This window comes from Culicoides brevitarsis, chromosome 3 (genome assembly GCF_036172545.1).
Source record: "Culicoides brevitarsis isolate CSIRO-B50_1 chromosome 3, AGI_CSIRO_Cbre_v1, whole genome shotgun sequence".
NCBI classification, from domain to species: Eukaryota; Metazoa; Arthropoda; class Insecta; order Diptera; family Ceratopogonidae; genus Culicoides; species Culicoides brevitarsis.
Genome location: NC_087087.1, coordinates 6,767,316 through 7,254,902, shown reverse-complemented (window position 1 = coordinate 7,254,902; position 487,587 = coordinate 6,767,316). Strand labels below are relative to the sequence as shown.

Genomic DNA, 487,587 nt, shown 5'->3' with positions numbered 1-487,587 from the left:
TGCATAATTGATAACCGGCACATTGTTTCATCTAATCAACGCACGCAGCTTGGCCGTGATAAGATATGCTCTTTTTTCTGATTAGAAGAACGAAAAAAAAAATAGTTCAAGGATGCCCAAAACTAAAAACGCGCCAAAAACCTTGAATGCGCATCAATTTGAGCAACGATGAATTTTCTTGATTGAATCAGCGACGACGACGACGACGAGGAAGTTTGTTGCCCGCAGCTGATTAGAATAGCGCATGTAAGCATTTGCGTCACACGAACGAAATTCTATTCTAATTTGAGTCAAGTGCACAAAATCAAGCGAACATTTGAAGGATGCGAACTTGATATGAAATATGACAAGTTGTTACTCAATGCTTTTAATTGAATTTATTTTGATTTTATTTTCCTTTAATTTTGCGAATGGCAGTCTCGAGATTGACGTGCAGCGCGGAAAAGAGCAGCGAAAAGTTCTTCGTGTACCACGAAATGTTGTAAAGAACGTGAATTTTCCAGTTTTTGTCGAGGAAGTATTTGTAAAATTTGCTCATTTCATCGGCGGGAAGCGTATCCTCCCCTGGGCGTTTGTGTTGCTGAATATATTCCTCTTTTTCCTCGAAGAAACGTTTATTGTGACCTGCCCAGAACTTTTGATTCCATTCTTGTACTTCGAGACGTTTTTCACGTAAATTCCTTTGGGCGTCGGTTTCATTTTGAGGTTTGTGTCGCAAAATCGGCCTCAAGTTGGAAAGTTTGTCAGGAGGACCAATGTCTACAAAAAAATCTCTTATGTAACATTTTTTTTTGGATTTTTTAAAATAATTTTTGGTAATTTTTTTATTTTTTTTTAATAAATCCAAAATTTAGAAGAAGAAAGAGAAACTTACAATCTCTGTCAATCGTTTCCGGATCCGGCATTTCCATAAAACCATCTTCGCGACTTTCTTTCTTCTTCAGAAGTTGTGTTTCGGAGCTGTATTTATTAATCTAAAATAGAAGAAATTTAAGAATTTAAGTTAGTTTTTTTGATGAAAAATGTGAAAAAGAGACTTACTTGTATCCAAAAGGCTTCATTTTGTAAAGGATTAAGGCGTAAATTTCGTATGGCGAGCATTTTTGTGAAAATTTAATTTTTTCTCATGTTTTTCTGAAGAAGAATCAAAACAAAAGTGAGCGAATTGGAAACTGGGGTTGAAAATTTTAAACCTGGCGGTGAGTAGTTAAAGTACAGTTTTTTAATATTTTTGCATTTTTGATAGGAAATTGATTTTTAAGGGGTTTTGATGTCTGTCTGTTTGTTAATTTATTTTTTTAAATATTTTAATATTTTTTAAAAAATTTTTTTCAATCCAATTTTATTTTTTTTAATTAAATAATTAAAAATATAATTTAAAATTAAAAAAAATATATAATTTAAATTAAAAAAAATATAATTAAAAAATAAAAAATTTTATTTAATTTAATTTTATACTAAAAATTTTTTAATTTAATTTAATTTAAATAAAAATTTTATAAAATTATTAATTTAATTTATAAATTAAAAAATAAAAAAAAAAATAAAATTTTTATCAAATAAAAAAAGATAATTTAAATTAATGAAAAAAATATGGTCAATTAATGCACTTTCAATAAAATTATTCAAATATTTAAAAATCTGTAGCTTAAAACAAAAAAAAAAAATATTCTGAATTTTTTTCTAAAAAAATAAAATTTTCAAAATTCTTAAAAATTAAATATTTCGAAATTTTTTGAAACTTAATTCAAAAATTTCCAATAAAACCAATAATCTACTAACCTTTAAAATTTTACTTCTTTTTGAACAAAAAAAAAAAAATAATAATTTTTTTTTAATTTATTCTTAAAAATAGTGGAAAATTTTAAAATTTTTTTAATAATAGCTAATTTTAATTTTTTTTAAATCATTTTTAATTAATTATATTTTTAAATTTTCTAAATAAAGAAAAAAAAAATAATTTTAAAAATATATCAAAATGCGCTCAAATGAACTCCAACGAAGCCTTTTTAATTAATTTTGTTCGACTAGCGGACAAAATCTGAACTTCACTTACATATCACACACACGAAAAACTCGATCTCGATCCATTGATGTTTCTCTATCCATTCAATACGCAGGATACGAAGACAGGCGCATGACATATCTTTTTATTTTTATCTTAATTTTCTTCATTTTCTATTAAAATTCCTTTTTAACTAATAAAAATTTAATTTTTAAACATTTTTTAATTAAAAATTTCTTAAATTAAACATTTTTTCATTCATAATTTTACCAAAAAAAAATTTCATTCAAGAGGTTCATGACGAGATTTCATAAAAAACTTCAATGAATCGAATTTTTCGAACACTTTCGACAATCCCCGTATCTTCCGTATGCGTATGTTGCAATTGGTTGTATAGCATTCATGCAATAAATGATAAAGTCGAGCATTGAGTTGAGTTTTGAATGTCTGTGAGTGAACACACACAGAAGACAACTCTTCGGATTTTTGTTTGTTCTTTCTAGAGAAAAAGCAAAGAAATCTGACAGAAGGAGAGAATTCCATCAAAAAAGAATTAATTTTCAACCGATTTTCGGTAAAATTGAATGAAAAATCGCGAAAAAATGTGAAAAAAATTAAAATTGTGAAAACCTACGAAAAATAATTCAAAGAAAAATGTAAAGAAGACGAAGGATAACGCAATATTGTATCGTAGATTAAAAAAAAATTCGTGAAAAAAATAAAAATAAATAAAAAATTGGTATTTAGTGCGTGTACTTTTGCACGTCAAAGGTGCATAAGTGTTACAAATAATTCAGAATAATTAATAAAAATTGCAACAACAACAACAAATCGTCGTGCCGTGTCGGTCGTGTGAATTCCTTCATTCACAATACTCGTAAAAAAAGTAGCAGAAACAACAAAACAGACGACGACGACTTCCGACGAAGTAATTTCGCGCGGTCGATTCACCTCATTATTCAACTATCAATTATTATTCGAGTGAAAAACGAGGAAATTTTTTTTTCTTTATTTTTCGTTCGTTCTGATAAAATTATTCAACGAAAAATTTCCAAACACAACCAAAAACGTTCTTCTTCTTGATATAAAGAGAGAGAGTGAAAGAAAAAAAAATCAATAATAAAACAAAAAAAGTTGTGTGGTTCCTCGTATATCGCCCGCTTGTATATCTCTCTATAGGCGAGGTACCATCGAAAAAAAAAATAAAAGGAGCGTAGAGTGGAGGAAATAAAAATATATACATGTAGAAGACCGTCGTCGACGACGACGAAAACGACGAAGAACCAACAATAACATCAACATAAAATTTATATTTGTGTGCTTCTTACTTATGCTCCATACTATTAAGGCTATAATGTCATTATATTTTGTGCTGGTACATGTTTAGAAATTCAATAATAAGTAAAATAATAGAAGAAAAAGTTTCGCAGAGCAAAAAAAAAAATAAATAAATTAATACAAATTAAAAAAAAAATAAAATAAAAAAAAAATATATGAAAAATAGTGAATGAGAAGAGAATTGTAGTCAACAACCACAACCATATATAAATAATACATAACCAACATGGATAAATGGATTGTATTATTAGCAATTTTAGGTAAGTTTCTTCTTTATTTGCTCCTTTTTGAGAAACATTCGATTTTTTTGTTTGTTTTGTATGAGAAAGACTTCAGGTATAGACTTGCACCTGTGAGATATTTTTAGAACTCGAAATGAATATTTGATGACTTTTATGCACAAATTTGTTGTTGTTGTGAGAGTAATTTGAGATGGAATTGCGTCCCTAGCTGGTTGTCATGATGATAATTTTTTTCTTGGGTCTATTTTTTTTTGTTTTAATGTCCAGCTGTGAAGTCTTGCATATGTTCATAGTTTAAGTCATAAATTTTTTAAAAGGAAGATAAGTGTTAATTAGTAGTTTTGTGCAAAAGTTAACATGTAGTCAAAATATTTTTTTGTTTTAAGGAAAAGGAAATTTGATAGATTCTAAGAGATGTTTTGATATGTCTCAAATAGAAACTGTAGGAGAAGAAAAAGAAAGAAATGAGACAAAATGAATAAAGATTTTAGACAAGATAGGTCGAAATTTGAGACTATTTTGATACATGAAAGAATGATTCTGTTAAATGATGGTTTTGGAGTATTTATTTTGTCGAAAGAAGATCTTGTTAAAGAAACCTGAGGTTTTTTGATTGAATTAGATTCGATCGATAAATCTTTTATATGAGCTTTTTGTAAAATCAGGAAGGAACTATTGATTCAACGAAATCAAATTTAATAAAAATTAAGATTTAAATTAATTTGTGATAAAGTTTAAATAGTAAATTGGATTGACAAAATATTAAGTAATTTAGTATTTTTTAGTATTTTCTTTTCAAAGAAAGTCCATATCGTTACTCCCATAACATTGTGTATCCTTTCGAGGTACATCGATTTTGTTTAACACAATCAATATAATATTTTCGACAAAAAAAAAAATTACACAAGACATCACATACTTCTACTTAATTTAAAATCTTAAAAGGAGATAATTCATAGAAAACATCGCTCTCTTCAAAAATACTTCGTTTCAGTTCTCTTTTAAAAATATCCAAAGAGCCAGTGTTTTTGAATTCATCATTCAATGCGTTGTTTTCGACAGACGCCTTTGTGATGGGCTCCATGTCTCCATTTTCAACAAATAGACAAGAATTGACGTGCAGACGATTCGAGCTTCGCTTTACTGAAATGAAAAAAAAAGCTGTAAATTAATTTGTAATAAAATCGATTAATTACGATTCGAATCACGAAACATTGAGAAATTGGCTTGATTTGAATTATTAGAATATTTTTAAATTTAATTTTTAATTAATTAATTTTTTTCGTTTAAAAAGAAATAAATTAATCATTTTATTTTTGCTCATTGAAAATTTCTCAATTTCTTACTTGAAAGTCTAAAATTGAATTTTTGAATTGAGCTTCAGATATTTAGTCAGAATTTTTTAATTTTCTTAACTCTTTTGATAGATCCATCTTTTACAGATGATGTTGACCAATCAGTTATTTTTTCGTTTTGGTGTTCTATGTTCTTTGTTTTGTCATTTAGTGCGATGAAAAATTGGATCAGGTTTTCTTAAAAAGAATTTGCTTTAAATCCTTCAGAGAGTAAACTAGTACTTTTCGTAATTACTTCGAGAACAAGAAATTGAAAACTCGATTTTCTTCTTATGTCATATTGATAACAACCTTGAACTAAAAGGATTATCTGATTTGACCTCTATGTAACCTTGAGAGCATCTTCAACTCATCAAGAGACTTTTTTCAACTCAATTTGCCAGTTTCTACGAAGCTATTGATCCCTCGATGCTTTACATTAGCCAAGAATTCGATTTCAACTTTAACCAGCAATCCTTTCTGTTCCTTTATGGTTGAAATCTTACTTAAGTTATTAATTAGACTTAATTCGATTAAGAGACATAGAGTTGATTTCAATCAGATGATCGTTAGTTACTTTTAAAATTCTAAATTTCTATTATCAGATCGACGATTCTTCGAAGGTCTGAAAAAAAGAAAGGTTTGAGAAAGCTGATAAGAAATATTTACTTTGTGATTTTGATGAGTTTATTGTGACCTTTGAATCAATTGAGATCTCCTTAATCCTTTTAAATCGAAAGCTGAAATGATAAAGGAACTTTTTTCATTAATTTTAAAAGCTCTTAAATTGAACTACTTCCAATAAGGATTTCTTCTCATTCGTTTCATCGAATTGAAGCTTACTAATAATATTGAAAGAACTCTTTTGTTGATTCTTATTAAAAATTTTCAAGCTATTCTAATACTATTCAATTGTATTGTTCAAATTCCCGTTGAAACTAATTACGCCACAAAAACTCTTCATTGAAAACCTCCTTACTAATTAATCGCCATGTGATTCGATTTGCTTATATAAATATTAGGCAAACACAAACACACACAACTCGATCAATAGAAAGTAATTAAATCATCATTTTCATCTCGCAAACATATCAAACCACACATTGCGACCCATTCTGCTCCATACAGCTAGTTACGAACATGGCAATCGATAAAATAATAAATTTGATTTAAATTTAAAGGAGGATTATAATGTCTTTGATGTTAACATGTTCATTCGTCGTACTTGTACTTTTCGGAATGATGTATGAGGTGTTGATTGTCTTTTGATATTAAGAGGCTTATTATGTAAGCCTTCATATTTTTTTCTTGAACTCATGGACCACACACACAATTTGTTGCACTTTACATAAATATTTATGATAATGCACACGAGATGAGTACACAAAAAATCTTTTATTTGAACTACTCATCTAAGCTAATAGTGAAAAAATAATAAAAATGGTCAAACACGAGCCATGTCAAGTACAAATAGTAAAAATGTTCGAATGTGGGCGCAAAATGCAATATTAATCAATATTTACTGTGCTTTATAATGCGGTTCCGATAGATCTCTCTCGTTCCTTTAAAATTCCATTATTTTACGATTATATAGTGATTACTTTACTTTGCTCATGGATTTCGAGCTGTAGGCGTAAGTAAAGTAAGGCACATGTGAATGGAGACATTCGATAGAGATCTACCTCTACAAGTATTGGAAAAGAAAGAGTACAAATTTTCTTGTGTAAATATTGATCAACATGTAAATTTTCTCTTGTTATAGCTCGGCGCAATGTTTCTGGTTATTCTCATTTGAATCTTTCTTCTTCTTCTCGTTTTGTTTATTTATTATTTTAAATAGTTTGTTTGTGTAACATTGAATGTTTAATGAGAAGATTGGAAAAACATGATAAAAATTTGTAGGTAAATTATAGTTTTTGAGACGACCTCGAATATCCAGGGGTTCCCCCATCAGTCGGGTCAGTTACAATTGTAAATATTGACTGACGTTGACATCCCTTTTTGTTTACTCAGAGGGCTCAAAAGGGATGATTTTTACAATTTTTTGCTCTATTAGAGATATTAATTTAAGACTAAATTTTGTAAAAGTCTTAAATTAATTTGAAATTGATTGAAAATTAAAATTATAAAAATTTTTAAAAAATTGTTTAAAGTTAATTAAATAAAAAAATATTTAATATTGATTAAATTTAAAAAAAATGAAAATTATTTCAATAAAAAAAAAATAAAATAAATTTGAAAAAAAAAATAAAATTATAGAAATTAAAAAAAAAAATAAAAATTAAAAAAATTAAAACCTAAAAAAAATTAAATTAAAAAAAAATTATTTAAATAAAAAAAAAAATTTTAAATTAAAAAAAAAATTAAAAAAATATTTAAATTAATTTAAAATTAACCTCATTTACTTAAAATCGATTTTAACGAATTTTCAATAAAATCGATTTTTGGAATTTGAGCTATCTTTTCATACTCAAAATAAAGTCTACTAATTAATTTTTAGTAAAAGCTATAAATTAACGAGTATGAAATGATAGCTAAAATTCAAAAAAAAAAAAAATTTATTTGAAATTCGTTAAAATCGATTTTTAAAAAATGAATAAATAGACCTCAAATGTTTATTTTTTGTTTTTTCAAGAGATTATTTTAACACGTAAGTCATCTTAGTGTAAAATTAATCTCTTGTAGAAATACAAAAAAATCTTAAGATTATAAAAATAATTTTTTTGAAAACTTTTCGAAGTGAAAAATTTAAAACAAAAATTACCGTAAGGTAGATAATTCTAAAAGAAATTTTAAATTTTTTCACTTAACGAAAATTTTCTTAAAATTTTTTGTTTCAAATTTTTATTTTTAAAATTTTTAACAGAAAAATTTAAAATTTTAACTAGTTTTGTATTATCATGTAAATATTTTTATAAAAAAAAAATATAAAAAAAATAAGAAAAAAAATATTAATTTTTTTTTAAAAATATTAAATTTTTTAAATTTATTAATTTAAAAAAAAAATTTAATTAAAAGTATTAAAAAAGTAAAAAATTTAACAAAAAATATTTTCTCTTCCCTTTAAAATAAGACTTCTCTTAATTTTTCTTTATTTTTCAGTTTCATTTTAACTTTAAAACATTTTTTTCTCTTCAAATTATCTACATTACGGTAATTTACATAAATCCTCAAAGAATTAATTTAACTCCATAAGATGTTAAATTTACTTTTCAGAGGTTAATTTAACATCTTTTGAAATTAAATAAACTTTTTGAAGATTTAAATATTTTAAAAAAATAATTGATACACTTCGAGAAGCTCTCAGAAATAAAAATGCGTCACAAAAAATAATTTAAACGCCTCAAAAGGGTTGATATCCACTAAATTTCCCTCTGAAAGGCAATTATTTGAACGAAACCATCTAAAACACACAAAAAACATGAAATTTGACACACTCGCATGACAAACAAAACAAAAAAAAAAAAAATTGTTTTCAATTTCGAGTACCATTAATAATTACTTTTTTCTCTGTCCTCCGTCAGACTCCAATCCATTGTTCGAACGAATCGACAACAACAACAACAAAAAATATTTGTTTCGCTTCCAAGTACACTAATAATATTTTAATATGTTTGTTGTTGCGGTAGGGAGAGAGAAAGAGAAGATGTCTGTAAAAATTCTGCCTCGACCGACACCCCATCGATACAATTTCATACAATTCCCAAATACGGGCAAAGTTTGAATTGAATAGAAAATTTGAATGTCTGGAAATTGAATGTGGATGGAAGATGGATGAGGAATTCAATTGGAACGCGCGAGGAAACAAGGGGGATGGCAAAAAACGATTATTTTCTAATGAAATGTTCGTGCATGTCGAAAATTTTCACCCTTTTTTCCGCAGTTATTTTCCCAAAAGTTAGATAAAAAAAAGTTTTGTGTCGGCTGAATTCCTTGCAAAATACCAAAAATATTATATCGAGTAAGTTAATATTGTTATTTTATTAAAATGATGAGAAAATCGATATTTTGGTTGTTTTGTATATGAGGTAAACATGGCAAGAGGCAAGGACATCCGTTCACCAACAAGGAAAGTTTCAAAGTCATTTTTACGAGTTTTTGTTAAAAAATTAAATTTTTCTACTCAAATTCTTTTTTAAGAATATTTTTATAGAATTTTTTTCTTTGATATTTATCAACTTTGTCACCGTAAAATTACTTCGCAGTCGATTTACTTTCATATTTCCTTATTTTTTTAAAAAATTTTCCTTTATTTTTGTGACCTAAAAATTACTTTGATTGTCTCCGGAAAAAAATACGTTAAAATTCGAAAGAAAAAAAAAACATTCGTCAAGTGGTGAAGTTGTAGACTTTCTGTCTGCGAACATCAAACATTATTATTATTATATATTTTTACAATGGTTTTACCTTTTTTTTACATCCACAAATAAAAGTTGTACGAGTATTTTTTTTTACAAAAATTTGTTGAATAGAATCAATAATCTATTGAATTGTAAATTTTTTTTTTTGTTGAACAAAAAATGTAATAATAATAGAAACACGTTCATTGCAGGACGAATAAAAGAGACATAGGTACATACCGAACATAGTTCGGAGAGTTAGAAGTCCTACGTCAATATTTTTGTACTTTTTTCCATTATTATTTTATTTTATTTTATTATATATTTTTTCGTTCAGGCGAAGTATTTATTGGGGATGAAAAAGGCAAAAATATGGCAAAAAAAAAAGTTTTGTGGATATATTTTTTTCACAAAAATAATAAAGGATATTTTTTGAGTTCGATGTTTTTTTTTGTTCGGATAAGGATGGAGCAATGAGGAAATGTGTTTCATGTTTTAAAGTTTTTTTTAATTTAAAATATACTTAATTAGAAATTTTTGAAGCATTTATATTATTTCGAGAATCAAAAAAATAATTTTAAGTTATTGATTTTTTATTTTTTATAAAAAATTAAAAATAAAATTCTATTGTTAATGTGAAATAAACAAAAAAAAAAAATTAAAAGAAAATTAAAATTGGAATTAAAAAATTGTTTTTTTTTTAATTTTATAAAAAATTTTAATAAATAAAATTGAACAAACTGAACAAAAAAATTAAATTCAATAAAAAAAAATTAGCAATCAAAAAAAATTTGGCAATCAAAAAAAAATTGAAAAATGTTTTTTAAAAAATATAAAATATAAAGTACTTAAATAAAAATTTTAAAATAAAATAAAAAATAATTTAAAAAAAAATAGAAAAAAAATAATTATTATAAAAAAATAATTCGAGTTTTGCAAACTTTTTTTAAAATGAATTATAAAAATTAATCAAAAATAAAATAATATAAAAAAATAAATAGAAAATTTACGTAAAATTAATTTAAAAAATGTATATAAAATTAAATAAATTTTTAAAATAAAATAAAAATTAAAATAAAATTATAAAAAAATATTAAACATTATAAAAATAAAAATAACAATTAAAATAATTTAATGAAATTTTTAAAAAGTAAAATAAAAAAATTATAATAAAAATAATATTTTGAATAATTTTATCCCGATTTTATTTTTTTTAAATTTAATTTTGCTGTAATTTAAAAAAAATATATTTTATTTTTTTAGGTATTTATTTTTATTTTTTTTTTAATTTTAAAAATTAAAAAAAAAATAAATAAATTTATTTTAAGATAATCAAATTAATTTTAAATATTTTGGATATTTTGAAAGTATTTAAACTAAATTAAATAAAATAAAAAAAATAATTAAAATTGAATAAAATTTACGTTTTTATAGATAAAAATTAAAATATTTTTACTAGTTGCATCTTCCTTAAAAATAAAAAAAAATTATGTGCTATTTTTATCCTCATCACAATGCAAAAATGTCCTTTAAAAAAATGTAAATATGTGAAAGAAAAAATATTTCGTCTTACTTACCCGGAATCGATTACTTTGTTGCAATAATTCATCCTCCCCGAGTTCATTCTCGAATAAGTGGCATATCATTGTACCACGATGGCCCTTCTCTATAATTTTTGTTGTTATTTAAAAAAATACAACACTTCACACACGGATATGCCAGACGCAAACAAAACGCAACAGATATAAATGTCAAATGCAAGACAATAGCGGCGCGTTGTTTCAATGAACGAGAAAAAAAATTAGGGTGAGCGGAGAATTGTTATAAAATATAATAAATGTTTAAATAATGCAATAAAGTGTAATTCCCAATGCAATGCGATTTAATGCCCATAAGTAGGGTCGTGTGTCAACACTCCGCTGCACATTCTTTCCCTCATGAGGAAAGTGTGTCGATTCGTTCCAAAAAAAATTTTCAATGCAGACAAACTGTCGTCAACTAGGACATTGAACTTCGCGACAAGAACTTTTTATTTACGACTTTCGACATTGTCAAAATTTTTTTTTGCCATTTAATAATAAAATAAATGCACGTTATCTAATAATTTATGTGATCGAATTTAATGCACTGTGCCGACATGGCAACATGCGCTGCTTGAATTTATGACTTTCCAAACTCAAAGTCATAAACGGAAAACGTAGCGACAAATAAATTGGGTTCTCGATGAAAATCGAACGAAGAAAAAAAAATATTTCACGTCTTTTCGAAAACAACAACAACAAAAATCTCAACACACACGAAAATTATTGGATTGTAAAATTTTGTAATCTAAAAGTTTTTTTACTTGAATTAAACTTTTACATTGTGTTGTTTTCTGCCGTTATCCCGCTCTATCTGGCTGTATACTTATTAAGACGTTGTAAATCGCATAAAATGTCAACCGAAACTTTTGCTCGGCATCAAACAATAAAACATGAGCTAAAATCGTAACATTTTAACCAGAGAATAAAATTTTCCGAGTTTTACGAGAATTGAAAAGTTTACAATTTATCGGAAAGAGGAAAATGTTTTTTTACTTTTTTTTTTTTGATTAATGCTAATGGCAGGTTAATGGCACGTATTTAGAAATAATTTAAATTTTCGATGCAAATTTTAGTCGATAAACAGTTTTTTTTGTGCGCATTTGTTTTTTTTTTAGCGAAAATCTATGTAGCAAAAAAAAAATAAAACAGAATGAAACAGTTATTTAAATGAGCAAGGAACATGTATTTGGGTATGTTCGTGGAAAAGAGGAAGGAAAATTTGTATACATGAGCGAGATATTAGTGTTTCAGTTATAGGAAGGAACAAAAGAATGATTTTTTTTATTAAATTATTTTTAAAAATTTTTATAAATTTTTTTCTAATTAAAATTTTGCATTTTTTGTTAATTTATTTTTATAAAAATAGAAAGAAAATAGCAAATTTTAGAAAAAAATTAAATTCAATATTTTTTTAATTTTAATTATTTTTTAAAATATTTTTAATTATTAATTTAATTTAATTTCAATTATTAATAAAAAATAATTTAAATACAAAAAAAAATATTTATTTATTTTTTTTTAATTTTTAAAAACATTTTATTTTTTTATAATTATAATTTATTTAATTTTATTCAATAATTTATTATTTTTTTTAAATTAAATAAAATTTTAATTTAAATTTCATTTTTCAATTAATCATAAAAAAATAAAATTTTAAATTAATTAAAAAAAATTATTTAAATTACAAAAAAAATAATAAATTATTAAATGAAAAAATTTGAATTATAATTTTTTAAATAATTTATTTATAAAAAAAAAATAAAATGTTTTTAAAAATTAAATAATTTTTTTTTGTATTTAAATTATTTTTTTTTATTAATTTATAATTAAATTAAATTTAATTATTATATTTTTTAAGTCCGTTTATAAATATATATATTTTTTTTTAATTTTTAAAACTTTCTTTTTAATAAAAAAAATTAATAATTAAATTTTAATTAATTTAAATTAAAATATTTTTCTAAGATTTTTTTTGTACATTAACCCTTTTTTAACTTATAAATTTTTTTATGAAAATTGGATTTTTTTGAAGAAATTTTTTAAAAATATTAAAGCCTTTTTAAAAATAAATTTTAAATATTTATTTTTCTAATTTAAATTTTTATTTTTAAAAAAAACATTTTTTTGGATTTTAGATAACTTTTGAATTTTTTTTAGATTTTTTAATAAATTTCTTTAAGATTATTTTAGAAATTTTTAATTATCTAATTTTTTTATCTGATTTTTATTTATTTTTTTTTTCTTCAAAAATTTATAAAAAAAATTCTTTTAATTCCTAAAAATTTAATTTATTTTAATTTTTTTTTCACTTAGAAAAATAAAATTTTACTGTTCCTGCCTATTACTATAAGGATACTATTAGTTAGATGTTGTACATATTTTGTCTTCAAAAATACACTCGCACACTTGTTTGTTGTTATGCCTTCGTACCCAAACCGACACACATCGTAATATCGTTAGCTCATAAATTTTAAATTTTCATTATGACTGTTTTTCCATTTTTATGGCTTTTCGTCTACTCGTCGTCGTCGTGCATATACTTTTCTCTCATTTTTTTTTGGGCTGGTTAGTTGGATCGCTGCTGTTGCCTGCTCCTTCTTCGTCTTCATCTCCTCAGCGCACAAATAGACCATATAATAATGTTATGCTTGTTTTTCTCCGACAACGTTGATGATGCCGATAATAAAGAAGAAAAAGAGTGTATGTGAGACTTTTTTTTTCTCGTTCATTACCATACGGAATGCGGGGAGGAAAAAAGATGTTTTGCATGCAAAAAAGTTTATAATATGCCATGTATTTACATATTTTTATGATTTGGGCGAATGTTGGAGTGCTTGTGTGGCTTAATGGAAGCACATGACAGCAACAACGACGACAACGACGATGGATGATGAAGTAAAGCTAATTTGACTTTCAATTTTTTGACGACAATAAAATTTATGTATTTAGGGAAATGTTATTCGCACCAAGCTCGTTCCTTGGAGAGAGAATGAGACGTAATGAAAACGTATCTGATGTAAATTAAACGAAGCAATTAATGTAATAGACACTCACGCTTCGGTTGTTCCCGTGTTCGCTGTTATGCACCATAATCCCTGTGTTTCCCGCATTTTGTTGTATAATCAACATTAAAGAATTTTTTTTAGAAAGTTTGCGTCAGAAAATTTGAAAGAAATCGCTTTTTTTAACGAATCCCAGTGCACAATTCAAAATGTCTGCTTAATGATTTTTACACTTTTTTGACCCGAAACACATTCTACTGCTTGTCTTAATGCTAAAATGAAATTTCAACACATTTTATATTCTAATTTTATCAAAATAAAGCAATACAAATTTTGCCCCAGTGCACATAACAAAATGTCCCTTTAATGAATTTTTCACTTTTTTAACCTGAAACACATTTGACTCTTTGACCTAAAGCTAAATATGAAATTTGAACCCAATCCATATTCTAATTTCTTCAAAAAAAATAAGTTCAAATTTTGCCCCAATGCACATTTTAAAATTTTTAAAAGTAAATTTCTCCATTTAACATTTTTCTTTAAAATGCGGTAAAAAACAGAAGCAGAAGAAATCCAGAAAATTACCAAATGGCACATGATGTTTCATTATCATCGTCAATACAAGAAGCAGCAGCAAAACAAGACAGCGAACAATAAAAATTACAACAACAACAACAAATGACGATACTAATGTCGGAGTATAATAATAATAATAAAAACAACAAGCAAAGAACATGAAACAACATAAAAATGAAGGGAAAGGAGTATGATGATTAAGATCGGAGGAGGAATTGTGTGTGTAGATATGGCGCGTTTTTAAAAAAAAAAAAAACTTTTTTTTGTTGCAGAAAAAAGATGCAAAATACACACGAAACGAAAGAAAAAATTACATCGGTGGTTATGTTGTCAGTCGAGCGATGCAATTGTGGATACTTTGTTATAATTTTTTTTTCGTTGTTGAAACGCGTTTTTGGTGCACTAAAAGTGGCAGACATTGCAAGTGTTTTTAATGCGGTTTGCTGTCTGTGGATTTTTTGAGAGTTGAGGCAATGAACCTTAATGATTCGAGTAAATTCAAGTAAATTGAAGCAGTTTTCAATTTTTTTAAGATTTTTATCAAAGTTCAAGGAATTGTTTATGAGATCATTTAGCTCTCAGATGAGTTCAAAAATTAAATAATTCAATTTTTATTAAAAATTTATAGGATGTGAAAATTTTCGGAAAAATTTAGAATTATTTAAAAATTATCAACTTAAGTTTATAAATTAAATAATTTTAAATTAATTAATTTAAATTTATAAATTTAATTAGTTTTAAAATTTAATATTTTAAATAAAAACAATTTAAAATGGCATCAGAACTAAAAATGGCGCCAAATCTGTAAAAGCGCGCCAATTTTATGAAAAATGTTCAAATCATCAAAAACGCGCAAAAAACAACAATGTCGAAAAATAATATTAAAAAACCTCATTTAACAACTCTTCAAAAGTTTATTTTTATAATAAAATCTAAACAACTCAAAATTGCGCCAAATCTAGAAAAAGCGCGCCGAATTCAAGAAAAAACGCATCAGATCTTTAAAAATGCGCCAAAATTATTTTTTTAAATTTTAATTTAATTTTTGCAAAATTATTATTCTAAAATGTCGCAAAATAATAAAAAAAGTTTTAAATTTCATTAAAATGAGAGCAACTAAATCTGTAAAAACGCGCCAAATTTGAAAAAGGCGCCAAAAATTAAAAAAAACGCGGCATTCTTTCAAAAATAATTTTTTTTTATAATTAATATTCGAAAATGTTAAAAAATAAAAAACAATCTCATAAATTTAACATTTGTTAAAAAAATGATCTGATCAGATCAAAATTTTTCTCCGATCTTAAGATCTTTTTAGATCAGTTTAAATTCAAAATTTTAGGTTAAATTCAAATTTCTTCCGTTACTCTTTAATAAAATCTTCAATTTAATTCTCAAAGCGATCTAAAACAACAGTAATTAGTCTGTCAATAAATCAGTTGTCGTCTTTCTTTATCGTGCAATCGCATCACAGATAAATATTTTAATTCCTCGAGGTGCATTTTCATTTAAAATCAACAACAAAGTTAATTGTCTGCAGCCTGATAAATAAATGTTTATTTTCTATCGCGAACATCCTTGATAATTTCCATCATCATCATCAGCGTGATCTAACATCAGCGCGACCTACGCTTCAAAAGTTTATTTTTTTTTTTGTTGAAAAGTTGAGCACGTCTCTCAAGACTTTTTTCGATCTTGCGCGACATGGAGGCGTAAATGATAATTTAATAATGTTTGTTACGGTAAATAATAATAATAATAAACAGAAAGATATAAGCAATTTATTTCATTATATGTTGTTTATGTTAGGTTATTATAAGATAAAACAACATTTTATTTTATTTTTCTTTTTTTTCTCTATCGCGTACCTTTCCTCATTTCGCATTCGTGGTAGGTAGAAAGGTGACGCGCGTTTTATGATAAAAAAAAATAAATAAATAAAAAGAAAGAAGAAAAATATGAAGAAACTTTAGAAAAAATATAGAAGTTGTCATTTTTTTCCTCTCTCTCGCGCTCGTTTGTCTTTTTTTCTCGCATTTCAATCCATTAATGAATACTCTCAGGAAATAAATGCGGAACTGAGTAAACATTAATAATATTAAATGTTTGTATTTGTCTTCTTCTTTCTTGTCATGTCCTTCGCTCTGGCATGCCACGAACGAGCCGCCACAAAGCTAATTCCATTTTACGGTTGAAAAGTAATTACTTTCGGATTAAGTGAAGAGCCAGAAAAAAAAGTAGGACAAAAAATGACACAAATTGAGTATTATTGCGGACATTGATTTTATTTTGCGCGCGAAATTCTGCGGTAAAACTTTATAAAATTAATTTTGCGGATTACGGATTTTTTTTTTATTACGAGTTAATCTTTTTTTTTCTCATCCAAGCTTTCAAAGAGAAATAATTTCACAAAAAAAGCAAAGTTGAGTACTCATTCATTAAAATGTCAAACAATAAATTTAACAAAAGGGTAAAAAAAATGTCATAAAAAGCGAAATTTCAACAATATTGTACACAATGTAATAAGAGACCTTACAAAAAAAAAGCGGAATGAATATTTAACTCGGGCACTTGAGGAAATTTAAAAGACGAAAAATAAAAAAAATGAATTAAAAAATAATACAACTTTAAATTAATAATATGGCCTAAGGAGGTTTTTTTGAAGCAAATTTTTTGATACAATGTTCTTTCTTTCGTTTTTTGTTGTTGTGAATATATGAAAAAAAAAATTTCAACATGAAAAGAAACGCGTCATTTATGCGGGAAAAGGGATATTAAATGTCAGCTAATGTACCATCATCAAAGGGTTTTTTTTTCTCTCTCGTGCGAGTAAAGTGATCGTAAAAAGGGTCGACGAGACTCTTCATTAAAATCAAATAAATTATGATTTTTTTTCTCTCTTGTGATTTTCAAGGGTGTCGAATTAAGAGAGATTTTTATGAAGGTTAAGGCTGGTAGTTATTTAATGATCGTGTATTTGCCTTTTTAAGGAAGGTAGAAAGAGATTTTTTTGTATTTAAAAAAATTTAGAGATCTTAATTTTATTTTTCTTTAGATAATGGAATAATTTAATTTATTTTAAAAATTAAATAAATTTAAATTTTTCTTAAAATTAATTTTTTATTTATATTAAAAATTAAATTTATTTGTTTTTTCGTTAGATTAATTTTAATAATAATTTAATTTGATTTAAAAATCAAATAAATTTAAATATTTTCTAATTTAATTTTTTATAAATTAATTTTTTATATTTAATTATTTTATTAAAAATATTATTTTTTATTTAAAAACATATTTATATGATATTATTAATTCATTTTAATTTTTTTTTTCTAATTTTGTAAATAATTTTAAAAATTCTTAATGTTTTAATATTATTTTTAAAATTAAATAAGGATTAAAAGAAGATTATAAATTTGTTAAAATTATCAATAAATTTAATTAAAACACAAATTATATTTGAATTTAATTTTTAAAAAATATTTTAAATTAAAATTGAAAAAAAAATTTTAATGAAATTTCCCTTTATTAATTATTATTTTTTTAAATTAAAATTCTTTAATTTTTATTTTAAGTTCAAAAATTTATTTATCTTGTTATTTTTCTTAAATATTAAATTTTTTTTATAAAATTAATTAAATGCTTATTAGAAATATAATAAAATAAAAATTTATTTAATTTAATTAATAATTAAAAAAAATTAAATTTTAATTTTTAACAATTTTTTTTATTTTTTTTATTAAAAAATATTTTTCATTTATTAATTAATATTTAATTTTAATTTTAAATTTTATTTAAAAAAAAATATTTTTCATATATTATTTAATATTTTATTTTAATTATTATTTTATTTATTATTTATTTTAATTTTTCATTTTTTTAAAATTTTTTAATTAATTTTTTTTATAAAAAATATTTTATTTTAAAAACCAAGCAAAAAAGACAAAAAAAAAAAATTTTTTTTTTAAATCTTTTAAACCAAAAAAAAAAATTTGACAATTTCCACACTGATGATTTCGCACAAAACCCATTAAACGACCTCTACTTTTCCTCCCAATCTCTCTCACTGCACATGACGACAAAGAGCAAAAATTAAGGCACACACAAGTAAAAAATAAAGTAAAAATTGATGATACACACACTTTTCTTCGGAATATTTAGATATCTCGTGCGTGCTTGAGTGATTTTGACATTGTAATTGATGTTCTTGCAATTTATATGCATGCCACACAAACTCTTCCTACATGTCTCTGCTGCATTTTCAGAGATAATTTTCCTGTCTTCTCTTTTACGACGACGACAAAAAAAAATTAGAGAAGAGAATCATTTTCGTAGTTCAGTAGATAAAATGAAAGAAAATCAAAATTGGCATCGTTTGGAGTTTTGTAGGTCGGGCTTTTGTGATTTACTTACTTGACGTTCTTTGTAATGAAAATATCAAAAACTTAAATTTTTTGGCAACGAATCTCTGTGTGGTAAATTCATGTCATTTTAATTTCATCAAAAAATTTTAGCGACGAAAACCAGTCAACTCCATATAATTCGAGCTGTCCTTCAAATGCCCCGAAAAAATCAATCAAACCGAAATTGATTTTTTTTTCGACTTAACCCAACCAAGCAAGAGGTAATTGCTGAATAGCGTGATTACTTTTCTTGTGCCCGATGTGTCGTCGTCGTCGTCGTGCGAGTGTGTAAAAAGATATCGACGACTCGAATAAAAAGACGAGAAATTGATATAAATTGAATCGAATCAAGAATCAAATTGAGTTAGTCGCGGGACAAAAGAGTGACGATAAAATTTTATTATTATTTTTTTTTCTTTTTTCAACACTCTGAAGTTAAGTTCAGTTCAGAAAAACACACAAAAAATAGGTTAAAGGTTAAAAGTACACACAATAATTGCCTTGTCTAGGAATTATTTTATTATTACTGTTATTACACATTTTTCTATACAATTTTTGTTTTTTTTTTTTTTTGTACGACGCAGAAATTGCTGTGAGTCGTGTTACCAATGTTGTTAGGTGAACAGAGAAAAATATAATAAAATAAAAAATAAAATAAAAATCAAAATTGCGGTTTGCTAGACATTCTTCGTTATTTTTGTTTTGTGTTTCTATAATAAAATAGGATTTTAACAGTCAATCAAATTTTTTGTCGAGTGAAAAGCGAGAAATGAGTTTTTAATGATTTTTTTAAAGCATTAAAGTGCATTTTTAATTTTATTTTTTTTTTTAGTTTAAAATTTTTTATTTAATTTTTTTTTTATTTAAAAATATTTAATATTTCAATTTTTAATTTTTTATTAAATTGTCTTATTGAGAAAATTTTAAATGTAAATAATAATTTTTTTAATTTTTTATTTTTTGAAAAACAAGAAATTTTTGTAAGCTTTTGTAGGTTTAAAAAAATATTTTTTTAATGTATAAATCTTTTAATTCTTTTAATTTTTTATAATTTCAATTTTTTGAAAATTTGTAATTTAAAAAAAAAAAATTTCTTCAAAATTTATTAATTTTAATTTTCTAAATTTTTTTTTAGAAATTCAATTCAGAAATCTAATTCAGTAAAAATTAAAAAAAATATATATTTTTTCCTTAATTTTTAATTTGAGATTCAAATTGTTTGAAATTATAAAAAAAAATTTATCCAATTTTATAATTTTTATTTTATATTTAAAATTTTATTAAATATTTAAAATTAATTTATTTTTTTTTTCTTGAAAATTTTTTATTTTTTTTAGTTTTTAATAATTTAAAAAAATATTTATATTTTTCTTAAAAATTTTTAATTTTTATTTATTAGGTAAAATAAATAAAAGAAATTCAAAAAAAAAATTAAAAAAAAAATAATATTAAAAAAAAATCATAAATTGTTAATTTGAAATCAATTAAAATTTTATTTATTTTTTAAAAATTTTCGTAAATTATTTTTTTTTATTATTTTGAAATTAAAATTATTTTGCATTTATTTTAATAATAATTTATAATTATTTTTAAAATTATTTATTGAATTATTTTTTAATTTTTAGTTTTTTTAATTTTCATATTTATTTAAAATTCAAAAAATGTCATGAAATAATTTAAATTCTTCAACATTTTTTTTTTTTTTCAAATTAATTTTTAATTCACGGATAGACAATCTGTCAACCAGAAACCATTAAAATTCTCTAAAACATGTCAAAAAAAATATTATGTGGTAGAAATTTGATATCTTCGGACAAAATCCAATCGATCGATACATAGATTTTCTTGCGCAACATAAATAAATAAATAAAATTCTTCTGAATAGCGAAAAAAACGGAAAAAGGTCAAAAAATAATAAAATACGAAAAATTTTTAATATCATTTATTCATAAAACTCGAAGGAGGAAGCTAACCACAAATATTTTTCGTGCACGGACAACTGCTTACATTGAATTATGTTGCACAAAAATTTGCAGCTAAAAAATATGAAAATATGCGAACAACAACAAATTCTAGCTTCATAGTTGCTCATACTTCATCACAAGTCCATAATTTTATTTTTTTTTGCTGCATTTTTAGCCTCACATGTGTTCATTTGGGTGAGTCAGACGCAAAAAAAACAGCAACTGGAAGCACAGCATGTAATAGTTTATAATCATTCATAAGCATAAGTGGTTCTCTCGAGTGCATTCTTACTGCGCGCCAGCAAAGGAAAAATACTCACACACGAAACACTAAAGGGATTAATATTAACAAGGATTTATCAGTTGGATACTTTTTTGTGGGTCATGCGAGCCAAGCTAAAAAAACTAAAAGCAGCTGGGAACTGCGAGCAAGATTTATTTTTGCGTTAAATATTTTGAATAATTGATTGAGCGACTCTCGAGGCTCTTTTTTTTTGCTAAAAAATTCAAATTCTAACCGCGACACGAAGCGTCGAGTGGACAAAAACAAACAAAAAATCAGCAGAATAGAGTTAATCGACATCAAAAACTGTACGAGAAAGACATGCAGTTTGACTGAAAACTGATTGAAAACTGAAAACATCAATTTTTTAATCGAATTGTGATCAAATGCGAATCGATTCGGGCGTGAAATGTATTGTTTGGGGTTCTTCAAGGATTAAAAAATGTCATTTTAATTCTACATTAAACAAAATAATTAAATTAAAAATATTTAAAAATTAAATTATTAAAAAATTAAATTAATTTAATTAAATTTTAATTAGAATGAAAATAAAAAAAAAATAATAATTAAATTTGTAAATTAATTTTTAATTTAAATATTATTAATTATTTATTTTAATTTGATTAAATAAAAAAATTTAAAAAATTAAATTCATTTAATTAAAATTTAAATTGATTAATTAATAATAATAAATTATTAAAATTAAATTTAAAAAAAAATAATTAAATAAAATTTTGCAACAAAAAATTTTTCTGATTATTTTTTAAATTGAAATTTTTTAAAATCGATTTTTTTATTTTATTAAATTATTTTTTATATTTTTTTAATTTTATTAATTATTTTATTTTTTTTATTTATTTTTATAAATTTAATTATTAATTATTTTTTAATTAAATAATTATTTTCATTTAATTAAATAAAATTTTATAAAATATTTAAATTAATTTAAATAATTAATTAATTAAAATTAATAAATTATTAAAATTTAATTAAATTAAATTTTAGAACAAAAAAATAATTTTCAGATTATTTTTTAAATAAAAATTTAATTAAAATCGATTTTTTTATTTTTAATTATTTTTTTATTTTATTTAATTTTATCAATTATTTTATTGATTTTGAAATTATTATTTTTAAATTTTTGTTCAAAATAAAATTTTGACGTTAATTAATCATTAAATGCTCCTCGCCATCAATTCACAATAATTCTGTCAAATTTTTTCGCTCAACAATGTATTTTTTATTTTCCGTGATAAATTTAGTTGCATAAGAGTCCAGCAGGCGTTCTGACATTTTTTTTTTCTATAAATTTATTTGGGGCATATTTTTTATTAGACTAACTTTTCCAATTATTGCGTGTCGCGAGTTCGTGCGAGATGAGTCAATGAATATTTTTATAATGCAATTCATCGAGGAATACTGGCAGCGGTAATTATTCGAGAATCAGTAGTTTTTGATGCTGGCATCAAATCAATTAATGAGACGACAAAGAACTGTCGAAAATTGTCTGAGTGCAACGCATGAATATTAATGAAGGAACGTACTCGAATTTTATTTTCTTGTTCTTTTACTTTGTTTCGAGAGGTTTTTTGGGAAGAATTTTAAAGGAAAAAAAAATATTTTGTCAGAAATTTTGTCTGTCTTTCGAAAAAAAATAATTTTAAAGTAAAATTAAAGAAAAAAAATTCCAAAATTAAAAAAAAAATATATATAAAAATCTTTAAAAAATCTCGAAAGAAAAGATTAGAAAATTTTTACCAATATTTGAATATTAAATTTATTTAATAAATTAAATAAAAAAATTAAAATAATATTTATTTATTAATTAAAAATAAATTAAATTGAATTAAAATATTTATTTAATTCAATTTAATTTATTTTTAATTTTTTTAAATTTAATTTAATTTTTTTTTAATTTTTATTTAATTTAATTTAAATAAATTAAAAACTTCAAAATTTATTCAAAAAATAAAAAATCAAAAAAAATTATAGAAAATTTTAGAAAATTAAAAATAAAAAAAAATGCGCTTAATTTTATTTATTTTTTTTAAATACGAAAGCTAAAAATTTAAACTCTCTTTGGTACTTTTAACTCACTTATTCTCGTCGTCTGGCCTGCCTTAATCAATATTGACCACAAAAGTTACTCGCATGTCGCGTCGTTGTCGTACTTATGTAAAAACGACGAAAAAAAAATCAATGATGCACAGAAACAACAACAACAACATTCACTTGTATGTAAAACTAAATGGACGAAAAAAAATCGAGAAAACCAGTTTTTACCGACATTTAATGATGATTGTACTTTACTCGATCCAGTTACGAGAAACAGAGAGAGAGGTGAATATCAGAACACAAAATCACGATGATACAAAATGTTCAGTTGCAGTATTCACGTGTGTTTTGATTTAATCAATTCCCGAGTAAAAAAGGTTGTATTTTAATGCAATCGATAAAAATACAACACGAGGTTCGAATTTTGTGTGGGTTTCGTTATCTTACATAACGTTTTGTTGTTAAATAAGCTGTAACTGACATGACACTGCTGACCAGTAACTCTCGACTTCAGGTGCACCGGAGATAATCGATTAAAAGTTGGCGCCATTCCCTCGCAAAAAAAGAAAAAAATGAAAAAGCGAAGAGAATTTCGGGAGAAAAATTAATTAGTGTTTTGACAGACAGAGGACCTTGTTGTTGTTGTCGGAATTCGGGTAAATTTTAATAATCTCATTATTTACAAAGTATCTGCAACAGCTAAAGAAGAACAGAAAAAGGATTAGACAAAACCCAAACATAAACTCAATAAAAAAGTTTACATAACAAGCGCACGCCCATCTATGCTATCCTTGACAAGACACATACAGAAACTCATCTTGTGAGAAAAAAAGGAGTGAATTTAGTACTTTTGAGGTTAGTTTTATAACTTGAGGTCTTAAGTTTTACCTTTGGGGTCTCAAACTTTCTTCTTGAGGTCTTAAATTTTTACTTTGAAGTCTTAAATTAACTTCTTGAGGTCAAAAATTAGACTTTTTAGGTTAATATAAGACCTCAAGAAATTGATCTAAGTTTCAAGAGAATACTTTAAGACCCCAAAAAAATTATGAGGACCTCAAGATATTAATTAAGAGTTTCAAATTTACTTATTAGATTACGTTAAGGTCCGAATTTGATATTTTGAGTCCTAAATTTCTTCTTTGAGGTCTCAAACTCAAATTTTGGGGTCCTAAATTTTCCTCTTGAGGTCTTAAATTGATCTAAAAGTTTCAAATTTTCCTCTTGAGGCTTCAATTATATCTTCTCAGGGCTCAAATTTATCTCTTGGGTCTTAAACCCCTCTTGATTTTTAATTCTCCTCTTGAGGTTTAAAATCATCTTCTTGAGGTCTTAAACTTTCTTCTCGAGGTCCTAAATTATCCTCTTGAAGCTTCAATTAAATCTTCTGAGGTCTCAATTTATTTCTTGAGGTCTTAAACTTACTCTCGAAGTCTTCAGTTAACCTCTTGAGGTCTTAATTTTTTCTCATTAAGTCCCAAATTTATCTGTTGAGGTCTCTAACTTTCCTCTTGAGGTCTCAAATTTTCCTTTTGAAGATTCAATTTAATGTTCTGAGGTCTTAAATTCACATCTTTTCACTCCATAAAGCAACAACTCTCACACACATGACTGCTCGCTCGCATCTTTCCTCAGAACTGAAGAGAAAAACAAGCGAATAAACAACTTGTTTTGAATATTAATTTCCTTTGAGTGTTTTGAGCGGAAATTGGTAAGTATAAGTAACTCAAAACAGATGAATAGACACATCGTCGACAACCATTCGACAACGACAAAAAGGTAAAATTTAAATGAATCGCATTAAAGAACACGAACTCGAACAAAAGAAACGAAAATTTATAATTAAATGTTACAACTTTTGAACGATTTCTAAGAGAGATTTCTAATACATGTCAAACGCATAGCCTCACACACAAAAAGGGACTTGGGGAAACACACAAAATAACATAATAAATGATTCTCTGTGAGCTACTTCATAAATCATCTGCGAGAACTTGTCAAACAATGGTCTGGATTTTGTTAAAATTTTCTCTCAACTGGGTCGAGTTTCGTGAGATGACGTCATTCGAGTTTATTATTGTTGTTGTTGTTGTTACTTTATCTCGGTAAATGCTTGTGGCGAAATAAATGCTTAAATGTAGAGAGAGAGAGAGACATAAGCGACAAAAGTGAAAGATAAAAATTTTAATATAATAATTATACTATTATTACGCCGTTGAGCTAACAAACCATCGCCAGGTCACATATATTACAATTTTCTTATCTTAATTACCGAAATACTTAAGCGCACACGGCAAAATGCATTCGTTCGTGTTATCTCCGTTGAGTATGAGTCAAGCTATGAAATTTAATTATCTTTTATGTTCGCTTAATTCATTTAGTAGAGTTAATGAATGTATGAAAAATTTTACAAAAAATTTATTGAAAAATAAAAGACGACTTTTAAAGGCTTAGATGAAAGCTTTTAACCCTTAAAAAGTCGTCTTTTATTTAATAAATAAATTTTTCAAAAATTTTTTTACATTTTTTTATAAATTAATTAACTCTTAAATCAATTAAGAAAACATAAAAGATAAAAGAAAAAATTCTTAAAAGCTTTAATTTTGACAAATTTGTGGTTAAAGGCTAATTTTTTTTTTAAATTTTCACTTTAAAATCTTCTCTAATGTCATTTTTCATTCGCCTTAAATCACAAAATTAAATTTTCACTATGAATTAATTGCACTTGCACTAACATTCTGCCACACCTGTAAAACACACATAAGATATCATCATAAAACTACCAAAGCGCCATCATTAAACGCAAACACACACCAAAGACGTCTCATAATCAGAAACAGATGAACAAGTTGCACATCATTATTTTTCGTTCTCTATCTCGTGTTTATATTTTTTTCATGTTTTAATATTATGAATCATGTTTAAATCGCATCAAAGTATTATGAGGAACGAGACAGAAATCAACGCGAGGTACTCAACTCATCATAATAATGATGATCATATATTCCAAGCCGAAAGAACACATGTTCCGATATATTTATTTAAAATCGTATATCAATGTTTTTTCTGTCTCTCTTGTTTGTTTATTTTATTTTTTATTTATTTTTTAATATTATAAAATACCGTCATGAGCTTGATGATGATGATGATCGTCTCTTGCTCTTGCATCGTTATCGTAGATTAAAAAAATTCATTCATTCGTCTTGTCGTTTGCTCTCTTTGAATTGCATTTAAATTTATGATTATAATTTTGTTTTTTATGACCATACATTTTTTTTATATACACACATTTTATTTTATTGGCGCGCACGTATGCATTATAAGTTATTTGTTGTATATGCAAACATTCGACGTCGTGTTAACAATGTCATAAATTTAATTTTTATTTTTTTAAAGTACTTTATTGGGTCACGAGAGTTAGTATATCAGGTGCATGGTCGTTAATTTTAACGGTAGTAGTTGTAGTTAAGAGTATTAATTGGCGCTTCAAAGTTCCTTATCGGTTCTGTGGGTTTACGTGATAAATACACCTCCGGTAGAATGTACGATTGAATCAGATAGCGACATGAAAGAAAGTGGGCGATTGCAATTTTTTTATCCGTGTTTGTTATTGATTACGTGATGTTGATAGAACTTACTTGCAATTTGCTGATAAGAGGCTCGGTTATCTAAAACGGGCGATTATGTAACAGGGCATTTAACAATCGACCATCTTCTTGCGATCTTTATTGTAGAGTTCAGTTTGATGGTTGTTATGAAATCTCGAGTTATCGGATGAATTTAAGAAATTTGATTTTTGAGAAGTATAAAGCTTAAACTTGCTTTTAAAAATTTTATATCAAAATTTAATGATTTTTTTTATGATAACTTTTGTTTATAAGTTTGAATTTTAAATCAGGTACTATTGCAAAGTCAAATTGAGAATATTTCCTTCTGTGCATCCATATGGGAGAATGTGACTCAGCTTTCGAATAATTTCAGTTCAAAATAGTAAAACAAATTTTAAAACTTATGATGTTCTACAGGTTGGATGATATGAAATAATTTCAACATATTATATAATTGAATTTAGATCATTTTGAATATTTTACTAATTTCCTCAGGAAGCTTTGAAAATATATTGGTACTAACTAAAAGTGCTTATTAAATATGCTCATATTAAAAATGTGTCCTTTCATAGCTTCTCATTAAAAAATTTGGATCAAGATTAGGATGTTTGAAAATTTTCTTGACCGAACGGTTTTAGTATCCTGTCATTTTAAGAATCGTCGTACTTTTTTGTTATATTCTTGTATGCTTTTTTTGCATTTTTTGTTAAGAACTCTGATAAGATGGCGCTCCAATACTGGATAAGTAATATCATCAATTCAGATAGAATAACTTTGTTATGTCTCAGCATCTCGAACTAAAAGTTAAGCTTAACTTAAAAGCTATAAAATATAATATAAAGAAAGAAAAGAAAAAAGAAAAAAATGTTCATTAGAATAATATGACTTAGATACTTACGTTTCAAAAAGTCATCAATCTGTAGACTTTTGTAAAGTTCTGAAGATAATTTTATATTCCCAAAAAAGTTTTCGTAAACCTAAAATATAGAAAAAAAAAATTTGATCGAAATCTCGAACTTACCCTTACCTGTAAATTTAAACTCTCCAAAGTCTTCATACAATATTCCGATCGTTAATGTTGTCATAACTCGCCTCGTTCTCCGCTCGCATATTTTGCTGCCCAACAATCTCGAACAACCACGTTGTTGCCGCCATCGCGTATAGACGAAAACTATATAAAAATATAATAAAAAATGAAATGAAACAAAAAATAAACACATTTGCAAAAATAAAATAAGAAAAGTACGTGATCCATTTTACTAAAACGGCTTGCTTTTCTTCTTCTTTGCACGCCCGTTTGTCGTACGAGGGAAAATTTGAAATGATGCGATACATAAATTTTCACACAAACAACAGCGAAACGAGACAAACACTCTTCTAATATCCTTTTTTTTTATTTTTCTCGTTCCACACCACTTTTCTCTATTTCACTTTTATGTTGAGCCGACTATTTTTCGCCATATATACAAAGTCGTAACAAGCGAAACAGAAAAATAATAATATATGTCGCATTTTGTTTGTTTTGTGTTCATCTTTTGAAAGCCTTTCGTCCGGATTTTCATCATAGTTTTGCTGCTCTATTGGCCTTTTCCAACATATGCCATGTACTACAGAGCTCCATGCTCCAATTCACATCGATTCTCATGAAATTGCTTGTTGAGTGCCTGAATGATAAATACGTCGTCGTCGTTGTTGTCGCCGTTTCTATTTTATTGATCCATGAAAGGATGCGAATTGAGACGACGAGATGATTTCTGTGGAAAAATGATGAGCGAATGTTTTTCCCGCGCGTTGATTTCGATGAATTACTAATGATTTTTTTTTCTCTTTTTCTTTCTTTTTAGGTGAGTGACAGTTCCTAAATTAAAAATGCGACCAAATTAAGAGATGCATTTTTTTTCAACCACGTAGACATCGGATCTATGGCGAAGAAGAAGGAAATAATGTTTTATTTATTTTTTGGTAGAAAAAAAAGGCAAAGTTACAGTTATAAATTAAAAACTTTTATAATAATAAAATATTCCGTTTTTCCGCTCTTTTTCCTCACTTGACATACGAAACATAAAGAAAACTGCAGTCAGTCGGTTTTTTTCATGGCATAAATAGCTAATAAGAAGAGCTGTAGCAGAATCGTAAATATTACATACGGAATGGATTTTTGTTTATTTTCCAGAAAAGTGGTATAAAATTAAAATGTGCTTTGCTTTGCCAAGCTAGGTTTGCAGCTGCTTTCTATTTTCTTGCAAAAAAAAAAGTAAAATATTTACCTTTGTACTTGTTTATGTGCCTTGAGAAGTTACGGGTACGGGCAAAAAATAAATAAAATTGTTCTAGATCTTGATTCTTTTCCTTGTAACTCTTTTCGTTGCTCGTTTTTTTCGTAACGAAGACTCGTTACAACTTGCTTCTTCTTCTTCTTGAAATAATTTTGTAATTACGCTATTTGTATGTATATCAGGAAAAATTAAACTTCTAAAAGTTAGTCTCTATTTATAAAAGTCGAGTGAAATTTTTATGAGAATTCTCTATTAATAATATATAAAATGTTGAAAATTTTTCGTCTTGAGCACCTTCGTCTCGTCATCTCGTATAGAGTAGAGTAGATAGAGTTCATTTAAACGACGGTGTTCTACTGAACGACTACGACAAAGTATTTATAGAGCACTAATTAAATGATTGCACAAACTAACTGCATTAGTTTCGTTATAAATTGAGAGAATTAAATTCCAATTGAAATTCTTTGATTGAAAGTTTTCGTTTTGTCGAAGATGATGGCATTAGCTCTTACGAGACGGGATAACTGACACTCGTGAATGTCATAAGAATGGAAAAATTAAGTTGTTTTTCAGTCTATTTAACAGAATGTCTCATTTGGTGCCTGATGAAATGAAGTTTTACTGAAGTCATAAAAAATATATGCAACTTACTTGAATTGAGAATCCATTGGAGTGATAAGAATCAAGCAAATGAAGAGCTTAAGAGGAAAAGCGATGCGTTTCATCTTTTGGAGAGAATACAAAGATCCATAAAGACTACAAAGAGCCACAGTGTCTAAAAAAAATTTATCTTATCTTTTCAAGAAATAATTTTGAAGACTTTACCATTCGGCCTCTTTTTGTAAATCTGAAGCTGGAGATTTGAAAACCTGCCGAATTCAAAAGATGATGCATTTTTTTAACGAATTGACTCAATATAAGGATGAAAGAACTACATCTTTTCTATAGAGCTTAGTTCTACAAAATATGCCCCTAAATTTATGAAAAAAAATTTGAGAGCTTTAAAGTCATATTCTCACTAACAGAACAAATTTTAATAGTAAATAGCGAGCTTAAAATAAATTTTTAAAATTTTTAGCTATATTTATGTTCTCGAGACTTTGTATTGACTTTGAATAAATATAGAAGGATAGCTAAAGTTATTAATGTTGATTTTAAAGTTCGATATTCAGAATTATATTATATTAAAATTAGTGAGAATATTACTCCCGAGACTTTTAAAAATTAAATTCTAAAAAGTCTTAATTAAGGTTAATCAAAGTTCGATATTCAAAAATTTATGTTAAATTATATTATTTAAAATTATCAGAATATTTTATCCTATAATTTTAAATATTAATTTTAATGGATTTTTTTTTTAAAATTATCTAATTAAGGTTAAATTTTAAAGATTTTTTTTTCAAATTTTCAGATCCTCTTTTTCAAAATTAGCTAATATTTTATTCTTTAAAAAGTAAATTAATAAATTTTAATAATTTTAATTCAATTCATAATTGCTAAAAAGTAAAAAATTCAAAATTACTTACCAAATAAATCCCCTTTAATTTGTCTCCAAAAAAACTTTCGTCTCCAAAGAGCTAAATTCATCTCCGGATAATATCTAATAGGAATTTTTATTTAAACATTTTCGTATACAATGAATTTATTTTTTCGCAAGCATCTCTCTCTTGTTTCTCTTCTTCTATTTTTCTCTCGGACTTGAACTAAATTGAAATTGATAATGTCATACTTTGAATTTTTAAATAAAATTCTTTTTTAAAAAGAAAAAAATAATTTCATAGTCCGTCGCGTAGAAGAGTAGAAGAACGAAGAATTAAACAAGATTTTATTCATTTTTAATTTAATGGATTTTCTTTCTTTCGTTTTTTCGCGCGCAATGTACTTTTCTGCATTTTGAATAAATAATGTGCAATACTTGATAGATGACAAAATCATTTAAAGAAACTTTTTATCTTACAGTTTTCCGCCTCAAACTATTTTCGCATGGAAAGAGGAGGAAAAACACATACCAAGTTTTGTTTCGAGTTTTGTTCGAAACTTGCTTTCGTAATCTTTCGGGGGTTTTAATTTATATACATTTGTGCAAATACATTTGTGGTATTTTGTTTTTGAGGAAAATTGATGATTTATCGCCAAACGTACAATCTCTTTCAATTTCAAGCTGCAAAGAAAAATATGGGAGAAAAAAGTTCTGCAACTTTTCCGGAGGATAGAATATGGTAAACTACTTATAGTTGGAAAAATAAATTCATTACACGCCTTGAAGCACTTTTCCATGCGTTTTTCACATGGAAAAGATCTAAACTTTTTTTCTCCAACTTCTTTTGAGGAACGTCTTGTTATGTATTATGTATTCATTTGAATTAAAAAACTTCTTTTTTCCTATTTTTCCTCCCATTCTCTCTCTCTGGCACAATATTTACATGCATTTAATTCCATTCCTCGGGTAGAAACTTTTTTCATAAAGTTTTATAAGCGCATAAAAAACCCATCATCATCTCAGTCGTTATCATCTTTTCTCTTGACGAAACTTTTACTCGTTGAAGACCTGCAAAACGATGATGATTCATCGTAAGTATGGCCTAATTTGCATCTCCGTGAGTTGAACGATGATTAAAAGCAGTTGACATTTTACATTCCCCAAAGAGCAACGTTATACTTTTGATCGAATTCCAAGTAAAGCGATTATTGAAATGTTTTGAATTAATAACAAACACATCAACAAAGTAACTCGATTTATTGAGTGAGTGTGAGAGAGTTGCAATAAAATGAAAGTGCATTATTGACACTTGTGGCGTCAAATGAATTGCATTATTGTAAAATTATTATTATTATTATGACGGTTGCTGCTGTTTTATTGAACATGTCAAGTGTTTTAATGGGAGATTTGTGTCGTAATGCCGCTACGACAAAGTTTTGCGGGAATTGTGTCACGAGCAGTATTTCATGCGGTGACGATTTAGTAGATTTTGTGTGAAGAATTTGTTCCCTTTTTTAGAAAAATTTTATAGTTTTGAAAACAATTTTTTATTTGTCTATAAATTCAAGATTTTAATTTTTTTTTTAATTAATTTTTTCTTGAACAAAATGTAAAAAAAATTCAAATTTTTTTGAAACTTATTCATTTTTTAAAAAATTCAAGTTATTTAAAAATGAATTTTTATAAAAAAAAAATATTTTTTTTTTATTTTAAAATATTTAATTAACATAAATTTTAATTTTAAAAAATATTTAATTAATTCTTTATATTTAATTAAATAAAAAAAGTAAAATATATAAATTTATAATTATTTAATTAAAAATAAAAATTATTTTTTTTATATTTTTTTTAAATTTAGAAAATATTAAATAAAAATAAAATAAAATACTCTTCCATGTTAAAATAATATTTAATTAATTACTAAAAATTATTGTTAAATCAAAAAAATTATTTAAATAATTTTTAAAAAATTAATTTTTATATAAAATAATTAAACTAATTAAAATTTAATAACTTTTAGTAGATTTATTTTTTAAACCTAATTTAAATTTTTAATAATTATTTTTTTTTATAAATTTTTTTTTTAAATTTTAAAATATATTATTTTTATTTATTAATTTTAAATTAAAAATTAAAATGTTTATCAAAAATTTAATAAAAATTTTAATCAAATATTTTTAAAAATTACAAAATAATCAAAAAACAATTAATTTTATTTAAAAATGCTTTTGAATCAATTCAAATGACACAAAAATATCATTATTTAATACTTACATTACAACATTCACCTTTACAACACTTGTAACCCGAAACTTTAACACACACATTCTCAACCCTCCAACGTTCCTTGCATTTTCTGCAAGATACCGAAAAATTAAAGTACTTGAACGAGCACGTGCCAGAAGGTGTTTGGTTACCAAAAAAACATAAAAAATTGTTTTGTTTACATTTTTTATGTGCCTTCATATCCGTTTTATGCGTCAAGTAAAGTACAACGAGTCCCTTCATGCGGTTGAATTGAAATCTGTTGCATTTCTCGGTGCGAGAAATTCCGAGAGAGCGATCAGGTTACCGAATCATGTTATTTTTTTTTTATTAAACAAACATACAATGTTGTGAGATTTTAAATTAACTTGAAAAAAAATATTCAAAGATTAATCCCAAAAAAGGAACGAAAGATCATTAAAAGACATCGTTAGATAAATAATCCGATTTTCTCTTCTTTGAATTTTTTTTTCTAGAGTTTATCAAAAAATGAAGATCTGAAAAAAAAAAATAAAAATAAACATTTTATGCCCTCGACGTCTATTGTATCGTTCATCAAGATATTTCACGAGAATAAACTGAATAATAAAATAAAATTAGAATAGCCATAAAAGTGACTCGGTGATTCTATTGTCTTCTTCTACGACTTTGATGCACTCACTTCAACGTTTTAATACACTCGAGAAAAATTTAAAATGTGTACTTTGACACGTTCCAACGAACGAAATGTATGCCAACGAAGCCAGAGGATGTTTGTCAGACAAAAATCTGTAACTCTGTGGAATGAAATCTACCTAGTTAAATTTCTTTTTTTTTCGTATATTGCACACGTAACGTCATAACAAACAACAAAATATATTTTCATATGTGGCGATAAGACAAGTTCATTGACTTACCAAACTCAAAAGAAGACAACTGTGATTGTCTTCTACTTCAGATTTTTTGAAAGGTTTTTCAAAGTGCATTTTGTTCTAATACAATGAAAAGAGAAAAAAAATGATGAAAAAAAAATCTTGTACATTATCAGAGCGAAGCTGTTGTTACATTTGTTCGTATGTCATTTTATTACCAGCAGTCAGTGGAATATCAATGGGGATGTGCATTAAAATGCAGTTCAGAAATCAAGTTCGGTTACGTGCAGACGCATTTAAATGATATTTTTGCCATGGAATTACATAAAGCGATATATACTACATTTATGTATGAACAGGAGCGAAAGAGGGTTTTCTGTGAAGTGAGGATGTCATTCATTTTTAATACTTTTTATTATTAGTGAAGATATTGTTGAGAGAATTGGAGCAGACAGTGCTTAAATAGGAATGAAGGAAGAAATTTCAGAAGTTGTCAGAGGAAAGTTGACCTAAATGGTAAGAAATTCTCTAAAAATCTTTTAAAATTTACTCAAAACTTTAGAAATTAGTTAAAAAATGACAAAAATTAAAGTTTATGAAAAACTGATTCAGTTTAAGGCATTTTAGGCCAACATATTTTCAAAAAACTAAGTTTTTTCTGGCCTGTTAGTTTTTAAATTTACTTTCAAAATAGTTTAAATCTAATCATTGGAACATTTTTTAAAAATATTTTTGTTCATTTTATTGAAAGCTGAGAAAATTTCAAAAGTAGTTTTGAAAACTGAAACTTTGTTAAACTAATTTTTTTTAGATTTTATTAAAAGCTGAGAAAATTTGAACTTTAATTTCCAAAAGCTGAAAACTTTGTTAAACTAATTTTTTTTGAATTTTAGAATTTCTAACTTGTTAGTTTTGTAATTTTTGTGAGAAAAAGATATTTAAAAACTAATTTTTATAAGAATTAATTGACAATTTTTAAAAGCTGAAAAATTTTTTCAAGAGCTGAAAAATTTCTGAACTCAAAATTTGTATGAGAAGTAACTTAAAATATTTTTTTTGACTTTTTAAGAGATTCAAAAATTGACTTTTAAAAACCTCTGAAATATTCTGCTTCTCAGTGCTTTAAATTGAAAAAGATTTTCACCATCAGGACATTGTCTGCATCTCAAGTCTACTCAACTTCAATCCCTACATCACTCTTCACGACAAAAGTCACATATGTTCTTCATCGCCTCCTTTACCAAAGTCACATCCAATAGACTTTTGTACAACCCACACAAGTTACATCACAAAAAAAAAAATAATAACGTGACAATTTTCCGTCGCACGTACAACGAGAGAAATGCGGTTTTGCTCGACATGTCAGCGCGGTTAAAGATCATCTTTTGTAGCTACTTAAGAGCTATAGCTGACGTCTTCATGAACAGCATCATCATCGTTATTACTGCGGCGCGTCATGTCGTCTCATCAGATGTTAATTATGATAATTGAAATAAATAATCTGTCCATGCAGCATAATTGATACAAACAATCAGAGTAAAAGAGAGATGGAAACAAAGAGGAAACAACTGAATCAATAAATATTTTTCACACACAATGCAAAACCACAGGACATATAAAAATATTTGGTTGCCCTCATTATTCATAGTTTGGATAATAATTGCCGAAAAAATGAGATGAAATGGCTTTCATGGTTTTATTTTGAAAAGCTTGAGCGCATTTTGAAATTGTTTTAAGTAATTAACTTTTAAATGTCATATTTTTTTCAGAAAGCTTTAACAATGAAGACGAAGACAAAACAAGATTTTAGCATTGAAAGTTCAGACCAATAGACTTAATTTGGAAATACCTTTAAGAAGGCAGAGTAGAATATGATTATTCCTTTACAGCAAATTTTTGGAGAAAACAATCTATAGGAACACAATTGTGATATCGTAATATACAATCAACATTATGGAGTAGGTCTACATTCACAATTGATAACTAAAAGTATAAAAAAGGCTAAATTTGATATCGAGAAAGAAGACAAAATTTCCATTAAAGGTTCTTGATCTACAAAGAAGAATTTAAAACCTCTAAAGGTAAAGTACTTTGTGATGCTTATAGACGACTATTGATAAGCAGTTCAAAGTTAGTCAGCTGTTGATCAAAAATACAAGATCCAAGAGGACTACGAAGTAGAAATCAAACCAAAAACTTGTCCAAGCTTTGCTAATCCTAAAAAATCCAAATTTAGGAGTTTGCTTATTTCCCCGAGTCAAACGGAAGGAAGATACTATACGATCTATCTCTTATAAAAGAACATTAACGGAATCTGTTAATTTTATTCATAAAGACTGAACATTTTTAAAAATTCTTCTTGTCCATTCTTACACTAATTTTAACTTTTAAAACTTAGTTTTATTTTTTTTAAAATTTAATTAAAATTCTTTCACTCCATTAAACAGACAGACCATCTAATAAAGGTCAAAATCCCAATTTTCTTTTTAAAAAATGTCTTAAACCACATTCAATGAACACCAAAAATTTGTCATAAATTCGTGATCACTGCATGCAATTCATTGCGTGCAAAAGTAATTTCCGGACAGATTAAAGTAATTGCGGGCAAATTAAAATTTTACACGAGCTTTTTCCATGTGTGTTAATTGTACTGAACTGCATGTCTCATCCCTCCGTTTCAGCAGCCACTAAAACATAATTACTCTCATTATTTTTAATAAATCTTTTTTTTCTGTTTTCCTCATCATCATTCTTTCATTCGCGTTATTATTGGAGCCACGCAACACCTTTCAGTGAACTGAACTGAACTGAACTAAATGACTGATAGACTTCTACTGCTAAAAAAAAAAGAAAAATCTAGAAAGAGAAAGTCAGTCACTTATCTTTTTTGTTGCGGATATGATATTTTTTGGCAGTCAGAAACAGACACGCAGAAAACGCACAAAGGAAGCGCAAAAAGAAAACAGAAGACAACAAACCATCAATCATGCTGCTGCAATAAATCCTCATGTCAAAATGATAAAGTGTAATTGGGCAGGAATGATTTTCACGTTTTTTTCTTCTTCTTCTCTCGACTCGAACCACGTTCTTCGCGATGAAAATGAGATCAATAATCTGACATTTTCTCGAAACGAACGAAAAGTTGCGTAGGTGACTTCGATTCCCTTCCGGGAAATCCTCTTTGAACCCATCAACATTTATTGGTCATGACAACTCTTCAGTTGTTGTTGACAAGATATCTTTAATCCTATTTGTTGCGAGTCAATTCGCACAAATGACAGGTTTTTGTTTTCAAAAATAAATCGGATCAAATTGTTGTTGACGAAATTCACGTAGAATTCGGTAGCCAGACATTTTTCATGCGAAACGTAGACCTTTCGTGACCTGGAATTATGCGGAAAAAAAATCGCATGTCATTTTTGATTGTTTCTAAAAGAACACAAGACAAAAAAATTGTCTTGACTTTCAAAGGAAATGTTATCATCATCTCTCTGGTTGTTGTGCAAACAAGTGAAAGAATTATGCAACTGACAAGTTATAATAGTTTTCTTTTTTCATCATTATTTATTCAGGAAGACTCTTCTCTGCTGTGTGTGTTCATTTTCTTTCATCTTCATCCTCATTCCTCTCCGTCTTGTCGACGAATCGTTCAGAGTTACGCAATCTATGTAGGTAGAGAACATTGTAAAATTCATGTCATCGCATGGAAATGTTCTACAAAAAATGAAGTATTTTAATGTTGATATGGAAAGAATAACTTTACCGCATTTCAAATTTGTTTGTGATAGTTTTAAGACATTTTTTGTTCATTTGAATTTTTTAAGTTTTTTATACATTTTTTTCTAAATCTTAAAAAATTTCTAAAATTTTAAATTTAAAAAAAAATATATAAAAAAAATTAAAATTAAATTTTTTTTTTACTTTTTATTTTTTAAACAAAATTTAAAAATATTAAAATTTCTACTTTCTTAAACTTTTTCAGGATTATTTTGTATTTTTTAAGTTTTGACGAATTATTTTTTAATTAAAATTTAAAATAAAATTAAATTAATTTTTTTTTAAATTATTTAAATTAAATCTAAAAATTTTTTAATTGTTTAAAATTTTTAAAAATAATTTTAATAAAATATTTTTTTTAATTTTAATAAAATAAAATAATTTTAATAAAATAATTTTTTTAAAAATAATTTTAATAAAATATTTTTTTTTAATTTTTAAAAATAATTTTAATAAAATATTTTTTTTTAATTTTTAAAAATAATTTTAATAGTAAAATAATCAGAAAAATTTTGAAAACTTAAAAAATTTTTTTTTAAATTTTTCTAATTTTTTTTAGAATTTTTTACTAAAAGAAAGACCATGATGACTTAAAAACCAATTTTTAAAAATTCTTTAAAATGCGATAAAAAAACTAAAAACGGAAAGTAAGTCAAGAAAAGTAACGAGTAATCTGGTTGGATGAAGAAAAAGAATAAATGGAAGTAAAACGAATGAAATTTTTATGTGTAATGTGCAAAAATGTAAAACATTTTCTCTCTTTCTTTCACTTGATCCATCCTCATATAACATTTATTATTACACATTTTCATATATTCCGCAAAGATACGTACGAAAAAAGCTTCGTTTGTTGCCCAAACAAGCCACAAAAAGTAAATGACGTGCAAATGTTTTCCTCGGTTAAAGTAAAAATTCAATTGAAAATTGTGTTTGCTTTTTTGTTTCTCATCCGAACTTTGCTAATACGGAATTATTCATAAGGTTTCTCTTTGTTCGGTGTCTCTTTGAAAGCTTTTTTTTTGTCTAAGAAGAGTATTTAGAACGTTTATCAACACGCACAAGAAACACTTTTGAGAAAAAAAGGAGGCTGAAAAGATGATGGCACTTCACGAGTGCACTTGACACACATTTTGAATGTCTTCTTTAGCGCGTTTTTTTTTTGCCAAAGAGACATAAATGATGAACATGAACTACTGAAAAGGATGTAAGAAGTCACATCACTTCCGACTAGCATTTATATTTGTCTCTGATGATTTTGAATTTTTCATGCAATGTTGCAGGGAAGTTGTGTTTAACGTCAAAAATCGAATTTTTGAACCCATACAAAGTTTGTAACGCTTTACATTGAATTCTGTTTGGTGAATCTTTTGAAGTTTCTTCTATAAAATGTTCGTTTTAGCCTCCAAAAGGTTTATGAACTGAAAAAATTTGAAAAATTTCATTCAAAATGTTGAAAAATAGCAAAAATTGAATGTAATGTTCATTGCATACCCTAAAATTAAAAAAAATCGAAAATTAAATTTATTGCATATTTTTAGGGGATTTTTTGGTAAAAAAAAGTAAATTAAATATTAAAAATTTAAATAGAAATAAATTGAAAAAATTATTTTATAAATAAAAATTTATTTATAAAAATTATTTTGAATAAAAATTAATTTTTAAAAATTATTTTCAATAAAAATTAATTTTTAAAAATTATTTTCAATAAAAATTAGTTTTTAAAAATTATTTTTAATAAAAATCACGTAAAAATCGTCTCATTTCCACACCTGCTTCATTCCAACTTGCCTAAAATTCCCAAATGGACTCGTAACATGCGCCATAAACTCAATAAGTAAACGGAAGTAATGTTTGTTTATATTATTTCCCATAAAAGTCCTACAAACTCGCAATTAATTTCTGGAATAAACATAAACATCAGTTTTGCGGTAGCAAAGTAATTGATCATAAATCCCCCTTTTAAACTTACTGGGTCAACACAGAGAAATATTTATTTCAATAATCATAAAAAAAAAACAGTAATTGAGTTATTATTTTATGGCGCATGGCAATCAACATTAAAAATTTTTCGAAAAAAGATTAAAAGTGTTAACATTGATTAAGCATTGATTAAAAATTTAGTTTATAACAGAAAAGTTCGGTAATTCGATACACATTCGACACACAAGAGCAGCTCTAACATAAAATATTATTATTATAATAATAAAATGATTTGCATATAAAATTTCTCTCGTTTCTCCCGTGTACGCGAGAAATTATTGTTATTATTAGTGCTGTTGTAATTCTGACACGAAAGCAACGGTGTCATGACAGCAGCACGGCGTAGTTAATAAAATTGTTATTTATAACACGGATGAATTGATGTTCCTAATCAAGATTTATCTACATTTAATGGCGCATAATCCTTAGATATTTACATTGTAAATTTTCATAGTTTCATTTCTTTATTTAGCAGGTTTTAAATGAATTTTTTTAAAAAATGTTTTTTTGATGTTTTGATGTCATTCCGTTAAAAAATTACTTTTTTTTTGTAAAATAAAAAAAAAATATTTGAAAAATAAAAAAAAATAATGAAATAATTTTAAAGTTCAGTATGAAAAATTCGTAAAAAAATAAATTCGAAAAATTTAAAATATTTCCAATTATTTATTTATAAAAAAAAATTAATTAATTAGGTATATTTAAGAAAATAATTCAAAAATAATTATTAATTAAAAAAAATAAAAAAAAATTAAAAAATTAATTAAAAAAGGAAAATTTAATAAAAAAAAAAATTAAAATTAAATTAATTAAAATTACTCAAAAAAATCACTAAATAATTAAAAACTCAAAAATTATTAAAAAAAAAAAAATTATTAATTTTCTAAAATTAAATAAAATAAATTAAATTAAATTTTTAAAAAAATTAATGTTATAGTTAAAAATAATTAAATTAAATAATATAAAATAAATTAAATTATTTAATTAAAAATAATTAAATTATTTAAAAATCAAATAAAAAAAATTATTAAATTAAATTAAATTTATTGAAAATATGTAAAATTATGAAACATAAAATAAAAAATTTTTAACTCAAAAAAAAAATTAAATTTAAATAAATTGATTGAAATGCCTTTTGAAAAATTTTATAAAATTATAAAAAAATGCAAAATGCTCTTTACTTTTTCATTTCACGAAAACCTTCAAAAACTAATTTTTCATTATATTAATGAATTACACGAGCGTGCTTCGAATGTTTATATCTCTCTTGAAATATTTATCTTAAAAAAATTTTCTCTTGAATTTTTCATGAACGAAAAACTTGTTGAAAAAAAAATCTAACAAAAAAAAAACAAAAATTTTAAAAAATTTCCCGAAAGTGTTAGAAAACGAATAAAAGCATGTTATTGACATCTGGACAAACAAACATGAGAATTGAATTAAAGTGCAACCGAAAAATGTTTTTTTTTGTGAACTCTTGCCCTTATCTCTTAATGTCTTCCGCTTGACAAGAGAACTCTGGTTTGTTGGTTTCCAGTTCACGACATTTTCATTCTAATTTTAATCTTCCTAATTTAGAGCTATTTTTAACACATCGCATCGTCGTTCGTCGTCGTCGTCGTCAACTTCACACATAAACATAAAAGCGACGAAGAAAAACATCAGCAGCAGCAGCATAAGTGCCGACGAGGGGCCCAAAAGTGATGAATGGTGTTTATTTGTAAAATTTATGTAATTAAAAAGTGTGTTTCTCAGCGTACGTTTGCCGCCGCGTATGGAAACTCCATGAATAATAATTTACGAGTTTAAATTTAAAAATAAACATAGAGATACAATAAATTAACGCATTTATTAAATTAAACTTCAATTATATTAGTTCAAGTGTAAATGTGTTGTGATAAAATATTAAAATAGAAATAAAAATTGAATGGATGGTAATTATAAAACATGGAAATTTCTCGTGTGTTTTGTGTTTATGAGGAGGCAAGAGATCGATAACATGCCGTTTTAGTGAGTGTTTATATGTTTAATTAGTTTTTTTTTGACAGATATATTTTTTTTTGTTTTTAGCTAAAATAAAGTGAAGGGAAAAATTGCATTAAAAAAAATAATTGTTTTTTTAGTATTTTGACATGTAATTTGATGGATTGACTCCATTTTTCTTTTTTAATTCTAAAAAATGTAGTTCAAATATTATTTTTAAAAAAATTACTTTTATTAGTATTATTATTTGTTACCAACCTTCATATTAATTTAAAATAAAAACAAATTTAATTTTAATATTCAACAATTAAAAAATAAAAAAAAATGAAATTTTAATAATTTTTTTCTAAAATTCAGTAGAAATAATTTTCAAACATATTTAATTATTTTTTTTTTTTGAATTCAAAAAATTATTAAATAAATTATATTATTAAATATTTATTCCAAAAATTAATAAAATTAATAAAAATTTTATTTTTTATAAAAATATATAATTTTTATTATAATAATTTAGTTAAATCAATTTTTACACATTTTTTAAAAGAAATTTTAATTTTTGAAATTTTTTTAACTCGTTTTTGATTAATTTTTAATTTTATTTAATTTTTTTTTAATATTAAAATCTTTTCTTTTATTAAAATAAAAAAAATTAAATTAAAAATTAATTTTAATAAAAAATATAAAAAAAATAAATAAAAAATATTTTTAAAATAAAAAATTTGATAAAACTTTTTAAATTTTATGATTTAATTTTTTCAGTTGAAATAATTTTAAAAATATTTAATTATTTTTTTTTTTAATAAATAACTTATGATTTTTTTTTTGAGTATTAAAATTTTTTCATTGTAAATAAAATAAAAATAAATAAAAGTAAATATAAATAAATTAAATAATATAATAAAAAATTTAAAAAGAGATGATTTTTAAAAGAAAATATTCGAAAATTATTATATAAAAAATTTGCAAAAATTAATTCAGCTAAATTATTTTCAAAAAATTGTGATAATTTTTTTTTTGTTTTTTTTTTTTTTTTTTTTATTTTTTTTAATTTAAACTGCGTTATCAACAATAAATTTTTTTTTCAATAAAATTATTAAAAAAAAAAATCTAAAAATTTATTTTAAAATTTATTAAAAATTTTAGAAGCTTTAATATTAAGATTTTTAATTATTTTTTGAAATATTAATTTTTTATTATTATCAAAATTATTTGATAATGATAATAAAAGCAAGATAATTTAAAAAAAAAATTAAAAAATAATTTTATAAGTACATTCTATTAAAATTAATAAATTTTTTATTAAAAATGGAAAAATGAATTTCACTGCCATATTTCCACAACGACTTCCATTAAATTCTGTCACTTTTGTCTCTCATTCAAAAGACTCCTAAATTCCAATCCAAATATTTCTCCAATTAATTATACCTAATATGACTGCGGAAAATTAGCATACATTATCATCGTCATTCGGTGTCATTTGCGAGCTTCAATTAATACGTTTGTCGCTTTGCATTGCATTTTCTGCCATTTTGGCGTCGTTAACATATTACTTGACACCGCAGCTCAATTCGAAATAATTTATTAACTTTAAATGAACACCGATCACTTATCAAAATTAAACATAAATTCTTCGCTGGAAGCTGCCACGCGAATTTTGCATATCAAAATATTCCTTCGAGCGACATGTCTGCCTGCAAAAGTGTTAATCCTAATGCATGCTGCGTGTCTGTTACAAAAATAAATTGATAAATAAAATAGAATTTATTGATTTTGTTACCGAAACAACGGTCATGGCCCATAATGTCACAACAGAGTCAAAATATGTGAGAATCATCGTTTGTTGTTCGGTAACAAAAATAGCAGCAGCAGCACGACAACCGACCAATCTCACGGGATTTGTTGCATGAGAGCGCCAAACAAAAAAAATTACACGCCGTATTGATTAAATAACACGAGAGAGAGAAAAAATTTCCATCGGACTATCTTTTCAATAACACGGAGCCCCGATGTCTCAATAGACCTGTCATGCGATGTTATTTCGGCAGCGTTGCATTTTTTCAGCTTTTCATTTTGAATTTTTTTTTTTTTTGTAAAATGTTGACTCGATTTTTTTTTTCGTCAGAGACAGAATTGCGATGCTCAAACAGAATAAAAACAGTCAAACTGGAGTGTATAAAAGATTAAATTTTGGTTTATGCAAAGCTATGCATTTTTTTCGCCATTTTTACACGGAGGCACGAAGAACGACGACGACGAAGAGAATTGACTATAAAAAATTTTTTCATGACATTTGAACTGTGGAATGTGACCCAAGTGAATAGATGTGAAATATTGGAATGAAAGAAAAAGAGACAATCCGTTTATTTATTCACTTTATACGACGAGCTTAGCGTTTTGTTTGCCCATCGACTTATTTCCTCGTTTCGGTTTTTTTTCATTCATTTTTCTTCTGGTATTCTTGGAGTGTTTGTGCGGAAAATATCTGGAAATATTTTTCTTTTTTAGTTGCTTTTTGTTAAAATTTTTTAAAGGAAATTTTTTGTATAAAGTAAAAATTTTAAAATAAAAAAAATATTATTAAAAATTATTTTTTAAATTTTTTTTTATAAATTCTTAAAAAAATAAATTTTTCGAATTTCTTAATTTTTTTCAAATTTATCATTTGTATATTTTTAATAATTCAAGAAGTTTTTTTTTCAAACTGTTATACATTAAAAATTTTTTTTTGGAGAATTTCAAAACTGTTATACATTTCTTTTATTTTTTAAATTGGTAAGTATTCAAAATTAATAAATTTTCGCAATTTTTTATACGAATCCCTCAAATATAAAAAAATTAAAATTTTTGAAGTTGTTCTGAAAATTTTTTAAATAAACAGAGGTTGTTATACAAATTTACAAAAACTATTATAAAAATTTATTGAATTTTTACCTAACAGAAAATTGTTATACAAATATTTGTAAGTTCTAACCAGAACTCAATAATATTAAAACTTTTAAATAAATTTATTTTTTTTTAAATTCTTAAATATTTAAAATTAATTAATTTTTTAAAACTGTTATACAAATTTTTTAAATTTATTTTAAAATTAATTATAAAGAAATAATAATATATTTTTTTAAATTTTTTAGAAATTAATTTCTAACTCTTAAAATTAAAAAAAAATATATTTAAAATTTTTTGATTTTACGAAAAGTGTTTAAAATTTTTCAAATATAAAAAAAAAATAATTAATTGAAATAAAAAAATTACTAAAAATTATTTACTTAATATTAAAAAGAACTTTCAATTTATTTAAAATTTTACAACAAATTCTTTAAAAGTGATTTTCAAAAAAAAAAAATTATAGAAAAATAAAACACACAATATACACAAATTAATAACTTAAAAAAAAAATTAAAATATTTTACAAATTTACTTAATTTTTTTTTTTAATCTTAAAATATATTTTACAATTTTTTTAATTTTTTTTTTTTAATATTTCAATTTATGAAAGTTTGCTTAAAATTTTTGAAAAAATATTATTTAATGGATTAACGGGTGTTTTATACATTTTTCAAATGTAAAAAAATATTTTATTCAATTATTTTATTTAAAAAAAAATTATTTATATTTAAAAAAAATTAAAATTTATTTAAAATTTAAAAAAAAAATATTTATATTTAAATTATAAAAAACTTTTGTGAAAAGTTCTCCGAAACATAAAAAAATATTAAAAATATTTTTTTTTAAATAAATTTTTCATGGATGTTACATTAACTCGACATCACGGCAACCAACTTGACGGTGATCATCATTATGCAAGAATTTTTCGTTCAAAATACTTTTCGTCTTTCATCGATTTTCCCCCAAACCCGGATTTTCCTTCGCGCCAATTGAAAGACCGAAGCGCAACGTGAAATGTATTGAATTCCGATGATTCTGCTTCTTTTTACCGTGTTCACATTTTTTCTTCGCAATATTTATCGCAAACGTTGGCAATCAGACGAAAATAAGAAGAAACTCGCATCTCAAAGGACATAACCGATATAACTTTTTTTTTCTTTCTTGCTTCTGACGACGACGACGACGGCATGACGGTGATATGATACGAATCACATTAATTCAAATAATGATCAAAGTAGAGCATTTCCGCCATTTTACTCACCTGGCAACGAAATTGAAGCCCAATTTAATTTTTTTTCTTTTTGCTTCAAAAGGCTTGGCTGGCAGCACGTTTCGTATAAATTTGAGAGACGTTAAAAAGGCATCATAAAGACAATTGCGCATTCACGACGTTAAGAAGAGACGAGGTCTGCTGAATTTTACAAATCATGAGACGACGACGGAGGGTATGATTGAGATATATACGAACGAACGAAAAGTTGTCCCAAGATGGTACTTTCCCTGAATTGGATTTTTCATTTCATGTGTTTTCTTTTATTTTCTTTTTCTTCCATCCACTCGTGTGCTTCGTTGCCAGTTCAGCTCGTTTCGAGAGGTCTTGTGTAGATTTGCATCTACTTCGATGTGTCTTACAAAATTTCTCGTCTCTCTTTTTTGTTTCTCAAATGTTTCTGGAACATTTGTTGGGCGTCTGTGTGTGGTGTGGAATATCCTATTATCCACTCGTCTATACATTATCAATTTCTTTTCTTTTTTTTTGCTTCTTTTGTCAGAAAGTTGTCTAGATGATATTTAAATTTTCTTCAAGGAGAAGATTTTTTTGTGTTTTTGTGAAGATTTTAAGACGTTAAAGCGCATTTTTAAATAAATAAATATTTATTTTAAATTAGCTTTATTTTTAGTCAAAAGAAAAAAAAATAAATAAAATTATATTAAAAATAAAATTAAAAATTTATGATTAACTTAAAAAAAATTTAAAAAAAAATTAAATTAATTAAAAAAAATATTATGATTTATGAAGATAAAAATGTTTAATTAAAAAAATTAAAGAAAATTATTTTTCTCTATAAATATTTAAAATATAACAATAATTCATTAAAAATAATTTAATTAAATTTATTATTTTAATTTTTTCAAAATTACTAATTAAAAAAAAATTCGAAAAAAATAAAATAATAATAAAAAATTTTTTCTATATTAAAATATTTTCTATTTAAAAATTTTTAATATTATTTTTTATTTTTTTTTTATTTTTATGCATTTTTAAAATTGAAAAAAAAAATAATTTTTTAGTTAAATTTTTTAGAAAAGTTAATCATAAATTTTTAATTTTATTTTTAATATAATTTTATTTATTTTTTTTAATTATAGAATTTTTACAATTAAAAAAATGTAAAATTTTTTTGTTAATTTTTTTTAATAAAAAAAACATACGTTTGAAAAAAACTAGAATTTTTTGAATTTTATTTTTTATTTATTATATTTTTAAAATTTTTTTTAATTGAATTAAATTAATTATTTTTTTAAATTTTTACATCTTATTAATTTTATTTTTTTTATTAAATTTTTTAAAATTTTTTTTATTAATTTTTTTTTTTAAATTATTTTTACATTAGAAAATTGATTTAAATTTCAATAAAATTATATTTTTTTAATAAATATAAATTTTTAATTTACTTATTAAATTAGTGAAAATTTATTTAATATAAATAAAAAATTTAAATTAATTTATTTTTCTGAATTTAATTTTTCTGAAACAGACAAAAACCCATTCCAAAGCAAATTTTTTATAATTTTTTTGTGAATGAAAAATTCAAGAATATTACCAATCAAGTACTTTACTTACCCATACAATGAAGAAAATACTTTTTTTTTATACCGTATGTGTCTAAATGTCGTCATAAAACGATTCTTTTAGAAAAAAAGAAGTAATGGAAATCTCTTTTTTCCAAACATGTCTCAATTCTGTTAAATCTCTCGTTTTTTTGATGAACTTCTTTTGTCCGTCTCTCGTCAAGCGCATTAACAAACAGACATGCCACAAGCGCAAACAGATGTCGATGTCATTCAAATTTACTGAAAGAATGAAGATTACTAATTATCGAGAAAATAAAGAAATCCAAAACCACGAAACCGGCAAACAAAGCACTTCCAACTGCTTAACCCCATTAATTCCTCGCGTTATCAACGAAAAAGCAGCAAAAGAAGAAATTTCGCTATTTGCCAAACACAAACACCACGACGAAAAAAAATTATCTTTGTGAGATTTCGCTGCGAACAAAGACAAAAGGATGTCGTGACACGAAGAAATCGTCGTAAAAGATGCAATTATAGATAAGGGAAAACTCCGAAGGATCCAACGTTTTTATTAGATAATTAGTTTGTAGCTTTTGTGTGTTGGAGTGTGTGACGCAAGAAAGGGGTTGAAGCCTTGAAAAAAGTGTGTCTCGAGAGACGCAATGTCAATCCATCCGTCATTCAAGCGTGTTTCGCGCCCCCATTCATTATCACTTCAAGTCTTCATTTGGATTCGCATGGCGGCGTGAAAGAAAAGAAAAAAAAGCGAAGTTAAATGGAGCATGACACTCATTTGAGTGTAACGACACATGTAGCGAGTGTACATGAAGAAACATGTCTTACAAAGGCACATGTGACATTTTTGTTCATAAATTTCGAGCTTTGGCAACGATTTTTGTCGATTTTAGGATGGAGTAATTCGGAAAAGTGTTTCAATTTTCAAGATTTTTGTTCATTCTCTTTAATTTTTTAAGTTTTGAACATAAAAAATTAATTTTTAAATTTTAACGGATTTTTTTTTTGAATTGACATTGTCAAATTTTTTTTTAATGTCAAAAATTTTATTAATTTTTAAGTTTTTGATTGAATTCTTACAGATTTTCATAAATTTTTGTTTAAAACAAATTAATTTTTTTTAACGATTAATTTTTTTTTTAATTGACGTTTATGAAATTTTTAAAAATATTAATTTTAAGAAATAAAATTTTAATATTTTTTTAATTAATTAATGTAAATTCTTTCTTTTAATTTCAAAAAAATTTATTTAAATTTAAAAAAAATCAATTTCCTTTAAAATTCTAAGAATTTTGTAATTTTCATTGCAAAAATAAATGAAAATTAATTTTTAAAATTTTAACAGCCATTTTTTAAGTTAAAATTTATTTATTATTTTTTTTGAAAATTTAATTTTAAATTTTTAACGGTCATTTTTTGACTTGACATTTGTAAAAAATTTTCATAATTTTTTGACATCTAATAAAATATTATAACTTTCCTATTTTTAAATAAATTAAAAAAAATTAAAATTAAAAAAAAATATTTTTAATTATTAATTAATTAATTAAATTAAATTAAATTTAAATTTTAAAATTAATTAATTAATTAAAAAAATAAAATTTAATTTTTATTAATTAATTAAAATTTAAAATTAAGTAAGAAATTAAATTTAAGAAATAATTAATTAATTAAAATCAAAAAAAAAAAATTGAAAATGGAAACACTTTTCCTCATTGCATCCGCCTTATGCTAATATAAAAAAATATGAAATTGTGTCAAAAAATCCCAATTAATAACAACAATTTATAATTTTTATTACATTTTTGTCCTCAATAACTTTCGAGAAACTGCGATCATCTCATAGATCATCGTGAAATAGGAACAATTTTCTGCCATTTCTCTTCTGTAACGGTCTAAAATTGTCAACCATTTGCGAGTTGCTACTATCTCTCAATCGTCTAAAGGCCTGAATTTCCGTTTCTGACATTTCGAGAATTTCCGTGCCGACAATCCACGTCACAGTTTCGTAACACGGAGGTGTTGTGAGCGAACCGGCATAACTTATGAACTCAAAAGGCGTGTCTCCGATAATGTCGGAAATGCTATAAGTGTCTTCCTCGCGGAGCGTTGTCGTGTCATTGGGATTTCTGACGGCATCCAAGCCTTGATCCAAGAAGGAATCCTGAAGCCTGCTGCTTATTTGGTAGAAGAATCCAATGACGGCGAGACCTTGAGGTTGGGCAGCTGCGTCGTCGAAGGAGCGATATTTCTTGTTGTAATGCACAAGATGGATTTCACTTGCGAATTGACGTCCGTTTAGGTAGTGCTCGGATCCTTTGCTAAAAAAAATAAAATTAATTTAATTTTAATTGAAAAATGAAAGTAAATGCAATTTTTAAGGAATTTTAAAAGATTTTTTTCAGAAAATTTTTTTTACGAATTTTCCTGAAAATTTTCTATTTTTTATGAGTTTTTCTCAATTTCTATAATTAATGATTTTTTTTTCAAGATTTATAAAAATTTTGCTATTTTTAAAATATTTTATAGATTTTAAAGAAAATTCAAAAAATTTTCTTAATTTTTCCGGAAAATTTTTAAAATTTTCTTAAGTTTTCCTCAAGTTTTATTGAATTATTTAATTCAAAGAAAAATTAGAAAATTTCTACTATATTTAAAAATTTTCAATTTTCATGAAGAAAATTTTTTAAAAATTTTTTATCCGGAAAATTAATGAGTTTTCCTCAATTTTCATGAAATTTAGTGAATTTTTTTGAGATTCTCAAATATATTATAAAATTTTTTCTATCCTATTTTTATTTATTAATTTTTAAGGAAATTAAATAAAATTTTCACGAGTTTTCCGGAAAATTTATAAAATTTTCTTGAGTTTTCCTTAATTTTCATCAAATTTTCATAGAAATTAATGAATTTTTCTTAAAATTAACAAAAAATATTAAAAAGCGATTAATGTATTTGAAATTTTTCATTCACTTACAAGAAAATTCATAAATTTTTATTGAATTTTCCGGAAAATTAATAAATATTCCTTGAGTTTTCTATAATTTTCTATAACATCAATGAATTTTTTAAAAATTTATTTCTGAGTTTAACCCAAATTATAAATAATTAAACGAAAAATTTATAAGTTTTCCGGAAAACTCATGAAAAATCCCAAAATTAAATCCAATTAAAATCAGAAATCAAATCGCAACTTACTCATTTGTCGAACCCCAATGGAAATGAAAATGATGAAGCACATACTCATCCGCTAATGGTCCTCCCGAGATGGTAACTTGTTCACCGTTGGCATATGTGGGCGTGTATTTCACAGAATGTCCGTCATTTTGCAATTTTATCGACGTAGGAAGGCTGTCGGCGTTATTAATGGTCAACGAGCGATAACGAACACTCACCGCATCCCGACTATGAAGCGAAATGGGACTTTGATAATTCCCGCCGCAAGAGGGCGCTGCATCTTCCCAATATTCAGGGCCATCTGGTTTGCTTGGATCGTGCGAGAAGAAGGGAAGCAGGGAGTCTTCGGTGAAATGAGTGCGACGGAAAACTTCATTATAGAGCGAAGTACGATTCCGAGCAATGACATTGAGTTCGGAGACCTTCAAAAAAATTTTTTTTTGTATGAAAAATGGGAAATTTTTTTTATCGTGAGTATTTTGTGTGCATGTGTCAAAAAAAAAACCAAACGTTGAACCAAAGAAGAAAAAAAAAGTGATTTGTGCGATTTTTCACTCCAAGAGCTCCGAGAATTTTCTTACTTGATGATGATTGCGATCTGATGAGGTACATTTGTGGCAATTTTCCTCCAGCGTCGTCGGCATGTATTCGACAATTTTTCTGAAATGAACGCGCGGAATCGAAGGTTTTTCCGTGACGAAAGCTTCGTCGTCTATGCCCAGCACGTAATTTTTCGAGCTCGCTGATGCTTTGCCCCAATTGAATAAATTATAGAAAGATGTTCGCGTAAAGTTACTGATTGTCTCGTAAATGCCACGTTTACGACGTCGTCGACGCGTGCTTCGTGGCGAGTCGTTAGCGGCAGAAATTTCGTCGTCATGCACATAAAATAGCCAATCATCGTAATCGGGATTATATTTTCGGTAGTAACCGGTACTTACTTGACCTTTTTGCTGATTTTGCTGCTGCTTTTGGTTGTAATTTGAGAGTTTTACGTTGTACGCTTCGAAAAAAAAAATTCAGAAAAAAATAAAAAAAAAATTAATAAAAAATTTAAATTAAATTTTAAAAATAATTAAAAAGAAAATTAATTACCTAAATTAATTTAAAAAAAAATAAATTAAAATTAAAAAAAATGTTTTAAAATAAAATGAAAAAAATTAAATTAAAAAAAATTATTTAAAAAAAAATAATTTAAAAAAATTATATTTAAAAATTTTAAGCTCAAAAAAATTAAAAAAAAATAATTAAAAAAAAAATTAATTAAAAAAATTGAATTAAAAAATAAATTAAATTATTAATTAAAATTTTAAATTTTTAAAATATTTAATTAAATAAAAATAATTCAAAAAAAAAAAAAAATAATAATTTAAAAGAGTTTAAAAAATTAGAAAAAAATAAAGCTTATTAAAAAATTTTTTTACCTTTGCTGCTGCTCCATGTGCAAAGTGACATGACGAGTAACACCGACAAACTGATTGAAATTATTCGATGCATTCCGAACATTTTTTTTTATTTAATTCTCTAGTTAATGAAAAATGCGAAAAGAAAAAAAAACGTTATCACTCATGCATAAAATAAATACATGAAAAAAAAAAAAATGTTTAATAAAAATGCACTTGAAACAAATTGATGATGCATTTGAAGTTCAAGGTCGCCCATATGGGTATTTCACTTTCAGTTTGCTCATTAAAGTGTTGTTTATTTGCTTTTTTAATGCCGTTATAAAAATTATTAACACGCATCACGTGTCATATGATGTTGATTGTGATGAGCAACTGAATAAATAGACACGCATTTGAGTCAATAGGTTAAAAAATATTGAATTAAATTGAATATTTATTTTTTAATTTTTTCGAATTTTTCGGCATTGAACTTGATGTTTATGTTGAAGTTTAAGGATGTGTCAATTAATTAGTCTCAAGAGCAATGAATTTATTTATTTTTAATTTTTTTTAGATTTTATTAAAAAAATTGCGGAAATCGTTGGTTTTTTTTTAAATATTTTCTTAACAAATTTTTTTAAAATTTTTCTGTCATTTGCTCAGGATTTTTTAAAAATTTTTTATTTATTGAAAACCCAAATAAAAAACTAAAAAATTTCAATAAAATAAAAAAAAATGTTTAAAATTATTTTTTAAAAATTGAATTTAACGAATACAAAAAAAAAATAAAAAAAAATTAATTGAATTAATTTTAAAATAAAATTTTTATTTTTAAAAAAATTTTTATAAAAATATAAGGAAAAAATTTTATAAAAATAATTAAACTATTTTTTTTAAACAATTTTAAAAACAAAAAAATCATCAAAAAATTAGATTTTAAATAAAAATTTTAGAATTTTATTTTTAATTGAGTTTCAACTTAATTTTCAAAAAAAAAAAATAAAAATTGTCAAAAATTTAATTTAATTATTATTTATTTAATTCATGCTTTTAATTTTTTTTACTTTTAAAAAATTATTTAAAAAAATATTAAATTAAAAAAAAAATGTTTAGTATGTTTTTTGTAAATTAATAAAAAAATAATAAAATTAATTAAAAAAATAAATCAAATAATGATTCTCGATATTTTTAAAAATTGTGTAATAGGTAGTGCTTACTATTTTTTATGATATTTATTTTTATTAATTTTTTTTTTTGCTCATTAAAATTGAAATTAAATGGAATTTTCCACTAATTAACAAACACTCACGATTTTTTTTCACAATAATTAATTTTTTTTTCAATTTTTTTTATTAATTGTCAAAATTAATTTAATTACTAATTAATTTACTTCACCAATTAATTTTCTGCCTCTTCAAAAAAATAAATTAAATAACCACAAAAATCAATTGAATTCACTGAACATCCCCGTGCTCTCAAACTAACTAAACCGCAAAACAACTTTTCATTAAATTGCTGATTTTTTTTTGTTCATTGACACCCCCACCCAAAGTTTTTTTTGTAACCTTTTCTCTCGTACTTCGGTCTACGTGCTCTCTCCGGATGAATAACTTCACGTGTGCACTTGAAATTGCCAAAAAACTTTTTGTTATTTTTCTCGAGACAAACCGACCTATTTTTATGCGTTGTTGATAAATAACTGGCGATCAAGTTGCGGCTTACCAATTATTTTATATAATAAACTTCATAAAAATTTTGTGTGTTAGTGTTACGTAGCCGGAGTTGTCTTGTTGAATGAAGTAAGCAGCGAGCAGCGACAGACTAGACACAACATCGTTTCAAGTTTCGTTAAATTATTTAAATGCAAATATTGATAGATTTTCCCATTAACTGCGTTTCGACTTAAAAAACTGCAACGAAATGCACCTTCGACTGTGGGGTTTTTCGTCATTTATCGTAATGGCGGCGGCGAAATTGCATAAAAAACCAGTTAGAAGCAATTATCAAGCTGTATATTTATTGATTTGTTGAAGAAACTTACGAATGTTTTTTTTTAACGCGCGCACGTTGTATTCGAGTCAGGTAATTCCTTGTGACTGCCAGGGGAGAATCGCGTGCAATGGATATTTAATAAAATTTTGATAAGAAACTAAAACAATAATGACTGTCAAAATGTGATAGGTACTCACCTTCAGATAGGACAGTGAGCTCGAAAAAGGGTCATGAATTTTCGATAAGAACTTGCTAATGAGTAACGGAAATTTGGTATTTGGAGCTATTTTTAAAAAATTTTGTTTAGTTAAAACAGAAAAATTATTTTTTCTCATTATTGTACTCCTCAATTCACATTTTCGTACTCCTCAAGGTTCATTTAAAATTAAATTCAGAGAATTTAGAGTTCTTTAAAATGTTTGAGATCTTAAACAAATCTTTTTAAAAATTTTTAAGAGTTAAATTAACTCTTATGAGGGTCTTAAAGGGTCAACTTAACCCTTCTGGAATCTTAAATGTTTAACTTAAACCTTCTGAAGGTTTTAAAGAGTTAACTGAACTCTTCTGATGGTCTTAAAGGGACAACTTAACCCTTCTGAGACTCTTAAAGGGTTAATTGAACTCTTCTGAGGATCTTGAAAGGTTAATTTAACTTTTCTTAGACTCTTAAAAGGTTATTTGAACTCTTCTGAGGATCTTGAAAGGATAACTTAACTTTGCTTAGAGTCTTAAAGGGTTAACTGAACACTTCTGAGGGTCTTATAGAGTCAACTTAACCCTTCTGAGGGTCTTATAGGGTCAACTTAACCCTTCTGAGGCTCTTAAAGGGTTAACTGAACTCTTCTGAGGGTCTTAAAGGGTTAACTTAACCCTTCTGAAGATCTTAAAGACTAAACTTAACCCTTCTGAGGGTCTTATAGGGTCAACTTAATCCTTCTGAGAGTCTTAAAGGGTTAACTGAACTCTTTTGATAGTCTTAGAGGGTCAACTTAACCCTTCTGAGGCTCTTAAAGGGTTAATTGAACTCTTCTGGAAGTCTTATAGGGTCAACTTAACTCCTCTGAGGGTCTCAAAAAGTTAACTTAACTTCATTAAAGCACTTTAACCAACTTAAATTAACTTCTCAAAACATTTTAATCAACTTTTCATTGAAAAATTGATAGAAAGCCTTGAGAATCTTATCATCACTTCGCTTTCAAGACAAATCTGACCATAAATCATCGTCATCGTTAACTTTCATATCAATCTGCTAATCTGTCGACATCCACAATGACACTGATTTCTTGTCGTCGTCGTTGTCAGTGACAAGACACCTTTTTTAAAAAACTGTGTGAGCAAATAACAAATTTAATCCAATAAATCTGAATCTCACGGAAAATTTTTTGAGATAAGAATTTTCAATATTCAATTCCCAAAATAACAACTCACTTTACGACGAAATATTGTTTTCGTCACACACAAAAGGAAAAATATTTTATGGAAATATTTCACCAAAAGTGTTCAAATGTTTGTGTTTCGACAAAAATATCAACATTCCTTTTGCTGTCTGGTCGTGTGAATTCCTCTCGAACACAAAAAATAATATTTTGAATTTATTGTGATACTTTGACATCGAATTCTATATCTTTGTGTCTCTGTTAATTTATCGAATATTTTTAACTAATTTTTTTTTGTTTTTTTTCTCTTTTTAGGTAAGTGCTGAACGGAATATCAACATCAATCAACAGAAATGCAAATAACTGCCAATTAATTATGATAAATTATTTGAACGTGCTTCATTATGGCGTCTGCTGCATTTTTTTTTTTTTTTGACATCAGCATCATCATCGATATGTGAGTTTTTATACGAAAAAAAAAAAATAATAAATTTGAGAGACAAGGTTGTGTTAATGGTTTCAAGATGAGAAAAAAAATAAAAGTTATGGAAGAAGAATTTAAAAATCTTAAGAAAAAAATATTTTTTTTTAGCAATTTTTGACATTTTTAATTCGTACAAAAAATTTTAATTTTAGAAAATTAAAATAAAATAATTAATTAATAAAAAATAATTAAAAATAATTTAATTAAAATAAATTTAAAAAAATATAATTATTTAAAAATTTTAAAAAAATATTATTGAAGGTTTAAAAATTTAAATAATTAATTTTAAAATAATTCATTAATTTTTTTTTAAATATTTAAATTTTTTTTTTTAAAATTAAAAAAAAAATAAAAAATTAAATTTAATTAAAATTATTTTAAAAAATAATTAATTTAATTTAAAAGTTTATTTATTTTAAATAATTAAATTTTTATTAATAAAATATTTTTTTTAATTTTTTTTCAATTAAAATTTAAAAAAAAATTGCAAAAAAATATTTTTTAATTTAAAAAGATTTTTTTATTAAAAATTAATTCATAATAAATTTTTCTGTCAATTGTCAAATTATTTAATCTCAAACCAACCCTTGTAATTTTCACATAAAAAATGCGAAGCGATGACAATAACAATTTGTCCTTCTGATCGTTCCTTCGCGATTAATGTTCCAATCTTGCGTTCTGTCGCATTCGGTTTCCACAAAAGTAGACAAAAAAAATGTGAAAAAAAACCTTTTCATCTCTTTTTTTCGGCAGAACAATTTTTTTCGTCATCCTCCTACTTTTCGTATGATGATATATTTTTTTAAAGGGCTCATTCATATTATTCATATTTGCATAAAATATATAAAAAAAATTATATGGGACTCGTAATTCTATGGCTCTGTGTGTGTGTTTTATTGAGAAGGACGATGACGACAACGCAAGAGCGACGCAGAGTACATGCCAAAAGAAAAAAAGGATAATAAATGACAAAATTGCTCGTGCTGCCTAGCTGTTGGTTTATTTAATGTTGGCAAGCAAGTTGGAGCAGTTTCGTATTCAAATGTGGATATTTTACATATGTGTGTCATTAGAAATGTATCCCTTTGCTTATTTCGCTCTCTCGTGTGTGAGTGTGAGAGAAAAAGAAGAAAAAAAACGCACGAAGACAAAGGCTAAGCCCAGTGTTGAAATGTTCAATTTTCCCTCGTCTATTGTAAGAGCAACTTCTTTTTATCTGTTAAAGAAGAAATAAAATGAAAGTCTTATTATTCAAGCTGTGACTTCGATATGTCCCTATTTCATTTTTTTTTCTGAGGCATTTTAAGAGAATTTTTTAAAGAAAATTATTTTTTGCTCGTATTGATGTCTGTAAGAAAAAAATTTAAAATTAAAAAATATTAAAAAAAATTAAATTAAAAATTTATTTAAATTGATAACTTTTTAAATTTAATTAATTTAAAATTATATTTTTTAATAAATTTATTTAATTTTTTTAAATAATTTATTAATAATTTAATTTTTTAATAATATTAAAAAATTATTTTATAAAAAAAATAAAATTAAGATTTATTTTTAAAAAAATAATTTTTTAAAACTAATTTAAATTATTTAATTGATTAAATTAAATTAATTTATTAAAAATTATAATTTTTAAAAATTAAAATATATTTTATAAAAAATTTAAAATAAAAAAAATTAAGATTTTTTAAATTCTTATTAAAAACTATTAAAATATATTAAAAAAATTAATTTAAATTATAAAATATTTTTTTAGAAAAAATTTAAAAAAATATAAATGAATCAAAAATTAATTATTAAAAATATTTTTAAAAAAATTAAAAATATTAATTAAATTAAATTAAAAAAATATTTTTTAAAAAATTAAAAAAATTAAAATTTGAAAAAATACGCTCAAGTAATTTACTTCACAAAAAATTTTCTTACCACGTGTTTGTCTCCTTTTCCTTGTACTTCTTTTTATCGCAACCTAACGAGGGATGACAACTAAAAACTCGCTTGAGAAAGGCTGGCATGTCTCTTTTGTCTTAAACTAAAGAAAAAAGGGAGCTTCTAATCCGCTTGTATGACGATTTTTATCAAAAAACTTCAAAAGAAAATTTTTTCAAGCACAAAAAAACCTGCCAAAGACGAAAATTTATCAAAAAAAAAGTTGACATTTACTGACGAAACATCTGTAAAATATATTATTAATGGTCCCCTTGATATGATGGTCTTGTACAAAAAGTCGGGTATGACCGAGAAAAATCTTATCTCATTTTTACAAGAAAAACTTTTTCGCCAAAGAAAAACCCCTTTTCATCATTAATTTTGTATCAACAGCAGGAGGAGGAAGAGCGACGAGTGTTCATGCGGGTCCCAAATAAAATGAAACGAAATAAAATAAAATAAAATAATAAATAGATGAAGCACGTGTCTCACTCGTAAATTCATTTCGCCATATATAATACTTTAAATTAAACAGTTTTTGACTCATAAACAATGATATCCCGAAGAAATTTTTTTTTGTGTGCTGTCGATAAAAGGAATGAATGGGCACATGTGTGACATAACTTTCGAGACAGAGGGAGTCATCATTTATGTATTTTTATGCTATCAAGATTTTTTCAGATTTACGATAGAAAAGTGTGGATTGTCGATAAAAGATTTCTTTTTTTATGCATTTCTTCGAAAAAAATTTTAATGGTTTTTTTCTGTCTTTAGGAGATAAAATAAGTTTATAAAAAAATTAAAATATTACAAAAAAAATTATTAAAAAATAAATAAATTATAATTATTATTATTTAAATTAATTTTTATTTTATAATTAAATAAAATTTGCAAATATTTTTTAAATATTTATTTAAATTTTTAATTAAATTATTTTACAAAAAAAAAAAAAATAAATTAAAACAGTCTTTATAAATTAAACTGTTATAAATTAAAATTAATTTAATTATTTTCAAAAATTAACATTTAATTTTTTTTTATCTGTTTTAATTAAAAAAATATTTAAATATCGAATAAATACAAAAATATTGTTAAAGAAAAAAAATATTACCTAAAATAATTTAAAAAAAAATAAATTTTTAAAAGAATTAAAATTTATAAAATTACTGTATTTTTTTTAAAAAAGTTTTCACATATTAAAATTTTTTTAACATATATTTTTAAAAAATTAACGAATTTTTTTAAAACAATTTTCTTAATATATTTTTTTAAAAATATTTAAAATAAAAATAAAAATTAATTCGAAATTATTGAATTTTAAATTATTTTTTTATTTAAATCTTTTTAAAATATTTAATCATTTTTTTTTATTTTTAATAATTTTTTTAAATATAAAAAATTATTTTCAAAAAATTTTTAAATTTGTTCATTTTTTCTTCAAACTCTCAAACTATTTCCATCTGCTTTTATTACTTTTTATTTTTCCATCGAGCGCCCTTTGCTTCCTTTGTTGGCATTACTTTTCATTATTATTTAAAATGAAATGAATGTGCATAAAATTTTAATAATAATTCCATGCAAACACAAAATTTTCCCTCCTCTCACATGAAGAAAGCTCGAACGAGTTGCAATAAAGAGACAGGTGCATTCATCTATCTCTAACACATGCAAAAACACTTTGCGAGCCTCACATTTGCAATATCATGTCAATATAACTTTCAGAGAGAGCGAGCAAGCGACAAACAGAAGACAGACAAGGTAGAACGATATGCGAACCTACTTTGCATAAAAGCAATAAATCTGATGCATGGCTCTGTGTTTGGCAATATTTTAAGAGAAAAATTGATTGAATAACTTGCAATAATAAAAACATCACGAAACGCGTGGAGAAGTCGGGTAAAATACTCGACGACGATAATAATATGTCAAGCAAAATACAAACAACACTCAACACAGAAAGATATTAGACAACAAATAAATTCATAAATAACCTAGTCTACTCCTCATTGTAGCCTATTTTATTGTCATCATGATATATGACAGACACACAAGCTGCCTGCCTCGTTATATGAGGAGAATAATTAATATGTACACACCGAAGGAACGAACACAGGGGAGAAAATGTACATCAGAGTATACAAATTTATTTTGGCATTATCATCATCTTCATTGCATTGTCTGTCAAACTTATTATTCGTATATAGCGCTCACTACAACTACTTACTAAACATATTTTATAATACAATGAAAATACAATAATTTATGTCCTGTTGTGTATTAAAAGACTGTCTCTCCAAACGTCGTCGTCTCGTAGACAAAAGTACTGTACAGAAGTTATGCAAATCTTGTTTTATTATGTTTCATTGTGTACAACGTTGGTGCGTTCATTCGTTGTGTTTTCGTCGATTCCATGCCAAAAACATATTTATAATGCTCTGTTGTTGTTGTTTTTCATTTTTGTCTTTATTTTACCCCCTCCTATAGTACTGAAAAAACAATTGGGAATGGGAAAACTTAAAAACAGAGTCAGAATCGGAGAAAGGGCAAAAAATTGCCCAATTGCCCTTTTCGAAATTGAAAGTAAAATTTGTTGCCCATATTCTGCCCTTTAAGTTTTTCACATGAAAAATTGATCCTCAATGTCAAATTTAGGAGATTTTGGATTAAAAAACATGTTGCCCTTTAATTGCCCATTTTTTCTAAAATTTAAATTTTATGGGCAATTTTCAGAATTTTTAATTTTTATTGCCCATTACTTGCCCTTTTAATAAAATTTGGTCTTAAAAAGTCTTTTACAATTTAATTTTTAATAAAAATATGGTTGCCCATTTGTTGCCCATTTTTATAAAAATTAAAATTTTCAAGGAAAATTTTTAATTATAATTTTTGAATCGATCGCTTATTATCTTCAACCAATCTCCAATGAAATTTGACACTTAAAAAAAAATTAGAATATTGGGCAGGTTTGCCCTTTTTTCTAAAAATTGAATTTTCATATGGGTAAAATTTTCAATATTGGGGTCAAAACTGAAATTTTGCCCTTAAATCGCCCATTTTCTGAAAAAAAATAATTTTTAAACACAATTTTTTGAATTTAGGGTTCAAATATTGTATTTTGCCCATCTACATTACCCATTTTCAAAGAAAATTTGAAATTCAAAGGGCAATTTTAATACTCATATATTAAAACATAAAAATTTTGCCCTTTAGTTGCCCATTTTATATAATTTTTTAATTTAAAGGGGCATTTTTTACATATTGGGCTTACGTACCCATATTTTGCCCTTTTATTGCCCTTCTTTACAAAAACATTATTTTTCAAGTAAATTTTGCGAAATTTGGGGCTCAAAAACAAATTTTACCCATTTGCCCTTCCCTGAAAACTTCTTCTCGTTCCACTTCTGACCAAAATGTCAAACGAAGGCTTTTTCCCAAACAGTTAAAGAGGACACTTGAAAGTAATAATGGCTGCCAGAGACATTCCCCACACTTTAAAGCTGCACATAAATAAATGCCCAATGGGAAAAAACGACACCATTCCTTTAGCAAAAATAATCATTATTATTATTGGTATATTATCTAAAGAAGCACTTTAGCATAACTTGAAACAATACCGAAAGATATGCTCAAAAATGAACGAGAACTGCAGTAATACGTGCGATATTTTTTCTTCAAACCAACTCGAGTGCGGTCTGTGAGCTGCTTTATCTGAAGTGTGCGACAATAACAATAATAATAACGCAGAAAAAGTAGTAATAATACTAAAAACAAAAAAAGTAAAGAAAAAGAGCAATAATATAATGAAAAGAAGAGCGACACTAAAATAAGAAACGTAAAAAGGGAATAAGAAGCAGGACGGTACTTGAAACGGAAGAGGGAGGCGAATAAGGTGAAATTTATTCACTAATTACTTGAAGGAATAAAGGTACGAAGCAGATAAAAATTGTCACGACTGTCACTTTATTTATGTTGTTAAACAACTTGTTCCTAATTCTAATTAAAGATTTGCTGCATAAGCAAATTTTTCGTTTTGTGTCGAGCTTTCGAAGTAGTATGAGGATGTGTGTTGCTAAGTTGTTGCTGATATATTGGAACACAATTTTGTTTGTCGGCACGTTTTGTTTTGTTGCTAACAACGTACTTGAATATATGATAAGGACGCGTTACCTTAAGACAATTTTTTGTTCTTGCTTCGTTGTTGAGTAGAGAGAGAATTGCAGGAATCGATAAGTTTGCTATTGAGAAAGTTGAAGGTTGGATTTTATCGAGGATTTTTTTAAAAAATTTTTTTGAGTCATTTAAACAATAAAAAAATAATTTTTGAAAATTTTAAATTTAATTTTCGAAAAAAATCGAATTACAAATTTTCGAATTCGAAGATTGAATTTCGAAAATGTTAGTTTTCAAATTTTTGTTCAATTTCAAGTGATGTTTAGTCTTTTTATGATTTTTAGAGTTTCTTAAATCACAAAAAGAGTTAAATTTCACTTGAAATTTAACAAAAATTGTGAAAACTAAAATTTTCGAAATTCAATCTTCGAATTCGAAAATTTGAAATTTGAATTTTTTCGAAAATCTAAAAAAATATTTTTAATTAGAAATTTATTTAAAAATTTTACCTCAGAATTTTTAAAAAAAATTTGTACATAATAAAAAATTATAAAAAAAAAAATAAAATCTTTTAAAAATGAAAAAAATTCGATAATTCAATTTTTCGCAAATAAAAATCGAAAATTGAACATAACTCAACAAAATCAATCACTCTTATGCAAATAAAAAATACCTTTGTGTATGAATTTCATCAGTTATTGCTTCAAAAGTCAATTTCTTTTGTCGGTGCACTTCAATCAACTGAACTATTATTATTACATCTTTCTGTACTTCTTCTATCAATTTATGCTAATTTTCCTCCTACTTGCTTTCATCTTCCTTTTTTTTCTCTCTCATAAAATTTACATTACATGCAATTCCCAGAAACCTCTCTTTTTCTGTCGATCGAAAGAAAGAAAGAAAGAAAGAAAAATGCATGAAAATAACGAAGATGTTGCCTTCAAATGAGACGTTTAATAATCAACTTACTTCTCCCGGTTTTTTTCTCCAGACAATCAAATGATGAGCTAACTGCAACAATTTTCAATGAATAGCATTCGCTAATTCAGAAGAACATTCCAGAGAAAAAATTGTAAATTGAAAGTCACTAACAGGAACTGCATTTGTTGTTGTTGCTGTTGAAATAAAATAAATAAAAAAAAAATATAGCGGAAAACAATTTGTACTTGTCTCAGTTACAGAACATTTAAGCGATATACATGGGCTACGACGATGCAAAACGATAGAAGTAGGGAAGTAGGTATATCAACAACAAACAACATTCCAACACTGACACACACACAAAGTGCTGCAACAATGGGAATGATAAGCAAATAAATGGAGAATTTTCATTTACATAGTTTTTCAATTTTCATTATTTTCATTTTTTTGCTGTTGTTGAGTTGTGTTTGGATTCGTTTGAAGGGGATTTGAAAATTGTCGATAGTTTGTTTGGATTATTTTTTGGTTTCTAAACTACTTTAAGAATTTTTTTATTAAATAATTTATTTTTCACTTCAAAAAATTTTAATAGAAACAAATATTTTTCATTAAAAAATATTTTATATAATTAAAAAAATTTTTAAAAAAATATTAGAAATTCAGAAAATATTTTTTATTTATTTATTTTTTAAAAAATAATTAAAATATAAAAAAATATTTTTTTTAAAATTTAATAAAGTTTAAATTATTATTTTTATTATTATTAATATTATTAAAAATTATTTAAAAAAAAATTTTTTTCAAATACTTTGCTTAAATTTTTTTTTCGATTTTTTAAAATTATTGAAAAATTAATTTTTAAAAATTTTTAAAAAATTAAAATTTAAAAAATAATATTTTTTTAAAATCGAAACAAAATAAGCAAAAATAAAAAAAAAATTATTTTTTTTTAAAATTTAAAAAAAAATAATAAAAAAATTAATTAATTAATTAAAAAAATTAAAAAAAAAAAAAAATATTTTTAAAAATTAAAATTAATAAATTTTAAAAAAATAATTTATTTAAAATTATGAATTTAAAATAATTAGAATTAAAAAATTATTAAAATTTAAGATAATTTGTTAAATAATTTTTTAAATAATAATTTAATTTTTAATAATTTTTTTAAAAAATAATTCATCAATAAAAAAAATCTTAAAATAAATTAATAACCAAAAATAATCTGTAAATAATTTCAACACACACTTTCGCGTCATTTAATGAAAAATGACCATCAAGCAAATTAAAAAATATTTATACTGCATCCCAGAAAAATTGATATTCCATTAAATTATGCAGGTGTTCTGCTGTTAATTAAGCTGAATAATATTTTTTTTGTTCAGTAGACTCGTAGTACACTGTAGACACGTTCGGATTTTCCGATGATGATTATTATTACGATGACAATAATGTGGTGACCAACGATTTTCAGAACAAAAATATTTTTAATGAGAAAATTCATGGAACATCAGGTCATCATGCTTTTCATTAAAATATCGATAGTATCAGCAATTTTTTGTGCTATAACGACGACGATGATGATGTTGGGAGAGTGGATAAATTTACTGAGATTTTTTTTGCGAAGGGGAATTATTTTTATTTTATTTTTTTCGAAATGAAATTACATTATTGATGCCGACGAAAAAATGATATGAGGTAGAGACAGAGGACAAAAAACAAGGAAAATATTTTTTTATTTCAGATTTTTTTTTTGTGTGATATTGATAAATAAGTTGATTAATACGAACAGTGTGATTTTCGTTTAATTAATATATCCGGAATTTAATTTACGGATTTTTTTTTGTATTTTTTCAGTGATTACGAGTTGTCTGTCTGTGAGATTAACTTGTGTCTGGTTTCAAAAGAGAGGTTTTTTGTTGAAAAAAAAAAATTATGAGATTTTAATTAATTTTTAATGATTTTTTTTTTCAATAAAAGATTTAATTTTTTTTATTCAATGACAATGAATTTATAAAATAATTAATGAAAATTTAAAAAATATTTTTATTTAATTTAAAATAAAATTTGATAAAAAATGAAACATATTAAAATTATAAAATATTTATTAAAAATTTTTAAAAAAAATAATTTATTTAATTATTAAAAAAATAAATTAAATAAAAAAATTAAATAATTATCATAAAAATAAATTTAATTAATTAATAAATTAAATTAATAATAAAAATTTTTTTTAAAAATTATTTTTTTTTAATATTATTTTTTAAATTAAATTGAATTCAATATAAAATTAAAAATAAAAAAATATTTTAAAATTGAAAAAATAAATTTAATTAAAATTATTGAAATATTTATTTTAAAAAATTAAATTAAAAAATAATTATTTTAAAAAATTAAATAATAAATTTTATAATTAATGAAAATTAATTAAAAAATTAAATGTTAATATAAAATTATAAAATAAATTATTTTTTTAAATTCAATTTTTTATATTTTTATTAATAATTTATAAATTTAAATTTTTAATTTATTTTTTTTATTAATTTAATTTTTTTAAATTTTTTTTTTTTCTCTAAAATCGAGAAAAAATAATAAATAAATTTTTAATAAAATATTTATAAATTTCCCCCTTCTACAAAAAAATTATTTACTTAATAAATTTCTTATCGATTCCCTTCCCAATCCCGTCGTCCAACCTAGACTTCAAGTTGCGTGACACGTGGCAATTACCCTAAAAAAAAACATAGAACGAATTAAAGAGATCATTGGTTTCCTAAAGCCAGTAATTAAGTGACATAATACTGGTTGCGTGTTCTTGTTTTGTCTCTCTAACTTTTTTTTTCGTTCCATGTCATAACACTACTAACAAGAACAAAAATACAGAAAAATTACATGAAAAGAGAAAATGTAAATAAATATGAAAAATAAAAGAGATAACTTATGTTGGTATTTTATACAATATTTTATTTGTATACAAAAATATGATTGCGTTACGGGGGACCAACAAAAAAATCGATATGAAGCAAAATAACGCAACGTGACTAACATAACTTATGGAATTTGTTTTTTTCCCGCGTAGAAAAGCAAAAGTGTGAAAAGAAGGAAGGAAGGGGAGGCGCCCGGTTAATGAATAGCCCAAATGTTTGGCAGAGAGAATGTATTCAAGTATCGTCTTCTTATCATTTATCAGGTCTTTTGATCCCGTTAAAATGCTCACGAGTCACATGCGACAAAAGTGATAAGCAATGCCATGCCTCCATTTGTTCACATTTGTCCATTTAACCATTTTTTTGTTTATCAATTGATCTAGTTTCGTTCGAGATGACTTTTGTTCAAAAGGGGTCTCATAGGAAATATACATTTACTGCTCCGTAGATTCCGTCGTTGTGATAAAGTGAGTGAGGAAAAACACTTTTTCTCTTCTTTTTCGGGTAAACACACAAATAAATCACGACAAGAATACAGCAACAAACAATAATTTATCACAAGATGGACGTTTTTTGTGTTTGTCGGTAGCATTTGAGCCCATTTGCTCTTCCTACCTCTCTTCGGAAAGTAACACAGTCATTCCATTTGGTTATAAATCGAATTACGAATTTAAAGAAAGTGCCACAGAAAAGGGAATGATTATTATATATTTTTTTTTTGCTCGAACGAACCTTGGAATGACATGAGTAATGGTTTTGCTTTTCACACCAAAATATCTTGCTCATCTCATCTCCGACGCCGCCTTGTGACATGGTTGACCTGATGCAACTTCTGGCAGTACAAGAGAGGTGTTTGTGACGCCCGATCAAATCAACGCCCCAAAAATATTTCTAGTAAATAAATTTTATTGCTTTTTTCCTCTTCTCTTTCCTTCACTTTTTTTTTCGTTGTTCAACGACGAGTTCAATCGAATGAACATCGAGACGGGGGAAAAAATTTTTAAATCTCTCATTCTTTCCAGATTTTTCCGTTAAAATATTAATATCAACCTTTTTTGTCTACTACTTTCACTGTGTAATTTGGTGAAATAAAAAAAAGAGTGAAAAAATGGGAAGGAAACGCGTGTTGGTTGGAACAGATGTTAACTTTTTTTTATATGATGACGACAACTGAGCCGATGTCGATATATCGGATGAAAAAGTAATAAAATGAAACTTATAGCAATAACATTAAATATCTATCTTGATGGATTTTTTTTTTGCTTGTTTGGAAAAATTACTTTGGTTGAGGTTGGAGAGCTTTAAGGTTTTATGAAAAGTTTTTTAGAAAGAATTTTTGTTAGATTTCTGTCACAAATTGAAAGATGTTTTTAAGTAAAAACTAAAAAGATTTTTTTTGTGAATTTTTTTCTTTTAAAGAAGAAATTTTCTTTTCTCGTAAATACGCGAAAATTTCAGGATCGAAAAAACTTTAAGTCAAAAACAAAAATGTAAGCTTTTGTTTAAGTAAAAGTCACAATTAAGTTAAAATTAATTAATTAAATTAAAATTAAAATTTTTTTTTTAATTATTTTGGAACCTTTTTTGTACAAAACTGATATTAATTTAAGGTTTTTTTTTAATTTCTAATTTAAAAATATTTTTTTAAAAATTTTATTAATTTTTTAAGGTCGAAAATACTTTTAGCCAAAAAAAATACTAAAAGCTTTTGCTTAAGCTTCTTAAGTTTATTTACTTTTACTTAAGTAACAGTTTAAGTTAGTTAAGTCAAAATTAAAAATTTTATTATAAATCCAAAATTTTTTGAATTTCAAACAATTTTTCATGAAAAATTTTAAATTTTTTGAAAAATTAAACTTTTAATTTTGACTTAATTGACTTCAATTTTTACTTAAGTAAATAAACTTAAGAAGCTTAAGCAAAAGCTTTTTTTTTTGACTGAAAGTATTTTCGAAAATGAAAAATTCATAAAATCTTTAAAAAAAAAATAATTATTTTAATTAAAAATTATGATAAGTTTTGCACAAAAAGTTTCAAAAATAATTAAAAATCATTTTTAATTTTTTCGTGAGAAACTAATTTAAGTTTAAGATTTTTTGAAATTGTTAATTTAAAAATTTATTTTTTTAAAATATGATGATTCTGAGATTTAAAATATGCTTGGTTTGGAATTGCCGTAATGTAGATAATTCTTATGGAAAAAAAAATCCGTTACAAATTCAAAAAAAAAAAAAAATGCTAATGGAACATTAATTTTGAAGTAAATATAACAATATTTTTTTATTTTGGATTTTTGGAATTTTTTTAGATAATTTTTTAGACAAATTTAAAGTTTTTTTTCATAAATTCATTAAAATAGTTCATTATCAAAAATTTTGTTAAAAATATGGAAAAATTTAAAAATTTCTTAAAAATTCAAAAATTTTACGTAAAAATGTTAATAATTTTTTAATTAACGGTTAATTTTTTTTCCATAAGAATTATCTACATTACGGTAATCTATAACATCTTGTTGAAAAGGTAACTTCTTGTCTATTACTCGAAGACTTCCATGTTAAAAAAATCACAAATTGTCGCCTTATTGAAGTTAAATTAGAAGCTGTTGCAGTTGATGGCTTACTTTTGTCTTCTTAAAAATATTCTAATTTTAATTCAAGTGTACAAATGGCGATATGGAACAAAGCTCGTTGATTTTTTCCAAAGCAAGCATTTGATCTTTAACTTAATATTATCGATTGTTAAAATTTCGTCAATGTTTAAATTTGTATCGTTAAAACTCGTCAATATTCTTAACAGCAGTCCATCTGAAGTTCTTCAAGTTTTTTCCTGAAATAAAAAAAAAATATTATTTAAATTTTAAAGAAGTCTCTTACCTTGACCTTCGACCTTAATTCTCCAAAGGCTTCTTTCCCAAATCCTTCTATTTTTCAATTTTTTTTCTTCTCTCACGAGTTTATCTTCCTTCGTCAATTCTTGCACCTGCTATTTTTTCTTTTACCCACGCAAGTATTTAACTTTATCGTTCGAAAAAAATCCCTTTTTCCCATTCATTCCCATCCATTGTCAGCAAAGGAGAAACTCTCACAGAAAAAATGTCAGATAATTGTCATCCTACTATTACTTTTTCTCAATTTGATTTGATTCTGCTGATAGTGTAGCATTTCCGTTATCTCATCACGACACAACTGAACGCACACAACAGCAACATTCCATCGCCGAAGATAGGAAAAAGTCATATAATCAATTTCACAAAATGCTTTTTTTTTCGTTGGATTTAATTTTCCACCATATTGAATTTGTTTTTCATCAATTTTATTTTATTTTTTATCCTCGCAAGAACTGTGATGTACTACCGGTAGAAAGCTATGGAAAAGCAATGAAAACAAAATATAATAATAATAAAATTGAAGTCCATAGTTCTTCGCTGCCTCCCATTCCATCCGCCTTCCTCACGCGATAATAGGAGAAAAAATTCGATTATTTTTTGTGTGATGGCGATATCTCAGGCAAAAATCAATTTACTTTGGTTACCAAAGCATTAGCACAGCAAAAAAAATAGTTTTTGTAACATTTATCATATTACGCCACAGAGCAAAAAAAAAATAGTTGGAATGGAATAAAATAATGAAAAATTGTAAGCCTGGAATATAAAATAATAAAAAAATATTGGCAAAAAAAGCAGCAAAATTAATTTCATTATTATTGCTTTTCTGATTGAAATGCAAGTTTTTTTGCCAGCTGCGTGAGTTCAGAAAAAAATAACAATTTTTTCCTTATAATTAATTGTTTATGTAGAATACAGGAACAAAAAAAAGAAGAAACGCAGCAAAAACAGTAATGAAACTTTGAATAATGTGGCTTCCTTTCCAGCAAGCAAGTAGCAAGTAGGCCTTTGTCTTCGTAGCTTTTTGTTGCAAGGATAATATTACCGAACAAAAGAATATGTTAAGGAAGTCAAAACATATTTTTTTGTATTTTATGCAAAGAACCTACTTTTCATTTGTGGTTGTCTGAGTACTGAAAAATAACGAAGAGCGCATCGTTGTACACGGAAAAAAATATTAAATTCGTTCAGTTTGTAAAGTTTAATTTTTTAATTAGAATAATAAAAAAATTTGCTATTTTAGTAAAAAAAAAATTATAAAAATTAATTTTTATAATTTTATTGCATTTTAAATACATTTTAAAATTAAAAAAAAAAATAAAAAAAATTATTAAAACAAAATTTTGTACATTAATTTAATTTAATTTATTTTAAAATTTATTTTATTTTATTATTATTTATTTTTTAATAATTTTTTTAAATTTTTATTTTTTTTTTTAAATTTTTTTAAATATTTTTTTAATTTTTTTATACGCTAAGTAACAATAAAAAATTTCAAATAAAAAAAAATATTAAAAAAATAATATAAAAATTAATTTAAATTAATTTATTTTAAAATTAAAATTAAATTTTTATAATATTTTTATTTATTTATTTTTTTAATTTTTATTTTATTTATTTTTTTTTTGTTTTAAAGAGTCTTAAAAATGCAATTAAAATTTAGAAGTTAATTTTTATGAAATAAAAAAATTTTAAAAAAAATTCTCAGTTTAAAAAATAATCTAAATTTTCATATACTTATGTAATTAAAAAAATATATATGTATTTAGAATTTAAAAAAAAAACAAAATTAATTTATTAAATTTTTTTTTATTTAAAAAAAATTATTTAAAAAAATTAAAATTTATTTAATTTTTTTATTTATAAAAATATAATTAAATTAAAAAAATAATTTTAAATTAAATTAAATTTAAAAATTATTTTTTTTCATTTTTTTAATTTTTTTTTTCAAATTAATTTTAATTTAAATAAAAAAATAAATTAAACTTTTTATTCTAAGTCAAATTTTTTAAATTAAACGAATTTAAAATTTTTTCCGTGTACAAAAGGCGGAAAATATCATTTGAATGAGAACAATGGCAAAAGGAAGTCTTTTGAAGAAAGTATGTCAAGTATTGTCTTCTCTTGTATTTTTCGGAGTGAGTCCTTTCCTCATTCTCTGAACCAGAATAAAATTAAAGTGCAGCTGTAAAATTTATATCAAGTCATAAAGTTTTTCACACACATCTGCTCATTAAATGACCTGCTTCATGGATGTTTACTTGATGGTGTACTGAAGAAGCGATAAAAGGCGATTGAGCGGAAAATTTAACGAACATGATCTGCTTTTCTGACACATCGCCATCGATTATTATTACGCTCCCGTTCCCGCGGCGGCATGTTTGAAAAGTGGCAACTTGACACGCATTTACTTCGTTTTTCCGCTTCTGCGAAAAGTGTTCTCCTTCAGATGATAAATATAATGAAAACATTCACGCTTAGCACTCATCATCATCATAGGAGGCAAAGCCATAAAACATAAACAAGCACTTAGATGAGTGCGCGTATTTAAAAACATGACTTCCTTCCGCATGTAAATGGCGCGAGGCGTCTGACTCAAAATAGGGGAGAGGGGGAGCGAAGAAAGTAATTTAATGACAAGAAGTATTTTAATTGAGCTTTTCCCGTAATTTTCTTTTGTTTCCATTAGAATTTTTTCCCTCTTTTTTGGAGTGCTTTTCAAAAAAAGTGTCGAATTGTTGTAATTCGAGAGTGCCGGAATCTTGTTACTACTAAAAAAGTGTGAAAATGAGAAAATTCACAAAAAAAAAAATGGAAACTGACCCACATTATATTTAATGGCCAATTTCGCATGTGTTGATAAAAGTTTGTACAGAATGATGATGATAAAATATGTTCACATGTTCATTTAGATCTTTTTATCTTTACATGTTATTTGGCACAAAAATCAGAATTTTTCACTGTGTTGATGTGTTCGTTTGGCTCATTAAGGTTGTCACTGTGGCTTGAAGTTTTTCGTTTGTTAAAATAATTTTGGTAATTTTTGGTGTGACAATCGTTGATAGAAGGTTGACTTAGCTTTTTAATACTTAAAAAAAAATAATAAAATAATTCAAAAAATATCAAAAGATCATTTCACTTAATTTTTTTTTCAGTTACAAAATGTAATTCTAATTTATTTATTTTTTTTAATAACTAAAATTAATTTTTTAATTATTTTTAAATTAATTTTATTCGATTTTTTTTAATATATTTTTTTAATATTAAAAAAAATTTTGACATTTATTTCAGTTTAATTGAAAATTATTTTTTAATTTTTTTATATTTTCTTAATTTTTTAATATTCCTTTTTAATTTATTTTTTTATTTTAAATTTTCTTATGCTTATTTTCCTTATTTTTTTTTAATATATTTTTTTTTTAAATTTACTTTTAATTTTTTTCAATTTTTTTTATTTTTTAATTTTTTTATTTTATTTTTTTAATTTTTTTTTAATTTAAAAAAAATATTTTTTTTAAATTTTTAAATATATTTTTTTAAAATTTTAAATAATTTTTTTTATTTTTTTTTTATAATTTTTTTGTATGTTTTTAATATATTTTTTTTTAAATTTGTTTTTTACAAATAAAGTATTTTCTCATTTTTTTTTTACTTTTTTATTTTTTTTTTAATTAAAAAAAAATATTTTTATTATTAGTTTTATTTTTTTTATTATTTTAATTTTTTTTTTATTTTCCTAAATAATTTTTTTTAAATATTTTAAAAATTTTTATCAAGCTAAAAATTAATAACTTTTAATTAATTCTTTAATAAATTTAAAAAAAATAATTATAATTTTTCTAAAATTATTAAAAATTTCAAAAAGCGCTATCTTACTTACCATTGAATCCATCCAATGAGTTTGAATATTTTTCCCTCTACCTAAGCAAAAAAAAAAAAAATGAGCAAAAACATAAACAAACATAACAAAATGTTTCACTAAACTATGAATTGTTATGATAGGGATCCGAATTATTTTTATTATTAGACTTTTTTGCTCAAACAAAAACCAAACAAAACATGCGAAGAAAAAAGCAAACAGAGAAAAACTCGAGCATAATTAATCTCAATATTTGCAATATCCTATTTATTAGTTACGCATTCATTTGTGATATTGCTTCGTCCTCTAACGTCGACGAAGGTTCAAGGGGAAATTTTTTGCTTCGTAATTGACAAAAATTGGCAAAAACAATAACAATCAACTTTTTTTTCCATAGTTCGAAAAAAAAAAATATAAAAAATTATCCAATCAAATTGAAATTGCTTTCTTTTGTGTGTCAATTTGGACGAATAGTAGAGGTATGTAAATCTAATTATTATTGCATAAATGTAAATTTGTAAATGTAGAGGAAAAAAATCGATTTTCCCCATACTCACGAGGTATTCGAGGTACTGCATATATGCAAACATATGGCTTCCAAGAAAATGACTTAATGATGGTAAATTTTTTGTTTTCTCTATGGAAAACGACCAAGTGAAGTGAGCGAAAAAAAAATTGAATGTATATTTATGATTGACCTGGGTCATAAATATACATCATCGCATGGGAAAGTAGCACACGTGTGTTTGCACTGGAATGAAATTATTGTGAAATTGTAACGGAAATGATGGTCTTTGATGGTTTTTTGCTCTGTCGGTCTATTGAGACACCACAAAAACAAAACAAAACCCGAAATAAATCAAAACGACGGTAATCCTGTAAGCTTTGCTGAGTAACAACAAAAACAGGAAACGAAATAAAAAATATAAAGTAAAAGATAAAGTTTTCCCGAACATTTTTATCAGATAAATATAAAGTTATAGTTTTTTTTTGCTCTTCAGCAACAAACGACAGCAAAGATCGTCGTCGTCAGTGTATGTGACAGGCAAGACAAACTTTTTTACAGCATCGAGCAGAGAAAAAAGTACTAAGTTGACAGTAATAATGCATGTTGTGTTGTTTTCATACAAGTTATACGAACAACTAAACAGAATTTAGCAATAAAGACGTTTAAAAATTATATTACTGACATCAGTCAATGTCGTCGTTGCTGCGCCTGCCATCATGGAAAAATTTGTACATTGTGTTAAAATTTGATTCATCACTTTTGCATCATTAATTTTTTTCGTAAAATGACGTGATAACGCATTATTTATGGATTTTTAAAGCGGATTACTTTGCAAATTCAAATGATTTTCGAGAATTTGCATATTAATTATCGATTCATTAATTACAGTTCAATTACAATCTCTTTAATTACTTTTACATTACTGCGCTTGAGTACGTGATTTGTCTAATAAATTTCGTGTCGGAAATGGAAGACGACTGATGGTCGTGCATTTTAGCGCAGCAAGTAGAATGTTAATGAAGATAAAACGATTTACTTGGAATTGATGATTTGAATTTTGAATTATTGACATTGAGAGTGAATGTTGGAATTAGGAATAAAAGTTGTTTATCTGAAGTTTAGAAGAGCTTCAGTTTGAGAATGAAATACTGAAGTGATCCTTTCAGATCTGTAGATCTTAACAGATCTGTAGATCTTAACAGATCTGTAGATCTTAGCAGATCTGTAGATCTTAGCAGATCTGTAGATCTTAGCAGATCTGTAGATCTTAGCAGATCTGCAGATCTTAACAGATCTGTAGATCTTAACAGATCTTCGATCTAAACAGATCTTTATAATCAATAACTTTGTAGACTTGAATCTGATATTTTGAAGCATTAGATTCAAATCTCTTCGTCTTGAACTCGACTCCATTAGCTCTTCTAAAAGTTATTTGAGATCTTACTTAACATTGTTAGATCTCAATAGACTTCGAGAAGAGCTTGTTAAGTTCAAGACGAAAAGATTTGAATCAAATGCTTCAAAAGATCAGATTCAAGAAGTATGAAGAGTTCAAGATGGATGAATAAACAAAATTTTTCAATCATTTTGAACTCTAACAGCTTCTTGAATCTGATTTGTCGACGAAATTTGATCCAAATTCATCCATTTTGAACTTTATTAGCTTCAGTTCAAATTCTCATGAAATCTTTCTAATAGCTGTCAGATCTCATGAACCTTTGAAAAAAGCTATTAAAGTTCAGAATGGATGAATTTGGATCAAATTCTTCAACAAATCAGATCTAAAAAGCTGTTAGAATCCCATTAGAATAAAATGGTTTAAAATAAATCCGCATTCAAAACATTCGTCACGTGACTTTGAAAATCCGCAAAATAAACCTCAGAAATTAGTTTCGAGTCCAACCGCAAACAAGACATCAGCCTACACAATTATAAACATAAAACTCCGAACGAGAAGAAAAACCGTATGTAGACATCTAATGACACACATTTTAATCTTGTATAAATCCTTTTATTATCCCTTTTTAATAACATTCTGCTCCTACATGTGTCGCTTTTAGGTTTCTAGCTACACACCTTTATCATTCTCGTGTTCTCTCATACGTTTTATGCAACATAATAATAAATCAATTTTTGCTATTTTTCACTCACACCCTCCGTTTGGCTCGTCGTATGTGCCTCGAATGCTTGTGGGAATGCCAAACATAAATATGTATCATATTGCTTTTTATCAAAAACTCGTTGGATGTTGCCATTCAGGTGTACGGTACACGATTTATATCTAAGGTTAGAAAAGTTCAATGTTGATCTTTCTCTACGAACATGTGTAAGGTGAAAATGCTCAAGTACCCTCAAAATTTATGTGTAAGCAAAAATTTTATTATTGTGTCTCTCTCTCGTCTCCTCCTCTCCAATATCATTGTATATAAAGCATGAACAAGCGAAGAGTACTTTAACCACAATTTTCCATAGATTGGTTCATTTCATACATAATCACTTAATCTTTGTCTTTTTTGGATCATCGTCGTGTGCGTCGACTATTAATTTTATTTGTTTTATAACACGATCAATTTGAAAACTAATTTAAAGATAAAATATTGTTAGAAGTTTGTAAAATTATGGCTTTGTCGCAGCGTTAAAATTAATGAGAATGGTTCGTATCGCGACAAAAATCCTCAAATATTTATTACCTGACACATTTTGCTTCAATTTATCCCGATATATATATAACTCCAAAGATTGATGATATTTCATCTGCACAGGAAAAAAAAAGTTACCACACGTGTGTTTCTCATCCTTCGTATCCTGATGTCCAACAACGAATCTATCTCCATGAGACTGCCTGGACAAGTTGGAGAGAATGATCGATGGCAGCAACTTTGTTTGAACTTTCCAAGCGTTCACTAACATAAATCTGCTTAAAATCAGATATTTTTTAAATAAACATTCTTTCTTGCAGAGAAAAAAAATATTTTGCGAGTGAATCCAATTATATTACTCTGATTCATTTCAGCATCTCTTCAACATTTCCAACCAATTCAAACAAAAAATTCATATATATTTAATTTTTTTTCCGTTGGCAAGCATATTCTCTCGTCGTTATGAGCGATATGTGAATGGATTCCATTCATATAATGAGCATGGTATGTGCGAGAAATGCGAGTTTTATAAATTTCATTAAGTTATATTATAATATTATTATTATTTTATTCGCATAGCACAGAAAAAAAAGTTGTATATCCGAGCCGCTTGCCGCCGCATTAGCAGCAACTAAACAAATTTGCATATAAATTGTGTGTGGATATGGAGTCAAGAGACATAGAAAGGAGATGGATAATATGCATGTTAAACATGTTAGTTTTTCCACATCTACATCATTCACAGAACAAATAAAAGGAATGTTTCACAATTGATGCAAAAAAAAAATATGTTCCAACAAAATTTCGACATCAAAGAGAAATTTCTCGGAAAAAAATTAAGAAAAAATTCTCTCGGTCTCATCAATTTATTATAACACCATAAATTACCGTCATTTACTCGGAATGGTTCCGAACAGATGCTACTCACTCTTTTTTTTTGTGTGCGTCGGGATGTAAATCAACGAAAATCTGTGTAGAGTTATTGCGGAAACATTTTATTTAAAATAATGTCTTTTAAATAATGTATCGTTCGCGCGCTGTTGTCCGTTTTGCTTTTCCGCTGTGTCGATGCGTTGAAATGATAAATAAATTTTCCGTGTTTGGTAATAAAATTTAATGATTTTAAAATGGGAAAAGTGGCAATCAATAATGTCAAGATAGGTCATTTGCGTGAACATGAAATTGTGGAAACCTTTTTTTTGTGGAATTTCGGAGAAACGTGAAATATTTGACTTTGTTAAAGAAGAAGGGAAAGACACAGACATCATTTACTTAACGTAAAAAAATTATAATAAATCGTTTTTCTGATTTGACGTTATGAGGTACATGATGAGAGTATCAGTAAGCAATTGACGAAAAAAAGGTTGTAAGCACAGTATTTTTTGTGAAATTCATTTCGATACGTTTAGTGAAAAATTTACGATTTTGGCAGTAAGAAACTGTCTGTCAGAGAAATTTTGAACATTAAAATTTTTAGATGTTTTCGTTAAAATGCTTAATTTACGTTTTCTTACAAAATTTTGTGCAATTTTAACCATGCACTTCAAAACTTTCATTTAGTCAAGAAATTTTTTGTTTCCATGAGTTTAACCATAGTCAGTTCAAAGCTTTTGTATAGAGCCATCCTAACGTTTTTAACTTGTAAGACTTCAGAACTGTAATTCTTTCAAAAAGTTCAATTTATAACATGCGAAAAGAAATTTTTCGAAGTAGACTGTTATTTTTCGATAGCATTTGTCTTCCTTAATTCATGAATGAATTCTCAATTCTAAACAAAATTGCTAATGTCTGTGCAAACTGATTTATAAAGTCATATTGCATGATCTGCCGTATACAGCGGATAGAAACTATTTTTTTGGTAGAGTCTGGATCATTGTCTTTGTTTTCAGAGCCTTCAACGCAGTGGATATTTTTCTGGAAGCACTTGAAAAAGTTATGAAATATCGTTTTAAATTATTTCTTCGTCATCATGTAATGAGCCGCGTCTTTGCCTAATTATATTGATCCTTTTATGAACTCAGATATTTATCATATGTCCTTCTCGTAGAAGGGAACAGATTGCTCCAGATTGATGAGTTTTAATATGCATTTATAGACCTTTTCAGTGGTTCATGTAAACAAAAGTAAGCTCATACAGGGAAAGTTTTCTTTTCATGGTATCGGTAAATTCAATTTCACAACTTTTCTTCATATCTTTTGTAATTTGCTTATCAATTCTTTTTGCACTTGTTACATTTCTTCAAAATGAAATCTAAAAATATTATCAAAATTAAAAATAGTAAATATTTAAAAAAAAAACTTACCTTATGATGATCATTTGAAAAATGCGCTTTTGTGAAAAAATCCTCGTACTTCTGACGTCATCTTTTATCATCCAATCACTTAACGAACATTACTCCTGAAAAAAAAATTAAATTTATGACAGATTTTTATGGCAAGAAGCATGTCATGTCGAAGGATGTTGTAAGTAAATACTTTTGTACTCTATCGTGTTCCTCCTTTTTTCTAAGGAAACGCACATTTTAATGGATGACGACGACGTCAGTAACGGCAGATGTAACAATATTACTAACAACAAACACATTAAACGCTCCCGTTAACATTCCTCGTAAACTTTCTCTGGATCTACTTGGATGCATGTTTGTTTTTCTTCCTTTTCGGCGGCGTTTATATTAATGGGAAGAATAACAACAACAAAAGCAAAGCAAAACATAAACAAATGTCATTCATCGCTGTGCGTGCACTTGACTAGACGCAGGATGGATTGAATTACATCTATTTCTATCCTTTTTAGACTCGCGTGCCTTTGAAATATATCTCTGAGTAATATTTATGAGATACGATGAGAAATTTGTATTAACAGCTGGATGTTTAAAGTAGACAAAAATTTTAACAATTGACTTTTTACGTTACGATACAATTTTTTAATGAAATTGGTGTCAAAGGGAGTTAATTTTTGTAATATTATCATCATTGTTTTCCAATTTCAATCGATTTAATTTTAATTAACTGACATTTAATTCAATTTCCTGATTGGCAACCATACGTTATAATCTGCGATTTGATGAATGGGCTTTTAATAAATGAAATAATTAACATTTTCATTTTTTTCGTGTATCAAATTTCACACGAAAAAAAATATTTTAATGTACAAAAAATTGTTAACAGACTTCAAAGAAAAAAAATACAAAATAAAAAAAATGAATGAAGAAGAGCAAACAAACAATAATTAAGTTTTTATTTATTTATTTTTTATTCAAAGTTAAACAAATATGATTATTTCCTCTTCTTTCATTCATTCTTTTCTTTTTCTGTTTCCTACTTACCGAAAGGTCTAATTGGGTGGTCATCAACTTTTTTTTTCTTCTTTTTCCCCTTGAAATGACAAAATTATGACGGGTTTGTGGGTGCGTGGTAATTAAAGTACAGCGATAATTACCTCATCTTTTCAAATGTTTGTAATTGATTTAACCGCAAAAAAAAATTTTTTGGACTGCTTGGCGTGAGAAAAGTTGCTACATTGTGAGATTGGCAAAAGCAAGACAAACAAACAAAAATAAATAAAATCATTAATTTCAATTAAAAATACACCAGCAAATATTTTGTACAGAAAAAAATAAATAAAAAACGAAAAAAATAACAAACAAGAAAAAAATGAAATGTTGAGTATGGGAGACAGAAGATATAATAAAATAATAATAATAAATGCAATTTAAAGTGCTTTAAAAAAATATACAATGAAATAAAAATGTTCTAGTTGGTGTCACCAGATGTTTCGCTATTTTATTCATTATGAGTGTTGTGTTGTGTTATGGGAATTGCAGGACATGTCAGTTGTGTGAAATGAAAAAAATTAAGAACTAAAAGTTATTTGAAGATGTTCTTCAATTTTTGAAGCATTTTTCGAATTAAATTTCTTCAGGTAGAAATATCAAAAATTATTTAATATTTTTTTTTAGTTTTAAACTTTAATTTATTTTTTAAATTTTAAATAATTGAATTTTATTAATAAAAAAAATTTAAAAAAAATATTTATTTAATTAATTTAATAATTATATTTTTTTTTAAATATTTTTAATTAATTTAATTTTATTATAAAATAAATATTTCAATGAATGAAAAAAATAAATTAAATTAAAAATCAAAATTAAAAAAAAATTAAATAAAATAATTTTTTTTATTTTGTAATTAAAAAAATATATTTTTAATAAATTTTAAAAATTAAAAAAATGAATTTTTTTTTTTATTAATTTAAAACAATTAATTTAAATTAAAAAAATTTTGATTATAATTTAAATAATTAAAAGAAAAAATTGAAATAATAATTAAAATTAATTAATAAATTAAAAATTAATTATAAAATTAAAATAAATAAAAAATTTTGATAATTAAACAAATAAATAAATAAAATTAATTATAAATTTAAATTAATTTTTAATCAAAAAAAAACTCACCGAAATTTTTTTTTGTATCCATTAAAAACCTTCCAAAAATCGTCTTTTAAACTACCCAAGGGTTTCACTTCCAAACAAAAACAGACCTTTCCTGAAAATAAAAAATTAAAAAATAAATAGATTAAACACAGCTACAGCAAAAATGGTAACAGACATTCCCTATTCGTAGTATCAGTAATGATATAATAATAATAAAAATGCTTTCCTACCTTTCTACACAGCGAAAAATTTTGTTCGTACTTGCAAAAAATATCGCGTGAAAAATAAACAATAAAATAAAATAATAACAGAGCAAAAATAAAAATAAAAGGCAGGATAGCGAGGCAGCATGAGAAACAAAAAGCAAGCAACACAATATGTTTCACAAACACTGATTTAGGATTAACATCGCGTTGCATAAAAGAATTCTTTTTTTTTTGTTGATTAAATACAGATTAGCCTCGTTTATTTTATTTTTTTTTGCATTTTGCTATGAATGAATAAAACAACAGAAAAAAGCGAAGAACGCTTAATATTCATTAGAGTTTGACTTGACGTGAAAGGCTCGGGAAAGAATCGCCCAAATACCTTGAAAGAGGCGTTTTTCTCCAGTTTGCTGATGAAAAAAGTTCATTAAATAATATTAAGCAAGAGAACAAAGGAGTTGAGAAAAAAGTAGCAACTTTGTTATAAAGTCCATATATTTTATACACTCGTCGTCGTAGTGTTTGTTATTTTATTATAAAAGCAGAAAAATGTTTAGAACAAAAAAGTTAGATTTAAAAGTTTGTGTGAAAAAAAATTACTTGAGCGTATTTTTATTTTTTTTTTAATTTAATTTTTTTATTTTAAATTTTTTAATTTTTTTTTTTTTTTAAATTTATTTTTAATTAAGGCAATTTTTGTAATTTTTTTTTTAAATCTTTAAAATCTCTTTAAAAAAATTTTTTAAATTATTTTTTCTTAAAGTTTTTTAATTTGTCTTACATTTATTTAAAAATTATAATTTTTTTAAAATAATTTAAATTGTAAATTTAATTAAATTTTTATTTAAATATTTTTTAAATTTTTATTAAATATTAATTATTATTAATTTTTTAAATTTAATAAAAATTTAAAATTAATTAGTTTAAATTTTTTAATTATTAAATTTATTAAAATTATTATTAAAATTTTATTTATTTATAATTTAATTTTCAATTATTTTAAATTTTAAATTTAATTTTAAGTTATTTTTAGATTTTTACTTAACTTTCAAATTTTCTAAGATTTCCTTTATTTTTCCTAATTTTTTAATTCTTCAGGATTTTTTTTTAATTTTGTAATTTTTTTTAATAATTTTTTTTTTAAAATTTTAAAATTTTTTTTTTTTGTATTTTTTAAATTTTAGTAAATTTTTCATAATTTTAGAGAAATTTAAAAAAATTTTCAACGGATAGACAAAAAATAATTTTTTTAACAAAATTTATCGAAATGCATTAGAAAAATAATTCACACGAGCGCCTGCTTGTTCTGCAGCATGAACGGAGAAGCGGAAATAGAACAACAAGGAAATTTATGCACTTGCTTAAGGAAATAAATTATGTTTAATTTTTTTGTGTGTATTGGCTTTGAGTGGCAAGGCATGGCATGTGCGTCGTCGTCGTCGCCTGATGCTGCAAGCAAATAACATTTAAAAGTTAGTTGACGCAACAAAAAAAAAAGTGAATAAATATTTAAAAGCTTTTAGGATTTAGATTACAGCTGGATTCATTAACAACAACTTTTTCTCTCTCTCCCTCGCTTCGTCATCCCCTTGATGTATGCAATCTGGACATTTCTCTCCATTATAATTATAATTAATAACACGAGGGGGAGAAAAATCCCCCTTGCTGAGTTTTCGAAAAAAAAATTATCTTTCTTTAATGAATTGACGCCTTGCAACGTAATTATCTCGCAATTTGTTGACTTTCGAAATTTCTGTATTTCCGATAAATCTAATTTTGCTGCAATTGACAGGAAATCCGATAAAAAGATGATGATGGCAAATTTTGCGTTGGGGTGACAAAGTCAATTGGGGTTTTAATTCGTTTTTCGTATGTCGCAATTTTTTTTTTGCAGGTCGTTACAAAAAATTACATCAAAATGGACCAAAATATGTAAATTTATCAGTCAATCACGTCACGTATCGCACTGATGATGATTGAAAATTTTCATGCGAAGATGTCAATCGATGGCAATTTCCATTTTGTGTGGCAGGGCAGAGAGCGATATTAGGTCATATTTTATTTAATTAACTTCGGAGAGGCAATTATTTTTTCATGAAAACTGAAAATCAATGAAAAATTGTCTTTCCATGGAGAATAAAAGGGAATGGAAGAGCTATAAATAAACAAGAGCAATTTACCTGTCGACCTAGCTGGTTATCGAAAGTTTGCACATGTTTCGAACAGCATGAAAAAAGATGAAAAATTGAAGTAAATGTTGGTTATTTCAATTTATGGAAAAGGGAAGAATGTCGTTCTGTGATAGAAAAAAAAGTATAAAAATTAAAAAAAATTGAAAAAAAATAATTTTTTATCAAAATAAATTTTTTTAATTTTTTAAAAATAATTTTTATAATTTTTCCAATTAAATGTTTTGTTTTAAAAAAATAATGGAAATTTAATTTTTAATGAAAAAAATAATTTTTAAAATTTTTCTAAGCTAAAGTTTCAAAATGTTAAAAAAAATTATTTTAAAAAATTTATTTTTGCTCTTTCTTTTTTTTAATTTTTTCCTATTTTTTTATTATATTTTTTCGTAATCAATATTTTTTTTTTTTGACAGGATTTTTTTAAAACAAGAACCATTTTTTTATTTTTTTAAAACTGCAATTTTTTTTTCAAATTTATAAAAAAATTATTTTTTTATAAAACTATATTAAAAAATAAAAATAAAAAAATATTCATTATAAAACTTTAATTTAAAAAAAAATTAAAAAAATAAAATAAAAATTAAAAAAATAAACAAAAGAGCAAAAATCGATACTTTCGTTTCCTGAACTGTCCATCTTTCAAAAACCCAAAATCCTCTTTTACCACTGTAACCCATAAATTTTTGCCTTGTTGTTACTGTCATACATTCACTTCTTTATCTGTCTATGAGACTTTATTTGTCGGTTCGCAACAACAACAAAAATTCATAGCAACAAAGTCTGCTCCTGCTGCTGAAAAAACGAATAAACGAATGAAAAGATGATGAAAAATTGCTTTTTTTTTCTATTTTACGTTCATTTTTCTCTCGTTACTTCGTTTCATTATTAGGTACCTGAAATCCACGAGCAACTTTATTCCATCATGGGTAGGCAGACAAATAGACAGACACAAGAGAGAAATCTCTCGAGTTACCGAAAAATCTTTCGAGCGACTCAAGTTACGGTTTTTGTCGTCGTCGCTCACGTTGGGTTTACGTTGAAATGATAAAGAAAAGGAATCAACGTGTAATTAATCTCGCAACAATTTTTAACTTTGCCTTTTTTTAATTATTATTGTTCCCTCTTTTCCCATTGGTAGTTGCAAACATCCTAACCCTTGTCAGTTTTACGCCAAAGAAGACGATGACGATGCTCAATGTGCACGTTTCTTTGACAACAATGAGTGTTATTATCATTATTATTGTAGGTCTTTTCACTGTCTCTCTTTCTGAAGCAAGAAAAAACAACAACGAAAGAAAATTAAAGTTCTTAATTAATGCTTATGCACAATATGAATGAAAAGGAGCGAAGAAAGCAACGAACGCAAAAAAAAAAGAGTTTGTCTTCATTTTCGCGAGTACTAAGCAGCAAATAAAAAATAACTCAACGAGAGCGAAAATTAATCTCCATTTCGCGAAAGACACAGAAAAAGTGTCCCTGTCATACATTTCATTCTTCCAAAGAGACACTTTTTATTATCATTATCTGCCTTCCATGCTACCATATTGACGTCAGTGTTCCGGAATGGCAGCGACGACGACGAAAAAAAGAACGAGAATGAAACAATCATGTCAAAGAAGCGTTTTATTGTTACTCCATTCCGTTCTCGACAGCGGCAGCGGTGATGGCGAACAATAACTCTCGGTGCGCCTTTTTTATTGCACGAAGTCACTGTGGCATGAAAAGCGGGGAATTTTGACTACGTTTTAAAGTTACTTGTTAAAAAAAATGACTTTTGAGATTGTGACATGCTCTAAATGTTCATTTAGAAATTTTTCACTTAATTTTTACGAACTTAATTTTTTTTTTGAAGTTAAAAACTTTCTTAATTTTTTTCTAAAAGAAATTTTTGATTAAGGCAAGTGCAAAACCAATATAGTAATGTTGTAAAAATGGAAAATATCTTTTTAAATATATTTTTAATGGTCATGTTATCTTTAAATGGAGCCAACGAATCTTCTATGAACAAAATTTTAATAGTAGCCAGAAAAAAAGTTAACATATGTTCTGACTCTGATCAGTAGTTTTCTCAATGGATGATATTTTCTAAACGAACGTCAACTTTCTTTGTTGCATATTTTTGTAACTTTTATTGTACCAATATGAACTAAATTTTTGGAGTCCTTTGAAGATTCCATTGAACTTTTTTAGTTTTTGAGATGTTCCATTACTCTTTTATATGCAGCGACCCATTAAAGAGACACACATTAGCGTGTTAACAGCAATAAAAATCGAAAACGGTTCGCTCAATTGACATTCTTGACAACCAAGTATTGAGACTGAGACGCATAAAATGTTTCATATGATGAATTTTAGATTTTTTTAAGTGTTTCGCTTACTAAAGGACTTTCATTTTTGCGTTCTGATTCACTCAACTCAGCAATGCGGCGGTGTTATTGCCCGAAAAATGTCAACTGACGATACAACTATTTCGTCGTTATTTTTATTGCTGATAGCTCTGTAGTAATTAGCCTTCTTGAGGCCAATTGGAACAATTTTATCGGATTCTGGAACAGTATTCGGCAACGACGTTTGCACCGTTGATTTTATCGAGTTTTTCTCGAGTTCTTATCGGCAATCGAGGGTTTTCGATAATGGATTCGATGTCGATCTCTGAATGTGCTTGTCAGAATATGTAAATTAACTTAACTTACCTAAAAAGATATTTCAATTAAAATTAAGGTTTCTGTTAAAAGTTAATAAAGTTAAAATACTTACCATAATTTTTTTTTGAAAGCTAAAATATAAAAAGTTAAAAAAAATACTAAAAGCAAAAATTTAGTTCTTCAGGTTTGTAAAACTTACCTCCTTTCGTTCCACGGAGTAATTTGCTGCGCGCATAAATAACGTTAAAATGAACAAGGCAGGATCACACGAGCAAAAAAAGGGAAGCTTTCACATAAATTTGCAATGTCATAATCAAAATTGAGTGAAAACAAGGGGCATTAAATTACATCTTCTTTTCATTTTCGTTGAATGGAAAGCCATGAATAAAATATGAAGACGACGAGAATGAAATTGTGCGCGCGCGTTTTTTTTTATTTACTTCTGAAAATCCACTTTCACATAATTATCCATCTTTTCTGACATTGGGTCATGCCTTTGACAAGGGGGGAACACATTCAATGAAGTGCGATTTAATTAAATTCTCAGGTGAATGTGACAAGTCGTCTCCTCCATCTCACAACGAGAGAGACACTTGTTAATATCCAATTTAAAGTATCTCTTTTCTTGTTTTCGGCTCATTTGATATTCATATGTGTGTGTGATTGCAATGACGACGACCTCTTGTGTGTTCAAAAGGCTTTTGATAAATAATACCTTTCTCAAAATGTGTATTTTAGCATCAAATGGGATCAAACATTATAAATACAATGATGATTGGGTTCACATACACGTGCCAAAATACACAAGATCGATTGGTTATTGAGAAAGGTATCTTCTTTTCTGACTTTGACTTGAGTGTGAGACCTCTTCGATGGCAATTTTCCCCCTTCCTTTAACAATGGCGACAAAGGTAATGACTATGATTTCCCTTCAGGCACGCACGCACACATAATCAAAATTCAAGCAATTGACCATCGTCGTCGTCGTCGTTCATTAATGCGCAGCGGCATTCGAATCACGTTCATATAATTTATCATAATTTTCCAGCTCATCAAAATACAAGCAATTTTTACGTGTAAATCGATATTGGAAAGAAAAAAAAGATTCATCGTTGTAATAAATAAGGAAAATGTGAAGAAATTTAAATAATTTTTTTTCTTACCTTTTTTTCATTACAGGAGTTACGGCATCCGTGGAAGTTCATTTCGAGACGCCCGACAGCGGATTTTTCCTGAAACACACTCCACGATCGCCGGCATCCTCATTGCAGCTGGATCCCTCACAGAAAGTCAGCATCTCAACCTCATCATCATCCGCGTCATCAAGTAGAAATCAAGAATCTATTTTAAGCTTAGATAAATTCACAGTCGTTCAAACGGCGCAACCTGTCTCGATCCGTGCCAGTTACGGACCCTTTTCGACAAAACAAACAGTTCCCGCGCGCTACATAGTGCCGGATGTCGTCACAGATGGCGCTGCTGACAGCGATCAGTCTGTATCGACAACAACGACAAATACGACAGCAGCGCTTCTCGATTTGCAACAATCGAATGTGCATTTGGATATTTCGGCGCATCTTGTGCGTCAAACAATTCCTCGCGATTCCCCAGTTTTGCGAGTTTTATTCCATGCGGGCGCAGATCCCGGCGGACATGTGCAACGCCAAAAAGTTTGCGTTTTATTGCATGTGTCGATGAGTAATAGAGCTCCGTTGAAAGGGCGTTGCATGCCCGAAGGCGAAGATGGCGTTTGTGTTGCCGAAGTTATTATTCCGTCAAATTGGTGGCCCCCAATTCCCGCCCCTGTGAACACAGTCGACGGAAAATCGCCACAAAAAACGCCTCAGCGAGTTGTGCAAGTTTCGTATAGTGTTTTTGAGCCGCCCATGAAGAACCCGGAATTGTGCGAGCCCAAAGTTCAAATTCAACCATTAACAACATTTGCTAAGGTGAGTGATAATGATGATGATGAATCAATAATAAATCATGTTCATGGATAAATTATTCATGAAAAACGGAGGAATTTATTTTACATTTTGCCCTTTTTTATTTTCGTTTCAAACCGCTTTAGGTACCTCTTGTGCAAGCCGAAACCGCATACAAGGAACTACGAGCTGATGATCTATTAACTATGTTGGTCCCGCATCATCCCTTGTATCCATTATCGAAAATTCATGTACCTGTTTTCTTACAACTCCAACCGGAACAGAATATTGCCGTTTTCATTGTGAGGTAAGTGGATTTCGTGTATTTAGAACGAGTTTACTCTTGACTGAAAATTTACAAAAAAAAAAAAAATTATTAAAAAAATGTCCTAAAAAGTATAAAATATGCTTCCAAAGGAATTTAAAACTTAATTAAAAAACATAAAATAGAGCTAATAATTTTATATTAAAAAAAATTAAAATTTATTTTAAAGAATTAGAGGAATTTCTTGAAAAATTTTCGTAAATTTGAAGATTCTTATTTATTTTTCGAAAATTTGATTGCTTCTTATTACAATTTTTAAAAATTCGAAGATTTTTATTTATTTTTCGAAAATTTGAATATTTTCTTTGACAATTTTCGAAAATTCGAAGATTTTTATTAATTTTTCGAAAATTTGAATGTTTTCTTTGAAATATTTCGAAAATGTGAAGATTCTTATTTATTTTTCAAAAATTTTAATACTTTCTTTGACAATTTTCGAAAATTTGAAGATTCATATTTATTTTTCGAAAATTTAAGTATTTTTTTTAATTTTCAAAAATTAGAAGATTTTTATTTATTTTTCGAAAATTTAAATGTTTTCTTTGACAATTTTCGAAAATTCGAAGATTCTTATTTATTTTTCGAAAATTTGAATATTTTCTTTGATAATTTTCGTAAATTCGAAGATTCTTATTTATTTTTCAAAAATTTGAATGTTTTCTTTGACAATTTTCGAAAATTCGAAGATTCTTATTTATTTTTCAAAAATTAAAATATTTTCTTTGAAAATTAAAAAAAAATTAAATAAAATCTTGAAAAAAAATTCGAAAATATAATATTTTTGCGAAATTCAAAAAATTTTCAAAGTAATAGTAAAACTCTTCAAAATCGAAGCTCAAAAAGTAAAATTCAATAAAAATCACATGCCCAAAATCGCTTATCAAATTTTCCACTCTTCACACGTAAAATAATAATTGAACAATCAAACTCACTGCCTATTAGCAAAAAACCTCCTAAATAAAAACCAATATATTCCGAAATTTGATTTCTAATGCAAAACAAATTATTGCTTGCCGCAGCGAAATACAACAAAATTCGCAAAATGAAAACTTTATAATTGAGGATTTTTGTGTGAGTGAGAGAGAGTGAACTGAACAACCCTCAGCTTCGTGTTCGAACAACATGATAATATTCGCTCATGTTACGTTGTTCTCTCTCGCAATTATTTCAACCGCTAGCCAGCATGTCAAATACCGCACCCACACCAAATGAGCATCGAATGAGCTGAAAATACAAAAAAAAAATCGCACGATAACATTTTATATAATAATTATTGCTTTATGTCTTCAATTTTCGGTTTTTCGGTAAATAAAATGATTTTTGCCTCGAAACATCGCAAATACTCGATAAAATGTAAAGATATATAATTTTGAATGGCAAAAAAAAAAATAAAATAAAATAACGAAAACGAGAAAAGATAAGAAGACTGATACTTAATTGCACACGTACAAAAAGCGGCAAAATTTCTGCAGATATAACGAAGAGATATCATTAAATTGAGGCACGGTGTGGTAATTTTAATTTTATGGATGGTAACCGTATTTTATCTATTCGATACGTTTATTTATTGTCTATTTTACGATTTTGAAATAATAATGCCGCCGCCGCCTTTGGATTGATCAATTAAAAAACGGAGGCAAATTCGAAGGTCGTTTTGTTGGTTACCGTGAGAAATGATAAGGGGAAATGGTTTATGGCGTCGGGAAAGTTTTAGAATTTTCTCTGTGGGGAATTTGTTGAAAAGTGGGATTTTAATGGAATTTAACAAAAAAAAAAAAAATTATACCTATTGAAAATTTTCACAAAATTAATTAATTGAGTCAACAAAGTTTTTTTAAAATATTTTTTGATTAAAAATTAAAAAAAAAATTTAAATTTAAATTAAAAACCACATGATTTTTACCGCATTTCGAAGAAAAAATGCGGTATTAAACTCGACTTGTCGTGTGTGTGTGTGTTCCGGTGTGCCCCAAAATTTTTGTAAGTAATTCTTAGTTATTTGAGTACCCTAAGGGTCTCTTAGGGCTCTAACTTATCATTTTTAATCATTTTATAACTCAAAACTGCCAAAAAATTAAAACTGAAAAAAATTTTTTTCTTTGACACAGTTTTGATTTGAAAACTAAATCAAGAACAAAACTGTGTCAAAAACTATGTCAAAAACTGTGTCAAAGCAATTTTTGTCAAATCTTGCTCTAAATGGATAAAAATTTGTCAGAGGGCTCTAATTTATCATTTTTAATCATTTTATAACTCAAAACTGCAAAAAAATTGAAACTGAAAAAAAAATTTTTCTTTGACACAGTTTTGATTTGAAAACTAAATCAAGAACAAAACTGTGTCAAAAACTATGTCAAAAACTGTGTCAAAGCAATTTTTGTCAAATCTTGCTCTAAATGGATAAAAATTTGTCAGAGGGCTCTAATTTATCATTTTTAACCATTTTATAACTCAAAACTGCAAAAAAATTGAAACTGAAAAAAAATTTTTTCTTTGACACAGTTTTGATTTGAAAACTAAATCAAGAACAAAACTGTGTCAAAAACTATGTCAAAAACTGTGTCAAAGCAATTTTTGTCAAATCTTGCTCTAAATGGATAAAAATTTGTCAGAGGGCTCTAATTTATCATTTTTAATCATTTTATAACTCAAAACTGGAAAAAAATTAAAACTGAAAAAAATGTTTTTCTTTGACATGGTTTTGTTTTGAAAGTGTCTGAAAATTGCAAAAGGGTCATGAGGAGTACGAAAATGTGACTTGAGGAGTACGAAATTGTGAAATGAGGAGTACAAAAAAGCGTAAATATATAACATCGAAATGCGCTATAGTATGTCGTTCTTTAGACGACTACTTTCTCTATTTTTTTTATTATATTAAAAATATGCTTTAAATCATTTTTTTTTTTTTTTTTTTAATATTCATTAATATAAATATTATTAATTTTAATTACATTATTCATTTAATTTAAAAAATCAAATTAAAATCAAATAAAATAAATTTTTAAATATTTTTTATTACTATTAATTTTTTAATTTATTTTTTAAATAATTTTATTATAAAATTAAAATAAATAATTTAAATGCAAAATTAAATTTATTTAATTTAAAATAAAAAATTAATTTAAATAAAAAAATAATTTATACATTTTTAATTTAATTTAATTAATTTAATTTAAATTTTCTAAAATTATTTTTATTATTTTGATCAAAAAAAATTACTTTAAAAAAATAATTAATGGAAATAGTACTAAACGAAAAATAAACAAATTTTTGTTAAAATTAATTAAAGCTTGAAAACAATCAAAAACAGAAATTTAACTCACAATCCTATAAATTAAAATTAAGACGCCTTTTTTCGACGTATGTTTATTTTCATGCTTCGGTATTATCTCCTTATATAATTAAATGCTTGAAAGATACGCAGACAAATTCCAAGAAAAATTCACGTTTTACTCGAGAGAACACAAAAATGGATTTTTGTCATTTTTCCAAAGAAAAGCGAATTGAATTCTTTGGAATTATTTTTTCAAGTGTTAAGTCATCAAATTTCCAATTTCCACGCAATTTCACAAAAAATTTCAATTAAAAGCGAACGCCTGGTATTTTTCTCAACATCTCGTCTTCATGGAGACTCGAAACAAAGAATTGATCAAAATAATTACGTGGTATGAGTTGCATCAATCTTTGTCGTTCTGCGATAAAAGCCAACAAAAAGCGAGACAAAAACATTGTTTTTCCGCTGGATAGTCAAGTCGCAAGCAATAGAAAGAAAATTGCAGAGTAAACAATAAACAGAACAAACTTTCGAACAATTGAACTTGAGATGATGAATGACAATAACCATGACAATATCCTTGAACGATGGCTGGAAAAATGAGCGGAAACTCAATAAAAATAAAAATTAACGCCGAGATACCACACACAGGTTGCTTGTTTCTGCTTTGCCTCAAAAGGAAAAAGTACGAAGAGTAAAAATCTAATTACATTTTGAACAGGTAATTAGATAATTTACACTTTTCTGCCTCTTCCTCTCTCTCTCTCGTATTTTTATTACATTTTTTTACGCTTTCTACTTTAACAAACAATAACCAGATCCCCTTCAGTTTTCTCGTACAACAAAAAATAATGGACAATAGAACACAGAAAACTGTAAAAATGAAGAAGGAAAATTTTTTCCGAGAAAATGAATTAGTGAAATTAAGATGAATTTAACTACTTCTCGTGTTTTCTTCATTTTTTCCCTACTTTTTAGACATTTTCTGATGATGTTGTTTGCTTAATCCGAATTAAGCGTCACTCATATTTTTTTCTGATCCTTAATTGACAATCTTCGTATTTTCCGCCATTGTTTCTGTTTTAATCTGTTCTCCGCTGCCATAGACGTAACAAAAATCCAATATAATAATCCGGATTCTCTCATTCAGTTTTTATGCCAATATTAGCAATTTGTATCAATTTTAATGTGTTTGAGTAAAAGTTTTTCATTATTTGTTTTTTTTCCTCTCTGTTCTGAAGTCTCTCTCTCTGTTGGTAACAACTTTCGATGTGGGTTTGCTAAAAGGAAAAACTTCATCTCGAGAAAAAGAGGGTGAAAATTAGTTGTCGTGATGAAAAGGAACGAATTAGTTTGAAGTGTTTTGAATTGTGGAGACGGATGGTAGTTAATGAAGAATTTAATTGAAATTTTTTTTCATGAGTTTTCCAAATTTAATTAAATTTTTCTCAATTTTTTTTAAATTTGTTTAGAAATGGAAGAACCTTCAAGTTTCTTTTTTTAAAGATTTATTTTTATTTTCCATAAATTTTAGTTTTTAAAATTTTCCATAATTTTTTTAAAATTTTCTTAGTAGTTTTTTAAAAATTATTTTAATTAATTATTTAATTAAAAAATTTTCATATTTTTAATTAATTAATTTTTATTTTTAATTAATTCAAAAATTTAATTATTATTTTATTTTTTCTTCGAAATTCATCATTAACTAAATTAAAATCAATAATTTTTTATTATTTTAAAATTTTTAATTAATTAAATTTTTTTAAAAAATTAATTATTAATTTAATTTTTTTTAAATATTTTTTTTATTTAATTTGTTTTAATAAAATTTTATTTTTTTTTAAATTTTTTTTTAAAATTAATTTTTTTTAATTTCTTATATTTCCAAGAATTTTCCTGATTTTAAATATTTTTTTTTAATAATTAATAATTATTAATATTTTTTTTCTAATTATTTTAATTTAAATTAAATAAATTTTTTAAATAAATAATTTTTTAATTATTATTTAAATAATTATTTTTAAAAATTAAATAATTTTTAAATTTTAAAGTTTTTAATTTTTTTAATATTTTTTTTATTTTAAATTTTCCCCAAATTTTTCTTAAAATTTATTATTTTTAAATTTTATTTTTTTTTTAATTTTTTGTGAGGAACCGAAATTTATTTTTAATTGATTTTTCTTTATTTTTATATTTTCTAAAAATTTTAATAATTAAAAATAATAAATATTTATTAAAAATTAAGTAATTTATGAAATAGCTTAAAATTTTTTAAATTTTCATGAGTTTTTCCGAATTTCTTTTTTTAATAATTTTTTTAAAATTTTTTTCTTATACAGACGTCATCTTATCGCAAAAAATTATTTTTTTTTCTCAAAACGCCCAAAAAAAGTTTGATTTCAATCTATGTTTTTGGCTTGCTTCGCATGACACTAATAAAAGCTTGTTTGTGTGCGAAAAGTACGAAAAATGCCGAAGAGAAATTCTGTTGATGACTTTCTAATATCTTTTGTTGCAGAAACACAAGCCTTGGATAATATTAAAGGATATTGTTTTTTTTTAATCCGATTAGAAAGTTATTAAAATTAATGTCATTAGTGATGTTATTTAACATCGAAGGGCACGAAAGTGAGAGTCAATATGAGAAAAAAAAAGTTTTTAATTGGCAACGTGCTTAAAAAGTGAATTTTGAGCCAATTTTTGACCTAATTCTAAAATGTCGATGTTTCAAATGGCTTTTGATAAAAAGTCATGTTTCGAGTTGTATCTAATTCCCAAACGGACCCAATTTTTCAACAACAACACGATTCAAGAGAGACACAAAAGTTCTCGAGTTTAAAATAAATGAACAATGACAGGAAATTTTAAAGGAAAGTTTTAATGATCATTTGCTTTTCATGCTTGTTAGTGGCTTTTTTGTTGCTATTCCGGGCAAAAGCAGACCAACTTTTGACAATGTATATTTTGTGTGTTCGTGGATGTCGTCGAAAAACGTGCAAGAGTGGAAAATTAAGTGATATATGCAACAAAGTACTACTGCTGCTAAAAAAAAAACGAACAAAGGCAGCCAGGTCTTAATTACAGTAATTTTCTGCTCACTTGAGAGCTCTAATTAATTACTAAAAATCACAGCGATGATGATGAAAGGTCTCCCTTTCTCTCCTATTTTTTTATAATTTTTTTCCTCTTTTTTCATAGAGAAGAAAAATCTAACTTGTTGCTCATTTTTTTTTATTTCAGAGCTCGCGTGAAAGCTGGCATGCGGATTTTGGGAGCGACAGCCTCATCTGACGAATGGAATATTTCAATCGAGAAGGAAAATCCAAAACATACGGTAGCACGTGTAACAGCTTTCCGGAAGGACCGTGACCCAGATAGCGTGCCGAGAGACATTGAAGAGACACAGACAAACAAGTAAGTAGAGAAAATGACAAATCAATTAACGTTGCGCAATAATGCATGAAAATATGAGAGTGAAAGAGAGAAAAAAAGAGTAAAGCAAAGTTCAAACATTGAAAATTCAATTGAAAAGCTCTTTTCGTCTTTTAACTTATCATTTCTATAAGTCCCTGTGGGTATAAAAGGAATTAATTTTAACATTTTTTGAATTAAATAGTTTTTAAATTTTTAAAATGTGCATTGGGGTTGAAATTTGGAATATGTATTGGGGCAATTTTAATAGCTTTACAAATGGCTAAATATTAAATAAAATAAATCAGGTTAAATTAAACAGGTTTTAAATCATAAAATAAATATTTAAACTCCTAAATGTGTATTGGGGCAAAAACTTTAAAATATGCATTGGGACTAAATTTCATAAATTTGTGTTTTCTCCATTACGAGTCCCAATGAAAATTTCGATTTTTTTCAAAGCAATATTTTTCCTATACAAATTATAAAATTTTTTTCCCAATACACATTTTAATTTTTTTCAATGTTTATTTAAAAAATTTGTGCCCAATACATATTTTAAATTTCCTACTTTTTACGAAATTTAAAAATTTTTCTCCAAAGCCAATTTTGAAATTTTAACCTATTGCACATTTTATTATTTTTTTACTCAAAGTACATTTTAAATTATCATCTGAGCAAAAATTTCAAATATTTTGCCCTTCAAACATTTTGAAATTTTATCCCAATGCACATTTAGAAAATTCTTAATTTGGAAAATTTATCCCAATGCACATATTTTTTTTCAAAAGGTAAAATTTAAAAATTTTTATCCGAATGCCTTATTTTAAATCTATTCCCAATGCAAATTTTAATTATTTTGCCCAATGCATATTTTTTGAATTTTTCTAATTAAATTAATAATTAATTATTTATTTATTTTTTATTTTAATTAATTGTTAATAATTTGAATTAAAAATTAATTTTAAATTTTTAAATTTAAATTATTAATTAAATTTTAAAAATTATTAATTAATTAAATTTTAATTATTTAATTAATTAATTATTATTTTAAAATTTTTAAAAAAAAAAAATATTTAAATTAAATTAATTAATTTAAATCAATTTTAATTTAAAAAAAATAAAAATTAATCTCTTTAGTCTCAAATTAATTCCTTTTCAATTCATCGAGTTATTTATTTTTATTATTCCATCACATCATGCCCAGCCTTGTCTTGCCTTGCTGCAACGATGATGACTTGACTAACTATTTTTTGTATTTTTTTTCTATTCTATCGTCGAAAGAGTTGTGCATCATTATTATTGACTTCCTTTTATTATTATTGCATGATGATGTTATAAATATAGTCTATGTAGGAAGCAAACGGCACATGGCACACAAAGTCTTTACTAACTATTTTTCCATTTAAATTGCTGGTTTTTCATCCATGTTGTTGATGATGTGCATGGAAAATGGGTAGATAAAAGACTAAAAAATCAATAGATTGCAAAGTGAACCATGTAAAAGTTGTTTTGAAAGGAAGGAAAGGCATCTATGCGGTAATAATGGTGCACTATTCGCTCGCTTTGTGTGCACGTGACTGCGTTGTGTATCGAGAGAAAATAGTAGAAAAAAAAGGAAAATTTAATAACATGAGTGCATTGCCGCGTTACTCTTTTAAAATAGATCATGAAAGGTTCGAAGTCAATCACTTCCATTCAAGTCATTATAGAAATTAAAATTGAAAAGTTTTACGTGAGAAAATTCTTTGAGCGTATTTATTTTAGATTTTAATAAAAAAATTAAAAAAAAAATAAATAAATATAAAAAAATTAAATTAAAAAATAATTTTTAATTAAAAATAATTTTTTATTCAAGTTAATTCTTCTCTAAATTTTTATTTATTTTTTTTTCAAATAAAATATTAATAAATTTGTTTAAAATTTTTTTTTTAAATTAATTATTTTAAATAAAAAATTTCAAAAAATTAAAAAAAATGAATTTTTAAAAATTTAATTTCATTAAAATTTAAATTAAAAAAATAAATTGACTGAAAATAAAGAAATATTATTTTATAAAAATATTTTTTTAATAAATTAATAAACTTAATAATTTTAATAATAAATTTATATAAATTAATTAAATAATTTAATTTAAATAATTAACTTTAATAATTTTTTTATAAAAAAAAAAAAAATAATTTATTTTTAATTAAAAATCGAGAATTCAAGAACTCAAAAAATTTTATCTATTTAAAATTATTTTAAAATTTTTTATATTCGAATTTAAATAAAAAAAAATTAAATTTACTGAAAATAAAAAAAAATTCTATTATAAAAATATTTTTTCTACAAAAAAGCCATCAAAAAGTTATTTTTTTTCCATCAAGGACACTTAAAAAAATTGTTTCAACCCTACAAAAAAATGAATCTAATCCGAAAGACGTCAACATCATGCAAAAAAAATCCAGAGCCTCAAGTGTTTTCAAAATTAAAAAGGAAATTTCACTTAAATTTTATATTTTCTCATCATTATTCCGCTCGAGGCACTTCTTTTGTTTTGTTTTCCCAAACACTAATCTCATATTTTTCTTTTTCCCTCCCTCTTCATTCACTCACGTTTTTTCTTTCTTTTCTTCTTTTTATAGGATCATTGAAGTATTTTCATGGTTGATTGAGGTAGCCAATGACACGAAAGAGCATTTCGATAGTGGGCGCATTGTGTGGTCAGTTAGTTATGTACATGACGGGCCAAAATTGAAGGAAAATCCAGAAATAGGCGAGAAACGAGAACATGAAGAGCCACGCAAGAAACTCATTGCGAAGGTTGACATTCAGAAGGATGATATTCAAGCTGTTTTGCCCATTTCGAAGGTGAGTTTATTTTAATTTTAAATTTTTTTTTGCTAAAATTTAAAAAAAATAAAAATAATTAATAAAAATTATAAATAAAAAATAAAAATATTAAAAAAAATTATTAAAAAATTATATTGAAAAGTTTCGCAAAAAAACAATTTAAAGGAATTTTTTAATTAAATTTAGAAAAAATTTAATTAATTTTAATATGAAAAATATTTAAAAAAATAAATAAAAAATTCCAAATAATTAAAAAAAAAATTAAAATAATAATTTAAAAAAAATATTTAAATATTATTAAAAAAAATAAAAAAATAAAATTTAATAAATTATATTCTATTTAACAAAAAATAAAAAAATAAAATAAATAAGAAAAAAAAAATTATTTAAAAAAAAAAAAAATTATTAAAAAATTTAAAAAAATTCTAAAAATAGCAAAAAAATATAATTAAAAAATAATTAAATTATCATTTTTTTATTTATTTCAAAAAATAATTTTTTTAATTAGTTATATATTTTTTTTAAATAAAAAATTATAAAAAAAATAGAAATGCAATATAAAAATTGTAAAAAATAAAAAAATAATTAATTTAGAAGAAAAAAATTAATTAAATAATATTCAAAAAAATTTTCTTTAGTAATTATTAAAAAATTATAAATTAAATTCTATTGTAAAAAAAATAAAAAAAAACTTAAAAAATATTCCAAAATTGCTTAATTTCTTATTAAAACATTTATTTTTTTCAGAATTGGGAACTAATGAACACCGCAGTCCTCACAGGACGTCAAGTTTCGCAAGCAATGAAAGTCTTCATTGTCTCCCAAGCCGGCAAAATCGCTGACGTAACCTTACAAAGTAGCTGCTATGCCGACGACGAAAGTGTCGTAAAGGTAAGTGAACCATCATCCATCAGTCAAACCAATTCAATAAAAAGTCACAAAAGGAAAAAAAAGAACAAAGGGAAACCACACATTCGATCCGCTCACTCCCCAAACGGGAGTTTTAATTTTGAAATTAAATTTTCTCTCTCTCTTCAATAATGTTGTGTGTGCATTAAAACTGCAACCATAGAGATGTCAACCGTGTGCAACACAACAATAGAATTTATTTTAGCAAGTCCTTTGTCAAAGCGCCGTGCACGCCAAAAACGCGTAGGCTGCATATAAATGATGTGGTCTATTAATTGGCTTTCGGTCTTAATTGTGTTACGCCATATCATTATTATTATTGTTGTTGTTACTGTGTCGACTCTGTGTTTAAAATATAAATTTTCGCAAAATAATAAAAACATTTTTGCACCGAACGGAGCGAGCAGCAGCGACTAACTAATCCAATAAGTGGAAAATTTCGCAATTTGTGCATCAACGACGACGATTCGAGCGTCATTATTATAAAATCAGAGCTGGATTAGTTCAATTTGCCTCCCTCCCGTTATTTTATGGAGACGCCTGGTTTTTTTTCAGGAAAAATAAGAAAATAAAATTCAAACAAGTGACATGACATATGAGAGTTTGGCCTTTCTTCCCTTTTTCTTTTATTTTTATTTCTTCATCTCAATTTTTATCTTGATTTTATCTCTTTTTTTTGTTCTTTCAAATAATTCGATAAAAAGAAACAAAGAATGAAAAAAGAAAAAAAACTTTCCAACAACATAATTTACACAAAAAATATGGAAATGAGAAAAGTTTTTGCAGCTCGTCTTGATTCTTCAAAAATAGAAAAAAAAAAAAAAATTGCAAAAAAAAGAGTAGCAAGTACATTGATTATATTTACCGGCTATCCATGTGAAACATGGCAAGGAAGCTGTGGAGGAGTTTTTTTGTTCAGAAGTGTGTGAGACGAGTGGAAAAGTTTGGTTAACATAGCAATCGGTAAATATATAATAATAATAATAAAAGAAAAAAAATCACAGAAAGTTTTTTTTTTCGAGAGATGTGAAGTGACGAAAGCGTATTTTGTTCAATTAAAAAAAAAATATTTAAAAAAAATTTTTAAGAATATTTAAAAAAAAATTATTAAAAAAATATTTTAAATTAAAATTAATTAGAAAAAAATTATCAAAAAAAAATTAGAATTTTTAAGAAATTTTAAATGACAAATTAATTAAATTAAAAAAATAAAAAAAATTAAAAAAATAATATAAAAAAAAAATAAAATTTAAGCAAATTAAAATTATTTTTAAATTTTTTTTTTTAACTTTTTAATTTTAATTTTTATGATTGAATAAATATAATTTTTAATGAATTTTTTTTATTTAAAAAAATATTTGAAATAAAATAATATTAATACTACCTAACGTTTAAAATATTGTTTTAAAACTAAATTAAAATTTAAAATTTATTAAAAAAATATTTTTGAATTGTTCAAAAATTTTTTAAAAAATATTTTAATGAAAATTACATACCTAAATATTAAGATAAAAAATTAAAAAAAAATAAAAATTAATAAAAAAAATTCCATCATTTAATTAACTTTATTTTCAAAAATTTTTAAATTTTGTAAATATTTAAAAAATTTTTGAAAATATAATTTTTTTTACTTAAAAAATTAAAGTTTTTATAATTTTTGAAAAAAATGAATTTTTAAAATTAAAAAAAAGTAAATAGTTGAAAAAACAATAAAAAAAAAATTTAAACTAATTTAAATTAAAAAAAAAATTTCTTATAAAAATCAAATCAATTCCTGATAATTTTGAACTAATTTAATATTTTAAAATTAATAATATTTTAAATTCATTTTAAAACGTCGATAAAAAATTTTATTTTTTTATTTATTTTATTTTTTTTTTTTTTTTTTTTTTTTTTTTTTTTTTTTTTTTGACTCAGACAGATTAAAATTCCCTATTTTCGTCGTAAATGCTTTTAAAAAAGGGAACGTACGGATTTTTTTCTGATAATATGTTGGAAAAGTTTTCATAGTACGTGAATTTTTTTCTTCCTTTTTTTCCCGTTCTTTCCCACAATTTTTTCCGTCTTCATAATTTCATTTTTTATTTTATTTATATTTAAAGCGGTTTGTCTAGCGGAGAAAAAAAAAGTTACAGCGCAAAAAAAAAATTATAATAAAATCTAGAAATAATTTTATAGTCTCGTATCCTTTTGTTTCGCTTTTTTTCTTGCTTTTTTATCCATCAAGAGAAATCGCACATTCGCTAGTTAGCCAAGATATTTGCGAGAATGTAAAATATTTGATGTCATGCCAGAGCAAAAGAGAGAAGAAGAGAGACGAAAAAGTTTGTCGTTTTTCCATTAAACACAAATGCGGGCAATGTCACGAGAGAGGCGGACTCTAAACAAAATAATGACAAGATTGTGGCTTTTTTTCGTTCCATATCTTATAATCCGTGTTACACTGAGCCGAGAAGTTCGTGCAACGATGCGATAGCCGCAACAGCTAACAACAGTTGTCGTTGCATGACACACTAAATATTTTTCGGAGCGAAGACAAAATGAGGGCAAAGTTGCGGTGCGATGGAAATGATGGAAACGACGACGACGATGAGTTTATAGCAGATGTTGCTACTTAGTTGCACCAGTTGTCTATAAATTTTAAAAGTTGCGCGATTTATCAAGTTAAACACCGACGACGGAGACGACAGTGACAGCATTATTTTTAGACGAAAATTGCAGGTCAAAAATGGGCTTTAAAGCAACGAAAATGAGACAGGCACTCGCTAAATAAAGTGTTGGTGCAAATAAATTGGTATCGTGTGTGTCGTTATGCTTTAGACGAGTGCATGTGATGTTCCCTGTGAAATGAAAAATGATTAATTTTCATATTTTTATTTTTTAAAATTTTTTTTAAACGAGCAAACCTTCGAATTTTCAAAATTTCAATATTTTTATAAAAATTTTCACAATTTAAAAAAAAAATATTAATTTTTAAAATTAATTTAATTTAATATTTTAATACAAAATTTATTATTTAAAATAATATTCTTATATTTATAAAAAATATTTTAATTTTATTTTTTTTTATTTTTAAAAAATTTTTTTTTAATTAAAAAAATAAAATTATAGGTCACAAAATTAATCATAAATAATTCATAATTAAAAAATTAATAATTAATTAATTTTTATTTTTAATTAAGTATTTATTTTATTCTAATATAATATATAAATTAAATTTTTAATTTAATTATTTATTTTTATTTTATTTATTTTTATTAATTAAAAATAATTAAAAAAATAAAAATTTTTGTTAAAAATTTTAAAATTTGTAAAATTATCAAACTTTTGATAAAATAAAAATATTTTTGAAAAAAAATCAATTTAAATAAAAATTTAAAAGAATTTTTTTTTTTAATTAAACAATAAAAGATTTTATTTTTCAAAATTTTAAGAAAATTATATAAAATTTAATTCAACTCCAAAAATGAAAGTTTTCCTCATTTTCAATTCACAAGGTCGTTCGTTGACATAGCATCGAGCTCAAAATTAAGTACATAATTTTCTCAAATACCCAAAACTGAAAACGAGGCAAAATTGAAAATAAAGTGATACAAAATTATGACGACGACGACGACGAGACGATCACGTAACGAAACACACTCTCGACGAGATTTAATTGTTAACCGAGACAATTCAATTATATTTCGTCTTTTTACCTGAAAGCCCCTTTTTACTTGCTTTTCGTGTCGTTGTCATCGAGAAATGATATCATAACACAGCAAGCATAAGCATAACAATGTTCCGTAACAACAACTCAGATACAGACACAATGAAGGCATTAATAAAGCAAGATAATGCTAAAAATTTAATAAACTTGATCAAATTTTGATTGAATGAGAATATTTTACCGTAAAATGCCTAACTAGACCTTTCATTGTAGCGAACGTTGTTCTTTGATGCGACAAAAAGACGAAAAGAGACAACGATGACGATGATGAAGTTGAATGTTGATGATGATGATACTCCAGTGTGTCGTCTCCAAATTAGAAGCATCATGTTAAATTTATATTTATTTATTTTGCGGAGGTATTTCCAAGAAAAGGATTTTAAGATGATTCTTGAGTTTTTTTGATAAAATAAAAAAAAATGTCAGTCCGTTATTTTTTAAGAATGTTTGGGCTCAAAAAATTATTTTTTAATAATTTAAAATAATTTCAATTTTAATTTCATTTTTATTTAATTTATTTTTTTATTTTTATTAAAATTTATTAAAATAAATTTTTTGTTGAAAAAAAAAAAATAATTAATTATTAAAAAATTTATTAAATATTTTTTCTTGAATAAAAAAATTAAATTTAAATTATTAAAAAATATTTTAAAAAATTAATATTTTTTTAAAAAAAAAATTACAATAAAAATTTTTTCAAAATTTTTTTAAAAATATTTTTAATTTTTTAAATTTTTTTTTTTGATCAATATTTTGTCAAAAAAAATTTTTTTTTCAAATTATTTTTAAAAAATTATTTTTTTTAATTTTTCATGAAAATTTGTAAATATCTTTTAAATTTTTTAATTTAAATAAAAATACGCTCATATCAACATCCAAAACTTTAATCCTGCCAAAAGTACTTGAAATATGATACTGTCTCTTCAAACTAAAAGACATAATTAAAGAGCAGTCACGAAATAATTAAAGACCTGGGACTTGTCGTTGTCGAATTACCTCGCATCAAGTAAAGGTAGAAATCACGTCTTAATTGATTTATTTAATGAAAAGGGGATTCTCCAAATCAAACTGGACAATTTAACGATTAGCTGACACCAAGTTGTCATCACTCATGAAATTTTGAAAAAAAAAAAATAAAACATAAAACAAGAGAGAAACTGAGAGAACGACAAATTAATTAGACACACAATTAAGCTAATTATCGGTTAAAATTGCCAAGAAGAAGTACTCGAAACGATCTATTGTTTTTTTTTATTTCTCTCTTTTTTTCTGCGGGGATATTGACACATGCGAATGATAGTGGCGAAGGAAAGGAAACGGAAAAAAATCTAAATTGAAATAAAAGAGTAGTAAGAAATTCAACAAATTAAGATTCATTAAGATTTAATTAAGTCTGATGTGCTTTGAATTCAATTTGTTTCTTTCTTCTTTTGTTTGTTCAATCTCCGAGTGAAATTTTTTATTTTTTAAAGAAAAAAGTTTGAATGATGCGTTGACGACGACCACGCTTAATGACTTCTAAAGAACGTGAATGAATAAATCAAGCTCGAAAAAACGTGCAAATTGTTGTGCGAATTTAACAGAACGACAATATTTGACTATTAGCGTCGTCGTCGTCGTTGTCGTTGTAACAAAAAACATAGCGGCACAAATAATCATCTTTTACAACGCGCAACGACAAACAACGATGAAAATGAGAAAATTAAAATTTCAACAGTAGAACACAGTATTTTGAGTCAGTTGTCGCATTAATGAATGTTTGTGTGCTGCTGCTTCGACGATAGAGCAGGCACCAAAGTAGCTGGAATCGAGCAAATGGCAGAGAGAATGGAAATTATTTTGTGCACAAATTTGTTAGACACAAACGGGGGAGGTTTATGTAGTTTTGATGAGATAATGGCGTAGCTCATTTAGTGTACAAGTCATGGGAGAATAGAGATGTTTTTTTAAAGTGAATTATTTTATGTGTGTGAGTGATAATTACCCGTCGACGCTTCGTTCATATCGGGATTAAAACGGGAGACGAGAAAATCGTTAATTACAACATAAACTAAAGATTTGTGAAAATATTGAAAAATGTTTTAAAAGTTTATCTTTAACATTAGGCTGATACAAATATCAAAAATGTTTTCGGTTTCATTAACTTTTTGAACATTAAGATTGAAGAATATTGAATGTCCATCATAACAGAAAAGTTCAATTTTTTAAAGAATTATTAGAAAATTTCATGAATTCTGTCTTTCAGCAAATTTAAGTAATCAATATTTCTCAATATCAATTTTTCACATGTTTAAATTCTTCTCAGAATGAAGGTTTATGCATTTTTTATGAATTTCTGAAGAGGATTTGAAATTCAGTTTGGGAAATAGTTGGTAATATAGAGTTGTCTCATCAAGTTTTTTTAAAGAAGATGAAATAAGTTCAGTTGATTGGTTCATTAAAGATTTTAGTAATATTATTAGATTATTCAACCCTTTGATGTTCATGTTTGCTTCTCCTTTGAACCAGAATGTTCTGAATCGAAAAATATGCCAACTGAAATGTCTTATAGTTTTCTCCCTATTTTTTCGGGTTGAGTGTTTCGTTTAATGTTCTATGAAGAAAAAGTTGGATCATCAGCTTTTGGTTTTATATCAGAAGTTCTTTAGGAGAATGACTGCTTCTTAAAGAGTAAAATTTCGTCATGCGAAATCTGTGACTTTTAGGATAATAACTACACATCATTAGTGTCTTCGTCTAACCATGGGAAGAATTTTTAATTAATTTGTGTTTTCACAAAGATTAATTTTTGGAATCTGAAATGAATTTCAAGAAATTTGTTGTGTTCAAAGCTTCTTAATTGATTTGGATAAAATTTGTTGAAGAAGTTTCGAAACGATAACCTGAAAATATAAAAAAAAAAGAATTTTGATTTAAAAATTAAATTAAAATTAAAACTTAACTTAAATCTCTGAAATATCCCTTTGTAACTTGAAACATCTTTCATAATTGCCTCATTTTTAATAAAAATTTCCAATAATTTTTTTTCAGGTCTCTTCTTCATGCAGTTCTGTCTATGTCGATGGCTCCGAAGGTCGAGGCTCTTCAAACGCTACAATTGTTGTCAAGTATGGAACTTACAGCGGTTTAGCCAAATTCATCGTTTGGATGCCCGAATTCCCATTGGAAGTTTCTGTCGCTGATTTCCGCTTGTCTCAAATCAAAGGATGGCGCGTGCCTGACGAGCACAATAAGTGAGTAAAGTTTGATCTTCACAAATTTTGAAGAAATTTTAGAAAATTTTGTTAAACCAAATTGATTAATTTTCAGTGTGAATGGAAAACTTCGAAGAAAACGCGCTTACAGCTTAAGTCATCATAGCGAAGATTACAACAGCGATCGTGGAAGTTGCAAAGCTCGATATCAACAAAGCCCGGTAGAGGTTTATGCGAGATTTTTAGCTGTTGATCAAGTAAGTCTTTCTAACTTTTTTATTGCTGAAAAAAATTGTTAAATTAAACTCAAACTTTAAGACTTATAAGCTTAAACTTAAACTATAGTTAAAATTTTAAAAAATATGTATTTTTTGACTTAAGCTTAAATTTGAGGTTAAGTCAAAAATTAACACGTTTTTAGTAAAAATTAATTAGTTAAAAATTTAGTAAAATTATTTAGTTAAAAAAAATATTTTAATTTATACCTAATTAAGCTTTTTAAGATATTTGATATAATTTTATTTAAAAAAAAAATAAAAAAATTTCTGAATTAAGTCAATTAATTCTAATTCAAATTGAAGAAATTTTTACTTTTTACGTTTAAGCCTTTTTAGATATTCAAAACTTTTTAAATTTTTTTCTTAACAAAATTTTTTTTTTTCATAGGATTCGGGTCGTGTTAGTTACCTCATCTCCCGTCGCACAGCTTTGCGAGTAACCGATCTCGTTCAACCTTTATTCCGTGTCGCAGATCCTAAAATCGCCACGTTACGAGGTCGCATGTTGCAAGGCAAATCTCCGGGTCGAACTGACATCCAAGTTCTCTCTCCAATCACAGGACGAGTAATTGGCACAAAAGAAATCCGCGTCAGTACCGACAAAGTTCAGATCAAAAGATTGCACGTTCGAGTTGTTTCGGGACTTCAACTTACCATAACGCCAGATACGGCGATCGAGAATGGATATATCGCGGAAACGACTGTCACTCGTAAACTCACGGCCCAATATCAAGAAGGATTGATGGATATCGACATTGAGTTCGATGATGGATCTCGTTCGCCATTACGTGACATTTCCGTCGATGATTACTTTTTGTTAGTTGAGAGTTTGGATACAGAGGTCGTTGCTTTCGCGCCAATGTTGGCGTCGCATCATCCACGTGTAATCGCTGTGGGACAAGGACACGGAGATTTATTGAGAGTTACGTTACTTTTACCTGAAGAATGTCGTTCACGTCGAAATATCCCACTTTTGAAGCCAAATAATGGCGGGAAAAATTCAGCATCGGGTCCAACGCTCGCAACAGCTCTTGCTTCAGTCGAAGTTGATTTTGGAGGTTCTGACACGAGCAAATCAGATCATTCTCGACCTGATACTGTGCAAAATGACGGCACTTCAAGAGGTTATCGCGGCAGAGATTTGGGAGATTTGGCTGATATTTTGATTGGAATCCCGCTAAAAGATGCAAGTCATCATGAGCCAACAGTTCAAGCAAGGCAACATCGAGGCATGACAGCTTTGGATACGCTCAATGGAATGGTTTCGCACAAAAGTTCAGTTCATTCTGACATGACGACCATCGAGATTGGCATGTATGTGCTTTTGGCGGCTTTTTGTTTGGCAATTGCAGTTTTTGTGGTTTCGTGCGTTGTGTATGCGTCGAAATTCAAGCCTGTGCCGATTGAAGCTGTCAATGGCGATGATGGGGAAAGAGATGTTTTGGGACTTGGCGTGTTGCGAGAGATGAAGAAAGGAAGAGATTCGACGCAAAATGCTCATGATTGGGTTTGGTTGGGTAGAAATACGGTAGATCGTAATAGCATGGCGGTTGATGCGATGAACGGAAATATGTGGGAAAATGCAAGAGGTAAGTTTTTAAAAATAATTTCTAAATTTTTTGGTTCATTTTGAAATAAAATCTTTAAAAAAATATTTTTAATTTAAAATTTTTCGAGATTTTAAGAAAAACTTTAAAAACTTTAGAATATTAAAATTTAAATCTAAAAAAAAATATTTTTATAAAAAAAATCAAAAAGATGATTTTCAAAAAATTTAATTTAAAAATTTAAATAAATAAAAATTTAATTTTTTTTAAACATTTTGAAAAAAAAAAAAATAATTTTTAATAAAAAAAATCCTTGAAAAATAATGATTTTCAAAAAAAAAATTATTTAAATTTTTTTTTACCAAAAATTTGAAATTTAAGAAAAAAATTTGATTTAAAATAATTAAATTATTTTTTCTTATCACTTTAAAATGATAAATATATTATCAGAATTTAAAAATAAAATCTCAAAAAATTATTTTAATTTTTTTTTAAATTTTGAAATTTATAAAAAAAATTTTAAATTATTTGATGAAATTATTATTATTTTTTTTAATTTTTTAAAAATTAAAATTAATTAATCAATAATAAAAATTAATAAAATTCGTTTAAATTAAAATTTCAAAAATTAAAAATATTTCTTTATTTTTTTTTTTACCAAATTTTGCATTAATGAAAATTTACCTTTAAATAGACTCCCGAATTCGTATCACAAGTAACCCAATGATGTATGCGAATGCAGAGGCAATGCAAGTTAACAGCTTCGAGACGCCTCAACGACAGTACAGACATTATCCAATGGTCAACAGTATCGACTCGGCAACATATTGCAAGAAAGATAGATTCATGAATGGACAGTAAGTTTTGAATTTTCTTTGATTTAAAAACAATTTTTAATGAATTTTTGTCACAGAAGTTTAGGAGCTCCGCCATTGCCGCCCCATGGAGTGCCGATAATCAAACCACAAAGACCTGATTATCGTCCTCCGGTTCCGCCACACAGAAATATCGGCGTAACGGCAAACATTGGACAACCGATTGTTGGAAATGGAGAACAGCAGGTTAGTGTTTTTTGATATTTTTGAGTTAAAAATTTCAGTTTTAAAAAAAAAATTTAATTTTTCGGTTAAATCTTATTTTTTTAAATTTGAAGCCTTAACGAAAAAAAATTTTTATTATAAAAAAAATTTTGACAATTTTTTTTTAAATTGAAGCCTTTGTTATAAAAAATTAAACTCTAAAAGAAAAATGCTCCGAAAATTTTATTTTTAAAGAAAATATTTAAAATTGAAATATTTTAAGAAAATGTTTTTATGCGTTTCAAATTCTTAAAAAAAAATAAAATAAATAAATTTTAAAATAACAAAATATAAAATTTTAAGGAAAAAATTGAAAGATAAATCCTCCCAAAAATAAAAAAAAACTGTAAATTTTTAAATAAATGCATATTAATTTTATATCTTTTACTAAATTATCTCAACAAATTACAAATTTTAAAAATTATTTAACAAATTTCAATTTTAGAAGTAAAACTTCTTTTTGGAATGAAATTTAATGAATTTTGATCTAAAAAAAATAAATATTTTAAAAAAGACTCATATGAAACAAATTTTCTTGTTCGAGAATTATTTTCTTTAAAAGAAAAATATAAAAATTATTTTTTTACAGAAAAAAATCAAATTAAAATTTTTTTTCAAAAAAGAAAAAAATTTTGACTTTGTAAAAAAATTTGTATGAATGACAAAAGAAAAAAAATTGAAATTTTGTAAATTTAATATGATTTTTAAAAAGTTTTCTTTTCGATCCGCCTTTTTGAGAAAAAAAACATTTATGTAGAACATTTTTAAGAAAATTAGACTCAACAAGAGTTCTTATTCCTTTGTTGATAAAAAAATATTTGAAATTCAAATTAATATTTAATGACAACTGAACTGATTTTTCAAATTTTAACCAAAAAAATTTAAATTTTGTGAAAATTTTAGCTAATTTCGGGAAAAATTCTTTAAAAATAATTCTTTTTTATGAATTTTAGATTTAAATTTCAATATTTGTAAATATTTTCTATAAAATGAAATATTTTCAAGATTCTCGTAACATTTTTGTTCAAAATATTGTCTCTCTTTCGCCCGAAAAATCAACTTTCAATTAAAATGTGTTCTCTTCTTTCACTTTTTTCGTTTACTTACCTTCTGATTCTGATATTTTCGTCGAAATCTCTTCTTTTTCAATTAAAAATCACTTTTTCTTGATATTTGATGGTCACATATCGGATTTATTTTCGCGTTTTTCAACACACCTTAATAAAAAAAACAAGCACTCTTTGCCCCATCGTGAGACTTCTTAGGCAACCAAAGCTGATGCTGTGCTTGATTCGTACTTCCAGGTTGGTGGCAAAACGCTCTTGATTTTGTAGTAGCGGGCCAATCGGTGAATACGTGACTCGATCAAGATCAAACGGAATTTGCTGTCAATGTCTTTGCGGTTGCGTTCCAAATGCTTGCGGATTGAGACGGCTTTCTTGATGAGGTAGTACAAATCCTCGGGGATATCGGGCTTCAAGCCGACAGCCTTCATGATCCGCAAGATTTTGTTGCCATTGACGAAACGAACTTGAGCGACGCCGTGCGAGTCACGAAGGATAATACCTAAAAAATTAGATTTTTTGTTAATTTTTGTTTAAAAAATGGGAAAAAATGCGTTCTTACCAATTTGGGATGGAGTCATACCCTTTTTGCCCAACTTTTTGATTTGTTCTCTCACATCGTCGGCGGTGAGTTTCAACCATGAGGGCACTGAGCGACGATAAGGTAGTGCGGATTGGGAAATACCCTTTCTGAAAGACAAAAAAGAAAAAAACACATTTTAATTGATTTTCTGATGGCTGTACACAAACACGTATAGCGGGCCACGTGCAAGATGGCTGCGATACATTTCACTTGATTTTCGCGAGAATTAACACAATTTCACTAAAATTTTCATCGTTAAGCGATGCACTCGAGACACTTTTACGGTTTTTTAGTGGAATTTTGTCGTTTTTCGCGTGAATTATCACTAAAAATTACCCAGGAGCGTGCATACGACCCATTTTGGCGAGTTTTAATTTTCAGAAAGACAGAATTGACAGTTCTTTGGCAGCTCGTGGAGTTGAGGAACTGGGGTCGGCACGTTTTTTGTTTTGTATGCTGGGTTGTATCACTTTTAACCGACTCAATTTGTGACGTGAAACCCATTGCATATTTTGATATTCGAGATATTGTGCATTGGGATGATCATGTATTGAATTAGCATGAAGGCAAAATCGGATTATCAATTTCATTCGTCTCAAAAATTAAAACATTTATTTAATTTAATTAATTTATTAATTAATTTATTTAATTTTTTAATTAAAATTGTTTTAAAATTCTAAATTTTTAGAAATTATTTTAATAATTTTTTTAAAATTTTTTCTTATATTTTTTAGTGAATTTAAATAATTAATTTAATTTTAAATTTAATTTATTTAATTATTTTAATAAATTTAATTAAAAATTATTTAATAATTTTTTATATTTTTAATTTTAATTTTTTAAATACTTTTTAATCAATATTCAATGAATTTTCAAGTCTCTTATTTGCTTTTAATAAACAATAAAAATATTTTAATTTTTTTCTTTTTTGTCAATAAAAAAAATAAACTTTATGAATTAATTTATTAATTTTGAAAAATAATTATTTTTAAAATTTATTATTAAATTTTCTCGATTTTTCTCGATTTTTGAAAAAATATTTTCAAATTTTTTAAAATATTATTTAATTTTTATAATACATTTTTGTATTAATTTTTTGTATTTTATTTTGTAAAAAAATATTTTTTAAATTTAATTAAAAATAAATTATTAAATTTTCAATTTTTTCTAAATTTCTATTTTTATTCTATTTTTTTTTTATTAATTCAATAATTTTTTAAGTCGTTTTTTTTTTAATTTTTAACAATTTTTTGACAATTAAAAACATTATTTTATAAAGTTAAATAAAAATTTAATTATTTTAAATTAAATTTAATTAATATTATCATCAAATTTCCTAATTTTTTAAAATTTATTTAATTAAATTTTTTCCACAATTTTTGATTTTTTTATTATTTAATTTTTATTTTAAATTTTTATTTCAATCTTAATTTTTAGTTTTAATAATTTAATTTTTTTAAATATTTAATAATCAATTAATTTTTAGGTTAAATTGATTCTTAAAAATTATTAAAAAAAAATTATTAAATTTTTTTTCTTACCTAATTTCAGGAATTCATCGTTCCGCGTCGTCCCCCAAAGCATCATTTGCGCCAAGGCAGTAACGGCATCATAAATCCCTTCTTCGCTGCCGTCAATCCCGTTCCAAGTACGAGTCAACAACAACCGCAGCCTGCGTCGGCATCGCATCGCATCCCGCAACAACATGCCGCGACCTCAGGTCTCTTCAGCAACAATCCACCGCAGTATCTGATACAGGCGCACGAGTTGCAACGCAACGGCAAAAGTCCCAAATCGCCGCGTCGCCTAAACTTAATGAGCTTCGAGGGTGTCGAACTTGTGCATCACAATGCGAATCGCGAACTCCATCAAGCCGAAAAGTTGGTAGAAACTGCGAATAATTTCCAGTTTGACACGATGACACCAAAGAAGCCACAAACGCTCGACTTGGAGCCGAAAAATGGCGACGAGGAACGCAAAGAAGACGAAAGTGCGGAAAAATTATCCGCATCGCCGCTTCACATCTCCGAAAATGACGACGAAGATGCGAAAAATAAGACTTTGGAGTCGAGCAGCGACGATAACGGAGGATTTGTGACACCGCCCGGCATGCCACGCACGAATCGCGTCAAGCGAGCAACTGTCGTCGGCAACCCGATGTTCTCCAATACGCCAGATAGCGAGATTGGACCCGGAGAAAGTCTCGGCTTGGATGATCTCGACATGGATTACGAACAAATTATGCATTATTTTGACAATTTAAAGGTAAATTCTGTTAAAATTTCAAAAAAATCTCATTAAAACTTGATTTTTTTGCAGGAATCTAACGCTTGAGTGCAAGAGATCATTTCAAAGATACGCGAAATTTTGTCATCTTTCGAGCAGCAATACCGTAACGTAGCTCTTAGACCTGCGTCGCCCGCTAACTCGACAATTCCACACATTGACGATCCAAATTTCTTTTATTTTTTCGAAAATTTAAGTGAATCTTATGCATAATAAGAGAACCAGGTGTCATAAAAAAGCAACAAATCGAATCAAATTGAATTGAATTATTATAGTTTTTACCTGAATTCGTCATAAAAGTATTTATTGTGTTTCATTGAGAAATTTGAGAAAAAAATATATATTGCTACTGTTAATATGATATAGTTGATACCTCTAAATTAAGCAAGTTAACTTAAAAGCGCAAAAAATTCATAAAATAATTTTTTTTAATTAAAATTTCATTTTTAAAGTAAAATTTCATAATTTTTTAAAAAATTAAATGATAAAAAATTATGAAAAAGCTTTAAAAATTAAATTTTAATAAATATTTTGACTCCTGTCAATTTTTTTGACGTTTAAAATTTTTAAAAAATTTAATTTTTTTTTTAAATTAAAATTTTGAACATTTTTAAACTAAAAGTTACAATTAAGTTGATAAAAAATACATTTTAAGTAAAATTTTGACAGCTGTCATATTAAAAATATTTGACAGCTGTCAAAATTTTTTCAGTTAAATGTCTTTTTCATCAACTACAAATCTTAAATTAAAAGTCTAAAATGCTCAAAAATAAATTTTAAAGAATGAATTTAAATTTGTCAAAAATATTAAACGTCAAAAAATTGACAGGTGTCAAAAATTTCATGAAAATTCGATTTCTGTACATTCAAGACTCAATTTTCCAAAATTTAACCTAAAATTGACTTTTAAGTTGATTAAAAATAAAAAAAAGAAATTTGATGTTTGACAGCTGTCATATAAAAAAAATGACAGCTGTCAAAATTTTTAATTAAAATTTCTCAAATGTCAATTTTAGGTTAGAATTTTCAAAAATTAAATCTTATGATGTTGAAAAATTGGTTTTTATATAAATTTTTGACACTTTTCATTTATTTTAACTGTCAAAATCAGGTCAAAATTATGACAGATGTCAAATTTTTATTTAAAATGTTCAAAAAATGATTTTAAAATTTTTTTATGAACAAAGCGCCGTAAACTTAGAGACTTACCATTAAGTCAGAATTTTTACACCTTCGACAGGTGTCCCGGATCTCAGTTAAAACCCATTTTTTGTTTAGATTTGTGCGTTCATATCGTGCTGGAATCGCGTGAGCCTTTGAAGTGATCAGAAAAATTACAAAAAAATCTTGAATGAAAAAAAAAATAATTAAATTTGAATTAAATGAAATAAACATATTCTGCTTTGGAACAATCATGATACTCTGCTTTGTTAACACACGCTTGTTTGAGAAGAAGAAACGCTTCCAAGATGAAATTTTTTCCAGCACCCCCAATTTTTTGACGCACGTTAATTGAGAAATCCCCCTTTTGTAGTTAGTTAGTTTTATCAAGACGCCTCAAAAGTCGAAGAATGAAATTCACAACCACCTCAGTAATTTAAGGCTGCCATTTTTTGAATAGTTTTCACTCCAATTTCTTAATTAAAAATTTAACTTTTTCTCAAAAAAAAAAATCTTATTCTATAAAAAAAAATCTATTGCAGCCTCTAATATTAATCGATAAGCTAGAAAAAAAAAAGAATGAAGCAAAGTTCTATATCATCAAATCTAGTCATAAAACGCATATTATTAACGTTAATCAATTAATTATTAACTATTATTTACCTAAATATATAAGAAAAAAAGTAAAAAAGGAGAAAATAGTGTTATTCAAGCTTAAAATATATAAATATAATTAATAAAATAATATTAATAAAAAATAAGAAAAAAACATCCCGAGATGAAGAACTCCAAAAAAAATAGTTAATAGGTGATTTCTACGATGACACAAAACACACAAACAGGGAAATATCCACCAAAAAACTCTTCTTCATGCGAAATGCACAACATGTTTGTGACATCATTTGTGTAAAAAAAAGTAAAATATCACCTAAAAAAATATTTATAAAAATTTGTAAAAAATAAATACAAAAAGTCACAATCAATGTTAACCTGTTGTATTAAATAATTAAAAAAAAAGTGAATACAGTAAAATAATGATAGCAACAAATATAGCAAAAAAGGAAAGAAAATAGATGCTTTTGTATTAAAATAATATATATAAAATAATATAACATAAAAATATATATATTAAAAAAACAGATGGTAAATCATATACAAAACTGAAATCATATTCATTATAAAAAAAAATCACAAAAATGAACCATCTTGCTTCTTAGAACAAATGTTTAACAAAAAAATATTTATTATAAGATGATTGGAAGAGATTCAGTAAAAAATAAAAAAAAATATTTTTTTTTGTTTTTTTATTATTTTTTTTAATTATAATTATAAAATATATAATATATATATTAATTATATATATTTATAAAAAAATTATAAATAAATTATATTTTAATATAATTATTTAATTTATATTAAAAAACTATATTTATTTATACATTTTTTATAAATATATGTATATAATTAATATATATTATATATAATATAATTATAATAATTAAAAATATTATTATTAATTATAATTTTTAATAAAAGTTGATCTCGTTATATAATTTTAAGTTGTAAAATATTATTTAAATTTTTAATATTATTATTTTTTGTAAAATATAAAAAAAATCTAAATATTTAAAATTATCCCAAAAACAAATTTAAATATTCATTGCTTTTTGTACCTCTTATAATTTATAACAAAAAAAAACCTGCATCAATTTCCGCTTAACAATTAATACTGAATCGGCATGTTGTAACATTATTAAAATTAATATATTAAATAAATATATAACTTATAAGAAAAGATACTCAAAAGAAAACACAAACCGTTGCTTTATGACGTTATTAACAAACTAACATTATACTTACATGATAAACAAAGTAAAAATTAAACTCGTACTTATTATGTATGTTTGTGTAAAAAAGAAAACTAAAGAAACTGAGGAATGAGGAATCCAATGAATAAAAAAAAATTAAATGATGCAATAAACGTTTAATTAATTAATTTAATCTATTAATTGATTAATTATTATCTTAATCTACAGCTGACTCTATTTATCATCATCCAACATATATATATTTAAAACAAAATAAATGCTTTGAATTAACAATTTAAAAAAAATCAATTATCAAGAAAAACTGAAAAATTAATAATCGTATATATAATGCTATATATTCAAGAAAAAAGACAAGAAATAGAAAAATTATGTTATATGTGCAAAAAAATAATAAATAAATGAACACACAAACAACACATATTATTATTATTAATATTATCTATAATATTTATCATTATTATGTAACAAGAACATATTATGTGAAGATAAAACCAAGAGGAAGAAAAATGAAAAATATACAAAAAACCAACAAATATTATTTGTAATTGTAAAAGAAATGTTGCGTTTTATTTATTTATGGAGAAAAAAACGAATGTTTATGTTATGGTAAGTTATACAAACCTTGTATATTTTTTGATATTTTTACAAGATTTTAAAAGTCTGGAAGATTTTTTTGAATATCAGAATAATTTTTTGTTATGATTCAAGTTTATTAAAAATAACTTCTGCAAATATACATGTATATACTTCAATTTGAGACGGTGAAGGGTGATCTAAAAATGGGTAATTTTCAAAAATCTAAAATTTTTTTTCATTGAATGAGCCCTCAAACTCTGATTTTTTTGTTTCGTCAATAAGAGGATTTTGGCTGAAAATGACTTTTTTTTTGTTTCAGAGTTTATTTTGTTTCGTCAAATATCGACCCAATATGAACAGAAATCAACTTTAGAATGAATATTTATTCAATTTTAGGCTTAAAACTGGTCAAAAAATGACTTGCAAAAAAAATCAGAGTTTGAACCTCCAAACTCTGATTTTTTTGTTTCGTCAAATATCGACCCAATATGAACAGAAATCAACTTTAGAATGAATATTTATTCAATTTTAGGCTTAAAACTGGTCAAAAAATGACTTGCAAAAAAAATCAGAGTTTGAACCTCCAAACTCTGATTTTTTTGTTTCGTCAAATATCGACCCAATATGAACAGAAATCAACTTTAGAATGAATATTTATTCAATTTTAGGCTTAAAACTGGTCAAAAAATGACTTGCAAAAAAAATCAGAGTTTGAACCTCCAAACTCTGATTTTTTTGTTTCGTCAAATATCGACCCAATATGAACAGAAAGGAACTTTAGAATGAATATTTATTCAATTTTAGGCTTAAAACTGGTCAAAAAATGACTTGCAAAAAAAATCAGAGTTTGAACCTCCAAACTCTGATTTTTTTGTTTCGTCAAATATAGACCCAATATGAACAGAAATCAACTTTAGAATGAATATTTATTCAATTTTAGGCTTAAAACTGGTCAAAAAATGACTTGCAAAAAAAATCAGAGTTTGAACCTCCAAACTCTGATTTTTTTGTTTCGTCAAATATCGACCCAATATGAACAGAAATCAACTTTAGAATGAATATTTATTCAATTTTAGGCTTAAAACTGGTCAAAAAATGACTTGCAAAAAAAATCAGAGTTTGAACCTCCAAACTCTGATTTTTTTGTTTCGTCAAATATCGACCCAATATGAACAGAAATCAACTTTAGAATGAATATTTATTCAATTTTAGGCTTAAAACTGGTCAAAAAATGACTTGCAAAAAAAATCAGAGTTTGAACCTCCAAACTCTGATTTTTTTGTTTCGTCAAATATCGACCCAATATGAACAGAAATCAACTTTAGAATGAATATTTATTCAATTTTAGGCTTAAAACTGGTCAAAAAATGACTTGCAAAAAAAATCAGAGTTTGAACCTCCAAACTCTGATTTTTTTGTTTCGTCAAATATCGACCCAATATGAACAGAAATCAACTTTAGAATGAATATTTATTCAATTTTAGGCTTAAAACTGGTCAAAAAATGACTTGCAAAAAAAATCAGAGTTTGAACCTCCAAACTCTGATTTTTTTGTTTCGTCAAATATCGACCCAATATGAACAGAAATCAACTTTAGAATGAATATTTATTCAATTTTAGGCTTAAAACTGGTCAAAAAATGACTTGCAAAAAAAATCAGAGTTTGAACCTCCAAACTCTGATTTTTTTGTTTCGTCAAATATCGACCCAATATGAACAGAAATCAACTTTAGAATGAATATTTATTCAATTTTAGGCTTAAAACTGGTCAAAAAATGACTTGCAAAAAAAATCAGAGTTTGAACCTCCAAACTCTGATTTTTTTGTTTCGTCAAATATCGACCCAATATGAACAGAAATCAACTTTAGAATTAATATTTATTCAATTTTAGGCTTAAAACTGGTCAAAAAATGACTTGCAAAAAAAATCAGAGTTTGAACCTCCAAACTCTGATTTTTTTGTTTCGTCAAATATCGACCCAATATGAACAGAAATCAACTTTAGAATGAATATTTATTCAATTTTAGGCTTAAAACTGGTCAAAAAATGACTTGCAAAAAAAATCAGAGTTTGAACCTCCAAACTCTGATTTTTTTGTTTCGTCAAATATCGACCCAATATGAACAGAAATCAACTTTAGAATGAATATTTATTCAATTTTAGGCTTAAAACTGGTCAAAAAATGACTTGCAAAAAAAATCAGAGTTTGAACCTCCAAACTCTGATTTTTTTGTTTCGTCAAATATCGACCCAATATGAACAGAAATCAACTTTAGAATGAATATTTATTCAATTTTAGGCTTAAAACTGGTCAAAAAATGACTTGCAAAAAAAATCAGAGTTTGAACCTCCAAACTCTGATTTTTTTGTTTCGTCAAATATCGACTCAATATGAACAGAAATCAACTTTAGAATGAATATTTATTCAATTTTAGGCTTAAAACTGGTCAAAAAATGACTTGCAAAAAAAATCAGAGTTTGAACCTCCAATGATTTTTTTGTTTCGATTTTTTTGCTAAATAAAACCTGTACATCGAAAACGCAAAATTTTAGGAAAAAGTCCAAAACAAAAGTTGTTTCTAATGCCAAAACCTTCAATTTGAAATTTTTTTTCATCAATTTTTTTTTTTGCTAACATCTTTAAAAGGAGAACGGTGATCTAACTCAATCTTCAAAAATGGGTACATAAGCCCTCATAATAAACTTACCTTTTTTGTTGTATTTTTTTAACGTTGAAAACTTAAAAAAATTCTCAAAAAGTAAAAAAAAAATTTTTTTTTTCATAATTACATTTATTTTTCTATTTTCACAGTTTTAACCTATTTAATAATCACATAGAATTTTATATATATTTATAATTTATATATATTTTTTTCTTGTTCATGTGTGTCAAGTAGTAGGATTTTCATTTTTATATAATTTTCTTTTTTATTATATTTTTTTTAAATAACCAAATTCAATTTTCTTCCATAGTTTAACATTATCCTTCCAATTTTTTTTTTGTACGAATATATTTCAAAGTAACATGGTAATGTTTGTTAAATAATTATCAATTTAATAATAGTAATAATACATAAAAAATAATTACTTTTTTGCATTTTTAATACAATAATAATATAAAGTTAATAAATTAATTAATGACGAAAAATTCTTACAATTAATTAATTTGTGTTTATAATAATTGAAACTTTTTTATATTTTTAACTTTGGCAATTCGTGGATGAATTGAATAATAAATTTTTATTTTCCCTTCCGATGTTTTTTGATTTTTTTTTTATTTATTTATTTTTATTTTTTACTTTGTATTTGTGTTAGGTAAGAAAAATGATAGTAGTTACAATTTTATATATGAAATATTTTTTATATGTAGGAAAAAATCGTTCGGTTTCACATTTTACATCAATTCTATTTGTTATTCATATTTTATGTATTTTTTCATTTTTTTTTTGTATGTTTAGAGAATTGTTTGCAATATATTTTGTATTTTTTTTAAATATATAGTAAACTTTTCAATTGTTTCTTCTATGTTATCATTTTTTTCTTGGGGGAGGGGAGGGGGTTGGTAATCAAAAATCTGTCAAATTTTACGATTTATATAAATATGAATGAAGTTTTTTTTTTAATTATTTTTTAATTATATATAAGAATATATATCTTACTCCGTCATATTCCGAAAAAAAGTTACAATATGATGTTCTTTATGTTTTTTTCATATTGTAATCAATCAAAGAGAATGGTCATTTTTTAAACGTTTTTTTTTTGTCACTATATAGTTATTATAATATACATAATAATAGTAATAATATAATTATTAAATACTAATTTCTTGCGCTTTCATTGTGTGTTTTTTTTACTTTATATTTAATAATTAATTTTAAATATATATTTATTTATATTATGTATATAGTCACCATTCAGCAAAATGTATGTGGAAAAATCCCCTCCTCACGTCACAAATTCAGATGATTGTCATTATTGGCAGCTTTCATAGGTGACAATAATAACAAGCATCGACGAAATTTTGTGACGTGACTCGGAATCGAGAGCAATCTTTCCACTGAGCCCCTACATATGCTGCTTGGTGAGTTTTTTCATTTTTTTTTTATTTTTGACCATTGCCATGAAGACTCATTCCGATTAAGGCCAGGCAATGATCCGATTTTAATTTTAATAATATATATTTTTTTTATTTATGTTTTACAATAATAATCATAATAATAATCATTTATATATATATTTTATGTATAACTAAAGGATTTTATTTTGTATCATTAATTTTTTTAACGATCGCATAATTTTAGTTTTTTTTTCTTTAATTTTTAATACTACAACGATCGACATATAGTTTGGTTTGAAAAAAGAATTATTCGTATTTTTTTATCATTATATATAATTATTTTTTTTTATATATAATAATAATTTTTTTTAGATCTCAAGTTTTTTTTTTAAAGCAAATTCTTTAAACCATTTCTACTGCGTACAAATAATTCGTATCGCAGATGTGTAAGTGTCTCAGTTGTTTTAATGTTGTAGTATGTGTTATCTATTAGATTTATATATAATAATAATTAATAATAATAAGACAAAGTGTTCGCGATGATAATGATTGGATTTTCCGTCGAAGAAATGGGTTCTACATTATTAATTATTATTTCTGTTTTGATTGCAAATATCCTGGTTATACCGATGGGTTTTTATTTTTTTTTTTTTATTTATTTTTAAATAAATATATTTTATTTTTTTTAAGCGCGCGCATAATGCGTGTGTGTGTGTGTGTGGATGTTCATATAATTATTATATATATTTTTTTTCTTTAATTATTTTTTAATTTGAGTTCGTTCACTCGCGTCTTTGTATTGTATGTATGTTAGAATGTAATAAAAATAAATTTAAAAAATAAATAAATAAACAAGGAATATATTTTTATTAATTGGTTGGTTGGTGGGTCACGTATTTGTTTTTTTTTTATATATTTCATTTATTTTATAAATATATATATTCTTTGAAATGCTTTAAAAAAATTATTCCTTGCGTTTTAAATAAACAAAAATATTTTTTATCTATACATTTAATTATTATTTTAACTTTTTCGTGTTTTATAATTAATAATATTAATTTTTTAAAAATAATATGAATAATTAATTAATTTAAATCAAAAAAAATAATTTAATTAATAATTTTTAATTTAATTAATTTATTAATTAATATTAATCATTTATTATTAAATTAATATTAATAATTCATTAATTTAAATTAAAAAAATAAATATTAATTTAATTTAAAATTTTAAATTAAATAACTTAATTATTATTTTTTAAATTTAAATAATTAATTTTATTTATATTAATTATTTTTTTATTAAATTAATATTAATAATTAAATTAATTAATTTAAATTAAAAAAATAAGTATTAATTTAAAATTTAAATTAATTTAATTATTATTTTTTTTTATTTTAATTAATTAATTATAATTATATTAATTATTTATTATAAAATTAATATTAATAATTATATAGATAATATAACATAATATTAATACATAATAATAATTAATTAATAAATTGATTGATTTTTTTTAATTATTTCTTGATATTTTGATGGTTAAATACGTTTTGTTTTAAATCATTTATGTGTTTTATTTATTTTTGTGTATTTGTGTGTTGTTGTTGTATGAAAGTATATAAGTTATTATCGTTTTTTTTTAATAAATACATTTTTTAATAATAATAATTTTTTTAGGTGTATCATTTGAGGTGAAAATATTGCGGACATTTTTCCATTAATTAATCTTTTTTTTATTATATATTTTTTTTTTATTTTTTTTGTATTTCCGCTAATAACTTTTTTTTTAAATGTATATCATTTTGATTGATGATAAAGTAATTTTTTTATATTTATTTTATATATTCTTCATTAATTTCTTATATAATTTTCAAAAAAGTCCAGTTTTTCTACACTTCTTTCACTTTTTTTTATATGTTCACTACTTTTCATTTTTTTGTTTGTTTTTTAATACATTCACTTTTTTTCATTCATAATAAATATTTTTTTTTTGTTTTTGAGTTTTTCATCATCACTGTTCTTTTTCATGTCCAGCACGTGATTTTTTTTAGAGTCCTTTCAATATATAATATTTTTTTCTTTATATATAGAGAGATTTATATGTTTCATTTTTTTGTATGGAAGTAAGTTATTTTACTCGATCTTTGAAGATTTTCTATTTTTTTTTAGTTTTATTATTAAATAAATAACAGAGCAACTAATTTAAACGTACCCTTGCAACTCACGTGTCACGGAATTTTTTTAAACTTAAAACATCAAAAATTCCAAAAATCTATTACATTACATCTTTGTAATAGGTAAATGTATTTTGATGATTTTCCGGTTTTTTCTATGGGTTGAGGGTTTTTTTAATAATTTTTTTAAAATTTATTTTTAATAAAATTTTTTTTTTAAATTAAAATTTTTAAATAGGGGGAGAGGAAAAAATAAATTTTAATAAAAAAAAATAATTTTTAATTTTTTTTTAGTTATTATTGTTGTTGTTGTAATGATTAAGAATAAACATCGATATATTGCACATCAGCACGTTAAATCAGTCGCTCGTTATACCATATTCAAAAATCCGTGTTATTCGAGTCCAGATCGTCAGGTTCGTGAGGCGTGGGCAGTGATAGTTGTGTACCGGGACCACCAACTGCCATTGTTGGTTCTGTGTTGCGACGCTTCATTTTACCCTTGATTTTTTTCAACATAGTTGCCTGTGTAGGAGAAGAAGAATAAGAGCACCGTCCGGTCCATTATTTATTTTTCTTTTTTATTTTTTTTTTTAATTATTATTATTTTTTGTGTGTGTAATGCGTGCTTCACTTTTTTAAATATTTTTTTTAATTAATTAATAAATAAATATAATAATTTTTTTCGCTTCGTTATATTGAAGTGTGTTATTTATATATATAAAATATAATTAATAATTAATATTGATTGTGCTAAGTTCAAGTCACTTTAATTAATAAACAATTTTCATATATATATATTTTTTTTATATAATTTTCATATTACAATTGTTAATATATATTATAAAAATATGCAATATATATTCAAATAATAATATTAATAATTAATTAATAAATAGCATGATGAATATAATAATATGATATTTCATTGTTTAGGCCATCGGCGTCATTTTTTGTAAGATTTTTTTTTTTCGTTTGCGGTACTATTTTTTTTATCATATTAATTATATATGTTGGTGAATGTTAATTAATTTTTTTTATTGAAAATGGGGAAAATGCAAATAAAATGCATGAACAATTAAAATTAATATTAATAAAAAGGACATAATTAATAAATAAATTATTATTTTTTTAAAAACATGCATGAATTAATTATTAATAATAATTTAATTAATTATATATATTATTTAATATAATATTAAATAATTATAATTATATATAATTAATTAATAATAATAAATATAATAATTAATTTTTTTTAAATAATTAAATTATAATTAAATATTTTATTAAAATTAGCAATGCATTGCAAAAACTACTTTTTATTATTAAAAAAAAATAATTAAGTGAGAAAAATATTTTTTATAATTTTTTTTAGGATTTTCTATATATCTAAAGCATTTCATTTCATAAGAAAAAATATTTTTTTAAATTAAAAAAAAAAAATTAAACAAATATTTAGGAAAAAAAAGAAATTTTTTTGCAGAATCATAATAAAAAGCATGGAAAGGAGGGAGAATAAGGACCAGACGGACAGGAATTTTATGCGGTATTGAGGGATTCCTTGTCTTTATTTTCCCCATTGTTATCTGATTGTGTCCCACTAACATTTGTAACCGACATTTGGTACGTGATACTAGTTGTCGAACTAGTTATCGCCGTAGAGGAGCCGCCGCCGCCGCCAGAGAATTGCGCATTGAAGGCAGAGGCTGCCGAAGCGGCTGCAAGAGTTGCAGACGAGGTCGACGCTGCTTGTGAGTCTCTCCTTTTACATTTTCTTTTCTTCAGCATTTTTGCCTGTGATTGTGGTGAATATCAAGAATAATAATGATAAAAAAAAAGATTTTTTTAAAGAGATAGAAAAATTAGAAGTGAGAGTGTTTTTTCGAAGGTTTTTATACATTTTTGTGAAAAAATCGCCTTTTTTGTATTTTTTTTTATAATTATATATAATAAGATGTATGTATAATAAAATATTTTCGCTACATTTATAACAACAGTATATATTGAGATGAGCGTATGAAACGTATTTGCAACATATAAAAACACCAATGTCCTCAAATTATTTATTTTTTTGTGTTTATGTTCATTTTTAAAAATAAATGTGTATATATAAAAAAATATTTTTACAATTTTTAATTTTTTTTAAAAATATTTAAGCTTTTAGCGGGGATTTTATTACAGGTGATGGTGCTTTCGTCGGCAAATATTCTCGAAGTCTCCAATTTATTTTTTTTTTAATTAAAATAATATTTTGGGGAACAAAAATTCGGATTTTTACAACCAACGGGGACAATCACAGCTTTTATTTATTTTTTATTTTTTTTTAAGGGAGCGGAAATATTTTTTATTAAGCAACTTAAGTAACCAGGCGTTCGCGATTTTATTTTTTAAAATTTTAAAGATTTTGTAGAAATTTTCATGCTGATAAAAAAAAAATATAAAAAAATGCAAAAATTGTTAAAAATTATAAAATTTAAAGAAAAAATGCAAATAAGCAAGTGAGTAACAATTTTTATGTGAAGTATGTTGATGTGTATGATTTTTTTTTAATTTTCGTGCGATTTCATGCAAAAATAAAATTTTTTGATTTTTTAACATTTTTTTTAAATATTTTTTTTTCCTCACGATTTTTTTTTTAATTTAATTTCCATTTAATTTTTTTTTTAATTTTTAAAGGATTCTTACCTTAAGTGCTGATTTGAGTACAACAACGTCTCCGGGACTTTGGATCCATGGTTCGCCATCTACTTGTACCGCAATATCCGAAAACAGATGAATTTTTATGTGACCACCCTTTGGAGAAAAATTTATTTTTTATTTTTTGTTGATTTTTTAGAATTTTAAAAGTTTACCTGAGCGATTCTCAACGCTGACCTGAATCCTGATTGTATTTGGCCTAAATGCACGACGCCCGTAACACCGACGACTTCTAACATGCCATCCCAATGATTTGGCTTGCTAAATTGTTCTTCTTTCTCCGTGCCCCATGGGGTAGCGCCGGATCCCCAACTGAAAAAATAAAATAATTAAAATTTGTTAGAAATTAAAATTTAAGAATTTTGGTTTAAATTTTTGAAATTTTAAATAAATGTTGATAAAATTTTAATTTTTTGAATAAAATTTAATTAAAAAAAATAATAAAATAAAATAAAAAATTAATTCAAGAAAAAAATAATAAATTTAATATTTTTATAATCTAAGTAAAAATTAAATAAATAAAAATTTTTGTTTAAATTAAAATTATTTAATTTTTAATTATGTTATTAAATTAAATAATATTTTAAATAAAATTATTTTAAGAAATTTTAAAAAGAAAAGATTTTTTTTATTTTTTAAAAAAATTAAATTAAATTAATTTTTTTTTATTAAATTTATTTAATTAGATATAATTGGATTTTAAATTAAATTAAATTAAATATTTTTCAATAAGTAAAATTAATATTAATTTAATTTGAATAAAAAATTAGAAATTTTATTCAACTAAAATTTCAACTCTATTCAACTATTCAACTAATTTTTAATTTAATTAAATTTCTATAAATTTATATTTAAAAATTAATAAAATAAAATTCACTAATATTTTCATAATTTTTTTTTTCAAATTATTTAATAATGGAATTAAAATAAATTAATAATTAAAGTTAAATTAATTTCAATTTAAATTTAATATTTAAGAAAAAATTAAAAAAAAAATATTTTTAATAATTATAATAATTTTTTTTTATTATTATTTTTTTCTAATTTTTTTTTAATTAAAATTAATAAATTTAAGTTAAATTAATTTAAAAATTATTTTTAAATAAATTTAAAATAAAAAAAAATAAATTCTTATGAAAATTTATTTTTTTTTGAAATATTTTTTTTTAATAAAAAATGACCTTACCTCAAAATATTTAGAATAATTATTCCCTCAACAGGCGGCAATTCGACAACTTTTCCATCAACTTCCAGCCTAATTTCCTTATGAAGCTCCTTCACCTGCTTCCTCTTGTTGCCAACTACCTTCTTCAGACCCATCTTAAAGTACACGCCCTTGTTGTGGGTACGCGAATTGAACTTTTCCGGATTCTCTTCGCGCGCATTATGGAAATCAAGACACAGATCTGCATCGATACCAATGCCAAAGTAGTTATTCATGACGAATATTTGGGAATTGTCTTCGCTTTGTGCTGCTCCTGTTGATAAAAAATGAGAAAAAAAAATTAAATTTTAATTTTTTGTTCGATTTTTTTTTTGAACTACAGCACAGGGTTAAGTAACAACAAGTATGTAACATTGATTATTTATGTATAGAAATTAATTTTTTTTTCACTTTTTTTGTTTTTATATTTTTTCTTTATGTATAATTTTCCGCATTAAGAGACTTTAACGGCGGTTTGTGAAAAATGAATTTTGCGTTAAAATCTCTTAATTGGATGAAAAAATAAAAAGCTGGTGTCTCATTGAGGGCGGGAATGGCATAAAAAAGAGAGAAAGGGGATTTCTGTAACTTAATTGCTTTTTTTTTTTTGACAACATTCAACTTTTTTTTCATATCCATTTAAACTAAACATCGAGCAATCAAATAAATCAATAGCAATGTTATATACTGATTAATGCAAAAAATTTACATGACATTATTAAATTAATTAATTATATATGATACAACAGGGATTTAGCACACAAAAAAAATTGTTAAGAAATTTTTTCGTTTTTTTGGTCTTTTTTTAAAAAATTTGATATTTTTTTTGTTATTTTTGAGACACCAATTGACCTTGTGTCACCGAATGATGATGATGTTGATTTGGCGGTTGGTGTGATTCTGATTGAAGTGGTTGTTGTTGTCTTGGTTGGGTCTTCTTCTTTGTCTTACCAGATGGATTTGATGGCGCCTTTGCTGCGGCAGCCTCTTCGGGTTTGTCTTCCGGATGGAATACGACAGTCCATCGGTCGAGTCGTATTTCTTCCGCATCAATTACGTCGCGTAATAAGTTGAGGGGATCCTCGCCTCCCGTGTATCCGGGACCCCATCTTAATACGCGCGCTAAGTCGTTTCCTGTTGATTTAAAAATTTTTAAATTAATTATTTTAATAAATTTTTATTATTTTAATTTATTATTTAATTAATTTAATTTATTTTAATTAATTAAAAAAATAATTAATAATTTATTTTAATGAAGTTTAAGTAAAATTTCATATTTTTTTTAATTTTAATTTTTTTTTTTTATTTAAATAAAATATTTTTTTTTATTTTTGTAAAATTTATTAATAATTTAAAAAAAAATAATTTAAATAAAAAATATTAAATAAATTTATTTTAATTTAATTTATTTATTTAATTTAATTTTTTTTTTTAATTTTTTATTTAATTTTTTTTTTATTAAATTATTTTAAAATATTTTTTTTAGAAAAATTTAAAGAAATTTCAAAAATAAGAAATTTACCTGTTCCTAATGGCACAATAGCGCATGGCGGGCTGGAACATTCAGAGTCCTGTCCCACGTTGTCAAGGCATTGTAAGACCCAGCCAATTGTTCCGTCGCCGCCACACACGAGAATTTTGTAGTAACGAATGTGCCGGAAAACGTACAACCTGAAAATGTGAGTTTTTGATTAAAAAAATGTTTTTAATTCAGAAATAATTTAAAAAAATTTCACATTTTAAAAAAAATTAAAAAAATTTAATTTAATAAAAAAATTATGAGAAATTAAATTTTAATGAAAATACGAAATAAATTTTTTGATTTTTTTTCAAAAAAATATAAAAAATTATTGAAATAATTATTTAAATATTTTATTTAAAGTTATTCAAAAAATTAATTTAATTTTTTTTTAAACCTGTAAAAAAATTATTTTCGTTTTTTTTGAAATTTCTTAAATATTTTTTGATGAATCAATTAATTTTTTTTTTTATAAAATATTTTGTACTATTTTTTTTTCATTTTAAATCTTAAAAAATTAATAATAAATAATTTAATAAATTTAAATTTTATTAAAATTAAAATTATTATTATTTTTAATTTTTTTTAATAATAAAAAATAAATTTATTTTTTATCTAATAAAAAAGGAATTAAAAGCTTTAAGTAATTAAAAAAATTGAAATGTTAAAATTTTTTACTAATTTTAATTTTTTTTTTTTAAGAAAAATTGTCAAAAACACTCACCCAGGTAACGGACCGCCATTCTCCAAATCAAACACCTGATACGGATTCAACAATTTGCGAAAACTATTGATTAATTCTAAACCTTGGCATCCGCCAGACTTGACATTCACGAAAACCAGCAAAGGCGTAACCTCCGGCTTGACCATCGTGTGTTCGATATTTGGCAATAACAGCACTAACAACTTCTTCTCCTCAACGCGCGCTTCACGCAACGCATAAAACGATCGTATCTGCAAAAATTTCCTCATTAAAACCCGATTTTTAAAGAAATTTCAGCTCAACTTACCGCAACTTCGGCATTTTCGTACGTAATAACTAGCGACCCGTATTCGTAGTAGATGGGACCGATACTCGTAAATTTGTTCTCGGGTCCCAAGATATCCATGAGACTTTGTTCGTAGTTGCGTTGCGACAAGCCCGGCGCCAGATTCCCGATGAAAAGTGCGAGATTCGGACCGTGCGGATCGCGTTTCAACTGCAGATAGAATCGCATTACCTCCATTTGTCGTATCGAGTCTTTGGCGAGTTGCTTCATTATTTCCCACGGGCGTTCGTGTTCGTCGAGTACGCGTTCTGTGACGCCTCGATCGAGCAGGATTTCGGAACATCTTTGAAAAAAAAATTTTTTTTTTTAATTGAATTTTTATGAAAATTTTGATTTTTTTTACCTGTAATCGTCAATATTGTGATCACGTAATCCGAATCTATTAAGCGCCTCTCGAATTAATTGTTTAACGGTTGTTCCATCATTTACTGGAATCTCGACAAAAGTTATGTTTGGTTGGATTTGCTGAAGTTTTCCCGGATAGACTCTCACAGAGCCATTTTCAATTTCATTATCACTGAAATTTAATATTTTTTTTTTATTTTTACATTTTAAATTATTTTTTTAAATTTAATTTAAAATTTATAAAAATAAATTTAATTTATTTTTTAAAATTATTTTTTATAATTTTTTTTTAAATTATTTTTTATAATATTTACAATATTTTTTAATTAAAAAAAATAATTAATTTAAAAAAATATTTAAATATTTTTTTTAATATTTAAAAAAATATTAAAATTTAATTTAATTTTTTTTTTAATTTTAATTATTTTTTTTATATTAATTTTTATTTTTTTATTTTTTTTTAAATTTTTTTTTTAAATATTTTTTTATAAAAAAATTTTTTTTTTTTTTTATTTTTTTTTAAATAATTTTTTTCAGATCAATTTTCGGCAAAAAGAAGCAAAAAACTTACCGATATCGCAAAATAACAGCTGGTCGTTTTCCTTCCATTCTGTGTAAATTCAACACAGGATTCGGATCCTGAACTCGACATTCTTCCGGTCCAGGAGCATATAAATCCGTTAAGTAAAAATCCTTCAAAAATTTAAAAAAAATTATTCCAATTAATTCAAACCAAGCAAAAATTTTCAAGTAAAAATTTAAAACTCACATTATGATCACGTCTTATTTGGAATGCTTTTGAAGCAGTTTCGAGTAATTGTTCCAAGTTGCATTGTCGCGGAACAGTGACGGCTTTGTAGATGCGTCTTCGTAGTGAACAATTACCGTCAAATACTTTGATTGTTTCTGCAAAATTTTCAAAAGACAGATATTTAGCACGTCATTTCTTTCACAGGACAACATGTCATCGATTGAATGGTTTTTGTTGCAAAATGTGAATGAGATGAGAGAGATGGAAAGACAGTTTCCTTGTCGGTTTGTGATGATAACTGCGTGGCATGTACATTCATTCAAGCAGATGCTCGAAATGGGGACAACATAAAGTGAGATGTGGTTGAAAAAGTTGTCGATTTTGAGATTTTATCGCATTTTAATTTTTTTTAAATTTTCATAAAATTTAAAATTTTTAAATATTTCTTTAAGATTTGAACTAATTTGAGTTTTTTTTTTCATCGAATTTTTTTTTTCAAATTATTCAAAGATCATGAGAATTTTTCAAAATTTTCTTAAGTATTTTCATAAATATTTTTGTTTTTTTAATTTTCCTAAATTCATATTTTGTGTCAATTATTTTTTTAAAAGTTTTCCAGGTATTTGCCTGAACATTTTTAAAATTTTTTTAAACTTTTTCAAAAATTAAAAATTTTTCTAATTTTTTTCTTAAAATTTTAATAATTTTTTTTTAAATTTTTATTCTAAGATTAAAATCTTTTTTAATTAAATTTTTCAGAATTTTCCTCAAAATAGTTTTTTCTTAAAATTTACTCAATTAAATTAAAATTAATTAAAAATCTATGAAATTTTTCCTAAAGCTAATAGTTTAAATATTTCTTCCAAGTTCAATAAAAAATTTCCATTTTTTGCTTAATTTTTTTTTTAAATTATCATGAATTTTCCTCCAAAAAAATTTTTTTAATTTTTTTTCTTTAATGGAATTTTTTTTAAATTTTCCTCAAATTTGAAACATTTTCATAAATTTTTCTAAACAAAAATTTTTTTTTCAAAACTCTTCTAAATTCATTCGAATTTTTATCAAATTTTGGAAAATATTCATAAATTTCCCTCCAAAAAAAAATTTTTTTTTTAAATAATTTTAGAAAAATTTTAAAAAATTAAAAAAATTTAATTTTTTCTTTACTCAATGAATTTTTTTTTTAATTTTCCTTGGATATTAGAAAATTTTCAAAATAAATTTTTAAAGATTTTCTTGAATTTTCCTTATCTTTGATACAAATATTTTTAATTTAATTTGAAATTTTCCACAAAATTTAATTTTATTTTTAAAAAAATTTTCGAATTTTTTATAATTTTTTGGAAAATTTTAATATTTTTTATTAACTAAATTAAAATCAAAGTCTCGGACAGGCAAAAACGACACTTTTCCGTTGAAAACGCGACAAAAAGTTGAATGAAAACACATATTGATTCATGATTTATAAATGCAATGTGTATCATCAACATTAAATGTCATGTCACACAAAGTGAGTGAGTGTGTGTGCGTCGTCGGTATATTTTTGTAATTGAATTGAAACGAAGTGTATTGTTATTATTATTATTTTATCAATGAAATGAAAATGATATGTAACGCAGCAGCGACACTCGGTGTGGCAAAAAGGCAAGGCATGGATGAAAAGGAAAAACATGAAACTTTCAAATAATAAAAGTAACTCTCTCTGTGTCGACGCGCTGTACTTGCCTTCATCTCTTTCCGTTTCCCGTTTCTCTCTTTTATCTCGTTCCTTGTCGGTTTTGTGTGTGGAATCAGATCGACTGTGCGTTCCAGTTTGACTGCTGGTGCTTGGTTCTGGTTTGCGATCGTATTCTTCATCTCTAAAGCGGGACGTGTCGCCACTGCTGAACTCTTCGGAAATGCTGCGTGCTGAAATTTTCGAGAAAAAAGACGTTTTTAGTCAATTTTTGAGCAAATTTAAAGTTTTTGAGATCATCTGTTGCTCTAAATTTAGACTAAAATCGACTAATTTGAATGAACAAAATTGGTTACATCGAAATTTGGGCTTAAAAGACATTCAAATGGTGAAAACTTTTGGTTATTGGGGGAAATTGTGACGGATTTTCTGATGAAAGGTACTCTGAAAAGTCGTTTTAATTATATTAAATTTTCAAATTTTGATTTTTAATTCGAAAATATTTAATCATACAGGATCTTGAAATAAAATTAAAAAAAAATTAAATAAAAATAAAATTTAATTAAAATAAATGAAAAATTAAAATAATAAATAAATTAATTTATTTTATTAAAAAAAAATAAATAAAAATTTAATTAAAAAAAAATTATACAAAATTTAAAAAAAAAAAAATTAAGATAAAATTAATAAAAATAAAATAAAATATTTAAAAAAATAAATAAAATTAATAAAAAATAAAAAGATAATTAAAACTTATTTTTAATTTTAAGGTTTTAAGGCAATTAGGTAATGCTAATTTTATGAGAATTTAAAAAAAAAATTTTGATAAAAATTTTAGGTTTAAAATTCTTTTTACGATGAATTTTTGTGAGTAAAATGTTCTAAAATGCTCTCTCAGAAGAAAAAAATTTTTTAAAATCTAAAAAATGCGAAAAAATCTTCCAAAATTGAGATTAAATGATACCTAAAAAGATCTAAAAGGCTTAAAATTGAAAAAAATTCTCACATTAAGGCTCAAATTTTACCTAATTTTTCATTTTAGGAGATTTTAAGTCCCTAACGACGTCTTAAAATTAAAGAAATTAATTTAAAATTTAAGTTTTTAATTCAAAAAAGTCTCGAGAAGTTTAAAATTTATTAAAATTTGTTCATTTAAGACTCAAAATTGAGCCTAATTCCAATCTGAAGTATTTCTGAATTTAAAAAAAAAAATTTTTGAAGAAAAATATAATAAAAATATGATTTAATGCCTTTAAAATTTTGTAAATTATTCAAAATTTACAAAAAAATATTATTTGAAAATTAAAAACAAACGTAAAGGTCAATATCAACTGGGCTCAAAAGCTTCATTTTTACAAATTTTTATTTAAAATTTTAGCTTTTTTAACTTAAACTTTTTCTCTGAAATTTTCGAGAATTTTTACTAAAATTTAACATTTTTCATCATTATCTCTTCTTTCAACCATCAAATCCGCCACTTTTCATGAGGAATCAAGTAAAATCTACACAACTTTCTATCATTTTTATTAATTTTTCGAACATTTCAACTTTTTTCGTGAACACTGAACGGAACTAAAACAAATACTTACGACATGAAAAATCACGTTGAATAGGAGTTTGCTTACTTTTAGGTTGCATTCCAATGATAGCTGAGCAAAAAACGAAAAAAATCACAAAAATTCATTTTTCATTAAAAAATTCATCAAATTTTAGGCAAAAAACTCACCTTCCATGGAAACCTCAGTCCTTGGAATGGAAACGGCATGCGGCGGCAAATAAATATCGCGCAAGCCTCCAAAGTCACATTCGGGATTCATGTCTTTGCGACAGCCGCCGTGCACGGTATAACCGCACCATTCGCAGCGGTATCCTTAAAAAAATTAGAAAATTTTGAAAAAAATGATTTTTTAGGGAGAAATTCAAAAAATTACCCGTCAGACACTCGGTTGACCAACACGTTTTCCTACATTTTGCTACTTGACACTTTGATGATTGCGGCAAATTTCCTTCGCGCCAATGATGATGGTGCTTCACGGAGTTAAGATCTTTTCCTGGCACATAGGTGGCATTTTCCTTGCAATCGGGAATTGCAAAATCGACACATTCGAGATGTGTGTAATATTCACAAACTAAAAAAATTTAAAAAAATTGTTTTTATCACTTATTTTTTAATTTTTTGAGAAATTTCGACACTCACTGAGACAATGAACTCCTGGCGCATCGTCCAAACGTTTCCGACAAACATTACAGAAGAGTTTTCGCTTATGACTTGTTGGCTCCGACCAACAATGTGCTACAGGATTCTACAAAAAAATGAATTTCATGTAAAAATATGAAAATTTTTCGGGTAAAATTGATTTTTTACCTTTATTTCTAACGGAGCACTTCCAGCACATGGAGTTACAACGAGTTGATGACACTTTTCATGCACTATAAAATTGCAAACTGAAAAAAAAAATTGAAGAATTAATTTTTTTATATTTTTTAAAATTATTTTTTTCACAAAATTTTCATCACTTTTTAATTTTTTTCATGAATTTTCGAAGCGTTTTAATGTTTTTTTTTTATGAAAAACTGTTAAAATTTTTTTATTAATTTTTTTTCACTAATTTTCATCAATTTAAATTTTTTCAAAATTTTTCACATGAATTTTTGAATAATTTTAAAGTTTTTTTTTTAAATTTCTATGAAAAATTATTTTTTTTAATTTAAAAAAATTTATTCATAAATTTTCATCACTTTTAATTTTTTTATATTTTTATTTTTTGAATTTTTGACGATTTAATTCTTTTATTTTTATTTCTTTTTTTATCTTCCGAAGAACTCATTTTTTAAAAACATTTTTCAGAAAAAAAAATCACTTGAAAATTTTTTCTCGTGTGTCAAACAGGTAAGATTTTCTTCAGAAACGGGCTGTACGTGTTTTATACGTCACACAAAATTTCTTTTGGAAAAAAATATTTTCCAATTTTCATGTTTTCTTCATGTTTTTCAGGATTTTTCTTCGATCCGCATCTTCTTCAGACATCACAGGTCACATTTTTGGGGTTTTTCGGAGGTTCCTGCTGCTGCCAGGTGCGTTTTGGCGACGACACACGAACGGGAAAAAAGTTTTCGCTGCGAGTGATGGAAATTTTGGGGTGTTGCGAGGATGCGCGTATGGCTTACCTTCACAAATGTAGCCCTGGCCAATGAGGCCCCACAGCAAATCCGAACAGTGATGACAATAAGTGGGCTTGTGAAATGTCTTTTTCTGAAAATTATGTCCCGCAGTATCCGCCATTTTGTGTGATGGTGTGAGAGATGGTTTTATGATGAGATGTTATGTGTGTGTATGTGTGTGTGTGTGTGTGTGTATGTTTGGAAGTGTGTTGTAATACGAATAATAATTTTTTTTTGTATCCAGATTCCACAATTCAAAAAACGAGATTCTGCCGGTTTTTCGAGACTCACACTACTCTCAGATCAAGTGCAGGTGACTCGATGCGGCATCATCATCCATTTTTTCACTTTTTCCACATTTAAATCTCCATTTCACGAGTAGTTATTTTAAAAATAATTTTTTTTCTCGCACGACACTCTTCGCTTTGCCTCGTATGTATTTGAACCAAAATTTTTCCTGTCTTGTAACAATCAAAGAAAATTTTTCTTTCTATGCATGCACGCTACGGGCAGCTGAATACTGACAGTCCGTTGTCGTCGTGTATGCTGGAACGGGTCATGCGCTTTTCCGACGGAGTGTGGCATGCGCCGTGCAGAGGAATTTTGGAGCGACATCTCGCAAGAAAACGCAGGAATTGACAAAAATTTCAATTATTTTATTACTTTTTAAAATATTTAGACAAAATTTCATTTAAAATACAGCGATATGATGTTTTATTTATATGACGGGAGAGTCCGTTGGAGAATGTTTGACAGTTAATATATTTTTTTTTTAGTTTTGACTCGATTTGATTTGACATTTATTTTTCTATTAAAATTTTATTTTTAATTTCAAAACTTTAATTTGATTTTAATTATTTTGAACTCAAAAAATTTCTTGAATACTTTTAAATTTTTTTTTACAAAATTTTATTTTTTTTAAGTTAAATATTGTCTTTAATCCGTCAAAAATTTAATTTTATATTTTAAAATATTTTTAATTAAAAATGATAATTTTTTTTAAATTAAAATTTTGATTTTTTAATATTTTTTTTTTAATTTTAATTTTAATGGGAAAAAAATTAATGGATAAAAAAAATTTTTAAACCCGAGAATAAATTTTTTTCAAACAATTTCTTAGTTTTTTTTTTAAATAAAAATAGTACTTTTTTAATCCCTTAAATTTTGAATTTTAAAGAAATAATATTTTAATTAATTTAAAAAATTTTAAGGATAAAAAAAATCATTTTTCATTAAAAAAAAATAAAATTTGATAGAAATAAAATTTCGAAAATTTAATTATTTTTTTTTAATTTGTCAAATTTCTTTTTTTTTATTTAGGTATTAAATTTTTACTTTTAATTTAAAATTCAAAATATTTTTTTGATTTTCAAAAAATTTTAATTATTTTGATATATTTTTAAATATTAATTTTTCATTGAAAATCAAATAATTTTTTTTAGCAAGATTAAATTAAATTAAATTTAAATCATTTAAAATTTAAGCTAAAAAAATATTAAAAAAATTAAAATTTTAATTAAAAAAAATTATTTTATAATTTTCAATTAATTTTTTTTCTTGTTAAATTTCGATTTAATTTTTTTTCCGAAATTTTTTTAATAATTTAATTTTTTAATATTTTTTTCTAAAAATTTAACTGTCAAAATTACCCAAAAGACGATTCCCTTACATTTTTTTTAAATACTTAGACGAGCACATTTACAATATAATACTTCTAATTTTAAGTCCTATCGAATAGTAATAATTAATAATAATAATAACTTTAACAACGAATATATTAGCTAAGTATTAATTTATCATTATTATTAGTAGTAATAGGGTACTAAGTAAATTCAGTGTGTGAAGTGATCGAAAATTTTTCGTGACAGTCACTAAAATATGTACAAATTTCTCGCAATTTATTTTTTTTTTTTAAATTTTCGTTAAAATTTTCGTGTGAAACGCCCTGTTGATGCTCATTTTTGACTAATTTTCTATGCAGATTTTTTTTTTCGGGAAAAATCCTACTTAGAAGAAGTAACTGTTGACATCAAGTAACGTTTCCTGCGACAACTAGGAGCCCAGCGTAAATTCTTCCGTGCCGTCGTCGCGAACACTCATGATGACCTTTTGATCGCTGCTCTCGTTGCTGTCTGACGTTGCGGATTGCGTTGACATGCCCATCAGCATGACGCCATCTTTCTTGGGCTTGTTGTGTGTTTTGATGTGTTTCGACAAGTGATCGCTTCGCATGAATTTTTTGGAGCACTCGGAACACTGAAACCGTTTTTCGCCTGTGTGCGTGCGACGATGACGTTGCAACTCGTCGCTACGGGTGAAACGTTTGTTGCAATATGGCCAGACGCAAACGAAGGGGCGTTCGCCTATAAGGAAAAAAAAATAAAAATTGTTAATAAAAATTCTTAAAATAAAAAAAATAAATAAATGAAAAAATATAAAACTTATTAAAAAATTAAATAAATAATTTATAATTAAAATATTGGAAAAAAAAATGTTCAATTTTTCAAAATACCATAAAATTATGATCAAATTAATTTTTATTTTAATTTAAAAAAAAGGTAATTCAAAATATTTTTAAAAATTAGATTTATTATTTTTTTGAATATGATTTCATTTGAAAAATTTTCGTATCGAACAAAATTTTTTTTTCAATTTATTTTTTAATGAAATTTATGCATATTTCAACTTAAATTTTCCCATATAAAAAAATATCTAATTTTTAATTGTTTGTAATAATTTTCTTAAAATTTTAATTTAAATTAATTTTTTTTTAACATGAAAAAAAAAATTAGAAAATAATTCAATTTTATTTAATTTAAAATGAATCAATTTTAATAAATTTGAAAATTAGAGCTAAAATAATAAAATATTTTTTTTTTTATAAAACTCAAAAAATTAATAAAAATAATGCCTATAATTATTATTTTAATTTTAAAGAGTTCAATAAGGTCCAAAAAACTGTAATTCAATAAAATATGAAAAATGTCAACAAAAAAATCCATAATTTTGAATTTAAGAAGAAACTTATTTTTTTAAAAATTATTTTAAATATTTGAAAAAGAATAAAATTTTAAATTTAATAATTTATAAAATTCAAAAAGTTCATATTTGTAAGAAAAAAAAAATTAAATAAAATGATTTTGCAACTTAATCGTTTTTTTTAAATTTTGACAAAAAATCACCTATTTGATCAATTATTTTAAAATTAATTTTTAATTAAATTATTTTTTTTTTCAAAAATTAAAAACATGAAAGTTAAATATTTTTTAAAAATATTGATGATAAAATGTTGATTCAAATCAAAATAAAAAATAATAATATAATTATTTTAAATCTAACAAATTATTTTAATAAAAATTAAAAATAAACTGTAAAAAATACGTAAAGAAATATTTATAAGGAACAAGAAAAAAAATTAAAATTTAATTTTTTAATTAAATTTTGATCAAAATTTTTAATTTAAAAAAAAAAAATTAACAAAATTTAAAGAAAAAAAAAACGAAAAAAAAAATTAAATAAATGTAATTTATTATTTTAAAACTAATTTTCCATTTAAAAAAAAATAAAAAAATTAAAAATAAATATTAAACATAAAATCAGTTTAAATTTGATCAAAAATTAAATAAAATTTAAAAAATTAAAAATATTTTTTTTAAATATAAAAAATTTAATAATTATTTTTCATTTAATTTAAATATTTTTTTTTTTAAATAATTGAAAAATAGTAAAAAGGTCACCAAAAATTAAATAAAATCTCTTTCTCACCTGTATGCCATCTCAAATGCGCCCTCAAATGCGAAGTTTTCCCATAAACCTTATTACAACCCGCAATATGACAAATATGTTGTTTCTTCCGATCCGCATGCCTCTCGCCCTGAATGCAATTCGGACACGTACAAGCAACGCGTTTCAACCTCGTCTTCGTCGTCTGTTCCATATTGTCGATCACACTGATGTTCACATTCACCGCTGGCGTCGTGTGTGCCGTACTATTCGGATCCGTATTTGGTCCCGTTGCAATTATTGTCGAGGTCACTGGCGTCGAAGTCAAACTCGCAGTGCTTACTTGAAAAGTCGTCGTTTCGTGTTGTTGACTTTGTTGATTTTGAGATTGAGCTTGTTGCTGATTTTTATTATTTGCTGTGGATTGATTTTGGTTGCTTTGCTGTTGTTGTTGATTTTGCGCCTGCTGCTGTTGTTCGGCTTGATTTTGTTCCTGCTTGAGAAAAACTTTGATCGGGACTTCTTGTTTCATGGGGATTGTTGTGATATTTTGCGTCGCGGGAGCAAAAGTGATGTTCTGGAGTTGTTGGTACGACGGTTGCTGGGCATTGGCAGCTGCTTGCGCGATCGTGTTCGAGTTCAGCATGTTCGAGGGAACAATTTGAACGGTACCCAAACCGGGGATATGTTGAATGGGGAATGATTGGGTTTGTTGCTGGGCGGGCATTTGGATGATATTTTGGGCAGTTTGGGCCGCAGGACGTTGGAGCGTTTGGATATTCTGCAATCCGGGAATGCCTTGGAGATTTTGCAACGCGGGAATTACGGAAATTTGTTGTCCTTGCGCATTCGTGATCGTAATTGGTTGCGCATTTTGCTGCAGCTGCGAAATTTGTTGCGCCATCGAAACGGTCGGCAGTTGTTGAATTTGAATTTGTTGCTGCGCTTGACTCGTTTGCGCATTTTGACCCGATTGACTCGAATTTGACGTGTTTAAGTTTTGACTTGTGTTTTGGGCGGATCCGCTATTGTCGTGCTGCGACGTATTCAAGCTCTGATTGAGACTTTGCGTCGGTTGCGGACTCCCGCCGATAGATGACGTTGTCGTTGTCGTATTTCCCTGCGTTGACGCCATTGTGACAACAGATGTCGTTATTGTCGGAGTCGCTTGAGACGCTTGCATGATGGAAACCGCTTGATGTTGGTCCATTTTGGGAAGTCCCAATTGACTCAGAGGCGTTAGCTGGATCTGTTGGATGCCTTGCGGCGTGATAACTTGCGTCGTTTGTGGCATCTGGGGAATAATTTGCATTTGCGGTTGAACAATTTGCGGCATGGCACCGTGAATGGGGAACTGAACCGTGTGATAAATCGTTTGCCCGTTCCCTAAGGAGATCGGGACTTGAACGGGAATCGTTTGTTGCGTCGCCATGGGCAACTGCATTATCGGATTCATCACTTGAACTGTTTGTCCGTTCGGGAGTTGAACAGTTTGAGCCATTAGATTTTGCGGCGCCATCACATTTGGCGCCCTAATAATTTGTCCTTGAGGCGTGATGAAAGTTTGCTGCTGCGGTTGTTGTCCAAGCTGAATTTGACCTGCTTGATTGATGTGAATTGGTTGCCCGCCAGCTTGTCCCAGCTGAATTTGTTGTCCGTGCTGTCCTGCAAGTTGAATTTGTTGTCCCGCTTGCCCCAGTTGAATTTGTTGTCCTGTCGCGGGAATAAAAAGTGCTTCTTGCCCGTCGACAGTTACCGTTTGCACGGGTTGCACGACCTGAATTTGGCCCGCTTGATTGATGTGAATGGGTTGTCCGCCCGCCGTTTGACCTGCGAGCTGGATTTGTTGTCCCGCTTGACCCGCAAGTTGAATCTGGCCTTGCAGAAAGGGGTTGATGAGTTGCGGTTGCAGCTGCGGCGACGTCATGAACGTTTTTACGGGTGTTCCGGGCAGCGAATTCGCGCCCGATACGTGAATTCCGCCACCCAGGCTCGCAAGTTGCTGCGGATTTATCGTGAATGTTTGTTGTTGTGGACTGGATTGTTGTTGCTGCGGCGTCGCCGTCATTATCGTGATGTTTCCGTCGCTGTCGTGAAGACTCGTGTTCGGGGTTTCCATTTTGATGGAAGTGTTTGCCATTTTTGACGCGGTTTTCGCACTAAATTCACAATTTTAATGGATTTTCTCTTTTCGCTTGTGTTTTGGACGCCATTAGCCGACTTTAAATGTCAGCGCGAACCGTTTTGAGTCAACTTCTTAAACTGTGATGAGACGAATGAAAGTGATAAATTAATTTGACATCGCTAATTCACACTTTAACCAATGAGTTTGAATTAACATGATAGCAAATTAGGATGATACAAATTTTAATTTTCTTTTTGAGAAATTTTGAGAAAATTTAAGAATTATTTTCAATTTTTAGAATATTTTAACAAAATAAATTTTAATTTTAAATTTAAATAAAAAAAATTAAATTAAAAGATTAAAAAAGATTAAATTTTCAAAAAATACAGAAGTTTTCTTCATTTTATAAGCTTGAAAATTAAAAAAAAATATTTTAAATTAAAAACGGAATTTATAAAAACATTTCTTTATATAAAATATTTTGATTAAAAAGAAAACTTAACTTAACTTTTTTAATCATTTTACAACTCAAAAATGCCAAAAAATTGAAACTGAAAAAAATTTTTTTCTTTGACACAGTTTTGATTTGAAAACTAAATCAAGAGCAAAACTGTGTCAAAAAACTATGTCAAAAACTGTGTCAAAGCAATTTTTGTCAAATCTTGCTCCAAATGGATAAAAATTTGTCAGAGGGCTCTAATTTATCATTTTTAATTATTTTATAACTCAAAACTGCCAAAAAATTGATACTGAAAAAAAATTTTTTCTTTGACACAGTTTTGATTTGAAAACTAAATCAAGAGCAAAACTGTGTCAAAAAACTATGTCAAAAACTGTGTCAAAGCAATTTTTGTCAAATCTTGCTCTAAATGGATAAAAATTTGTCAGAGGGCTCTAATTTATCATTTTTAATTATTTTATAACTCAAAACTGCCAAAAAATTGAAACTGAAAAAAAATTTTTTCTTTGACACAGTTTTGATTTGAAAACTAAATCAAGAGCAAAACTGTGTCAAAAACTATGTCAAAAACTGTGTCAAAGCAATTTTTGTCAAATCTTGCTCCAAATGGATAAAAATTTGTCAGAGGGCTCTAATTTATCATTTTTAATCATTTTATAACTCAAAACTGCTAAAAAATTGAAACTGAAAAAAAATTTTTTCTTTGACACAGTTTTGATTTGAAAACTAAATCAAGAGCAAAACTGTGTCAAAAACTATGTCAAAAACTGTGTCAAAGCAATTTTTGTCAAATCTTGCTCCAAATGGATAAAAATTTGTCAGAGGGCTCTAATTTATCATTTTTAATCATTTTATAACTCAAAACTGCTAAAAAATTGAAACTGAAAAAAATTTTTTCTTTGACACAGTTTTGATTTGAAAACTAAATCAAGAGCAAAACTGTGTCAAAAACTATGTCAAAAACTGTGTCAAAGCAATTTTTGTCAAATCTTGCTCCAAATGGATAAAAATTTGTCAGAGGGCTCTAATTTATCATTTTTAATTATTTTATAACTCAAAACTGCCAAAAAATTGAAACTGAAAAAAAAATTTTTCTTTGACACAGTTTTGATTTGAAAACTAAATCAAGAGCAAAACTGTGTCAAAAACTATGTCAAAAACTGTGTCAAAGCAATTTTTGTCAAATCTTGCTCCAAATGAATAAAAATTTGTCAGAGGGCTCTAATTTATCATTTTTAATCATTTTATAACTCAAAACTGCAAAAAAATTGAAACTGAAAAAAATGCATTTGGATACCTTTTGGATGGTTCTCAAGTTCGAAAATTGAAAAATAAAAAATACGTAATTTTCATCTTGAGAGCCCATTTGTTGGTTTTTAAGCTTGAAATTGATCAAAAGTTATGGAAAATGCATTTGGATACCTTTTGGATGGTTCTCAAGCTCGAAAATTGAAAAATAAAAAATACGTAATTTTCATCTTGAGAGCCCATTTGTTGGTTTTTAAGCCTGAAATTGATCAAAAATTACTCAAAATGTCTTTTTGATGGTTCTAAGGCTAAAAACTTTGAAATATTTTGTGCAATAATATAAAAATAACAAGAGACAAATCGAATAATTGCAATGTCCTAAACAAATCCTGAATTAGCGTGCAAAAGTCGTATCACAACAAAAAAAAACATTTGAATGCCTCACAAAAAGGCATAATTCTCGTAGTTTTAGACCTGTAACGTGATGGAAGTTGCTCAGAAACAAAATTAATCCTTTTCTCTAGCTCTAAGGTAAGAAAATTCCCCCGAAATTTGCGGATTTTCATTAATTTTCGGTGAATTTCTTGCTTCCGCAGATATGGATTCAGACAGTCAACAGTCTGGATTTGCTTCGACGCAATCAGATGACGACGAAGAATACCATCAAAGGGCACAATCTGAGGAGCGTACAAGGAAGCGACGACGGAGAAAAGTCAAGAGAGAGGAAAATGCCTCCAGCGCAAAAACTGCCTCCGAAAATATTTTGCTCAAATTGAGAAATCGTCAGGTAACCAAATCTCAGGATTTTTTTTTTGTTGTTTATGTTCCGATTTGATATTCTAAAATGTTTTTGATGCACTTTTAGTGAAATGATTTTTCTGAAAATTTAATTTTTTGAATTTAAAATTTAAATTTCATGAAAAAAAAATTCACAAAAACATTTGAAAAATTAAAATTTTAGACCAAAAAACAGAAAAAAAAATCTTTTTAAAATTTTTCGTATGTAAAAAAATCTTTTTTCGAATATGAAATTACATATTTTTTAACAAGTTGGCTAAAAAAATAAAATTTTAAACAGTAGAATATTCTGAAATAATTAATTTTTAGTCAATATTTGGCATTTTCAATTCTTCATAACAAGAAAATTTAAAATAATTTTTTTTTAAATTTTATTTTGAAGAAATTTTAATATTTTTTTTTAAATTTTCCTTCCAAAATACATTAAAAATTAATTTTCTAATTTTTTTTTTTAATTTTCGTTAGATTTGTTTTTTTTTAAATTTATTTATTTAGTTTTATTTAATTAGGTATATTTTTAAATTTATTATTTAAATTAAAAAAAAAATGCAAATTTTTATTATTGAATTTTATTTCTTTTTATTTTTTTTGTATTTTTTTTATTTTATTTTTGTATTAATATTTTTATTATAAAATTTTTCTTCAACTTTTAGATTTTTTATTTTTTTCATATCGAAATTTTTTTTAATATTAATTGAATTTAATTTAATTAAAAATTATTTTTATTATTTATTTAAACAAGAATTATTTTTTTTATTTTTAAATACTTTTTATTTTAATTTTTTATTTAATTTAATTTAATTTATTTTTTTTTTTTTTGTATTTTTTTCATAAAATTTTTCTTCAAATTTTAGATTTTTTATTTTATTTTCATATCGATTTTTTTTTTACTAATTTTTTCCTTAAAATTTTATTTCTGTAAAAACTGATTTTTAATTTAATTATGATTTTAATTGATTTTTACAATTGAATTTATTTTTTTGTAAAATATTTTTTTTTCTTAAAAAAAAAATTAATTTTTTCTTAATTTTATTTTGATTTAAATTATTTAATTAAATTATTTTAAAAATTTTTCAAAAATTATTTTTATAATTTTAATTATTTAATTTAAATCTCTAAAAATTTTTAAAAATTTTTTTTTTTAATTTAAAAAAATTTCACTAAAAATTCTTCCTTTAATTCCAGCTCTTCGGCTACTTTTCGAGCCACCCGAAGCGACGATGCAAAGAACAACCGTTCAAAAAAGTTCCTGCTACTTTAAGTTTCTGCCTCAAGGATATCATCCCGTGCTGCTACCTCGACGGACACATTTTCATGGGCCTCACGGCATGCGGTCAGTTCCTACTCAGCTACAAAGTGCACATTGACGACGAAATATCCGCGACATACGACTTCAGCACTGTCTACCGCTACAAACTCTTCTTTTGGATTTACCGCCCGCACAACCCGCTTCACAAGTACTTTTCGATCTCGCTATTCGACGATCACGGCATCGACGGCATGAAAAAAGTCTCGATGACGCAATGGAGCACGCAATCCGCCGTTCTTGTCGTTCACGGAGAAAGCGATAATTTGGAAACGGACTCGTATGTGACATATGTTCGTGTCCCGAAATTAGGTTGTTTGGATTGTCGCGAGTTACGGCGCGATTATTTTGATCCTGTGATGCCACGAGAAGCGATGTTGTGCGTGAAATGTGCTCTAATGATCCACATTAAGTACCGCGGAGGCGAATCTTCGCCAAAATTCAAGCCGGAGATCAATTTGAATGCACCCGGGTTCATTTTGATGAACGAAAATACCTTTATTCATGCCATCAGTGTGGATCTGGATATGGCGCGACAACGCGAACCCATCGGAAATGGTCCTCGTTACACGCCATTCTCGATGATTTGTCACAAATCGATGGATTGCGACGCGAGAAGTGAGACTGTTAGTAATATAAGTGAGAATGACGCGGCGGGAAGACGTTTAACGATCGCCGACGAGATAATTGCCGACTTTGAAGAGTTCGAAACGGAATCAATGACGGGCAAATCGACCCAAGAAGCATCCCCGTTGCGTACTTTAACCGAAAAATTGCAGAAAAAAAGTTTGGAATCCCTTCCGTCATCATCTACGGTGACTTTGGAGCAACAATCGGGCTCATCTCCGTTGAAAGACATCACAAGTACATCGCCCAAGGAGAAAATTAAGCTCTATGAATTCGAAGAAGAGAACGAAAAATGTGAAAAAATCAGTACTTTCCGCAAAAGAAGACTTGCCGACAAAAAATATGAATTTATTGAAGACTCCTTTGACAGTATCTTACCTTTCAACCGCATCCGGGATCGCATTCGAAGTCGACTTCCTGCCAAAATCGGTCAAAATTCGGAAAATACAGCGTCGCATCTTCATCGAGCCTCGCCCAATCAAGGATTTCGTTCGCCCTGTGGGTCTCCCGTGGGATATCGCTTCCTTAGATCACCTCCGGGGATGCGTTCGCCCAATTATTACACCCAACGATCTCCTTCCTACCACGCCAATTCGCCAAATTTCGCGATGAATCCCAATTTGAAGTACTTTGGATCGCCCCGCGCCCATAATTCACGCGGAATTTTCCCGCTTCGAGCAATTTCTAGTCCAATTCATCGGCCATACGACATCGAGAACAACGAAAATCAACCGTCGCTCAGTAATTTATCGGTTCGGAGTCAAAACGAAGCGAAATCTGATGAAATTTCTGAACCTTGGAAAAATTCGTGTTCGAAAAAATTCACACGTCGCTACGTCGAAGAAGACGATGCCAATTCTGTGATCACGACAACGGAGGAAGACGACTGCATCTCGCCCGGATATCATACGTCACTGCCATTGGAGGTGCATGGGGCTTGTTACTCGAATATGCAGACCGTTTCGCGTGCCACGTGCTCCCAACTCAAAAATCGACCCGTAGTTCATGTCACCCAAAATACCTTCGACACGGAAAGTTTCACCGTTAACGTCGCCACGTTCGTTTGCAAGCAAAATAACAAAGTTTACGACATGTTGTGCGATTCCACGTACGCCATTTGTCATGTTTGCCCAATTTCCGCGACGCTCACGTGTCTCATGAAAATCGAATTTTTCGCAAATGACGCGCCAGACACCGAAGTTTCTCGGAGAATTACGTCGAGGCCTAAATATCAACTTCGCACTCTTTTCACGTGGAATGTCGCAGATGGCGCTCTAAATGTCTTGGATTACGGAAAAATGGTGCAAATTAAGGGAAAATCACCCGTTGGAACGATTGACGTGAATGAATTAACAACAAAACTTGCCACGACTCAAAACCAAGTTTTTAACCATTTGCGAGTTTTAACAGCTGACACGTCAAAATCCAAGCAGAAACTCGTCGACATGCAAAATATGATTGAATTTTATCGCAAGAATCGGAGTAATACGACAGATTTTTCGTCTTTTTCTGATGCGACGAGTTTTGACGATGAATCGAGTGATGAACAAGGGTCGTTGAGTGATTAAAAAAAAGCATTTCTCTATTCAGGGATTCCTTTGAAAAATTTAAAACATCGATCAATGTATTTATTTTTTTTTTAATTTTTGCTTTTTGTGTGAACAATTTTTTTTTTCTAAAATTACAAATGACGACTGATATTAATATTTAATGAAAAAAAATACGAGATAATTTGTAATAAAAATAAAATAAATAATATTATGGTTGTGCTAAAAAAAATTGGAGATATTAAATTTTAAGACATATTGCACAGATGACTGTTTAAGTTTTTTTTTATCAACGGAAGTCAAGATAAGAAATATATTAAAAATAATAATTAATTGTAAAATTTAAAAGCACTTTGTGTGATTTTTTCCTCAAACATCATGATAATGAAATAAAAATACATTTAAAAATTCATTAAAAAATAAAAAAAAAATGTTTTTTATTTAAAAAAAATTTTTTTTTCAGGATTTTTTCATGTTGAAAATTTTTTTAATTTTTTTTTATTTCATACCTAAACGTTTTTTACTTTATAATTTTTTTTTTAATTTCCATAATTAATTTTTATTTCAGAAAAATTAATAAATTTTTTAAATTGTTTATTTTATTATTTTGAAAAAAATTCATAAAATAATTGATAAAAAATTATTTTTATGTATATTTTATAGTACAAATTAATTTAAATTATAAATTGATTTTTCCTTAATTTGAAAAAAATAATAAATAATTTTCCTTAAATTTATTGATTTTTTTATTCAATAAACAAAAAATTAATTTTTTATTACATTTTTTATATGGATAAATTTTTTGAAAATTTAATTATTTAATTTTTATTTGAGAATTTTTTTTACTTTTTTTATTCATTATTATTAAATTATTTTCAAAAAAAAAATTAATAATAGAAAATATAAATTAATTTGATTTGTTAATTTTTTTATTGGTAAAAATTCTAAATTATTTATTATTATTATTATTATTTCAAATCAAAAATTTTTAAATTTTATTACACCCATTCAGTTCAGAAGAAAAATTTTTAAATTTGAAAAATTTTTTAAAAATCAACCAGAAAATTTTTGTTATGAATTTTTCATGTTTTTTTTCTTTGATTTTTTTTAAATGCATAACAATTATTTAATTTTTTTATTTATTTTTTAATTTAATTATTTTTAAATTCTTTTAATTCAATTCTTTATTTAATTTTTAAATTTTATTTAATTGTTAATTAAAATTATTAAGCATTATTATTTTTTAAATTAAGATAAACATGACACTAAATGTTAAAAAAATAATACATGATAATTAAAATAAAATTATTTCAGTTAAAATTTCAATTATTAAATTTTAAATTGTTAATTAAATAAATTATTATTTTTTAATTTAAAATTAAATTTTTTTTAAAATATTTAAAAAAAAATTAATTTTTTCAAATTATTTATTTTTAATAAAAATTATTTTTTTAAAAAAATAAACTATATTTAGTGAAAAAATTAATTTTTCAACTACAAAAGTATTTTTTAATTCAGAAAAGAAAATTGAAAAAACAAAATAAAATTTCGAAATTGAAGGCATTAAAAATTACTCACCATAAATCTTAATTATTTTTTTAATTCAACGTAGAAAAAAGACAAAAAAAAATTATTTAAGTTTGACATACAAAATAATTTATTTTTTATTTTCATCCGTTTGTTCAAAATTAAGTTTAACAATTTTTTTTTCATTTATTTTTTTTTTAATTATTATTTTTTTTTTCTTACTCTTCTAAGCATCTGAATGGAGTTCTCAATGTTTTACTATATAAATATAGTTTATATAATAAAAAAATAATATAAACGTAAACAAAAATAAAAAGGACAAAAGCTCGGACCGATTAAAAGCAGCGCATTACACACACGTTTTTAGCATCCGTTTTTATTTATTTCATTTATTCATCATATTTTTTTATTTATTTACAAAATTACATGACTAAACTCGATATAAACTTTAATATATCATTAATTTTTATTTATTTATTTTTATTATTTTTTAATGAATCATTCTTCCTCATTTATCAACTAGAATAATTGCACTTTATCTAATAGAAAATTAAAAATTTTACGACAAAAATATTTTTTTTTTTAATAAAAAGGCGAATTTTTTTGAATGTTTTTTTTTAACTTAAGTCTCTTTCTTACACATTTAATGTTTTTTGTTAAAGTTTTTTTTCTTTAAATATACAAAATATTATTAGTTGTAAATCTAACTAACTACCAACTAGAACGACTTATTTTTTATTTTTTTCTATTGATTTTTAATAATAAATATTTTTTTTTCTGAATTTCATAATAATTATTGCTCAGTTAATAGTTCTCAGTTGAAAAAATGGAGCAAAAAAGTGGAAAACAATTTTTTTTACGGAATTTGAATTAAAAAATATTGCTTTATGACTCAATTTTTTTTACATAAATTATTTTTTTAAAAAATATGCAAAATTACCCCTTTTCCGTATATAAAGTCATAAATTGAATATTTTTATATTTTTTATACATTTATATAATTTTTAGCAAAATTGAGTCAAAATATTTTTTTTAGAAGTATTTTGTGTGGAGGACAAAAAAATATTTTTTTTATCACAACATCTGACGATTTAATGTTTGATTGTATTTTTTTTAAATATTTAGACTTCCTATTTAAAAAAAAAGAAAAGAAACCCAGAAAATGAACTTTTTTTTTAATAACAAGTACTTTACAAGTAAATATTGATTCATATTTGGTGGTAAGTGTTTCCTGTTGATTAATTTTTTTTTTCTAAATATTTTTTTTTTATTTTTTTAAACATCATATAAAGCAAAAAAGAGACGGATAATAATAACAAAAAAAAAATCAGTACGAATTTGGCTTTTCATTTATTTATTTTATTTTTATTTTAAAAAATAATAATTTTTTTTTCGTTTTGCAGACTTAATTCGTAAGTAATTTATTTATTTATTTATAAACAACAGAAAATATTTCAGCATGAGTTGGAACTTAACTTAATAATTAAAAAAATCCCCATTTTTATTATTTTTAATATAAAAAAAATCATTAAATAAAATAAAAAATTAATTAATAAAAAAATAATTGGAAAAATATTTACAAAAAAATAAAAATTGTTTTAAATTATAAAAAAATTGTATTTCATGATGTTTTCTCTGAATGAACTTCCCTCCCTTAATAAATTTAATTTTTAATGAAATATTCACATTTCTAGTTACTTTACATTTTTTTGTTAATTAAAATATCTAGAACTGTTCGATGTACGGTTTCACTATTTTTTTTTTAAATTTTCTGTTCAATTTATTCTATTTTTTTGTTAGTACACACGACACAATTTGAAAAATTTAATTGTAAGGTGTAGCAGTTCTTTGTACCTATTCATCATTATTTTTATGCTTTTTTCCTTCATACGTATTTTAATTTAAATTGATTGATTGTTCATTGATTTTTTTACTTTTTTATCCACAAAACACTTTTTTTTTGTTACCCTATATAATATTTTTTTTTCTTTATATAAGTTACACAGTGCTGCTAATATTTATAATAATAATCAATCTTAACATAATTTTTTTTTCGTTTTTCTGCCTTATTTATAACTATTATTGTTGTTGTTGGTTGTTCGACAATCCCGCTTTCCTCACTTGACCTTTCGTTGTGTCAGTTCGGCAGGTACATCACCCTTGACGTAGTAGTCGGACGCCTTGTTGTGCCCATTTTGCGTGATGTGTCCGTTCTTTTGCTCGTTGACGTTCTGATCCGGGAAGCATGACGACTTGTGCATACCGTTTGTGAGATTTTTCGAGTTCTATAAAAAAATTTAAAAAATATTAATAAAATTTTATTTTAATTAAATTTAAATAAATATGATGGAGATGCCAGGTAATAAAATAAAAAAAAATAATAAATAGAAAGTAAAATAAAAATTTATTTAAAAAAAATGCCGAAATATGTGAGATAATAAAAAAAATAATAATTAAAAAAAATATTTGTTACGTAAGTCGAGATCAAACAAAAAACAAAAAAAAAAAGATTAGGGTTAAATTTCTGATTATTATTAAAATAATTTTTTTTAATTGAAACCGATACTGGATTTAAACGTTGACGATTGACATACTTTTGGCAATGTTTTTTTTTGCTGTTTGTTTGATTAAATATTATGCAGTGTTCGATATTTAATTGTTTGTTCGTTTTTTTTTGTTGTTATTGACTTATTAAGGCAAGCAAGTGTTTTCAACTTGAGTTACTATTTATTAAAGTAATTTCATGTAATTTATTTTTTTAAATTATTTTTAATTATTTTTAATTTTTTTTTTTTAATTTAAAATATTGTAATTTAAAATATTTTTTTTCGTTCATAAATTTAAAAATTATTCTAATTTTTCAAAATTATTATAATAAATAAATTATAATAAAAAATTAATAATAAAATTTTAATTTTTTTCTATTATGATTTTTTTTTAATTTTTATTTTAAATAAAATAAAATATTTTTTCTTGTTAAAATCTTAATTTTATATTTTTTTAAAAATATTATTCAAAAGAAAATTAAAAATAAATAAAAAAATCATCTATTTTAAACTGAAATAAAAATTTAAATATAATTAAATTAAATCAATCGTTAAAGATATAAAAATTAAATAAAATAAAATTTAATTTTTTTTTTTAAAAAAAAAATTAATAAAATTTTAAAATAAAAAATAATTATTATTAATTTTTGAATTTTTTAACCAAATTTAAAAAAAAATATTTTAAATCAATTTTTTAAATATGTAAAAATAATATTTTATGAATAACATACATATTTAATATCTTTTTAAAATTATTTAATTTTAATTTAAATATTTGTTAGAATTTCATAAAAAAATATTTTGTGTTAAAATATACCCAAATTTTATAATTTTTGAAAAATATTTTTTAAATGAAAATAAAAAAATAATTCTGACAATTTTTTTTTAAAGAATTAAAATTTAATTTTTAAATTAAAATTTTTAAAATTTATCAATAAAGTTAAAAATTTTTAAATTACGTAAATTAATTTTGATAGAAATAAAAAAATAATTTTTATTAATTATTTTTTAACTATTAAAATTTTAAAAAATGTGAATAAATATTTTTTTAAATTTTTAATAATTTAACTTAAAAATGATTTCAAACAAATTAAAAATTCAATAAAATTAATAAAAAATAATTTTATGTAAAATTAATAAATTTCTACAAAAATTCCCATTAAAAATTTATTGCCCGCCCTTTTTCCAAAAATTCCCTTCAAGTTGAATGTCATTGCCACCTGCATGCATGTAACACCAAACAGGTGTCGACTTACATTTAAAAAAAAACGCAAACAACGAACCCACACGAACACTATGAATCCAGTTGCACGCATAAATGAATGAATTAAGGGACTTGTTTTAAACAATTGCTCACAAATTTCAGTCAAAAAAATCAGTGAAAGTGAGATTTATTTGAAATTAAAATTTGTTGTATAATATTTTTATTTACGAGAGTAAAAAAGAGTTACAAGGGAGTCTTATTTAATGGTCATGATAATGAAAAAAATAAATAAATAAAAATTTAGGGTTTTGGAATGCGTTTCGTTCGTTCGTTTTTTTTTTATTTTTGTGAAGAAAGTTGAGTCATAAGTGTTAAAAAAATTTTAATGAATGAATGATACGCATTGTTTATTCATTTTATGACATTTATGGTTTGTTTGTGTGTTGTGTTGTGAATATACAAAACGAAAAAAAAAATAAAAAAAAAATCTGGGTCAGAGTGCTTGATACTAAATACTTTTCGCATTAACTTGCTACATCGATGCATGTCTTGAATAAAATTCGCTCTGTGTGCAGTACGGGGAAATATTATTTGAAGGTCGATTGTAGCAGCATTTTTCTAGAATTTGCTTTTTTTTCATGCCGCGCGTTTTTTTTACAAATTGTTTGGATAAATGCATGTTTGATGACGTTAAAATTTTTTACTTTAGAATTTTTTACTGAGAAAAATAGCAGATAATGTTTAATTATATTTTACGAGAGAACACGAGATCTTATGCAATGCTTTTGTATAATTCTTGACAACATCAACAACATGAATGAAGTTCTGAAAACAATTGAGCGGGAACAATATGGAAAAATGTTTCACATTACAAAGTAGGTTTTTAGGTAGAAACAAAATTTTTAAAATTAATATTAATTAAAAATCTTGTAATTTTAATTTTTTTATGTTTGAATTAGCAAAAAGCGATTTTCAAATTTTTTAACTGTCAATTTTTTGAACTGACTTTTTCAAATTTTTACTCAAAATAGGCAATTTTTCAATAATTTTTAATTTTTTCAATAAATTTAAATTTTTTAAATACATTTTAATTTTTTAAAAGTGAAAATTATTTTTTTTTTCTCGGAAATGATGAAAATTCCTTTGAAAAAATTTTAAACGGTTGATTTGAATTGACATATTATTATTATTATTGACAATGAAAAATTATTTTTAAAATTATTAATTTTTTTTTTTTTAATTTCTTTTACAAAAAAATTAAATTGTGAATTAAATGAAATTTTTGAATTAGCAATAATGCGATTTTCAAATTTTTCAACTGTCAATTTTTGAATTGACATATTTACGAATTTTTGATGAAAACAAGTAATTTTTAAACAAATTTTGAATTTTTTAAATAAATTTAAAATTTTTTAATTGAAAATTTTTTTTTAAAAAAAATTTTAATAAATTTTTAACGGTTAATTTTTGAATATCAAAAATTTTTAAAATTTTTTTAAAAACTTATTAATTTTTTTAAATTTTTAAAATTTTTCTCCTTATTAAAAATTCTAAATAATTGGGATGAAAATTATTGAATTAGCAGAAATGCAATTCACAAATTTTTTAAATGTCAACTTTTGAATTGACATTTCCCTTATTTTTTTATTTATTAAAATCTTATTCTGATGAAAAAAAATTGAAAATTTTAATAAATTCCTTTTGAAATATGAAACATTTTTCCCGATTGCCCTCGCCTTTTATATGAAACACAACAAAAAAAAATAATAAAAGAAAATTTGAATTTTTTATTTACATTCTGTCCAGATGCTGCGACATTCGTTCCATTTCGTAATGATTTTTGGTGTTCAAGGTACGCAAGCTATAAAAAGTTGGAAGTTAATTAGGGTAACGGGTGAGAAGTTTATAAATGTCCGTCAATGACTGCTTGCTTATTTCGTGTTTATTTTCTGTTCTTATTAATTTTATTAATTGAGACAATTCGATTTTGAGTCTTTTATGTGTGTTATGAGCCATCACCAAGTAAGGGAGAAGAAATTTTGATAAAAATTTTGAAGGGTACGGGAAAAAATAAGCAACCTCAAGCCATGGATGAAACAAAAAATAAAAAAAGTAAATTTTGAGGGAAGGGGAAAAAAAGATTTTTTAAGCGAAATACTTACTCTCTTTTTGTAGGTTTCTTTGTAGAATTCGTTGAACAAGAAGAAGAACATGACGGCGTGCATGCCAATCCACCAAACAAATGCACGGGGATAGTTGCAGTCGATGAAGAGAAGTTGGAAAGCGTGGAGCATGATCAAAATGAATTGCACCTAAAATATTAAAAAAATAATTTTTGGTCAGTAAATGGATTTTTTCATTAAAAAATTATTTTTTTTTATGTTTTAGTTGAGAATCTTACCATTTGCAATGATGTCAAATACTTTTTCCACCATAAATACTTTTGGAATTGGGGACCCATGGCAGCGAATAGATAATAACTATACATAACAATGTGTACAAATGTGTTCAAGAGACCGAAGAATGTGCTGTGACCGCCTATTTAATTATAAAAAAAATTAAATATTTATTATTTATTTAAAAAAATTAATTTTTTAAATATTTTTTTTTTTGAAATTTATTTTTTATTTAATTCATTTTTTAAATAAATTTTAATATTTATTTATTTTGTAATAATTTTTAATTTTTTTTTATATTTAAAAATTTTTTTTATTTATTTCATTTAAGTAATTTTTTTAAATTATTAATTTTTTAATATTTTTTTCTCAATTCAAAAAATATAAAAAAATGTTTTAATTTATTTTTTATTATTTTTAATTAATTAAAATTAAATTTAAAAAAAATATCAAAATTTTAATTTATTTTTTAATTTGATATTTGATTGAAAAATCAAAATTAAAAAAAAATTATTTTTTTAAAAAATTTATTTTAAATTAATTAATTTTAAAAATTAAAATTAAAAATTTGAAAATTTTTTTTTTCAATAAATTAAAATAAAATCTTAATTTTCAGAAATTTATTTTAATAAAAAAAAAATTAAAAATTTTTTTTAAAATTTTTTTTTAAAATACTAACCTGGGGTGAATTTAACTCCAAACCATACGGACATTGGCATGCATCCGTGATGAATGACGTGAAGTGTCGATACCTGACTTGTCTTTTTCCGCATAACGAAGAAAATCTATTTAAAAAAAAGAACAAAACCATGAAATTTCGGGTAAAATTTCTCATTAAACCAAAAAAAAAAATGTAAACGAAACACTCAAATTGGAATAAAGCACGAACGAATTCATTACATAAAAAAAGATCAAATATACATTACACGTAACACGCCTATCATTAGCATCATTTCATTACATATCGCACACATGGGTTTTTCGGTTTACTTTTTTTTGTATTTTTACTTTTTTTATGACATGACGCGAAATCGAAATTAATTTTTTTTACACTTGATTACTAATTAACATGTGGTGTCCTATTATTGTATGAAAAAAAAAATTTTTTTTTCGGTGTTATCGAATGTGTTGTGCTTTTGACACAGAGCAAAGTCTGCGAATTGGGCAATTTTTGTCATAAATATTTTTTCGTGGTTTAACTGTTACCATTACCAAATGTTGACTTTCTAAATTATTATTATTTGGTAAAAAGTCGTTAAATGATGTGTTAGAAATGGATTTGTGACAATTTTTGATTTTTCTTATTTTATTTAAAATTTTGGATATAAAATTTATTATTAATTTTAATTAAATTTTTTATTTATTAATTTTAATTTTTTTAAATTTTTTTTATTTAAAATTTATTTATTAAATTAAAATATTTTTTTTTTAATTTTTATAATTTGTTAATTTAAGTGAATTTCATTTTTTAAATAATATATTTTATTATCTAAACGAAAATTGTTAAAATAAATTATTTAACTTCAAAAGTAAGTTAATTATTTTAAATTTTATAATTAATTATTTTTTTTTTAATTTTAATTATTTAAAATAAAATTAATAATGGCTCATTAATTTAATAAATAATTTAATCAAATATTTAAAATAAATTATTTTTTATTAATTTTTTTTTAAATTTTAATTAAATTTTTTAAATAGATTTTTTTTAAATATTATTTTTTATTTTAAATTAAAATTTAAAGAATAAAATTAAATTAATTAAATAACTAATTACTTCATCAATAATTCAAATTAAAAAATAAATAATATTAAAAAAAAATCTATTTAAAAAAATATAATTAAAAATTCTAAAAAAAATTCTAAAAAAAATTAAAACCTGTCATAAAATAAAAAATAATCGAGAAATTTCAGACAATTTCTTTTCACAAAATTGACATTTTAATTTCCAAACCGAACCATTTAGATGTCATGAAAAACCACAACAACAATGTAACTTATTTTTATACTTTAATAGCCTTCACCTGAACTTCCTCATTTAAACGTTCACCTTTTTATGACAACAAATATCGTAAAATAGTTAGCCATCAAATGTTGCTGCACGCGACCAACCGAACATTGATAACTATTAAATTTATGGATTAATTGCTCGCCGTGTGTTTGATAACGACAAACAACTTTGTCTCGTCTTTGAAAAAAAATCTGAAAAACAAAAAATTCCTCGTCTTCGTAAATCGCATCGTGACATGTAAATTATAGACCTCTGGTAGTTTATTTACGTAATTTACAATAAAAAACAGGTACAATTACACTCCATTATATCGATTCTCACACACATGAAAAAAAAAATTTTGTGATCGCCGAATGATGAGTTTGCGTTTTTTTTTGTCGTGTTTGTCGTAGAATTGCTCAACTTTGAAAAAAAAAATGTCTGATTTTTTTTTCTTGTTTGAATTGTTGTACTGATATTTGCACAGCGTAACCTTGTGAATTCTATTACTTTTGTATTGGTGCTATTATCAGGCATGTTTGATGATCATCCATAACTCATAATAAATAGTCATAAAAATGCACGTGAGTGATTTCCTCTATTTGCTCATCTAATATTAACAATGCAGCACAACACAAAAATTCTTCCGAGACAATTAAATTGTTGTTGTCAAGAAAATCGATTTATTGAACGATTAATGTTTCTTTTTGACGATTTGAGTGTTTCGTTACATTTTTTTATATAAAAGAAAGAAGGTTAACGTGTTATTTTTGTAAAAAATTATTTATTTTTTTTAATTGTGCATTGGGATATTTTTTTTTATTAAAAAAATTCTTAAATAAATTAAATATTAAAATTATATTTTTTTTTATTTTTTTTTAATTTTAATTAATATTTAAATTTATTAATTTTTAATAAAATTTTGCTAAATTTTTTAAATCCCAATGCACAATTCATTATTTTTAATTTTTTTATTATTTTAAATAAATTGTGCATTGGGGCAAAAAATTTCTTTTTATAAAAAAATCTTTAAAAAATTAAAGAAATAAAAAAATAAATTAAATTAATTAATTTACTTAATTTTTAATTAATTGAATTTTTTTAGTTAATGAAATTTTTAAATTTAAAAAAAAATATTTTTTTATTTTTAAAATCCCAATGCACAATTTTTTTTTTATTCTTTTTTTAAAACGTGCACAGGGAAAAATTCTAAAAAATAAAATAAATTAAAATTAATTATTTAATATATTTTTCGTTTGATTTAATTAAATTTTAAATTAATATTGAATTTTTTAACCCCGATGCACAATTTAAAATTTTTTTTATTAATTTTTTAAATTACAAAATAACACGTTTGCCCTTTAATAATAAAAGAAAGAAAAAAATAAAATTAATATACTTACTGTGTCGAAGAACTCAGTGAATTTCGAGAAGTAATACCACCAGCAAGCGTGCACCATCTAAAGTTCAAACAAAAAGAACCAACAAAAAATGAAGAGAAAAAAATATTTATTAGAAAAGTTTATAAAATATTCTTCTTTTATCACAAAATAAAATTCAATAATAAAAAAATAGGAAATAAATAGTTTGAAAATGGCAAAAAATCTTGAAAATTTTTCATGCGAACAATTTAATAAAAAAAAAATTTAAATAATTTTAACAAAAAAAAAAAAAAAATGTTGACATGCCAATTTCAATCTACCATTCGACTGTTAATAAATTTTTATATAAAAAAAATAGCTTAATAACGTAAAAATTTCGTTTGCGCTCTCTCGAAAGAAAAAATCCAGCTGTTAAAATGGCGAAGCTAAAAAAATGCTGGGTATGGAAAAAATAATAAAAATAAACATGGATGCAAAACAAAAAAATATTTGAAACTTCACGGGTTAGTTATTGATTAATTTTTATTTACAGCAAAAAATTTTCGCGATTTTTTTTTAATTAATAAAAATAAATTATTAATTAATTAAATTAATTTTTAATAAAAAAATAATTAAAAATAAAATATTTACAAATTAAATTTTAATCCTTTCAAAAAAATAAATAAATAAACAAAAAAATAAATAAAAATAATAATTTATATAATAAATTATTTTTTTGATTAAAAAAATAAAACAATAAAAAAATAATTATTTAAAAAAATTCTCATAATTTAATTTAAATAATTATTTATTTATTTTATTATTAAAAGAAATATAAATCTTTTAAATAATAAAATAAAATAATTATGAGAATTTTTTAAAAATAATAATTATTTTTTTATTGTTTATGAAAGTAGGTCAAATATTTCTAACGTTAAAAAAAAATAAAACAATAAAAAAATTTGAAAGGATTAAAATTTTTATTAATTAATAAAAAAATTAATATTTACAAATAATGTTATTAAAATAAAACACACATAAAAACGCACATAAAATAAATCATTAGTTAATAACTATCTACTTATAAAAAAACTAAGGTTAATGATCTACAACTACAAACATCATAAAATTAAACGAGAAACAATATTTACAAGCAACAGAGGAAAAAATAATAAGAAAATTAAGCAATAAAGCCCAAAAAGACAAAAAACAACACAAGAAGGAATTTGGAAGGAAACGAGAAACAGAAAAATAAAATTTTAAAGGAGGTTAAAGAGGAGCTAACTAATAAAAGTTAAAAAAAAAATAATTTCCGAGCAATTTTTTGTCTTAATTAATTATTCAGGAAATCAGCGATTTTTCGTTGTTTTTGTATGAAACCTACCCTCAATGTTTTAGGGTGATTACTATAATCAACTGGTTGACATCGATAACTATAACGGCCGGTTAACCAACCGGAAGTTCCTATCTGGAATACAATAATACAAATAATTGTAGATTTTTTTTTGTTTTTTATTTTTTTTGTACGAAGAACCACTTTGTGTAAAAATTTTTGAATTATTAAAAGAAAAAGATTTTTTTGTGTAAGAATTTTTTTTTTGTAAAATTTTTAAATAAAAAAAAAATAAAATAAAAAAATGGGTGCAAAGAAATTGTGTTGATTTTTGGTAAAAAATAATAAAAAAATTCAATAAAAAAAAAGAATGTCATGATCATCGAAGATCTTTGTCCAACATCCAAGGCGATATATTTAAACAACATGTGACAACAACAAGAGAGACACAAAACAAACATCTTCTTCGTCGTGATATCGTCATGTGTGCGTTTCGATTTTTTTTTTCATATATACTAAAACTCATGAAGGACAATACCAAAAAAAAAAAATTTTTTTTTTCTTAAAATTGAGACGCAAAGTACTTGATATATGTGCGAGTCAATAACATCTTCACCTTGATATTTTGTTAAAAAAAAAAATTATGCAACTTGAAACTTGTTTAACAATTTTATCAAAGTTTGATGATTTCATCCGGATTTTTGCTTCGTTATTCGGAAGTTTGTATTTTTTTGCGACGAAAACTTAAATTTATTTAAAAAGAAAAAAAATATTAATAATAAAAAAAAACAATTAAAATAATTGCCTAGGTCAATGCTAGGTTTTTTTTTGTTTAATTTTTTTAAACCATTTTATTTTAATTAATTTTTAATAATTAACCTAATTAATTTTTTTAAAAATAAAAAAAAATATTTTTTTTTAATTTTAATTTTTTTTTCAACTAAAGCACTAAAAATTAATTAATTAAAGCAATTATTATGTATATAATTAAATTATATATTATTATTATTATATTATATTACGTGTATAAAAAACTAAAAAAAAAATAAAAGCAGAGTCTCAGGTTACGCAATATTGGTAATTTATCTAAAAACTCTACTTTACAGCAAAAATGTGTCAAAAAAAAAATTTAAATATTTTACAAAGAAATTGAAAGTATTAAAAAAGCATATATAAGTGTTGTATTGTATATTATATATGTTTGTATGTTGTTTACTAAAATGTATGTTAAACAAGTGTAACAATGTAAAATTAATACAAATCGCTTAGATATCGTTTTGTGGATATTTTGTGTGATTTGTCTGTTTTTGTAATTAATTTTTTTTTTGTTTCCATGAAAATTCACCTTTTTTATTTTTTTTTTGTGTAGAAGCTTCAATAAACCGATGAAGTTTTTTTTTCTAATTTATTTCTGTATCTTTGGGGATTTCGAGAGCACGCGATGATTTTTTTTGTTCGAAATTGTAATTTTTTTTGTGTATTTTTGTGTGAAACTTACTCTCATCGGTCTACCATAATTTTCATGTTCGACTGGTTGGCATCTGAAACTATAGGCGTTCCACCAACCTCCCATTAAACACTAAATAATAACAATAAATAAATTATAAAAGTGTGTAAAGATGAGCAAAATCTATTAAAATTACGAGCCCACGCCTTTTTTGCGTTCAAAAAAGCGTTCAATCGACGTACCAAAAATTATTTAACTAAAAAAGAGAAAATCGACAAGCGATCTAGGTCATGGTCAATGGCTAATTTGTCTCAAGTATTAAAATAAAAATTATTACAAAGTCAGGTGATAATTTTTTTCTGCGTGTAAAATGGAGGTGTCTGGTTGTTAACGCAACGGGTCAATGAATTCTCCTCTTTGCATGATGACCATTGAGTAAAGTTCGTACTTGAACCCAAAAAATAAAAGAAAAAACTTCCTTGGTCACGTAATCAAAAAAAAGGAAAAAAAATACAGAACGAGAAACATCCTTGATGGTCGATCTCTTGCACTATTATTCACGTGAGATCAGAAAAAAAGGAAAATGTGTTAATTTTTGCAGCATAATAAACTGAAAGGAATTTAAAAACGCCATCAAGGGCAACTTAAACTTGAAAGAAGTGAAAGGAAATATTTGTCCCGTCGTCATGAGAGAGACAATAATAATCGATTTTGACATTGCAAGAGGTGTTTATTATCAGCAATTTTATTTTTTTTTAGTTTTAGGAGAAAAAAGGAAACAAAATGCGTGAAAGTCGAATTAATTGTTGATAAATTGTTGTTGTCGATGGCTTCGTCGGAAACGTCAAAGTAAGTAAAAATAATTTTTTTTCTTTGTAAAAGGAGGAAAATTAAGTTTTTGTGTTTGTGTTGAAATAAAAGACAAAATAAGGAGAGACAATTGGTGTACAGGTGTGTGGCTTTTTTGTAAGGGAATAATTTTTTGATTAATTATTTTATTTGCTGAAGTTCAAGAACTTTTTTTGACAATTAAAAATTATTAGTTTTTTTTAATTTTTATTTAAAATTATTTAATTTTTAATCATTTTAAAATTCTATTTTATTTAAAAAAAAATATACGAAAAAAAATTTAAAATAATTTTTTAATTATTGAATTTTTAATTTGAGAATTTTTTTAAAAATTAATTGTATTTTTTTAATAATTTTAATTTTTTTTTTAATTATTATTTTTGTCTATTATTTTAATTAGAAATTTTTATTTTATTCTAAATATTTTTTATTTATTTTTTTTTTTGTTTAATAGAATTGATTAAAAATTTAAAAATTAAGTACTTTTTGAATTTTAAAAATTTGATTTATTTAAATAAAAAAATAATTTTTAAATAATAAAATTTTTTACAATATAATTAAAATAAATCACATTTGAAAAATACTTAATTTTTAAATTTTTAATGAATTCTATTAAAAAAAAAATTAAATAAAAAAAAAATATTTAGAATATTAATTAATTTAGTTATTATTTTTTTAAATTTTTAAACGCATTAAAATTATTTTTTTATTTTATTTAGAAAAAAAAAATAAATTAAATTAATTAATAAAATAAAATAATAAATAAAAAAATCAAATAATTAAATAAATAAAATATACTAAAAAATTAAAATATAAAAAATTGAAAGTTATAAAAAAAATTATTTTAAAAATTTTTCGCAATTTTTTTTAACTGTCAAAATAATTTCATGAACTTCAGCTTTAAAATTATTTTTTTTAAAATGAAAATTTTCCAACTTACCTCATAAAATAACCATGAACTAAAGACAACTTGGAGGAAATTATAAACTATTAATGTGTTTTTTAGCTGGAATGGCTTTCGATTTTCCATAAGTCGAGGGCCCAATACCTACAAAATACAAAAAAAAAAGTTAATAATGATGATGCATTTAGCGTGCATTAAAAACGTTACAAAAAATTAACTAATAACGAAAACAACACTAAATAGCTAATGAAATGGAAAGTAAGTCGTCACATAATCAATTATCATCATTATTTTTTTTTTCGTTTTCTTTCTTATATCATATCATAACGCGCGATAACGAAAAGAAAGCAAAAGGGCTCGAATTCCACAAAAAAAGTATAGAAAAATGCACCGCTAAGCATTTTTCTTTAAAGTTTAATCGGCATTTATTTATTTATTTATACAAAAAAAAAAAAATAATAAACTGGTTTTAAATTTTATTGAATCATCATATCATCGCTCGTTCGATAACTGACCGACTCGAGATTATCGGACAACAAAACTCGCTTTGCCTACAATTTTTTTTTCCATTTTTTATTTTAAATGCAAGTAAATTTTGTGGTTTGCCTTGACAATGCATTCATTAATAAAGTGAGTATAAAATGTAGGCACCTTACAATTAATCATTCGGCATGAGCGAAAAAAAACACGCGCGCGTTGGATGAAAAATTCTTAACTGAGACAAATAAAAAGTAGAGAAAAAATCTAGGTTTGCGCTACTTGTCGCTTTCTGCGTGAATACCCAGATAACGCTCGACATTGAACTAGCAGTTAGAATTAATTTACTAAATTCTAAGTAATTAATATAATTTTTTTTTATCTAGTTTACGGTCAAGGTAGACAATTTGTCCATTCAATTAGCGAAATAACTGTAAAAAAGTGAAACATTGGAAAAATACAACGAAAAAAAAATGACTTACTTTAACAATATATACATAGGTTAAGCAGATCGCTAATGTGGGGAATGGTGACGACATTAATGGCCAGTCTTTGGTTCGGGGATCTGAAAAAAAGATGGAAATGAAATGTTTTTAATAGAATTTCTTGTTATTTGTGCGGAAGTTGAACAGTTGAGTAAATTTTGTGAAAGGGCAGAAGCGTAACGTTGAAAGGGCAACATATGGGCAATGGGTGCCCATTTTTTAATTATTTAGATTGAATTGGATAAATTTGTGTTCAAGAAATGTTTTTTTGCCCTTTCGTTGCCCATTTTTACCCATTTTGTCAAAATTTTATAAAGTTAGCTTCAAAAAATAAATTTGCCCTTTTATTGCCCTTTATACTCATTAGGGCAATATTTCTTAAATTTTGTTTCAAGAAAAGTATTTTTTCCCTTTTGTTGCCCATTTTTTACCTAATTGGGCAAAATTTCATAAATTCAGCTTTGAGAGAGTATTTTGGCCCTTTTGTTGCCCATTTTTTACCCATTTGGGAAATATTTTATAAACTTAGCTTTGAAAAAAGTATTTTTGCCCTTTTTTGCCCATTTTCTATCCATTTGGACAAGATATTTGAAATTTCGTGTCAAGAAAAGTATTTTTGCCCATTTGAACAAAAATTATTAAATTTAGCTTTGAGAAAAGTATTTTTGCCCTTTTCTTGCCCATTTTATACCCATTTGGGCGAAATTTTATAAATATAGCTTCAAGAAAATTAAAATTGCCCTTTTATTGCCCGTTATTCCCATTTGGGAAATATTTCACAAATTGTGTTTACAAAAAGAATATATGCCCTTTTGTTACCCATTTGGATAAAATTTCATTAAATTTAATTTCACGAAAAATGAATTTGCCCTTTAATTGCCCTTTTGTTGCCCATTTCGGATTAAAATTTACAATTTTTATGAAAATCCATTGCCCTTTTCTCAAGAAAGCCCTTTATCTACATTTCTGCATCTTTCGAAGAACATTCATGCGCATGGAAACGTGTCTCAGTTGTTTGCAAACAAAAGCCTTTTCAGAAAAGAAACAAATTGTTTAATAATGATATCGTGTCTCGATCTGAAGGTTAATCCAAGTAAGCAAGCAAGCACTTTATTGATGATGTTAAATTACTGTTTATTAAATAAAAAAAGTATCTTATTGAAAAATCATTCACTTGTTTCGAAAACTACTCAAAAGTCACAAATTATTTTGTTTTTTTAATGAAAAAATTAATAATTAATCTTTTAAAAAGTTTTTTTTTTCACAGCATTGGCAAACTGAAAGGTGAATTATTATTAAATGACCGTTAAATCAAAATATGTTGAAATATAAAATTAACACCAATAGCTGTGTGTGTAATAATAAAATGTGAGTTTTTTCGCAACAATTGCATTAAAAATTTTTTTCGAGCCAGCTTGAATAGATAATTAAGTGCAAAAATTTTATTATTTAATTATAGAGAAGTGAACCAATGTCGCTTGCCTTTAATCGGGCAGCGATTAGAAACCATCGAGAAGAATGTTGCTTAAGCGCTAAGGCATTGCAATGTCAAATCAATCGCGAGATTTTACCAGAAACGAAACAGGTTCTCTCTTTGGCACGAATGTAATAATTAATTTTATTTCCGATTTTTTAACGATTTTGCGTGAGACACGGTGTCATTGAATGTTTTTCTAGAAGCTGTTTTGCAACGTGTGAGACTTTTTTTTTCTTGCTTAATTGAGACAAGAAGTCGCGAGATCACTTACCTCCATATGTGTCCATATAATGGTGCATTCTGTCTATGTATTTCATGATTAAGGCCATTTTTGTGTGTTTTTGTTTTGTTTTATCCTACTTGATTAATTTTTTAGTAATTCTGAAAATAGAAAAAAATTAAAAAAAAATTAGAAAAATATTTTTTAAAATTTTTTAATAATTTTTTAAATAAATTTTGTAATTAAAAAAAGATAGAAAAAATTAAAAATAAATTTTACAAATTTTTGAATAATATTAAAAATTAAAAAAATCTTAAAATTTTTCATTTATTAAAAAAAAAAATAAAAAATTCCAAAAATTCTTAAATAATTTTAAAAATAAATATAAATTATTCAATTAATCCAAACCAAGCCAATCACTTTCATTTTCCATCAAATATTCAGTCAGAATCGATTGAAATTCTCCCCCGGAGGCAAAATTATTGTAATGAATAAAACAAATGTAAATGTGTGTCACTAATGATTCATTTACCTTTTAATTTATTAAATAAAACCCCGAACGACGACGCGTCGTGACCGTAGCACAAACATTTACAAAACAAACCAGCGCATCAACTCGCAGGCGGTATGGGGGCACGTTTTAATAATTCAACCTTACACACAGAAAAAGGTTCGGAAATCTCGTGAAAGAACATGTTGTCGCGACGCGAGCTTAGCAACGAGATTCATCCATTAAATGAAAAAAAAATGGGCAACACGAACCATTTCATTTGAATATTTAATTAATTTGATGGTCCTTTACATGAATTAAAGGTGAAAAGTCACTTGATTCTTATTTGTGGTTTTGACATGAAGGCTTGAAGGAAAAAAATATTTAAAAATATATAAGAAAATTTTTCATATATTTTTTTGTTAAAAAAATAAGAAAAAAATTTCAAGAATTTTTTTTTAATTTTAGAACATAATAATTTAATTTTAAAATAAATCTTTTAATTTTATTTTTTATTTTAATTTATTTTTTTATTTTAATTAATTTTTTTTTTATTTTTATTAATTTTTTTTAATTTTAATTATTATTTTTTTTTTTAATTTTTTTAAATTTTAATTTAAATTAAATATTTTTTTAAATTTTATAATTTTTTTAAAATTTTTAAAATTTTATTGAATGTTTATTAATTTTTATTCAAATTTTTAAATAATAGAATTATTTATTTTTTAAAATTATTTTTATTATTTATTAAAAAAAATGAACTGATTTTGCGTCAAATGCAAGTTTTTAATATAAAAAATAGTTTGTGAACTTTTTCATAATTTAAACAAAATATAACTGTGTTATTAGGTTGATTTTTCATAAATATTTATTTATTTTATTTTATTTTTTTTTTTTTTTTGAATATTTTCACGAAATTTATTTAAATAAACAAATAAAAATTTTAAATGAATATATTTAATCTTAATTCAGGAAATTATTATTTTTTATTTGTTTTCATTATTTATTTTAATTTTTATAAGATTTTAGTTAATTTATTTACTTAATTAAAATAATTTTTATTTTTATTTAATTTTAATTAAAATAATAAAATTATATTATTAAACAAAATATATTTATTTTCAATTTTTTTTTTAAATTTAAAATTTTTTTAAATAAAATTTAAAAAAATCAAATTAAATTAAAAATAAAAAAAATTGTCAAAGAAAAGAATTTTTTAAAATAAATTTCAATTAAAAAAATATTTTTTTTTCCCTTTAAACGCCTTCACAAATTCTCCACTCCTGTAAACGGACATCCGTTAAAATATTAATTCATCGCACAAAACAAAAGTTCAATGTAAAATTACAAAATAACTTAATTTTACACCAAAAATTCGCCATAAAATCCACAAATTTATTTCATTTTTGATATTAACATTTTTGACGCGTAAACCTCAATAATACCGCAATACATCTCTAAAAAGTGTGCCACACCTTTTTGTCCATTTTATCCATTTTTGTCCATTTTCGCTTGTATACGTTAAAATAATGCGTTGACAACACGAATTAAAATTTAGTCATTTTGTCGACATTTTGTCAAAAAAAAAATAATAATAATTCTAAGCAAAATTACAACATCAATTTCTCGTTAGTCGTCTCGACTGACGTACTTAATGGATTCTCGGCAACTCATTATTAGCTAATTAGGAGTCTTTTTTGCAAAAATTACAAACTAATCGAGTAATCAGTGACTTTTCGGAATTTCCGGATTTACGATAAAATTAAATACGAAAAAAAATTCAAAGTCAAGTCTCAATGAAAAAAAAAATAAATTAAATAAAAAAAATTGCAAGTTGAATAATTAAACTCGAGACACTCAAGCAATTATTTTACAAGACCGTGTAACGAAACTGTTTGAACAGTTAACTTCCGTGTAGAATATTAGTTTTGTTTTGGTAAACATTGGATGTTTTGTGTTTCGAGCACAATTTTTTTTTTATTTATTTCCAGCAGAATTTGTCCTTGAATTCGATTTTTCTCGCTTAAGATTTTTTTTTCTCGACCAAAATTCGAATGAAAAATATTTTCGAGACGGTAAAAAAGTTCAATAAACCTTTTATCGTGACATGTTTGTCGCCAACATTCAACAACGAAAAAAAAATAATTCTGATTATTATGTCAAATACCAGTAGAACACACAATGCGCCGCGTCACTTTTTTTTTCTTTACATGAATATGTATTGTTTTAGTTTTTGTGTTACAAAACATCGAATAAAATGGGCGACAAACTGTCTGCGCCCTATATGTGGAAAAATGAAATCGCATGCGATATTCCTGATGTTGACCGCGTTTCTTTTTTTTGCTGTGTTTTTTTCTTTTTTCAATGAAATGAAAAAAATGGGGGTGAATTACCTGCCGAGTTGAAGTCATTTGTTATTATCGTGATCAGTGATTTATGGGTAATCATAATTATTAATTTTTATTTGTTCAATGCACTGGAAAAAGGATATCTAAATGTCAATCAACATAACGAGGGATTGGCAACGCGAGTAGCAAGTGAGTTGGTTGAGACATGGCGGCTCCATTGAACAAGTTTTTTTTTTATTTAATTATTTTTTTTAACTTTTCATTTTATTTTTATTATTAATTTATCATTAATTTTTATTAAATAATTAATTGATTTTAAATGATTTTTATTTATTTAAATAATTTTTAAAAAAATAAAATTTTCAGTAAAAAATTATTTTTTTTAATTCACTGATATTTTTTAAATATTTTTTTCATATTCATTTAATTCTTTTAAAATTGAAAAATATGATAAAAAAAATATTTTAGAAAAAATCAATTATTTAAAATTATTTTATTAAAAAAATTAATATTTAAAAATAAAATTGTCTTAGATTTACTATTTTCTTTTTCTTTTAAGTTTTGAGAGATTTTAAGATTTTTCTGAATATTTATTCATTATTTTTTTTTACAATATTTATTTTATTTTATTATAGTTTTAATAATTTTTAATTTAATTTAATTTTTTTAAATTTAATAAATATTTAATTATTTCTTCATACAGATTTATTTTTATTAAAATTATTTTTTTTAAATTTTATAAATAATTTGCTCCTTTAAATAAACAAGAATTTTTCGATTTAAAAATTATAAATAATTTTAATATTTTTTAAATTCATAAATTAACAAAAAATAAAAAAAATATTTTGCTTAAAAACAATTATTAAAAAATTAATGAAAATTCAAAAAATTTATCAAAATTAAAAAATCTAAGATAAAAATTATTTTTTTTAAATAATAATTTATTTTTTTTAAATAATTAATTTTTTTCTAAAATAATTTTTTTTTAAATTTTAAAATAATTAAAATTTTAAATAAATATAAAAAAATTAAAAAAATTTGAATAGATTAAAAATAAATATTAATTTTTAACTGAAAATTTTATTTAATTTTTAAAATTATTTTAATAAATAAAAAAATAATTATTTTTTTAATTCAATTTTTAATTAATTTATAATTTTGATAATTTAACTATTTAAAAAATTTTCACAAAATTAATTAATTTTATAAATTATAAAAGCAAAAAAAAAAATTAAATATTATTTTTTTAATTTTTAATATTTTTTTTTATTTATAAATTTTTATCTTTTAATTAAATATTTAAACCTTTTTAATTTTTTTTTTATGAGTTTATGTTTTATTTTTATTTTTCACAACAATCAGCTAATTTTCAATAAAAATCCATTGAAATGCCTTTAAAAACCACAAAGCACCTCTTATACAAAAAATATTCCATTAAACTCTTAAACGACACAATTTCCTCTCAAAATTCATAAATTCTCGTCATTGTCTCCGCATTGCATTATTGCATGCACTTTGTGTGCATCGCCAACGTTCACAAAACTAATTGACACTAATTACTTAATAATTCTCTGCGAAAAATGACATGATACGACCCTTTATTATTTCGCTGTTGTTGTTTTGTTTACGAGACTTGACTTTTAACTTTTACTATTGTCAACATTTTTCTCACATAATTTACAAGAGTTGTGCGGTTGACAGTGACCTTCATCATTTAACATCGTTTTTTTTATCATTAAACAAAAAAAAAAAAAAAAAATTGACAAATTGATATTTTTTTTTGTTAAGCACAAATTTCTTTGTAATGCGAGACGCGACGACGACGACAATCGTCTTTTTTCTTCTCTCTCTGTCGAAATGTGCACATGTTGAATTTGTGTCTCTATTTTTTTTTTCAAAATTATGCAATAATTCGCATTTGCTCGACGACGAAGCTGTGTTGCCTGTCGTATGTCGGTCGCGAAAAATTGAAACAAAAATCAAATGTACTGGATTTTCGAGTCGCTCGTTGTGTGTCGAGCCGATGTTGATATAAATAATAAATTGTGCAATTTAACTGACTGCATGAATTTAAATTAGGAATTGTTGTAAATTTTTTCGTTATTTTTTTTTTATTTTTTATTTTCGGTCAAACTGACCTAATAAACATTTTTTTGCATTATTTTCGTTCGTCAGTGCACAAAGTTGTAAAAAAAGTAAGGTGTTTAAAAACGATACGAATCGAATTGGAGATTGAGTTGAGCAACGTGTGAGAGTGACACCACGGCATAAAACATGTAATGTAAATAATTTCTGTCTCTGATCAAACAGGCACATTCGTCAAACAATTACAACACTATTATTATCACATTGACTCCCCCTTTTTTGACGTTTTTTTTTGCTCTCTTAAATTTATTCAAATCAATCAATTATTTTTTTTTATTTCGTTAGATAATAAAAAAAATCACTTCACTCATAAATTTGGGTTTCATGTCAAAAATTTATTGCTAATTAATGGGTCACATTTTTTTTTATTTTTTTTTTACATACCTTTTTTTATTTATTTATTAATATTGCACTTTTTAATTTTTTTCACTTTTTTTTGTTGAGCAAATATTTTCGTTGATTTTTTTATTTTTTTAATAATTAATTTTTTTTCAGTCCATTAAAGTCCGTTTTATTAATTATTATTTTATTTTTGCATCCGGATATTTTATTTTAATTTATTTAAAATAAAAAAAAAATAAATAAATTTTTAGTTTAATAAATTTGCGCAGAGACAAATATTTTTCATAACTGAACACAACGAGAGCTAAAAGTCAACTGACTTACGACTGGCAATTGTCCCGCAATCATATGTTACCGGTTTCATATACTTCTACTACTACTCTCTTGGCCATGTAGTTAAAGCTCTGCTGTTTTCAGTTTTAAAATTGTGTGTATGAAGCGATTTTTAAGTTGGATGATTTAATATTCAATCTATAATATACACAAAAGTCTTTATCGTACACAATCGTTGAACAGGTATTTTTTTTAGTTTCGTACAAAAGTGAGTGAATATCGGATTGAGTGTATTTGCTACTAACACAGAAACACTGACGACAGCGACGACGATGATGACGGCGGAGAGTTGAATTTGTGCTAAATTGGCGTGCACCAAAGGTGTTCAAAATGCGGTCTAAGTTCAAAGAGCTCAGTTGGACTTTAGTTTTTGCAGTGTCATGAAATTTCTTGATGACTTGACTTGAAATGGTTTGAGAGGTTCTTAAAGAGTCACCTTGAAGGTACAAAGAAGTTACTTGAAGTTGAAGAAGAATAAGAAGAATTTGCGAGAAAATGTTCTTTTGAAGTGTTTAAGAAGTTTAAAAGTCAAACTTGTAATGCGGTACTGTTAACTCAATGGATTGTACAAGCGAATTTTATTCAAGTAGCTTCATGACAAGGAGGTTTTTACTCAGAAAGCATTTCTACGTGCCTCTTGGAGTCCTACAGATTGAAAAGGATTGATATTAATCCCTTTTTATCATTTTAGTTCTTTTAAGAAGAGAACTAAAAATGATCAAAAGGGATTCAAATAACATTCCAAGGCATTAAATTATCTCATATAATGTTAAATTGATCCATTGAGGGTTTAACTTAACTCTTAAGATGTTACTTAAACCGTTACCTTGTTACTCCTTTGAAGTTGATCATCAACAGCTTTCATAAATTAATCTCTTCAGGAGGTTATTTTAACTCCTTAAGTCTCTTAAGAAGTTAAATTAATCCCTTGAGAGGTAATTTTTTATTCCTTAAGAGGTTATTCTTATCCTTGATCTTCCGTCTTGAGCTTCACAAGTGATTAGAATAACCTCTTAAGGAATTGAAAAGTCTCTTAAGGGATCGATTTAATCTCCTTCGAAGTTGATCATCATCAACCTTCATTATTTTATAACTGCAGGAGGTTAATTTAACATCTTAAGAGGTTCATTTAATCCTTTAAGACTTAAAGTTTAAGTAGTAAAACTAATCCCTTGAGAAGTTAGTTTAATTCCTTTAAGAGGTTATTTTAATCCCTTGTGAAACTTAAGAAGAAAGATCAGAAGGGATTATAATAACCTCTCAAGGTGTTAAACTAACCTCTCAAGGGACTAAATTAACCTCTTAAGGTTTCAAATTAACATCTCAAGGTATTAAATTAACCTCTTAAAGGATTAAATGAATCTCTTGAGATGTTAAATTAACCTCCTGAAGGGTTTCATTTATGAAGGTTGTTGATGATCAACTCCAAAGAAGGTTAGATCGATCCCTTAAGAGGTTATATTAACAACTGAAGGGTTAGATTAGCCCCTTTTTGAATACAAGGGATTAAAATAACCCTTCAGAGGTTAAAATCAGTTCTGTAGGGAAGAACCTTAAGTAATTCTAAGCTTTGATTTTTTCGATTGTGAAGGATGGCTTCAAAAGAGGCTCATGTGCTTCATTTGAAGCCATCCTTCACAATCGAAAAGATCAATTCTATCTTCAAATGTTTACTTAACCCAAAAGTATTCAAGCTACAATCAACTTTAGGTATAGCTTGAAGACTTAAAGGATAAAATACGTGAGAAAATTAACTTTTTCAGATTGTTTCAATATCTTCAATGAGCTTAACATAACCTGTCATAAAAAATCTTTATGAAGACCTTAATATTGTCCCTTAATTGAATATTAATTAAATATACAAAAAAAAAAATAGATAACAAGTTTCATATCAGAAACCCATAATTCAATAACACGTTCTTATAAGAAGAGCAAAAAAAAAACTTCCAATAAGATCTACTAATCTCAGTAATTAAATTCAAATCATAAAAATATCACACGTTTGACCCATTGACCATCTCCAAACACCTCATTATTTGCATTCTATTATTTTTCTCACTGAAAACTTGTTTGCTCTACAATTCAAAACATTCGAAGACGTCATGATGACAAGAATTTTTTTTTGTTTTCAGCTAAAAAAAACGGATGTGTTTGCGTCAACTGTGTCCCACTTCAAGCGCAAAGTAGTTTGAAGATATTTTTAGCACGCAAAAAAAAACTAACTTCAAATTACTTTCCCGTATTTGACGTCATGACGACGCGATGCGAAGAACAAGAAGAAGAAGAAGTGTTGAACGTCAATGAGTGGTCAATGGGAGTGTTTTTATAAAGATGATACCGTTCCTTGAGAAGAAGTTTTTTGACGACTTTGACGATCGTTTCAAGTTCGAGTAAACAGTAAAATTTATGCTAATTTTTCGGACTCGAAGCATCTCGAAAAAAAAGCGAAGCAGATAAGAGTTTTTAATTGATAAAAAAAGGATGGAGTTGATGCAAATTTAATTCGTATAAAACAAAACTTTACCCTTGACTTTGAAAAGTCGCGACAAAAAGAAATTGAATGACTTGATTTTTTTTTTAATTTAAAATTTCAAATCGTTGAATTCTGAAATTCAAATATTTTTTTGGTTGCTTTTTAAGTCAATGTACTTTTAAAAAGTGTCTCGGTATGTAAATTATCCAACGAAAGGTTGAGTTTATGGTCAAAAATCGCACGTGAAAGAATATTGACCACAAAAAAAGACAGAAAAAAGTGTTAATTTGCGACGATTTTTCAATAAAAAATTTTTTTGTGAACACCTGTTGATTAAATTCACAAATTAAAAATTCTAGAAAGAAACCTGATTTCGGGAGAAACTCACGCGATTTTTTTGACAAAACTTGTTTTATTTTATTTTATTGCAGTTTTTATTTTTGTCAAATAACTTGAACTGACTCAAACTTTGGTTGGTCATGAAACGTGTGTGCGCGACGAAAAAAAGACGCTCTTCAAGGTTACTCCAAATATTTGATAGATAGTTACAACAAAAAAAAAATACAAACAAAGCTCATGAGAGATACACGCGAGTAACCATCCGTCGTAACTTATGCTAAAATTCATTGACAATAAAATCTTAATTAGACGGCGTGTACGTGAGATGTGTTCAGATCTCTTTGAACTCGTGTTTGTGGTAAGCATGGCATTTTCAGCTTCAGTGACGAGTAAATCGTAGCTTTTTTTTCAAGCAATTTACTCGGAGGAGAGGAGAAAAAATTGAAAATCATTACCACTCGAGTTGAAGGTTAATGAAACAAATTAAAAGTGGCTCGCGTTTACAATTATTTTATTACTTAACGAGAGGCGTAATTCTAATTTTATGATTTATGAGAGAATTTTTATTTTATTTTTTTTGATTAATTATTGACAATTATTTTAAAATTATGGTTTTTAATGAGTTTATATGTTTCTTGAAAATTTTATACGAAAATATTTTTTTCAAATTTATATTTAAATTTTATTTAAGATTTATTACACAAAAGTAAAAAAATTAAAAAAAGAATAATAAATTATTAAAAAAAATAAATCAAATTTAAATTCATTTTTTTTAATTATTGAATTATTAATTAATTTTAATTTAAATTTTTTAATAATTATTAATTTTTTGAAATTTATAAAACAATTTTTATTAATAATAAAAAAAACTAAATAAATAAAAATTTTAAAATATTTTATAAATGAAAAATTTTTCTTATAATTTAAAAAATTATAATTACAAATTAATAAATTATTCACAAATAAATTTTAAATAATTTATAAAAAAATTATTAATCAAATTTATAATTAAAAAAATAATAACTTTTTTAAATAAATAATTATCAGTAAAATTTACAAATTTTTTATTTTCAGAAAATTAATAAATCACAAATAATTAAAAATTTATCCAATAAATTTTAATTAATTTTTATTTTTTTTAATTGTTTTAATAAAAATTTAAATTAATTATTTTTTTTTTAATGTATTTAATTTAAAAAATTAAATTATTTTAAAAAATATTAATTTAATTAAAATTAATTTTTATTTCTTTAAAATTATTTTTAAAAAAATTAAACCTTTAAATTAATTATTTTTTAATTTATTAAATTTAATTTAAACAAAATTAATTTAACTTAATAAAATTTCTTTAAATTTTTCATTTTAAAAATAAAATTATTTAATCTCCGTTTCTTCTATAACTCATTTCTTCATTCCCGACACAACATAAATTCTACCTAGTTGATTATTTCTAAAAATAACTAATAAATAAATCAAGAAACATGATGACGTCAAAAGACACAAAAGTGCATTGTCATGGCAGGCAACAACTTCTTGTTTGTTTGTATACGCGCGCAAAAAAAAAGAATAAAAACCACAATCCGATCAAGATTATTGCAAGAAGAACGAGCATTTTAATGCATCGCAATTCCTGTGGTAATACTTTTATGACACACAAACTCGTCTATCTAGCAAATGTAACTAAGAACTAAACACGGGAAAAACCGAATCGCACTGGTTTTGATCGAACGCGGGAGCAATGTGTTGTTAAGTGTGCTAACATTCTCTCTGTGCAAAGAACGAAACTTCTGGAAATGGAAATTTTATTATTTTTATATTGACAAAAATTGAAAAATGACACAAACAAAAAATAACTCGAGGCAAACTTTAAGTTTAAATGAAAGAAAAAACAATTTCGTGTTTTTAATTATTTTAAAAATTTTATTGTTTGTTTCTGTTTCTTGATAAAAGAGAGATGCACGTGCTTTTATCACCTGTTTAAGAAAGAAACATGTTTTTGGATCGCCTGTCATTAATTAGATCTTTCCAGATCTTTTTGCATGTTCTTGATTTTCATGTCGACGGATTTTAAATAATGTTTTTTTTATCTAATTAATTTTTGTATTGATGTCTTTGTGAGACATGAGAAAATTCTCTATGGCTTTTATTTATCAAAAAAAAAAAAAAAAAAAAAATAATAATAATAATAAAAATAAAATAAATTTTGATTAAAATTCAGATTTAAAAAATTTTTCAATCAAAATATATATTTTTTTTTTTTAATTTTTGTTAATTCTTTTATTAAATATTTTTTTAATAAATTAAAAATTAAATAAATTAAATAAAAAATAATAAATTAAAACTAATTATTTAATTTATTTAAAATAATCATTATTTAATTATTTTAATTCATAAATTAATTAAAAAAAAATAATTTAATTTATTTATTAATTAAAATATTTTTTTAAATAAATGAAAAAAAAATTTTTAAATAATTTTTGTAATTATTTTATTTATTTTTTATAAACATTTTTTCTAATTCAAAAAAATTATTTAAATAAGTTATTCTAGTTTCATTAAAATTTTTGGATTTTATAATTTAGTAAAATATCAAAAAAAAATTGAAAATTTTACAACAATTAAAATTAATTAATAATAAATAATAAAAAAAAAATAAAAAATTTTAAAGCTAAATTGTTCAGAAAAAATTTAACTTAAAAATTTTTAGTTATGAAACGTAAATTCTTCACAAAATTTCAACTTTACCATGAACATGAAAACAATAAAGAAGGTCAATGTGGCGTTTAAAGACACGTTACTGAATAAAAATAAATCAGATTTCCTTTCTTAAAGGCACGAAAAAAAAATTTTAAGCCACATGCAAAGAAAAGAAAATGATTAAATCTATCCAGAAATAATTATTATTCTCATTGAAAAGCTGTTAAAAAATTATTAACATTTAATTATCTTGCTCTCAGGAAATAACACGTTTTTTTTTTTTAAAAAGTAAAAGCTTGTCTGTAGAAAAAAAATATATTAAAAAAAATCATGAGCTCTTATCACTTTTGTTCAGCCATTTACCCATCATAAATGAAAATCTCCATAAAATTTTCGCATTTTATCACACATCATCGTAAAACCCCCTTTTTATCGACAAAAATTAGCTAAATAACGTTTACTTTTTTCTTCGTATTTTCGCGTGTCGATAAATTTACGAGTGCGAGATAACACTCTTTTTGTGCAATCAATTTTGATAGCTTGCCCTCTTATCTCTTATTAAACATCAATGTCATCACATTAGAAAAAAAAATCGCAAAAAATCGAGCACAAAAAGCTCACATGTGAAATTCACATTTAATAAACGTTCAACTAACAAATTAGCGAATCGTGCTTTTTTTCGCATTTTATCACTCACTAACTAAATGTGAATCATTAAGCGACCGTATATCGATTTAACGACGACAAAAAGTTGTGATCATCTCTTGTTTTGTGTTACTTTTACACCGCGTCGTAGTCGGTGATGAGGTCAAATCACGCTAATGGCATAAAAATCCGAAAAGCGATGTAATTAAAATTAAGTGATAGTTTTTTCCGTTTTTTTTTCTACTTCAAGACATGCGATCACCTTTTGCCGTTCTTGACAATTCAAAGGTCATGATCGCAGGTAATTCATCATCATCGCTCGTCGAGTTTTTGCGTGAATTAATTTGCCGTAAAAGCATCGCAGTGAATGCGGCTTGTGCATTATTATTGATGGATTTTGCAACTCACACGTTTTCCAACAATTTAATTGAGTTAACTGAGAAAAAAGTGTGCTTCTTATTAGCTTACCGAAGGCTAATTGTAGATGCTTGTAGATTAAAAGTTAATCTGTGGTAATTAATCAAATTTTACGATGCGGGGAAAAAAGTGGGAAATAATTGTGATGAGTATCAATGACATATGGGAAATTTCCGGAGCTGAGTTACTCACATTTTTAAAATCGATTTAAACGAATTTTTTTTAATTGAGAAGATTTGAGATAAACTCAGATACTCTAAATTAATTAAATAAAATTTTTTTATTTAAAAATTTAAAATTTTCGAGAATATGAGCTATTTTTACATTTTCGAAAATTTCAAATTTTTACTCAAATAATTTTTATTTAGAGTATCTGAGTTTATATCAAAACTTCTCGATTTAAAAAATTCGTTAAAATCGATTTTAAATATGTGAGAATCTTAATTCCTTGAAAATTTGTCTAGTTTTAGAGTTTTTTGACTTACAATTAGTCTTGAGTTGATAATCGATAAGTTCAACAAACTTTTCCATAAATAGATTTTTTTCTTATTTTACTTTTTAAAGCTAATTGGACTTGTTGAAGAATTTTTATTATATTCTCAAGTGTTTCTTTAAAGTAGCTCTTAAAAATGCTTTGAAGTCTCAAAAGTTATCAACATTCAAGAAGTTCAACTTTTAATAGGTAGTTAAACATCCTTTAAGGTTTGAAGGACATTTGAAGGTCATTGTCGAAAAAACTTTCATAAAAAGCTTGAAATGTGAGTATTTATAATTTTTTTTCGACAAATTTATCTTTTACAGATGATGTTAACCAATCAGCTTCTTTTCTATTGGAACAAATAATTTCTTTCCATGTGAAGTTTGAGATCATTTGGAAAATTTGATATGAGTCAATCAATGGAATTGTTTCATTTTGTTGTATTCATTCAATCCTTTGTAATAAAATGAGTTCTGTGCTCCAATTGTCAAGTAATTTGGCAGTCTAAAATCACTTCTTCTCCAAAGCTTGAAGACTTTGAACTTCAAAGTTTGAAGTCTCGTAATCAGTTTATCAGTCAAGTATTCAGGAAGCAGACCATTCTTGGCTTTGTTAATTTTAGCTTAAGTTTGTTATAAAGGATACTTACCAACTCTGTTTTGTCTCAAGTTAACTTCTTTCTCCCAAATTGGCTTCTGAAAGTGCTTTGAAGGTCAAATTAAGGTCATAGATCTCAAAAGAGATCCAAAGGTCAAAGATTCTTCATTTTTTTGTTTCAATGAAGTTAATTTTTTGTTATGAATCAACTTATCAAGCGAAAAAATCGCTCAGAATTAAATTGAATGCCCGTTAGTTTCAGCACAAAAAAAAACACATGTCGCAAGCCATAAAGATGCCCGTTCGCGACATAAATCAAAATCAGCGACGACGTCTTTTGTATGCAAATCGTACTTTTTTTTTGAATAAGTAATATATGCGATTAGCTCTCTGAAACAACGACGAATAATTGTCTTCTGTGCAAATAGTTATATAATGTTTAACTAACTCTAAGAACAATACAAACAAACTCGCGTTGAATGGCAATTACGCGTGAGTGAATAAACTTTCCTCCAAGAAACTAGTCATCGCCGAACATCTTCGACAAAAAATATTTGCATGGACAAACAAATTAAGAATCATGCGAACCGGATCTAGCACAAAGTTCGGAAGATCGTCAACGTTCTTCTTATTTTTAGCACCTGTATTTGCTCATTGAATTAACGAATTGCTACGAGATTTGACAAGTGTGCCATCATAGCTGAAAAGGGAATGATGAAAGAGTCTAGAGGTTAATTTTATGGGCAGAACGTCAGTCAACAGCAAATCGTGAGTAACTGTTAATTCTGAAATTTTTGAATTGTGAAGTTTCGTTTGAAAATATGACTAGTTCTCATAGTTTTTTGTTATATAAAAGTTATCATTAGTCGACGAAGGTAATTATAATGCATTTAGCCTATCATGACATGAGACACGATTAAATCTATGTGATTAGCACGAAACAACTCCCTTCGTTAGGTAAGCAGTTGCAGCTTGTTGTTGTTGAATTGTTAAAGTTGAATTGATTTTTCGGATAATTTTGATCTTATGACAAATTAAATCTGAACCAGTTTAGGTTAAGGTCACAATTCACGTCATAAGAGCTTGACGTTTTTTAATAAGTATTTTTGGATTGTTAATTACTTTGAATTTTTATCAAAAGTTTTTTTTATAGAATTTTTTATAGTAGCAAACAAAGGAGTTGGTAAGTACAGTGTGATTTGTAATTTTTTTTGTTCTTTGTTAAATTGCTTTTTGAACTTTTGTTTACCTTATTATTAAAATTTGTTAAAATTTAAAAAATAATAATAATTCTTTGTACTTTCTTGAGGCTTGTTGAATTTTGTTGAACTCTTAAAATTTTTTGATATAAATATTTATCAGTTTTCTTTATTTAAAAATATAAATTAAAATAAAAAAAAAATTAAAATTATTTTTACTTTATTTTTTAAAAACTTTTAATTTTTTAAATTTTATTTTTAACTTTAAAAATTTTTTTTTTAGAATTATATTATTTTTCTTAAATTAATTTTTTTTTAAGAATAACTTTTTTTTAAATATAAAATAAAAAAAATTAAATAAAATTAAATAATTTTTTTATTACTTTTTTTTTTAAATATTTTTTATTGTATTTTTAATTTAAAAAAATTTCTTTAAGAAATTCTTTTTTTTTTTGAACTAAAAATTTTTTCAAAAATTAAAAAAATATTTTTTTTAATTGAAAAAATCAATTAATATTTTTTACTTTTACAGCGAAATCAATAAAATAAAAAAATATAAAACGTAGAAAAAATTACGAAAATTTCGAGCTCAAGATAAAAATATTTCGAGACTAAAATGAGGATCTATACAAGATGATATCGAGATAATATAAATAAAAGGCTTTGAATTGTGTGATTGAACTCAGAAGAATTTACGAAGAAGTTAAAAGGTGAGACAGATTAATAAAACAGTCTGAAAAATTTTATGATAACAAAAAAAAATTATAAACTAAAAGTTCAACGAGCCTCAAAACGAATTTTTTGTTCAAAGTCATGTCTAAAATAATCTAACAAGATTTAAATACTTTCTTAAATACCTTTTATTAACCAATTATTAAAGGTAAGTTAAAATTGTTTTTAATTATTAATTTTATGTCGATTTTATATAACTTAATTAAGTTAAATTAAAAGTTTATCTTTTGTTTAAAAAAAAAATTGCGTGATATTGAAAATTCATTTTTTTCTAATCTTTGAATTTTTTAACTTTTTAAAGAAAGAAGCCAAACTTTGCGTGAATTAAGTTACATAAATGCCGTGAAAAAGATGAAAAATTTTCTTTCAATAAGACTAATGACTTTAAGTTCTATTCAGAATAGCAGAAATCGACTCGACCAAAGTCCACGAACCAAACGTCACAAACCAAACCAAAAAAAAAGAAACAAAACAAAAATTCCAAACAATTACTTTGCAATCCCCCATCAGATAATTAGCTAACAAGTTAAACAAGACCTGTTCTGGACTATTCTACAACATCATCAAGAATAGATATGCGAGTGTGTGTAAATAACACGATTTGATGACGCACAAAGCCTGAAATGTAAATACCAAGCAAATCGAGATGCGACTCTATTCATTACAACTTACAAATAAATAATCGTAATTTTATCGATGAACCGATTATAAATTGATGGAAAGCTACTCCGCCTGGACTGGATATTGACTGCGTTAATGAAGTTAGCTATTTTATGAATTAATGAATAATAAATCCAAGTCATCGGAAATTTCCTATTTACCTGAAAATAACAACAAGCTTATAAAATAGCAAGTACGTTGACTTTGAGATTTTTTTCCCCATAGTTGCAAAAATAGTTCACCCACGTTTCTCGCAAGCTACTTTACTGAATGAATGCATCAATCATGAATTATGTTAATTGAACCTGTTTCAACATCGTAATATTCAAAAAAAGACTACAGGTGACTAAATCATATTCACGAAAAAAAGAAAAAAAAAAGTTTTGTGTAAACAACGGTTATATGGCAAGTCTACTGAAATCAACTAGTTATTGCTTTTACATTTTTAAAGCATGATTTTCTTTTGTAAATGCAACGAGTACAGCACACAGTTAATTTTTTTTTTGGTTAAACCATTACATAAGTGACAAGGTCGTCGTACATAGTTATCGTCATCCATTCATGTAGCTTTTACTTATTTTGTAGCTGTGAGTGACCAACGCGATCGCCAAATAACGCGCGGTGCGACGAAGAAACAAAAAGTCCGTTTATATGCAAGTCAGTTGGTTATGCGATGTAAAATTACTTTTAAAATTTCGTGTGTGTTAACAAAATTTTTATTATTGAAATATCAGAAGGTACCTATTGAAATGCTATGTTATGCATGTCGTTTTTTTTTGTAGCTCGGTGATCAATTGTTTGTGGCGTGTATACCGCGGCGATGGAGAGAGATAGATAACTAAAACCTGAAGTTAGGACAATGTCTAATCGGTTGTGAGTATGTATGAACGTATATGTAGCAAAGTTGTATAGAGAAAGTGGGTCAAATGGTTTTTTTTTGGTAGGAAATCATAACATGCCGATTGAAAAGGAGGTTAAGAAGGTGTCAAGTCCTAATTAGAAGGATCGAGGTACTTTTATGGAGTTGAGGTAGATCAGGTAAGTATTGAATAATATTTTTTTTAAGTTACAGGGTTTGACTTTTGAGAGAAGACTTTGGATGTCGATGAACCATATCTGATGGGTAAGTAAAGTGCAATAAAGTAGTAAGTAGCATATTGTGATCTTTTTCTTTGTTAAAATCTGTGCCTTTGTAGAATTCCTTTAAGAGTTTATAAAATTTTGTATGTAACTTAAGTATAGCCGTTTCATGTAAATTAATTCGATGGAATAAAACATTATTAGAAGTATACTTTTGGAAGACAGATATGCAAATTTGGGTGAAATGCTGAAGTCTCTTGATATCTTGGATGTAAAAATTAAAAATTATATGATGCCTGATTATTTGTCAAGAAATTTTATACAAATCAAGGATCTTTTCAACCTGATCTACTGACAAAAACAACGAATTTGTGATGATTCAAAGTTAAAGTTGCATATTTAACTTTCGGTGAAGAACGATAAACTATGCAAAATATCGAAGATGATTCTGAACGAGACTTATCAAGACAAACAAACGTGAATAAATGAAGATAACGTAAAATCACGAAATAAGCTTCAGAGTCTTGATTTGAGTTGATGTTTAGATGTTCAACTTATCTGATCTCTTGAGATAAGGAATGTAAGGAAATGATAAATTTTCCGCTATTTGATAGGATCTTCTAAAGTTGACACGAATATGAGTTTTCAAAGTTAAGTCTATACAAAAAAATCCTTCAAAATTAGTATAAAAGCTTTATTTTGGAGAGCTTTAGTTTAAAACTATATAGATGAGCGTTGCATGTTACCAAAGACCAAATCAAGAAGTACGTCAAATGCCAGTATTTGCTAAGATTATTATTATTATTATCGTATGATTTATTAAAATTTTTCAAATGGAATTTAAAATTTTATTATTGGGTTTTCCAACCATATTAAGGCTTCTTTGGAAAGGTTGTCAAGGTCTAGGTTTGTCCCGTTAAAGCGTGTTAATAAGCATTCAAAAATTAAATGTTCCATTGTTTGAATTGATCCGCATTCGCATCTTGCATTGTCTGTTATTCTCCATTTATTTAAAAGATATTAAAATTATTGCTAAGATAAAGTCGCGAGTGAAAAAATCTAATATCATCCTGTAAGGATGGACCAAGATAATAAGTAACTATATCGAGCCGAATGAACAATTTATGAATCTACGCCAGCTTCTAACTCTTGAATGGGAATTCATGATGAGTTAAAACTTTGAGAATCGTTAAAAAATGATACAAATCAACTCTGTGCAATCAAATTTCATTTCACAAACTTCATCCTTTCAAAGAGCTCCTTTTCAGTTAAAAGAAGCTTGAAATCCCATATGGCAATCTTCAAAACATTTCTTTTATTATTATCTTAATTTTTTGAGAAAAATTTAATTGAATCAAAATTAATTATATCAAATCAGAAAAAAAAACCTAAAAATAAAAAAAATATTTTGAATTTAATTTAAATCTATTTTTCTCGAAAAAAAATTAATAACTTAAAACTGTTTAAAACTTATTGAAACATTTCAAGCTTCTTTTAACTCAAAAGGATCTCTTTAAATCAAAATGATAAAGTTTGCGAATTGAAATTTTCCACAAGGTTGATTTGTATAATTTTTGATCTGTGTTTCATTTCAAAGGAAATATTAAAAATAAATCTAAAATCGAATAACCTGACTTGAGGTAAACAACATTAAAATTCCGTTAAGTTTATTATTATTTATTAAAATTAAAACTACTCATAAATAAATCAACTTCTTTGTCCTCGCTGAATTAAATTGCACTACTTTACAAGGAACTATAACTATAAAGAGGTTATTATTATGCGTTCAAATCAGTTCCAATTAGTTCAATGACTTTTCATTTTTGTGTTAAATTTAAATATTTAAAACCAAAAATCAGCAGTAATTCGAAAAAATTGCCCTTTTTACAGTTTATCGATAATTTTATTTTTTTTTTGCTTGTTAGACACAAAAAAAAAAAAAAAAATCAAATTGTCACTAAAGCATAACGCTTTGAAAATAAACACCACTAATGGAATGTGAATTATTATGTAAATAAAGAATATTGTTATATTATTTTTTCTTCACATTTGTAAAATACGGTGAGGGTCATTATAAATTAAAATTTTACATAAAAGTTGAGTGTGTCTCGTTGCTGCTTGTATATTCCGAATATGCATTGATTTTACATAATAAATTGATTATGTGTGGATTTTTTTTTTGTTATTTATTTATTTATTTAAATATCTGATGATGATGTCTTGTGCTCTCTATATATCAAGTTGAAAAAAAAAAATAAGGGAAACTGCGCGACAAAGTTTCATCAAGGTTGCCATTGACATTCTGTATCTCTCTCGCGATGTATTTAGGAAGTTGCAAAATTTATCGATGTTTAATGTTATGTGGAATTCCCTGTACTTTTACACTTTTTGCATTTTTAAACTTTATTTCTCAATCGCAGAAAAGTGACAAGGAACGAAAAAAAAATTATTCTATAATCGCGTAATTTGTATTCAGAAAGTGACCAAAGTTTCTTCAGGATTCTTTGTGGTTGGATTAGTCATCGATTCGATGCAGTCATGCCACCACGAAGATTCCGAAAAAACTTTTCTCACGCTTTTATTGCAAAATCCCCGAAGAGGTTTCAGCAGGTCGACAAATTAATCGACTTTTGATCTTGCATGATGTTCGAAACAAAGGAAAAAATCGCGTTCGAACGCGTGTTTAATACTTTGTTTGTAAATAAAAACAACTTATTTACATAATAAATAAAATATTAGTTTTTTTCGTTGCAAAAATTCAATAAATACTCGTTTATGGAATTCTCGGCAATTAGACAAGTTTTTCTTGTTAAATCTAATTAATCTAAAGGAATGTGGCAAAGAAAGTTTTTTTTTCGTAAATTTCTATTTTTTTTTTGTAGTTAAACTTGTACTAAATAAATGTTTTTAAATATTGCCAAGTCAAAATCAGGTTTGACTTGTATTAATACTTTTTTCGTGGTAAGATAAATTACTTAGTAGAAACCGACAAAATTTCGAAACTTCTGTCATTTTTAATTATATTTAACGAGTTTCAATGTAAAATGGAAAATTTTAATTTTTTGCCTATGAAAGTTCTGGATTTTTTTTGACTTAATGACATTTAATGAAGTTTATTGCTAAATTTCTGTGAAGTTAAGAAATGAAAGAATAAGAAAAAAATTTCACTTTTAACAGTAAAAGTTTATGAAACTGGATTTTTGAACAGGTGTTTTTTTTTGCATATTTTCAAGTTTACTTAGAATAGAAAATTTCTAAAATTATTGAAATTTTTCCAAAAATTATTTTTTTGTGTTTCGTTATCAAATTTTTAGAAAGCGAATTTATTTTAAATTATTTTAAGCAAATTGACAATTCAGAATTCATATAAAAAATGAGAACATGCAAAAATTATTTTTTTCGTGAAAAAATTATTTAAATTTTTATTATCATTATTAACTTTTGATTTTAATACTTTTTTTTCTCTTTTTACAATTTTAATAAAATTTAAGCCTAAATGACCAATTTTTCTTTGAATATTAAATGTTTTATTTATTGATAAAATAATTTATTAAATCAAAATAAATAAAAAAAATTTTAATAAATAAATTAATTAATTAATTAAATGAATTAATTTAAATAAAAAATAAAATTTAATTAAATAATAATTTTAAAAAAATTTTATTTTAATTATTTTATAATTATTAAAAAATTTTAAATTTTAATTTTAAAAAATTAATAAAAATTAATAAAAATTAAATAAAAATAATAATTAATTTAAAAAATAATGAATAAGTCAATTTATTTTAATTAAAATTTAAAAACAATAAATTAATTATTTTTAAAATTTTTATTTTAATTAATTAAAAAATAAATTAATTCATAGTTAAATTTTTAAGATTTTTTAGTTAATTAAATTTATTAAATTTTATTTTTATTTATTTTTTATATATTTATTTTTTAAATTAAATATTTTTTTTAATTTTTTTATTAAATTAATTTTTTATTTTTTTTTTAATTTTTTTTTAATTAAAAAAATAATAATTTTAAAATAATTCATCAAAAAAAAAAAAAATAAATAAATTTTTCCTTAAGATCAATAATTCGCCTTCTTACATTAAAAAGTCAAAAATTACTCCAATTCAATAAAATATATTTTAAACTCCCCCCACAAATAACTTCTCAAATTTCATTCTCACCCTCAAAAAACTACATTTTCAAAACCACTCAATCAATAAAACTTTTTAATAAATTAATGAATGAATGAAAGAACTCACCTCACTTTTTACTCCCTTCTCGTTATTTTTTTTTTACTTTTTTTTCGTTGTTTTTGTTGATATTTTGTGTGATATAACAACAACAATGTCACTTTAATGCACTTTTTTTTTATCGTTTTTTTAGATCATCAAACTTTCCCTTTTTTTAAGTTGATCGTCATAAATATAGGAATAATTAGTGTATCTCGTGTTGTCTCTCGTTTCAATGGTATGCTCCTTCTAAAATATTCAAATTGATAAATAACTCGCAACGACGCGGTATCTCGACACAGACGACAATGTAAGAGTAAAAATTCATGTGATTACACAACTTTTTTTTTTACTTTGAGCTTTAACAATAATATGTTAATGATAATAAATAATTTTTTTTTTATTTTTTTTTTGACGAATTTTTTTTTTACTATTATAGAAGATACTTGATAAGAAAAAAAAAATGATAAAAATTTTTTTTTAGTTTCTTATCAAGGTAAAAATCCCCCAAAAAAATAAAAGTAAATAAAAAAAAGTACTAGATAGTATTAAAAGTTGGCAATGTAGTTGTGAAATTCTCTCTTTTCTCTCATTTTCGTCTGTTTCTTCACCTATCTTTTTATTTCTTTTGTATATATATATCGATATGTACCTTACTGAAATATCTTGGCGCTTATATCTCTCAAGTTCTGTGACATACGCGTGTACGTGAGAGTATTACAGATAAAATTTTACCGATTTTGAGGTTATGTAATGTTTAATTTTTTGAATTATATTTTTTTTATAATTTTTTTCCGTATGTCGATGACGTTTTAATAATTTTTTTTTAATTACTGATAAGAAAAAAAATCTTCACTTGATTCACTTTTGAGATTTTTATCACTTTTTAACCTTTTTTTGATGTTTTTTTAATAAATGGAACACTTGGGAAGTTTTATCTTTCTCTCTCTCTCTCTCTTTCTCTCTTAAACTCTTAGCTGATTAGACGAAACACCGGGATGTAAATTTCTGGCTTTTCTGGCTCCTTGCGTTTCGACAGTCAGATAAACACTGATTGCAATCCTGTGAAATATTACGAAAAAAAGATAAAAATTAGTAGTGAATGCCGTAACCCGTACAGCTTGCGACGAAATGAAAAAATAAAAAAAAAATGTTATGTAGATGCAAAAAAAAATGCATCACAAGAGTAAAAGTTGAAGTACTTGGAAACGAGTTTTTATCGAAGCGGGTCGAAAAAGCGGGACACCTATCACATCACTCTGATCTTTTGTTACCTGAAAATTTATTTTTTGGATTATTTCCGAATAATTTAATTCGGTCGCAAAATTATTATCTAATCGGCGGCGGCGGCGAAAAATGTTTAAAATTTCGCAAGTTTCCAAAGATTTTTCTAGAAGTGCCTTGCTTCACTTTTTTTTATTATTATTGCACAGAAAATGTGTTTTTTTCTTTACTCGTTTACCTCGAAAGTGAATGGAACACGTAATTAAATACGCGACGACGTCGACGAAAAATCAAGAGAGACACCGGGTAAACTGGAATTCTTTCCTCGTCACAAAACTCCATAAGTTCTGCTCTGGACGACGACGACAAAATTCACATGTTTCGCTGTCTCTGTGTTTGTGTAAATGCAGCATATGTCGCCTTTCTCGTACATCACATGTTTTGGAACCAAAAAGTAAATAGACACCAATACATACGCAACATCCGAGTAGTGAGAGTGAAATGTGCCGCGCGCGGAGAGAGAATTTAAAAGTTCAATTCTGTATACAGAAACATTTTTTTTTTTTGTATTTATCACGAAGTAAAAAAAATTGTTTATGTAATATTTGTGTTTTTAGAGCAAATAATTATATTATACAATCTTCCCTTTTGGTCATTTTTACTTTATGTAAATTATTTCCAATTCTTAGAAAAATTTCATTCGATATTTTTCGTTGTTATTTTTTCGTAGAAATAAATTAATGATCGTCAATGTCAGAAAAATACTACTTTTCGGGTGACAATCAATGAACATTATTGAATGAAAATCGAGACACGTGTTCTTTTCACTCGTTACAACCTACATCAATCATTATTTTGGTTCCTTTGTCAGATAAGTATGAATTAAGTGCTGTAAGGATTGAAGGTAGTAGATTGCTAAATACAAGAGAAATATATAATTTTTGCTCGTTAATATTACTATCGTGTTGTAAGTTCATGAAATGATGCCTATGAATATTTATGCGTACCTATAATTGGTCGAGTAGTTCGATTATTTGTTGGGGTAATGAGTTTTCAAAGGGAAATTTTGGTTTTTAAAAGGGTTGAGGTACGTCAGAGATTTTATTGAAGGATTGCAATTTCTTAAACGTGTTGACCTAATGCACATTTTGAAATTTGTTTACTTATTTCTATTAAAAATTTTTGAATTAATTAACATTTTAAATAATTTTCATATAATTTTGAATTTGATTAATTTTGAATAATTTTATCTAATTTTCATTCATATTTTTTTTTTGACCCAATGCACATTTTAAATAATTTTATCTAATTTTCATTTATATTTTTTTTTGACCCAATTCACATTTTAAATAATTTTATCTAATTTTCATTTAATTTTTTTTTTTTTGACCCAAAACAAATTTTTAAAAACATTTTATTTGATTTTCATTTAAAAAATTTTTTGACCTAATGCACATTTAAAATAATTTTATCAGATTTTCACAAAAATTTTTTTTTGACCCAATACACATTTTAAATAATTTTTTCTAAAATAATTTTGACCTAATGCACATTTTAAATATTTTTTTCTAATTTTCATTTAATTTATTTTGACCTAATGCACATTTTAAATAATTTTATCTAATTTTCATTTAATTTTTTTTGACCAAATGCACATTTTAAATAATTTTATCTAATTTTCATTTAATTTTTTTGACCTAATGCTTATTTTAAATAACATTTTACTTGATTTTCATTAAAAAAAATTTTGAAATAATGCACATTATAAATAATTTTATCAGATTTTTACAAAAAAATATTTTGACCTAATGCACAATTTAAATAATTTTATCTAATTTTCATTTAATTTTTTTAACCCAATGCACATTTTAAATTAATTAAAATTAAAATTTTCATTTAATTTTTTTTGACCTAATGCACATTTTATAAAATTTTATCTAATTTTCATAATTTTTTTGACCTAATGTACATTTTAAATAATTTAAAAAAAAAAATTTTAAGTCCTAAAAAAATTTTTACTTCAAAAATTTCAAAGAAGAAAATCTTAAAAAATTAAAAATCCGATAAATTAACTCTCTTTTCAATAACTGAAAACTTTGTCCCCAAACATATCATAAATTTTCAATACAAAACTACCAAAGAAACTCGAATCGGTCACCGACTATTTGCAAATACCACACACTCACTTACAAGGGAGGTTCCATAACAACTCGCGAGTATTCAAAAAAGTGTTCACACATGCACATAAAAATTGAAATGTGCGAAAAAACGACCACTCTTGTGAAACAGACAAGAAATCAAGAAGTAAAGTATCGTAAGACCTTGACATCATAGTCTAAATAAAAAGTGTACGTTTATTGAATTATCAGAAAAATATTATTATTAAACATCATATTTAATATGTATTTAGCGGTTAATTTTTGTGTAATAATTTTTTTTTAAAAATATTTTTTTTTTGCGTCGTTGATATTGAAAACTATGCCAATAATGTTATTATTTAATATTCGTTTGAGTATGTTTCTCATCGCAAGTGGCATCGACCTAACTAACTTACTTGCACGTGATTCATACTCAACTCGCACACACATAGATAGATAAGCAGAAATTATTATTAGGCGAAGAATGACTGAAGGAACACACTTCCCGTGTATAAATCGATGATGACATCAACTGCTACACTTTTTTTTTGGTGAGTTAGTTGCACTAACACACGTCGAGTAAACAAAATTTCAGCGGAATAAAAGGTGTGTCTCCTTTGAGAAATTGTCGTACGTACGAGTTTCCATTTAACGAAACGGTTTGTTATCATAAAATACCGAAAATAGCCTATTATGCAATTGGATTTGAGGTCCCAGTGCATATTTTAAGATTTTAAAGTATTTTGCACTCGACATTTGCCCCATTTAATATTTTAAAATATTTGCCCCAATGCAAATTTAGGATTTTTGTCCCAATGTGAATTTAAAAAATGACCCAATTCGCATTTAAAAAATTTTACCCAATGCACATTCAGCATTTTTGCCCCAGTTGATATTTTGAAATATTTGCTCCAATGCAAATTTAAGATTTTTGTCCCAATGAGCATTTAAAAAATGACCCAATTCGCATTTAAAAACTTTTACCCAATGCACATTCAGAATTTTGTCTTTATTGATTTTTTTTAATATTTGTCCTAATGCATATTCATGATTTTTGAACCAATGCACATATGAAAAATGACTCAATGCAGATTTTAAAATTTTTACCCAATGCACATTTAGCATTTTTGACCCAAAACACATTTCAAATTTTTTCCCCAGTTGGCATTTTGAAATTTTTTCCCCAGTTCACATTTAAAAATATCGACCCAATGCACATTTTAAGTTTTTAACTATTTAGCACTTTCGTTAAATAGGAAGTTTTACGTATTTTGATAATGTACTTTTACATTATTTTTGATAAAATCACCCTATGTGATTACAAATAGCGGCATGGCGCTATGTCGCGATAGTGTTGGCGACACTGTCTTGTCATTTTTTAGTCATCTTTTTTCCGTCGTACACTTCGTCATGTATATGTATTGCATAATCTCCATGTTATTTCAGCAGATATAGAACTATTTCTGTACATTTTATAACAAATAATTGTAAATTTCTCTAAACAGACATGTGTAAGAAATTATTGAATATTTCCGCACTACCTCTATTTATATTTCAGCTGACGGATTTTCTGCTCTATGCACAATTTCTAAAATTAATAAACCAAAAAAAGTTTCACCGCTATTGAGAATTTAATGTAGAAGCGCGAGACAACTTCGGCAACAAACATTCGAAACGCCCAATCTCTCACGACAGACTAAAGACCCAAACTTTTCTTCAATGAAAAACCTGTAGAAGAGGAATTGTCTGCGGCGTGCGTACACGATGTTACGATTGCCACGTAGAGCGGCGCGCCAACAACTCAACAAAAAAAAAAACTAGAAGAACAACGTCCGATATGAAAATTCATGCGTACGTTTATCGCAAACGCCGCCATATGGTGTGGTGAAAATTGTGTTTTTCTCGTGCGGGAGAGAGAGAGAGAGTGAGAGTTTTGCTGCTATGTACGATGGGTGACATGCGCAGTGAAAGCATACATAGAAGCATTTGGTTAGGGAGGCAAAGTAATGTTTTTCAACACGCATTTTCCGGTTTTTATCAAGTTTTATTGGAAAATTTGGGGTGAAAATTGGTTTGGTAGAATTTTATTACTTTTTTAGGAGAAATTGTTTAGTTTTGTAAATTTGAATATTTTTGCTTGGTTTAGATAAAAAAAAATATTTATTTATCTAAAAAAAAATTATTGATTTAAAATTTTAATTTAATTTTGTTTAAATTAAAATTAATATTTTTTTTTTAAATTAAATTTTAGTTTTTTGTATTTAAAATTTCTATTTCAGAATTTTTATTTTATTTTTTAAAAAAATATTTCAGAAAATAATTTTATAAAGATTTTACTTACTTTTATTAATTTAGAATTTTTTGTATCATTATAGGAGGAAATGTTAACCTCCTTAGAATCACTTTTTTCGTATCAACAATCTTCAGAAGATTCAGAAAATTTTTAATTAACAATTGAAATAAGAAAATCAATATTATAATTTTGAGATAAAATCATAACATTTATTAAAAATTAAAAATTTTTATAATAAATATTTAACAAAAAAAAAATAAATAAAAAAATAAATAAATAAAATACAAAAATTGAAAAAAATAAAGAAATAAAAAAATTAAATTATTTAACGCATAGTTTGGCTCCCAACCCGTTAGCAATATTTTTTGTTGAATTCATTAAATTTGGTAAAAAAATAAAAAAATAAAATAAAATAAAATTTAACAAATAACATTTTTAATAAATTTTTAGAAAGATGAAAAAATTTAAAAAATTTTTAAAAGTTACTTAAAAAATAAAAATAATAATTTAATAAAATTTTATTTTTTTTAAAACTTTTTACAAACTTTAAGTAAATTAAAATTTAAAAAAACAAATAGCTTTAATTTTTCTGAAAATAATTTTTTTTTCAGAAATATTTATGAAGTAAAAAAAATTTAAAAGTAAATATTTTTTAAAATAATTTTTATCAATTTTTTAATTAAAAAAAAAACGAAAAATATTCAAAATAAAAAAAAATAGTTTTTTTAATTTATAATTTTTTTAATTATTTAAATATTTTTATTTAATATTTTTTATTTAATTATTTTTGAATTAAATTATTTTATTAAAATTTTAAAAATTTAATTTAAATTTTAATTAAAATTTTATAAAAATATTTTAATTAAATTATTAAATATTTTATTTATTTATTTTTTTTTTTATTTTATTTTTTGAGTTAAATCTTAAGTTAATTTTTAAGATACAAAAAAAAAACCAAAAAAAATAATTTTCAAAAATGCATTAAAATTTTAGCCTTGAACGAGTTCATGAGACACTCCCAATTACCTTGAAACCCAACATTGATTGATAAAAAGAAAAAAATTCTTTTCCGGAAAAACAAAGTCTTCCATTAAAAAATACTTAAATCCAACCTTCAACCAGCTATCAATAAATAAACAGCTTCACCTTTTGAGCATTCCAACCCAGACATTTAACAAATTTGTTCCAAAAGTAGGTTATGTTGACGTTAAACAACCGAAAAAAACGCTGCTCTTGACATTAGACGACGAATCGATCACGAAAAAAGAGGGCACACACGCACAAGTTCAGTGTCAATGTTCAAGCGACGACGACGACGACGCATATTTGCCAACACTTGCGGATCGCATCAGTGACTTTTGAGCTTTTATAAATATTTAACTGACGGAATTGCGTATGAACTTTAATTTTGTGCAAATGTAATTCGTTTATGTTGTTTTTAAATTTTTTTTAATAAAAAAAAGAGAGAAATACAAAAATTAAAGTGCACGACTGGTATCCGCTGTAAACTTGACCTTTATCGAAATATGTGAATTTTATTAGGTTTTTAACAACTTTTTATTCAACTTGGGAGTTGCAAAATTGTGTGAATTAATAAAATTATTTTTTTTTCTGCTATGACGTAAAAATTACGCGAAGAATCTTCGAGAAACATGAAAAAAAATTAATTGTTCGGATAAAAAATTTAGAATTCATGAAAAATGATCTTTAACGACTTGAACCATGACTTGAGACACTTAAAAAATTTTGCGCCGCAATTTTCGGTAATTACCGCAAAAAAAGTTAGTTCCTGTATTAGTTGAACGTCAAAACCCGCCAAAAGGGTTAAATGAACTTTTTATGAGGTCCAAAGTTCATTTATGCAGACGCCTTTTATTTATTATTTTTTTTACTGCCGATAAGCATCATTCAGTGTCAGATTTTGTGCACTCGTCCATTAAAAAAAAAAACAAAAAAAAAAATAAATAATCATCATATCGCGAGGCAATAAACCTTGAAGACAAGTCAAGAGACGTCAATCTCGCAAATTCTTCACTTTTTTTTTGTGCCAACTCATTAACGAACTTTCAATACTTGAGCCTTCAACAAAGAAAGTACGTCAATTACTGATCTTCTCTCTTTTTTTGCACGTCATAAAAAAATTAAGAAGCAAAAAAAATTATTACGTTCAAATATCTTGTAATGGTAATTTAATCGCGAAACTTCCAAAGGTACAAAAAAACAAGAATTCTGACGTCAATTCGACATCAACAAACATCAACAGGTCAAAAACATCTTTCGAGAAAAAAATGGTTTAATGATTTATAAATATCTAATAATAATAACAAACCGTTTGGAACTAAAAAAAATAGAAAAAAAAATCACGAAGAAGTGAAACAACAAATATTTGAATTAAACGTCATTGACGTTCTTGAGTGATCAGTGGGCGAAAGCTACTAAACCGGAAATTATTTGAAAAAAATTGTAAAATAGAAAATTCACGAATTTTTGGGTGAAAGTTGATGTCTCCTGAATGAGGAATAAATATTAAACCCTTTTAAAAATTTCTACTTGAAAAAGTGACATTTTTGTAAATAATTTCACTATTTTATTTTTTTTTATTTATTTAATTATTCGCAAAAAATAAATAAATAAAATAAAAAAAATAATAGTCAAAAAAATTAATAATTATTTAATTTATTGAAAAAATATTGAAAAAATAAAAAATAATAGAAAAAAATAAATAAATTTTAATTTAATAAAATTTTTAAAGCTTCATTTTTTTTAAGAAAATAGACTAAAATTTGACTTAAAGAAAATGATACCGAAATAACATAAAAATAATTATTTAAAATTATTTTTTTTTCATTTTAAAATAATTTTTTTAATAAATTTTCCAATATTTTTAGTTTTTACCCATTTTTAGCTCATTAAAAAAATAAAAGATTCAAAAAAATTTTGTTAGCATATTTTTTTATTCTAAATATTTATTTATTTATATTTTGACGCATTAAAAAAAATAAAAGACGTTAGCATATTTTTTTATTCTAAATATTTATTTATTTATATTTTGACGCATTAAACGAATTTTCGACTAAAATATATTTTTATTTTTTTTTATTTTCATAATAATATTTTAAATGCATTTTCCTAAATTTTTGTTTTTTTTTGTTAAATACAACAGGTTTACATGTTTTTTTTTTTAATTTTCCTCATTTTATTAGACAACAAGTAGAAAAATATCACGTTCTATGTTTTTGTTAAATATTTTTGTTTTTTTCGCTATCTTAAATAGACATCTTTAAAAGCTAGCATAAAATCATCATTTTTTTATAATTTTAACAAGAACAAGGAAAAATGGCAGTTTACATTTTTATTTATTTTGTTTGATTAATGCATGAATTATTGGAGAGCAAATTAATTATTTATTTTATTTTTTTATGAAGATTGTCTTGTTGTTTGATAAAATTGTACAACGAACAAGTTATTCAAACACTGATTATTGAAATTTATCATAGATGGCAGTTTAGGTAGCTTTAATGCAAAAATATTGAATTTTATTTAATGAATAAAAAATTAAAATAATATAAAATCAATTAAATGAAATAAAATAAATAAAATAAAACAAAAAAAATAATTTAATAAATAAATAAAAAAAAAATAATAAAAATAAAAAATTTAAAAACAAAAATAATAATTTGAAAAATAATTAAAAAAAAATAAATTAAATAAAAAAATGAAAAATAATAATTATCAATTTTAATAAAATAAAAAAAAAATTAAAATGGAAAAAAAATAAATAAATTTAAAAAATAAAGGGAAAAAATAAAAAAAATTCAAACAAGGAGGAAAAAATTAAAAAAATATTTTAGGGAAAACTTACATTACGGGAAAAAGGAAAAAATAAAATAAAACAAAAAACTGGGTTCTTCATCAATATTTATAATTTTAAAAATAAAATAATAAACTTAAAAAAAAACTTCCATATACATAAATGTGTCTGGTTTCTTATAAATATGACTGACTCTGATAGTGTTGATCAGATCAATTTTTTTTTTTAATATTTCTATTTCATCCGTTAATTTTTTTTATTATTATTTCTTTTTAATTTTTTACAAAAAGACGTTTAACGCCCTTTTTATACAATTTGGAATATCAAAAAAAGTTATTTACATCTAGATTTTTAATTATTTTTTTTTTTTTTTGTAAAAAATTCAAATTAACAACACTATCAAATAAACTCTTACTGAACTAACAAAAAAATATTAATTAAAATACTTAACAACGGAAAAATTTTTAAAAAAGAGAAAAAATGGTAGAAGAGTATCAGATCGATGTTTGTTTTAATGTAAAATATGCACCCAACAATAATATTAAATATTTTAATTATTTATTATGCGATGAAATAAAGTTTTTAGCTTAACACATATTTGAGCAAAAAAATACAAAAAATGGTAAATTTGTTAGAAAAATGCTGTAATTCTATTTTTTTGTTCCTATCCGATTTTTTTTGTTCCTCTTCATTTTTTTATTCAATTTATTATTGTACATTTTTGTAAATTTTTATTCCAATATTTTTTTTTTTAAATTAAATTTTTTCCATTTTATTTATTTTTTTTTTCTAATAAATAGTCATGATCTATTTTTTTCTGATTGTTTCTGATTTTCTAAAATTACTTTTTGCCTAAAAATCTTGTTAATCTTTCCTCGATTTCAGTCCATTGCCGTTCACCGTGCCGTTGTTGTTGTTGTAAATGTGTCCATTCGTGTATCCATTTGTGTATTTGTGCCCATTTCCATTCATGTGAACGCCATTTCCGTTCTTCAAGACAGGTTCATCTTCTAATACAGGCTACAAAATAAAAAAACACGAATTAATAATTAACTTACGAAAAAAATGCCAATAATGATTACTGATCATGACAAGTTCTGAGATCGCAAGCAAAAAAAAAATAATGTAAGACGTAATTGAGCAATTTTTTTGTTTGAGATTTTTTTTCTTGGTAGATTTGTTTGACGTCACATTTTAAAAGAGAATTGAAGGACGATCAGATAAATTGAATTATTTTTATCATCATCAATTTCTCATTATTTTTTTTTCACGTGTTCATGATTTTTTTTTTTAATTTATTCCTTTTTTTAAATTTTACGTACCATGCAAGCGCCTTCATTTGTTCCATTAAGTTTTCCGTTGGCATGACCGTTTGCCATGATTTTACCGTTTTGGTAATCGTCGAATTTTTTGTGGGCAGCAGCAGCACGTTTGTTGTACGCTTGTTTGTAAAAGTCGGAGAAGAGGAAGAGGAACATGACACCATGCAAGCCGATCCAGACCATGAATCCTTTGGGGTAATCACATTCGCGGAATAACAATTGGAATTGATGTGTGAAAATAGCGACGAATTGTACCTGAAAAAAAAATAAAATTAATTAATTTATTATATTATATTTTTTTTATAATTTTCATAATTTTTCAAATAAATAATTTTATATTTATTTATTTTTTAATAATTTTTTAAATAAAATTATTATTTTTTTATTATTTTTTTTAAATTTTAAAAATAATTTTTTACTTATTTATTTTTTTAATTATTTTTTAAATAAATTTATTACTTTTATATTTAATTTTTGATAAAATTAATTTTATATTTTTTTATGTAAGAAATTATTTTTAAAATTTTATTTATTTTTTTAATATATTTAATTTTATTTTTTAATATTTTCAAATTCTTATTTTTTTTATTTAATTATTTATTTAAAAAAAGTTTAATTTTTTATTATTTTTAATTAAATTAATTTATTATTAATTAATTTAAGTAAATAATTTATTATTAAATATTAATTTATTTAATTAAAATTATTTTTTTTAAATTAAAATAATTTTTTTTTTAAATTTAAATTTTTTTTTATTTTAAAAAAAATCATTAAAACATAAATAAATCTTTAAAAATTATTTAATTTATTAAAAAAAATCAAATAAAAATTTTCAAAACTCACCATTTGGAAGGCTGTAAGATATTTTTTCCACCAAATGAATTTTTGGTATTTTGGTCCCAATGCAGCGACCATGTAGTAGAAGTACATGACGATATGCACGAAGGAGTTCAACATAGCGAAGAAGGTGCTATGACCGCCTAAAATTAAAAAAAATAATAATAAAAATTGAATTAATTAAATCAGAAAAAAATAAATTATTCGTCAAATCATTCAATAAAACGACAATTCATTCAACTCTGTTAGTGACCTATAATCAACGATCGACGACGTAAAAAAAAGTCGAACGAAATTTGCTTAAATTGCATAATAGACAAAAATATATTCCGCAAGTCATTAATAAATTTTTTTTTGGTTGTAGATGAAAAAAAAATAAAACGAAAACAGAAGTGATTTAAAAATTTAAATTTTTGACAATAATCAAAACAAAGGGGCATTTCTTCTCGTATTTTCTTCTTTTTCTGTGTTACTTGGTCACAGATTTTGCATAAATTTTTGGTTAATTTTTTATGAGTTTACTTTTTTGATATTATTTAATTAAAATTAGGTTAAACGCGTGATTTTTTAATTATTTTTTTTTTGTCAAGTTTTTATTTTTGTTTCAATTCACTTTTTAATTTATTTTATTTTAATTTTTATTTTAAATAAATTTAATTATTTTTTTAATGAATTATTAATTTATTAAATTAACAAAAAAAAAAATTATTATTAAATAAAATTAATTCTTCTTTTAATTACTTTTTTATATAAAAAATATTAAATTTCCTTCAATTTTATTTAATAAATTTAATTTAGTAAATTAATATTTTAAATAAAAAAAAATAAAATTGTTTTTATATTTTTGCCAAAATTATGATATTAATTTTTTTTCTACTCGAAAAATTTAACCTTTAATTTTTTTTTTTAATTTTCAATTAAAATAAATTGAAATTAATTTTAAATTAATTTTTCTTTTAAATTAAAATTAAATAAAAGAAATTTTAATATTATTTAATAAAATTTAATAAAATTTAATAAAATTATTTCATAAAAATTAAATTTAATTTTTAGAATAAAAAAAAAATTTAATTAATAAAATCATAAAATTTTTATAATTTATCACAATTTATATATATATTTATATTTGAACTAAAATTTTAATTAAAAAAAATAAAAAAACTTTAACCTTTAAAAAAAAATTTTTTTTTATTTTTATTTTATTTATTTTTTTATTATTTTTTGTTTTTTTTTTATTTGTAATAAAAACCCACACTCAAAAGTTCATTCACGCCTTCCCTCCAGCAAACCTGTTCAACCCGAAAAAATCTCATTAACTCCGGAAATTCACAAAAAACAAGAAATTACAAATACATAAAATAAAAAAGAGCCTTGCGCAAAAAAAATGTCTTGAAAAAAAATTCACTTCTGGTTACGAATTAATTTTCTCGAACAAATCCATTGAATAATGTGTATTTAATAATATTAACGTAATTAAACAAAATGAAATATAAAATAAAATAAAAAAAAATGTGCGAACACAGCGAAAAAACGGGCTTGGCCAGACCGTGAAATGAAATTCATTTTGAGGAACTTTTTTACATTAAAAATTTTGTTTTTTCGCCATAAAAAAAAATATTTGCAATAAAATTTTTTTTGGTGTTTGTTTTTTTTTCGAATCTCTCGAGCTTTTGACAATAATAATAACTTTCACTCTTTTTTTTTGGGTTTAAAATTTTTTTAAAAAATTGACGGAAAAAGAGCTTGTAATTAATCGTACGATTTTGCTCAGTCAATATAATTTTTATTTTTTTTTTTATCATAAATTATTATCTTCTATCGAATATTTTCGAACAAAAAACAGGTTTCGTCGTCGGAGATAGGTACATAAGTGACATACTTTTTTTTTGTTGCGCGCGCGAGAAAAAGACTTTTATTGTTCAGTTTTTTGATGAACCGCAACTACTTCCATTTGTTTCAGTAATAAATAAAAAAAAAAATATTGCGTTAACTCTTTTTTTTCTCTCCTTAATTTATTTAATATTTAAGTCTTTCGTGTTAAAACGCAAGTGTAACGTAACACAAAAGAGAATTGGTCAGCCAGACAAACTCGTGTATGTGAAATATTAATAAATACGGAGCAAGAAAACTCATAAACTATGTAATCTTATTTACTGAATGGATGAAATTAATAAATAAAATGTTAATAATATGATCGTTACATAATCCGCGTTCACCACACAGCGCGCAATTTCAACGCATTTCTTTTGTTTTTTTGTGTCTTTACGATCGTTTGTCATTGCTTTGTTGATTTTTCTCGCAATTAATTGAAAAAAATTTAAATTTTCAGATTTTAAGATAACATTCAAAATTAATCACACGCGAAAAGACTTTTTTTTTAATTACCTGGCGCAAACTTCATTCCCATCCATACCGAGAACGGCATGCATCCGTGATGAATGACATGCAATGTCGAAACGTGATTGAACTTTTTTCTCATCAAGAAGAACAGCGTATCGAAGAATTCTGTGAATTTGGCAATGTAGTACCACCAACAAGTGCGCGCCATCTAAAATTGAAAGTAAAAATTTTGTTTAAAAAAATCTTGAGACGTTTTTGAGAGGAGAAACTTACCCGAAGAGCCATTGGATCGTTGGAATAATCGACAGGTTGACACTTAAAGCTATAATGACCCCACCAACCGCTTTGTAAATACTGCAAAAAAAAATTAAAATAAATAAATTTTTTGTCAAATCATTTTTTTTAAGTAAATATTTGAGAAAAAAAAGTTAAAGTCAATATTTTTTTTTATTAATTCGATGTGATTTTTCATTTTTATTTTTTTTTCGTCTCGCAAATTTTTTTTTAATAAAAAAGACATAAATTAAATAATTTTTTTACAGATCGTGAGTTTTTTGTTTATTATATTTTATTTTTTTATTTATTTATTTTTTTATTTTTTTTTTTTTTGATAATTTATTTTAATTTTTTTATTTTATTTTTATTTAAAGAAAAAATAATTAAATATTTGTTTAAAAATTAATTTCAATAATTTTTTTTAAATATAAAATAAAAAAATAAATTAATTTTAGTCAAAAAAATGAAAAGATATTTTTTTTTAATTTTTTTAAACATTATTTAATGGAGCAACCTGGTTAAACAAAATGAAATTGTAGAAGAAGAATTTTTTAAAAATATTTATTTTCTTAAAATATTAAAATGCAATTTAAAAATTGTTTTAAAAAATATAATTTAATTTTAAATAAAATTTTTAAATTATTTTAATAAAAAACTTTTAAATAAAAAAATAATTTTAGAAAAAAAAAACTAAATAAATTTTATTAAATAAAAAAAAATAAGTTTTAACGAATAATTAAAAAAAATAAATTAAAATTTTAGATAATTATTTAGAAAAAAAAATATTAATTTTCCAAAAAAAAAAATAAAATAAAATAAATAAATAAAAAATTTAATTAGTTTTTAATTATTTTCAATTTCATAAAAATATTTTTTTATTTATTTTTTTTATATTTAAATAATTTTCATAAAAAAATAATATATTTGTAAAAATTAATTTAAAAATAATTAATTAAAATTAATTAAATAATTTTTCGCGTGCTTTTAAAATTATTTAAATTAATTAAATTAATTTTTACAAATATTTTTAATCCTTTTTAGAAGAAATAATCTGAAAAATTTCTTTCATATATAAAAAAATATTTTTTTTTAATAAATATTATTTTTTTTTCTTTCAGAACTCATGCGGCAACGATCCGTAAAAAACACATTGACCATAATACCGGTTATTTATTTTTTTATAAATCTCAAACTTCAACAAAAAAAAAATCGAAAGTCATAACCCAAGAATTAACAACGTCACAAGTGCGTCATTTCACGTTTTCAACTCTCAAGAACGGTCGAGGAAAAAAAATGTAAATAAACAAAAAAGAGTATTTGAACAAGTTCGAGCAGCAACAAGTGGTCTGCAAGCAAGCAAAAAATGTTAAGTAGATGTAAAAAAAAATTGCAGCTTGACGTGAATTGATTACAATCTTTGCTTTGTTTTCCGGATTAAGAACACACGACGCGTTACGTTAAGCGACATGCATTAATCACCTCCCCTGACGGCTAATTGCATTTTTAAAGGTCATGCCGTGCAATTCGAGTTCACGCCTCGAATTTGGGTCGATGTCAAGTTTACTCACCTCGTAAAATATCCATATGCTAAAAACTGTTTGAATTAGATTATAAACAACTAGAACGTTCCTCAGGTCGAAGGGTTTTCTGTTTGCCATGATTTTTGGCGCTAACGATTTGCTAAAATACGCGTAGAAAAGACAGAGGGCGAGTGTCGGAAACGGCGAAGACATCATTGGCCAGTCGTTAACTCTGGGATCTGCGAAAAAAAAAACAAAAAAAAAATTAAATCTCTGAAAAAAAAATGCGCGGGAAACGATTTCGTCACATAGCTGCTGCTTTCTACTTGAAACGAACGACGAACGAACGAAAAAAATATAAACATCATCATCATAATAACAATAAAAGATGAAAACGCTACAATAATTTAAATAAGTCGGAAATACACGACGAAATAAATGAAGTTTGTAACCGTTTATTGTCCATTACATGCGTCGTCGTCGTGTTGCGTATAGCGGAGAGACGAGCAGTAAGTAGGTGTTGCGTGCATTTGTCACGTCGCACTGGACTGTCGAAAGTTTTTTTTTCTGTTTAATTTAAGTTTTTTTTTTTGGGTGTGAAGATTTTGCTGAACATATTTTTCATCTCTTTTTAAGGGAATGGAATTCAAACGATTGTCAAATAAATTTTGTCTTTTTTTACCAATTTTGAATGATGCAGCAAATTTTTTAAAAATATTTTTCAGAGAAAAAAATTAAATAAAAAAATGAAAAATATCTAATTGACAAAAATAAAGTAAAATACAGAAAAGTAAAGTAAAAATTAATTGATTTCATTAAAATAATTCTTTTTAATTTTTATTATTAAAATTTTATTTGTTACAAAAATTTAAATTTTCATTTAAAAAAAATGTATCAAAAAATAGTTAATTAATTTAATTTAATTTTATAAAAAATAGTTCATAGAAGAAAATAAAAATAAATTAAAAAAAAATACTTAAACTACAAAAAATATAGTAAATTTAATATTTTTAAAAATTATTTTTTTAATAATTAATTTAAAATAATTTTTAATTAAAATTTAATTTAATTAAAATTATTAATTTTTTTTTTTTTTGAATTTTTTTTTAACAATTTAATTTTTTTCATAAATGATTTTATTTTATAAATATGATTTTTTTAAAAATATTTTTCATAAATGTCAAAAAAATAATTAAAAAGTTAATTAATAATTTTCTTTTTTTTATTAAAAATAGTTTATAAAAGTTAATAATTTAAAAAAAAAATATGAAAATTAATTTTTCAAGTCAAAAATGTCAATTCTTTAATTTTTTTCCATCGAATTTTTTAAAAATGAAGCTAAATAAATCTATTCTTAATTTTTATTTGTTTTTATTTTTTTTTTAATTTATTAATATTTTAAAATTTATTTTGTAATTCTTCTGTAAGAAATCTTGAAGTTCTTTAAAAATTTAAATAATTTAAATCAACAATAGAAAAAAACAAAAATAAAAGAAAAATAAATAAAAAATTTAATTAATTTTCATTATAAAATTAATATTAATATTAAAAAAAATAAAATTAAATAAAATAAATTATTAATAAATCAAAATAAAAGGTTAGGTAAGCCATTTAAATTTAAATAAATAAAAAAAATAAATAAAATTTTAAAATAAAAAAAATAATTAATTTTAGAAATATTTTTATCATTTTTTATTTTAAAATTTAATTAATTTTTTTTATTAATTTAAATTTAAATGGATTAGCTAAACCATTAATTTAATTAATTAATAATTTATTTATTTAATTTTATATTAAATTTATTTAATATTAATTTTATAATAATATTTAATTAAATATTTTATTTATTTTTCTTTTATTTTTTAATGAGTTATTTTTTATGAGAAAAAGTAAAAAACATTCATCAAACCCATAAAAAAAAATTAAATTAAAATAAAAATAAATTTCATGCACTTTAAACCATTTTAATTAAATAACTTTCAATTATTTATCACTCGACTACCCCTTGAAATTTCTTTTTCAACTAAAACAAATAATGTTAATTATTTGTCAATGGAATGTCTGGTATGTGTACCTACAATGCAACATGCATAGACGAAAAAAAAAATTGTTTTTGGCTACTTTTTCTTTCCCTCGTTCATTCATTCGTTGTTCGCACCGAAAAGTGATCGTCGTCATTGAACTTGACTGTGCGACACAAATTCTTCGATTTTAAATCAAAAAGCAGCAGGTATTCGAATTTTATCAAATTTCATTTGAAATCCAATCAAAAAAGGGTTTAATACTCACCACTTTTGTTATCCATTAAATCTCTATACCAGTCGTGCACATCTTTGATTATTTGCGTCATTTTGAATGTTTTATCTGCAAAGAGACACAAAATGTTGATTTTATTACTAATTTTTCGAATGAATTAAGATGATTATTTAATTGTGTTTCGAACGAGTTACGTATGAAAAACCCATTTTCGTAATTAAATTGAAATTGTCTATGCAAATATTTGATCGCCAGTGACTCTCGAGAGACGCGTCAAAAATTATTATTGGAATTTATTATTTGTTGGAATTTTATCACGTTTTTGCTCGATTTTTTTTTTTATTTTAAAAATCAAAAAAATTTGTGTCAAGAATGCATTTCTCTCGCATTTGATTTTGAAAATTTGTTTCAAGGTTCAGGTCACTTTGTTAATTATTTCGAATTATTTCTCGTTAAAAAAAATTATTTAAAAAAAAAATAATTAGCACCTGTAATTATTTTTAACTACTAACTAAGTATCTATCACCGCTCGTATTTATCACTTAAAAAAAAATATTTTTACAACTAATAAAAAAATAAATATTTAGACTCAATTTGGTTTCAAATTAAAAAAATACTTCTTCAGTATATCGCGTGTGTGTTGTCTCGAAGACGCTCTATTTCAAACTGACTCCCGATCAAGCCAGCAACTCTTTATACGTGAGTTATATGAAACAAAAAATTACTGTACGACTTGTTTTAAAGTTCTTTTGTGTAGCGAATGCACGATATCGACGCCGTTCGACACATAAAACTTTGAATGACTATTTAATTCTGATTTTTTTTTCTTCGATCAGAGACGTAAGAGATCCTCCGAACGTTAACGTCAATGAGAAAAAAAAATAACAAGTCGATGTACGCGTTTGCAAATTAATTTTTTTGTCTTAGAAATTTTTTGTAAACTAGATAAAAAAAAAAATAAATTAAAAATAAAACGTAAATAAATGTTTTGGATTAAATTTAGAGCGAACAGGTCGTTGTCGTGCCATGAACAAGAAGTCAAGCAGCGGTCAAAAAAACAAATACGATGTAATAAACAAGTGATGATTAATTACGGGCGATTCGATTGGTTAAGAAATTTCCCAATAAATGATTTGTTTTCGTGCGGAAAATTATTGTAAAGAGATGTCTTTATCTTGTCAATGGAGTAATTTATTATTATTTGAGAAGATGCAGAAATTTAAAGTTTCTTTGTTATTATTTTTTTTTTTGAGAAATAAAGCTTGTATTTTTATTGTATAAAATTTAGTATTTTCTGCAAATTTATCTTATTTTTTTAATATTTTTTTTCCATTCAATAATAATTTTTTATTTTTTTTTTTTAATAATTTTTTATTAATTTTATTTTTTATATTTTTTTCCTTTCAATAACAATTTATAATTTTTTCTTTTTAAAAAATAAATTTAAATAAATTTAATTTAAAAATTTAAATTAATTAATTTATTTATTTTAATTTTATTTTTTTTAAATTAAAATTGTTAATTTGAAAAAATAAAAATTTGGAAGATTTTTATTTTATTTTTAATTTTTTTTTACGATTTTTTTTTTTTAAATAAATTTATTATTTTTTAAAATAAAATTAATTAATTTATTTTTATTTATTTAATTTATTTATTTTTTTTAAATTAAAATTGTTAATTTGAAAAAATAAAAATTTGGAAAATTTTTTACGATTTTATTTTTTTTAAAAAATAAATTTAAATTAATTTATTATTTTTTAAAATAAAATTAATTAATTTATTCATTTATTTATTTATTTTTTTTTATTTATTTTTTTTAAATTAAAATTGTTAATTTGAAAAAATAAAAATTTGGAAGATTTTTATTTTATTTTTAAATTTTTTTCTTATGATTTTAGTTTTAAAATGATAATTTAAATGATACGTTTTTATTTTTTTCTTGAAAAAATATTTTATTTAAGAAAAAAAAATTTAAATCATTTGAAGTACTTTTACTAATTTAATTAATTAATTTTATTTAATTAATTTTACAATTTAAAATACAAAAAAAAATATTTTAAAAATTTTGCAAGAGAAAATGATTTAAAAACTTATTAAAATTTTTTTAAAATTATTTAATTTTATTAATTTATTAAAATTATTTAAAAATTTTAAGTAAAAAATTCATTTAAATATTTAAAATATTTTTTTTACTTTTAATAATTTTCAAGAACATTGAAAAATATTTTAATAAATTTAATTCTGTTAAATAATTATTTTAAAATAATTTTAAAAAATTAAATATTTGGTACAAGGCGTCTCCATGAACCCTTCATAAAATAAAATATTTTCACTTGCCTTTGAAATTCTCAACTTTTTATTTTAAATTCGAACTTTAATCTGAACTTTTTTTCGTTCTACTGGATAATCTGTGGCGTGTTTGTAAAATTTTCCACTTATCTCAAGGTTTGTTATTGTTATTTTCGCATGCGACTATTTCAAAGTCACCCGCGTTTTCTCTTGCTTTCCTGTTCCTAAAGCCGTAATTTCTAAAAAAAAAAATAATTCAATCGAGCACGTAAATAAGGAACTAATAAAAATGAAAATTAATGTAAAAAGTTAACTGTTTCGATAAATAAACGAGTTATTTTGATTCGGATTCTATCTTCGAACGCACGATTCAACCTGATTTACATGTTAGAACGGGCTGGATGCCGGGCGACCTTCAATCTAGTTCATGTGTGTGTGCGATTTTGTAATTGACAATGAATTCTCGACGTGCGTCGATGGGTTAACGCAAAACACACAACTTTGAGGTAAGAGTGCTGAGAAATGCGACTCGTTTTGTTATTTTTTACATAACAACGAAATGAAATCCGTGAAACAGGTTCTGAGTTGCTTCTTTACGGGTTTTAGAAATTTTTTTTTTCGATCGTTCGATGCAAAAAAAGTAAAACAACACGAAAGGTGACGACGATCATCGTGTTAGAACAATTTGTTTGCCAAAGACCAATAATTTACTTAATAAGTCGATTCCGATTCTTGTGACGAGGTGAGCTGCTTGGATCAAATCTTCTGCGTATGAATTTTATGAAAACATCAAATATTGAATTTTTTTTATTTGTTTCCATTTAATGGGTTTTTGTAGAAAATCATAGACAAAGAGACGTCGTTTAAAAATGCTTCTTTTGGTTTTAGATTTTAATTGAATTATCTGCCTTTATCTGCTTCCGATTTGGTTTAAATGCGGTCGGTTTTGTGCTTATGTGTGGTGTTAATTCAATTATTCATCAAAGCAATGTAAATTCTTGACAACGACGATAAAATGACGATGATGAGGGGGGCAATAAATTTATTTTTATCAATATCTCAATGCTCAATCATGCTTAACAATTATGATTATTTATTGTTGCTGTTATATTGTAGTTTATTAGTAACGGCATTATTTGATTAGATTAGATCGCTTCGATAATTTTGATTCGTTTTTTTCTGTCAGGAAATCTTGAGAGTTTTTGTTTAATTTCTTCAGATTTGAAATCTTATTGGAAGAGTCTACGAATGAGATAAGGATATCGTAAATTAGGAAATGAAAATTTTTGAAAGTTTTTTTTGAACTTTCATCCTTCCATATACTCAGTGGCGGATTAACTGGAAAGAGGTCTAAAGCTATTGCGGCTTTTTCGATCATTTTTGTTCCTCTTTTAAATGATTTTGTTCTACAGAATGCTCGGAACCTAAGGCTACAGCCTTATTAGCTTATACTATTTTTGTCATTTCTTGTTCTTTCCTTTTATTGGAGTTTTTTTGTCTTTTGATGAGTTTCAATTTTTATTTTCTTGGTTCATTGAACTTTCTTTATTGATGTTCATAGGTTCATTTGTCAATGATTTGATGCACTTTTTACGTATTTCAGGAAATTTTTCTTGAATTCATTTATATTATCACAGTTAGTTTCGTATAGTCTTGACATTTCATTGAATATTTTGACACCTTTGTACCACACTGATCCTTGTTCGTTATATGCATAATTGAAAATTATATTAAGTCAAAACCATTTCACTTATGACTTAAGCTTGAGTAAAAGTCACAAAAGTTTAACTTAAGTCAAATTATTTGACTTAATTAACCAAATTTTTCAATATATTCAAAAAAAAAATTAATTTTTCCTAAAATTTGCTTGAAATTTCAAAAAATTTGGAAAATTGAAATTTCAATTTTTGACTTAATTCAACTTTTACTTAAACTTAAGCTTAAAATTAAGTCAAAATATTCATTTAACTAAGGCTTAAGTTAAAGTTTAAGTTACATAAGTTTTTGAAGCTTAAGTTCAAGTCATAAGTTTTTGCAGCTCTGGTTATATGATAAGTTTGCCATAAGATAAGTTAAGCAAATGATGTTTCATTGGGAAAAGATTCCTTTGCTTAATAATTTTCAGCGTATCTCCAAACAAAGTATACTGTAAGTTTTTCTTCCATTTGAAAATGTTTTCTGTGAATGGAAGCATTTCTTCCTCATATTTGTTGGTAGTTTGACATCAGCTTCGTATTCATCTGTAAGTTGCTTTTTGAGCTGTCGTTTCTTTTCATTAAATAAAATTAAAATAATATTCAAAAAAAATGATCAAAAATTTATTAAAATTTAAATACTTTAACTATTAAATTTAAAATCATTTTAATTCCTTTATTTATTCAAGAATTCAGAAAGATTTTATTTTTTTAATTAAAATTTATTTTTTATAAATTTTAATTAATTTTAAAAATTTATTAAAATTGATTTAAATTTTTTTTAAATTAAAATATATTTTTTTTCTTTATTAATTTTTAATTTAATTAAATAAATTAAAATTTAAACTCAAAATCTATATTAAATTTGAAATGCTATGACTTAATTTCTGCTTCCCATATCTCTATGATTTTTTTTGTATTATGTCAAGATTAGCTATGAGAAGGTTTTGAAATAAAAAAAAACTTAAAAATCCATAAAAATTAAGAAAATTATTTGATATCAAAAAAATACCAAAGGTATTGACAAAAATTACTAAAAAAATTACTATGAAAGAAAATTATCTCATTCTACTAAATATAGAAGTAAATTTTGTGATTGTTAGAAACCCTTAAAAATTTTCTAAAATTTTGTTTGTAACCTAAGTATAGCCTTAAATTATTTCGTTGCAATAAACTATCATTATATTGAGACGTAGAAAATTGTATTCTTTTGGTCGAAATTTGCAAAATTATAGCTTAAAATTTTACTTTAGTGTAGATTTAATGATATGGAATCACTTAATTGGATGAATTGTCAATTTTTACCCAAATTATCTTCAAATGGAAATCGACATTTTTTTCATGGATTTGCTTCTTTTTGAAAACCTCAGGGAATTCAATTTAATGTATTTTTCTGAGTTGGGTCACTATCCTTCATTACGATCCTTTTCATTGATAAAACGAACCTAAAGTTCAATATTCTTCGATTCCTTTTAAAAATTTTATTTCCGCTGCTCTTATTTTTTCTCGAACATTCTTCTAAAGGACAACAAGTTTATTTTTTTTTTGAAGGCTGTTACAATAACAACAACGCGTCTCGAACGGAACTGCAAAAGACAAACAGTTACACGCAATTTACTCGACATTTCATTTTACTTTTACTTTAAACAGAAACTGGTTCCGAGTACTTACTGACTCATAAATAATAAACGCATATTTTGAATCTCCTCGTGATCGTCTTAGCTTAGTCGTCGGTTGATGACAACTTGTAAAAGCGCTCTCATACTTTTTTTTTTCTTTCACATACTTTGTCGGCAAAAATATCATCGTTTCGTATAAAAAGTGGGCTATGTAAATTTTTTTTATATTAAGATGGACTTATATTTTTATAAGATATTATTACATCAGAAACGATAAAAAAAAGTGAATTTTTGATCGGAAATTTTTTTTCAACATTTTTTTTTTGTAAAGTTGTTGTGCTGCTTTCTGCATAATATAATAGTTGAGCGAGAAAAAAAAATCGAGACTGAGTTCGAAGAGGAAACGTAAACAAATGCGAGTTCACGAGGACAATAAAACGTTGCACAAGTGTCGTTTTTCCTGTGATTCACGTGCAGTTTGATGACAATTGACGACTTGGCAATAAATGCGGAACTTTTTTTTTTTGTAGAGAATTGTTTTTCAAGAGTGTTTACTCACTCTCTCTTTATCTGACTCTCCAGTTGAATGGGAAAAAAATTATCTCTTGGTGACGATAACAGAAAATGATTTCTTTTGAGGAGTTCTTGTGAATTGTGTCAAGTGCTAATGTGAGGAAAATTTTGCTTTGGTAGAGTTGAGTTGAAGCAAGAAATATTGAAGTTTGTCTAAAATAAATGATCGAAAAATCTCGAAGCTACTGAAGTTCATGGTAATTTTTTTTTATTTTTTTTTATAAAAATTTTAAATTAATTTAATTTTAAATTTAATTAATTAAATAATTAAAATTAATTAATTAAATAATTAAAATTTAATTAATTAAATTAATTAATTTAATCAAATTTTAGTTTTAACTAAAAATAATTATTAAAAAAAATATTAATAATAAAAAAATAATTAATTTAAATAATTAAAAAAAATAAATTTTATTAATTTTAGTTTGCTTTAACTTGTAATTTTGCTTAAATTTTAAAATAAAAAAAATCAAGTTTGATACTTTATGTTTCAATATTTGTTGGAATTTCATTTAAAAGTTTTTTTTTTTGTATTTCTTTCAGTTTTAGTATGTTTTGATGGAAAATAATCAATATTTTCATTAAACCATATGTTAGTAAATATATTGTAAACAATGTAAAGAAAAAAAATTGTAAACAAGTCTGTGTTCTACTTTTTGAGTACTTTGTCAATTAAATCAATTTTTTTAGAATATTTTATTCTTCTAATTTTTATTAATTTTTTAAAATTTATTTTCTCCATTAAAAATTAATTTTAAAATAATTTTCCATAAATATTAATTAAATTAAATTAATTTACTTAAAATTCAGAAAATAATTAAATTAATTTATTTTATTAAATTTAAATAAATAAAAAAAAATAAAATTGAATTTATGAAAAAATTATTTTAAAAATAAAATAAAAAATAAATAAATGAAAAATTAAAATATAATATTAAAAAAATGAAATTAAAATTTAAAAAATAAATAAATAAAAAAATTTAAATTTTAATACTTAACATAATTTTTGACATATGAAAAAATTAAAAACTTCCCATTTTTTTACTAAAAAAAAAAATTTTAATATAAAAAAATAATTTTAATTAAATTTTTAAATTAAATTTTAAAAAAATTATTTTTAATTTATTAAAACAATTTAATTAATTAATTTATTTAATTTAATTAATTTTAATTTTATTTTTTTCTTAATTTTTATTATTTTTTTAATTTTTTTTTTTTAATAATTTTTATGCCTTTTCAAAGGATTAATAACCTCAATAAATCCCTCAAAGATATCAAAAAAATACTCTGAAGTCTATCAAACTTCCTTCCTTTCGCATCAACATGACTCACTTACGACTCAACTAAAATTCCACATGATAAGACGTACAATTAACGTTACGTCATCATTAAATACTTTCGTTCGCAGTACTGTGATGCGAGGCAATTAAACAGGCATTGGAGGTCAGTGTTGCGAATATTTGTGAAATTTTTTTTCGTACGTTATCTCAAGAGACTGCACTTATCTTGCACACGAAATAATTAACAAAGTAGCAACGATCGCTTTTTTTCATAAAAAAGTAAAAAATGCTGAATAATGAGCAACCTTTCTTTTTTTTTTTGAAGTAAATACTTAACTGCACTTCTCTTTTCTCGCTCTCTTCATTCATATTAAAAAAAAAACAAAAAAAAATAATTCAAGGACGTCACACACGGAAGTTGTCCTTTTGAGAAGGATAATTCGTGTACAGAAAAGTGACACTTAACTGTCAAAATGGGTGTCTATGGGGTGCATTTGAAGAACGAGGGACAGGGTGTCACAAGACGTCGTCGTCGATTACTTTCGCTCAAATTGCGTAAAAATTGTCCAAATAAATATTTTTCGAAAAAAAAGCAGACACTGCGTTGATTAATATGTACATAACGTCTACTTTTTAGCATTGAACTGCTGCGGAGCGAGATATATGGAAGAGAAATGGATAGTTATCAAGTCTTACGTAAAAAAGTGTTATTAACTTTTCCAATCTTTTGTTATGTTTGTTGTTTTTTACACGCTTGTGTGTGTGTGTGTTTGTGTATAAAAATGAGAAATTAGGTTAATTTACAAAATTTGTTATTTTTTTTGTGCTTACCTGTGGAAATGTTGATGTTTACAATAAAAAATTAAATAAAAATTTTTTGCCGCCTTTGGTCCTCGATTTTTTCGTCGTTCCCGTTCGAATTTGAGGTTAGAATAAGTAAAAGTTTAAGTAACGAAAAAAAAATTAAAATTTCGACAATTCAATTTCTCTGCGCCGCACTGCCGGTGATTCAATAATTTTTTTTCCTACACATTCACTCGCAGTAATTTCTTTACACGCCGCCGTATTTTTTTTTTACTCTGTGTCTTTCTCTCTAATAGAAGAAAAAATTTACACACAGCGGAATGCTTTCAGCCTCTTTTTTAATTTTTCTTTTATTTTTTTTTGAATTTTTTTACAGCATGTGTCACTTTATTAGTGTATTTAAGCTCAATTACGACGACGACGGTCCAACGCTAAACTATTCGGTAAACAAATAACTTGTAAAATCGTACAAAAAAGTAAATACTTGGAGAAAAGTATGCGATATCCCCAATTTTTTTTTTATCTTATTAAGGGTGTGTGTAAAAAAATATTATTTCAACGAAAAAAATAAAATAAAAAAACTTCACAACTTGAACGCTGTGTGGCTGTAGTTATATGCGAGCAGCTCGTTATATGCGTGATGTTGTTGTGTATTTTATTTTTTTTTATTTTGTATTTTTTTTGATTTGAGAGATGATGATGAAAAATAAATTATAAAATACACATCTACTTTCTACGACCGTTGAAACTATACTGTTTTCACTGCTGCGAGAGTTTGCAACGAGTAGTTTTGTCACAGCGGATACAGCGGCGGCAATATTGCCGTACAGTAAGGGCACGGATATCAATTATGCTTGTGAAAGTACGGAGTGCATAGGCGAGTGTGATGAGAGGTAGCTGTCTGAAATTGCCATGTGTTGATTCGAGTTTTGCGGTATGACTCATAGCTGTGTGGGATATACGGGCTATAGGCTGTATGAGATGTACGAGAGTTGAGAAATCGCTGTATGTTGATTCAAAAGTTGCCCGATGAGAATTTTGAATTGAAACGAGGCGATTTTGTTAACTAATTCAAGAGATATTATTGGATTGTGATTGGTTGAAGTTTTTGAGAAGAAGCCAATCAGAGGGATTTGATTTGAAGAGAGATATCAGCTGTTTATTTGAACGAGGTAAGTATGCAATGAATATTACTTTTTCTGTACTTTGTATTTTTTTAAGATCCAATAAGTTGTTAAAATTAACCAAAAGTTATGTTTCATGATTTTCTCATAATTTTTAGTTAATTTAAATTTTTCTTTTAAATTATGCAATTAAAAATTTTGTTTTTAAAATTGACTTTTAATTTTTTAACGATCTTTTGAGATCTGTAGATCAAATAAAAAATTTAAATAATTAACTATTAAATTATTTTGAAGCATTAAATTTTCGAATTTGTATTTATTAAATAATTTGTTTTAAATTATTTGTTTAAATTTTTATTTATTTTATTATTTATTTATTTTGAATAAAAAAAAATAGATAAAAATTACATTATAAACTTTATTCGTGATAAATTAGATTAAAATGTTTAAATTCTTAAAATTTTAAGAAATATTAATTTAATTTTTTTTTTTTTTCTTTAAAAATTTCAATTTAAGATTTTGGTATAAATATTTAATGAATTAAGTAATTAAATATATTAGAAGTTTTTTTTTATTTTAAGTATTTTTCATAAAATAAAATTTAAGAAAAATGGAGATTTATAAAATTATGATTTGTGTCATTTAATAAATTAAATTTCAATTGATTAAATATTTTTTTTAATTATTAAAAAAATTTAAACATATTAAATTTTATTTAAATTTTAATTTATAAAAAAAATTAATTATTAAATTATTTTTTTTATTTAAAAAATAAAATAAAATAATTATTATTTATTTAAATTTATTAAATAAAATAAAATTTATTAGTTAATTAAATATTTTTTAATTAATTAAATTATTTTTTTATCTAAAAATTTTAATTTTAATTAATTAATTTATTTTATTTTTTATTTATTAAAAAAAAATATTATTGAAATATTGAAAAATAAAATAAATTATTTATTTAATTTAAATATTTTGAATTAATTAATATATTTTTTTTAAATTTTGTTTCATTAATTAAATTTTAATCAATTTATTTTTTTAATTAAAAATTTAATATTTTTTATTTAGTTAAAAAAAAATAATTAATTAATTAATAAATATAAAAATTAAAGGAAAATACACAAATTTCAATTGAACCTTTCAAAGTAAAAAACCTGAAAAAAATTTAAAAATAATAAAAATCTTTTTTTTTTTTATTTTCTGAATAAATACTTTATTTATTCCATCATCAAGAATAATATCAAAGATTACAAAAAATAATTTTGAACCATGATCTAAGTTAACGCTATCTACCTATAAACATATTAAAAATTAGAATCAGTTATAAAATTAAAGCTACTTTAAAATTATAAACTTTTTTTTTTGTTGTAGTACGTAATGATGAGTCTTCTGCTAAATTTAAAGAGAAAGTAAAACCATTCCTTAATTTAAAAAAAAAATATTCTTTTTCGTTATTTTAATTTATTTTTAATTACAACATGAGTCTTGAGTTAAAATTTAAATTTTTCATCAACACTCGAGTTATTGGAATTTTTTGATTTGAATTTGAGCAATTATTATTCACAACCATTTTGATGAATTTGACAAAAGAAAATTATTTTAAAGAAAATTTCATGAGTGTCTTGTTCAAAAAAAAAAAATATTTAAAAAAATTAAAAATAAATTTTTAAAACTAAACTAAACTTAATTGATTTTTTTTTAATTTCTAAGCTCGCGTTTTTTTTCTTATTTGTGTATTTACAGGATAAGTTTTTGAGTGAAATGAACTTATTTATTACTCGTTTCAACGAAGACTCGTTGCCGAGTGGAAGAGTAACTGGTTTCCAGCGGATGAATGGATTTGTAGAAGGAGCTTTTGCCATTTGTGTAAGTGTGTCCATTGGCAGCTTTTCCATTGGCAACTGCAGCTTTTGTGCCATTTTGAACTGTTTGACCGTCTTTGTCCTTTTTCTTTAAAAGAAAAAAAATAATTTTAATTTTTTTCTTTTAAAAAATAAAAATTTTTTTGTTACTTACGGGTTTTGGAGTGTAAGCTTTGTTGTAAAAGTTGGCAAACAAGACCAAGAAAAGCAAGGCATGTCCTCCGATGAAATAAACGAAAGCCATTGGGTAGTTACAATCGTTCCAGAAGCAAAGTTGGAAGGTATGGATCAATACAGCGATGAATTGAACCTGAAAAAAATTTCATGTAAGTATTTTTTTTTAATAAAAAAAATGTCAAAAAATTACCATTTGTAAGATTGTCAAATATTTTTTCCACCAAAGGTACTTTTGTACTTTAGGTCCCATCGCAGCTAACATATAATAAGCATACATGACGATATGGACAAAGGTATTTAAGAATCCAAAGAATGAACTGTGACCTCCGGGAGCGAATTTGACACCCCACCAAACCGAGAAAGGCATAATTCCGTGATGGATCACGTGCAATGTCGAAACTTGATCATAACGTTTGCGCATAACGAAGAACAAGGTATCGAAGAATTCAGTGAATTTACTGAAATAATACCACCAACAACCGGATGCAGTCTATTTTGAGGTAAGAAATTCATTAATTCTCAATAAAAATGTTTAAAAATGATTTTTGGGACTTACTCTCAATGCTGTTGGATTATTTGAGAAATCTACAGGTTGGCATCTCCAGCTATATCCCGTAAGCCATCCAGCGATACAAGCTTCATAGAATAACCACGCGCTGAACACAACTTGGAAGGCATTGTAAACAATTAAAACGCCACGTAACTGGAATGGCTTTCTATTTTCCATCAATCTGGGACCTAAAACCTGTAAAAAGACAAAATATTAACAACCTGTTAAAAAACCCGAAAAGAAAATCCTTGAGGTAAGTCATGTCCTTTCACTTTTATAACTTTTACAACTCTTTAAAGGTCGTTCGAAAAAAAAACTGCAGAAAATCATCGGAAGTATTGTACAGAAAAAAAATTGCATAAAAGTCAAGGATTTTCAAGGTAACTTTTCCCTACTTCCTCTCTGATTACGAGCCAATGAACTTACCTTAACAAAATAAGCGTATGATAAACAAATGGCGATTGTGGGAAGCGGTGAACTCATCATTGGCCAATCTCGTGTTCGGGGATCTGATTTGTTGTTCATCAAATCATCCCAAAAGTTGTATGCGTTTCGCAAAGTTTCCATCTGAAAAAAGATAAATTAATAAAAAACATTCAGGTCAGTATATTTTGCAATATTCTCCGAAAAAAGATATCCATTAAAAATAATTATTTAATCACAAATTACATTTATTGAAAAAGTTACAAAAGTTTCAGTCGATGAGTTCATTTATAAAATTCATATGGAGCCATTGACTCCTTTAACAGACACTCAAAAAAACCTTTGTTGAGGTAGGTCATTCGCAAATTAAAATTGCAGACATCAAAATTATCTGTGGAGTCATTGTTGTAATTTTTCTTCTTCATCAATTAGCTGTCAGACTTGTCGATGCTTTGTTATTATAATGCATTTTTAATATCGAGGTAAGTTTTTTTTTGTTGGTCATTATTGTCAATGGTATGTTTGCGTTTTTTTTTTGTTTTGACTTTTATTGTAGCCATTAATATTTATGTTAATAAAAAGTTGTAAAAAAATCGACCGGAGGTGAAAAATTTACAAAAAAAAATACAGTTTCTTGCCCTTGATGTCGCAGTAACGCGAGATTCAAATGTGTCTTGAATATCATTTAGAATGAGGCGGATGAAATGTTGGAAAATGTTTCAAGTTGCAAAAGGGGTAAGTTTATAAGAATTTTTTTTATAAAATTTATATTGTTTTTGCTCTGCAAGATCTGTTGTGACCTTATAACTCGAGAACGATGCGTCTCCGAGCATATGTTTCATGGAGAAAAATTATCTACTCGAGACAGCGCACAATGTTAGCGAAAAAAATTTGATCAAAAAAATTTTACCCAAAATCCCCCAAAATCTTCCAAAATTTGGTCAGGTATATTCCATAAGGAACTTTTTAAAACTTCATTAAATACATTTTTTCAATTTTTTTTTAATATTTTATTTTTTAATATTTTTTTTAATATTTTTTTTAATTTTTTTTTTAAATATTTTTTTTTAAATATTTTTTTTTTTATATTTTTTTTTAAATATTTTTTTTTAAATATTTTTTTTAAATATTTTTTTATTTTTTTTTAAATATTTTTTTAAATATTTTTTTTTAAATTTTTTTTAAATGTTTTTTTTATTATTTTTTTAAAATTCTTTTAATTTTTTTTAATATATTTTTTAATATTTAAAAAATTTTTTTTTTTTATATTTTTTTATCTTCAAGATTTTTTTTACAATTTTATATTTTTATACGTATTTTTTTAATTTATTTTTTTTTTAATTTCAGAAAACTATATTTGAGCTTATTTGATATGTTCGAATTACTAACATTGACAAAATACCATCTTAAGAGATTCATTACTCAAAAGTTGATAAAAACAAACAAATATGGGTAAAAAAATATCAAGACTAAGTAATATTGCCGAAGATTAAAAAGATTAAAGTATTTCTTCGCTGAGTGGATTTATGTAATTAGCAGATTTGGAAGCTTGGAGATCCATCCAATACGTCTATGCCGAAAACTATATTGTTATTGACTCAAGGGAATCAAAGTTAAGAAACCATATAAGAACTTTAACGTGAATAACTGACACCATCAAGACTACTATCATCATGGAGATAAAAAAAATCGTACCTCGATATGACTTTCGAACGTTTGATATGCAAAACATTAATTCTTATGGGCTCATGAATTCAAATATCCATGGTTTATGGCACTCACAGACTAATTTTTAATTACCACAAATATTTTTTCTTTAAACTGAAATTTTATTAACTTGAAACTCAGTTGAGGAAAGTTAACTTCCTCAGTTAAAAATCTTCAAACAGAAACAACTTGAGAAAGCTTTTAAAAAGAACTAACGGCGTAACACTTTTTTTCATTGCCTTAGCCTAATAACACATTTTCGTCTCATCTAGAAGATTCCTCAAATTACTCATTTTTTATTACTTTTTTTTACTTCTTCACTTCTGATAGATGAGTGCGATATTTTTTTTGCGCGGATGTTTAACCTCTTTTGTTGCGTGATGTCTTTGCATGACCATGAAGAGAGTTCAAAATTCGTCTCAACTTTTTTTTTAAAACTACACAAAGCCTCTTTATTACAGCAAGAAAAAAGAGGCAAGATTAATTACGAAACTTCTCGAAAATCTCAAAAGAGAAAATCTCGCAAGTCATTCCAAAGCACCTCGTGTAATTGATAAATGACATACATACACATAGAATTCAGCTAACAATGCGACATTACGAAACCTTTGACAAAATTATCATAAAAGCGCACATTGAAAGGTGAACTAAAGGTTCGATTTTCAATGCTATACGGAGTTCGATAACCAGTAATCCGTAAATATTATTACGTAATAGAGCCCTTTTTAGTTGAGAACTTGTTTAGTGTTTAAATTATGGCACGCACACAGAAACCGGGTAATTCACCTTGAAAATGCATTGCAACTCTATTTGATACCACGCGTGTTCTCTACGACGTGATCTTTTTTGTCAATAACGGATCTGATACAGCAAAATTAGATAATTTATCCGAAAAAAAAGACGTGAAATTATGCTGATGAACAGGTTGTGTGATTTTATGTTTATGTAAATTTTTTCGCTAAAAATTCGTAACTTGTGTAATAGTCGATATTGTCAACAAGAGATTGTCAAATTTTTTTCAAAAAAAAAATCTATGAATGGATCGTTGTATAAGCTTTGTTAATTTTTGCGCATTTTTTTGCATTTTTTAATTTTTTTGATTTTCAACACTTTTTTAAAAATTAAAAAAATACTTTCTTTGATTTGTCTAAATTTTTTGAATCCAAGGTTTGAACCGTTCAGTTAGAGGTTTAATTAACTTTTAATTTTATTTTAAAGAAAAAAATCAATAGAACTTGAATTTTTGGAAATTATTAAATATAATTATTAATTCAATTAAAATTTGAATATTACGTGAAGTTCATGCATTTTTTGACCTTTTGGCAAAGAAATTTTTTTCCGTTATTTATTTATTCAAGAATATCAAATAAATATAAATTTAATAACTTTTCACAAACTTGTACAAAAAAAATCCAATTCACAAAAAAAAATATTTTTTATTGTTATTTTTTTTGTCATTTTTTTATACAAAATGCATCGAAGTCATTGACATATTAATGGATTTTTTCCTCCTTTTTTAAAGTTCTTTTTTTTAAAAACTTGAATTTATTCTTTTTTTTTTTAAATATCAATAAAAGGGACACTCCCATGTAAAATAATTCAAAAAACCACATTTTTGCAACATTTTTGATAAAAATTTTATTTATTATTTTTTTTAATAACTTTGTTCACGTTGATCTCAATTGTTTTATTTTTTTTTTTAATTCACGAAAAATCCACAAATAATTTTATTTCAATTTCTTTTTTATTTACGTTTAATAAAATAAAAAGGTAAATACGAGTTATGTCACTTGCACGCTCTTGCACTAAATTTGGACCACGTCGATTTTCGTTTTTCGGTTATTCAATACTCTTTATAAATTTTTTGAACAAACACTCGATCGATTTTTTTTTAATATTTACTTTTTTTATCGCTTCTTCTTAAAAAAAAAATTAAAAAGAGCATAAATTTGTTTTTCTTATTTAAATAATTAATTTTTGTTTCGTGCTTACTTTGTCTGTTTTTTTTTGTCAGTATTTAATAAATAAATATCACTCGCGCGCACCTGAACGACGAACGATGTTGCCGTTCCAAAGACTAAACTACAAATGCTTGGTGTCTGCGAAAATTTTACGTCTTGCGTTACGGCACGCACTCCGGTACGACAAGTGTGGCAGCAAAATAACCCGAAAAATATTTGTGGTTTATTATTTTGGTGATGATTTGAAGCCAGTTCGAAAAATATTTTTTTGAGAGAGCAACAAATCAGGTCAGACTCTTTTTCTTTCTCTTCTGAGTCACGGTACCTCGAGAAAGAGGGAAAAAACTCTTTACCGACATTTTTTTCGCCATTGAATGCAACAAGGCAGTAACGAGCAATGAAACTGGTTGTCGGTCGGCGATAATTACATCACAATATTTTTTTTTCGAGTACCCTCTTACGATTTTTGTGTCTTTTTGGTTGTTCGCTTGTTCGTTGAGGTATGAACATCGTATGCCGAAAAATTTTTGTTGGCCTTCTCTCTAAGACTTTGTATGTACTTTTCTTTTCGTTGTCGACGACGTTGTTTCTTTATCTCGCAATGTGTGTGCATTCAATCAAACACGTATGGTCAAAATTTTCTTGAGCAATAGTTTTTTTTCTCGGTATTCAGCGGAGTTTCGGTGAGACAAGACAGCCAAAGGTTACTTCTGATGTGATTGAATGATTTTTCAACGAAATAATTTATTTTTGTAAATTTATGAGTTTTTTTCAATTGAAAATGAGAAGGCGAAAAAAATATTTTTCCTTCACTTTTTGAATTTCCAATTTTTGGCAAATTTTTTAATTAATGAAATTTTACTTCCTTCCTAATTTTTTGAAGGAAATCGAAAACTTTTTTTTTTAATTTTTTTTTCATCGTCTTTTGTTTTTTTTTATTTTAAATTTATAAAAGCTGAAGAATTTCAATTTTTTATTTTTGAAAAAAAAAATATTTAGAAGACAAAAATTTATTTATCGAAAAATTTTCTTTTTTTTTCAATAATTATTTTAATTGGATTTTTTTCCTTTTATAGAGATTTTCTTCTTTTAGAATTAAAGCTTTCTAACAAACTCAAAAAATTAGCTAATTTTGACCTTGGACAACGTTTAAAATCTCAAATATTGAAATAAAATAATATTTTTCGATAAAAAATTATTTTGAATAATTTTAGTTTTTTTTAATAGATTAAAAATTTTTAATTCGAAATTTTTTAAATTTAATTTAATTTAATTAATTTTATTTATTAAATTTAATAATTTAAATTATTAAATAATTAATTTATTTAATTTAATAAATAATTATTTTATTTAATTTAATAAATAATTATTTAATTTAAATTTATTTATTTTTTATTATTTAATTTAATTATTTTTTTTATTTAATTTAATTAATAATTAAATTTAATTTAAAACTAAATTCTGAAACTCGTAGATTCGTCTTAAAAATATTTAATTAAAAAAAAAAATATTTTTTAAAATTATCCAAAAATAAATTGATGAGAAAGAAATTGATTGCCCTTTTTTCTCTTCCATCATCATAAACTCATTGAACGGCAATAAAATTTCATAATTTACGCCAGAATTGCATTTCTTTACAAAATTCCGTAATTTACATCCTCATGTCAAAACTTGTAAACTACCAACAACTTGACACACTCGTGCGATGCCGAAATTAAAAATGAAAGTTAAAATTCTTTGTACACATTTTCGTTAACGAGACAGCTGACTAATTCCGAGACACTCTCGGCAAAAATTAAATCTGCACCAAAGACGTCAATTGTAATTTTTTTACATGACCTTGGTCTAATAATCCACAGTAATTAATTGAATAATACATTAACTTGTTTTTATTTTTTTTTTTCGTACAAATGTGTAATAAAATTGTAACCTACACCAATATTCAACTCTACTTGGCTTTTTAACAATTTTTCAATTCACCAATCTTTGAATGGTTACAAAGTTGTAACTACTATAACACTTGACAAACTAGTTTTTCAGAATTATTGCATCCAATATTTTTATTTTTACATAAAAATGTTGATTTTGAACTTGAAAATTTTGTAGACAATCCAAAAATTTCAACCAAAAATCAAGTTTAATATTTTGATGACATTCGGTCCGTAAATGGGGAGATTTTTTTTTGTTACAAAGGTGCGTCACAATTTTTTTTTATTTTTTGTTATTTTAGGTTATTTATTTATAAACAAATAAATTTATGATATCATCGGAATTTTTTCTATTATTAAGTTGTGTCAAGATTTTAGAATTAAACAAAAGAAAAAATCTTGATTAAGTACCAATGAATGGCGTCCTTCACCTCGCATTGAGGCAAAAGCACAGTTTTGTCATGTCATACTTCAAAAACACCTTATGCAGTTGCAGTTTTGCATGTTTACTTAATGATAATTAATGGTAAGATGTATGAAGTCTACTTTAAAGTTTAGAAGTGACATGCATTTGAATACTTGATATTTTTTATAAATAAAAAATGTTTTGTGAATTAATTTAAATTATATAAGCGCATTTTTTTTTTCCTCTTTATTTATAAAATAAGGATGTTTCACATCATCATAGAATAAGCGCATTTTATGAAGCAAAAAAAATTTAAAAATTTAAAAAAATTTATTACATTAGATTTATTTTTTTTTTAATTAGTTTAATTATTTAAAAAATTGTTAAATATTAGAAAAATAAAAAAAAAATATAAAAAAAATATTTAACGATGATGAAAAAAAATGAAAATCTAAAAAAAAATCAAATTATAAAATTATAATAAATTAAAAATAATAAAAAAAAAATAATTTAATTTAACTAAAATTAATAATTTTGAAATAATTTAAAAAAATTTCAAATATTTTTATATTTTTAATTAAAAAATTTAAATAGATTAAAAAAATATAAATTTTTTAAAATTATTTTTTTAAAAATATTAATTATTTATTTAAATTTTATTTAGGATTTATTAATATTTATAAAAATTCATTTTATTTTTTTAATTCATTTATTTAATTATTTAAAAAAATTTAAAATTGGAAAAATTAAAAAAAAATAATGATGATTTCACAATCAAAAATTATTTAAAAAAAAAATGAGAATCGAAAACAAAATTTTTTAAAAATTAATTTATTTTTTTTTTGTAAATTACTCTTCATTAAATATTTTCTACAATTTAAGAATTTTTTTAAAAATTTTTGATTGGAATTAATTAATTTTAATTTAAAATAATTATTAAAAATTTAAAATAAAAAAAAAATAATTTTGATGAAATTTTAAACAGAGAATAATAAAAAAAATTAAAAATCTCAAAAATGGTAATACAATTTTTGTAAAAACTCGAATATTTTAAAAAAGTATTAATTTAAAATTTCTAATTTTTTTTTTTAAGTTTTATTTTGTAAATTTTTCTTTATTATTTAATTTATTTTTCGTTATTTTTATTTACTTATTATTTTTCCAAATTATTTAAATATTTTTAATTTTTTTTATTTCAATTAAATGATTAATTAAAATACCGAAAGACCATTTTTATCTCATAAACCTATATTTCTTTATCTCAAAAACGCAAATTATCATCGTAAAAACTTGTCGGAATTTTTTCACCTCAAACAAGCTCCAAACAAAACCAATTATGTAACGGATTCAATTGACACGCATATGAAGTGTACTTCAATTTCCATTTCATTTGCAAGTTATTTACCGAGTTGAAACATCTTTTTAATAACAATAAATATTTGTTCAAAATTGTACGTCAAAAGGTGCAAACTTCGCATGAAAGCGGCAATTAGCAGGTTTTTCAGGAATCTGCTGTTCGTGCATTGAAGTCTTTTGTACAAAATTTGTGGATTTGTGTCATCATCGAGTTTTGAACGATAAAATTTGTGTAAAAATCGTGAAATACTTTAAAACCCTTTTTTGATTTATTTTTATTTAATTTAATTCCATTTGTGAAGGTGAACCACAAATGAATATTTTCTTGTGAAGTTCAAGGCAATGCGTTTCCGGTTACTTCGTACGTACTATTGAACTTGACTTGTTTCGAAATTTTTAACAAGAATTTTCGTGTTACTTTGTTGCAATTTCTCAATAAATAAATGTTCTTTGGCAAAATTAAAAAAAAAAATGAAATCCATCAAGCGTTAAATTATGTTTGGTTGTTAACAATTTAATTAATGCTTGACTTTATTTTGTGTTTCCACGCGAAATTGCGGCGGCGGCACACTAACCCACAGTGCACTTGCTCATATTCATTCAAAGTGATGTCAAATGAAAAGAAACAATATAATTATAGTAATTTTTAATAACAGTAGTTATTGTTTTATGCTTTTTTTTTGTTGTTGGTAGAGATAAATGGGAAGCGAGCATTAAAAGGGAAGGTAATTACGATGTTTTTGCGGTTTCAATGACAAATGGTGAGTTAGTGAACAATCTACCGTCCTTTGACCTGTGATTTTTGCAACATGAAATATGATTGAGAGGATTTTTTTGTGTGTGATTTCTTATGAGATTTTAATGAATTGCTGAAGTTGCAACATAGACGAGTAGAAGGGCGTGCATTTAAATTAAATTTTAATTAATTACGGGTTTTTGTGGTTTTCGAAAATTATTGATTTAAATGTTGGTTATTGTTGATTTATTTTGCAACTTTGTTTAAAATAATTTTTATTGAAATTTAATTAAAATTGATTTCTTTTAAAATTTGAAGTCTTAGAAGATTTCTATTTTTTTTTTTATTAATTTATTATTTAAAATAAATTTTAAGGAATTTAGCAAAATTTTTAAATAAATGTTTTTGACAAAAAAAAAAAAAAATAAATAAATAAATAAATTAAATAAAATAAATTAAATTAAAAAAAATAATTAAACCATAAATAAAAAAAATATTAATTAGTTGAAAATTAAATAAACATTATATGAAGAGGAATTGTCTAAAATATTTGAAAAAAAAGACAAATTGTATTTTAATTGATTTTTAAACATAATTTATTTTTTGACAAATTTTTACGCCTCTAAAGAAGAAGCCCCATGGTTTCAATGAGCAATAACATATTTTTTTTTTAATATGAACCTTGGAGTCTATTTTTCGTATGATACCTATTAGTTAAAAAGATACTGATCAAAATATGACACTGACTGTTGGATATAATTTTTAAGAATTAAATTAAAATTAAATATCAATTAATTAAATATTTTTTTTTATTTTTTTTAAATAAATTAAACTGATTTTTATTTTATTATTTTTATTTTTATTTAATTATATTTTTTTTTCAAATTTTTTTTTATTTAATTAATTTTTTTTTAATTTTATTTAATTAATTTTTTTAAATTTTTTTAATTTTAATTTTATTATTTTATTTACTCTTATTATATTTTATGAAAATTACTAATTTTAGCTTTTAAGAATTTTATTTAGAATAGACAAAAATATCAAAAAAAAATGTTATAAAAAAAAATTGCAAATTATGTCAAGTTTATTGCTTCTATTGAAAAAAAAAATTATTTGAAAATATTCTTATATTTTATAAAGAAATCAAGTAATAAATGAATTAATAAATTATTCAATTCAAATTGTAAATAAGCCATTAATTATCTTCTTTATGACACAAAATATATTTTTATATGAATATTAAATTTGTAATTTTTCCTTTTTAAATATCTTCATTAGTTTCAATTAGGTCAATTTTAAAAAATTTTATCCTGTATATTGCGTTTCAGAGTTTATTTTTTTTCTACTGAATTTTGCAATAATTTTTTTCCTTATTTTAATTTATTTATTGAGAATTAATTTAAAATTAAAATTTTAATAAATAAATTTAACTAATTATTTTAAAACTAATTAAAATAACAAAATTAATTAAAAATTTAATTTAAATAAAATTTAAATTTTTTTGAATTAAAATTATAATTTAAATAATAATTTAATTATATTGAATTAAATAAATTAAGTTTTAAATTACATTATTTAAAATTAATTTAATATTTTTTAATTTAAATAAAAATTATTTATTTTTTTTTTAATATTTATTTTTATTTTATTCATTAAATTTAAAAACGGAAGTTTTTTTTCTCATAGAAAAAAATAAATCAATCATTACAAATACTTCCATATAGAATTAAGCAAGAAAGCACATTCGCCATTAATCACTTATTACATCAAGAAGCATTTAAATGTTTGCCAAAGAGTTACAATAGCACAATTTTTAGCGAATTTCGTATCATTGATTTACTGAAATAAAATAAAAATAAAATTATAAGTATAATAATGATAATTGGTAATTTAAATTCAGATGACTTGCTTGGCTGCTTTTGCTCACTTAATATAGGAAATATGAAGGTCGTGCAGCTTTAAAATGTATAACCTACTGTCTACTGTTTTTTTTTACTGCTAAAAAGGTTGCACTAGGTGCCGTTATTTATTTATTTACACACTCAACCCCCATTTCTATCGTTGTTTATTTTTTTTTAATGTAAAACCATTTTTCAAAGTGAATGTTAAACTTTAACGCGTATTGCCACACTTTACACATGATCTCGATTAATTTATTAACTAAATGCTAATAATTACAAACATTTTGCCAGGAATTTGTCAAGTTGTGTCAATTAGCATACGCAATGACAATTAAACAGGGAAATTAATCGTTTTATGGCATTCGAATCTTTAGGAAATGCAAAAAAAAATTTTTTCTGCGAATCTGGTCTTTGCCGTTAAAACAGAATAAAAATTATATATTTTTCAATATTTACATAAACTAATCAGATTGGTTTAGATACAAAGCTGGCAATGAACTGAAAACCGGCTTTTTTGATGCGTTGGCTTGTTAGTTTGCGTGCGATGGCTTAACGACATGGCTGATATTGAAAAGAGTATTCTTGTGTGTGAATTTTTTTTTCAAGCTATAATGACCTTGAAATGATGTAAAGAGAAAAAAATTGTATTGCATAATTAATTTTGTGATAAAAAGGCTTACGGTGACTTTGATAAAGGTTTGAAATTGCAATTTGAATTTTTTTATTAAATTATTTGACGTCAAAGATCAAAATGTGCATTGGGATTTGAAAATTCGCGAACGATCAGCTGATCAGTTGTTTAGATCGGATCAGCTGATCCTTCACAAATTTTTTGATGCCAATGTACATTTTGATGTTTTCTGTCATTAAAAGAAATTTTTAACTCTAAACTTTTAATAAACTCTCTAATATTTAAAATTTCTAAACTTTAATTTTTAAAGTCTTGTGAACGATCAGTTGATTAGATCAGCTGATCGTTAGAAAATTGGTAAATCTCAATGAAAATTTTTATATTCTTGTCATTCAACAATTTTTTTAAATAGCTTTTAGCCTAATAAAAATTAAAATGAACAAAACTTTGTGTCAAAAACAATCTGCAAAAATTAATTTTATAAAAAAAAAATTTTAAAATACCTTTTCGCGCGTACTTTACTAACAAAAACACGTGAAGAAGCAAAAAAAAACAAACCTGTTATTTTTTTCGTTCTTTGAAACTTTCAATCGCATTTCAGGTATCCCTAATTTGCATATATTTACTTTAAGAACGTATCATAAATATCTCTTGTGACGTCAATGTTAACTTTGAAAAAGCATTAACAGAAATATTTCGTTCATTTTTTTACCATGAAGAACTAAAAAAAATCATAAAAAAGATCTTTGAACTTGATAAGGCTTTATGAGCCATGTGAGTTTTTATTTTTAGAACATTTTTTGCAGACAAGTGCGTAACAAGTGTGTTTAGATAATTAAACAAGATTTAAAAAAAATTAATGCCAAGTATGACTAGAATCTAGATAGATAAGGAGGAAACATTAAAAATAACCAATGAACAACAAATAAAAGTCTATGGAAAAATACTATTCTAGAAACATAGATAAATTCCAGTTTGACGATCGCGATTAATTATGAATGCAGCTGCAAATCAAGTTAGCATTAAATTACATTGCGTTAAAAAAATAAAATATTAGAAGAATGAGACATTTTGATGGCAATTTAACGTCAGGGGCGGAATTTAATTTCTATTTATAATTTTTTTTAACATAATAATTAAAAAATATTTTTTTATAGAATAAAAATTAAATATTTAAATTAAATAAATAAATAAAATTGTAATATAATAAATATAAAAGTATAATTAATAAAATTATTAGAATTATAATAAATAAAATTATTATAATTAAAATTATAATAAATGAATTAATTTAAATTAATAATTGGAAATCTTTAAATTTCCTTAAATGTTTTAATTAAAACTCAAATTTTTGCTTTAATGTAAATTTCAATAAAAGAATATTTTTTAAAATCGCAAAGAATTTTTTTAGTTATAATTCTCACCGATAGAGTAAAATTTTAAATTACGATTTTAATTTAAATATTTTTCCAAACAATTAAAAAATTAAATTTTAATAAAAAATTGTTTAAAATCTTTTTAAAAAATTATTATTTAAAATTAAATAATTTTTTTTGTTAAATTTTTAATTAAAAAAAATAAATTTCACGAATTTCGCCCTCTAACGGGAGTTTTTAGCAACTCCATCTCTGATGCGAGTTTTCCATAATTAGAAAACGAAACTAACTGGTTTCCAGATAACTTAATGTCTTTTAGAGAGAATCCGTAATTAGGTAAACTTTAATATATTTTTTTTTATTGATTCAACTGATTATGACGTCGATCAGTCTTGTTTCTTTGATAAATCTCCGAGTTGCGATAGTAAATAGATTCATTCGCGAACGTTCACTGAGCTGTTTGTAAACAATCAAATAAAATTCTGAATCTCATTAGTTCCTTCGAAAGACGTCATTTTTTCTAGCACTTAGCTTTGCATGTCGACTAACCGGTAAAAATCTCTTAACTTGGCGTTAAATTTGTGTTAATACTCGTAATTGCAACAAATTTGATTTGTTTGGAATTTTACGCGGCAAAATAAAGGCGGGAAAATAATTTCTTAGGTTAGATTTTTATCAATCTTGTTTGTTTATAATTTTTTTTCTCTCGTATTAAAAATAAAGCATGGGAAGTGTTCTAACGGGGCAACTGTTTAGCTTACGTAACTTAAACTGATGCAACTTTTGATTTGAAAAAAAAAAATAAATAAATAAAAATTAAAAGGGGGGTAATTAAAAACGGCAATTTATATTGACAGTAGTTGCAGAAATTATTCGAAAACGATGAGTCAATGTTTACAATCAGAGAAGATGTCTTGGATTTTTTTAACCACATGACCTATTAACTCCGAAGATTTATGATGCGCTCAAAAAATTATTCACATCAAAAATTAATGAATGGCGTGGAATGAAAGGAAAAGTTAATTCATCAAAAATATCGACATTCAGACGTTTTTAATGATGAACAGTAGTGAACAATATTTACATGACATAATCAAAGGTAAGCTGTTCCTTCGGGGCATTGATTATTTTTTTTTTTTTATTTTTTTTTTAAAGAATTTTAGTAATTTTTTTTTTTCGAATTCAACTTCAAAAATAATTTCGACGCAAAAATAAAAATTCTGCATTAATTAATCAAGTTTAAAAAATTTAAAAATAAAATTAAAAAAAAAAATAAAATTAATATTTATTGATAAAATATTCATTATTCATTAATTTAAATGAAAGAATAAATAAATAATCAAATTATGCGGAAAAAGTGAAAAAAATATTTTTAGAACAAGATTTGATATCAGTTTATTTTGTTTTTGCAAAATCGCAAAAAAAATATTAAAAACAAAAATATATTTAAAATTCATAAAAACCTGATATAAGATTTTGCAAGTTGAAAAATGACATGCTTGACAACTTTTTTTTTCATTATCGAATTACAAATTGTCTTTCGTGTTATTTTTTTAATATAAATTATCATCTTCAGTATCAAAAATTATCATAAAATTAATTATAATTTGTAGATTTTTAACTGTTTAAAATTTCAAAAATAGTAAACAAAAATTAACTTTAAAAATTTTTAAAAATATTTTTTTAATATTTAAAAATATTTTAAAAATAAATATTTTTAATAATTTTTTTTTAAATTTAAAAATAATTTTTTTAAATATTTTTTTTTATTTTTTTTTATTAAAATTATTTTTTTAATTTTTTTTTTAAATTTTTTAAAAATATCTTCTCGAAATAATTTTAAAATATTACAATAAAAAATCTAAGGTTTCATTCATCTCACAAAAGATGACGATTCACTCTATTATTCTAAATAACAAAAAACACCACAATTTGATGAATGATATTATTTTACGATTACGTATAGAATTTAACCGGTTACTATACGAGTGATACAGTAACAAACAATTATAGAAAAAAATCTCAGATTCTCAAGGGAAGTGAGTAGGAACAACATTAGGAAGTTAATCTGAAGGTGTTTCACTTTTATCAGTTGTTGTTATTTTTTTATCAAGTTTTAATTTTATCAAGAGTAAGTAAAATTTTATTAAAATTATTATTTCTCACGCACAAACACCTGCCAAAGACTTTTTTCAGTTCAAAAACGTATGAATATTAAATCACTGCAGTAATTATCTCCATCAACACCGAAAAATCCAAACTTGTAAATTAACAAAAAAAAAATTGAATAGATATTAAGTGAGTTATGTAACGTGCAATGTATGAGATTTGTAAACAACAAAAAATAACCCAAATAGACGTTGTTGTTGTTGTTCGGCATGAAGCATTTATTTTATGATTACATCGATCAATATTTTTAAACAATTTTTTTTTTCACTTTTTAAATTTTGTGTTTTACAATGTTCGAAGATATTTCACTATTATTTGCAAAACGGAACAAAAGGAGGTTAAGTTTCATTAGTTTGGATTTTGAGCATAATTGAGCGGCACATGCTGTTTTTTTTTTGAAAAAAAAATTTTAGGGGGATTAATAAATATTGATGGATTTGTGACAAAATCGTAAGTATTAAAAATTTTAAATAATTAATTTAAAATTTTTAAAATAAAAATAAAAAATATTATTAATAATTTTTATAAATTTAATTTAAAAATTTATTTTATTATTTTAAAATTAATAATTTAATTTTTATTATTTTTTTATTTAATTTAAAATAGTGAGTTATTTATTTTAAATTAATTTTATTTTTTTTTTAATTTTTAAATAATTAAAATAATTTAAAATAAATAATTCATTTTTTTTTCTTTAAAATTAATTTTTAAAAAATAATAAAAATTAAATAATTAATTTTAAAATAACAAAATTAAATTTTAAATGAAATTAATAAAAAATTATGGAGAATTTTTTATTTTTAAAATACAAAAAAAAAATTATACAAAAAAAAAATAAAAACTTTTAATTTTCACCAAAAAAAATCAAATTAATCATAAAATAAACTTTCCTTTCAAGGACTATAATTTTGGCAAAAAAAAATTCAAATTTACTTTATGACATATGTAAATTTTGGTTTTTTTGTTGATTATGTTTCAAACAAACGAATCTTACATAATCTCGTAAACATTTCTATCAAAGAAACCGCATCTCCGCGATTTTTTAACAAAAATTTTGGCAACAAATAATCAAAGCCTTTATTTTGCATAGCATAACAATTTTTTGAATTTATGATGAATATTAGTGAAAGTAAGGCGTATTTTACGATAGTCAGCCTAATCAGAGTTATGTATTTATTTGTTTTGCATCCTTGCTCACATAAATCACTCATTTCTGGTTTCTCGTCAAATATTATGATCTTAATTAACACATTCCTTGAAATGTGTAAAACTGACATCATATGAAATTTACAAAAAAGTAAAACTCACCTTGAAATTTGCTGGCAATTCAATTATTAACTAATAAAAAATCGTTCAATATCACAGTTTTTATTTAGCACTTTTTGTGTTTTTTTATAAAAATATTTTTTTTTAATTTTTGATTTTTTTTATTTTATTTAATTTTTTTAAATATTTTTTTTTTATTTCAAATTCTTAATTTAAATTAATTTAAAAAAAAATAAATTAATTTAAAAAATTCTATTTTCTAAAGAATAATTCAATGCTGCTTTGGCATTTAAATTCTTTTTGCGAAGACACTCTTGTTATTAATTATAGAGAAAAAATCACTTTGTCGACTGTGAAAAGTGTAAAAACGGAATAAAGCTCCTTAACTTGTTGTATGACTATTTTATATCAAGTTCACATACAACGGTAGCTACTCTCCCCTCCACTGTTAAAAAGCTCCGTATATGATATAGATACCTGTTGCAAAAAAATGAGGAGAAACAAGTTATTTATATTTTTTTATGAGAGACTCTCAATTGCAGTTCTTTGATACGTACCCGCCATGAAATTAACCCAAGATCCTGCTGAATCACGAAATTCTTTCAACGAGGTAAAAAGTTCATCTTCGGTTTATTCGAAGTTCAAAAATTTGCGCAAACAATGGAAATACGTCATTATGGACAAAATTTTGTCGTTTTTTTCTGTGTTTTGACGTCAAACAAAATTACTTCTAGAATTTTACAAAATCAAATGAAGAAGAGCAATAGAACAAGAAATAGCTGAAGAAGGAAGTTCATTGCTCTAAAACAGTAGTTTTTCAAGTTTATCACTTTAAAATAAAAATAAAGAACGCGAATGTTGTTGTTGATGCAATAAATTAAAAAATGAGAGTAGATTTAAGGGAGGTGCAAATATTGAAAATGTTTCATGTTTTATCCTTTTAAGATTTTAAATTAATTAATTAATTATTTTTTTAATTTTCATTTTATTAATTAAATTATAATTGAATTTTAAAAAAAATTTTTTTAGGCAATTTAAAAAAAAAATTTCTAATATTATTTTCATTTATTTTTTCAGGTCAATAGTAAAACCATCAACAAATTAGGCTTTCATCTACTTAATTTCACATGGAAAACGAAAAAAAACATAAGAATTGAGATCGTAAGCTTTGAAACCAACAAACGGATCGACCCAAGTGAATCTCGATGTTTCAATCCGTGCGATTTTTTGTAACTTTCGAAAGTCAGTTAACTTATCACAACTAAAGAAATTTCAGATGTTCTTAATGAAGTGCTTCCATACTACCTATAATGTGACTTTACACATACTCTACTTTTCGAACCGAAGAAACAACCAATTTTTTTATAAAACCTTCAATTCTATGAAAAGCAACATTTATGTCAGAAAGATTTTAGAAAATAAGATAGAGGCAGAGGCATTAACTTCTACAAAAAGGAGAAACAATATCATTCATGATATCAGAAAGTAGATTTTAACTCAATCCAGCAATCAAAATGATTTTTCTACAGGCAAATAGAAAAATTAAATTAATTTTACTGCTTAAAATTTGCATTGTTGCATTTGATGAGTTACGTAAATTTTTTAGAAAGCTCGACCATAATATATCAATTTTTTTCTACGATTTCAAATTTGCATTTTATAAGTATTGCTCAAATAATTAATTTTTTTGTGAAATGCCTTCAGCCAAAACAAAAAAAACTAAGGACAGATTTTCTTTGAGACCTTTTGGATTCCGATCATAAAAAAACTAAAAAATTCTTTTAATCATAATGAACTTTTAAACTTTTCTTGACTTGATAAGATTTTAAATTATCAACTTTTTAAGAAAATTTAATTTTATTTCTGAAACTCGATGAACCGAAAAAATTTTTCTACATTGCATCGTCCTAAAATTTCACGCAATGTAAATAAAAGAAGGTTACACAAGTCGTTGAACCAACAAAAAATAAGATAAAAAAGGATTTTTTCAAGATTGTGTCATGTTATCACATTATCTTTAACGAGACACGTGAATAAATATTGAGTCACATTGAACAAAGGGAAGTAAATAAAAAGACATTTTTTTTAAATATTTTTTTTTGTAAACCAATTAAAGAAATTTAATAAGTTGTTGTAAAGACACGCAGGCAATAATAACAATAACAACATAACGAACAAGGTCACCTTGCGTTTTCCTATGCAATTGTAATTTCTTTCAAGTTATCAATTTTTAATAATAATAAGCAAGTCAAGTTTTAGCTTGTTTGTCTGTCGCAAAATATGTGTAAGTAACATAAACATAATCGTCGTAATTTATCTAGTTCACTCAAAAACATGATTTTTAAATATACAAAAAAAAAGTAATTTGTCTTTCTTTGCCGGACAACAACAAACAAATTGCCTTCTAGAAGTTTTTTTTTTTGTTGCTATAATAGGTCGTGTTTGGCATGAATGTGCGAAGTACGATGATCTTCTCAATTGAGTTACGACCAAAGTATTTTGGTTTTGTACAAAAATGTGCGAGATATTAGTGTAGGTCAATAATGTTAGACAAACCAAGAAATATTTTCGGCGATTTTACTAATTACGTTTGTCATAACCGGTTCGTCGATCATTCAGAGGTGTGTTGCGAGGGAATTCCGTTCATTAGCCTTTTTTTGTAAGCTATAAGCTGATATGTTTCAGTTAATTTATGAGTACAGCTCTGTCAAATAATGTGTAAAAATTAAAGTTGTGTCCAAAGGTTTTTCGTCAAAAAGAGACATTTGACAAAATTACGTTTGTTTGACAAAATAAATCAAGGTTAGTTTGATCTAAATTTTTTTTTGTTGCAGATTTTTTGACTGTTATTTTGCAATTACAGTTGTAATGACCTTTAATCCGATTTTTGTTCCGTAAGTTCAAGGAAATAATCGTAAATAAAATAATTTTGCTCATCTTGAATTAGAAAATAATTGAATATTTATAAAAACTTAATTTGTTATCAGAACCGGTAGTTTTTTAAATAGTTTAAAAATTAAGAAAATTCATGTAATTCAGGTATTAGCATGTTTAATAATAGATAGTATTCTCGAAATTTCAATTCAACAAGTTTTTAAACATGCACCTGTTGTTCAAAAATCTACCATAAAAACTAGTTGAAAGATAAAAGTAAGATTTGTTTGAATTCTACACGTGTCTCAAGGACAATTAGAATGTTCGAGTGCATCAAATATTTTGCTTTTTCAAAATTAAAGGAAATTCTTATGAAAATTATTTTAAAAAATCAATTAAAAAAAATAATTAAATATTGATTTTAAAAAAATAAAATAAATCATAATTTAAAAAATTATTATAAAAAAATAAATAAAAATTAAAAAATAATAATTTTTATTTTTTTATTAAATAAAATAATTTTTAAAATGAAATTTAAAAAAAAAAATTTAATATTTATTTTAAATTTTTTATTTTATTTTTTTTAAATAATTAAAATATCAATTAATTGCAATAAATTTATATTTTTTAAATGCTTATAAAAGAAAGCTTTTAAAAAATTTTTTAAACCAAATTTTAACGTATTTTCAGTTAACAAAAATTCAAATAACGGCTAACTCAGATGTTAACGAAACGCTATTTAATTAACGCTAACTAAAACGCAAACAATATTTTTCATTAAAAAATCAAATTTCATAAGAGAATTTTTTCATTTTTTTTAATTCCAAAATTTTTTAAAATAAAAAAAATTAAAATTTTAATAAAAATCCAAAATAATTTTTAAAAATCTTTTTTTTATTTATTTATTGCAGTATTATTTTAATTAATTATTTATTTATTAATGTTCATATTTTTTGTCTAGATAATTATTTTTTTTAACTAAAGCTGATTCAAAATCAATAAAATTTTCCTAAAGCATTTTTTTTACAAAATACCAAACTATGATGAATCACAGGAAACATAACAATCAATTTGTAGCATTTTTTTCTACATAAAACAACAACAAAGATAATAATCATAACGTAATATAATAATAATGATAACAAAATTGCACCTACTTTACAATGTAATTCGCGAGAGATGCGGAGAGAGAAAAAGCAATAATTTACAATATAATTTTACTTTCTTTAACCTTCCTATCTTTGTTTAGCGGCTCATTTTTTTTCATATATTTTGAAGGTGATTGTAATCATTAGTTTTATGTACAAAGCCCATTTGTGGCATCCAAGATAACTTTTGCAATGATATCGGCATTCGAGGCGTCTCCCAAACGACCTTCGATGATGTGCGATTTGAGATGATTCACGAAATCGTTGCGCGATTGAAACTCTTGGCGACAAATGAAACAAACGTTCTCGGATTGTGATTGATGTTGATGGTAAGAAGTGTCGTTGTTGTTATTATTATTCGTGCCACGTGCTATGGAAGTATTTCCCTGTTGTTGTTGCTGCAAAATTGAAGGGGAGAGTTGTTGCACTATTTGGATCAGTCCTTGTTGCGATGACGACGTCTTATCCGAGGAGTATCGATGATTATCGTAGATTTTGTTGCCGTTTTCGAGGAGAGAAGTGCTCAAATGAGATGAAGAGTTTGACTCCATGCCATTTGATCGGTCTTGATGTCAATACTGAAAGGAAAAGATTTTTTGGTAAATATTAAAAATATATATTTTTTTAATAATTATAAGATTTTTAAATCTTAAAAAATTCCCATAGTTTTTAAAATTGAAATTTATAAAATATTTTTTTAAAATAAATATTCAGGTAAAATTTTTTTTAAAACTTAAAAAAGTAAAAAATCAATTTTTTTTTAAAGTTTAACTTTTTACACTTTTGAAGTTAAAAAAATGATAAATCTCAAATTTTTTGTTTTTTAAGCTACTTCTTACATTTTCTTGAATAATTTTTTGATATTTTCTTAAATAAAATAAAATAATAATTTTAATATTTTACTAAATATTTAACATTATATGTTTTTAAGTCTTTAACAAAAATAATAAAAAAATAAATGTTAAGAACAATTAGAAAAAAAAATAATAAATAATATATGAAAAATTTCGATTTCTTCAATTTTTTTAAAGTTTTAATTTTGAGCCTTAACAAAAATCAAAAAATTAAAAAAAAATTGTCATTTTTAGTATATAGAATAATGTTTTTAAATGATAATAATAGGATAAACTTTTAATACTAAAATAAATTTAATTAATATTTAAAAAAAAATAATTAATATTTAAAAATATAATATTATAAAAATATTTTAAAATTTTGAATAAATTGTAATATATAATTTTTTTTTTAAATAGATAAATTTTTAGTTTTAGTTAATTTTTTTAATTAAATATTTTTAAACTTTCAATTAAAGGATTTAATTATTGAATTAAATTAAAAATATATATATAAAAAAAAATAATTTAAATTAATAATTAATTTTTTAAAACATAATTAAAATATTTAAGAATAAATAAATAGTTAATTTAAATATTTTTTAGAAAATTAATAATTAATTTAATTTTTTTTTTATATTTTTTTTAATTTAAAATTTTTCAAAAATTAATTAAAGAATAGATTTTTGAAATTTTAAACTTCACTTTTTTTCTTAAGTTTTTTTTAAGATATTAAGAAAAAACTTAACTTACCTCCAAATGACTCTTGGCATGAATTGACCATTCCTCTCGGTTAGGAAGCATTTTGCCACACAGCTCACAAGTCCACGAAAGTTGCGTTTGAACCGTTTGCTGCGAATAGAGACTCGGAATCGCAATGGAAGATAACGTTGTCGTTTGGCTTGTTTCTTGCTGAGGCTGCTGCTGCTGTTGTTGTTGATTTTGCTGAGGAGTAACTGGCTGCTGTTGTGTTTGGATATGATTTTGCTGAATGGTAACTTGCTGCGTGGCTGTTTGCAAAGTATTTGAAGTTGCCAGCGAGTTTTGTACGATAGTTATTATCTTATTTTCCGGTATCGTGAGTGATATGGAGGATTTGACATCTTCTTTTTTGACTAAAAAGGAAAAATATTTAAAAAAAATTTCTTTCAAGTTTAAAAAGAAACTTACTCATCGTTACTATTTGATTCTTTCGTTTCCCAAGAGGCGCAATATTGGTCGGCGTAATGTGCTTAAACTTGTTCATATGGATCACAAGTTTGTCTCGACGAGCAAAAGCTTTGTTACAAACCTCACAGATGTAGGGTTTCTCGCCCGTATGGATTCTCATGTGAATTGTTAACTTATCCTTTCGTGCAAGTCCCTTGCCGCAAAAGGTACATTCGAAAGCCTTATTTGTGGGGTTTCTAATTGACGATTTGCGTCCCGTGGAAGCTTGTTGTACTTGTTGAAGGGCTTTTAAGCGACTTGAAGGATGCATTGAACCTCCTTCCGTGTAAGGTTCGGTGAAAGGAATCAAATTAGGTTTTGGAATGTTCATCGGGATTTCAGGAGCCCACGTGCCGAGACTTTGTAAGACCCTGACTCCTCCTTCGTATCCCATATTTCCATCGTCGGGCACAGTAAATGTACTTTCAGAGCTCGAAGGCGTCGCAGGAGTTGCTGTAACTGTAGTTGCCTGAGGAACTGACGACGTTACGACCTGGGGAACCTTAATTGTGCTTATGTACTGTTGAACTACTGTACTGACGAGAGGAGGAGGATTCGTCGAAGTAATTGGAATAATTTGATGCTCTTGTGAAGAAATCTCCTGCTTCAATTGTTTCAATTGCTGATGCTGCTGCTGCGTGATTTGAACTTGTTGCTGGGAAGTATTTTGTGACTGTGACGACGATTGTTGCTGATTCACAATGATATGAGAAGTCGAGGAGTTTTGTAAAGCTGCATGGGCCATATGTTGTTGAACCGCCATATGAGCTTCGAGGTAAGCATTCTTTTGGGCTGGCGTCATTTTTTCTATACTTACACTGCCATCCTGAAAATTAATTGTGGCTGTTACAGCCCTCATTGATTCCGCGTAGTTACGAAAAATGAGATCCGTTTGAATTGTGTTCGAGCGCCATTCGAAGAATTGTTCGACTTTGTTGACGCAACGTTCGCAAATCTTCTTCGGCAACAAATCCTCTTTAGAAATCTAAAAAAAAAATCATTTTTCATCAATATTCATTGATGGCAAATCGATAAAAGTTTTCATACTCACTGTAATTGGTAACACAGTTCGTAGTTTGAACAGCAATTGTCTGTCTTCGGCCTCTTTCTCGAAAATATTCAGTCTTGGACCGTTTCTTATCGAACACAAACGACACAAATCAATAAAAGCAGTAAAATTTAACTCCTCACTCAATTGCTCACTTTGATTTGTGATCATCATCATTTTATGATTTTTTTTTGTATTTTATTGCTTTCACATTAACTCTGGAGTGAAGAATTTTGACCGTGGCGTTGCATTGCTTGTTGACACAAATTATTCATTTGATTGTGAAAATCTAAATTTTTTGATTTTTATCGTAAATTCCTTATTTTTTGAAAGATTTGAGTTCATATTCTAATTTTAGGATTTTATTTTTTTCTATTTCTTCTTTTTTCAGAAAAACTTAGAGTGAAGAGTTTGAAGTATTTTTGCACTAAAAAGATCATCAGATCTTTTGTTTAGTAAAATTTTTCATATTTTTAATTTTTTAGTGGTTTTTTAAGCGAATTTAGTTTACGAAGTTACGTGATGAAAATATTTTCTTTTTCGCTTCAGCTGTCAAAGTGCGAAAATTCAATCTGCGCATGTATGAAGGATATTTTTGACGTTTGATGATTTTTAAGCGGGTTTCATTTTACGAATCAAATAACTTCAGGATAGTCAAAAGTTTCTTTCAGAAAACCCTAAAATTTCTCCAAAAAAGTCAAAAAGCTTAAAAATTATGAAAATTAAAACTTACCATAAGGGTTTGAGTTATGAAGGACTTTCAAGGTCATCGTCAAGGATCATAGGAACTAAAAAATCAAAAATTTTAAAGAGGTAAGATTATTTAATTTATTTTTTTTTACTTAATTAATTCTAATTAAATATATTAAAATATATTTAAAAATTTTTTAAAAGATTTTTTTCAAAAAAAAATAAAAAGAAATTTTTTTAGAGAAAAACGTTCATTCTTCAAAAATTCTGGAATAATTATTTCCTTTAACAAATCAACAGATGGAGTAACGACAAAAGCTATAAATACCATCCCAAACTCATGAACGACGCCAATCTCGTACCAATGAAGCATGCGCAAACTCTTAATAGAAGTGTCAATGGAAGAACTTTTAAAATTATAGCATCTATTCAACACAACATAGTTTCTGTATGTATGGGTAAGTGCATTCTATACGACACTTTCTACAGCCTGTATACCATACGAACACGGATATCTGTCAAAAAAAAATAACAAGAACAACTTTACAGCTCAATTTTACCAGATTTTGCATTTCTCGTAGCATCTTAATTTAAATCCGTGTAAATCATAGAAAAAGTACAATTAATTCCAAAGAAGTACACCTAAAAGCATTTGTCGCGTTAACAATCACGAGGAAACGGAAATCAAATCGAAAAGGGAATTTTACTAAATCAAAGTATGAATATGTTATGCTTCAAAACTGGGTGAAGAGTGAAAATCATCTGTTACGTACACGATACACAGAACATACACAACTATACGAGAGAATCAGGAAAAATAAATCCTTCGTAATTAATTGGGAACGATAAAAAATCAATTAATACTGGATCAAATCAACTATTCAGAAAATCATTCGCTTGGCGATTTGATTGCACACTTAAAACGTAAGTATAAGGCATCCTAAAACTCGAGAACTTTAACTTTCAGATTTGGGCGAATCTATTTTGGTTTCGAGGTCAAAAGTTTATCGTCTGTACTATTTTCGTACAAGTGCAATTCTTATTCTTATTGACATAATTTTGATTTCTTCATGCAAAGTAGAACAAAAAGTGATTAAAAAAAGTTGAAGTGCAAACCGTTTTTGTTTATTCGCGAAACGAGTACTAAAAATTTCGTTCATTCAGTTTCAAAAACAGTTGATCAAACTTAAAAGTGTAAATAAAAAATGTTCATTCATTCATTTTCGGGTGATATAATAATAATAGCAGTAATGCGATAATATTTCAGTGACCAAGTAAAAGTTGCCTTATCAACATCATTGTGCATTTAATTTGTAAACCAAAAACGAAAATGGAATATATTACTTTAACTTCCTCTGACTGGGGTACCGTAAAAAATCCCAAAACAGGGGAGAATGAGAAAATTACAAAATATACATGGACTAACACGAAAAGCCAGATGAAAATTGAGGTAAGAACAATAATCGCGTGCTAATTGTCGTATGTTAATTGACATATTATATGGAGGAGAAAAAAACATAAAAAATTTACATTTTAATGAGAAAATCGTTAGATGAATTTTAATGCAAAAACTTCATTTTTTTTCAGAAAAAGTTAAGAATAGGCGACGTTAAAACGTAGTTTTTAATTAATTAGAGTAAAATAGATAAATTTTTGTGATAAGAAAAAAATAGGAAGTTTCAATAGTTTCTTTGAAGGTCAATTTAATGAGCTAAAAATATGTTTTTTTTTCTCAAATGTCAATTTAACTCATTTTAAGCTTCATAAATAAAAATATCAAATAACATTTTAGGTAATTTCATATGGAGTAATAATAACAAGCATTTGTGTACCTGATAAAAATGGTAAATTGGAAGATGTTGTATTGGGCTTTGATAACATTGAAGGTACATATTTTGTTTCATTTAAAAACCCTAAAATCTAAATTTAAATTAATTTTAACTCAGGTTATCAAGGAAGTGACAATCCCTACTTTGGTGCCCTAATTGGTAGAGTTGCTAATCGAGTAAAGGACGCAATCATCACCATAGATGGCGAAAAGTTCAACGTTCATAAAAACTTTAACAATAAACATCAGTTACATGGTGGTTTCCATGGCTTTGACAAATGTAATTGGAGAAGCTTTGTAAAGGGAAAATGTGTCACATTTAGTCATCTTTCATTAGATGGGGATGAAGGATACCCCGGAGATTTACTTACAACATGTACCGTCACATTAGATGACAAAAATAATCTGACACTCACGATGAAAGCTCATTCGACGAAACCTACTCTCGTTAATTTAACGAATCATTCGTATTTCAACTTGGCTGGACATGGCACGGGATCTAAAGAGTTATATAAGCACGTTGTTACTGTGTATGCGGATAAAATTACGGAAACAGATGAAGATTCAATTCCTACGGGAAAGTTACAACATGTTTTAAAAACACCTTATGACTTGCGTGTTGCTCAAGAACTTGGACAAGCAATGGCTAAATTGACAACTTATGGCTTTGATGATAATTTTTGTGTCATTCAGGATGAACATAAGGATCTTTCGATAGTTAGTCGAACTGTTCATAAAGAATCAGGAAGAGTTCTTGAAGTTCACAGTGATCAACCGGGAGTTCAGTTTTATACAAGCAACTACATGCCTGATCCCGAAAATGCTATTCATCCAGAAGGAGTTAAAAAGCAGGATTCGCCAAACTTGTCGAAAGCAATTAATGGAAAACAAGGCGCTCAATATCAAAAACATGGAGCCTTTTGCTTTGAAACTCAAAAGTTTCCTGATGCATCGAATCATGCACATTTTCCGAGTACAGTTTTGTATCCGGGCGAAGAATATAAACATGTTGTCGTTTATTCATTTGGAGTTGAACATTAAGATTTGACTTATTTTTTATTGAAAAATGGGAATCGAATAATAAACATATATACAAAATATTTCAAGAATTGCTTTTTAAACAAATCTTTAACATTTTCTATAAATTTGGTTAAGGAATACTCCAAAAATACTCAAAAAAATTTTATTTTGTATTGTTTAACAGATAATATGAGGATAAACGGCTCATCGCCTCAATCCAGCATGTCGAAGATGGCAACGCCGATAGTTGAAGAAAAGGTAGATCAAAATATGAAGGTTCGCACGGGAATGGTAATGGTTAGCGATGGCAAATCCAAGCCAGAGCCAATGCGTTTGCATTTATCAATGGAAATGATTACGCTTCAAAAACAAGAAACAACAACACCGACATCTTACTGTAATGATTCTTCCAATAGTTTACCCGGCAATAGTCATTTACCAATTGAATCAAAAGTAACAAACAAAAATTTTTATTTAAAGAATTTTTTAAATGAAATTCTTATTTTAGGAACGAATGGTACAAATAACAAGAGAAAAAGTAGGCGGCTTAGGACTTAGCATCAAAGGGGGCGCAGAACATAAACTACCAATTTTAATATCACGAATATATCCGGGTCAAGCAGCAGACCAATGCGGAAATTTGTTCGTTGGAGATGCAATTATCAAAGTAAGTTTTTTTTCTCATAATTTTCCATGTTGAATAAATTTAAAATAATTTTCTCATAAAAATTTTTGTATAGGTTAATGGAGAATACATAACAGCTTGTCCCCATGATGATGCTGTAAATATTTTACGAAATGCCGGAGACTTGGTAGTTTTAACTGTCAAGCATTATAGAGCAGCGACACCCTTTTTACAGAAGCAATGTACGTACTTAAAATCAATAATTTTCATAAAAACATTAATTTTTAATTTTTATAGTATCACGAGATACGCCTGAATCGGAAAAGGACAATGACATTACTTGCGCAGAGCTAAAACTAGATGAATGTTTCCAATCAGCTACACGTAATAGTTTACAAAATAATTCCAGTAGGGGATCGATGTGTTCCGAATCGGGAGAATCAAGATGGGTTGACGTTGTGTCAGGTACAAAAAATGAATTAATTTTTACGAATTTTATCTAATTTTCATCTTTAACTATAGTACCATTAATGATGGCTTATGTGACACGTTACATGTACGGAACAGACAAATTACGTTCAAATGCCTTTGAAGTAAGAGGAATCAATGGAACTACAACCGGAGTAATTCATTGTGATGATTTAGCAATTCTGAGTCAATGGTTGAAATACTTGAGTGACAATGTGATTGGACTAACAAGTTTACAGGTAACTAAATTTTTTAATTCTAAAGTATCAAAAATTCAAGTTGATTTTTATTTTATAGATGAAGCTCTATAACAGAAGCTTTTCTGTGGGAGATCGTATTGAATACATGGGATGGGTCGCAGAAGGAGTCATTAGTAACAATATAACGTGGCAAACATACAAACCACGATTTTTCGTATTAAAGGGAACAGAAGTAATGCTTTTTGACAATCCCCCATTGAACGTTTCCGGTTTGTCAAAGTCAAATGTGGCATATAAAGTTTACCAAACAATGTTCCGTATTGTAAAAGAATCAGAAACAGTTGATTCGCGTCAACATTGCTTCCTTTTACAAAGTTCTGGTTATGAACCGAGATATTTGAGTGTTGAAACGAGACAGGAGCTATTGAGAATTGAGAATAGTTGGAATGCAGCTATCGTTACAAGTGTAATTAAATTAGGAGTAAGTTTCAATTGAACTTTTTTCTATTGAAGTTTCTTAAACTTAAAATTTATTATCAGCGTAAAACTTTTGCCGTGTCACATCAAGGCAAAAGCGGAGGCCTAACCTTGGATTGGCAATCTGGATTTGCATTAACTGAAGGCTCGGATGCTACAATCATATGGCAATATAAATTTTCACAGTTACGTGGCTCAAGTGATGATAGCAAATCAAAATTGAAGTTACATTTTCAAGATAATGAAACACGTGCAATCGAAACGAGGGTAAATATTGCTTTTTATCTATAAATTTAAAATTAAATTTAAATATTTACCTTTTAGGAACTTGAATGTCAAGTCTTGCAAAGCCTATTATTTTGCATGCACGCATTCTTGACAGCAAAAGTGGCTTCGGTTGATCCTTCGTTCCTTAGTTCCATACAACAGGCATGAGATAGCGGTATCTTTCACAATTTTTAGACCTTTAGCGAAATAATAATCTTCAAAATATATTAAATATAATATAAATGAATGAATCTGCTTGAAAAATCAAATATTTATGATTGTTTATGAAAAATGAAAAACAAAACCGATAATTTGAATCCTATTTTCTCCTTAAAATATACGTTTAATGCACAAGACTGATGAGAGACTTTAACAAAAAAAATATAAAAAATATCTTGTTTAAGAATAATTTTAAGATTTATATTCTATAGCTTGTAAAGAAAAAAAACTGTTAAATCTCATTAATTAATTGTTAAGTTTAAAAAAAATTATATCCAACCGAAATTTTGGACCGTTGAAGATTTTTATTGTTTCTTCGTTCAGAGATCTATATTTTGGTTGAAGCGAAGCGAAAAGCAGAGCACGGATTCTTGCGGTTATTCTTTTGAAACTTACCTAAGTATATAATAAAAAAAAATAAATATATTTAACTTTAAACAGAAAAAAACCCAACGTAAAATAAAATATATCAAAACTCTATAAAAAAAAGATGAAAATTTTAAAGAAAATAACATTGGAAAATGTTAGTACCTTAAAAATATGGTTGCATCGTAGATATAGCTTTTGTTTTGTTACGAATGTACAACTCCGTTAATTGTTTCCAAAGTAGCTCTTAGGTACTATAAAGAATAATTTTGGCAATGTCAAAATTCATTAGTGTACTTACCCGTTTAATCTTATGAAAAGTTAAGCTTTTATTGGATTTAAAAAGCATTTAATTTAAACAAATATATATTCTAATGATGATTATAATTCCTACCAAAGCTTACAAAATATATTGTTAGATGAAAATAATTTTTATTTTTTGGCCAAATACTTAAGTTAGAAATTTTATAAATAAAATTGAATTTACTTGCCTAGCTTACGAAACTATGTTAATTAGAAATAACAAAAAAATAAAAGATGAAAACGGTCTTCATGTTTAATTTCAAATTTTTTGCCATAAAACTTTCAAAATGAAAAATAAAAATTTTTAATGGACCCAAATTGACGAAAAAATTGAAATTAAATGGAGTGATCTTGTCGATAATTAATTAAAAATTAAAAAAAAAATTATATATAAAATATAAAGAAATAGAAATTTATCAAAAAAATATAATAGAAAATTTATTTATGCACATTAGAATTAAAATAAAATATTTGTTTGGATGATAAATAAATTGCACATTCACAGTTCGAAAAAAAATTTTTTTCTTTAAATTTATTAAATGGCTCAGATCTATTTAAGAGTTTAATAAGGGCTAAAAAATGCTAAAAAAATCTGAAAAATTTGAAATCGAAATTTCATTGATTGAAAAGTAGTGAATTTTTAAACAATAATTATTTTAAAAAATTAATTTTATTAAACATTAAAATTATTTAATAATTTTTCTGACAGCTGTAATTTTCTTTCCGAAAATTAAAATTATAGCTTAATTGGCTTCAATAATGATAACGGTCTAAATATTTCCGAAATTTGGGTTCAGAGCTAATATCTAAATTATTTTTCATATATTCATAAAGTATTTTAAATTATCCTTTAAAAGTTTAGTTTAAATAAATACGTCGAAATTACAAAAAAAAAATTGAAAAATACTTTAATGAAAAATTATTTTTTTCATAATTTTAATTTAAAGTAATTTTTAATAGACTTGTTAAAAGTCATTTAAATTTTTTAAATAATATTTCAAATAATTTTTTTTTATATTTTTGCATCATTTAAAAATTTTCCATAATAAATATTTAAGAATTATTTCATTCGTTTCAGAAATATTTATTATGGAAAATTTTTAAAATAATGGAAAAATATTAAAAAATTATTTGAAAAATTTGAAAAAAATTTTTGAAATAATTTCTAACAATTCTATTAAAAATTACTTTAATTAAAATTGAGATATAAAAAAATAATTTTATTAATAATAATTTAATTTTTAAATTTAATTATATTTTTTTTATATTTAAAATTCTTCAAAAAAAAAAATTATTAATTTAATTTAATTTAATTTTTTTTTTGATTATCGAAAATGAAAAATTATTCTTAGCCTTCTGAATTTCAAAATTAAGTGAACTTTTCACTTATTTATTAAAAACGCAATTTTTTTCAGGATTTGTAATTTTCCTTCCTTCCTTTTTTCCACAAATATTAAAAAGATAAACTTAATTATCGCTTTAAGCTGATTTCACATCTTTCCTCAATTACACTTTTATTATCTTCCGTTTTTCTTCTTGATATTTTCACGCGATAAAAAATGTTTAAAAATTGGCGCGAAAATTTTAACGAATTTTTTAAAGAATAATTTTTAAAAAAAAATTATCAAAATTAATGCTAAACTCAAATTAAAAGGAAATAATAACAAATAAAAAAATTAATTTAAATTATTAGATCGAGGATCGTACCGGCACAGCAAGACACGAATCAAGTTTAATAATTTCCTTTTTGTTTAATTTAAAGCCGTTTTTTCTGTATCGTATCATTTCTGGGTTGATTAGTCTCACATAAGGAAAAAGAAAAACAACTATGTTGTCTCTCAAATGTTGCTCAAATGCAAGAAAACGAGTTATAATTAAAGTTTATACGAAAGATTTTACATGATAGTTAACGTCTTTTTTTTGCCGTTTGTAACATATTAAACTACAAATGGAACGTTCAAAATGCAATGCGCGTCTTTGTCTTCTAATGTCTTGAATGAGCAATTTACTACTCGGCAGATGGATTACGCAACACAACAATTCAATACGAAGATTATGACATTGCACTTTCTTTTCTAGTAGCCGCATTTTCTGACGATTTGATTACGAATGAAACAAAGAAACGTTACATTAATGAAGACAGCGCTCAATTGTGAGATAACTTGTGATAAGTGATATTTTTTTCGGCGATGCTTGAATGCTCTTTACACGATGAGAAGTAGTCCAAAACCATGAATAATGTAACAGAAATCGAATGAAAGTGAAAAGGTGCTTCGTCATGCCGTTACACGCGTGAATTGCCAATGTTCCATCTTCATGACTTTTGACTTTTCTTCGGTATTTTTAGACCAAATAAAGCCATAAATGGACTCAATGAGCTCAGTTTTGTCGTCATGATGACCAAGGAAGTTGGAATCACGTTAATTGCCTGACATATTTCACCTACTGAACGGCAAAAATGTGCACGAGATATGAATTTGTTACAAATTTCTTTGCCAATGTTGACAGCTGCAATCTTGTTTCGCGCGTTCCGTCGAAGTTTCTACATGCCACGATATGTACATGCGGATGGAAAATACTCCGAGCTACGAAGCTATATGGAAGGAAATAAAAAGTTAGAGGTGCACTTTGCGTCGCGTATATACGCGAAAGACTTTTTTTTGAGTTGTTTTTTGTGTTTGGTACATGAGGAGAAGTGTACTTTCTTTCGGATATAAAAGAAAATAGATAAACGTTCAAATGTTTAGTTTTATTTAGAGAATACAACAAGACACAACAACAAGGAAAATTTTTAACAAAAAAATAACATTTAAAGTTAAAAAAATAACATAAAAATATAAAAAAAAATCAAGACTAAAAAAATTGTGAACTTGCGAAATTTGTGATAAAGAAAAATTTTACAAAATGTTGCTGGTACGTCAAGTTTTAATAATTTTTGAAATGATATTGATCATGACATTCATAAAGAAGTTCAAGATATCATAAAAATACTGAAAAATATTGAAATGTGAAAAATTAGTTCAAGTTGAAAATTAAAAAAAAATTAATTATTTAATATTTTTTATGCAATTTTAAGGTTTTTTTTAAAGTTTTTCGATTGAAAGTGAATCAAGTAATTGTTTAAAACAAATTTTAATAGATCAAGATTAAATATTTCGGCTTTTAAAAATTTTTAATGTTTCAGAAATTATAAAGTTTAAAAAAAATATTATTTAAAATTTATTTTATGCTCAAAAATTAGAGCTTAAATTTTTTCACAAAAATTAAAGCTTTTTTATTTGAAAATTACCAAAAAAAAAATGATAATTATTTTTTATTCTCAAAAATTAAGTTAAAATTTTTTTGATGTAATAAATATTTTTAATTTTAAAATAATTTTTCGGATTTAAAACTATTATTGAAGTAATTTAAGGTTCATTTTTATACTCAATATTAATTTTAATGATAATTTTTAAAGAAAATTAAAAATTACGAATAAAATTTAAACTCCTAAAATCAATTTTAAAATTTGTTAAAATTCAATTTCTTGTAAAAATTTACTTTATACATCAAAGATCAATCAAAATGCCTTAAATGACTTGAAAATTTATAAACTTGAAATTTATAAAAATTAAGTTAATTAAATTTTTTTCAAAAAAATTGAAATTAAAATTTTGCTTAAAATTTAAAGCTGACAAATTTTTCTCAAAAATTAAAGCTTAAAATTTTTCTCAAAATTATCTTTAAAATTAATAATATTTTTTTTCTCAAAAATTCAGTTGAAAATTTTGTGCTGTTATAAATATTTTCAATTTTAACTTATTTAAAAGTATCATCTTGTTGAAAGCTTTGAAATGCTTTTGTTCTATAAAACATTAAAAACAAGTAAAATTAAATAAAATTGATAATAATAAAATTTTTGATAACGGAACTTTTCAAAGTCATGAACTTTATCTATTTAATGTTAAGTTCACTAAAGTTGCATAAAATCCTTCTTTAAAGATCTTGAATTTCAACATTTAACTCCAAAATGAAAATTTTTATTTTTTTGTTAATTCAATATATTTTCCGGAAGTAATTTTTAATTTAAAAAAACTTAAAAAAAATTTTAAAATCAAAAATTAAAATTAAATTAATTTGAAATTAATTTAATTAAATTAAAAATTTAAAAAATTAATTAAAAATTATTAAAAATTTAATTAAACTTTAAATAATGTTTTTTTTTTAATTTTCTATTAATTTATAATAATTTTATGTTTTCCGATCATTAACTTTTAATCAAACGTCAAAAACCTCGATTTAACACCCACAAAAAAAATCATTAAAGATAAAACTCACATTTATACAAATCACCTATCAAGATGATCATCATTAATTTCGCGCCAACTTCTGTAACTCGTCTCTTCATCGTCACGCATGTCATGAACTACTTTGAAATCAAAAGTGGTCACTGTATCAAAAACATGCAAATATATGCACTTCACTTCCATTCCCCCATCGCAGAGAAAGTAGATTCACTTTTCATTTACTTAAACTTACACGACATATGTAATCTTTTTTTTTGCGCAAATATGTTTTAGAGATAAAGTTAACACGTTCATGTCACGTCTTTTACTTACTACTTTACTAACCATTTACAACAAAAACCTAGTTTATCTTAAACGATCAATTCCGCATTTATTTGCGCATTTCCAGTTTTTTTTCCTGTTGCGTCTTTTTGATTTTTAGTAAATAATTGATTTTGTTTATTTAGTAAATTTGAGACACGTGTTGAAATCAAAAATAAATAAAATTAAATAAAAACAATAAAATCTTTCTTTTTTGCGTAATCTATAATAATAAAAATAATCATATTCGCACTTTTGCGTCAATTATGTAATTTTTCCATTTTTTTTTTTTTTTTTTTTTTGTAACACATCTGTTATTATTTTTATTTTTATTAGATACAATTGCTATGATTGTTAACGATTATCGTAAATATTATTACAATTTATTTCCTGTATTTATTATTTTTTTTCTGCTTTTTCGCTTTTTCGTATGAACTTGATCCATGGAACTGTAAATAACATGAGAGAGTATGAAGATCATTGTTTTACATATTTATTGCTACAATTTATTTATTTTTTTTTATTTAATCATATTCTTCCGTTTTCACTTTCATTTATGATGTCGGCGTTGTTGAACAGGTTTTTTCGTTAAATAATTTACAACGCGTGGCTTACATTGCGCGGTATCTCAACTAATGACTAACTAAAGAAGCGGGTTAATTAAAACCTGATTATCATCAATTTGTCGCGTGTTGTTAATGATTCTTCACACCATTCAGAGATTCAATAGACGCCTACCTCTTGAGAAGAAGAAAGTTCAGTAATTAATCACTTTTTTATTAATTGACAGATATTTCTATCAGTTTTGCTTGTAACGACATCCAGTTTTACGAGAGCATATGAGTCACGAGATGTTCGAGGAAGGTTGTTCGATGATACGTTATCTGTTTCAAGTAGGCTTTATCCGACCAAAGTGAGAGCTGATGATAGTGAGGTAAGGTTTGAAAACTTTTCTTGAAGCTTTGAGTTTAAATTTTCATTTTTTCCTTGAAGGAACCTGAACCTCGTCGATTCGCTCGTCATAAGGGAAAAGAGATTCGTGGCGCCGAACAAATTCCAATTGGAGAAATTAAGGAACATGAGACAAAAAGTTTTCCCGTATCAGCTGGATACTCAGTTCAAGAAGAGCCTAACGAAAATACTCAAGGACAAGGACATCGTGGGCAAGTATTTGACGATGCTGCCCCCTATCGTAAACCAAACTACCAAGGCTACAGCTTAGATGAGTATATCAAGTCTGTGACGAACCCTAACTTACGTACAGCGCCCCCTACCACGCCATCTCCCAAACCTCTGATCTCGGATGTCAAAAACATTCTACGGGGTGAGGATAACTACAAACAAAGTTTCGGCGAAAAATCCAAAACAAAAGGCACCAAATATATCGCTGATTTTGATAATGCTTTCATTTTACCAGAAGATAAGATTCCCTTTGGCTTGGGATCGAACATCGAGGTTGTCAAGGGCCCCAAAATTGGTAAGAAAAATCGCAAAACTGCCGAATACTTGCGGGATTACAACATCAAGGACATTCAAATCGAACACGAGCGACAATTGGATGAACTTGAGTCTTATGCGAAACCAAAGCCAGGCGGAAGTGCAACAAGTAGTACATCAACTTTTAACTTTGGCGAAGTAGTTCCTTATGGCAAAGCTAAGGCAGTTACAAAGACAACGACGCCTCCATCGTACAACTATAAATCAACAAAACCCACAAAATGGAAGCAAACTTATGGAAATTTACAAGGAGCCGCATCGAGTAGTTTCAGCAATGGTAAATATTTCGAGAAAACCCCTCAAAGTTCACGTTTGACTGATTTTATCGCAGCGTCTGAAGATGAGAAGCTTGAACAAGCGGTTCGTGAAGCTCTTACGCATTTGCGGAAATCGCAACGAGCACGCGGAAGAGCTAACGGAGCCGCTACCAAATTGAATCCAGTGAAAGCTTCTCCCGATGGAGCTCGAGGAGGTCCTCAAGGGCCTGGAGGACCACGAAGAAGACCAAGACGCCCTTTCAATTCAGGCCCATCTCCCGTAAGAGTGTTTAACTTTAACAACTAAACTAAGAGACGCTATTTAGATAAGAGGAAAAGTGTACAAAAAAAAATCATTGCCCCAAGTGTTAAAAATTTTTCTCTTCTATTTCACACATCATCACAAAACGACACACACGAAAAAAAAGACATTACCATGACACAAACATGGAAAAACAACCACCACAAAGCTTATTTAGGACTTTATTTATCTACTTTAGAGACATTTTTGTTAGAAAAATACTTGCTTGCGTTTAAAAATTGTTGATTCTCATTTATTTATTAGTATTTTATTGTTACTTTTATGTTATTATTAATATTACGTAATGATGAATGAAATGGAATAAAATTTAATTAAAAAGTACTTGATTGCGAAGTTTTCGAACTAACAAAACATGACCTACGTTGTAATTATAAGGCCCTACATTTCATCACATTTCTGACTTACCTTCAACAATGCCGCCTCTAAGGCAAACTGTCACTTACACAATTATTATTAAAACGGTAACTAGACCACAACTAAACCTGTCTAATATTGTAGAAAGTTTTCGTTAATTGAAGTAACTAACGATTTAAGCGCATTTTTCATTGATTTGAAAAATTAAAGTAAAAGTAAAAAAAAATCAAGTAAAAAACTTGAAAATCTTCAAATATATTGTACCTACAGTAGTTTAAGAGGAAACCTTGAAAAAAATCTTTGAAAGATTTGATTTGACTTTATAAATTATTAAATTTTAACCATTTTTCATTGGCAAACTGATACTTTTTACTGAAAAATATTTTTTCGATCAAGAACTTTTACATTTTCTTACTTTGGCAACTGTGAAATTGCATATCAATTTTTGCTTGGTTTGCTTTTTTCTCTATGAATTTTTGTATAAGAACTTCTCTTTGCTGAACCTTTAATTTGGAGCTTGTCTTCTGATTTCTTCTTTAGTTTTTTTCGTTTTAATACTTCCATATCTGCTTCTGACTTTACTTTGAATCGGTTTTCATTTGTTTTCATGAAATGGTATGTGTCGAACCTCTTTTCAATATCTATTTTTTGAGCAGTATATTCGTTTTGGATTGTCCTCTCATTAGATTGGCAACTTCTTTTAGTAAGATTCACAAAGAACTTCATTATTTGCATTCTTTCTTTAATTTCGGCTATTCAAAGGAATCTTTATACTTAACAATTTTTGTAAGTGACTTTTGCCATCCTATTATTTTTCAAACTATATTGTAGCCAATGGTTCATAATATTGAAAATTCTTGTTCGCAAATTTTCTTTTGTCGAATTTTCTATATGATCCTAAAAATTATTTTGTATTAATATTGAAAAATTTTTACTTTAAAAAATTTTTATAGAACTTACCTTTAAAAGTTTTTTTTTAATTTTATATTTTCATACCTTCAGCTTAAATTTGGAGTATTTTCTTCACAGACAGACATCAATACGTCTAAAATCGCATTATTTTTCCATCTGAAACACATTTCAGCATTATAATCATCTAATCTACTCTACTCTACTCCCCATAAATTGCACCATTTCTTTGTCTATTTGGCTTTATTTTTTTTTTCCTGAAACGCCAACCTCATGCCTCGCATATGGTCAAAACTGGTTTCGTTGCTTTTATTAAAAATATTTCTTCTTACACACAAAGCAAATTCATCTGCAAGTGCGCCCGTTGCTGCGTACATGCGAAAGTGTAAGTGATACCATGCAATTTATTATAACTGTGTGACATGTATCTGTTATTCTCCGCGATATTGTCCGTTATAGCTCGTTGCATTGTATGCGAAATAATGTTTTTATTATAAAATGAAACTGATTATTAAAAACTGGTTCATTGCTCACACAAAGAAATTAAATGAATGAATAAATTCTCGACGACTAGACAATCGTTAAATACTTCCTGATTGGAATGCCATAAAATTGAATTGCTGCAGATTAATTGACAAAAAAAGAATCAAGTTCGTGACATTTTTCATTGCATTTATTACTAATTAACTCATTTTTTTTTGTTTCTTTTTTTTTAACCAAATATTTATAAAAGGCCTAATTTTGTTGACCAATCAATCAATCAATCATCCAGGAAGTTTTTGCTGCTTTTGAGTATTTTTTCATGTATCACAAATTAATTAATTACTGATGATGTATGTTCTGTTGTTGAAAAAAGGGGTTTGCTGCTGCTTAATTGTCGTCAAGGGTAAATATTTGTATAAAGGTACAGAATTGGCACACATCAATTTTTTAAAAGTTTTTTTTTAAGTCTCACACTCTTAATTATTAACACTTATTTCGTATAGAAAATAACACACTTCCTCAAAAAGGTATAAAAAAAATCAAAAACAACTTCTTAGGCTTTGTTGAATTGGTAGCTGAAACCGTCGGGAGTACGGTTCAACGAGAGTTTGCCCGGAGGTTGGAATCTGTGAGGTTGTTCCGTGGTATATTGCTGTTGAGGAGGGAAATAAGGTTGCTGAGGTTGGTAAGTTTGTTGAACGGGTTTTGGAGCGGGAGCATGGTAAGCAGGAGCTTGTTGAACGGGAGCAGGAGCAGTGTAATGTTGGTTATAGGCAGGAGCGGAATTCTTGTTGGGAGCAAAGTTGGGATCGTTGAAACGTTCGTCGTATTGGCCGCTATGGATGAAGTCATCGTCGCTCAAGTAGCTACGAGCAGCTGGAGCGGGAGCAACGGGAGCTGGATTGTAACGAGCATCAGGTTGATAAGCTGGAACGGGAGCAGCGTGTGGAGGAGGAGCAGGAGCAACGGGGATATCGTTACCTGAAGCAACGAATCTGAAATGAAAAAAAAGGTAAGTTCATTGACACATTTTTTCTTTAACTTTTCAAGAAATAATTATTTTATCGTGATTTGAATATAATTTAATAATTGGCGTGGTAACGTTTACGAAGGTCTCGCTTCAACAATTTTCTGGTGCAAATGCGCAAAATATGGCAAATTAAATGTTCATTACTTGTTTAGTTTAGTTCGTTATAGGAATCTTTCCACTCGACTGAACATTCTTTGATCACATAACACAAAAATATTACCATCGAGTCTTATTATTTAACAGAACGATAAATATCATGATTAGGCGTTTTCTTTCACGATTTTTTTTCGAAATAGAGCGGAAACTTACCCATTTTTGCCAGCAGTGTAGGAGATGGTTCTCTTTTGTCCTGATGGATCAACGTACGAGTATGAACCGCGACGTGTACCATCAGCATCAGTCTCCTCTTTGAAATTCGTGCCATCTTCCTGTGTATAGGCAGCACCGAATTTTCCATCGCCGCTCAAGTATCTTTGTTCACTGATGATCGCAGCGGTACGTGGATCTCCATGGTAAGATTGTGCCGCAACAATGGCGACCAATGCGGAAGCTAAGATCTATTTTTATTTAATTAGAATTTTTTCACGTAAGTATTTCTCACTAACTTACCAATCGAAACATTTTTCTTAAAGATTTCAGGTAAAAAATTAAAATATGTCTAAACTGCTATGCAAAAGCCTTTGACACTAAAGTATAATTTTTAAATTAAGCTGAATTAATTTGAAAAAAAAATGTTCTTCTTGACTTCTCAACGAATGAAAAGGTACTGTGCTTTGTAACGCCACACTCATTGACTTTTATATGACGAGGTGAAAGAAAACCTTGGCTGCCCCTTTTTAATTCTACTTCTGCTATAGTAAACACAAATAACATGCATTGTTCGTACTATACAGCAACAGCCCCACGTACGATATGCTCATTTAACTTTTTTTTTGTAAGTAACTTTTAAATATTAACGAACGTACAATGGAATTACTTGACTCGAGTCGATCGGCTAAGGGAGCATGCAGATTGCGATTTGTATACGTAAAAGTGGGGTTAGATTTGTTTGTTATTCAATCAAAGACTCGTTTAGAAGGAGAATGAGAATGAACTCGGTAAACGAGAAAAATTAGTTTTTGGAGATCATGCTTATGAAGAATTTTTAGGAAGTGAATATCAGGAAGATTCAAATGAACAAGTAAAGTCAGAAATTAGTTAAAGTCAACTTTTGAGGTAAGTTTGATAGTTATGTAATCAATAAACTAAGAGTCAATTTAATGAAGGTTAAGGAAGAACAAGAAGGAAACTTAATTAATTAATTTTTCAAGTTAGAAGGGGACAATTCGCAGAACGGATTTCTATTCTTCGGATTAAAGTTAAGAGCTTTAATCCGAGCTTTTCGAAGAATTTGAAGGAGAAGCATGGAGATCGAAGTTTAACAAATTGATCGCAGTTACAGTATGCAATTTATTACAATTTTGAGGCGTTGAAAGGAATATAGTTAAATTTTTTCTGCTAATGAAAATTTAATTTAAAAAATAAATTTAAGCACTTTTTATAAGTTATTAACTCCATTCTAAATTCAAAAGTAAAGCTAAACATTTTGTCTAACGAATTTATTAAAATGAGCCTACAAAGAACACCTATTAAAATGCAGCTGAGAAATCGCAACAAAATGACGGAAAAATATTCTGGAAGATGACATAATTGAAATTAATGATGGAAATTCAAACAAAGGAGATGATACCTTCATGGAAGAATTGCTTAAAATTTCGGAACTTTCGAGGAAAAAGAAAATTGCAAATTTTTTTCAAATTTGCGAAATGAAAAAAAAACTAAAAGTTGAATAAAAAGAATGAATGTAATGTCTTCACAAAGACGAATTCATTTAAACATGTAAAATAAAATAAAATAAAATACAATGTGAGAGACAAAGTTGAAAAGTAATTGAAGCAAGAATGAAAAATTATTTGGTAAGTTGCTTCGTCACAAATACCTGTCGTCGGTTGCAACTTGAAAGCTCAAGAAACTATTGAATATTTGACGTCTATGGGTTTTTTTTTTACAAATATGTCTCTCACAAAGGATTTTTTAAAATTCTGAATGAATTAAAAATCCATATTGGTACAAAAACAACAAATAAACCCATAAAAACATCACCCAAGGGTAAAATTTTAACTGCAGAAGCAATTTGTTACACACACGATTACCCCAAAACGCTCACCCGAGTCACGTAAATTCCTCCAATTAACACGTTACTCTATTTACTTTATTCAATTGCGGTTCATTCATTACCTTTGTTTAGCCTACTGCCCGACTACTGCCATTTCTCGCTAGAAAACATTCGATTAGATAACACGAAAAAAAAATCGAATTTATTGCATTTTGTTATACAAGAAAATCGGACACGTGCTTTGGTTTTCAGGTTTGTAGAGTAAAGCTAAGCAATTTCATTGCATTTTTAGTACAAATAAACTCGTTACAAAAATATGTATTAATAATAATAATAAGTTGGTATTGTTTTTTCTCTTTATTACCCAACTGATGACAAAAAGTGTGACAGACAGCTTTTTAACAACTTGGATAACATGGAGCGCAATCAGTTGTTGGTCCGCATGGTCCAATGCAATATTCTTCACAAGGATCGCAGCACGGGCTACATCCCATGGGAGGGCAACATGGATTGCATGAAGGTTTTGGGCATGAAACTCTGAAAAGAAAAATTTCATAAAAATTTTTCAAAATTTTTCGAAAAATCAAAACTTGCCTAATTGAACAAGATTTCGGAGCTGGAGGATTACTTGGCTTTCCAAAAGTAACTCCGTCAAAACGAGACATGAATTTCGATGGGCAGCAACTCGGATTGGGGAGCGTTAAACAACACGGTTGACCTTGACACATGGCTCGAGGACAATCGTATTGAAGTCCATTTCGTTTCACACAATCGCATTTCGAGTATAAAACTCCGCCGCGTAACTCGAAGTCTTTACAGCTCTTTGGAGGGCAACATGGACCACACGGAGGACAAATTGGCTCACAGCAAGGAGCACAGCAGGGATCACAGGGAAAGCAACATGGATCACACATTTTGTTTGTTTTAATTGATGAAAAACTAAAAATTTAATTTAATTTGAAAATTTAGATTTTTTTTTATTTTTTTTTTTAATTTAAGGAAAGATGTTTATTGAATGAACTCTCGAAAAGGAATGAAATTCGTTAATTTTTCTGTGAAAATTTTAAAAATTCAAAGGTTACTTTGATGTCATTTTGAAGTCGTTTGAAAAGTGATTGGTTGCGTAACTTTTACTCATATCCGTCGTTAATTAGGTGTGGCATGAGACGACGACATTCATTTTATTATTAGATAAAGGAGATAAATCTCCAACAATAGTCCGGTAATTAGCATTCATTTAACGTTCTCTTGGCTTTTTTTAGCTATTTAGGTTAGAACAATTGTCAAAAATGTTTTCGATAACATCCTTCCTTATTTTTTATTATTTTTTTTGAAAAATTCTCCCAAAAATATTAAATTTCTAAAATAAAAATAAATTTGATTTTAATTATTTTTTTTATGAAAAATTAAAAATAATTATTATTTTAATTATGAATTCTTAAACAAATTAAATAAAAAAAAATAAATAAAAAAATATGAAATTTTAATAAAAAAAATAAATAAAATTAAAAAAAAAAGTTATAAATAAATTTAATAAATTTTATTTATTATTAAAATTTAATAATTTTTTATTTAATTTTTTTAAAAATTTATATTTAATAAATTAAAATAAATAAATTAATTATATATTTCTTAATTTTTCAAAAAAATAAAAAATAAAATCAAATCAAATTTTCTTTATAAATAAATAAAATAAAAAAAAATCATTTTTTTAATTTTTTACAAAAAAAAAAAAAATAAAAATAAAATCAAATTTTCTTTATAAAAAATAAAATAAAAAAAAATCATTTTTTTAAATTTAAAAAAAAAATAAATAAATAAAATATTTTTAAATTGTTCATGTCTGATATTTTTTTTAAATAAATTAAAAATTTTTTTTTACGAAATTTAAAAAAACATTTTTACGACTTAAATTTTTAAATTGATCAAGCAAAAAAATAATTAATAGAAATAATTATTTAAATTAATATTAATTTTAATTCAATTTTTTTTTAAGTAAAAAAAGTAGAAATTCAATGAAAATTTTTTATTTGAAATTATTTGATATTTAAACATTTAAATATTTCTATTCTATTTCTATTTCTATAATATTTCTATAAATATTTGAATATTTCTACATTTTTAATTATTGTATCAACCTAAAAATATTTTTTTTCTATATTTTTATAAACGAGCGAAGGATTTTTCTAAAACGAAGAAAAACAATTTTTTACCATTTCATCGAGAAAAATCAACAAAAAAGTGATAAAATCACAAAAAGAGCAAAAACTCGACTAACAAATAAAACAAATAGAAAAAAAACTTGACAGCATCCATGACCCGATAACATCGCAAAAGGGAAATCCTTTGGAGGGCGTTTCCCATTTGCGACGCATGCTCCCTGCCGCGCATCCCGATAAAACCGTGAAAGTTGATTTGTTCTTTATTTATTCATCCGTACGTTTCGTACAGAGATTTTTTGACGGAAAATGCGAAAAAGCCAAAGGTCCATATACGACACACAAATAAAACCGAATTGGACAAATTTTACAACAATTGATTTCAGAGGCTTTAAGTCAGAGGCAAATATATGCGAGAATCGATGCGAGATACAACGCTGTGAATTTTTGATGGCATGGTTAAAAGCATTGGACATGATTGAATTATTTATTTAATCCACCATTATCTTTGCATGGGCAATTGCTTCCAGTTTTTTCATCACTTTTTTTATCTCTTTTTTTTCGCATGATGGAGACAATGTCATCGATGTCGTTTTGTGAATCGCACAAGGATCATCCTTTCACATTTTTTTTGTTGAATTTTTGTTTTTTGGCTTAATGTGAAAATCATGGTCTTTGTGCGGCGTGAAAAAAAAAATGATGAACGGCGGTTTGCAATGAAAATTCCGGAAGATGTTCTTTGTACCCAACAACTTGTTCCGGTTTTCGATTTTCTTTTCCTTGTTTTCGTCACGACAAAGTAGCAGCAGCAAAAAATTGTAAATTACAATCTCCGGCACTTTGCGGCGGCACAACTGAACCAGTTATTCAGACAAGACAGAGAAATGTGTCGTCTGTACGCAAAACGACGCGGCGTAATAAAATGTTTAATGTGCTCTCGTGTAATGATCGTGAAATAAAGTTCATAAAACCGGATAGGCAAGGACACAAGATTTTTTTTTAATCGATCGTTGTGAATTTTTGAATTGTTTATTTTCGGTAAGTAGCTTGAAGACGTGCAATAATTAAGTAATAACGTGATTTTTTATTATTTTTTATATAATATTTTGGTAATTTAAGTTGAAAGAGGTCAGTTTCGTCGTTAATTGAAATTATCGATTAAAATTAATTTTTTGCATTGAAAAGATTTAATATGGGTTAAAAAATTCAGTAGCAGATGTACTTTTGTTTTAAAGATAAAGTGAATTGGTTCAAAAAATATAAATTAAAGTTAAAGAATTTATTTATTTTTTTTTTTTTGTAAAAAAATGAAATAGATGAATTAGAAAAAAAATAATTAAAAAAAAATTTAGCAAATTTTTAATAAAATTATTTTTTATAGAGAATTGATAAAATTAAGAAAAAATATATTTTGTAAAAAATTTAAAAAAAAAATCATATTTTTTAATTTTTTTTAAGAATTTCTTTCATTAAAAATTTATAAGAAAAAATTAAAAAATTTAATTCATTTTAATAATTTAATTAAATTAATTAAATATTTTTTATTTATTTTATTATTAAAAAATTTTTTCTTCGTTTCTATTATCTTAGACGTTTTAATAATTTTTTTTAAAATAAAAAATTAAAATTTAAAATAAAATAAATTAAATTAAATAAATTAAAATTAAATTATTTTTTTAGCTTAAAATATAAAAAAATTAATTTTTATGAATCAAAATTTTTTAAAATGTTTTGAGCAATTTTTTTTAAATTTCAGACGTGAGAAAAAATTTATTTATTAAAAAAAATCAATGAAAATTAATAAAAAAAATATTTTTTAAATTTGAAAATATTTCCTTAATATTGGTAGAAAATATTTTTTTTCTTCTAATTATTTTAAGGATTTATTTTGAAAAATGTTTCAATAAATAATTGATAAATTTAATTTTTTGCATTTATTGTTTAAAAATTTTTAATAATTTTTTATTTTTTTTTTTGTTATAAAAATTTAATTCAATTAATTAAAATAATTAAAATTTAAAATAAAATAAATTAAATTAAATAAATTAAAATTAAATTATTTTTTTAGCTTAAAATATTAAAAAAAAAATAATTTTTTTGAATCAAAATTTTTTCTAAATTTTTCTAAAATATTTGCAATTTTTTTTAAATTTCATCAAAAAGCCTTCTACTAATTTTAATTCATCTTACGATGTCTTTGATATTTTTTTCGATTATAAATCATCGTGAGACACCAAATTTTTCAACAGAAGCACTCATTACCTAAAAATCAACTGAACATTAAAATAAAGTTGCGCGTAATCGATTTCCTTATTAAACAAATTTATGCGATAAATATTCAGTCAAGTGTACATAAGAAGATTAAATTCTATTAAAATGTTGCAATGTCGAAGCAAAAAGGGTTCCCTTTTTTTTACCACAGACGCAAATATTTTCCCAAAAATCTCACATGTAAACTACTTAGTTAACCTCTTTATTCCATTAAAAGCGTAAAAAGTGCGGACCCCCCAGAGGTGAGAACATTGCACTCGTCTCATCATCAATGCGAGAGGAAAACACTCTTGTGCCAATTTCGTGACATTTTATGTACTTCAGCTACTTGAATTGAATCGTTCGAGAAGATATCGAGAGTTGGAGAGGAAAAAGCAACAATATAAGAGATGCTCAAGTAGACCAAATAAATCTTCGGGGTGGTTAATGTCTCGAAAACAACTTGGCACAAAAGGATGAAATTGCGATGCTGTAGGTAACTTTGTGACCCGCATCTACTATTGATTTACTTTTCGTCGTCGTAACATCTTGAGTAAAGGAATTTTTTTTTATTTATGTCAAAAATTGATTGAAACGAAATTCAAGACGTTCCCGTGTGATTCGCATTAATTTTTGTCTCTAAACAAATTTTTTATGAGGGTTGTCGATTTTTTGGTTTCAATTGATCTGAAAATAAGGCAATGAAGGAAAATATTTTACTTAAAAATATTTTTTAATAAAAAAAAAAAATAATTTTTCTTATTTAATTTTAAATTTTATAATTAAGTTTAGTTTTTAAAAATATTTAAATTTAAAAAATTTAATTGAAATTAAAAATTATTTTTTTTTAATAATTTTTTTTTCAAAATTAAAATTTTTAATTTTAATGCATAATGGAAATATTTTTAAAATTTTAAATAAAAAAAATTATTTTTAATAAAATTCTTTAAGAATATTCAATTTATTTTAGATTGAATTAGAAAAAAAGCGATTTTCAAATTTTTAACGAATTTTTTAAAATTAATTTGAATTTTTTTATTTTTTTTATTAAATATTTTCCTTTTAAGAAATTAAAAAAAAAAATTAAGATAAAATGTAAAAAAATTTCTATATTGCATCTTCTCAAAAAGAAAAAAAAAAGTTGAAAGGAAAAAAAATAAGGACAAACGACAAGAAAAGCTGCTATTTATTCAAATGAAATAAAATATGAACCTTTCCTAATCTCCTAATCGTATTCTTTCAATCCTTTGCGTGTCTATGCAATTGATCGATTTATTTTCCTTTTTCACTTATTTGTTTGTGTTCGTTCAGTCGACGTCGTCGTCCTCCTCCTTTATATATGGCGCAGGGAAGGAACGAGAGATAGATAGGCTTTGCAACATCAAACATCATTATAGGCGTCGAGCATAGCATGCTACCACAAAATAAATTGAAACACATGTTTGTCTTAAGTTAATTCTCACAGCATCTCTTTCGTATTTTCTGTCCATTTATCCGTCGTTGGTATGCGGTATGTACGATGGAACGCAGAATCAGTGGCTTGCTGTCTTTTGCTTTTCCTTAACTCGTGCGGCAACATTTAAACTTTTTCATGCCAAAAACAAAGAAGAAGACGAAGTCTGTGTGGTTGCGAAGAAAAATTATTATGCTCATCGAAGTTCATCGTGGGAATTTCGACAAATGCTCTCATCATCATCATCATCATCACAAACGTTCCCCATTTAATCTACCAAACAGTATAGAAGGTAATTCTGCTACTCGCATTACTCTACAGCAGCACACATTTTCACCCGAAAACCACATCGTTACGTATTAAAATTCATAATAAATGAGAACAACCGCGACGAGCGACACATTAGATGCATGAATAACTTTTTCAAGGTGCAAATGATACTTGAAAAATGTATCAGAATTTTTTTATTTGTTCAATCGGTTCGAGAGTTTTTCGCATAACTTGCAACAATTGTTATTAATTTTTATGGTTTATAAAACAATATGTTGTAATTTTTAATCGATTACCGTTCTTCATACAAACAATTGAATTTGTATCAAGGGTGATTTTGTACTCGAGTGTTGTTGTACCAAGTAGTAGACGACAACGTTTTCACCCTAATTTATAAAAATTGTGTTGTATAGGGAGGAACAGTTAGCGAGTGGTTTTGAGTTTTTTACTGTTTATATGTTCAAAAATTGTCAGAGGGCTCTAATTTATCATTTTTAATCATTTTATAACTCAAAACTGCCAAAAAATTGAAACTGAAAAATTTTTTTTTTCTTTGACACAGTTTTGATTTGAAAACTAAATCAAGAGCAAAACTGTGTCAAAAACTATGTCAAAAACTGTGTCAAAGCAATTTTTGTCAAATCTTGCTCCAAATGGATAAAAATTTGTCAGAGGGCTCTAATTTATCATTTTTAATCATTTTATAACTCAAAACTGCTAAAAAATTGAAACTGAAAATTTTTTTTTTCTTTGACACAGTTTTGATTTGAAAACTAAATCAAGAGCAAAACTGTGTCAAAAACTATGTCAAAAACTGTGTCAAAGCAATTTTTGTCAAATCTTGCTCCAAATGGATAAAAATTTATAAGGGTGCTCAAAATTATCATTTTTAATCATTTTATAACTCAAAACTGCTAAAAAATTGAAACTGAAAATTTTTTTTTTCTTTGACACAGTTTTGATTTGAAAACTAAATCAAGAGCAAAACTGTGTCAAAAACTATGTCAAAAACTGTGTCAAAGCAATTTTTGTCAAATCTTGCTCCAAATGGATAAAAATTTGTCAGAGGGCTCTAATTTATCATTTTTAATCATTTTATAACTCAAAACTGCTAAAAAATTGAAACTGAAAAAATTTTTTTTCTTTGACACAGTTTTGATTTGAAAACTAAATCAAGAGCAAAACTGTGTCAAAAACTATGTCAAAAACTGTGTCAAAGCAATTTTTGTCAAATCTTGCTCCAAATGGATAAAAATTTGTCAGAGGGCTCTAATTTATCATTTTTAATCATTTTATAACTCAAAACTGCCAAAAAATTGAAACTGAAAAAAATTTTTTTCTTTGACACAGTTTTGATTTGAAAACTAAATCAAGAGCAAAACTGTGTCAAAAACTATGTCAAAAACTGTGTCAAAGCAATTTTTGTCAAATCTTGCTCCAAATGGATAAAAATTTGTCAGAGGGCTCTAATTTATCATTTTTAATCATTTTATAACTCAAAACTGCCAAAAAATTGAAACTGAAAAAAATTTTTTCTTTGACACAGTTTTGATTTGAAAACTAAATCAAGAGCAAAACTGTGTCAAAAACTATGTCAAAAACTGTGTCAAAGCAATTTTTGTCACATCTTGCTCCAAATGGATAAAAATTTGTCAGAGGGCTCTAATTTATCATTTTTAATTATTTTATAACTCAAAACTGCCAAAAAATTGAAACTGAAAAAAATTTTTTTCTTTGACACAGTTTTGATTTGAAAACTAAATCAAGAGCAAAACTGTGTCAAAAACTGTGTTAAAGCAATTTTTGTCAAATCTTGCTCCAAATGGATAAAAATTTGTCAGAGGGCTCTAATTTATCATTTTTAATCATTTTATAACTCAAAACTGCCAAAAAATTGAAACTGAAAAAAAATTTTTTGACATAGTTTTGTTTTTTGTTTTTAATGGTTATAAAGAAAGTCCAATTTTAAAATAGTTAGGATTTCTGACAAACAAATTACAATAAAGCTTCGCGAATGGCAATAATATTTTTAGTAAATGACATTCTTTAGCATATAGCTTAGTGGTACTTTAGAGCGTTTTGTAAAAAATTGATTTTTGATTTAGGCTTCATCTGTTATTGATTTCTTTCGTATGGTCTGAAATTATTTTACGATATACGTCGGCTTTATTTGGCGTCAACCTGAAGAAATTTGCTGAATATTCATACTTGTGAGAGTCTCTATTCTAAAACTTAAAGTCTGATCATTGGCGTATCATTTTAAGTTGCTGTCGTTTTTTCTAACTCTTATTTTTGATAAAAAGAGTCTCTTATAGAGTCTCATATGAGACAGGACCTTGTCCATATGAGAGTCTCATATGAGACAAGATGTATCGCTTCCAATAAGCTAAACTGATGTTATTTAAGATACTTTGAACCATTTTAAGTACAACTGTAACATTTTTCTTGATGAAAGTAGTTTCGTTCTGAAATACAGGATTTAATTTCTTCAAGAATAATACTTAGTTATTTTGCAAAAAAAAAAAAGCTTACCAAAAATTTTTTGTAGATCCTCTCGGGTTATTTAAAAAGAAAAAATCTAAAAAAAATATTAAATAAAAATTTTATTAAAAAAAAATTATTATAAATTAATTATTAATTAATTATTATTATTATTAATTATTAATTAATTAGTTAAATAATTTATTTATTAATTATAAAAAATACAAACCTCATAAAATTAGTGAAACCTATTCCTGCCTATTGTCCATATGTTATGCGTTGACTGAACGATTCGTTCTTCCTACAAAATTGAAATAATGTTCAACATGACTATCGGGAGTCACACACAAACCTAAACACAAAAGGAAAAAAATACATAATAAAAGAAAAACAAAATGTTACAACTTTTGAACAACAATCACTTGTAAAAAAAGCAGGAGAAAAAAAAATATATTTTTGTTATTTTTTCCGCATGCATTCACCATCACCTCTCATTGCGCTGTAACCAAGCCAAAACCACTTCTAACCAAAAAACACACACAACATCATCATCTCCGACGAAACAAAGGTTATTTTTATGCTCCTTGTTTCTTCTTTTGTTAAAACAAAAACATTGCTTTGAGCACAATCAATTTTCAATTGCCTCTCCAATGTTTTTATAATCATGTTCATTATATATTACAAATGTCCTTTCGCTCCTGAATGCCTCGCGCGTTTTTGTCGTATTAATTGAAAATATTTATTTATAGGTGAACCCTTACCTTGTCCTTTGTTACAATTTTTTTTTGTATCGAATCCATGTAAGTGGTTAAAGCTGACAAATTGATGGCATAATGGCATTGATTTCCATAATTTCACACGAATTGGGATCGCTAATGGAAATAAGCAAAAAAAAAAAATGTTTTTAGGTACATTTCGAAAAATATATAAAGGAGCTTAAGGCGATGTCAGCAAAAAAATAAAATTAAGGATAAAAAATAAATCTTTTTATTTGCTCTTCTTCCTTCAAGTGTATCTAATTATTCCATTAAGTGTTTTTATGTTGGAATTTTTTTTTTCGGAACTTTTTTTTTGCTATTCCCTCTTTCTCTTCAACGATGCTGATGCTGATGATGATGATGGTTGTAATTGAATAATCGTTTGCTTCAATTTTTTTCTAACATGTACAAACAAATTACTTACGAATGACGCAATCTCATGCAGGCAGGCAGAAATCCGTGCGCGGAAAAGAGAGACTTTAAGACTCAATTCGTTTATTGCGGAAACCATAAGAGGTCCTTGAACGTAATATAATATCGAAATAAAAAAAAAATATTAATTTTTTTCTCTAAGAAAAAATTTGTTGAAAGAAAAAATCTTCATTTCAATTCTAAAGTCTTTTGTTTTGTATCATCTTCGGTTTTTATTCATCATGCTCACTTGTACCTTTTTATCTTCGAGTCTTTCGAATATTAGCAGTGGCATTTAAACAAAGAGCGGTAATGTTTTTGGTTTTGAAGAACAGAGAGAAGAAAAAAATAAAAGGTACATTAAATGGTTGATTGCATTTTGTGGGAAACGTGAAAAAATATCTAATGTTTTGAAACGAGAGAGAGAAAAGTCTAATTACAAGTTGTTTCCTTTTTTCAATTGAGTTTATTTATATCTCTTCACTTCATTTTCGAGTGATGTTCATTAAGAGGCACAGCAGTTAAGCGAGGATTGTGAAAAGTTCAATTTTTGCATATTAAAAATTTAATTAAAAAAATAACAAATGTTTAAAAATTATTATTTTGAGGATTTTTAAAGATTAAAAATTTTAAAACATTTTAAATTGCATAAATAAATTAATTTGAAAAAATTTTCAACAAAATTTTAAAATTATTTTTTTTTTATTTTTTAATTTTTATTTTTAAAAAAAAATTAACAAAATTTTTATTAATCAAATTATTTTTTACTTTTATTGTTTATTAATTTACAAAAAAAAATTATTATTTTTTATTTTTTTTTTTCATTTTTTTCTAAAAAAAAATCAACTGGATGAAAATCAATTAAATAATTAAATTTTAATTTATTTATTAAAAATTTACAAAAAATTTAAATGCCAACGTTTAAAATATATTTTTTAAATTTTTATTCGGCATTTAAAAGTAAGATTTAATTTTGTTATACATTAATTAATTTTTTTTTTCGCTTTTAAAATAAAAAATATTTTTTTTTTTCAAATTAAAGCTTTTTAAAAAAATTTATTAAATTTTAATTTTAAATATTTTAAATAAAAAAAATTGTTAGAAAAAAAATAAGAAAAAAATTCAAAAATTATTTATTTTTTTAATTAATTAATTAAATGAGTGATTTATAAAATATTTATTTTCATCAAGTTTAAATTAAATATTTAAATAAAAATAAATAAAAAATAATTTAAAAAAAATTAAAACTGATTAAAAAAATAAATAATAAATAAAAAATAAAATAATTTATTTAAAATATTTTAATTTTTTATTTATTATTATTTATTTAATTATTTTTTTTTTATTTATTTTTTGAATCAGTTTTTTTATTTCCATTTTTTTAAATTATTTTTTATTTATAAATTTTTACTTAAATTAATATTTAATTTTTTTATAAAATTTTTTTTAACAAAAACTCAAAAAATATTTAAAAATTATTAAAAACTCTTACCTTAAAAAAATCTCGCAATTTTCCATTCCAGCCAAAAAACCAATTCCTCACAAATCTGAAACCAACCCAAAAAAAAGAAAAAAGGATGATTTTCGTTCAAAAAAAAAAACTTAACAAAAACGTTGGGAAAATGAGGGTCCCTCACAGGTGTTTATAATTAACTCTGTTATCTTTACAAGTAAGTTAATTATTTTCCTTTAATCCATTTTTGATTTTCCGCTTATTTCATCTTCTACATTTTCATTTTGCCTGTTTTTCAATTCGACGCGATGCGATGCGATAATGATGCAGGAAACACGCAACTTTTGATGTACCGTTAATTGTATTTTTCGGTGTCTCCCCCCGCATTGGGATAAATGACTGAAAAAGATTTAAATAAACTTTTTTTTTTAAATTGAAATCGAGAGGATGGATCCCTTTTTTGCGATTAATCTTTTCTTTGTTTCGAACGTCGAGCGTCGGAGTCGGAGGGAGGACGTGTGAAACAAAACACTCTGGCACGCAAGAACGATTAAAACGTTTATTTGGGAGAAAAACAAGATAAGATAAGCAAAAGTTCAGGAAAGTGTGAAGCGAGTTAAGGACTTTGATTGTGACACGCGGCATTTCTGGTAATTGTTTTGCAATTTGCATGTTGCATAAAAAGGTAGAAAAATTATCGCAAGATCACCCCTCGCCTTTTTTTATCACTTTGGGAACATTTTTTTTTGTGATAATCGATGAAGTTAGATGCTGTCCGTTGGTAACACCCTAATTGTGTGTCATATCTCGTTGGAACGATCAAAGAGCTTTCATCATCAAATACTTAACCGCCTAATGCTCTAAAAACTCCGTTCAATGCATTAAAATAACAAAATTGTCCTGAGATAATGCCAACAAAATGTCGAGAGCATTTAATAGACTTTAATCCACCCCTTGCACAAGATGCGAAACTATTAACGCATTTTTACGTGTATCTAAGTTGACGGCTTTGTGACATAATTTTTTCAAGTGTCTGGCTTCAAATGCTTTAAATAAACAAAATAATAATAACTTAACTACAGATCTGACGCAGAAAAAAAAAGTATGGAGTTGTTGTCATCATAAACTCGTCATATTTAGTTAAGCCAGTAAAATTGCTCGGAATTGTTGTTTGTGTCATTGGAGAGTTTTGTGAGAAGGGGACATTGTTTGAAAAATTTAATTGTAGACGGCTGGAACAATGCGCAATTTACCAAAAGGATTAACGGAAAATTGGTTTTGAAATTGGAAATTGGTGAAAAATAGAAACGTTCACAGGACTTTTTAACGGGATTTTAATCGTTTCAATCTGTTGGCATGAATCTCCTGCTGGAATGGATTTCTGTTTGTAATTTTTATTTTTTTTATAAAGCGTTGGATTGATTTTTAATGAAAAATGAAAAGGTTAACGATTTTTCAAATAGTTTTTAAAAAAATATTTTTTTTTAGAAGTTTTTACGTATTTTTTCATAGAATTATAAAATTTGATCTTTTATCAAAATTTATTAATAAAGGTTAAAATAATAAAAATTTTTTAAAATTTTTAATAATTTTAATTTTTCTTATTTTTACAATATTAATAATTTTTCTACAGCAATTTTTAATATTAAAATTGAATGAACAAAGATTCAAAATCTATGAAAACTTGAAAAAATTTATGAAAAATTAAATTAATTATTTTTTTGTATTTTTTCCTAAATTTTTATTTTAAATCATTTTTCATTGAAAAATTAATTATTAAAAATTAAGTAAAAAATATTTAATTAGTTAATATTAAAAATATTTTTAATTTTAAGTTAAATTATTCTTTAATTTAAAGATGTTTTTTTCTAAAATAATATAATTTAATTTCAAATTTAATTTTTTACCATTTTTAAGATTTAAAGAAATATTTATTTTATTTTACTATTTTTAAATTTGTAGAAAATTTTCAATCGAATATTAAATTAATAAAAGTTACAAATTAAAAAAATAAACCTTATTAATTTTTGGTTTAAATTTTTTTAATAGGTATTTAGAGATTTTTTAAAATTTATATCTTTTCATTTTTTGCAAATAAATTAAAATGTGAAAAAATATTTTGAAAATTTTAATTTAAAACAAAAGTACTAAAAATATTATAAAAAAGAGGAAATGTAAAAATTTAGAGCGAAAAATATACCTTCAAAATTAAATTAAATAAATTTAAAAAAATTAAAATTAAAGTTTCATGAAAAATTATCAGAAAGAATTATTGAATATCTAAATTATTAAATAAATTAAATAAAAATTTAATTAAAAATTTAATTAAATTAAATTAATAATTAAATAAATATTTTAAAATTAATTTGAATTTTTTTCAATTAAAAAATTTAAAAATTATTTATTAAAAAATTTAAAAATTTTTTTTGGAAATAATTAACCATGAAAAAAAATCTTCTATGAAAATTAGGTAATAAAAAAATGAGACAAAATTTTTTTTTTCAATACAAAATTTCATTTATTTAAAATTTTACTTCAATTTAAATTAGAAAAAAAATTTTAGTTAAAAATTAATTTAAATTAGTTTTTTATTTATTTATAATTTACATTATTTTTTTTAATTTTTTTGTTAATAAACAAAAATTAATGAATCATTTAGGTATAAAATATTTAAAAAATTAATAAATCTATAATAAAATATAAAAAAATGAAAAATTTTGCGATATATCAATTTCTCACAACAAACACTTAAGATCCTTTTTTCCATTCTTCGTTGATTCCTCGTCGTCCTTTCTTGTTAGCAAAGAGTTGTTTACATAAACATCATCTTGATACCCTTTTACCATCCTTTTCCCACACGCAACAAGAAGCTGCACAATACACAACCTTTAAGACGATTATCGAGAAAAAAGTTGTTTATTGTTATTAAATTCAACATCAGGCCCGAGTAGAACAAAAAACAACAACAACAACAACGTCGACGACTCTAAGCCCGATTTTCGTCTTGTTTATTTAATTTATTTTCGGTTAAACACTTTTCACCTATTAAAAAAACTTAGTCATTTGGTTGTTGTTTTTATTTCATTCACTCCCGAAGTATTTTTTAAAATGTAAACACGACACTTCTCCCCGAATTGCGACAACAACAAAAAAGGATAAATTTTATTATTTTGCGACAATGATGGAAAAATCACGTTTCATGGTTGTTATTACACGCCTAATATACAAATTAAACAGTATCTCAAGAGCCTCTGGGATTTGTTGTGATGGGCTTTTGTGTAACTTGGTGTAACGCACGTTCGGTTCAGTCGTTCCGAAAACGCAGCGCAACAAGACGAAGTGTGTGTGTCGTCCTTCCGTAAGTCATTGACAAACATTTGGTGCGTGCGGATTTTCTTGAATAAACAATAAAAAAAATTTTCTATCTTTTTTTTGATGAATTTTAAAATTAGAGAGGCGATTCGTTGATTTTTCAAAGGGGAAAAAGGGGTGAAAAGAGGTTTTTTTACATGCATGACTTGGATAAACATTTAAACAAAATCAAAATTAAATTGAAAAAAATTACAAACTTTTCAAGTGGTTCTCATCGAATTACATGTCGCGACGCGTTGTTTGTGGCATTCGCAAAAGTGACTTTTAGCGTGATTTCTCATGATGAAATATGGTTTGTGACACGTTTTTTTTTAATTTTTTAAAAATATTATTTTAAAGGTTTGGATTGTCAGATTTGTGCGTGAGATAAAAAAAATTAAAAATTTTATTTTTTTTTATAATTAATGTCAAAAATAGATTTTCATCTCTCATTAATTTTAATTTATTTTTTAAAAAATTATTTAATTATTAAATTATTTAATTATTATTTACTTTTTAAATCTTACTTACATTTTTTATTTTTTAAATTATTTTTTTTATTATTTATTTAAATATTTTTTAAATTTTTACAAAGTATCAAGGAAAAATTAAAATAATTTGAAAAATTAAAAAAAAATTATTTTTTTCTTTAATTTTTGTATTTTTTCATACAAATGTATTATTTCACAAAAATTTAAAATAAAAAATATTAATTATTTTTTTTAAAATGAATTTATTATTTTTTTTTAATCATTTAATTTAAAAAATTTTTAAAATGTTAAAATTAATATTTTTACTTACCAAATTAAATTTTTATATTTTAAGATGATTTTATTGCTTAAAAAAAATTCCTTCTACAAAAATTTCTTAAATCTTTACGGCAAACCACAAAAACGCTTTCCTTCAAAAAAGGGTTCCATATAAAAATATTCACCGATCGTTCAACGAATAAAAATTATTCAAAAATCTCGTCACTCTCTTTTCTCTGAATCCAAAAAGGTTTGACTATATGATTCTTTTTACCTTTTTCCATTATCCTCAATTAAATTTGTTCTAATTCAGTAAATATATAAACTACATCTGCATTTATTTTGCTGTTTATTGTTGTTCTCTTCTCCCATTGTTATTCGTTAAATTTCTTTCAATGTCTCTCTCAACTTTCCTTATTATCTCAAATTGAACTTCAATCGACAGATTTCGAACGTTTGCCTTGACTAAATGCAAAAATATTTCAAAGAAGGATTTACTGCAAACACATCATCTCGTCATCAGGTAAAATCAGAGTAATTTGAGTAACTCAATTTTGTGACGTACTGACATCTTTTTTTCTTTCTCGTTTTTTTGATAGAGATCTAGCTTTTTGAATGGAACTGCCTTGCCGTGCAAAAAGGGACTTATCTGCGTAAGTGAAGTGAAAATAAAATATTAAGTGAAAAAAAACGAGAAGAAGAAGAATAGAAAGGAGATCACAAAATTCATAAATAATATACTTATTCAATAGCCATCGTCAGTGTATTATGCCTTTGTTTAATTTGATATTTTGCTCTACTTTGTACGTTTTTCTGTAGCATTTAACGCACAAACAAAACAAGAAAATAATCCTCATCATTTCAACTATTTAGTATTGTTCACTTTGAATGGCCAACTGACAAATTATGTTTTCTTTTTTTGCTCTGGCTTTGCCAAATAAATAACAGAGGAGATGATCTAAATGATGGAAATGTGTAACAAAAGCTGGTTGGAGCGAGATGGATGTGTAAAAGTCCTTTTAGTATTTAATGTGATGTTTAAGACCTGGCTTAAAGGCAATTACTTACAATAATTTCCTTTTTTTGTTTGTTGTGGACTTTCGTTTTGGACTAGATTTAATAGAGAAGAGCTGAAAAAAAGAAGAATTGAAGTAATTTGTTTTTTCTTTTTTTTGTGTACTTGCTCTCGTTAAGTGAAATGTGAAATGAACTGAACTGACATAATTTGCAAAAATCCATGAAATTATTTAATTGTATTTGTTTAAGTTTGCTTTCTTATTTATTTTTTGTACTATTTGGACATCAAATTATTTTTTTATTTTTTTATTCTTTAAGATTTTAGGACCTGAAGCACTTTTGAGATGTTTTTAAGTATCAAGGTGTACTTTAGAAATTTTTCTTCAAGGATTTGAGAATTTAGCCTCAGGATGTTAAATTTTTAGAGCTTCTGGTCAAAATTTAGAACTAAAATTATCAAATTAAACTTAAAACTAAATTTAATTGAATTTAAAAAATAAAATTAATTGAAATAAATTCAAGATCATAAAATATATATATATATATTTTTTTTTTTTTAATAATTTAAAAAACAAAAATTTTTCAATTAATTTTGGTTTTTTCAATATTTTCTTTTAATAACTTTAAAATTTTTTTAAACTAAAATTTTTATTTTTAAAATTATAATTTTTATTTATTTTTTATTTTTTTAAATTTATTTTTTTTAAACATCTTCAGAATCGGCCTCTAAAAAGAAGCTTTACGAAGAAAAAAAATTCTTTTCATTTCTTTTTTTCGGAATTTTTAATTCTTCATTTACTTAGAATCTTTTAATTCAAAGAAGAAATTTACAAAATTCTTTTAATTTATTTTTTTTTAATTTTTTATATATTTTCAAAAATTCTTAATTTTTTTTTTATTTTTTTTAATTTAATTTTTTTTTTATTTTCCATTTATTTATTTTTTATTCATTTATTTTTTTAAATATTTTAAAAATAAATTTACTTGCTTTAAAAGTTCTCAAAGTCGATCTAAAGTGACAAAAAAAAATAAAAATTCCTTCCATTAAACTAACTGCTTCTGACATTAAAAAGTGTCCCTTAAATATTTTTTCACTTTTTTTGCTCGACTAATCACAACTGAAAGTGACAGTAATCAACAAAAAAAATACAAATTTTATACAAAAAAAAAAAACACAGAATAGCAAAATGGCGTCGACCAAACTTACCTTTATGATTTTTTAACACACGCAAGAGACAATGCATTCAATTTTTTTCGCATTTAATACTTAAACGTTATTAAAAAGGACTGATAAATTTTAATCCTCTACAAATTTTTTTTTCATACATTCCCGACTAACAAAAGTAATAAAGAGCTTTCCATTTTTATTATATTTAATAAACTCATCATAATCGTTGCGTCAGTCAGTCATTCGGTGAAAGAAGGGCAATTACGCATTTCGATCATCATGAACGAGCATCAACCGATGACCTTTATTATAATATGTTTATTGTTATTTGTACAAATCACATGCGTAATGAAGGTACGATCAGACATATTTTTAAATACAGAGTACAAAAAGTGATGCGCTGTGACAATGGAACCCCTATTTTTATTACGCACTCACACATACAGAAATTTTCCATAAGATAAATTGAAATCAACATTTTTTTTCTCTCTCCATAAGCCGTGATTTTAACATTTAAGCCATCATCATAATGATAGTTTTTGTGTGGATTTAAAAGCATGATGGATGCAGGCAAGGCATTCTGTTTTGAGAAAAATTTTATATATTTAAGCGATTTAATCCTATTGCAGTGTCGAAGCCGTCCTACATTCGGAGCAATGCGGTATTTAACGTAACAGAGGGTAAGTAAAATTAATTTTTTGAGGTATGTCGAGGTTGATTTTTGATGAAGTTGGAGAATTATTATTGACTGAATGAATTGACTGACGCAAGGAGATTTTAACTGTGGGGCGAAATGTTGATTTTTACGGTCATTTAATCGCGAGTTTATTTTTATGTTATTTTGTTCTTTTTGGTTATTTAATTTAAATTTTGAAAATTAAAGTATTGAAAATTTTAAAAATTTTTTATCTTGTTTATTTTTGAAGAAATTTTTTAAATTACTCATGAATTAATTTTTTAATGAAATAAAATATTAATAACTCAGAGAAAGAACATATTTACTATGAAAATTTATCTTTTTTGGTTTTTTAATTTAATTCACGAAAAGTTAATATACTTATATTAAAATAAAGGATACGATAGGTAGTTTTTGTTTAACCTGCTGAAAAGAATTTCATATCGAATCTTTTTCTTTTGTGAAACTTTCCTCCTTACTCTTTGGCTCATCTTCTAATATGGAGTATTTTCACATGAAAGTGTCTATTTACAATTCTTGTTCGCCATTTGAAGTTTGTGTTCTTGGTCGATGTTTTCCTTTTATAAAAATAGCATGGTTTTTTCTCCATTGCATTGGTTCAATAAGATAGTTTTACTAAAGTTTTTATGCCAAGTTTCACAGTTCTAAGTTCGACAGTATCATACATACATAAATTAAAAAGTTTTTTCTATCATTCTAATTTCTATTATTCAAACATAAAATATCATAGTTTAGCTGTGTTTGGGGCTGCTGTTTTGAATGCATTAATTAAAAGTATTTTAGTTTAGCTAATATTTCCTCTTGTTCTTTACTGCTCCATTATTTTCTTTATTTCAACTTGAAGAGGATCAAATATAAGACCTTCACGTTGTTTTGAACAGTTCTTCACATTTATCAAGAGCAACTAATTTTTGCTGATTTCGTACAAATTTTTATAATTTATGAAACTTGTGAAAAAAGCGTTTTACGAAACTTTTTATACGTTTTCTGAAAAATTACAAAAAAATCATATATTCGTGTTAAAAATAAATTAAAAAATGTAATGAATACAACTTACCTTTTTTTTTCATACAAATTTAGACATTTCATAACTTAAATTCTGTTTTCATTCCAAAAATTGGTATTCAACGTAAAACATTTATTTTTTTATTTTTACTTTAAAAAAAACTCTTCCACGGGTAGAACAAAATCTACAGGTCCATAAAATTTTCTGATCAAAACTCACCTCTAATGCCCCATTGTGCATAAAAAATTCAAAAAATCTCCTTCGAGTCAAAAAAAAAAAATAACTTAAATATTTTTTCAATTTCTACATGTTTTTTTTTATTTTCTTTTATATATATATATGCTTTGTTATATAATATTTTCATATTCAATTGATTATACATTTCATCAAATATTTTTCTTTTATTTAATATTTTTAACTCATATATACGTCTATTCATTACTGCTATCTATGTTTATCATATATTGGATATGCGCTTATTAGGGTAAAAATGATCTACATAACTTAAAAATTATTAATAATAATACAACGAATTTTTTTTTCACTATAGTTGATATTTTACACACATATTTTTTATTTCAAGTGCTTTTTTTTGATAATAATCGCTTTAATTAAATTTAATAAAGTGCAAAAAATCACAGTTTAACGATTATTGAGGGGGTTGTATTTACAAGATATGTTTTATATATTTATGGGGAGTTATTTAAAGGGGTCCTTTTTTTAAAAAAGGAATTTGATTTTTTTAAAGACTTAAAAAAGAAAAATGTACAAAATTAAAAATAGTTTATTGTCTTATATTGCAAAATTTAAAGTTTTAATTTTTTGAAAAAAATTTTTTTCTCGATAAAAACTAAAAAAGATCACTTTGGATGCTCTAGCAGATTGAATGAGGGTTTAAACAAATAAGAAAAAACTTACTTTTAGGTGATAACAGATACTTTAACTAATCATAATTTCCGCTGTGTGTAAAGATCGATCAGGAGTTTCAGCAGGGGAACGTGTCCAATATTGCGTCGGAAGAAAAGTTCCTCGATCGTGAAGCACGAGACACATCTCAGATGTGGCAAAAGGGCAAGAAGGTTCTTATAACGACCCGGTTCGTCGGGATGATATCGCGAAATGTAGGCAGCAAGGGCGTCTTTGGCATTTTGTTCCAAGGCGCGAATCGTCGTGATTTCTTGAAGGGATCTATTGTGATTACTCGCGTCACTGCCATCGCTACTCGTACTCGTGATACTGGCATCTCCCTCAAAATCTGTCTTATACAAGGTAATTGCACGAAGATAAACGTATTCGTTGCTGTCGATCCGGAGCATTCCGATTTTATTGAGGATATCTTGGAACACTTCGATGTCCTTGAGCAGCGTTTCCGTCACTTTTGTCTTTTCGCCGTTGTTATTAAGCAGCTCATAGGCAAAAAGCAGTTGTGTGAAATTAACAGGCACAAGGTGTTCCGACACAGCTAAGATGAAAAATTCACGCCACGATTCCTCGAACAGCAAAAGTTGATCGGTCATCGGGAGTTGCGTGAAGGGCGTCAAATTTTTCAGGAAATTTACGTTCATAAAAAGAAGTTGCGCCGCCGATTCGCGAATTCCTTCAACCGCGAGTAAGGGATGTGTCGTTGGCGGTGCTTGATGCGTAAAACTGCCGTGCAAGTAAGGAGGCGTAAGGAAAGGATGCATTCGTGGGATCGTCAAGTCCAAACCGCTCATCGGCGACATGTTGGAATGAGGCGGCATCGGAATGTTTGGCGGAATGAGCAAATCGTGTCGAAGTGGGGTGTCTTTCGAGATGAACATTGCCATTTGTTTGCGAAGTGTCGAATTGCGGGGACCTCGTTCATGTTGAACAGCATCTTTGTTCATGCCAACGTCGAAACATTTCTTGAGGCGACAGGCGCGACATTGGTTTCTGTGGGTTTTGTCGACGACGCAGTGTCCTTCGGATTTTGCCTTGCACACGTATTGGCGATTGCGGCGAATGGAGCGTTTGAAGAAGCCAGCACAACCGTCGCACGCGTAGATGCCGTAATGCTTGCCGGAACTGTGATCGCGACATACTTTGCAGGGAACGTCGTATAAGATGCGACCTGGAATTAAAAGAAAAAAAATTTAATTAATATTTGTTCATAAATTTTTAATTATTATTAATTAAATATTTTAAATAATTTCTAAATTTCATTAAAATCAATAATTTTTAAATTTAATTATTTTTTTTTATTTTTTAAAATTTAAATAAATGATTTTAATTAAAAAAAATATATAAAAAATTTAATTTTTGATTATTTCTGAATTATTAACAAATTTTTAATTAATTTAAATCAATTGAAAAAAAATTTTAAATTAATCAACATTTTTAATAGAAAAATATCCACAGGAATTAATTCTCACAAAAATAAATTAAATAATAATAAATTGAAATTTTAATATTTAAAAAATAAAAAAAAATTTATTAATAACTAAAAATAATAATTTCATATACATTTTAAAAATAATTTTAATAATATTTTAGAATTTAAAAAAAATATTATTTAAAATAGGGAAAAAAATTAAAGAAATGAATATAAAAAAAATTTAATTAATAAATTTAATAATTTTATTAAATATTAATTTAAAATTTTTAAAAATTAAAATAATAAAATAAAATTAATTTTTTATGAAAATAAAAAAAAAATAATTAATAAATTTAATAATATTATTTTAAAATTTTTAAAACTTCAAAATAATAAAAAAAAAAATTTTTAATAATTAAAAAAATTTAGTTTTAATTTTTTTTTATGAATAATTACATAAATATTTTTTTTATTTAAATTTAGTAAATAATTAAAAAATTAAAATTAAAAGTTTTATTTTTATTTAATTTTTTTTTTCAGATAAAATAAATATTTTTTAATATTTCTCCTGTTCTTTTTAAAATCATTTTAAAAGACGAAAAATGAGCAACTTATTTTGCATTTTGATTTCACGCCCCGAACGCAACTACAACAAAGTTGTCACAACAATTGAAATGATTTTTGAAAGGAAATGCCACCGGAAACATGTCTTTTGACTGTTATTCTTCCCTTTTTCTCATGAATAAAAGTAAAAATAATTATATAGCTCAAGCGTTTCTCATTAAATTTGATTTTCGACGTAAAAAAACGAATTCAGAAACGACAAAAAAAGCAAGAAAGGTAATAATTGAAAAGGAATAATCCTGTCCATTTTTATCAAGAAAAAAAAACTGGAGCATAGAAATGCAGGAGAATAAATACTCTTTTGTTGTCACAATCTTAAGACTGTTTTGCAAAAATTGACCGCAAGGTATTCAAAAATATTTGTTCAAATAATATTTTGAGAAAATTTGACATTTTTTTTTATATAAACTACACAACTCTATTATTGGAGACATGTGAGTCGGTTTTACGGCAAAAAGATCTTTTGTCAAGGAGATTATCCGAGTTTTGATCCAAATTTGTTTCAAATTTAGCTTAAATCGAATTTCATAGAATTTTTTTTGCAAAAAAAAATAATTTTTTTGAAAAAAAATTTTGCCCTATCAAAACAGCCCAATTTTCGCTTTATGACTTTCTTAACTTTTTCTCTTGTAAATTTCGAAAGTACTTCAGAAAAAAATAGTTTTCGGGCAGAAAATCATTTCATTCAAGAAATTTTTGTCGTTTTATGACCTTTTTCCTGTGGTACGTGTTCGTCAGAGGTATCAATGAAATATATCCTGGTTTTTCCCAAACAAGTTCATTGATAACACCAAGACGAAGCAACAGGTCGACGTCGATGTCAATGAGTTGTTTATTTAAACAACTAAGGGATTAATAATCATAATTACCTCTTTCGTCGTACACGTTACGTGCCCCATAGAGGACTTTCTACCTTTTTTTACTGCCTCATTGACAGTAATTTTTATTGCTTTGGCAATAAATGTGATTCATTGTCGTACCTTCGACAGGATTTTTATGAATGAAACACAATTTTTGTCACGCGGCGTCAAAAATTTTTTTTTATGAATGAAAATTAAAAACACGAAATTTCATGTAAAAATTGGGCAAAAGTTGAATTTAACAGTAAAAAAATGAAACAAACGGATGATTCATTCGAGTGGAAGTAAATTTTGCTACTGTTTTAAAAAAGTTTTTTTAGGAGGATTTTCTCAGGAATTTTAATCATTCATCGAAAAATAAACCTGAATTAATGTAATGTGATATATTTCGGACCAAAAATCCAGTTAAGTCGGACTCAATTTACAAAAAATTTTGTTATCTACTGAAATTATCTGTTAAACAAAAAAGGATCTAATCCCCCATTCATGAAAAAACTGTTGAAAGTTGCGAGTTTTTTTGGTACGAAATTACCGTAGATTTTGTGATTTTATGAGAAATTTCATTTAAATTTTTTAAAATTTTATTTTTTAATTCTAAAATATATTTTTTAGGACTTTTTATAATTTTTCATTAAAAATCTTTAAAAAATATCATAAAAATTTAAAAAATTCTGAATTATTTTATTTTATAATAAAATTAATTATTTTAATTTAATTTTAAAAAATTGATTAATTTTATTAATTAAATTTTTTATTTTGAAAATTATTTTTTTTTATTTATTAATTATTTATTTATTTTAATTTGAATAAAATAATTTTTAAAATTAAATTTAAATAAATAATTTTTTTATAAAATAAAAAAATAAAATAATTCAGATTTTTTTTCTAATTTTTATGATATTTTATAATAAAATAATTTATTTGAATTTTTTTTTAATTTTTTAATCTAAATTTTTTAATTTTAATATATAATAAATAATTTTATTTAATATTTTAAAATTAATTAATTAAAAAACATATTTTATTGATTATTTTTTTTAATAAAAAAAATATTTTTGAGTAAATTTAATTTTTTATATTTTTTTAATAAATAATTAATTCTTTTAATAAATATAATTTAATTTATTAATTAATGGAATAAACAAAATGAACAAAAAATTAAGATATAAAATTCATAAAAATTTAATTTAAATATTTTGAATAAAAAAATTAAATAAAAATTATCAAAAATAAGGTAAATAATTAAATAAAATAAAAATAATTAAGAAAAAAATTAAATTAATATTAAAATCAAAACTTACTTGACGAAGCAGGTATCCGTAGATGGCTGTACCGCGGATCCATTAATTCAGGAGAACTGACTGGGGATTGCATTTTGATTATCATTCGATCAACTTTTTGTATTCTGTATGCTCAAAAATTTCTAATTTAATTTTTGTGTCTTTTTAATTTTATTTTTAATTAATTTCTAAACATTCATTGAATTTTTCCTTGAATATTTAATTTTTTTTGTTCACTTATCAACTTTTTGATTTCTAATTAACTAAGTCACATTTATGCTTATCAGTGTGTATGTGTTTTCACGTGAGTGTCTCTTTAGCAACTAACTCTTATTTGTGTGTAAATAACAATAATAAAAGTAATTCTCGATACGACCGAGAGAGAGATGATTTCTCAATGAAGGCTTGTTTAACTTTAAAAAGTTTTCAAACGGCACCCGAAAGTTATAAACTTTTTGCTCTTCAAATGTGATGTTATAATCCTTGTTTAATGATGGTAAAAAGTCGAACGCCGATTGGTTTGGCAACGCAGCACAGGACTCCGCTTCAAATATTCATAAATTTTTCGGGGAGGAGTCAAGCGATGCTTTTTGCAAAAGGGAAGAGAAATGCCGAGAGATGATGCTGTCTCGCTCTCTTGATTTATGTTCCCTCTTCGTGATATCCTGTAAGGATGCTACACGGATCTGTACACGGCTGTAGTTGACTTCCTACCGTTCTCGTTGTTGTTGTTGTTGTTGGAACGGAAAAGGGTAGATGAGGTATATGGCTGTACGGAGGTCTGTGATGCGCTACGAGGAACGAAGGGTAGGTGTTGGTCCCAATATGTTTGACAAGCCACTTAACGGAATTATTGTTATTATTTTGTCGTATGACAAGTTATGTCGACACACTTGCAAATATTGTGTCTCAATGTCCTTCTCTCGGAATGGAAACTTTTTGATTAGATTGTTTTTCATCCAAACATAACTCGGGCATAATCCGATTCTGCCGAAGATGACCTTTCATGAATGGAAAAGTTTTCCTGATCTCACAATGCGACACGTTTGAAGGACATTTGAATCCTTGTTGAAGGAGAAAATTATTAAGTTTTTTGAAATTTATTTTTTTTTTGAAGGTAATATTAATGAAAAATTATATTTTTTTTTCATAATTTTAAAAAGAAGAATTTCTCATTATTATAAAATTACGTTAGAATTAAATCAAAATTTTTATTAAAATCGATTTTTATCAACAAATTTTACATTTAAAAAAAATTTACGTTAAAAAAATTTAATATTTTTTCAAAAAAATATCTTTTGCAATATAAAATTTAAATTTTTGTTTAAAAAATAACACAAAAAAAAATATTTTATCTGAAATATTTATTTTATTTGAACATTTTTCAACTTCAAAGATAAAAAGTTTAAAAATTTAATAATGAAATTAAAATTTTTAATATTTTTTTTTTAAATTTCGTGCATTTAAAAATTAATTTTGTTTTATTGCTGCTTTAAAATGTTAAAAATCTAACTTTTTAAAGTTTTAATTTTATTTTTTTACACATGAGAGTAATAGGAATATTTTAAATAATAAATTATTTTTTTTATCTTTAATAAAAAATAATTTATTTTAAATTTCTTTAATTATTTTATTTAATTTATTCTAAAAATATTATTTTTTTATTCAAAAAAATTAAAAATTATTCAATTAATTTTGACTTTATTTAAATAAAATTTTATTATTTTATATTTTTATTATTAAAAAATAAAACAAAAAAACAATTTCAATTAAAAAAAAAACTTCTGACTTCCTAAAGAAAAAAATATAAAATAAATAAATTAAATTTAATTTAATTAAATTAATTTAAATTTAAAAAAAATTATTAAATTTTTCTTTATCTTAATTTAAATATTTTTTTAATTATTGTTTAAATTATTGAAATATTTATTTTATTATTATTTTATCATTTTTTTAAAATTTAATAAAAATATTTTTATTTGATTTTTAATTTAATTAAGTTTAAAAATATTTTTTATAAGATATATTAATTTTTTATTTAATTTTGTCGTTAGAAATTTTAAACTATAAACTTAAAATTTATGAAATATTCGTTAATTTGAAATTATATTAAATAAATTAAAAATTTTTTTTTTAAATTTTTTATTTTATTAAATTTAATTATTTTTATTTTATTTAAATTAATAATAATAATTTAATTTAATTATTTTATTAAAATAATTATTTAAAATTAAAAATAATATTATTTTGGTCAAAATTTTATCATCATTTTTTTTTCATTATGAAAAAATTGAAAAAAAAAATCTCCCGCGTTGTGAGAAAAAAATTGATAGCGTGACACTTTTCAACCTGCTGACTGCTAATTACTGCATCTTCCGCCAACATTAATCATATTTTAATCGAAAAATAAAAAAAAATGATGAGAACTATTTCCCCTTTTCACATCCTGCTTGCATCTGTAGCAATTTCCATGAAATCAACCCTCTGCTTCCAACTTTTTTTTTTCACTCTTTTATGAACTTTTAAATGTCCAGCGCAAAACAATTATCTAACAAAATATATCAATATCATCTTCTTTTCGTATAGGTAACGCATCTCATTTGAATTTAAACACAAAATAAAACAAAACCATATGGCACGAATTCTCATCGAGCGAACGAATTTCACCCCCCTTGAATTTTTTTTTTTTTGATCTAACACTTGCGTGTGCAACGTTATTTAATTTTTATTGCAATAAAAGAGCGTTTGTGACATGAAAAAAAATATTTATGTGAATTATTAAAAATGTATCGGAATCTCGAATGATGAGACGCAACAACGACAGATGGAACAAGAGAAAAATTCGAACAGGTACATGCAATAAAAATTTCGATGCGTGGGAAAACGATTCTTCCAATCCACCCTCCGTTCGCCGTTTTTTGTATCAAATCGTCATTACGACGCAATAATATCTCAAATGTCTCGAGAATTGAAAGGATGTGACGTTCAAGAGGCATCATCGACGAAAAAAAAAGTAGAACAACCACACCTACCTTTAAACTACTTACTTCGCGAAATCTGATCTTCTTCCAATGCATTCACCTTTTTAAAAGGAATCTAATTGTTTGTCGTTTTTTTTGTGTATTTTTTGTGTGTGTGATCCATTTTGAACAAAGCACGAAGAACTGAAGACGAGGAATTGAATGGAAAGAAGGTTCGTTGTGCGTAAAGCAAAAAGCTGAAAAGAACAGTCAGTCATGTCAGTGCAATTTGAAACGAATCAACAGGATGAATCAATTTGTGATTTAGCTTTAAGGGAGTTTTTTATGTTGAAAAAAGAATTTTAATGGGGTTTGGGTCTGTCTGTTAATTTATTATTTTTATTTTTAATTAATTTTAATAAATAAAAAAATTAAAATTTTTTTTATTTAAATTTTTATTAATTAATTTATTTAAATTTTAAATAATTTAAATTAGATTTTTTTTATTTAATTTTTAATAAATAAAAAAATTAATTTTATTATTTAAATTTAATCAAATTAAATTATTTAACTAATTATTAATTTTAATTTTTTTTTAATTTTATTTTTTGCATTTTTTTCTTGTTTATTAAAATTTATGAATTTTTTATTTAATATTTATATTAATTTATATTTATTTATTTAATTTAATTTGAATAAAAAATTTTAAATCATGAAAACTTAAATTAAAAAAAATAAAATTTACGAAAATATTTTTTTAAAAATTATTTAAGTGAGTCATAAAAATTACAAAAGTCATAAAAGGAAATAATATTCGAGACTTTTTATACCTGATTTATTTCACAATATTTTACAAATAATTACAATTTCCTTTCCGGGATATGAAATATTAAAGAAAAAGTATTTTTATGCAATTTTTATCACTTGTTCAAGGAACTAAAGGGCAAAAAGTCGCTAAAATCAACATTTCATGAGTTTGGGAGCGTCAAAAAAATTAATATTGAAAAAAAAATAAAAAAAAAATATTAAAATTATTTTTTTAGAGATTAAAAAAAAATAATTTAAAATTAAAAAAATTAAAAATAATTTTTTTTGATAAAAATAAAAATAATTTTATAAAAATAAAAATAATTTTATAAAAATTTTAATTAATTTTTTTTATAATTTTTATTTAAAAAATTTTTATTATTAATTAATTTTTATTTAAACTTTTTTTTTATTTTTTTAATTAAATGTGAAATTTTTTTTAAATTATTAATTTTAAAAACTATTTCTAACTTAATTTGAATTAAATTTATAATTATTTTTTTTTCAAAAACTCAAAAGGGCAATTTTTCTTTGGTTAAAAAATATTTTAAAATTATGAAGCTAATAAAAAAAATAAAATAAAAATTTTAATTAATTAATTACAAGTAAAATCGAAGTAAAATTCATAAAAAATTTAAAAATTTGATCTAAAATTAATTTTTTAAAATTTAATTAAAAAAATTCCAACAAATGGACTTTAAATTCATCAATAAAGAACAAACACGACAACCTTCTCTGAATTGTCCGAAAAAAAACATAAACTATAAATGCTGAAAAATCAGAAACGTGGTGATGATTATCTTCTTAGATTACATCTTTTTTCCACACACACAAAGCAAACGAATCTTCAAGCAAATAAAAATGTAAGTAAGACGCATCAAAAGCAAAAATCTTTAACAAAAAATTGAATTTCAAAAGAAGTCTTTACCTTTTGTTGGAAACTTGTCAAAAGTTCATAATATGACGAAATTAGAATAAAAGATCCAGCTAGACATTTTGGAACTTTGTCTTTCGATGAAGGAAAAAAAAAGGTAGGAAAGTTGATGACATAATGTTTTGGGAACGAAAAACGAACGAATAAAATACATGTAATCAATGAACGGAGAATGAATGGAGTGGGAGACGAAACGTATCAGGTGTTATCTTGATGCTGCAATAAGAACCTTTTCTGTTTTTTTTTGTGTTTTTTTTTGTTAATGAAAAGGATCGCTCTTTTTTGATGGAAGAGAATTATTAAGGACAATATTTCACACGATTTGAATTTTTTTCTTGTTTTTTTGGAGATCAAGGTTGCTGATAATCGAGAATGGAGGATGTCGATATCCTCGTTGTGACAAAAAATGAAAAAAAGATGGAAGAGACGATAAATTGACGATTAAAGGTGTTTTTTTTCAAAGAATCCGTTAAAAATTAAAAAGTAATTTAACAAAATTAAATATGAAAAAAATATTTTTTTTGAATTAAAAAAATTATTACTTAACATTTAGTGAATTTATAATAAATTTTGTAATTTGTTATAAAATTTAATTTTTTTTTTCAAATAATTATTTAATTATTATTTTTTTATTTTAATTCAACTTTAAATATAAAAAATTATTAATTTAATTTAATAAAATTTTATTCTACAATTTTTTATTATTTTTTTTTATTTGTCATTTTTTTAATTTTTTTTATTTTAAATGCAAAAAATTTTTAAATTAAATTAAAAAAATATTTTAGTTATAATTAAAAGTTAAAAAAATTTAATAAATTAAATTTTTAAGTAATTTTTTATTTTAAAAATAAAATAAATTTAAAATTAATTTTTTTTTTAAATTTATTTAAATTAATTTAAAAAAAAAATAATTTTAGACTTTTTTAATTATTATTAACAAATAAAAATTATTTTTAATTTTAAAAAAATTAATTTTTTTTAATTAATTCTTTTTAATTTAAATAAATAAAAAATTTTTAAAAAATTTAAAATTTTTCACCCTTAAAATATTATAAATTGCCAATAATAAATTAAAAGAAAAATAATTCCGCAAAATTCACTTTAAATCTTTTAAAACTGATAAAAAGTCGGAAAATTAACTCGCATGAATTTCCCCAAATCTAATGTCATGTAAAACGATCAAAATTTCCGAACAAAATGCACCCTCCTGCCTAATTTCGTTTTTAGGTGATCCATTTAAATAAATTATATCTCGATTTGTGTACTTGACATTCATTTGTTGTGATCGCATGAAAAGAGGTGACTTGATATATGAACTCGATTACAACGCAAACACGGAGAGCAGGATAATAAAAATAAAATAAAATGGGATGAATTTCAACAAAAGAGCTCGAACCCCATTTTATGCGGCTGAGAAATGTTTCACGTGTTCAATCTTCTTTTCTCTGTGCCCCGAAATTCAATTCATTGCTCTATTTTTGCCGTTTTTCGTTGTCGACAGCGCGGAAAATACGCAAAAAGTATTTAAGGTTATGTGTCAGAGGAAATGATTTCGTTGACATTAAAATGCGTTTGCGTTAAATGGGGGGATCGTTGTCACGTCGTCGTCGTCGCACGAATAAATGATGAGAACTCGCCCATATTTGCTCTCCGGCGATGCTTTATGATGCGTGAGTTTGTACAATATAATCTGGCGTGTTGTTCTCTCTCGCTCCGTGGCGACATTCCGACTATTAATCACCTTTTGCGTCACACATGATTTTTCTCGCCCCATAACATGACCGACGTGACACATGCATTTTTGTGGCTCGACGACGATGAAAAACTAAAATTTCGAGAGGAAAAAAGTTTAAATTAGTCGCGAGATGTAAATAAATAATTTGTCATCGGAGCTCAGAACTCGAAAAAAGCGAAAAATGGAAACACATTGCGGGTACTTTAATTTTTCCCACGCGCGCTTCTAATGTGATCTCGGTTTTAGTGTAGCGGAAGGTAACTAATTTGATATTTATTTGCATGTGTTTTTCCTCACATGACGCGCTGTAATGTTATTTTTAATGTTTTGCAGCGTAATGTGTGCGATAATTCATTGTGTGTTAATCCGTGCTCGTGTCGGTAATTGTTTGTTGGATGTGTAATGTCCTCCGGGCGGAATCCAAGTGAAAATTGCATTGCATGCGACAAAATATGTTTGAATGGGGGATTATGAGGACAATTGCTGTTACTGCAATATGTGCGGAATTTTGATCTGTTTAAAGGAATTTTGGGAAATTTAGTATTAAAATTTTTATGTTTATTAAATAATTTTAATTAATTAATTTTTTAAAAATAAAATTAAATTTAAAAACTTATTTAAAAAAAAAATAAAAAAAAGTTTGAAAAATTAAATATTTTTATTTTAAATTTGAATTTAAAATATTTATCGTTTTACATGATATTAAAATTGGAGAAATTTATGCGAGTTTTGAGAGATTTAAAGATAATTTTTTGTGGAATTATTTTTCTTTATTTTATTATTTTCAATTTTTATTTTTTTTTAGAATTTATTTTTTTAATATGATTAATTTATTTTTTTTAATAATTTTATTTATTTATTTAATTTTTTTTTAAATTTAATTTAATTTTTTTTCAATAAATTTAATTTTAACTTTCAATTATTAACCAAAATAAATAAAAATAAAAATTTTTATCAAAATTTTTTTTTAACTACTAAAATTACTAAATAAACTACTAAAATTAAGTTAATTTTTTTTAAAATTAAAATTAAATTGAATTTATTAATTTAAAAAAAAAACATTAAATTCAAAAATTAACTTTGACAGACAATTAAAAAAAAAGTTTGAAAAATTAAATTTTTATAACTATTCTTTTTTAAATAATTTTAATTTTTTTTAACTAAAGTAAATTTTGTTGACCTAAATAAGTTTGTGCCTCAAAAACTATAAGAATTTTAAAAATTTTCATTTTAGCTAAAGTATTTTCAAATAAAATATTAATTAAAATTAAATTAAATTCATTTTTAAATAAAAAAATAAAGAAAATTAAATAAATAATTCATAATTAAATAATTATTAAAATTAATTAAATTTTTAAATAAAAAATAAATTTAAAATTAATTAATTTCAAAGCAATAATTTTATTTTATAAATTTTTATTATTTTTTTAAATTTTTTATTTAATTAATTTTAAATTTTTATTTTCAATAATTTTAATAATAATTTAAAAAATTCTCCAAAAATCTAAAAACTTCATGAAAATGCTTTTTTTTTGTTTTAGGTATTTAATCTTATTTTTTTATCAAAAAATAAATTTTTAAATATATTTAATAATTTTTAAATAAAATTCTAAATTTTATCACTTTTCTGCTTTTTTTTCATAAAAAATGACACATCTTTTAATTTTTCCAAATTCAGTAGATAAGCAAATTTCAAACAACTTAAAATTCCATTAAACGCTATCTCACCCTCTTCAACAAAAAAATTCAACATACAGCAAAAAAAGTACATATTTCAAGAGGGTAAATAAAATAAAATAAAAATTAATTCACCGTTACTTGTGTTGTTGATTCATATCTCATTTTGCCATACAAACATTTCAAATAATGACATTAAATGGGCAATAATGTTACATGATAAGTACAATAAAATAATGATAAAATAATAATTTGTCACACAAAAAGGTGAGCAAAATTAATGCGATTTTTCGTATTTTGTAAAAAAAATAAAAACTTGAATGAAATTGTCAGAACAAGAAAAAATTTCGACAAAAATTTTAGTGAAAATCATGCAAATTAAATGCAAAGGGACAAAGGAAAGGGTTTAATCCGGCATCATACTAATGATAATCCGTTCGTCGTTTTGTTCTAATTTTCTCTCGAAACAATGAAGAAACGAGACACTTTACCTGTGGTGCCAGTGTGGTTGACAAAAAGACAAGATTTTAACCTGAATTTACATTTAATCGTCACGTTCGAGCATTTAATACGGAGAAGAAAGCAGAGAAAAAGGGAACACACAATATTTTCGAATTAAAAGTAAAATTTCAAAAACATCTTAAGACTTATCTCCATTGTCTTGGCTTCGTGTAAAATGATTTATTTATGAAAATAATTAAGTACGATTTGACTTATTCTCTTGTATTTTGCCATTATTCGTGTTCGTTTTTGTGGTTTTAAGCTGCTTTGTCCTCAAAAACTTTTTCTTCTCTCTTGTTCGCAAGAAGAAGTCATTCATGTAATTTTTTTTTGTGTGTGACAAACAAAAGCACATCCTGCTTAAGGAACGCACCATAAATATTTTAAAAACAATGCCAGCAAATTAGGACAACTTTATTATTTTCTTTTCATTTGCTTTCGCCTCCTCCCCATGAATTTATTTTTTTTTTGCGTTTCACAAGAAAATGATTTGTTTATTTATTTATTCAAATTTGTTGCCGAGGAATTTTCGCGAGATGCATTCATGAGCATGAATGAAGGGAATTTTCCGCTTACGTGAAGCGTTCGAGTGAATAGAGCGAGGCAGTTAATGGGATTTTATGAGATTTTCTTAATATGCGATAATTTTTGTGTGTCGTTTTGTGGGTTTTATGTTGAGACGTATTTGTATCAATGAGGGAGAAAAATTCGAAGGAAATCGTTTAATTCGCGGAAAATGTTTTTTGAATGATTTGTGAGGTGAATTTTAGCAGATGATGAGGAGAAAAAAGTGAGGTAAGTTTTTTATTTTTTTATTTTTAATTTTATTTATTTTTTTTTAATTTAATTTTATTTATTTATTAATCAATTTATTAATTTATTATTTATTTCATTTATTTGTTCATCAATTTTTTTTTTATTTTAATTTTTCACATATTTTTTTTTTAAATATTTAAATAATAAATTAAAAATAATTATTTAATTTTATATTTAATTTTTTAAATTAAATTTTTTTTAAAATTTAAATTATATTTTTTTAAAATTAAAATTAATTATTAAAATTAATAATTCGCATTTTTAAATAATTAATTATTTTAAGATATTTTTAATTTTTATTTTAAAAATTTTTTAAATTAAAAAATATTTTTTTAAAATTAAAATTATTTTTAAAAATACAAAATATTTCAAAATTTATTTAAAAAAATAAAAAATCAAAATTCATTAAAAATTGAAAAATCTTTAAATATAATTTTTAAAAAATCACAAATTTAAAATTGGAAATTCATTTGACTTCATAAAATTTCAATTTAATTTTTTAAAAAAATTATATTAATTCTTAAATTTTTAAAAAATTTTAATTTTTTTTTTATTTTATTTATTTTATTATTTAAAAAAAATAATTTTAAAACTTTAATTATTTAATTTTTTTTAAAAAAAATTAAAATTTTCTAATTAAATTTGAAAAAGTTAAATTCAAAATTATTTTTTTTGAAAAAAAAAATTAAATTTAATTAATTTTTTTAGAATTTTAATTTTGTTGAACTTTATTTATCAAAATTTAAAATAATTAATAAAAATAAATTAATTTGAACAAAATTTGGATTTTTTTTTTCAAAAATTTAAAAAAAATTTTAATTTATTTATTTATTTAATAATAAAATAAAAATAATTTTCTACAATATAAAAAAAAAATAATAAAATTTTTTATTAGATTTTTGTTAATTAAAAATGAAATTATATTTTTTATTAGATTTTAATTAAAAAACTTCAATTTATTTTGAATTAAAAATAAAAATAATTTAAATAAATAAAAAATTTATATTTTATTTTTTTTTAACTGAACTTAAAATTAAGAAAAAAATTATTTAATTTAAAAATAAATTCATTAGTACAAAAAATTTGACACTTTTTAAGAAATTTTTGTAATAAATTATTCTAAAATTAAGAATCTGATCACAAAAAATAAAATTCCAAACTTGTTTAAAAAAAATCAATGTGCACGTCAATGCATCAAAAATTGATCCCGATCAAGTCCAAAAGTCTCTAAAGGCATTTAATGGTAAATAAAAATAAAAATTAATCCTTCATTCCTCGTCGACTGACGTTACAAAAAAAAAAAAAATAAAAAACTCTGAAAACAACTCAATTTATTCACTTCTATGAACAAATCATCCGTCAGAGGGATAAAAAGCAGTCGTTCACAACGCCGAACAAAAAAGAGATTTAATAGACAATTTTATCTGCTGTTAATAGTCAACTTACAATGACTATTTAATGCCAACATTCCAGGTGTACAAACAATTCCCTGAGAGCAGCGAGTGAGAGAGAGAAACTCGAGCAGATTGGCATTAAATTCCGAATAAAAATAAAAATAATAATAAATAAAAGTAAAAATGTCGAGAGTGAGCAAAAGCAGATTTTTTTTAGCGCGCAAAGTTATCTGTTCGACTGATGTTTTGTTAGGATTTGATTTTAAAAAGTTCATCCTATTGTAATCTATTGTACTGGAAAGTGGTCTTCAATGGCATTAAATGGGGTGACGATCGACAAGCGAAAAAGTAAGGGAAGAAATTGCGAGTTACACTCGATGATGGTAAAGTTTCATGCAAAAATTCGGTTTTGATGAGACTTTGAAGGAATTAAATCGGAATAAAGTTAGTTTGATTAACAGGGATGTGATATAAGTTTTAATTGTTCGAAACGAGCAAATTTCATATAAATTAATATTTTTTTAAAAATTATGATCAAAATTTTTTTTTTAATTTTTTTAAAAATTTTAAAAATTTTTTTAAATTTTTTTAATTTTTATAAAAATTTTAAAAAAATTTTTTTTTTAATTTTTTTAAGAAAAAAATTTTTTTTTTCAAAAATTAAAAAAAAAAAAATTTTAAAATTTTATTATTTTTTAAAATTAAATTCTTAAAAAAATAAAAATTTATTTTATGAATTTTTGTCGAAAACTTTTTTTAAAATAATAGCAATAAATATTAAAATTAAAAAATAATTAATTTAATAATTTTTTAAATTTTTATATTTATTAAATAATTTGAAAAAAAAATAAAATAAAAAAATCTCAAATTGCAATAAAAAAAAAAAGAAATAAAATATTAAAAAATTATTATTTTTTTTAAAGTTAGATTTTTTATATTAAAATTTTGATAAGATTTTATGAGAAAATTATTTTTTTTAAATTTTAAATTAAATTAATTAATATTTTTTATTATTTTTTGTTTCTTAATAATTTTTGATAGATTAAAACATATTTTTTTTAATAATATAATAATTTGAAAATTTGAAAGTTTTTTTTTATTTTATTAATTTTTTAAAAACGTCAAATAAATAATTTTCATTAAAAAAAATTTTTGAACTATTTTAATTAGAAAAATAATTAAATGAAAAAAAAAGTAAAATAAATTTTATATAAAATAAATAAAAATAACAAAAAAAAATAATAAATATTAAAAAAAATAAAATTTTTAATTATTGTAATTTTTAATCAATTTTCATAAAAAAAAATTTTTTTTTTTTTGATTTTAGTAAAAATAAATTATTTTAGAAATTTAATGCCCATTTTTTGCAACTTTACCATACTTCCATCTCTGGATCAAACTCTACTTTAATGACCCACATCTTTATTTTCTGCATCAATAAACAAGTTGAAAAGTTATTTTTTTCCCATTTCCATACAATTCAGTTGAAATTTCGCTTCCAGCAGATCTTCATACATTTTAGGGTTCCGGATTTTCACTCAAATTTCGTTTGAGATTGAATTTCATTGCATTTAATTTTTATCTGATTTCAACAATTGACGATCACTTACATACCTCTCTCATTTTGACATTGTCAGTTCCTCACGATATTCTGAGTCAAAAATGTGCTAAACTGGTTTTTTTTGATGAGTCCTGAAATAACAGTCCCCTGAGGGTTTTATTTTTATTTGCTATGATAAAAAATCAAGAGTTTCGAACAAAACAATGGAAAATATTTTTGTCGTTCGTAGAAACAAATGACTTTTCACTGTCACTTCCCCTTTTTTATGGTCTGTGTCTGGCGAAGAAAGAAGAAAAGTATTTCGGAAATTCCATGGATTTTTCTCGGCCCTTAATCTTTTTGACGAATAAACAAGTTCATTCAAGGAAGGGAACGAAAATGAGTGCGACGCGGCGACTTTGCTTCCATAAATCAGGTAGGAAAAATTCCATTCATAATTTTTTTTTATTTTTTGGTTGATTTCTTGCTTCAATTATTGAAAAGAAGACATCCTGTCCCTCCATTGTTCGTCGTTTGGCAGGAAAATGTCGAAAAAAGTGTCGAAGATGACAAACATTCCGTGATTTATGATGTCATATACCTCATACGTAGTTCTGTACGTAGCTGTACGAGGTCCTATAGGAAATTATCAAAAAGTTGCACCCTTAACAGCTTTTTTTTGTCACTCTGAAGATTTTTTGACAAATGTTTGTCATTTCATTATAAAATGGGTGTGGATTAGTTTTAATGGAGTGATTTTTTTTTTAAAGAATGGCCGAGATTCACTTGTTCATGTCGTCTCTTGGATGAGTTTTAAGTTTTATTTTTTTCTCGAAGATAAGAAGAGCAAAAAATTAAAAAGAACAATATTATTTTAAGTAAATATTTTCAATTGGACCTGGTTTTTCTAGATTACTGAAATAATATTTGGTCAACGATTTTAAAAAACAATCGGATTATCCTTGAAAACATTTCTCTCGTCTTCTCGCACTCACTTGACAGACAATTCATTAACCCTTTCTTCAACTCTTCTTCGTTTTTTGCTCTACTTTGGTTTTGAATAAAATCCTTTTTTTTTAATTTGAAAGTTTTGTTTAGAGGAACGTGCGCTACCTGATATTTAACGAGAAACGTGACTTGCAGAAAAATTTTCACTCTCGATGGATTTTGATATCGGAGGTTGATGAACTGAGAGAGAAAATTCTGAATTTATTGAGACTAAGGATGAGTTCAAGGTCTTAAAAACTAAATTTTTGAAGGATTTTTAGTTAAAGAAAATTTTGTGGGTTCTTCAAATTTTCATGTTTATGAAAAAATTAATAAGAAATTTTGTTTAGTTTTTTTTCAAATTTTAAAGGCATTTAATTTTTTTTAAAATTAATTAAAAATTATTTTTTATTTAAAAATATTATAATTTTTAAATTTAAATTAAATTAAAATAAAAAAAAAAAATAAAAAAAAATTAAAATAAAATTAAAAAAATTAAATTAAATAATTAATAAACAATTAAAAAATAATAAATAATTAAATTAATCAAATAAAATAATTAATAAATAATAAAATAAATATTAATTTAATTTTTTTCAGAAAAAATATTTTTTTGATATTTTTAACCGTAAAACCATTGGAAATCTGAATAAAATATTGAATAAACTTCAACTTTTGGTTTTCTGATAAATTTTTGTGCCTCTTTGAGCATTTTACTATTTTTCAAAAAATAAAATTTAATTAATTTATTTTGAATAATTTCGAATTAATTAATTAATTTAATTAAATTTTATAAAATAAGTAAACCATTAAATTTTTACAATTCATAAACATTAAAATAAATTATTTATTTATAGTTTATTTAAAATAAACTATAATAAGTATAATAAAAATTACATTAAAAAAATTTTTAAAATAATCAATTTATTTTTATTTTGGAATTCTTTATTTTAAATAATTTAAAAAATAAATTAAATAAAATTATTTTTTTTTAAATTTATTAAATTTATCAATTTTATTCGTCTCATTTTATATTATTTCGACCTCTGATGGCGAGCATTTGAACTAATTTCAGTTCATCTATTCTCCGCCAGAGCACTTTTTATTTTTAAAATTGAATTAGCATGAAGGCAAATCGAATTATCATTTTCATTCGTCTCAGAGATGTTGAGTACCGTATTCCGGCGAAAAACAAACTCCTGTGTGGGTTGTAATCGCCAAATGCCAGGGGTATCCATTTGTGAGCACGCTAATTCAAAATTCGTCCGGCGATCAGAACCCACACCGGAGTTTGTTGTTTGCCGGAATACGGTACTCAACAGCTCTGAGACGAATGAAAATGATAACACAACTCGCCTTTCAGCTAATTCAAGTTTAAATTTGAATTGAGACGAATGAAAATGATATAATTCAAATATTTTTGTCCGTTATAAAAGATTTTCAATACAAAAGGGAAGGAAATCTTTTATTTTAAATTTTCCTTTTCAAATTTACTTCAGAGTATTACAAAATTTTTTAAAAATAATTCTGACTTCATTAATTTTCATTCATAAAATAATTAATCCAGAGAATGATCTAAATCTGGTCTCCGCACCTTTTCATTCTCGACCTATATTATTATCTCATCCACTTTTGTTCGTTCTCATTGATTTGTCATAAAAAAGTTCCATTCATTTATTATTGAGTTTTATTCTTATTTTATTCTAAAAAAAATATAAATTTTAATAAAAATCATTGCCTGACACACCCAAGATATCGCCCCACGAATATTTTCCCTTTTTTTATAACACAAAAAAAATTTATTTTATTTTCTGCACACATGAGAAGCCTAACTAACCACAAAACGAGCCACACCAGATTCCTTTCACTTTTTTTTTATTGCGTCTAGTCTGTGAAGTCACACACTATCATGATTAACAATATGCAATTTCCAAGTATCTTGTAGCTCATTTGTTAGAACTTGACATTGACCTTCGTTCGTTGGTTGAGTTGAGTTGGTTGTTAGGATATGTGCAAATAGAACAATTTAATGAAGTAATGATTTAAATGCATACATCCGTGTGTCGCGCGTGTGTGAAAAACGCTCAGCATAGCCTTTTTCTGATGAATTCACTGAAAGACAAAAAGGGGTTAATTTAAAAAAAAAATTGAAAATTTTTTAATTTTGAAGAAAAGTAATTTTAGATATTTTTTTTTTATTTTTTTTTATTAATAAAAATATTTTTTTTCCATTAATTTAAATTTTAAAATAAATAAAAAAATTAAATAAAAAAAAATTAAAAATAATTTTTTTGATTTTATTAAACTTATTTTATTTTTTTTATTGATCTAAAATGATTTTTTTTTTAAATTTAATTTTAAATTTTTAAACTTTGAAAAAAGTTATTAATTAAAAATTTTTAGCTTTTAAATTTTTTTTTTTTTAATTTTTTTTTTTGTTTTTACAATCACAATTCATATTTTAAAAAAATAGATAATATTTTCTCATTAAAAAATTTTTGAATGTATTTTAAATTAAAAAATTTATTAACTAGTTAAATCTTATAAAAAAAAAATTAAAAAAATGTAATATAAATTATTATTAAAATTAAATTTAATTAATTTAAAAAATTAGTTATCATTATTATTAAAGCTCATAAAAATTTTTTAATATAAAAAAATAATTAAGAAAAATTTAAATATTTTTTTTTAAATTTTAAAAATTAATTTTTAAACTTAATGAACTTTCAAATAGAAAAATTAAAAAAAAAATTTAATAAAATTAAATTTTTCAAATAAATTTTCAAAAAAATATTTAAATTTACCCTTTTTATTTTTCAGAGTCCTCCGATGCATGGAAATACTGCAAAACCCGATTTACATAATCATTTGTCTTTATTAGCGTTAGTGACAAATAAACAATATAAATTAATACAATGGAGATAAAATGTGTGAGATACGTTTTTTTTTATTTCTAATTGATTCTGACCATAGACTTGATTATGGGAGAGTTGCAACCGTTCATTATCGCTTTACATAAAACTTGGGTTTTCCGCGTCGTCAATGCACTCAATTTAGCAGGAAATACATACAATTTAATCACATGTTAAGGACGTGTGCATCACATGGCAGCAAACAGGTGACTTTACTTTTTATGATGCGATTGTGTCTCTTATTTCCATTGTCACAAACATCGATATGCGCATTTAGTGCAGACAAAAAAACATCACTAAAAAACAACCAACAAGGAAACTCGTTAAAAATGACTTAATTAAAGTGTTATTTACCCCATAGCAGCGCCGAAAAATGTTTCAATTCCGTATCGTCGTCGGTTTCGTCGCACGTTCCTCAACAAAAATTCGTGTGAATGAGCATCGACAAAAAAAAATGTACCAAATAGTGACGTATGAATGAAAGACAAGTTCGCGTAGATTCACGCACGATCTAGTTAATCACTTAACGTGTCCCGCAAACTACTCAAATAGGCAGTACGCAAATCGGTATTTCCATGTATTAAAGTAATTTATGAGGTCTGTAAAGTGATTCGAGCTAATAAAACGGATAGGAATGCAACGAGCGATCCTCCAATATAACCAGCAACAAACTTTTAAATGATACAGTTTTTGTTATTAATATTAATTCGATAAGTGTGAAAAGTACAAGTTTCGCAAAAGGAAGAAAATTCAAAGAGGCATGATGCGAGATATGAAGTTTTGACGTTTATTTGCTGAGTTATCGGAGTTAAGTCGAAAATTGGTAAGTTTTTAAAATTTGACTTTAATTTAACTTTTGATCATTTTTTTCAGATTGATCAAAATTGAAGTTTTTCATCTCATAAGAAGTTTAAAGGACTCTGTTCAAAGAAAAAATTTTCCAAATTCTCAACATAATGAAGAAAGAACATAATACTCAAATAATCTTCGGCTTTCAAGTATACAAAAATAATAAATAGCAACTACTATAGCAAATCAACACTCGAAAATTTGACCCTACAATATTGTTCATATTCAAAGGAACAGAGATCCATACTTTTATTTTCGAAGCAGAAAACAAGCAACGCACGCTGGATGACAAAAATATTCTATGAGTAATTTGGCAGCTGCCTTTAAACAATGTTAAGACCATGGAAAGATATCGAAAACCCAATGAACATGAGGAGACGAACATACATTTACTATATAGCAGAGCAACAAAAGTGGATTTTACACAACTTTCAATCTTGGATTTGAGGACTTCTATATGATAAAAAGTACCAAGGGTTGAATCATGAATTAAGTTCGAAGTATCATAGAAGAAGATTCTAAGTATCATATTTGATACAAAAAGTTAATATTTATTAAGAAAGGAAGTTCTGAAAAACAATACTTGATACATTATGAAAAAATTTTTTTTGCTTCTTATAAATTCTATAGAAAATTTAAAATTTTTTAGTTTGAAAAAAAAAATCAATTTTTTTATTGTTAATTTTTTCTTTAATTGGACCTTATTGAGGAAATTTTTTTTTTAATTTTTTTTTCTTAGCTTATCTTAAAATCCATATCTTTGTATATTTAAAGATGAAATTTAAAATTTTTCTTTTAAGATATTTTAAAAATTTTGAGCGAAAAAAGTAAAGAAATTTCTTTTGATTTCAAAGAATTTGCTTTTTTACGAAATTTATTTTTTTCATGAAATTTTGAATTTCTTTGAACTTGAACTTAACTCCCCAAAACTCATATTGCGAAACTGTAATTCTTCACACATCAAAATTTACTTATTTCTTACATATCATTATTATTACCCATATCGTGTGTCCAGCGATCCAAACATCGCACACACAATCAAAGCAAAAAGTCAAAAGTGTTCATTTTCACGTATCCATTCTCAGGCGCGATCGTTCTACGGCGACGGGACAACATGTATCAGGCAGTAACTAGACAAGTTTCTTACTTGTACAAAAATATTTTTTTTTAGAGTCCTACCACATATACATGCACAAAACGCGAACATATGTAGATTGTCGACGAAATACACACCGCAGGTCGGTTTCAAGTTGGTTTAACTAGCAAGCAGCAAGAATATATGAACAATCAACAATTTAGTGCACCATAGACCGTAGACTATTTTACACACGGCAACAAGTCGTCTCTGCTTGTTTAAAATTCAACTTCTTCTTCTTCTGCTTCTCAGGAGGTTAGAAAGAGAGAACGTTTGACAAAAAAAAAAGGAAAAATTAATTTCTGTTCCTTGTCATAATTTGATCATCTCATTAGTATTTCAAACAGTTGCGAAGACGACTCCTCCTTCAATTAATCAAAAAAAAAAGTTATAAATAAAACAAATTGGCGGATCTGCGGATAGATTATCGGCGCTGCTGTCATGTCGGTGAACTTGGTCAAGCGGATTTTTGTGTGTACCTAAAATAAAAAAAAAAAACAAGATACGATCTGTAAACAAAACGAACGAAGGAAGCTTTAAGAGATTCTTAAGTATTTTTAGTGTGAAATAAAAAAATACAAGAAGAAATAAAAATAAACAAATAAATAACAGTGAACTAAAATTTAATACAGAAAAAAAGATTAAAACCGTTTTTAATGGTAACCCAACTACTTGCTGTACGTAAAACAGCTGAAAACTTTTTATTAATAAAATCTCAAGGCTGTTTCTCGGACATAATATGTTTAATTTTTACTACATTTTATTACAATTATATGTTTTGGTAGCAGCACCAAGCCACTAACTCGGCACAAATATTTGCCTATATCGCGCGGACTGCGCTAGAACAAAGGTGTGAGTGTGAAAAATATCGTGTGTAATTCCAATTCTTGTCTATAATTAATTTTATTTGAAAAAATAGTGAAGTGAATTAAAGTGACAAAATAAAAAATAATTAATCAAAATAAAAAAAAACTTTCGAAAATTTAAAAAAATTTTTTAATGAAATTTTAAAAAACTAAAAAAAATAAAATGAAATATCAAGAAATTTTCATTCTAATCCGTCCAACGATGGATTCCAAAATCCCAACAAAACCGATTGTGTAGCAAGAATCAGTCAAGCAACTTAAAGAACACCAACGCAAGATAATTTGAGATTGTTTGCTCAGTGCAGCATGAACGATGCAAGACAAGCATGTTAAAATGTGTAATAAAATGTATTAGATGATCACAATTGATTACAGCAAACAACAACGGGCAAGGACTTTTCTGTGCACACAAACAAACATATTGAACAAGACACAAAACGAAAAAAAAAATTATAAGAGGAAAAAATATTTTTTTATTATTATTTATTAATATAAAGCTGCCACAAATCAATCAAAATGGCATGGACTGATTGTTATTTAATGTTTTTATTAGCATTAACTGTAAGTATTGTTCAAAAATTTTTCACATTTTGCTTTTATTTTATTAACTGTACTTTAACATGCATTTTGATTACCGGGAGTGAAAATGGCAAAAGTTGGAGATATTTAAAAAATTTTTTTAATAAAAAATTTAAAGAAATTAAAAATTTTAAATAAAATATTTTTAAACATATGAATTTTTAAACGAAAATTATTCCAATCAAAAAAAATATTTTTTTTTTACTTTTAAAAAATTAAAATAAAAATAAAAATTTAAAAAGCTAAAATTTTATTTAATTAAAAAATAAAAAAAATAAAATTATTTTATATATTTATTTATCTAAAATTTAAAAAATTTTTATAATTTATTTAATTTTTTTTATTTAAATAAAAATTAAAAGTTTTCTTTTTTTAATTATTAAAAAAAAATTTTTTAAAATTTTATTGAAAAGAAAATCAATTAATAAAGATTTAAAATTTTTTAAAAAAATTTTTTATTTATTTTATTTTTTTTTAATTTCAAAAATTTTAAATTATTTTTAATTAAAAATATAAAAAAAAATTAAATTAATTTAAAATTTTTGTTTTATTTTTCATGAAATTTTCTTATAAAATAATATTTTTTCTTTTTTTGAATTAAAAAAAAAATAATTTAAAAAAAAAATTTTAAAAGATATCAAAAATTGAAATGCCTAATAATTTTCAAAATTAATTAATTAAATTAATAAAAATAAATTAAAAATAAAAAAATATTTTAAAATTAAACTCTGTAAAATTGAAAATTTGAATTTGAAAAATAATGTTTAATAATTTTTTTTCTATATTTTTTATTAAAAAAAAATATTTTTAAAAAAAAAAATAAAAAATGTTAAATTTTGTAAAAAAAATTAAAAATTAAAAAAATAATAATATAAAGTAATAAATAATAAAAATAATATTTTAATTAATAAAAATTTTTTAAATAAAAAAAAAATCACAAAATTTTATAACTCTTCAACATAAAAAATTCCCGCTCCAAAAACCATTCACAAAACATAAACTTGCACACAAAGTTCATAACGATAAATTCTTGTAACTTAATTGAAAATTAAACATTACAACGAAACCACTCTGCAATAACAACAACAAAAAAATTGAACTTGATTCATTCAAGTCATGCGGTGAACCCTGACTGTGATTGATCCAGGTGTGCTGTGCAAGCAAGTGCCATGCAGTGACAGACTGAGGTTAAAAGTCAAATAACGCAAAACAAAGCACCGGCCACGAATTTGTGTCTTGTCTAATCATTCATTTAATTGTTCAAAAAGCGAACCGACCAAAAAAACAAACAAAAACTCGTTTAATCGATCGCTGATTTTTTTTTCGCCTATTTCAAGATCAAGTTCACGCTCTGATTGGAATTGGCTTTTGCAGCTAGATTTCTTTAACGAAAATTTTATGTCTATGGGCGAGAATGTCCCAAAAATAGATAAATTTTTCGAAAAAATCTAGATTTATTTGCGATTCCGGTTTTTTCTTTAAATACATTAAACTAAAATTAAACGAGTCTCGTAACAAAACACAAAAAAGCAGCTCAATTAGCATAAAATGCTATATCAAGTTTACATTTATCTCTATCGTTTATTTATTCTTGTTTGCTCTTGTTTGCCGTTTCTGTGGAAGTACAGGCGATAACAACATGCGTACAAAGGATGTTGTGGTTGTTTTATTTAGAATTTCAATTCTTTTTTTTTTATTAGACTGCATTTTTTGCTCTCGTTTTTTTTTCAATTTAAATTTATTTAAATGATGGTCGTAATTTACGGCAGACATGCAGCGGATTTTTGCATCACAGATTTAAAGTCTATTATTATCACGCCTTTTTTTGTAATTACTTAATTAAACATGTGGCAACTGTGGAATATTTATTGAGCGAACACTCGAGAAACTCGAGATGAAGTTATGGAGAGCTCATGCCTCTTGTTGTCTTCTTGGCGTGATCATGACATTGAATAAATTTTTGCAACATGTTACTGTTATTTAAACACTTGTCTTTGCAGTTCTTTTCTTTTCCGGAATATGATGTCAGGTGTGTGAAGACGAGTTTTTTTTACCTAAAAAAAATTAAAAATTAAGAAAAATTATTTAAATAAAAAATTATTAAATTTAAATTAATTAATAAATAAAATATTTTTTTTTAAATTATTTAAATTAATTTATTATTTAATTAAAATTTTTTTAATTAATTATTTTTTTAAATTATTAAAAGTTAACTAAATAAAATAATTTCTCAAAAAAATTATTTAAAAAAATTTCAATTTTAAAATTTAATTATTTTTTAAAATTTATTTTTAAATATTTTTATTTTTAAATTAATCACTTTATATATTTTTAAATTTATTAAAATTAAAAATTAAAAAATTAAAATTAAATAAAAAAAATAATAATCATTTGAAAATTAATTAATAAATAAAGGTTAACGAAAAATATTTATTTAATATTCAATAAAATTATTTTTTTATTATAAAATATTTTTTATTAAAAATAATTAAAATATAATTTTATTGAATATTAAATAAATATTTTTCGCTAACCTTAATTTATTAATTAATTTTCAATTTATTTATTTTTTTTTTTAATTTTAATTTTTAATCAATTTAATAAATTTAGAATTATTAATTTATTTTAATAAAAAAATTAAGAGTTAATTAAATAAATTTTAAAATTAAACGAAATAATTTTTATAATTATTTTAACAAATTTCAATTTTAATATTGAATTAATCAAATAAATTATTTTATTTTATAAAAATTATATAAAATTTATATTTTATTTAATTAAATTTTAATTTATTGGTTAATTAAAATTTAAATTATAATTTTTTTAAAGTCTTTATTTAATTGATTTTTTTTAAATTTAAAAATTTATTGAATTTAAATTATTCAAAAATTATAAAAATTAAATAAAATTTTAAAATTAATTTTAATTAAAAAAAATAAAATTAATTAATAAAATTAAATAATTTTTTCAATTAATTGGATTTTTTTTTTTTTATTTTTTAAATTTTTTTTTCTTAAATTGTCTTTAAAAAAAAAACAATTATAATATAAAACATTTAAAAACTTCTCAACACCTCTGAACGTAATTTCTCAACCATTTACGCAAACAGTGCGAACAGTTGACGCGATCAAGTTTTACGCATCGCAAAATTAAAAAAAACCGTCTCGTCGTCGTCGTCGTCGTGACAACTGACAAGACAAGGGTCCCGTCAATTTTTTGCATGTAAGAAGATAAACTTGATGGATAACGATCAGTTTCGATTCAATCATCACTGATGTCTTGTCTTCTTACCCCGAATGACGAGATGACGAGGCGACGCCTGTTCGCGATCTGTCTTGCAAAAAACAACAACTTAAATTAATCATGAAATAATATTCAATCAATAAAAAAATTGTGTGGTAGTCTAGTTGAGAGTGTGGCATGGCGCCGCCCGTTAATTACTGTACAATTAAGAAGAAATAAGGCTCTGATCATTTTTTTAATCACGCTGTGCTAATAACACTATTTATTAAATAAAGTGATGGCTATTAATAAGAACGAACTACGGACACGGCATGTTGCTTATCTTCGCGTACAAAAAAAAAAAAGATTTATAAAAAAATGATGTTGAAGAGGAAATGCCTTTGAGGAACAACAACTTGATAAATATTTATTTGTATAAATGATGAAAAATTTACGTGAAGATCGCTCGTTGGTCATTATGATAGATAAAATATCGCTTTAAAAAACGGGCAAAGAGCGTTTTTCAATATTTCATGTCATGATCATTATATGCAGGCAACTAAGCATGAAATATGTGATTTTTTCTATACTAACTATCGAGGTTCAATACGAGTTTCAAAGAGCAACAAATTTTTTTAAAATAAATTTTTTAATTTAATAAATAAATGCATTTGAAAAAAAATATTTAAAAAATTTAATAAAAATAAAAATTTAATTATTTTTTAACTTTTTAAAATTAAAAAAATTATGAAAATAAAAATAAAAAAAAAAAATTTTAAATATTTATTTTTTTTACTAAAAAGTTAAAAAAAATCAATAAATATTTTTTTTTCATTTTTCAATTAATTTTTTTCAATTTTGTAAAAAAAAAAAATTAAAAATATTCCAAAGCTCAAGAAATATTTAAAAGTTATAATTTTAAAAAAATCTAAATTTCGTAAAAAAAAATTAATTAAATTCGTTTAAATAATTTCATTAAAAATAGTTAAATATTGAATAAAAAATTAGCTAATTTATTAATTATTTAAAAATAAATATTTTAAAACACATAACATAAAATATTTTTAAAAAAATCAAAATAAATTCAAATAAAAATTAATTAAAAAAAAAAAATATTTTTGATGATAATTTGTCATAAAAATAAAAAAAATATTAATTGAAAATATTTAAACTTAAAAAAATAATTTAGTTTGAAAAATTGAAATTTAAGTAAAAAATTAAAATTTTAATGTTAAAAATTTAATTTAATTAATTTTTTAAACTAAATAAAATTGATAAAAAATATTAAATTTTATTTTAAATGTAATTAAAAGATTAAAATTTTGGAGAAAAAATTATCCAATGCATATTTTAGTTTTTTTTTTAATTTAAAATCAATTCTTACAATTTTTTTAAACACAAATTTTTGACTTTTAAAAGTAAAAAAATCAACTTCAATAAAAAGCATTTAAATAAAAATAAAATAAAAAACGGATAGAAGACCAAAACACCACATACGAACGTTCGAACAAATTAACGAACGATAGAATAAAAAGTAAAACAATAAGACAACAACAACAAATAAAGCATAAAAAATTAAGCATTCCGCGGTGTAATCATCAAGGCCGTTCAATGTCGTTCCTTAAACCAGCACGCGATGTAATTTAATATGAATGTGGAATGTTCGCTCTTTAATAACCATTCTCGTTGTTGCTGCTGCTGCTGTTATTATTATTGTTATTGTTATAAATGACCAATGAAACATCATACAAGGAACAAAAGTGTCGCGCGGTGTGTGTTAACAACTCGGCAAGAAAAGTACGTGAGCAATTTATATTAAATTATTACTTTTATCGATGGACTTCTTCTTTATTGTCATAAATCAACCGTTGTTGTTGTCTGACTGAAATTACTTATTCAAATAGCATTAGCCAATTATTTGATTTTTTTTTACGTTTAATTTAGTATTAATAAAAGTTGAGGATTTCCTCGAACTGCGAAATTGCGCGATAAATTAAAATAAAAAAAATTATTATTTTTTTATTTTAATCATTTTTACATTTTACGATAAGCTCCTTTGAATATTTTATTAAAGATTCTTGAACTTTAACACGTTACTTTGTTAAAAAAAACTAGATTTTTTTTTAATTTTTCATATATGTATTTAATACAAATGTCCCAATACGAATTCTAAAAAAAATTCTCTCAATGCAAATTTTAAAAATTTTCTCCCAATGCAAATTTTCTCCCAATACGAATTCTAAAAAAATTCTCTCAATGCAAATTTTAAAAATTTTCTCCCAATGCAAATTTTCTCCCAATACAAATTTAAAAAATTTTCTCCCAATGCAAATTTTTAAAAATTTTCTCCCAATGCAAATTCTAAAAATTTTCTCCCAATTCCAATTCTAAAAATTTTCTCCCAATGCAAATTTTAAAAATTTTCTACCAATACACATTCTGAAAAAAATTTTCTCCCAAATCAAATTTAAAAAATTTTCTTCCAATGCAAATTTTTAAAAAATTTTCTCCCAATGCAAATTTTTAAAAATTTTCTCCCAATGCAAATTTTTAAAAAATTTCTCCTAATTCTAATTTTAAAAAATTTTCTCCCAATGCAAATTTTAAAAATTTTCTCCCAATTCTAATTTAAAAAATTTTCTCCCAATACAAATTTTTAAAAATTTTCTCCCAATGCAAATTTTTAAAAATTTTCTCCCAATGCAAATTCTAAAAATTTTCTCCCAATACAAATTCTAAAAATTTTCTCCCAATACACATTCTGAAAAAAATTTTCTCCCAATACAAATTTAAAAAATTTTCTCCCAATACAAATTCTAAAAATTTTCTCCCAATACAAATTTAAAAAATTTTCTCCCAATACAAATTCTAAAAGTTTTCTCCCAATGCAAATTTTTAAAAAGTTTCTCCCAATGAAAATTTTAAAAAATTTTCTCCCAATGCAAATTTTTAAAAATTTTCTCCCAATGCAAATTCTAAAAATTTTCTCCCAATACACATTCTGAAAAAAATTTTCTCCCAATACAAATTTAAAAAATTTTCTCCCAATACAAATTCTAAAAATTTTTTCCCATTGCAAATTCTAAAAATGTTTCCTTATGAAAATTCTAAAAATTTTCTCCCAATGCAAATTCTAAAAATTTTCTTCCAACGCAAATTTAAAAAATTTCTCCCAATGCACATTTTAAAAAATTAATAAAAATTTTCTTACATCATTTCAGGTTTTCTGCGTGAATTCTCATCCTGTGCCAAAGAATGACCTCATCTCAGGCGACGACTTCTTATCGCTCCTCGTACGAGGCGATCGCAGTGAAGAATTTTACCGCGAAACAAGTCGCGTGGCGCGATTTCGCCACCCAAAACGCGAAGAAGAACTGCCATTAGAATCACTTTTTGCGCCATTCAACAAAAATCAGTATTATGAATCAACTTCTTCTTCATCTTCTGAAACGACAACTTCTACGTCAACGGAAAATCCAACAACAACAACTTCAAGTTCATCAAACGAAGAAACAACAATTGCCATGGAAGTCGTCACAAGCGTCGAAATTTCATCTTCAGTTCAGGAAGAGATCAAAATCCACACGAAACGCCCAAAATCGAAACATTCCAAAAACGAGGATTCAGCAAAAAGTGATTCTTCGCATTTTCAAACGATAATTTCTGCTCCAGAGTTCGAAACTAATTCAGAATTTTTGTATTCTTCCATTCCTCGTTCGCGAATGCAACGAAGGCAGGACAGCGGAAGACCCTATCATCAAACAATAATTCATCACGACGATCAGGGAACAATTTCTTTCAGTTCGTTAAATATTCCGTCGAAAGATTCCGCTGGGCAGAAACAACGAAGCGGCTCATGGTGGTGGTATGGATGGAATTATCCGCATTTAAAAACTTCGACAACATCGACGACGACGGAAAAAATCGAAATTCAAACCACGGAAGAGCCAACAACCGAAGAACCGACAACCACAGAGGAATTTACGACTGTCACTTCGACGTCCCCTTCGACGACATCAACAACAACCACGGAACGCGTCATCTTGCACGATTTGAACAAAATCCCCTATGATAAATTGAATGCACCTGTAGATGATGAAAAAAACGACTTACACGCCGTACTCGGAAAATTCGTGCCGAGCAGCTGCAAGCAACAATTACAACACAAAAGTGATGAAATTAAAATGCCCGACACACATTTTGTCAGCTTAGATGATGAAAACAATGCACGGGAAGAGCAAAAGACTGACAACAATGAAAATGCTCAACAATCGACGACACACAGTTATCGCAGCACGGAAGAAGAGGACGACGCGAAATTCGGTTATGTCGTTGAAGGGAGGAATTATCGCAAATATCGCGTGGAGGAAAAGACGTCAGATGGCTATTTGGTTGGCGAGTATGGCGTGCTGAGTCACAACGATGGCAGTTTGAGAGGCGTGAGATATACCGCCGACTCGAATATTAATCCGAGACTGATACATGATGCTCTTATGAAATTCTTGTCGCTGTAAAAGTTAACGAGGTAGTTAGGATTTTTTTCTGTATGATTTTAAAAAATTAAATTTTTCTTTAAAAAAATTAAAAAAGTAACTTTTTGGATGGAATTTTAATTTTAAAGCAATTTTAAGTTTAAAAATTATTTCATAGAGAAAAATAAATTAATAATTGCACAAAAATTAAAATTTCATTAGAAAAATTTTAAAATTTATTAATTTTAGTTAAATGACATATTTTAAAATATTTTTGACAAATTTATTTTTTTTTTAAATTTAATTTTCTATAGTAAAAAATCAAAAAAAAATTTAATTTCAATTCAGGAGTTCATTTTTAATTTTTTAATAATTTTAAATAAATTTCTTAATTTAAATAAAATTAATTATAAAAAATAAATTAATTAATTAAACTTAAAAATTAATTAATCAAAAATAATTATTTTTTTTTGTTTAAAGTTTTTTGAAATTTCATTAAAACCAATTAATTTATTTTTTAAAATTTAATTTCAAAAATTTTAAAATTTTTTTAATATGTGAAAATTCAAAATTAAAAGATTTTCATAAATTTTTTTTTTAAATATGATTTTTAATCAATTTTAATTTAATGATTTTGATTCAAAAAATTATTTTTTTTTTATTTTAAAAATTTAAAACTCAAATTTTTGAATTTAATTTAATTAAATTAAAAAATTTAATTTTTTTTTACCTTAATTTTTTCACTCAATATATTTTTTTTTAATCTGTAAAAATTCAAATTTAAAAAAAAATTCATAAAGTATTGTTTTTAAATTATTTTTACTCCATGATATTTTTATTGAAATAAATTATTTTAAATAAAAAGTTAGAAATAAATTAATTAAAATTTAAAACTTAAATTTTTGAATTTAAATAAATTGAATTGAAATAATTTGAAATTTATTTTTTTTTTAATTTAAAAATTATTTATTTTAATTTTAAAATTTTGCTAAATTATTTATAAAATTTAAAAAAGTGATATTTTTTGTTTAAATTTTTAATTTTTGAAATTTTTATTACTCAATATTATTTTTTCTTAAAATGCTATGAAAAAATTATAAAAAATTGCTAAAACGATAATATTTTTAAAAAAATCTTTAAAAATTTTAAATTGTCAAAAATATTTTAAAAATTAAGAAAAACGAGTTAAAATTTTTTTAAGAATTTTTAATTAATATTTTGTTGAAAAAAATTTTAAATGTCAACTTTACCCTGTTATTTAAATCAAACGCCATCATAAAAAGTCTTGAAATGTAAAAATACGTAAAAAAAAATGTAAAAAATGCCATTCTTTGTTTTCTCTCCCATATTGCTGCTGCAAATTTAATTTAAAACTCCATGATAACAAGAACAACAAAAAAACACACAATTTATATGTGATAATAGAATATTTATTAGGCTTATCATTATTTATTATAATACGTGACTAAATAAGAGTAAATGAGAAACAGACATCATCATGTAATGTAAATGCAAAAGAGAATCCTGTAAAACTTTGATTAGAAATGAAAAGCTAGGCTGTCTCATATTTTACACTCGTCTAAGCAACGTCAGCCCTTATTTTATTTATTTACGTTTAAATTTCCTCTCAATCTTGATTACATTGATATTCAGAAAAAAAAAGTTTATTTTTTGAACGAGAACGAGAGAGAAAAAGACACACAGGATTTAAATTGTTCAAGAGGAATTAATTTTAAGCATTCAGTGTTCGTTACTCGGCACAGACAGAAATTTTGTGAATGTGAAGACGAAAAATCAATAGAGAAAGAACAACAATCTCCATACACAGAAAAATAATAATAAGTAGAGAGAAGACAATAAAAATAATTGCTCAAGTAATTTTCTTTCTCCAATTTTAAGGTAGTTAGTTACATATTCAATTAGAAAGTAGTTTAAAATGAATTGAGAAACAATAAAAGTGAATTGATAAAAGACGAGCATTTAATTAACTTTTTATGTAAGTTTTTCTACTTGTTTAGACATTGGAAGCAACGGAATAAGGTTATCGGTAAGGTAGGTCATGGCTGAGTGGATAAGGCGAACATGGTAGAAGGTGAATGGAAAAGGTGAGAGTTGATAAAATTGTTTGGGTATTTTATTTTTATCTTATTGATTAAAAGGCAGAGAATTAAAAATTTATGAAAATATTAATTTTGTAAAAGGTATTAATTTGAAAGTCTGAAAGGAGTTAAACGGTATCAATGAATTTCTTGGAAATGTTTTAAAATTAAAATGCTTTGAAAATACTTGAGTCAAAAATAATATTTTTTTTTTATTAAAAAATAATTATTAAAAAAAGGAAAAAAATTAAGCAATCCAAAAAATTTTATGTATTTAAATAATTAAAATAATAAATTAATTTAAATTTAAGTTTAATTAAAAAAATATTTTAAAATTATTTTAATCAATTTAATTATTAATTTTATTAAATTAAATTAATTATTAACATATTTTGAAAAAAATATTAATTATTTTTTTTATTTTTAAAGTATTAACTAATCAAAAAATAAATTAATTCTTAATAAATTTTTAAAAATTTTATTGAATTTAATTTTTTTTAATAATTTAAATTAATTTAAATTTTTTTTATTTTTTTATTACTTTACAATTTTTTTTTCTTTTTAAATTTTAATTTTAGTTTATTTTATTTAATTTTTCAGCTTGGAAAATTTTATTTTATTTATTGAAGCTTTAGAAAAGATCTAAATTATGTGAACATTGTAAATAACCAGGCGCATGTCATCATATAAAATATTTTATTTTTAAGGATACCTAATTAATATAAAATAATTTCTTTTAATTCATAAAAAAAATATTAAAAAAATAATTAATTATTAAAAAATATATGAATATTTAATTAATTTTAAATATAATAATTTATAAAATTTTTCTAAAAATTATTTTTTCAAAATGAATCAAATTTAATTAATTAATTGAAAATTAAAAATAAATTAAAAATTTGAAATAAATAATATTTTTATTTAATTTAATATTTTTTCATTTGTAAAATTATATTGAAATTTATTTTGAATATTTTATGAAATTGATAATTTATTTATTTAAAAAAAATTAATTAATTAAATTTAATAAATTAATAAAAAAATTAAATTAATACAAATTTGGTGAAAGTTTAAAAAAATAATTAATTTTTTATTTTTTTTATTTATTTATTTTTTTTTAAGCTTTTCAACTACGAACAATTTTTCGCTTATCAACTTATCCAAACAAAAAAAAAGTAATTTTATGACAAAAAAAACTTACTTTTTCTTTCTTCTGTTTTTTTTCTCAAATCATCATCAACTTACTTCAAACTATTTTCTCGACCAACCAAGATAACACAGCGTCGCGTCGTCGTCATAAAAAAAGCCAAAATGTAATCTTAATTGCTTAATTCTCACTGTAAGTCAATTATGTCTGATTAAATCGCCTTTGTTACATCTGTGCTCTTAATTAAATTGTCTTCTGCCAATGTTTACTTACTGCTAAACTCCTGTCTAAATCAGCAGCGTGCAATATATATCTAGAACAGTTACGCAGAAAATTTAGTTTGTTTAATCAAACTAATTGCCTGTTTGTTTTACTTTCCCTCACATGTAAAAACTTACGTAACTTTTTTTTTTAAATGGACTGAATGTGACACCTTGTTTAATTAAATGTTGTGGTTTTATTTCGAATGAAAAAAAATAATAGACTTACCTTGATTTTAAAAAAAAAAAATTAAAATAATTTTTTTTTAGTTTTAATTTATTTTATTTTATTTTCTTATTTTTTTCGATTTTTTGTAATTTTTTTGTGGAATTATTTTTTAGTCCTTCTCTCTACAACAAAATAACAGTATCCTTAAAATTGACCTAAACTTGATTTAATGGCTTATGCACTAACTATAATAATTCAATAATGAGGCTAACTTTGTCATATTTCTACAATTTTTTTTTATTAAATTTCGCTTATTGGCTACATAAAGAATTTTTTTTACAATCATCAAGCTACTAAATGGCTTCGACCAATTTAATTATTTTATAGCCTTCGTCCGATTTTTTTAAATAAATTGTAACTCCTTTGTTGACACAATATAAGCTCAAAAGTTTGAACAGATGTTGCAAATGTAATTTATTGTATTTTTCTCTTCTTTTCCTTTTTTTTTCTTCTTCGTCAATTTTTTTCTGTGATTTTTTTTTATTATATTATAATTTTATTAGTTTTTTTTTATATAATGTATTATTTATGTACAAGAATAAAATCTTTCTCAACATTTCATTATATTTCAACAGTTTTTATAGATTTTTATTATTTTATTATTTATTAGAGAGGAGTTTAGTAGAATCAATCACTATTCACTTCCCTTTTTTGTGCTTTCTATATAAAACTTCGACATCATAACAATAACAAATTTTTTTTTTGGCTACTTTCCTTTAGGTTAATTTTTTCCTTTTACTCTTTTTTTTTTGTTAAATAGTAAAGGAACCGAAAGAAAAAATAAATTTGATTTGAAAAAGAAACTGAAATGGGTCCAGACCCTTATCGTCGTCTCTTTTTTCTTATTGAACTTTTCTTATCACATATTTGTATAGAGTTTGTTTTTTTTTTGTTTGGCAATTCATTGCGACTTAGGTCTTTAACACACTGGTTGACTTCGTTTCTTCTTGTTAAAAACATTTAAGGTTCCCTGATATTTACACCGATGGTATAACATTAACATACTCGATTATTATAACTATCAAGGGGATTGTTTAAGAAAATTTCAATGTTGTGGTTATGAGGAAGAAAAAGGCTTTTCGTTAGTTTTTTTGATACTCAAAGTGATAAAAATAATCAGTGATAGAATTTGGCAAAGCCCAAAATAGCTCCTTAAATGAGGAGTGTTGTTTTTTTTGGGTTTGGTTAATTAAGGTAGAAAAGGTATGACGTAATTTATGTTTTTTCTCGTAAAATAGAATTCAGTTGGTTCAGCAAAAATAACGGTTGCTAAATCATTGAAAGATTTGATAAATTACGTTAAATATCCCTTAATGGAGGTTGTAGGTTTCTTGTTTTCTCTTTTACGAGCGAAAATTGGATTTGACCGATACGGTTCTTTTACTCTTAATAGATACTTTGAGATCTTAGGTCAGTTTGATTTTTGTTTACTTTTTGTTTCTGAAGAACTTTGATGGTAGTCTGTTTTCTTCCATGCAGGCAAAATATTTGAAGATGTTCATAAATCTATAATCTATAGCTTCCATATTGATTTTTGCCGCCAAAACTGATCTGAGATCTTTCCTTTCAAAATGGCGCCAAAATTGATCTGAGATCTTTGGTTTTAAAATGGCGCCAAAATTGATTTCAGATCATTTTTTTTTCAAAATGGCGCCAAAATTGATCTGAGATCTTTCCTTTCAAAATGGCGGCAAAATTGATCTGAGATCTTTCCTTTCAAAATGGCGGCAAAATTGATCTGAGATCTTTCCTTTCAAAATGGCGCCAAAAATGATCTAAGATCTTTTCTTTCAAAATGGCGCCAAAATTGATCTTAGATCTTTCCTTTCAAAATGGCGCCAAAATTGATCTGAGATCTTTCCTTTCAAAATGGCGCCAAAATTGATTTGAGATCTTTCCTTTCAAAATGGCGCCAAAATTGATCTGAGATCTTTCCTTTCAAAATGGCGCCAAAATTTATTTGAGATCTTTTTTTTTCAAAATGGCGCCAAAAATAATCTTAGATCTTTCCTTTCCAAATGGCGCCAAAATTGATCTGAGATCTTTCCGCCAAAAATGATCTGAGATCTTTCCTTTCAAAATGGCGCCAAAATTAATCTGAGATCTTTTCTTTCAAAATGGCGCCAAAATTGATCTGAGATCTTTCCTTTCAAAATGGCGCCAAAAATGATCTGAGATCTTTTGATGAGAAATTTAGTTTTAATGAAATTTAAAGCAATTATTTTCTTTAATTTAATATTTCTTGCATTTTAGCGTACTTCATAACACTTTAATACCCATTATTATTAACTCTCACTATATTCCTTTTTATTTTCCTCATAACCTCCACAAATTGCTAATTTCTTATACAACATCCCCTTTTAAGCAGCAACAACAACTGACCCGAGTCGATTCGCATCGCTTCGCTGCTAAGTATATTTATTTATAATTTTTTTTTTTCATAAAATAAAACACATTTGTCTTATTTTTCCGACCTCATTTCTGCAAAAATATAATTTGTAATTATAAGAGAAAAGTTTGAGCATATTTCACAGGGGAAAAAATAAATAAATTGTGTCAGTTTCCCATGCCTGTATTTCTTATTTCTTTTTTTCCCACTTTATTTAAGTTATTTTTTTTTATTTAAACTTTTTAAAAGTCATTAACACAATTATGTTCTACTCATTTATTTTTTTTTGTATGATTATTTTTTAATGTTTTTATAATTCAATTTATTTATAGTTTATCCTTTTCATTTTTTTTCTCTTTTTTTTTCTTTTTGAGCATGTTTTTTCTTGTTGTCTGTGTTTGCTGTCTCAGGTGTTTTTCTTCACTAATAAATTTAATAAATATGTTTGTTTGTTAGATGGAGCAAAAATATGTTTTTTCTATATATTTTATTTTTTTTATCGATACATGTTGAATTGAGTGACTAACTAACAAACTTTTAAAAAAAATATTTTTTTTATCTACTCTATTAAAAACTTTTTTTTATCTCTATAAATATATTTTTTTTGTTATTTATTATTGAACTCTTGACGACGACGACGATTAACTTTGTTTGGAACAATTTTTGCGGAAAATTTAATTAATTAATTTTTTTTTTGACGACTTGTGAAGTTGAGTGAAGTGGATGGATATGACATCGTTTCTGTTTGTTGTCCTACTTTTTTTTATTTATTTCTACTCCTACGCTATAATTCTCATGAATAAACACAACGACGGCGACGGACAAAAAAAAAGTGGATTGAAAAAGAAAATAAATACATGAAATTGATTTGAGTTTTATTTAATTTTTTTCGATTTATTTATTTTTTTATTTACCTCTGATGGAGAGTGCTACTGTTAGCCATAAATTGATTGGAATTTTTATTTATTTTATCCTTTGACACGAAAAAAGTGAATTTTTTCTAAATATTTTTCTTTAATTTTTTTTTAGCTAAGTTTGCTATTTTTGAAGCAAAACTGGATTAAAATTCTATTAATTTCTGTATGAAATCTACTTTAATTAATTAATGGCAAAAATCTTGATAAAGTACTTCTATCTACTTTTTCTCTATTTTTTAAATGATTGAATGAACTTGAAACTTTTTTCTTTGATTTTTTATTAAAATATATTTTTTGGTATTTTAAGAGTATTTTGGCGGTTGTCTGGGTCGCAGTAAAATAAATGCTCTTGATTACCTTTTTTTATTTTGGTAGGTACAGTTTTTGCTTAAATGAAACCATGTTGACACAAGATCTCTTGAAAAAAAAATTAAAAAAGTCAAAAAATGGCCGGATATTGTTTTTTTCTACTATACAAAAGTTTTTGTATATAAAATATTTTTTGGCGTTTGATAAACGACTTTAATTTCACTCTTTTATGTTTTTTTTTTGTATATTGTTGATTTTTTTTTTAATTTTTGAAGTAGTGTTAAATACAATACAACCGTGTTGGATGATAATATATTTTCCATTAAAAAATAAAGAGAGCTCTAGATAATATTTTATTTCTTTGCTGGATTGTTCTCGGGTACGCTTTTAAGTTCGTTTGTGTAAAGTAATCCTTCACTTTGCGCTTGAAAACTTTTCAAAGATCAGAATTAAAAGGAAAATTAATTAAATATTAAAGACGGCGAAATAAAAAGTTGTTAATTTTGAAACATTGCTTCTTGTTCTACGAGTTTCGTCTTCTTCAGTTTCTAGCAACTTTTTATTACTCTCTCTTTTGAACACATGACACAAACATACACTCAGCTCGCTTCACTCATCCTTCCTTTTCGCGCATGAATAATTAACATCGTTAAAATTTTATATGTTTACTTTTCTTTCACCTTTTCGTTCTCTTTTTGATAATAATTTTCTGTAACATTTTTTAAATATTTTAATTCTTAATAATAATAATAAATATATCTTATAGATTTCTAACTATTTATAGACTTTCTTTGTGTTTTTTTTCTTTATTGTTTGCTTAAATGTTTTTTTTTTTTTTTTTTTGTTAAATTTAAGTTTAAATCACAATCAGGTTTGTTTTGTTTTTTTTTTTATAGCGATTCTTCCTTTTTTATTTTTAGCTAAATTTATTTTTTTGTGTTAACGATTTATTAATTAATTTTGATTCAATGAGAAAATTTGAATGAAAAATTTTTCGACAAAAAAATTATTTAATTTTAAATAATTGAAATAAAAATATTTTTTTAAATTATTATTTTTTTTTAATTAATTAAATTTAAATTAATTATTAAATAAAATTAATTTTTAAATTTATTTATTTAATAATAAAATTTTTAATTTTCACAAATAAAATAATTTTTTAAATAATGTAGCTATTTTTAATGATATGTTCTTTAGCTATTAAAATGATTTTAAAAATATTTTTTAAAACAATTAATTTTTACTGACAAAAAAATTATAAATAATATTTTAAAAAATTATGTTTTTTAAAATTTGAATTAAACTGAAAGATTTTTTTCAATTAAAATTTATAATTAATAATTTTAAAATTATTTAAATAACTTTTGGTTTCAAAAATATATAATAAAATTGTTTGAAAAGAGTTATAAAAAAATTAAAATTTAATTTAAGATTTTTTTAAAATTTAATTAAAAAAAATTATTACTTGAGTTAATTTTTTAAAATTTAAATATATTTTTTTTAAAATTTTAAAATTATTTAAACAGTTTTTGATGTAAAAAATTAAAAAAAAAATATTTAATATTTAATTAGAAAAAAAATTATAAATAAATAATAAAAAATTAATTTAATATTTTATTTTTAAATTCAATTAAATCAAAATAATACCTTTTAAAATAATTTTTAAATTAAATTTTATTTAATTTTTTTTATTAATTTTAAATATTAAAAAATATAAAAAAATACAAAAAATATTTAAAAATTATTAATTATTTTTTTTAATTCAAATAAAATAAACAGATTAATTTTAGCTAAATTTTCTTATTTTAATTCATTAATTATTTTAAATTTTATTATTTTTTTTTTCGTCAAAAATATTTAAATTAAAAAAATTCTTTAAAATCTTTCTCATCAAATTTTCTCATTTAATCATAATTAATTTTAAATTTATTAATAAACAGCAATCGTAACAATAATTAATTAATTAATTTAATTATAATAATTAATAATAAGTAATTAAACATTTAATATAAACTAATGTTAGCTTTAATTCTTTAATTTTTCCTTCTTTAACTAATTATACCTTTTCTTGTGTTAGTTCAGTGAAAATCTCGCAAAATTTACACTTTAATGATGTTCTTGTTTAATAACAATATAATTGCGCTTGTTCAAGCTGTGGGTTTTTTTTCGCTGATGCTAATATAACTTTTTTGTTTTTGTTCTTGTAACTCTCTAAACGAGGCAGTGAGATCAAGTAAACTTATTTATATTTATATATTCATTAATTATTAAATTTAAATGAGCAATTTGTCTTTCTAATTCTTCTCTTTTCTCGTTTCATGGTTTCTTGTTAAGTTTTTGTTTCGTAAGGAAGTTTCGTTTTTTTTTTGTTTTTGCAACAAATGAAGGAATAAATTAAAACTTGAACGAAAAAAAAACTTACTGCGCGCTCGATATATTTGTCTAATACAACCTCTCAAATTTTTATATGTGAATTTTTTTTCTTTGTTATTTTTTTAAAGCAAGCAATAACTTTTTTTTAAATATTTTATACTGGATTAAACTTACTTGTTATTTTTTTGGTGGTTGTTTGGCAGGATGCTTACCGTTAATTAAGTTTAATTTCGCGTGTCGCTCGCTGCTTCTTGCAGTTGTTCAGATGCTCGTTCTCCAGCCGGAAGTAGTTCCAAATGCAACGTCGCGCTACCTCGAGAATGTTCAGGATGGAAATGACAAAGTGATTCGTTATAAAACCCATTTCGGTAAGGCTAATGGTGAATGTTGTCACAAATCGCATTACCAGATCCTCGAAAATGCCAAACCAGTAGAATGCCTGACGAGAGAAAAAAATAAATGGATAATAAATTGAGAGATAGCGCAATTAGTGAACATCAATCATCTTAAATGACGTTTAGATTCTCATTCAAATTAATTGCTTTTGATCTCATTATTCGTACATTACACACGCATCAACGCTCAGACATTATCCGCTTGATGAGCGAAAAAAGTGAGAAAAAAAATTTAAAAAAAATTATTTAAAAAACATAAAAAAAAATTAAAAAAAAAAATTTCGAAAAAAACTAAATGATAATTCTTAAACAAAACAAAAAATAATAAAAAAAAATATTTTTTAAATAAAAAAATAATTTTTTAATTAAAAAAATATTTTTTTAATTAAAAATATTTGAAATTATTTTTTAATAATTTTTATACTTTTTTAAAAAAATATTTTATTTAAATAATTTATTTTATTTTAATTTTTTTATCTTCTATTAAATTTTTTTTTTTATTTAAAGGGAAATATCGCAAAATAGAAAATGAAAAAATAAATCTCAATAAAAAGCACACACGAAAAAAAAATCCCGAATGTAAGCGGATTTAAAAGGTGGTTGGGTCATGGCTACACTTTAAGAGGATTTCTGACAGTTTCGAATCCTTTTTTTATTTTTCGTACCGAAATCGATATAATTCAATTTTTCCGCAATGCCATGCCAGCTTAACAATCATGACACTGAAAAATGCTTCTTATCCCCCCGAAAGGTTACACTTTTCAAGGATTCATCGAGAATCTGAGTGAAAGCGATGTAATTAATCGCAAGAAAAAATCATTTTCCAATTGATTTATTTCCCTACTTAACGTCAATATAATGTTTCAAAGACATTGTTTCGTATTTATTGCATGCGAAACACAAAAAAAAAATACAAGATAAATAGACGCGCAACGAGAAAATAGGTAATCAATAATGAAGTAGCTCCATTAGTATAAGCTGGGATGATGTAAAAATAAAAAAAAAGTAAAATAGAAGAAAATTGCTCGTAAATAACGTCTTTTTTGCGGAAAATTATTCCGTCACGGAACGGGGTGACTGCGAGACAGAGAGCGATGCGAGTCAAGGTCGAGCTCATATCGAATTTCGCAAGAAAAATAAATAAATAAACAACTTCCGATATCGAAATTCTTTCGCATAAAATTCGCATTAAATGTAGTGCTTTGAATTAAATAATAATCCAGAAATAATAATAATGGACAAATATATATAATATTATCGATTAGCATTCAGAGAACGAATGCAGAAACCAAAAATTGTCGCTTAATGTTTCCGCGAATGCCGATTGCGGTGTCGCATTACCTGACATTTGCTTTGGAAAATTTGATAACAGAGCAGAACAATAATAAACACTTATTTATCACGAGATTGGAGATATTGAAGCACTGTTGCCTTATATTACAACGGTTTAGGGTTGCCCGTGTTTTAAAATTTTTATTAAAAAATTTTTCTTACGAATTTTCTTATTTTTTCACTCAAATAGCTCAAAACTATTTTAAACTTGAAACTTTAATTAAAAAAAAATTTTTTGAAGTTTTTGCATGACATTTCCATCGTATATGATTTTTAAACAAAAATCTAATTTTCAAATTTTTTTAAAAAATATTTTCGAATTTTTCAGCCTTAGACTTAAATTTTATAGTATTATAATTAAAAATTATTATTAATGTTTTTGCATAAAAAATTTTCAAAAACAGAATCAGAGTCGATTGACTTAAAAAAACTTTCGAAATGACTCAATAAATGTTGAATTGTCGATAATATTTGTTGATTTTCTATTTTGGATGACTTTTAAGTTCGCATCAAGCTTTCGTTTAGTTTTGGCTGCTGATAAAAAATAAGAAGTCTGTATCTCATTGTTTTCTTGAATATTTTTCTTAGTCTCTTAGTTTTCTTCGAAAAAATCAGTTCACTTCGAGAAGTCAATCATGTCAAAATATTTTGCGTTACACATGACTTCTGCTCTTGTATGAACTGAATGAGTCATTTTTTGAGTCTTGATCGAGTACATCTTTTTCTTTTCGGGTAGAAAGAAGGTAGCTTTTCTCTTGGTCCAATAAGTTTTATTTTTTGTCTAAATTCAAATTTTCTCATTTAAATTAAAGCTGAAAAAAAAAGAAAATTTATTATCTTTAACCTCTAAATTATATAAATATAATTTTGAAAAATTTCCAAATTTGGTCAAAATTTTTTATTTGAGCATATTTTTTTTTTGGAATCACATATTTTCATTTCAGGAATATTTTTTATTTTATTTTTTATATTATTATTTTTTTTTTTGTTTTAAAACTTTTTTTTTTGTTAAATTCAGTTTAGTCGAAAATTTAGAAACTATTCATCTGGCAACCCTAACTTCAAACACTACAAGCAATATCCATTCCGCCACAAGGAAGAAACATTTGTTGATATTTTATTATGATATTATTGAATAACAGCCGTTTTATATCGTACAGAATGCGAGTAAAAGGTTTTAAGGTAATCAGAGATAACGAAAATGGATATTTACTCTGTTATATGCCGAAATAACAGCAAAAATGTCAGAATCATGGAAAGTTTTCTTTCTCGGAAATTCTATTGTGAAATGGCAACAATTTCGTCGAACTGAATTATTTTGATTAATAATAACCCAAATATTTATTTGCTAATCATATTTTTCATGTCTACTCTTTTTTATTTTCTCATGATTTTTTTGTTTTGTTTCCTCAAGGCAGACACACGAAAGAGAGGAAAAAAATATGTTTTAAAGAAAAGTATTTACTTACCTTTGACTCGTAAATCAATTCGTCTCGGAGGCATTTCGTATTGACTTGAGCTTTGCAATCCCACAAATCAAAATCCTGTCGTACGTCCCAGGCATAGGCGTAGATGGAAAAGATGACGGCATCCGATACCCAAACATAAAACCACGGATTATCGGTAACTTTACGATATTTTTCTGCCGAAATTTTTCCGTCGGTGGTTTGGGAACGAGTTTGTCATGTATGATGTTGATGATGATGATGTTGATGAAAATTGACGGCGGCATAATGGAACACATGAGAGAGAAAAATGAACGAAAAACTGTCATTCACGGAGAAATCTCATTTATTTATCGCGAGTGAGATCCAGCGACATAAAACATATTTTTTGATAGTTTATTACACTTGTGAATTCATGCTATCGGTCCTGAATGAATCGTTGGTTTGTTGTCAGTTACTCCTCACTGACTGCACGAAATTAAATTACGAGGAACTCCAGGTAAGCTTATTCTTCACGTTTCACGTCAAAAAAGATGGGAAGAGTTTTTTACGACTTTTGTCGTAAATCCTTCACTTGCCTCCTGTCTTAAAGTACTCACATACAGGGTCGAAAATACTTTAAGTCTTAATTATTTTTAAAAAATTTTAATTATTTTTTTATTAGTTATTTATTATTATTTTAAATTAATTATTTTTTTTAATTAAAATTATTTTTAAAAAATTAAATAATTTAAATATCTTAAATTATTTAATAAATAGTTTAAATATTTAAATAATAATTTTTTTTTAAAATAATTTTTATTAATATTATTTTTATTTATTTTTATTAATTAATTAATAATTTAAAAAAAAATAAATTTTTTAAAAATAATTATAATTAATTTTTTTATTAAATTTGATTAACAAATTTTTCATCAAATCAAATAACTTTTATATTTTTTTTTTAATTATTTTTAGAAAAAAAATTAGTTAATTTTTTTTTTTTTTTTTTTTTTTTGAAGAAAAATAATAGTTTTGGATTTTTTTTATGTTTTTATTTTATTTATTTATTTATTTTACTTTTTTTTTTAAAGTTGAAAATTTTGACTTAAAATGACTTATGACTTAATGACTTTATGTCTTAATGACTTAAAATGACTTTTGACTTATTCTTAAGTAAAAGCATTTTAATTTTCAACCCTGCTCACATATCCCGTTCATCAAAAATTTACATTCTCAAGAGAAGAAGGAAAGAAAATCTCGTCTTTCAAAATGTATCTTCTTCTCCTTTTAATTACAAACTTCATTAACGGGTCGACAGGTTTTATTAATTCACAATAAAATATCTCTTTTTCTCTCCTTCTTTCGCAGAAAACCCGACACAAAATGCCGAGAGAAGGGAGAAACAAAAAGCAACAGCAGACATCAAATTAAACAAATTAAATCTTATCCCTTTTTTCTCGCACAGTGTTGCCATTCATTTGTCAGTTCCTTCGTTCGAAGGTGACTCAAGATAAAATTTAAATTAATAGCAACTGTATATGGGTTATTGACTTAGCGAAAAAAAATTTTTTTCACAAAAGGAATGAGGAAAAACTCGTTATTTATATGATAATTAAATTGAAAGTCGTTTGAAGGGTTCATAAATTTCCATCATCAGTAATTAACCGAAAAATTGAAAACAGTCAACAATTAAAAGCAGATTTTTCGTTGTGTTGGCCATACCAACATTTCACTCAACAACAGGCAACGACAATTGATGTACAAAATATAATTTGAATTTTCCTCATAATTTGTGAATAATTTATTGCCTTTTTTGTATGTTGCGAAAATGTACATCATGCTGTGCTGTATTTGATGTCATAATAATTGATTGTTTCAGATTTCCCGTCACTTTTTTGTTTGAGATTGGGATAGGTTTGTTTGGTGAAAATTTTCGATTTTGAATAAATTTTGAATTGGAAAGAGATTTATGGTTTAATTTGAAGGTTTTGTTTCTTTTAATTAATTCAAAATAGATCTGGATTGATAAAAAGGAACAAAATCTTTAAATTAAATAATTTCAGGAATAGTTAATGAAGCGAGAAATAGAATCTGAGAGATAACTTATAACTTGCCTATGGGATAACTTAATCTTTCCAGATTTTATTTCTCACTTCATTAACTATTCCTGAAATTGTTTGATTCGATCGTTAAAATTTTCTCGACTCTTAAACAATAATAATTTTTAAAAAGTTCATTTTTGTGGATAGAATACGAAACGTAAGCTTCAATTGTACATTTGTATTCTCTATTTCCTGATTTGAAAATGTATCATGAATCAGGAAATAGAGGATACAAAAGTACACGTACGTTTCGTATTAATTGTTATCCACAAATATGAACTTTTTATAAGGAAGGCTAAGGGCTTGAAGTTTAACTTTACTTTGTCTGTTGAAAAATTTCATTCCATTTCGATCAAAATTGTTGATACCTTTAAAACTGATCTAAAAGAATCAACAATTTTAATCGAAATGAAATGAAATTCTTTAACAAACCTCGTCAAAGTAAAGTTGACTCCTTTAACATATCAAACATTGAAGAAATAATTTCGGGATGGAGACTCTTGAGCTTAATTAGGATCTATTCAAACTAATTTATACGCTACCATAGTAATTTTTTGACTTAAACAGTCAACGCTGTACTTCAAGGATCCTTAACTCGAAGAATCTTTCGATACTCTTTTGTATCTTCGGTATTTTCTGAGATACATATTAACTTTTGTATATAAATGAAACATGTTTGATTTTTTTCACTTTTTGGTTTTTGACACAGTTTTGCAGTTTTGATCCCTCTGACAAATTTTTATCCATTTGGAGCGGAAAAATCTCTGACAAATTTTTATCCATTTGGAGCAAGATTTGACAAAAATTGCTTTTACACAGTTTTTGACATAGTTTTTGACACAGTTTTGCTCTTGATTTAGTTTTCAAATCAAAACTGTGTCAAAGAAAAAATTTTTTTTCAGTTTCAATTTTTTGGCAGTTTTGAGTTATAAAATGATTAAAAATGATAAATTAGAGCCCTCTGACAAATTTTTATCCATTTAGAGCAAGATTTGACAAAAATTGCTTTGACACAGTTTTTGACACAGTTTTTTTGCTCTTGATTTTGTTTTCAAATCAAAACTGTGTCAAAGAAAAAATTTTTTTCAGTTTCAATTTTTTGGCAGTTTTGAGTTATAAAATGATTAAAAATGATAAATTAGAGCCCTCTGACAAATTTTTATCCATTTGGAGCAAGATTTGACAAAAATTGCTTTGACACAGTTTTTGACACAGTTTTTTTGTTCTTGATTTAGTTTTCAAATCAAAACTGTGTCAAAGAAAAAATTTTTTTCAGTTTCAATTTTTTGGCAGTTTTGAGTTATAAAATGATTAAAAATGATAAATTAGAGCCCTCTGATAAATTTTTATCCATTTGGAGCAAGATTTGACAAAAATTGCTTTGACACAGTTTTTGACACAGTTTTTTTTTGTTCTTGATTTAGTTTTCAAAACAAAACTATGTCAAAGAAAAAATTTTTTTCAGTTTCAATTTTTTGGCAGTTTTGAGTTATAAAATGATTAAAAATGATAAATTAGAGCCCTCTGACAAATTTTTATCCATTTGGAGCAAGATTTGACAAAAATTGCTTTGACACAGTTTTTGACACAGTTTTTTTGCTCTTGATTTAGTTTTCAAAACAAAACTATGTCAAAGGAAAAAATTTTTTTCAGTTTCAATTTTTTAGCAGTTTTGAGTTATAAAATGATTAAAAATGATAAATTAGAGCCCTCTGACAAATTTTTATCCATTTGGAGCAAGATTTGACAAAAATTGCTTTGACACAGTTTTTGACACAGTTTTTTTGATATTGATTTAGTTTTCAAATCAAAACTGTGTCAAAGGAAAAATTTTTTTCAGTTTCAATTTTTTGGCAGTTTTGAGTTATAAAATGATTAAAAATGATAAATTAGAGCCCTCTGACAAATTTTTATCCATTTGGAGCAAGATTTGACAAAAATTGCTTTGACACAGTTTTTGACACAGTTTTGCTCTTGATTTAGTTTTCAAATCAAAACTGTGTCAAAGAAAAAAATTTTTTTCAGTTTCAATTTTTTGGCAGTTTTGAGTTATAAAATGATTAAAAATGATAAATTAGAGCCCTCTGACAAATTTTTATCCATTTGGAGCAAGATTTGACAAAAATTGCTTTGATCACAGTTTTTTTGCTCTTGATTTAGTTTTCAAAACAAAACTATGTCAAAGAAAAAATTTTTTTCAGTTTCAAAAATTGCTTTGGACACAAAAATTTTTGACACAGTTTTTGTTTTTTTTCACAAGTTTTTTTGCTCTTGATTTAGTTTTCAAAAAAACTGTGTCAAAGGAAAAATTTTTTTTCAGATTCAATTTTTTGGCAGTTTTGAGTTATAGAAATTTTTTGATAAAAATGATAAATTAGAGCCCTCTGACAAATTTTTATCCATTTGGAGCAAGATTTGACAAAAATTGCTTTGACACAGTTTTTGACACAGTTTTTTTGCTCTTGATTTAGTTTTCAAATCAAAACTGTGTCAAAGAAAAAATTTTTTTCAGTTTCAATTTTTTGGCAGTTTTGAGTTATAAAATGATTAAAAATGATAAATTAGAGCCCTCTGACAAATTTTTATCCATTTGGAGCAAGATTTGACAAAAATTGCTTTGACACAGTTTTTGACACAGTTTTTTTGCTCTTGATTTAGTTTTCAAAACAAAACTGTGTCAAAGAAAAAAATTTTTTTCAGTTTCAATTTTTTGGCAGTTTTGAGTTATAAAATGATTAAAAATGATAAATTAGAGCCCTCTGACAAATTTTTATCCATTTGGAGCAAGATTTGACAAAAATTGCTTTGACACAGTTTTTGACACAGTTTTTTTGCTCTTGATTTAGTTTTCAAATCAAAACTATGTCAAAGAAAAAATTTTTTTCAGTTTCAATTTTTTGGCAGTTTTGAGTTATAAAATGATTAAAAATGATAAATTAGAGCCCTCTGACAAATTTTTATCCATTTGGAGCAAGATTTGACAAAAATTGCTTTGACACAGTTTTTGACACAGTTTTTTTGCTCTTGATTTAGTTTTCAAATCAAAACTGTGTCAAAGAAAAAATTTTTTTCAGTTTCAATTTTTTGGCAGTTTTGAGTTATAAAATGATTAAAAATGATAAATTAGAGCCCTCTGACAAATTTTTATCCATTTGGAGCAAGATTTGACAAAAATTGCTTTGACACAGTTTTTGACACAGTTTTTTTGCTCTTGATTTAGTTTTCAAATCAAAACTGTGTCAAAGAAAAAAATTTTTTTCAGTTTCAATTTTTTGGCAGTTTTGAGTTATAAAATGATTAAAAATGATAAATTAGAGCCCTCTGACAAATTTTTATCCATTTGGAGCAAGATTTGACAAAAATTGCTTTGACACAGTTTTTGACACAGTTTTTTTGCTCTTGATTTAGTTTTCAAAACAAAACTGTGTCAAAGAAAAAATTTTTTTTCAGTTTCAATTTTTTAGCAGTTTTGAGTTATAAAATGATTAAAAATGATAAATTAGAGCCCTCTGACAAATTTTTATCCATTTGGAGCAAGATTTGACAAAAATTGCTTTGACACAGTTTTTGACACAGTTTTTTTGCTCTTGATTTAGTTTTCAAATCAAAACTGTGTCAAAGAAAAAAATTTTTTTCAGTTTCAATTTTTTGGCAGTTTTGAGTTATAAAATGATTAAAAATGATAAATTAGAGCCCTTTGACAAATTTTTATCCATTTGGAGCAAGATTTGACAAAAATTGCTTTGACACAGTTTTTGACATAGTTTTTGACACAGTTTTGCTCTTGATTTAGTTTTCAAATCAAAACTGTGTCAAAGAAAAAAATTTTTTTCAGTTTCAATTTTTTGGCAGTTTTGAGTTATAAAATGATTAAAAATGATAAATTAGAGCCCTCTGACAAATTTTTATCCATTTGGAGCAAGATTTGACAAAAATTGCTTTGACACAGTTTTTGACACAGTTTTGCTCTTGATTTAGTTTTCAAATCAAAACTGTGTCAAAGGAAAAATTTTTTTTCAGTTTCAATTTTTTAGCAAAAATTATGTTAACATGTCTGAAAGCTAAAGGATGCATTTTTACTTCAACAAAAACTTAACGAACATCCGATAATTACAAAAAAAAAATCAATCCTTCTAACAAGGAAGTAATTCCAAACAAACAATTGCTTTGTTTTCTCGTTGATTTGAGATTACTTCCGCTTCTATTCAAAAAGCATTCACAACCAATTATTTATTGATAGAAATCGATTGATTTTTTTCCTTTCATACCGATAAATATTCCGCTAAAAATCACAAAAAAATACAATCCTGGCAAAACATTTTATGAATTTTTCAATAACATGAAATGAAAACATTGAAAAACTTATTTTATATGTTTTCCCAAAAACCCTCCATATTTTAGCGATTTCTTACATCCGATATCAATTTCCATACAAAAGGAAAAAATCAAAATCGATCCAATTTTTTTTTTGTACAAAATCTTTCCGCATATATGAATTTTTTTTTTGCATAAATGCCTTGCGGATCAACAAGTAAAAGCTAATTTGCTGAAAATTTTTGTTCCCTTTGACCCGGATTTTAGTCAACGATTCATTCATTCTGTGTGTCATAAACATCGAAAAAAATCTTTATTGCCGGAAAATCTCTCGGATGCGACAAACTTCCTGTTTATTTGGATTTTTTTAAGAAGGGACTTACCATTTGTTACACTCGTCGCCACGGAAAACACAACAACCAAGATGCCCGTCGTATATTTGACGGCGTTAACCAAGTGAGGAAAAACCAATTTTGTGTCTACAAATCGCCGTAAACATTGAGCACAACGGAACCACGCAGGCAACATTGCAAATATTGGTCGAATATAGCTTCGTTGCGTAAGGCAAATATTATCTTCTGCAAAAAAAAAAGTAAAAAAAAAAGTTTGGAATAAAAATAGAACAGACATAAAGAGAGAAAGATGAGAATCGTGTCTGTCTAAAATATTTATACGTTTCAGCAAAAATAACGAGCTTACCATCAACGTAGGATAAGTTTGAGTTTTTCGAGTAGAAGCAGAAGAACGTTTGGAGATCCAGGAAAATAGGAACCATACTGTTTGTCTGGTCAGCCATCCAAAAGTCAGCAAAATGAACGAACAGCAATGGGGCGAATAGCACACGAAAACCAATTCTGGAATGAATTTCAGGTTAGATTAGTAAGAGATATCTCTCTATTAATAGATTTTCGATTAATAATTTCTCGTGTAATTGACAGGCTTATCCAAAGAGAAAACATGTTGAAAGCAAGCAAAATTCCTTTGGCAGCAAATATGTTGTCGTTGTTTGAACGGAGAAATGTAAATATGCAAATAATTGAGTTCAAGTTGCTTTTGTGAAATTGAGCCTGTGAGATGTGTCAATTTTATGAATTTCAGAGGAAATTTCATTTAACTTGGATATTTTATGAATTTTAATTAAATTTTGAATTCTAAGGAATTGACAATTGTTTGTTTTGCATAAATTTTAAATAATTTTAATTTTTTTATTGAAAATTTTTCATTAATTTTTGACATAAAATTAAAAATTTTAATGAAATATTATTAAAAATGGAGTGAATTAAATATTAAAAAATTCTTTTAAAATAAATATAAAATAGTTAAAAATTAGAAAATATTTAAATTTAAACAAAATAAATAATTATTTTTAGTATAACTTAATAAAAATTTTTAAAAAAATTTGAATTAAAAAAAAAATAAAAACACATAAATTTAAAAAAAATATGAAATAATTTTAAATTTTTGTTTCTAATATTTAAATGTTAATTTAAATTAAATAAATTTTATAATTTTTAAGAAATTATTTTTTTTTTTAATTTTAATTTTAATCTTAGGTAGTTATTTATTTATAAATTTTTTATTTATTTTACTCTAATATTTTATTTAATTTTTTTTTCGACTTTTTTATTTGAAATTAGTAATAAATTATTTTTTATTAAACGAACATATTCAAATATTTTTTTTATTTTTGAAATATAAATTTAAAAATTTAATTTTAATATTTTTTTTATTTTTTACATGAATACATTTTTGTCAGTTTCTTTAAAAATTATATTTTTTAAAATATTTTTTTTTATTTACTTTAATTTTCAGAAAAAAAATAAATTTAAAAAAAATATTCAAAATGTTTATGTGTTCCAATTTATTTTAAATGTTATTTTTTTTGTCATAAGATATTAAATATTTAAAATATTTAAAAAATAAATTTTAAAGAAACTGGCAAAAATGTATTCATATAAAAAATAAAAAAAAAAACTAAAATTAAATTTTTATTTTTTTGATTTAGGTATATTTTAAAAAATAAAAAATTATTTAAATATTTTCGTTTAATAAAAAAAAAATAATTAATAATTTTAAATAAAAAAGTCAAACTAAAATTTTAAAAAATTTTTTTTTTCAGGAAAACCATTAAAAAAAATAAAAAAAAAAATTCTATTAAAAAAAAAATGAAAAAATCCTCGTAAATTGATGCATTTACCGACCAGCATTTTTTCGAATATGTAAAAAAAGTTAAAAATAGCGCGCTAAAATTGAATCAAATTTAACTGCACTGTAATTTCCGTTTAACAATTACACCCCAACCCCTCCATTTACGCGTCATTCATAGATTTTCATACGGGACCGACCTTTTTTTATTGACTGAACGATTTTTGCGAGCGATTATGCCACTCACTCCAACCACGCGTAAATATCAAATATTTTTTATTTTCATCTTTTGACAGACAATTATTGCATCACATTAGAATTTTATGAAGCGTAAAACGGCGCGGCAATCATTAAAAATCACACTTTTAAATCTTTTGTGACGGAAATTTTCGCTGTCTTTATCGATCCACATAAAAAAGGAAAATTTTTCATTTCTCTTACGCGAACGACGGAAAACATTAAATTTTTAATACGTTAACGAGCGTTGAAACCGAAACATGTAATTACTGCCATCTCCGTCGTTTGTCGCTCGTCGCACTGGCATGACATTGACAGAGATCGGAATTTGCGGGAGCCATCAATCATAATTTCCCTTTGATTTCGCTTAATTCATTTAGTGAGATTGTCGCGCGCGCGTTCGAGTAAATGCCATTAATAAAAATGAAAGTCAGAAAAAGTCAACTTACTTCACTGCCCATAAGCGCGCTTTATAGTAACAGCACTTTGTTGGATTGAAGATGAAGACCGCAATCGTTATGTACAGCAGCAGGGGATTCAGGAATGCGGGTATCTTTAATAAATCGCTATAAATAAATCCTAAAACACTTATACACCAAATTATTCCGAAAATAACAGCTGAAAAGGAAGAAAAATAGAGATTGATTATTTTTTTTATATTGAATTTTTATAAATTGAAAGAGTGAATTTAATAATTTATCAAGTAAAACTCTTTTTTATTTTTTTCAATATAATAAAAAAAAAATTAATAAAAAATAAAAAAATTATTTTAAAAAAAATTATTTAACTAATTTTAATAAAATATTATTTGAAAAATTTTATTGTTTTTAATATTTAAAAAAAACTATAATTTAGATTTGAAAAAAATTTTTTTAATACTAAAAAATATTCAACCTGTTTAAAATAAAAAAAAAAAATTAAAATTATTTATTATTTTTTTGAATTTTTAAAATTCAATGGAAAAAAATTACTTTAATAATTAAAACGTTATTTGACTTAATTTTTTTTTTTTAATTTTTATTTTAAAAGAATTTTTTCATTTAATTATTTTTTCAATTTTTCAATTTTTATTGAAAAAATTTTTTGTTCATATCATTTTAGACAATATAAAAACTAAAAAAAATAAAATAAGAAAATAATAATAATAAAAGAAATAAAAAATAGAATTTTTAAAATTTAAAATTCATTTTTCAAAAAAAAAATCAATGAATAATAATTTAAAATAATATAATGAAATAATAATTTTAAAAAAATTAATTAATAATAATTTATCAATTAATAAAATAAAATAAACAATTAAATTAAAATAAAAAAAAAATATTTTTTTAATTTAAATTTTTAAAATATTTGAAAATTTTGATTTTTTTTTTTTTTGATAAATTTTTTTATTCAAAAAAGGCCTAAATTTTTATTTTTTTTAAATTTTATTAATTTAATTTTTTAAATTTAATTTTTAAATAATTTTTTAATTATTTTAAATTAATTTTAACTTTAATTTTATTTTTTAAAATTTATTATGTTTTTTATTTTTTTTTTTCAAATGATTTAACGTCCGGAGTTTTGATAGTTTCCTCCGAGTCGACTCTAATAATTATTAGAGTAGAGTCAAGTTTAGGAACTCCAAATTTCAAAAAATTTGAAAATTAATTTTAAATTGAAAAAAATATTTTAAATGCATAAAAAAAGTTTTTTATGCTATTTGGTGACTCAGGGCTTCAAAGAAAGCATATATTTGATAGATTTTCTTTATTTCAAAGTTACAAACAGAAATATTAGAAATTTTTTATCAATGAAATGTCTTTAAAATTTGCCTAGATTTAAGAAAACTTCATAAAACTACGGATTCTAAATAATTTTTGCCCATTTGTGTTAAAAATCATATAAATTTAATTATAAAAATATTTTAAATTTGGAGTTTTGAAAGAGTCGACTCGGAGTAGACTCCCAAAAAATTGGAGTTTAGCACGGAGTTAGTCGACTCTTTTTTGAAAACTTCGGACGTTAAAATGATTAATAAAAAATATTTTTATTTGAAAAATAAATAAATAATTTCTTATTTTTATAATTTTTTAAATGAAAATATTTTTTTTAATTAATAAATTTACTTAAAAAATTCTCATAAAATTTATTAAAAATTATTTATTTTTTTAAAAATACAAATTAAAAAAAATAATTTAAAAAAAATAATATTTAAATTAAAATAAAATTATTTTCTATTAAAAAATTAAATTAAAAATCTCATATTTTTTTTCAGAGTCAAATGGAAAAATTTTATAAAAAAATCAAAACTCACCCAACTCCAGCATATGTTGCGCCGTGATATAATTCCGCGGATCTAGCTCGAAGATAAGAATATGGTTGACGCCGTACGAGCGCCACGCGTACAAATTAATGGACCAAATGAACAAAAACTCAACCATCAAAAAAGGCCCTCGATACAGTTTAAAAGCCACTTGCCAGTCGTTTCGTTGGTAGTAGAATGCCGCCGAAAGCACAACCGCGACAAGCAAAACGAGCAAATATCCCGTCAGCAGTCCGATGCGAAACGTGTTCCATGGCGTGAAATTTTTCTTCTTTTGCGGCACGCGCAACAACGACATGGCCTTTTGCCGATCGCCGCCCTCAATTTCCTGCGTCACGATGTTCTCCGCCTGATGCATCATCCGCTCGATGTCCTGATTGATGCAAAAGTGCGCGATATCGACGTGATCGGAGCGCCAACGCGTCCCCAAATCGCTGTGCAGAATTTTGTCGTACTTCTTGAGGATCTTGCGGAATCCCGTGAAATTCAGTTGCTGATAATTTTGCAGGTACACTAAGAACAAGTAGAATTCGCTGAAGGCGAAACGTAATTCCTTCAATTTTTGCTTGGGATGATGCCGACTTCGCAGCACCGCCGACGACTGAAAACAATTATTTTTGTGCCGGAAGCCATTTTGCTGCGCCTCGCACAACTTTGCACGTAGATTCGTGAACAATCTCGCCGCTTCCGTCAGTTTTTCTGTGTGCAGGCGAGAAAATTACATGAAAAAATGAAGAAATAACAAGAAATTTCTCACTTACCCGCGTAGAAGGTATTTATTTTCTCGAGCTCTGTCGAGCAGTACGCGAAAAATGTCTCATTAAATTTAAAAAAATAACGATTCAACAAATCCGGATCGACGAATTCGCGCGATGGGCTTTCCTCGACTGCCTTGTACAACATATATTTCATTACCTAAGAAAAGAAAAAAAAATTAAATTGAATTTTAAATGTAATTGCCACACAAACACGAGCAACAAGTAAATCCAATTTTGCCAACGACCAACGCAGACCAAATGCACCGCAAAAAAGATAATAAAAATGTCATCATCCGCATAAAAAATTCACTGACTTAGAAATAAATCAATTATGTAAGAGCAATTTCTCCATATATAAATATAAAAATTTCATCAAAATGGCATTTTTTCGTTTTTTTTTGAACCGCTAACAAGGCGTCTCCATGACAATTTTATTAATGAGGAATTTTTCGAACAGGATTTTCAGATGGAATTTTTTCGTTTTTTTTGTATGATTTCATGGCGTGACTTTGTGAAAAAATAAATAAATTGAATTTTTTCATTAAAATATAATTCAATTTATATGAAATTCAATAAAAAAAAATTTCTGAATGAGAAAATTAAAAAAAAAATTAAAATGCTATTTTTTGAAAGCTTTAAAAAAATTATTAGTTAAAAAAATTAAAATAAAATTTTTAATTTAAAAATATTTAAAAATTGTTTTAAAATTAATTTATAATTAATTAATTAAATAAAAATTTAAAAAAAAATTAAAAATAATTTTTTTATAATTTTTTTTAATATAATTTTAGAAATGAAAAAAATTCACAAACCAGTTGAAAATAAAAAATGATAAAAAAAAATTATAAAGAATTGATTAAATAAAAATAAAAAAAAATAATTTAGAAAAATTAAAAATTAGTTCATAATTTTGCTTATTGATTGTTTTACTGATAAAAGAATTAATAAATAAAAAAAAATAATTTTTAAAAATTTTAATTAATTTTAAATAAATTGATTTTATTATTTTGTTTATTTTTTTTAATTTTTTCTAATTAAAGTAATTTAATTTAATTGTATTTTAAAACTATAAATTTGAAAAAAATTCAATTAATTACAATAATTAAGATTTTTAATAATTTTTAATTAAACAATTTGTAATTGTAGTTGTATCGTTTTTAAAAAAATAATTATTTATTTAAAAAAATTTAATATTTTTTTTAAACATAAAAATTTTGAATTAAATTTTAAAAAATTAGCAAAAAAAATTATTAAAATATTTTAAAAATTAATTAGTTCAAAAATTTAAGATTTTTCCAATTTTAAATTTAATTAAAGAAAGAAAAAATAATTTAATTAAATTTGAAAAGAAATTATAAAAAATTTTAATTAAAAAAAAATTTATCAAATTTAATCAAATAATTTAATAAGTTAATTTAATATAATTTTAATAAATATTTTTTTAATATAAATTAATTTTTTGAGAATTTTTAAAAGAATTTAAAATTAAAATTAATTTAAAAAAATTTTTTTTTATTTTAAAATTATTAAATTATTAAAATTATTTTTTTTTTAATTTTAAAATAAGGTAAATAAAAATTTTAAAATCTTTATTTAAAAAAAAAAAACTTAAATAAATTAAATTTAAATTTATTTATTTTTTTAGATTGAAGAAAAAATAAACTTCACGAAAAACCAAAAATGGAAAAATTCTGAAGACTCTCGAAAAAACTCACACAACATAAACTTTATTTGTTTCATAGCAACATTCTCACATAAATTTTAACCATTAACCAGGCGTTTCCATATCAATTTCACTTCAAATACCAAACAAAAGTTTTTCGAGAAAAAAACAGATGTTGTTACATTCCTTTGTTAGTCAAATTCGCATCAAAATTGATTCCTTTTTTTCAGCATCCCCAAACAAAAAAAAAGATAAAAGATGCCCATTGTTATCAAATTGGGATCATTCTTCTCCAATACACAAACCGAGCATCGGGCAAAATTATATTTATTTTAAAAAACATTTAATGTACCTACGAAATTTTCGTGGGGGAACGCCTGCGCTTTTTTAGTAGGTCAAACAACATTCCACAACATCAACTTTTTTTGTGTTGTTCATTCATTCCTTCGTCGTTCACAGACTACACCAACTATTTTGATGTTCTGCTCGTCGTCGTCGTCGTCTACGTTCGTGCCGCGCGTCATATGGTCGTACGTGCGAAAAACGGAGGGAAAAACGGAATAACAACAAAAACGAATTTACAAGTTCATGTAAGCAGCTCACGAAATGATCAAGTTGAAGGCAACAGAATTTATTTATTTTCCCGTACATTCGTCGAGGACGATGCTGACTGGAAAATTACGTAAAAAAAAGAGAAGATAGCGATCCGTAAAGTGGTAGAACGGAATGTTAGGTCAGGGTTGTTTGAATTTTTTTAGTGGTTTTATTTTTTTTTTTTACATAAGATGCGAAAAAAAATGAAAGTGAAGAATTTTCGACGAAAGTTTTTATGACAAAATACTTTTAAAAATCTCAAATGACAAAAAAAGAATCTCGACAAAAAATGACAAATTTTACCCCGACAGCATGACTTCTTGCTCTCAATTCTTGTTGAATTTTGCATGTTCGTTAAAAGTGATGTCACACCCGAATTCCTTGAGGCATTTGACAATTTATTTATTTTGTCGACTTGTCGGTCTATTATTATTTTGTACATTTTTATTATATTTCGAAAAACAAAACAAAAATATGCGTGAGTGTGTCCTTCGGTTGTCATGGATTTGTTTACATCTTTGTTGATTATTTGGAAATTTTCCATGAGGATTGGAATATTTTTAATAAATTGAGATAAATAATACTTTTTTTTTTAATTCGTAAATTTTTTATACTTTTATTCTGATTTTTATTTTAAAAAAATTATTTGAAAAATTATTATTTAAAAAAAAATCTTATTTTTATAAAATAAGTTTTAAAGAATTTTATAATTTTTTACATTATGATACGATTTTTATTTAAAAAAAATATTAAAAAAATATTTTTTAAAATTTCTCGTTAAAGTTCTTCGCTTTTTTAAAAAAAATTAAATGTTTTGATCAATTTAATAATTTTTATTTTTTTATTTAATAAAAATGTTGTTTTCATGTAATATTTTTTTTTATTATTTTATTTTTTTAGTTAATAATTATTTAAAAAATTATTTTTTTAAATTAAAAATTGTAATTTAAGTGAAAATTATTATATTTAAAATTTATTTTTTTTTAATATAATTAGATAAGAATATTAAATTTTTTTTGATAATTTTCTGATTAATTTTTTAAAATATAATTTTTAAAATTTTTAATTTATTTTAAATATTTTTATAGTATTTTTTATTTATTTTATTTTATTTAGGTAATATTTTTTATTTAATTAAAAAAAATAATTTTTTTTAAATAAATTTAATTATTTAATTAAAAAAATAGAAAAATAATAAAAAAAACTCCTTTGCATTAAAATAAAATGTTTGTTATAAATAACTGATTTGTTAATAATTTAAAAAAAAAATAAAAAATTATCAAAACATTTTTTATAAAAAGAAAAACTTTTACGAAATTGATTAAAAATTTTTATTTTTAAAAAAATTCGTATGAAAGTTATAAGATTTTTAATTAATTTAATTTAGTTTAATATTTTAATAAATAATTTATGCAAATTTAAAAAATATCATAATCGATTCAAAAAATAATTTGAATTAAAAAAAAATTACAAATTTTACAAAAAAATAATTTATTTTTCAATTAAAAAATTATTTATTAAAATTTAAAAAAAACTAAAAATTTTAATTAATATTTTTTTTTATAAAACCATTCAAATTTTTAAAGAATTATTTTTTCTTAAATTTCATAAATGATTTTTCAATTGGGTAATAAATTAATTTTTTGTCCTTAAATTTTAAGTTTTTAAGTTTTTCTTTTAATTTTTTAATTCAATTATTTTAACTTCAATTTTTAATATTTTATATTTAATTATTTAATTTAATTAATTAAAAATAAAAAAATAATTTCTTAAATTTTTTGTATCAGAATTTCTCAAAAAATATTTTTAAAAAATTAAAAAGAAACTCAAAATGCGCTTAAATATTTTTTCAACAAAAATTTCCTCCAACAAAACCAATTCATCTTGTATTTATTTTCTCTGGAGAGCGGAAAAGGATGTCAAATTTGCATGTTACATTTTCCCCGAGAGACAAATAAAACAAGTACTCCATGGCTTGCTTTTCTCAACCGAATTTCAGCAATAACTGATTGTTCCTAACTGATAACAGCAACAACAAAAAGCCACAAATTTCCCAATTACTCCTCAAAGAAACAAAAAATAATTTTTAAAATCAAAATTAAAGCACGTGCACATGGTTAACAACCGAGAAAAGCAAATATCAAACCGGTACAAAAAAAAATTATTTTTTTTTCACTCACACAAACAAATCGCTTGCACTTGAAACTCTGAGAGCAGAGCGCGCAGTCGTGAAAGTAGCAACATTCACTCACTTCACATCACAAAAAAACAGGAGAAATTTCGTTGATAAGACATCATATGTTTTTTTTCTGCCTTTTTATCGTTCTAGGTCACAGCACGAAGTAACTCAACAACGTTCGTATTGTTTACATTTACATCATCGAAAAAAAAAAATATTTTTTCGGGGAAAACTGTTGGTTTTGCCAGACTGGAAGTCGAGTTACTGAATGAAAATTACACACGCAAAATAAATAAACGAACAAAAAAGACGGAATTCCGCTAATGAAATTTCGGGCGAAAAAATATTTTTTTGCTTTTTTTTTAGCTTACCTCGTAGTTTAAATATTGCTTTTTCCATTCCGGCGTTACGTGGGCCGACAAATGTTCGGCAAACTTCATTATTTGTGCGAAATTTTGCTCAGTAATCGTTGAAAAAATTTTTTTAATTTTTTTTTACTTCAAAAAAAAATTTTTTTAGTTCGTCTTCATGGTTGAAATTTTATTTTTTTCTTTTTTTGTTGTGAAAACAAGTCGCACAATTTTTTTTGTATGAATCACAGACACAAATTCACACACACACACACACGAGGTGTTGTGTTTAGTTACTGAGCAGCACCCTACATGGGGAGGTACAGCAGTCACCCACGAGATGTGAGTCTTTAGCTGGCCTAGACCTAGATTACTGCTGAGTGAGTTGGGATGCTGCCTGCCTGTGTTTTTATGTTGTGTAAGGATTTTTTCCTTCGTTTCAATGAAATTTTATCGCGACTTGATTTTTTTTGTTTATTTTTTTTTTTAATTTATTGTCGTCGATTTTTTTGCGCAATTTTTATTTTTTTAATTTTTTTGTGGAATTTTCGTTCTCAAGGTCACAATTTTAGAGTTAAGGTCAATCACTGTTGAATTTCTCTCGATGGTAAGTCAGTGTCATGGATATTTGTTACCACACACGAATTTTTGTACATTTAAAACGACACACGGACAAATATGGCTAAATTTTATTTTTTTTAATTTTTTATTTAATTTTTTTTAAGTGAAATTTATTTAAATAATTTTTTTCTAATTTTTTTCACTTTTAAATTTTTTTTAAATTTTTATTTTTTGTCTGTGTGTTTTTTTTTTAATTTTTTCTGAGTGATTAAAATATGAATTTAGCCATTTTGTACACACAACAAGCGTAGCGAACGAACTGAAGAAGAGAACTGAACTGAAACTTTTTCATCGGATTCAATGAATGGGACTCCAGTCTCCTGTTTCCCATCCAACCATGTAACCGTACAGGCAGGCGAGCTAACGCGCAAGACAGATGGATGCGTTTGATCAGCGTTTGTGTGTGTGCTGGAATGTTCGTTATCGTCGTCGTCGTCAAAAAGGTAACAAACAAGGCAGCAGCCTTAGTCAAGGCACTTTGTACCCATGCGAGTTGTTAGAAAAATGAAATAAGAGAAAAGTTGTATTAAATACTGGATGCAATCAAAGCAACTATTTACAACAATTTTCGCAGATGATGATACGAGGACACGAATGGATTGAAACGACGACGACGATGCGATGTATCAATGAGAGCAAAAAAAAATTATATTCAAGCATCATCGTTGGGGATGTCGTCGTCATCGTCACCAACTCTACAGTTTATTATCACTCACGTCGATACCTGACATTGAAAAAAAAAATTACTTTGTACGTTTTTTTTAAAAGGAACATACGAGAAATTGTGAGAATTTGAATTTTTAGGTGTTTTGAATGGAAATTTCGAGTCTGTCTTGAGAAATTTTTTATCCGAAATTAAAAAAAAAATAAATAAAAATTTTTTAAATCATTCAAAAAATCAAAAAAAAATAAAGATAATTTAATTTATAATTTTTTTTAAATAAAATTTTGATTTTTACTTAAATTTTTAATTGGATTTTCATCAATATTTTATTCTATGAATTTTTTCCTTATTTTCCTTTTAAAAAAATATTTCATAATTTTTTTTTTCTAATTTTCATGAATTTTTTACAATTTTTTTCATACTTAAAAGTAAAGTTAGGATTATCTTAAAAATTATATTTATTTTTTTTTTAATTTTTCCTTTAATAATAATCTTAAATTTACTTTTAAATTTAAAAAAATGAAAATTTTAAAAAAAATGATGAAGATTTAAAAAAAAATTATAAAATATTTTTTTATAGACAATAAGATTAAGTTTAAAAAAAATATTATGTGAAGGCTCTAATAAAATAAGAATTTTTTTCTTATAAAATGAGAATATTTGAAAATATTTTTTTTAAAGGAAAAAAAAGAAAGTTTTTAAAACAATGTTTAAAAATTTAATATATAAGGAATTTTTTTTCTCAAAAAAATAAAAATTGAGGAAAATTGAAAAAAAAAAATAAAACATGAAAAATCCATTAATTAAAAAATAATTTTTTTTGACTCAAATTAATTAATTAATTTTTTTTTTTTTTTTTCAATTTTATATAATTAAAAAAAATTAAATTTGAAAAAAGTAAAAATTCGTAGAATAAAATATTGATGAAAATCCAATTAAAAATTAAATAAAATCTAATTGAAAATCAAAATTTAATTTAAAACAAAAATGTAAAATTTTTAATTCTTTAGAATTTTTTTTATGAAAAATTAAAAAAATTTTGATAATCAAAAATACGCTTCATTCTCTTTCCTTCATCACAAAAACCGATCCTTTTATATTTCATTTTGTTTTTTTTTTATTTTGTATCGTCCTCACACAAATTTATGAATAGCTTGAAATTGCAAGTCTATCTGTGCCTTTAGGCAAATAATCACACTCATCGTGCACACAAAAAAGCATGTTTAGTATATAACCGGAATCCTTTAAATCTGATCTGAATTAATAATAATGATTATCATTAGAATGTTGTTTATGTGGTACGGGCACGTGTACAACATTTTACATCACATTTTTTTTCCTCTTTTTTTCCGTAACTAGTATCGCTCATGGGAGAGAGTTCTTAAAATATCATTCAATTCAAATCATTTTATTTTTTTTTCCTTTTTTTCGTGCTTACTCGTTATTTATATAGTAGGTAGTAGTAGGTCGTGTATGCATATTCAAACGTTTTTGATACGACACGACAAAGCACTCGGTCGCGCACAGAGGGAAATAAAATTGAAAAAGAGACCTTGAAAATGTGCACTTATCATCTCCGTATCCAACCGCACACGTAAATGGCGGAGTTTTCAATTGAAAATGTGTTTCATTTTTTTTTTGTGAGATAAACGAGGTAAACTTTTTTTTTGTGCTTATTCAGTTGGTAGTCGTTAGTTGTAAGAAGTTCGTTGGTAGATGCACGTGTCTCAAAAGACGGAAAAAGGAACGGGTCGTCGTTTAATCGCGTATTCAAAAAGGTTCTTTGTGAACTTTGTGCATTTATTACATTTTTTTTACCATCTACTATTGAAGCGAGAATGCCCTGTGGGTTGAAATGGGAGCAAATTTAGTCTCTTGAAGCTTAGTTTTTAATTTTTAGTAATTTTGCATTGACTCTTAAAAATTTTATCAAAATGAGAAGAAATTATTAATATATGAAAATTTCAAAGGTCTCAAAGTAAATATTCTCTAATTTGATTTATTTTTAGTTTCATCTTTTATAAAAAAAATAATTTATGATCATTGAAGTAGAATATCAGTTAATCGAAAGTTCTAAACTTGCTTCAATTTGAAATCATAGAAAAGGGTTTTTTTCTTAAAATTTAAGGTAAGTTGCTGCTAATAACAACCTCGTCGAACTTAAACAATGCTCATTAAGGACTCATTGATCGTGACTATCATTTAGGGCTCTGTGTGCATTATTAGTTGCCGAAATTTCTTGAGATTGTCTTGCATGTATCGCTTGGTTTAATTTTGAACTGAGGACTCGTTAAATGGTAAGCATTATGCTTTGCAAAACAAAAGCCGTTTGATGTATGGGAACATTTATTGTCTGCATCGGTAGTTCCGAATGAAAAACTCCTCATGATGTGTTTAATAAAGCGAGTTACTTTTTCCATTAACGTAAAAAAGTTAAGTTTTAATGTATGCTTTCGAGTTTCATGCCAATGTCGGTATTGTGTCAGTTACAAATTGATGATCTCTTCAAACTTACCTTCTCCAAATTTAAATCAATAAAGTTTTTCTTCGGATCAGTGATTTTTTTGGCCTTTGAAAAAAACATCTCATCTTTAGTAAAACTGTCTTAGTTAGTCTTTCGATGGACGTTGAAACTATGTAAGATAAGCCAACGGCCTGAAAAATTCAAATCACAAAATTTCTTGTAAACTCGTTTTTTTATAACAGAACTTGTAACAGAGATTTTTTGGTCTGACCAACAGCTGATAGCAACGAGTAGCCAATAGAGTTACTTTTTGTCAATGTAAACCTCTGAAGTAATTTTAAGCATTCAACTTCAACTTTCCTTTCATTCAAAACTATCCCTCATCGACTTAAGTTAATCCCCTTTTGCTCCACAGAGATAAACACGGGATAAACGTTCCTTGTATCGTTTTAACAAATCGCTATCCAGCATAGAATAAGTAACTTTTATTTTTCATCCTCTTTCGTGTTTCATGTCCATTTTTATTGTCCTCGCGTCGCATTTGTCGAGCATAACGGAATGAAATCAATGTTCACATATTTTTTGGCGTGTTGAGTCGATGATGTCTTCATGTTTTCATTTCTCATGAGTCCCTTTATTTTTATTGATTTTGGGTATGTGTGTGGTACGTTTGAATATTAAAAACATTCAATAGGTCACGATATTCTATTTTAATGTCTTTTACGGTGAATGCGTGCGTTGGGTCCTTTTATCACTCGAGTGGTTTTCAAACAAATTCTCCGCAGTGTTTCTTCGATGGACTGAACTGAATGAAAAGAAAGGAAAAGGAAATTTGAAAAAAAGGGACAAACGTGAGGTTGAGGTCTGACTTTTATTGGGAAACTTTTCACCTTTTATTTGAGCTCATCATGCTCGTAATTTGGTATTTTCGCTCTTCACATGTTGCGCTTCTGTGATATAAAATTAAAGTTTGTGCAAGAATTTCATATTAAAACCACAATTTTTTTTTTTTTGGAAATTAGGTTTTAATATGAAAATTCTTTACAAATTTTAACAGTTGAGATATTTTTAAATTACCTTTATCGATTTTTAAGAGATTTGAGTTTCCTGTATTTTCCGGGACATTTGTTGAATTGAAAATGTTCATCTATATTGTAAAACCCACATTTTCCGCGAATTATTCTCCAACGATGTGAACATTAAAAACTTTCAGAAAAGCTTTCGCGTTCTTGACTCCATCTCTCGCTCCACTAATCTCTTTTTTTAAACTCAAACAACGAACGAGTTACAATTCTATGAAATTTTCCAACAATTACAATTTGCCTTTTTGCACAACAAAACATGCCAAGCCTCTTATGTACGAAAATCCTCATAATCGCCTTGCTGATGTACGCGAATCGCAGCTTTTCAGTTTTCATTTATTTACTTCTTTCGGCAAAGGCAGAACAATGAGGCAACTTCTGCTTGCCATTTTTTTTAATAAAGCGTAACGTCATCCGCAAATACATTCTTTGACTTGAATGTAAAAATATGTAGATGTTGCTGAATAAATGAATGAATGATTTGTGGAAACGCACACACACACACACAACTCCTCGACTTTTTGATTAACATATTACTCAACAGAAAAAAAACAATCAGGATTTCCATAGAAATACGAGGAACGGCAGAAATATTTGCCATCAAAATTCATCGTAAACGTGCGAGTGAACGAAAGAAATAAGAAGCAAGAACAAGAAATGATCGTGTAAAACAACGACGACGTCGAAAGTGACGTCAGGCAATATCGTATACAGACATTTCATTTATTTTGTTGTGACAAATGACTTGAAAATTGTATTGAATTCGATTTTTCATATTATCGCATTTCAATATTCCAAGGAATTTTTTTTAATTTTTTTTTCAAAATTTTTAATTTTTTTATAATTTTAAATTTTTTCGAATATTTTTAATTTTTTTCAAAATTTTAAATTTTTAAAAATTTTTTAATTTTTTCAAAATTTTATATTTTTTCAAAATTTTTAATTTTTTCAAAATTTTTAATTTTTTCGAATATTTTTTATTTTTTCGAATATATTTTAATTTTTTCGAATATTTTAAATTTTTCAAAATTTTGTATTTTTTCAAATTTTTTTATTTTTATTCAAATGTTTATATTTTTTAAAACTTTTGATTTTTTCCAAATTTTAAATTTTTTCAAAATTTTTTATTTTTTCAAAATTTTAAATTTTTTTACAGATTTTTAATTTTTTCAAAATTTTTAATTTTTTCAAAATTTTCAATTTTTTTTTAATATCTTTAAAAATTTTTAAATTTTTTTAAAAATTTTTAAATTTTTTTAAAAATTTTAAATTTTTTTTTAAATATTAATTTTTTTTTTCAGTACTTTTGAATTATACAATTGTTCATAAATGATGTTTTTTTTTCTTAATGTGCTTTTAAGAAAAATTTGAGATAATACTCGAGAAGCTGTATTTTTGATTAAACTAATGAGATTTTATAAAATTTTTCAAAACTAAAATAAAAAACTTAAAAGAAAATTTAAAAAATTTCTCAATCTTAAGAATTTAAAAAATTTTTGTAATTAAAAAAAAAAATAATTTTTTCAAATTTCTTATTTTTTTTCTATTTTTATTTTATAAAAATTTTAATAATTTTTTAAATTAAATTTTAATTTTTTTTTTTTATTTTTTTAATATTAATTTGAAATTTAAAAAAAATTAAAATTTTCGAAATTTTACAAAATCTCATTAATTTCGACTTAAAAAATCAAAAGGACAGTATCTCGAGTAAAATACACAATTTTTCCTCAAAATGCATTAAGAAAAAAAAATCATCACTTATGAACAATTTTTATAAAGCCACAACCGATGATGACGAAGTAAAAATGCAAGAACAACTACACCTGCAAGAAGTTATTTATTTTGTAAGCCTTTTGCTTTTTTTTTCAAGATTAGACACAAAATTAAATTTTTTCTGCTTATTTTTCAAGCAAATAAATAAATTAAAGAAAAAAAAATGAGAAATCCCGACAATGACGCAGAAAAAGGCAGACCAATAAAAGATAAATACAATGGATTAGCTTTCCATTTTGATTACTTTTGCGAGTAGAGTAAGTCGAGGAGAGTTCATGTGGCGAAAACCGGCGAATGAAGCGAAAATAAGAAAACTTTGTTCGTTTAATTATTTTTGCTCGGGGAATTGTTAAAAAAAAAATTTGTAATCTTCACTCGTCGTCGTGCCTTACGTAACACGAGTGAAGAAGATGTATCGTTGGAGGTCGTCCTTAGCAATAGCCTTCAAGGACACGTTTCTAACTTTAAATTTAAACAAACAACTTTTTGCCGAACTTTTTTTTCGGTCGAGTCGATCCAGCAGAAAAGTTTTATTTATTTTCCCGAAAAAAAAAAAATTGCGAAATCTGCTGAAAGATTTCCAATTACTTTAAAATGAGATGGAGACGCCTTGCTCTTTTGACAAGTCATAAAAAGTTAAAGAAAGAGCAAACACATAAATCGTTTTTGTTGTTAAAACAATTACATTACGTACATGTCATGCCCACGACGTGCAGCACATTGGCTTCAACATATTTGATCAATATCTCGAACGACAGATATTATTATTACATGATGTAGTGAAAAAAAAGCAAAAGAAAATTCCAAGATGTTTCGACGTTTGTACAGTAGGTAGGTAGGTATAAGGTCAGGGATGTGCTTGTCAAGTAATTGATTGACATTTATATCTTTCTTTGTCAAAATTCGTTCGGACCTTTTTTGATTTGCAAATGATTAGCAGCACAACTTCACATGTCACGGTTCACTTTTCCGAACCTAAATTAATATTTTCCAGCTAAAATAATGATATGGCATTATCTAATAAGAGAGCGACGTAAAGTACTTGAACGTTGCTTGTAGTGTGTCAGCTAAAGTGAATGATGGGATTTATTACAACTCGATGGGAATAACACATGAACATATGTGTCGTCTGAGCGAAAAAAGTAAGTAAGTGTTATTCTTTTAAAAGTTTTTTTCGCTCTTTTTTTTCAGGAATTGAAGTATCTTGTAGTCTCAAGATATCGATATGAGACAAAAAAGTGATCTTTAGATAACATTTTTTTTTTTTTGAAGTATTATTAAGTCGTTTATTTTCTTTTGAATAAAGAAAAAAAAAACAAATTTCAGGAGAAACTAATCCGATACAAAATAAAATACTCGATATGCAAAAAAAAATAAAACAGAAATTCACATGAAAAAAAAAAGAATTCATACAAAAGCTGCATGTGAAGCAATTTTACTGAGGATGTTAGAAAAAAAAATACTTTCACAATGAAAATGAATTGGAAGTCTTATAAGGACTTTAATCATTTTCGTTTTAACTGACGTACGGGATTTTTGTTGCATTTGGGTTTTTTTTTTTGGCAGAGTCGACAAGTTGGCTGTCCTTGTGAGAGGAATTAAGATTCAATTACTTGGAAGAATGGATTTTGTTTTGATGGTAAGTTTTTTCTTAATTTTTGAATTTGTTTCAGAATTTTTTGAAAAGTTCATTAAGTTCTACATGAGCGATCTTTTCACAAAATATCGTATCTTATCTGTACAAGAATTAGTTGACTATGACTTTAGTATAAAAATTGAAACTTACCTGCTAATTAGAATTTTTTTAATTTTTGATTATTTCAAGTTTTTCTGTAAAAAATAATTAAATTGAATATTAATGTTAAGATTTGTGCTTTGGACTTAAGTCAAATTAAATTTTAAATTAATTTCAAATTTTTCTTAGTAAAAAATAATTTATTTTTTTTAATTTAAAAAAATATTTATTTATAAATTTTAAAAAGTTAAATTATTTTTTTTTAATTTAAAAAGTTAAATTAATTTTTTTTTTTAAATTTAAAAAATTAAATTAATTTTTTTTTAATTTAAAAAAATTAAATTAATTTTTTTTTTAATTTAAATTTTATTATTTTTTTTTTTTATTAAAATTTTTTTTTAATTTAAAAAATTAAATTTTTTTTTTTTAATTTAAAAAATTAAATTAATTTTTTTTTTAATTTAAAAAATTAAATTAATTTTTTTTTATTTAAAAAATTAAAATATATTTTTTTTTTAATTTAAAAATTAATTTAATTATTTAAATTAAAAATTAAATTATTTTTTTTTTAATTTAAAAAATTAAATTATTTTTTTTTTTAATTTAAAAAATTAAATTAATTTTATTTAAATCTTCATTATTTTTTTTAAATTTAAATAATTAATTTTTTTTGTCAAATTAATTCAAATTAATTTTTTTTAATTTATAAAATAAAATAAATATTTTATTTTTTTAATTTAAAAAATAAAAAAAAATAAGTTAAAGTTGAAAATACGAAAAATATTTGTTCTTTGACTTATTTCATTTTTTTCTCAATAGACTTCAGAGTCAAAATTTTAAGTTTAAGTCAAAACTTAAGTAAGTTTTATAAAACTTAAGTTTAAGTCAATTAAATTTTCTCTTCGTTGGTGAAAATTCAAATTGAATTTTTTTAATTTAATGACAAATATTATAGAAAAAATTGGATCGAAATAAGACAAAAAAAAAATACTCACCTATAGTTAAATCCTTTCAATAAAGTGGGTCTACAGCTCCATAATTTTTTTTTCTCTTCAGTAAATTAAAAAACTTTCCTTCGTGAGAAAATTTTTAAATTACCACAAGTGCATGAAAAATGTTAATTTAAAAATCCTTACCTTTAATTGTAACATTTCCTGAAAAGAAGTGATTTATTTTCACTACCTCGAGGACATTTTCTGTTCTGTTGAATAAATATCTCGATGTAATTCTAACAAACCTACTGAGAAGGTTCTGCTCTGATGTAACTCAACAAAAATAGCCTGAAAATAGCAAATGAAAAGTTCTCATAACTTTTGTTTATCCAAAAATTGCTCTTGACTTCCCACGAAACAATTTGTAAAAGTGCAATTGTTTTCACACAAAAAAAGTCATGAGCAAGTATTCTGTCAAGATGTCAAGAAAAGTTTTTTTTGTCGAGTTCAGGGTTAGCATTTAAACCTTAATTAACAAATTTTTGTATTTTGAGAGTCTCAAATGCGCTTTAGTTCTCATTCAGAAGACTTAATTTCATAAAAAATCACAATTCATGTGAAATGTCTCCGAAAAAAGGCATTACGAAAGTTTGCCTTGTCTAGGTTACAAAAAAAAAACACTTACAAAATCGATACTTTTGCTTTGATACACGATTCTTTCTTTTCCGTTCAATGCTGCTCTTCAGTTCAGTTCAGGCGAAAGCAATGACCTTCTTATCCCATAAAATTTTCTCTAACGAACATTTGCATATATAAACTCAACTTTACTTTATGTCTTTTAACTTTTTTTTTCTCTTCGTCGTCGTCGTTCCATTTCAGTTAAAAGCACATAATTCGAAGTGATACAAAAGACGAGAAGACGACGACGAAGTGGCTTTACGACGAGAAAAATTGAGGTAGGGAAAAAATTATTTTAAATAACATGAATAATTACGACTGTTTTTTTTAAGATTTTTATCTCATCAGAAAGTTGGTCACTGCTTTTTCCCCCACAAAAAAAAAACAAAAGTAGCTGTGGCATAATTAGGACGAGCCTCATTAAAGAAATCAAATCTTTTTTGTGTTCGAGTGGCTTTAAGCTATATGATATTTTTGGGTTCAAATTTCTCTCTCTGTTCTCGTTTTTTTGTTCCCATACAATCTGCCTCGTCATCAACAAACAAAAAGTGAACAAAGCCCTAATTTTAATAAAATAAAAACGAGATGATGGTTCTTTTTATTCACTTGGTAGCCATTCTAAGGTGACCTTTGTTTTGTTGCGCGCTGCCAAGGCATGTGATTATGTGAAAAGGACAGGAAGAACATACGCACGTCTCTCAAATTACAGCAACTAATTATTTTTCCTGTATGCCTGTGTGTGAGTGAATGTCGATAAAAAAGGATGAAAACGGAAATTGAGCGCGTTTTTTGTGGAATTCGAGACGAAATCCATTCGGAGAAAGACACGCAACGAAAGATTTCGGGAAATGCGTCATCATATAAAGGATCATCGTAATAAGCTCCTATCATGTATTCATGAAATCGGGTCCCCTTTAAATATTCAAAATTTTATTATTAAATGTTACTACGCCGGAAAAAATATGTGTTTATGTGAATTATTTAAGAGCATCTTTAAGGACTGCCTGGTTGGCTGGCAACTTCTTACATTGTGTAAGAAGTAGCTTATCATGTAAAACGAACCCAGTTAGAAATTATCAGGTAAGAATTTTAAAATTTTTTGTTTGAGATTTTAAAGCTTTTTATTTCAGATTACCTTAAATTTATCACGATTTTAATTCAGCATGAGGAAGAATCGTGAAAAATTTTATTTGTTCAAAAATTGAGGATAGTCAGAACTTCAGCCTGGATCAATAGATTCGTCAAACTTCTAGTGTCCTGAGCTCCGAGCCAAACTGATACGCCATCAACCGACAAGAAATTTGAGACGCGAGCGCTTTTTTGAACTGAGACATTGTGATAGTGAGTTTGCTGCATCAGAGATTTTTCATAGATGTGCTTTATCATTTAATCGATTTAGTAACGTGTACTCGAACGAAATGTCTGCTAATTATTTTAAGAAACATGTATAATTAGAATTAAGAAGGAAATTAAGAGGGAATCAAAAGATGGTTTTTTATGCCGGCGGTCATCTACCAATGGCTTTTTCACCCCAAATAGTATAAGACTGATACGACTTGAATTGTCGAAATAAATGAACTGAACTGAACTAAACTGAACTGAACTTCTCTTGATACTTTGTGCTTTTTCAAAATACTATTGAGATAACTTAAGAAGTTCACGAAGACACTAAATGAAAAGAATTTCAATAGCTTACCAAATGATCGAATGTTAATTGATCGAACGAATAATTCAAACATTGGGCCTTCTACAAATTCAACTATGGCGATGATATCATCAAAGCTAATGAAAATGTACTTTTAGTAAGTTACTTTACGAGTTTTTTTTTTCATCAGAATCGAAATGCTTCATCTTGAACAAATGTAGTTTGAGAATTGTCTCTATCTGGTTAGTTGATTGGCAATTGCTTTAAGATCCCAAAGATATTGGATAGAACAAAATGGGGGATGATATGGATGCAAAATGGATCCAAAATGGCCTGATGACAAAAATTATTGTTTTAATTGATAATTCTCAAAGTCACAAATGTTTCTCTTTTTTAAATTTTACCTTTTGATTAATGTTTCTTCGTTCGCTTAATATTTTAAAGTGAAGTTTTTCTTAATTTTTGTGACGTTTAGCGTAAAAATCTAAATCAAATTGTTCGTAGGGCAATTTTTTTTTAAATCATCATTTAATATTGTTCAGATTTTTTAATTAACCTTTTGATATTTTCGGTTTATGAGAATCTAAAAGCTTCAAACTTGTCTCATGTCAAATTTTGTCCCAAAAAAAAGCTTTGAACTCGTAACATCCTCCTAAAAATTTTTATCAAATAATTTCTAATTGGGCATCTCGATAATATTGTCCATGTCTCGTCTTTGTTTCTGGCAACGAAAGGCACGCCGTCGTCTCTCGTCGTACGAAGATGTCTACAAACTTCACATAAATATATTTTATTCCCTGGCCAATGGATATATTTTCCTTTCACTTTTTTTTCGTGTTTGAGAGCAAGTTTTTATGTTGTTCCTCCGTTGTTGGTAATGTTCTTCGTTTGTAATGTTGTCAGGTCTCTTCTTTCCGATGATGCGATGGGATTATTATTACAACGACGAACGAGCTTCAGAACCGCCGTCGCATAAGGACGTTAATTTACGTCTAAAACTTTTATATTGATGATGATAATAGCGTTGTTTTAATTCTCTCGCTTGTCCATTGCCTTTAATAGGTTCGAGTGTGGGTATTTTGTATCAGAAAGTAGAACACGCTAGAACAATGCGAAAACGGAGACCAATATACTTTTATTTTATAGAGCTAAATATCATTGTTTGTCTCTTCTTCTTCGTCTCCTTTACTTTCAAGACGATAAAGTTATTGTTGTTGTGTATGTCGTGTCTTCGTCGTCATCGCATAAAACAATGCGTTACAAGTCTAGAACATTGCAAAAAAAAGTTACTCGATGAAAAAACGAGATGATGAAACTTTTTTAATCATTTTGTGCTCTCTTTTTTATGATGACACGGTGAATGGCGATGCTCATTAATTTTCCGAGAATCTGTTAATCCTCCTCCTCCTACATATGTCAAGTCAAACCAAAAAGAAGTCATAAGTTGAATTTCTTGTAATACCACAAAAACTCACTTTTGTGTGGATAAAAATAGACTTTTAAAGCTTACAATAGGTTCATTATACGGTAGACGCGAAACAAGTTTGTTCTATTTTAATCTTGTCGTTTGGTCTTTCTGACACAAATTCACACACAAACAAGTATCGCAAGCTGTAGCGAAATGCGGTAAAAAGGAAGATGAAGAAAGATACTAATGATGCGTCTTTCAAGTGTTCCTTTGGGACAATTGATCCTTCAAGATTTTTGTGGGACAACATAGAGAAGGAATTTTGAACGGTCTGTTGATGATGAATGTTCCTTCTTCGAGCTGCTTAATATTGTTTGAAGTGTGGTAGAGGAGAGATAAAGGTAAATCCCGTCTTTTATCTTTTTTTTCTTTTTCTTGTTCGATAATAGTAGAATTTCAGTTGAATATTGTCCTCATTTGATAAAATTTATCAAAAGGTCGTCATCTAAAAAAAATTGAAATTTGTCTAATTCTGTAGCTTAAGTTATTTTTAAAAACCCCGTTATGAGAAGCACATAATTAAAATTTTTATTTTAACATTTTTCAATCTGTTTTAATGAAAACCCTCAGAGATCCCAAAGTCCAGTCGTTCGCAATGAAAACTCAACATGCAAATCGCCAGACCTGCGAATTCATACGTGATTCCGTACGCTGTACGGTAGAACATTCTATGGCTGTACGGGTATACGGGCTGGAACATTCTATGGCTGTACGGGTATACGCGTCACACAGGCAGCACGAAACATACGTGAATGAAATACTCAAGTGTAGCTATTTGTTCATAGAGGTCCTCGTTGTAGAAGAAATTAATCAAAACAAGTTTCTTGTACAAGTTTGAAGTAATTTTGCCTGTAAAAAATTTATATTATTTTTTACCATTTTTTTTTTTATCAAAAGCAGTTTATTTTGCTTTAAATTAATTTGAAATTAATTTTGGCTAAATTTTGTCTTATTTTTTTATTTCAATGTATATATTTATTTTTTTTAATTTTAATTTATTTATTTTTTTTTAATTATTTTATGAATTTAAATTTAGTATAAAGTTCCCATTTTTACAAAGTTTTTTGACTTATTTTTTAATTTGAACAAATAAAAGCTATTTATTTAATAATTCAATATCATCATTGAAAAGCTGAGAAAATTTCCAACAAATTAGTAGAAGGTCATTTTTTAAGTCAACTTTTAGAAAAATGAGCTAAAGTAGTTTTTTTCGAAAAAAGAAAAAAATTTTCGAATTCGCCCCATTTCTATGAAAATTGTTGGTCAAAGCTTAAAGCTTTCGATTTTGCTTAATTTTAGAGTTGTTTTAAAGATTTTAAGTATTAGAAAAGTTTCTTTGAAATATTATCAGCTTTTTAATGATGATATTAAATTTTTAAATTTTGATAATTTTTTCTATTAAAATGGTTGAAGTTTTTAAAATTAAAGTAAAAATAAATTAAATTAAATTAAATTAAATTAAATTAAAAATTAAAAAAAAATTAGAAAAAATTAAAATTTAATTGGGTATTTAAATGCGAAATAAAAATTTTAAATTTCAATCAATTAAAAAAAAAAAAAATAAAAAAAAAAAAATAAAAAAAAAAAATAAAATAAAATAAATTAAATTAAAAATTTTAATTAAAATGAAAAATTCAATTTGAATTCAAAATAAAATAAATTTTAAAAAAATTTTTTTCAAATTTTTTTTTAGAAAAAATTTTTTTTCAAATTTTTTTTTAGAAAAAATCCCGAAAAGAATAATTAAATAATTTATTTTAATAATTAAATTTATTTTAAATAATTAAATGAAAAAAATCTAAAAAACTAAATTTCATAAAAAAATTACTACCTTGTTAAAAAAATTTTAATCGTCTCATAAGCCTCTTTTATGATGAATGACTCGCAACTTAATTCGCTCTTTCGCATAAATATTTCCGAACAGCTATATTTAAATCGAAATAAATACTTTGACATACACTTGAAATTTGTAACGGTCACATATTGGTGCCTTGTTGTAACAACACAAAAATATCTGTGGCAAGACTATGTCATGATCAACTAACTCCAACAGATTAATGAATGATGTAAATTTCTGTAATAATAATTACTTCTCTCAAATGAAGTAAAGCAGCAGCGGCGGAGTTGTTAACCTTGAATTCGAAAGTGCAAGTAAACTATAACAAAACAGGTAACTTTTTTTCTCTCTACTTACTTTTTTTTTCATTCGTAAACATTTCTGGAATGTAATTAGATCAGTCGTAAAATTTTTATATCATCTCGTGTGTGCTTCATTCACGTTCAATTGCGAGTTTTACTTTCATTTTTTATGTGATTTTTGCATCGTAACCTGATTGCGGTGTTTCATCACTGACCGACTGTGTTCGAAAGAAAATATTTACATTTCTCGATGGAAAATAGTTTTTTATTGAATCGCCATTGAAATGAATTATTGATGCGAATTATGTGAGAAAATGCGATCTAAAGATGATCTCTAATAAAATTCCCGCCAAAAAGTTTATTTTTTTAAATTTGTTTTAAGGAAGTAATTTCAGTTAAAAAAATTATCTGATTAACGTTTTTTTTACTTTAAACTTCTTGTTTGTATAAAATTAAGCGAAAAATTGAATTGTGGTCAAAAAATCAAGTCTTAACGAACAAAAAAAGGTAAATCTTTTGATCCGAAACGACTTTGCTGACACTCGTTACTGTTCAAAATTCACAACAAAAGAGTTGTGAGAAAACTTGAAGCTTATCTTGACAACCAGTGGCAGCTTTGGATTCTTTTGAATTCATTTAGATCGAAGACAAGTCAAATCCAAGGCCGAAAAACAACAAAATTCAAACCAAAACATGGTAAGTTTCTTCACCTCACACTTCAATAAAAAAAATTTCTATTTAATTCATTTGAGAGTTTCGTCAAAAAATGCCTTAATTGATAAAAAGGTATTACAATTTTTTTTTAATTTCATACGTGTGTGTTTTGCGATAAATGAGCCACTTATGTAATCAATCGCTGTCAATTCTCACAATAAATGGTAAAATAATAGTGAAAAAAGTGAATTGCTTCGTGAGGAAATAACTGACCATAAATGCTGTTGGAATTAATGTAGCAAGAAATAAATCGATTGAAAAGCCGGTAAGATGAATTACTTTACATCTAAAGAAGCTTTTTCAGCTTTTTTAGAAGATTCGAGGTTAAGTAGAAACATTTTTTTAACAGGTTTTGAAAATTGTTTCTCAAGATGGAAAATTTTAAAATTAATTCAGTTTGTGACATCTGAAGCAAATTATTTGAAATTCTTCAGTTTATGAAAAATCGAGTTATGGCAAAAAATGTCATAATTTTGCTTTCAAAGCTTCGTTAAGCTTCTCATAGAACTTGGAGACGAAGTATGGAGATCGAAATTAAACAAATTGATCGCAATTACACCTTTTTTGCTTTTTATTGCCGAAATATGAGAGAATTTTCAATGTTTGACCTTGATTTGACCTTCACAGATAAAAATCTTCTTATTAAAGAAATTCATGAAACAAATGAAGCTGATCGATGGATTTTAACTCTTGATATTCCAATTTGAAGTTCAAAAATTTTTCTACTTCTCAGATTGAAATAAATTTCTCGAATTTCTTTAACAATTCTGAAGCTTATTGAAAATGATAGAGAACAATATTTTTAAATTTAAAATTTTTGAAAATTGTGAAAATATCATTTTGCTCTTATTGTGATTTCATTTAGAAAATTTGAAATCTCAAAAAGAGCAAAATAAATTATTTTCACAAATTTCAAAAATTAAAAAAAAAATCTTATTAAATTCATTTAAGTTCTCTATCATTTCCAACAAGTTTCAATTTTCCCAATCATCATTTTATCGATCTTCAAATTAGAATATCAAGGGTTTCAATCCATCCTTCAATATCGTAAATATTCGTAATTTCCTTCAATATCAAAGTTTTTATCTCTTAAGGTCAAGTCAAGGTCAAACATTGAAGATTTTCTCAAATTTGATCGAAAGTTCAATGTGAATCTCGTAGAAGATTTAAGTCAAGCTTTCTTACTGAACTTCGACAATTTCCTCCTTACCGTGTATATCATTTGTTAAAAGCACGTTCATTACATATCTATTTAAAGTCAAATCACCGTGTGGTAATAATAGCAACCATTTACGACTTTGACCAAAATTACTCCATATCTGAGAAATTTAGAAACATTTAAAAAAAAAATGAAGAAAAAAAAGACCGGAGATTCCGCAGTAATTGATAAAACGAGACAATCTGATTTAAAATTATGGAATTGTTTGGCGATTAGTGAACCGTGATTGTTTTTACCACAAATCGCCATGCAATATACTTAAAAGGAATTTTCTTTTCTTTCTCTTCTAGACAGTACGATAGACAGAAACGCAGCGAATTGCAGCGTGGTTGGTATGCAAAACTATTACGCGCGTCGTAACCTGTCTAGTCAAGCCATGTAACTTTTTTTTTCGCTGTTACTCTTTTGTGTAACATATCGAACAAAGTTATAATTGCTACGTTTTTGATAGTTATTATTTTGCAGTTATTGCTTTGTTATTGTTTCTCTGTATACGGTCGAATGCTATGATTATGCAGCTTGGACATATGTTCGAGTAGTTTAAGCTATGCGATAAGCCAAGAATTGCACAGAGACGAATTGCGGAGTAAAATTTTTAGAGAGAAAATTCTTTAAGAGCAAAAGGAGTAAAGAGCAAAGGAGTAAGGAGCAAAAGAGCAAAGAGTAAAAGGAGTAAAGAGTAATAATGAGTAAGAGTAAAAGGAGCGAAAAATGACGTGAGAATGCGTAGGATAGAAGCTACCCTACTTTAAAGCTACCTTCATACAATTCATACAGAAATAGAGCAACGAGATCATTGCGCTCGTTCGCGAAACTTGAAGCAAACAACCTGACTACCAACCTGTTGCTACGTTGTATAAAAGATTTTCTATAAAAGACGTTGATCAAGTCGCGACGTACGTTTGTTCATAGTTGATTTTCATTGTAACTGGACGTGTTTTTTTACAAAAAAAAAATTATTTGTGGAAAAATTTTCTTTCAAAAGAAATTAATTATTACATAATAATAGACTGAATTGCGTGTCACAAAAAAAAATAATTTTTAAGGATATCACAATGAAAATTTTTGTGAGTGAAATTTTCTTTCGTTCTCAAAAAAAATTTAAATAACTGAAAAAAAAATTTTAGATCTTACTCGTGTCATTTGCGGGAGTTGCTCTTGCTCAACAACAACAAAAGTACACAACGCCCGTGCCGATTCTCAAGCAGATCAATAGACACAACGAAGATGGTTCGTATAGCTTTGGTTATGAAGCTGCCGATGGATCATTTAAAATCGAAACGAAATACCCGAATGGAGAGGTACAGGGAAAATACGGATATGTAGATGACCAAGGGAAAGTTCGAGAAGTTGAATATGGAGCAAGTGCGAAACGGGGATTTGAACCTCATGGTAAGGATATTTCATGAACTAATGAAATTTATAAAATATTTTTGACGGTTGAAAAAAATGACAAATTTTGAAAAAAAAATAATTTAAAAAAATTTTTTTTTACAAAATTTGTAATTTTTTACTATCAAAAATATTTTTGAATTATTCACATATTTTAAATAGATTTTTTTTAATTTTCGTTAAAATCAATTTTATTTATTTTAAATCAATTTTTAATTAAATAAATCAAATTAAATTTAATTATTAAAAAATTAAATTATTATTTTTTTTTTAAATTTAATTTAATTAATTTTTTTATTAAAAAATCTTAAATAAATTTTTAATTAAAAAATTTAAATAAAAAAAATTAAATTTTTAATTAAAAATTTAATTAAAAAAATTTTAAAATTTTTAATTAAAAAATTTATATGAAAAAATTAAAATTTTTAATTAAAAAATTTAAAAAAAAAAATTAAAATTTTTAATTAAAAAATTAAATAAAAAAATAATAAATTTTTAATTAAAAAATTTTATAATTTTTTAAAAATTATTTTAAAATTGATTTCGTTAAAAACAATTTTAATAATTTTTTTTAAAAATATATTTTACCAAAATTTCAAATTTTTTAATGGATTTTTGAAAAATCGATTTTTCGAATCTGAAAAATCTTTTCATACTTTATATTTTTAAATTTTTACTAAAATATCTTTTAGTAAATAAAATTGATTTTTGAGTATGAAAAAATTTCTAAAATTCTAAAAATCGATTTAAAAATTCATTTAAATCGATTTTTAAATATGTGAATTTTAAAAATAATTAAAATTTAAAATTTAAAAATTTAATTTTTCCTCTTTAAAGGAACCGACATCCAAGTACCTCCTCCAACAATCTCAAACAATGCCAACTCCATTCCTCTTGGACCCGATGAGGAAGATGATGGTCAATATCGCGAAGACCCGAGCATCTATTGGAAAGATCCCAAATACAACAATGGCGTGAAACATTCAGCTGCCAAAGTAGCTGCTCCAATTTATCGCCCGCCAAGCAATTACAATTCCGCACCAAACCAATATTACCAAAATAATGTGCAAGAACGCGTTTACCATCAACCGCAACCCCAGCAGCAATATCGCCAACCAGCTGTTTACCAACCTGAACCTGTGTACCAACAACCACGCTTCCAAGCCTACCAACAGGCTCCGCAGCAACGCTATTACAACCCCAATGCCCGTTCTGACTTTTTGCAACATTCGGCAATCCAAAACTTTGACCTCAACTCAGGATCTTACACGATCAGCTATTAGGTTAGAATTCCCTGAAGCGAAAATTTGTCTTGTAAATTTCTCCCTCTTTCTGTTCTTTTGTTAAGAATAAGTCTTATGAATAAGTGAGTGTCCATATTTCGATCGAAAAAACGAAAAAAAATAAACAAATAAGAATTTCTTGAAAAAAAAAATTTTTTTTTCTCCAAACTAACTCGCCCACGTTCGTGTGACAAAAACAAAGACCGCATGTTAATCAGAGCAAGTCAACAAATCAAAGTAGTAAAGGGAGAGGTGCGACACAGGAAAAAATATAGGTAGCCTCAAGGTGATCTACTTTTCGATTTAATTATAACGTAATAATAATGACAATTATGATCGCACGTCGAAGTGACAACATTCCTTAAACTTTTTTCTCTTTACAAAAAAAAATTTTTCAATGACGTGATGACTGACGAAAAATTCCATGGTCTCTTCGAAATTACATCAATCATGCGGAATTCAAATTAATTACATTTTTTTCAAGTCGCAACTAGAGCATGGCAAAAAATGGGCATTTTTGTGCAAATCAAGCAACATAATGGCAAATAAGTTGCATGTTTATATGGATTTTACTGCAGATTGTGATCGGTAAAAGAGCAAGTCACTGATCGTAGCCCACTCGGTTTGAGACAAAAGTTTCCATTGATTTTTATTACCAAATTTTTATTGAATTTGCCTTCACTATTCGATTGGTATTTGAGAAAACCAAAAATTTACTTGTTTTATACTTGTTGAATACTTCATAAAATATATTTTTTTTTAATTTTTTAAAAATTTTTTTTTTTTTTAAAATTTTTTTTTTTTTTTTAATTTTTAAAAATATTTTTTCATTATTTTCATTTTTTTTAAATTTTAATATTTTTTTATTATTTTTTTTATATTTTTTAAATATTTTTTTTTTAAATTTTTTTTTTAATTTTTTAAAATATTTAATTATTTTTTTTTAATTTATTTTAAATTTTTTTTTAAATATTTTTGTTTTTAATATTTTTTTATATTTTTTTATTTAAATTTTATTTTTATATTTTTTTTTATTTTTTTTATATTTTTATATTTTGTTTTTTATAATATAAATATATTTTTTATAAACATTTTTTAAAATTTTTTATTTTTTAATTTATTTTTAATATTTATTTTTTTATTTTTAATATTTAATTTTTTTAAATATTTTTTTTAATATTTTTTTAATATTATTTTTTAATATTTTTTTTAATTATTTTTTTTTTTTTTTAAAATATTTATTTAATTTTATTTTTTAATTTATTTTTTTTATATTTTTTAAAAATTTTTTTAATATTTTTTTTAATTTTTTAAAATATTAATATTTTTTTAATATTTTTTTTTTAAATATTTATTTTTTTTATATATTTTTTTAATATTTTTAAAAATATTTTTAATTTTTTTTTTTAAATTTTTTTTTTTTTTTATATTTTTTATTTTTTTATTTTTCAAAATTTTTTTTAAAATATTTTTTAAATATTTTTATTAAATTTAATTTTTTTTTAATAAATTTTTTTTTTCTTTTTAATATTTTTAAAAATTTTTTTTTAAATCAAGAAATTTCTGAAAAGTGATATTTTTTAACGTTAGTGAGGGAGTTACTCGACCATGAACGAACTGGATCAGTCACATTCTTCAACTAAACTCAAATTGGATTTATTAGTCATTATTAGTTAAATTGTAGCTTTTCAACATTTTTTCTTTTAAAAAGCTAAAATTAAAATTTTTCCATTTTAAAAGTCCTGATGCTCATTAACGATGATTGACGTTCTGATGCTATCAACGAAGGTGAAACAGGAAATAAAAATTCGCGAAAAAAAAACTTGCATCAGAACAACTTTTGTGCAGCGGCAGCAATATGCACATGTCAACGGAGTTGCTCTCAATGCGACCTTCAACATCGATAATTCAAGTTTATTGCACGTTACGTTCTTGTTACAGTCATAACGAGTTCAAAATATCACAGAGAGCAGGAGAATATGCAAAAAGACAAGGAAAACCTTGACAGTAATCGCGCGTTAAAATATGCGGCGCATTATTTTGCATACCGGAGTTATTTTAGAGTTTGTTCATAGACAAGAATGCAATAAGTGCAAAAAAAATTGATTTAAATTTTTTTATTGCTTGACAGGTGAGAATGAACTCCTTTAATGGTAAAATAACATAAAAGCTGTGATTTGTCATCTTGTAGAATTAAATCGATTTTATTGATCGTAAATGTGGTTAAATCCACGAAAGAGGATAGAAATTGAAAAAAATTGTTTGAAAATAAAAATTTGAGCGTATTTCCATTGATTTTCAAAAAATATTTTTTTTTTTTTTTTTTAAAATTTTTAAAAATTTTTTTTAAATTTTTAAATTTTTTTTTTAATTTTTAAACATTTTTTTCTTAATTTTGAATAATCATTTTTAATAAATTTTAAATTTAATTTTTTTTTAATTTTAAAATTTTTTTTTTTTTTTTTTTTTTAATTTTAATTTTTTTTTTATTTAATTTTTTTTTAAATTTTAAAATTTTTTAATTTTTTTTTTTTTTTAATTTTTAAAATTTTTTTTAATTATTTTTTTTTAATTAATTTTTTTAAAGATTGTTTAAATATTTAAAATTATTTTTTTATTTTTAAATTTTATTTTTTAATTTAAAACTTTTAATTTTTAAAAATTTTTATTTTAATTTTTTTTTCTTGAAATTTTGAAAAAAAAAAATTATTTTTAAAAAAAATCACGAACAAAGGGTGTGTTCGCTCCTTACAATAAAAGATCTCACAACGCGTTTGAATATAATCGATGAATGAAAATTGAAAGTAATATTTAAATATTCACACCACATTGATTGTATTTAAATTCATGATGTGTGATATAAATAAAAGCTTTGCTTGCGGAATGAATTTAATGTAATATGAGTGTAATTGTAAATGTAAATAAATAAGTAACAATTGCAGAGTGCGATAAAGTAAATCCAAGAAAAAAAAGTGAGAACAAATGATTATTGTGTCAGTTTTTGTAAATAAGAAATTTATTTATAAATTGTTGTAATTTAAAATAATTGAAAAATCGCACGAGTTGCAAAGAAATCAAAGAGGTCTTTGACTGAGATTTTTTATTTTTTGCTATTTAATTCATTTTTATGAATTTCTTCAATTTTCATGGGGTTCAAAAATTATATGAGCAATACATAACGGTTCAAAAAAAATTATAAGCCCTAAAAAATTTAAAAAAAAATATTTTGACATAAAGAAAAATAAATTTAAAAAAAAATATTATAAATAGAAAAAAATAAATTTAATTAAAATATTTTATTTATTTTATTTTTTTTTTTTATTTAATTTAATTTTTTTATATTTTATATTAATTTTTTTAAAATTTTATTTTTATTATTTTTTCAAAATTCAATACAATAAAAATTAAACTATTTTTTTTAATTTAAATAATTTTATTTTTTATTTATATAATAATTAAATAAAAATTAAATAAATAATTAATTAAATAATAAATTTATTTAATTAATTAAAAAAAATAAAATACAAAAAAAATAAATAATAAAAATTTTAAAAAATAAAATTAAAAAATAATACTTAAAATAATATTAAAAAAATTAAATAAAATTCAAAAAAAAAAAGAATCAAAATAAATTTTTAAATAAATTTTTATTAAATAATTATTTTATTATAATTTTTTAAGGTCAATGTATCATTTAAAAAAAATAATTCACCGAAAAATTATGAAAAGGCTCCAAAAAAGCATAAAAAATTAATTGTTATGATTTTCGGCATCATTTGATCAAAACTTTATTTTTTTGCTCTACTTAATCTTTTTTTTTTTCTTATATTGTTTTCATAAATTTACCTATAACAATAAAAATCAACAAGAAATAAGATACTCACGTTCATGTTCATTCATTCAGTGTGTCGCCGCTCACGTAGCTGCGATACAAGTCGTGCGCTTTGCATTACTCCGCTAATACAGTGACTTACTCGCCTCATTCTCATTTATTTAAATGCCTTGTTTTGATACATAATCTCGCGATTTATTCATTAAAACATGAAGAAAAAAATTTATTTATTTTTTTTTCGTTATATAATTTTATATTTATTTTTTTTTTTGTTCGCTCGTTGTTGACAAAATATCTTGATCGTTTTTCAGTCGCCGTCTTGTGGTTTAGAGCATTCGTGAGAACTTTTTCTCGCGTAAAAATTGTCGCGGAAATGTTTGAGGCAGTCAGAGGTATTTCCTGTTGTAATTTTTTATTTTTTTTTTCAGTCAGCGACCCTTTTTGCTACTGAAGTTATTAATATTCCTCGATCGTATCTAAATAATAACCGTCAACTTTCATTTTTTTTCAATTTTTATGCATTTATTCAATAATTGAAAATATTACAAATAATAAATACTGAAATGGTGTGATCTGGGAAACTTTTTTAAAGTTCACATTTGGCAACAGCAGGCCAGTTACAAGTTTGCTCGATAGTGTCCCAATGAAGATGATCGTCACTTCCAGCGACTTTGGGGCATTGCATCAAGTGTGAAACGCCATTCGAGCACTAAATTTAGAATTTTGTTCAAGAATTTAAAAAAAAAATTAAATTTTTAAATTTTACCATGTAATATTTGGAGCAATCACTTTCGTGAGGAATATAAGTCACACTCGATCCCTCGGATTCCCCGCCAGGACATCTTGGATCAATTTCGGCACAGCAAACAGCGGCAATAAGAATTGCAAAGACGGTTAATGAGAGGAATTTCATTTTGATTTTTTTTTTGTAAGGAACTTTTTTTTTGCTTTGTAGTTAAGGCAATTTGAATTGAACTGATTAGTTGTTGCTTTGACGAAGCCTTTTATACGCAAAAATTTGTATTATCAAAAAATGATAAGAATTTTTTCGCAGAATCGTAAATCGTTCAAGATTCTTATCGAAATTATGACTTAAAATTGATAATTTTTTGGTACTTTTTTGATTTGATCAATTGACGGACGATGTCAAAGTGATCAAAATTAACAAGATATTTTTCCGTGAATTTGAGGATTTCTGAGATTCGTGATAAGGGAAATTTGGTAATTAGATTCGATGAAATGGAGATTATGTAAGATTCATTACGAATTTTTGAAAAAACGAGTAGATTTTTAAAAGATTTTCGAAAATTTCTATTCTTTTCTCAAATTTTCGAAATTTTTCAAAGAGAATTTCAAATTTTTCGAACATTTCAAATCAAAATTTTTGAGCCTTTTAAATTTTATAAAAATTTTAGAATTACTTGACAATATTCAAAAATTTGAGAATTCTATAAGAAAATTTCAAAAATTAAAGAACTCTCTTAAAATATTTCGAAAATTTCAAGTTTCGAAAATTTTTCTGAATTTTTTTTTAAATCTTTAAAGAGATTTTTGAGATTTTCGAAAAATTCTTTTACGATCTTCGAAACTTTTAAAATTCTCTTTGAAAAATTTTGAAAATTTCAAAAAAACTTTTTTTTCGAAATTCAGGAAATTCGAAAATTTTTGTTTGACGATTTTCGAAATCATCAAATTCTCTTTGAATTATTTTTAAATTTTCGAAAATTTGTGAATTTTTAAAAGTTCAAAGTTTACCTTAAGAACTTTCTTAAAAAGCTTTTCTAAACTTTGAAAGTTTTTTTTCGAAAATTTTCGATATTATCAAAATTCTTTCTTAAGATTTTCGAAATTATCAAAATTCTCTCTTAAGATTTCCAAAAATGAGAGTTGTCTTAAACATTTTTTTTTAAATTTAAGGAAAAAATTTTGAAAATTTCGAAAATTTGAGAATTATTTTTAAATTTTTTTGAAATGTTTTTTTTACAATTTTTGAAATTCTTTTCGATTATTTTCGAAAATTTGACAATTTTCATGAACAATTTCTAAAATATTGGAAATCTTTTAAAGTAATTTCGAAAATTTTTGAATTCAAATTAAAAACTTTTCTTTAACAATTTTCGAAAATTTTAAAAAATTCATTTAAAAATTTTCGAAAATTTGAAAAAAAAAATTTAAATTTTCGAAAATTTGTAAAAAATCATTAATTTTTTTTCGAAGATATGATTTGTAATCGCTACCTTGACACACCAAAAGTAATTAATATCATGTCAAAAAAAAACAAAAAAAATCATCGAACAGGAAGAAGAACATTTGTCAGCAACAACTTTAACGACAACTTCTATGTTAATTCGTGCCATTAACACCTACGAAACAACAATAGCTTGGCGTGGCTGGCATATTAACCCAAAGAAAAAAGAAAACATTCACTTACATTTGCATTACTCCGCGTTCTCTATTGCCAACAAAGCTTCCTTGTACGACACAACATCTGTACGACAAAATGCAACGAAACCGAGACCAGAGCAGAGACAAAATATGAGCAAACTTCAACAATTGTCTATTCGCGGTACTCAAACACTCACAAATTCATTCATTCGTTCACGGCGAGCCTCGCGTTACTTTTTTTTCGCACACAGGAGCCTCGTTTCCCTCTCGTTTCAACCAAACTCAAAACTATTAAAGTACGAGTAAGTTAACTATAGTTGCTGGCAACGGTGATAGTAACAAAGTGTATAAAAAGACAAGAAATAACTATTATGTGGTTCAGTTTTTCAATTGAGTTTTCAGTGCAAACAACAACGCGAAGTGACGCGTTCGCCTCCTCTCTAATTAGTGAATTTATTAACTTTACAAGGATAATTTATTAATTAACCACAAAAATGATGCTTTTCAAGTTGGTAGGTCAAAGAAGAGATAAAAATTTAAAAAAATCGATTAAAGACAAATTTATTGAATTAAATTAAAAGAAAAAAATGAAAGTAAAGTAGTTACAAGGACATTTTTTTTACCGGTGTGAAATAGTGAATCAAAGCAACTTTCAGAATCCTTGAATTGATCTTCTTGGAAAAAAAAATTGGCGGAAGGAGACGCCTGGTTTTTATCTAATTCATGTTTTCTAACAAAAAAAAATATAAAATATTGAAGAATTTTACAAAAAATTGAAAGAAAATTCTTCTAATGAAAAAATTATTAAAAAATTTATAAAATTACGTCAAAAAAATAAATTTTTATTCTAAAACAATAAATTTTTAAATAAAATAAATTTAAAAAAATAAAGGAAAAAAATGTATTAAAAAAATAAATTAAAAAAAATAATTTAAAAAAAAATAATTAAAATAAAAAAAAATTAATTAAAAAAAAAATTAATTAAAAAAATTAATTTAAAAATTATTTTAAAAAATTTAATTAAAAAAATAATTAAAAAAAAAAAATAATTAAAAATAATTTTGTATTAATTTTTTACAAATTATTAATATATCAATTAATTTGTTGTATTTTTTTTAAACAAATTTTTCAATTATTTTTAAAGGAATGCCAATTACTTTTTTTTAATACTATCCAAGTAGAAAAAAATTAATTTTATAAAAAAAAATATTTACGGTGCATTTTTCACATGGAATAATTTTTTTAATAAAATTATAAACACTCAATTAGATTTTAATTAAAAACCTGAATTATCAGATTTTTTTTATTAAAATTTTTAATGCGAAATTTTTTTTTTATAATGTGAAAAAAATATTAAATTTTGAAATTTTTTTTATGTAAATAATTTTTTTAATATTAAAATTTTTACTTAAAATTGCACAATTAAAGTCAATTTTTGTCATAATATCAAGAAATATATATTTCATTAAAATATTTTTTAAAAAAAATCAAACCTGATTTTCAATATCTATAAATAAAATTTTATTTCAATTTTTTTTCTTTATAAAAAAATAAAATTTTAATGAAAATAGTTGAAAAATTGATAAAATACAAAAATATTCTTATCTAAGTCAGTCAAAAAATTTTCCATTTAATTAGCAAGTTCACTGACCTCTTAACCCAATTTTATCAATGAGCTGAAATCATCTACTTTTATCACCAACGATCGAGAAATAAATTAAATTTGCAGTTGAAATTCACAACACATAAAAATATCTCTCTAAACATGAAATACCAATTGTTTCCCATAACTTAACTCCAGCAACAACAACAAAGCATAGCGACATACAGACAGCTGCTCTTAACATGCACATTACACGGCCCGAGATATTATTACATAAGACAACAACTTTAGATAAATTGCATGCACAAAAAGTTGCTTCTATGTAACGATGGATTATTGGGCAACTTTGCTAGATTTTCTGTCTTGTCTTGTCTTTTTTTTCGTACAACGCGAAGATTACTCGATGCTCCGTACAAAAAAAGGGTAAAGGTTATTTTTAGGGACTGACAGCAGAAATCAGGGACACCAGTAGAAGAAGAAGAAGAAGCAGAAGTTTTGCTTGAGGAACAAAAAAAAGTTACGAAATTTCTGGCCATGAAATAATTCGTGAGGTATTTAACGAGACGCGAACAAAAAAGTGTCTAAGCTCAAGTGATTGATTGCAATGCAAGACGAAGACCGGCTTATGGATTTAAGTGTAATTTAATATTCAATGTGAGGTCAAGTAACGTCGTCGACTGCTATCAACGTTACCTAAAAAATCGTTATTTCTTGATTTTTTTATTTGCAAAACCATTCAATTGCATATTGGTGAGAACAAAACAAATTATTATTTATTTTTATTATTAAGACATCATTAAATTCGATTTTCTCATGGATTTTTGCACACGAAAAATTTGCGAAGACGATTTATGAAAGATTTGCTTGTTGTTGTTGTTGTTAGGTTCAGTCGACCGGAATGTCTTGTGATGTAACTGCTTTGGCATTAAGACAAGTACTTACAATAATCAAAATTGTTTTAAATTTCATATACTTAATTTTATTTTAGGGAAAAAATTTACTATTAAATATTGGGAGTTTCCAAACAATCGGGAGATTTTAATTCTCGGGTATTCGAGTTTCAATATAAAATTTTCAAAAATCCTTAGCAAAGTGATAAAAAGTCAAATTGAGGGACACACAACCTAAATCAAAAATTTTCATAAAAAAAAATCAAGATATAATTTTTTTCGAACAAGAAGTAATTTACATCGTAACAGAACAGAGAAGAGTAAACAAAAGTAATGGATGCAATAGAATCTTAAAGATAAACTATAAACGAATAAATCAGCTATTGAATACTATGTATCCCTTTTAAACTTAAGTCGAACTCGAACAAACGACAAAATGTATTAAACAAACATATTTCGTGATAGTAAAACTGTATAAAATAAACTTCTCTAAAACAAATTAATTCTCAGAAGTTGTCAGGATTGTAGCGGCATCAAAACAGAATATTATATATTGTCATCTTTAGAGATCCACAGATGTTTATAGTATGACAAAAAAAAACAAACGAACAAACAAAATGAAGCGTTCACAACCACTCCAAGTTCAAGAGTTCATATCAGACAAGTAGAAGACTAAAATGCCAAACATTCTTATTGTTATCCTCAATGCGAAAAATGATTTATGAAAACTTACAACACTCCTTTGAATCAGATGTTTATTAATTTTTGACTTAATGAACACAATTAATGCAACACATTGAAAAATTTTTCTGATTAACTAAAAGATAACTAAAAGCTTTTGTACTTTTTTGTGCATTTCTAATTTGACTATGAGTCAAGAGAAGATAATTTTGATATTTCAAAGTAGATTAATTTAAAGGAAGAAAAGAACCAATCTATCGTCATTCGATTCTCGATTCTCTTATCCGAGTTAAAATCGTGAAAGTTTCAATATTTCGTAAAATGATTTTTTTTATGAGTTTAGAAAGTTTTTGAAAATAAGGCTCAATAAAGCATTACAAACCAAAAATTTTCTCAAAATGAAACAAAAATATAAAAATCGGAGTTTCGAGAACAAACGAGTCCCGGATTTTACAATCTCTTAATTGGTTGCTTTGAAGTTTTTTTTTAAATTTTTAAAATGATAAGGCTTGACGGTTAAAAATATTTTTTAAGATCAAAAGTTAAGATAAAAAAGTAAAAAGAGATTCGATATTTCTATTTTAGATTTCCGTTGCTTGCTTAGCAACTCTTGCCTCAACACAAGACTACCAAGACTTTCAAAATGTCGGTCGACAAGCACCTTTGAGACTCAGCAGTTCAAACGAACCAAAACCCACTCCTGTGCCAATTCTCAAGCAAATCAACAGACACAACGAAGACGGTTCCTACACATATGGCTACGAAGGCGCCGACGGAAGTTTCAAAATCGAAACGAAACTTGCCACGGGCGAAGTCAAGGGTAAATACGGATACACTGATGAAACGGGAAAAGTTCGCATTGTCGAATATGGCGCCAACAAATATGGCTTCCAACCATCCGGAGAAGGCATTACCGTAGCGCCTCCTACTCTTGTCGACGAAACAACCGACAAAAATGGAAATTTATTGCCTGATTACGAAGACGAGCCTGTTCAACGTGCTCCTGCTCCCAAATATCGCCCACAAAAAGCTCCTCGTCCTATTTCTCCGCCGCAGCAGCAGCAATATTACGAGTACGAAACTCAACCAATTCAACAAAATTATCAACATCAACCAGCAGCTCCAAAATACACAGCGCCTATTGCTCCTTCGACAAGAATTAGTGCTCCTGCTCCTCCAAGGTAAATTTTTTAAAAATATTTTTTCGAACTTTTTAAAGAAAAATTTTTTTTAGACTTCAAATCCCGGGTGCCCAACAAGCTCCTTTAGATGTCGTTTATTCGAAAACTCCTCGCCCAGCTCGATTTGACGATTATGAAGATGTTGGTCCTCAAACATTCCCTCAGCAACAGCAGCATCAACCTCAGGCACGTAAAGATGCTTTCCCCGCACAATTGTTCACGCAAGCTGCTCCATCGCCCCCAAAACAAAACGTAATTTCTCATATCTTGACCTATCAAGGGATCCTAAATAAAAACTTACAATCTTATAGCAAGTAGCGTATCAAGCTCCTCGTTTGCAACAAGCGCCGCAAAACTTTGCCCCGCAAGGACGCAGCTCAGGAGGCGGCGTTTTGGATCAATTGGCGAAAGACTATGCTTTACCGTCGGGCGGCACTCCATTGCATGACATCTCCTTCGGTTACTATTAAATGTTGTTTTGAATCTCTTTTTATACGAAATTTATTTAATAAATGGCACAAACTCAAATTTATTTGAGGATTTATTTTGATAGATATTTTAAGAGCGATTATGAAGAGCTTCATTATATTCATTAACAAATCGTAAAAAAATTATCTAAAAAAAATTGAAAAAAAAATTATTAAATTTATAGAATAAGAAAAAAAATAAAAATAAAAAAAAAAAAATTAAAATAAAAAAAAATGACAAAAAATTAAAAAAAAAATTATTTTGATTTTTTCTATAATAATTTTAATTAAAATAAATAATTAATTATTTCCTAATTTTTTTATTTAATTTTAAAAATAAATTAAATTCATAAAAAAATAAAATATGAAATTCAATTAAGGCGCTATCCATTTACGGCGTCGGATAAAAAGGGACATTTTTTGACCCCAGCACCCCCTATAATCGGAAACAGTCGGAATTTGTTTTTAAGACCCCCCTAAATTTATTTTTGCGAAAAGGCATACTATTGTAATTTGTAACTTTGAATCATTCTTTCAAACGAATGTAAACTGACCCTTAAACAATTGCAAAGCTAAAATTTATATGGAAATTTGTGAAAAATTGTACATGTTTACTCAGTAAGTTGAAAAACAGATCAAAAAATTTTGAAGCACTTAAATTTATTTTTGCGCAAAAATTCATTAATTAATTTGACCCTGTAAGACAATCTTAAACGAATGTAAATTGTAAAAAATACGTCGGACTATAAATAATTTATAATTTCCCCCCTTTAATTAAAATTTTAATTTTTTTTTTATTAATAAAAATAAATTTGTACATTTATCTTTGACCCTGTAAGACAATTGCAAAGCTAAAATTATCAAATTTTAGAAATATCGGAAAAAATAAAAAATACGACCCCCACACCCCCTTTTGACGCCGTAAATGGATGGCGCCTAATGAATTTATTAATTAAATAATTAAATTATTTTTTTTTTCATATAAATTAATTATGATTAACATATTCCAAATTTTATTTATTTAGTATTTAAAAAAAATTATTTAAATTAAGATAATTAATAATTTTCTTTAATTAAAATATTAATTTAAAAAATAAATTTTATTTATATTTTATTTATCAAATTTTAATTTATTTATAATAAAATTTAAATAATTATTTTTTTAATTTTAAATAAATAATTATTTTATTTTATTTTATTTTTTAATTTAAAAATTTTTTAAAATTAATTAATTTTTTTTTTAAATATTAATTTAAATTTTTTTATTAATTAATTAATTAATTTAATTTCTTCAATATTTAATTTTTTTTTCATATTAATTTTTTTTTATTAAAAATTTGCAATTATGAAAAAAAAATATAAAATTAAAAAAAAATCATTTTTGTCGATAAATATAAATCGCATAGGGAATCCACAGCAAAAATGTACCAAAAAACAAGACAAAAAGTTGAAAAATTCCTTCTTTAAACTCTTCTGTGGAACGAACGTCTCGAGGCAAAATCTTCAGATTCATCTTCAACATCGGCTTTCCATCCACGAAACATGCATAAATTCCTTTATCTTCAAAAATTGTCCTTGAAATCAACAATTCTCCTTTTAAATCAACCGCAATGTGACGTTCGGAGTCTCCTTTTCCAAGAGAATTTACTTCGTTTTCAAAAAATCTTGAATTATCTTTCACCCAACGGATTTCCTGAATTTCTTCAATCGATTTTCGATGCAAGAAACTTTCAATGGAGATCCTTCAACGACTTCCTTGTTCACTAAAGCCTTAAATTTGACATTTTTGTGCGGTTTCAAGTAATTCGGAAGACAATTGTAACAAATTTTGGTCACACGAAAGTTTTCCAAAGCAAAAGTTTTTTCATAAATTTCGTAAAAATCTCTCAAAAGTGCTTCCGAACGACATTCGTAAGTTTTTTGACCAATTTTTATGTAGCACAAAAAATACGAATGCATGTCATCGGATGTTTGGCAGTAACATTGGGACCATTCCGTTGTGTGATAATTTACGGTAGCGTTAAATTTCCGCAAAACCTCATTAACCACAAAAGTTGTCTCGTTCACGTACATCGTCGCGCGAGTTAAGGTCGCGTTTTTGCAGGTAATTGGATTAAAAACTGAAAATAACCGCAACCGTTAGTCACATGTGAGGTTAAAAATTGACGACAAATGCTTACCAATGACATCGTAACCGAATCCCAAGTTAATCTCGTTGCGACAAAAATACCTTTTTTCGTCGATTTCGGTGACATTTTCCATGAAAAGTGATCCAACTTCGGAAAATTTGAAGCGATTTCCGTGCAATTCTGTCACGTGACTTTCGCTTTCGCTGAACCAGCGGATTTTCGCGTCAAAGTTGAATGAATTGAGGCAAGGACGACATTGGAGAGTGACGTCGGTTGATTTTTCAACAAAAATCGGTTGAAATTCATCTGAAGTGTTATGACAAAATTTTAATGAACGAATCTTTTGAGAAGTTGATGCAACAACAAATAATGACAACACAAAAAAGTAATTGAGTGACATCGTTCAAGATGAGTGATTTTGCATCAAAGCTTACTTTAATCCATTTTTTTTATGTTTTCTACGTGAAAGAAATTTTTAGTGCATTTTAAAAAAAAATGTGAAAAGGATTTTTGTGTCAAAATAATTTTTACGTTTTAATTGAATTTTTTTATTTTTTTTTTTAATTAAAAAAAATATTTTTTACATTTTTTTTAGAAATAAAGAAAAATCGAAAAAAACCTTGAAAAATTAAAAAAAAAAAATAATTTTAAATAAAATAATTAATATCAAAAAATGTAAAAAAAAATTATTTAATTTAAGAAAATCTATTAAAAATTAATTTTCAAAAATTTATGAAAAAATTTTTCTTAAAAATTTAATTTTAATTTAATTTTTTAAATTAATTTAATTTTTTTTTATAAAATTTTAAAGTCATATTTTTTTAAAATAATAAAATTTATTAAATAAAATATTTTTTAAAATTTTATTAAATTATTTTTAAAAATTTTATTTTTAAAAGTTTAATTAATTTATTAAAAATAATAAAAAAAATAGTTGAATTTTATTTAGAATTTTTTAAAAAAATTTTGAACTAAATTAATTTAAATTTGATATTTTATTTAAATAAATTATTTTAAAAAATTATGCATTTGAAAATTCACAAAAAAATATTAAATATGAATATTATTTTATAAAACACTTTATTTAAAATTTTTTTTTTAATTTATTTAATTTTTATTTTTTTTATTATTTTATTTTTTTTTTTAAATTTCATATTTTTAATAATATTTATTTTGTAATTTTTTAATTAATTTTAAATAATTTAAAAAAAAAATAATTTAAAAAAATAAAATTATTTAATAATTAAAACAAAAATTAAAATACGATTTAATACTGACTTTAACGAAAACTTTTAACTTAAATCACATTTCACTCCGATTCACGATCAAAAATCGCGCATTCAATTCGTTGTCACAGACGGTTGCTTCCAATTATAATATCTCTATTTAAATCCACTCGCAGCATAGCATAGCGACATGCCATCAATGAAAATACGACAAAAGAGAACATTATCAGTTTTTGTCGAGTACACTCGTTCAGTTGATATTTGAACGTGAAAGATTACTGTTCATCGGAATTTCTTTGACAAACTAAAAAATAAAGAGAAAAAAAAATATTAAAAAATTGTGATTAAAAAAAAAATTAAAATAAAAGTATGTTAGTAGAGTAACAAAGTACTTACTTGACACTGTGATTCAGAATAAAAAGAAAAAAAACTTTTAAAGGTATTTTGATGACGATTTTTGTTTGAAAAGTAGAAGCAGTTGAACACATGTTTCAGTTTGACAACAAATTATATACAATAATGGATTGTCTTATCAACAATGAGCTATTTTTAATTAAATATTGGAGTTCAATCGATAATGACGTATTTAGTTGTTAAAAGAGGCGTTTAAGTACTTGAGATATAAATTTGTGGGAATTCGATTCATTTTATTTATAAATTAATCAAATTGTAGTTTATGAAATTTTCTTCAAAAAGCATAAATAAAAATAATGAAAAAAGTAAAATCATAAAAAAAATAAATAAAATAAAAATTTTAAAAAATGAATTTATTAAAAAGAAAAATTTAAAACAAAATTTTATAAATTAAAAAAAAATAATAAATAAAATAAAAATAAAAATTTTCAAAAAAAAATTATTCAAAAAAAATGAAAACGAATTAATTTAAAAAATTAATTTAAAAAGTTATTTAAAAAAAATTCTAAAAAATAAAAAAAAAATTTAAAAATTTTAAATAAAAAAAATTATAAAAAATAAAAATTAATTTAAAAAAAATTATTTAGAAAATTTGAATATTTTAAAATTTTTTAAAAAAAATTAAAATGATAAAATTATTTTATTAATTTATTTAAAAAAAAAATATTTAAATTTTTTTTAATTAGTTAAACTAAATTTTTATTATTTTTTTCAATTAAAAAAATTTTTTATTATTAATTTTAATTTTCAATTCGAAAATTTGGTTTATAAAAAAAATTTTTAAAAAAATATTAAAAAAAAAAACATAATAAAATTTTCCATAAATATTCAAATAATTTTGAATGGAATTTAATTAATTTTTTTTACAAATGAAAGTCAAAAATTTTTGCTTAAATTTTTACAGTGAATTTTAAAAATATTTGAAAAATTTAAAAAATAATTTTTAATAAATATTTAAATATTTTTTAACGATTTTTTATTTATTTTTTTTTTTAACAAATTTAATTTAAAAATTTTTGATTTAATTTTTTTTTAATATTTTAAATTTTAAACTTCATTAAATTTTAATTTATTAAAATTAAGTTTTTCAAAAAAATAGAAATATTTCCAAGCCCTTCAAAAAAAAAATCAAAAGTCATTCACGCCAATTCAGGTCAATCCACACAAAAATTTATCTGATAACAAAAATCCTTCTCTTCACACGAAATTCTCACCTTTTCCACAAAAACAAGCAAAAAAAACTGATAAGCAACGAAAAAAATGATAAATTTTTATGCTAATCTTTTGTTTTGTTTGTTCGTCGATTATTCCGTATATTTATTTATTTATTTTCAGACACACAGACAAACAATTTATAAAAATATTTTATTTTATTATCAAACAGATTGCGAGCAGTTAGTACGACATGAACCACGACGCTGTAACAATCAACGAATTAGTACGATGACAAATTTTAATCGAATTTGGTTCCGTGTTGCGGTAATTTTGCTCCTCGGATACTTTTCTGCCGCCGATGCAGCGAAAGAAATTCAGTTAGACATCAATTGGATCTTGAAAATTCAGAATAGCTCGAGACAAGTTGAGGATTTGCATCAAGTTACGGTGCCTTCGGGCGTTTATACGGAACTCGAGAAGCATGAAATGATCGAAAGTGTTCTTTTTTCGAAGAATGACGTCGACTTGCGATGGGTCGGAGAGTCTAATTGGGTTTATCAATTCGATTTTCAAGGTAAAAAATTAATTTTTTTAACATTTTTCATGAAAAATAATTTTTTTTCTTGCAGCTTTTGACGAAATTAACAATTTTAACTACACAATGATCACTTTTCATGGCTTGGATACAATTTCGGAGATTATTCTCAATGGCAGAACTGTCGGATTGACAAATAATATGTTTGTTCGTTACACTTACGACATAAAAAATTTTCTGAGAAAAGGCGCCAACACACTTTTAGTTAAATTCTCGTCGCCAATTCAAGCAGCTTTGGATAAAGTTAATCCCAAAGATCCAATTCCGCCGGAATGTCCCCCGAAACGATATAATGGCGTTTGTCACATGAATTTGCTGCGGAAGATGCAGGCGAGTTTTAGTTGGGATTGGGGACCAGCAGTGCCCTCCATGGGCATTTGGAAGCCCGTTTATTTGGAGTTTTATAACACGGCGCAAATTCGCGATGTCACTTATCGCTTATCGTCACTTATCGTCGAGGATAAGAAAGAATGGACTGTAGAGATAAATGTTTTTTTCGAGCTTGGAAAGAAGGCAGATGCGAGAACGGAGGGAATTTTGACGGCGAAAATCATGTAAGAATTTAATTTTGAATTATTGAAGTTTAACTTTTTTATGATTAAAAAAATTAAATTTTTAATTTTTCAAAGTAAAAAAATTAATTTAATTTTAAATTTTTTCAAAGTAATAAAAAATTAATTTTTTATTAAAAATGTTATAAAATTCTCCAAAAATTAAAAAAAAAAATTATTTCAATAAAAATTTTGACAGAAAAAAATTAATTAATAATTTTTTGAAAAAAAAAAAAATAATTAAAAAAATATTTTAGCTTTTAAAATTATTTGAGCTTACAAAACGCTTTTAAGAAATTTTAAAATTCATAAAATATCCAAAAATTGGTTCAAAATGTAAAATTTTAATAAAAATATGTTAATTTTTAACAAAAATTTAATTTTAAATTTATTTATAATTTTTTGACTAATTTTACTCTTCAAAAATTAATAATTTAGAAAAATAATTAATTTTTTAACGTTTTGAATATTTTTGATTGAAAATTTAACAAAAAAAAATAATTAAAAATTTTTTAGTATTTTTTTTTAATTTTCAATTTTTTAATTTTATCAAATGAAAAGATAAATGCGATAATTTTCTTTAAAATATATATTTTTTTTTAAATTTCTTTAAATTAAAATTTATTGTATTTAATTTAAACTTTTTCAATGTTCAAAAAATATTTTTTTGTAAAATCGAGTTTTTTATAATTTTTTTTTTTTTTCAAAAATTATAATTTTACTTTATAACAAAAAAATATTCAATTTTTTTACTGAATATTTAATAAGAAATTAAAATTAATTAAAAAAATTAATTAATTTAAAAAAAAAATAATTTTGAAAAAAATATTAATTTAAAAAAATTAATTTTTATTTTAAAGAAAAAAAATTATTTAAAATAAAAAATAATTTTTTAAAAGAAATTTTAAAAATTTTTACTTAAAATCTCTTTTTAATTATAAAAAAAATTCAAAAACTTACCAAATATTTTTATAAATCTCACAATTTCCTTCTTTTTCAGTGAATGCAACAACGCCAACGTCTCCAAACCCATCCGCATCGTAACCGACGCTAATGGCGAATATCAAGACACCGTAACACTTACTGTCTCCAACACTTCAGTGCGCGAATGGTGGCCCAACGGCTTCGGATCGCAAGTCCTTTACACTTTAGAAGTAACTTTCGAGGATGTCAAATCAAACGAAGTCGCAAACGGCCCAAACAGCGATTGGCGCACGACAAAACACGTCAAAATTGGCTTTCGCACGATCGAATTAGTCGAGGAACCCGCCTATCCCGAAGGACTTTCGTTTTATTTCAAGGTCAACGGCAAACCGATCTTCATGAAAGGCTCGAATTACATTCCGGCGAGCATTTTTCCGGAAAAATCGCAAGAAAAACATCGCATCCAGACACTTTTGAAGGCGGCGAAGGATGCGAATATGAATATGTTGCGAATTTGGGGCGGCGGGGTGTATGAAAGTGATGATTTTTACACGGAAGCGGATAAAAATGGGATTTTGCTGTGGCATGACATGATGTTTGCTTGTGCAATGTACCCGGCGGATGAGAATTTCCTGAAAAATGTGAGGTTAGAGACGAAACAAAATGTCAGGAGGATCCAAAGTCATCCAAGTGTCGCGATTTGGGCGACAAATAACGAAAATGAGGCTGCTTTAAGGCAAAATTGGTATCAAACTCAGCATAATTTCGATAAATTCGAAGAAGATTATCGAAAATTGTACATTGAAACGGTTCGTGATGAGGTTAGAAAAAATGATCCATGGCGCGTTGTTTTGAATTCGTCCCCCAGTAACGGCGAAACTTTTGAAAATGTCACCATTAACGAATTTCCGCAAGATTCTCATTATGGCGACGTTCATTACTACAATTACATCATAAATTTGTGGCATCCATGGGAATATAATGCAGCACGATTTGTTTCGGAATATGGCTTCCAAAGTTTCCCCTCGAAACGAAGTTGGGAAGTTTCAAAACGAGAAAATGACGATTTAGGCGCGTTAATTGATCATCGCCAACATTTCCCGGAAGGTAGCGCTCCCATCATGGGATTAATTGAGAAAAATCTCCCGTCTTTGGACAAAAATCACGAACTTTATTGGGATTTTTTGATCTACTACAGCCAAGTAAGTCAAGCGATGGCGATCAAGATGCAAACAAACTTCTACAGAGTCAATACGGGTTACGGCAAAGACGCTATCGGTACAATGGGCGCCCTCTACTGGCAACTAAATGACGTATGGACTGCCCCCTCGTGGAGTAGCATCGAGTTTAGCGGGCGTCAAAAGATCCTTCACAATTACATCAAAGAAATTTTCGAGAAAGAAACTGTCGTCGGACTTTTCAACAAGAAATCCTCTCGAGGACAACCTGAAGATCTCGAAATTTTCATTGTTCGTGAAAACTTAAAAACCGCCAAAAACTACACCCTGATCATCCGTTTCTACAGCTTTGACGATCTTTCGATCGTTCACGAGGAAATCCAAAATCACCAAGTCCCGCCAAATTCCGTAACGCTCGTGCACACTTTCAAGGTTGGCGAGTTTTTGCGCGCCAAAAATCTCGATCGTTTCAAGCACATAATAAAGTTGATTTTGAGACCAGTAGAAAATGCGGTGACATTATCGCGAGATGTAGTACTTTTGAATCCGCCCAAAGACTCAAAAGGTTTAGGCGGATTGCTGTTGGAGAAGAAAATCGTGCATAATTATTGTAATAAGGATTCCAATATGGCGATCGTTAGTATTGAAATTAAAATTCAAAAGCCCGCCCTTTTTGTCTATCTGGAAGTAACGAATCCAGAAATTACGCAATATACCTTCTCGTCGAACGGATATACGCAAGTTGAGCCAATACGAATTATTACGCTGGAATTTATGAATGAGGGATGCGAACAGGGACGCTTGAGTGATGAACATATTCAGATAATGACTGTTAATGAGCCTTATAAGATTTATTAGATTTATTAGAATATTCAATAAAAATTATTTGTTTTTTTTTTAACATTTTTTATTTTTTTTTATTTTCGCAATTTTCAGATTTTTTTCTTAAATGTAAAAATAATTCTCGAAAGATAATGGTATTTTCTTTTTAAAAAAATGGCGGGAAAATTGCGATGTTTATAAAATTTTTAAATATTCATACTTGACATCCCTATTTGACTTTTTTAGAGATGTACAATTTTTTTCTATTTTTGTAAATAAAAAATGACAGATCATGAGGAGTATAAAAATGTGAATTATCACATCTCTAATGATCTGCACAATGAATTTCCCAATGAATTGAAAAAAAAAATCATTTAATTTAAAAGGTAACTTTTCTTATGATAAATTTGTTCATCAGATTTATGGAAATGAAAATAAATTTTAGATCATTTTTAAAAATTTTGCACTGAAATAATTAAAAAGTATTCTAGATGATATAATGAAGATTTATCATGTTTCAAAAAATTAAATATGGCTGTCTTTGAGTACTTTGTGAGGAGTATAAAAATGAAAATTACTCATATTTGACATCACTATTGATCTTTACTTCCATTTTCCGCCATTTTTGATAATTGTTTAACGTATTTGAATATAAAAAACCAAATATTGCTTAAAATTTGTTTTCTATCAACTTAATTTTTTTCTGTAAATTATTTTCTAAAAAAAAATATTGTAAAATATTCATTAAAATTAAATTAATTTATTAAATTCAAAAATGTAAAAAAATTTTCATTAATAAAAAAAAAATTTTAAATAAACCGAATTATTTTAAAAGTGATTTATTTTTTAAAAATTATTTTATTTTTTTTTATAATAAAAAAAAAAACAAATAAGTAAATAATGATAAAATTTAAATAAAAAAAAAATAAAAAAAGTGTTTTTCATACAAAAAAAAAAAAAATAATTATAATAAAAATATTTTAAAAAATTGTACGGAAATACTTATCTTTTAAATCAAAATAAAACAAATTTTTAGTTGAAAATTAAAAAAAAATTAAAAAAAATAATTTTTAAAAATAAAAGTATAAATTAATAAAACTAATTAATTAAAAATGCTTAAAATAGCTGAAAAATCATGTTTGGGATAAAAAAAATAAAATAATTAAAAAACATTTTTTTTTTCATACATTTTTTTTATTATAATATTTTTACATAATTTTATTATCATCATTAATTATTCAATTAATTAATTAATTAATAGTAGTAGTTGTAATAATTAATACAATACCTTATCTAAAAAACATTGAATTGCTACTAAAGTTATAATATAAATTTCTTATCGCCTATCTCCTTATGTTGTTGTTGTTGTTGTTTATTTATTTATTTTTTTTAATTAATATTTTGCATGAAAATACTTGTTCCTTTTAAATTCATTCATTCAATCATTCCGCTACCTATAATTTAATTTATTTTTTTTTTAATTTCTTTAAAAACCTTGCATCAAACATTTATCGAGTTTTATTATTAAATTATTATCAGTTAAAAATTGTTCACACCTTTTCTTTTGAAATCTGTTCTTTACTTTTTTATTTTATTTTTTTATAAATTAATTTTTTTTTTTAATAATTTACAGAGACCACATTTTTAATTAATTAATTATTTATATTTATGTTAAAAAACAAATAAAAAGGAAGATGTGTGTACGATATTCATATTTTTTTTGTGTATTTATTTTTTTTTATTAGGATATTAAATATTAGGTAAGTTTCTTTAAAAATAGTTTAACAAACATAAACATAAATTTGTCTAAAATGTGTCTAATGTTCATATTTATTTATATCCAGGGGATAAAAAAATTTAAATGTAATAATTAAAATTAAGATTAAAGCCAATTTTTTAGCAAAAAATATGTTATGCAGACACTCGTTAATTTTAATTAATTTTTTTTTATAAATTTTTTTTAATTCAGCCAAAAATGAGCCAAAAATAATTCTCGCGAGAAAAAGTCTTTATATAAATTTTGTTTGTTTTTTTTTGTGATATATTTTAATTTTTTTATATATATAATTTTTATATATATTTTTTTTTCTTATTTGCCTAAAGTTGTAGCCTAAAGTTTTATTCAAAAATTCAGAAATTTTTACAAGTTTTGAGTTGCTTGCTTGCACATTTTTGCTTTATTATTTTTTATTATCATCATTGCATCGTTATTTATTTTTTTTTTTGAATTTTTTGTATGATGTAAATATTTTTGTTAGAAACATTTAACCGTGCATTGGAGATAATAAAACAAAAAATATTTAAAAAAAGAAACGATTATAATGAAAAATTTTGTTTTTTTTATAATTTTGTTATTCTTTTAAATATAAATCATTAATTTTTTTACATAAAAATTGCTTTTTTTATGCAAAATTTCCTTAATTAAGTTTTTTTTTATTAAATAACTACCTAAGATTTTTATCGTTTATATTTATTCTTACGCCTTTTAATTAATTATTTATTTATAATTTATTATAGAGTACAGTTTCTTATTACAATTATATTTAAATAGGTTGATATTTATTATTGATGTGTTTATTCAATTATTTTTAGTTTAAATTTATTTTATTTCAAGTTGATTACAAATATGATTAATATTATTTTTTTTGTTTAATTCACCTTGGATATCAACGATTGAATGATTGTTTGATAATTTTTGTCTACCAATTTTTTTGTTTTGAATTGGAAACTATCTCCGATTTTCTTTCTTAATTTTAAAAAGTTGCTCTTTCAAGGAAATTTATTGTTTAAAAAAATGAAAGAGTTCCATAAAAAAAATTCAAGAAGAGGAAAATTAACCTTCAGCTGTGAGTGGATCGCGTGCGTGATGAATCTTGATGTGTTTGTTGTGATTCGTTTTTGTTGCTGAAGTCTTGCCGCAGATATTGCACGAAAATGGGCGTTCACCTGAAAGATTTTATTTGAAAAGAAAAAATATTTAATGATTTTGATGATGAAAAATTTTTTTTTATTTTCAAAATTTTAAGTAAAAGTAAATAATTCGAGATATCGAAAAAAATATTTTTAAAGATTTCATAAAGCTTTTAGAAAAACTTCAAAATTTTAAATAATTTTCTCTTATTTTTTTGTTCAGAAAAAATTATACAAATTTTTCAATATTTTTCAAGTTTCAGAATATTTTAAAATTTTTCTATAATTTATTAATTTTTCTTAAATTAAACTATTTTTTTTTTAATTTTTTTCAATTTTTTAAATTTTATAAAATATTTAGAAAAATTCATAAAATTTTCTCAAGTTTACTTTAATTAAAATTAATTTATTGTTAGGTATTAATTTTGTAAAATTAAAAAAAAGATGATTTTTTTTTTATTTTTAAAATTTTAAATAAAATATTATTTCTCAAATTTTTCATAATTTCGAGACTTTAGAAAAATTTATTATTTTTTTTTTTAATTTTTAAATTTTTTAGAAAAACTAATTAAATTTTCTTTGATAAAAGATATAAAATTTTCTCTAAATTTTTTGAAATTTTTGAAATTTTTTGAAATTTAAATTAAATTAAATTAAATTTTTTATTTTCATTAAAATTCATATATTTTTCACAAGTTTTCAAGAAATTTCATCTTAATTTTCATCTAATTTTGAAAAAAATCTATGATTTTAAAAAAAATTATAAAATTTTTTTTTATTTTTAAAATTAAAATTTTTGTTTTTAATTTTCAAGAAAATTTACAATTTTCAAACAAAAAAAAAAATAATAATTATGACTTTCTTAAGTTTTCAAGAAATTTTTTTTCTAAATTTTTCAATTTTTTTATGAAATTAAAAAATTTTCTAAATTTTTTTTTAATTTAAAAAAAAAACTTGGGTATTAATTTTTTTAAACTTTTCACAATATTGAAAAAAAAAATAAAAAAAATTCTAAAATTTTATGAACATTTTTGAGTGTCTCTTTTTATGACTTTCAAAAAAAATTAATAAAACTTCTGAATTTTTTTCAAAAAATTTGAATCAAAATGTAAAAAAATGAAGTTCTTACCTGTATGCACCCTCCTATGTTCCGTCAAATAGTAAGCTCGGTGGAATTTCTTATTGCACAGTTCACAAGTGTAGTTCTTGTCTTGTTCGTGTTCCCTCGTGTGTCGCATCCAGTTCGACTTCCGCACAAATTGACATCCACAATGGTTACAGGTGTACGGTCTGATGGATTTGTGCGCGTTCATGTGTGTGATGTAGTCGTTTTCGCGCACAAAGGCATTCGGACAAACGTTGCACTGGAACGGCTTGCTCGAGCGATTGGCATGCGTCCAATGATGCTGCTTCAGATTCCATTTTGTGCTAAACTCCTTGTTGCAAATCGTGCACGAGTACTGATTCTTCTCCTTCGAATGTGTCTCCAAATGCGCCTTTAAGCTCGTCTGGAGGTACTTTTTGTCGCAATAGGGACACGTGACAGTTTTGTTCTTGAGCAGAATGTATTTGTCGGGATGCGAAAGACGCACGTGACGCGTCAAACTGTTCTTGTGCACGAAACGTTCGCGACAAAAGGGACAAACTTTGGGTTTATCTTCGTGCGTTTCGCGATGCCAGTCGAGTTTCGCCTGAGACACGAACGTTTCGCCGCATTCGCAAACGTAATCCTTGCGGTACGGGCGTTTATTCAAGTGATGTCGATTCCGATGTTGCGCCAAATTCGAATAACGACGGAAACGGGCGTGACAAATGTTGCATTGGATCGGCGCAACGCCCGTATGAACTCGCATATGCTCGACGAGCTTTTGTCGCAAGATGAAACTCTTCTGACAAATGCGACACTGGAAGTCCCGGATGTTGTAATGCCGTTTCAGATGCAACGCGAATGTCGCCCATCGACTAAAACTCTTGCCGCAAATCGCACATTCCGCCGGATGCACCGTAAAATGCTTGTTGAACGTCTTGAGGTTCTTGAAATCCTCGCGACACGTGCTACATTTGTACGTTATCAGCATTTTTTTGTTCTCGACACGCACCGCATGGAAAATCTCTTCGTTAATTTGCGACGGCGTCACGACAAACGGCTTGATATCTTCCATTTCGAGTCCGAAACCCGTCGATGCCGCATGTTCTTGCTTCACAATCTCGAAATTGCTGACGATCTGGGTGAGGCCTGTTAAATTGTCGCTGTTCAGAATTGATAAGCCGCCGATTTGGTGACTTGTGCTGCTACTGCAACCCGCTTCCAAGTTGATATCGGGCACGGCATTCGACGATGAGGGTTTCGAGGTGAAATGTGAGGAGCCTTCGTTGAACTGATGCTCGGAAATGAGATGGAGACGTCGTTGTTTGAGCGATGTGAAGCATTTGACGCAATCCGGGCAGCGGTAGGTGCGGGGACGTTTAGGCTTGACTGTCGTTGCGGGACTCGCTTCAACTTTGTCGATGTCTAAGTCGGGCTTTTCCTCCTTTGGTATGAACGGTAAGACATTTCGACTGCTATCGATTTGTTGCAATGGTGGGCTAAAATTGGAAAAAAAATTGATTAAAATTAATTTAATATTTTTTTTAAGTTTTTTCGTTTGAAAAGTAAAAAAATTTCATTCAAAATTGAATTTTTACGAATTTATTAATTTTTTGAACTCGAAATAAAATTTTTAGTTTTTTAAAATAAATTTTATTTTTTTGAAATATTTTTTTTTCTTGAAATAAATTTTTGCTTCAGGAAATAAAATTTCAACTTCTTGAAAAAAAATTTCAACTTTTTGAAATAAAATTTTTACTTCTTGAAATAAAATTTTTACTTTATGAAATAAAATTTCAACTTCTTGAAATAAAATTTTTACTTTTTGAAATAAAATTTTGACTTCTTGAAATAAAATTTCAACTTCTTGAAATAAAATTTCAACTTCTTGAAATAAAATTTTTTCTTCTTAAAATAAAATTTTTACTTCTTGAAATAAAATTTTTACTTCTTGAAATTAATTTTTTTCTTCTTGAAATAAAATTTTTATTTCTTGAAATAAAATTTCAACTTCTTGAAATAAAATTTCAACTTCTTGAAAACAAATTTTAACTTCTTGAAATGAAATTTCAACTTCTTGAAATAAAATTTCAACTTCTTGAAATAAAATTTAAATTTTTTGAAATATTTTTTTTTCTTGAAATAAATAATTTTCTTGTTGAAAACAAATTTTAACTTCTTGAAATGAAATTTTTAATTCTTGAAATGAAATTTCAACTTCTTGAAATAAAATTTCAACTTCTTGAAATGAAATTTCAACTTCTTGAAAAAAAATTTTCAACTTCTTGAAATAACATTTTTACTTCTTGAAAATAATTTTTTATTTCTTGAAATAAAATTTCAACTCCTTGAAAAAAAAAATTTACTTCTTGAAATTAATTTTTTTCTTCTTGAAATAAAATTTTTATTTCTTGAAATAAAATTTTTATTTCTTGAAATAAAATTTCAACTTCTTGAAATAAAATTTCAACTTCTTGAAATGAATTTTTGTAAATCAAAAAATGAAAATCTTGACTTTTCAAACAAAAAAATATCAAAAAGTTACTTACAAAGTAGCAAATTGCTGCGATTGCTGTTGCTGCTGCTGCAAAAACTCCGGCTTATTATTGCTCAAATTCCAACATTCTTGCGCCGTCGAGACATCATACGAACTTGGATATTGCTGAATCGGATCTTGATACACTTGATTCCACGAATCGATCTCTCCATTACTCTCCTGCTCACTAATTTCCCCTTTTGCGGGCATTTTCTCATCAGTCCTAATATTCAAACAACTATCTGCCGACGGAGCCCTTTCATCGAAGGAATTACTACTTTGCCCGTTTCGCGTGTCACCTTCACTCGTTAAACTCACAGAATTTGAATTTTTGCTATAACTTCCATCCATTTCCATATAGGAACTGCGTTCATCAAAGGGAACGTATTGCGGACTGAATCTCTGAACCCAAGAAAGGGGCGCGGGATTTTCTTGCGATTGTTGATTTTGTTGCTGCTGCTGCTGCTGTTGAATGTACATTACGGGATAATATTGCATTTTTTCGTCATTTGAAGCGTTTGGCGCTTCATCTTCTTCATCAATTTCATCTAAATCTTCCGGGGGCGCCGCAATTTCGCCTTCTTCTTCCATGTAGGTTATCGTAAAACTACTGGAAATGGTATTTTCTGATGCGTGACTCGGTCCAGCTTCAGCAATATCGACGTTTTTCACGGATTTTTCCTCTTCCCGAACTTCAAAGTCTTCATTTTCCTTCGACATCTCGAACGAATTATCGATTTTTTCGGTTTTAATCTTAACCGCATTGAATATTTTCGGTTCCTGCGACGTTTCAGTCGATTCTGGCTCAATTTTGATCTGCGTTTGAGTCTCATTTTGGCATGGAAGTGTCTTTTTCAGCTTCAACGTCAGCTTTTTCGGTTTTTGCAAGATCGGTTGTCCAATTTTTGTGTTTGCCCCCGCCTTTGGGGGAGGGTTATTGGCATTCAAGTGCGAATCCTGAGACGACGTCGATGGTTTCGGAGACATAATGAGCGGCAGTGAGGTTTCCGAGGGTTTTTCAGACTTAATTAATTCAGGTTCGGGCGATTTGACGTCGTTAATTGTCCGTATAACGCTTGTGGGGGTCGATGAAAGGGGCGGGGGTGACGACATATAATCATGAACTTCCTCAATATCTTCGTCGTGTTGAAAATCCTCGTCGTTCATGACTTCCGCTTGTTCAAGCGCATCTTCCGACGGCATATCGGACATTTGGTATTCGACATGCGTCTCGATCTCGTATCGTAAGTTCGCGGATCGACTGGTAGAGGGCGCATGCAGATCAATTGCCACGTGTGAAGCGCTATTTTGGGTCAAATCCATCACTTCGTCGTCGCAATGAACGTTACTCGTCGATGGTTGGGGACTTCTTAATGGAGGCGAAGGCGACATGAGCTCCGTTGGTCTTTTATTCGTTATTTTATTGATTCTCCTGCCTTTGCGATTGTTGTTTCTGATGATTTCCTGCAACCCAGGTGAGATCATGTCCTGCGTAACTTTCACGTTACTCAAAACTTTCAGTCCATTTGTTGTTTTTCGCTTATTTCCGGGCACAGGCTGCGTGTGCGTTACCTCATCCAAGGCTTCAACCGTCATTTTGTCGACTTTTTCGACTAAAATCGGTTCGGAGACGTATAAAGTATCCGCTGGAACGGGTTCCGACACATTTTGGATCGACTCGTCGTCAGATCCGCTGCACGAAATGAGGCGCGGCGGAGATTTTATCACTTTTTCCGACAATGTCAAGACCCCATTCTCATCTTCCGAGTATTCGACAATTTTTTGCGGCGGTTCAGTGACGACAAAATTGCCATCTTCCTTTTCCATGTAATGGGCTTTCACTTCGAAGCGGGATTGTTCACTCGAACTCGAATTATCGTTGCTTAAATAGTGATCCCGAGCGATGCTGGTGAAGTTATTGAAGGAAGTTGATGAAATTGCCGTGCTATAAGGAGGCGGCGGGCCCGAATATCGTTCGGAAGTGTATCGCGGGACGAGAGATGGCGGTTCTGAGTACGCAAGAGTCATTTGGGGACGCTTCGGAGGCGATGTCGCAACTTTCGGTTGATACTGATTGATGATCATGAGGTTTTTCGGCGCCGTGTCTTGCGTTTGGAACAGTTGCGGAGACGTTCGAGCACTTGAACTTGCCGCATTTGGGGTCTGAACTTGTATTAAAAGTGCCGTGGGTTCAGATTTTCTGCTGAAATTGCAGGGAAATTGATTGCCATTCACTTCGGAGACGCTTGCGGGAATACTGTTTGTGGTTGCTGGAGCCGTGGATGGCGCGGGAATTACGGATTGCGTGTTTGACGTCGTTGCGGGAGCACTTGGAGTCGTTGGCGACGGCGATTTTGATGCTGGAGGACTGAATTGCGTGCCGCTGAGGATGTTGGCGCGTTGTAACGTGAGTTGTGACAGTGCTAAAATGACTTGATCCTTGGGATGGGTGTTCAAGTGATCCTCCAAACTCATGCCAGGATGCAGAAAAAGGGTGCAAACGGGACACTGGACCACGGATTCCATGATTTTGCAGCACTTTTTGCGTTTTTTCTTGCGTTAAAGTTCGTTTTTGCACAACTTTTGTGCCAAATAAATTCGGAAAAGTCTCTTTTGTCGCGGAAAAAATCAACGCACGCACAATTTTCGGTGTTGTTGGTCGTGGTTGCTGCACAAAACTGCTATTTTTCCCTACACAGAGACAAATAAGGTGAATAATTGAACCGCACTACGTCGTCGTCGATTTTTAATTGTCTGCATACATCAGCATTCAAGGCAGCAGACATTTTTCTCCCATATCGAATGCTATTTTTCGTCCATGCTGCGGAAAAAAACGGAAGAAAAACAAGAAAAAATTGGGTTTAGTTCAGCAGCCATTAAAAAAAATTTTCAAAAATTCCACTCTGCACTTTTTTCCCGTTTCTCGTCTCACACAGACCTTTTTTTTCGTGCATTTATTTCGTGTATTTTATTCCTCTACCAATTCCTCGTACATGCACACACATTTCAATTCATGAATAAAAAAAAGCAACACACACAAGATTATACAGACAGAGAGACGGAGCTCTGCCATTAAAATCGATAAACCCAATTCCATTCATTGTCACAATTTTTCTGAGGAATTTTGCGTATTTCGAGCGGTTTGAGGGACTTTTCTGCATGAAATTACCTTGGATACGGGTCTCAGCTAAGCGTTGAAAGAAAATTTCACCCGAAAATTACAACTATTGACTGGTTTTTCACTCAAAATAAATATCAGGTCCAACCATTTAAATTTTACTCGCGGGGATCGTAAACTTACTGCGTAACGTGAGACGGCTGAAAGTGAAGAATGTCAAGAAATTAATCCCAAGGCACAGAATTTTGTATTTATTTGCATTGGGTTTGTTTATAAATAGCGCTGTGTTACATTTTGTTACTCCTCTTTATATTTAATTTAATATAATTTTATTTAATTTTATTATTTTAATTAATTTATTATTTTTTTTATAATTTATATTTTTATAATAATTAAAAATTTAATTTTTTTATTTTGAAATTTTAATTAAAAAATTTTAAATTCTGAATTTATTTTAATAATTTTAAAGAATAAATAAATATTTAAATAAAAAAAAAATTAAAATCAATTTAAAAATAAAAATTAAATAATTTAATAACTTTATTTAATTTAATTTAATAATTTTTATTTAAATTATTTAATTTTTTTTTTTTTTTAAAAATTAAAATTGAATGGAAAAATTTATTAAATTAATTTTATTAAAATTTAAAGTAAAAAAAATTTTAATTACTAAAAAAAATAATTAAAAATTATAATTTTATACATTAACTTTTTAATTGATTTCCCATTTTTTATTATAAAAAAATAATTAAAAATTTTAAAACATTATTTTGTATATTTTTTTTTTTTTTTATTTTAAAAATATAAAAAATACTATTAAATAAAAATTTTTTTTTTTTTAAATTAAAATTTTTTTAATTTATTTTTTAAGTAATTTTTAATTAATATTATTTTTTTATTTAAATAAAAATATAAAAAAAGTATTTTGAAAAAAATAATTAAAATATTAAATGTCTGTACAATTTTTAATTTGAAATTTTAGAACAATTTTTAATTTTTTTCCGAAAATAATTAAAATAAATATTTAACAAAAAATAATTTTTTTAAAAAAAATTTTAATTCAAATTTTGAAATAATTTTTATTTAATTTTTTTTCATGAAAAAAAAAAAATTATAAAAAATAATTAATATTAAAATTTTAATTCATAAAATTAAAAAAAAAATTATTTTAAAAAATGTTTGTCAACAGAAACGACCTTGAGTTCATTCACTCTCAATTTCATTCATACAACGCACAGTACCTTCCTCCTATCCTATCTCCCATTCTCACTTTTTGTTATTTATTTTTTTCTGTCATTCAGTATTCTCCGGACGCTCGTCAAGCGAAGACGACTTTTTAGCTAAGTTTTCGCGTTATCGCTTTTTTTTTATTTATTTATTAATTGTGTGTGGAATAGAAAGACACACACGTGCCCAAAAAACTTAGGAATAAATTATTTTTAAGCGTAGACGTAGTCAGAATACCAAAAATACGTAAAAAAATGTACAAACTTTGCGCGAATATTAGAAATTCACAGAAATTTGTGAGACTTTACCAAACGGGAGAAGCTGGAGTTTACGGATTTCGACCTCCGGCGAAGAAATCTCAGTTTGAAGGTATGTTCGGCAGCAGATTCGCGATGAATGGAAACTTTGTAGGCAGTTGTGAAGTGACATAATATTGTTTAAAAAGATTAGTTTCTTATCAGTTGTGATGGACTTACTACTGAGATGATGTGTTTGCAAATGAGGAGTTTCTGTGCGTCAGATTAGATGAGCCTCTGTAGAGATTTTATTTTTGAAAAGAAGCGTTTTGAAGTGAAATTTTAAAAAGGCATTCTGTGAAAATAAAATAAAAATATTTAAAAAATTAAAAAAAATAAATTAAAAATTTAAAAAATTATTAAAAATGAAAAAAATAAAAATATGTTAAAAAAAATCTATAAAAATAAAAAAAAAATTATAAAAAAATTAAAAATTATTAACATCGAAAAATAAATAAAAATTATAAAATTGCGGAAAAATTTAAAATAATTTTGAATTTTTAAAACTTGAAACATTTAAAAAAAATTTAAATTTATTTTGTTGCTTAAATATTTTTAACAAAATAAAATTTAATTATTTATTCAAAAATTTAATCTATTTACCTCAATAAAATTTATTTTTTTAAAAAAATCAATCAATTCATGAAAAATTTAAAAAAAGTATTAAAAATAAATAATTGATTAATTAAAATATTTTAAAATATTTAATTTCATAAAAAATTACATTAAAATCAAAATTTCTTAAAAATCATCAAAATTTGAATTTTCAAAATTAAAAAATTTTAAAAATTAAAAAAAATATTAAATTAAAAATAAAAGCAAAAAATTTTTTAGGCTTAAAATCATTCGAATTGTAGAAAAAAAATTAATTTCTTTAAGAAAATTTAAAAAAAATTTTTTGAAAAAAAAAAAATTTTTTTATTAAAATATTTAAAAACTAAAGATGAATTAGAAAAATTTAAAATAAAATAAAAATTTAAAAAATTAATTTAACTTAAAAAGTTAGAAATTCATAAATTAAAAAAAAATATATAAATAAAATTATATTTAAAATAAATAAAAATTTAAAAAAAATAATTTAAAATTAAAAAAGCTAAAAATTTAAAAAAATAAAAAATATCCTTCTAAATTTTTAATAATTTAAAAAAAAATTATAAAAAAATATAAAAAATCGAAAAATGCACTTACATCTCCCAATCCATTAATAACAAACCCTTTCTAAAATCTGTTTTTAAATTAACATTAATTGAATCAATTGCCGCATCAAAAAATCTCCAACTAACAAAATTTTATATTTTTAGTTCCAGAAAACGTTCTACAAGCCCGAGTCTCAAACAGCAATCTCTATCGTTGGGTCGAAGCCTTTCGTTCTCACGGGCATCATGCTGCAGCTTTCAATCCCATTGACTTCAAAAAGGATCAACCGTAAGAAATTCTCATAAAATCTCTAAAAATTCATCAAAAACTTACAAAATCTTCCATTTTAGCGACCTTCCTGAACTCAAACCATCCCATTATGGCTTAAATTTGAGTGACTTGATCAACACCGACGGCATCTTGAGCTGCGAAAAATCCTCTTTAACCGTTTCTGACCTTGAAAATGTCCTGAAATCAATTTATTGCGGCAACGTCGGCGCTGAATTCGCGTACATTTCCTCCACGGAAGAGCGAGAATGGCTCTCTGAGAATTTTGAAACGAGTTTAAACGAAAAAATCGAGGATTCAGTGAAACGCGAAATCGCGGAACTCATGTTAAAGTCTCAAGCTTGGGATAATTTCCTCGCCACGAAATTTCCGACGGTCAAACGTTACGGCGGCGAAGGCAACGAAAGTTTTTTCGCATTTTTCCGTGAACTTTTCGCCTGTGCCGCGAACGTAGAGCTTCAAAACGTGGTTCTTGGCATGCCGCATCGTGGTCGCTTGAATCTTTTAACAATTTTGTTAGGAACTCGACCTGTGAAAATCTTCCACAAATATCGGGGGAACCCAGAATTTCCGCCCGAGGCAAAGGCAATGTGCGATATCGCCCAACATTTTCACACATCCGAGGATTTGGTGTTCAATGGCAAGACAATTCACGTGGCGATGCCTCACAATCCGTCGCATCTGGAAGCTGTGAATCCCGTTTCCATGGGAAAAACTCGTTCGAAGCAACAAACCGCTCGTGATGGCGCTTTTAGTGATGATTTGGAGAAAAATTTCGGGCATGACGTCTTGAACGTGCAAATTCATGGCGACGGAGCATTTCCAGGGCAGGGAATCAACCAAGAATGCTTATTGATGTCAGGTACGCCACATTTCCAGATCGGCGGAACGATTCATTTGGTCGTCAATAATCAAGTTGCCTTCACGACGCCCAGCGATCGCGGAAAATCGAGCAAATATTGCACGGATTTGGCAAAAACTATTGAAGCGCCCGTTTTTCACGTCAACGCAGATGACCCCGAAGCACTTACGAAGGTCACAAAGCTCGCTTTTGACTATCAACGACGTTTCCGGAAGGATGTTTTCATCGATTTGAACTGTTTCAGGCGTTGGGGACACAACGAGATGGATGATCCGACTTTTACGAACCCCGCGCAGTACGAAGTCATCCACGCAAGACCCTCAATTCCGGATTTTTATGCGGAAAAATTGATTTCTGAAGGAGTTTTAAGCAAAAAAGACGTCGAACAGGTCGTAGAATCGCACATGAAGCACTTGAACGACGAATTAGCGCAAGTAGAAACTTATCAACCCGACGCTTATTACTTTAAACGACAATGGCACGGCTTAAGACAAGCAGGAGATGAGTTAACTTATTGGGATACGGGATGCGATTGGAATGTTTTGAGTTTTGTAGGCAGAAATTCCGTTCAAACTCCGAAAGAATTCAATGTTCATCCGCATTTGCTGAAAACTTTTATCATGGGTCGCATGAAAAAAATTATCGAAGGCACGAAAATCGATTGGGCCACGGCGGAGGCCTTGGCTTTTGGCAGTTTGATGTATCAGGGACACAATGTAAGGCTAAGCGGAGAAGATGTCGGTAGGGGAACGTTTTCGCATCGACATGCGATGTTAATTGATCAAAAGACGAACGAGATGTACATTCCGTTGAATGCGATGCGAGGCGGGCTGGGAGGAAAACTCGAACTGGCACATTCGATTTTGTCGGAGGAAGCAGTGCTCGGGTTCGAATATGGGTATGCGATAGATAATCCGAATAATTTGGTGATTTGGGAGGCGCAGTTTGGGGATTTTTTTAATGGGGCGCAGATTATTATTGATACGTTCATTGCGACAGGTGAGAAAATATTTTTAAAAAAATTAAATTTAACACAGTTTTGATTTGAAAACTAAATCAAGAGCAAAACTGTGTCAAAAACTGTGTCAAAGCAATTTTTGTCAAATCTTGCTCCAAATGGATAAATATTTGTCAGAGGGCTCTAATTTATCATTTTTAATCATTTTCTAACTCAAAACTGACAAAAAATTGAAACTAAAAAAAAAAATTTTCCTTTGACATAGTTTTGTTTTGAAAACTAAATCAAGAAAAAAAAACTGTGTCAAAAACTATGTCAAAAACTGTGTCAAAGCAATTTTTGTCAAATCTTGGTCCAAATGGATAAAAATTTGTCAAAGGGCTCTAATTTATCATTTTTAATCATTTTATAACTCAAAACTGCCAAAAAATTGAAACTGAAAAAAAATTTTTTCTTTGACACAGTTTTGATTTGAAAACTGAATCAAGAGCAAAACCAAATCAAAAACTATGTCAAAAACTGTGTCAAAGCCATTTTTGTCAAATCTTGCTCCAAATGGATAAAAATTTGTCAGAGGGCTCTAATTTATCATTTTTAATCATTTTACTAACTCAAAACTGCCAAAAAATTGAAACTGAAAAAAAATTTTTTCTTTGACACAGTTTTGATTTGAAAACTAAATCAAGAAATCAAATTATTTTATTTCTGACAAAAAATTGAAACTAAAAAAAAAATTTTCCTTTAACTGTGTCAAAAACTATGTCAAAAACTGTGTCAAAGCAATTTTTGTCAAATCTTGCTCCAAATGGATAAAAATTTGTCAGAGGGCTCTAATTTATCATTTTTAATCATTTTATAACTCAAAACTGACAAAAAATTGAAACTGAAAAAAAAATTTTCCTTTGACATAGTTTTGTTTTGAAAACTAAATCAAGAAAAAAAAAACTGTGTCAAAAACTGTGTCAAAGCAATTTTTGTCAAATCTTGCTCCAAATGGATAAAAATTTGTCAGAGGGCTCTAATTTATCATTTTTAATCATTTTCTAACTCAAAACTGACAAAAAATTGAAACTAAAAAAAAAATTTTCCTTTGACATAGTTTTGTTTTGAAAACTAAATCAAGAAAAAAAAACTGTGTCAAAAACTGTGTCAAAGCAATTTTTGTCAAATCTTGCTCCAAATGGATAAAAATTTGTCAGAGGGCTCTAATTTATCATTTTTAATCATTTTATAACTCAACTCAAAACTGACAAAAAATTGAAACTAAAAAAAAAATTTTTCTTTGACACAGTTTTGATTTGAAAACTAAATCAAGAACAAAACCAAACTGTGTCAAAAACTGTGTCAAAGCAATTTTTGTCAAATCTTGCTCCAAATGGATAAAAATTTGTCAGAGGGCTCTAATTTATCATTTTTAATCATTTTACAACTCAAAACTGCCAAAAAATTGAAACTGAAAAAAAATTTTTTCTTTGACACAGTTTTGATTTGAAAACTAAATCAAGAACAAAACTGTGTCAAAAACTGTGTCAAAAACTGTGTCAAAGCAATTTTTGTCAAATCTTGCTCCAAATGGATAAAAATTTGTCAGAGGGCTCTAATTTATCATTTTTAATCATTTTATAACTCAAAACTGCCAAAAAATTGAAACTGAAAAAAAATTTTTTCTTTGACACAGTTTTGATTTGAAAACTAAATCAAGAAAAAACTGTGTCAAAAACTGTGTCAAAAACTGTGTCAAAGCAATTTTTGTCAAATCTTGCTCCAAATGGATAAAAATTTGTCAGAGGGCTCTAATTTATCATTTTTAATCATTTTATAACTCAAAACTGCCAAAAAATTGAAACTGAAAAAAAATTTTTTCTTTTTTTGATTTGAAAACTAAATCAAGAGCAAAACTGTGTCAAAAACTTTGTCAAAAACTGTGTCAAAGCAATTTTTGTCAAATCTTGCTCCAAATGGATAAAAATTTGTCAGAGGGCTCTAATTTATCATTTTTAATCATTTTCTAACTCAAAACTGACAAAAAATTGAAACTAAAAAAAAAAATTTTCCTTTGACATAGTTTTGTTTTGAAAACTAAATCAAGAAAAAAAAACTGTGTCAAAAACTGTGTCAAAGCAATTTTTGTCAAATCTTGCTCCAAATGGATAAAAATTTGTCAGAGGGCTCTAATTTATCATTTTTAATCATTTTATAACTCAAAACTGCCAAAAAATTGAAACTGAAAAAAAATTTTTTCTTTGACACAGTTTTGATTTGAAAACTAAATCAAGAGCAAAACTGTGTCAAAAACTGTGTCAAAAACTGTGTCAAAGCAATTTTTGTCAAATCTTGCTCCAAATGGATAAAAATTTGTCAAAGGGCTCTAATTTATCATTTTTAATCATTTTACAACTCAAAACTGCCAAAAAGTTGAAACTGAAAAAAAATTTTTTCTTTGACACAGTTTTGATTTGAAAACCAAATCAAGAACAAAACCAAATCAAAAACTGTGTCAAAAACTGTGTCAAAGCAATTTTTGTCAAATCTTGCTCCAAATGGATAAAAATTTGTCAGAGGGCTCTAATTTATCATTTTTAATCATTTTACAACTCAAAACTGCCAAAAAATTGAAACTGAAAAAAATTTTTTTCTTTGACACAGTTTTGATTTGAAAACCAAATCAAGAACAAAACCAAATCAAAAACTGTGTCAAAAACTGTGTCAAAGCAATTTTTGTCAAATCTTGCTCCAAATGGATAAAAATTTGTCTGTGTCAAAGCAATTTTTGTCAAATCTTGCTCCAAATGGATAAAAATTTGTCAGAGGGCTCTAATTTATCATTTTTAATCATTTTATAACTCAAAACTGCCAAAAAATTGAAACTGAAAAAAAATTTTTTCTTTGACACAGTTTTGATTTGAAAACTAAATCAAGAGCAAAACTGTGTCAAAAACCGTGTCAAAAACTGTGTCAAAGCAATTTTTGTCAAATCTTGCTCCAAATGGATAAAAATTTGTCAGAGGGCTCTAATTTATCATTTTTAATCATTTTATAACTCAAAACTGCCAAAAAATTGAAACTGAAAAAAAATTTTTTCTTTGACACAGTTTTGATTTGAAAACCAAATCAAGAACAAAACCAAATCAAGAACAAAACCAAATCAAAAACTGTGTCAAATCCAATTTTGTCAAATCTTGATCCAAATTGATAAAAATTTGTCAGAGGGAACTAATTTATCATTTTTAATCATTTTACAACTCAAAACTGCCAAAAAATTGAAACTGAAAAAAATTTTTTTCTTTGACACAGTTTTGATTTGAAAACTAAATCAAGAACAAAACCAAATCAAAAACTGTGTCAAAAATTGTGTCAAAGCAATTTTTGTCAAATCTTGCTCCAAATGGATAAAAATTTGTCAAAGGGCTCTAATTTATCATTTTTAATCATTTTACAACTCAAAACTGCCAAAAAATTGAAACTGAAAAAAAATTTTTTTCTTTGACACAGTTTTGATTTGAAAACCAAATCAAGAACAAAACTAAATCAAAAACTGTGTCAAAGCAATTTTTGTCAAATCTTGCTCCAAATGGATAAAAATTTGTCAGAGGGCTCTAATTTATCATTTTTAATCATTTTACAACTCAAAACTGCCAAAAAGTTGAAACTGAAAAAAAATTTTTTCTTTGACACAGTTTTGATTTGAAAACCAAATCAAGAACAAAACCAAATCAAAAACTGTGTCAAAAACTGTGTCAAAGCAATTTTTGTCAAATCTTGCTCCAAATGGATAAAAATTTGTCAGAGGGCTCTAATTTATCATTTTTAATCATTTTACAACTCAAAACTGCCAAAAAATTGAAACTGAAAAAAAATTTTTTCTTTGACACAGTTTTGATTTGAAAACTAAATCAAGAACAAAACTGTGTCAAAAACTGTGTCAAAAACTGTGTCAAAGCAATTTTTGTCAAATCTTGCTCCAAATGGATAAAAATTTGTCAGAGGGCTCTAATTTATCATTTTTAATCATTTTACAACTCAAAACTGCCAAAAAATTGAAACTGAAAAAAAAAAATTTTCTTTGACACAGTTTTGATTTGAAAACTAAATCAAGAGAAAAACCAAATCAAAAACTGTGTCAAAAACTGTGTCAAAGCAATTTTTGTCAAATCTTGCTCCAAATGGATAAAAATTTGTCAGAGGGCTCTAATTTATCATTTTTAATCATTTTACAACTCAAAACTGCCAAAAAATTGAAACTGAAAAAAATTTTTTTCTTTGACACAGTTTTGATTTGAAAACCAAATCAAGAACAAAACCAAATCAAAAACTGTGTCAAAAACTGTGTCAAAGCAATTTTTGTCAAATCTTGCTCCAAATGGATAAAAATTTGTCAGAGGGCTCTAATTTATCATTTTTAATCATTTTACAACTCAAAACTGCCAAAAAATTGAAACTGAAAAAAATTTTTTTCTTTGACACAGTTTTGATTTGAAAACCAAATCAAGAGCAAAAAAACTGTGTCAAAAACTGTGTCAAAAACTGTGTCAAAGCAATTTTTGTCAAATCTTGCTCCAAATGGATAAAAATTTGTCAAAGGGCTCTAATTTATCATTTTTAATCATTTTACAACTCAAAACTGCCAAAAAGTTGAAACTGAAAAAAAATTTTTTCTTTGACACAGTTTTGATTTGAAAACCAAATCAAGAACAAAACCAAATCAAAAACTGTGTCAAAAACTGTGTCAAAGCCATTTTTGTCAAATCTTGCTCCAAATGGATAAAAATTTGTCAAAGGGCTCTAATTTATCATTTTTAATCATTTTACAACTCAAAACTGCCAAAAAGTTGAAACTGAAAAAAAATTTTTTCTTTGACACAGTTTTGATTTGAAAACCAAATCAAGAACAAAACCAAATCAAAAACTGTGTCAAAAACTGTGTCAAAGCAATTTTTGTCAAATCTTGCTCCAAATGGATAAAAATTTGTCAGAGGGCTCTAATTTATCATTTTTAATCATTTTACAACTCAAAACTGCCAAAAAATTGAAACTGAAAAAAAATTTTTTCTTTGACACAGTTTTGATTTGAAAACTAAATCAAGAGAAAAACCAAATCAAAAACTGTGTCAAAAACTGTGTCAAAGCAATTTTTGTCAATTCTTACTCCAAATGGATAAAAATTTATCTCTAATTTATCATTTTTAATCATTTTATAACTCAAAACTGCCAAAAAGTTGAAACTGAAAAAAAATTTTTTCTTTGACACAGTTTTGATTTGAAAACCAAATCAAGAGCAAAAAAAACTGTGTCAAAAACTGTGTCAAAGCAATTTTTGTCAAATCTTTTATAACTCAAAACTGCCAAAAAATTGAAACTGAAAAAAAAATTTTTTTTTGACATAGTTTTGATTTGAAAACCAAATCAAGAAAAAAACTGTGTCAAAAACTGTGTCAAAGCAATTTTTGTCAAATCTTGCTCCAAATGGATAAAAATTTGTCAGAGGGCTCTAATTTATCATTTTTAATCATTTTCTAACTCAAAACTGACAAAAAATTGAAACTAAAAAAAAAAATTTTCCTTTGACATAGTTTTGTTTTAAAAACTAAATCAAGAGCAAAAAAACTGTGTCAAAAACCGTGTCAAAAACTGTGTCAAAGCAATTTTTGTCAAATCTTGCTCCAAATGGATAAAAATTTGTCAAAGGGCTCTAATTTATCATTTTTAATCATTTTACAACTCAAAACTGCCAAAAAGTTGAAACTGAAAAAAAATTTTTTCTTTGACACAGTTTTGATTTGAAAACCAAATCAAGAACAAAACCAAATCAAAAACTGTGTCAAAAACTGTGTCAAAGCAATTTTTGTCAAATCTTGCACCAAATGGATAAAAATTTGTCAAAGGGCTCTAATTTATCATTTTTAATCATTTTACAACTCAAAACTGCCAAAAAGTTGAAACTGAAAAAAAATTTTTTCTTTGACACAGTTTTGATTTGAAAACCAAATCAAGAACAAAACCAAATCAAAAACTGTGTCAAAAACTGTGTCAAAGCAATTTTTGTCAAATCTTGCTCCAAATGGATAAAAATTTGTCAGAGGGCTCTAATTTATCATTTTTAATCATTTTCTAACTCAAAACTGACAAAAAATTGAAACTGAAAAAAAAAAATTTTCCTTTGACATAGTTTTGTTTTGAAAACTAAATCAAGAAAAAAAAACTGTGTCAAAAACCGTGTCAAAAACTGTGTCAAAGCAATTTTTGTCAAATCTTGCTCCAAATGGATAAAAATTTGTCAGAGGGCTCTAATTTATCATTTTTAATCATTTTTAAACTCAAAACTGCCAAAAAATTGAAACTGAAAAAAAATTTTTTCTTTGACACAGTTTTGATTTGAAAACTAAATCAAGAACAAAACCAAATCAAAAACTGTGTCAAAAACTGTGTCAAAGCAATTTTTGTCAAATCTTGCTCCAAATGGATAAAAATTTGTCAGAGGGCTCTAATTTATCATTTTTAATCATTTTACAACTCAAAACTGCCAAAAAATTGAAACTGAAAAAAAATTTTTTCTTTGACACAGTTTTGATTTGAAAACTAAATCAAGAACAAAACCAAATCAAAAACTGTGTCAAAAACTGTGTCAAAGCAATTTTTGTCAAATCTTGCTCCAAATGGATAAAAATTTGTCAGAGGGCTCTAATTTATCATTTTTAATCATTTTACAACTCAAAACTGCCAAAAAATTGAAACTGAAAAAAATTTTTTTCTTTGACACAGTTTTGATTTGAAAACTAAATCAAGAAAAAAACTGTGTCAAAAACTATGTCAAAAACTGTGTCAAAGCAATTTTTGTCAAATCTTGCTCCAAATGGATAAAAATTTGTCAAAGGGCTCTAATTTATCATTTTTAATCATTTTACAACTCAAAACTGCCAAAAAATTGAAACTGAAAAAAATTTTTTTCTTTGACACAGTTTTGATTTGAAAACCAAATCAAGAACAAAACCAAATCAAAAACTGTGTCAAAAACTGTGTCAAAGCAATTTTTGTCAAATCTTGCTCCAAATGGATAAAAATTTGTCAAAGGGCTCTAATTTATCATTTTTAATCATTTTACAACTCAAAACTGCCAAAAAATTGAAACTGAAAAAAAAAAATTTCTTTGACACAGTTTTGATTTGAAAACTAAATCAAGAGCAAAACTAAATCAAAAACTGTGTCAAAGCAATTTTTGTCAAATCTTGCTCCAAATGGATAGAAATTTGTCAGAGGGCTCTAATTTATCATTTTTAATCATTTTCTAACTCAAAACTGACAAAAAATTGAAACTAAAAAAAAAAATTTTCCTTTGACATAGTTTTGTTTTGAAAACTAAATCAAGAAAAAAAAACTGTGTCAAAAACTGTGTCAAAGCAATTTTTGTCAAATCTTGCTCCAAATGGATAAAAATTTGTCAGAGGGCTCTAATTTATCATTTTTAATCATTTTCTAACTCAAAACTGACAAAAAATTGAAACTAAAAAAAAAAATTTTCCAAAAACTTTGAAGCAATTTTTGTCAAATTTGCTCCAAAAAAATTTGTGTTTTCAAAACTAAAACTGCAAAAAATTGAAAAAAAAAAATCAAGAGCTGTGTCAAAAACTGTGTCAAAGCAATTTTTGTCAAATCTTGCTCCAAATGGATAAAAATTTGTCAGAGGGCTCTAATTTATCATTTTTAATCATTTTACAACTCAAAACTGCCAAAAAATTGAAACTGAAAAAAAATTTTTTCTTTGACACAGTTTTGATTTGAAAACTAAATCAAGAACAAAAAAACTGTGTCAAAAACTGTGTCAAAAACTGTGTCAAAGCAATTTTTGTCAAATCTTGCTCCAAATGGATAAAAATTTGTCAAAGGGCTCTAATTTATCATTTTTAATCATTTTACAACTCAAAACTGCCAAAAAGTTGAAACTGAAAAAAAATTTTTTCTTTGACACAGTTTTGATTTGAAAACCAAATCAAGAACAAAACCAAATCAAAAACTGTGTCAAAAACTGTGTCAAAGCAATTTTTGTCAAATCTTGCACCAAATGGATAAAAATTTGTCAAAGTGCCCTAATTTATCATTTTTAATCATTTTACAACTCAAAACTGCCAAAAAGTTGAAACTGAAAAAAAATTTTTTCTTTGACACAGTTTTGATTTGAAAACCAAATCAAGAACAAAACCAAATCAAAAACTGTGTCAAAAACTGTGTCAAAGCAATTTTTGTCAAATCTTGCTCCAAATGGATAAAAATTTGTCAGAGGGCTCTAATTTATCATTTTTAATCATTTTCTAACTCAAAACTGACAAAAAATTGAAACTAAAAAAAAAAAATTTTCCTTTGACATAGTTTTGTTTTGAAAACTAAATCAAGAAAAAAAAACTGTGTCAAAAACTGTGTCAAAGCAATTTTTGTCAAATCTTGCTCCAAATGGATAAAAATTTGTCAGAGGGCTCTAATTTATCATTTTTAATCATTTTCTAACTCAAAACTGACAAAAAATTGAAACTAAAAAAAAAAATTTTCCTTTGACATAGTTTTGTTTTGAAAACTAAATCAAGAAAAAAAAACTGTGTCAAAAACTGTGTCAAAGCAATTTTTGTCAAATCTTGCTCCAAATGGATAAAAATTTGTCAGAGGGCTCTAATTTATCATTTTTAATCATTTTATAACTCAAAACTGCCAAAAAATTGAAACTGAAAAAAAATTTTTTCTTTGACACAGTTTTGATTTGAAAACTAAATCAAGAACAAAACTGTGTCAAAAACTGTGTCAAAAACTGTGTCAAAGCAATTTTTGTCAAATCTTGCTCCAAATGGATAAAAATTTGTCAAAGGGCTCTAATTTATCATTTTTAATCATTTTACAACTCAAAACTGCCAAAAAATTGAAACTGAAAAAAAATTTTTCTTTGACACAGTTTTGATTTGAAAACTAAATCAAGAACAAAAAAACTGTGTCAAAAACTGTGTCAAAGCAATTTTTGTCAAATCTTGTTCCAAATGGATAAAAATGTATCAGAGGGACGCTAATTTATCATTTTTAATCATTTTATAGCTCAAAACTGCCAAAAATTTGAAACTAAAAAAAAATAAAAATTTGAAAACTCAGTCAAAAACTGTGTCAAAGGGTCAAATCTTGCTAAAAATTTGTCATTAATTTAATTTTTAATCATTTTATAACTCAAAACTGACAAAAAATTGAAACTAAAAAAAAAATTTTCCTTTGACATAGTTTTGTTTTGAAAACTAAATCAAGAAAAAAAAACTGTGTCAAAAACTGTGTCAAAGCAATTTTTGTCAAATCTTGCTCCAAATGGATAAAAATTTGTCAGAGGGCTCTAATTTATCATTTTTAATCATTTTCTAACTCAAAACTGACAAAAAATTGAAACTAAAAAAAAAAATTTTCCTTTGACATAGTTTTGTTTTGAAAAAAATCAAGAAAAAAAAACTGTGTCAAAAACTGTGTCAAAGCAATTTTTGTCAAATCTTGCTCCAAATGGATAAAAATTTGTCAGAGGGCTCTAATTTATCATTTTTAATCATTTTATAACTCAAAACTGCCAAAAAATTGAAACTGAAAAAAAAATTTTTCTTTGACACAGTTTTGATTTGAAAACTAAATCAAGAGCAAAACTGTGTCAAAAACTGTGTCAAAAACTGTGTCAAAGCAATTTTTGTCAAATCTTGCTCCAAATGGATAGAAATTTGTCAGAGGGCTCTAATTTATCATTTTTAATCATTTTCTAACTCAAAACTGCCAAAAAATTGAAACTGAAAAAAAAAATTTCCTTTGACATAGTTTTGTTTTGAAAACTAAATCAAGAAAAAAAAAACTGTGTCAAAAACTGTGTCAAAGCAATTTTTGTCAAATCTTGCTCCAAATGGATAAAAATTTGTCAGAGGGCTCTAATTTATCATTTTTAATCATTTTCTAACTCAAAACTGACAAAAAATTGAAACTAAAAAAAAAAATTTTCCTTTGACATAGTTTTGTTTTGAAAACTAAATCAATCAAAAAAAAAAACTGTGTCAAAAACTGTGTCAAAGCAATTTTTGTCAAATCTTGCTCCAAATGGATAAAAATTTGTCAGAGGGCTCTAATTTATCATTTTTAATCATTTTATAACTCAAAACTGCCAAAAAATTGAAACTGAAAAAAAAAATTTTCCTTTGACATAGTTTTGTTTTGAAAACTAAATCAAGAAAAAAAAACTGTGTCAAAAACTGTGTCAAAGCAATTTTTGTCAAATCTTGCTCCAAATGGATAAAAATTTGTCAGAGGGCTCTAATTTATCATTTTTAATCATTTTCTAACTCAAAACTGACAAAAAATTGAAACTGAAAAAAAATTTTTCCTTTGACATAGTTTTGTTTTGAAAACTAAATCAAGAAAAAAAAAACTGTGTCAAAAACTGTGTCAAAGCAATTTTTGTCAAATCTTGCTCCAAATGGATAAAAACTTGTCAGAGGGCTCTAATTTATCATTTTTAATCATTTTCTAACTAAAAACTGCCAAAAAATTGAAACTAAAAAAAAAATTTTTCTTTGACATAGTTTTGTTTTGAAAACTAAATCAAGAAAAAAACTGTGTCAAAAACTGTGTCAAAGCAATTTTTGTCAAATCTTGCTCCAAATGGATAAAAATTTGTCAGAGGGCTCTAATTTATCATTTTTAATCATTTTATAACTCAAAACTGCCAAAAAATTGAAACTGAAAAAAAAAAATTTCTTTGACACAGTTTTGATTTGAAAACTAAATCAAGAGCAAAACTGTGTCAAAAACTATGTGTCAAAAACTGTGTCAAAGCAATTTTTGTCAAATCTTGCTCCAAATGGATAAAAATTTGTCAGAGGGCTCTAATTTATCATTTTTAATCATTTTATAACTCAAAACTGCCAAAAAATTGAAACTGAAAAAAAAAATTTTCCTTTGACATAGTTTTGTTTTGAAAACTAAATCAAGAGCAAAAAAACTGTGTCAAAAACTGTGTCAAAGCAATTTTTGTAAAATCTTGCTCCAAATGGATAAAAATTTATCAGAAGGCTCTAATTTATCATTTTTAATCATTTTATAACTCAAAACTGCCAAAAAATTGAAACTGAAAAAAAAAAATTTTCTTTGACACAGTTTTGATTTGAAAACTAAATCAAGAGCAAAACTGTGTCAAAAACTGTGTCAAAAACTGTGTCAAAGCAATTTTTGTCAAATCTTGCTCCAAATGGATAAAAATTTGTCAGGGGGCTCTAATTTATCATTTTTAATCATTTTACAACTCAAAACTGCCAAAAAATTGAAACTGAAAAAAAAAAATTTTCTTTGACACAGTTTTGATTTGAAAACTAAATCAAGAACAAAATTTTCTAACTCAAAACTGAAAAAAATTGAAACTCAAAAACTGTGTCAAAAACTGTGTCAAAGCAATTTTTGTCAAATCTTGCTCCAAATGGATAAAAATTTGTCAGAGGGCTCTAATTTATCATTTTTAATCATTTTATAACTCAAAACTGACAAAAAATTGAAACTAAAAAAAAAAATTTTCCTTTGACATAGTTTTGTTTTGAAAACTAAATCAAGAAAAAAAAACTGTGTCAAAAACTGTGTCAAAGCAATTTTTGTCAAATCTTGCTCCAAATGGATAAAAATTTGTCAGAGGGCTCTAATTTATCATTTTTAATCATTTTCTAACTCAAAACTGACAAAAAATTGAAACTAAAAAAAAAAATTTTCCTTTGACATAGTTTTGTTTTGAAAACTAAATCAAGAAAAAAAAAACTGTGTCAAAAACTGTGTCAAAGCAATTTTTGTCAAATCTTGCTACAAATGGATTGAAATTTGTCAGAGGGCTCTAATTTATCATTTTTAATCATTTTATAACTCAAAACTGCCAAAAAAATTGAAACTTAAAAAATTTCGACTTTACTAATTAAAATTTCTCTTTTTTCAGGCGAAACAAAATGGATGATCTCGAACGGGCTCGTGATGCTTCTTCCCCACGGACTCGATGGCGCCGCTTCTGAACACAGTTCTTGCCGCATGGAGCGTTTCTTGCAAATGACAGACTCGAAAGAGACTTCTCCGGATGGCGACAGTGTCAACATGCAAGTTGTCTCTCCAACGACTCCCGCGCAATATTTCCATCTGTTACGCCGCCAAATGATTCGAGACTTTAGAAAACCTCTCGTCGTTGTCGCTCCAAAAACCCTTTTGAGACTTTCCGAAGCAACGTCGAATTATTTGGAATTTTTGCCGGGCACGCAGTTCAAAAATGTCCTCGGCGATCAACTCGCGAAGGAGAAAAACGTGAAAAAAGTCATTTTTTGTACGGGAAAGCATTATTATAATTTGAACGAGGAACGATTGAAGCGCAAAGACGAATCTGTGGCAATTGTGCGGGTCGAAAGTTTGTGTCCTTTCCCGTCGCATGAGATCCAAGAGGAAATCAAAAAATACAAAAATGCCACAAGTAAGTCGAATTTCAAGGAAAAAATAATTTTTAATTAAATTTTAATTTTTTTTAGCTTTCATTTGGAGTCAAGAAGAGCACAGAAATAGCGGCGCATGGACTTTTATTAAACCTCGCTTTGAGAATTTGTGTGGCAAAAAGGTGAGTTTTGTCTAAATTTTAATTAAAATTATTTAAAAATTTTTTTTTAATAGATTCAATATACGGGACGATATGAGGGCGCAACAACAGCAGTTGGTGTTGGAAAATGGCATCGTAAAGAAGCTGAGGAAGTTGTTTCTGCTCCGTTTGACCTTCGATAGGGACATTGTTATGCATTTTTACAAATTTTTAAATATAAATTGTTACAAATTTTAAAATTTTATTACAAAATATTGACTTTTCATGGCATTTCTTGGTTGGTAAATTCATAAAATAATTTTTATGGTTGAAAAATTGACATATTTTTTATATTTTTTGATTTAAACTAAATTTTTGAGCTTTTTTAAATTTAAATTAAGATATTTTTTAAATTAATTAATTTTTTTTTTTAGAATTTTTGAGAGGACAAAAATTTTTTTGACATTTTTACAGAATTTTAATTTTTTTAATTAAAAATTTAAATTTGTTTAATTTAAAAAAAAAATTAAATTGATTTTAAAATTATTTAAAAATTAATTAAACTATAATTTTTAAAAGAATAAAAAAAAATTAATTCAAAAATTATTTAAAAATTAATTTAAAAAAATGAATAAAAAAATATTAATTTAAATTAAATTTTAAAATAATTTAATTAATTAAAAATTAAATAAAATTAAAATTTTTTTATTAAAAATTTCCTAAAATTAAATATAAAAATAATTGAATGAAAAAAAATAGCGAAAATTGTTTAAAATTTAAAAAAATATATATTTTTAATTGTTTAATTTTTTAATAATTTTTAATTTAATTTTTTGTACCTTTGATTTAAAAAAATTTTTTCAATTTCAAAAATTTAAATTTTATAAAAAAAAATTTTAGAAGCTCAAAAATTTAATTTTTACACAAAATGACAAAAATATCTTTAAAAAAATAATTTGATCAAAAATTAAGACAGAAAAATTTACAAATTTTATTATTTTTGACGAAAATTGATCTTTTAAGGAACTTTTTCTAAAGAAATTTACTTGACTGATTATTTTTTCATACTAATTTCTTAAATATTTTTTGTTTTTTTTTTCAAAATTTTAGTTCAACTAAAGATTCCAGATGTAATAAACAGTCTTGACTTTCCTCACTTCCTTAATAATTCCCAAATGACGCAACATTTGCAGCTTACAATTCATCTTTTTATCCACTAAACGCCCAATTTTCCTCGCAATATCGCCCTCCGTCACGAAATATTTGCCCGGAAAGTCATCTTTTTGCTGCTTATAAATTTTCCAGATCTCAATGTCGTGCGGATTTCGAATTGCATCACGTTTCTTGCACATCAGCGTATATTTCTCCGTAAAACAACTAATCACGATCTGATCGAGGAATGCCCGCAACTCCTCGAGACTCTCACGACCTTTCATGTAACTCGGAATACCGGCAAAATCCTCATGGGTGACTTGCGCCTCGAAATCTATGAATTGCAGCTGCATCGGTTGTCGTCGCGAGATGAAAGGAGAATTCTCGTAGTCTGTGACTCGCATCCGCATTGGAGTGTCGGAGATCTAAAAAGACAATTTTTAATAAAAAAATTAAAATTTAAGGAAAAAAATCTTACCGCAATTTTTGAAACTGGCAAATTTGAGACATTTGGAGAGAAATTTCCGTAATTCGTGTTTGGTTGGAGGACTTTTGTGACGGGTTTGGAATTAATTTGGACCGCATCGACCTTTTCGAGCAAATATAACATCTGAAGTTGAAGGACTCCGACGCGTTTTTTGATTTGGCTGCAGGTTTTTTTGAGTTCGTCGATGTTGGAGGTGAGATTTTTGTGGATGAGATCTAAATTAGCCCTTGCTTCCTTTGTGATTTCGTCTAATTTGATGAGTTTTTCGATGTTTTGTTGTTTTTCTTGCAAGACGACGGCTTGTTTCTCGATTAAATCCAAGGAACGACAGAGTTTTTCCATTTTTTGATCCATTTTTATTTAATATTTTGATGAATTTTGCTCTGATGAAAATTTTCTTAATTTTTTGATGGTTTTTAGGCAGATTTTAGGTAAAAATTGAAAATCTTGGCAAAATTTTTAACTGGCGGTTATTTTTTCGAGTGTATGTTCCATATGCTACATTGATTTTGATCACTTTTAAAATTTCTAAATTTTTTTTGATTTATAATTTTTTGAACTCAAATTAAATTTAGATAATAATTTAAAAAAAAAATAATTAATAAAAAAAAATAATTTAAAAAAAATAATAAATAAAATAAAAAAAATGGTAAAAAAATAAAAAAAAGACTTTAAATGAACAAAACTTTTAAATCGAATTTTATAAAATGAAAGAAAAATTTAAATCACTTAATATCAAGGTAAATTTCTTAATTAATTTTTTTTTCAGATTTTTTACAAAAATTTGAATTTTTCATCATTTTATAATAAATTGTTAATAAATTTTGATAAAAAAAATTATAAAATTAAAAATATAAAATTTTATTAAAATTAAATAAAAATTTACAAAGTTTTATTCAAATTGTGAATTTTTAAAGTAATAAAAAATTAAATTTTAAATTAATTCAAAAACAAATTATTTCAAACTCAATTGTTATTTAAATAATTTAAAATTAAAATTTCATAAAAAAATCTTTCAAGTTTTAATTTTTTTAAAAATATTTTATGATTTTTACGATATTTTTATTTTTTTAAAGAATTTTTAAATATTTGAATTTTATCAATAGCTTTAAAAAATTATTCTTTTTAGAATTCAAATTAAATTTAGTTAAATAATGAAAAAAATAAAAAGATTTAAAAAATAATTAAAAATAATAAATTTAATTAAAAATTATTTTTTTTTATTTTAAATTAAAATATTGAAATAATTAATTTTAAAATTTGAATCTGAATTAACAAATTTAAATTAAATTTAATTTTTTTTTATTTTTACTCATAATTTTTCTTAATTTTTAATCAATTTTTAATCAAAAATTTTGAAAAAAATACTCCAATAAAATTTGCTTGCCGCTAATTCAAGTTTTTTTTTATATGAAATTCGCCTTGGGACTAAATATTTGCATCAAAATTCGCATTGGGCTAAAAATTCTCCGATAGAGGGCGTCATCGTGCATAACCTCATGTGGCAGGCGTGAATGGAAAAGCATAAACAATCGTAAAATAATTCAAAATTTAATCTGAAAAAGTGGATAATTTGGAAAAATGGTGAGTTTCAATCATTTCCAAAGCTCTTACCTCTATTTTAAGCCAATTTTCTTTACCTCACCTGCTTTAATTCACAAAAAATCATCAAAAAACGACTTCCTTCTAACTCGAACATGTGTTTCTCCCGTTTCAGACTCCATTATTTGTGCTCTACGAGCACGCATCGGGCTATGCGTTGTTCAAAGTCAAGGAATTTGAGGAAATTTCGATGCTCTTACCGCAAGTCGAGGCCTCCGTAACGGATTTGGCTCGTTTCAACGGCATCGTGAAGCTTGTCTCGTTCTTCCCGTTCAAAACAGCAATCGCCGCATTGGAAAATGTCAATGCCATTTCCGAGGGAATTGTTCCCGATGACTTGGCTTTGTTCCTGCAATCGAATTTACCGAAGCCGAAGAAGGAAAAATTCACTTTGGGTGTCGCCGACGCAAAATTGGGAGCTGCCTTGAACGAAGCCATCAACGTGAGTTGTTCTCACATTGGAGCCGTGCCCGAAATTATCCGCGGATGTCGCATGCATTTCGCCAATATGGTCAAAGGTGTCACCGACAAGACGGCGGGCGTGGCGCAATTGGGTCTCGGTCACAGTTATTCTCGGGCAAAAGTCAAGTTTAACGTGCATCGGAGCGATAACATGATAATTCAGTCGATTGCACTGCTGGATCAACTGGACAAGGATATTAATACGTTTTCGATGCGGATTCGCGAATGGTACTCGTATCACTTCCCGGAGTTGATTAAAATTGTGCCCGATAACAATATGTATGCCAAAGTGGCGCATTTCATCAAAGATCGCAAATCTCTCGACGAAACGAAGCTCGAGGGCCTTGAAGAAATCGTCATGGACTCGGAAAAAGCTCAAGCCATCATCGATGCGTCAAAAATGAGCATGGGAATGGATATTTCGCAGATTGACTTGATGAATATTGAAATGTTTGCGGCGCGTGTCGTTCGTCTCGCGGATTATCGCAAAGAACTCGCCGAATATTTGCATTCAAAAATGGGTTCTGTGGCTCCAAACTTGCAAACTCTCATCGGCGATCAAGTTGGCGCCCGTTTAATCTCCAAAGCCGGCAGTTTAACGAACCTCGCCAAGTATCCGGCATCCACGGTACAAATTTTGGGCGCCGAAAAAGCTCTTTTCCGTGCATTAAAGACCCGCGGAAACACCCCAAAGTTCGGATTGCTCTTCCATTCGTCGTATATTGGGCGTGCCGGTTTAAAGAACAAAGGCCGCATTTCACGTTTCCTCGCCAATAAATGTGTCATCGCATCACGCATCGATTGTTTCACCGAAACCCCGTCGAATGTCTTCGGCGAATCCCTCAAGCAGCAAGTCGAGGATCGTCTCAAGTTTTACGAATCGGGAGAAGTTCCCCGCAAAAATATCGAAGTCATGAAGGAAGCGATGGAGTTGCAAGCGCAGCAAGTTGTTGCGAATTCCGAGGGGAAAAAGAAGAAGAAGAAGGACAAGAAAAAGAGGAAAAATGGCGAAGAAGAGAACGGAAATGGAGTGCATGAGGAGGAAAATGGTAATGGTGATACTACCATGGAAGTTGATGAGCCGGCGCCGAAGAAGAAAAAGAAGAAGAACAAGAATAAGGATCAAGATTAGGATTCTTTGTGCATTTTAACAGTTTTTTTTTCTTTTTTTTTATAGACTTAAGATATATGACCATTTGGCAAAATTATTCAAAATTTCAATATATTTTTAGAAATAAAAACTCCTAACCATTACAAAAAAAATTTTCTGAATTTTAATTTTTATTGAAAAAATTAAAAAGGCTTCAAAAAATTATTTAAAATTAAAATTTCTTTTAAAAAAAAATTTTGTAAAAATACAAAAAATATGAAAAATTTACTTAAAAAATTAATTGATTTTTTATGATTTTTTTATTTTATTTTAATTTTTTTAATTTAATTTAATTTAATTTAAAAAAATTAATTTAAAATTTTTAAAAAATTACAAAAAAAATTAAAAAATTTAAAAACTTTAAAGATTTTAATGAATTTTTTTATTTTATTTTTAATTTTTTTATTAAATTTTTTTTTAAAAAATTTACTTTAAAATAAATTTTTTTTTTTTAACTAAAAATTTAATTGAAAATTAATTTCCTTAAAAATTATATTTTAAATTTTTTTTATGAAAATAAAAAAAAATTCCATGTTTGAATTTCGGCTCAAACGTAAAAAAAAATAAATTGAAAAATTGTTAAAATTCATTAAAATATTAATATAATTTTTAATAATTTTTTTTTTCTATTACCTTACATGAAAAAAGATGAATTTAAAGAAAATTTTTAATTTAAATTTTTATTTTGATTTAAAACTGATTTTTTTTTTAATTTGAGTACCTAATAATTAATTTTTATTTTTTTAATTTATTTTTTTAAATGATAAAAATTTGAAACTTTGAAATTAATTTTTTAAATTCGCTAAAATTTTTTCAGTATTTGTTCAATTATTAAAATTATTGAAAATTTTTAAAAATTTTATAAATTTTATTTTCGCAATTTTTCATATACCTAAATTCTTCTTATTTTTTCAAAAATTGAAAATTAATTATAAACAAACATATTTCAATTTATTTTTTGCATTTTTTTTATTATTTTGAGTAAAAAAGAACTTAAAATAGTCAATTTAAAAAATTTCTTTAATAAATTATTTAAAAAAAATCAAAAAATCTCTTATAACAACAAAAAAAATTTTTTTTTCATAAAAACTTCTTGCAAGCATCTTTAATTCCATCGTATCCATAAAATCCAACTTTTAATCCGGCAATCGTACTTCCAAACTCGATTGCTTTTTGCACATTTCTCCCTTGATTCAACGCAAAAATTGTCGCTGCACAAAAAGTGTCTCCCGCTCCCAACGTATCCCGCACTTTTTCCGCCTTAAAAGCCTCACACGAGTAAAAATTATTTTCTTGATCCAAAACTGCAACGCCTTCCGTCTCCCAAGGACAAATTACGGTAAAATTATTTTTGTCTCCCGCTAATTCTTTCAATTTATAAACAGCTTCTTCCTTTTTTTCACACCCGATGAATTTGGCAAAAGTTTTTCCTAAAAAGACAAAATCCGCATTTTCCACGAGTTTCAAGTCATCTCCTCGTAATTTCTCCAATTCGACGGAAATTTTGATGCGTGAGTTGAATTTTCGAGTTTTTTCCATCATTTTACGGAATTCAAGGGGAGTTCGACCCTAAAAACGAAAAAATTAAATTTTTCATTAATTTAAAAATAATTTTTGAGCAAAAACTCACCCATCCTACCTCAAAATGGATCCATTTGTACTCATCCAAGTCGCACTTGTCGAACGTCTCGAAATTCACATGCGGCAAATTCGGATTAGAATGAACGATGGTTCGACTTCCGTTCGCTTCACTAATCCAAATTGTCGAAAGCGGCACTTCACAATCGTCGAAATAAAGGCAATTTTTGTGATCAATTCCGCGATTTGTTAAATCCGCAACGACAAATTTGAACATTTCCGAGGAACTGAAATTCGATAAAATTTCACATTTTTCGCCCAATAAACTCAGGACTGTCGCGTTGTTGCTCGCGTTTCCGCCGCGTTGCCACCATCCGTGATTCGATCTGCGAAAAATTAATAAAAAAAATAATTTTTGAAATTTTTTTGATGAAATTTTACCTTATGTCGTCATCTTCTTTGGGATATTCGGAAACAATTTGAATGATATCCAAAACTGTCTCGCCAACCAAGAGGATTTTTTTGCTGTTCCAGTCTGTCATTTTTTAATATCAATAAAAATATTTACTTAAATTAATCGAAAAAGCTTCTGCGTCGTCAACTTTAGTCAGCTGTTCGATTAACTTTAATTTATTCTACGTAAAAAGAGCTTTTTATGTGATAACGAGTGTTTTGAGTGTATTGGTTGATGTAAATTAATTGAAAAAGCTTTAAATTAACTTGATCGTTGGAGAGCTTAATTTCATTTAATCGAGCTTTAGAATTTATTTGAACTGAATAAAATTATTTTTTTTTTGTTTAAATTTTTAAAATATTTTTTTTATTTTTTACTACATGAGTAAATAATTTTTTTACATATTTAAAAAAAATAATTTTTAAAAAATATTTTTCGAATTTTTAAGTTATAAAAATTTTTTTTGACGCTGAAATAAATTTTTAGGAATTTTAAATTTAATTTAATTAATTATAAAAAATAATATTTTTTAATTTATTTTTTTTTTAATTTTATTTAATAAAATAATTCTTCAAAAATTATAATTATAATTTTAAATAATTAAGGCCGCTCCAAATTTTTTTCTATGTTTTTGTCGCCCCAAAAAGCCGAAAATTTTAAAAAAAAAAGTTAAAAATTTTATAAAAATTGACCATTTTTTGGTCTTTTTCCTATTTTTTTTTCATGAAATTTTCAAATTGTTTTTTTTCATTTTCAATTTTTAAAATTTTTTTTTGTTTTAATTTTTAACTTGAAATATTCTGAGATCAATTTTAAATCATCAAATGTCAATGTAGATACCATAAAAACATCTAAAATATTCATGAATGACCAAAATTTGTTAAAATTTTTTATTTTTTTTGAAACAGTATTTCAAAAAATTTTTTTTTACATATTTTGCCCCCCCCATTTTGAAAAAAATTTTTTGGGACAAAAACATCGGAAAAAATTTGGAACGGCCTAAAATGAAAAAAAAATTATTATAAAAAATAATTTATTTTTTTATTTTAATCTTTCTATTTTTTTTCTTTTGATTTTTTTTCAATTTTTAATTTTAATTTTATTTTTTTAAATATTTTATCGTTTTTTTTAACAAAATTTAGATTTTTGAAACACAAAATATTTTAACGAACAAAAATTTGTAATTTTTTCCTTCTTATTTTTACCTTATTTTCATTAAAAAACCTTCTTTTTAATTATTCAGGAAAATATTTAAAAAATTTCATCTTGAGAAAAAAATTTTCGAAACATTCAGGATATTCAACAAAAATTTTCAGAGACGAAATCGATCATCAAAAAAATGTTGGAATTTTCAAAAATTTATTAAAAATGTAAAAAAATCAATTTTTGGGCAATTTTTTGTTAAATAAAAGACATTTTTTGATGTTTTTATATACTTCATTGTATTTTTCTCTCAATCCATTATGTATAAAAGTCCAACATACAAATAAAAATTTGCATGAAAAGTTCTTGTTGTTCGTCTGGAGACCAAATACATAAGTAAATTGCTGAAAATCTTAACGATAACGACGCATGTGAATGCGATTCTTTCTGCGCCATGCAGCACGACGTGATCCTCCGATAGTTTGGGAATATCTGTATCCTTTTCCGATGCCGCGTGAGCTCTTGCCGGCGGAGGTAAGTCCGCGCAATTCACGGTGCTTGTGAACGGCCTTGCAGATCCAGTTGACCTTGGCATCACGACGAATGGCGTTATGATGGGGATCAACCATGATGACTTCATAGTACTTGTAGGCGGCATCTTGACCAACCCAGTAGGAGTTGAGGACACGGAGACCTCCCAAGCGACGACCAACGCGTTCCTGTTGAAGAAAAATTGAGATTTTTTTAGAATTTTTCAAGGAAAATTGGATTTTTGGGAGATTTAATGGAAAATCTCAGACATCTAAGGAAGGTATATTGATAACATCAGCGTACTTTTGACTCAGAATGTATCACGGTGGATGTTTATCATCAAAATAAAAATTAATTTTAATGTCGCTTTAATTTTTTTTTACTTTTTGTTGAAAATTTGTTAAAATTTTAAATTTAATTTTTTTTTTCAAACAAAAAATTAATTTTTTCGTAAATTTGATTTTGATAAATATTAAATTAAATTAAATAAAATTTTAATTAATAAATTTTAATGCATAAAATTTAAAAACTTTTTTTTTATGAATTTTTGACAATTATTTTACAAATGATAAAATTCAATTTTTATGTAATTTTTAATTAAAAGAATTAATTTATAATTTTTAATTTTTTAATTTAAAATTAATAAAAATTTTAATACAATTTGAAAAAATAATTAATTTTAATTTAAATTAATTAATTTTAAATGAAAAATTAAATTTTAAAACTAATAAAATAATTTAATAAATTTAAATTGATAATTTAATAAAATTTAATTAAAAAATTGAATTTTAAAATTAAAAAAAAAATAATAAATTTAAAATGATTAAAATTTAATTAATTAATTTAAAGTAATTTTACCGAAATTTTTTATACAAAATATAATCAAAAAAAAAATTTAATTTATTTTTTTTTTATTTTAAATACAGTAAAAAATTAAGAATAAATCAAATGAATTAAAATTTTTTTCTCCAAAAATAATTTTTTAATTTTAATTTTTTTTTTAATATAAAAATAGCAAAAATTATGAAAAAAAAATTAAACTTAAATTTTTTTTGAAAATTTTTTCAAGACAAAAAGTTAAAAAAAATTAAGCGACTTTAAATAAAAATAAAAATCTTCAAAAAAATATTTACCTCAGCAACAGATTGCAAATTTCTGTAAGGCTTCAAGTGGTTGACACCTTGCGACTTGGGCTTGCCATATGTGCAACCCTTGTGTACGGGGCGTTTGCGACCTCCGCGACGCACGCGAATGCGATAGATGCAGAAACCTTGCTTGGCTTTGTAGCCCAAACGACGTGCCTTGTCGGGACGACTTGGGCGCGGTGCACGATGCATCTTCGTCAATTGGCGGTATTGCCAGACGCGAATACGCAACAAATAGCGCATGACATCGCTTTGTTTCTTGCGATACAGCTCCTGAATGTAACGATAGGCTCCCATGTTGAATGATGCGTTGTTGATAGACCTAGCAACGAAATCAAGTAAGTATTGATCTGAAGTCACATCATCGGTCTATCAAATTGCCACTTCCGGTACTGAAGACCCGGGCAAGGCAATTGACAAAGGGACGAAGGCAGTAGTGTATTTTTTGGGCGAAACTCATTGCGTTGCTGCAAAAGAATCGAAATCGTGTGAGAATTTTCGACGAAAATTTCGTTTTTCGACTTGCGAAGGGGATTTTTGTGGGTTTCGAGAGCTTTCTTCAGTATTGTGATATCCATAATCGTCATCCAAGCAGTTGGAGTGGTGCATGGTAAACATATCATCATTGAAAGACTCTCAAACTCTCACAAAATTTTACACTACTGCGACCTAGTGAATTCAGAGACGCGCGTTGCTCCTGAAAAATTAACCTACCTTTCCTTTGTGGAATGCTATCTACCTGAAAAAATCGAAAAAAATTAATAAAAACTCAAATTTTTCATGAAACTCCCGAAAAATTCGCATCAAAGCCATTTTTGAGGTTAACCCGTAAGAGTTCCTTTGAAACTTTTCTCAGTTTTGTGATATCCATAATCGTCATCCAAACAGTTGGAGTGGTGCATGGTAAATATATCATCATAAAAAAGCTTCCAAAGGACCCATCCATGCTCGTTTTTGTAAAAATGCGATGCCGACATGTGCAAACCGTACAGAATTTCGTATGGAGCGACACGTGAGCACACATTTTTTGCTGTTTTTACAAATATTTGCGGATTTTCGCACAGAATTTTATGTTTTTGCGGTAAACGAGCACGAATTTTAGCGATTTGATGCAAATTTTTCAAGTTTTTCACAATTATTTTAATGAAATTTAAGGAAAATTGGAGAGCACGTACTTCCTCGACGAATGTGGAAAAGAAAAGAAAGAAACGTTCGCCCTCTGGCGGGAATTTCGATGACGAATGAGAATGTTTTTGGGATTGCCCAATGTGAAATTTGGTTGGTAAGTATTTGAATTTCGGGTTTTTACGTTAAAGAAAAATTGTCACGTGACTTTTTTTGTTTGAATTAATTTAAAAAAGATTTTTTCTATTAAAATAATTATTTATTGATTATATTTTTAATTTAACTTATTTTAATTTATTAATTAATTTTTAAATAATATTTATTTTTTTATTGATTAATTTATCAAATTAAAAATTATTTTTAATTTTTTTTTATTAAAAAAAATATTTATATTATTTTTTCATGAATAAAAAATCAAAATTATATTGAAGGATTTTTTGGGTAAGTTTTTTGTTAAAATTAATTATTTTTTAATTAAATTAATTGAAAATACAAAAATAAATTTGATTTTTTTTTAAATAATTTAATTTTTTTTAATTAATTAATTAAAATAATTTTAAAATCAAATAACTTTATTCCTTTCTATTTTTTTTTTAAATTTTTATATAGATTTCTAATTTGAAAAAAAAAAATATTTAATTTAATTCCAAAATAATATGTTTAGAGAAAATAAAATTTAAAAATTTTTAATTTATTAATTTTTAAATTTTTATTTATTTTTAATTTATTTTTTTATAATTTTTTTACTTTAAAAATATTTTTTATTAAATAAAATAATTAATTTATTTTTTATGAATTAAAAATTAAAATAATTTTTAAGGATTTTTTTAATAATTTTTTTTTGTTAAAATATTTTTTTTATTAAATTAATCGATAACTAAAAAATAAAATTAATCTTTCAAATATACTTAATTTTTTTTATAATTAAAATAATTTTAAATTAAGTATTTCTTTCAATTGAAAATTGATTTAATTAATTGAATTTAAAAAATTAAACTAATAAAGATTTATATTTAAAAAAAAATATTTAATTAAATTTAAAAATAATATGTTTAAAAAAAAAATTTAATTTTAATTTAAATTTTATTTTAAATTTTTTATTTTTTTTTTTATTTTTAATTTTTTTATTTTTAATTTTTTTATTTTTATATTTTTAAAATATAACCTTTTTAATTTTTTTTTAAATAATTAAAATTTTTTTTTTACTTCATTTGATTTTTAATTTAATTTAAATGAAAATTTATTTTCATAATTTTTATGAAAAAAATACACAATTTTTTCAGTTAAATCGAATATTTTAACTAAACATTAAAATTTTTATTTTCTTATTATTTCAGGAATTTTCAACTTCAAATCCCCATCAAGATGTCAAGAAACCCATATGAACAAAAATAAAGAAATTATTTTACATCAAAACCACTCGAAGTTATTGAAGGCACTTATTCATCATAATAATAATGTGGTAGTTTAAAGTAAATATTTTTTGATGATGATAAATAACAACAACATCGCACATGAAAAGCACTTGAACATGAATGGAAGGAGTGCGATACTGGTTATTTTCTCTAAAAAATAAAAAAAGACGATGTGAAAGTTGACCTAGTCAAGAAAAAATTGGTTTTATTAGGAAGTGATCGAAACTGGTCAGAGTGCGTATTTATAAAAAATTAATCAATTTTTGTCACTTTTTACAGTTAATTACAACCGCAACATAATAATTTAGTACTTTAGTGTAAATTAAAATCAGTTAATTACTTTTCGCGCCTACTTTTAGTGCGTTAAACAAACATCTTTTAAGATTTATGTCTTATTGGGTTATGATTGAAAACAAGACACCTACACAAAAGAAGTGCAATAAATAATAAATTTAAATTTTAAACGAAACTTGTTTCCCCAATAAAATAATAAAAAATAGTTTTTGAATATTTTCAACATGTGTCTATTAAAGTTAAAGCCATTTATCAAAAATGTTCGCTGAATAAAAGAGAAAATAATTTCCATATCGCATTTCTGCTGTAAAATATTATTAATATTCAGCATAATAAAAAGTGATGATTTATCAAAAAATGTATCTTCAAAAGAGCCCTTTTTGACAGTGTCGGAGGTTATTTTAGCTTTAAATTTATTATTATTTGCGTTTTATTGTGTTAATAATTTTTTTTTTCTTCAAATTTAACTAATTGATGTGTAAATGTTAATGAAGAGTAATTTTTTAAAAATTTCATGTAATGAAAAATATCGAAGATTTTTATCAAATAATTAATAGATTATTGATTGATAAGATTTGATATGGAAGAAATTTTTTATGTGAAATTTTATTTTTTTTTTATTTACAGGGCGTTTTGTTGAAAAATGTTCAACAACAAGAAATTTATTTCAACGCAGAATATTTTTGGTAAGTTATTTTAAATTTCTTTTAAAATAATGAAATATATTTTTTTTGTTTTTTAGATCTCAAATTTTTAATGGTTTCAAAATTTTTTGAAAAATTCAAAATGCCATGGAAAAGTCTATGAAATAAATTTATTCCATTGAGATACTTATTAGATTGTCATTCAATCCATCATATATACTACGAAAACTTGAAATGCATAAAGTCAAACATTAAACCAAAAATATAGTCCCTTGTACAACGAAACGAAGCTTTATTGAAAACTTAAACAAAACAAGGACATAAACAACAGTTCTTCAACAAATATTCAAAAAAGAAAAAATTCTGCGTTTTCGATGTACAGGAGCCTTTTAAAGATGTTAGCAAAAAAAATTGATCAAAAAAAATTTCAGTCAAAATCCTCTTATTATGAGGGCTCACATACTTTTTGAAGCTGATCACCGTTCTCCGTCTCAAATTGAAGGTTTTGTCTTTAGAAACAACTTTTGTTTTGGACTTTTTCCAAATTTTGCGTTTCCGATGTACAGGAGCCTTTTAAAGATGTTAGCAAAAAAAATTGATCAAAAAAAATTTCAGTCAAAATCCTCTTATTATGAGGGCTCATGTACCCATTTTTGAAAATTGAGTTAGATCACCGTTCTCCGTCTCAAATTGAAGGTTTTGTCTTTAGAAACAACTTTTGTTTTGGACTTTTTCTAAATTTTGCGTTTTCGATGCACAGGAGCCTTTTAAAGATGTTAGCTTGCAGTCAAAATCCTCTTATTATGAGGGCTCACATACCAATTTTTGAAAATTGAGTTAGATCACCGTTCTCCGTCTCAAATTGAAGGTTTTGGCATTAGAAACAACTTTTGTTTTGGACTTTTTCCAAATTTTGCGTTTTCGATGTACAGGAGCCTTTTAAAGATGTTAGCAAAAAAAATTGATCAAAAAAAATTTCAGCCAAAATCCTCTTATTATGAGGGCTCATGTACCCATTTTTGAAAATTGAGTTAGATCACGGTTCTCCGTCTCAAATTGAAGGTTTTGATGTTAAACAACTTTTGTTTTGGACTTTTTCCAAATTTTGCGTTTTCGATGTACAGGAGCCTTTTAAAGATGTTAGCAAAAAAAATTGATGAAAAAAAATTTCAGCCAAAATCCTCTTATTATGAGGGCTCATGTACCGATTTTTCAAAACTTTTTATTGAAGGTTTTGTCTTAGAAACAACTTTTGTTTTTTACTTTTTCTAAATGTTGCGTTTTCGATGTACAGGAGCCTTTTAAAGATGTTAGCAAAAAAAATTGATAGGGCTCATAGTTTTTGAAAATTGAGTTAGATCACCGTTTCCGTCTCAAATTGAAGGTTTTGGCATCAGAAACAACTTTTGTTTTGGACTTTTTCTAAATTTTGCGTTTTCGATGTACAGGAGCCTTTTAAAGATGTTAGCAAAAAAAATTGATGAAAAAAAATTTCAGCCAAAATCCTCTTATTATGAGGGCTCATGTACCCATTTTTGAAAATTGAGTTAGATCACCGTTCTCCGTCTCAAATTGAAGGTTTAAACATTAGAAACAACTTTTGTTTTGGACTTTTTCTAAATTTTGCGTATTCGATGTACAGGAGCCATTTAAAGATGTTAACGAAAAAAATTGATGAAAAAAAATTTCTACCAAAATCCTCTTATTATGAGGGCTCATGTACCGATTTTTCAAAATTTTTTCAACTTTTGTAGATCACCGTTCTCCGTCTCAAATTGAAGGTTTTGTCTTTAGAAACAACTTTTGTTTTGGACTTTTTCCAAATTTTGCGTTTTCGATGTACAGGAGCCTTTTAAAGATGTTAGCAAAAAAAATTGATGAAAAAAAATTTCAGCCAAAATCCTCTTATTATGAGGGCTCATGAAAAATTTTTGAAAATTTCTCAAATTGAAGGTTTTGTCTTTAGAAACAACTTTTGTTTTGGACTTTTTACAAATTTTGCGTTTTCGATGTACAGGAGCATTTAAAATGTTAGCAAAAAAAATTGATAAGTTTAAGTCAAAATCCTCTTATTATGAGGGCTCATGTACCCATTTTTGAAAATTGAGTTAGATCACCGTTCTCCGTCTCAAATTGAAGGTTTTGTCATTAGAAACAACTTTTGTTTTGGACTTTTTCCAAATTTTGCGTTTTCGATGTACAGGAGCCTTTTAAAGATGTTAGCAAAAAAAATTGATGAAAAAAAATTTCAGCCAAAATCCTCTTATTATGAGGGCTCATGTACCCATTTTTGAAAATTGAGTTAGATCACCGTTCTCCGTCTCAAATTGAAGGTTTTGTCTTTAGAAACAACTTTTGTTTTGGACTTTTTCCAAATTTTGCGTTTTCGATGTACAGGAGCCTTTTAAAGATGTTAGCAAAAAAAATTGATCAAAAAAAATTTCAGATACTTTACGATTCATTTTTATTAATTTCATTAACAAAATTTCAAAAACCAAAGACTTCAAAAAAGATCCTTAAGTACTTCAAAATAATTACAAATGACGAAACGCCCTGTACATTTTTTTTTATTATTATCAATCCATGTAATTTAGGAACCATCAGTCAAATAAATAACACGATTGATATTTTGTTCGACACCTTATTTAATATCAATCAATATCGAGTCTTTTTTTATACAAATCTCCAATATGTGTAATAAAAAAATTTTTGTTTTGCTACTGCTGTCGATTACTATCATTACAGCAGATGAGGCAACAATTCAAGCAAAAAAAAATTGATCATCGTTACATAAAAATGTCTAGCTAGTGTGAATTACAATCAAAATTATTGTGTAGGCATTTCTTTCTTTAAATAAAATTTATTATTTTATTTTTTTGACGGAAATTTGCGCCTTACGGAAGATAAGATTTAATAACTCCATAAAATTTCCCAAGCAATAAAATAATTTATTATTTTAACTTTTATTGACCTTAATTAAGTACCATATAATTATTATTACTCATCATAATCGCATAAGGGCTTTGTGAATTAATCAACATAAAAATTTATCTTTTGCATCTCTTCATTAAAGGCTTTTGAAGCTAATAAATTTAAAAAAAAAATATCACGTCTAATTTTTAATAAACTTTCAATTATATTTGTTCAAAAATGACACTTTTTTCAATTTTGCATTGTAATGTTAATTTTTTAAAAAAAATTTTTTTGAAAGAAATTCATTCATTTTTTGACAAAAGAGACGATATTTTTGCACATTGTAATGCAAAATATCTAAAAATTTCAGTCGGAATTTCACTTGGCAACATCTTTAAAAGGTAATTTTTGCGTTGTGTAAAAAAAGTTGAATATAGCAATAATCCTTTATTATATTAAAAGCCATTAAACAACCTGTCCCACAAAAATTTCGTTGCATCTTCGTTGTAAACGACTACTTTCTTTTATACTTTACATTTATTATTTTTTACGGTAATCACATTCGGTCAGCAACATGCATTTTACGTTTTTTTTTCTGATTTCGTCAATAAAACTCACACAGCCCAAAGCTAAAAAGACATAAATTTTTACTGAATTTTTACGAGCAAAAATTGAAAATAAAAACATTAAAAAAATTTCTGTGATATAACTCGAAGAGACTCGTCTTCACTGATGATTTTTATGATGATGAGAGTGAAATTACGCTTCGTTATAAATAAATATGGGCAGAAACCGCCGCCAGAAGGAAGAAGCATCAGCAAACTTTAATCTTAACCAAAAAAATGTGAAATTTGCAACAATAATCCGCAATTCATGATAAAGCCGTTTAAAAAACAAATTTTTCTGCCAATCTGTCAGTCAAAAGTTGCCCATAAATCATCAAAACCATAAAAAGACTTTTGCAGCGATAATAGAAAAATAGACGCAAGCCAAATCGAGCCACACACAGCAAGAGCAAGCTCATTTGTCAATGATCAATTGCTCATTTTGTAGTTTATTTTTAACGATAATGAAAAAAAAAAAGTTGACCAGACAATTTTTTTATTCATAATTTTTAATCCGAATCACGTATAATACACATTTCTTTCTTTATTATTTTTATTTTCTTTCACATTCATGAGAAGATGATTATTACCACATATTTTGCTTTACACCTTTCGTCTTACAACTGGAATTTTCTTCTTCTTTCGTATGGAAAAATTACAAAATTATATTTGCTCGTAATATTTGTTGGAGTGTTGCGTAATTTTGACAGATGCAAGACATGTGCGATAGAAAAGAAATAAATCAAGAAGAAAATTCTCATGAATGGTTTCTTCGTTTGAAATTATTTTATTATTTAATCATCGTCTATGAAATATTTTTTTTTTGTAAGTCCATAAAATATGACAGTTGATTTTTTTTTATTAAATTAATTTTTTTTATAAAAGACTTGAAAATTTAAAACGCGATGTTTTTGAAGGAAAATATGCCTTTAGGGGTTATTTTTCAAATCAATTTTGACAAGATATATTTTTTACAGGAAGATTATTTTTTGCTTAATTTAGATTTTAAAATTATTAATTAAAAAAATTAAATTAAAGAAATCATTAAATTTCCCGTAATTTAAATTTTTTTTTAAAATTAAATTGTATTAATTAAAATTAATAAAATTTAAAAAAAATAAAAATTAAATTAAAATTATTATTAAATATTTAATTAAACATTTTGTTTAAAAAAATCTTGAACAATTTAATTTTCAATTCAAATTAAAATTTAATTAAAAAATTATTTTAAAATTTAATAAAAAAATATTAAATAAATAAAAAAAATAAAATAAATTGTTTTTTTCTAAAAATCTTTAAATAATGATTAAAATTATTTTTAAAATTTTTATAAAAAAATAAAAATAATTAAAAAAAATTATTTAAAAATTAAACAAATATTTATTAAAAAATTAATTCAGTAATTCAAATTACGTACAAATAAATAAATTAATTAAAAATATTATTATGTGGCGGACACAATTAATTTTTTCTATATTATATGTATATTATATGTATATAATATGTATATAATTCGTATATTATATGCATATAATTTGTATATTATTTGTATATTATATGCATATAATATGTATATAATTTGCATATAATTTTTATATAAATTTTTTTTATACTAAAAATTAAAAATTTTTCCATTAATCGATGAAAATCTAACTTAATAAGAGTGTTTTTGTTTAATTTATGCAATTTAAACTTCAATTTATGCTCAAATTTTTGATTTTTAGTATAAAAATTTTTTATATATAAATTATATGCAAATTATATACATATTATATGCATATAATATACAAATAATATACAAATTATATACGAATTATATGCATATAATATACGAATTATATACATATTATATACATATAATATACATATAATATAGAAAAAATTAATTGTGTCCGCAGCTTTAGGAAAAAAAATTTTTTAAATATTTTTTTTAAATCTTTTTTAATTAATTCAAACCAAGATAAAAATGCTTCATTATAATTTTAATTAATAAAATAAATAATTTTTGAAAAACTAAATAATTTTTAATAATTTAATTTAATTTAGGTAAAAAAAATTTTACTACCTGTGAGAAAATTCCGCAAGACATCCATCAAATAAATAATAAAATAAATCTATCAACCTTTTTAACACAACATTAATTCACACAAACAAATTCGTAACGCCACACATTTTTTACGCGCTTCATTAGTTTCAATCAACACTTACGCGACCCAGACCAATTGCGGAAACAAATGCAAAACGAATTAAATAAAAAAAAAGTGATAAGGGTGCGTCAAAATTATTTTTTTTACCGACACCAATCATGAAAAAAATGCCGTAAGCCCAATTCCTTTTGTGTTGTTTATTTCTTATTACACTTATTCATCTTCAATTCGCAAATAAACATAAATAAAAATTTTTGTTTACACTTTCTTTGTATGTTTTTTTTTTTGCTTAGCTATTGAACTTCGTAACGAGAGGGGCTTTCATAAATAATTTTATTGATTTTATCGAAGAAGATGTCCCCAATGGCCCATCAACTCTCACTTTAGCTTTGAAATTAAAATTCCGTAGCAGGTAAACACGCAATTGCTCGTCATCAAGTGTTTTTTTTTTCTTAATAAACTCTTAAAGTTCAATCAAAATCATTCAGTTTTTTTGAAAAGGGCCTGACTTCGTGACAAAAAGGGAATGAAATTGCGTGTCGAAATCATTTTTTCGCTTTCATGCCAAAACTCTTGGGTTGAAGAGTGAGTTGTTTCATCATGTTTTTTGAATCATGATAAGTACTTGTTGTGAAAAAAATAACAGGGCGTCTCCTTTGTCTCGTTGGAGGACTGTTAAAGACGAAATTTTTGGGTCATCGAATCGATTAGTCTCGCTAATTTCTCGATTTTAAACAAATATTCACAACAAACAATAACTCTTTCACTCTTTTTCAAGATTTTGTCTAAGTAAATTTTAAATTATGTAAAAAAAAGTGCGTATTTACATAATAATGTTAACGAATTTTAATAACAATAAAAACATTTACAACGATTAGCGAAGGAGGCATTGTTTGCGAAAAAAAAAATTTCTCGAGTTTGTAAATCAACTTGATATTTGATCCATTTTAGAAATTAGAATTTTACGACTCTCGAATGATGAAATCAGGCGACACGAAGAAGAAAACGCGTTAAAAATGTAAATTTTGTGCATTCCATTAAGTTTATCAATATTTAATAGTAACAATCAAAAGTGTGTTAAAATTTTAATAAAGTAATAATTTTAAAGAGAGAAGACACAAAAAGTTTCATTTTATTCGAAAAAAATATAAATATATGAAGAGCAGTGAAAGTTTAATTTTTTACATTTTTAATCCATAAATTTTTTGTGTCACAAGAACAACAAAAAAAAAATCAAGTTTATGAATTCTTTTTAAATAATTATTCTTTAAATAAATTTTTATTATTTTTTTTTTTTGTTCAAATAAATTCTTAAATAATTAATTGTTAGATAAGTTTTTTATTTAATTTTATTTAAAAAATAATTTATAAAAATTTTTTTAATTAAATTTTTAAATAATTATATTTTTGAATCAATTTTTAAATTAATAATTTTTTTAATTAATTTCTTAAAAAATATTTTTATAATAAAATTAAAAAAATAATTTTTCTTTAAATAATTTTTAAAAGGATTAATCCTTAAATTAAGTTTTCAAAATAAATACTTTTTAAATAAAATTTTTAATAATTATTTTTAAAATTAATTTCAAAATAATTAATTTAGAAAAATATTTTGAACTTATAAGTTTTTAAAATAAATTGTTAATAATTATTATTTAATTAATTTTTTAAATAATTACATTTTTAAATAAATTTTGAGAAAATTTTTTTTTATTAAAATTTTTATTAAATATTTTTAAATAAATTTTAAAATAATTTTTTAAAATGATTTTTATAATAAAAAATTATAAAAAAAATATTTTAAAGAGATGCTTTTTTATTGAGGGCCCTAAAAAGTTGAAAATAAAATTAAAATTCTCAAAAAAAAAAATGCAAGAAAAAGACACTCGAGTCCAACAACTTTGGGTGTTGTGTTGTGACTTTAAATGTTATGTTTAAGCAATTTATGATGAGGAGAATAATAGTAGGAGATTTTTTTTTTTAATTTTTTGGCCTCTCATGCTTTTTTCTTGCATTTTTTTTTGAGAATTTTAATTTTATTTTCAACTTTTTAGGGCCCTCAATAAAAAAGCATCTCTTTAAAATATTTTTTTTATAATTTTTTATTTTATACTTTTTAGTTATTACAAAAGATGTAATTTTTCCTTAAAATTTTATGAGTTTCTAAATAATTTTCGAAGATTCTATGAATTTTTTCGAACATTTTATGAAGTTTCTCGAAGCTTCTATAAAGTTTCTCGAACATTCTATAAACTTTCTCGAAGCTTCTATGAAGTTTCTCGAACATTCTATGAAGTTTTTCGAACATTCTATGAAGTTTCTCGAACATTCTATGAAGTTTCTCGAAGCTTCTATGAAGTAAACATTCTAAAGTTTCTCGAACTTTCTCGAAGCTTCTAAAAGTTTCTCGATTTTTCGAAGCTTTATTTTTTAATTTCTAAAGTTTCTCGAAGCTTTTAAGTTTTTTTATGAAGACCCAATGCACATTTTAATTTGCCCCAATGCACATTTAAAACCTTTGCACATTTAAAACCTCGAATGCACATTCTAAAACCTTGCACATTCTAAACTTCGCCCTAATGCACATAAACTTCGCCCTAATGCACATTCTGAAACTTCGCCCCAATGCACATTCTGAAACTTCGCCCCAATGCACATTCTAAAACCTCGCCCCAATGCACATTCTAAAACCTCGCCCCAATGCACATTCTAAAACCTCGCCCCAATGTTTTTGCCCTAATGCACATTATTATGCACATTCTAAAACCTCGCCCCAATGCACATTCTAAAACCTCGCCCCAATGCACATTCTAAAACCTTGCCCCGAAGTTAGCCGATCCAATACCGATAAAAAATTACAGCGCCATCTGTATTCTTAGTATGTAACTAAGAGCGTGACACGATGACAAACAGAAAACATTGGAATTTCAATAAAAAAGCTATAAAAAAAATAATTAAATTTAAATATTTGTTTAAATTAAAAAAAAAATATTTTTAAAAAATTTTTTTTAATTATGGTTTTTATAAAATATTTTAAATAATATTTTAAAAAATGTAAAATACTTTTCTAATTAATTTTTAAATAATTATTTAATTAAATTTTATAAATATTTTAAAATTCTTAATAAAAAAAATGAAAAAAAAATAATTCAACATTTACTAAAATCATGTTTTGTTAAGCAAGTAATAATGATAGATTTACTTTCGCGCGCAAAATCGAAACAAAAAAAAATACCACACAGACAGAAGCAAAGCAACAAATCAATAACAATCATAATCTCCCACTTTAAACGTTTTATTGAGTAAGACAGAAAAAAAATTAACGATCTCAGAAGAAACACGTGCACTATTAACCTTTTTTTCTATTTTTCTCGTTTCTTTAATTCATGACTTGACTGACTGAATGCCGCAAAAATGCATTTTTGCAAATTAAATGTATCATTGTGTGGTCTTTTTTTTAACAACTTTGCAGCAGAAGCCGTAACTCGAGTGCTGTAAGACACAATTGAACCAGATTTATTTACGCGCAAACATAAAAAAAAAGTATTTTTCTTGCACTTTGTTAGAAAAAAAAACTTTTTTTTTATTATTATTGGTTATGTTCAAAGACACCAACAACAATAGTCAAACAAATATTATTTAATAACGTTTTTTTTGCATCGAAATTTTATTCCATGGTAAAAAAAATGAATAAAAATGTTCATTTTTGTAACATATAACAATGAAAAATATTCCGAGCCTTTAATACTTTTATTTATAGTCGCATACAAGAAATAACTCTAAACATTGTTGAACGTACTCGTTGTACGAAAAAACGCAAAATACTCGAACAAACGAACGAACAGCAGCAGCATCTTTCTTCTGATACTAGAAAATTTCACATCAGTCTGTGAGCAACGTTCAACGCGAATGGTAGCACAAAAAATTCGTGTGCCTTTAAAAAAAATATTTTTTTTTTATTTTAAAAAATTTTTGTTTGGAGATGACTTAATTATTATTAATTAATGTCGTGAATGTCCATAAGAGAAAAAAAAAGTTTGAGAAAAAGTCAATTATTAAAATAAATTATTTCTTGAATTGACGAAAAAGGAAAAAAAAGTCTTTTGTTTTGTAATTTTATTGCTCGATGTAACTTTTGGGTGAACAAAATATTTAATACACGAAAGTAAAAAAACAAAAAATAAAACTAAAGAGCCATACAGATTAAAAATAAATTATGAGAAAAATTTTGAAGTAATTGAAGTGACAGTAGAAATTATTTGAACAAAAAATTAAATAATAAATCAAAAATAAAAAAAATAAAAATTGACATTTAAGGATTAAATTTTTAATATTTTGAAAAAATTTGTTAAAAAATTAAAAATTCACGGATCATCATGAAGTGGGTAAGTACCTAAAAAAAAAATTGAAAATAAATAAAAAAAAAATTTTAAAAATGGAACAAAATTCAGTCCCAAATCCATAAATCTCATTTAATTTTTTTTTTTTGATCATAAAAAATTATAATTTTTTTTCATGTTAGAAAAGTGTTTTTTTTACTTAAAAATTTCATCATATATTTTTTTTATAAATTTAGCGAAAAAAGCTGAATTTAAATTTAATGTTAAAATAAATTTTCTAAAAATATTAAATAATTTTTTAAAAATATTAAAAAAAAATATAAAATTACATTTTACGAAAAAAAATATTTTTTTATAAATTTTAATGTTTAGTTTTAAACTAAATTTAACAAAAAAATAATAATAACAAAAGACATTATAGGCGACGAACCTTAAGTTTTTTTTAAATACATATTTTTAATCTTCCATTATTTTTTAAATTTTATTTTAATTTTGATTTATTTATTTTTTAAAAATTAATTTAAATTTATTTATTAATTTATTGAATTTATTTTAATTTTTTAATTATTTAATTTAAAAAAAAAATAAATAATTTATTAAATCAATAATTAATTTAAAAATTAAAATAAATTATTTAAAAATTTAAAATATTTTTTTTAAAAATTCAAAATTGATTTATTTTATTTTATTATTTTTATTCAAATTAAATTAAATAATAAATAATTTAATTAAATAATTAATTTTTTTAAATTATAAAAAAAATATTATTTCTTAATTTAAAATTAAATTTCAAAGACCAGAAGCTTATTTTCGCAATTTTTGTTCATCAATCATAAAAAAAATAAAAAAACCCATTAATTAATATTTCATTTTAACAAACCGCGTCAAATTGACTTTTTTTTACTACCGTTTTGCGGTTTCCCATGTTACTTTATTTCAACATTTATAAAAAAATGCTCTCTAAAAACGAACGAAGAAAAAAAAAACTCATAAACATATTAGAAGAAAGATCAATCAACACATTATGTCATGAAATTGGTAATAATAACAATCATCATCTATATAACGTTAGGTTGTTTGATTTCTTCAGTTTAAAATTTTTGCAGCAACAAACGTGAGAAAAGACGTGATATATCACTTAAATATACTACGGAGGATTTGCGAACTTCGTTAAAATGCAATCAGTCGATCTGTAATTTTCCACTTAAACATTGTAGCAACAAAAGTGCAACTTAAATGCCATCACTTTTCATAATTCAGCAATTATTATTTCCTGACATCCATCCGCAATAAAGGTGATTAATTAATTTTCGTTTCAACTCGCATCATCATTAGAGTGACAGCATCCCCTATGATGAACTTTGAACAGTGTCGAGTCACATAAAGGTGCGAACATTTTCTCCTCAATCGACCTTTGAATGAAAAAAATAATAAAATTTTTAAATTGTACACGATTCGACGACCTTTCTTCGTCTTTCTTTCTTTCTTCGATCGTTGCTTGAGTGAAATAACGAAAGAAATATTCACGAAGCAATTATGTTTACAATTATTTACATTACACCCGCACTGCAGTCGTCGTCGATGCTGTCACCTTGCGACACAAAACAACGAACGGCAGCAGTCAATCTATCGTCTTTTTCGCTGCTTCAACGAATTTTTGTACATATAATTGACATTTATTGTCTGGATGCCTGTTAACGACCTCCATAAAAAAAAACTTTTACTCTTGACTTGAAGTTGAGTTTGAACTTGAAAAAAAAATCGTAAATAATTAGAGGTTTCATCTTACTTCCATGTTTTTGTTTTGTTTGAATTTCTTTTTTGTTTTCGAAAATTAATTTTCGAATCGCCCGCGTAAATTGTCAACTTCCATGGAGATGAAATGAGTTGATATGGGCGTAAATGGAGGATATGAAATTACTAAAAAAAAATTTTAAAAAATCTGCCTTAACAAAATTTTAAGTTTTTAATGAAAAATTAATTATTATTTAAAAATTAAATAATTTATTAAATTTTATTTTTTTTTTAATATTTTATTAAATAAATTTTTTAATAATTATTTTTTTTAATTTTTTTAATATTTTCAAAAATTACATTTATTTTATTTTTGATTTGAAAAAAAAATTGATTATATTTTTAATTTAAAAATTAAAATTATTTAAAAATTTTAAAATTAATTTTATTTTTTTATTAATTAAAAAAATATATTTTTTTAAAAAAAAATTAAATATTTGATAATTTATTTTTTTTTCAATTTTTTTATTTATTTTGTAAATTTTTTTTAAAAAATTATATTTAATTTAAAAAATTTTAAATTATTTATTTTAATTAATTAATTTTTTTTATTAATTAAAAAAAATATAATTTAAAAATAAAAATAATATTTGATGATTTATCTATTTTTTTATTTGATATTTTATTTATTTTTTAAAAATCATTTTTTTTTTAATTTAAAAAAATTATTTTAAAAATTTAATTTTTTCAATTAAAAAAAAATAATAAAATTTTATTTAATTTTTTTTTATGAAAATATTTGCTAAAAAAAATCCACAAGCCCACGAACGAAAGTGAAATCTTTTGACAAAAACACAAACATCGGCGAAACTTTTCTTATAATTATGTTAATTATTGTTTGCTCACTCACACACTTGATTGAATCTTCAATCGATTTCGTGAATTACAAACAAACAAAAAAAAATTTGTGTGTCACGCATTAATGACAAATGAATGATAATTTCGGGGATATTTAATGAATGGTTGACTCTTGTTTATTTGTTTGTCTTCCCATACAAGGCTTTGCTGCTAATTTTTCACTTGCTTAACTTCTTGTATTGTTCGAATAAAAAACATTTTTTTGTGTAACTTTTAAGGAGTGGACAAAAAAAAATTAGATTTTCACTTTTAACCCGTAAATGGAACCATTTAAATCCGCATCTCCTGAGATGAAAGCATCCAAAAGTCATCACTTCACAGGAAGTTGGCAGCACCTCGCACTCTTTTATTGTTTTTCGTGAACGTGTCTGTTTATTAAATGAAAGTATTTGTGTCTATGAAGAATGTTACAATTCCGCACGACACACACGTACTTTGTCTTTCATTTAGGAAAAACACGAAAAAACAATTTCTTAAGTCGTGTTTATGTTTATTTACGAACAACAACTATGAACGGTAAGGCACAAGAGTTTAAACTGCGGTCTTTCACATACTCCCATTTTTACGTGTTTGCCGCATATTTGCTGTATCTGAATCTTTATGAGAGGCTTGCATGCATCAAGTAAGCAGCAGTTAAGAAATATCGGTTTCGATAATGAGACGTTTTATGTTATTACTTTTTATTTTCAGGGATGTAGCTAACTTCGAAAGGATAAAGGGCAAATACAAAAAGGGCTCAACTAGATTCAAGCGAAAAAGTAAAAATGAAGATGACCAAGATGCAAAATCTATAATTTTTACGAAATCTCTAAATATGGAAGAAATTGTTTATAAAAAATTACTGTAAAACTCTAAACTTCTTGTTCCAAAGACAAAACTAAACGATGCTTCGGTATAATTCAAAACCCAATGCAGTCAAAAACCTATTCCAGCTCTTCGAAGATACATCAGAAGGATTTATGTTCCTTTTAAAAGAAATTATATTAATCAAAATTACAAAATTGCTCTTGGAAAAATCAAAACTTAAAACAAAAACTTTATTAAGGCAAGAATATTGCAAACTGTTCCCTGAAGATATGACACATTACAAAGTAGAGAACATTAATCAGCTTATAGTACAATATATGGGCATTTAGCAGTATATGGCCTCGTCTCTAAAGGAAACTGAAAAATTTAAAAGTCAGAAATATGTTAGGTTGAATGTAGTAAAGAGCAAAGCCTTCATCAAAGCCGACCGAAACAGAAAATTCAGTTCAAAAGTATCAAAGAGATGCAGAAAAAATCGTTAGAAAGTCAAATAAGATGTTTCTCTTCAGAATACTGTTACTTTGGCTTTCTGATAGAACTCTTGATATGTTTTCGATCGACGATGGGCAAAGCTACGATATTTTTAATTTAAACATATAATATGAAAACCAGCAAAAATTTTGTCAACATGCAAGTCGAATTTTTAAACTTCCTTAAACATTTAATACGAATTAGCAAAAAATTCAAAAACTTTTATTTCACGGAGCCCCTTAACGTTACATCCCTTTTTTTACTTCATCTCATTTCCTAAGCTTGCATGATTAGAAAGAGCTTTGTGTGCGCGGTAATTCAATAAATTGTTATAAAAATCGGGTCATAGGTCGTGAAATATAAAAGGCAGCTCATAACATGACTTCAATACCTTTCGCATGAATGAAACTTTGTTCATAGAGCAAAAAAGAGATCATATCAACACCATTTACAAACCTTTGTCTATAACTCTACACGAGTCTACCGCAACACGAGATATGATTAAGTGGTGCAATTTTTGCATGTCTCCTTCCCACAAAAAAAAGAGATTTCTCACACAGTTAATTTGAAATTCGAAATTCCGAGACGAAAAGTGTCAAAAGCGTAGGCAGCAAAATTTAAGATGTCACAAGTGAGATGTCACCGAAAATAAAACTCAAAAGTTTATCGCTTAGTCACTTAATTTTCTTACGTAAGTCAGAGTGACAAGTACTTTTTTTTACTACATTGTTTGTTAAAGAAGAAAGAAAAAATTTCAACGAAGGAAGATGGCACGTGCGTGTCTGACGAACAGCAAGAGAAATTGTAAACGTGATGTTTCGACATTTTTATGTCATTTTTCGATTCCCGATGAGTTTCTGTATCTTTAATTAAATAAAATTACAACAAAGTGTTGTAATTACTGTAATTTTTCTTATATGAAACCCTCATTTTCTGATTAAGATCTCTACGAACAAAACATGAAAGCTCATAAACACACGTGTTTGTAACACTTTTTATTAATTACAACACTTTGTAAGTCATCATGATGAGTGCTTTTGTTATGATTTTAAATGAGTTTAAAATGTTTTGAATTTCATTTAATGATCTCATGATCATCATTTTTCATAAAAAATTCGATAATTTGACTCAATTTTTAGGTTTTAAAATTTTTTTTGCTAAATTTAAAAAAAATCGAATAATTGATTAACAAACATTAACATCTTATTCAAACTAAATTACTATTGAATGTTAATCGATCGCTACAATCGAGACACGAAAAGATTTTTGCACATTTTTTCACTTTTTAATGTGAACATAGGATCGGCTGAGTTGCTCTAACTGATCATTATCTTTATATTAGCTTTTTTCCCGATTCAGCATGAAATCAATTTGTTTGAATTTGATTATTGATTGGTTTGTGTTTATTTTATTTCACTTTTAACGTTTTTTTCTGTGCAAAAAAAAAATAATTTCGAGTGGGTTTTAGAAAATGTTGTAACATACCGGTTAACAAACACAATGTAACATATTTGCCACAGTCACGAAGCATTTAATATTCTTTCATCAATCACCTTTGGAGAACTTTCGACTTTTCAGCACTTTCATGCCTCCTTAACTTTTTGCATATAATGGAAATTCTTTTAAATATTTTTTTTTAATTATTGTTAAAAACTGCTACCGTATCATCGCGGCGTAACAAAATTCCAAAAAAAAATGCTGGTAACATACATTTTGCTTATGTAACGAAGTAGACACGCAAAGAATCACTTTGCTTATAAATGCAGAAGAAAAAAAAACAACAAAAACACAAAAATTAACATAATTGGATATTGTACTTGTTACTTATTGTTTGTTGGATGAAAACAAGCTCGTCATATAAACCTCATCTCTTTAGTTCCATGGAAATTAGTTCAAATACGCACGCATTGTTATTATTTCCATTTTTTTATTTCTCTTTAAAAAAGCCGCTCAACAATTAAAGAAAATTGCAAGTCAATACAAAAACATATGAGTTTTTATTGAATGCAAAGGGAGGGAGATGGAGACGGAAGGCAGTCAGCCCGCATCTCATAATCTGATTTAATTATGATATTATGACGTAACGAGTAGTTAATAGTCTTATAATGGGCTAAGCAGAGCTTTTAGCAAAGATCTTTAATATTTAGTTACATCTCTCGAGTGGTATAATGGGCCATTATCGAGTTTTAATATACTTTTGTGTAGTTTAAAGGTATTATAACATTAAAATTACGAACAAACTTTACAAGCTAAGTGAATGAAAAAATAAAATCGCTAATTTGAAGAAATAAAATAAAAAAGGTTTTAACTTGTTTTATAGGCGGATGGGTAGATGCGATTTTCTTTGAATACAAGCTGTAATAAAATAAATGCACAAAGTAGTCAGTAATTTGTTGATTTAATCCGATTGATTGGTTGGTTAGCTGTTTAACATAGTTTTGGTTAAAGAGGTTTTTTTTATTTAGTTTTTTATTTGTTTGTGGCAATTGATGTTTGTTAAAATAGCATAATCGTTTTGGTTTTTGTCAGGTTTATTTAACAGGTTACTTTATATTCAAATTTTCAAATAATTTTTTTTATAATTTATTTAACATTAAAATATTTAAAAATTTTTATTTTATAAAAAATTGTAATTTTTAAAATTGTAATTAAATTAAAATAAATTTATTTTAAAATATTTTAAATGAATAAATTATTTTAATAAATTATTTTTAAAAAAAAAAATTTAATTTAAAAATTAAATTAAATAATTTTTTTAAAAATTATTTTAATTATTTAGAATGAATTTTTTATTTAAAAAAATTAAATTATTTATTTGTTTATTATTTTTATTAAATTTTAAATAATTATTTTTGTTTAAAACCTTTCTTTGGTATTCTTCGATTTTTTAAAAATTAATTTAACTTCAGATTTTTATCAAAGATCAACATAAAAAAAAATTGCAAATTAATTTCAATTTAATTATATTAATTTAAAAATAATAAACAATTAAATTTATAAATAAAAACATTAAAAAAGAATTTTTTTTTTAATTTTTTCAAGAGAAATAATTTTCTCTTACTCTTTGAGATTTCTTTAAAATACTTCAAAACTTCAAAGACTCACTTAAATAAAAGTGAAACTTTTCTAATCTTCTTTTAAAAAGATTTTAATAAGTGAAATTTGATCTTAACCCAAATTTTATGCAAATCTCATTTTAATAGTAAACAAGAATTTGACCTTGATTACTTCTTCTATTTTTTATTATAAATAATTTATTTAAACAAAATTAATATTTATAAGCCAAATTAATATAATAAGTTTCACTTATTTAAAAACAAATTTGGTTAAATATCAACTTACAAAAAAATTTACATAAAAAGTAGGTAAAAATCAAGTTAATTTAAAAAAAAGAATAAATATTTACTAAAAACGTAAATAATTTATTTACATTTAAACGATTTCTAATTGGTTTCAAGCGAATTAAAATTAATAAATTTTTCGCATTTCTTATCTCTAATATTTTGTTAAATAAATTTACAAAACGCCATATGATAAGAAATTAAAATATTTGAAAATGTTCGAGAAACATTCCGATGAAAATAAAATTAAAATGCTAAAATTTATTGCACGCGCATTCGTTTCTCATGTTCTCCGATAACAACAGAGAAAAAAAAACAAGCAAAACATTGAAAAAATTTCCATATCATCAACATTTCATTAACCTTTTTTTTCGTAAATCTTTTCATTTTCAGTAAGTTTCGTCGTCGTCGTGCATGTGTGTGACTTCTGAACATTTTTGTTGCTAGTTAACACTGCATAGCTGATTTCGATGAAATTAATTTCGAAAAAAAACACAAATAAATAAATAAATCGTGAGTCTTCCCATGTCGAAACACGAAATTTATTAGCAACATGATATTTCTTTTGATAAATGGCTCTTATGCGAGATGTGTCTATTACTACATGCAAAAATATATAATTTTGTCGAACGACAATGTTGTTCGCGATTGCAACAACTTAGCCACCATCATCGAAGACGAGTTGATGATGAAATTGGAAAAATATAAAAAAAATTATGAAAAAATAGAAAAGGTCGTTGAATTTAATTTTTATTTTCTCTCTGGTGCAAAATTATTATTATTATTGTAATGATGTTAATAAAATAATGTAATAGGCAAGACAGGCTCTTTGCACACGACAACGTCGAAATGGAGAAATGACTTGGCTTGTTAAACGTACTAATAACGGCTTGTTGTCATAAATGCGATTTTATTATCATGAGAATTTCTTTTTCTCTCGTTTAAAATATTTTACAAAGCATTGTCTTTGTCTTTTTAGCCTTAACATAATATATCAGGTACCTTCGATGAATGAAAAACAAAAACGAAAATCATGTGCATTATTCATTTTTCAATGTCGATAAAGTCGACATTTATTTTGGAACACTATTATTTTTGTGTTTATAGTAAATAAATATTAACAAGAGTGACAGCACACTTTCTTTCTATCTCATTTGTGAAGACTTTGAGTTTCGCAGTTTTGAAAATTTTAGAGACATGATGCGAGATATGATAAAAAAATTATTTAAGCTTTCATTCAGATTTGAGTTTCTCTGAATTTCATAGAGAATTTACTTCAATTTGTTTAAAAGAGCCTGATATGTAAGAGCTTTTTACTCTATTGAAGTGAGTCCAAAGATACTTCTTAATTTTTTCTTTATGTGGCTTTGGTTAAGATATTGAACTCCAGGTTAAGGATTGAAACACTGTTACCATAATTTTCAAAACTTCTTTTTCAACTTGTAATGTAACCCCAATGACTATGAAAATTCAATCAATTAATTAAACAATCGCTTTATTTTTCCAAAATTATCCAGAATATCGCCAGCACGTCTATCTCCTTTTCTCTCTGCCACAAAAGTGACATCATAAGTCAAAATATCCATATTATGATATTTTTACCATTAAAACCTGAAAACAAAAAAAAGACAGTATGAATAGTATAAACTTTAAATAACTCACCTGTCACTTAAAATTTTTCAATACGAGAGACTTGAATTTTTCACAATTCATAATTTTTTTCCTGAAGACGATAAACTTATTTTTTGAGAAACGTCAAACTGCTTCAGGGAAAAAGTTGCCCTTTTCCTGGTTTGAAGATCAATATTTGATCGAGATTTGACGAAAAAAAAAACAAAATACACGAACAATCATAATGTTCCGCGCCATAACGTTCATTTGTCAAAGTCACGACTTTCCTGTCATGTCGTCGTCTTACAAGTTAATCAAATATTTTGATATGACGTTGCCGAGCATTTCCCATGGTTGATTTACTTTAGACATTTTTCAATAAATCTTTTTTTTTCTGTAATATGAGGGTTCGTTGCTTGATAAAAATTGGCACTAAAGACTGCAAATTATCGGACATTAGTGCGAAAATTGTAACAGTAGCTGGCTGTCTTGTCTTGTAAAAAGTTAAAACAGCAAGTCAAGAGGAGAAAAGTTTCTCACAGAATTCTGCCCGAGGCAACACTTTACTCGTCTAACCTTTGAAGGTGCTCTTAAAATCGATCAAATTTAATGTTTATTACTGATGATTAATGATAATTAACTTTTACAAGTGTGTTTGCGACTCTGAGGTGTGTTTGTTCAGAAAGAAAGTTCCGTTAAGAGAGCTTAGAAAGAGAGTTGAAGAAGTGAAAAGTTCACAAAAGTGGGCGTGAAATTCGATTTAAAATTATTGCCCCTGAAAGCTATTAAAAATGCATCCCGAGGCAATCTTTAAACAATAGCTCGGATTTGTTCATAAAGATCTTGTCTGATAACGCGTTATTATTAGATTTAAACAAGATGCGAAGAAATGGTGAAATGCGAAGTTGCGTCATGTACGAGCACGAGTTATAAGTTGAGATGTTATTATTACGATTATTATTGTGTTACGTTAATTAGAGTTACATGCGCTGCTCGTAACATGTTGCAATTTCATTAAAGTTAAAGACAACTTTTATGATCAAATGAGAAATTATCGGAAAAATTCATAAAATATTTTAGATGAACTTTCATGAGTTGACGAACGATGAATAAAGTTCAAGTACACTCACGTTCGATACGTTGCCATCAAAATCAAGTTATTACGTAAAATTTCGCTTGCAAAAATGCCGCAAGTGTACAAGACAAGAGTCATCTTCAATTTCTTTTCTGTTTTCGTTTTTCGTACAATTTGCAAAACATATATCCGTGTCGTCTTGATGTTTCATGATCGATTCAGAGGCGTCTTTTCCTAAAATAAAATTTAAAAAAAAATATAAAAGTAAAAATTTGATAAATTTAAAAAAAATATTTAAAAATCAATTATAATTATAAATAATTAATTAAAAAAAATTAAATTAGAAATTTAGAAAAATTATAAAAATATAAATTAAAAAAAAAATAAATAAATTGTAAATAAAAAAATTAATAAAAATAAAAAAATATAAATAATAAAAAAAAAAATAAATGAGAAAATTTAAAAAAAAAAATTGAGAAAATTAAATTAATTTCAAATTAGAAATTGATTAAAATAATTTAATTAAAATAAAAAATATGAATTCATTAAATAAAAAAAAATTAATTAAATTAATTAAAAAAAAATTAAAATTAAAACAATTAATTAAATAAATTTTGAATGAAAAAATTATTTAAAACAAAAAAATCATAAATAATTAATTTGATATATTTCAAATAAGAAATTAATTGGAATTGTTTGAAAATAATAAAAAACCAGATCAAGCTGTATCCGTACAGCGTACGTTCAACGGTACCGCATTTCAGGTGTATAAGTTTAATGTTGTTATTTAATTGGGATATTTTAAATTTAATTATTTACCCGGAATGTCTCGGAATGCACCCATTTTGAGTGCATTTTGAGTGCATTTTGAGTACATTCCGGCTGCATTCCGGCTGCATTCCGGGTATATTCCGACATTCCGATGACATTTCGGCTGCATTCCGACTGCATTCCGGCTGCATTCCGGCTGCATTCCGATATTCCGATTGCATTCCGGCTGCATTCCGGTTGCATTCCGGCTGCATTCCGGCTGCATTCCGGCTGCATTCCGGCTGCATTCCGGCTGCATTCCGACATTCCGGCTGCATTCCGACTGCATTCCGGCTGAATTCCGGCTGCATTCCGGCTGCATTCCGATATTCCGATTGCATTCCGGCTGCATTCCGGTTGCATTCCGGGTGCATTCCGGGTGCATTCCAATTAGGCCACACATGACGTACGACATCTCCAGCATAATACCGCATTTTTTCTTCGAAATGCGGTAAAAAATAAATAATTAATTAAATAAATTTTATATGAGAAATTAATTAATTTCATTAACTAAAAAAAAATAAAAACCAAAAATAAATTAAAAATAAAAAAAATAAATAATAAATAAAAAAATTTATTAAAATTATAAGAAAAAACAAAAATAAATAAATTTAAAATAAATGATTATTTAAATAAAAAAATTAATTTTAAAAATTTATTAAATTATTTTAAAATTAAAAACTCACCTGTAACTATAAAATTTAGTTCAAATTAAATTTTTAAAACTACGCCTCTGTAAAAAAAAATAAAATGAAACAATAATCTCAAAACGAAGACATAAAACTGTGAAGAAGATGCTAAAAAATTTGTTTATTAATAATTGAAAAGTGAAATTTTGCAGCTCGCAAAAATAAAACTCTCACTCTCTATACATTATTATTATTATTGCCTTCATATTTATTACCTTATGCAAGTAACATAAAAAATAATATATTTTAAATTAAATTATAAATAAATTATGAAACGCGTTTAAAAAATTGCACACATGACAGTCGACATATACAGACCGCAAAGATGTGTGATTGCGATGAATGAAGAAGATTTCCGAAAAAAAAAATAAATAAACACGAAAAAGGCAAACACGAAATTATTTTGGTAAAGTTTAATTAAAGATCGTTTAGCAGGGCGTTTAATAATGGATTCATTTAAGCTCCCGGGTTGATTTCTTTTTTTATTGAAAATTTCTGTTTATAAAAGAAATTCGGAAGAAATGTTAAGAGAGCATCTTTTGTTATGTAATTTCTTGTAATTTCGATTCGAACAAGTTTTTACGACGATTAAGAGCTCGTCCCTTTTAATTGTCAACATCTCAGCAACTGGTTTAACAGTTTCATGTAAAAATAAGAAAAAAAAACTGACAAACATAATAAGATGCCGATGTGATGTTACAAAGTGCATATCATCTACATTATGAACTCTTCAACTTTCTCTTGTGATTTTTGTTTCAAGTTTTTCTGCAAGTTTTTTTCATAAGTAGTTGTTGTAATATTTGCATGTCTGCTGATCAAGAGTTCTGTTATGCTGTTTTGGCGAAACGAAACAAAAAAAATATTTGCTCAATATTTAACATTTGAAAAGTTGTTGTTGATCATTACCTTATTTTCATCTTCTTCTTCTTCGCTGCAAGTTCCGAATGAATTATTCAAGTACTACATAAATATTTACGATTTTTCGTGTATGTTTGCAATTGCATCGGAAAAGGGGAAGTCTATTTGTATTTCTTTATTTATGTACATATTTATTTATTTTAAGGCCGGTACAATTATCTGAAATGTTTTCTGTTTAATTTTTTTTTGTAAATATTTTCGAATATCTAAAATTTAAAAAAAAATTCAAATTTTTTTTCTTTGAACAAAAATTTTGTTTTAAAAATTTTCTTACTCTATCACAGGGGAAAAAAATTTTTTGACTTAAATTTTAACTTGAGTAAAAGTAAAAATAAAATTATTTTTTTTTTAAATTTTAATGAATTTTTTTTTATTATATTTTTTTTTAATTTTAATTAATTTTTTTTTTAATTTTAATTAATTTTTTTTAATTTTAATTAATTTTTTTTTAATTTTAAAATTAAAATTTTTTTTTAATTTTTAAATTTTTTTTTAAATTTTTTTTAAAAATTTTTTTGAATTGTAATTAAATTTTTTTAGAATAAATCAAAAATTAATTTGATTTTAAATTGTTGAAAATTTTAAATCAAATTTTAGGAAAAAAAAATGAAAATTCTTCTAAATAAATGGCTTAAATTTTTTAAGTCCTAAATTTCTTTATTGTAAAGAAAACGTTGTTTTTAATTTTTTTTTTTGCAAAATTTAATAATGAAATAAAGAAAATATTATAGAAAATTTAAGAAATCTAAAAAAATCTATGAAATCGAAAACATTTTTGATATTTGTATCAGCCTAAAATTCAAACAAAATGCATCCGTGGAAGAAATGGAAAGGCACAAGATTTAATCCGCATCACGTAGATCGAAAATGACGTTGTAATGCCTTTTTAATTGATGTCTTTAGTCCTCCTCTCACTCCTCTCATTTCTTCAATTTGGCGCCATTTTTATGTCAGAAAGTCATAAAATAATTTAATGCTTTGTTTTAGTCGTAAGCACACTTAATAGATGTAATTTTTACATAATTTTTCCATTTGACACCTCAGAAACATCAATTACGACCTTTAAGTAGGTAGAAGCATTAATTTTGTTTTCATGTGAACCGTTTTAGTTTCTTTTTCTGTGTTTAGGTAACATGAACAATAAATTCCGTTGTGTGAGATGTTGACCACGATCGGACAATAAATTAAATCATTTTACAAAAAAGCATTTGTGGCGATGCAGTTACAATGTTCGTGAATTCCAGAAGGAATGTTCAATTCCGTAATAGTAGATGATGGTTTTAAAGATTAGTTTGTTTCTCACAGAAAACTTGATTTGGGCGCGTTTTTGGTTAATCTTCATACTTGAAGAAATGAAAATGAATTATCGATTTCTAAACTTTCTTCTTAATTTACTTTTCATCATTTCATCGAAAAAAACATGGCGTGAGATTTTTCTGATGTTTTTGTGTTATTTAGGCCTAATCTAATCGAAAAACCCTAAATTAAAAATTCTGAAACGAGCTTTTAAGATTTTAGCCAATTTTAGTAAGGTTGGGCTACCCAAATTTGGTATGCCAAAGAGGTACTTTAAGATCCTCAAATCTACTAAAAAATGTCTAAAATCTCAAAAGCTCGTTCCAGAATTTTAAATTTAGGTTTTTTCGATTAATTTAGGCCTAACTAACTCAAAACCATCAAAAAATCTCATGCCATATTTTTTTTTCGATGAAATGATGAAATCGCACTTTATAACAGACAGACCAAGTTCAAACCTCTTAAAACCCAAATTTGACATCTCAATGAACAAGTTTTTCTCATTACACGTCCTTTCCCATACCTTTTTATTTCCAACATTGCAACAAGTAACAAACAGCGACAGCAACTTCAATAAATTTATATTCACCTTGTGATTGCACTTCTGTTTTAATTTTGCTTCGAAAACAATTGAAGCACAAAAATGCAATAAATTTATTGCTTGTATGAGATTTTCTCCCATGTAGCTTACAATTTATGCGCACCCAAGTTACTGTTTTTTTTATTTCTTTTCAATATGTTAGGCACCTTTTGTGTCAGAGAGTAATAAATGTAAAACAAAAAGCGCAAGATAAGATAAATTGCATAAGTTTTCTGCCTCTAACATGAGTTAGTAGTGTGAATTCCAATTATTTTATTATTTTTTCTTGTGTTTTGGAAATTCGCATGCATTTGCAATAAGGCACTATACTTGAATTATCACGTATGATTGCGTTACGTAAAACAAAAATTTTCATTATACGAATTCAAGTTTGTGCCACTCCCTGAAGCCTTTTGATTTGATCAGGGTTGAAAATACTTTCAGTCAAAAAAAAAACTTAAAGCTTTTGCTTTTAAGTAAAAGTCCAAATTAAGTTGACTTTTGATTTAAATGTTAAAAGTAAAAGCCAATAAAGCTAACTTGTACTTTAACTTAACAAAAAGTTTAAGTCAAAATCAAAAACTTTATTTTTCCAAAAATTACATTTTTTTAATTTCGAACAACTTTCCATTAAAAAATTTAAATTTTTGGAAGAATTAAGCTTTTAATTTTGAGTTATTTGACTTAAACTTTTTCTTAAGTTTTTTTTCTTTTTCTAATTGGCTTTTACTTTTAACTTTTAAGTCAACTTAATTTGGACTTTTACTTAAAAGCAAAAGCTTTAAGTTTTTTTTTTGACTGAAAGTATTTTCGAACCCTGGTTTTGATTTGATTCCAATGTAAAAATTACATTTGTTTTTCATTGTTTTTATTCTTTCGGAGGTAAATAGTCCTCTATTCGAATGTTGAATTTCCGCACACTTTTATCGAGCTTTATGCCCAATTCCTTTTCATGCTTTCGCAAATGGCGTCGATAGCTATGTCGATGATTGCACCCTTTGTTACAAACCTCACAAATGAAGGGCTTGTAATCTGTGTGATCTTTGACGTAATGTTCCTTCATCTCAGCCTTTGTTTTGAATTGTCTTTCACAACTGAGACATGGATGCATTTTCCGATTCGTATGGGTTTTGGTATGTCGATCAAATTCCTTATCAGTTATGAATCCTTTCGAACAAATTTCGCATTGGAAAGGTTTTTGACAATCCGGGACGTGTTGGTTCACTTGATGCTTTATCAAAAACTCTTGTTTACTTGTGACAAAGGAACATTCGTCACATTCAAAGGAAGGTTTCTCTTCGGCAGGGACATGAACTCCATACACGTGTCGCTGTAGCTCTGCTTTCGATTTGAAACATTTTGTGCATTGTAAACAGGCAAAAGGGCGATCTCTGGTATCCAAATGCGTTCGAATGTGAAGTTCATGCAGCGACTTGGCGACATTCTTTTTACCGCATACTTCGCATTGGTAAGCAGCATCGGCGGAATGATCGACTACCATGTGTTGCTTGATGCGAGATTTAATTTTGAACGTAGCGCCGCAAATATCACATTCGAAGAGAGAAGGAAGAGCATTTTCTTGTTTGACTTTAGATGAGGTTGCTTTGTTACAATAAAGACGATGAATTTTGGCTCCTCGAATATCTTTAAAGGTTTTTCCACAATCCGTACAATACATTCCATCGTCTGATTTGACAATACTTGAGAGACTTCCAGAAGACTTTCCACAGCGCATATAGTGACTACTTAAGCCGGCAAGATTGGCACAACGTTTGGAGCATTTGCTGCACATAAATTCGTCGGAAAGGATTTCAGGTTGAGGTTTTTTCGGCTTTTTTGGTTTAGGAACTTCTTTTTTCAGGGGTTTTTTAGGTTTTGACTTGACTTTTTTAACTTTTGTGGGTCGAACTCGGATTTCTCCTTCTTCTTCAGACTCGTAGTTGTGGTTTTGAATAATACTTTCGATCTTAATAGGACGCCAAGTAGCTTCTTCTTCTTCTTCAGGGACTTCTTGAGAGTCATCATCATCACAGTCTTCAAAATACTCCTCTGGTTCGGCTTTTATTATTACTTCCTCTGTTTGGAAGTAACACGTTTCAAAAGGTTCACTCATTTCAATTTTTAATACAATTTTAAAACTTATTTTAAATAATTTTTATTAAAATTCGATAAAACTTGACAAAACTCGACAGCTGATGTTTGTTTATATAATGTCTTCCATCCAAAAACAAACCACAAAAATTTTGTTTCATTTTCATGCGCGCGGTATTTCAAATATAAACCACGTGACCAAATTCGTTAGGTATTTTTAATCAATTTTTTATCAAGTTTATTATCTTAAAAAGTATTGAAGGGCGTTTAAAGCTAATTTCTGTCACGTAAATGGAAATCCACAAAGCAATTTCTGTCTCTTGTTAAACAAAGTGTAACATTGCATTTTGAGCAATTAATCGATGATAAATAAGTACATTCAAAATTTTTGCAACGTCTTCTTTTCTCGACTACAATTGGAAGATGATCGATTTTATCGAGACGTACTTCATCTGGAGGTCGAACTTCGATTCCTTGTTTATTTTGTTTGCTTTTGATAAGATAATTGACATGTTTTCTTTGGATTGGTTCTTTGCTGAGACGACTTTGAATTTCCTCTGTATTTACTGCAAAGTCAGCTTTTTTAACTTTAACGGGCCACGTTACTTCCTCTGTGATTTCTTCAAGTTCTTCATATTCACAATATTCGATAAAGTCATCGGGTTCGCCTTTTATGATGATTTCTTCTGTTTTGTATTGCTCTGAGGTATAATTCATCTTGATTTTATGAGTTTAAGTTTAAAAAATTAACAAGAAAAAATTTACAGTAATGCTTTTAGCAGCTGATTATTATTTTGATACAGTCTTCCATCTGAATACATTTCCTAATTTTTTGTTCCATTTTTTACGCGCTTTTATTTCAAATCTAACCACGTGACTAACTCCGTTTATTTTTTTTCTTATTTCAGATTTTCCTTACATTCCTCATTACTTTGGCGTGCATCTCGTTAGCTCAAGCCGACATCAGTCTCAAAAATGGCAAAAAATCTTCCACAAAATTGGATCCTGTGCTTCGTAAAGCTCTTCTAAAAGCTCTTACCAACTTGGAAAAGGAAGCTCAAGAAAATGGCGAAGAAAGTGCAACTACTGAAGATCCCAACGACGAATATGACTTCAATACAACTGTTGAATCTGAAACATCTTCTCCTGATGAGGCTTTGGAAGAAAGCACAAATGACGATGGCTTAACTGAACAAGTTCATTATCACTCATTCGTTGCTGATGGCAACAATTCAACAGACGATGGATCAGAAGAAGAAATCATCAAAACAATCATCATCAAGCGTCCTAAAACAACTTTAACTCCTCCATTTGAAGAAGACAACAAAGTTGACAACTTTGACGAACCAAATCCCATTTTAGAGAACAATGATTTCGCCATTGATTCTGTTCAATTGGCAAGAAGTGTTGTGACAACAACTGTAGATGCCAATGAGTTTGAAAAGAAAACTGAAAAGAAGAAGAAGGATGATAAGAAAAAGGTTTCATTGCCAAAGAGACAGGAAACAACTGAACGTCCTACGACAACAACTCCTGAATCAGTTACCAATGAAGATGGCGAGAACATTGAAAAAGTCAAAGAAGGAGATGTGAAGATTTACAAAGCTATTGATGTTGCTGCCTTGACTGTGGTTCACGATAATGATGGCGTACCTCGTCAAGTTATTCCTCTTGAATTCCGATCGCCTAATCCACAAACTCCGGCAAAACCAATCATGGCATTCAATATTGATCCTGTGACAACTACAACTCCTCAGACGACTATTGAACCTCTTACGACTTCAACTGTTTTTGAATCAACTGCATCTTCTACTCAAGTTTCAAGTACAACTCCTGTTCCATTGAATACTGAACCATTCTTTGATACAGCTGCTATTGAACAACGTCAACGAGAAATCGAACAACAAATTGCTTATTTGAGAGAACAGCAAAGACAACAAGAAGAGTTACTCAGAAGATCACAAGCTTTGCGTGAACAAGAATTCCTTAAGCGTCAACAGCAACTTTTGTATGAACAACGTTTACGAGTTGAAGAAGAGCATCGTCTTAGATTACAAGCTGAACATGAAAGAAGACAAAAATTGGAACAAGAACGTTTCCAACAATTCCAATCACAGCAACAATTTCCTCCTCAGCAGCAGCAGCAATTCCCTTCTCAGCAGCAGCAGCAGCAACGAAACTCTGTGATTCAAGTAGTTCCAAGTGTTCAACTTCCCAATACTCAAACAGTTTCAATCAACGTTGAACAACAACTTCCCGTGAAACCTGCTGTTGATTTCCATCCTCGTAACAACATTCAATTCGTTCGTCAACCTCAAATTCAACAAAACTCTGCCAACATTCAAATCACAAAATCCAACGAACAACCTTTCATCCAACAAATTTCAACAGTGCCACAGCTTCCTCAAAAACCTGCCCAAAATTTCCTCATTATTCAACCGAGTAACGTTCCATTGCCTCCCTTGGTTGGTCCTCAGCAACAACTCCCAATCAAACCATTCCAAAACTTCCATAGCAACTCTTTCCATAACGGAGCTGATGTTCAGCAACGTCAACAAATCACAAGCAACGTTCAAATCACTCAAAGTCAATCCCTGAATCCCATTCACACAGCTGACATTGTTGCTCATCAACTCACGAAGAATCGCGTTTTCCGTAATGATGCTGCGCAAACTGGAAACTTTGGTTTCAACCAACAGCAAAATTTCAACCAACAAAGATTCCAACAACAAAATCAACAAAGAAACAACTTCCGTGCCTCACAACCTTTGAACTTCCAACCATCGAGTATTGATCAACAAAACATCCAAAATTTGCTGTTCAACTCTGGCATTACTTTCAACAATCCACGATCCGCTGAAGAGGATTTCAATATAATCACAAAGGTTCTTGCCTTGAATCACGGAATCGAGCCATCACAAACGAATAATTTAGGATTAGGTTTCGGGCAACAACAACAAAGGTTCAGACGGAATCTGTAAATGGAGGGAATTCAAGACAAAGGACGTGTTTTAACGACTTTTGTTAGAAAAGGAAATAATTTTTTGGTTAGATTAGAAATTCTAAATTTTAGCTTTTTCTTCAATGGATCGAAAAGTACTCTAAAGAGGTTAATTTAATCCTTAAAAAGTTTAAATTAACCACTTTTGGTATTTTTCGATTCAAATGGTGCTCATGAAGTTGTAAATATTGTGGCTTCAAATCATTTTCTGTCCTCTTTCGAATCTTTGTTGCGATTAATTTATTTAAAAAATTGTTAAAATTAAGAAATTTATCGATTTTAAGTCAAGTCAAATCTGTATTATGTTAATTAATTAATATTAAAAAAAATAATTTTTTATCATTTTTTAAATTTTTAAGACGAGAAATTTTATTATTTTCTGTTAATTAATAATTTAATTTAAAATAAAAAATATATATTAAAAAATCAAGTTTAATTTCCCGTAATGCGACAAACTAAAGGAATGTCGTAATAAATGGTGGGATTCGTAATTTTCTTATTCGCAAAAACATTTTCTACAAGTTCCTTTCTGTAACTTTTCCATTTTTGAGTATCAAGGAAATCTTGAAATGTAGTTTCACGCGATGGGATTGTAGCATCCATGTAAAGTTTAATTCTCTCCCATAAGTTTCCCTTGTTTTGTGCCTTTTGAAATAACCAGTAGCGAGGAATTAGGAGACATTGTACTGTCGTTTTTGCTACAATTGAACGATGCTCCAAGTTTTCGCCCAAACCGAAAGCTGCTCCTGCACTCATTGTTCCGACATCCACAAAATGGAAATCCGTTGATGGATCATCGACTTCGTTAATTTTCGATTTGGCAGGCAGGAGTTCGTATTTCGTCTCTTTCGAGGTAAGTCCATTACGTTTCTTGATTTTAAGACATTGAAGTACCATGCATTGACCACTCAAGATGAAATGGGAAAAGTTTAGGAAATTTCCCGTATCGCCATAGACAATGTCATTCGGCGAAAATTGCTTGATTTTCGATAAGATACAGCACTCTTCCTTTTGTTGCGTTGACCAATAACTAAAATACTTGAAACGAGACATGGCTTGTTGAATTTGGTCCCATTGTCGTTGCAGCGTTGGTCGAAGAAGGCGATTAAAGTCTTCGCGATAAATGCACAGCAATTCACAATCAGCTGAAACGAAGCGCGTTGCACGAAAGGTAAAGTATGAATAAAGAATTATTTTTTTGAATATTTTTTTTATGAAAAAGTTTGCAGAAATCAACAATGAACACAGTGACACATTTAGCGTGATTCCTGTGATAGGTAAGGGTTGTATCGACATAAAAATAGATATTGAACCTAATTTTGTTATGGAGCCAACTACCCTTTCGTAAATATGTCGAGTGAATGCCTGCGATACGAGTGTATGTCAAGTTGCTAATAATAACAACGAACGTTCAATCAAAATGTGGAATAAATGAAAAATTTATGAAACGATCAAAGTTGAAAAAGGACATTCACAATGGGGAAAAAAGGTAAGTTGTCAGTGTCTGTCTGTTACTTATTTATTTATATTTTTTCGTTTTAGGAAAAAAATTATAGAAATTATTTTTAAGATACAAATTATGAAAACATTTTGACAAAGGACTTAAAATATATAATTTTTTTTAAAGGAACATAATATTTTAGGCTTCTGCTCTTTAAGCAGCTTTTTCAGATTCTCCTTTCTTTGCAGAACAACTCTCAACCAAAAATCAAGAAAAACGTCACTTAAGATGAAATAAATCAATTTAAGCTATCTACTATTGCTATTGGAAATATCATCATGGCAGAAGTTTTTTGACATTTATCCAAGAGTCTCAAGGAAGAATTTAAAATGCCAATAAACAAAGAGACAACGTCGAAGAAGAAGTCCTCTGCTCATAAAAAAAACTACCTCTTCCGTTATTTCGTACTATTTATAATCAAAATAGTTCTAAAAGGCATAAATGCTTCAAGAGACGAGTTAATGAATCATTTAATTTTCTAATGGTAAAATGCTTTCATTAGAGTACAACTTCATAAAAAGTAAGGCTGATGAAAAAAATCTTCTAACAGATACCTGATACCTGAAGTGTCTACAGATACCTGAACATAAATAGAACCCCAATTGAAGATATATGGATCGAAGAATACTTAGATGAGTCTCAAAACTTTGAGTATATACCTAATATCGATGTTATTAATAGCACAGAGTCAAATGCTTCTTCAGCTGAATCGCTACTGTTTATAAAATCTCAATACCCAAAATTGAATTCTCCTTTGATTCATATAGGTAAAAATTTTTTCCAAAGAACACTCATTTTACATTTTTACAAATCTCTTATAAATTTCTGATAAATTAATCCATGCTTCAAAACACTCTTAAGAAAATCGAATAACAGAAACTTTTAAAAAACGCTCATGTCAAAAATTCCACAAAAGTTTTTTCAATAATTTCTCGTATGTCTATTTTTGTGTGTTTAGAACCTTAGACCGAGTCAACTATTTTCTTATTGTCTCTTATTTGTACTTACATTTGTTTGTTTATATAATCATAATTCGCTTGAATCACGCAATGTCAGCCTAATAGCTCGTTAAAGGATTCATGTAGGTCACAAAAAAAAATTGTCTCTTCCACAAAAAAAAAGTTAAAAACTTACTTTCTGCTGAAATCGTAGCGATCCGTTTGGTATTTTTCATGATGGCAACTTCCCCAAACATGTCTCCATTCACATAAGTACCCACAATTTCCTCCTTTCGTTCATTCGTGACCTGCTTTTAAATTCATACGAAAAAGTTTCTTAATTTTATTTATAAACATTTCAACGCAAATCAAAGAAAAAAGTTTTACAGACATTATCGAGTGTTTCTTTCGAAATGTTAACCTCGCCGTTCAGAATGAAGTACACGGCGCTTGCATGATGATGTTGTCTCAGAATGATTCGTCGTGCATTGACAAAGTAGAAATAAGTACAGCTGGCAAGTTGTGCTCGAATGACGGGAGGAAATCGTTGGAAACATGGCAAGTCAAGAAGAAGCGGGACTAATTTCCTTTTTTGTTCCGGCGTTCGATCATCTGCGGGAATGTTTAAAACTGCTTTGTCGAGGATACTTAAGAGACCTTTGGTGCCTTTGCGTTTCATGATTATCGCGACATTTCGTTTGACATTGTCGCCGAGTTTTTGGTCTGAAAGTTCTTGAAGCCAAAAGTTGTTAACGATCGTCTTTCGAATGAGCGATTTGAAGCGCATTCGAGCTAAGCGACGACGCTTTTGACGCTCCTCGAGAAGACGATCTTTGGGAGGCATTTTTTAATGTAAAATTTTAAGATAAAATTTCAAAGCCTACTAAAATGAAAACAAGATTTTTTTTGCAAAAATTAAATTATTATCATTTATTCAAAGAAATCTCAAACGACGACCAATTAATACAAAAGAAAATATTTTGATAACTTTTCTTTAATTTTCGGAACTGATTGAAAATTTCTTATTAATTTTTTTTTCATTCAACGTACTCTTATTACGACTATAAATGTCACATCAGCTGGATGACATTAATGAATTACTAAAATTATTCGATCACCATTAAAATTCAATCAACTTGCGGCGAATCATCTTCTACGTTCGTTTAAAATTTTGTTTTGTTCCTTAATTAATATACTTTAAATTTAAATTCAACCATTTTTTTATTATTATTTTTTTATATACTTTTTTCCTTTAATATATATTTTTTTGTTTTTTAAGTTAAATCATCATTATTTTCATTTGTTTTTTTTTATTTGTTCGTCTTTGATGGCCTCTGTTCCTTTATTTTTTCATTATTTTGTCTTTTTACTTTTCTAATTTTTAATAATTATGATTTTTTTTTGTTAGTTGGAAAATTGTATTGCAGTCTTATAAATATTCTTTTTTTTTTTGTTTGAGTTTTCGACAAACTTTGGGGTGTGAAAAGGGGTTTGTCTCATTCTCTTTCTCTCGTTTTCTTGAGATTTTTAATTCAATTTTATTTTGTTAAGATTTTTTTTGTATTTAAGGAAGTTTTTGGTAAAAAAAAATAAATTGAAAAAAAAATTAAAATTAAATTTTCAGGTATCTTAAGTAGATGATCACCTTTATAGTTTATAATATTTATTTATTTGTAAGAGAATTAGAGATAGTTAATTACTATAGGTCTCTTAAGATATTTAAATAGGAAAAATTCGTAAAGTTAAAATTTTTTAAAAATTAAAATTTAATTTAACAAAATCACAGTGATATGAAGCCTTTAAAAATTTAAAAATATTTAAGATAGAAATTTTTTTAAAAAAATTTTTTTTTTAATTTTAAAAGAAGAAAAATAAATTTTTTTTAATTTAAAAAAAAAGAAAAAAAATTAAAAAATAATAAAAAAAATACTTACGAAAAAAATAATAGAAAAAATAAATAATAAAAAACACAAAAAATTCGGTTTCAGTTTTTTTTTCTCATTGAAAAAATAAGAAAATTATCAATTTTTATTCAATTAAAAGTTTGGCTGGAAATGTTACAAAATAAAGAAATCATATTAGCAAAAATACGATTTAATTATTTTTTTTAGTTTTAAATTATATGGCTCGATCGCCTTATAAACTGACAATTAAATAAAAAATAATATTTTCCACAAAAAAAAAATACTTAAAACATTTATAATAAAAAAAAATTGATGTTTGCTTCTTTAAATGTATAAAAATTAATTGTTTCTTTGTTTATAATTATTAAAAAATTTTCATTCAATCATTCCAATATGTATCCAATATATAGTACTATATCATCAATCATAAACAGAAAATTTTATTTATTTTTTTTTTTCATTATTTAAATTTTTTTAAGTAGATGAATTCGATTAATTTTTTTTTGTTTTATAAAATATAGAAATTTTCGCTAATTTTTTTTTATTGTTATTGAAACTCAGACTCTAATTTTGCTTTTGGTTTTTTTTGTCGTTTTGATCAAAATCTGGTTGAATTTCACTAGGATTTGGGATTCGTTCATTAATGTAACGTACGTATATTTTTTTAAATGTAATTTATATAAAAAATGAAGAGAATTAAGACCAAAAAATTTTTTCTTGAAAGAAAATTTTTATGATTTTTTTTAAATGATTTTTGTATACCTCAAAAAATTAATTAAAAAAATAATTTTAATTAAATTTATTTTTTTTTAATTAAAAAAATTATTAAATTAAAAAAAAATTAATTAATAATTTTAAATATTTTTCATTATTTTTTTTAATTAAAAAAAATATTTAAATACAATAAAATTATTAATTTAAAAAATTTTTAATTAATAATTTTAAATATTTTTTTAATTTTTTTTTTAAATTAAAAAAAATATTAAAATTAAATTAAAATTTTTTTTTTAATTAAAAATAATTAATAATTTTTTTAATAATTAAAAAAAATTAAAATTCTTTAATAATTTTTTTTTTAATTTTAATTTTTAGAGGTATGTTTTTAAATGGTGTTTATGATTTTTTTTTTTGTTTTTTTTTTTGCTTAACTTTCTCTCATTGTTTTTTTCTGTTTTTTATAATTATCGTTACTTTTATATACGTAAGTTATTTTTTTTTCTTCTTTTAATTTTAGTTGATTAATAGAATTCCCTTAAAAACTATTTCTTAGAAAATGTTTCTTTTGTGGACTTGCATGTTTTTTTTTTTATTGAAAACTCGAATAGAAAGTCTCAAGATTTATTCAATTAAATTTTTAAGAATTAAAGAAAGGAAAAAATTATTTAAGGAGTAAATTCAAATTTTTAAAAAATATATAAAAAAATATCCGTTAATGTTGGCTTGAAGGCATTTTTCTTCTGACTTTCTTCATTTATACAAAAAAAAAATTTTTTTTCTCTAAATTTATAAACAAGAAACATAAGAAGATAAGAACAAAAGAAAATTTTTTATATCACGTTTCTCATATTCCTCTTTTAATTATGGTACTGACTGTAGTAGCACTTTTCTGGAGAGACTTTTTTTTTATTTTTTTGTGTTTTTTAGCCACTTTGTGAGACGATGGCGATTCCCGCGGCGGCTCCTGAGGGGCGATTGCGTAAACGACGTTGCATCAGAAGGCTTTCCGTCGGCGGAGATAAGCCAACGACATAGCAATCCGTGTCATTAGGCGACGACGAGGCAGATGAAGAGCCATTGGAGTCGGCGCTTCCGTTGCCTGCATTGCGGATCATCATTTGACGTGCAGCGGGCCATCCGCCATTGTCGCCTCTGCCACAATTTCCAGAGGAATAAATTTGCATATTGTTCGATCGTGCATGATGGTTGTCGGAATATGCGTTATTTGTGGAATTGTAACGACAACGCCACGACGAGACCTCTTCGGGCGCCTCGACGAAACTCTGTTGCTCATAATTCCACGCGTTGTTGTCCTTATTGCTACTTCCATACTTATTAAAATAATTGCGATTGTTGTAGTAATTATTATAGCGATTATTGTACTGATGGTGATGCGGTTGCAATTGTGGGTAATTACGTTTGTTGGTACCTCCTCCTGCGTTCGTGGCGCGGCGATTTTTGTTGTAGGACGACGACGAGTAATGCTCATCTACGGAATTGCTGCGATAGCGCCAATTCTCTTCCGGCGGTATTTCGTCCCAATTTTGCTGGTAGCCCCCATTTCCGCCGCGAAAATTGGAATCGTTCGTTGACTGCGACTTGACGGAAGCAGGGCGTTGGCGCCATCCCATGCCATTCAACGGAAATTCGTTGTTCGACATCGGGAGCTTGTCCTTGATCTCGACGATACTTTCGAGCCCGCGTCTTTTCTCTTCGGGAGGATTTTCGTTGCTGGCTGGCGAACGAGGCGAAACTGGCTTGGTTTGTGTTGTATTGAGATACAACGAAGAGTTTTCGTTGCCCGTTGCTCCCATGGGCTCGTCTTCTGCCTCGTCTTCCGCTTCTGCCTCGTAAGCTTCCTTTTGCTCCATTTCCTTGGAGTACGTCATCTCGGGGGTTGAAATTGTTGTTGTTGTTGGTTTTGTTGGATTTTCTTCCTCCTCGGATTCAATTCCTTCTTGCTGATTGTTTTCGATGATAGTATTTTGGCCACAAGTTTGCTCATCCACGTCGCCAGTCGAGGGCTCGTAGATGTTCGGGCGTTCCAATGGAGTCATGTAGTCGTAACGCATGGAGAAATGTTGTAAAATCACACGTTTCACAGCCATTGCCGACTCGGCAAAATGCGATAATTCAAGTGCTGACTGATTGCTGCAATGAAAATTTTAATTAAAATCAAGTTTTTTCAAGAGCTTTTTAGATGATTAAATTTAATTTTTCAATATTTTGTCAGAAAAATGTCAAGGGAAAAAAATAATTTTATGAACAAGTAGAAAAAAAATTAATTAATTTTTTTTTAGTTAATTTTTTATTTTTATTTTTTTTAATTAAAAAAAAATAAATTTTAATAATTTAATATTTTTTTTATTAAAATGTATTGATCAAAATTAACTTCACTTGATTTTCTTAAATTTTTTTTTCCATATTTTAATTTTTTTTTATTAAGAAATTTTTAAACTTGAAAAATATATTCTTTAAATTTAAATTAATTTATTTAAATATTTTTTTTTTTTATTAAATTTTGATTTTTTTTATTTGTAAAATTTAATTTGATTTTTGGTTAAATTTGTATTTTTTTAATTAAAAAACTTTAAAGTGAAAATCATTAATTTTTTTTTTAAACCAAAAAAATTTAAAAATAAAATAAAAATACAAAATTTAATTAAACAAAAATAAATGTAAAAAAAAATATTTTTAGTAAATTTTTGGTTGAAAAAAAAAACAATTATTTAAAAATTTATTAAAATTTAAAAATCATTCATTTTTTTAAATTTGATAAAAATTGCATTAAATAAATATTTCTCAAGTTTGGTTAAATTTTTATTTTTTTAAATATTTTTTAAGTTGAAAGTTTTTTTTAAAATTGATTCGAAATTTGTTTAATTTAATTAATTTATTTATTTAATTATTTCATTTTATTAAAATTTATATTTTTTAACTAATTTTTTTAAATTTAAAAAAAATAATTTTTAAACCCAACTCAATTTTTATTTAATAAAAATTTTCCCCATTTTTCATTTTTTGACAAATTATTGAAAAAATTAAATTTCAATCACTTTTTTGAAAGAAAACACTTACCGTCGAATGTTTCCTGGCGTTTTCAGGGCACGATGACGTCTTGCGGGAGTATTTTTCGCCGTTGTCTCATCCTCCATCATCTTGATCCACGGATGATTCAATACGGCTTCGGCACTCAGGCGTTTCGGAGCTTCCTTCACCAAAAGTCCGCAAATGAGGTCTTTTGCTTCGTCGCTCACATCTTCCCATTCGTTCTCGGGGAAATTGAAGCGCCCCTCTTGAATTGACTCGAAAAGCAATTCCTGGCACTGACGGCAATTTTCGCCGCGATTCCATCCGCAATCTTGCTCGCAATTACCCGAGAATGGCGGGTAGCCACAGAGCAAGATGTAGGCGATGACACCGAGAGACCACAAATCACAGCGTTTGTCATAATGATTCGACTCGCCAACGAACAACTCCACGACCTCTGGGGCCATAAATTCGGCACTGCCGACCTGAAATGAGAAGGAAAAGTTGATTTTTAGAGATTTTATTGAAAAATATGAAATTTTGAGGTTTGAATTAACGAGAAAGTGATTTTCGAATTTTGTAACGGTTAATTTTTGAATTGACATTTGTAAAGTTTTTACATCAAAAATCTGAAATTCTGAACATTTTTTTTTAATTTCACAAATTTTCAAATATTTTGTATTAAAGATAAGTTTTCATCAAATTTATTAGTTTGAATTAGCGAAAAAGCGAATTTCAAATTTTTAACGTTTTTTTTTTAATTGACATTTCCATAATTTGAAATTTGTTTGACAAATAGAGTCTCTTATATAATTGAAAATTGAAATAAAAGGATTTGAAAAAATTTCTTAACTATCTTTGTGAGAAAAATTTTTTTTTTAAGTTTGAATTAACAAAAAGCGAATTTCAAATTTTTAACGGAATTTTTTAAACTGACATTTCTGATTTTTTTAATAAAAAAACGAACGAATTTCAACAAAAATTAAAATTTATAAGATTTCTATAAGAAAATATAAAATTTCAACAAAAAATTTTGACAGTTGTCACAATTTTTCTTAAAATATAATTTTATAAGTCAAATATTGAATTTAAAATTAAAAAATATGAAATGACAGTTAAAAAATTTGTAAACTGTCAAAAATTATTTTTTAAAAAATGATTTAAAAAAAATAATTTTTAATATTTTTTTTAGATTAAAAATTCAAAGTTCAAATTAAAAATCTAAGAAATTAAAATTTTAAATTTTTTACGTCAAAAAAAGTTTTGAATGTCAAAATTCATTTTCAACCTTCGATCTTCCGTTAAAATCCCAAAAAAATATTGATTCACACCGATAATGTTCTCTCAAATATTTTTTTGTCGTTTGAACAAATAAGAAACAGATAACTTTTAATTACTCTGCGGTGTGACGTAATAAAATCCAAAATAACATTTTTCACTCGATTTTTCGAAATAAACAACTCTATGACTAACAAAGCTCACTCTACAAGCAACGTTCCAAGGTTAGTTAGTTCAATGCACTCTAACGAGCAACAACAACAAAAAGGTTATAACGCAGAGCAAAATTTTATATTTATATGCGTAATATAATATTTAATTACATGAACGTTCGATAGAGTCGAGATGTAAACAAATTGCATCGAAAAATAAAGATTCAATTTTTTTTTTTGAATGCATTTCCAATAAAACGCTTGACTGACCTCCAATTTTATTGTTCTCAAATTTTGTTAAATTTTCGCATCTTAGAAAAAAAATGGCTCGAAAAAAAGCCACGTTCAACTACAAAATCGTAATTTTTTGTGTTAAAATACTTCACACAAATACACAGACACGACTCACCGGGGAACGTGAAACCGAGCCGAGTCATTAAACTATTGCAACACAATGCACATTTAAAAAATATCTCTCTCTACCTATCTAACTATCTGTCGCTCTAACACAATAACGCAAAGCAAATTCAATTCAATTGAAAAAAAAAAGTTTTATTTTTGTGCAACGAACGATGTTTGATTTGTTTGTTTTTTTTTTTGCAATCATGGCCTAGAAATTTTCTCATTGATTTGACATTTAATTTTTTTTTAAATAATTTTAATTTTAATTTTAAAGTTTAAGAGAGAAAGAGAGAGAGAAAAATGAGGAAATAACAACTTTGTAAGATAATAAAAATTTTCTCACATACAAATTAAAGAGACGCAACTATTTTAATAATCTAGCCAGTTAGTGTACTCATATCCCCTTCCTTTGTTTACTTGTCGCCTCATAAATTAACTGAACAGGTTATGAATGCTAATAGTCGCCGAGTCATTTCACGTCGAAAAACAAAGTCGATTTTCTATATCACTTTGTTTTCGTTATTATTTGTTGTTATTGTTGGTATTTAAATATAGAAAAAAATAATAATAATAATGTACTTATAGAAAACAAATAATTATTTTGTATAAAAATAGGTTAAGACAATTATTATTTTTATTCAAATATTAAATTTTATTTTTATTAAAAAAGTTATTTTATTTATTTTAATTAAAAATTAAATTTTAAAATTTAATTTTTATTTAATAATTTGATTAATTTAATAATTAATTAAATGTTATTTAATTTTAATTTTTTTTTTTGATTTTAATTAAAATAATATTAAAATATTTAGGAAATTATTAGAAAAAAAAATTAAAAAAATTATTTAATTAAATTTTTATAATTTAATTTAATTAAATTTAATTTAAAAATTAATTTTATTTCTTTTTTTTAAATAAATTATTTTGAAAAAATATGAAATCGATTAAAAAATTAAAATAATTAAATTTTTAATTAATTTTTATTTTATTTTTTTTCAATTGAATTTTAATTGTAAAAAAATTATTTTTTAAAATAATTAATTAATTAAAAATTATTTTTATATAATTTTTTTAAATTTAACTTCACTTAATTTATTATTATTTTTTTTAATTTAAATATTTTTTAAAAATTTTTATTAATTTTTTTTTTTTTGTAAAAAAATTAAATTTTATTAAAAAAAAGTCTTATATTTTTTTTTCCTATAATTTTTTTGAACAATTAAATAATTAATTAACTACTTTTTATTATTATTTAATTTAATTGTATAAAAAAATTTATAAAATTATAGGAAAAACAAATAAAAAATTATTCATTTTAATTTAATTTAAATTGATTTTTATTTTGTAAAATTAATTTTTAAAATTTATTTTTTTTTTATTTTTAAAATTTTTAATTTTAAAATTATTTTTAAAAAATTGCAAAATAAATATTTTAATAAAATTTTTTAAAATAAAACAAAAATTGCAATAACCTTTTCTTAAAAGAAGCAGAAAAATAACAACAATAATCAATTTAAATAAATAATTATAATAAAAATAAATTAAGCAGCCAACCCATAAGCTGATTGACAATCACACCACGCGGATTATCTGCTTTTGCACTATTTGTCCTATTAATGAGTTTATTTTTAGCTCGCAAACGAAATAAGGAAAAAATATTCACATGATAATTTAATAATAAAAAATTAAATTAATATTCCAGATGCAAGTCACACCAAACTTGTATCAAGAAAAAAAAGTTATTATTATTTTAATTTACATCGAAAGAAAAAAAATATGTAAAAGTAAAAAAAAAAAATAATAAAAAATTAAAACTGTGTCGTTCGTCTAGCAAGCAAATGAATGTTTAGCGTGAATTGTTTTTTTATTATTATTATTTTTTTTATTTTTATAAAATTTAAAAGTCATATACGAAAGCTGCATCGACACGATCTGAGGTTGTTGAACTGTGAATAGGTTTTTGATTAATTTTATGATATTTTTCGATCGGAATGCCTTCGAGCCCTTTCTCGAAATTTTTTTTATCGTTTTTTTTTTAATTTATTGAAGGATTTTTATTTAAATTTTAATAATGGAATTTTTTAAAATAATTTTAGTAAATAACCAGACGCCTCCTTTCGCGCCAATTTATCAAACTTTCTAACTTTTTACATGACAAATGCATCCTGCTTCGAAAAAACCAACAAATTAAACGAAAATTTTCTAAAAAATTGAAGCAACTTTACAAATACACGCACATCGAATGAGGCCGGTATGAATATAAATTTTACGATTTTTTTTTAATTTTACAGCGTTGAGTATTTATCTACTACTACAAAGCTACTAATTGTGTGTGTTTGTGTGTGACTATTGTGCGTTAAATTTGCATCGACAACTAAAAATACAACTAAGATATAATTGAATTAACGACAGTCGTAGGCGCGTGAAAGGGCTTTTTGCGTCTAATTTTAGTTTTAGTTCGTAGCAGCTGTACTGAAAGCAACGTGAATGTGTTTTTTTTATCCAGCTTTACTATTTTGTTGTTTATTAATGTAATGTAGTCAACTGTATACATAATGAGTTGAGTAAACGGTGCGTATTTTAATAGCTTAAGCGGTTTGTAAACAAGCTTAGGATTGGTTGAAATTGTCATTATGACGAGAAATGAAGTGAGTTTTAAAGTTTCTGGATTAAATTTTATATTGCTTTAATTTGAATTTTTTAAATTTTTTTCTGCTGATTTTTTTTTTAATTTTGTTCAATTAATTTTCGTTTATTTTTTTTTTTTTTGATTTCATTTAATTTTTTATTTTTTTTTAAAATTATTTTTTTTAATTAAATTAATTATTACAATTTTTTAATACAATTTTTATTCAATTTCTTTTCATTTAATCTATTTTTATTAATTTTATTTAAAATTTTTATTTATTTTTTTAAATAAAATTAATTATAACAATTTTTAATTTATTTTAATTTTTTTTAAATTTAATTTAATTTTTAATTTATTTTGATTTTTTTTTATTTTAAAAATTTTATTTATTTGTTTTTCAATAAATTAATTATTTTTAATTAATTTTTATTTCAATTTATTAAATTTTTTCAAAAATTTAATTTTTTAAATTTATTTTCAGATTTTAAATTTATTTTCCAAGCTAAAAACTATTTGAATTTGCATTGGGATTATTAATTGAAATTAGGGATGTCAAATGTGAATATTTACAATTTTATACTCCTCAAAAAATTTTTTTTGATAAAATTATAGAAAAATTACTATTCTTCAAAATTACGAAAAACTTTATATTTTTTAAGGGCTTTAATGTTCAGTTCTCATTAATTGATCAAATTTTGCCTTAACTTCAAAAAAATGTTCAGATGAAAGAAAATTTTTGAATAGCTAAAGAATTTTTTTTGTTCAACCTCAATTGAAAATATGAGTTCTTAAAATTCTTAAAACGTCAAATTACAACCAAAAATTAATTGTAAATATTTTATGACAAAATTTTCACGAAAATTTGATGCTTTTAAGTCACGAGAAGTAATAAAGTTGAAAAAATCTCAAGAATTATTTCGTAAAAGATTTTTCAAGCTAATTTCTTTTGAAAAATATTCTACGAAAAAATTCTTGAGACTTTTTCAATTCAAAGAAATCATCTCATGACTAAAAACCATCAAACTTTTGTGAAGCAATCCACTCTACAACATTTCTAACTGCCCTAAATATTCCCTTCATTGCAATTCTATTCACTTCCAAAGTTCGATGACCAGTCAATGACAAAGTCATCACATAGCGCATACCTGCTTACTTGTATCTATCTCGTAGTAGTGAGTCGAGTAGATAAATCTTTCATACAACTACACATGTAAGCAGTGCACATCACTTTATTAAAGGGCCTTGTATCGTTTCATCATCATCATCATTGTTTACAACTATTTTTTTTTAATGAAACTGTTTTTGTTGAAAATTTTCGGGTGAGAAAACCCGTGATGCAAACGCGTCAAATGGCACGTAGACCAGTCATCTACGCGCATGTTTAACCCAAATAAATGTCGCTCTCCCTTCAATCCGAAATTGAAGATACCAAATATTTACTGCCTAACAATCATTCGGAAGTTTCCATAATCTCGAACAGAATAAATAAATAAATAATAATTGGATTGTTTTTGACTCGTGATCCGTTTATCCGGACAAAACAAGCAACTTTAATTGCTCTTGAGATTTGAGTCTCAATAAATTTTGCTATATTTAGATAGCTAATGCTACTTATGATAAAATGTAGTTATTTGCTTTTTGAAAGGACAAACGTCTTGACTTTATAGCTGAAAGGCTCTTTTGAAATGCATTGCAAGATATTTATAATGACTGATGAGCTAAATCAATCGCAATTCTATTAAAAAAAAGTATAGAAAAAAAAATAAAAGTTACTGAACAAAGACATCCATTGTTCATTCATTCATCTTGACTTGACTTGATTCGACTTGTTATTTTCTTTGCTAGTTTGCAATGCAACCCGAATGCAACGTAGTTACAAGCTTTGTTCAAATAACTGCAGCAAAAGTTGTGAAAAATTGTCTTTCGAAACTCAACAAGAATTTTAAAGTACTTTGTTTAACGAAATTTTTCTAATTTTCAACTTTTATTTACTTTATAAATAAAAATTTGCTATAAATTCACATTTTCGTACTCCTCAAAAAATTTTTACAAAATTATAAACATGAAATTTTTGCTCTATGATTTTATAAAAAATTTTTGAGGAGTACTAAAATGTGAATTTGTAGCAAATTTTTACTTTTAAAATTATTAAAAATTAAATTTTAGTGAAAAATACGAAGAATAAAGAGCTTTTTATTTAATATAACCTTAAAAAAATTCAATATTAAAAAAAAATCAGTTTTCAAATTTATGAGGAGTACAAAAAAGTAAAACACTCACATTTGACATCCCTAACAATCCCAATGCAAAATCTACTTTAAAAAATCTTCATATCGCCTACTTTTCAAACTCTTCGAGACAATATTTCTCACAATAATGCACAATAATTGCAACTAACGAACAATGAATAAAAATTGGTTTTTGTTCAATAAATATGTTCTTCGGTTAGTAGTGCTGCTGCTTGCTTCAGTTACGCTCAATGGCTTGAAAAAAACCAGACAATTTGCATATGAAATGCATCAATAACTTCATTTTTTAACAAAACACACAAAAGCTCGTCGATATAATTACTTGGTTGGAATTCAAAACGGATTCGAAAACAAAAGTGAAATTAAGAATAATTATATTGATTTTTTGACCCATTTTTCTTCATACGATGACGACCACGTAAAGGTTTTTAACTTCCGTAAAATAAGCATAGAATTTATTGCCTTCCGGAAATTGAAAAGGAAGTAAATTCACTCGAGTTATCTATCATGTGCAAGTTCTTTGTGTTTTTATATGAAGACCTTGCGAAATAAATATTAAGAATGATTAAAGAAAGAAGAGTCTTATCGTTTTTTGTTTGTGATTCCAGGCCAAGGAAGGTTTAAGTAGTTTTTCAAGTTCATTTAAATTTTTATTTAACTGAATTTTCACATATTTTCCTCCTTTTTAATGAAAAAAAATTTTGAGGAGTACAAAATTGTGAAAATTTTATATTTTTCTATTTTTTAATTTTTAGCAAAATTGAATTTTTTAAATAAATGCTTTAAAAACAGATTTAGAATAAAAATTTTAAAATGAATATTTGTATTAAAAAAATGAAAAATTTATATTTTAAAATTCTGAAAAATTTTAGAATATTTCAAAGGAAAAAATTTCTCATTATTTAACATTAAAAATAAATGTTTTTACTGAATAAATGTTAAATTTATAAAAATAATAGAAATTTCGAATTGAGGAGTACAAATATGTGATAGTTTTTTTGTTTATTTTGTCAATTTTTAGATTTGAAAGAAAATATTTAATAATTTTTTTTATACTAAAATTAAATATTTTAATAAGAAAAAATCTAAAAATTAGATTTAAAACAAATAATTTTATTGAGGAGTACCAAAATGTGAAAAATTCATTTTTTACATCTTTAATATAAGCCTAATGCACAAATTTTGTCAATTTCTTCAACTTTTTAAATAATTTTACGAGTATTTTCTTCGATCTTCGAACAAAAAATTTAAATTTTTCGATAAATTTCTACAAATTTTTTTAAAATTATTTGAATTTCACGTTTTTACATCATTCTTTTATGAATTCGTCACCCACAGACACACACAATTTAAACATAAATAATGATAACGAACCAATTTATTTACAAATTTGATATAAAACTTTTTTTTCGTAGATGAAAGAGACTCAAGGTCAATCCGTTACGTTTTTTTTTATTTCTTTGGTGTGCGTGTGTTTGTTGATACTTTTTTTAACACAAAAAAGACGTCAAAAAAATCCACAAAAAAAAATCATGTACGAACATGCGTGTCGTAAAAATATCTTTTTTGCGACTTTTTCTTCTTTTTTTTGACGTATACAAACGACGTAAAAAGTCCCGAAACGCATGAAGGAATGGGAGACACGTGCGTTGTAATAAAAATTCTTGATTTTCATCTCGTTCGTCGTCGCTCGTTTTTCATCTATTATTAGGTCATAACCTTGAACTGCGCGAATGAACCTTTTGTGTCGGCGAATAATTAGTCAGAGAGAATTTCATTCAATGTCTTTGTGGCAAATTTGACGGTTCATCTATCAACACCCGAGTTTTTTTTGTTATTCAGAAAGAGAGAGGAAGGCTGAAAATGACCTCAGCTGTTATCATCATTCGCTCGATTATTATTTAAAACTTTTTTTTTCAGCGGAACGAATATAATTGTTGTTGATTGAAAATATTCAAAGCAGCAATGTGTGTGCGAAAAAATTTATAACAAAAATCTAGGTCAAAAATAAGCGAAATTGTTTATTTTTTTCACTTTTTTTTAAATTTTGATGAATGAAAAAATTTTGAAAAAAATTTCCACATGGGATTTTTTTGCCTTTTGATCAATGCGAAAGTGATGAAAGATGAAAATGCGAAAAAAATGCACTCAAGTTAAATTTAATTGAGACTTTTTGATTTATTTTCATAACAATTGTTTTTATTTTTAGCTCCATAGATGCATTCTTTGCGCATCGATAGAGAGGAGCCAGAAGACTGCGAAATTGCAGTCGATCAAAATATTTAAATAAATCATCGCAGTACGCAAAATTAAATTTGTTTTAGATAAAAAGTTGGCGTTGAATGAATTTCATTGCATTTTTATTAAAATTTATTTTTTTTTTAATTTAATTAAAAAATAAATTATTTTAAATTTGATTTAAATATTTAAAAAAAAATTAAAAAAAAAATAAAAGTAAAATTTAAAAAAAAATTATTTTATTATTATTATTTTGAAAATTTCAAAAAAAATTATATTTTTTTTCTTAAAATTTGTGAAATTAATGAAATAAAAATAAACTTAATTTTTTTTATAAATTTAATTTTTTAATTATTTTTTATTTATTTATTTTTTTTTTTAAATAAATAATTTTTTAAATTACAAATAAAACTTATTTTTATTATTTTAATTTATTTTTTTTTTTATTTAATTTAATTTAATTTTTTTTTTTAAATTTTTTCAAATTAATTTTCATTTATTTAAATAAAAAAATATTTTAATTTAAATAAATCAAAATTATTAAAATAATAAATTTTTTTTAAAAAAAATAACTTTAAAAAAATTAATTAATTTAATTTAAATTATGAATGTATTATTTAAATTAATTTTATTTTATTTAAAAAAAAATAATTAAAAATTAAAAATTAAAAAAAATATTTTATTTTTTTTTAATAAAATTTTTGAAAAATTTATTTAAAATTTATTTAAAACTTCAACACGTCATAAAATCGCATTTTTTCTTGAGAATTCTTAAAAATGCAATAAAAACAGAATATTCGACGCGCCGCAATACACTCACAATGTAAATGAATGCATTTGAAGTGACAGCCAGCGGTCACAATTTTTTGCATGAAAAGCCGCTTATTTTTATCTCTCGTCGTTGTTCGCATTACAAATTCGATAAATAGATTTTATTTAATTTTTTTTTGCGTTTCAAGCATGTAACTAACTAGCCGGTTCGCACAAACACACGTTTTGTTGCCGGTCGTTCCTCGTGGTTAGTCACTTAAATCTCTCTCTCGTAGCCGGCACTCCTCGTCGTCGTTGCATGCATGAAAAAAATTAGTCGCAAAAGTTGTCTGCGCACCGCCGAAACGAGGACAAACTCGTAAAAATTCAAATTTTTTTTTTAATTCATCACAGCGTTTATCGAAACAAAAAGCTGCTAAATTGCTTGATTCGCAGAAGAGAAACGATTTTTTTTTTTGATAATTTCTTTCACGCATGGCAAGATGAACACATGACTTGACTAATTATCGCCGGTTTCATGATTGTTTTGTTTATTTTTTTCGAAAAAAAATTTTTATTTGACTAAAAATAAATTTCAATACTACGCAATTTTTTGGGAGTGTCTCAGTTTTTGTTTACCTTTCTAAATGCCTTGCTGATATGAGATAATGCAAAATTTGTGGAAAATTTTCCGGTTTTAAAAAGCAAAAAGTCACGTATGACTTCCAAAAAGGTCAAGAAAGAAGATTCAGAACCGGTTTAATTTATATTTATTTTTTTTAATCATTAAATCAAGAGAATTTCATCAAAAGATGCCAATGAATGAAAAGCAAAACAAAATTCTTAAAACGTAATTTGTTATTTTTTTTGTTGTTTTATTGCCGTGCATTGAGTACATTTAGAGTACATTGTCGTCATTCAATTTCATTCCGAGTGAAATAAAAGCAAAACTTAATGTTTCGTAATATTTTATGGTATTCAAGATTGGGGAGAATTTCTGTTTCGCAACTTTGGAGAAATTTATGAAAAATTTTTAAAAAATTATTTTGACTTATTTTTAAGATTTTTAGAAAAAAAATAATTTTTTGCATTAAATGAGTCTTTAAATTAATAAAAAAAATATTTTAGTTGAAAATTTAAAAAAAATTATTTTTTTCTAAATATAATTTTTTCATAATTAAAAAATAAAAAATAATTAGTCGAAAATTAATTAAAAAATAATTTTTAAATTTTGAACTATTTTTGTTTTTAAAAATTTTCAAAAAAAAAAAAAATGATTTAAAAAATTTAATTTTTATTATAAAATTATTTAAAAAATAAAAATATAATATTTAATTTTAATTAAATTTTTTGAATTAAATATTTTTTTTAAATTTTATATTTAAAATTTTATTTTTTTTTTCGAATAAAATAATTTTAAAATTATTAAAAATTATTTTACAGTAATAAATTTATTTTCCCTGAACTATTATATTTTTATATATAATTTTTTTTATAAATCATTCTTTAATTTTTGTTAATAAAAAAAAATAAAATTATTTAATGAAAGATTAAAAAAAAAAATAATCAATAATTATAATTATTAAACAAATTAATTTATAATTAATTATTAATAAAATAATAATTTTTTTTATTTAAAATCAATTAAATTTTAAATAAATAAATTCAATTTTTTTCAAAAATATAAAAATAAAAAAAAAAATAAATAATTCAATCAAAGGAAAATTAATTTATTATTTTAAAAGTATTTTTTTAAAATAATTTTAATATTATTTTATTCGAAAAAAAATTAAAATTTTTATTATAAAAATTTAAAGAAAATATTAAAATTAATTAAATAAATTTAATTAAAATTAAATATTATATTTTTAATAATTTTATAATTTTAATTTTTAAAATAATTTTAATCGCGAGACACAAATCCTTCCCATTAATCCAAACCAAGCAAATACCCTGTCACAGATGATTCTAAACGATTTTTTTGTAATGAAACAAGCAAGCAAAACAAAGAACGACGCAATAACTTGTTCGTGCTTATTAGGTTATAGAGACGCTTTACATGAAGAACTTAAGGAAGCAAGGAAGAAGACACGAGAAAGTTAAAAACTCGTTTTTGTTCGTCATGCTCGTACGATCGATGTTGTTGTCGCGGTTAAGAAAAAAAAATACTATTTAGCAAGTAAATAAATATAAACAATCAACAAAAAATACTACGTTTCAGATTTTCTTGAGTTTTTTTGCAATCTAGATCGTAAATTGTAGAAAAAAATTATTTTTTTATTTTTTTTCAATTTTTTTGATAAATTGAATATTATCTTATCAACCTGTGTATTTTTATTTATTTTAATCAATAACAACTCGACGATGATAAAATCGGAAAAAAATAAAACAAATCAGACTATCAGACGATATTTTTGTTATTTATTCCTGTAGTCGTGCTGAGTCGTTGTGTTGAATGACCTTCAAAAACTTCACAACTATTTACATTACTCGAGTTTTATTTTTTTTCTCTCTCCGTATAATTATGGTTGTTGTTTTCGTTCTAACAACGCTCGAGTCAAGTTGTTGTTAGAAAAAAAAATAAAAATAAAAAGGGAACAATTTGCGTTTAGTTCTGTGTGAAAGAACAACACCTTGAGAATTTACTCGTTCAATGGCGTGTTAGCATTTAACAAAAACGCAAATTCTAGAAATTATTGAGAAATCGAGTAGAACCTCTCATGCCGGGCCGGCATGTAAATTTTTGTATCTACATAAAACAATAAAAAATAAATCGTTTGCTTGTTTGAATATTTAATGTTTTTCAGTTTTATGGAACTCAGGCAAGTAGATATTTTTATTATCGGGTTTGAATGAAAATTAAATGCCGGTACGGTGATTGGTATCGAATTTTAGGGTTTTTGTGTGTTAATTGAATGCTAATTTGATTTGTGGAGCAAATTTTATCTGTTTTTCAATTGAAATTTGTTTGTTTTTGTCAGAGGTGTGACAAATTTTTGTATTGAGAAGAATTACTCTTTAGAAAAAAATTATAAAAATTTTAATTTTTTTTTTGTATTCATTAATTTATTTAAAATCAAAAATATTATTTAAAAAAAAATCTAAAAATTTATGTTATTTATTTTATATGTAATGGAAAATTATTTTTTTACTTTTTAATTTTTTTGTTTTTATAAATTAATTAATTTCTTAATAAAATTATTTTTTTTTAAATTTTTTAAAAGTTAAATTTATTTATTTTATTTTAATTAAATTTTTTTATTTTAATTTTTAATTAAGTTTAATTTATTTTTTTTTAATAAAATTTTTAATTTAAAATAAGTTAACAAATACCTACAAAAAAATCATATTTTTAATTTTATCATTATATTAATTTTATCTCTGACATTTTAATTTATAAATTTTTAAAATAATTTTTAAATTGAATGTATGAATTTTTTTCAAAATAATAGAAGGCAAATAAAAATATTTTAAGCATCTAAATTTTTTTTAACAATTTTTGAATAAATTTCAAAAAATTCCAAAAAATTGTATTAAAAATTATTAAAATTTAAAAAAAAAAATAATTTTAATTTAGTTTTTATTTTTTAATAATTTAAAAATAAATTAAATTAATAATTTAAAAAAAATATTTAATTAATTAAAATTTAATTAATGCATAAAAAAAATTTCAAAAAAATCTTAATTTAAAAATTTTAGAAAATAAAGAAAAATGTTTGAACAAATTTTAATAAAATGAAACATTTTAAACTATTGCGTCAATTTTTCAATATTTATTTTAGACATTCTTCTATTTTATTAAAAAATAGATATCTGACTAATAAAAGCAGCTAATAAAACAAAAAAAAATAATTATAATCAACAGCTGTTTTCAACACGGCAATTGTGCAAATGGCATGTTCAAATAGAAACTCTCTAATTATACCTCTCATATAAAATATTTTCACCTTTTTTTTTATTCAAGAATAAATAATAAATAAATAATAAACAACAAAACGAAGGAGGAACAAGTTGTTGGTGTGAAAGAAAAATATTTCACAAGCACTTTATATAAAAAATTATATTTTTTAAAATTTTTTTCAATTATTTTCCAAATGACAGAAAAAAATTTCTGTAATAAAAAAATTTTTTTTTGTGCAATTAATTTTTATTTTATTTATTTTTTTTTTGTAAAATGCACTTTTATTTCACGACATGAAATAAAATGTCATCGCTTTGTCTACGACGAAAAAAAAATTATATTTACAAAGTGATGCAAATAAACCTCGCAAAGAACAAAGTAAATATTTTTCGCACAAAAAACGGTCTTCATCTGGCAATGATGTTTGTGCAAAATTTTATCGCCTTGACGATAATCTTTATTTGGCAAAAATATACTGCCAAAAAATTTAATTTTAAAAAATCCGATGACGAAGATCAAAAAAAAAATAAATTTTCAATCAGAATCTGGAAGTTTACCGTTAAATGTAATTAATCAAAGCAAAACATGTGTTTTAGAGTTGTTGCCGGTTGCGAGATTTGCGCATTTACGAACACTTTTTTGACGTTGGATTTTTTTTTTTGGCAACGATTTTGGTTTGGTGCCAAAGTGTCTTCCGGAAAACAAACAAAAATCACGAAATTTTTGATAGAAAACGCAAATTAAAGGTAATCACGTGACCCGAATTCCTCGAAATTTGGAGAGATAAGAGTTTGAGCACGTTGTGAATCATACGTAACCTCGTGTTGGAGTTGCATTTCGAGTGAAATTCACGTAAAAAATTTCACTTGTTTCATCATCTTTCTCGTAAATTTAAATTTTTTTAATAAAAAAATAAAATTTTAGACTTACCGGTGTCAATAATTGTGGAGTTGCAGCTGGCGACGCGACATTCGTTGTAAACTTGATGCCCGATCCGAGATCAAAGTCGCAAATTTTGATGGGGCACAACGTTTCGGGGCTGACACACAGAATATTTTCGGGTTTCAAGTCGCGATGCGCGATGCCCTTTTTATGCAAAAAGTGCAAGCCCGACGCAATTTCCTTGATAATTTGTGCGGCATCGTATTCCGAGAAACAAACGTTTTCCTGGATGCGCGTCAAAAGCGGGCCTCCGTTGATTTTCTCGAAGACAAGGTAGAATTTTTCCTCGTCTTCGAAGAATTCGAGCAACTGCAAGATGTTGGGGTGCCCTTGGCAATGATGGAACGTTTCGACTTCGCGGAAGACACGAGCACGTGCATGCCCCGGAATTTTGTCAATTATCTTGACGGCATATTCGAGATCCGTGTAAATGTTGATGCACGTTTGCACGGATGCGTACGCTCCTTCACCCAGAATTTCGCCCGTTAGTTTGTACAGTTCTGAAAAAAAAAATTTTTGTTGATGAATAATTAGTTTGAATTAGCTGAAATGGCGATTTTCAAATTTTTTCGATTTTTTTAAATTTTTTAATTAAAATATTTTAGAATTATTTAATAAAAAATAATTAATAATTAAAATATTTTTAAAATTAAATAAAAAAATTTAATTTAATTAAAAAAAATTAATAAAAAAAATTGTTAAAAAAAAATAAATAAATAATAATTTAAATTAGCAGGAAAGGCAATTTTCAAATTTTTTTTAATTATCAAAATTTTAAATGAAAATATTTTAAAATTATTTTTTTAAAATTAAATTAAATCAATTAAAATATATTTTTTTATTTTCTTAGTTTGAATAGCAAAAAAAATATTTTCAAAATTTTAACGAAACATTTAAAAATTTTTGAACAACTTTTTAGTTTTGAGAAATGTGAAAATAGAAATTGAGTAAAATTAATAAAATTTAAGAAAAAAAAATGACAAATTCTTAAAAAAAATAATTAAATTTATCAAAAAAGAGTAATTTCAAAATTTTCTGAGGTTTTGATTTTTTTTTTTTAAATTTTGAACTGAAAAATGTAAAAAACTAAATTAAATTTTTTTTTTTTTGTTAAAATCATAACAAATTTTGATAATTTTAGTTTTTGAATTAAGAAAAATTAATTTCAAAACTTTAACGAAAAATTTTTTTGAATTGAAATTTACAAATTTTAGCTTAAATTTTTCGTATTTTTAGTTTAAATTTTTCGTATTAGAAAAAAAATTATTGATGTTTTTAGCAATTTAACAATTTTATTCGATGTTTCTGACTATTTAAAATGTTGAATTAGCAGAAAACGATTTTCAAATTTTTAACGGTAAGTTTTTGAATTGACATTTCCGAAATTTTATTTAAAAATCTGTCAAAAATTAATATTTCTTGTAACTTTTTCAAATTTTGAACAAAAATAGCTCTATAAGAGCTAAAAATTTCTCTAAAATAAAGTTTTTTTCAATAAAATTTTCATTTTCAGGTCAATTTAAAAAAAAAATTCGAAAAATCAAATTTTAGGTGAAACTTAATGTCTTAAACAATGAAAAACTGCCGAAAAACCTTACCTTGAAAACATGACGACTGCATGGACGAGCTTGTACGCTTCTTCCGACGACGCTTACGTTTCATCTCCTCCTTGTGCCGATTCATCTCCGCCTGCCGATCAACCTCCGTCATCGGCTTCGACTCATTTCCCGACATTTCCTCGCTGCTGTACCGCGTAACGTCAAGATGTGAATCTACAAAAACAACAACAAAAAGCGAAACATCATTAAAAATTACGCAATGTCGAATTCGTGTGAAAAATTTACTCATCGTCGTCGTCGTCGTACGTCGTCGACTCATCATCAATTTTTAATGAATAAGAAAATAATTTTTTTTAGAGATTCATTGACTGAACTTCCCACGTTTTCCTCGCTTTTTTCGCGGAATTAATCTTTTTTCACAAAATTTATCACGAAGCACATGCTCTCTCTTATCTCACAGAGTGCGAAACGAAAATTTCTACGCAAAAAATGTAAATAAATAAAAAATTTTCTTTTCTAATTCTTGAAGTAGGTCAGGTACCGAAAATTTATCGAAATTTGTTAATTTTTGATAAGAAAATTTAATTTCTCTGCGATTTTTCCGACATTCTCGACCGTTTTTCGTTCTTTGCTTCGCCTCTAACTGCGTCACACTGTTTTTCCAAACTATAGAAAAAAATTTTTTTTTTTCACAACATCTTCGTTATCTCTACATTCACAGTTCAAGTAACTCGGCAGCGAGTATGAGTGTCGTCGCTGTGTTGTTATTCCGATCAGATGATGACGTGTGTGGTGCGATATATTCAAGGCGAAAACAATTTCCGTGTATGCTACGGCGGAACAACACGGCCGAGAATGCCGAGCGGAGCACATGTTGGCGAAAAATTCTAAAGCGCATGCGACACAAATTCTGTCCTGCCACGTAAAAGTTGCCAAAGTTGCGATTTTTTGAGACGCAATTCTTTTATTTCGCCCGATTATTTTGGCCAAAGTGCAAAAAAAAAATTGTTGTTGATAAGTTCAAGCGAGAGAAGTGAAAGATAACAAGTTAATTTATGGAACAATAACCTCGCCTAATGCTCGGGTACTTGAGAAAAATTATGAGAAACTTGGATGACTTGAAGTTGTGAGAAATGCTGAGGAAATAAAAAGAGCAATGTTCTTGCTTGAACTACAAAGCCGATGACGATGAAGATTTTATCATGAACTATTTTTGTTCCGATGAATGTTGATATTTTTCAAAAGACGTGATATTTCGCAATGTTTAACGTGTCGATTTTTGTCATTCATTAAATAAAAAAGACTTTTAAAGAACTTAAAATTTTTAAAAAAATTTTTTTAATTTTCAAGCAATTTTATATTGAGACTGAATTCAGTTATTTTAAGATAAGATTTTATTGTAAAAATTAATTTATGCAAAAAGGGAAATTTTTACTTTAAAAAGAAAAATTTTTGGTTTTAAAAGATAAAAATCATTCATACTAAAAAAAAATTTTTTTTTTTGATAAAAATTTAAGTAAATTTTAAGTAAAAAATAATTTCAAATAAACCAAAAATTATTTTTTATTTAAAATTAAATTTTTAAAAAAATTGTAAAATTAATTTTAAAAAATTAATTAATTTTTATTAAATTACAATAAAATATTTTTAATTTTTTTTGATATAAAAAAATAATAATTAAAAATTTTTGAATTTTGATTTGAAAATTTTGTTAAATTGTTTGAGAAAATAAAAATTTAAATTTAAAAAAAATATAATTTTTTTAATTTTTTTGAAAAAAATTCCTTTTAATTTCTTTAAAATCTGAAAAATATTAATAGAAAATATTTTTTAATATCATTTTTAGAGAAAATTTCATAAAATATATGAATTTTGAATTTTAAAGATTTATAATTTATTAAAAATAAAATTAATAAATTATGTAAATTAATAAAAATTTTTAAAAATATTTTTGGAACAATTTCAAGGAAAAATTTGAAAATTTCAAAAAAAAAAAAATATTTAATTTTTCTTTAAAATTGTCCCAAAAAATCGAATTATAAAAATAAAAAAATTTTTTAAATTTTTATCAAAAATTAAAATTAAATCTTAAAATTTAAATTATTAATAATTAAATTTAGAATTCATTTTAAAAAATTGAAAGCTTTTCTAAAAATAATATTTGTGCTTAAAACTTGTCAAAAGCTTTAAAATTTTATTTTATTTTATTCAATATATTTTTATTTATTTTTTTTATTTAATTTATTTATTTTTATTTTTATTTATTTTTTTTATTTAATTTATAATATTGAATTTTAATAAAAACCAACAAACTTCATATTAAAATTTTACTCAAAAAATTTAAGAATTGGTTCATAAAATGACTTTAAATTTTTTAAAAATTTTGCTCTGAGTAGCTTTGAAACAAAAAAAAATATTTTTCAAAATTCATAAAGATTCAATTTAATTCTGATTCAAGGGAAATTTTCGTTACTGTTACGAAAATAAAACAACTTCTCGGTAAAATGCACTCTCATCCTCCTCCAACAATTCCTCATACCAAAAAAAACAAAACGTTCTTCCATCCATAAAACACCGACAACGATGCACAAAATGCAACAGAGTAGTAGTTACCTATGTGCATCGCCTACCTCTTTTATGTCTACAATTTGCGTCATTCGACTATTCACCCCTTTTATCATCATACATTTAACATTTTTCGCACAAAAAAAGAGAAAATCTAGAACATTCACTAAAATTGCATCATCCAAAAAACAAAAAACGAATCCCGTTGGAAACGCCGCACAATAAAATAAAAACAAAGAAAACCGTCTTCCATCTTTGTTTTTAAACAAAATTAGATAACCGACAGTTTTTTTGGTAATATTTTTTTTTATATCTACATGGGAACAGCGGATCAGCTGTGTCGTCGTCGCGTTCTTTCTTCTTTGTCCCTTTATTCTAAATAAATAACCTGTACGCGATTTGTGTGAGATTATACGACGGGAGTCTACGTGACTTATCGAAACAATAAAAAAATGACGCATCTCCTGAAATCTCAATTTTAGAATTTGTCATAAAAGTTTTGATGAACCGGTGAGTTGAAAGATTTCATCATAACGAACGAAAATTGAATGAGAAATAAAAAAAAACAAAAACATAACGACACCATTTTGAATTCACGTTTCGTCTGTGAGAGAAGCGGCTTTCTATGTGTTAGTGAGCAGTACGTGTTATTTTTTTTCGTCGAATTTTATGCAATTTTCGAGAAATTTTTAGTTTTTTTCGACAGATGAAAGCGAAAAACGATGGTCAAGGTCTGAAAGTTCAAGGGGAAAAGTCGAAAAATTACCTTGAATCGTGTCGAGATGGGTTTTTTCTTCCTCAATTATACGTTCCTTCATTGTGCTGAGTAGTTGTTGTTGTAAATATTATTATATTTTCCTCCTTTTCTCTACTAATACTTTGACAAAATGCTGATGTAAGTGTGTGGCACAGATACACCGTCTCGTACGATTTGTTGCGTAGCAAAAATGTATGTAAGCTGCTTGAACTGACTTGACTTGTGGAAACTCTATCGAAACTCTGCTGAGAATAATAATAGCTTCCTGGCTTTCTGAGAGATTTAGTTGGCTAATTCCCTTGTTGTTGTTGTTGTAGTAAAACGATACAATTAAAACATTTATCACACTATTTTCTTATGGCTGGTTGACGATTTTTTACTTTTTTTGTAGAGTTGTGATGGTGACTTGATTACTATTTTAATTTATTTCCTTGGATGAGTGTGAGAAAAAAAAGTGACTATAATCCTGCTGTGTTGCTGCTGATGCGAGCTGATTCCTTCTTCGTGCAAAGAATAATTGGTGAGCATGTATCCATTAATGTGAACATTTGATTTTTTTCCTTTGTATTTTTTTTTTCGGGGAAGTTAAAGAATTTCTTCTCTTTTCTTCCTTGTATTGTTGTTGTTGTTGTTGTTACTGCTGCTGTAATCGTCGTGTATTTATAGAGACACACTCGAACTTTTCTCGCGAATTATATTCTTTAATGGAGTTAAAAAATATAATCTGTACGATTTGCGATTATTTTTTTATTTTTTGTAATATTTGAGATGGTAAAAGACGCTTGAAAGCGAATTAAAGGCCAATAAATTTACACAGCTACTCTCACTTTACTTCATACCGTTTCTGATGTTAAAATCCAACTGAATTCAATTCGGGGGTTTGAGCATTGGGAAGTGCCGAAAATGAAGTTGAAATGTTCAGTAGGATGAAATTTCAGGGTATTGGATTAAAAAATGGGAAATCCATTTGGAAGACATCTATTGAGGTTAATTTGAAGTTTAATTCACATTTTATAACTCCTCATAATGTATGAATTTTAGCTCGTTATTAATAATTTTTTTTTAGGAAATTATTATTTTTATTTAATTTTTGTTTCAAGATTTGATAAAATTTATAAAAATGAAAAACTGAAGGAAATCTGAAGGTCAAGCTGAAAGTCAGTCAAAACATTTCAAATGTTATTTAATGAAAAAGCGTGTGAGAAATTGCTTGAGAAAAGTGTCTGTTGTCATTCGATGTAAATATATTTTTGTCTAGATGGATTTCATCACGAAAAGTTTGCGAAATTTGAAGGTCTTTATTTGCAAAAAAAAAACAAAAAAAAATAGAAGATGATATATCGGTTTGTTAGAAAAAAATATGAAAAAGTTAGATGTTTTAATTTAAAAAATAAATTTGGTAAAAGGAATAATTCATAAATGACGTCAAAACCTTATAAGAGAGTTAAAACAAATGGATGACGCCCAAATCAAAAAAGGAAATGTTTGATTCTTAAGTTGTCTTTCTGTATCTAATCAATGCTTGTTGACTTAAGATTTCTTATTATTAAATCCTCAGACTTTGTCTCTTCGTTTTAATTTTGTTTGACTTTTCATGAAAAATATTCTGCCGATCTCGATACTTTTACTTTGCTTCTCGTCGAATACAAAAGTTCGTTTTGCAAAAGAAATAGTCATTTTCTCTATGAAAAGGTACTCTGTCTTTCATTAAGTTGTAGATCTTCAAAAAAAACTTTTTTCTGACTCATTGTTCACGATAAGACCAAGGTTGAACTCGTATTGCAAAATGCGGATGATCTCTTTTACAAAAGGATTTGTAATGTACTAAGGCTTATTTTGCACGTTTTATTATGTGTCAGTATTTTCGATGCAAACATGTTACTTCTTTGTTCTGCCTTTGGTAGTTACATATCAAAGCTTCCATATGCTAAAAAATTTTCGAGTTTGTTTAAATCATCTAACCAAGGAATTTTGGCAATGATCTGTAAAGAGAAAAAAATATTAATAAATCAAGATTAAATTTAAAAATATAAAAAATTGAAAATCAAAGACAAAAATGAAAATATTTTTCTAATTTTTTTTTCTTTACATTAAAAAAAATGATCCAAAAATATTTTTGAAAAAAAAATTAAACTATAAAAAAAAGTTTTTCAAAGTAACCCTTGTGAAATCCTGCCTTGTGTGTATTGTTAACTTTTCGTTTCATAATTTTCATATTCGATCGTTAATTCAAAACTAACTTAATTTTTCATCCAGAAGTAAATCGGAAAAATCTTCAAGGAAAAATGTAAAAGGCCACCAAAACATCAAGTCAAAAAAAAAACCGAAAGTAACTTGTTCTACATTTCCCCGTCAAAATCAACAGTTGTACACAAAAAAAAATCCTTTTCATTTTTCATAAACACCATTTCGTTATGTTATGTTTTCACTTGACTTGGGCAGGTACTTTTCGTTGTGGTACCATCTTTTTGCGTGTGTGTGTGTTAGATATCCTTGCAATGCTTGTTTGTTGCTACTATTAAAATAAACACAAAAATATGCAAAAACAAAAAAAATAAGCAACATTACAACCAAGTCGATATTTCGTGTACTCGTCGCTCTCTAGCACAAAAGAAATAAACGAATGACAATGTTTCTATCGGCAGCAAGCATGTGAACTGACATAATAGTTGAAAATATAAAAATTATTTTTGTATACGTACCTTTACTTGCAAGTTGTTTCAATTTCTGGTTTCAGTCGAGTTTTGATGTTGGCGCGTAACGGTTGGAAAACTAAAAAGGGGGAAGTGTTAAAAATAAAATTTTATAAGAAAAAAAGAGAAAAATATTTAAAAAGAGTGACAGGGAAAGTTAAATAAATAACTGAAAAGTAATAAAAGTTAACCTTGTGTACTTACGGAAAAAAGGCAGAAAAAACGTTCAAATGTAGTCAAAAAAAAATTTTTTTTTTTGTTAAAACCCTTATTGCCTTGTAAATATCCAAAAGTGTAAAAACGTCAAGTGTTTTGTTTTTTGTAAAAAAAAATCTAAAAAAAAAAAAGAAAAAAAAATATTTTTAAATTAATCGTAGAATAGTAAGAAAAATAAAAATCAAGATGAAGAATGCAATGTTCACACCCGCAAGCTATTGCGAAATCAAGGAGCGAACGCACAAAAACGACGAAAGTAAGTCAAAACTTTTTCCCTTTTCAATTTTTTACACACCTTTGATTCAATTCAAAATTACAAAAAAAAACTTTCCGGGAATAAAAAAAATTATGTCACAATTAAAGTTCAAAGAACCCCGTTTCCCGTTGAAATAATCATCGAATCAAACGAAAATAGTTCACAGACACGATAAAAAAAACCTAATTTAAAATTTTTGTGTGATGGAACTTTATTCGTGCATTCCTCCTGGTTTCGACAAAGCCATTCGACGAAAAATTCCCGCATAGCTCGTTCGTTTTTGCTCAAGTGCCTTTAATAGCATAACAACCGAAACAATATTTTATTTTATTTATTGCGTTTTTTTTTTGTTCGTTCGGTTGGTAACTTTTGCTTCAACTCTCAACTATTTTGTCCTGAATATATATTTAGGTACATGTTACCTATATTTTTGCGTCAGTGACATGATTTGATAGTTACCAATATTTTATAATGTGATGTCTCGAGTCTATTTTTTTCCGCTGTTTACACGTTAAATGTTGTTGAGGATTTGTTTTTGATTGGAAATTTTTGTTAGATTTGTTTGGTTGGCGAAATGTAGGTGAAAGGAGTTGTTGTTGTAAAGTTATTTTGGAGTTACCTGGTTAAGCGAAACTTTTGATTTGTTGTTGGTTAATCGATGACATGTTAAAGGGTTTTAGGGTTAATTTGTTTTGATTTAAACTTTAAAGGAAGTTTTAAAGAGTTTTTTGATTTGTTTATGAGAGAGAATCTTAAGAGAAATTTTGTTTAAAATTTATTGACTTGAGTTTGTTAAAATTTTTTTAAAGAGATTTTCTTAAGATAAAAAGTTTTTGTGAAATTTTTCGGCAAAGCTTCAAAGAAACAAACTTAAAAGCTTAAGATCATCAGTTCAAGACTCAAATCTTTAAGTTTAAATCAATTTTTAATCCTAATTAGATTCAATCAATTTTATCATTCAAGGTTTTTAGAAGTCTTTTAAGGAACTAACAGCTCTGAAGATGTTTTATAAATATGTTTAGAGTAACATACCTGTGATGAAATATATACAAGCCTCATTATCGCCATATTAATTTTACTTTACTTTACGCCTTATCTCTCATTCAAAGATTTGAAATCATCTTCATGTTGAGAAAAATTGGTTAATTGATCTTCATCTTGGTCCATAAAAATTTTTAGATTGATTTCAATATATTTTTGTTTTAAAAAATTTTTGACAATTTGTTTTGAAATTTTATTTTTTCTAAATAAGTTAAGTCAATTTAATATTAAAATTGAAAATATAAAAAAAATTAAAAAGTATTTAATTGATATTTATTTAAAATTATATTATTATATTATTTATAAGAATTTTCTAAAAAAGATATTTTTCAATATTGTAAATTTTTATTAAAAATTAAAAATTGACTAAAAATATACAAAAATTGCTTTTTATCAAAAAAAAAAATAAATAAATAAAATTAAAAATAAAAAAAAATAAAATAAAAGAAATAAAAAATAAAATGAAAATTTTATTTTGCCCTGTAAACGTTGCTAAAAAAATTATTTTTAATATCTATCCGACATAATTTTATAGAAAATTGAAAAATAAATTGATTTTTTGATTTTTTTTTATATGAAAATATTTAAAAATTTTTTTAAATAATTTAATAATTTTTAAAAAAATTAAAATTAAAAAGAAAATTTTAAATAAATTTACTTACTTGCTTACATAGATGACTCCTTCAGTAGATATCGAAGTCAAAGTAACTTTTTGATCGCAACGATAAAAATTGTTACCAAAAAATAAACAAAAATTTTCAAACTTTTCCATTGCAGGAATAAAGTTACTGCATGCAATTAACGCTGTGCTGAATGAACGTCACGAAATCGAGACGAATTTCAAGCAGCTCAGCATGAAATTCAACAAGATGCAAAAAGAAGAGACGGAAAGGAGGGAAAAGGTAATTTTTTTAATGACAAATACTTACCCGAAAACTTACCTGCCAAATTTCGTGACTCCCCGCAATTCTTCATAATTTTAATTTTTTGACAAAATTTTAACAAAACTTGCGTTTTTCCTTGCTACCAATAAAAAATTGTCGCACATGTGCATATTTAGTCCTTGACCAAGTTTTGTCCCAGACGTTGCCCATTCACTCGCCAAAGCAATGAAAAAAAAAGTTCAATTATTATTCAACTAAACAAACTTTTCCTTGAATTGAAGCGAATTTATCTGTTTTATAGTTCCGTAATTTCCATTTAAGCTCATTGAATAAACAAGGAATTCAAAGTGAAAGAAGCGCTTTATTGATTCTTGACAGGGCAACGAAAAAAAAAATTTCATGCCAATTTTATGACAAAAGCTTAAGTAGCATGGAAAATTGGGTAAATAACGTCGTCTCTTAAATACCTTGGAAAAAAGTCATAAAACGTCGTAAATAAGAGACATTAACATAAACGCTTTTTTTTCGTTGCGACTTGAGTTATGAAACAATTTTTGGTGTTTAGGCTTTTGTTACTGGAACAAAAAAAATGGTTTTGTCTTTTTTTTCGTTTTTCGATTATTTTGATTGAATGAGATTTATTTACCTATTTTTGATTTTTTCGCCATAGTACGATGTGTCACGCAAAGAGCTACTGCACGAATTGGAGAAGAAAGGCGGCACATTGTGCAAGGACCATGCCCGGTTGCAACATCAAATCGATCATGTATCGTGGCATCTGGAAGGCTGTCATCGTCATCGGCCGTGTCACGGCACGCATAATCCCGCTGCCGAGCATTGTCCCAACAAAAAGTCCACGGGCAGTTGCATCTCGACGGAGGCGGGAAGTGTGCACAAGCCATCGGTCATGGGCAATCTGAAGGCGACATCGGAACGCTTGGTCAAGAGTATTGTAGATTTACGAAAGAAAATTTACATTGTACACGAGAAGCTGGAGAACGAGCTGAAGGTAATTTTTAAATTTTTTTTTTAAAAGTTAAAAATTTATTTTTTTTTAAATTTTAGCGTAAGAGAGAGATGGAGAAGAAATTATCGGATCTTCGCAAGGACATTTCTCGTCAGAAGAAATTGTTATCTGTGCGACGAAACAGTAAGAAAGTCGCCATTGCGCTAATTCGAAATCGGGCTTAGCTGCGATTTTGTGAGAAAATGGGACAAAATGTTATGGCAAGGTCGAAAATTCTTAATTTTTTAAAAGAATCTTCGAAAAATCCTTAAATAATTTTTTTTATTGGTTTAAAAATATATTTAAATAATTTTAAAAAATCTAATTTTTTTGTAGATATATTTATATGTTTAAAAAATTTTTTTAGAAAATATTTCAAAAAAAAAAAAAAAAAAATATAAAATATTTTTTTAAAAATGTTAAAAATTTATTTAATTAATTCTAATTTAATTTAAAATTAAAATTGAAAAAAATCAATTAAATTTTTTTTTTATTTAAATAATTATTTTTAAAATTAATTAAAATTCTTGAAAATTAATTTTTTAAAAACTAAATTAATTTTAAAAAAATAATTTAAAATTTATTAATTTTTTTTAGATATTTTCTAAGATTTTTATTTTATTAAATATTTTAATATTTTAGAAAAAAATAAAAAAAATTTTAAATATTTTCTCAAGCCATATTCAAATATTTTTTAAATCAATTTATTATTAAAAATTTTAAATATCAATTTAATTTAGTCTAATTAATTTTTAAATTGAAATAATTTTTTTTATTTAAATATACAAAATTAACTAAAATTCAATTTTCAATTCAATTATTTTTTTAAAAAAATTTAAAAAATATTTAAAAAAAAAATTTTTAAAAAATTTATTAAATTTTAGATATTTTCTGAGATTTTTATATTATTTAAATTTTTTTCATTATTCAATATTTTCTCAATAAAAATTTTTTATTTGAAATTAATTTAAAAATTTTTTAAAAAAATTAATTTAAAATAATGAAAATTATTCTAAAAATTTTTAATTAAATTATTTTTTATTTTGAAATTAATTTCTAATTTAATATATTTTAACTTAAAAAATTAAATTTTAATTATTTTTTTAATATTTTTTTTATTTCTAAATTAAATTATATTTTTTTAATATTGATTTTTTTAACTTTCAAAGAAATTTCGACCTTTGGATCATTTTCTCACAAAATCGCACAACCAAAAAAATTACCTTCCAAAATCCCTGCCCCTCTCATCTCTCATTCCAGATGCAACTCCATCAATGCCATCCATTTCGTCGTCGTTACCGTCCATTAACAAAAAATCGGTACGCGGAAAATAACATCAGCCAAACCGAGTGAATAAATATTGTGTAGTTTGCAATAAGGGAAAGGTACCGGAGCGTTTGCCAAGAATTATCCCTGTCATCGAGGAGCATTTGTTGGTGCACAACAATCATATTAACCAGGAATACGCACGACATCATCATCATCAGCATCAGCAGCATCAACAACAACAACCGCCCGCACAGCCAACAGCCAAAGAGCGCAACGCACTTTCATGTTTCCGCAAAAAGTTATTAGCAATTGCCGGCACTGCATTACGCAAATGAGCAAAAAAAAAGTCTTGTTGTCACATTTTTTTCTTGTCACCGTCACTTTTTACACACAAAAAATGAAAAGAATTAACATCTCACCAAAAAAAATGCAAGCGATATGATATTTATACATTCGGTTATCACACGCTAATGATTGTGATCTTCGTTATGAACATTTTTATTAACGTTAAAAAAATAATTTTTAACTCTGTTGAACAAAAAAGACAAATTTTACTTAGTTTCAATGTCTCTCATGAATGTCTATTGAATGTTAAAAAATTTTTGTTAGAGAATTTTGACGCTCTGTTTGGATTTCAATCGAATCTGGCCAGAATTTTGGTCTGCATGACATTTGCTAGCGATGACATTGCACACCGAAAAGTTAAATGATAGTCCAAAGAGATCGTCGAAATAAAAGTTAAAATCAGAACAAAAAGTAATCTTTTGAAAGATTTTAGAAAAATTGCCTGAAATCCTTTAAAAGTTATTCTTTTTGTTTGAATTACATTGTTAGAGCATGTAATAGAAAAATATTTAGACAATTTTAGACATTTTCACAAAAAAAAAAGAAAAATGTTAGAAGAGTAAGCATCACATTTTAGTGATAATAAGTACTTAGAACTTGTAGATTTTTCACACATTTTCATAAATTCAAGAAAGAAAAATATTAACAGAAAGGAAAGGATTTGAATGATTTTTGGCAAAAAATATTTATAATAAAAAATGTAAAAAATATTGCAAGCTACGAATAAAAAAAAATATTAAAAATGTAGTTAAATAGTTTAAAAATTAAAAAGGAAATTTTCAAAAATTTTGTAAAAAAAAATGTAAGTCAATATTTTACTTTTAAAATTTAAGTTTAAATGTTTATTTTTAAATTTTATTTAAATTTAACACAATTAGGGTGCCCAAAACTTACTTTTTTGTCATAGGGCGTCGATTTTTTTTATTATAAAGTGGTAAGTTATTCATATATTTAATTTTATATTTTTTTTCTTATTTTTAGTTTTGTTCCGATTTTTTAGTTTGTTTGACAGAAAAATTTATGCACATCTCATATGAATTTTCATATCAATTTAGAAGACCATACTACTCTTAGATTGGCTTAGTGTATCAAAAAAGACGACGAACTATATAATGGATAGGATAATGGAACACTTTCTTTCATGATTCGCTCTATAATACACGTCAGAAAGCGAAAATGAAAAATCCGGCCCAAAACGTTTACAAGACAATTTTGCTAAAAAACGTAAATTTTCAATCAGCAAAAAAAAAATGATGGAAAAATTATTTTAAAAAACTACTCATCCATAAAACTTTGAAGGAAGATAACATTATTCTAAAAGGTTCAGAGCTTTTTTGAGAATAAAGTAGAGTTCAATTGACAAAAACTCATCAAGGCATAGTACTTTTGTCTTTTATATATGAATGAATATCTGAAGAATAGATCAAAAGAACAATGATTCTAATATGATCAGGTTTTCAAAAGAAGAAAACATGAAACATTTTCAACGATGGAATGCTTATAAGAGTAATTGTTACTTAGTTATTTTTTAAATAGAAAAGATTAAAAAAAAAATAAAATAATTATTCTAAAGAAGTATCAAACGATTTAAAATTAGTAAATTGTTTCAAAAAGTTCGAAAGAATATTTAAAATGCAGATTCTTCTTGAATTTCGATTTTTTATTTTTTTAAAATATTTTCTCAAATAATATAAGTAGCATACCCACAGTTGAACCTAAAACATTTTGTCACCCTATTAATGACGAAAAATTTTTAACGCTCTTTAATGAAAATTCAAATTTTGCAACATTTATTCCATTTATTAATTTCATAATATCTCATAAATTCAAGTATTTTCAAATATTTCCTTACACAACTACGATAAACTTTCACATATAATATTTCCTTCCAAATAATTTTTAACCTTCACTCAACTGCTCATTTTATTTACTTTTTACGGACTCAATGTTTGATGAGCAAATACTGGCGACGAACTTGCAATGCAAGTGCAGTGTGGAATTTGACATCTGTTTCAATAAATTAGTGAGAAAAAAATTACATTAAAAAAAATGAATAAAAATCTTCTAAAAAAATTTCCTACCTTGGAGCTAAATTTGGTAAATTCATGGTTACAGGAAACAACCATTTCGGATAATAAACGAATGACGGAGGAGTGTATGGAGGAACTGACGTGGCATCAGGATGGATCTGAAAAATAATTTCTTGTTTATTTTTCTAATCACTCAAATTTAAAATAAAACAAAAAATAGAAAGTGATCCAAAAACAACTTTCTTCAACCATATGCGATGATCGAATCAATTTCTTTGTTTTTCTTAATTTTTTTTAAAGAACATTTTTTTAACAAGTACCTGCTGCGACGATGGTGCGGGTGGTCTAAATGCCGAAGAAGCTGAAGTTGTTTGGGGTTTGCTGCATTGTTCAATCGCTCGAATCAAGTCAGAATCGCAACGTTTGAGAATGAGTTCAAGCACGCTCCGTTTGCGATGCGGAAAGAGTTGAGCTAACATATCAATCGCATTTTGAGAAACTTGAGCTTGTTCCGAATTTTTCTTTGAATCATTCTCGACGATATTGGGCGATGGAGATTTATTGGGAGAAGCACAAGGTTCTGTCACTGTCATTCCATAAATTTTTCCGGGAGGCAGTTGCTCCAAATGTGTTCCGTTCTCATTGACCAAACGAAGAGCGATTGCATCTTCGACCGCTTGTTGACGCTTGAGGGCAACCTTTAAACACAAAAAAGAGGAAATTTAGACAAATCACGTCGTGTTTTATTAAAACTCTCTCCGGAGAAACAAGACAAAAAGAAAAAAGTTAATTGATAAAATAAACAAAAAAAGTGAAAGATTGATTCCTTGTCGTCGTTTTTCGTCTCATTTTCATGCATTATCACTCCCGGTGTGTTGTTTTTATATAAATGTTAAATAAACAAATCGTCTAATGCATAGTAATATAATGTTTATTGTGTTTAACATTTCATTAGGTTTGGATGCCGAAACCACACATTATTAAGTTGAGGGAACATTGTTCGGTAATTTGATTCATTTAAGATAAATAAAAGTTTTAGAAATTTTTCCTCTAATTTGATAGATAGATTGATATTCAAGAGGGAAATGATACTAAAATAACAGGTTTGAGTCGTTTCATCAAGTGCAGCTTGAATATCGGGTTAAGGGGATTAGAGAAATGATAATCGACTTATGGTTTGATTCTTTTTTGTGACTTTATGAAGAAATTGAGAGAAATTATGATTTTTTTGTAACGAATTAAATTAATTTATGCAATAATTTTTTCAAAGCTTTTGAGGTAAAGTTTTCAAATATTTCAGCATTTTTATTAAAAAGCATTAAATTTTAATTAATTTTAATTAATTAATTTTTTTATTTTTCTTGGTTCTATTTCTTTTAATTTTCCTTAAAAAATTCAAAATTTTTCATAAAAATTTTAATTTTATTTAATTTAATTTAAAGAAATTTTAAAAATCTTTAATTTACCTAATAATTTTATTTTTTTTTTAATTTTTTTCATAAATAAATAGTAAATAATTTTTGTATTGATAAAGGAAATTTTACTATTTTTATAATTTTAAGAACATTAATAAAAAAATTTTTTTTTTGATAAAATATTTAGAAATTTTATATTTGTTTAAAAATTTAAAAAAAAAAAAATTTTTAAAAATTTTTTTTTTTTTTAAAAAAATTTTTTTAAATTTTTTTTTTTTAAAATATTTTTTTTTAATAAAAATAATTTTTTAAAATATTTTTTTTTTTTTTCATAATAAAAAATTTAAAAAAATAAAATTTTAAAGGACAAAAAAACATGCAAAAGATAAGAAAATTTTGAAATCTAAAATTACAAAAAATACATTTTAGAAAGAAATTAAAAGGTGAATTTTTATTAAGATTCGTTTAGTTTTTTTTATAATTTAAAAAAAATATTTTTAATTATTTTTTAAAAATTTTTTAAAATTTTTTTTTTTAATAAAAAGAATTTTTTAAAATATTTTTTTTTTTAATAAAAAAAATAATTTTTTAAAATATTTTTTTCAATAAAAATATTTTTTTAAGAATTTTTCTTTATTATTTAGAATATTTCTTCAAAAATTTGCAATTAGGTATTATTTTTTTTTTTGAATTAAAAAAAATAAATAAAAAAAACTCACCTGCTGAGCCATAATCCTTTGACGCTCAAAAATAAGCGAACATTTTGCACATCGACAATTTCTGTAGGAACAATTTTTCTTATGTCCCCTCAATCCGGAGATAATTCCATGATTTCTACATCTTGCACACTTTGGCACTCGCGGATTATTCCCGTAGGCATTTAAAGCCATTGACAATTTATTTCCTTTTGGAACGCGAGATTTTCCCATTTTTTGATCTTTTTCTTCTTTTAATTCTTTTGACTCTTCTTGAGATTTTATTATTGGGATCATTCGTTAATTTTTCTTTTTATTTTTCACTTTTAATCAACAAAAATCTATAAAAATTATTTTTTTTTGTATCAAAATTTTTTCCAGACTTTGAATCGAGTCGCTTTCAAATCAACAATAAACTGTTTCAAAATCGCCACCCAACTTGTCGACCTTTGAAAATGAATTGGAAACACGAAAAAAATATCGCGGGTGGTTCTATTCTTTTCTTGAAACGAAGAAGATCAGTATCGATGTAACGAATTTCCTCCAAAAGTTTGATACACAAAAACGTACGAGAAAATTTAAGGATTGGTCCATGTGTGCACATTTTCTTCGCAAGAGGCGTGGTTAAAAAGTTCTGAACGACCAATACGAGGAAGAGATACTTTTCGATACATAACAAGATGATTGAAAATCTCTCGAGAGATAATGGAAAAATAATTTTAGAATTAACATCTGATGACTTTCGACTCAAATCAAGAAAAATTTTAAACAAAATTTTCATTCAAACGAACAAAAAAATTTTTTTTATTTTTTTTAGATTCACGAAATGAAGCAATTTGGATGGACCACACATGTTGATAATGTAAATTTTTTTCTTTTCAATCGAATTTTTGACGGATTAAAAGCATTTTTTTCTGTGTCAATGTAGAATTAAAAAGAATCCAAATCAACTTTTGGCAAGATTGATAGACATGGATGCCAAATTTTATCATGGATTGAATCAATTTTGACCTCGGTTGAAACATTTTTTTTAACAGAAGAAAATTAAAAATGGGAGTCTGTGTTTATTTACTTTAAATACTTTTAAAACAAAATTTGGACCCATTTCAAGTGAAGTGTTGTTCGTGTTAATAAACATCCTCGAAATTTGCTTTTGTGAGGTCTGCCGATACATTTTTTTTCTGTTTGAAGTACAAAAAACTACTTCAAAAGTGACACAGGACAATTTTTTTTAAGTTAATTAAGAAGATGCAATTAAGAAAAATATTTTAAAAAGTTACGAAATTTTTATTTGAATTAGCAATAAAGCGATTTTCAAATTTTTTAACGGTCATTTTTTAAATTGACATTTAAAATTTTTAATTAAAATCTATTAAAATTCAACAAATTCAATTAAAACTAAAAGTTTATTTTTAAAAAATTTGAATTATTTATAACAAATTTTTACAAAAAACTTGTAAATGTCAATAAAAAAATTTGCGTAAAAAATTTGAAAATCGCTTTAGGCTAATTCAAGTCAAAAAAATATAACAGAAATTATAAAAACTTTAAAATTTGTAAAAAAAATTGTGAAATATTAATTTTAAGACATTTAGACGTCTTTGAAAATTTTTTTTAAATTTCAATTCAAAAAATGACAGTTAAGAAATTTGAAAATCGCCTTTTGCTAATTCAAAAAAAAAACTAACGAAACATTTTCACATATTTTATCTGCCTTAATTCTATTAAAAGGACACCCTCCGCAGTTTTTTTTTCAATTGATGTACGACGACGAAATAATTCTCAAATTACTATCTAAACATATTCATTCATTTATTACCAATATTTACAACTTTTTTGTTTGTCAAAGCAGAAAAAAATCACTTATCCATTCCATATGTTTCATATCGACTGCTTTTGCTCCGATATGTCTGTGATGTATCTCTCGAAGCATTTTCGTCATCATTTTCATCTTCGACATCGATGTCATGCAAATGTTCCAGACTTGAAGACGATCGATTGTTACAAATTGTCTGCGGTTTCATGGAGGT

The 487,587-nt window shown here is 25.4% G+C and overlaps 35 protein-coding genes across 50 annotated transcripts in view; 11 read left to right on the top strand and 24 right to left on the bottom strand.

Annotated features, from left to right (window-relative positions):
• Window positions 1-367: 367 nt before the first annotated feature.
• Window positions 368-1,145, bottom strand: LOC134834894 (COA8 family protein CG14806, mitochondrial). The gene is made up of 3 exons (XM_063849699.1): window positions 1,042-1,145; window positions 875-974; window positions 368-759 (listed from the first exon to the last, which is right to left on the bottom strand). The coding sequence occupies exons 1-3, from the start codon at window positions 1,099-1,101 to the stop codon at window positions 389-391; spliced, it is 531 nt and encodes a 176-aa protein (XP_063705769.1). The 5' UTR covers window positions 1,102-1,145; the 3' UTR covers window positions 368-388.
• Window positions 1,146-2,455: 1,310 nt separating this feature from the next.
• LOC134835956 (transmembrane protein 132E) lies at window positions 2,456-113,181 on the top strand. The gene is made up of 14 exons (XM_063851011.1): window positions 2,456-3,603; window positions 85,877-86,646; window positions 86,769-86,929; window positions 93,462-93,635; window positions 96,260-96,485; window positions 97,215-97,358; window positions 104,116-104,318; window positions 104,395-104,536; window positions 104,946-106,146; window positions 106,799-106,961; window positions 107,018-107,165; window positions 110,382-111,095; window positions 111,150-111,415; window positions 112,395-113,181. Exons 1-13 carry the CDS (start codon window positions 3,570-3,572, stop codon window positions 111,162-111,164), a joined length of 4,095 nt encoding a protein of 1,364 aa, XP_063707081.1. The 5' UTR covers window positions 2,456-3,569; the 3' UTR covers window positions 111,165-111,415; window positions 112,395-113,181.
• LOC134833905 (carbonic anhydrase-like) lies at window positions 48,808-53,692 on the bottom strand. 6 transcript variants are annotated; one of them, XM_063848397.1, is made up of 5 exons: window positions 53,640-53,692; window positions 51,638-51,737; window positions 51,155-51,216; window positions 50,235-50,635; window positions 48,808-49,357 (listed from the first exon to the last, which is right to left on the bottom strand). In XM_063848397.1, the coding sequence occupies exons 2-5, from the start codon at window positions 51,717-51,719 to the stop codon at window positions 48,877-48,879; spliced, it is 1,026 nt and encodes a 341-aa protein (XP_063704467.1). In that variant the 5' UTR covers window positions 51,720-51,737; window positions 53,640-53,692; the 3' UTR covers window positions 48,808-48,876. The 6 variants fall into 6 exon arrangements, with proteins under 6 accessions (XP_063704467.1, XP_063704471.1, XP_063704469.1 ...); XM_063848401.1 differs by having other exon boundaries at window positions 51,638-51,735; window positions 53,636-53,653; XM_063848399.1 differs by lacking the exon at window positions 53,640-53,692 and adding an exon at window positions 53,321-53,453.
• Window positions 108,344-109,268, bottom strand: LOC134835957 (small ribosomal subunit protein uS15). Its single transcript, XM_063851012.1, has 3 exons — window positions 109,167-109,268; window positions 108,810-108,937; window positions 108,344-108,749 (listed from the first exon to the last, which is right to left on the bottom strand). The coding sequence occupies exons 1-3, from the start codon at window positions 109,187-109,189 to the stop codon at window positions 108,445-108,447; spliced, it is 456 nt and encodes a 151-aa protein (XP_063707082.1). The 5' UTR covers window positions 109,190-109,268; the 3' UTR covers window positions 108,344-108,444.
• A 7,983-nt stretch (window positions 113,182-121,164) lies between the features above and the next one.
• LOC134833297 (diacylglycerol kinase theta) lies at window positions 121,165-133,747 on the bottom strand. 5 transcript variants are annotated; one of them, XM_063847574.1, is made up of 18 exons: window positions 133,332-133,747; window positions 132,529-132,608; window positions 132,361-132,466; window positions 132,095-132,292; window positions 131,890-132,033; window positions 131,753-131,812; window positions 130,214-130,396; window positions 128,507-128,643; window positions 128,309-128,430; window positions 127,736-127,909; window positions 127,354-127,675; window positions 127,068-127,297; window positions 126,347-126,495; window positions 125,677-125,958; window positions 124,807-125,098; window positions 123,776-123,932; window positions 123,609-123,716; window positions 121,165-121,445 (listed from the first exon to the last, which is right to left on the bottom strand). In XM_063847574.1, the coding sequence occupies exons 1-18, from the start codon at window positions 133,444-133,446 to the stop codon at window positions 121,302-121,304; spliced, it is 3,003 nt and encodes a 1,000-aa protein (XP_063703644.1). In that variant the 5' UTR covers window positions 133,447-133,747; the 3' UTR covers window positions 121,165-121,301. The 5 variants fall into 5 exon arrangements, with proteins under 5 accessions (XP_063703644.1, XP_063703645.1, XP_063703641.1 ...); XM_063847575.1 differs by having other exon boundaries at window positions 125,776-125,958; XM_063847571.1 differs by lacking the exon at window positions 121,165-121,445 and adding an exon at window positions 122,442-122,717.
• Window positions 133,748-135,145: 1,398 nt separating this feature from the next.
• LOC134834215 (transcription factor Sp4-like) lies at window positions 135,146-139,255 on the bottom strand. The gene is made up of 2 exons (XM_063848801.1): window positions 137,091-139,255; window positions 135,146-135,688 (listed from the first exon to the last, which is right to left on the bottom strand). Exons 1-2 carry the CDS (start codon window positions 139,186-139,188, stop codon window positions 135,378-135,380), a joined length of 2,409 nt encoding a protein of 802 aa, XP_063704871.1. The 5' UTR covers window positions 139,189-139,255; the 3' UTR covers window positions 135,146-135,377.
• Window positions 139,256-141,287: 2,032 nt separating this feature from the next.
• LOC134835636 (uncharacterized) lies at window positions 141,288-145,513 on the top strand. The gene is made up of 3 exons (XM_063850550.1): window positions 141,288-141,412; window positions 141,478-141,668; window positions 142,865-145,513. Exons 2-3 carry the CDS (start codon window positions 141,480-141,482, stop codon window positions 145,178-145,180), a joined length of 2,505 nt encoding a protein of 834 aa, XP_063706620.1. The 5' UTR covers window positions 141,288-141,412; window positions 141,478-141,479; the 3' UTR covers window positions 145,181-145,513.
• Window positions 145,514-148,102: 2,589 nt separating this feature from the next.
• On the bottom strand, window positions 148,103-189,596 carry LOC134835639 (very long chain fatty acid elongase AAEL008004-like). 4 transcript variants are annotated; one of them, XM_063850554.1, is made up of 13 exons: window positions 189,477-189,596; window positions 185,226-185,635; window positions 184,604-184,822; window positions 163,424-163,533; window positions 161,673-161,755; window positions 160,750-160,857; window positions 157,565-157,648; window positions 156,223-156,279; window positions 153,512-153,617; window positions 152,838-152,974; window positions 152,599-152,748; window positions 152,232-152,297; window positions 148,105-148,971 (listed from the first exon to the last, which is right to left on the bottom strand). In XM_063850554.1, the coding sequence occupies exons 4-13, from the start codon at window positions 163,479-163,481 to the stop codon at window positions 148,804-148,806; spliced, it is 1,017 nt and encodes a 338-aa protein (XP_063706624.1). In that variant the 5' UTR covers window positions 163,482-163,533; window positions 184,604-184,822; window positions 185,226-185,635; window positions 189,477-189,596; the 3' UTR covers window positions 148,105-148,803. The 4 variants fall into 4 exon arrangements, with proteins under 4 accessions (XP_063706625.1, XP_063706624.1, XP_063706623.1 ...); XM_063850553.1 differs by lacking the exon at window positions 189,477-189,596 and adding an exon at window positions 185,848-186,035; XM_063850555.1 differs by lacking the exons at window positions 157,565-157,648; window positions 184,604-184,822; window positions 185,226-185,635; window positions 189,477-189,596 and adding exons at window positions 159,012-159,092; window positions 168,740-169,011 and having other exon boundaries at window positions 148,103-148,971.
• A 4,941-nt stretch (window positions 189,597-194,537) lies between these two features.
• On the bottom strand, window positions 194,538-211,599 carry LOC134835637 (very long chain fatty acid elongase 7). Its single transcript, XM_063850551.1, has 8 exons — window positions 210,877-211,599; window positions 202,624-202,698; window positions 200,383-200,573; window positions 198,812-198,892; window positions 198,584-198,746; window positions 196,205-196,341; window positions 195,362-195,616; window positions 194,538-195,059 (listed from the first exon to the last, which is right to left on the bottom strand). The coding sequence occupies exons 2-8, from the start codon at window positions 202,682-202,684 to the stop codon at window positions 194,904-194,906; spliced, it is 1,044 nt and encodes a 347-aa protein (XP_063706621.1). The 5' UTR covers window positions 202,685-202,698; window positions 210,877-211,599; the 3' UTR covers window positions 194,538-194,903.
• Window positions 211,600-213,355: 1,756 nt separating this feature from the next.
• On the bottom strand, window positions 213,356-230,596 carry LOC134834235 (very long chain fatty acid elongase 7). Its single transcript, XM_063848820.1, has 6 exons — window positions 230,471-230,596; window positions 214,995-215,135; window positions 214,575-214,763; window positions 214,209-214,508; window positions 213,996-214,151; window positions 213,356-213,929 (listed from the first exon to the last, which is right to left on the bottom strand). Exons 2-6 carry the CDS (start codon window positions 215,133-215,135, stop codon window positions 213,747-213,749), a joined length of 969 nt encoding a protein of 322 aa, XP_063704890.1. The 5' UTR covers window positions 230,471-230,596; the 3' UTR covers window positions 213,356-213,746.
• Window positions 230,597-234,427: 3,831 nt separating this feature from the next.
• LOC134835080 (uncharacterized) lies at window positions 234,428-236,178 on the bottom strand. Its single transcript, XM_063849936.1, has 2 exons — window positions 236,037-236,178; window positions 234,428-235,028 (listed from the first exon to the last, which is right to left on the bottom strand). The coding sequence occupies exon 2, from the start codon at window positions 234,999-235,001 to the stop codon at window positions 234,600-234,602; it is 402 nt and encodes a 133-aa protein (XP_063706006.1). The 5' UTR covers window positions 235,002-235,028; window positions 236,037-236,178; the 3' UTR covers window positions 234,428-234,599.
• LOC134833892 (early growth response protein 1-B) lies at window positions 236,028-237,714 on the bottom strand. The gene is made up of 3 exons (XM_063848376.1): window positions 237,544-237,714; window positions 236,454-237,477; window positions 236,028-236,398 (listed from the first exon to the last, which is right to left on the bottom strand). Exons 1-3 carry the CDS (start codon window positions 237,712-237,714, stop codon window positions 236,028-236,030), a joined length of 1,566 nt encoding a protein of 521 aa, XP_063704446.1.
• A 1,084-nt stretch (window positions 237,715-238,798) lies between these two features.
• On the top strand, window positions 238,799-244,137 carry LOC134834821 (gamma-1-syntrophin). Its single transcript, XM_063849606.1, has 9 exons — window positions 238,799-239,154; window positions 241,263-241,531; window positions 241,587-241,745; window positions 241,819-241,945; window positions 242,001-242,168; window positions 242,226-242,410; window positions 242,469-242,852; window positions 242,912-243,115; window positions 243,173-244,137. Exons 2-9 carry the CDS (start codon window positions 241,268-241,270, stop codon window positions 243,281-243,283), a joined length of 1,602 nt encoding a protein of 533 aa, XP_063705676.1. The 5' UTR covers window positions 238,799-239,154; window positions 241,263-241,267; the 3' UTR covers window positions 243,284-244,137.
• LOC134834822 (galactose mutarotase-like) lies at window positions 239,466-241,148 on the top strand. Its single transcript, XM_063849607.1, has 3 exons — window positions 239,466-239,680; window positions 240,023-240,116; window positions 240,177-241,148. Exons 1-3 carry the CDS (start codon window positions 239,561-239,563, stop codon window positions 241,097-241,099), a joined length of 1,137 nt encoding a protein of 378 aa, XP_063705677.1. The 5' UTR covers window positions 239,466-239,560; the 3' UTR covers window positions 241,100-241,148.
• Window positions 244,138-252,590: 8,453 nt separating the features above from the next.
• Window positions 252,591-254,181, bottom strand: LOC134835015 (pupal cuticle protein Edg-78E). Its single transcript, XM_063849861.1, has 3 exons — window positions 254,051-254,181; window positions 253,751-253,998; window positions 252,591-253,406 (listed from the first exon to the last, which is right to left on the bottom strand). The coding sequence occupies exons 1-3, from the start codon at window positions 254,060-254,062 to the stop codon at window positions 252,965-252,967; spliced, it is 702 nt and encodes a 233-aa protein (XP_063705931.1). The 5' UTR covers window positions 254,063-254,181; the 3' UTR covers window positions 252,591-252,964.
• Window positions 254,182-255,994: 1,813 nt separating this feature from the next.
• Window positions 255,995-256,510, bottom strand: LOC134833889 (keratin-associated protein 4-6-like). The gene is made up of 2 exons (XM_063848373.1): window positions 256,191-256,510; window positions 255,995-256,133 (listed from the first exon to the last, which is right to left on the bottom strand). Exons 1-2 carry the CDS (start codon window positions 256,508-256,510, stop codon window positions 255,995-255,997), a joined length of 459 nt encoding a protein of 152 aa, XP_063704443.1.
• A 19,228-nt stretch (window positions 256,511-275,738) lies between these two features.
• LOC134833886 (protein tailless) lies at window positions 275,739-280,024 on the bottom strand. Its single transcript, XM_063848370.1, has 2 exons — window positions 279,940-280,024; window positions 275,739-276,911 (listed from the first exon to the last, which is right to left on the bottom strand). Exons 1-2 carry the CDS (start codon window positions 280,022-280,024, stop codon window positions 275,767-275,769), a joined length of 1,230 nt encoding a protein of 409 aa, XP_063704440.1. The 3' UTR covers window positions 275,739-275,766.
• A 37,175-nt stretch (window positions 280,025-317,199) lies between these two features.
• Window positions 317,200-337,001, bottom strand: LOC134835013 (solute carrier family 53 member 1-like). The gene is made up of 8 exons (XM_063849859.1): window positions 336,847-337,001; window positions 332,043-332,196; window positions 331,273-331,980; window positions 329,429-329,597; window positions 327,297-327,451; window positions 326,981-327,175; window positions 320,224-320,396; window positions 317,200-317,466 (listed from the first exon to the last, which is right to left on the bottom strand). The coding sequence occupies exons 1-8, from the start codon at window positions 336,913-336,915 to the stop codon at window positions 317,242-317,244; spliced, it is 1,848 nt and encodes a 615-aa protein (XP_063705929.1). The 5' UTR covers window positions 336,916-337,001; the 3' UTR covers window positions 317,200-317,241.
• A 17,885-nt stretch (window positions 337,002-354,886) lies between these two features.
• On the top strand, window positions 354,887-356,742 carry LOC134835032 (uncharacterized). Its single transcript, XM_063849882.1, has 3 exons — window positions 354,887-355,026; window positions 355,087-355,351; window positions 356,189-356,742. The coding sequence occupies exons 1-3, from the start codon at window positions 355,015-355,017 to the stop codon at window positions 356,632-356,634; spliced, it is 723 nt and encodes a 240-aa protein (XP_063705952.1). The 5' UTR covers window positions 354,887-355,014; the 3' UTR covers window positions 356,635-356,742.
• A 4,213-nt stretch (window positions 356,743-360,955) lies between these two features.
• LOC134835119 (peritrophin-1-like) lies at window positions 360,956-361,426 on the bottom strand. Its single transcript, XM_063849984.1, has 2 exons — window positions 361,233-361,426; window positions 360,956-361,175 (listed from the first exon to the last, which is right to left on the bottom strand). The coding sequence occupies exons 1-2, from the start codon at window positions 361,377-361,379 to the stop codon at window positions 361,053-361,055; spliced, it is 270 nt and encodes an 89-aa protein (XP_063706054.1). The 5' UTR covers window positions 361,380-361,426; the 3' UTR covers window positions 360,956-361,052.
• Window positions 361,427-363,271: 1,845 nt separating this feature from the next.
• Window positions 363,272-367,692, top strand: LOC134835014 (fibrous sheath CABYR-binding protein). Its single transcript, XM_063849860.1, has 4 exons — window positions 363,272-363,363; window positions 366,611-367,206; window positions 367,260-367,458; window positions 367,518-367,692. The coding sequence occupies exons 1-4, from the start codon at window positions 363,346-363,348 to the stop codon at window positions 367,674-367,676; spliced, it is 972 nt and encodes a 323-aa protein (XP_063705930.1). The 5' UTR covers window positions 363,272-363,345; the 3' UTR covers window positions 367,677-367,692.
• A 3,615-nt stretch (window positions 367,693-371,307) lies between these two features.
• On the top strand, window positions 371,308-376,748 carry LOC134834387 (beta-mannosidase). Of its 3 annotated transcripts, none has more exons than XM_063849029.1 (4): window positions 371,308-371,467; window positions 372,827-373,171; window positions 373,227-373,746; window positions 374,744-376,748. In XM_063849029.1, exons 2-4 carry the CDS (start codon window positions 372,886-372,888, stop codon window positions 376,701-376,703), a joined length of 2,766 nt encoding a protein of 921 aa, XP_063705099.1. In that variant the 5' UTR covers window positions 371,308-371,467; window positions 372,827-372,885; the 3' UTR covers window positions 376,704-376,748. The 3 variants fall into 3 exon arrangements, with proteins under 3 accessions (XP_063705099.1, XP_063705101.1, XP_063705100.1); XM_063849031.1 differs by having other exon boundaries at window positions 371,376-371,395; XM_063849030.1 differs by lacking the exon at window positions 371,308-371,467 and adding an exon at window positions 372,579-372,595.
• A 2,476-nt stretch (window positions 376,749-379,224) lies between these two features.
• On the bottom strand, window positions 379,225-386,480 carry LOC134834693 (uncharacterized). The gene is made up of 4 exons (XM_063849439.1): window positions 386,370-386,480; window positions 383,214-386,021; window positions 380,707-382,163; window positions 379,225-379,613 (listed from the first exon to the last, which is right to left on the bottom strand). Exons 2-4 carry the CDS (start codon window positions 385,724-385,726, stop codon window positions 379,501-379,503), a joined length of 4,083 nt encoding a protein of 1,360 aa, XP_063705509.1. The 5' UTR covers window positions 385,727-386,021; window positions 386,370-386,480; the 3' UTR covers window positions 379,225-379,500.
• A 1,159-nt stretch (window positions 386,481-387,639) lies between these two features.
• LOC134834931 (probable 2-oxoglutarate dehydrogenase E1 component DHKTD1 homolog, mitochondrial) lies at window positions 387,640-403,926 on the top strand. Its single transcript, XM_063849739.1, has 6 exons — window positions 387,640-387,914; window positions 389,143-389,266; window positions 389,329-391,127; window positions 403,049-403,567; window positions 403,623-403,708; window positions 403,762-403,926. Exons 1-6 carry the CDS (start codon window positions 387,800-387,802, stop codon window positions 403,867-403,869), a joined length of 2,751 nt encoding a protein of 916 aa, XP_063705809.1. The 5' UTR covers window positions 387,640-387,799; the 3' UTR covers window positions 403,870-403,926.
• Window positions 403,927-404,511: 585 nt separating this feature from the next.
• On the bottom strand, window positions 404,512-405,755 carry LOC134834875 (spindle and kinetochore-associated protein 1-like). Its single transcript, XM_063849678.1, has 2 exons — window positions 405,297-405,755; window positions 404,512-405,243 (listed from the first exon to the last, which is right to left on the bottom strand). Exons 1-2 carry the CDS (start codon window positions 405,657-405,659, stop codon window positions 404,782-404,784), a joined length of 825 nt encoding a protein of 274 aa, XP_063705748.1. The 5' UTR covers window positions 405,660-405,755; the 3' UTR covers window positions 404,512-404,781.
• A 1,009-nt stretch (window positions 405,756-406,764) lies between these two features.
• Window positions 406,765-408,632, top strand: LOC134833495 (nucleolar protein 56). Its single transcript, XM_063847818.1, has 2 exons — window positions 406,765-406,889; window positions 407,023-408,632. The coding sequence occupies exons 1-2, from the start codon at window positions 406,887-406,889 to the stop codon at window positions 408,499-408,501; spliced, it is 1,482 nt and encodes a 493-aa protein (XP_063703888.1). The 5' UTR covers window positions 406,765-406,886; the 3' UTR covers window positions 408,502-408,632.
• An 894-nt stretch (window positions 408,633-409,526) lies between these two features.
• On the bottom strand, window positions 409,527-410,698 carry LOC134834782 (ketohexokinase-like). Of its 2 annotated transcripts, none has more exons than XM_063849558.1 (3): window positions 410,539-410,698; window positions 410,150-410,483; window positions 409,527-410,088 (listed from the first exon to the last, which is right to left on the bottom strand). In XM_063849558.1, the coding sequence occupies exons 1-3, from the start codon at window positions 410,637-410,639 to the stop codon at window positions 409,600-409,602; spliced, it is 924 nt and encodes a 307-aa protein (XP_063705628.1). In that variant the 5' UTR covers window positions 410,640-410,698; the 3' UTR covers window positions 409,527-409,599. The 2 variants fall into 2 exon arrangements, with proteins under 2 accessions (XP_063705628.1, XP_063705629.1); XM_063849559.1 differs by having other exon boundaries at window positions 410,159-410,483.
• A 1,310-nt stretch (window positions 410,699-412,008) lies between these two features.
• Window positions 412,009-414,628, bottom strand: LOC134836129 (large ribosomal subunit protein eL15). Its single transcript, XM_063851347.1, has 4 exons — window positions 414,546-414,628; window positions 414,085-414,109; window positions 413,359-413,692; window positions 412,009-412,413 (listed from the first exon to the last, which is right to left on the bottom strand). Exons 3-4 carry the CDS (start codon window positions 413,665-413,667, stop codon window positions 412,108-412,110), a joined length of 615 nt encoding a protein of 204 aa, XP_063707417.1. The 5' UTR covers window positions 413,668-413,692; window positions 414,085-414,109; window positions 414,546-414,628; the 3' UTR covers window positions 412,009-412,107.
• A 27,342-nt stretch (window positions 414,629-441,970) lies between these two features.
• LOC134834855 (oocyte zinc finger protein XlCOF6-like) lies at window positions 441,971-443,252 on the bottom strand. Its single transcript, XM_063849650.1, has one exon. The coding sequence runs from the start codon at window positions 443,214-443,216 to the stop codon at window positions 441,972-441,974; it is 1,245 nt and encodes a 414-aa protein (XP_063705720.1). The 5' UTR covers window positions 443,217-443,252; the 3' UTR covers window position 441,971.
• A 711-nt stretch (window positions 443,253-443,963) lies between these two features.
• On the top strand, window positions 443,964-446,175 carry LOC134833877 (probable basic-leucine zipper transcription factor Q). Its single transcript, XM_063848359.1, has 2 exons — window positions 443,964-443,996; window positions 444,103-446,175. Exons 1-2 carry the CDS (start codon window positions 443,964-443,966, stop codon window positions 446,173-446,175), a joined length of 2,106 nt encoding a protein of 701 aa, XP_063704429.1.
• A 452-nt stretch (window positions 446,176-446,627) lies between these two features.
• Window positions 446,628-449,478, bottom strand: LOC134833870 (uncharacterized). The gene is made up of 3 exons (XM_063848352.1): window positions 449,026-449,478; window positions 448,831-448,942; window positions 446,628-447,340 (listed from the first exon to the last, which is right to left on the bottom strand). Exons 1-3 carry the CDS (start codon window positions 449,476-449,478, stop codon window positions 446,628-446,630), a joined length of 1,278 nt encoding a protein of 425 aa, XP_063704422.1.
• A 2,165-nt stretch (window positions 449,479-451,643) lies between these two features.
• Window positions 451,644-474,551, bottom strand: LOC134836142 (calcium/calmodulin-dependent protein kinase type IV). The gene is made up of 5 exons (XM_063851374.1): window positions 473,717-474,551; window positions 470,425-470,598; window positions 468,815-469,326; window positions 454,334-454,770; window positions 451,644-453,406 (listed from the first exon to the last, which is right to left on the bottom strand). Exons 1-5 carry the CDS (start codon window positions 473,766-473,768, stop codon window positions 452,179-452,181), a joined length of 2,403 nt encoding a protein of 800 aa, XP_063707444.1. The 5' UTR covers window positions 473,769-474,551; the 3' UTR covers window positions 451,644-452,178.
• Window positions 474,552-476,814: 2,263 nt separating this feature from the next.
• LOC134833863 (uncharacterized) lies at window positions 476,815-481,407 on the top strand. The gene is made up of 5 exons (XM_063848341.1): window positions 476,815-476,872; window positions 478,691-478,815; window positions 479,468-479,806; window positions 479,863-479,947; window positions 481,172-481,407. Exons 1-5 carry the CDS (start codon window positions 476,815-476,817, stop codon window positions 481,405-481,407), a joined length of 843 nt encoding a protein of 280 aa, XP_063704411.1.
• Window positions 481,408-483,351: 1,944 nt separating this feature from the next.
• On the bottom strand, window positions 483,352-485,791 carry LOC134833861 (doublesex- and mab-3-related transcription factor A2). The gene is made up of 4 exons (XM_063848339.1): window positions 485,582-485,791; window positions 483,768-484,145; window positions 483,499-483,605; window positions 483,352-483,424 (listed from the first exon to the last, which is right to left on the bottom strand). Exons 1-4 carry the CDS (start codon window positions 485,789-485,791, stop codon window positions 483,352-483,354), a joined length of 768 nt encoding a protein of 255 aa, XP_063704409.1.
• A 1,625-nt stretch (window positions 485,792-487,416) lies between these two features.
• Window positions 487,417-487,587, bottom strand: part of LOC134833858 (hematopoietically-expressed homeobox protein hhex-like) — a 2,480-nt gene continuing 2,309 nt past the window's right edge. The window contains exon 3 of the mRNA XM_063848334.1: window positions 487,417-487,587. This exon is cut by the window's right edge and continues 144 nt beyond it. Within this exon, the coding sequence (XP_063704404.1) occupies window positions 487,417-487,587 (171 nt within the window).

Excerpts from the sequence above, each read along its gene's own strand:
- LOC134834894 (XM_063849699.1), bottom strand. The coding sequence starts at position 1,101 with ATGCTCGCCATACGAAATTTACGCCTTAATCCTTTACAAAATGAAGCC. Across the intron at positions 975-1,041 it reads ATGAAGCCTTTTGGATACAA|ATTAATAAATACAGCTCCGA; the intron begins GTAAGTCTCTTT and ends CTTCTATTTTAG. Across the intron at positions 760-874 it reads GGAAACGATTGACAGAGATT|ACATTGGTCCTCCTGACAAA; the intron begins GTAAGTTTCTCT and ends ATTTTTTTGTAG.
- LOC134835956 (XM_063851011.1), top strand. The coding sequence starts at position 3,570 with ATGGATAAATGGATTGTATTATTAGCAATTTTAG. Across the intron at positions 3,604-85,876 it reads TGTATTATTAGCAATTTTAG|GAGTTACGGCATCCGTGGAA; the intron begins GTAAGTTTCTTC and ends TTTTCATTACAG. Across the intron at positions 106,147-106,798 it reads TATGTGGGAAAATGCAAGAG|ACTCCCGAATTCGTATCACA; the intron begins GTAAGTTTTTAA and ends ACCTTTAAATAG.
- LOC134833905 (XM_063848397.1), bottom strand. The coding sequence starts at position 51,719 with ATGTTCGGAATGCATCGAATAATTTCAATCAGTTTGTCGGTGTTACTC. Across the intron at positions 51,217-51,637 it reads CACATGGAGCAGCAGCAAAG|CGTACAACGTAAAACTCTCA; the intron begins GTAAAAAAATTT and ends TTTTTTTCGAAG. Across the intron at positions 50,636-51,154 it reads AAAATCAGCAAAAAGGTCAA|GTCTCCGAACTCAATGTCAT; the intron begins GTAAGTACCGGT and ends ATTTTTTTGAAG.
- LOC134835957 (XM_063851012.1), bottom strand. The coding sequence starts at position 109,189 with ATGGGTCGTATGCACGCTCCTGG. Across the intron at positions 108,938-109,166 it reads GGTCGTATGCACGCTCCTGG|AAAGGGTATTTCCCAATCCG; the intron begins GTAATTTTTAGT and ends TTTGTCTTTCAG. Across the intron at positions 108,750-108,809 it reads TATGACTCCATCCCAAATTG|GTATTATCCTTCGTGACTCG; the intron begins GTAAGAACGCAT and ends CTAATTTTTTAG.
- LOC134833297 (XM_063847571.1), bottom strand. The coding sequence starts at position 133,446 with ATGGCGGATACTGCGGGACATAATTTTCAGAAAAAGACATTTCACAAG. Across the intron at positions 132,034-132,094 it reads GTCAACCGAGTGTCTGACGG|GATACCGCTGCGAATGGTGC; the intron begins GTAATTTTTTGA and ends AATTTTTTTAAG. Across the intron at positions 123,717-123,775 it reads CAGCGTTGAGAATCGCTCAG|GGTGGTCACATAAAAATTCA; the intron begins GTAAACTTTTAA and ends TTTTCTCCAAAG.
- LOC134834215 (XM_063848801.1), bottom strand. The coding sequence starts at position 139,188 with ATGGCAAACACTTCCATCAAAATGGAAACCCCGAACACGAGTCTTCAC. Across the intron at positions 135,689-137,090 it reads GCATTTGAGATGGCATACAG|GCGAACGCCCCTTCGTTTGC; the intron begins GTGAGAAAGAGA and ends TTTTCCTTATAG.
- LOC134835636 (XM_063850550.1), top strand. The coding sequence starts at position 141,480 with ATGGATTCAGACAGTCAACAGTCTGGATTTGCTTCGACGCAATCAGAT. Across the intron at positions 141,669-142,864 it reads TCAAATTGAGAAATCGTCAG|CTCTTCGGCTACTTTTCGAG; the intron begins GTAACCAAATCT and ends CTTTAATTCCAG.
- LOC134835639 (XM_063850554.1), bottom strand. The coding sequence starts at position 163,481 with ATGGCCTTAATCATGAAATACATAGACAGAATGCACCATTATATGGAC. Across the intron at positions 160,858-161,672 it reads CCTATGTATATATTGTTAAA|GTATTGGGCCCTCGACTTAT; the intron begins GTAAGTCATTTT and ends TGTATTTTGTAG. Across the intron at positions 156,280-157,564 it reads ATCACCCTAAAACATTGAGG|ATGGTGCACGCTTGCTGGTG; the intron begins GTAGGTTTCATA and ends TTTGAACTTTAG.
- LOC134835637 (XM_063850551.1), bottom strand. The coding sequence starts at position 202,684 with ATGACGCAAATAATCAAAGATGTGCACGACTGGTATAGAGATTTAATG. Across the intron at positions 198,893-200,382 it reads GCATATGGATATTTTACGAG|TATTTACAAAGCGGTTGGTG; the intron begins GTGAGTAAACTT and ends TTTTTTTTGCAG. Across the intron at positions 195,617-196,204 it reads ATCTTACAGCCTTCCAAATG|GTACAATTCGTCGCTATTTT; the intron begins GTGAGTTTTGAA and ends TTTTTTTTTCAG.
- LOC134834235 (XM_063848820.1), bottom strand. The coding sequence starts at position 215,135 with ATGGAAACTTTGCGAAACGCATACAACTTTTGGGATGATTTGATGAAC. Across the intron at positions 214,764-214,994 it reads CATACGCTTATTTTGTTAAG|GTTTTAGGTCCCAGATTGAT; the intron begins GTAAGTTCATTG and ends GTCTTTTTACAG. Across the intron at positions 214,152-214,208 it reads ATTTGACAATCTTACAAATG|GTTCAATTCATCGCTGTATT; the intron begins GTAATTTTTTGA and ends AATTTTTTTCAG.
- LOC134835080 (XM_063849936.1), bottom strand. The coding sequence starts at position 235,001 with ATGGAGTCAAACTCTTCATCTCATTTGAGCACTTCTCTCCTCGAAAAC.
- LOC134833892 (XM_063848376.1), bottom strand. The coding sequence starts at position 237,714 with ATGATGATCACAAATCAAAGTGAGCAATTGAGTGAGGAGTTAAATTTT. Across the intron at positions 237,478-237,543 it reads GAACTGTGTTACCAATTACA|ATTTCTAAAGAGGATTTGTT; the intron begins GTGAGTATGAAA and ends TTTTTTTTTTAG. Across the intron at positions 236,399-236,453 it reads GAATCAAATAGTAACGATGA|TCAAAAAAGAAGATGTCAAA; the intron begins GTAAGTTTCTTT and ends TTTCCTTTTTAG.
- LOC134834822 (XM_063849607.1), top strand. The coding sequence starts at position 239,561 with ATGGAATATATTACTTTAACTTCCTCTGACTGGGGTACCGTAAAAAAT. Across the intron at positions 239,681-240,022 it reads AAAGCCAGATGAAAATTGAG|GTAATTTCATATGGAGTAAT; the intron begins GTAAGAACAATA and ends ATAACATTTTAG. Across the intron at positions 240,117-240,176 it reads GGGCTTTGATAACATTGAAG|GTTATCAAGGAAGTGACAAT; the intron begins GTACATATTTTG and ends ATTTTAACTCAG.
- LOC134834821 (XM_063849606.1), top strand. The coding sequence starts at position 241,268 with ATGAGGATAAACGGCTCATCGCCTCAATCCAGCATGTCGAAGATGGCA. Across the intron at positions 241,532-241,586 it reads ATTTACCAATTGAATCAAAA|GAACGAATGGTACAAATAAC; the intron begins GTAACAAACAAA and ends TTCTTATTTTAG. Across the intron at positions 242,169-242,225 it reads ATGGGTTGACGTTGTGTCAG|TACCATTAATGATGGCTTAT; the intron begins GTACAAAAAATG and ends CTTTAACTATAG.
- LOC134835015 (XM_063849861.1), bottom strand. Across the intron at positions 253,407-253,750 it reads TACACTGCTGGCAAAAATGG|ATTCGTTGCTTCAGGTAACG; the intron begins GTAAGTTTCCGC and ends TTTTCATTTCAG.
- LOC134833889 (XM_063848373.1), bottom strand. The coding sequence starts at position 256,510 with ATGTGTGATCCATGTTGCTTTCCCTGTGATCCCTGCTGTGCTCCTTGC. Across the intron at positions 256,134-256,190 it reads CCGAAATCTTGTTCAATTAG|AGTTTCATGCCCAAAACCTT; the intron begins GCAAGTTTTGAT and ends TTTTCTTTTCAG.
- LOC134833886 (XM_063848370.1), bottom strand. The coding sequence starts at position 280,024 with ATGATAATCAAAATGCAATCCCCAGTCAGTTCTCCTGAATTAATGGAT. Across the intron at positions 276,912-279,939 it reads ACGGATACCTGCTTCGTCAA|GTCGCATCTTATACGACGTT; the intron begins GTAAGTTTTGAT and ends TTTTAATTCCAG.
- LOC134835013 (XM_063849859.1), bottom strand. The coding sequence starts at position 336,915 with ATGAAGTTTGCCGAACATTTGTCGGCCCACGTAACGCCGGAATGGAAA. Across the intron at positions 320,397-326,980 it reads GGCGACGAGTGTAACAAATG|AAAAATATCGTAAAGTTACC; the intron begins GTAAGTCCCTTC and ends AAATTTCGGCAG. Across the intron at positions 317,467-320,223 it reads AATTGATTTACGAGTCAAAG|GCATTCTACTGGTTTGGCAT; the intron begins GTAAGTAAATAC and ends TTCTCTCGTCAG.
- LOC134835032 (XM_063849882.1), top strand. Across the intron at positions 355,352-356,188 it reads ACGGGGATTTGAACCTCATG|GAACCGACATCCAAGTACCT; the intron begins GTAAGGATATTT and ends TCCTCTTTAAAG.
- LOC134835119 (XM_063849984.1), bottom strand. The coding sequence starts at position 361,379 with ATGAAATTCCTCTCATTAACCGTCTTTGCAATTCTTATTGCCGCTGTT. Across the intron at positions 361,176-361,232 it reads ATTGCTCCAAATATTACATG|TGCTCGAATGGCGTTTCACA; the intron begins GTAAAATTTAAA and ends TTCTAAATTTAG.
- LOC134835014 (XM_063849860.1), top strand. Across the intron at positions 367,207-367,259 it reads AGTGCTCCTGCTCCTCCAAG|ACTTCAAATCCCGGGTGCCC; the intron begins GTAAATTTTTTA and ends AATTTTTTTTAG. Across the intron at positions 367,459-367,517 it reads CATCGCCCCCAAAACAAAAC|CAAGTAGCGTATCAAGCTCC; the intron begins GTAATTTCTCAT and ends ACAATCTTATAG.
- LOC134834387 (XM_063849029.1), top strand. The coding sequence starts at position 372,886 with ATGACAAATTTTAATCGAATTTGGTTCCGTGTTGCGGTAATTTTGCTC. Across the intron at positions 373,172-373,226 it reads TTATCAATTCGATTTTCAAG|CTTTTGACGAAATTAACAAT; the intron begins GTAAAAAATTAA and ends TTTTTCTTGCAG. Across the intron at positions 373,747-374,743 it reads ATTTTGACGGCGAAAATCAT|TGAATGCAACAACGCCAACG; the intron begins GTAAGAATTTAA and ends CTTCTTTTTCAG.
- LOC134834693 (XM_063849439.1), bottom strand. The coding sequence starts at position 385,726 with ATGGAATCCGTGGTCCAGTGTCCCGTTTGCACCCTTTTTCTGCATCCT. Across the intron at positions 382,164-383,213 it reads TCGCAGCAATTTGCTACTTT|CCCACCATTGCAACAAATCG; the intron begins GTAAGTAACTTT and ends TTCCAATTTTAG. Across the intron at positions 379,614-380,706 it reads ACATAGGAGGGTGCATACAG|GTGAACGCCCATTTTCGTGC; the intron begins GTAAGAACTTCA and ends AAAATCTTTCAG.
- LOC134834931 (XM_063849739.1), top strand. The coding sequence starts at position 387,800 with ATGTACAAACTTTGCGCGAATATTAGAAATTCACAGAAATTTGTGAGA. Across the intron at positions 389,267-389,328 it reads GACTTCAAAAAGGATCAACC|CGACCTTCCTGAACTCAAAC; the intron begins GTAAGAAATTCT and ends CTTCCATTTTAG. Across the intron at positions 403,709-403,761 it reads AGAATTTGTGTGGCAAAAAG|ATTCAATATACGGGACGATA; the intron begins GTGAGTTTTGTC and ends TTTTTTTAATAG.
- LOC134834875 (XM_063849678.1), bottom strand. The coding sequence starts at position 405,659 with ATGGATCAAAAAATGGAAAAACTCTGTCGTTCCTTGGATTTAATCGAG. Across the intron at positions 405,244-405,296 it reads TGCCAGTTTCAAAAATTGCG|ATCTCCGACACTCCAATGCG; the intron begins GTAAGATTTTTT and ends TTGTCTTTTTAG.
- LOC134834782 (XM_063849558.1), bottom strand. The coding sequence starts at position 410,639 with ATGACAGACTGGAACAGCAAAAAAATCCTCTTGGTTGGCGAGACAGTT. Across the intron at positions 410,484-410,538 it reads AAAGAAGATGACGACATAAG|ATCGAATCACGGATGGTGGC; the intron begins GTAAAATTTCAT and ends AATTTTTCGCAG. Across the intron at positions 410,089-410,149 it reads TCCATTTTGAGGTAGGATGG|GGTCGAACTCCCCTTGAATT; the intron begins GTGAGTTTTTGC and ends TTTCGTTTTTAG.
- LOC134836129 (XM_063851347.1), bottom strand. The coding sequence starts at position 413,667 with ATGGGAGCCTATCGTTACATTCAGGAGCTGTATCGCAAGAAACAAAGC. Across the intron at positions 412,414-413,358 it reads ATTTGCAATCTGTTGCTGAG|GAACGCGTTGGTCGTCGCTT; the intron begins GTAAATATTTTT and ends TTTCTTCAACAG.
- LOC134834855 (XM_063849650.1), bottom strand. The coding sequence starts at position 443,216 with ATGAGTGAACCTTTTGAAACGTGTTACTTCCAAACAGAGGAAGTAATA.
- LOC134833877 (XM_063848359.1), top strand. The coding sequence starts at position 443,964 with ATGCTTTTAGCAGCTGATTATTATTTTGATACA. Across the intron at positions 443,997-444,102 it reads CTGATTATTATTTTGATACA|ATTTTCCTTACATTCCTCAT; the intron begins GTCTTCCATCTG and ends TTCTTATTTCAG.
- LOC134833870 (XM_063848352.1), bottom strand. The coding sequence starts at position 449,478 with ATGCCTCCCAAAGATCGTCTTCTCGAGGAGCGTCAAAAGCGTCGTCGC. Across the intron at positions 448,943-449,025 it reads CGAAAGAAACACTCGATAAT|GTCACGAATGAACGAAAGGA; the intron begins GTCTGTAAAACT and ends ATTTAAAAGCAG. Across the intron at positions 447,341-448,830 it reads CGCTACGATTTCAGCAGAAA|CTGATTGTGAATTGCTGTGC; the intron begins GTAAGTTTTTAA and ends GCTTCGTTTCAG.
- LOC134836142 (XM_063851374.1), bottom strand. The coding sequence starts at position 473,768 with ATGAAGGAACGTATAATTGAGGAAGAAAAAACCCATCTCGACACGATT. Across the intron at positions 470,599-473,716 it reads CCATCTCGACACGATTCAAG|ATTCACATCTTGACGTTACG; the intron begins GTAATTTTTCGA and ends TTGTTTTTGTAG. Across the intron at positions 469,327-470,424 it reads GCAGTCGTCATGTTTTCAAG|AACTGTACAAACTAACGGGC; the intron begins GTAAGGTTTTTC and ends TTTTTTTTTCAG.
- LOC134833863 (XM_063848341.1), top strand. The coding sequence starts at position 476,815 with ATGTTCACACCCGCAAGCTATTGCGAAATCAAGGAGCGAACGCACAAA. Across the intron at positions 479,807-479,862 it reads AGCTGGAGAACGAGCTGAAG|CGTAAGAGAGAGATGGAGAA; the intron begins GTAATTTTTAAA and ends TTTAAATTTTAG. Across the intron at positions 479,948-481,171 it reads GTTATCTGTGCGACGAAACA|TTTGCAATAAGGGAAAGGTA; the intron begins GTAAGAAAGTCG and ends AATATTGTGTAG.
- LOC134833861 (XM_063848339.1), bottom strand. The coding sequence starts at position 485,791 with ATGGGAAAATCTCGCGTTCCAAAAGGAAATAAATTGTCAATGGCTTTA. Across the intron at positions 483,606-483,767 it reads CCGCACCATCGTCGCAGCAG|ATCCATCCTGATGCCACGTC; the intron begins GTACTTGTTAAA and ends ATTATTTTTCAG. Across the intron at positions 483,425-483,498 it reads TTACCAAATTTAGCTCCAAG|ATGTCAAATTCCACACTGCA; the intron begins GTAGGAAATTTT and ends TTATTGAAACAG.